This window comes from Symphalangus syndactylus, chromosome 8, assembly GCF_028878055.3.
Source record: "Symphalangus syndactylus isolate Jambi chromosome 8, NHGRI_mSymSyn1-v2.1_pri, whole genome shotgun sequence".
NCBI classification, from domain to species: domain Eukaryota; kingdom Metazoa; phylum Chordata; class Mammalia; order Primates; family Hylobatidae; genus Symphalangus; species Symphalangus syndactylus.
Window position 1 is genome coordinate 52,865,179 of NC_072430.2, and position 576,716 is coordinate 53,441,894.

The 576,716-nt window shown below is 41.4% G+C and overlaps 2 protein-coding genes across 6 annotated transcripts; one reads left to right on the top strand and one right to left on the bottom strand.

Annotated features, from left to right (window-relative positions):
- Nucleotides 1-9,887: 9,887 nt before the first annotated feature.
- ESR2 (estrogen receptor 2) lies at nucleotides 9,888-88,861 on the top strand. Of its 2 annotated transcripts, XM_055289135.2 has the most exons (11): nucleotides 9,888-9,924; nucleotides 11,873-12,085; nucleotides 19,232-19,452; nucleotides 30,375-30,826; nucleotides 33,579-33,751; nucleotides 46,455-46,571; nucleotides 54,610-54,909; nucleotides 57,971-58,109; nucleotides 65,965-66,098; nucleotides 80,428-80,608; nucleotides 82,260-83,911. In XM_055289135.2, exons 4-11 carry the CDS (start codon nucleotides 30,465-30,467, stop codon nucleotides 82,444-82,446), a joined length of 1,593 nt encoding a protein of 530 aa, XP_055145110.1. In that variant the 5' UTR covers nucleotides 9,888-9,924; nucleotides 11,873-12,085; nucleotides 19,232-19,452; nucleotides 30,375-30,464; the 3' UTR covers nucleotides 82,447-83,911. The 2 variants fall into 2 exon arrangements, with proteins under 2 accessions (XP_055145110.1, XP_063500590.1); XM_063644520.1 differs by lacking the exons at nucleotides 9,888-9,924; nucleotides 11,873-12,085; nucleotides 82,260-83,911 and adding an exon at nucleotides 88,266-88,861 and having other exon boundaries at nucleotides 18,532-19,452.
- Nucleotides 88,862-89,456: 595 nt separating this feature from the next.
- SYNE2 (spectrin repeat containing nuclear envelope protein 2) lies at nucleotides 89,457-469,197 on the bottom strand. Of its 4 annotated transcripts, none has more exons than XM_055289132.2 (116): nucleotides 469,009-469,197; nucleotides 411,068-411,197; nucleotides 378,580-378,641; nucleotides 377,468-377,563; nucleotides 377,296-377,373; nucleotides 377,115-377,207; nucleotides 369,096-369,277; nucleotides 364,228-364,424; nucleotides 357,480-357,580; nucleotides 355,109-355,210; nucleotides 351,263-351,400; nucleotides 342,573-342,737; nucleotides 341,290-341,402; nucleotides 340,294-340,456; nucleotides 338,601-338,679; nucleotides 338,157-338,344; nucleotides 336,554-336,718; nucleotides 335,459-335,608; nucleotides 332,727-332,888; nucleotides 328,466-328,624; nucleotides 327,931-328,104; nucleotides 325,065-325,199; nucleotides 323,837-323,995; nucleotides 321,868-322,079; nucleotides 321,654-321,744; nucleotides 320,401-320,510; nucleotides 319,687-319,813; nucleotides 317,687-317,844; nucleotides 316,327-316,474; nucleotides 315,094-315,704; nucleotides 311,210-311,389; nucleotides 308,315-308,465; nucleotides 300,520-300,678; nucleotides 299,413-299,574; nucleotides 297,052-297,153; nucleotides 295,637-295,837; nucleotides 295,127-295,298; nucleotides 294,278-294,390; nucleotides 292,687-292,889; nucleotides 292,114-292,233; nucleotides 291,724-292,015; nucleotides 290,421-290,572; nucleotides 289,354-289,663; nucleotides 287,097-287,261; nucleotides 285,772-286,113; nucleotides 270,308-270,463; nucleotides 268,602-268,867; nucleotides 264,847-266,947; nucleotides 262,369-262,691; nucleotides 255,763-255,907; nucleotides 253,031-253,249; nucleotides 247,794-248,059; nucleotides 244,507-244,675; nucleotides 242,572-242,727; nucleotides 240,097-240,237; nucleotides 238,057-238,239; nucleotides 237,113-237,250; nucleotides 230,849-231,034; nucleotides 229,009-229,131; nucleotides 227,655-227,837; nucleotides 225,215-225,346; nucleotides 220,612-220,809; nucleotides 219,936-220,010; nucleotides 217,344-217,454; nucleotides 211,803-211,919; nucleotides 205,558-205,788; nucleotides 199,520-199,702; nucleotides 198,070-198,204; nucleotides 196,716-196,837; nucleotides 196,425-196,566; nucleotides 193,621-193,752; nucleotides 192,359-192,511; nucleotides 192,031-192,240; nucleotides 190,307-190,408; nucleotides 188,955-189,074; nucleotides 188,608-188,808; nucleotides 186,412-186,585; nucleotides 184,659-184,790; nucleotides 178,619-178,815; nucleotides 176,496-176,628; nucleotides 175,049-175,231; nucleotides 174,487-174,633; nucleotides 172,624-172,800; nucleotides 170,074-170,229; nucleotides 163,259-163,411; nucleotides 157,164-157,334; nucleotides 156,507-156,637; nucleotides 153,675-153,879; nucleotides 152,372-152,551; nucleotides 150,579-150,704; nucleotides 148,593-148,747; nucleotides 148,337-148,481; nucleotides 146,696-146,790; nucleotides 145,203-145,437; nucleotides 140,580-140,774; nucleotides 137,954-138,079; nucleotides 130,503-130,658; nucleotides 128,380-128,538; nucleotides 126,838-127,004; nucleotides 113,496-113,658; nucleotides 107,177-107,364; nucleotides 106,542-106,692; nucleotides 105,996-106,178; nucleotides 104,035-104,172; nucleotides 103,132-103,326; nucleotides 101,664-101,940; nucleotides 100,783-100,851; nucleotides 99,747-99,886; nucleotides 97,633-97,747; nucleotides 96,751-96,953; nucleotides 95,519-95,719; nucleotides 94,154-94,282; nucleotides 92,493-92,684; nucleotides 91,341-91,427; nucleotides 90,844-90,890; nucleotides 89,457-90,568 (listed from the first exon to the last, which is right to left on the bottom strand). In XM_055289132.2, the coding sequence occupies exons 2-116, from the start codon at nucleotides 411,144-411,146 to the stop codon at nucleotides 90,361-90,363; spliced, it is 20,724 nt and encodes a 6,907-aa protein (XP_055145107.1). In that variant the 5' UTR covers nucleotides 411,147-411,197; nucleotides 469,009-469,197; the 3' UTR covers nucleotides 89,457-90,360. The 4 variants fall into 4 exon arrangements, with proteins under 4 accessions (XP_055145107.1, XP_055145106.1, XP_055145109.1 ...); XM_055289131.2 differs by having other exon boundaries at nucleotides 90,844-90,893; XM_055289134.2 differs by lacking the exon at nucleotides 100,783-100,851.
- Between the last annotated feature and the right edge of the window lie 107,519 nt (nucleotides 469,198-576,716).

Below are 576,716 nucleotides of genomic sequence, written 5' to 3' on the forward strand. Positions count from 1 at the left end.
GCAACCACCAATCTGCTTTCTGTGTGTATACATTTTCCTTTTTTGGACATTTCATAGAAATAAATAACTTTAATATGTAGTCTTTTGCATCCAGTTTTTAAAATTAGCATTGTTTTTGAGGTCCATCTATGTTGTAGCATTCATCAATATTGTGTTCTTTTTATTATTTAATGGTATTCTATTGTGTGGATATGCCACATTAAAAAAAATACTTTATTTTTGGAAGCAATTTTAGGGTTACAGAAAAATTGAGTATAAAGTACAGAGATCCCATAAACTTCCTTCCCCATCTTCACAGTAACAAACTTGCATTAGTGTGGTAAATTTGTTACAATTGAGTTAATATTAATACATTATTATTATTGAGGCGGAGTTTCGCTCTTGTTGCCTAGGCTGGAGTGCAATGGCATGATCTCAGCTCACCAAAACCTCTGCCTCCCGGGTTCAAAAGATTCTCCTGCCTCAGCCTCCCGAGTAGCTGGGATTACAGACATGCACCACCATACCCGACTAATTTTGTACTTTTTTTTAGTAGAGACAGGGTTTCACCCTGTTGGTCAGGCTGGTCTCGAACTCCTGACCTCAGGTGATCCGCCTGCCTCAGCCTCCCAAAGTTTTGGGATTACAGGCATGAGTCACTGCGCCCAGCTTGATACATTATTATTAACTAAAGTCCAGGGTTTACATTAGGATTCATTCTGTAATGTACATTCTATGGGTTTTGACATGTGTATAATGACAAGTATCCATCATTACATCATCATACAGAATGGTTTCACTGCCCTAAAAATGTCCTGTGTTCCGTCTGTTCAGTCCTTCCTCCTCCTGCAAACCTCTGGCAACCACAATTTTTTTTTTTGAGATGGGTGTCTCGCTATGTCGCCCAGGCTTATCTCAAACTCCTGGGCTAAAGCAATTCTCCTGCCTTAGCCTCCTGAGTAGCTGGGACTACAGGTGTATGCCATTGTGCCCGGCTTGATCTTTTTACTACTTCTGTAGTTTTGTCTTTTCCAGAATGTCGTGTATTTGGAATCATACAGATATAGCCTTTTCAGATTGGCTTCTTTCACTTAGTAATATGCATTAAAGTTTTCTCCATGTCTTTTTGTGGCTTAATAGCTCATTGCTTTTTATTGCAAATAATATTCTGTTGTGCAGACTTACTACATTTTAGCTTTACTACATTTTACCTTTCCATTTACCTAATGGAAATCTTCATTGCTTCCAATTTTTGACAATTATAAATAAAGCTGCTATAAGCATTCAAGTGCAGGTTTTTATGTGGACATAAATTTTCACTTCACTTGGGTAAAAATCAAGGAGTACTATTTCTGGATCTTATTGTAAGAATATGTTTAGTTTTGTTAGAAACTGCCAAACTGTTTTACAAAGTGGCTGTTCCATTTTGCATTTCTGTCAGCAATGAATGAGAGCTATTGTTGTCACTCTCACATCCTCACCAGCATTTGGTGTTGTCAGTGTTCTGGATTTTAGCCATTTGAATAGGTGTGTAGTGGTATCTCATCATTGTTTTAATTGCAATTCCCTAATGACATATGATGTTGACCATCTTTTCATATGCTTATTTGCCATCTGTATATCTTCTTTGATGAGAACTTTTGTTCAGAACTTTTGCCATTTTTAAATTGAGTTCTTTATTTTCTTATTGTTGAATTTTAAATTTTATTTGTATATTTTGGGATAACAATCCTTTATCAGATATATCTTTTGCAACAATTATCTCCCAGTCTGTGGCTTGCCTTTTTTATTTTCTTAATAGTCTCTATCACAGAGCATAACTTTTTAGTTTTAATGAAGTCCAACTTATCAGTTTTTTTTTCATGAATCTTGCTTTTCTGTTGTATCCAAAAAATCATCTCTAAACCTAGGTCACTTAGATTTTCTCCTACATTATCTTCTAGGAGTTTTATAGTTTTGTGCTTTACATTTAGGTCTGTGATGTATTTTGAGTTAGTTTTTGTGAAGGTGGTATGAAGTCTGTGTCTAGATTCATTTTTTGTTAATGTGGATATGTAGTTCTAGTACCATTTGTTGAAAAGAGTATCCTTTCTTGATTGAATTGCCTTGTTCCTTTGTTAAAGATCAGACTTTGCGTGAGTCTATTTCTTTAATTTCTTTCATCCAAGTTTTAAAATAGTCCTCATTTAGACTTTTTTTTTTTTTTGAGACTGGGTCTCTCTCTTTCACCCGGGCTGGAGGGCTGGAGTGCAGTGATGCAATCACAGCTCACTGCAGCCTTGACCTCCTGGGCTCAAGTGATCCTCCCATCTCAGCCTCCCTAGTAGCTGGGATTACAGGCACATGCCAACCACGCCTGGCTAATTGTATTTTTTGTAGAGATAGGATTGCACCATGTTGCCAAGGCTGGCCTTGAACTCTTGGGCTTAAGCAATCTGCCTGCCTTGGCCTACCAAAGTGCTGGGATTAACAGGCATAAACCACCACACTTGGTTAGCTAATTTAAAATTTTTTCTTTTGTAGAGATGGAGTCTTGCTATGTTGACCTGGCTAGTTTCTAATTCCTGGCCTCAAATGATCCTCCCACCATGGCCTCCCAGGGTTCTGGGATTACAGGTGTGAGCCGCCACACCCAGCATATTTTGTTAGATTTATACCTAAGTATTTAACTTGGTTGATAAATTTTTTTTTTTTTTGAGATGGAGTTTCGTTCTCGTCACCCAGGCTAGAGTGCAATGGCATGATCTTGGCTCACCGCAACTTTTGCGTCCCAGATTCAAAGGATGCTCCTGCCTCAGCCTCCCAAGTAGCTGGGATTACAGGCATGTGCCACCATGCCCGGCTAATTTTTGTATTTTTAGTAGAGACAGGGTTTTACCACGTTGGTCGGGCTGGTCTCGAACTCCTAACCTCAAGTGATCCACCTGCCTTGGCCTCCCAAAGTGCTAAGATTACAGGCATGAGCCACCACACCCGGCCGATACTTTAAATGTTATTGTGCTTTTAATTTCAATTTCTAATTGTTTATGTTTGGTATATTAGGAAAGCAATTGACTTTGTATATTAACTTTGTATTTTGCAACCTTGCTGTAATTGTTTATTAGTTCCAGAAATTTTAAAAATTAATTCTTTGGGATTCTCTACATAGAGAATCATGTAATCTGTGAACAAAAACAGTTTTATTTCTTCCTTTTCAATCTGTATTGATTTTCTTTTCTTTTCTTGCCTCATTGCACTGGCTAGATCTTCCAGCATTGTACTGAATAAGAACAATAAGCATGGATATCCTGTTTTCAATCTTAGAGGGAAAGCATTCAGTCTTTCACCATTAAATGTAATAAAATATACTTTCTGACCACAATACAATTAAATTAGAAATCAACAAAAAGGATATCTAGAAAATCTCCAAATGTTTGGAAAATAAAACTTCTATATCACACATTAGTTTCAAAAAAAAAAAGAGAAATTGGAAAGTGTTTTGAACTGCCTGAAAATTAAAACACAAGATAATAAAACTTGTGAGATACAATAAAGCAGATGCTAGAGGGAGTCTTATAGCACTACATGCCTATATTAGAAAATAGGAGGCCCGGTGTGGTGGCTCATGCTTATAATCCTAGCACTTTGGGAGGCCGAGGCAGGTGATGGCTTGAGCTCAGGAGTTCAAGACCAACCTGGGCAACACGGTGAAACCGCCTCTCTACAAAAAATACAAAAATTAGCTGGGCAGGGTGGCATGCACCTGTGGTCCCAGCTCCTCAGGAGGCTGAGGTGGGAGGGTGGCTTGAGCCTGGGAGGTTGAGGCTCCACTGAGCCATGTTCATGCCACTGCACCCCAGTCTGTGCGACAAAGCAAGACCCCGTCTCAACAACAACAACAACGACAAACAAAAAAACAAAAAACGAAATTAGAAAAAGAGTAAGTTAAACACAGAATAAAATGAAGACAGGAAATAATTAAGATTGGAGCAGAAACTTATGAAATAGAAAACAAAATAGCAGAAAATCAATAAAGCCTAAAGCTGGTTCTTTGAGAAGATCAATACAATTAATAAATCCCTAGGCCAGGCATGGTGGCTCACGCCTGTAATCCCAGCACTTTTGGAGGCCGAGGCGGGTGGATCACGAGGTCAGGAGGTGCGACCATCCTGGCTAACACAGTGAAACCCTGTCTATACCAAAAATACAAAAAAAATTAGCCGGGCGTGGTGGCGGGTACCTGTAGTCCCACCTACTCAGGAGGCTGAGGCAGGAGAATGGCGTGAACCCAGGAGGCGGAGATTGCAGTGAGCTGAGATCGTGCCACTGCACTCCAGCCTGGGCGACAGAACGAGACTCCGTCTCAAAAACAAACAAAACAAAACAAAAAACAGGTTAAAAGGCCGGTGCGGTGGCTCATGCCTGTAATTCCAGCACTTTGGAAAGCTGAGGCGGGCGGATCACGAGGTCAGGAGTTCGAGACCAGCCTAGCCAGCATAGTGAAACCCTGTCTCTACTAAAAATACAAAAAAAAATTAGCCGGGCATGGTGGCACGTGCCTGTAATCCCAGGTACTCAGGAGGCTGAGGCAGGAGGATCACTTGAACCCAGGAGGCAGAGGTTGCAGTGAGCCAAGATCATGCCACTGCACTCCAGCCTGGGTGACAGAGCGAGACTCTGTCTTAAAATAAATAAATAAATAAATAAATAAATAAATAAATAAATAAAATTAATAAACCTCTAGCCAGATTGAACAGAAAAAAAGTGAAAGGAAACACAAATTACAAATATCAGGAATGAAAGAGATATCCTACAGATTCTACAGCTACTAAAATAATAATTAGAGAATATTATGAACAACTTTTTAACAAAAAATTCAACATATCTAAAATGGACAAACCCCTTGAAAAAAAACAAATTACCAAAAATTGTACAAGAAGAGCTGACCTGAGTAGTCCTATATCTATTTTTAAAAATTGAATTTGTAGTTTAAAACCTTCCTACAAGGAAAACTCCAAGCCCAGATGGCTTCAGTGGTGAATTATACCAAATGTTTAAGGAGAAATAAGAGCAGTTCTCTACTACCTCTTTCAGAAAATGGAAGCCAGTGGAATACTTCCCAACTCATCCTAGGATAACAGCATTACCCTGATACCAAAACGTGACAAAGACATTCTTAGAAAACTACAGATCAGTAGTCTTCAGGAACACAGGTGCAAAAATTCTCAAGGAAATTTTAGCAAATCTAACCTAACAATATGTAAAAAGGACAATGCATTAAGACCAACTGGAGTTTATTTCAGGCATATAAGTCTTCATTTCAAAGCCCACTCAATATAATTCACTACATTAACATAGAATTAAACCATATGATTACCCCAACAGATCCACCAAAAGTGTTTGACAAAATCTAACATCCGTTCCTAATAAAAACTCAGCAAACTAGGTATAGGGGCACTTTGTTTGTCTTTTTTTGGTTTCCAAGTCCTTGAAACAAAATCCAACTATGTCCAAATGCCGTGAAGGTTTCTGTTGCTGCTGATGTCAGAGATAAACATTACTTTTAAGGACAGGACGGAGTGGAGTAGCAGAAGCATTTGGATGAGAGAAAAGACAAATTAACTTGTTTAATTCTTCTTAAGAGCCAAAATGCAGGTGTTTCTTGCACAATGTAGTATTGTTTTTCTTTTTTCTTTCTTTTTTTTTTTTTTTTTTTTGAGATGGAGTTTTGCTCTTGTCGCCGAGGCTGGAGTGCAATGGTGGATCTCAGCTCACTGCAAGCTCCACCTCCCGGGTTCAAGTGATTCTCCTACCTCAGCCTCCCGAGTAGCTGGTATTACAGGCATGCGCCACCATGCCCAGCTAATTTTTGTATTTTTAGTAGGGACAGGGTTTCACCATGTTGGTCAGGATGATCTCAATCTCTTGACCTTGTGATCCACCCGACTCGGCCTCCCAAAGTGCTGGGATTACAGGCGTGAACTACTGCGCCCAGCCTATTTTTCTGTAGTCCCATTTTCTTGCTTCAGAGTTATTCAGGAGTTAGCACAGTACTGCAATTGCTATGCATAGAAGCTGAGGAACGTTTGGTAGTGTTAAATACCTCACATTGACTTAAATCTGTATATAGGTAGTTCTAGACATACTATGCTTCTTTACTGCATCAACCAGATGGACATTAAATGGTAGAATTATGGCTAATTTGTATAAAGTATAATATATATATATATATATATATATAAAATTTATTTATTTATTTATTTTTTGAGAGGGAGTCTCGCTCTGTCACCCAGGCTGGAGTGCAGTGGTGCGATCTTGGCTCACTGCAAGCTCCACTGCCCGGGTTCACGCCATTCTCCTGCCTCAGCCTCCCAAGTAGCTGAGACTACAGGCGCCAGCCACGACGCCTGGCTAATTTTTTTGTATTTTTAGTAGTGATGGGGTTTCACTGTGTTAGCCAGGATGGTCTTGATCTCCTGACCTCGTAATCTGCCTGCCTCGGCCTCCGAAAGTGCTGGGATTACAGGCGTGAGCCACTGCGCCTGGCCTAGTATAATAATTTTTAAAATTAGCTTTAAATATTTTTGAGTTAAAATCTTGATATTTTTAAATGTTGCCTATTAATTAATTAATTTTTTTTTTTTTGAGACGGAGTCTCGCTCTGTCGCCCAGGCTGGAGTGTAGTAGCACGATCTCGGCTCAGTGCAAGCTCTGCCTCCTGGGTTCACGCCATTCTCCTGCCTCAGCCTCCGGAGTAGCTGGGACTACAGGCGCCCGCCACCATGCCCGGCTAATTTTTTGTATTTTTAGTAGAGACAGGGTTTCACCGTGTTAGCCAGGATGGTCTCGATCTCCTGACCTCGTGATCCACCCGCCTCAGCCTCCCAAAGAGCTGGGATTACAGGCGTGAGCCACCATGCCTGGCCGCCTATTAATTTTTATAAGCAGTTGGCTTTTAATATTTTGGAAGAAAATAGCTCTGAATACATTTAAAACCAGTTTTAACGTTTTAAATTTTAATACTTTATTGATTGATTGTTTGTTTGTTTGTTTGACAGAATGTCTCGCTCTGTTGCCCAGGCTAGAGTGCAGTGGAACAATCATAGCTCACTGCAGCCTCAAACTCCTGGGCTCAAGCCATCCTCCCACCTCAGCCTCCCAAGTAGCTAGGACTAGAGGCATGAGCCACCACACCCAGCTAATTTTTAAAAGATTTCTTTTTTTGCAGAGACATGGTCTCACTATGTTGCCCAGGCTGATCTCAGACTCCTGACTTCAAGTGATCCTCCTGCTTCACCCTCCCAAAGCATTGGAGGTTACAGGCATCAGCTACTATGCCCAGCTTTTAATTTACTTTTGAATAAATATGTGAAATTAAATAATTCAAACTTAAAGCTGTTGGAACTTTATTCTGAGCCTTGAGAGGTGTGTGGCTGTGCAGCCTGAGTCACATGGCATGCAGCTGCAACTTTTGCCTTGTTTTTCCTGTAGATAATTAAGAACAAACAGCACCAAAGACCCCCACAGATCATTACCCCTCCTTATAGAGTAATAAAGTATTATTTCTTGGAATTTAGCAATCTGTAACCAATCAAATTGCTGTGGCATATGCACTAGTCTTGTATGAAAAGAGTCTCGCTCTGTCGCCCAGGCTGCAGGGCAGTGGCAGTCATAGCACACTGCAGCCTCGAACCTGCCAGGCTCAGGTGATCCTCCCACCTCAGCCTTCTGAGTAGCTAGGACTACAGGCATGCACCACTGTGCCCAGCTAAATGTATTTTTTGTAGAGATGGAGTTTTGCCATGTTGCTCAGCCTGTTTTTGAACTGGGCCCAAGCAATCCGCAGGCCTCAGCCTTCCAAAGTGCTGGGATTACAGGCGTGAGCCACGCCACTGCACCTGACCAAAGGGAATATTTTAGAAGCTTGGTTTTGGCAGAGAGGGGTAGTGGCTTTCTGTCGAACAGTTTAGAGGAGACTCTTGCCGATACTTTAAAATATGGGTTTTGCAATCAGACGGACTTAAATCTGACAGTTTTTTTTTTGCTATTAATCTTGGGCAAGTTGATTAATCTGCTTAGTCTCAATGTTCTCATCTGTACTTTTTAGGAGAATAATCATGCCCCCATTTTCTATGATTATTGTGAGGATTAATGAGGTGTCATTTGTAAAGGACTTTCTAGTGTTCCTACCACACTGGCAAGTGGATTACACATAATTTATTCTCCCCAGACTAAGAACAAGTCATCTGAATAAAGACCACATAAATCATCTATAACCTAGACTCACTATTCCTGTTCTTAACCTGAATCCTCTGACCCTAGTGAACACATCTTTGAAGAAGAGAAATTACAGAAAAGGGCTCATGACTCTACCTTCGCTCTAGTGGAGACCTCCTCAAATCCTCCCTACACTGCTGCCAGATGATCCTCTAAAATGAGAAATCTACATGTTAGTCTCCTGCTCAAGTCTCTGAATGGCTTGCTGTTGGTACAGAATCAAGTGAAAGCTCGTTAGCCTGTCATGCAAGGTCCTCCTTAGCCTGGTCTCTCTTGATCCTTCCTGCTTCCACTCCATCCCCACAACCAGTTTTGGTAGGGGCCTCTGCCTGCTGCTTTGTAGTGCACTGTGCCTGCTTCTAACACAGCCTGATCACACTGCAGTGTATATATGTGTATGAATTTCTTCTGAGAAACTGAAGGCAGGACTGGCCTCCTCAGTTTCTTAAGTTTTAATATCTATCTACTTTATGATTAGGAAATACCTTCATCTGGTTCACAATAAAAAAAATATAAAAGGGAGCCGGGGCAGAGTGGCTCATGCCTGTAATCCCAGCACTTTGGGAGGCTGAGGCAGATGGATCGCTTGAATCCAGGAGTTCAAGACCAGCCTGGGTAACATGGCGAAACCCCGTCTCTACAAAAAATACAAAAAATTAGCCAGGCGTGGTGGTGCACACCTGTAGTCCTGGCTACCCAGGAGGCTGAGGTGGGAGGATCACCTGAGCCCAGGAGGTTGAGGCTGCATTGTGTTGAGATTGTGCCACTGCAACTCCAGCACAGGGTCAGAGTGAGAGCCTATCTTGAAAGAAAAAATTTTACACACACACACACACACACACACACACGTAAAAGGAATGCAGTGAAAACTCTCTCCTACCCCTATTTACTAGATATTCTATTCCCCTTCCAGGAGGAAACCAACATAAATATATATATATATATTTTTTTGTTTGTTTTGAGATGGAGTCTTGCTCTGTTGCCCAGGCTGGAGTGCAGTGGCACGATCTTGGCTCACTGCAAGCTCCGCCTCCTGCATTCACGCCATTCTCCTGACTCAGTCTCCCAAGTAGCTGGGACTACAGGCGCCCGCCACCACACCTGGCTAATTTTTTTTGTATTTTTAGTAGAGACGGGGTTTCATCATGTTAGCCAGGGTGGTCTCGCTCTCCTGACCTCATGATCCACCTGCCTTGGCCTCCCAAAGTGCTGGGATTACAGGTGTGAGCCACCACGCCCGGCCAAAACCAACTAATATTAACAGTATTTTGTGTGTCTCTCTAAATATATCTTATGTGAATGTATGTATATATTCTTTCTTTTGCCTTTATAAACAAATGATAGTATATTTTTCATAAGGTTCTGCACTCTAATTTTCTTCTCAATGTATCTTGGCAGTCTTTCTCAGTATATAGTGACTTTTCTCTTTTTTTATCTTTATACTTCAATATCTGGCACATAGTAAGCAAATTATAAATGCTGAGTGAATGAAATATTAAATGAATAAAAGGAAATTTTTGTGCTGCTATTGGAAATTAGCTCTCTCTATATTTCAACATGTTACACATATACAATGATCTAAAAACTTGTCTTGCTCTTTCCTATCCACTAGAGGGAGACATCAACCTGTTGTGGAAAAGAGTGATCACAAAGTCTTTAACTAGAAATTCTGAACCAACTCTCTAGCAGGTGATCCTTGTTAGAATTTGAGCCCTTAATGCTACCCAGGACTGGAGGTTGGAGGGACGATAGAGGGAGCAGGAGGAAAATGCACATGGATTAAGGAGCGAGAACACAGGTGAACTTCAACTTTTTTGCTAACAGTCAGACAAACTACTTACCCTGACTCAGTGATGTGCTAGTAAACCAGCTCTTTAAAAAAAAAAAAAAAAAAAGCCCTGGGTTGCTGATTTGTATGTAATGTTTATGAATTTCAGTAGAGAAAAAGACAATATTCGAATTGAGCCATGCACCGAAAACAGGAGAATAGCCAAGAAGTGTTCACTTCTATCAGTGCCCTGGGTTGTTTGAAAAAAGAAGCCGACCTGAGCACCCGTGAGCTCCCTTCTGGCCAGGAGAAATCTGGAGTGCAGTTATTCCACCATGGCCAAATTCAAGCCACTCAGGGTTTAATCACCGAATTGCAAATTCCTTGAATATTTAACAGTAGGCTATCTTGGCTGGGCGCGGTGGCTCATGCTTGTAATCCCAGCAATTTGGGAGGCCATGGTGGGAGGATTACCTGAGGTCAGGAGTTGGAGACCAGCCTGGCCAACATAATGAAACCCCATTTCTACTAAAAATACAAAAAATTAGCTGGGTGTGGTGGCAGGTGCCTGTGGTCCCAGCTACTCAGGAGGCTGAGGCAGGAGAATCGCTTGAACCCAGGAGGCGGAGGTTGCAGTGAGCCGAGATTGTGCCACTGCACTCCAGCCTGGGTGACAACAATGAAACTCTATCTCAAAAAAACAAAACAACAACAGTAGGCTCTCTTGAGCCAGCCTGAGCAGGCTCTTGCACGCTACTGAAGCTTGTTGGGTCTTAGTTACTTTTCCTGTAAAGTGGGGATGATAAATCTGCTCATTAGTAGATTCCATTACATAGAGGACATATAAGTTCTTTGAATGCTTAAAGCAATGTTTCCTAAACTTCTTTGGTCATGAAATCACCCAGTGGCTTGTGTAAAATGAACATTCCCAGGACCTGCCCTAGAGCACCTGGGTTAGAACATTTTGGGGGAGGGGGCTGGGAAACTGTATTTTAAATAAACAACCCAGGTGAGGCCGAGCGCGGTGCCTCATGCCTGTAATCCCAGCACTTTGGGAGGCCGAGGCGGGTGGATCACGAGGTCAAGAGATTGAGACCATCCTGGCTAACACGGTGAAACCCCGTCTCTACTAAAAATACAAAAAATTAGCCGGGCATGGTGGCAGGCGCCTGTAGTCCCAGCTATTTGGGAGGCTGAGGCAGGAGAATGGTGTGAAGCCAGGAGACGGAGCTTGCAGTGAGCCGAGATCGCACCACTGCACTCCAGCCTGGGCGACAGAGTGAGACTCTGTCTCAAAAAAAAAAAGCGACCCAGATGACTCTTATGACCCAGTGAACTGCGAGAAACACTGCTGTAAATTACTCTTACAATTGGATCAGGTGTCAGGGGTCTTTCTCTAACTTCACAATTGGACCTGCTTGAAGAGATGTATGCAGAGTTCTACAACACACTCCAGGCAGGCATTTAACCCCTACACTATCTCCTCTACCCTCAGAGCCCAAACTTCCCAAAGAGGAAAACCTGCTCATTGCCATCTCTTAGGCCAAGGCTTCTGTACACCTGGGAAGTCCTTCAATCCAAGGATCTCTGGGTTGTTTACAAGCTACTACTTATTGAGAATTTACAAAGTGTCAGGCACGTTACAGCAATTTGTCATTTCTATGAAATAGTTTCTTGTGCTATTCCCATTTTACAGAGAAAAATCGAAGAAGTTGGGAAAATGTCCAAGGGCACACAACTAGGAAGTGTTTGTGCTGAAAACCCACCCTAGGCCGAAGCCTTGGAACTCCAAGCCTGGGTTCCATCCCTGCACTGGGCAATTCTGATCTGTGTGCGCTAGTTTCCTTGTGTTCTCTGTTCTCTCCGTAGAAATCCTGGGCTCTCTTCTCCCAACCACAAGGTTAGGTTGAAAAACAGAGCAGATGGAGGTAGTTTGTAGCCTACAGGTGCCCTGAATGAAGCTTCCACAGTGCTAAAGTCGAAGAATGAGGGACTCCAAGGGAAGGATTCAAGGCTGGGCCCATGCACCTGTGGAATTCAGATGAGACCCCAGAGGAGATCAGCGCCCTCCAATTAGCCCTGGTAAGGAGCTCTGGGGGTTACTGTAACTCTCTCAGAAGAACCCAAACATGCAGGAACGTGACTTCTTACCTTCTGAAAGTCCACAAAATTCTTGATTGCCACCATTAATTTGTCACTTATCATTTGCAACAGGCATTGTAGGTCGTCTTATGCATTTGTCTTCTCCCTTCAGCTAGTGTATAAAGTCTTAGGGAGACCAGCAGTTCAGAGAGAATGCACTTCGGCGTGAAACAGTTCTGGTTTGAACCCTCTGCTACTTACTAGCTGTTGGTCAAGTTCCTTAAACTCTCTGAGTCTTATTCTTCTCATCTGTAAAATGGAAACATAAGTAGTACCCACCTCACTGGATTGTTTTAAGGATAAAATTAAATAGTGCAGGCAAAGGATTTACAAGCAACTGCTGTATGAATGGTAGTTATAGCCTCCTCCTCGTCATCATCTGTGAGCAAACACCCTCATATTTCCTTGTGTCTCAGGTAGACACTTAAGGTATTGCAAGCATTAAGGGGGCATTGTCACAAAGAGATAAATGCATAAGGGCAAGAGGCAGTCTCAGAGGAGAGTGTTTTATGAAGAATAAATGTAATGCTGAGTGTCAGAAACAAATTTTTCTTTTAAAGATGAGGTATTTGTCACCCAGGCTGAAGTGCAGTGGTGTGATCTTAGCTCACTGAAGCCTCAACCTCCCAGGCTCAAGTAATCCACCAGCCTCAGCCTCCTGAGTAGCTGGGACTAAGGTACCACCACACCTGGTTAATTTTTGTATTTTTTTGTAGAGATGGGTTTTCACCATGTTGTCCAGGCTGGTCTTGAACTCCTGGGCTCAAGTGATCCTCTCATCGTGGCCTCCCACAGTGCTGGGATTGCAGGCATGAGCCACCACACCCAGCCTGTCAGAAAAAAATTTAAGGTAAAAATAAAAAGAAGTTTTTAAGAATTTTCTCCCTTGAGTGTATTTTAGACTGAGATGAGGGGGAGGGTAGAGGTAGGATGGGAAGGAAGGGATGGGGTCCGGTTGAAAGGCCTGTGAGATACTAGCAGTGCAATGTGGCAGACGTTGACAGCCTCAGTGCCAGGAACACAGAAACTGAATCTCTTGCAAGGAGGCAGGTGTGCATCTATGTGGAAGTCAGATGACCTGTGTTCCTATGAGTACAAATCTGGAAAACACCCTCAAGTTTCCTTGTCAGCAAATTGGTAATAAAATCAACATTGTAAGTTGGTGTGAACATGCAGCATGATGTGGCCATGCAAGTTCTTTGTTAACTAGAAGCCAATGTCATGCCAGGACAGCAGTTCTCCTAGTTAGCTGTGGCTGGTGGCTTGGTAGAATATGTGGAGGAGGCTGAGGAAGCACTTGACTTGAATATGAGCAGAACCATTAAGAAGCTAGTTAGCTAAACTGCCTGCACAGTAGAAAAATAATATGTGAGGATGTAAAGGAAGAGAAACAATGTGAGGGGAGAGGAGAATGCAAAGATCTTGGCCCATGGAACAGCATCGGTGATCCTTAAGGAGCTGCATCTTGGAGAAGTTCGTTTTCTGGTTATAATTCCCAGCAAAGGAGAGGACTGAATAAGAGAGAAGAAAATGATTCCTTTCTCTGATTAGGTTCATCAGATCAAACAGTGACATATGTGAAAGAAGCACTTTCTGTGCACAAAAAATCAAGTCTGTATTTTTATAAAAGCCATTTCTGGGCTGGGCGCGGTGGCTGACGCCTGTAATCCCAGCACTTTGGGAGGCGGAGGTGGGTGGATCATGAGGTCAGGAGATTGAGACCATCCTGGCTAACACAGTGAAACCCCGTCTCTACTAAAAAAAATACAAAAAAATTAGCCGGGTGTGGTGGCGGGCGCCTGTAGTCTCAGCTACTCAGGGGGCTGAGGTGGGATAATGGCTTGAACCCGGGAGGCGGAGCTTGCAGTGAGCCAAGATCGCACCACTGCACTCCAGCCTGGGCGACAGAGCAAGACTCCGTCTCAAAAAAAAAAAAAAAAAAAAGCTATTTCTGCAATGTGCATCACTGGAGAGTTAGCTGCTATGGGTCTAAAGGACAATATGAGGCAGTTATAGTAACTTTCCATGATATGAACAAAGAAATTGAAAATGTTAGATACATTTACAAGAAGATGTAGAAAAAACTTTGGTCAAAATTTTTGAAATATTTTTTGAAATATTAAACTATGAAATCAGACAGTCTTATCTATGGTCTCAAGCCATGTCTGTCTATACCTTATTTTTTTTATCTCATTTCAGGGAATATTACACTGGCTGACCTGTTATTAATATCTTCTGAGCCAGAAAATGTAAGGAAGCTGCATTTTCAAAATTGCATTTGAGTCATTTGTGAAATTACATATTACAATTTGCCGCCATTTCTAACAGTCCTATAACTTTTTTTTTTTTTCTTAACTGGGTGTTCACATTCATGCCAATGACCTCTAGGGGCTAGTTTCTCTTCTAGCTCGAGAGAATTGCTTCAGAGTTGGAAGTAAGGACAAAAATGTGTATTCTTCATGTTTGATTGCAAATGCATAGAAAATTAGAAACTTAAGGTATGCAAGAGATTTGTGTGGAATTTAAGTACCTTCAAGGGGCAGTGGACAGGATGAAATGTTATCTTTTACCTGTTTGTTTACAAATAGCAAAGATCAAGACTGAAACACATGAGGGTGATTTAGAAAGAGTTGGCTGCAGGTGCTGGTTGCTTAGGTGGTTCATTTAAACTGCAGGTCAGAGTAACCTTGTCTCATGGTCCTGGTGCCCAGGTGTCAAATTTGGTCTATCTTGCTGCTTATGTCCTTGTTACCCTCTGAGGGCCCCAGTCCAATACAGATCAATAAAGAATAAGTTACATAAATATGCTCATAGGTGGTCATTCCTAGACAAGAAATTGACAACATTTCATTCAACAGTATCTGGGCTCTACAGGACAGATATGCCTCCATTTATGCAACAAATAAGAAAAGCATCTCATGACAGTGGAGAAAACATGGGATGTGCAGGTAGTTAGGTAAAGTTGGGTGGAAACTTTCACCCTACCAAATGCACATGACTTTATAAAAGAAATGTTAGCTCTCTGAGCCTCAGTTTTCCCATCTGTAAAATAGACAGTCCCAGGGAATTTTCGAGGATTAAATGAAATAAAAGTGAATCAACCTATGCAAGCCTGCCTACTGTGGTGTCCAGGCTAGAAAAATGCTCAATAAATTAGGTTTGTTTTTATTTCTACAAAAGATGTGATCCTAAAGAGCTCTATCCAAATTCAAGTTTCAAATGTCAAATCACATTTTGTGAACTTTATGTTCAGTTGAGATGATCTCTGACATATTAATTAGTAATCCTATCTTTTTCATTCTCACCACCAAAAAAGGTGTTATTGCACGTTCAACTAATCTTTCCCCTTTCCTTTATTAATTCCATAAGTGTAGGGTTTTATCTCTCAGATTCTCTTAAAACAGACCAATTTATATCCACATAATATAAATAAGCTTGTTCCTATAACACTCTGGAGCAGACAAGAGTATCCCAGAACCCAAATCCTCCTACTTGGCCTCAAGCTCAGAGAATAAAGCAACAATCCAAAGGCACCCTTTGGCATGACACCCTTCTAGACATCTGTAGCATTCCTCCTTTCCCTCCACTTTTCCTATTAGCTTTTGCTTTCTTGCCTTTGACAGGGTTTTGTTTTGCCTCTTGGTAGTTTCTTTCCTACGGAAAATTCTCCCTCTGATCTTTCCAAGTCAAAGCCTTCGGCAAATATTTGTTGAATGCCTGGATTGTGCTAGGTGGGTGTTATGGACCAGGGAGAATGCTAGAGATATAAGACATGCACTGTCCAATCGCAACGCAGGTTGTGTTGACAGGTAAGATGAGGGCTGTGGGGGAGCCAATGTGCACTTTCCACTGTGCTAATGTGCTCTTCACCTTATTCAGGCTCTTGGCTTTGGGATGTGTAAGACTTTGCTAGACAGAGAAGGGGTGGGGTGAGAAGATGAGGCAGGTGCACCTTTTATGGAGAGGCTTTCCTTCCTCTTCACGGCAAACCATACCTGTATTACACTGACTTCCTTTGCTTTCCCAGGTGACATCTAGCTCATCCTGCAAGCTCATCTTGTTAATTATAAATGCTAGTAAGTTAATATTACCCATCATATATAACATGAATTAATTTTAACAATTCAATGCTTTATCCCCAAAAGATGACTTAATGGTGACGATTTCAATCCCCATTGTAGGATATTTTGGAGACAGGCAGTCCTTTCAATGTCATATGTGGGTGCTTCCTTAGGCAGGTCAGGGGTGAGGTGGAAATGAGGCTGGGACCCTGCTCACTTATATAGCAGGCATCGTCCTCAATACCAGGCTTCAGGGTGCTTTTTGGTCTAGCCATTGGTATGAACTGCCTCAAGAATAGTCCCTTCATCATTGTGGTCACAATTCAGGTAGAATTGGAATAATCACCCTCTCCACTCTGCATTAAACCAGGCAAAGTTTCCATCCCTGGGTACCATTGTCTTTCTTGATGGACAAGGTGAGTCAGAAGGAAACGTACTCACTCCCATTCATTTTCTGCTTATTATTTCCTGCAGTGAGGTTTCCTTGTATAATAAACAGCTTCTGTGGGTGTTTGAGCTGCTCTAAAAAGAGAACATGCTGTTTCTGTGTGTAGAATGCCTTCTGAAGGAAGCATCACAGTGAACACAGAGCAGAAGCTTGGCTCACAGGTGGCAGAAGTTTGTCTGCAGTGTTCTGCATAGAGCAGAGAGTCAAGCCATCTTCATTTCTGATTGATTGCAGGCATGGTATGGAGGTAAATGGGTCCTTGGCCTCTCTCCCGGATTCAAGTCCTTCTTAGACAGTGATAGGTCATATGACCACAGGGAGGTCGTTTAACCTTCCTGAACATTCGTATTCTCAAGTATAAAATGGGGATAATAGAATTTGCCTTATAGGCTTGCATATAAAATAAGAATTATTGAGAGAAAGCGGGGCATAAATGTCCAATAAGTGGTAGCTGTCTATGAAGCCACTGTTGTTACTGGGTTCCTTTCTCACTAGGTGGCTTCAGGTAGCTGATAGAAGCTCTGTGAGCCTCAATTTCCTCACCTGAAAAGTGGAGTCAATATCTCACTGAGCTGGTGTGAGGATTAAATGAGATGCTGTGCAGGTGCTTAGCACAGCATCAGGTATGATGTTAATATTGATAATGCGTTTTCTTCACCCTCACCTATCTTTTTCTGTCTGTTGGCTTATGGTTGAAATTCATTCATGTCGGTTTCCATTTCCAGAGATATCTTGTTAACAAGTATATACCACCAAATGAAACTGATTTTTTTTTTTTTTTTTTTTTTGAGACAGAGTCTTGCTCTGTCGCCCAGGCTGGAATGCAGTGGCGCGATCTTGGCTCACTGCAACCTCTGCCTCCCAGGTTCAAGCGATTCTCCTGCCTCAGCCTCCTGAGTAGCTGGGATTACAGGCACATGCCACAACGTCCAGACAATTTTTGTATTTTTAATAGAGACGAGGTTTCACCATGTTGGTCAGACTGGTCTCAAACTCCTGACCTCATGATCCACCTGCCTCAGCCTCCCAAAAAGTGCTGAGATTACAGGTGTGAGCCACCATGCCTGGCCATGAAGCTGATTTTTTTAAGCCATCATTTAACATTTTCTCCATAAGGTGGCAAGGAGGAGGAGTATATGGGGACTGGGTACCTTGAGAGACCCGAGGACAGGAGACAGGGAGGCTGAGATTGGCATGTTGTCCGCTGCGGTTATTTGCCAGCGACACACTCTTCCTGTCCAAACTAATTTCTCTGCCTCAAGGACGGGGAGACTCTGCCTTTCAACCTGAGAGAAACCAGGACTCTCAGCTTTAATGACAATTGGACTTGGGGTGGGGCAGTGGAGACTTTTCACAGCTATTGTTTAGCTGATGAAGCAGGTGCTTCTCCATCTTTGGAGCCTGTCTCCATTACCTGTGGACCTCATCTTTATCAACCCAGAGCACACTTGCATCTCTCTATTTTGGCTAAACACCAAACAGCTGAGGCTGGTACTGTAAAACGTTCCCTCCAAATACCCCCCGGTCTTCCTCTATTAGAGATCCGGATCACAACCCTCAAAAACCATGTCCCTTATGCCACCTGAGTAGATGGTTTGATGATTAATTAGGCACAGATGTGACACTAGGGGTCTCACAATGGCCTGTGGGTCACATGCTACTTTCCTTTTCATTTTCATCAGCAACAGCTGACTTAAAGCCAGTTAAGACTGTGGTCCTAGTCTCGAACCCTAGGGCTCCTGCTGGGGTGGGTGAGGGGAACACCCCATTAAGCTGGGGGAACTGGGGCTGCCACCAGGGGGCGCGAGGGGCCTTCGCCCGCGGAGATGGGTGGGCAGGTGCCTCCAGCGGAGAAGGGCGCCACGGCCGGAGGCACAGGTCTCCCCGGTGCCACTTCCACCAAGTGAGTTCGAGGAAGTACCTGGGATCTTTGATCTAACGCGAAAGGCCTTCCCAGCGACCTCTTGAGAGCTGAGAACCCACGCCCTCCACCTCTAGTCCACGGCTTTGCCACTCCAGGGCCCGAGGTTACGTTTGCTGCTGGGGATTTGACAAACCCGAAGCCTCTCTGGTTTCACCACTGGCTCCTTAGAGTCAGACATCTGTACTGAATGACACTTATGTGAGTCAGGGGCTGGGGACGTGATCCTCGAATTGTGGTCCCCAGATTGGCTGTATCAGTGGCGGCATCCCCCAGGACCTGGTTGGAAATGCATGTTCTCAGGCCCTACTCCAGACCTTTTAAATCTGAGACTGGGGCTGCGGGGAGCGCCATCTGTGCGCCACTATCCTTGTGGGTGGACCAGGAGGCGGCTCGAGGGTGCTGCCACTTCGGGGTCACGCGCGGCGCCTGGCGCTCCTGAGACCGTCGGGCTCCCTGGCTCAGTCACGTGGGCTCAGGCACTACTCCCCTCTACCCTCCTCTCGGTCTTTAAAAGGAAGAAGGGGCTTATCGTTAAGTCGTTTGTGATCTTTTTAGTTTCTCCTGCTGGTGGCTTTTTGGACACCCACTCCCCCGCCAGGAGGCAGTTGCAAGCGCGGAGGCTGCGAAAAATAACTGCCTCTTGAAACTTGCAGGGCGGAGAGCAGGCGGCGAGGGCTGGGCCGGAGAGGGACCACTCGAGCTGCGACGGGCCCCGGGGCTGCGGGGCAGGGCTGGCGCCCGGAGCCTGAGCTGCAGGAGGTGCGCTGGCTTTCCTCAACAGGTGGCGGCGGGGCGCGCGCCGGGAGCCCCCTAATGCGGGAAAAGCACGTGTCCGCATTTTAGAGAAGGCAAGGCCGGTGTGTTTATCTGCAAGGTAAGCGCCCCTTCGCTCGAGGTGTGGTTTAATTGTCTCATTTTGTTTGAAATCCTGCGGTGAGAAACCGGTCACGTTGAGAATAACAAAAGACCAAAAAACGATCACCAAAACCAGCTGTCTTGAAAGCTACTGGAAAGATGGAAAATGCATGCTTTGATTAAATGTCTTCATTCAAGACACCGGCAAGTTAACTTATTTAGTTTGTGCTGTGAGCTCTGGGTTGATTGTGCTAATATGAATAACTGAAAAACATTTTTTTTCCTATGGTTTTCCTCGATGGACTTCCCCACTATGGGTGAAATGACAATGGAGTTGAACACACTTTCTGATTGAAGTTTGAGGGCCTGGGAAGATGTACACGTCTCAGGCAGATAATAGGGGTTTTAAAATGTATTAATTGGCATTCCTTAGCCATGTCAGCAAGCTGCGTTCCTCCTTTCCTGGGCAGACCAAGCTAAGCTCCAACTGGTCTCCTTTATTTGCTGAAGAGGAGTCCAACAACTGCCCTCTAACACCCTGCGTGTTATTCTTATTGGAAGGACAATATTAAGTCAAGTGAATGCCATTTTTGTGAAAAACAAAACTTCGAGTGGACTTCTATTTAGGAAGATAAGGTTGATTTAATTTTACTCGCTGTTTTAAAAGCAGGATTGTGTTTTGGTGTGGTAGGCAACATTTTGGAGGAAAGACTTTGCCTTATTTTGTTGTATTTCTAGTATTTACATGGGCATTCCATTAGAAAGTTTTACTTTTGCTCTAAGTTTCATAACTCAGTGTCTAGTGAGGTGAAACATGTTTGTAATTTAAAAAGTGAACATGTGAAAGGCTTTTCTGAGAGTGTTGTAAAACAAATGTAACGTGACTATGAAAAGAACATGATTAGCATCTTTGACTCCTATTTTTTCTGAAGAAAATGTATTTTGATATGAGTTCTAGAAGAAGGAAACTAAGGATCTGCTCATCAACAGGCATTAGAGTATACACCTTAGGATTGCATTTTACATTCAAGCATTTTTTTAGATGAATTTCTGAAACATTCTCATTTTAAAAGCCATCAGATGCTTGTTAACACAAGTCTTGCTCAAGACATAGAAGTTTCTGAAATCAATTAACATGTTTAAGACACATTTCCTGGTGTTCTGAGGGATGTGAATAAATCTAATCACAGTTCACATTTCTCAATGTATAATTCAGAAAAGGTAGAATTTAGTAGTAAATTCAACTCATAACCATATAATTAACATTACATAGATATTGATATGTTCACTTTTAAGAATAAGACAAGGAAATTTTCTATAAGTGTATATTGAACACATAATGATTGAAAATTCATGTGATAATTTTAGGTGATGCTTCGAGTCATTTTATAGAATATAAATATGGATAAAATATAAAATACTGAAGGCTGAACTCAGTGTTTAATGGTAAGTTTTTGATAATACATCTAGAACCCTTGAGAATTGTATGCTTGAACATTAGATTTCATAATTCAGTGTCTAGCACATTGTTTTATATGTAATAGCACTTTAAAAAAAATAGGCTACAGCAGTATAATTTACATACAGTAAAATTTAGCCTCTGTAAGTGTACCTCTAAGAATTCTGACAGATGCACAGTCATATAACCAGCACCGCACACAAGACACAAAACAGTTCCATCACCCCAAAAGTCCCCTTTGTACCTCCACCTACCCCACTGCCCCTGAAAAGCACTGATCAAAACTACGTAATGATTATGTAGTTTTGCTCTTTAGTATGTTTTTACTTAGACATATTTTCCTTCACTTCTTTTGAAAGAAAAACCTGTTTTTCCCTTTTTATAGGATGAGTCAGTTTGTGGTATTTTTAATTCTAGTACCTTGGGATAAATCAAGGCAAAGACAATGCTATTTGCAAATGGGAAACTAGAGACTTGGACTAAGTGTTAAATTCATATAGGGCTAATAGATTTAGTTCTTAGCAGATTTAGATTCTATTGTGGTTTAAGCCTTTGGTTATGGCATATATCATTAGTTATTCTGAAATGAAATACAAGGCCATTAAAAGTTATTTATATCATATTAATAGAATGCATCATTCTTTTATAATCTTTGAATTTTAAAACTTCTTTATTAAAAAAAACTACTTTCATTACACCTGAGATTAAGAAAGCTACCTGAAATTGCATATTATCAAATAGTGAGAAGCAAAACAGGGATTGAAAATGACAAATTGAAGACATTTAAAATGCAGAGTGATTACAATTGCTGAAGGTAAAATATTTATCTTCATAGGGGCTTAGGTCTGTGTCCAACTTATTTGTAGATGTCAGGATTTTTAAATTTCTGTGCTCATGTCTTGAAGTCTAGATTTTCCTGCAGGGTGGAGATGCAAAACCTTTTGTAAACTAATATTTTTCACTGTTTAATACAGTATTCAATTCAGTATACAGTTAGGAGCCTGTTATTAATAGGTATTGCTTATATACGTATAAATATATATATATATAAATATATATATAATTGATGTCTTTTTCCTTTTTCCTTTGTTCTGTGAAAAACAGCCTGTATTTTAAATATGTAACTTACCTTGCATACCCAGTTACAGTGGTAGTAACTAGGATATGCAGGGTGGCAAGTTTATGAGGAGCTAGCAAACTGGATAGTTGTTGGCCTTCCTAGCTGGAATTATGACAGGTCTTGAAAATGAAGGGCTTGTAGTGGAGAATCTTTGTGTGGGTGTACTTGAGAGAGGGCAGGAGAGTTAGGGTGACCTAGAGAGGTAGATTGCTGGACTTGTATGTTTCCTCAAAGCCAGACTGCAGCATTTTGTTAGTAAATTATTGTGTGTTCTACTGTCAAACCCAGGCCTGGAAGGGGAGTTGAGTGTATTCAGCCTAACTTCTGGATTGGCTGTGTCATCTTGAATCTCTTCACTCAGAATTCTCTCTGACCCTGTCCCAAATGAATATTTGAATTTGGTCCAGTTCCTACAGAGCATGGCCTGTGGCTGCTGTTGCTATTAGGGAAGAGCAGAAACTTGCTGTTGAGAGAGAAGACACTTGAGAAGACTGATGAACTCTCACACCCCAGCCTTCAAGGCTTCGTCCTCTTACCCTATTCAAGCCCTTGAAATTCTATTTCCTATCCAACTAAATAAGCGCTAATTGGTTACTAGGAGAATTAGCTTTTCCTCATTTTAGAAGGAAACAGGGTTTCCTGATGTACATGTTCTTAAGAATTACATGCAAATCAGTTATTAATGATGATTTCTATGGTGATTTTGGAGTGTTTTATCTTCCTAATATTAAATTAATTGAGGGCCTTAATATTTTGTTTTGAAAGAATATATTTAAAAAGGCTGGGTGTGGTGGCTCACACCTGTAATCTCAGCACTTTGGGAGGCCTAGGTGGCTGGATCACTTGAGGGCAGGAGTTCGAGACCAGCCTGACCAAATAATGAAACCCTGTCTCTATTAAGAATACAAAAAATTAGCCAGCTGTGGTGACTCAAGCCTGTAATCCCAGCTACTCAGGAGGCTGAGGCATGAGAATTGCTTGAACCCGGGAGGCGGAGGTTACAGTGAGCCAAGATCATGCCACTGCATTCTAGCCTGGGCAACAAAGCAAGACTCCATTTCTAAATAAATAAATAAGAATACATTTAAAGATAATAATTGGCCAGGTGTGGTGGCTCATGCCTGTGATCTCAGCACTTTGGGAGGCTGAGGTGGGAGGATTGTTTGAGGCAAGGAGTTCAAGACCAATCTGGGCAACACAGTGAGACCGTATCTCTACAAAAATTTAAAAATTAGCTGGGCATGATGGTGCATGCCTTTAGTCCCAGCTACTTGGGGGGCTGAGTTTGGAGGATCCCTTGAGCCCAGGAGATCAAGGCTGCAATAGGCCGTGATCTTGCCACTACACTCTAGCCTGGGTTACAGAGCAAGACTGTGTCTCAAAAAAAAAAAAGCTAATAATTGTCAAACAGCTACTTATGCACATCAAGGATGCTTGTTGCTTAAGAAATCTTTTTAAATCTTTTCCATGAAATTCCTTCTAGTTGCTGCTTTGTGAGTGTGAATTTTTTACTTCTGCAGGGCATACAAATGTGGAGCATTTGAACTGAATGCTTGGGAAAGTGTGATGGGCAGGTGGAAGAAGAATAGGGATGAGGACTTATCCTGTAAGTCTTATCCTAGACTTACCCTCCTAGTCTGCAAGCTTGAGAATATGGCATCAGGAATATGTGGCATTTTGTCCACACACACAGTGTTGGACAGCAGCCCAGCTATCTGGACTAGGGGTGATGGATTTCTGTAGAACAGAAGTCAAAAAGTAAAATTAGGAGGCAAAAATCTTCAGGGTGGCCATAAAGACATTGTAACTTGTCTGGAAATTCCAACCAACACTATATGTGTATCCAATGACATACCAATAGACTGGCTTCATCTTCCTGGATGTGTAATAATACCTTACAGAATCGTTTCTTTCTTTCTTTCTTTTTTTTTTTTTTTTTGAGACGGAGTTTTCTCTTGTTGCCCAGGCTGGATTGTAATGGCACGATCTTGGCTCACTGCAACCTCCGCCTCCCAGGTTCAAGCGATTGTCCTGCCTCAGCCTCCTGAGTAGCTGGGATTACAGGCATGTGCCACCATGCCCGGCTAATTTTGTATTTTTAGTAGAGATGGGGTTTCTCCATGTTGGTCAGGCTGGTCTCAAACTCTCAACCTCAGGTGATGTGCCCGCCTCAGCCTCCCAAAATGCTGGGATTACAGGCGTGAGCCACCGTGCCTGGCCTCAGAATCCTTTCACAGACATCTCATTTCATCCTCAGAGCACTGTGAAAAGGTACAGCACCAAATAGATACCTGTTCTATGAAGAAGATGTGGCGGCTTAGGGAGTTTGTGGATTTGTCTAAGATTGCCTGGCTTTCAGGCAGAGCTGGGGCTAGAATGAATATTCTGCTCTGTCCATTGATAGAATATACATAAGAACAGGCTTGATGGTGGCTGACTTTTTTTTTTTTTTTTTTTGAGACAGAGTTTTGCTCTTGTCACCTAGGTTGGAGTGCAGTGGCACGATCTCAGCTCACCGCAACCTCCACCTCCTGGTTCAAGCGATTCTCCTGCCTCAGCCTTCTGAGTAGCTGGGTTTACAGGCATGCGCTGCCACACCCAGCTAATTTTGTATTTTTAGTAGAGACCGGGTTTCTGCATGTTGGCCAGGCTGGTCCTGAACTCCTGATTTCAAGTGATCTGCCCACCTCGGCTTCTCAAAGTGCTGGGATTACAGGCATGAGCCACCTGCGCCCGGGTGACTGATTTCTAATTAACTGGATTTATAGGTGCTTTGATAAAAATCCGTCTAGTCCTGGCTGGGTGCTATGGCTCACGCCTGTAATCCCAGTACTTTGGGAGGCCAAGGCTGGTGGATCATGAGGTCAAGAGATCGAGACCATCCTGGCTAACATGGTGAAACCCCATCTCTACTAAAAAATAGAAAAAATTAGCTGGGCATGGTGGCGGGCACCTGTAGCCCCAGCTACTTGGGAGGCTGAGGTAGGAGAATGGCTGAACCCGGGAGGCGGAGCTTGCAGTGAGCGAAGATTGCACCACTGCACTCCAGCCTGGGCAACAGAGCAAGACTCCATCTCAAAAAAAAAAAGAAATCAGTCTAGTCTTTTTGGAGTGTTTTACTGCCATTTCTAGGACCAACCTTTTTCTTCTCCATGAATCATTGTCAAAATTGGGAATTTTAAATACTACTTTTTTTTTTAATTCAAAAGCCATAGTATGTTCCCCAGCCAGTATATTAGAACACCATGCATGATCCCATGTGTACAAAAAGCTTTCTGGCTGAATTCAGATGTGACCTGAGAGGGCCAAACACGGGTGTGTGCTGGGAGAGTGAGAGAGAAATCTCTGGACAGAAAACAAGGGCTGTTCACCACCCAAGATATGGACCAACTATTTTAGGTTATGGTGACTAAAGAAAATTGACATGCAAATAAATGAATAATTCTTAGAATCAGGATGTCTGGGTACTGGTTCTTTGGTTGGCCAGGTGAAATTCCATGCCAGGCTCAACAATTAAACTCTTTAGAGACAATTTTTTCATGTTGTACCAGAACATTGTACTGAGGCCATGTTTGAACATTCAATCGATGTGTTGGGAAAACTCTGCCCTACGATGTTAAAGAAATTAAATCTTTTGGGGAGTCTTTCCTTTGACCAGTTTATATCCCTGTTTTAGAGGAGAGCTTCTCAACCAGAATGGGTTTGTTGACTTATTTTTACAGACCTCTGGTAGAAAGGACCCTTTTTTTTTGCTACCTGTTCTCTTGTCTCAGAGAACTATTACAATGGTGTAAGTTCACCATTTCTTCCCCTTATTATGGCTCTGCTTAGGAAGAAAAACTCTTTGCATTGGCTACCAAGTACCTAACTATTCAAGATGTCACTGACAAAGAGCAAATCTGTGAATCATGTGAATCTGATATATCTGAAATATATCCAAACAAAAAGCACCTAGCCTTTTAATGACTCTCCAGAAGTCAGTTCTCTAACTTTAATTATCATCCTTCTGGGGATATGTGGAAATTCTACAGAAGTTGATTGGTGATATGTTGAGATGTGAGATCTATATTTTCTAAGCAAAGTTGCCGTGCACCTGATTGATTGGCTAGGTGCATCCTGGCATTTGTCATTTGTTGGTGGGGTCTGATAGTTGGTTTCACCACTGCTGGGTACCCAAAGTCATCATATCCATAGAGACAGAATGTAGGCTAGTGGTTGCCAGGGGCTGGGGGAAGGGAGGAGTGGGGAATTTGTTTAACGGAGAGTTTTAGTTTTGCAAGATGAAATGAGTTCTAGAGATTGGTTGCACAACAATGTGAATATCCTTAACACTACTGAACTTTATACTTAGAAATGGCTAAGATGGTAAGTTTTATGTTACATGTATTTTAACACAATTAAAAAAAAAAAAAAAAAAAACTTGGGGCCAGGCACGGTGACTCACACCGGTAATCCCAGCACTTTGGGAGGCTGAGGCGGGCGAATCACTTGAGGTCAGGAGTTCAAGACCAGCCTGGCCAACATGGTGAAACCCTGTCTCTATTAAAAATACAAAAATTAGCCTGGCCTAATTGTGCATGCTTATAATCCCAGCTACTTGTGAGGTTGAGGCAGGGGAATCGCCTCAAACCCTGGAGGCAGATGTTGCAATGAGCCGAGATCACACCACTGCACTCCAGCCTGGGTGACAGAGTGAGATTTCATTTCAAAACAAAAAACCACTTTAGAAACTGCTAGTTTTGGCAATAGTTATCATTATATGTTTTATCCTGCATATTTTCTGTTAAGAATAAGGAATTGTTTATGTTGATCAGGAATCTAATTAAAATACAAAATTCTGGCTGGTGGCTCTCTCTTGTAATCCCAGCACTTTGGGAGGCCAAGGCGGGTGGATCATTTGAGATCAGAAATTCAAGACCAGGCTGGCCAACATGGTGAAACCCCATCTCTACTAAAAATACAAAAAATTAGCTGGGCGTGGTGGTAGGCACCTGTAATCCCAGCTACTAGGGAGGCTGAGGCAGGAGAATCACTTGAAGTCAAGAGGCAGAGGTTGCAGTGAGCCAAGATTGTACCACTGCACTCCAGCCTGGGTGACACAGCGAAACTCCATCTAGAAAAAAAAAGAAATATAAAATTCCATACTCATGATTATTAATTACATATAGTATTAAAAAAAAACCCAAACACCAAACCTTCCTTGATCCTATATCCTTCTCCAGCTACCATTCTCTCTCCTCTCCTTGGTCCAATCTTTTGATTTACAATGTTGGTTGGAAGTGGTACCACTTTGGTGTTAGTTCCTTATCATTTTACCTGGTCTGTCTTGCCTCCCTGCCTGGTACATTAGCTCCCTGAAGGCAGGGTGTGTGTCCCAGAACTCCTTGAAGTCCCTTTTCTCAGCACAGTACCATGCCTACTGCAGCACCCCCCATCTTTAATGTCCTTGACTTGGTGAAATACTACATTTTGAACACATTTTCTCATATTATTTCCTTATAACAGATATTTATTGAGTTTCAGTGGAAGGTGAATAAGAAATAGCACTTGCCTTCAAGGAGCTAAAAATCTGATTTTCCTTTTTTTTTTTTTTTTTTTGAGACAGAGTCTCACTCTGTCGCCTGGGCTGTAGTGCAGTGGCACGATCTCAGCTTACTGCGACCTCCGCCTCCCGGGTTCAGTGATTCTCATGTCTTAGCCTCTCGAGTAGCTGGGACTACAGGCATGCATCACCATGCCTGGCTAACTTTTGTATTTTTAGTGGAGATGTTTCACCATTTTGGCTAGGCTGGTCTCAAACTCCTGATCTCAAGTGATCCGCCCACCTCGGCCTCCCAAAGTGCTGAGATTACAGGCATTGATTTTACTTCTTACTCTCCTATGCAACTCTATCATTTTGAAGAAGGATTCAAGGTAGTTATAAGAAGGATTAGGTTTGTATGTAAGTGATTAAAGGGGTGCTATGAGCAAAAAAAGTGTGAAGGTATAACAAGCCAACCACCTCATAATGCACTTTGTATGTTTCTTAATGGACATAGCAGGTTTTCTGTAAAAAAAAATAGCAGGAGATTCGCGTGGAATGATGGGTTGAGGCAACATAGTGGCATCCCTTGAATGCTTGAAGAATGTGACTTAGAGTTTGGTGGGAAGCAGAGAGCTGGGTTTTAGGAATGTGTATCTGACAACTCTATGGATCTAGAGGAGGAGCTAACTGGGGATGAGGAGCAGTAAGAAGCCTGTTACAGATGCATTGATAAGAAGTAATGAGAGCTGGCCAGGCACGGTGGCTCACGCCTGTAATCCCAGCACTTTGGGAGGCTGAGGCGGGCAAATCACAAGGTCAGGATTTCGAGACCAGCCTGGCTAACATGGTGAAACACTGTCTCTACTAAAAATACAAAAAATTAGCTGGGCGTGGTGGCGGGTGCCTGTAATCCCAGCTACTCGGGAGGCTGAGGCAGAAGAAACGCTTGAACCTGGAAGGCAGAGGTTGCAGTGAGCCGAGATCGTGCCACTGCACTCCAGCCTGGGTGACAGTGCGAGACTCCATCTCAAAAAAAAAAAAAAAAAAAGTAATGAGATAATGAGAGCTTACTTCAAGATGGCAGCAAAAGACAGTGGAAAAAAGGCACTGGGGAAAAAAAACCAACGTGCCTTGGTGATTAAAGTTAACTGAGTCAAGGGGAGAAGTCAAAGGTAACTATGATGGGCTTTTTCTATTAACACAAATAGGAAATGAGTGGTTTTGGGAAAGAAGGTGATGAATTACACCTCAAATATTGTATTGTCAATTACTGTGGCCAGGCATGGTAGCTCACGACTGTAATCCCAGCACTTGGGGAGGCCGAAATAGGCAGATCACTTGAGGCCAGGAGTTCGAGACCAGCCTGGCCAACATGGTGAAACCCTGTCTCTATTAAAAATATAAAAATTGGTGTGGTGGTGTGTGCCTGTAATCCCATCTACTCAGGAGGCTGAGACATGATAATTGCTTGAACCTGGGAGGCAGAGGTTGCAGTGAGCTGATATGGCGCCATTGCACTACAGTCTAGGCAACAAGAGTGAAACTCCATCTCAAAAAAAAAAAAAAAAAAAAAAAGATTTGCCTGTAATGAGCCAGCACCCCCAGCCCTGTGCTCACTTTACATACAAAAATTCTGTTGTTTACTGTAGAGCATAAATTGAAGGGCACATTCAAAACTGATAGGCCATGCACGACGACTTATGCCTGTAATCCCTGCACTTTGGGAGACCGAGGCAGGTGGACCACTTGAGATCAGGAGTTCAAGACCAGCCTTGCCAACATGGTGAAACCCCATCCCTACTGAAAAATACAACATATTAGCCAGTCACGGTGGTGCACACCGGTAGTCTCAGCTACTCATGAGGCTGAGGCAGGAGAATTGCTAGAACCTGGGAGGCAGAAGGTTTCAGTGAGCCGAGATCGTGCCACTGTACTCCAGCCTGGGTGACAGAGTGAGACCCTGTCTCAAAAACAAAGACAAAACCAAAACAAAACTGAGAAGGAACAGATTGATGTGACACAGTTACACTGGTCAGTCTCTTCAGCTGATACCCATTGTTTTTTATTATTGGAAATTCATAATGTGTTGTCTTTCTTTTAAAAACTAATTTTTTTCAGAGATGGTCATTTCTCTCTCTTTTTTTTTTTTTTTTTTTTTTTTTTTGGAGACAGGGTCTCACTCTATCATCCAGGCTGGAGTGCGGTGGCACGATCTCTGCTCTCTACAACCTCTGCCTCCTGGGCTTGAGAAATCCCACCTCAGCCTCTTGAGTAGCTGGGACAACAGGCACATGCCACCATGCCTGGCTAATTTTTTGTAGAGATGAGGTTTCACCATGTTGCCCAGGCTGGTCTCGAACTCCTGACTTCAAGTACTCCGCCCACCTCAGCCTCCCAAAGTATTGGGATTACAGGTGTGAGCCACTACGCTTGGCCTCATAGTGTATTTTAATATTGGTTGAGACTAGCCTTGCTCATTGATCTTCTCTTTTAGGGTTTACTTGGTTATTCTTGTTGTTTTTCCGTAAGAACTTTCATTTTTATTTAATCCTGTGTTTTTTAGTTTTAAAGACTATTTTATAATAAATTTTCATGATTAAACTCTTGTGCTTAAACTCTTGATTAAACAAACAATGAAGAGATGAATGAAGCAGAAAATGTGAGTTTCATGCCTCACATTCCCACTCCTCTGAGGTTAATATTTTCATATATATTTTTCAGGATGTATTTGTAATCTCATGCAAATGTATATTTTTTAATGAAAATATTAAAATCTTCATAGTTATATACACCTGTAGCTCTAACTAACTTGGCAATATCTTCTGTGTTTCTTTACAGCCATTCTACTTGCTCACGAATCTTTGAGAACATTATAATGACCTTTGTGCCTCTTCTTGCAAGGTGTTTTCTCAGCTGTTATCTGAAGACATGGATATAAAAAACTCACCATCTAGCCTTAATTCTCCTTCCTCCTACAACTGCAGTCAATCCATCTTACCCCTGGAGCATGGCTCCATATACATACCTTCCTCCTATGTAGAGAGCCACCATGAATATCCAGCCATTACATTCTATAGCCCTGCTGTGATGAATTACAGCATTCCCAGCAATGTCACTAACTTGGAAGGTGGGCCTGGTCGGCAGACCACAAGCCCAAATGTGTTGTGGCCAGCACCTGGGCACCTTTCTCCTTTAGCGGTCCATCGCCAGTTATCACATCTGTATGCAGAACCTCAAAAGAGTCCCTGGTGTGAAGCAAGATCACTAGAACACACCTTACCTGTAAACAGGTAAGTCCACTCTTCATTCTGAATTACAGTTGCTGGCCATTTCTCAAATCACTTGATGGTTTAGTGAGAAGGAAATAATATGTTAGACAAGGTCTTTATTTTATTAATTACATAGTTTACTTAGAGCACCCAAAACACAGGATGCCCTGTTCTATTCTGATATTTTAGTTCTCATTAAAAAGTGGTCTGTGTACATCAGTGTTGTGGGGAGAATTTGCTATCATGACTATTGTCTTTATACAGTAAAGACTGAACTTAAGTCACTCTTTTTCTTTTTTTTTTTTTTTTGAGACGGAGTCTCGCTCTGTCGCCCAGGCTGGAGTGCAGCGGCGCAATCTCGGCTCACTGCAAGCTCCGCCTCCCGGGTTCACACCATTCTCCTGCCTCAGCCTCTCCGAGTAGCTGGGACTACAGGTGCCCGCCACCATGCCTGGCTAATTTTTTGTATTTTTAGTAGAGATGGGGTTTCACCATGGTCTCGATCTCCTGACCTCGTGATCTGCGCGCCTCGGCCTCCCAAAGTGCTGGGATTACAAGCGTGAGCCACCGCGCCCGGCCCTTTTTCTTTTTTTGAGACAGGGTCTCGCTCTGTCACTCAGACTGGAGTACAGTGGCTTGATCTCAGCTCACTGCAACCTTCACCTCCTGGGTTCAAGCGATTCTTGTGCCTTAGTCTCCCGAGTAGCTGGGATTACAGGCGTGTGCCACAACACCCAGCTCATTTTTTTTTGTATTTTTAATAGAGACAGGGTTTCACCATGTTGGCCAGGCTGGTCTTGAACTCCTGACCTCAAATGATTCGTCTGCCTTGGCCTCCCAAAGTGCTGGGATTACAGACGTGATGAACCACTGTGCCTGGTCTGAACTTAAGTCACTCTTAATGGAGTTATTTGGATTTGAAAAATGAATTTTTACTTTACTTTCAGTTTTAAAGTCTTCTTATAGTGGAATCACAATTTAATGTTCATGACAAATTGTTTCCAGGATAAAAGTAACTGTGGTAGTATTACAACTTAAATGAAATTCTAGACATGCGAAGCCTGAAAAGACAGATGATTGGTATAACCTTTTTAACCATGAACTAAAATAATAACATTATATAAAGATTGGTGGAAACTATTGAAGTATAGGCTTCAGTTGACATTCCCTGAAGTAAAAAAGGATATGTGTACTCTTTAAATGCAAGGTAACATTATGGATTATTTCCATCTAATTATTAATATTTCTAATGATAATCATAGGTATGAAGGGAAGGGATGGTATAATGAGAAAGGAGAGGGAGAGATAAACATCTAAAACAAAGTACTAAGGGCATATTGGATGTTGAAATTTGTTACTTTCAAATATCATAGAACTTTGAGACGGTAACATTGCACCATTATTTTTCTTCTTTTAAAGACATTTTACTCATTGGTAAAATAAGAGAATATAAACATTGTGGATAACTTTTTTAAAGTAATGGTTTGTTTTTTTTTTCTTCTTTAAAGGAAGACATATTTTGTTTCTGAACGTGAATTATAATCAAAGTTCTGCTAAGTTTTGGGCAAATTAATCCATGACATAATTACCTTCATTTATAAATCAATAATACCTTTACCATACCCTTTCCAAAAGAACCATGCCCTGGCAACATCAGGAACTAGCCAGATGTGTTTTGGGGGCTGCCTGGGGCTCCCTTGTTAGACTCTCCATTTCTTTATGAACCTCCAGCATTGAGCCTCTGCTTCCTTCCAAGCCTTTCTAGGCCAGGCACTTGCTTGTTCTCTCCCTTCTCTTCTCTCTTCTTTTTTCTCTCTCCCTTTCTCTTCTCTTCCCCCCTTTTCTTGTCTCCCATTCATCTCAGGGTAGCTTAAAGTCCATTTGTTATTCCTCTTAAGGTTATTTTTATTTTTTTTTGAGACAGAGTCTCACTCTGTTGCCCAGGCTGGAGTGCAGTGGCTCAATCTTGGCTCACTGCAACCTCTGCCTCCCGGATTCAAGCAATCTTCTGCTTCAGCCTCCAAAGTAGCTGGGATTACAAGTGTGCACCACCATGCCTGGCTAATTTTTGTATTTTTAATAGAGATAGTGTTTCACCTTGTTGACCAAGCTGGTCTCGAACTCCTGGCCTCAGGTGATAACGCCCACCTTGGCCCCCCAGTGTGCTAGGATTACAGGCATGAACCATTGCCCCCGACCTGAAAGTATTTTAAATCTAGACCTTTATCTGAAATTGCAGAGTGTGAGATGTTTGTTCTCCATTTAAATGGGAATCTCAAATGTCTGAAGGGCTGTTTAGCAATGCTGTGGGGAATGACTGATGTTTGGAAGTGGCCGAATGCCTTTGGACCCATCCATGCAGCATGTGTGAACTCTAGTAACTACAGAAGACCAATGCATATTCTGCCTATGATTCAGACCTGTGGGTAAAATTTGATCTGGCCATTCTTTTCATTACACTTAGAGATGTACCCCCAACCCCATGGCTATGACTGGTCTTTTGCAGTGACAAATGCTCATCAACATCACATGGATGGGCATAAACTCACCTACCCACTTTCAAACATTAATCATTCCCCACAGCGTGGCTCTTTGTAGATATGATATCAGTATCAAAAGCTTTGCTGTATCAGATTTCCGGGAATATATTTACCATGAATCCTGGAGGAAAAAGAGATTAAATTAGGCAATGTTCTTGCTATTTTTTTTTTCCTAGAAAGCTCTTCCTTTCCCTTTTATGCTCTGTTCAATGGATATTTTCTTTGCTCCCTAGAGAGACACTGAAAAGGAAGGTTAGTGGGAACCGTTGTACCAGCCCTGTTACTGGTCCAAGTTCAAAGAGGGATGCTCACCTCTGCGCTGTCTGCAGCGATTACGCATCGGGATATCACTATGGAGTCTGGTCGTGTGAAGGATGTAAGGCCTTTTTTAAAAGAAGCATTCAAGGTACAAGATAATTGTTAACTGCTTCTTTAGTTTCCTGCTTTTGCTTTCAAACAATTTTGCAGAGATGACTTGGCAGAAATGTCACCACTGGCCTGTTTGGCACACAAAGTATGTGATGAGCAGTTCAGAGGATCATGTGTGTTTGGAAGTGGGTTGGGTGGTGGGGTGGAATTGCAGATTTCTACCCCAGAACCTGAAGATTATACAGCCAACTCGAACGGGTCTTACCCCTCCTTCACCCACATGGGTGTTGGATAGAAGACATCGAGTTACAACCTTGTAAAGATGTCTCTTGGCAAAAATGTGCTCACAAGGAGTTGCAAAGATTGTTTCTTTCTTTTACTTAAATTTAATATATAGCATGCTTAACAGTCTTGATGGTGGGCTGGCTCCTGAGGAAGAGAGAATAAACACATTTTATGGAAATGGTCAGAAATCAGGAATTCAGCTACAGTGGACTTTGAGAATTGATCTAGACAGATTTCTTCCCCTAGGCTAGGAGGGTCTCAGTTCACAATCCCCTTGTTTTCTGGGCTGGGTTTAGATTATTTCCCTAACTTTCTCTCAATTCCTTCTGGATTTTTTTAAAATCAACTTGTTGATGAAAAGAGTCAAAACTCTGTAAAATATTTGAAGAGATTTATTCTGAGCGAAATATGAGTGACAAATGGCCTGTGACACAGCCCTCAGGAGATCTGAGAACATGTGCCCAAGGTGGTCAGGCCACAACTTGGTCTTATACATTTTAGGGAGACATAAGGCATTAATCAATGCATGTAAGATGTACATTGATTCGGCCTGAAAAGGCAGGACAACTGAAAGCAGGGGCTTCCAAGTCACAGGCAGTTCAAAGATTTTCTGATTGGCAATTGGTTGAAAGAATTATTATCAATAGGAAGCAATGACTGGGTTACAATAAAGGATTGTGGAGACCAAGGTTTTATCATGCAGATGAAGCCTCTAGGTAGCAGGCTTCAGAAAGAATAAATTGTAAATGTTTCTTAGGGGACTTAAAGGGTCTGTTCTATCAGTGATTCCAAAAGGGGAGGGAGGGTATAATGAACCATGTCTGGCTCCCTCGTCCCATCATGGCCTAAACTTATTTTTCAGGTTAACTTTGTAATGCCCTTGGCCAAGAGGATGGACCCATTCAGGTGGTTGAGGGGCCTTAGAATTTTATTTTTTGGTTTATAAACTTCAAGTTGTGCACCCCTGATTTCAAGGCCTGTCAGCCCATCTCCCCGCATGTGTCTTTGTTACACTCCCTCTCCCGTGCCAGCCCTGATTTGCTGAAGTCACTTTTTTGCTTACTTTTGTTTTCTCTATTTGCCCCATAACCTGTCCCTCAATCACTCCCTCTCAGGCAACACCTTATGTTTCCATCTGAAAGCTCCCTTCCTTTTTCTATCAAAGCCTCAATGCTTTGTTCTTTGACAGTTAAGAAAAGCAACTTTGAGGGAATTCATAGTGTGTAAATGGCAAATAGCAATTTACTAAATTAACTCACCCATTGATAACTGTAAGAGGATGTTTTACCTCAAGCAGAGAAATACTGATAGAATCCAGGATATGGCAAGGAGTGAAATGTTGGTAAAGAGTCACCTTCCTACTTGTCCCCTGAAATTCACCCTGTACGAATGGCAGCCTCTTTGTCCTGGATTTTATAATTATTAGCTCTGTGACTTCACCTCCCAGCCTATTTCCTCCTCTGTGAAATGGAGATACTCATAGGGATTTTCTAGAGATGAAATAAGATTGATTATATGAAAACATTTTCAGCGCTCAAGTATTTTATTTGTGACAACCTTAACAGTAGATTATAAGGCCAAGTCCAGTTCCTGGCTATATGATAAGAACAATATAGATTTTCTGAAATTCTGAACTGAATTCTTGATATGATGACTATTTTCTATCTTGCTGAGTTTCTAGGATTTTTACCCCTTAAGAACGTTTGGACCTATTACTACTAACCATATCTTTTAAAAAGAGATCCTTCTATTTTTTTGCTGTTGGGGAAACATCTGTCTGCTCGAAACATCTTTGACCCCTGAGACTACAGCTAATAACAATTGAAAGTAAATTTCCTTTGCTTCTCTGTGTTATTTCTTCCTTCCTGCTGCATCAGACAGGAATGTCAAATTCTAAATGTGCAAAGAGGAAAGAGTTAAAGCTTTTACAGTTGTAGTTGTAGTGCCTAAATGATCCTTTCTTTGCATGCTTCCTGTCTTTGATATAAGTGCATTGCAGTAACTGAAAGTGGCCACTCATTTTTAAAATTGTCTCAAATAGGCCAGGATGGTACAGTATTGAGAAATTACTTGCATGTAACTTTTATTTATTTATTTATTTATTTTTTGGAGACGGAGTCTCACTCTGTCACCCAGGCTGGAGTGCAGTGGCACAATCTCGGCTCACTGCAAGCTCCGCCTCCTGGATTCACACCATTCTCCTGCCTCAGCCTCCCAAGTAGCTGGGATTACAGGAACTGGCCACCACGCCCTGCTAATTTTTTGTATTTTTAGTAGAGATGGGGTTTTGGCATGTTAGCCAGGATGGTCTTGATCTCCTGACCTCGTGATCCGCCCACCTCGGCCTCCCAAAGTGCTGGGATTACAGGTGTGAGCCACTGCACCCAGCCCATTCTTATGTTTTTTATAATTTTAAACTTGTCTTGCTAACTTGATTTATAAGCTAATTGACCATATCTTAGTCATGTACCTGTCCCCTTCACTGTACAAATGCACTGGAAGCTGTGTTGTGCTTGCTGTTCCATTGATACTTTGTTGGCTTCTTCACACAATGAGTTGCTGTCAGAGTGATAAGTGCTGTTGTTTCTCTACTGGGTTATGGAGCACAGAGGAAGGAGGACACAGGGAGAAGGACCTCATCACTTCATCTGGTCCAGATGAAGGCATGGCTTATTTTTCGAGCTTATCCTTTACATTTTGTTCTCTTTCCTATTGGTATTCATTTAACAAATATTTATTGAGCACTGTACCAGGCTCTGGATACAGTGGTGAACAAGACAATAGATTATAGATTCCATGAGGGCAAGGATTTTTGTCCATTTTGTTCACTAGTGGCACTTAACAATTCCTTGAATATGATTTTTCAAAATTAATTGGGCTTATACACAGAGTTCTGTGTCATTTTTCACTTAATATTGTCTTATAAGCATTTCTGTTGTTAAATTTCCAGAGACCCTTTTCACAACTGCACAACTGTGTAATCTATCTTATGATCAGATTTAATTTATTTAACTCTTTATTGTTGAAGACCGTATCAATTATTTTCATTGTTTTAATGCTATGGTTACTTTATTCGTTCATGAAGTTTTGAAAAAAATAATAGTTTCTCTGGATATATTTTTAGAACAAATCTGTGGGGTCAGAGTGGTTTAATGTTTAAAGTTCTTGACAGATGTTTTCAAGTGTTCAAGTCTTAAGAAGGTTGTACAGACTTGCTCTTCTACCAGCAGTGTGAGTGTTGCTTTTACCAACCTCTTGGTAGCATTGCCTCTTAGCAAAGAGAAAAAAACCTTGCTACATTGATAGGTGATATATGGTATCTTTTGGTTTTATTTGTTTCTCTTTATTAGTGAGGTAAATGTTTTCTCATAAATCTATCTGCCATTTGTATTTTCTCTTTTATCTTCTTTATTCAGAGCTTTTGCCCATTTTTATATTGGGTTCTGACATTTGCCTGATAAATTTATTGTGTGCTTTATATATTAACCTATTATTACATGTATGACGAATATTTTTTCCACTTGACTCTGATTTTGATATGCAGAAATATTTAATCTTTAAATAGTCAAATATTACCAACTTTGATAGTTTTGTGTATAGTTTTTAAGCCTAAAAAAAGTCCTTTCATACCCAGGCATTATATAAACTTTTGTGCATATTTTGTTATTAAATAGTTTGTTTTTACATTTTGTTATTTAATTCAAAAGGAATTTATTTTGGCATACTGAATGAAATAACCAAATGTATTTATCTCTAAATAGTTAATTTTTTCCACATCATTTTACTGAATAAATCCATTCATTTTTCATTGATTTAAAATATGGGAGTCAACTTTTAAAAGTTGAGTTTGAGATATAATTTGCATACAATAAAATTTACCTATTTTCATTATATGGGTTTATGAGTTTTGAAAATATGTGTAATTATGCAACCACCACCATAATTAAGATATGAATGTTATTATCACCCCCCAGAATTCACTCATGTCCATTGCAACCTATTTCTCCTGAATTTCCCAGACCCTGGGAATCACTGGTCTGTTTTCTGTCCCTCTAGTTTTGCCTTTTTGAGACTGTCATACTATATTTCAGTTTAGCTTTTTACTTATGATGCTTTTGAGATTTATCTGGGTTGTTGCATGTATCAGTAGTTCATTCCTTTTTGTTGCTGAGTAATATTGCAATGTATAGATATATCACTGTTCATTCATTGGCATTGTTTAAAGTTTTGTGCTATTTTGAGTAAAACTGCTATGAGCATTCATGCATACCTCTCTGTGCAGACATAGGATTTTGTTTCTCTTGGGGTACCTACATGTAAAACTGCTAGTTGTGTGATAAGTGTATGTTTTAACTTTATGAGAAACTGACAAATTGTTTTCAAAAGTGGCTAGGCCACTTTGCATTCTTGACAACAATGTATGAGAGATTTCTCGTTGCTTTACATCTTTGCCAAAACTGGATATTGTCAGTCTTTTCAATTTTTGCCCTTGTAATGGGTATGCAGTAGCATCTCATTGTAGTTTTAATTTGCATTTCCCTGATGATGATTTTGTGCATCTCTTCGTGTTTCCATTGGATTTTGTTTCTCTACATATGTATAAATATGATATACAAAGTTCTCATATATACTAGCATTTTATTCTGACTGTTCCACTGATCTCTCTCTTCATTCTTGCATAAGAACTACTTTACATGATTCTACATTATTTGAACTATTATAGTATTATAATGTATTTCACACCTGCTGGTACAAGTTAAAAAAATGTCCTAGCCATTTTCTCTTGTTTGCTCATAGGAGTGTTAGAATGATTTTATTACATGATCTTTCATATTTAAACTCAAGGATAAAAAAAAAAGTTCTAAAAGCAGCAAGATAAAAGAAACAAGTAACATACAACAGAACTCTGACATCTGGCAGCAGACTTTACAGTGGAAAGCTTACGGGCCAGGAGAGAGGGGCATGACATATTTAAAGTGACAAAAAATTTTTACCCTATAATTGTGTATCCAGTGAAAAGATCTTTCAAGCGTGAAGGAGAAAGAGACTTTCCCAGACAAACAAAAGCTAAGGGATTTCATCAACACTAGACCTGTCCTACAAGAAATGCTAAAGGGAGTTTGTCAGTCTGAAAGAAATGGATGTTAATGAGCAATAGGAAATCATCTCAAGGTACAAAACTCACTGGTAATAGTAAGTACATAGAAAACCATAGAATAGTATAACACTGTTAATTGTGGTTTGTAAACTCATATTTTGAGTAGAAAGTCTAAAGGAAGAGCTAATGAAAAACAATAACTACAACTTTTTTTTTTTTTTTTTTTTTTTTTTTTTTGAGACAGAGTCTCACTCTGTTATCCAGGCTGGAGTGTAATGGTGCAATCTTGGCTCACTGAAACCTCCGACTCCCAGGTTCAAGGGATTCTCCTGCCTCAGCCTCCTAAGTAGCTGGGATTACAGACACCCACCACCACACTTGGCTAATTTTTGTATTTTTAGTAGAGATGGGGTTTCACCATATTGGCCAGGCTGGTCTCAAACTCCTGACCTCAGGAGATCAGCCCGCCTCAGACACATGTAGATTGAAAATAAAGGGATGGAAAAATATTTCATGCAAATGGAAACCAAAAAAGAGCAGGAGTTAGCTATACTTAGACCAGACCAAATGGAGTTCAAGACAAAAACTATAAAAAGAGACAAAAAAGATCACTAATAATAAAGATGTCAATTCAGCAAGAGAATATAACAATTGTAAATATGTCTGGAGCACACAGATATATAAAGCAAATATTATTAGAGCTAAAGAGAGAGAGAGACTGATACGGTAATAGCTGGACACTTCAACACCCCACTTTCAGCATTGAACAGATCATCCAGACAGAAAATCAACAAAGAAATGTCAGGCTTAATCTGCACTAAGACCAAATGGACCTAATAGATATTTACAGAATATTTCATCCAGTGGCTGCAACATACACATTCTTTTCCTCAGCACATGGATCATTCTGAAGGATATACCATATATTAGACCACAAGACAAGTGTTAAAACATTTAAAAAAATTGGAATCAAATCAAGTACCTTCTTTGACCACAATGGAATAAAACTAGAAATCAATAAAGAATTTTGGAAACTATACAAACATGGAAATTAAACCATATACTCTTGAACAACCAGTGTGTCAATGAAGAAATTAAGAAGGAAATTAAAAATTTCTTGAAACAAATGGTAATGGAAACAACATACCAAAACCTATAGGATACAGTGAAAGCAGTACTAAGAGGAAAGTTTATAGCTTAAGTACCTACATCTAAAAAGTAGAAAATCTTGAAGTAAACAACCTAATGATGTATCTTAAAGAACTAGAAAAGCAAGAGCAAGCCAAACCCAAAATTAATAGAAGAAAAGAAATAGTCATAAAAAGATCAAAGCAGAAATAAATGAAATTGAAACCAAGAAAACAACACAAAAGATTGATAAAATGTGAAGTTTTTTTGAGAAAATAAACCTGAGAAATCTTTAGCCAGACTAATTTTTTGAAAAAAAAAGAAGAGTCGAATAAAATCAGATGAAAAAGGAGATGTTACAACTGATACCACAGAAATCTAAAGGATCATTATAGGCTATTATAAGCAACTATATGACAATTTGGAAAAAGGTAGAAGAAATGGATAAATTCCTAGACACGTACAACCTGTTAAGATTGAACTATGAAGAAATCTGAAACCTGAACATACCAGTAACAAGTAACAAGATTGAAGCTGTTATAAAAAGTCTCCCAGCAAGCTGGGCACAATGGCTCATACATATAATCCCAGTACTTTGGGAAGCCAAGGCAGGAGGATCACCTTAACCCAGGAGTTCAAGATTAGCCTGGGCAACACACAGAGATCCCTATCTACAAAAAAAAAAAAAAAAAAAAATTACAAATTAGCCAGGCGTGGTGGTATGTGTCTGTAGTCCCAGCTCTTCAGGAGGCTGAGGTGGGAGGATTGCTTGGGACCAGGAAGTCAAGGCTGTGGTGAGCCAAGATTGCACCACTGCATTCTAGCCTGGGTGATGGAGTGTGATCAGGTCTCAAAAAAAAAAAAAAAAAGTCTCTCAGCAAAGAAAAGCCAGGACTGATGGCTTCATCCAGAATTTTACCAAACATTTAAAGAAGAACTAATGCCAATCCTATTCAAACAATTCTGAAAAATAGAGAAGGAGGAGGGAATAGTTTCAAAATCATTCCATGAGACCAGTATTATCCTGATACCAGAACCAAAGAAACATCAAAAGAATATGACAGACCAATATCCCCAGTGAATATTGATGTAAAAATCCTCAATAAAATACAAACCAAACGCAACAACACATTAAAAAGATTCTTCTTCATAACCAGGTGGAATTTATCCCAGGGATGCAAGGATGGTTCAACATATGCAAATTAATTTGATGCACCATATCAACAGAATGAAGGTTGAAAACCATATAATTTCAATTGATGCTGAAAAAGCATTTGATAAAATTCAACATCCCTTCATGATAAAAACCCTAAAAAAACTGGGTATAGACAGAATATACCTCAACATAATAACAGACATATATAACAGACCCACAGCTAGTATCATACTTAATGGGGAAAAACTGAAAGCCTTTCTTCCCTGTGGAACGTGATGAGGATGCCCACTTTCACCACTGTTATTCAACATAGTACTGGAAGTCCTAGCTAGAGCAATCAGAAAAGAGAAATAAAGGGCATCCAAATTGGAAAGGAAGAAGTCTAATTATCCTAGTTTGCAGATGATCTTATATTTGGAAAAATTGAAAGACTCCACCAAAAACCTATTAGATCTAATAAATTCAGTAAAGTTGCAGGATCAGTAGCATTTCTATATGCCAACAGCAAACAATCTGAAAAAAAATCTAAAGTTATCTCATTTACAGTAGCTACAAATTAAATAAAATACCTGGAAATTAACCAAAGAAGTGAAAGATCTCTACAATGAAAACTATAAAACACTGGTAAAAGAAATTGAAGAGGACACAAAAAAATGGAAAGATATTCCATGTTCATGGAATGGAAGAATTAATATTAATATGTCCATACTACCCAAAGCAATCTACAGATTCAATGCAATTTTATCAAAATGCCAGTGACATTTTCACAGAAATAGAAAAAAACAACCCTAAAATTTGTATGGAACCACAAAAGATCCAGAATAACCAAAACCATTCTGAGCAAAAATATCAAAACTGTGGAAGAATCACATTACCTGACTATAAATTATACCACAGAGCTATAGCAACCAAAACAACATGGTACTAGCTTAAAACAGACATAGGGATCAATGGAACAGAGTAGAGAACCCAGAAACAAATCCATACATCTACAGTTAACTCATTTTTGACAATCGTCTCTTCAATAAATGGTGCTGAGAAAACTGGATATCCATGTACAGAAGAATAAAACTAGATCCCTATCTCTCACCATATATAAAAATCAAGTCCAAATGGATCAGTGACTTAAATCTAAGGCCTGAAACTATGAAACTACTAAAAGAAAACATGGGGAAACTCTCCAGGACATTGGTTGGGGCAAAGATTTCTTGAGTAATAATACCCCACAAGCACAGGCAACCAAAGCAAAAATAGACAAATGGGATCACATCAAGTTAAAAAACTGCTTGCATGGCAAAGGAAACAATCAATGAAGTGAAGAGACAACCCACAGAATGGGAGAAAATATCTGCAAACTACCCATCTGACAAGGGATTAACAATCAGAACATAAAAGGAGCTCAAACAACTCTAGAAAAAAACTAATAATCGGCTGGGCGCGGTGGCTCAAGCCTGTAATCCCAGCACTTTGGGAGGCCGAGGCGGGCGGATCACAAGGTCAGGAGATCGAGACCATCCTGGCTAACACGGTGAAACCCCGTCTCTACTAAAAAAATACAAAAAATTAGCCGGGCGCGGTGGCAGGTGCCTGTAGTCCCAGCTACTCGGGAGGCTGAGGCAGGAGAATGGCGTGAACCCGGGAGGTGGAGCTTGCAGTGAGCCGAGATCGCGCCACTGCACTCCAGCCTGGGGGAGAGAGCAAGACTCCGTCTCAAAAAAAAAGAAAAAAACTAATAATCCAATTAAAAAATGGGCAAAAAATCTGAGTAAGCATTTCTCAAAACAAGACATACGAATGGCAAATGGGTATATGAAAAGGAGTTAAACATCATTAATCATCAGAGAAATGCAAATCAAAACTACATTGAGATACCATCTTACCCTAAAGTGGCTTATGTCCAAAAGATGGGCAATAACAAATGCTAGTGAGGATGTGGAGAAAAAGGAACCCTGGTATACTGTTGGTCAGATTGTAAATTAGTACAACTACTATGGAGAACAGTTTGAAGTTTCCTCAAAAAACTAAAAATAGAGCTACCAAATGATCCAGCAATCCCACTGCTGGGTATGTACCCAAAAGAAAGGAAATCAGTATATCGAAGAGATGTTGGCACTCCCATGTTTGTTGCAGCACTGTTTACAACAGCCAAGATTTGGAAGCAACCTAAGTGTCCATCCACAGGTGAATATAGATAAAGAAAATGTGGAACACATACACCGCTATTCAGCCATAAAATGAATGAGATACTGTCACTTGCAACAACATAGATGCAACTGGAGGTCACGTTAAGTGAAATAACCAGGCACACAAAGACAGACCTCCCATGTTCTCACTTATTCGTGGGAGCTAAAAATGAAAACAATTGCGGTGCCTCATGTCTGTAATCCTAGCACTTTGGGAGGTCGAGGCAGGCGGATTGCCTGAGCTCAGGAGTTCGAGACCAGCTTGGGCAACACGGTGAAACCCTCTCTCTACTAAAATACAAAAAATTAGCTGGGTGTGGTGGCATGCACCTGTAGTCCCAGCTACTCGGGAGGCTGAGGCAGAATTGCTTGAACCAGGGAGGTGGAGGTTGCAGTGAGTCAAGATCGTGACACTGAACTCCAGCCTCGGTGACAGATTGAGACTCCATCTCCAAAAAAGAAAAAAAAAAAACAATTGAACTCATGGAGATAAAGTAGAAGGATGGTTGCCAGAGGCTAGGAAGGGTAGTGGGAGTGGGGAAAGTGGGAGTCCCAGCTACATGGGAGGCTGAAATGGGAGGGTTGCTTAAGCTCAGGAGGTGGAGGTTGCAGTGAGTTGAGATCACACCATTGCAACTCCAGCCTGGGCAACAGAGGGAGACCCTGTCTCCGAAAAAAAAAAAGAAATAGATGATAAAGTATTTTAGTAAAATTGGGCCATACTAGAGATGTTATTGTTTGAAATAAAATATATGAAGTATAGTTAATAATTTACGTGTAATAGAAGAAAAGGAGCCTAAGAAAGCTTGAAAAACATCGTCGTACTTCATATACATCTTCTTTGCTTACATTATAGTGAACAATGCTGCAACAAACATGGAAGTGCAGATATCTCTTTGCAGCATGAGAGATTCATGTAGATCTAAGAGACTGTGAAGACTGTTTCAAGATTGGAGTTACAATTAGGTTTTTAATTACCTCTTCTGGCCAGCTGTGGTGGCTCACACCTGTAATCCCAGTGCTTTGGGAGGCCAAGGCGGGCGGATCACCTGAGGTCAGGAGTTCGACACCAGACTGGCCAACACAGCCAAACCCTGTCTCTACTAAAAGTACAAAAATTAGCTGGGCATGGTGGTAGGTGCCTGAATCCCAGCTATTTGGGAGGCTGAGGCAGGAGTATCGCTTGAACCCAGGAGGCAGAGGTTGCAGTGAGCCGAGATCGTGCCACTGCACTCTAACCTAGGCAACAGAGGAAGATTCTGTCTCAAAAATAAAAATAAATAAAAAATTACCTTTTCATTGTATGCTAATGTGTAGAATTCTGCATGTAACATGTCCAGTTTAAAGAATGATTATAGATCAAATCTCTGTGTAACCAGCACTCAAACAATGAAATATAATATAATGGGAGCCCAGAATCCCTCTGGGTGGTCCCTCCTGCCCCACCCGCTTCCCTCCCTGCAGAGATGGGACAGTCCTCCTTTCTGCCTTCTTGCTGTGTGTGGTCTTACCACCTACACATGCATCCCTAAACAACGCAGGTTCATTTTCTCTGTTTTTGAACTTCATGTGTTCACATCTTCTCCTATATATTCTTTTGCGACTTTTTTCTTTTATGACTTGCTCATTTCATTTATCATTGAGATTCATTTATTCTTCGCACTGAAATTCTGGTTCATTATAGCCTTAATGTAAGATGTTCAGGCCATGTTGTTTATTAGAAAGGCACTAAAATGCCCTATTCACTTTCACTTTTGCTTTTCATCTATTTTATTATAATTTCTATTTCTTAACCCTTTCTCAAACCCATGTAGCTGTCCTCATCCTCCCTACCAACACCCCATCCAGACATCTCTCATTTGCACAACTATAGCAGGCTGTCATCTGGCCTCCTGGCCTCATCAGTTTTGCTGCCTCTGATTGGTTCTTCATACTGCATCTGAAATAATTTTTGAAATATAAATATTCTTAGCTCTTCCTTGCATAAAAGAATTAAAAGTACCATTGTCTTAGAGATTGCTATATGACAAGTTCAAACTCTTAGGATTTTACTACAATGGGCCTATTTTCTGTACTTCTATGTCTTTGAGTTGTTTAGAGTAGCTCTACTTCATAAACTTGGTTCTGGGCTTTTGCGGGAGGTCAGGTCTGTTCCACACATCCCCACGTTCTTCTCGGACCAGTGGCTACCTCACAGGAGCTCAAGAGGCCAAGCCAAACTGTTGGAGCAGCACATCTATTGATATATCATTGGCTATAGAAAGTCCTGTGGTCAAGCCCAACATCAATCGGTAGGGAAATGTTTACTCTCTGCACACTCTAGTACACTGCAGGGTTGCAAGGCCGAGGGAGAGAATGAAGAATTGAGAACAGTAATCCACCACAACTCTTGTCAATAGCAGTATTTTCTGTCATTATTTAGATTGCTAATTTCTTTGTTTGTTCCTTTTGTCATTTTATTTGACTATGAATTCCCATTAAAATATTGTATTAAACCCAAAAGAGGGATATATATAAAAGAATATAAGAAGTTGAATTTGATGATTTGATTTACAACTCTTGACTTCTGTGACTTGGAGCAAATCAATTTAATGTTAGTCTTATTTTCCCCATCCAAAGGATATATTTTTATATCTCTCCTTTGTGAATTCTAAGAATATGCGGAGAATAACATATTAGCCAAAAACCAGGATATTGAAATGTTCCCAGGTCTCCTTTACTCATTAACAAGGTGACAATGTAGCTTGACTTTGGCTTTGTACCTATACTGGTCATTAAGATGATGTCTCCTATTTCTCAGCTGGAAAGTGTTATCAGTGTTGTTGACCAGGAAGAGATTTAACCAAGAGATTGTAGCAATAATCTTTTTTTCCCTCCCACTCTGCTATAGGACATAATGATTATATTTGTCCAGCTACAAATCAGTGTACGATCGATAAAAACCGGCGCAAGAGCTGCCAGGCCTGCCGACTTCGGAAGTGTTATGAAGTGGGAATGGTAAAGTGTGGTGAGTGCTTGCTTCCCTTCTTACTGTATATGGGCCTTGCTAAAAGCCCTGTCCTTTGAGGAACTGGGGACAGGTAGTCGGGAAGAGAGAAGATTTGGGACATAGTAATTAAGTATTTGTGTGTTGTCACATTGGAGGGGGCGTTGACTCATCCACAGTAACTGCAGAGGACAGAGCTGGGGTGAAAGGGAACAGATTATGGGAGGCAGATTTTGGCCCCAGGTAGAGAAGAACTTTCTACGGTTCAAGTGGTCTGACCACAGAATAGGCCACCAGATGGGTTAGGGGACTTCTAGCCACCGGAATCCTCAAACAGGGCTGGGTGGCCATCTGTCTGTGATCTTGAAAAGTCCAGTTCTAAGGATGAAGTTGTGGTAAATGTCTACGGTTAAAACTTGTGACAAAAAAGTAGAATATCTTGTGGGTTACTGGGATAGCCATGGGGAGGCTCACACCTATCCCCTCGTCTAGCTTTCTAAAAGTGGAAAAATATGTAGGAGTCAGAAATATAATGGAACTATGAAAAGTACATACAGCATAGATTTCGTTCTATGACAGTAATAGGTGTATACATATGTATATTTAACATTCACATACATATATTCACATGTATTTTATACACTCACATACATTCACATATATTTTATACACCAAGAAAAGTGAGCACTTTGGTATATAACTGACAAAGATGCCAACACCCAGCTCTCTCCACCTGGCTATATTTTGGTTCACTTGTCTGTATGCACTTGCTTGTTTATATGTACTCAGAGCAGCTCTGCCTGCACTTATTCTTCCGCTAGCCAGTATTTTACCTGTGGTTAGTTGTAATTTCTCTGTGTAATTATTTGAAAATTTAAAACAAAAATCTATCACTTTATTCTTGACAATTTCTTTTTTTTTTTTTTTTGAGACGGAGTCTTGCTCTGTCGCCCAGGCTGGAGTGCAGTGGCCCTTTCTCGGCTCACTACAAGCTCTGCCTTCCGGGTTCACGCCATTCTCCTGCCTCAGCCTCCCAAGTAGCTGGGATTACAGGCACCCGCCATCACGCCTGGCTAATTTGTTTTTTGGTTTTTTTTTTTTTGTATTTTTAGTAGAGATGGGGTTTCACTGTGTTAGTCAGGATGGTCTCGATCTCCTGACCTCGTGATCCGCCCACCTTGGCCTCCCAGAGTGGTGGGATTACAGGTGTGAGCCACCGCACCCGGCTCTGCCTGACAAGGTTCTTAGTAGCTTTGCCTCGTGAGCATTCTCTGCCCTTTTCTTTTTCTCTTTGTATGTAACAGATTAGAACCCTCAGCTATTATAGTTCAGTTACAGCAGAAGTTCTCTTCATCTGATCACACTTCTCTGGCTTCCTAGAGTCACTGATGATCTTCATTTCCTCTGTAGAACATCCTGCCAGTGACCATAGCTTCACAGCATGTATTGGTTATTCTCTCAAACACCTAAACATTTCCATTCCCACCGCTTCAGATTATCCTTGTCAGAAACCGGTGGGCTTCTTTTCAAACCTGTTTCTACTCACTGTAATTGTTACATTATAAAATTTAATTAAAATTTACTCAAACATATTATGAATAGGAAAAGACAAGTTTGGTTTTCTTCTGTGAAAGTTTAGTTGAGGCCGGGCGCGGTGGCTCACGCCGGTAATCCCAGCACTTTTGGAGGTCGAGGCGTGCAAATCATGAGGTCAAGAGATCAAGACCATCCTGGCCAACAGGGCGAAACCCTGTCTCTACTAAAAATACCAAAATTAGCTGGGCTTGGTGGCATGTACCTGTAGTCCCAGCTACTCCGGAGGCTGAGGCAGGAGAATAGCTTGAACCGGGGAGGCAGAGCTTGCAGTGAGCCGAGATTGTGCCACTGCACTGCAGCCTGGCAACAGAGCCAGACTCTGTCTGGGGGCAGGGGGAGGAGGAAGTTTAGTTGAAAGTTTTGAATAAAATCTTAAAGGACTAATAGCTATTGAGATAGGTATGGGTGAGACTGGGGGAAAAAACCCATAACCCTTGGGAGATCTTGAATTTAGAATTCCTTAGAAGTATCTAGATTCTTTCTCTGTTTTTGTTTTAAAGAGGCTGAAACTGAAAATCCAGAGATAATATCTCATGTGTATGTTTATGCAGAAAAGTGACTTTGTCTAATTGGCCCAGATGCTTAAAGAGAAAGCCTTGGTGCTCTGACGAAAGATTGCAAGCAAATATTTTAAGTTTTAAGTTAAACAATATTTTAAAGTGAGTATGTGTGTGTGTGTGTTTAAAAAATGATTTCCAACTTAGTCTTAAGAATGCTTTTATTATACTAGGATCCGTTGCACAGCTGTAGCCCTCATGGCTCAAGGCAGTGTATGCAGGGAACAGCAAGGAGGTTGGAGGTTGGATCCCATAGAGTCTATGTTTCATTTTCATTTCATCACTTCTTGCTGACTGTAACTGTGCTCAAACTACTGAATCATCTCTTTGGCCCTCGGTTTTCATATCTCTGCGCAGAGATATCTGCTTCACTTGGTTTTGTGAAGAATAAGTCTGAAAACATATATGAAGACTTAGCACAATATCTGACACTCAATTTTAGTTTTCCTTCCATTCTCTCTCCTTCCCTGAAAAGCTCATATGAGTTTTGATACAACACCATTTCATGAGATAGAGTACAGAGGGATAGTTAAAGAAGCGTTCGTAGAAAAGGGAATGAGAGAAAGGTTGTATTTAGCCAGAAAGTCTAAGAAAAGACTGTATTCTCTTTGGAGATTACGGAAGAAATGAGATGGGTTGTTGCACATACACAATGGGATATTTTGCTCTTCACTGACCATACAGAAAGACCATTAGAGATGAACTTTCTTAACTCTGTCTCTCTCCTTTCCCATCACTCTTCTTATCTGCCTTCCCCAAAACCCTCTGTGCATGCTTTTTCTTCTATCAGGTTTTGGAGGATTAGAGATTCTACCTGCTTGTTGGATCCTCCTGCACCATCCTGCTTCTTTTATTTTGAAACCATGTAGTCTGTTATCACCTTTTTCTTCTGAATTTCTGATCTTGTCTTTTCTACTGAAGTATGGATGTGGTCATATAATGGTAGGACAACACCCACCTAGACTGACTATATGGATGAAACTTCATTATAAGGATACACCGAAATGTAAGGACCCAGGAAATCCATCTGAATAGCCATGTATTTGGCCTATATCCCTGTATTGGAACAATAGCTCAACATATTTTGGGTGCCATATATTTATACACCTGCTGTATACTCTTCTATGAAAGGGATTTGATAGGTAGGTAGTATAAAATAGTGGTTAAAAGCACCAGCTCTGGATTTAGGCTACTGCTTGGGTTTAGATCCTGCTTCTGCTATTTTCTAGCTGTGCCATCTTAGACAAGTTATTTGAGCTTATGTTTGGTTCCTCCTCTGTACATTGGAGACAGTAATAGTTCCTGTACTGTAGGGTAGCTGTCAGGATATGTGCAGTATGCAATGCCTGGTGCATAGAAGCTTCCGGTAGACATTAGCTGCCATTAGTGTCATTTATCACTACTATCATCATCGTCTTTGGCTGGGGCTATTTACCACTGCCTAATAAGGAGCACTGGATTTGGTGGAGCTGCTCATTAAGCTCACTCAGAGGCAGCTGCCTAGGTTACAGTGTCAAAGCCACAACGCTAGAAACATCCTTGATAGAAAAATGAGCTCCTTGTCAAGGGCTTTATTTATTGAGTCTAGAACCCCCAGAATTCACTACAGGACCTAGAATGTTAGACTTTGTCAGTGAAAATTTGTCAAGTAAATTTGAACGTATGAATTCAAAATCTCTCACTTTGGCTATGTAAAGGGTATATATATCTGTTTTGTAAATTCCTTATCCTTATATACTCTACAAAAGAAAAACGTGTGATCAGGAAGGTGCTTTTTTTTTTTTTTTTTTTTGAGGCAGGATGTCACTCTGCTGCAGCCCAGGCTGGAGTGCAGTGGCACAATCTTGGCTTACTGCAACTTTGACCTCCTCGGGCTCAATTGATTCTCCCACCTCAGCCTCCCGAGTAGCTGGGACTACAGGTGTGTGCACCACCACGCCTGGCTAATTTTTGTATTTTTTGTAGAGACAGGATTTCACTTGTTGCCCAGGCTAGTCTTAAATTCCTGGGCTCAAGTGATCCTCTTGCCTCAGCCTCTCAAAGTGCTGGGGGATTACAGGCATGAGCCACGTAGCCTAGCAGAAAGATGCTTTTTAAAACTATACATTTTGCAGCAAACCACCGTGGCACGTGCATACCTATGTAACAAACCTGCATGTTCTGCACATGTATCCCAGAACCTAAAGTATATTAAAAAAATTAAGAAAAACATACATTTTGTTCCATTTTATCCTGAGTATATAATTGACCTTAGCATTCTACTTGATTACTAATAAAATGAATTGTATTTTAGGCCTTTAATTCTTTTAGCAGTAAATTTGGTTCAAATTTTCTGAATAAATAGAGCCCTTTCTTCTACTATAACTAGTCAATGTTAAGAGGAAATTCTGACAAATTTTCCTGGGAGCCAGTAATTTAAATTTGCTCACATTTTCTAGCTAATATTTATTTTTAAAAATGTAAACAATTGAATTTAGTGAATAAACATAATGATGGGAGTATAAAACAAAGCATTTTGCAGATTTCAACTTTTGGGGTTTCTTTTTTTTAAGGAAAATTCATATAAAAGTTGTAACCATGCTAATGACATCCTTACTTACAACATGTCTTCTTAATTTCCATTTTACATTTTTGTCTTTAACCAATGAAAACTTACAAAGATTTTGGTGCTCAAATGGATAGGGATTTGGAAGTTATATTTTTGTTGTTGATTTCCATTTTTCTTATCGTCAGAGAATATGGTCTGAATAATACCTATTTTAAGATTTTCTTCATTGCCTAGTATGTGAAAATTTTTGCAAAATATCTATGGCCTTTGTAGATCAAGCTTGTTAATTATGTGGTTCAAATATTCTGCATTCTGACTTTTTGCTCTTTCAGCTGTTGAGAGAGAGGTTTAAATAGCCCATTATAATAGTGCATCTGTCAGTTTCTTTCTTTCAGTTACTTTTTGTGTTGTGTTTGGAGGCTGTGTTTTGTTGTTTGTCTATTTATTTATTTATTTATTTATTTATTTATTTTTTCAACCCGAGTCTTGCTCTGTCACCCAGCCTGGAGTGCATGGCACGATCTCGGTTCACTGTGCTTCCTGGGTTTGTGCGATTCTCCTGCCTCAGCCTCTTGAGTAGCTGGGACTACAGGAATGCACCACCATGCCTGGGTAATTTTTGTATTTGTAGTAGAGATGGAGTTTCTCCATTTTGGCCAGGCTGGTCTCAAACTCCTGACCTCAAGTGATCCACCCACCTTGGCCTCCCAAATTGCTGGGATTACAGGCGTGAGCCACCACACCTGGACTTCGTTGTTTTGAAGTATACGAGTTTAGAATTATTTCTTTTTAAAATATTCTAGCGATGAGTCTCCTTATCTATAATAATAATTTTTGCCTTAAAGTTTATTTGTCTGGTATCAATAGAGTAATGTCAATTTATTTGGTTAATTTTGCCTGTTATATATTTTTCTATCTGTCTACTTTGTTTTTCTATATGTTAGGTATATCTCTTACAACTAATCTATGTCTAGATTTAAAAATATGTATAATTTCAGAGTCACTCTTAAAGATCAATTTGGTATTTTTTGTTTATTGTGATAACTGATATTTGGGTTCATTTCTATCATCTTATTTTGTGATTTAAAAAATGTTATTATGTATTTTCTACTTATTCCCTTTTAGGAGTTGATCACATTTTTATGTTTTCGTTTTCTTCTTTTACTAGTTTAAAAGTCATACATTCTGTTTCAATTCCTTTTTTTCTTTTGAGACAGTCTCACTGTGTCACCCGGGCTGGAGTGCAGTAGCGTGATCTTGGCTCACTGCAGCCTCCGCCTCCCAGGTTCAAGTGATTCTCCCGCCTCAGCTTCCTAAATAGCTGGGATTACAGGCATCTGCCACCATGCCCAGCTAATTTTTGTATTATTAGTAGAGATGAGGTTTCACCATGTTGCCCAGGCTGATCTTGAACTCCTGGCCTCAAGTGATCCGCACCCCCCCCCCACACACACACACCTGCTGAAACCACCTTTGGCCTCCTAAAGTGCTGGGATTACAAGTGTGAGCCACCATGTTTGGTCACGTTTCAATCCCTTTAATGACATTATGTTTTGTAACGTGTTCTTGATTAATTTGAGAATTTAAGCTTCTATCTTCCCAAAAAAAGAATCTTAGAAATTCTAACCAAAATCATTCCTCTCTCATTTTGCAAGTTATTGTTTGGTATTTTGGTTCCACCTTGTTTCCATATCACTAAAACTTAATTATTGGGCCGGGTGTGGTGGCTTATGCCTGTAATCCCAGCACTTTCAGAGGCCAAGGCAGGAGGATCACTTGAGCCCAGGAATTCGAGACCAGCCTGGGCAACATGGTGAGACCCTGTCTCTACAAAAAATACAAAAATTAGTCAGATGTGGTAGTTCACACTTGTAGTCCCAGCTACCCAGGAGGCTGAGGTGGGAGGATCTCTTGAGCCTGGGAGGTTGAGGCTGCAGTGAGCTGTGATCATGACCGTACCACCATGCTTCAGCCTGGGTGACAGAGACCCAGGCTCTTAAAAAAAAAAAAAAAAAAAAAAGTAAATCCAAAGAACAAGCATATAAATCAACTTTGCTAGTAATTAAAACATACAAAGTAAAGCGAGATGGTTTAGATTAGCAAACATTAAAAATGATTTTTAATGTCCAGTGGGTTCTGAGAAAACAGTCAAACTATTGAGGACCGGGTAACATAGTAAGGCCCTAGTTCTACAAAAAAATTTAGAAATTAGCTGGGCGCGGTGGCATATTCCTGTAGTCCCAGCTACTCGGGAGGCTGAGGCAGGAGGATTGCTTGAGTCCAGGACATGAAGGCTGCAGTGAGCTATGATTGCATCACTACACTCCAGCTTGGGCAACAGAGCCGGACTCTGTCTCAAAACTACAATTAAAATAATGTATATACTACAATCTAATTTTGTGTATAAAGGCCAGGTGCAGTGGCTCACGCCTGTAATCCTAGCACTTTGGGAGGCCAAGATGGGCAGGTCATCTGAGAATCAGGAATTTGAGACCAGCCTGGCCAACATGGTAAAATCACATCTCTACTAAAAATATAAAAATTAGGCAGGCATGGTGGTGGGCGCCTGTAATCCCAGCTACTCGGGAGGCTGAGGTAGGAGAATCACTTGAACCTGGGAGGCTGAGGTTGCAGTGAGCCAAGATTGCACCACTGAACTGCAGCCTGGGTGACAGAGTGAGACTCCGTCTCAAAAATAAATAATTTTGTGTATAAAACATAGAAAAATATGGTGGCGGGCGCCTGTAGTCCCAGCTACTCGGGAGGCTGAGGCAGGAGAATGGCGTGAACCCGGGAGGTGGAGCTTGCAGTGAGCCGAGATCACACCACTGCACTCCAGCCTGGGCGACAGAGCAAGACTCCGTCTCAAAAAAAAAAAAACTTGGAAAAATATAAAAGCATTAAGAAGACTGAAAGAATTTATGCCAAAATTTATTCTCTTCTGTATTTTCCAGATTTTTTCACTTAATTTGTTATTTGAAATACACTTGTTTTGTGTAAGTATAAGGAAATATATACATATGCACACATGCATATAAACATTTTAATAATGTGTTATAATAAAAGTATATTATTTGGTACCTTTGGAAATATCCCCATTTTTCTACCTGAAGAAAATTCCTAATTTCATGGTTTGGAAACAGGTTTATGAGCACTCTTTATAGAGAAATGGTGTTAGTATCTATAGATAACCTGGAAATGGAGACCTAAAAAGTTTCTGAAAAGTTATGTCGTTGGTTTTGCTAGTATAGTAATCTTTGGTACGTGCCCTACAGGCTCCAGAAAATAAAAGTCAAGCTTCTTTTGCTTGACTGCAGTTTTACCCTGGCAATTCGAATGACTCTGCTTTCCTCTTCAGGCTCCCGGAGAGAGAGATGTGGGTACCGCCTTGTGCGGAGACAGAGAAGTGCCGATGAGCAGCTGCACTGTGCCGGCAAGACCAAGAGAAGTGGCGGCCACGCGCCCCGAGTGCGGGAGCTGCTGCTGGACGCCCTGAGCCCCGAGCAGCTGGTGCTCACCCTCCTGGAGGCTGAGCCGCCCCATGTGCTGATCAGCCGCCCTAGCGCGCCCTTCACCGAGGCCTCCATGATGATGTCCCTGACCAAGTTGGCCGACAAGGAGTTGGTACACATGATCAGCTGGGCCAAGAAGATTCCCGGTAGGGCTTTCTGGCTATTAGTTTTCCATGTACTTGTAGAAAGGTCTGCCGCTAATATTTAAGGGGCAAGAGTACAAAGTAGAGGTCCATGAGCTGTGCCTAGATATTTAACAGGTCCTCAACTGGATTTGTAACTTTTGAGTGCAGTATGTTCCTTCCTTCCGTCTTGGCATACCTACCTTCAACAAGGCCCTGTTCTGATTTAGAATTCTGAGACTCCTCTGAGTTCTGTACCCAACATGGTAGTGCAGAAAGAGTTGTGTGTGGCCCAGCCATTTCTGTTCTTGACTCCCTTCTTTTCCCATGGCTAGATGCATCCCATACCACCTTGCACAAACCCTATCCTGCGTGTCCACATCTGCTACAGACACTCACCTGCTGGCCACCTCTCATGCCTAGAGGTGGTCTGGGAGGATGGACCCAGGGAAGCTACCCAGGCTCTGGAATCGGGCTTGGGGTCATTTGGGCAAGAATCCTAGAGTCCTGGAACCTGGAACGTGGTTAAAATTATAGACTCCACATTGACCCATTTCTTGGCTGTGGATTCCTCACCTTGAGAGGAGGGGCATGGTTGGGTAGGGTGGGGTAGAGTACAGCATGACTAGTTTGAAAGTGAAAGGTTTGTCAGGTGCTAAATAGAATTTTGTAAATTATTGTTCCAATAGAGAATCAGTACTATGTACATAAATGAATATGTATGGACAAACGGAGTAAATCAGTGGTTGAAGTTACACGAATCATCAATGGGCCCATAAACCTGGAATGCCATCAAGTTAAAAATGAGCTTAGTTACTCATGAGTTGTCACTTGGAACCTGCATTTTCCATCCTCTAAAGCGATCACTTCTCTCAAGCCCATTTGTAATATATATCTGAAGTGCTCTATGATGCTGAAGTTACCAGCTAATTATCATTTGACTTGGTGTTTCTGTGGAGGAGTGAATCTAGGATTCTAACCTAGAGTGGCAACACCCCACGATCCCCCTGTGAAAGCTTCTCCATGCCCTTCTTTACAGTCCTTGAAGAAATGAAGTCTCTTACAAGTTCTGAGCCACTGGGGGCAGTCCCATGGCCTGGGGGGGCAGCGACTGCACTGGGCAAGCTGTAAAGATGAGGAGGGATGAGAAGCTGGGGGAAGAGAAGTTTCGGGTAAAAGGCCCAGGGAACTGAGGTCTATGGTGACGGTATCATCTGGGGACTTTTGTTGGCCTGGGCCCATTTCTTCTGAGCTTCCTGAGGATTTTTGGTTTCTAGTTGTATTTTGTTTTGTCTAGCATCTTCACCTTTGCCAGAATTATTTTATTTTCTCTGCTTTTTCCCAGAGGAGGCAATACTGATGTACTTTCCTCTAGTTTTTGCTTTAAATGTATTCCAAACATGATTTTGCAGGACCACACATGGAGAGCAGTGGTGAAATTAATTATTGCCGAAAGCTGTGCCCCTTCTTTGTGCCATAAGAAATCTGAACTCTTAAACTGCATTATTCCTTATTCAAGCCTGGTGTTTTGAAAAGTTTTCAGGAAACATAGGCATAGGTCTGAAGGCGTGATTTTTTTTCCCTCCTCTTAGCTGGCATAGTCATTGTCCAAACCAAAGAAAATATTAAAATATCATCTAGCCTTGATCTTGTTGAATATCTGCCAGATTAAGAACCGTGATCTCTCTTGGGTAGGCTTATTGTCTATCACTATGGGTGAGACTGGGAAGGTGTATACACATTAGGAACCTAAACTGAGCAAAGCATGTGGATTTAGAAAGTATTTATCCATCTTTACATTCATAACACCGTTACATTCTCCTTGAGGCAGATTTGCATTATAATTGTTCAAAGACTTGAACCACATGTGTTCTCTCTGCCATAGTTTCCTCATCTGTAAAACAGAATGATAGATCCTGCCTATAGGACATTCTCAGAGATAGGCATTGTTACCCCCATTTTCCTATAAGAAAAACAAAGACTTAATGGGAGATTAAGTGACCAGCTAGAAAGAGGCTGAGCTGGGGTTCAAACCAGAGTCACTTCACTCCAAGGCTGTGTCTTTTATTACCATATTTATATTACATGGCCCTCTCCTTTTATCATGGCTTGTGAAGGAAGCCCCGGTGTTCTCTGCTTTGCTTTTGAAGTGCTTCCCTCCCCAGAAATTACCTGTTTGCAAACAGTACTGTGATCAACATGGGTTATTAGGTTGTCAGGACCTGCTTCATTATTATATTTGCTCTTTATTTATTTATTTATTTATTTATTTATTTATTTTTTGAGACAGGGTCTCGCTCTGTTGCCCAGGCTGGAGTGCAGTGGCGTGATCTTGGCTCACTGCAGCCTCTATGTCCTGGGCTCAAGCGATCCTCCCACTTCAGCCTCCTGAGTATCTGGGACTACAGGCACTTGCCACCATGACCAGATAATTTTTTGTAGAGATGGGGTTTCTCCATGTTGGCCAGGCTGGTCTCAAACTCCTGGGTGCAGGCAATCCACCCGCCTTGGCCTCCCAAAGTGCTGGGATTACAGGTGTGCTTGGCTATATTTGCTGTTTAGGATAGAATCGCCCAGAAACAGTGCTTCTACCCGGAAGAAGGATCTTAACACTGGATGGGAAATTTTAAGCAATCAGAGAAATCCTTGCAGGTGAGGCCTTGGTTTTCTGTGAGGGCTGGCACTGCTCTCTGCAAGCCTCCAACCCCAACCTCCACCTCTACCCCATTCCCCCACCCCTTCTGATCCCAGTCAAGGATTGGGTCAGACAGGCAGCTCCTCTGACTGGCAGCCAAGCATCAGGACACAGCTAACAAAGATCAGTTCTGAGCCCAGGTCATAGTGCTTGACAAACTCTAAATGAAGTATATTTGTCTCTAGAAGGGGTCCAAGACTGGAAACTAAGTTGCGCAGCTTAACTTTAAAGTTTTCTTCCTTTAATGAGCAGTTAATCACATCTATAAAATATCGATTCCCTAATGGTTTGTGTTTTCTTAGTGTTTTAACACTTCCCATTCTGTCTCTACAGACACAGGGAACTGAGGAGGAGGGATTGGGGTGTCTCACCGCCTCTTGCTTTCCCCAGGCTTTGTGGAGCTCAGCCTGTTCGACCAAGTGCGGCTCTTGGAGAGCTGTTGGCTGGAGGTGTTAATGGTGGGGCTGATGTGGCGCTCAATTGACCACCCCGGCAAGCTCATCTTTGCTCCAGATCTTGTTCTGGACAGGTGAGAAAAAATGCATTGTGTTTCTACTCTGACTTCTTTGAGTAAGGTGCTTAGTGAGTGGGAACAAAGTCCTGGGTGCTGCAATTAAAATCTCACACTTGCAGGGCAATTAGAGGATGATAGTATCATCAGCTCCTTCACTGGGTCAAGAACCAGAGAAGGAGAGAGTTGGGTCCAAGGATTCAGGGTCCTGTGACTCATTTTTAATCTATGGTGAAGCAGTATTTACAGGCCAGTGCTTTAATAGCGGACTGTGTCCTGTAGGTATGTGGCCACTATGTGTATAAGTCGACATAGATTTTTCTGCATTAAAAATTCCATTTTCAGGTTATAATCTTAAATTGTCCTGCTGTTTTTTGTACCTATAGTGACCAATTACATCTGGAGCTTTCTGGACAGGTGATAAAATTTTTACGAATCTGCCAAGTTTATTTTCACATGCTTTAACTCATTCTTTTTTTTTTTTTTTCTGAGATGGAGTCTCACTCTGTCACTCAGGCTGGAGTGCAGAGGCGTAATCTTGGCTCACTGCAACCTCCGCCTCCCGGATTCAAGTGATTCTCCTGCCTCAGCCTCTCAAGTAGTTGGGATCACAGGTGCCCACCACCACACCGGGCTAATTTTTCTATTTTTAGTAGAGAAGTGGTTTCACCATGTTGGCCAGGCTGGTCTTGAACTCCTGGCCTCAGGCACTCTGCCCACCTTGGCCTCCCAAAGCACACTGGGATTACAGGCATGAGCCACCGTACCCAGTCTGCTTTAACTCATTCTAATGCATGTACTATATAGCATTTTTGGCAATAGTGGTGGAAGGAAGGGTTACTAAAACTGCATGAAACTCAACAGAAAATGGGATGTGATGCTATATCTTGGTTGCGTTTGATTTTCTTTTAAAGATGACACAGAAGAGGAACTAATTTTTAATTGACTTAGGTGAACTGTTTATGGGGGGAAAGCTGGACTGTATAAAAACACTCAAGCTTTTTAGCAGGAAAATAGAATACTCTCTTGGTGTAAATTCGAGCAGTTCGAAATCTTCATGGAAATTGATTTCCACACCACTTTTATGGAAAAAGCGCTAGTGTTGAATGTTCAGCTACATCTGACTCTGCACAGTGTGGGAGGATGCCTAGTGTCTACCCCAACTCTTGCATTATAATCCTGTTACCACTTTAAAATCATCAGAAGACCCTGTGTTACACAGATGAAGAGTGATGCCCCAAGCTATCAGTCCCCATTCTGCCTTTTGTCATGGTTGACAATGTCATTAAAAGAGCAGTGTTCTGCATAATGAAGGTGTTTTGATAGAGAACAGATCCTTTGGGAAGAGCTGGAGGACTGATGTGACTTGAACAAGAGCAAGCCCAGGTGGTAAACTGCGGAGGGAGGCTCTGGAAGACCAGAGAGGTGCAGGGCACAAGACCCTTCAGTAACGAACAAAATAGCTAACCTATTGGCTTGTATGTGCTTGGCAGCACCTTATGCACTTAACTTATGTCAACACATTTAATCTTCACAATCTTCCTGCACCCTTTGAGGGAGTAGGATCCATTATTATCTCTATCATTCAGATATTGCAAATGGGAGATTGAGAAACCTGCTTACAGGTAGGATAGTAGGTGGTGGAGCTGGACTTGGAGGGTTGCCAAATGGCAAGCTAACTCTCTACTTTACCTGTTGTCATGGGTGACAATGTTGACAAAGAGCACATTCTGCAGAACAGAGATGTTTTGGTAGAGAACAGCCCTGTTCTACTGGTAACACACTGCAGAAACCCACTCTCCCCACTGTCATCTCAGGGTACCATGTCACAAGGCAGGCTGAAGAGTCAAGCACCTAGCCAAGCCATTGCTCTCATTCATTCATTGTATTCTGCTTGGTGTTTTAACTGGGGCCAAATATACATATGTATAAATATACACATATAATTTTCCTTGAAGTTAGTCCTAGGAACACATTCCATCCCTTGACAAATAATTTGCAGACTTTGGGATTAAATTATTTTATCTTTTGTCTTGATTTCTAAATTGATGCCAAATTTAGTGTTTATTTTTGGTGACTATTTCATTCCTGGGTTTTAGTACAATTAACTCTCCACTCTCCCATTTCTCTGTATGCGTTCTTTAATTCCTGTAATTGTGTGTATACATTACTATAAGTGGACACAAATCCTAGAAAAATATTAGGCCTACCTTTTAGTTAATAGAAAAAAAGTTATTTTTCTTAAAAATTATTTCTAATAGACTCACACTGCCTTTATAACTTAAGTGAAAGTATTATGTTTTACAACATAAATCTAGTATATTTGATTGAGTATAGAAGAGGAATTCTTGGGAATTGTAAATGCATTCACATTGAGCAGGCATTTTTTTTTTTTTTTTTTGGAATAACTACTGGTGTTTATTTGTTGTTGTAATTTCTAGTAGTTTTTATTTGTTTGTTTGTTTTTTGTTTTTGAGATGGAGTCTTGCTCTGTCACCCAGGCTGGAATACGATGGCATGATCTCAGCTCACTGCAATCTCCGCCTCCCAAGCTCAAGTGATTCTTGGGCCTCAGCCTCCTGAGTAGCTGGGATTACAGGCATGTGCCACTACACCTGGACAATTTTTGTATTTTTTTTTTTTTTTTTTTTTTAGTAGAGACGGGGTTTTACCATGTTGGCCAAGTTGGTCTCGAGGTCCTGGCTTCAAGTGATCCCCCAACCTCAGCCTTCCAAAGTGTTGGGATTACAGACGTGAGCCACCACGCCCAGCCTACAGTCTCTAGTATTTTTAACACATTAACTTTTTGAAGTCTGGAACTTGAAGTCGTTTTTTTCTGTTTTTTTTTTTTTTTGAGACGGAGTCTCGCTCTGTCCCCCAGGCTGGAGTGCAGTGGCGCGATCTCGGCTCACTGCAAGCTCCGCCTCCCGGGTTCACGCCATTCTCCTGCCTCAGCCTCTCCGAGTAGCTGGGACTACAGGCGCCCGCCACTACGCCCGGCTAATTTTTTTGTATTTTTAGTAGAGACAGCGTTTCACCGTGGTCTCGATCTCCTGACCTCGTGATCCGCCCGCCTCGGAACTTGAAGTCTAAGATAGGTCAGTTACTTAGTCCTCTCTTATACAGATGAATATACTTTTATGTAATAGGTATATTTATAGTGGAGTTGCTCATTCAAAAAGTCAGGAGTCATGCTCCATAGAGTTCTATTACGACTCTTTTTTGCAAAGTGAAGTGATCATCTTCAGCAGAAGACAGTTATTTTCAAATGGTGTGGATTGTCCTAGCAGAGTTTCTTCAAGCGGTAATATGGCTGAATAAACAGTGAATACAACTAACAGTTGCCCATTTGTGGATACTGAAACTATAATTTCTGTTTCCCTTTATTCTTGTTGAGGTGTCTGCAACAAGAAAACTTGTGTCTACTGAGGATGAGAGGGAAATCTAGTTACTTCAGCTTATTTCTAAGCATTTAGTTTTTCTTTTACTAACCACTAAATTAATCATAAATTCATGTGAAGATCTACAGAACCTGATTGTCTACTTGCTCAAAAAAAAAATCACATATGCAAAGACATTTTTCTGTCCTTAGTATCAATAGGCAACTGACTAATGTTAAATTATTAGTCAGAGGAAGTTTGTATCTGGGCTTGGATCCCATTGTGGACATTTGCAGAGAGGTCCATAAAATTGTATATGTATAAATGTCTTGAGTTTACATTCACATTCGTTATTTGTATGCTAAATTCCTTCAAGATAGCCACCAAATTTTCAATTCCCAATTTTAATTTACCCTTTGTACATAAGTAATTTCACTTCAGTTATTAAGTCCTTTTTATGTTCTAAGCCTTAAACACTCCCTGCCATTGCCATACACACAGAGGTAAACCATGGTCTGTACCCAGGTGTGTGCTGCGAACAGATATATATGTATATGTATGTATGTATGTATGTATCTATCTATCTATAGATATAGATATATATATCTATCTACACACACACACACAAAATAGTGTACCCCAAAGGGAGGCCCACTCATTCAACATTTTGTGTTGTATTAAACAATATTCTTCTTTAGGCCAGGCACGGTGGCTCACGCCTGTAATCCCAGCACTTTGAGAGACTGAGATGGGTGGATCACCTGAGGTCAGGAGTTCGAGACAAGCCTGAGCAACATGATGAAACTCCTCTTTACTAAAATTACAAAAATTAGCTGGGTGTGATGGCAGGTGCCTGTAATCCCAGCTACTTGGGAAGCTGAGGCAGGAGAATTGCTTGAACCCAGGAAGTGGAGGGTGCAGTGAGTCGAGATCACGTCATTGCACTCTAGCTGAGGAGACAGAGCCAGATTCCATCTTAAAAAAAAAAAGCAATATTCTTATTTTATAAAGAGTGATTATTGGCTGGGCTCGGTTGCTCACGCCTGTAGTCCCAGCACTTTGGGAGGCTGAGGCGAGTGGATCACTTGAGGTCAGGAGTTCAAGACCAGCCTGGCCAACATGATGAAACCCCTTCTCCACTAAAAATGCAAAAATTAGCCAGGCATAGCGGTGCGTGCCTGTAATCCCAGCTACATGGGAGGCTGAGGCAGGAGAATCACTTGAACCCAGAAGGTGGAGGTTGCAGAGAGCAGAGATCATGCCACTGTACTCCAGTCTGGGCATCGGACTGAGACCCTGTCTCAAAAAAAAAAAAAAGTGATTATCAAGTAATAAAATTGATATGGTTTGGCTCTGTGTCCCCAGCAAATCTCATCTGAAATTGTAATCTCCACGTGTCAAAGGAGGGACCTGGTGGGAGTGATTGGATCGTGGGGATGGTTTCCCCCATGCTGTTCTCATAAGAGTGAGTTCTCATGGGAGCTGATGCTTTAAAAGTGTTGGGCAGCTCCTGGCTGTCTCGCTCCATCGCTCTCTCTCCTGCCTCCATGTAAGATGTGCCTTGGTTTCCCTTTGCTCTCTGACATGATTGTAAGTTTCCTGAGGCCTCCCCAGCCATGCAGAACTGTGAGTCAGTTAAACCTTTTTTCTTCATAGATTACCCAGTCTCAGGTAGTGCTTTATAGCAATGTGAAAATGGACTAATACAAAGATATTCCATGTTATTACTGATTTTATTTAGTAGTTTATGGACAGATAGTGTGCAAAAATAAATTTCCTGAGTAGGTCAGTTGGGTTGATACACTGTTTCAATATTTTAACATTCAAATCATATACCCTGTTTTTGTTTTTGTTTTTGTTTTAGAGACAGGGTCTCACTCTGTGGCCCAGGCTGGAGTGCAGTGGTGCCATCACAGCTTACTGCAGCCTCGGGCTCCTGGCCTCAAGTGATCTTTTCCCTCAGCCCCCTGAGGAGCTGGGACTATAGGTGTATGCTACCATGCCTGGTTTATTATTATTTTGTAGAGAAAAGGTCTCTCTATGTCGCCCAGGCTGGTCTGGAACTCTTGGCCTCAAGTGATCCTCCCACTTTGGCCTCCCCAAAGCATGGGGATTACAGACATGAGCCACTGTACCCAGCCAGTCCTGTCTTTAAATCAACTCTTTTAACCCTGTCCTAATTTCTTACTCATAATTCAGTTTCAATCTAAAATTATAAAATAAATAAAATAGATGTCATTAATTTACTTTAGAGTCTTTCCTAACTTTGTTCTGTATAACTCATCTGAAAGACCTTTACTGGGCTGTTATTTACGATGTCTTATACTTTATTGCCCCTTCATTTCTCATTTATTTTGTAGAAATGTATTTGGTTTCTGCAGACTGTGGAGTGAATAAAAATATTCTAACTTTGCCACCCCTTGAATGAAATGGTTGACTGTCACGCCTGCTTAAAAAGAAAGTAATCAGACCTAGTTCTTCAGACTTTAGAAATTAACTTAGAAATTAACTTTTCCATGAGGTATGTATGGTCTGATTACTGTGAGTGACAGCCTTTATCAGGGTTTAAAATACCTCAGTATGCAAACCCTCCCCCGGTTTTTGAAACATAAATTTGCAGTGAAAATGTCATATATTTTAATGAGGAAACGATACCAATTTCCATATTTAGGAACTAAGGCACAGGTACTTCTGGAAAATAGGATTGATTTCAGGGGGGTCCCCTTACCATACCACTTGGGGAGGGGTATGTGTGAGTGTGTGTGTGTGTATGTGTTGTGCATGTGTGTATAATCCCACATCAGCACAGAAGAATAAAGAGATAAACTATCAATGCAGGAGTTGGTGGAATTTTTTTTTTTTTTTTTTTTTTGCCCCATAGAGATATTTTCAAACTAGCTTTCCATAGTATCAAATGTCCCCAAGTCCAACAGTAACAATTTCCAATAATTAATTGTCCGCAGGCAGGGTGATTCAGGTGTTTTTTGTGTTATCTCTGTGCAGGGCTTGTGTTGTCCTTACTGGATGCCTGCATCAGGTTGCCTGGGAAAGCCTGGAGCTGGGGAGGTGGAAAGATGAGGCTTCCTGTAGATTTGGCACTCTTTGCCCAGTGCTCTGGATTCTCTAAGATGGCCTTTTCCTATGAGTGACTTCCGGGGGGCACTGGTGTTTTGTCACTTAACCTGTGTACTTACGGAAAATTGCAGGTGTTTACAGAATTTACGATTTAGTAAATTTAGTAACTTAGTAATGCTCATATGCCAAAGTGAGCAATTTGCATGCTTGTAGCTCTGTGTGAGCAAGTCTGGGTGGGCGAGTGTGAATGCTTCGGAATGCAGGATCCCGGTGAGTGCCATGTACAGCAGCTAATGGGAAAGACTTCTGCACGACTGGTGTATCCGGTGGTGTCAGAGGCTCTTCCCTGAAATACTGCCATCACTGGAAATGCCCTGAGTTTGGGGAAGGAGGAGGGGAGCAGCCAGCTCTTTGAAGACCTCAAGGCCCCTTCAGGGGCTGCTAGAGACTAAAAATGGAACTCGCATAAACCCATTGCCCTTTCTGTGTGCTGCAGGCTTTTGGGAGCAAACGGTGATTTTGTGACAAAATCATCTAACTGCTTGTCAAGGACTTCCAATAACCCTGTGACTGGTAATAATAGAGTGTTTTGGGGGAGCAGTGAGGGGCAATAACGTGTGTCTGGCTGGAGTGAATAGAAGCTGGTATTTTCCAGATCAAGTAATTTTCTTCCAAAGTATATTTAAACATTTATTCCTACAAGTAGTGCGCCAAAGAATTTTGATTAGATGGCTCAAAGTTTAAAGATAATCCTTGCTTGAAGATAATCCCTGGCAAGTCAAAAATTTTCCCCACCTCCATGTATACCTTCTTTTCCTGATTCTAATCCATCTTCTCTAATTGTGATGTCTTTGTCATATTCAGCTTTTTCAAATTACAGGTAAATGTCTTAGTTGCTACACCAGTTTCTAAGTGACCACCAGGAAGTGAGAGTTAAGCCCTAGATACAGAGTTTTATTCTTGGGATATTTGCTTCTGTGACACACAGTCTTCCTCATTAATACTTCCCGATGGGAACGTGAAATGTCTCATTTTGAAATACGTGTCATATCTGGGGCTGGTTGACTGACATGGGTTTGATTGAAAGCAATCAATAGGAGTGGTATTGCTGTAAGAAAACATTTGGTGAAAACGTAGAAGGAAAATATTCCAATGCACATTTTTGCCTAAATAATATTTATTCGTATATTTACTTTAGGGATTTATAGGAAATGGCCTATCTTCTTTATATGAAGACAATTCTAGTAATTTCATATTGTTGGGTGTGGTCTCATTAACACCCTGTTGTAGTTAAAATGATATTATCAGATGAACATGTTACAAGATGAAACTTGAGATTAAAAATAACACATTCCTTATTGTTTTTTTGATGGTTTCCTGAAGCTATGTTCCTTAAATTTCCAAACGAACTTTTGTAGGGATGAGGGGAAATGCGTAGAAGGAATTCTGGAAATCTTTGACATGCTCCTGGCAACTACTTCAAGGTTTCGAGAGTTAAAACTCCAACACAAAGAGTATCTCTGTGTCAAGGCCATGATCCTGCTCAATTCCAGTAAGTAATCACACAGCTGGGCCATGTTTTATCGGGGAGAGATGATGTTTCTACAACTAGCATGATATTAAGAAGAATGTTGAACTTTTATTTTATTTGAAAAGGGTAAAATGGTTTCCTTTTGGACTTTGTTTTTATTTTGATAGCGATTTAAACTGTAGGTAACTTTTGGACATAAATTACTCATTAAATGAATGACTGGCAATCAATTTAAAAGTAGCTCAAGCCACTTGCTGGAAAAGAAAAAAAAAGAACTTTAAATTGTTTATCTTTTAAACTTTTTTCAGTGCTCACACAGACACTTTACATGGTTGGCATGCATTTATACTTACGTTTGGGGTCCTACTTTTTTACAGATTCATTCATTCAGTAAAGATACAATCCTACCCTCAAATAGCTCACAGTTTAGGCAGGGAGGGAGAGAAAACAAATCCTTAAAAATAATGATTTCTGTGCTATGATAAAGTCTACACAAAGTACTACGGGAAAGTAGGAGGAGAGTTGTTGGAGTTATTGCAGAAGGGAATGATTGAACAAATCTTCAAGAAAGAGCAGAGGGAAGTAGGTATGACTTTAAAATGCGGTGCTGAAGATTAGAAACTGCTGCCTGGGCTTTGGGCAGCTTAGAAGAGGTTCAGGCAGGGGAGTGTCATGCACAGATATGCGATATAGAAAGGTCACTCTGGCTTCCATGTGGAGGACTAGAAAGGGCAGAGACTGAAGCCGGGGGCCCATTAGAGGCAATGAGAGCCTGAACTGACATTGCGGCGTGAGGTCAGGGAGCAAGAGACTTGACTTGAAGGAAAAGTGGGAGGTAGAGGAGGGAAATAAGGTGTCTAGGATATGCAGATGGTTTCGTTTTGTTGGTTTTTTCTTATATAAATAATATCTGATTATTGTAAATAGACATTCAAATGAGAAAAACATACAAGGAAGAAAATAAAATCATCAGGAATACCTGCCCTCAAAATAACCACCATAACTTTGGTGACCATTCCTTTCTTTTCTTTTCTTTTTTTTTTTTTTTTTTTTTGAGACAGGATCTTGCTCTGCTGCCCAGGCTGGAGGGCAGTGGCATGATCATAGCTCACTGTAACCTAGAACTGAGCTCAAGTGATCCTCCCACCTTGGCCTCACAAATATCTTGGAATACAGGTGCATACCACCAGACCTGGTTAATTAAAACAATTTTTTTTTTTGTAGAGACAGAATCTTGCTGTGTTGCCAGAGGCGGCCTTGAACTCCTGGCCTCCAGCAGTCCTCCCACCTCAGCCTCCCAAAGTTCTGGAATTTACAAGCATGAGCCACTGCGCGCAGTCTGTGTCTTGTTTTTCACTTTTCTTTTTGAGACAGGGTGTCACTCTGTTGCCCAGGCTGGAATGCAGTGGCACGATCATGGCTTACTGCAGTTCCGACCTCCTGGGCTCAAGTGATTCTCCCACCTCAGCCACCTGAGTAGCTGGGACCATAAGCATCTGCCACCACACCTGACTAATTTTTGTATTTTTTGTAGAAGTGAGGTCTCCCTATGTTGGCCAAGCTGGTCTCAAACTCCTGTATTTTTTTTTTTTTTTTTTTCAAAATGCTGTGAAACCATTCTGGGTCAACTAGGAGAGATCTAACACAATCTTTGAAATGAGGGCATTATACTAAATTGTTCAGCCATTTCTCTGTTATTGAATATCCAGTTCCTCTTCCTTTTTAACCATTATAAACATTACTGCAATAGATAGAGATGTGTTATTTTGTATGAATTTCTAAGTTTCTGGATGGTTGTCACACTGGTCAGTTCACGATCTACCTGGTATCTAAGCCAGCTGCTCTAGCAGATATTGATGGCTTTGCTTAGCCATTTACTCTTGTCGGGCCTTTAGGTTATTGATTTTTTTCTTCCTCGAACACTGTGTGTATCCAGGTTTTAATGTTCACCTGAAGACTTACAGATATCTCTATTTGGACAACATATTGGGCTTTATTTATCCAATCTTAAGAGTTTGATGCTTGAAACAACAGGGATATATCAGATCATATTATACTACGGTCTTTTAAATCAGCCAAAGTAGCGGTTCCTGAAGCCAAGATTCAATGCAGAATTCACTGTGGTCACGTTTCCAGCTGCCTCTTGATCTGGGGCCAGCTGACCTTCATACATGTCTTCTCTTACAGACTCTTGGATGTTGGCACTAGTTTTTTTTTGTTGTTGTTGTTGTTGTTTTTTTTTTTTTTTGAGACAGCGTCTCACTCTGTTGCCCAGGCTGGAGTGTTAAGGATAGTTACTTTTGTAAAATATAACAAAAATGAATTATGAGAAAAATAAAAGTGCAAAATACAAGTCCTAGTTTATAATATTATTAGTTATCACATTCAACTGATTTAAAATTACTCTGTTGATTGCTAAAAAAGTTTCTAAATGCTTACACTCAATTTCTACCCATCTCTTTGTAAATGGGCAACAGACCATACATTAGCTCTGGAGAGAGCACAGGGTACTGTCCAGGAGTTGTTTGGATCTAGGGTGGAGGGTGAGGTTAGCCCCTGAAGAACTGGGTGAGGGAGAATGAAGAAGGAATCTGAAGGTACAGAGACCTGGAAGACAACCTTTGAGCATTTCCTAGTTGAGTCTCAATCTGGCCTTACCTGCCTAACAGGTCATTTCCCCTGCACCCAACGCACCCTTCCCTGTTTATTGTTCCCATTCACCTTTTACAGAATAACATGAGGGCCCAGCTTATACTGATGATTATGTTGATGTGCATATAAGGAAAGTCCAGCCAGGTTTTTTTTTTTTTTTTTTTTTGACAGAGTCTTCCTGTTGGCCAGGCTAGAGTGGAGTGCAGTGGTGCAGTCTTGGCTCACTGAAACCTCCACCTCCCAGGTTCAAGCGATTCTCAAGCGATGCCTCAGCATCCCAAGTAGCTGGGATTACAGGTGCATGCCACCATGCCTGGCTAATTTTTGTTTTTTTAGTAGAGATGATATATTAGTCTGTTCTCACACTACTATGAAGAAATACCTGAGACTGGGTAATTTATAAAGGAAAGAGATTTAATTGACTCACAGTTCAGTATGGCTGGGGAGGCCTCAGGAGACTTACAATAATGGCGGAAAGTGAAGAGGAAGCAAGATACCTTCTTCACAAGGTGCCAGGAAGGAGAAGTCCCAAGCAAAGGCAGAAGAGCCCCTTATATAACCATCATATCTTGTGAGATCTCACTCACTGTCATGAGAACAGCATGGGGGAAACTGCCCCCATGATTCCATTACCTCCACCTTGTCTCTCTCTTGACACATGGGGATTATGGAGATTACAATTCAAGATGAGATTTGGGTGGGGACACAAAGCCTAACCATGTCAGACAGGGTTTCACCATGTTGTCCAGGCTGGTCTTGAACTCCTGGCCTCGAGTGATCCGCCCACTTTGGCCTCCCAAAGTGCTGTGATTACAGGTGTGAGCCACCACATCCAGCCCACCAGCCAGGATATTGGAAATTGATCAAGGAATAACATCAACTCTTTCTGATCTTTTCCAAACCACCTACCAACATTACCTCACATAGGTGCTGCCATTTCTGTCAAAGGGAGGATCTGCTTGAAGAGTACCTTCCCATCTTGGCAATAGAAGATCATCAAATGCTAGATGACGGGGCTTCTCTCTCTTTCAGAAATAATTTAGAACTCTCTTCTGTGCAGGAAAGTGCTTCTCAGAAAGCAGTGTTTGCTTGTTGTTACAACACTTTACAGTATAAAGCCTTCTGTTTGGCAAAGCTCCTTATAGGCATTTTAGCCTCCCAGACATCATATTGTGTTGTTGTCAAAGCTAGACGCAGCATCTGTGCAAATGGGAAAGATGAAGGCTACAGCATTCCCCTGCAGCATGACAGAACTGCCACATTGAGAGAATTACAGAAGGCGAGGAAGACATGTGATGTAATTACCACTTGTGGCGGTAAATGAATAAAATTTGTTTACAGTAAATCCAAGTTTAAGAAATCTTTTTTTGTGTGTGTGAGACAGAGTCTTGCCCTGTTGCCCAGGCTGGAGTGCAATGGTGTGATCCTGGCTCACTGCAACCTCCGCCTCCTGGGTTCAAATGATTCTCCTGCCCCAGCCTCCTGATTAGGTGGGATTACAGGCACCCACCACCATGCCTGGCTAATTTTTGTATTTTTAGTAGACATGGGATTTTACCATGTTGGCCAGGCTGGTCTGGAACTCCTGACCTCATGATCCGCTTGCCTCGGCCTCCCAAAGTCCTGGGCTCGCGCCCGGCCAGAATTCTTCTTTTAAGGAAGTTCCTTTCTTTCTTGGTAGTTATAACAATTGTCAAAATAAATTGATCCTGTTCAGCATTGCTATGGAGAAAATGGGACAATTTTCACTGCTAGGATAAGTGAGTCTTTTCTATGCTAGGTTTTAAGGGTTTGTAAGTACAGGCTTTTTTCTTATGGATTATTTGTGGTATTTAAATTTAAAAGAAAAATAGGGATGGAATCTGCCTCCCTGTCTTAAAATTTAAAACCCTGACAGAATATATAAAACAGATATTGGACAATGGACAACAGTGATCCCCAGGAGGAGGGACACAAATGAGGAGAGCCCTTTGATTGTCCAGTTTACTGCCTGGAGCCAGTTTCCAGGTTGCAAAGCAGGGATGGGTGTATTAGGTTTCTCCAGAGAAACAGAACCAATAGGATGGATAGGTAGGTAGGCAGATAAATGAGAGAGGATTTATTATGAAAACTGACTTGAACAATTATGAAGGTTGAGAAGTCCCATGATATGCATCTGCATGCTAGTGAACCAGGGAAGCCAGTAACACAGCTCAGTGTAAATGGAAAGACCTGAGGACTAGGGAGCTGGTGATGTAACCCTCAGTTTGAAATTGAAGGCTTGAGAAACTGGGAGGCCACTGGTGTGAGTCCCAGAGTCTGCAGGCTGGAGAACCTGGAGTTCTGATGTCCAAGGGCAGGAGAAAATGGGTGTTCCAGCTCCGAGAGGGAGAATTCTCTTCCTCTGCCATTTCGTTCTATCTGGGTGCTCAGCCAATTGGATGGTGCCTGCCAACATTGGTTAAGGGTAGATCTTCCTTACTTAGTCCACTGTTCTTTTTTTTTTTTTCTTTTGAGATGAAGTCTTGCTTTGTTACTCAGGCTGGAGTGCAGTGGTGCCATCTTGGCTCACTGCAACCTCCGCCTTCTGGGTTCAAGCGATTCTCCTGCCTCAGCCTCCAGAGTATCTGAGATTACAGGCATCTGCCACCACATCTGGCTAATTTTTTGTATTTTTAGTAGAGATGGGGTTTCACCATGTTAGACAGGCTGGTCTCGAACTCCTGACCTCAAGTGGTCCACCCACTTTGGCCTCCCAAAGTGCAGGGATTACAGGTGTGAGCCACTGTGCCTGGCCTTAGTCCGCCGACTCTAATGCCAGTCTCTTCCTGGAACACTTTCACAGACATACCCAGAAATAATGCTTTATCTGCTATCTGGGTATCCCTTTATCCAGTCAAGTTGACACCTAAGATTAACCATCACAAAGGATAACCCAAATAGACACCAGTGATCCCCCTTGGTAGCAAGGCAGCTAGGACTTGGAGGGGACAGTACTGAATGGGAAAGAGCTGCACACAGAATTTTGGAGATCTATGGAGAGTCCTCTTCAAGTCTTCAGCTGAGTGCTGATCTGCCCATGCTTATGAGGATACCAAGGACAGGGAAAGAACCATCAGAAAGGAGTGGGCGAAACAATCCCTAGAGTTCACACAGGGCCAGGAACAGTTCACATTCTCACCAGCCAGTGGGAAAAACCTTGCAGTTCACTGGGCACTGGGCACTTCTCAGCCTTCCTATAGTATTCAGAAGGTTATTGCCTCAGTAGTGGGCCTAGACTAAAAGCCATTATGATCCTACCAAACAAAACTTAAAAGCAAGCCTGGAGGATCAAACAATTGCTAAGTGATTTAACTGCATCCCAGCACAAAGCTCAAGAATAGAGACACATCCCATTTCATTGCACGTTGCTTTATTGTGCATCACAGATACTGCATGTTTTTACATATCGAAGGTTTGTGGCAACCCTGCATTGAACAAGTCTGTCGGTACCATTTTTTCCAACAGCATGTGCTCACTTTATGTCTGTGTCAGATTTTGATAACACTTTGCAATATTTCTAACTTTTTCATTATATCTATTATGGTGATCTGTAATCAGTGATTTTTGATATTGTAATTGTTTTGGGGTGCCACAAACTATGCCCATATAAGATGGCAAACTTAACCTATAAATTTGTTCTGACTGCTCCACCAACTGATGGCCCCACCACCATCTGGAATTCTGGGAGAATTCTACCATGCATTTGAGGAATGAATAATACCAAGTGATATGGTTTGGCTCTGTGTCCCCACCCAAATCTCATCTCATAGTGCCCATAATTCCCACATGTTGTGGGAGGGACCTGGTGGGAGATGATTGAATCATGGGGTTGGGTCTTTACTGTGCTGTTCTCATGATAGTGAATAAGTCTCACAAGATTTGATGGTTATATAAAAATGGGAGTTTCCCTGCACAAGCCCTCTTCTCTTGCCTGCCGCCGCGTGAGATTTGCCGTTCACCTTCTGCCATGATTGTGAGGCTTCCCCAGCCATGTGGAACTGTAAGTCCAATAAATCTCTTTCTTTTATATATTGTCCAGTCTTGGGTATGTCTATCAGCAGTGTGAAAATGGACTAATACACCAAGTTTACACATACTCTTACAGAAAATTGAACAGCATGGAATGTTTTCCAACTCATTCTGTGAGGCCAGCATTACTCTGATAGAACACCCAGACTAACATACTGGAAGAAAAGAAGACAACAGACCAATTTCCCTCATGCATGTATATGCAAAAGTTCTCTAAATTTTTTTTTTTTGGTAATTAGAATCCAATACCGTATTAAAAGAATAGCACATCATGAACAAGCAGAATTTTCGGGAATACAAGCTTTCTTTAACATTTGAAAATCAATCAATCAAAATTCACCATATTAACAGAATAATAATGAAAAACCATATGATTTTTTTTTCTTTTTTCTTTTTTTTTTTTTTTTTTGAGACAGTCTCACTCTCCGCCCAGGCTGGAGTGCATTGGTGCTATCTCAGGGCTCACTGCAACCTCTGCCTCCTGGGTTCAATCAGTTCTCCTGCCTCAGCCTCCCGAGTAGCTGGGATTATAGGCGCCCGCCACCGTGCCCAGCTAATTTTTGTATTTTTGGTAGAGATGAGGTTTTACCACGTTGGCCAGTCTGGTCTCAAACTGCTGACCTCAGGTGATCCACCCGCCTTGGCCTCCCAAAGTGCTAGGATTACAGGTGTGAGCCACTGCGCCTAGCCATGATTATCTTAATAGACGCAGACAGCATTTGACAAAATCCAACATCCACTCCTGCTAAAAACACTGTACAAACAAGGAATAGAAGGAAACTTCCTCAATGCATTAAAGGGCACCTATGAAAATCCTACAGTTAATATTATACTTAATCACAATCAGGAACAAAGCAAGTATGTCCACTGTCCTTAATTCTATTCAACATTTTACTGTTCTACGCAGTGCAATAAGGCAAGAAAAGAGGTAAAAGGCATCAATATTGGAAAGGTAGAAGTGAAACTCTTTATTTAAAAACATGATAATCTATGTAGAAAGTCCTAAGGAGTCTAAAAAATGAGAATTTAGCAAGTTTGTAAGGTGTAAGGGCAATATATATAAATCAATTGTATTTCTGTGTGGCAGCAGTGAACAATTGGAAATTGAAATGAAAAACCAATACCATTTACAATAGCATCAGACATTGCGAAACCTTGGGAATTAACTTGCAAAAGATGTGAAACCTGCACACTAAACACTGCAAAATATAGCTGAAGGAAATTAAAGAAATCCTGAATAAATGGAGAGAGATGTTAATGGATCATAAGATTCAGTATTGTTTTCAATCCTCCCACAAAATGATCTATAGATTCAAACTGATAAAAATCCCAGGAGGCTTTTTGGTAGAAATTGATAAGCTGATTCTTAAAATCATGTGAAAATGCAATGGACCTAGAATAGTCCAAATAACTTTGAAAAAGAACAAACTTGGAGGACTTACACTACCTGATTTCAAAGATAATGTGGTATTGATGTCAAGAGAAACAAATAGATCAATGGAACAGAGAGTCCAGAAATAATCTATACAACTACAGATGGTCCTCAATTTGGGATGGGGTTATTTCCCAAGAAACCCATCTTAAGTTGAAAATGTTGCTAGTCAAAAATATACTTAACACACCTAAACTACTGAACATCATAGCTTAGCCTAGCCTATCTTAAATGTGTTCAAAATACTTATATTACCCTGCAGTTGGGCAAAAATCATCTAATATAAAGCCTATTTTATAATAAAGTAATGAATATTTCATGTAATTTATGGGATACTGAAAGTTACTGTACTGAAAAATGAAAAAACACAATGGTTGTGTGTGTACTGGAAGTACAGTTTCTACTGAATGCAAAAAATTGCAGATGAGTGTGTTCATTATCTTGGTTGTGGTGATGGTTCCACTGTGTATATGTATGGCAAAGTACATCAAATCGTACATGCAAAATATGTGCAGGTTATTGCATGTCAGGTATACCTGAATGAATCTGTAAACAATGTAATGAAAACAAAACAAAAAGATTAAGAGAGCAAAGTTTGTAGGCTAAATGGAAAAGAGATACCACCAAGCAGGGAACCAAATAAAGCACAGGGTGGAGGCCCTGGAGGATAAGGGTCAGGAGAGGAGAAATGGGGCAGGTCTCTTAAGTCAAAAGCCTGCGAACTTCTCTATCCCATGTTAGGATAGCAGAGTTCCCAAGCGCTGCATTTTGGTTGCTGCTAGATGGCCTTGCCAGGCTAGATAAGCATTGGCCTGCCTGACGATGGTCTCCTGCATAGTTTGGCCTCCTGTTTTCCTGTGTATGTGACATGCTCAAGTTAGGATTATGTCACTCAATCACATCTGCAGTGGTACAGCACACTAGCTGGCCAGGTCGGGGTTTGTCAGTAGTCATGTTTTAAAAGCTGCCCATTTCTGGGTTATGCATATCTACTAATAATGGCTGTAATATGGAATGGAAATTAACTGTGTCATCCAGCTAAATTTCAGCTCAGTTTCTGGTATGTATATCAATGACTTCTAAATACTAAGGATGTCAAAATGATTTAGATACAACGCTTTTGGTCTAGAATGGGATATACACTCAAATAGTTAATCAAAGGTCTGATCCTTGACGGGCTTAAGTGGAGAGGCACATATTTCTCTCCTGGGGAGGCAAGGGAAAGGACCACGACATTCTGTCTCAGCCAATCCTCTTCCACTATGCATATATAGGACGTGTGGTACTTGGAATTCCTGTATCATACTTAGCCTTTGATATGGCTCTTGAGAGTAAGAGACAACAGAAAAATGTTGCATTTAACAACCTGTTACAATGCTTGTTAGAGTGTTTTTATAAACTCTAAGGTGTTATGCAAGTGTCATAGTTAATAAAATAGCCTATCTAACACCCAACAGAGAGACTGGCCATCTTGCCACCCAAATCCACCCTTGGATAGAATTAGAGGGGGTATGGAATTTAGGAATTAGAGTGTAATTAATTACATCGATTATCCATAGTCTTTAAAATAGTTTAAATTAGAAACAAGTCTATTTAAACAGTTTTAAGATTTACAAAGGATGAAACTTTTCATTAAATGAAAGAAATAGAGGGGTTAAGCCAGGAAATACTGTTTTACATTAAGAAAATTATTAAGAGACATTGGCTTAAACCCTGGTTCCCTCTGAGTTTATAGGGAGAGTTCCCATGGAGTGGGTGGGTGGAGAAGACAAAGACACAGAGGGATGCTGATGAGGAAAGATGCGGAGGTCCTTTTCTGTTGACCGAGAACGCTGGGGCAAAGCACAGTTGAACAGCAGCCTGCGGCCTGACACCATGGCACCTTTTGAGTCCCATCTGCCCTCAAGTGCTGGGGGCAGGAGGTGGTGACAGAAGGTGTGGGTCATGGCCGGAAGTTCCTTTCCTCAAAGCAAACAAGCAAACACCACATACGGCTCCCCAAAGCCAGGACTTCTTTCCTTTGGTCAGTATTCTGGGACTTCTATTAACACATTAGATTTTTCTCATTTATTTGCCTTCAATCAAGGAAAGCTTATGTTTTCATCCTTTGAACAAATCAGACGTGGCAAATCTTGAAGGAGGGGTGGCTGTCCCCCACCACTGTGCTGCTCAGAATGTCATCAGGTGGGCTGGTGAGAGGAGCACACAACTGTTCCCAGCTGATAAAGGGGAGAGAAGATTGTGTCCTTGATTTTATTTCACTTTCTTTGGTATGTGTGGGGCATGGTGCCAAGATCTTGTTTTTTAAACTACTTCAGTTTCATGAAAAGTGATTTAATTTTGTTCTACAGTGAATCCTAACTGATGTTTTTACTTTTAGGGGGTGGAGAGGGTGCTACATTTTTGTTGTTTTCTGTGCCTGACTGGGCAGGGCTTTGGATCTTGTCCCTTGCCCCACCCTGCCCAGGGCCTGCCACTTAGCAAGTACTCTGTAGATATGTGTTTGATGAGCAAGGGCCCGAGCATGGATGCCTGAGGTGCAGGCACGGCACTGCTGGCTGGAGAGCCAGGCAGCAGCAGCATGGGTATTCTTCAGCACAGTTCCTTTCCGGGAGGGTATTTCTTTTCTATGTGATCAATGAGAACAGGAGTCCCCAGGATAATTTTAATGTAGGTCTTTTCGTATATAAACTGCCCCCCTACCCCGCCATATGTAAAATGGATTTAGCATATGCCTTTCCAAAAATGCAGTGCCTCACCTCCCCAAACCGCTGTGGCTGATGGACTCTGGGCCCCAGGTGGAGCTGTGCTGCCCCCACAGCCTGCAGAAGGCCCGGGGTCTGGCCTTGGCAATGACTGTGGTTCGTGAAGTGGGTAACACAATGACATATACATGTTCTCCGAGGGGAACCTTCGTTGCACACAGCCCAGGGAATTTATGTTATTGTAATTTTGGTTCTGAGGCATTCTTTTATTATTATTACTATTATTTTTAGTAACAGCTTTATTGTGATATAATTCATCTACCATATAATTTATCCATATTAAGTATACAGTTCAATGTTTTTATTCACGGTATGTGGTGCAACCATCACCACCATCAATTTTAGTATATTTTCTTTTTTTTTTTTTTTTTTTTTTTTTTTTGAGAGGGAGTCTCGCTCTTTCACCCAGGCTGGAGTGCAGTGGCGCGATCTCGGCTCACTGCAGTCTCCGTCCCCCGGGGTTCACGCCATTCTCCTGCCTCAGCCTCCCGCGTAGCTGGGACTACAGGCGCCCGCCACCTCGCCCGGCTAATTTTTTTGTATTTTTCAGTAGAGATGGGGTTTCACCGTGTTAGCCAGGATGGTCTCGATCTCCTGACCTCGTGATCCGCCCGCCTCGGCCTCCCAAAGTGCTGGGATTACAGGCGTGAGCCACCGCGCCCGGCCAATTTTAGTATATTTTCATCACCTGAAAAGAAACATCATGCTTCTTAGCCATCATTTCCCACTCCCTATCCCCCCCACAGCCCTAGGCAACCACTAATCTGCTTTTCTGACTCTATGGATTTGCCTATTCTAGACATTTTATTATAAATGGAATCATACATGTGGTCCTTTGTGTCTGGCTTATTTTGCTTAGCCTGATGTTTTCGAGGTTCATCTCGATCAGTACCTCATTCCTTTTTGTAGCTGAATGCTATTCCACTGTATGGATAGACCACATTTTGTTGAGCCATTCATCAGTGAGTGGACATTCCACTTTTAGGCTGAGTTATGCTGCTATGAACATTTGTGTATAATCTGAGGATTTGTTTTTATATTTTCAATCTTTGTCACTTTGAACTGAGACATGTACAGGCACACAATTTTGGCTCCTTTTGGAATTCCCAGACATAGTATTGCTTGATGGCAGCGGAAGTCCATGGAGCACGTCATGCAGCTGAACAGACTACAGGGTAGTTAAAAGGAAGTACTTGTTTATGCAGATGGGGTTAATTTTAGGGAAAGTAAGCTTGAAATAATTTTCTCTGTACTTTTGATAATTTTCTGTGTGTATCTAAAACATACATTAGCATGCATATTTACCATTTCAAATATGATGGTGTGTTTGGCTAAAAAAATAAGGGTCTGGCTGGGCACAGTGGCTCACGCTTGTAATCCCAGCACTTTGGGAGGCTGAGGCAGGCGGATCACAAGGTCAGGAGTTCGAGACCAGCCTGGCCAGCATGGTGAAACACCGTCTCTACTAAAAATACAAAAAATTTGCCGGGCATGGTGGCGCACGCCTGTAATCCCAGCTACTAGGGAGGCTGAGGCAGGAGAATTGCTTGAAACTGGGAGGCGGAGGTTGTAGTGAGCTGAGATCGTACCACTGCACTCCAGGCTGGGTGACAGAGTGAGACTCTGTCTCAAAAAAAAAGAAAAAAAAAAAAAAGATCTGTGCCCTCAAAGCACTCATGTCCAGTCTTGCTGAGGGCAGAAGGGTGGCTGTGGGGTATGTGTGGGGACAAGGCAGATATTCCAGCATGTGGGGCAACGTGGTGCCTCTGCTGGGGATGAACAGGGCACTGTCAGAGCATCAGGGGACACCTCAGACCAGACTTAGGGTGGGATGGCAGGGAGGTTGGGGGAAGCTTCCAGAAGGAATTTCATGACCAGGTTGGAATCTACAGGAGGAATGGGTATAAATGAGCAAGAGAATCAGGGTAGAGAAAGAGGAAGGAGAGAGTTTCCAAGCAGCAAGTTGAGCATGTTCGGAGCATCACATGTTCAGGGAGTTGAGAGGGGGACTCAAGGCGGAACTGCAGATGAGAGGAGCAGGGAGGGTCCTGGTACCTCTGATAGCTGCACCAGGTAGTTTGGACTCTATCCTATGAGCTGAGAAGTCATTAAAGGGAGCCCCATGAGCAGATCTGCATTTTGGCCTCTCAGAAGGGGACACATGGGGTCAATGGTGGGGTCTTGTTTCCCCTGCAGTGGGAGGGCAAGTCATCTCTGGGGTGACAGTGGGAGGTTTGAGGCTGTGGGGGGATTCTGGAAGAACCAGTGTGGAGAACAAAGTGAGCACAGGGATTGGAGAAGCAGCTTCAGGGCTATTGAAAAGATGAATATTTTAAATCCGTATCATCACACATTATGGAGGTCCCTAGGGATGTGGCAAAGCACTACACTTACATAATTGAGCTTCAGAATGTCCCTTGCCTTAACTGAGTTAAACTTAGTTGAATTGAGCTGCCTTAATTGAACTTAAAGTGCCAATAAAAATAGAGAACAAAAACTGCCAAAACAAATTCTGTGGATGCTGGAGCACCAGCCATCATCAGTCTCATGACAGCCAAGACTCAGCAGCTCCCTGGTTGATTTCACATATTTATTCTTGCTTTGAAATGGAAAGCCTGGAAGAGAAGCTAATTATTAAAGGGAATCAAGGAGTCAAGCAGGGGTCGGGGGGAGGATATTTATCTGAGCTGTTAATTTGCTGCCATTGGGATGCCACAGTATCTCAGTCCTAGAGTTGGAGGGGAGTTAAACACAGGGCAGGGCAGGATGGGGGAGGCAGCCTACCCAGGACGTGGCTGTGGGGACCTAAGCAGATGTGTTCCTGCATGCGTTGCTCAGTAAGGAACTGAGGCTCAGAGAGCTCCAGATGGTGGCTAGAAAGTAGGTCTGTCTGACTCCAAATCAGTGGTCTTTCTGCCCCAGCCAGGTGCCACTCAAGTGAGATGCAGAGGCGGCAGCAGGGGCCCTGCCATGGCTGTCCGGGGCACGTGGTACACACAAGGAGGTGGCAGAGGAGGCTTCATCACATTGGCCATTCCTTTGTTTATTAAACTCCCTTTAGATGGGGAGCCCTCCGTGGGGCTAAAAGTAAAATTAATCTCACCTTCTGACCATCTCTGTATCTGTTGCTGCAGATGAGAAACACCATGTAATGGTTTCAGGAGACTAGATATACTCGCCATGGCAAGGCCACAATTATGGGCCTGATGGGCACTTCAGGTGGCAATTTAGTCTGTCTGTATTAGGCCAGGCTTCTCTTCTAGCTCTGTGATGGGGCTGGCTCTCAGGGAAGAGCCCCTGGGAGGGGCAAGACCATGCTTATAAGGTCCTGCCACACATGCAGCTGTCAAAGCAACCTAGATCACCTTGGCGCAGGCGCACGGAACAGCTGAGCACACGACTTCCGCTCTTTGCTCAGAGCAATGACTTGTGGTTTTTATTCTTTGTCCAGATATGTACCCTCTGGTCGCAGCGACCCAGGATGCTGACAGCAGCCGGAAGCTGGCCCACTTGCTGAACGCCGTGACCGATGCTTTGGTCTGGGTGATCGCCAAGAGCGGCATCTCCTCCCAGCAGCAATCCACGCGCCTGGCTAACCTCCTGATGCTCCTGTCCCACGTCAGGCACGCGAGGTACGCGCCCTCGGGAGCTGCTCCCCTCGGGCGTGGGATGGGATTATGTGCTCAACGGAGGGTGAAGTGATTTGGGAAAAGTGTCTGCAAGTTAAGGAAAATGAATGCCTGAAAGGGAATGGGGGGATTTGTCAGTTCACACACCTGTAAACAAAGATGGGCACAGAGTGGGCATGGAAGGAATGTCACGTGGTATCTTACAGGATCTGCATGGCAGCCAGTGGTGGCTCATCGGTTTCTCAGTTGCTGGGGTTTATAGCCTGTTTATGGAGTCCTAAAAGGGGCAGTTCCTCCCCTAACATGAACTGCCACCCCTCTTTACACCACCCAGGGCTGAGGCCCTGAGGTCCCTTTTTGTGGAGAGGCTAAGACCCGCTCTCCTAGATGGCCCCTCGAGCTGGTGATGTGAAGAAGTGCACAAATGCTTCCCTAAGAGTTGTTCTTTCGGTGGCATCAGGAAATTAAGGATAAGACTTAAGAGAAGTGGTGGACCCAGCAGATTTAGGAAGGCAGGGCTGTAGGTAGGGCATGTTTCTGATCAGGAAATGTAATTGTGTGTGCTGATGAAGAGGGTGTGCAGTGATGGCTACTGTTGGTACAATGATGCTCAGTGCTTGGTGTCACCCAGGATGAGGGTAGCCTTGCCCTGGAGCTGGAGGAGGGGAGGGGAGGATGGAAGGTAATTAACTGGTCACTGAGGAGGCAGGTCTAAAGGCTGTGGGGAAGGACAATACACACCTCGAGAATCTCGAGAGATGAAGACCTCTGCCTTTCCCCTTTAATGATTACTCAGCATACAGCCATTTGCAGAACAGATCCTGTGTTTGTAGATTCCTTCATTGTAAATTTATCTGCTTGCTAAAATTTATTTGTAACCCCAAAATCAATATTCGTGGTGTTTTTGAGGTCATGAACAGAGTGGCAGAAATTTTGAGTTGCCCTTTATGCACAGTCCCAGCTGAGATGGAACAAGCAGCTGCTCTCCTACTGTCAACAAGTGTCCTTTACTTGGTCTACTTAGTGCCATGGTTTTACATTTTTGTGCCTTTGTTGAGTGACTTCACTATTTAAAATGGCCCCCTGGTGTGGTGCTGAAGAGCTGTCTAGTGTTCCTTGGCGTGAAAAAGCTGTGATGTGCCTTATGGAGAAAGTATGTGTTAGTTAAGCTTTGCTCAGGTGTGAGTTATAGTGCTGTTGGCCATGAGTTCAATGTTAATGAGTCAATGGTATTTATCACATAAGGCATCTTTAGAAAGAAACACACATAAAACAAGGTTTTGTGTTGATCAGCTGATGAAGATGTGGCCAGAGGCTTGCAGGAACCTAAACCTGTATTTCCCCTGGGAGTGAGGATTCAGTGTTCACAGTGACTTTACGGAACATAATTACCGCAAATAATGAGAACTGATTGTCCTATGTGCCAGGCCATTGTAGGTGTGTGGTGGGACACAGAGGCTGACAAGACATCGTCCTTGCCCTTGAGCCTAAATTATCAGGAGGAGCGGGATGCACGAGCCATGGATAAATGGGCTGGGGGAAGAGTGGGGTTAGGGGTGGGGTAGACTGGCTCTGAGCAGAGAGCTGGGGAAGGCTTCGGTGTTCCTGTGGCTGCCTCGGAGGAGGGAATCTCAGCACCTTTTTGTCCCCATAGTAACAAGGGCATGGAACATCTGCTCAGCATGAAGTGCAAAAACGTGGTCCCAGTGTATGAACTGCTGCTGGAGATGCTGAATGCCCACGTGCTTCGCGGGTGCAAGTCCTCCATCACGGGGTCCGAGTGCAGCCTGGCAGAGGACAGTAAAAGCAAAGAGGGCTCCCCAAACCCACAGTCTCAGTGACGCCTGGCCCTGAGGTGAACGGGCCCACAGAGGTCACAGGCTGAAGCGTGAACTCCAGTGTGTCGGGGGCCTGGGCTTCATCTTTCTGCTGTGTGGTCCCTCATTTGGTGATGGCAGGGTTGGTCATGTACCATCCTTCCCTCGACCTCCCCAACTCCCAGGAGTCAGGGTGAGGAAGCCACAGTTTTCCTTGTTAGCAGAGGGCACATTTGAATGCAGCGTTTCCACACTCAATGGCCTCATAGGATCTCAATGTGATCTTTCTTACTTTCCATCTTCCTTCCTCCCCTTTGTGAAACATCTTAAAGGTTTTGGAACGAATGGTGGAAATCTGACTTGGAAGGGCTGCGAATCAAAGGGGAGAGGAAGTGACACGCTTACAGAAGTGGGCTAACCCTTCTTGTGCAGCACACACACTACCCTTCCCTTTGAGAGTTGACCTTTGCTCTTTTCTGGACCGCTTGATTGTAAGATTGAAAACCCCTGTGACAACTGCGTCCTTACCTCCCAGGCCTGTGGGGACTGATCATATCATGACGCTTATTCTGTCAAAGGCCAGAGGGACTGTGGTCAAGCTGGGATGCGAGTCACGTTCTCTCCCTGACCTTGCTACCAGCTGCACACAGATTCATCCCTCTTGATTTGTATTCGCAGAGCCTGCCAATAATTTGGGGTATGTGTGTATGAGCATGCGATCATTTTCATGGAGGACTGTGGGAGATACAAATCTCCCTGCTGCTGGAGCTGCCCTTCCTTAAACCTGTTGTCCCATGGGGCCAGCGTGGGTACTGGAGAAAGGCTGTGTTTGCAGGAATGGGGTTCTCTCCTGTGAGTGTGGGTGACAGCCACAGTGTTTCCCCAGGGCACTGTGGATGCAGTTTCCATCTTGTACAACCTCATAAGTAGCAGCCACAACTGCCACATCAGCCACCCCAAGTAGTCAGGGACACTTTGGGCTGTGGATGTGCGCGGCGTGCTGTTTTGTGGATGGATGAGTAGCTATGCACCCCAGCGTGTCAGCTCTGGGGCCACACTGGATAGTCTTGATGAGTATGCCCCTTGAACAAGACCCAGTTTGTGAACTGTCCTTAAACAGAAATATTTAGGGATAGTTATTTATAGCAAGAAAGAATTCTTTTACACTTGAGAGCTCTTTTAAAAATATTTTCTTATTGGAAAATTTATATGGTGGGCTGGGTGAAAAACAGTAAAAATATTAGTTCTTATTCCAAGTGGAACATAAATAGGACATGAAGAAGGGCACCTCTGAAATGATAATTTTAACTCACTTTTTAAAAGATTTTGAAATTTTCAGTTTTGGAAACACAGTGAATGTGCAAAATGAGTAACAGCATACTTTGGAAGCCAGCAATTAAATAATCATGTTTCATTATTGCAGTAATGTTTTAAACAATTACCTTGTGATATGATATTAAATATATTTTCTTTTTGAAAATATGTTCACTTTGGGTAGCACATCTTGTATTTACTAAGTCATTAGGAAGATTACATTCAGTGTTACCAAGACTGGTTTTTGCTAGTAAGACCTTGAATAATCCGTAATTTTGATACTGGTGCAATTTTACTAAAAGTTGAGCTTAGCTGTTTCAGAAACGCTTGGACAAGTACCTAGAGAACACACTGATGTCTGTGTTCTGAGGCAGTTTGAAGTTATTCTTAGTGACTCAGTGTTACAGCCTTAGTAAGATTTAGTACAGGCAAGATAAGCTTGGTTTCATAGGAACCAGGGAACCAGTGTTCGTGTCAGCTTCCTTCCTCCTGGTCAGCCTAGAATCCCCCACTCCCAATAGAGGGGTTTGGAAGCTGGAGAGTAGGAAGTAAGAGGCAAAGAAGGCAGCCTTCTACAACTCATTATCTGCTAGTGAAATTCTATTAAATGTATTTTTAAAAGAGATGACCAGGTAACAAAAACATAAAAAACCAAAACAAGGCCAGATGTGGTGGCTCACGCCTGTAATCCCAGCACTTTGGGAGGCCGAGGCGGGCAAACCACTTGAGCCCAGGAGTTTGACCCCAGACTGGGCAACATGGAGAAACCCTGTCCTACAAAAGATGCAAAAATTAGCCAGGCATGATAGTGCAGGCCTGTAGTTCCAGCTACCTGGGAGGCTGAGGTGGGAGGATCACCTGAGCCTGGGGAGAACAAGGCTGCAGTAAGCCAAGATCGTGCCATTGCACTCCAGCCTGGGTGACAGAGGGAGACCCTGTCTCAAAAAAAAAAAAAAAAAAAAAAAAATTGCCACGGAATATAGATATAATTTTTTTTTTTGGAGAGTAGATCTTAAAACAGAGTTCACTTCTTCTCCTGGGAGTGAACTGGCAATGGCAATCCCTTTAGAGCCTCGAGTGGGCAGTCTCAGGAGCACCACACAGTGAGTTTCCAGCTGAGCTATTCTCACCGAATCTCGCTCTGTTCTCACGGAACCCCTCTGTCAGGCCTGTCTCATAGTCACTGCCCACCAGGACTGACTACAAACGATTTGACCGTAAAATAGTCTTGAAGGGATTTTTCTCAAAAAATTAAGGTGGGAACACAAGACAAAGCTGTCAGCCTAGTAACAAATCCCAGGACTCTTAACTGCATTAAAAATAAAACAGTGCAAAATCGGCGGGAACTGTGCAGTGCGAGTCGTGATCTGGAATACTTCCCCTGCTAACTCAGCTGGAAGGGCAACTATCTTAGATTTCGGTGAGGAAGAAAAATCAGTTACCAATACTTGGCAGAGCCATATTATATATCCATATATATTTATGTATATAAGTGGAGTTGAAGCAATTCTAGAATTTTGTAGCATGTGAAAACAGGGTTTGGTTCTTATTTACATCTGCTAAGGGACTTTTCAAATTCAAAGTGAACCTTCTGTTTATAGGCCTATTTGAAACAAAGTATCTTAATAAGATTTGACACCTTTTTTTTTTCTTTTTGAGACAGGGTCTGACTCCCGTTGCTCAGGCTGCAGCCTCAACCTCCTGGGCTCAAGCGATCCTCCCACCTCAGCACCCCATCCCACCCCATTCCCGCCCTCGCCGAGTAGCTGGGACTACAGGTGCACACCACCTACTCCTGGCTAATTCTTTTAGTATCTGTAGAGATGGGGTTTTACTATGCTCCCCAGGCTGGTCTTGAACTCCTGGGCTCCAGCGATCTGCCTGCCAAGGCCTCCCAAAGTGCTGAGATTACAGGCGTGAGCCACTGTGCCCAGCCCCGTCACATTTTTTTAAGTTGCTGAAAATCTTTTAAAAAGATAAAAACACATTATTTAGTACCTAAAGATAATATCTGTGCCAGACACAGTTGTCAGTGCTTCAGACATTCACATTTAATCCTTATTATAATAACTGCTATTTCCTGATTTTCTGGTTGTGGAACTAGACATGGTCTAAGCAAACTTGCTCAAGGTCATGTGGGGAATAAGTGATTGAGCTGAACACAGGCAGTTCAAGTCCAGTGCTGACAGTGACCATGCACTTCAACCAGTTTAAAAATTTAAAGAAAAATATTTTAAAACGGCAGAATCTGTGTCTCAGGTGCAACCTGACATGCATGGCTGCTGTGATTTAAATGGGGCCCCCTTGTGATACCCCCTCACCTCCCACCACAATGTCCAGAACACCCCTACAGACACAGCAAGTTTGTAAACCTCTCACATAAAAGTTCAACTCCAGCTTTCATATCTGTGTAAATTAAAGCCCACGGGGGCAAATTCACCGATTCAAGGTCATAAAACTACTCATGGCAAAGCTTGGACTGGCACGCAAGTCTTCTGCTTGCCTAGCGGGCCAGTATTGCTCCTGCCCCAGGACTTGCTTCTGTGAGAATCTGCTTTGTGAGCTGAGTCACAGCAGAATGGAGGGGCAGTGAAGTTAGGGTTGTCTTCTGCTGTACCTTTAGATCCCATCTCCTCAGCTTAGATGAGTCTGCATGAGCCTTTACAGAACAGCAGCAACAACAGATGGGAAAATAAGATGCATATTCTGTTATTCCCATTGTCCCATCCCAGGTTCATAAGCTCTAGTGGGTACTGCGATCACCTCCTATCTGTCTATCTGTGACTGCTTTCCCCAAACACGTGGAATATGTTCCTTGGAAGTGTACTTGTGTAAAATTCACATCTTTTAGGCACTGCTGCTTCCCTGTGGAGTGTGATATACTATAGTGTGAAAACACGACACTTATTCTTTTTTTTTTGAGACGGAGTCTTGCTCTGTTGCCCAGGCTGGAGTGCAGTGGCGCAATCTCGGCTCATTGCAGGCTCCGCCCCCCAGGGTTCACGCCATTCTCCTGCCTCAGCCTCCCGAGTAGCTGGGACTACAGGCGCCTGCCACTACACCCGGCTAATTTTTTTGTATTTTTAGTAGAGACGGGGTTTCACCGTGTTAGCCAGGATGGTCTCGATCTCCTGACCTCGTGATCCGCCCATCTCAGCCTCCCAAAGTGCTGGGATTACAGGTGTGAGCCACCGCACTCGGCCTACTTATTCTTTATAGCTCTCAAACTTGCTGGAATTTTGGCCCCCAGTGGCAGCTCTTGAGATGTGCATTGTCTGTGATGTATGATTGTAGTGCCATTTTTGTTGCTTTGGAGTCAGGGATTTTTTTTTTTTTTAATTCCAAGGATCCTACTCACTTGTAGGGCCAGCCACTGGTAACTGGTGGTGGGTTTCCTCTATGGGAAGCACATAAGGAGTGGCGATACCAGCCGCGAACAGTTCCTGTTAACTGTACAATGGATGTTTTCCCATTTGTTTCCTCTGTTGGGTGTCTAAATGCCTTAACTGTTGGTCCTATACCGTTTATCATTCAATGTGTACTTCAGAGCGTGTTGGTTGGCTATAATTTGCCATTTTCTCAGATGAATGCTTTGTACCATTACACTAATTTGTTGACTTCATTTGCAGGCTTTACATTTGGGCCTTGTAGAAATGAATGTTTGCTGCTGTGTGAAAGCAGATTTTGAGACCTGCTTTCCCTTCCTCCAGGGAGTGTTTTCCTTACTGTGTCCCTTTAATATCTATGGCACTGTTGCAGAGAGTTTAACTAACATGATATAAATAAAGTGTTTCATTATTTTGGCTTTAAAAATGTATTTGTTGGGGGTTGAGTTTAAGAACTTACAGTAATTAGGCTAAGTAGTGTCTACATTCTATTCTGAATTCTATTATTTTGGGGTTAGAGAGTCCTTTGAGAATTTGATGAAAACCAGGGCTAGTCTTCCCGGGAAAGGGCACCTGAACACATATGCTGGAGTATAATTTCAGAAGAGTTAAGAAGCTCTGCTTTAATGTATCTTCTTAAAAAGAACAATTTCATCTTTAGTCAGCTAATCTCACACTTGTGATTGATTTATGACCACAGGTCCTGTGTATACAAGTAAAATGCAGCTCACAAAAGTCCTGGTATCTAGTGCATCAACTATTTGGATAGATTTTCTGTAATCATTCTATCTGAGTTTGATTAGAATTATATCCTTTACAGATGGGGAGAAAAACAATTCATTCATTTGAAGTTATCTTAGTGCCAAGAGTCATGTGAAAATGTCCCTTCCATGTGGGCATGTGGGCAATGAAAGATTTGCAGACGATATAAAACCCAGACTACCTCATAAAAGAGTTCTGGGAATACACTGAGCTTTGAGTGAAAGAAGCTGCAGTGGGCTCCCTGGAGATGGGGAGCAAACCAGCTTAAAGGCCCTTATCCTGAGGAAGAGACAAAAATTGACATGCACAATATTAAGCTTTGAACTGCAGACCACACTTCCTTTCACTGCAACTTTGACTTGTCCCGCATCTCTACTTAAGGGCAGAAAAGGCCTCTCACTCACTCACCTCATTTGGAATGAAGATGGAGATAGATAGACTCTTTTGCCTGAAGCAACGACGGAGCAGTGACCCTCTATCAACTCGGTGGCCTAAAGAAAAATCTTGGGTAACATTTTTACTTCAATTTCCCTCTGGGATCATTTGTAATCCATGAAAAAAATTATTTTAAAGAGTTAAAATACTTTGAAGTTATGTGGTTAAAAACCACCTTCCTTTCTATTATCAATCCAACAATTTGATAACTTTAAACGCTGAAGGTAAAGTGAAGACGGCTTCTCTTCCGGTGGTCTCCTTAACTAACTGCCCAGGCCTTGCTGACGTCTCACCCACGAGGGGCACCAATGTGGAAAGCTGAGGCTTCACCTACTGATGAGCTTCACTGGTTTCCCCTGAGGTTTGTGCTTGGCAGAGAAGGGGAGGAGGGGACTGGGATTGTGTGGTCAGCTGTGCCGGCCAACAGATGCAGGTTAGGAACTGTGTTCAGTATCATCTTCCAATCAAGAAAGGGGAAATGCCGATGCCTATCCTCTTTGTTTAGGTAGAAAGTTAAAATGCTACTGGACTTAAATGGGCAACAAGGGGCTTTGCCTCTTCATTTGCCATGGAGAGGGCTGGGAATCCAGGCACGGTGGCTCACACCTGTAATCCCAACACTTTGGGAGGCCGAGGTGGGCAGATCACTTGAGGTCAGGAGTTTGAAACCAGCCTGGCCAACATGGCAAAACCCCGTCTCTATTAAAAATATAATAATTAGCCAGGCATGGTGGTACGTGCTTGTAATCCCAGCTACTCAGGAGGCTGAGGCATGAGAATGGCTTGAACCTGGGAGGCGAAGGTTGCAGTGAGCTAAGATCGGGCCACCACACTCCAGCCTGGGTGACAGAGTGAGACTCTGTCAAAAAAAGAAAAGAACAAACTGGGTGTAAGATCCTTCCCTTTGTGTCCACCTCTCGTGCCATGCTGCCTTCGCTATTCCCTACAATATCTGAGGGTCACAGATTGAGTAATTTACACATACACAAGGGTCCAGAGCTAAGTTAATTAATTAATTCTGTAAGACTTTTAGAATAAAAGGCCCTCTCCAAATATTTTAAAAATAATAATTTTTGTTCTTTGGAAGATTAAGCATACCACTGAACTGCTTTGTTACAGAATTCAGTACAACAGAAGTCTGGCTAATTTTGTTTTTTAATGAGAAACATCTGAGTTGTACATATCACAAACAGCTTCAAGTTTCTGTACCAACCCCCCGCCCCCACCCCCGTCGTGGCCAAACAAAGTTAAAACCCAAAGCATCACTTTGGATGTGAAAAAGTCTTTCTTAGAAAATTAACTTACAAAAGCATCCCTATCAAGTCGGTAGTTTGGCATTTACTGTACAGTAGTCAAAAGCTCCAGCTAAAATCTAATTCTTTTTTTAAAAAATCGAAGTTTACATTATTCATACAGATTGGGCATTGTTAAAAAATATGCACAAATAACCACATCCATGCAATATAATTTCTTTAAAAATTTAAAGCAATATAAAAGAGCAGAGCTAGGTACTGAACAGAACATTTTGGTGTATAACCGGTAGCTCAAAATTACCAGCTGATCGGAGTAAAACTGATTCTAAGCATATTAAATATGATTGTTTCCATCAGCTAAGGGTGCCTATAAGTTTCTGAACCATTTCTAGGGTGGAATGTGCTCGCTTGCTTCTATAATATATGTGATGGACACCACTGCACATTGACCATACCTACATTATAATAATGCTGTTTTACAAATAAATCAGAATTCACAAAGTGCTTGGCTCTTCAGGAAACTGACATTTCCAGAGATCCCTAAACGAATCAACTAGTTCTGCCAAAATACCCGGGGCACCTGCCATGCAGGTTCCCTGCTCCTAGGGAGGAACACAATTTGAAAGCTGCCCTGGACTCCAGGGAGCCCGTGCTGGGTAAGCCCAGAGGAAGTCTGCACAGGTCCCGGGACCTTGCCAACACTAAGTCACTCAGATTGGTCTGGGGCCACGTGCTGGGCACCCTTGGGAATCAGGCAGGTGGTGTGGCACTGTGGCCAGCTATGCCCTCTATGTGGGGGGTGGCCCATTGGTGTACCTCAGCATGGGGTAAAAGGACCGGGCAAAGTTGTTGGCCTGAGTGCAGCTGTAGTCTTCTTCGGAGGAGGGCAGCAGGCAGGCCAGGAGCAGCAGCAGCAGGAGGAGCAGCTGCAGGGGCAGGGCTGCCCGGATCACCCTTGAGAGGAAGGAGCGCTGTGGCCGTGTGCTGCCGGGGACCCTGCCAACAGAGGAGGATGAGAGCTGACTGGGAGGCTCCACAGGCACAGCCCACTCTATGACCTAACCCCCTGCTTATGTAAGTAAGAAATCCAAGACCTGAGATTTAAATGGGGCCAACAGTTGGGGTTCAGTTTCAGAGGAGAAAACCAGCCCTTTCCAGACAAAAGAAAACCAGGTTTTTGCAAGGACCTTGATAGTGGCATTGGCAAGATTGAGGCAGTGGGAGTGTGTGGAGCAGGGGAACGCACTGCTGTCACGGTAAAGCCCCGTTACCTGCTCTCTGTCTCCTCCTCGCCTTCTGTAGTTCTCACTGCTCTGAACTGCTGGGTAAAGAAACTCCAGTTAGTAAGTTGAAGACAGTTTAGTCCTATCAATGATAAAAAAAAAAATCCTCTCTTAAATTATATACCACCTTTATGTTGTGTTACAGCCAAACTTTGGATCCTAGAGTAATACAATTGAGATTAAATGTCACCTGAAGTAGGAAACAATTAGGTTAATCTACTCAGAGTTTCAGGTCAAGTTTGTTGATGTTTTTAATGGCAAAATCAGGAAACCCCTTTAGCAACACTATAAGAGCTCTCATTCACAACCTACTGTGATCCCAAAGAAGAGTGACTAGAAGGCAGACTGTAAGCCTCTCTATGGGTCAGCAGAGACCTGTGCTGTCCTGAAATGGCTAATGGGCTCTTGGAATCCCAAGTTTCCCTCATCTCAGTGACTTAAAAAAATAACCAGTGAGGTTCTCACAGAAGGAAGGGGCTTCTTACCTTTGCTCGGGGAGCTGGCACGGATGTTGCAGGAGGCTGGTCCCCCGAATCTACCTCGTCGAAGCTGGGCAGGGGTGAGGCTGGGTTCTGAAATTCAGACCCCAAAGGTTGAGCACAGAAATGTGTTTCATGCATATTCCTCATGATATAGCTTACCCTTCCCCACCTTAAATCAATCTTTTATTTTTGATTTGTTTTAGACAGTCTCACTGTGTCACCCAGGCTGGAGTACAATGGCACAATCACAGGTCACTGCAGCCTCAACCGCCCAAACTCAATCCTTCCACCTCAGCCTCTTGAGTAGCTGGAACTATAGGCAAGCACCACCACACCTGTTTTTTTTTTGTTTTTTTTTTGGCAGATGGGGTTTCACCATGTTGCCCAGGCTGGTCTCAAACTCCTGGACTTAAGCGATCCACCTGCCTTGGCCTCCCCAAGTGCTGGGATTATAGGCATTAGCCACTGTGCCCAGCCTTAAATCTTTCCTGAAGGGGCTCTTCTATTGCTCTCACTCCCAGCAACAACAGACTTTTTCAGACAAAAAGGAATGTAAAGAAGGAAAAGCCAACCCATATTAAAAACCAACCCATAGCACAGAGCCGGGGAGACTGAGTTCAGCAGCAGCAGTTTGAGTTGACGGTGAGCTCATCACAGGTCGGTGATGAGATCATGTGGCCATCAAGAGTCTAGTTTTGGCTGCTTAGGAGAAAACAGACCTGCCCTAAGTCTGGTGAGGCCACAGTCTGGGTATTCCCTTTGTTTTGAGTTGGATCCCATTTTAAAGTAGGCCAGCTATGGTGGCTCATGCCTGTAATGCCAGAACTTTGGATTGCTTGAGGTCAGGAGTTCAAGACCAGCCTGGGCAGCATGGCAAGAACCCTTCTCTACAAAAAATGCAAAAATTAGCCACTTCCTTTAAAAAAAAGTTTAAAAATTGTCACCCACCCCCACTCCCTTTTAAAAATGACAAAACAGATTCAAAGAGCTCATGCAGCTCTTTAAGTCCACACAGCTAGAAAAGGGCACGACATGAGGCCCCTCTCGGACCACCTGGCCCTTGCTTCTGGTCTCTTAGAGCATGGCTGTAACACTGCTGTCCTGTCTGCATGTAATATGGTAATCTTTACATTTAAAAGCTACACATAGACTCACCTGGGTTCCCTGCAAAGACATTAAATCTTGGGACACTTGCTCCCGTAACTGTTTGAGTTTCTTCTCAATAACATGCACCTTTTCTTCAGCTTCAATATAGTCTTCTCCATGTCCCTTAATGAGAAGGCTGTTTGAAATCTCCTGTAACATGTCCACTTGAGGTTGACGTTCTACCAGCTCCTTTTCCAGTTGCTGAAAACAGAAAAAGTGTGTGAAACAGTGACTTGTCCAAAGGGAAGTGAGTGTGGACACAGGAGGTTTTTCTCAGTACCAGAAAAGTTCCAGAATGAATGATGGGTTGTACTCAACTCCAGAACCTTCTATTTCTCATATCTGCCTGAGTCCTCTAGCCCAGCACTATTTAGATAGCAGGTGGATTATACCCTGCCCCTATTTTTAATTTTTTTTCACTCTGAAGACAATTGTGATGCTGGAGAAATGAGAGGAAAGAAGTGAGGCAAGTGGTGTGGGAAGACCAGGTCCCTCATCCACCATGGAAGGAAGTAAAGGGAAACTCTAAAGTCAATCAACCGAGAAACAGCAGTGTAACCATAGAGTTCATACCAGGCAAATGGGCCTTAATTGTTAAGGGTGGTTATCTTGCTTGCAATATGGCCACTAGACACACGTGGCTATTCATTTATTTTGAGATGGAGTCTCACTCTGTTGCCCAGGGTGGAGTGCAGTGGCACGATCTGGGCTCACTGCAACCTCCGCCTCAGGATTCAAGCGATTCTCGTGCCTCAGCCTCCCAGGTAGCTGGGATTACAGGCGCCTGCCACCATGCCCAGCTAATTTCTTTTTTTGTATTTTTATTTTATTTTTAGTAGAGACAGGGTTTCACCATGTTGGCCAGACTGGTCTTGAACTCCTGACCTCAGGCGATCCGCCTGTCTCAGGCTCCCAAAGTGCTGGCAGCCACTGTGCCCGGCCTACATGTGGCTATTTAAATTAACTAAAATTAAAAATTCAGTTTCAGTCACAGTAGCCACATTTCAGGTGCTTTAAGCCACGTGAGGCAGACAGTGCAGACGCGGGTCATCTCTATCACTTCAGAAAGTTCCTAACATGTTTGCAAAGCCCCAGTCTCTAGAGCAGCGGCGCCCAGTAGAAAACTATAAACAATGGCTAGCACTCTGATTAAAATTTAAAACATTTAAACCACATACAGATTTATGGATGAAAATGTCTCCTTGAGCACCAGTGAGAATACAGAAATCTCATCTTGGTGTGTCAGTGACAAATACACGAGGACACGACTCTACTCCAAGAAGAAAGATTTTTCCATAGTGGATACAGAAAACCCATTCAGCTCATCACAGGTGTGGAGCAAATGAGCACCGTATTTCTCCCCAGTGAGCAGGATTCACAAGAGAAAAATACTTCCACTCAAATGGCCTTAAGTTTCTCAGGATATCGAGAGCACCTATGTCCTCAGTTCTGTGGATTGTGGCTCTCCATTCCTGCAAGTCATTTGGCTTCAGAACTACAAAGGGTTGCTCGGTAAACACCAGTTGGAGGAATACTAGGGCTGAACTCGTGCATTAAAGGCAAACACCACTGGCACAGTTCCTGAAATACCAGGCGAGGCTACCTGAGTGTGCTGCCTCTCTGGGGCTGACAGGCTGGTGGCAGTACAGAGCCCTTGGGAGGAAACTTACCATTAGTTCCCTCCGACACTCCAGGAGAGCCTGAGGGTCTGCCTTCGGATCGGTGACATAAGCCTTCTGCCTCCGGTTCTCAGCACTCGCTAACCAGAGCAGCAGATTTTGACTCAACTGGTGGAAGTCCTTAAAAAACAACACACATCAGAGCGTGACCATGTCTTAGAACCCTGGAAGACGGCATGCTAGGAACATGGCTTGCTGCTTCCAATCCATCACAGTCATTTGCTTTTCTGGCCTTACCCAGTGAATACAAGGGCCAGCTTTAAACTAAATGCCAGGGCCCCAAAATGAGGAAGAGGAAAGGAAGGCACTCGGCACAGTGCCAGGAGGCAGCGAATAAAAGTGCCACCGTGAAGGTGGGGCTTCAGGATGCCCGGCTGATTTTATATATGAAGGCTACACGCATTCCTCAGCCAATCTGCTGGGTTCCAGTGGCGGAGGGCAACAACCCAACAGGACAGGCTGGGGTGGGCTCACGTTCCCTGAGACACAGCCAGAGCTAAGCAGTGGTGCAGAGCTCACACCTGCTGTGCATTTACTGTGTCAGGTGCTGGGCTAGGATTATACACACTGCTTCATTTACTCCTAAAAAGAACCCTTTTAAGGTTCTTTTTTTTTTTTTTTTTTTTTTTTGAGATGGAGTCTTGCTCTGTCGCCCAGGCTGGAGTGCAATGGCGTGATCTCGGCTCACTGCAACCTCCACCTCCCAGGTTCAAGCGATTCTCCTGCCTCAGCTTCCCGAGTAGCTGGGACTACAGGCGCCCGCCACCACGCCTGGCTAATTTTTGTATTTTTAGTAGAGACGGGGTTTCACCATGTTAGCCAGGATGGTCTCGATCTCTTGACCTTGTGATCCGCCCGCCTCAGCCTCCCAAAGTGCTGGGATTACAGGCGTGAGCCACCATGTCTGGCCTTAAGGTTCTTTCTAAAAAGAAAATGGGAATGATTCCCATTTTGAGATGAGAACGCTCAGGTCTAGGAGGTTCAATGCTTTGCTCAAAGTCACATGGCTATTAAGCAGTAACTGCTCCTCTGCTTCAAGGCCAGGTCTCTTAATCACTCTGGCAAAAGGACAAAAAGAGGAGTTGTGGGGTGGCGTCTCTAGCCTACAGGTCGCTTGCAGGAACCCTGACTCCAGGAGTGGCTCTGGGCCTGGGCAACAGAAAAGAGACCTGGGACAGGGAGTGGGTCTCTCAGATGGCCGATGAGCCTCTGTGCAAACAAATGGTAAAGCACGTTTCCTGACACAAGCCACATTTGGCTGCAGCAAAGCAGCCTAACGATGATAAAAATATCTGCTGCTCCCACCATGTGGGCCTGGGCACCGGCTCTGGGAGGCGGGGTGCTGAGTCAGCGTACCTGGCACTGCATGAGCGACTGTCGTAAGCCCCCTCTCCAGCTGTCCACTGTACCCTGTGCTGCTTCCCAGAGCAGGCTCAGCTGGCAGAGTCTACTTTGGAGCTCTGTGGATTCGGGGCTCTCGGTTTGCAGAAATTCCTTGCTGCTCACGTTGACAGAGACCACTAATGCCTTGTAAGTGTCAAAGGCTTTCAGTATCTCCTACCAGAGAGAGAAAAGTTGAGGTTAGGAGCTCTGAAAGTAGGGAGGAGGGGCTCATTTTGAACCTCGTAGAGTACAAGTTTTCCACACACTTTTCCAAGCTGCGGCCACAGAAATGAGAGTGACCTCGCCTGTGACCGGCTGGAAAGCATCAGGTGAGGGAACTGCCTTAAGGTCCGTGAACTTGGCCAACAGGGCCCCAAAGTAGAGGCCTGCTGGAGGGAGGAGACCCTGCTGACCTCTACAGGCCCTGCTCTGCAACTGGCTTAATGTTTCTGGACCAGACTAAAGGTCTTCCAGATAAAGTATATGTGGTTATCCTGCATTTGCTCCTAGATATCCCAGAAATGTTATTCCTTAGGAGGAATGGTAACCCCTAATATATTAACACAGATAGTAAAATAAAAGTACAAATATGAAGGGTACCTGGATCCCCCAAAACCCCTGCCCTGGGTCTCAGGAGCTCAGGCTAATGCTCATGGCACCCTTAAAGCGCAGGGCTCAAACTCTCCCTTTGCAGCTCCCTGGGCTAGTTCCAGTGGGGTCAGGATGTATGTAGGTGACACATCCTAACTGCATAAAAGGGTAATGAGGTCAGGCCATGGGATTCATCAGTAGGTGAGCTGGTCCTTTCCCAAGCCCTTTCAAGGAAGGTTCCACCACTAGTCTTTCCTAGAACTGTGCAGCACAGTTTGGAAGAGTGGTTTTACACTGCCTGACAGTGTCCACCAGCACCTCCAGAAAAGTCTAGAAGTGCCTCGGATGTCAGATTTTTCCATCTCTGGAGATCTGAGCCACACCGCCCCAGTACTCTGGGATCAGGATCATTTGTAGATACTCTTCCATATAAAAAAAAAATCTGCATCTATGTCCTTGCCAACTATGGAGCTGAAATGGAAGAGAGTGACCTCTACATACACCATCTGCAAGCTGCGCCTATGCCACTAATACACGTGATCTGCTCGTCCAGCATAGCAATGCATTCACATGCACATTCTGAATCCCTCTTCCCCGCCACACCTCTAACTCACCTGCAGTCTCTTCACTCTCAGTTCTATTTCCTGGATATCAGAGGGAGGCTTTGCCATCTTTAACATTTCCAGCTCTGCTTCAGTTTTTTTCAGCCAAGTAGTGATGGCGCTGATATCAGAGTTCAGCTGTTGCAAATTTTGTTTTATTTTGAGCTTATTGTGAAGCTCTTGTGCTTGAATCAGCTCCCATCTGTCAAAGGCACCTGGAATTTAAAAATCGCCAATTAAAAAAAGCAATAATGCAACAGATTTCTCTGCCTCCAGCTAATTAGGGGTCAGGGTGATTTAAAAAAACCAAAAACTGTAGGGGATTCCCCTGACAGAAGGGTCTGGTTTTGGGAGTTCTCTCTTCTCCTGGAATGTGAAATAGCACATGATCTGAGGCCTACACTCCCACAGAGGCTGGAATGAAGTGGAAGGTCTATGTGCTACAGTTTCAAGCTCAACAGTTCAGTTCCTGCTGAATTTTTTCAGTTGTCTCCTTTGGTCCACAAATGACCAGGTCGATGCTGTCAGCTTTAGATTTAGGTGAGTAATTACTTTTATAATTACTGGGCTGGTCGAATGAAGAGACACTTGAGACAACACTGATCATCATCCTCATGTCTGATCTTTACACACAAATGTAGAAAGTGAAAACCTGCACTTCCTCAGGAGGCTTATTTTACCAACATTTAAAGAATAGTTTTCAAATTACACTGAACAGCCTAGGAATTTGTTCATGAATGCCAATCGCTGATTTAAAAATAACATTGGTTGTTGTAGGGTAAGTCCCCCAGTTTTGGCAAATCATATAGTTGGTTAATATCTAATGAATCTGTTGATCAAGGACTTAAATACCATACTCCGCCTCTCTGGACAACTGCCAGTTATAGGCAGTACCTGACTGCTGCTCTGTGATACCAGCCAGTCTCCTGTCTTCCTGCTGTGGGCTGCCATTCAGGACTCGCGGGCCTTCTTTGCCACCATCCGTGCCTGGAGGTAATAGTAGCTTTCCCTAGAATGAGCCAGTTTTTAAGTTACCATCTGTAGATATATTAAGGATATCTGAAGAACAACTGGATTCATTTCATATTAACAGTGAAGAAATGAGAGGGGCCCCTTTCCTTTGAAGGGTACCTTGCTAGGAATACAGTGGTGCTTTAGTGTCTAGGTAGCATTTATAAGCTGGCAAAGCTGATGGCAGAAATAAAGCCTCAGCTAAGGCCCAGGGAGAGGGAAGCAGATGAGATGTCAGTGATGGGAAGAAAATGGTCTGTTTTAATTGGCATGCTTCCAAACACCCCTCAAATGAACCACGCAAAACAAATGAGAACAATTTGTTGAGCTTACCAGTTACTGTTAGCACTTTTAATTTTCATAGTGTTTTACAGAATTTTAGTTAATCCCTGTCACTCTGTAGAGGTGGTTGGCATCATTATCACAGAATCAGAAATACACAGAGGATGAATCTGCCTCCCAGGGGCATTCGTTACCAAGTGTTTATCTTTCACCGCACATACTGACACTTCTGTTATCACACAGCCGATTGGGCTGTTATCTTGGGCCTCTCCAAAAATAAATGTGTTCTTTTTAGAAAAGCCCTGCTTTCTTTGTCTTTCTTGTGTCTGTATGGCCTATTTGTGCAGAATGAAAATAATTTTAAAAACCCTTCAGATTTGTGGTGATGCATCTGGCTTCAGACACAACAAAAGGGTTGAGCTTTTGAAACCGGCCAGGTGAGGAACACAGGCGTATTCACAGGAAGGGACAGCCAAGCCACACGAGCCAAGGATGTAAAGCAGAGGTCAGGGACGGCGGTATTTCCCCCGTCCTGTTATTCTTTTTAAAAATGACACCTGCTTGTTAAGCAAGAGGAAGTGTTTCTGAATTGGACACAAACAGACCATTATCAACTGACTTGGATTTGACCATGCAAAGGCAGGATCTTCTCCAATGATGTAACAATATTCTCTCCTTAATTTCTCTCGCTGCTGCCCTAGGCTGCCCTCCCAGGAGCTGCCTAGCCAGAGCATGCCAAGAACTCAAGGCAGCTGAGGAAAATGTAACTAAGAAGAAACAGCCATTGCTATAAACAACAAACCAACAGAGGAATAATAATCACGACCATTACTTCTGAGGGCCTTCTTTTACCTTTGTACACAATAATCTTAACAACAACTAGGTGAAATAGCTTTAGCCTCAGCTGAGAAAGGCTTACAGAAGCAAGGCGAAGTGCCTTAGGTACCATGGCAATGGACTGGCAGGGCTAGGAATCAAATCCGTGTCCACTGCAGCACACCATCAAATCTGAAGTTATGATTTTTTGGAATAGGATGTATGGTCAAAAGGTTAACATAACAAAGGCTTGAAGGCCGGATGCAGTGGCCCATGCCTGTAATCCCAGCGCTTTGGGGGGCTGAGGCAGGTGGATCACTTGAGGTCAGGAGTTCAAGACCAGCCTGGCCAACATGGTGACACCCCCGTCTCTACTAAAAATACAAAACTTAGCCAGGCATGGTGGTGCACACCTGTAATCGCAGCTACTTTGGAGGCTGAGGCAGGAAAATCACTTGAACCCAGGAGGCAGAGATTGCAGTGAGCCAAGATCGTGCCAGTGCACTCCAGCCTGGGTGACAGAATGAGACTCCATCTCAACAACAACAACAACAACAAGACAAAGGCTTGAGAACTCAGGAGCAGTCAGGAAAGCCAGCACCTTGCTTGCTCACTATTTGCACAAACACCTGACTCGACAGTAATAATGACTGTTATACAACACCAACATACACAAAGATGGTTTTTGGCCAGAAACCTATCTCTAAGTCTAATCGGTTTTGCCGGGGTTTTAATGAAGTATGGACAGTTCAACAGAGACACTGTCACCATAAGAAAACCAACTCAAAATATGCCTGGGGAATGAACACACGCAGTTTACACCAAAATCTCTCTCTCTCTTGCAAATGTAAGTATGACTCACAGACGTAGGCCGTACTCCCAGTGGAGTTAAGACTTACATAGGGTGGTTTATAAGGGGTGCTGGACGCAGGGGGAACAGGTGGAACATTCCTGTCACCTTCCATTTGCTTGTAGTGATGCTCGGGACAGGAAGGGCTGTCGGGAACATGCCATGAGTGGCCATCCGAAATGGATTTACCTGAAACGAAAGACAGAAAGCGACAGTCTATTCTCTCCTACCGAACAGGTCACGGGTGACATGGCATCAGGTTACAGTATGAGAATGAGTTCTGCAGCTTTCCTTGCAAAGCATGCATGTTTGCAAAATGTCAGTATGTCCCAGAAGAGAATGAGATGAGAGTCATGCAACTCAGCAACATTGTGCCTTCACTAGATGGGTACACAATGGAGCACGACCAACATGATTTGCTGTGGGATGAGTGGCGTTTTGGAGCCAGGGTCTCGAATGGTAGGGAGACATTGAGTGGCAAGGCCGGGTCTGGGGACCAAGATGGCAGAAGGCCTCTCAGGAGTGAGGGGAAGAGTGAACATCAAGATGGACTTGGGAACCAAAGGGCTCCTCAGGGCTCTCCCCGACCCACCATGGCAGATAGGGATGGGGCTAAGGATGAGGATTAGAGCTGCAAATCAACGAAAGGAAGATTTTTTTCCTCCTGTGGCAAATTATCAGCACCTTTACCCCCCCACCCCCACCCCTTTCCACCAGGGGATCCCAGTAAAGCAAGGAAACAGTTCCAAACCAAGCCACCATGAAGAAAGCTTGGCCCATGCCAAAGGACTTCAGTTAGATGGAGGAAAAAATCATCAAAAAAGGCATCACGAAAAAAATTCCCTCTGCACAGGCCTGAAGGGAGGACAGGGGGTTGGCATCGAGACGGCTCTGGCTTGGATGGGGTTTTGTAAGGAGCACGCAGTTATGGGTGAGTACGGCAGTGTAAATACACCATGACACAAGGACCAAGGCGCATGGTGTCCACAGAAGGCAGAGGTAGACACGACATGGGAGCGAGGTTGAGGATGCAGTGTGCGCCACAGGATGCTGCCATGTTGAGACATGCATGGGCGGGGGCCTACCAGAAGACGCTTTCAAAGTTTTTGTGGTCATTTTAAGATATGCCTCAGGATTTTCAGGGATTTCTACATCTGAAAAAGAACAATGTCATTTGCCTCACTGGAGGTGCCTGAAGATTAATGCCCAAGTATTAACACACAGTAGAAACACTGTCAACTGGGAGGAGAAAACTACCCTTAATTTTTTAATTAAAAGGATTTTGAAAACCAGAAAGATTTTTTTTTTCCAGCCAACTCCTGACTGTCCAAAGCAGGACACTGGGTATCGAAGGGAGAAGCTCAGTCTGCTGACACTCTGAGAAACTCAACTCAAAGGGAGGGTGGGCACAGTGGCTCATGCCTGCAATGTCAGTACTTTGGGAGGCTGAGGCAGGACTTCTTGAGCCCAGGAGTTCAAGACCAGCTCTGGCAACATAGCAAGACCTTGTCGCTACAAAAAACTTAAAAACTAGCTGGGTGTGGTGGCGTGTACCTATAGTCCCAGCTACTCAGGAGGCTGAGGTGGGAGGATTGCTTGAGCCCTGGAGGTTGAGGCTGCAATGAGCCGTGGTCACACCACTGCACCTCAGCCTGGGTGACAGTGTGAGACCCTGTATCAAAAAAAAATCACTGATGAGTATCCCAGCCAGAGCCATCACTGAGTAAGTAACCTTAGTGTCTGAATGTGAATTTCATTTTTTTTTCCCCTTTCATTCCACCTGTGATGAGAGTGAGCCAATTCTCAGGTAAATTAAGAGATGGGCAGGATAGAACACAGGAAACCACAGAAGTCAGGGTCGGCCACAAGCTGGACTCTTGGTCATCAAGAGCTGGCCGTGTTGCTAAGGGGCTAAAAACATAGCCAAACAGGTAACTTTCCAGGGTGCTGGGAACCCAGCTGTTACCTGACAGTGCGCTGTAGTATGGGCCTTCCTCGTCCTCTTCGTGAGAGGAGGAGCCCCCCACGTCGCCTGTGTGGTCCCACTCCAGGGGGATGGAGTCCACGCTGACAGGGGTCTCGCAGCCAGACCGCTCATGCCCCGGGGCCACTAGATGACACAGGGACTGAGGAGATGTCGGTTCCTCGCTTTCTCCCCGTTTACGCCAAGAATCAGTCTGGATCTCTCTGGGGTCTTCCATGTCCGTTTCATTCTCAGAGGCCTCCTTTTCATCTTCCAAGCCCTAAACCACAGTATCCAGTTGTTAGAATTAATCAACTCATAGGCTTCTGCAATTAGAAAAGCATGAGAAGTCTGCCTATCCAGCAGTTTCCAAAAATAACTGCCAATAGTATTTCTAAGGCAGCTTTAAAAAGATCAGGTTCCCAGGTCCTGTTTCTGGTTATTCCAGTTTAGACAATCTGGAGTGGGGCCTAAAATCCGTTATTTTCCCCAACCTCCAGCTATTTTTTTCTTAGGAAAAAAAAGCTGAAGTTTGTTAATCTAAGTTAAACAACTTTATCTAGGAGATAAGGAAATGGTGGCCAAAGTTTCATTGCTGGTTAATGGCAGGTTCCTCCAAGAATCGGACAATTTTTGAAAAGGACATTTGAATGTTCTGGGTAAGACTCAAACTTCAAGAACCAGATGCACCAGGTTCGTTCTTTCTTATCCTCCAACTTAACTGCTCAGTGTCTGTATTCTGCTTGTGTCATACTGTCTCTTTCAGTCTAAGAAAAATGACTCTAAGTGGCTGTACTTAAAAATGAGAAACTGTAGGGTAATTTTTGAGGCTGTGTCTGATGAAATAACTACATTTGAATGTGGCCAGTTAGAGACACAAAAAAAGAAAGAGTGGCCAGTCGTACTGGTCAATGGTTGTCATTCAAGCTTCAGGCACACAAAGGCAGTACACTTTGAACAGTGGCCTAACTCCACCTGAACTTCCCAAAAGGGCCTTTCGTCTGGGGAAACATCAAAGTTGCTTTTGAAACTCTCGTGTTTTCTCTTCCAAGGTGAGAACAAAGCATCAGAAAGGCACAAATACTAAAAGCTTCCAGCCACTAAGAAAGAGGGAAGGGCAAATACATTCCCAAGTTACTAATATAAGAAAAGCCAGAAGAGTTCTTCAAGAATTCTAGGGGTAGTGGCGCATGCCAGACAAGCCCGGCCCTGAGGAATACTTAAAACCGACTCGCGGAGCATGCGCCTCAGAAGTGCCGTGCTTTCCACCGGGGAATGGGAACTTGTAAGTTATTGTGGCTCTATATTAATAAAAGTAGAAATTAAAATGTTTTGATATAGCCTTTTCTTTTCAACCAAAAAATAAACCATAATTAACCATTATAAGACAGGTCTCCTAATTCTTTAAAAATTTGGTCTCACGTAAACTCTGAGCAGCTCAGGTGCCGTTTCTAGGCAGCAGTGCCCGTACCGGAGTGCAGGAGGTGAGCCGCCGGTGGAACCGGGAGACCCTTCCGAACACCTCCTGGCAGTAGCGGTGGAGTTCCTCCAGCTCATCCTCAATCAGCACGGCATCCAGGGGCTCGCTCTTCTGAATCAGCTGCTCCCCAAACACAATGAGCTGATCAATCTTGTTGGTATTTAATGTAATTTCCTGTTGGAAGCCCTGTTGAGAGAGGAGAAAGAAAAGATTTCAAAGAAAGTTACCCTGAGCTTCCACTGCCTGTTTCTTCTAACGGGGCCATAGAAAAGCATCCAAATGTCATTATTGTTGTTTTCCTTCACCTACTACTCTAGCTTTAGTTTTTAACTAAGTGACAATGACATTTTAAGAATTTTAAATGATTGTCTATATTCCCCCTCATGGGCACTGGCTTTTCCAATTAAAATAATTCTAAAAGTTTGACACGGGTGGACATTACTGTTATTGGGTGCGAGAGAAAGAACTTGCCATGGCAAAACTTGGTGGGAACAGAACATTTCCCATAATAAGCCACGAATGGGCATTTGCTTTTGCTGACACAATGATATTCACTGGTGCTATTATACTAGGGAAGGCAAATTTCCATTTCTCAACCTCTTCCAAAATCTAGCCAAGGAGAGAATTACAGTGAGATTAGCCTGTCGTACAGATATCAGAAACAATGGGAGAGTGGACCTCTGTTCTTGGCCCCACTGGTGACACCAACATTCCTGGATCGTAAAGAACAGTGTCCTTGCATGTGATAATCTGGCAGTACACAGGTGGGATGTAGCCTGGCTGCTTTAAGGATTCTGAAATTTGCTCTCAGAGTATCGTGTGAAATTTGCACTTGGCCAGCTCTCCCCCGCAAAGGTGTGTTCTTTTGAGAAGAGCTAGGGAAGCGGCCCTCACATTCAGTTGGCGCATCTTGTCATCAGCGTCACTCTCTGAGAAGTGCTCCACGTTGGTCAGCTGCAGGTCCATCTCTGTGAGCCACACCAGAATGCTCTCCCTGGTGCCCTCGAATTCTTCCCTCTGGTTGGTGAAATGCTGCAAAAGTGGGGAGGAAATCACATTTCTACTGACCACAGAACAAGAGTTCAGACGGACAGCGAGGCCACCTTCAGCCACAAGAAAAGGGTACCCAGAATACTCAGGGAGAAATCTGCCTCTGGGGTAGGCAGAAAGCCCCAGAAGCACTGAGTTCAGAGGCTGGGGTCTAGTCCTGGCTTTGCGAGATCAAACAAGCCCCTTCAACTTCTCTGAGCCCCAGCTTCTACGCTGGCAAGTCGGGGAGACAGTGGGAATGTTGATTATGGTCTCTGAGGTCCTTAAGCATTTGAAATTCTAAAATTCTCTAGTCCAAATCAGTGATTTTCCTCTGTCCTTTGAAGAGCCCCCTGAGGGGCCAGGCCAGGCCTTCTGCCTGTTTTATACATCGGCCTTTTGCAGCTTTTGCTTGACAGAAGGATTTAGTAGCTTCAAGATGGAAAAGCCCTGATTCTCAGGATTGAGGCCAGCCTGGTGCCCCTTTCTGCCTTCACTGATAGAATTCTGAATGTGTCTTCCCAGAGAAAGACCCAGAGCAGTTTTATCATCTCCAATTAAGGATGCCTCTCAGGTTACCGCTTCACAGATAGGCAGCTGATGTTCAGATCAGTATAGCTTCAGTGCCAAACGAAGGCAGATTAGCCACAGCCAGATTGGCAGGAGATAATTAATGCAAGAGGCTGGGCATGGTGGCTCACACCTGCGATCCCAGCACTTTGGGAGGCCAAGGTGGAAGATTACTTGAGGCCAGGAGTTTGAGACCAGCCTGGGCAACATAGTGAGACCCCATTTCCACAAAAACTAAAATCAGCCAGGCACGGTGATGCACGCTGGTAATCCTAGTTACTCAGGAGGCTGAGGCAGGAGGATCCCTTGAGCCTAGGAGTTTGAGGCTGCAGTGAGCTATGACCTCACCACTGCACTCCAGCCTGGGCAACAGAGTGAGACCTTGTCAAGAAAGAAGAAAGAGAGAAGAGAGAGGAAGAAAGAGGGGGAGACAGGAAGGGAGAGAGAGACAGAAAGAAATGTAAGGGAGTTGTCTAGGTTACTAGAAAAGCCAATGTCTTCCTGAGGAGGGAGGGAGGGAGGGAGGGAGGGAGAAAAGAAAGGAAGGAAAGAAAGGAAAGAAGGAAAAGAAAGAAAGCCTAGATTCACATCTTTCTAGAATGGGTTCAACAATGCCCTGCCCTGAGAACAGATGCAGAAATTAAAACTGTGTCCTGTAGTCCCTGCCTGTGACAGTCCTTTCAGTTTATACCTGGACTCACACAGGTTTACACTGCACATCTTCTGAATGATAGAAATCTAAGGTGAATATTTACCTTCAAAAACCAAACCTTTGTGTGCTCTGAAATTCAGAGAATAATCACAGTCCCCAACCCCTCAGTGCAGACAGGGCCTCTTGCATTCATGTGCCTTGTCCATCCTCCTCAGTGTGAGAGCTGGTGGGTCCCATAAAAACAGACAGATGGGGCTCCTTCCAGGGGCCCACGTGTTACCTTTTCCAGACCCAGCGAAGCGGCGCCCTGGACTGTGAGCTAACATGCACACCACCACGGGTTATAAAAGTTGTAAAAAGAGCTGTGTGTTGGTAACACAAATCTCATCAACAGGCCCTGCCTAAGAAGCCCCACATGCAAATCCCCCTTTTGAAAAATGAACGTTGGCAGCTTTGGGCTTCTTTGTGTTGGAGGAATGTTAGAACAGCTCAGGCCTGAGGTGAAACCTTCTACCTGCTGCTTTGTGCGACAAGCCTGCCATTGCGTATCATGCGTTCTGTCTCCCTGAAAAGCTACACCCGAGCCAGCTGCAGAGGAGCTCACCCTGAGTCTCCGCAGGATGGCTGTGACCCGCCTCTGAAGGTTGTCCCAGCGCTGGTTGCCCTCGTGGACCATCTGCTTCAGCCTGCTGGCCGTGTCTGTGCGGTTCTCCCGGGCCAGCCGCCGGTACTGCTTGTTGATGAGCTCCAGCTGAGTGAGCCGCTCGTGAATCTGCCGCTGAAAGGCCTGCATCACACGGGAGGGGTCAGAGCCAAAGTGTGCAGGGGGCCAGGACACCCTCCTTCCCTTCTACATCCCAAGCGACCTGCTGCCAGAGGTTCATCCCCAAACTGCAATGGCAGCAGAGGGCCTAATTCACCAGTCCTGATGCCAGCTACAGAACAGGCTTTCAAGTTCATTACATGGCAGCTGGCATACATGAGCAATGTCTTGCAAAGCTGTCTCAGCAGCTGGGGGCAGGCTGTGGTTTGGGCAGCCCTCGCCAGAGGTGAGGGGAAGCTGGCTACTTAGAGGAAGTCATTTCAGCAGCCCCCAGGCTTGCTGCAGGCTTGGTTATGATCAGGAGACTGGGATGGAGAAGGTGTTTACCTCAAACCTCTTCAGTTCCTCTTTGGCACTCGTGTACAACACCTCTGAGGAATTTGGGCAGGCTGCTGTCCTCTCAGCTGACTTGAGCCAGTCCTCAAAGCGAGAATAGTCGTCTAAAAACTTCTGCCACAGGCGCCACGTCTCCTCGATTCTGATGGGAACAAAGCAACTTAACACAAGCCATCCCCTCCAAGCCTGTGCTTTTGCACTTCTTTTATCCCGATACCCGCACGGTTTAGTAGGGGAGACCCTGTTACCCCTTCTGGGAAATAAGCCCCAGGGACGCCACTTCTTGTCTGTGTTCCTCCTGCCTGGGAGCGCCAAGCAGCTCAGAGCTCCTGCTTCACAGAGGTTAAAAAACTAGGAGACATGGCTGCCTCCACTACTGCCTGGCTAGGTCAACAGAAGCACAGTGGCCAGTCCACAGCCACACCCCACACAGGACAGCTGGGGAGAGACATTACTCCTGTTACATTTTTCTTGAATAAATCCTTTGATAAGCATTGGGCCTTCTCTGCCAATACCTGGCGCATTTCTAAGTGAAATGAACAGAATAGTTACTGTGAATGAGGTCAGAAGGGTGTACCGAGTTCGGTTGACCATGCTGAAGGCATTTGGGGGAGCTTAGTTCTTACTTCATGCGCCGCTCCATGGACATGGCACAAATGTTCCTCCAGCGTCTGTCCAGGCTCCTGGTGGTCTGCTGAATCGAGTCACACTCGGTCTCATTTGCACAGGCATCGGAGTCGTGCAGTAGGACGTCACAGATGTTAAACACGGACTCCACCCCTGCACTGTGTTGTTCAATATCTCGCTGTAGATCCTGTGATTACAAGAGAGTAAGAAACCTCTTGAGATATTGGTGGCAGCAGGAGGGTCAGCATTAAAGGACCTCCGTTCCTCCCTCCCTTCTCCCAACTCAGGGGATTCTTCTCTGGGTGGATTTCCACCATGGGCTTGGCAGTACACATGGAATCCCTCTCATCTTTGTGCTACCCTTGTGCTGTCAGCACCTGACACAAAGTTTAAACACTGGAAACATCTAGGACTTATGCGCTGAACCACGTGAGGGGTGGCACGGTGGTGGGTGTCCTCTACGCACTGACAGGTGGCGCCATTACCGTTGAGAGCCCATCGCCCCACAGACTTCGGGTATGCATGGGACCTACTCCATACCACCCAACCCCAGAGGGCTCCAGTTTAAACCTGGTTTCAGGGAGGTCTTTAGAAACTGAGTCTCTTCAGCAGGAACTCTCAATCTTTTATCGGCTACCAAACTCTTCAAACACACACCAAATTGTGCATGCAGCAGTGTGGGTGCCCACAGCTTCCCCGTGAGCCCCTTCAAGGGCTTCATGAGCCCAAGGGAGAAATTCTGGCAGACAGACCTTGCCTCCCCAACTGACAAAGTCCAGCCAAAGCTGTGGTGGCTTGGAGAGAGGTGGGGTCTCTGGAGTCTTTTCCTTTGATGATGATAGTGATGCAGTTCCCCAATTTGGGAAAAATAACATTTATGAAGAGAAAATGCATGGTCATAGGAAAAAACTGGAAAACCTCTTTACGAATAAACGTGGCATTTTTAGTCATTATCAGATAATATTTCTGCTGCACCCCATGGGTGGGCTGCGGGGAGGGAGAGAGATGAGCAACCTGTTTTGCCATTCTGGAAGAGTTAGGCATCCCTGATGTCCAAATTCTGTGACAAGTGACATGAGACCACACCATTAATTTTAATATCCAAATTACATTGTGAGAAAGCAAAGACTACGTTAAATTCTACTTTATTTGATAATATACCAATTTCCAAAATCCACACTACTTTAAGCCACTATTAACTAGACTAAATCCAGTTCCCAGGACTCAACAAATATCAGTTAATAAGAGGACTATATTATAAATGGTAGCTGTCACCATCTACAGAAAGGCAATATAAGCTTCATTCCAGGTTACTTTGATATTTAAATAATTTGAGATTACTACTATATTACTAGATGGGACCACTATTTTCTTATTCTTTTTTTTTTTTTTTTTTTTTTTGAGACAAGGGTTTCACTCTGTTACAGTGGTGTGATCTTGGCTCACGGAAACCTCCACCTCCAGGCTCAAGCGCTCCTCCCACATCAGCCTCCCAAGTAGCTGGCCATCATACTCAGCTAATTTTTTGTATTTTTGGTAGAGATGGGGTTTTACCATGTTGTCCAGGCTGGCCTCGAACTTCTGAGCTCAAGCGATCCACCCTCCTCCGGCTCCCAAAGTGCTGGGATTACAGGGGTGAGCCACCACGCCCAGCCCCTATTCTCTTACTTTTCTTCATATAAATGCACAATTCTGATCACTGAGTGTTTAGATTGATATGAGAAAATAAAATGCTAACCCGCCAACTGAATTTTAAATCAGGCAGTTCCTAACACTGATCCCGAGTACAAATGAACGCCACCAGGTTATATTCAGAAGAGATGTGTTTTCCACTTGGCCACCCTGTGTGCACTGTGAAGAAGGTGCAGGGTGATTTCTTTAAAGCTCTGCAGTGTGGGTAGAATGCCTGTTATGCTCGAATAGTGGGAGTCTCCCTGGAGTCAATTTGAGGACTATAAAGTTATTACATCTAAATAAAATTCCAGTTTTAAGAACTCTTACCAGTTCACAGAACTGTCATGGGCCCTTCTAAAATTAGAAGATACGTATCCCATTTAAATACTAAAATAATAAATTAGGAACCCTAATACTGGTGTTAAATAAATAGTACTAATCATTTATAACTGAAAAATGCCCATGACCTCATCTGGCTCCAGGTGGGTAAGGTCTAGTTGAAAAGCAGAGAGAATTTCTAGTTTATGAACAATATGAATGCTCTGTATTTTAATAAACTCTGCAATTATCCTACATTATTTATTCAGCTTACATTGAATCAAATGGCTAAAGAAAACTGATTAATATTTAGGGTAAATGGCTGTAAGAAATGAACTCTACAGGATGGGCGCGGTGGCTCACGCTTGTAATCCCAGCACTTTGGGAGGCCGAGGCAGGCAGATCACGAGGTCAGGAGATCGAGACCACGGTGAAACCCCGTCTCTACTAAAAATACAAAAAATTAGCCAGGCGTGGTGGCGGACGCCTGTAGTCCCAGCTACTCGGAGAGGCTGAGGCAGGAGAATGGTGTGAACCCGGGAGGCGGAGCTTGCACTGAGCCCAGATCGCGCCACTGCACTGCACTCCAGCCTGGGTGACAGAGCGAGACTCCGTCTCAAAAAAAAAAAAAAAAAAAAAAAAGAAATGAACTCTACAATAATTTATAAAAGACCATCAACATCTTGGTTAAAAAAAAAAAGCCCAAACATTTTCAAAACTTTTCAAAAAACATTTTCAAAAAATTTTTAAAAACCATGTAAAACACCACACAATGGCCTACTAGTTACCTTGTACAAAAAAAAAAAAAGTGATAGACTACATTTTAAAATACAGACCATTTAAGTGCTAGACAAGAACATTTTGCAAGCTGAAATAAACCTACCACTAGTAACCACGGAGACATAAGTCTGCACAAGAATCAGGTTTTAGAAACTGTCCAAACCTAGAGAAAAAGTGAATTTAAGAAACAACATAAAACAATGAGAAAGACTTTTGCCAACAGTTCTAACAAGCTCCTGTTCATTTCATTTTTCTGCTCCTGGGCAGGTGACACAGAACCCTGAGGTTGGGGAGGAGCTTGGGGGCCGGGGGGTACAGAGCAAGAGGAGATGGGGAGACATGAAACTGGAGAAGAGAATGCAGCCAGAAGAATGAGAATAAAAAGGAACCAAAAACAGAAGGTAAGGGTGGCTGAGGAGAAGAAAAACAGGCTGAAAAGACAGAAAATCATATAGGGTGAAATCCCCAGTGCCAGCTCCTGAATGTCTCTGTGGGAAGGGCTTGGGTAGCAAGTGGGACAGGATGGTACTGGGATGGTTCAGGGGGTTTGAGGTGAAGCTCAACTGGCCCACGGTGGGGGCTATTAATTAGCCAGTGGAAGGGTAACTAACAACAACTGCAAGCCACCATCTGGCACCCCACAGAGAAACAAGAAACCAACCAATGAACAAACTAGGACAGGGATCTTAAAGATTCAACGAAAGTGGTTCGTGATTTAAGTGTCACAAAATTGCCACTACTTCCTGTGCATTTTAAAGATGATATATTCCATAGGAATAACCCCCATTACCTTATACTTAAGGGTGTTCTACATAAGAAAGGTGAAACAGAAAGGACTCCTATAGGGTCTGACCCCTCCCCAACCAGGTACATTACAGTGAGGATCCAGGGACATCATGGGTCTTAGCTACTTTTGGGGGCTGAGGGCTTTTGCAGAAGGCAATACTAGGTGATGCCATGTTTTTAGGTCTTATTTTTGGAAGCAATTATTATATTTAGTTTGAAAAGTAAACATAGGTAAGGTGGTTGTTTTTTTAACCCAGACCAAAAATGGTCACTAGGCAAGGTTTTAAAAAGTGGCCCATACATAATTCTTTTGTGTGACACATTTGTTTCCAGTGTTTTGGATGGGGTACTTAAGGTCTGAGTTTGGTATAATATAAACACAGTGTAACTTATTCTTTTTAACAAAAATACTAAAAGTATCCTGAGATCATCTGTGGTAGGCAGAATAATGACAATGACACCCCTGTCAACCCCGCAACAAAGACGTCCAGATCCTAATCCTGGAACCTGTGAATATGTTAGATTACACAGCAAAGGAGAATTACGGTTGCTAATCAGCTGACCTTGAAATAGGGAGATTATCCTGGATTATCAGGGTGGGCCCACCGTAATCCTAAGCGTCCTTAACAGCAGAAGAGGAGTCAGCTAGAGGGAGATGTGACTGGGAAGACAGACACAGAGAGATGCAATGTTGACGGTGTTGAAGGCAGAAGAAGGCGCATGTGAGCCAAGCAATGTGGGTGGCCTCTAAAAGCCAGAAAAAGCAAAAAATTGGATTCTCCCCAGAGCTTCCAGAAAGGAGCGTAGTCCTGATGACACCCTGATCTTAGCCCAGTGAGATCCACTTCAGATCTCTAACCTCCAGAAATATAATAAATTTTCGTTTTTAAGCTGCTAAATCTGTAATTTGTTACAGCAGTAGTAGAAAACTAACACAGCATTTAACTTCTTTACAATAATGGTAGTCCTGAACACCAATTCCATTAATTTTTTTTTTTTTAAGTAACCAAGGGATAGAAAGCAAGACTCTGTCTCAAAAAAAAAAAAAAAAAAAAAAAAAAAAGAAATGTCACTAAGGTGATGCTGAATTCTATAAAGACAGAATTTTCAAATCAACTAGATTGAAACTATGTGCCATTGTAGGATGGGAAAAAATGAGGCTAAGAGAATAGCAGTGGCTCCAAATTGTATGCTTTTGGGAACAAATTCTGCAATTTAATGTTCTGTCACACTTCGGATTTATAAAAAATTAACACACAATCAACAGCCCTTGCAAAATTTAGTCAGCCATTCTTTAAGAGGAAAGATATTGACAGCTTCCACATAATCTACCTGAAAAAACTCACCACTCAGGGTAAATTGTTATTTGCAAGGCCTTGCCTTTTCAGTCTGTTCAAAGACATTCATCCTAGTGGATCACACTTGTAAGTAAAACTGATGTGTTCAGTAGCTGTGACTCCAATGAGAGAGGCATTAAAATCTCTGTAATGTCCATTAAAATTCCGTAATACTTATATCAATATTCTTTTCTGCACAAAGCAAAGACAGAGTCTAGATGACCTCAATGAAAAAGACATGCTTAAAGTTCCAAGGCTAAGTGGAAAAACCTGTATTTTTAATTTGTAGCATTACTAAATCATACCACTTTGAAAGCTAGATAACAGGTATCTTTTAAACAGTAATTGTAATAGCACTTAGAAAAGTCAAGAGCAGGGAGGGCCAGGCATGGCGGCGCCTGCCTGCAGTGCCATCTACTCAGGAGGCTGGGGTGGGAGGATCACTTGAGCCCAGAAGTTAAAGACCAGCCTGGGCAATATAGTGAGATTCCATCTCTTAAAAAAATGTCAACAGTAGCATCAAATATTGAATCTGGTGAAAAAGGTTCACCCCCAATCTGGTCTCCAAGCACCTGTGGTATGTGGTGGAGGCTTAACGTGAAGAAAACAGATTCAAGTCTGAGAATCATACTGCTTCTATGGTCGAAACAGAATCTGCCCACAGGTCTAAGAAAAACAGGTGAACAAAAGCTAAAGAAAGAATAAGATAAACTTAGCTATTTTAAAAAAAAGTAAAGACAAATCCAGGCATTACTAGTGAGAATGAGCATGTGGCCATGAGACCAGGGAAGGCAGGAAAGTGGATTCGATAAACCAGTGACATCAAAGAGCACCTGCCAGCTGGGTACAATGAGAAACACTGGCAGAACTCGGCAGCTTTCAAACTGCTCAATTTCCAGGGTTGGCTCAGAGCATGCATATCCGATAACAAAAATGCACAGAGCACTGCAGCTCTTAAGAGGCTTCCTAAACTATTGGTCCAAGCATGTTCCTTATCACACCTTTTCTTGTTTTAATTTTTTAAAAAAGCTGTACCAGACACACAGAATATATAATCCCATAAAAACCTTCCTTGGTTAGAAAAGTTGCTTTTCTTTCAATTCATTGCCTTTCAAAACTATATTAAAACACAACAAAGATCAGTTAAAAAAAGACATAATTAAAAAAATCTTATTAACCACCAAGATTAAGGTTTGCATCTCAAACATTCACACAGTTTCACAAAAAGCTACATGAATGTGGGAGGAAGCACTCAAGAGACGGATATAAGAACATGGAAAGGTGGTCAGTTTTCTCTGGAAAAAGCAAACCAATGTTATGAAATGTGAGCACGTGAAAACACACAGATATACGGGGAAGGCCTGAGTCAGTGCACATCGCGGACATCCGTACTCTTTCAAGAGCTCATTTCTGATTATCCCACCTGCTGCTCAGCGAGCCTCTTCTGGATCTCTTGATCATCGCAGACATCATAAACAACAGGTTTGGAAAGCTCAGACTCAATTCGAGCCAACCAGGTGCGAAGGTTGCTCATGTTTTTGTCCAACTGCTGAATAAAAGCAAAGGTCTCCTTCAGCTTCTTCACCCTACACATATTTGCAGAAAAAACAAAACAAACAAAAAAAACCAGTGATGGAAAACAAAAGCCCAATACTTAGTGGTGGAAAAATGTGCCAATAAGAGCATTGCAGGGTAAAAAACAATCTATTTTGCTTTGATTTTATATCAGAACAACTCTCATGTCACCAGATACGAGTTCTCAGAGAATACGTGAAGCTTTGCAAGGCTGTTGCCTCTGTTGATTTTCGAAAGGACTGAGAGTTAATCCACCCATGCAAATGGAAGTCCTATCATTCCCAGAGTGAGAGCCCCGGAGACCCGGTTCATCTTCCTGGGGCTCCAGAGGTGAGAAGATATGCCGCTTTTTCCTAAGTGAAAATAACCACTCCTGACTTCTGCCCAGTTTCTGACGTGGGTATGCCTGAGATTGCAGCAGCCGGCGATCTACCCTGGGAGATTAAAGATGTTACACGCCTGGTTCACTTGGTGGTATTTGGTCCACAAGGCCTCTCATGGGACCCTCCTGAGTAAGCAGAGAACATATGCCAAGCCCTACCGCTTCAGTATGAGGGGTTCACCCAGCCGTATACATTGAACCAGCCCATGTGGGTAGATTATGGGGCATCTCTGTCCGTCTAAAAGGGAAGGCGCAAAGGAAATCTGCATTTAGCGCAGTTCTAAATGTGATCTCCCTCGCCAGTCTGCCTCAGCTCCCATCCGGCCCAACTCGGCGTGGAGCAGATTTGAAAGCACACGCATGGCATGAGTACAACTTGGCGTGCACGTCCACATGCTGTCAAGGGACGTGATGTAGCTGTTGAGGGAAAACAATCTTTTTCTGACATATATACTAAAATAAAATGCTCCAATAAACCGCTTTCCTTAAAGTCCTAAAGCAGAGCAAGGAGAGCCAGGATCTGTCCTGGCGTTCTGTGGGATTTGTAGTTAATTTCAGACATTTAAAAGTAATGGCTCCAATGGAAAGTTCCCACTTATTAATACTTACGTTGGGAGATGCTGTCAGAACTGCGCCCCATAGCTGGGAGCACTAGAAAGATAAATGGGGGCACTGACCCTAACGCTCAGGAAACATTGCGCTCCACGCCACCATCACCTCTTACTTGACCAAACAACCTCCTCTCAGCCCCCTAGACTTCCTGCCCACTTTTGGTTCTGTAGCCAAAGTGCAAGTAAGTTCTAGAAGGCAAGTCTGATCCATGCTCAAAGCCTTCAATAGTCCCTGCCCTACCCTGAGAAACTGGTTCAGCCCCTTGATCTCTGTACCTCAAGCATTCAGGGGCCACTCTGCCTCTAACCTTGCACTCTCTCAGACACTGTGCACCCACCAGGACAGGGAGCTCCATGGCCAGGCTGCAGCCGGCCAGTTTCCGCCGCACACACAGCACCTCCCACAAGGCCTGGTGGGCAGGAAGCGCTCCACAAATGCTTGGTGAATGGACAAATACAGCCAGGCACTTCCACTAGAAGTTATGATTAAAGTGGACCATGGAGTAGTCATGTAAGTGTGGATTCTAAAAAAAATTTTGTATCTTACAACTGACCAAGTCAATCCAAGGGACTGACTTCTAGTTCCATTACCAGCTACTTTTAAGATTTAGTGAAAGTCCTTTCACCTCAGCCCCCTTATTTCAAGTACACCCGCAAAGCCACTTAAGCTTCAGGGAGGTGGTAGCATTGGGTGAGGTGAAGGCCGGAACTCCAGAGGCAAGCAGACCTGGGCCCAAGTTCCATTCTCCCATCTAAGAGCTCTGCACCCTGCAATGTACCTAACCGCTGACCCTCAGTTTCCTCATGATCTGTAAAAGTATCCACCTTGCAGGTGGTGGTGAGATTGAAATAAGAGGCTGCATGTAAAGTCATCTGCACAGAGTGAATGCTGGACCACATGATGCTACAATCACGCTTTATTTACAAGGCACTGGACCTCACAAAGTTCTTTCATCAGTGTTTTATTCTCAAGGGCAAGCTTGGAAGAAGGACGTGTGGTCTGTGGAAGAACACGGACCCTGTGGTCAGGGCCTGGGTTTGTGTCCTGGCCATGTTTAATGCCAACTATAAAATGGTGTTAACAGTAGTACCTTCCTTCACTGGGTAGCTGGGGGGACTGAATGAGATATAACATGTGAAAGGCAGAATGCCTCGGAGATAAACGCGCAGCAACTTAACAGTTGTGATAAGTTTCAAGGAGCCATGTTTTCCAAATTATATTCTTACTGCAAACACCACAAGGATACGTTTCCTTCAAAGCCACAGATGATTTATTAAAAAGGAAGTAACAGAATCCAGGACCAGGCCTGGATACAGCTGTAACCTAGATCCCGCCTTCATACCTATGGCTTCAGAGGTACACCCTCCTCACCCCAGTATCTCGCCACCTTGATTGCCCTGGTTCCAGAAAGAACACTCCAGACAACTACCAGGGTAGCTGAGAACCCCTGGCACCGTGGGACAAGGAGTCCTCCAGGCAGTTCCTGAGGGACTGCTCTCCTGGAGAAGAAGCCCAGCCACGAAAGCTTCCCGGGGATGGGGGAAGGGCTCAGGCTCGTGACCTCTGCACAGCTCTCCTGCCCTCCCCACTTCTCCCTCTTCCCAGAATGAAATCTCCCACGGCCTTCTAGCCCCTGATCCTATTCCACCCTAAGAATCCCAGCCTCTTTCTTATTTTGAAAAGAAGAGGGCTAGAATCCAAGTATTTATTTATATATTTTTTTCTTTTTCCTTGTTTCCTCTCTTCTAACTTAAAGCAATTAACACACCGGAAGAATCCAAGTGTTTAAATGAAGGGAGTTAACTAGCAACACAACAGCCTGGGTACAGACCCACAGGACTGTGGTGATCTTGAACTGTTAACCCTGGGGGTTAGGTGTGCAACACGCAGAGGGGGTATGGAGAAGGTGGGGGAGTAATTTGCTTGGTTTCCCCAGGACTGTGGTATCCAAAATGGGGTGCTCAGGACAAACCAATGGGGTGTAGGAATAAAATATGAGACTGTCTACTGTCATCCCATTCTTTTAAAATTTCTACAATGTGTATGCTTTAAAATTATAAACTTTATTATTAAAATGAAACATCTATATCCCATGCTGATGGCCACATGTGCTAGGCCTGTTGTGCTTCATGTTAGCAACTCATTAACTTTTTTTTTTTTTTTTTTTGAGACAGAGTCTCTATCACCTACGCTGGAGTGCAGTGGTGCGATGTGGGCTCACTGCAACCTCCGCCTCCCAGGTTCAAGTGATTCTCCTGCCTCAGACTCCTGAGTAGCTGGGATTACAGGCACCTGCCACCATGCTCAGTTAATTTTTGTATTTTTACTAGAGACAGGGTTTCCCCATGTTGGCCAGGCTGGTCTCGAACTCCTGACCTCAAGTGATCCACCTGCCTCAGCCTCCCAAAGCACTAGGATTATAGGCATCATTTCCTCTTCATAACAATGCTAGGAGATAGGTAGTATTATTATCCCTACTTGACAGATGAGGAAACCGAGGCACAGAGAGTAAAGAGCTCGCCCAAGTCACATGGTCAATAGCAGAAGCAGGATTCTAACCTGGGTAGTCTGGTCTGGAGCTGCTGTTCTTAAGCACTACCCATCCTCTCACATAATTCCACACACACTAACATGCACATACTGGAGATACAGGATCATTTTGCTGCAGTCAGAGAACATGACCAGAAGTCTGGACTCACAGCTCAGGATACACTGAGGGGTAGGAGCTGGTATAGTAGATGCTACAACCTGGGGCTCTTAGCAGGTGCCTGGGGAGGAGGCTGGAAGGCTCAATACATGCTGCCCACGTTTCCCCTCCCTGATTTTCTTTCAGTAAACACTTAACCATTTGCCTTGTCTTGGATCCTGCACAGACCCTGAGGATTCAGAGATAGCTGGAAGATAGGACTTCTTCCCAGAGAGGTCATCACCTAATTTAGATGTAATGTTGACACTGTAATACAACATAGGAGTTGCTCAATAAATAGCTGCTGAAGGAGTAAATAATGTTCACTCATACCTTCCAATTTGTCTGATTTGTCTTCTTCATAAAAGAGGTGGCCAAGTTAGATTTTTAAAGAAAAGAGGTAAAAACCAGAGCATATCAGAGCCCTTTTGCCACAAAGCAATGTGCTGCCAGCCTAGGAGCCACTTGTGCTCCTCAGCCCTGGTTTCACACACGGCCAATGAAGCGGTGACACTCACATCACAGGCATACTTAGTGCAAGTTAAAGAGGAGGGGAAGGTGGGAGGGAAGGAAAAGAAGGTCACCAAGTGGCAAAGCACTCATCCAGCCAGGATTTAGCTGGTATATCCCAAACTCCATCCAGAGGCCGAATACCCCCAAATGCCTGGGAATCTAAATGTTGTTCCTCTGATCATCAGGTAACAACTTACCCTGGGACTCATCAGGTGCACTGCTGAGCATGTATTGTTCTGTTCTGTACAGACACTGTACTCTAATTATCACCTGTCCCAGGTCAGGAAGTATTTGTCTTTTGCCAACCAGGCAACTGACCTCCACATGTTGGGCCTTGTTAATACTGCTTTTGAAAAATTTTAAATCTCAAGTTAATATCTGGAAATAAGAAAACCTATTCAGAAACCAGACTGCTGGCACACAGAAGCAACCACAACACTGCCTGACATCAACCACCTGAGCGGTTTGCTGCCGTGGCCACCATCTCTGCACTTGCGCAGGTTTTGACCCGGGTGCTCTTAACATTTCTCACATAGACATTTCAACAAATAACCTTTCTCCAGGAAAAAGCAGCATGATTTCCTGAATTAAATCCCAGTTATGAGAATCAGAAAAACAAAATTTTTAGGTACAAAAGCGAAGTTTTCCACCTGCATAGGCTCTTTATTGGGAGACTTGAACAAAAGCAAAATGTTTTCTATGAAACCAAACAAAAGAATTATGCCTAAGAGCTGCTTTAAATTAGAAGAGTTCTTTTGCAGTGATTATGGGTAAAAATGCAGAAAACAATCAAGGCAAATAAAGTTTTCCTTTTAACTAGCAATGGATGAGAACATAACATTGATGAACACTGCTCTCCTTCCAAACAAACAAAATCAAGCCAGGTTAGCATCATTCTATATACCAAGCCTAAGCCTTAACAATGTATGATGAAGGCTTTACGTGTCAAATTTATACATATGGAATAATTTACCATTTAGTCCTATCCTCTATGTGCTCAGGAGTCTACAGTTAAATTATAAAAGCCCTAAATCAGCCTAAGTGAACAAAAAAAATCCTATGCCTAATTTAAAAAATACTAAGGAAAACTGAGATGGTTCAAGTATCTGAATTTGTACTGAAATAAACAAATAGTCAAACCTGTGGGCAGCTGTCAGTTGCAAAAAACACTGTACAAATCCTGTACAATTGTACCTTTTCACGTGACTAAACATCCTTATGGCAAAATAATGCATTATTCAAGATCCTGAAGCCCTGATTTAGGGGCAGAGGCATTACAATACACGTCTGAGCTCATTGCCTCTTTAAAGCATTTTTGTCACCGGAGGACTTCCATTTTCCACACGGCATAATCACTCCTCTGCCCTGCTTGTCAGAGGCAGACTGCAGACACCACACGCATGCTGACGCTGGGAAAGAACCCATCCCCCGATGGCTGAGCACAAACACTCCGCAGCCACCATCTCATCGGTGATTTCTATTGTAACCAAAGCGACACAGCCAGAGAGCAAGACACAAGGGACAGCAGCTGGCGCCTCGGCCCAATGCAGAGCTGATGACGAAAATGGCACTTACTGTTGATGAGAAAAAATCATTCCTTATGTTTAAGCGAAAGCTCCAAGTTCCCGGCTGCACCTCCACCTCCCAGGGCCGAGGCAGCCCCTCCCCCTGACCGGCGTGCCCTCTTCACTGGTTCAGCATCTTGCACAGAGGCGGACGCAGCCCTCTCCAAGGCTCCTTGTGAGCACGGCTGGCTGGCTCGCAGGCACAGGGCAATGCCAGCGGGAAGGAAGACACCTTCTCCCCTGCTAACTGCAATTTTTAATCTCAGTTTTCTCCCTTCCAATAAACAAATATCTCCAGCTTTTCCCTCACACACACAGTCTTTGTTCTGACGCTACAGGATTGCAACGCTGGGAGAAGAAAGTCACACTGTTATCTTGGCTATGGGTTATTTATGAAGTGCTATAAACAGAGAGAAGAAACATTTAGATTTGGGGCATGCAAAAGAGGATTTCTGTCCTCCTCAAATTAAATTTCTCTGTTTCAGGTTTAAAAGAAACAGCAAAATCTGAAGCCCCTGAGTCCAATAGGAATGCCTTCCTCTTGTTCTCTTAAAGAAGAAATTTCCCTGTGGGGGTTTTCTGCTCTACCCTTTTGGTCCTGAACATCCTGGTTTAGGAGGGTCAGAGAGTTCATTTAGTTTATCTGCTTTGTACAAAAAAATTCTATTTTGCAGTATAAAGGGAATTTATTGCAGAGGAAGAAATTCTGTAATTTTTCTTGCTAGCCCCTCCCAGGGTTTACCATAATGTGTCAGAAAATTCCTCCTTATTCATAGCCTCAGTTTCTCCGGACAATCCTGAGTGGCAGTGCTTGGTTTGTGTCTAGTCTACCTTAGACTCATTCCCAGCCTTATTCTGAGACTCGATATCATTTTTCAGGAGTCCCTAAAGACCAACATTTGTCATTATTATATCCCCACCTTGAAACATAGCAAACACGTGCTACACCAGTGGAATCAGAAGTGCAGATCTGGCAACGGTCCTCCCAAAATGCTGCATCTAACTCAGGCCCACGTGGTTGGCTGTTCCTGCAACCTGCTGAACATGAACCTCTGAGGCTCAGTACACTGGACCTGCCTGATGCTGGCCATCAGGCCACTTGCTCATTATCCTAGTGATGGCTACTCTTTTTCCTTTGGGAAGCTCCCCAACCCTCAGGAAGGCATTTCTGCAGGGTCTGGGAACAGCGGCCACCCATTCTAGAGGCAGAAGGATCAGGCTGATGGGAAGGAAAATAGAAGTGAGGAGCCTCACATCTGGCTCTCCCTGTGCTAAAATAATCCCTAAATCTTTCCAGTCCCACTGGATCAGGCAACCTTCTAAGACCAACGCAAGTCAACTTCGTGACTAGTAGCATTGTTTGGTCTTCCAGAAAACCTTGAGAAAATACAGATAAAAGGAGAGCAATGAAAAGCTTTATCAGTTTAAAAAGGCACACGTATTCCTGCCCATTCTGCAAGGCATGGAAAACAATCTTAACACACAATTGCCATGGTCATAACTTCTGAGTTTAATGATAACATTTTAATTGCCACTATTATAAAGTAGGTGAGCTTTTCAGGTTGGTAGGCAAAATTTAGAAGTTATGCGTGATTTAAAAAGTTCCTTCCGGCCAGGCGTGGTGGCTCACGCTTGTAATCCCAGCACTTTGGGAGGCCGAGGCGGGAGGATCACTAGGTCAGGAGATCGAGACCACGGTGAAACCCCGTCTCTACTAAAAAATACAAAAAATTTGCCGGGCGTGGTGGCGGGCGCCTGTAGTCCCAGCTACTGCGAGAGGCTGAGGCAGGAGAATGGCGTGAACCCGGGAGGCAGAGCTTGCGGTGAGCCGAGATTGCGCCACTGCACTCCAGCCTGGGCGACAGAGCGAGACTCCGTCTCAAAAAAAAAAAAAAAAGAAAAGAAAAGTTCCTTCTGATGGATCTGATATTTCTGATAGTGAGAGCAATTCAGTGTAAACAGGAAGGAGCTGATCTTCAAGGTCATATGGTACTAGGAAAGTCCCTCCCTGTCAGTGGCTTAATAAGGATGACAGGCCTTGCTAGTGGTGCTACCATCAGAGAGAAATTCAGGAGAGAGAACATAAAATTGATGACATTTGTTCATGACATGTTATAACATGACATCTTCCATAATGAACATTTAGAAAGTACAGATAAGCAAAAAGAAAATTAAAATCATTTTCATTGAAATGATTCCAACCAAGAGAAAAACCAATGTCAACTTTCTGGGAGGGTATGCCTTTCCACTTCACTGTCCAACCTGTATCAGGCACTGAACGCTTTCATCAGATTATTCACACATGCTGCTAGAAAGAGTCTTTAAAAAGAGTTCCTCACCCTGATCTCAAGTCTCTAAAAGAATTCACCAAGATGTGCAACCTGCCGAAGGGACTCACTGAAGACACAGCCCCACCTGTGTCTATAGAGCTCCGGCTCATAGGACAAGCAGGGTTCTCATTAAGGAAATGGGGAGGGAGTTCTGCGAAACAAAAGTAGATGAATTTTTAAGGAGTTCAACTATTGGGTTTTTAAAAATAAGGGGAGGCATAGGTGAGATCAGGTGGCAGGTCAACTCCTTCTCTGGCATCAGTCCCATTGAGGGGATGAGATCCAAGGGCCGTCTTTTCAGAGCTTCGGCCTGTGCTGGCTGTGAAGGTTAACCCTGCATCTTTTTGTCTATCACCCAACAATTTGTATCCCAACTGTTCTTAGGTAATCCAGATTCCTCCAAAACAGAGGAACACACATATTGGCAGTTCTGAAGCACACCTTCTGTAATTTAGTTGTCTGTCTTGCATTCAGAAGTTTTGCTGAGTCACTTTTCAAAGATGTTATCAAAGGCTGGGTGCAGGTGGCTCATGCCTGTAATTCCAGCACTTTGGGAGGCAGAGGTGGGAGGACAACTTGAGCCCGGGAGCTCAAGACCAGCTTGGGCAATATGGTGAAACCCCATCTCTACAAGAAACAAACAACAAAAACAAAAAACTATCCAGGCATGGTGGTGTGTGCTTGTAGTCCCAGCTACCTGGGAGGTTGAGGTAGGAGAATTGTTTGAGCCTGAGAGGTAGAGGCTGCAGTGAGCTGTGACTGTGCCACTGTATTCCAGCCTGGGCCATACAGCCAGACCTTGTCTCAAAAAAAAAAAAAAAAAAAAAAAAAAAAAAAAAAAAAAGAGGAGAGAGAGGGGCTAACACAGATAAAAAAAAGTTTAACTCTTCCTTTAATTTGACAAATGAACGTAGTAGCATATAATATTTCTTGTCATCAAATCAACTTGGGTTCTACGTAATTACAATCACCAAACATATATATAGTGCTTTAAATGACCTCTGTTGATGAAATTACCTGCATGTTTCATAAGAGGTAGATGTCACCATTGTAAGAAGCTGCCTAAGGGCCCATGAGGACTTTTAAAAGCTCCCAGAACAACTCTGAGGGACAGCCAATCACGGGCCTCTTTATACCCACACCAGGGCCCAAGCAATCTTATGTGCACATTCCTGTCCCGGGCAGAATTCCCATTGTCCTTGGCTAAATTATTTACCTTCTCTGAGCTGCAGTTTCCCTCTCCGTAAAATGAAGAATCACACTGACTTTGCAGTGTTGTTTTAAGAATTAAAATGAAATAATCTATGTGAGGAGCCTGACACTTAAAAAATAAGCAATGTTGGTTTCCCCTCCTATCTATCCAACAATGGAGGCTACCACCTGAAATGATCAGAAATCTAAAGTGGTTTTTAAGGAAGCCTATCCTAAATCCCATTTTTTCCCCCAGTGAATTAAAACTGATTTATTGAGGCCTTGGACTTCTGAAAACCATTCTAAACCTTGAAGTTAGTTTTGTAGTTAAGATCTTGCAGTAACAAGGTCGGGTACCTATGTAGGATCACCTTCCAATCTTTTTTTTTTCTTTGAGATGGAGTTCGCTCTGTCACCCAGGCTGGAGAGCAGTGGTGTGATCAAGGCTCATTGCAACCTCCACCTCCCAGGTTCAAGTCATTCTCCTGCCTCAGCCTCCTGAGTAGCTGAGACTACAGGTGCGCACCACCATGCCCAGCTAATTTTTGTATTTTTGGTAGAGACGGGGTTTCACCATGTTCGCCAGGCTGGTCTCAAATTCCTGACTGCAGGTGATCCACTGGCTTTGGCCTCCCAAAGTGCTGGGATTACAGGCGTGAGCCACTATGCCTGGCCGATCTTATTTTTAACAAGAGATGCTGTTCCCTGCTACAGGGCCAAAGCAGAAAACCGTGGGCAGGAGGGAAGAGGCTACATGGTGTCCTGGATCCTGTGGGCAAATGAAGCCATCAGGGCATCCTGCAGAGCAGGTTCTTGTCGCCACTGTTCAAATGTAAAGTTTGCAGCCTGTGCTTCCAACCCTTCCCTTCCTTTGTACAAGGCCCAGGGTGAAGTCAGCTTCAGGGATCTATGTAAGGCTGATTCTATGTAAGGCTGATTATGACAGGTCCAAGTTTGCTGCCTCAACCCACAGATTCACCTGAACAATAAACTCAGCTGAGAGCTTCTTAGATTCTAGCTGTCTGTCTCAGCCTGGCCCTTGCTTTAAAATAAGAAAAATGATTCCCTCCCAAATTCCTCAGTGCTGAAGGGATTAGCACTCAGCATGTACTGCTCATTTCAGTGTTTCAAATGAGAGGGTCTGGGCTGTCAGGGAGGTGACACTGCCTGAGTTGAAATCCTGGTTGCATCACATGCTGGCTATGTAACTATGGGTAAGTCGCTTAGCTTCAGCCCTCAGTTTCCTTCTTGGTGTGTAAAATGGGACAATGGTATCTACTTTTCAGAATCACAGTGAAGTTTAAGTGAAATCATACACAAAAGGCATAGTTAAGAATACAGGCAGCTGACAATATATTTGCTATTATTTCAACTCCTTTTCCCCCAGCTGTTCTTTCCAAAAAGATCAATAAAATTTTACCCACTGTTTTATCTCTTTCCCACCAAAAGGTTGGCTGAAGACAGGCAAAGAGTGAGCGAGGAAAGCAAACAGCCTGTTAAACTCCAAAGTGATACAAGCAGAGCATGAATGATTAAAAATGGACTATCACTCTAACCTTCAGGAAACATTAGCTAGATCTGGATGCTGTATGATCCATGAATGGGTGTGATGTCATCATACCCTTCACTAGTGCCAAGGGCCTGAAAAGACTTAGGCTATAAAGGCGACCACAAAGACACAATTTATCCCACAGAAATTATCTTACTCTTAACGAATGCACTGAAACATTTATTCATTTCAACAAACACCTGACGTGCTATTCTAAGCTCTGAGAATTAGGTAGTCCCGTGACCTCTCATCACTAGACGTAACCAACAGAATCATCTTCCACTCAATAAACACGCGACTTAAGAGTCTTCTCGGCCAGGCGCGGTGGCTCACGCTTGTAATCCCAGCACTTTGGGAGGCCGAGGCGGGCGGATCACGAGGTCAGGAGATCGAGACCACAGTGAAACCCCATCTCTAGTAAAAAATACAAAAAATTAGCCGGGCGTGGTGGCAGGCGCCTGTAGTCCCAGCTACTCGGAGAGGCTGAGGCAGGAGAATGGCGTGAACCCGGGAGGCGGAGCTTGCAGTGAGCCGAGATTGCGCCACTGCACTCCAGCCTGGGCGACAGAGCAAGACTCCGTCTCAAAAAAAAAAAAAAAAAAAAGAGTCTTCTCATGGAAAAGTAACGAAAACAACCACTCCATAAATGCTGGCTCATATGTGCTGTGCTGGCCCTATACCAAAGGCATGACACATATCCTCACAGCAGACAGCACCAGCGGCCTCTGATACAAGCCAATTAGTCCCATTTTACAGATTTAGAAACTGAGGCCTAGAAAGGTTAAATCACATACTCAAGTTTCCACAGTGAGTAAGTGGGAATGTCAGGAATGGTTCAAAACTTGTGCTCTTAATCCTTACTTAGGTCTCCACCATGCATTTCTGTAGGTTTGCTTTTTTTCCCCCAATTGGCTGTGGAGAGAAGTTGAATTTGGGCCAGTCTATGTTGCCAGGCAAATCCCCCTAATATTTGTCTTCAGCAAACCCTCCACTGCTAAGGAACCAGGCATGATTCAGATATTTTTTCAGAAGGCCAAGTATTTAGCTGAGATTTAAAGTCTTCTAAGATCTCGCCCCAGCCCATCTTTCTAGCTCATCTCCTATGCTTGGGGCCAATGGGGCTTTTCATCACTTCCTGAACGGCTTCGATGCTGCTCTATTCTGTACCTGTTTGCTCTCAATGTATGTGTTTCTGTCTCTGCCACCAGTAACTGCAATCCCTCATTCAGGACCATCTGGGAACACAGCCCCTCTGTAAGGCTCTTCCTAATCCCAGGAAGATGGGATCTGAGCTCTCAAACCACTTGGTTTTACAGCTGTTCAGATACCTACTCCCATTAACGTAACTGACTCAACTTACTTCCTGCCTGTAATTCTCATAGCATTTAGCCCGGTGCCTCTGTTGATTGACTCAGGTTCACTTGTGGTTTCCAGTAAACAATGAGGTAAAGAAGATGCCAAATTATTAAGAGTATCTTACTTTCAACACCCCTCAATTCTTTTTTCACCTTATAGGTTCTCCTGTATATTCCAAATTCTATGTGTTGTTCAAAACATCTGAGCACACTGCTATGGAAAGGACCCATGTGGCCAGTGGAAGCACAGCTGCACAAGTGGTCCTAAGGCCAAGTGACTGTTCTCTGTATGCCAGGTGGCCACTGAATAAACATCCACTTGGGGTTTGTCTTTAGAGAGGGAATTTGAAGACATTAAAAAACTTTGGGCATCATCATCATTTTGGGAGGAGAGGTAAAATTATCAGCGCTATTTCTGATAAGATTGCACTGGCCAATATAGCTTTGATTTGTGGTCCTTTGATTTAGGACTTGGCTGCGCCCAAATCCACATCCTAGGACAAGACACCCATGGGAGACCTGGCACTCTGAGCCTACACACTTAAGAGTAGACTCCTGCCCCTGCCTTGAGTGCGGGTAGTGAGGCAGTCATGGACCTCCACGAAACCAGGCCTGTGCCCTCGCCTGATCTGCCATACTGAGGCAGGAGCAACAGGCATGGCTGTACTGTGGGGACACACAAATGCTAACACAGAGTTAGAATTTCTAAACAATACCCCCTCCCAAGGATCCCTTTCCAAATAAGTTTCCAGCTGTCATTTAAAACTACTCTAATTCATGTGAAGTTGTAAGCTAAAGAAAAAACATTAAGGTGGGATATACTAGCATATAATTTTTTATAACATTGAAAGAATTTCCACTCATTTTTATCAAACTTTGCCTTAATCTGTAAACTTATAAAAGTCGTCCTCTAGATCATCTTAGAGGACGACTGGGCTCAGGTTACTAGATCTGTAAAGTAACTACTGTTCCTGGAGAGTAAGAATCATTTTTAGCCCATTTCTTACCTTGATCCGATGACATCAAAAAGATGCTGCCAACGATCGTTAATTTTGTTGAGCTTGTCATCAATCTCAGCTGCTCTCGATTTGTTGCTGGCCTTGATCAGCTGGTCACCCATTTGCTTTAACTGTAACTTGTTTTCACTAAACAAGTTTATTTCTTTCATGCAGTCCTGGCAAAGGCACCAAAACATAAAGCCTGGATAATTACCCCAAGCTCATTTCTTCTCCAGCCACAAACATACAGAGAGTTGCCTCTTGAAATTAAAAAAAAAAAAAAATTGGCCAGGCATAGTGGCTCATACCAATAATCCCAGCAGTTTGGGAGGCCGAGGCAAGAGGATCACTCGAGTCCAGGAGTTCAAGACTAGCCTGTGCAACATAGCAACACCCCACTTCTAAAAAAAACTAGCCAGGTATGCTGGCACATTCTGTAGTCCCAGCTACTTGGGTGGCTGAGGTGGGAGGACCCCTTGAGCCCAGAAGGTTGAGGCTGCAGTGAGCTATGATCTCGCCACTGCACTCCAGCACAGTGAGACACTGTCTCAAAACCTCATACCTTCTAATGAAGGTAACTTTTCAGTGAGCAGCTAAAAAGTCAGGCAACGCGCATCAGGCAAATGCAAAATATGTAAGGCAATAATTACTTTTTTTTGTTTTTAATAGTTACTTAATTCAAAAGCCCTCTGTCTCCCCTCACAGATTTCTTTTAACCTACTTGAGAGCTGAGGACAACTGGACATAACTAATTAGCCTGCTATCGGTTACAGTTTTCCAGAGGGTTGACTGAGTGGTATTTTGGGTGACTGCAGCAAGAATGTTATTACCTTTCCCTGTGGAGATCAGTGACCATTTCAAAATTATGAGCCTCACTGCTGTTGGCCTCTCCCCTTTGGTAAGAGGAGCTTCTTCTTTTTTTTTTTTTTGAGATGGAATTTTTGCTCTGTTGCCCAGGCTGGTGTGCAGTGGCACCATCTTGGCTCACTGCAACCTCCATCTCCCAGGTTCAAGCAATCCTCCTGCCTCAGCCTCCCAAGTAGCTGGGATTACAGGCGCCTGCCACCACACCAGGCTAATTTTTGTATTTTTAGTAGAGACTAGGTTTCACCATGTCAGCCAGGCTGGTCTTGAACTCTTGACCTCAGGTGATCCACCCGCCTCGGCCTCCCAAAGTGCTAGGATTACAGGAATGAGCCACAGCTCCAGGCCAAGGGGAGCTTCTTAATAACAACTAGAGAAACTCTAACTCACTTGGGGTATCAGCTGATGTGTAAGGATATGTAAGCCCCTTTCCTGGCCAAACTTCCTAATGGAGAAAAAGCAACTCTCCTCAGTACCATGCCCACTGACAATGGTCTCACACTCTCATCTCCCTGGAACCTTCTCTTCCAACTGTTCTCTCAAAAGGATCAAAAATAGTGAAGTCCCTTCAAATTTCTAAAATGCTACTGGAAACACCGGTAACATTGCCTGTTTGGGCTTAGGAGTGAGGAGGGCCGACAATTCCATGGTAGTCATAACTACATCCACCTGGGTGTCCTCCCTTACCTTCTGTAACTTTTCAATCATTTCTTCAATACTAATGTCTGCTGTCTGTAGAACTTTGTTTTCCATCTGCACCAGCCAGGCACACAACTCTTTATTTTTTTCATTGAATACAACCCATGTATTGAGTCTGTCTTCAATCTCCTGTTTACGTACAGCCACCTGCAAATGAAAATACATTTGGCAGCTGAGTATAGCCAGGAAGGAAAGCACTCCCTTCTCTCCCTCAAAAAAACTGAGTTTCATTCATTCAAATCAGTAGCTCTCTACACTCAACCTTGTCTGGTTTCGCCTCTTCTAAACCTAGGGTATAGCATCAACAGAAGTTCCTTACACCTGTGATAAATGCCATAAAAAAATAACAAAATAAATACTGTACCTGAAATGTAGCTGATTGGAAAGATTGTTTTACCCAATACTCGTGTGTTACTATCCGGTTATATTAAAAATTAGAAACAGGAAATGCTAGATGAAGATATAATCCAAATCCTTGCCCTTTTAACAACGAATCAAATCCTTATACCAACATAAGGACAATGTCCTATTTAACTTAGAAACTATTAATCCATATAGAATGTAAATCGAACATTTATAATGCAAATGGACCAGGAAAACTACAGCCGTTTAAACGTCCTTAGTGTTACACTTCAAAACAAAGCAAAACCAAAAACAACGTATATCACTCATTTAGCCCATTATGCACTGGATTTTGGATGGAAACCATGAAAGTATCACCAACAGCTGGTCTGCAGCAAGCAGGCTGACCCCAAAATACCCAATACCCCATTATGCACAAGTAACCCCTAAACTGACATCAGCTAACGGTCCTCCTCCTTAAAGGTTTAAATTTCACTAAATATAAATTTAAATAATGCAAATCAGCCTAACTAGCTGCACAAAAGTATTCCCAGGTTTTAAGAATCTTCAGAATCTTAGAGTTAAAAGGGGTGGCTAAGAGTTCTTTTGGTAAAGTTTTGACACCCCACTATATGGACCAGGAAACCAAGGTTGAATTCTCTGAGATTTTCCTGCTGTGTATAAAGAAACCTCTGCTCTTTTCGGAGGAGAAAATACTGAATGCTTATATATCCTAGCCAGCCGAACGTGTTAAAAAGGCTTGAAAAACTATCCTAGAAAAACAAGTGTTGTGTTTCCATGCCTCGGGGCATCTGTTTATCTTTTAAAAATCCTGGCATTTTGCACATTGTCATTCTGATTGATTTCATAATAGCAACAATTAGGAACATCTGGGCCCCAGTCTTCCTGTCTACCTTAACTTTCAGAACACTTTTCATATATTCTAAACATTTTCTTTTGTATAAAAATTGAAAAGTTCTAAAAGAACATTTAAAATTAGGGTACATTGTGAATATTAAATACTAAAATCAAGGAGAACGTGTCTGATTTTCAACTTTTTAAATACATCTCTTAATTCACAAAAATGAGATTAAGGAATTTATTTTCGTTGGAATTCTATGTTCTTAAAACAAAGATCTTTAAGACTATTTGAACCCCTTAATTCAATCCTGATCCTGTCACAAGCCTATACCGTGTAATACTCTATTAATACAATCCCATTCTTAATAAGTTGAAGTGATCCATTGAGACAACATAGCAGTTGATCATTCCTCTTAAGAGGATTTTAGAAACCAGCTACTTGAAATAAACATCAGGTTCTTGCGAATACAGAGTACTCATATGAAATGCTCTCATGCCTGGTGGGCATGAAGTAAGACTCCTGCTGTTAGGCCCAGAAGAGACTCCCTAGTAAAGGACCTCTTCACTGGGTCCTGCTTCTGATACACTGGTTAGGACTTGCCACCTACACAAGGCAGAGAGCAGTCTACACATCTGATCAGAATTGCAATTTCTGTCTCCACTTAAAGTGACTTTTTAAAAAAGCTCATTAAAAGCGTGCAAAGTTCTAGCATTTAGCGCTGGAGAAACAAAAGGGTCAAATCTGTTAAACCATGTTGCTGCCTTCTAAAGGAGCAGCGGCCGGGCCAGGGGTCCCACTGAAAAGGGCCTCCGGTTCAATGAAATTAAGCTCCTTTCTATTTTGTCTGGCCTTCAGAGACATTTCAATCCACTCCCAAACAGCCTTGCCTTGCAGTGAGCTGACTTACCCTTAAGCAGAGGTCCTCCCATTGTCTGTGCAAATGCTCTATTTGCTCCTTCAAAACCATCACGTCTTCCACGAGAACGTGCCGGGTTAAGTCCGCCTTCATAGTTTGAAGTTCTTTCAAGTTCTGAGTCCAGCTAGCCAAAGACTGTTCTAGTTCCTGCATTTAATCACAAGAAGGGGGTAAAAAGCCTTCAACTCAAGCGGCTGTTGTTTCCAAACTTGTAGGCTAATCCTTTGATTAGACTCTGGGGGAGGGGAGGCCAGGAGAGGGGGAGGGACCTTCTGAATGGGAAACAGCCCAAGGCGAGCGCCTGCAGTTGTGGTTGGCCAGTTCTCCACTACCTTCTTCTCAAAGGAAAACTCTTTTCTACCCTTATTTTCATTTCCTCAGGTAGCTCTGATTTTGATAGAATTTATTCTATTTTAAAGTCACATAGGTCTTTATTTAGAGGAAAGTGTATTTGGAGTCTAATAATCTTTACACACACACACACACGCACACATACAATTTTTAATCCTGACACTACATTTCAGATAAAGTGTGATTTTCCATTAAAAAAAAATCCTAAGAAATGCATCGCTGCTATTGTGGCAATCACGTAACAGCAACGACTTCTGTTCACAGGGAATTATTTTTGGTTAACTTTTGAAAATAATAAGTAAGTATAACGGAAGAAAAAAATAAACTTTTCTAATAATTGGCAAAGATTAGTTAGCAGATAATTTTCTGGCCATGGAAACATCTATCTTTTAAAATGCAGCATTGGCTGGGCTCAGTGGCTCATGCCTGTAATCTCAGCACTTTGGAAGCCCGAGGTGGATGGATCACCTGAGGTCAGAAGTTCAAGACCAGCCTGGCCAACACGATGAAACCCCGTCTCTACTAAAAATACAAAAATTAGCTGGGTGCGGTGGCACGCGCCTGTAATCCTAGCTATTTGGGAGGCTGAGGCAGGAGAATTGCTTGAACCCAGGAGGCAGAGGTTGCAGTGAGCTGAGATCGCGCCACTGCATTCTAGCCTGGCTGACAGAGTGAGACTCCATCTCAAAAAAAATAAATAAATAAAAAAAAGAGAAGCATCTGTCAAACTGAAACCTTTTGAAATCTAGGATTTACTCAAGAGATTTACTTTCACAGCAGGGAAGGTAAAAGGAAACAACCAAAACACTCAAGAGTCCACCAGGTTTTTATTGTGCTTACAATTCTTCATGACTTGGCACATTTTAAGGGTCTTCAGTCCTATCTGTCAACTGAAATCTGAAGTAAGATACTATGACTTTTTAATTTTTATTATTTTTTTAAGAGACAGGGTCTTACCCTGTTGCCCAGGCTAGAGTACAGTGGCACGATCATGGCTTACTGCAGCCTCGACTGACCTCTTGGGCTCAAATGATCTTCATGCTTCAGCCTCCAGAGTAGCTGAGACTACAGACACGCACCACCACACCTGGCTAATTTTTACATTTTTTTTTGTAGAGATGAAGGTCTCACCATTTTGTCCAGGCTGGTCTCAAACTCCCCAGCTCAAGTGATCCTCTTGCCTCAGCCCCCTGAAGTGCAGGGATGACAAGGGCGAGCCACCATGCCCTGCTGATACTATGCCTAAAATCAGGGATAAGTTTGAAGGGCCCTAACGATATGTTAATTCTGATTGATTTTCAGAGTTCTAAAAGCTACACTGGCATGATTTCATAACTTACCAACAAGAATTTATGTTTAATAAAATGGCCCAGAGAATTCTTTTTAAAGGTTGCATGAAGATTGAGGAATTAATACCTTTCTCAGAAGATAAATCATTAGATATTTAACATTTTTATTACCTACTTTTGGTCTCACAATTGGTTCCAGTAAAGTAGATGACAGCAGATTCCACAGTGGGACACTTTGGAAAGCTACATAACATAAAGGGGGCCACCTGCCAGCCGAGGTGCACCACTTACTGACTTGAAATTGGAGATCTGGAAACCGCTGAGCTTCAGACAGAGTTTCCCAGTCAGGTGGCAGGAAGCTCAGCCTGTCCAGGGCCCTGCTCAGAGGTGCTGGCTCGGCTGCCAAGTTATGCCCAGCCAGGTTTTAATCAGTTTGGTTTGAATACTTACAATATTGACAATCGGAAAGTGTACAGTCACTGGATAAGGTTGAGACTCCTGTTTTACTCTCATTGCTCTGCTCTTTTCCCCTCTAACACTCACCATGTTCGTACACACACACACACACTCCTATGCATAGTGTGGCTATCTGGTGAACAGGTCTCTCTGGCAGACTGGACCATTAGCTCCACACATGGCAGGGACCATGACAACACTGCTCACTGATTCAGTGCCCAGAACCTGCCATGCTGCTGCTGCACAGCAAGTTTTCAGATACCAGAATGTATGGCTGAAAGGAAAGCAATTTGGCAGTATGTCTTGAGAGCTTTAAAATGTTCATAAAGACTAAGTGAAAAAAGCAGGGAGTCAAACAATATATAGAATGAGGTCTCTTGTGGAAGTTTACTATAGCTGACGATCAGTTTGTATGAAAATGTCAACAATCATGCCTGTCTTTAAATTAAATTGCCCCAGACTTGCAACCAAACTGTCAAAGAGAATCAGGTAAGTTTCCACCATCTTCATTCAACCAGATAAATTAACTATACCACAAGAATACCTGAAAATTTCCAATTTTTTATGTAACATGGGATGTAAAATTTCAAGTTGTTTGGCTGCAAAAAGCGGTGTGTTGCACAGGATTTGACTGGACTCTGCAGTATCAGGACAGCATTTAAGCCTTGCCTGTGGACTCAATTACCAGTGGAACTGTCAAGTCCCATTTCTCTGTACTACCATTTGGGTAAAGGAGGACCAAAAAAGAATGGGTATATAAATAAATTTTGGCCTGCATATGCATACTCTATCTTTGGAAGAATATACAACAAACTTGTAACATTGCTTGCTTCTGTGGAGAGGAACTGATAAGAGAAAAATTTATCACATATACCTTTTGCACCTTCTGAATTTTGAGCCATGTGACTATATTACTTATACAAAAATTATTTAAAAACCAAATTATTCCAAGGACTCAATCTTTGGACAAGTGTTATGAAACACAGATGTCCATTGTAGCAATTTTCATAATAGTGAAGTTAGAATATATATAAAACATATATGTAAGGAAATTATTCCATTCCTCAACTTGGCTGTAGTGGGAATATAATTTTTCTTTTTTATCTTTTATCTTTTTCTTTTTGCAGCTGTGCTTAGAAGGGAGTATAATTTTATGAGGAGGAAAGTCAAGCTCAAATTGGTCAAGTGGCTAGGGTATTTCCCCCAGGTGAATCAGGGATGAAACACACTGACCTGGACAAGCTTTGGGTTACTTGGGATCTTTTCAGAATATGGTCACGGGTTGAATGAACTCAATGCTTTTTGCCTTTCCCTGATTCTTTCCACTGATAAATAGGATGCTGAGACTGTGAAAGCTGAAAAGATCCCACTGGAAACTGAGAAGTGTGATACTTGAGAAAAATTATGGCTGCTTATTACATTTCATGTTCTGCACAGGTTTCTAGACCTTATGGAAGGAAACTGTGTTTCAGCTGAGAGCATGACTCCAAATTATTTCCGTTGTTACCAAAGTCTTGCTCTAAACCTAATGAGGTAGGGATGATAAAAACTTTGAAAATTAGGCATAGAAATCTTGTTAACCTAATAAAGCCACTGACTGACACGTCACCAGCAAATATCACATTTAACAGTGAAATGTTAGAATCATTTTCTTCTAAAATCAAGAATGGAAGACTCAGCTATTAATACTTCTGCTTAACAATGTTCTGAAGGTATTGACCCGTGAGGGAAAAATAGGAAAAAAAAAAAGTATATTAAAAAGAAGAAACAAACAAAAATAACCTTGTCATTATTGACAGATGATGATGGTCTCATAGACACCCAAAAAAATACATAAACGAATTATTGGAATTAACATAAGAGTTTAACAAGATGGTTAAACATAAATATGCAAAGACCAATTGCATTTCTAGGCATCAGCAATAATCCGTTAGGAAATATAATTAGAAAAAGGCAGTATTTTCAATAGCTTCAAAAATAATTGCACCAAGAAATAAATCTAACAAAAGATATATCTTTTGTGATTAAGAAAATTATAACAAGAATAAGCCGGGTGTGGTGGCTCAGGCCTGTAATCCCAGCACTTTGGGAGGCCGAATCAGGTGGATCACCTGAGGTTGGGAGTTAGAGACCAGCCTGGCCAACATGGTGAAATCCCGTCTCTACTAAAAATACAAAAATTAGCTGGGCGTGGTGGCGGGTGCCTATAATCCCAGCTACTTGGGAGGCTGAGGCAGGGGAATCCCTTGAACAGGGAGGCAGAGGTTTCAGTGAGCCAAGATCGTGCCACTGCACGCCAGCCTGAGTGACAAGAACGAAGCTCCATCTCAAAAAAAAAAAAAAAAAATTATAAACCATTAGTGAAAACAACTAAATAAGACGACCAAAGGGAAATATATACCACAGTCATGAGCATGAGGAGGAATACTAAAAAAAATTATCCAAGTTAATCTATAAATTCAATGCAATTCAATTAAAACTCTTATCAGAACTTTTCATGGTTTAACAAGCTGCTCCTCAAAGTTACGCAAGATCAAAGACCCAGGGACATCCAAAGTAACGTGAGAGAACATCACACCTGAAATAAAGATGTGTTACAATAAAGTGCAGTAATTAAGACAGTTTGATATTAAAGCTGAGATACACAGACCAATGGAACAGAGAACTGAGAAACAAATCCTGAGTTTATGGAAATTTGATATTTGACATTAGACAATAAATAGGCACCAAGACAACTGGCTAGCCACACGAATAAAATTAGAAAATGGATCTCTGTCTTAAAACGTATGCAAAAATCAATTCCTCAATGAATAAAGATGTGAATGTGAAAACCAAAAACCAAAAACTTTTTGAAGAGAATGTAAGCACGTATTTTATGACTTTAGTACGAAGATTTCACAAAGAAGTGGAAAATACAAATCATATAGGAAAATACTGACAAATACATCCACGTTAACAAATATCTTTTGTTCAGCCAGCAATACCAAGGAAAACGTAGAAAAACAGGCTCTCGGATGGGAAAAGACATTTGCAATGTATATACTCAGTAGAAGAGGAATATTTAGAATAAATAAGCAGCTCCTTCAACTCAATAAGAAAAAGATAAATAGCCCAAAGGAAAAAAATCAGTAAAAGGCACAAATCGGCAATTCACAAAAGGGCAAATACGAAAAAAATGTGCAACTGACTAATAAACTACGAAGAGATACTATCTCACAGCTGCTGGATTAGCAAAAGTTTAAAAAAATCTGACAATACCAAGTGACTACAGAAGGGATATATAAATTGTTGTATATTCTTATAATGCATACTACACAGCAGTGAGAATGAATGTGCATTAGGTACCAACATCTATGATTCCAAATCATAATGAGGGAAAAAAGTTACACTGTAGGCCAGGTGCTGTGACTCACTTTGGGAGGCCGAGGCAGGCGGATCACTTGAGGCCCCAGGAATTCAAGACCAGCCTGGCCAACATGGCGAAACTCCATCTCTACTAAAAATAAAAAAAATTAGCCAGGCCTGATGGCACACGCCTGTAATCCCAGCTACTTGGGAGGCTGAGGCACGAGAATTGCTGGAACCTGAATGGTGGAGGTTACAGTGAGCCGAGATTGCTCCACTGTATTCCAGCCTGGGTGACAGAAGGAGACTCTGTCTTAAAAAAAGAAAAAAAAAATTACATTATATATAGTACTGCTTATATAAAGTTTTAAAATTTATGTATTTTGTTTACTTTTTAGAGACAGTCTTACTCTGTCATCTAGGGTGGAACATAGTGGTGCATTCATGAGTCACTGTATCCTCGACCTACTAGGCTCAAAGGATCCTCCCACCTCAGCCTCCCCAGCGGCTGGGATCACAGGCAAGTGCCACCACACCCAGCTAATTAAAAAAAATTTTTTTTTTGTACATATGGGGGTCTCACTTGCTTGCTCAGGCTACTTTCAAACTGCTGGACTCAAGGGATCCTCCCGCTGCAGCCTCCCAAAGTGCTGGGATTATAGTTGTGAGCCACCATGCCTAGGCATATAACGTTTAAAAATAGAAAGCAATTCTACATCTCATTGACAGCAGGCTGGGCGCCTGTAATTCTAGCACTTTGGGAGGCCAAGGCAGGAGGATTGCTTGAGCCCAGGAGTTTGAGACCAGTCTGGGCAACATGGCAAAACCCTGTCTCTACAAAAAATACAAAAATTAGCCGGGCATGGTGGCACATGCCTGTAGTCCGGGCTACTCGGGAGGCTGAGGTGGGAGGATTGCTTGAGCTTGGGAAGTTGGAGGTTGTAGTGAGCTGTGATTGTGCCACTGCACTCTAGCCTGGAAGACAGAGCCAGACCCTGTCTCTCAAAAACAAACAAACAAACAACACTGACACCTACAAACACGTGTATTAAAATTATTAGGACATGTGTAAGAATGATGAACACCAAATCCAGGGTTACTGACACCTCTAAGGAGGAGAAGTTAGATCATACAGGACACTTGAACTGTGCGTATACTTTTTAATTTTTTAGCTGAGTGATGGTGTCATGGCAGTTTGTCATATTATTTGTTATGCCTTTTAGCACATTAAGACATTTTTACAACAAAGAAAAAAGATGTAGGGAGAAAGACACTAATTTCTGGCCCAACTTGAAGTATGAGACTATTCATTTCTTCCCAATTTTTTCAATTTGATCCCTGAAAGTCATTGAAGGAAGAAAAAAATTAAAAGACCATTCCAACAGTCTCTCAATGTGTTTTAAACATCAAAGCTGCAGACAGAAAAGAGATGCAGGGAGTTGCTGACCTGGGAATTTTCCTGGCCCCTATTCCTATCCATAAGTTTGCCTTGTCTCCAGCAAAGGCCTAAAATATCCAGGAAGTTTTGCTAGTGTGGTATTCATTAGGAAGAATATATAGTTTGGACAGTTTTATAAAAATGTTATACTGGAGCAAACCCCAACCTACTGGCTTTCACAAATGAATTCTTTAGTCATATTTTACTCTTGTTTCAAAGAAAAGGACATTTGATAAGGGAACAGCTTTTACAGGAATCTCAGAGGCCACATCTTATATTACAGAGAAGGAGCAGACAGAAAGAGGACCTGAAGGAGAAAACCCCTAAGATCCTAAGAAGTGAGTTTTTGCAAAAGTCTTTCTCGTCTTCAAAGAACAGTAATTGTAAAAAGCATCAATTCTAATTCCTGAAGAGACCAGCATGTTATGTTAGACAGATCGGGAAAATATTTTCTGATTGAAAATGAAAACTCAGTTTCAACACAGAAAGAGGCAAAGAAGCACTTCAAAGCGCTCAGAAAACAGCTAAGTGATTATCTTGGCCACTTGTTTGGATTTCAATACCTTAATCAGCTCTTTTTCGTTATGGAGGTCCTCGTGAAGCTCTGGAAGAGGATCTTCACTTTGTGCCTTTAAAACTTGCAGCCTGCTTTTCAACTCCTTGATTTTCTTTTCACACTGGTCCCAGGTCTATTTGAAAACAAGATTAAAACTGGTAAGTATTTTGCTCTTAGAATGAATTGTAGAAATAGAATAGCTCATTCAATCCACATAATCTTTCTATTAAGTTTGTTTTTATAAATCACACAGACACCCAGTTCCTTGTCTTGAGCAGACTATGGTCTCCAAAAGCAGAAGGAACACCAATATGACTCGAGGCTCCTTGCAGCTTTACCTGTGGCTCATTTCAACCACCAGGCTAGCCTTTGCTTGAAAATAGTTCTTCCGGGCTGGGCATGGTGGCTCAAGCCTGTAATCCCAGCACTTTGGGAGGCTGAGGCGGTTGGATCACCTGAGGTCAGGAGTTTGAGACCAGCCTGGCCAACATGGCGAAATTCCGTCTCTACTAAAAACACAAAAATTAGCTGGGTGTGGTGGCATGTACCTGTAATCCCAGCTACTTGGGAGGCTGAGACAGGAGAATTGCTTGAACCTGGGAGGCGGAGGCTGCAGTGACCCGAGATTGCACCACTGCACTCCAGCCTGGGTGACAGAGCGAGACTCCATCTTAAAATAAATAAATAAATAAAAATAAAAAAGTTCCTCCCCAATCCCTCTCATCTAACCAATGTGATTTCTACTTTAATTTTGGAAAAGTTCACACCTAAAAGGCTACTGTACGGATTAACTGTTAGCATTGACAGTCTTTGGTATATGCTATGATAGCACCGCAGAACACAGGCACTCAGCCACCTTCCTTGTCTTCTTTTCCACCGTCACCTCTCTCCTCTGCTGGCTGTCTTCTCCTTTCTCCAGCCTGGCTTTAGTGACCTTTTCACATTCAACCTTCACTTTCCATTTCTCACCACTGTGCTGACTACCACCTTCTGCTTAAAGCACTTTCCTGTTTACAAGGAATTTTCAACTTTATTAACTCATAGTAATTATAATAACCTTAGGAGATAGACAGGGAAAGTATTATCATATTTAAAACAAGTATTATCATATTTAAAATGTGAAAACTAAGGCTCAGAGAAAAATGACTAGCCTGTGGATCTGGGGTTAAAAGCCAAGTCAAGGGTCAACCATCTCTTTTCTTCAAATTTTAATTGTTGAACAAAATAGGTGCTTGCATTTTCAACTATAGGGTTTTTATATTCGATTCATTAGGATAAACTTCTTTTCCTGAAGTTACTAAAACTATACAAACCTACAATGAAATACTATTCTTTTTTTTTTTTTTTTTTTTTGAGATGGAGTCTTGCTCTGTCGCCCAGGCTGGAGTGCAGTGGCGCAATCTCGGCTCACTGCAAGCTCCGCCTCCCAAGTTCACGCCATTCTCCTGGCTCAGCCTCCCGAGTAGCTGGGACTACAGGCGCCCGCCACCACGCCTGGCTAATTTTTTTTGTATTTTTAGTAGAGACGGGGTTTCACCACGTTGGCCAGGATGGTCTTGATCTCCTGACCTTGTGATCCGCCCGCCTCGGCCTCCCAAAGTGCTGGGATTACAGGCATGAGCCACCGCGCCCAGCCAAAACACTATTCTTCAGTACAGCTGATACCTAAACATACTTGGGTTGGCCTCAGTCTATGGTAACCCCTCACTGAAGGGAGGCCACTTGTCTAGCAATATTAACTATCTGGAACTCAACTCAAAAGAAAGCAAAGGAGAAGCAAAACCATGAGTTCTTCAAACTGTTATTTGCAATTATCATTATGCTTTACAAACATGGCAGATGCTTAACAAATGTTTGCTAGTTAATGAATTCCATATAGTCTATATACCAAATAAAATTCAGATACTTTATTCACAGGAGAAATTCTCAAGCCCTAACTCAGCATATATTTACTCTTAATTCAGAAAAATATGTCTGATAAGTTTGGTTATCTAGTTTTGGCACACCCGACAGACTAGAGAGAGTGGGCTATAAGAAGTAAGTGAGCTTGGAGAAAGAAAAATAGATAGCTTGACATTAAGAGGAGAGAAAGAAAAATGATAAAAACCATATCAGAACTCAAAGAACACAGTAGTTCAGGGAGGGCCATAGGTTCAAAGCAATTCAGAGGCCTTGAGAACAACTTGGTATCTTAGCATAACAAAACAATAACGATTTTCCTAACAGTGACTCAAAATATAACACTGTAGTTCTTAAAGCTATAATCATACATTATTTGGAAAATTCACTTATATGGAAAAGTGCATTCTCTGATGACAGCAGAAAAATGAAGTGTTTCTGTCTGTTCCATACATGGAACATTAGTTTTATGTATTGAACTTTCATTGAATATGTTTCCTGTTTCATAAAAATAAGTATCTTAATAGAATCTCAAGTGTTTAAATACTAAACATTGAGCTCTTGCAATGCTATATCATCATTTCACATTAAGTAACTGGCATGACTTATGGATTACAGCTTGAGTTGGAAACTCATGATACTATAGCTTCCTAAAACCATTTCCATTTTCACACCACAAATGAAAATCTATGTACTGAATTTGAATATCATGAATGGAAAAGTGGTGAGTTTACCTCTACAGTGCTCTGGAACTGCTTAATCATCTCTGCCAGCTGGGGCTCCGTGTCTTTCCAGCTGTCCTGAAGTTGACTGATTCTCCTACCCACAGACTCTTTAGTTTTCAGGTCAGTTGTGAGCAGTAACTTTTCTCCAGCTTCTAAGGTTAGGGCATAGGTAGTTCGCCACCTTTGAAAATGAATTTCTTTATTCTAAGAAAAAAAGGAAAAGTAATTTGCTTAGGTTTCTGATGTGTTCAAAATGTGATTGTGTGTGTCTGTGTATATTTCCTTCAGAGCTTTTCTTAAGAGTTAAACTAGATATAAATTAGACAAATTGGGTCAGAATGTACATACACACACACATCAAAAGCTAATGTTTTACACTGAGTAGATAAGCATACTACTAAGTGAGATGTTCTTAAAATAATTTCCAAAGATTGGTGAGATAAGATTCTCAGTGTAATGATTAGCAGCACAGAGAAATAAAAAAATATACATCATAGAATAATAACCTGCAAGGTAAATGGATCCAAGAGTATTAAGAAAGTGGAGTAACAGACCTGAAATCAAGTAACAGACCTTACATTACGCTAAACAAATATAAAAGAATGCAAGAAAGGGTAAAATACAAAAAATATACATTTCTTAAGCTTTTTATGGGCACATAAACATGTACATCGATGTGTGCCCCAAAGGGGCAGCTTTAAAAAATTTCATCCGAATATCATGTAGGCTTTCTGAAAATTAAAAACAATTTTTTTTAGGCCTGGAGTGATGGCTCATGCCTGTAATCCCAGCACTTTGGGAGGCCAAGACAGGCAGATCAGTTGAGCTCAGGAGTTCGAGACCAGCCTGGCCAACATGGAGAAACCCTGACTCTACTAAAAATACAAAAATTAGCCAGGCATGGTGGTGGATGCCTGTAATTCCAGCTACTTGGGAGGCTGAGTCACAAGAATCACTTTAACCTGGGAGGCAGAGGTTGCAGTGAGCCAAGATCACACCACTGCACTCCAGCCTGGGTGACAGTGAGGCTTTGTCTCAAAAAAATAAAAATTAAAAAAAAATCAAAAACAAAATTTTTAAGAGACAAGGTCTTATTTATTTTTATTTTTTTCTATTTTTTAGTGGCGGTGTTACAGCTCCGTGACTGCTCCTGCAGCGCAGGACCACTCCGTAGGCAGTGTGTGGAGAGCAGTGAAGGTCCTGTTTTTTAAGAGATGCGCCACCACACCTGGCTACCTGGGCTTTCTTTAAAGAGATTGAAACTAGGTATTTATAACACAAAAATAAAGTAAAAACTTTAAAATTGATCCGTACTCCCAAAGGCATTTGGTTTTAGAGGAAAAATTAAATAGTTTTTGTCTGTTCTAAATATGTTTTCCTGGCTGGGCATACTGGTGAATGCCTGTGGTCCCAGCTACTCGAGAGGCCGAGGTAGCCTCACCAGAAGTTTGAGGTTACAGTGAGCTTTGATCACGCCACTGCACTCCAGCCTGGGAGACAGAGTGAGTACCTATCTCTAAAAAAATAAGTAAATAAATAAATAATACATAAATCTTATTTCCTTCACCTTGAAATTTCTTGAAGGAGACAGAGTGTGGGCATTTTCCAAAATGAGAGCTGATAAACATCAACAGAGCATCACTAATTTACAAAGGCATTTGTGAGAAGCCTGAAGATCACCCATACCCAAAGGAGGAAAGCCAAATGCACCCTCAGGAGCAGCACACAAGTAAGAGAAACAGCAACTGGACCACAGGCACTCAACGTGCGTCTCTCCAACCTATTGTGCTGCGCAAATGAGCCACTCAAAGAAGACCTGCTCCTCCCTTAGTCTTCCCTAACTTGGTCAACAGCACACTATTCACCAAGATGCTTGAGCTTCAACCCAGAGTCATCCTTCATCTAGCTTTTCCTTTACCAGACTCACAAACCGACACTCCAAAATCGGTGTTTTGACACGCTGAACTGAAGAAGTCTCAGGGTCTCTCTGCCCTCCCACACTGTGTCTCCTACAGAAGCTGAAGTCCTTTATCTGCCTAAGACCCGGACTCACCAAGGAGAATGATTGTTTTTTCTTTCCCTCCCTGTTACCTCATTATCTTATTGCAGAAAAGAAGACCCAGATGTAACCATACCCAAATAGGCTCTTTCAAGATGACTGCCTCCAACAATCACTGAAATTCCAAAGGTAACCTTTTTTTTTTTTTTTTTTTGAGACAGGTCTTGCTCTGTTACCCAGGCTAGAGTGCACTGGTGCGACCATGGCTTGTTGCAGCCTCAACCTCCTGGGCTCAAGTGTGATCCTCCCGCCTCAGCCTCCTGAGCAGCTGGGAGTACAGGTGTGCACCACCACACCTGGCTAAATTTTGAATGTTTTTGTAGAGACAGGGGTCTCACTATGTTGTCCAGGCTGGTCTCAAACTGGGCTCAAGGGATCCTCCCACCTCGGCCTCCCAAAGTGTTGGGATTACAGCCAATTCTCATCAAACTGTGGCACCTCTGTCCCCTCCTCTCAAACTCATGTGGACACACATGATAGCCTTCATTATTAGAGTGTGGCAGAAGCGATATATGTGACTTCTGAGGCTGGGTTTATAAGGCAATACAGCTTGTTCTCGGGATAAGAATCTTTGAAGCCACTGGGGTACCATACAAGAAGTCTGGCCACTAGAAGCCCTCGCGTGGCAAGACCACAGAGAATGATGCCCAAGGAGAGGAGCTCCACTGTCCCAGCTCCTTGCTGCTCCAGTTGTTCCAGCCTAAGCATCAGTCATGCTCACTCACAAGCAGGAACCACCAACTCCTGACAACCCCAAGAATGATGAGACAGAATGATGAGAGTCATTATGCAGCGACAGGTAAGTGAGATGTTAGGATTCCTACTTTTCCTTTAGCTCCCCTACAATCAGGAACAGCCAGAGTGATCTTTAAAAAATATGGGGCTGGGCACAGTGGCTCATACCTGTAATCCCAGCACTTTGGGAGGCTGAGGTGGGTGGATCACCTGAGGTCAGGAGTTCGAGACCAGCCTGGCCAACAGGGTGAAACCTTGCCTCTACTAAAAATACAAAAATTAGCTGGGCATGCTGGCGGGCGCCTGTAATCCCAGCTACTCGGGAGGCTGAGACACGAGAATCGCTTCAACATGGGAGGCAGAGGTTGCAGTGAGTCAAGATCGCACCACTGCACTCCAGCCTGGGTGACAGAGGGAGACTCCGTCTCAAAAAAAAAAAAGAAAAAGAAACAAATAGTGTCATATTGCCCTCTCCCTCAGCTGAAATGCTTCAAAGGCTCCCTGGTTCCAGCCAGACCAGGTAATTCAGCTACCACACCCAGCCTGCAAAACACTCCTCCCTACCCGCCTTTCTAGTTCACCTCCTGCCACTGCTGCCTTGCCAGCTCTGCACCAGTCACACTGTGCTTTTTGCCGTTCCTCTGCTGTGCTGAGCTTGTTCTCATCTTGGGAACTTGGAGTAAGCCTCTCCTTCGGTTTGAAAGGCTCTTTCCTCAGATCTTGCATGGCTGGCTCCTTCTCATCATTCACTCCCAGGTTAAATGTCACATGGCCAGAGACAACCCAATCTAAAGGAGCCACACATCCCCATCTCTGCTGGCCCTGTTTTAATGATCTACGTAAGTCTTATTACAATCTGATACTTTACTACTTATTAATTTATCTGATTAATTATTCTGGTTTACTTACTACTTCATCTGCCCTTATGAGACGAAGGTCTTCTCCCAACCACAGAATACACCCAGCACTTAGGACAGTGATTGGCACAGAGAAGGTACTCAATTAATATGCGATGATTGCATAATGAGTGAGGGCTGTACAGGATTTCAGGAGGGTGGTGTTTGTTGAGAGGCTTCTTTAAGGTGGAGAGTAGCTCTACAGCTCCATGGGACACGCCAACCACCTATGCTAATCCTGTGCTCATCAAGCAAGTCTCTTTTGGAAAGCTTTGTTGCCTGAATGAATTTGCCCCTTTATTTTTATTTTTTAAAATTAGTTTTTAAAATTTCTGTGAGTGCATGAGGTTTTTAACTATAGGCATGCAATGTCAAATAAGTACATCATGGAGAATGGGGTTTCCATCCCCTCAAGCATTTATCTTTTGAGTTACAAATAATTCAATTACATTCCTTATTTAAAAATATACGATTAAATTATTATTGACTATAGTCACCCTACTGTGCTATCAAATAGTAGGTCTTATTCATTCTATTTTATTTTTACCCATTGAATTTGCCCTTCAAGAGTAAACAATACCATCACTGTACATTACTATACTAATGGTCAATTTATACATTAGTCATTGGCTTAAGAATCTGGGTGGTTTGAGTCTGTTGCCCTAAACTTCCCCCACTTTATTCACCCATCTCCACTCCATGCCTCCTCTCATGGCCCAAGAGAACCCTAGTATTTCTGAATGAATGGGTAATACTGGGTTTCCAACCCCACGATGCTAGGGATCAGGCTGTGGGGTGTGGTGACTGCACCTTGCTGGCCTCACACTGCAGAGAGCCCACTTGGATCACATCATCATCAAAAACATTAAACCAAAGGTGAATGAACATCTTGCAAATAATGATCACCCTGTGGTTCTCACACTGCTATGATGCATACACTACCTTCAGCTCATGGATCAGACTTCTGGTTTGGTAGAGACTGAAGCACTCCTGGCCCTTCACTGCAGATAGCGGGTGGCTGGTGTCAGTGAGGAAGCGAAACAAGTTCTCCACAGCAGTAGTGAAATCCTGCCACTGCCTCACCAGCCCATCAATGTCACCCTTCCTCTGCCGAACACCCTGGACAGCATTCTGCCACCGATCTGTCAGCTTTGAGAATTCTGAAATAAATTCTGGTCTGGGGAAAAACAAATGGTTATAGAATCCAGACATCAACATGTAGAAAAAGTAACTATCAGTGGGTAATAGCAGCTCAGATTCAGTTTTTATAAGTACAATTTACATGAAAAAAATCCCAACTTCTAAAAACCTGAGTGCTATTCAATTTAAACATGATTAAAACTTTGGGAAGGGCAGCATGCAGACTGAGTTTAGCAGAAGGTATCTGCACGTAACCTGGTATTTTGCCAGCATGCATAACCATTCCCTTAAACAAACTGAAGCTGTTTTAATATACATTATGCCAAATGTGGAAAGGAAAACTAGAAACTGGATCAATGGGCAACAGATGAATAGGCAGGTACTTTGTAACACTATGGATTACTTGAGTGTACTTTACATAATTTTAGCAATAAAGAGCATGCTTTATTGCAGCTACTCAACAGTTCTTTTCTGGATAAATAATATCCTTCACATGAGAAATAAGGCCTCTTGTTTATTATGGGAAAGTCATGTTTTTCTGTACAGATCAAACAGAAATTAGCTTATCATCCTGGAACTGGCTTGCATTTACTGCTTCAGAACTAGGCAGAAAAGGGCTTTACATTTCTTAGTTATGCTGAAAGAAGATTCAGAGGTGTATGGGTGGTGATGTGGAAGAAAAATCATACCCATTAGGACATTTAGAGAAGTATTTAAATGGCCAGGCCATGTCCAGGCTGTCTGCCATGTGTACAGCTGCATGAGCAGACTCACTCAGCATTAGCAGACTGGCCAAAGGGGCTCTGTTCAGCCTGACTGGCACTGCCCAGTGACCCTAAGCCCACATATGTAGCATGGAGAGAAAGCCCTTCTTTCAGACTTACAGGATTTAGCTGCCTACTGGGAACACTAGGAATAATAATTTTTTAGAAATTATTTTTTAAGTAACAAAACATCATGAGGATGATGGTAGAGAAGGAAACAAAGTACAGAAGAATCATTTGGGGGCACAAACTTGGTTAACTATACTTGAGAAGTGGGCAATTTCCAAAGCTTCTGGGCTGCTAACCCCATCCACCTACCATATGGAAAAGGTGTCTGTCACAGATGTTTTTATGGTCACCCAGCAAGATCTAGTCCCACTACATAGTTAGAAGCCTGGTCCTATGGTGATCTGTCAACCAACAGGGCACACGGCACCAACATGGTCAAGGTTCACATGGCGGAAAGCCTGCCCCGACTGAATGCATTACCTTCCATCCGCCCACAACCTTCATGAGCCCCAGACAGCTCACCTGTTCTCTATTTCTGTTGTGTCCAGGAGTTGTAAGGACTGGGTGACATAGGAATCGGCAATTGTCTGGTTTATAGAAACTTCAGCTTCTAACATCTGCACATGAGTCCAAGCAGAAAATATCAGCTAGTAAAATTCATTTTATGAATCTCGGAACCTACATTTCCTATTAAAATCTAAGCTTATAAAGGATATGAGGGATAATTAATTTTCATAGTATTCAAACCTACTGCAAAAAATGTTCAACTATCATATCAACATCACCTACGAATATATTCTTAAAAGCAAACAGGTCTAATAATAATTACATCTAATACCCATTTGTTGGGCATTTATGATTTGGTAGGCACTGTGTAAAACATGCATTGTCTCATTTATTTCTCAGCCTTAGGATTTAAGCACTATTATTACATCCATTTGAAGAGGAAGAAACTAAGGTATAAAGAGGTTCAGTAACTTATTCAAGGCCACTCAGCTTTTTGGTAGGGGTGATTTCATTTTAATTGGATGATCTTAATGTAGCAATGTAGACTTCAATCAGTTACATTAAAAAGTTGCAGTGAACTAATTCTGAACACTTTTGAAATGTGTCCTTTGTAATTCCAGCACTTTGGGAGGCTGAGACAGGCGGATCACTTGAGGTCAGAAATTCGAGACCAGCCTGGCCAACATGGTGAACCCCATCTCTATTAAAAATACAAAAATTAGCCAGGTGCAGTGGCATGTGCCTGTAGTCCAAGCTACTTGGAAGTCTGAGGCACGAGAACTGCTTGAGCCTGGGGGGTGGAAGTTTCAGTGAGCCGAGATTGCGCCACTGCACTCCAGCCTGGGTGACAGAGGAAGACTCTATCTCCCAAAAAAAAAAAAAAAAAAAAGCAGGATCTGCCTATAACCACCAGGAGTATTTTCAAATATATGTCAGCATAAGCACTGAGGAAACTCTCCTGTGAAATTATTAATACTACAGTTATAATTATACCAGGTGCTTTAATACTACGGAGAATTATTGAGTGAAAATACAAACATGAGTCGAAGTATTTTATTATGCTCTTGATAGAATGGTATAATCTTTGCATTTTGTGGAAGCAAAGTTGTACTGGAAGCTTCCATGTACTGCAGAAAATCTAGGAGTCCTCTCCCTAATAAAATAGAGCAGTAAATGTTGAAATTTATGAAACGGGCCGGGCGCGGTGGCTCACGCTTGTAATCCCAGCACGTTGGGAGGCCGAGGCGGGCGGATCACGAGGTCAGGAGATCGAGACCATGGTGAAACCCCGTCTCTACTAAAAATACAAAAAATTAGCCGGGCGTGGTGGCAGGTGCCTGTAGTCCCAGCTACTCAGAGAGGCTGAGGCAGGAGAATGGCGTGAACCCGGGAGGCGGAGCTTGCAGTGAGCCGAGATTGAGCCACTGCACTCCAGCCTGGGTGAAAAAGCGAGACTCTGTCTCAAAAAAAAAAAAAGAAATTTATGAAACGTACGAGAATTTTACAAATGACCAATTGACAACTGAATTTGCTTAAAGGTATACGTTCTGTATTTAGGGACTGATAGGTACACTCCCTGTGTTTTATTTAAAGCTATCTTTTCCTGACTCCTGCCCCAGATAAGCGGTTCAAGGGCCGCAGAGAACACAGGTTTACCTCATAGGTTTTCTGCTGCTCCAGGAGCTCAGGAAGGCTGTTAGCCACATCCACCTTGAGTGCTTCTTCTATCTTCTCCAAAAGTTGGATCCACTTTTCACAGCAATAAAGAAACTTTTCATTCAATCCAGTTCCCTGAAGCTCACTACAAAGGTTTAAAACAAACAAAACACACCCATGTTAACACTGCCATTCCCGAGCTGAAGTCGTTAATTTTACCTTAATTGAAACAACGACAGAGAAGGGATGTTCTAACCTGCAGTGCTCCAGTGCCGTGGCCGTGGCCCGAATCCATTGCCGGTTCATATTTTGTAACGTCTTCAGAGCTACGTCACTAAGTGGGAGCTTGAGGCTTACTTCATTCAAATGTTCAATATCAGGTGATTGGGCAGTCAGTGCCAGCACATGATTCTATTTTTAAAAAATTGAGGTACAGGTTTTTGGATGCCAATAAGATATCTAGATGACAAAAAACCCTCCTTATCTCAAAGATAAAGGAAAACTGGGGCCTGAACAGGCAAATGACTTGCCCACAGTCAAACAGCTCGCTAATGTTAGAGTGGGACCTGAATTCAGCTCTCTCAATGCTGTGCCTTTTAGAATACCAACCTGCACACATGGCCAGCACCCAAACAGCCCAGGAAAGTGATCTCAGATTTTGTCATTGAAGAATACAGAAAATAGGCTTTTTTATTTTTTGGAATGGAGTCTCATTCTGTTGCCCAGGCTGGAGTGCAGTAGCATGATCTCGGCTCACTGCAACCCCCGCCTCCTGGGTTCAAGCGATTCTCCTGCTTCAGCCTCCCAAGTAGGTGGATTTACAGGTGCCTGCCACCACACCTGGCTAATTTTTGTATTTTTAGTAGAGATGGGGTTTCACCATGTTGGCCAGCTGGTCTAAAACTCTGACCTTAGATGATCCACCTGCCTCGGCCTCTCAAAGTGCTGGGATTACAGGTGTGAGCCACTGCACCCGGCCTAACAGGCTTTTTAAAAAAGGATCAATTCTGGACTTTTAAGTCCCATTTAGTCCGCCAATAACTTGACCTTCAACAAACAGGTCAAGCACAGAGTGATGAAAATTTGATTCTTAAAATAACTCTAGTAGAGCTAGGGACTTAAACACCCATATTTTGATAGAACATGACATCACAAGAAAGAAAACTTATCAAAATTTCATTTTTAAAAAGATATTCCAGTGACAGCTTCTAGGCGGACAAGCAAACATCCTTAACGATATTGAAGTTATCACTACAGAACTCTGCAGTAACATTCTAGGTCAGGATAAGCAAACTTTTTCTGTAAATGGCCAGATCATAAATACTTTAGGCATTTGTGGGCCATATGGTCTCTGTAGCAACTAGTCAACTCTGCCCTTGTAGCAAGAAAACTATAATAGACAATATGTAAATGAAAGGGCATGGCTGTGTTCCAACAAAATTTTATTTAAAAAAAATCAGTGATGGACAGTGCACCATAGTTTGTTGACTGCTGATCTAAGTTATGAATATTGATTCCTAGGAGAGTTACAAGACCAGATCTAATTCTTTCAGTCATTTATGTTTACTAAACTTACGAAGGTAAAGAAAAGAAAAATGCATAATTTAATACAATATTTTTTATATTAAACTAACCAGAAAAATTCAATTAACCACAACAGCCAATTTCTAGATTATTTCAGTTCACTGACAGTAATTATGAAAAAACATCTACTACAAATTACTCTGACATATTACTAAAAGAGATTCCTATATGTCGTCCTACTTTTTCTAGGCCTGAGGGAAAATAGGACAGTAATGAATGGCATAAAAACGACTGTGCTCAAGGATGAGTTAGGCCAGGCGCAGAGGCTCAGGCCTGTAATCCCAGCACTTTGGGAGGCCGAGGCAGGCGGATCACCTGACGTCAAGAGTTCAAGACAAGCCTGGCCAACATGGTGAAACTTCCTCTCTACTAAAAAATACAAAAATTAGCTGGACATGGTGGCACATGCCTGTAGTCCCAGCTACTCGGGAGGCTAAGGCAGGAGAATCGCTTGAACCCAGGAGGTGGAGGTTGCAGTGAGCCGAGATCGCGCCACTGCACTCCAGCCTGGGTGACAGAGTGAGACTCTGTACCCCCCCCCCCAAAAAAAAAAGTGAGTTAGGATGCAAACATTCTATAAGTTCACAGTAATAGGCTTATTTTTTTTTTAACCCTATGGTGAGTCTAAGCCCTTAGAAAAGATAAATATTGGCAATACCAGGAATGAGTCAGGATTTTCTTTTTCTTGTTGGTGAAGTCTATCCAAATTCTCTTCTTCATGCATAATAAGACCTTTTAAAGATTCCAGCCGGTCTCCAAAATCCTTAAATTGTGAGAGAACAAACTAGAACAAGAGAAATTTTCATTAGAAACTATTTTCATGTACATATAAAACACAATTAAACACAGGCTTGGGAGCTGCTAAAAATTCAAGATGTTTTTGGTTAGGCACGGTGGCTCATGGCTGTAATCCCAGCACTTCAGGAGGCCGAAGTGGGAAGATTGCTTGAGCCCAGGAGTTCAAGACCAGCCTGAGGAACATAGGCAGACCCCATCTCTGCAAAAAATAAAAAATCAGCTGGGTATAGTGGTGCACGCCTTTGGTCCCAGCTTTTTGAGAGGCTGAGGCAGGAGGATCACCTGAACCTGGGAGGTCGAGGCTGCAGTAAGCTGTAATTAGGCCACTGCACTCCAGCCTTGGTGACAGAATAAGACCCTGTCTCCCTGTCTCAAAAATAAAATAAAATAAAGTAAAGTAAAAATAAAATAAATTCAAGTTGTTTTCGACACCCAGAAGTTCACTATTATCTCAAGAATCATAGATAAATATTCAGAAGCATCCTGATTTTTCACTCTGTGCCTTTGAGCCTTCCCAAATGGACAGATCACCTGCCTGAGGGGACCACATAGAGGAGAGTCAGTGAGCACTCTGTTCTCTCAGTCCCACCAGTTAAATGTGGTTTTTTGTTTGTTTGTTTTCCTGCTGGTATTGAGATGTGATACTGGAGCTCCATGGCCTTCTGTGTAGCTTGTTGACAGCTCATGCATTAAAGTGAATGACGGCTGAGTGCAGTGGCTCATGCCTGTAATCCCAGCACTTTGGGAGGCCAAGATGGGTAGATCACTTGAGGCCAGGAGTTCAAGACCAGCCTGGGCAATGTGGTGAAACCTCATCTCTACTAAAAATACAAAAATTAGCGGGCCAGGCACGGTGGCTCACACCTGTAATCCCAGCACTTTGGGAGGCCAAGGCAGGCAGATCACGAGGTCAGGAGATCGAGACCAACCTGGCTAACACGGTGAAACCCTACCTCTACTAAAAATACAAAAAAATTAGCCAGGCATGGTGGCAGGTGCCTGTAGTCCCAGCTACTCAAGAGGCTGAGGCAGGAGAATGGCATGAACCCAGGAGGCGGAGCCTGCAGTGAGCTGAGATCACGCCACTGCACTCCAGCCTGGGCGACAGAGCGAGACTCCATCTCAAAAAAAATAAATAAGTAAATTAGCCAGCCGTGGTGGTGGGCGCCTGTAGTCCCAGCTACCCAGGAGGCTGAGGCAGGAGAATCGCTTGAACCTGGGAGGCAGAGGTTGCAGTGAGCCAAGATTATGCCACTGCACTCTAGCCTGGGTGCCGGGTCAAGAGTCTGTCTCAAAAAAAAAAAAAAAACGTGAATGAAGATATGAAGATACGACAAATCATCATGCTTTAAGCAGCTACTTCTATGGCTCAATTACTTGACTCAGAAATCCAAATAACTGTGAGATCTGAACGATGTATGCAATATAATACATATATGACTTCTAGAACTAACATCTGCAATAATGAAGAAATGATTGCTTAAGATCTGCCCATGTGATTGAAGCTAGAATTGTATACGTTTGGGGGCAGCTTCAGTCCGTAGTTTTGCTAAGGAGCAGCCCGTAAAGCACTATTGCTTCAAAGGATACAACGGATTGAAGATGGAATGCAAATGTCCAAGACTAAAACTTGAATGGAAAGAAAAGATGAACCTCAAATTCATTTGCTTTCACAAGCAGCATCTTTTCCAAATAAGCAGCCCTCTGGAGGGAGTGCAGGGGACCCGGGAGGAGCATGTGGGTGCTGGACTCTGCAGGTTGTGGGAGTCGATCCAGGACAGTGGAATTTTGGAGAAAGGCTTCTTTTGTCTTCTGCACATCATGCTGCAGCTCCTGCAGAAGAAAAAGGGATGGCAAACACCTCTTCCTCCTTTCAAACCACAATTCCCTACCTGCTGCTGCTCCATCAAAATCTAGGAGAATATTTGCCCTGAAAATGTAGGCATGACCTTTTGTTATTATTTATTTTTAACAGCTGAAAAGGCTGAGCTTTCTTGAAATGATGTACATCACTGGCGCTTTTCCAAAATTTGTCTGTTCAAAACTAAAAGTGACCACTGACTAATAGAGTTGAGGCTTCTAGTATATAGAAACTGGAGACAACCTGAGTACTCATGTACTTTATATTTCAGTTGTCAAACAGTTTAGGTATCTGCTTTCATGCTGTTTCAAGAATCAATGCAACTCTTACTCCTGCCTTAGACTTTCTGATATAAATGGATTCACGTGCAAAAACTATAGAATTTTATCAATCAGGCTGATTTTAAGGCTATTCTGGAAATACTTGTATATAAAATTTCTGTTTTATTTTTAAATATCAGCTCAGGTAGAAGTTAATCAGATGTACAGAGCATATCTGTTGGATTCTCACCTAATTAAATTGGTTGCCACTTTTTGATTTGACCTATAGTAGCAGAATATACAAAATGCATCTGTTCACTCAGTTCAGAACTAGAGTATTCACTTTCTGAGCATTAACAGTAATAGAAAAAACACCATAAAGGAAATTATGCAAGTCTTTAATATAGTCTGAAATTTACTATACCCACAGAAAAGGCCTAGCAACATGGCACTAAGTCCATGATTACTGCTAAAACAAGAGATACAACATGTATTATTCTTACAGGGTCACACTCAGTTGAGACACTTGCTTTCACTTCAGATTTCATATGAAGCTTTTGCCTTAGAGACCTAACACTAGAGAGAAAGTGCAGACTTGGAGCGAGGTGATATCGAGTCCCCCTGATCCAGCTATTTGCTGCCTGGATGTCACCTCTGAGCCACCACCTGGTCCTCCCAGCCTTGTCTATGTCCTACATGGCTGGCTCACAGCACCTGTCCTGACTGACTACTCTGTCCCTGTGGTCTGTCTGGTCCCCAGGTCATGGTTGTCCCTTACCGGCCCCGTCTGTCGGGCTCACTTGGCCTTGGTTTTCCAAATGGGCTTTGTACCCACCTTTATGTCCTGCAGGGCTGGGGGCAGGATCTCTGCCAGGTTGTTTCCAGACATGCTGATGTTTGCGAGCTGTTGAAACTTTGCTTCCTGCTGCTTCAGCCTTGCGGCAGCTTCGCCATGAACATTGCTATAGGCCTTCCAGAGCTGGAGCAGACTCTGGGCCTTCTGCAACTGGTCTGCAACAGCTTGGTTCACCTGAGTCCACCTGTCAGTGCAATGCAAATAACATAACCCTCATTCTCTCCTTTCCCTTGTAGCAAAAGTACAATGCACACACTCTACTGGTAAGTTACTAGCAGATGGATCATTAAGAAGACATTGTTAAATGATTTTTAAAATTAGTGGCATCACCATTATAGAAACCATTATATAAAAAGAAATCCAAATTAGGCTATTTACTTGACTTTATAATATTGCACAAAAACTACAAAATTTATGATTGACAACAAATACCTATGAAGTTATGAATGTTTCATTTTCTTTTTTTAAGGGAGGGGAGTGATGAAGGGAGCTCAAACTTTTTTTTTTTTTTTTTTTTGTAGAGACAGGGCCTTGATATGTTGCCCAGGATGGTCTCAAACTCTGTAGCTCAAGTAATCCTCCCACCTCAAGCAATCCTCCTGCCTCAGCCTCCCAAAGTGCTGGGATTATAAGCATGAGCCATGGTGCCCCACCTATGAATGTCTCTTTGGCAAAGACGGAGGAAACACTGAACTGTTTGCCTGATAAAATGTCTCCACATGAAGAGGCTCCCAGTTTATAGAGATATGCTATCTTTAAACAGGTTTTAACATTGTATTTATATCAAATAAAATTTATTATCTGTTTACACAAATGTTCCTTACATAGAAGTGGAAATAAAGGAAATTGTTTTATTATTCCATATACAGACTGTAGTATCTTGCCTTTCTTTCCTACCTTTTTTTTTTTTTTTTTCTGAAACAGGGTCGTGCTCTGTTGCCCAGGCTGGAGTGCAGTAGTACAATCTCAGCTCACCGTAGCCTTGACCTCCTGGGCTTAAGCGATCCTCCCATCTCAGACCCCACAAGTAGCTAGGACTACAGGTGCATGCCACCATGCCTGGCTAATTTTAGTATTTTTTTGTAGAGAGGGGGTTTCGCCATGTTACCTAGGCTGGTCTTGAACTCCTGAACTCAAGTGATCTGCCCACCTCGGCCTCCCAAAATGCCAGGATTACAGGCATGAGCCACCATGCCTGGCCCATGTAACTTTTAAAAAATATTTTCCCCATGTTATTAATAAAAGAAAATAAGTAAACCTCATTTTAAATGGCTGTACAAATGGTCTGCGGGTTTTTTTTTTGTTTCCTTAGTTTAATTGCTAAATTCCTTAGTTTAATTCCTGTTTAGTATGGATAGTTAAGATATTTGTAATTTTTGCTATTATGATAATACTCAGATACAGTTTTATTCAAAAGGCTTTTTTTCTGTATTTCAAGATATTAGTCTTAGACTAGATTTCTGGGAGAATAACAGAGTCAAAGAATATAAAGATGTAAATATTTGTAAGGCTTTGGGAATAAATGGTCAGTCTGCTTTCTGAAAGCATTATATTTACATTCTAACATGAAATACATGAGAATGTTTGCTCAACAATATCCTCGACCCTGCTAACTGATTAAAGAATAAAAAGTGGAAAACAGCACGCTGCTTTACTTTTATGCATTTCAAAAATCTTATCAGATCTGTCTTTTAAAATAAGATTTTCCCTAATTATAAATACAACATATATTCACTGTCAAAAAGCAAACAAAATCCCTCCAGATATTTCTTTCTTTTTATCTATCTATCCTACCTACTTACCAATCCATGAGGAAGTTAAAAAATGCTTGACATCTCATTTATCTAGAGGTAACTACTATTAGCATTTTAGTGTTCTTTTCTTCAGTCTTTTTGTTATGCATGTTTTTCAACATGCCTTCCAACATATTCTTGCACCAACAAGTGAATGTGTATGTGCGGCGTAACAACTGAGTTCGTTTAGCAACAGACTGCCCTGCCATACGTTTTGATGGTAGCCCTGATATTGTATGTGGAGTCAGATGCATTTGCAGGTTCCTCTTAGTCTGTCTCCTCCCCCTCTTCCAATACAGACTGGATCAAGAGCTAAGGGCACCACTGCAGGGTATATAATTTGGTGTTCCTTGTTCATTACTTGTTCAAAGTTGATTTACAAGAGAGGCTGAAACTGTACAGAGGAATAATCAGGAAGGACACTTGAGAGAGCATAACTCTTCATCCCTATCTCTAATCAATTGGTTGGAGGCCAACTTTTATATCCCACTCATCAAAATAAAAGCCCTGCCATTAACTAGGGCCACATTCCTTAAAGGGAGCTTCCATATCCCACCATAAGTAGTTCATCAAAGAATTCCTTCCAAACCCACAAACGCCCTCCCCACCAGATATTCTAACACCTGCTTTCTTCTACCTTATAATGTTTCCAGTGATGTCTGAACACCCCCTGCAGGCTGCCCATCTGGCCCACCCCTTTGTCTGTTTCTGCCTCTGACTTTGGTGTTTCCGAGATCGAACTTGACATTTGGTCTATACCCTCTGTAAGTGAGTACACTGGGGTTGTAATTAGGCCATTTCTAGAATAATTATACCAAACACTTGTACGAGGGATGTGACAGCCCTCATGACGTAGAATCTTACATAGACTAGACCCATCAAAGCAGAAGAGACCAGAATAGTAGGGAACCACTCATCTCAGAGGAGGAAGAAGACTGTACAATGCCTATGCCCCCTCATTCTTCACAAGTCATTAAGATAAAGATATCTATCATTCAAATTATATCTGAAAGCATACCTTTTATGAGTATTTTGGCATTTCTCTTCGATTATTTCAGCAACAGAGGGGCAAAGACCTTTGAGTTTGCCAATAACCTCCTGGAGTTTCTCCCAACTCCCTTCACTGCTCTCAGCTTCATCTTGCAGAGACTAAGAGACACATACAAGAAATTTAAGTTTCAGAATGGCCTGGCTACTTCCAAAGAAGGCAGCAGCTTCTCAACACTTGCTACTATGTAGCAATAACACTCAAATCTTACAGCTCTGATAAACTATTAGGAATGGGAAGAAAACAATGGAGAAGGCATTCTTTATTTGAGGCTGAACTTTTAAGTACTAAGTAATATTAAGTACTTAGCACTTAGGCGTACCTAAAAAAAAAAAAAAAAAAAAGACCACTCAAAAACCAAAACCTTAAATTGTGAAATAATATGGACACGGAAAATAAAGGAAGATTCAACATTTTCAACTCAAAATTCAAACATTTTACAATGTTTTACTGATTTGGCTCATGTGACTTATTTTGGAATTTCCAGTTATTCTTTTGAATCTGCTATTTAACATGTTTTGTGCTTCTCTGTGGGAGGGCACAAACACAGTTATGCCCGTTATTGTGCTTCCTCCCATTTGTAATTTCCTGCCAATAATGCACCATGCCAAGCTTTGGTTAATTTACCTGAAGGTTCTCCACCTGGCATCTCAAGGCCTCCAATGATAACACCACAGGCTTGCTGTGTTCCATGCAGTACCAGAATCGGATTGTCATCATATTCACTTCATCATAGAGTTGATCATAAATCTTCCACTCCTGTAAAACCGACTGCATGGAGGTTTTGAGCTGATTGACCTAGACAAAAAGTGGAAATGTACTGATTTAGAAAATCACTGAGAAGACATGCTCTCCAACAAATCTACCATTGTATCTAATTTAGGCATTTCAATTTGAGAGTACTGAAGGATCACCAGTGATTAACTGAAGGTGGAAAGGGTAGGTCAATGCATAAGAACATATCAGAGAAGGCTATTTTATAATGAGTGAATGAAAAAGAGCCCAAAGATCAGAAGGATCAGCACTGAAGGAGTTCAGACTAGGAAGAGACAGCCCAGGGAAAGAACATTGGGTGAGTATTAGAATTTGTGAGTGCAAGGTTCAGTTATATTCTATCAGCTTTCTGACCTTGGGCAACTTACTGAACCCTAGAGTCAGTTTCCTCATCCACAAAACAGAGATAATAACTGAAAACACAAATAAAATAGTGTTTGTGAAAATGCTCTGACAACAGCACAACATTATAAATGTACGATGTTACCTGGCACTTAAGTCTGATTATTACTATAGAGCAAGCACCAATTGGAGAGGTATACGCTCTACCAAAATGACAGGCAAGTGCAAAGCAGGAGGCAATGCAATGGTGAGTGTATTTTGTCCACTGGTGTGTTCTGATAATGATGAAAAAAGTCCAAGCATTCTGTTGCATATTGAAAATGATCTCAGACACAATCAAGAACATGTAAAGAAAACTTACGACTCAACAATAAAGACAGATAAACTAACTAAAAACTGGGCAAAGGATGTGACTAAACATTTCTCCAAAGAACATATACAATGGTCAATAAACACATGAAAAGACGCTCAACATCCACAGTCATTAGGGAAACCTAAATCAAAACCACAATGAGATATTATTTCACATCCACTTTGATGGCCATAATCAAAAAGTCAGATAATAATGTGTTGGTGACGATGTGGAAAAACTGGAATCCTCATACATTGCTGGTGGGAATGTAAAATGGTACAGTCACTGTGGAAAACAGCTAGACAGTTCCTCAAAAAATTAAACAGAGTTGCCATATGACCTAACAATTGTACTCTTATACACACAAGAGAATTAAAAGCATATGTTCACATAAAAAGCTGACACAAATGTTCATAGCAGCATGATTCATGAGAACCTAAAAATGGAAACAACCCACATGTTCATCAACTGATGGAGAGATAAACTAAATATGGTATATCCATACAACGGAATATTTGTCCGCCATAAAAATAAATGAAGTACTGTAAATACCACAACACCGATGATCTTGAAAACATTATGCTTAGTGAAGGAAGCCAAATCCAAAAGGCTATATAGCATATGAATCTATTTATATAAAATGTCCAGAATACGTAAATCCGTAAGAAGGTAGACTAGCGGCTGCCAGGGGCTGCAGAAGGGGAAAAGTGGGGAGTGACTGCCAATGGAGGTTTCTTTTTGAGGTAATGAAAATGTTCTGTAATGAGATAGTGGTGATGGCTGCGTATCTCTGTGAATACACTAAACATCACTGAACTATACCTTAGAAGGTGAATTTTATGGCATGTGAATTATATCTCAATTTTTAAAAAGGATCTGGGTTGAAATGGAATGTGATCACTATAGTGGCTCCACAGGCCATCTTTATGGGTAGTATGATGTGAGTTTTGGGTACAATCACACGGCTCTGCACTCAGACCCTGTTTTCTGTTTAATAACTACAGGGAATACTGGCACATCCACAGTGACAGAGAGGCTCCTCAATCTCTGCCCAAACAGGGCTGGATAAAAAATCAAAGTGGGACGCTAAAATGTGAGTCTCATGTTGGCAACTATGTGGGTCAAATGTCTTTATAAGGGCAGGATGGCTCCGAAAAAGAAACCAAGTTATTTAGTTAAGAAAATAAAGAAGGAGGCCAGGTTTGGTGGCTCACGCCTGTAATCCCAGCACTTTGGGAGGCGGAGGTGGGTGGATCACCTGAGGTCAGGTGGAGGTCAGGTGGATCACCTGAGGTCAGCCTAGCCAACATGGTGAAACCCTGTCTCTGCTAATAATACAAAAATTAGCCGGGCGTGGTGGCGCACGCCTATAATCCCAGCTACTTGGGAGGCTGAGGTAGGAGAATCTTTTGAACCTGGAAGGTGGAAGTTGCTGTGAGCCGAGATCATGACCCTGCCCTCCAGCCTGGGCAACAAGAGCAAAACTCTGTCTCCAAAAAAAAGAAAGAAAAAAGAAAATAAAGAAGAAAGGCAAGGAAGGAATTTCTCCTCAATGTACATTTTTGCCAGAAACGATCTCAGATCTATCCGGGTGGCAGGGATAATTCTGGCACAAAGTAACACATCATCCCAGAGCCCACAGGTACGTGTCAACACAAGAACTGCCACGGCTCATGTTGCACAAGGCCTTTGCAGCTTCCACAGATAAAGGTGGGGGAACTTCTGGCACCTTAAAGGCCTTCTGGCCTTATAATAAAGCTTCATGGAAAAGACACAGTACATGTGGTTTGAGGGAAAGGATAAGAAAATCATCAAGTAAAATTCACTACACTAAAAACAAGCGGGAGGAGTATTTTCAAATTGTTCAAACTGGGGTCATCAGTAGGGCAGCATTTATTGAGTACTGTATAGGCATCAGTATTAAGACAGAAATAAATGAGTAGGTGTTATCATCTCCATTTTACAGACCAGAAAATCGAGGCTTAGAGAGGTTAAGTAACCTGACCGAAGATACAGATCAAAAATGGTGCCACCAGGATCCTTATTTAGACAGAAACTGCAAAGCCCTTGCTCTTAAACACTAGGCTGTATTGACTCTTGTTTACCCCTGGGCTCAAGTAATCCTCCCATCTCGGCCTCCCGAATAGCTGGGATTACAGGTGCATGCCACCACACCCGGCTAACTTTATTTACTTTTTGTAGAGATGGGATCTCACTCTGTTGCACAGCCTGTTCTTGAACTCCTGGCCTCAAGCCATCCTCCTATGTCAGCCTTCCAAAGTGCTGAGATTACAGGTGTGAGCCACTGGGCCAGGCCCACATTGACTCTTGACAGCTTATAGATGGATGACCTGTGCCTCACGCCTTCTGCTTTTTTTTTTTTTTTTTTTACTTTATTGAGATATAATTAATGTACCATATGATTTGTCTATTTAAAATGTGTAATCTCCACAATCAATTTTAGAACATTTTCATGACTCTGAAAAGAAATTGCATACCTGTTAGCAGTCACTCCTCTTTCTCTGCCAGCCACTAATCTGCCTTCTGTCTTTATAGAATTGTCCATTCTGGTTATTCCATGTAAACAGAATCAAACAATATGTGACCCTTTGTGACTGGCTTCTTTCACTTACCATGTTTCCAAGATCATCAGTGTTGTAGTATATATATATATATATATATATCAGTACCACTTCATTCCTTTTGTATGGATAGACCACATTTTCTTTATACATTCATTAGTAGATGGACATTTGGGTTGTTTACACTTTCTGGCTATCATGAATCATGCTATGAATATTCACGTATAAGTTTTTGGTGTGGACATGTTTTCATTTCTCTTGGGCTATCTATGGAGGAGTGGAACTGCTAAGTTGTATGGTAACTTTATGTTTAACCATTTGAGGAACTGCCAGACTCTCTTCCAACTCCATGGAACCCGGCTAGCAGTTTGTGAGGGTTACAACGTCTCCACATCCACATTAACACTTGTTACTGTCTGTCTTTTTGTTACAGCTATCCTAGTGGGTGGGAAGTGGTATTTCTTTGTGGTGTTGATTTTCATTTCCTTGATGGTTAATGACATGGAACATCTTTTTGATGTGCTTTTTGGCCATTTTTATTATCTTCTTTACAGAAATGTCTATTCAGATCATTTGTCTTTTTTTTTTTTTGAGACAGGGTCTCACTGTGTTGCCCAGGCTGGAGTGCAGTGGCGTGGTCTTGCCTCACTGCTCCTTCCACCTTTGAGGCTCAAGTGATCCTCCTGCTTTAGCCTCCTAAGTAGCTGGGACTACAGGCACGCACCACCACACCCAGCTAATTTTCTCTATTTTTTGTAGAGATAGGGTTTTGCCATGTTGGTCAGGCTGGTCTTAAATTGAATTCAAGCAATCCGCCCACCTCAGCCTCCTAAAGTGCTGGGATTACAGGCGTGAGCCACTGAGCCTGGCTTGTATCCATTTTTTTCATTTGGTCATTTTTCCTTTTATTATCAAGTTGTGATAAATCTTCATATATTCTAAGTGTAAGTCCCTTATCAAATATATGATTTATAAATACTTTTTTCCCAATCTGTGGTTTGCCTTTACTTTTTTGATGCTGTGCTTTAAAACATCAAAGTGTTTAGTTTTGATGAAGTCCAATGTATCTATTTTTTTCTTTGATGGCTTACGATTTTGGTGTCATTCTAGGAAACCCCTGCCTAATCCATGAAGTCATGAAGATTTACACCTGTGTTTTCTTCTAACAGTTTTATATTTTCAGCTCTAATACTTGTGTCTTTTTTTTTTTTTAATACAAATGGGGGTCTTGCTATGTTGCCCAGGCTGGTCTTGAACTCCTTGCCTCAAATGATCTCCCACCTCGGTCTCCCAAAGTGTTGGGATTACAGGCATGAGCCACCATGTCTGGCCTGCATTTATGTCTTTGATCTATTTTGAGTTAATTTTTGTATATTATATGAATGTAGAGGTCTAACTTCATTATTTTACATGTGGATATATGGTTGTCCCAGCACCATTTTTCAAGAAAATGTTTTCCCTCATTAAATTGTCTTAGAATCCTTGTTGAAAATCAATTGACTATAAATGTGAGGGCTTATTTCGGGACTCTCAATTCCATTTCCAAGTATATATATGTCTATCCTTATGACAGTACTATCTGCATGTTTTCACATGCATTATCTCATTTAATTTTCTCTTTATATTTTTATTATATTGTAATTATCTGTTCACGTGTGTTTCTTCCACTAGCCTATGAGCTCTTTGAGGGTAGGATTCATTTATTTTCTTGTTTATCTTTGTAACCCTGGCAGTGGGCACAGTACCTCACACAATGTATGCTTATCAAATGACTGAATAAGCTCATCCCTATTTTTCTGCTAGATTCCTGGGGGAATGAGGACTGAGGAATGAGGCTGAGTGTTGCCTATGGATTTCATGCAGGTTATTCCCTATTCCCTCTTGGTACAAATGGTTGAAAGCAGATTTTAGTAGGTGACAACCCACAATGAAGGTTCTCTAGGAAACATGGACACATCTATAATTGATGGTATAGATTATACCATTGATAGATTATACCAATTGACTGGTATAATTGGTTAGTATTTTTAGTTCTCTTCCTCTGTTGTGGGAAAATGTCAAGGTTGCAATGTCTAGAGACGCCTGAGCTTGCTCTCTTTTGGTGCTCTCCTCCTGGAAGGGGTAAAATGCTGACATTGACATGCCTTTTGTAAGATTATTAGATGTCTTGCACCCTTTCTTCTTTATACTCTCTCTTCAACACCATGTAGTGTTTCTTCCAACCTTTAGAGTCCTCCTGGAGCTGACTATGCTCCTAGCTCATAGAGGCTACATGATACAAGATCACTTCCTCCCTGAGGCATCTCCCTGTACATGGACACACTGCTTCATCACTGTTTCTGTATATCTTGCCAGGAAACAATGCCAGATACTCTGTTGGGTTTGGGGTATGGAGATATTTATGTCTGAGTGAGTACATTAGACAAAACAAAGATAACCAAGTAGATTTGCAGCCTGTCAATGATGTTGGAATTGGTGGCTTTGCCTTTAATTATTCAGTGCATAAAATGGGACTTGAAATGCTTCTAATTTACTTCAGTTTTTCTCAGCAACTTTTCAGTGTTGGGTATAGAGAGTCTCCATGAGTAAAGGATGAAAACAACAACAACAACAAATAAGATAAAAGAAGAATATGTGAAGAGAAATAGCACATTTCAAATGAATTCTAGTACCTGAGTGAGAACACTGCTTCTCTTTTGAAATAACTCATCAATTCGGGATGCTGTATCTTCTAACAATGGTATTGCCCCACTCTCCAAAGTCAGATAACTTTGTTTCAACTCATCCAGTGCTTTGGACTTAATTGCAAGTTGATTTTCTATATCCTGGAAGAGTAAGAGGAAAAGGTTTTCAATGCACAATATTACAAAACAATTAATAAGGTGTCAGAGACAGGAGTTCACTCTTTTCAAGTAAAAATGCCATTAGATTATATAATTAAATAGCATTACATCAAAGACATTTAAATCATAATACTCTTAGTTAAATTACATATGACACAACTCTGTATTTTAGGAGAATCTAGGCAACACGTCTGAACCATCATGGCAGAGCAGAAAGGATGCTGGTCTGAAATCTGGTCCCCATTCCACGTCTGCCCTGCACTGGCTGTTTGACCAGGTGTAAGTCATCAAACCTTTGACTCTCCATTTTCTCATTTGGAAAAAGTGATGATACCCCACAGCATGTGTGCCAAGCTAAGAACTCAAATAAAATCACAAGCAAGAAGGTGCCTTTAAACCATATAGCATCATATAAGTGACAGACAATATAACTGTTGGTAGTTCAGTAATAACTTTCATCATTTTCTACCTGTTAGTTTATTAATTCACTCATAAGAGGCACCCTGACCTGGTCTACTCTTTATAGACACATTTTAAAAAACCTACAGGATCCCAGGCCGGGCGCGGTGGCTCAAGCCTGTAATCCCAGCACTTTGGGAGGCCGAGGCAGGCAGATCACGAGGTCAGGAGATCGAGACCATCCTGGCTAACACGGTGAAACCCCGTCTCTACTAAAAATACAAAAAATTAGCCAGGCGTGGTGGCGGGCGCCTGTAATCCCAGCTACTCGGGAGGCTGAGGCAGGAGAATGGCGTGAACCCGGGAGGCGGAGCTTGCAGTGAGCCGAGATCACGCCACTGCACTCCAGCCTAGGGGACAGAGAAAGACTCCGTCTCAAAAAAAAAAAAAGAAAAAAAACCTACAGGATCCCTCTACTACAAAGGACACCATGGAGCCAGCAGTCTGAAAACAGAGATGAATGAGGCCAGCAGCAACAGTGCCACTCTACTTAGAGGAAAGACGGTAGGAGCTGCTTATTTGTCCTTCTCAGGATTGCAGTTGAAATCCAACTTGGAAAAAGTTTAAACTTTTAAAAAATTATTAAAGCATTACATGCTCATTACAAGAAAACTGGAAAACACAAGAGATCTTTGGCATTCAGAGGGATTCATTTTGAATTCCCCTCAAGTCTCCCAATTCACAAATTTGGGATGCGCTTCTGCATACTTTCTTTAGCATTACATTTCCATCCAGATGCATGTGTTCCAAATGCATGGCCTCAAGTTAACGACCCTTTGCTCATGTTCTATTTCTCTCTTGAAAATTGCTTTGCATAAGGATCTTTTTTTTTTTTTTTTTCGAAAATTGCTTTGCCTAAGGATCCCAGTTTTTTTTTTTTTTTTTTTTTAATTCTTTGTAAGAATCACTGCACGGTCCATAAGGAAAGAGAAACATGAGTGCCTCATGGGCATGGGGTAGCTGAGCAGGTAACTTGTACTCTGGTGAGGGACGAGCTCCCTCGTGCTAGCCTTACAGCAGAGCACTGAAATCCAGTCCAGCAAAACTGCCAGATTACCACATGTGAGGAGCCCTCAGGTCACTCTTGGAATGTGGAAATCACAAACTCTAAATCAATGAATGTCAGGGGTCTTCCGGACTGGAAAGTAGAAAAAGGGAAAAAAGTCTGTTCCATAAGAAACTGATAGCTAGGGTTGGGGGTAAGAATGGATGACAAGAGAATGGAGCTGGAGGAATCTTCCACTGCAGGACCCACTATGCTTTTAGAATTTAGAGCCACATGAATATATAGCATATTAACAGAAAATCTCTCATTGTCATAACAATCCACCCATACTAACATGTGGGTGAATTTATGAAATATTATTCTTCTGGACTGGTTACAAAGGCACCCAGGAAACAAAACGGCTTCTCTGAAATAGCCTTTGCCAATGAGATTTAGTCAGCTGCTACCTCTGTCCATCTCTGCCACCCTAACTCGTTCCCTCACACCCTGACAGCCTTATTTATTAGCATGTTTCTTTTATCATAGGTTTAAATCTAACTTTTTTCATCTGCAAAGTTATAACTGAAAACACTTTAAGAATATTAAATCACTTTCCTTCTTTGAATTTATAAAACAGTCTCTCCTAAAGGCTTGACTAACTAGAGATTTCTAAAAACACTTACTTACTAATATGCTGTCATAATTCCCCTACAAAGAAAACTGATGAGAAATGACTACATCGCAGACAAAAGGAAATAACCACACACACACACACACACACACACACACCCTTCAAAACTGGCAGCATAAACAACAGCCATGCCGGGCATGGAGGTTCACGCCTGTAATCCCAGCCCTTTGGGAGGCCAAGGCAGGTGGATCACTTGAGCCCAGGAGTTTCAGCCCAGCCTGGGAAACATGACAAAACTCTGTCTTTACAAAAAAAAAAAAAAATACAAAAATTAGCTGGGTGTGGTGGCAAGCGCCTGTAGTCCCAGCTACTTGAGAGGCTGAGGTGGGAAGATCTTTTTTTTTTTTTTTTTGAGACTGAGTCTTGCTCTGTCACCCAGGCTGGAGTGGGCACGATCACGGCTCACTGAAAACTCCGCCTCTGGGATTCAAGCCATTTTCCTGCCTCAGTCTCCCAAGTAGCTGAGACTACAGGCATGTGCCACCATGCCCAGCTAATTTTGGTATTTTTAGTAGAGACGGGGTTTCATCATGTTGGCCAGGCTGGTCTCGAACTCCTGACCTCAAGTGATCCACCTGCCTTGGTCTCCCAAAGTGCTGGGATTACAGGTGTGAGCCACTGTGCCCAGCATGGGAAGATCTCTTAAGCCTAGGAGCTCAAGGCTGCAGTGAGTTATGATTGCAACACTGCACCCCAGCCTGGATGACAGAGTGAGATCCTGCATCAAAAAAAAGAAAAAAAAGAAAAAAAAAAGAAAAAAAGCCATGGCAATAGCAGCACACAAACACCCACACATGGTGGGGTTGCTCGTTTCTTTTGCTCTGCAGAATAATATGGCCCAGTAGTCCTGTCATCTGACCTTGCTTCACTGAGGCCTAACAGTACCCTTCAAGTTTCCCAACTCCCACTTCACTGGCAAATTAATTTGTCTTACTTTAAATTCCAATTTGCTACACATAAATCAGGGTGGAATTAAAAATAATCTTTTGCTAATTATGGAGATTCACTAGAATTTGCAAGTCCTGTTTTTCTATTCTGTGAGAACCAGCGTTAAATAGTTTTAAAATATCTAAATTCCTCTGACTTTATAATGAACATACTTCTTTAAGAAGCTGTGCTTGCTTATAGTATAGAGACATCAAACTTGAGGGATTAACAACCTCATCTCAAACCTCCCCATTCTAGTCAACTACACAATTTTCCTTGATAATTATAATATGTCAAACGTGGCCTTTTTCCAGTCATCAATGGCTTTTAGAAGCCCTTCAGAATATTTCAATCCTAATGTCTTCATGCTTCATCAACTCCAGTCCTTAAGTTTTCTAGAGTAAAGCCACTTTAGCAAGCTTACCTGAACTGAAGCATTCTGCCCTGGGATAGGTCATTAAAGTATACATCAATTATTTTCATCATTTTCTTTTCTTTTTTTCTGTTCTTTCTGTTTTGTTTTTTTAGAGATGGGATCTTACCCAGGCTGGATTGCGGTGGCATGACCATGGCTTACTGCTTGAATTCCTGGGCTCAAGTGATCCTCCTGCCCCAGCTCCCAAGTAGCTAGGATTACAGGTGTGCAACACTATGCCCAGATAACTTTTTTTTTTGGTAGAGACTGGGTCTTGTTATGTTGCCCTGGCTGGTTTTGAACTCCTAGCCTCAAGTGATCCTTCTGCCTTAGCCTCCCAAATTGCTGGGATTACAGGTGTGAGCAACTGCACCTGGCCTCATTTTAGTTCTTGTATGCAAAGAATAGTGGAAAAAAAAAAAAGAGAAATTAACATTTATAGAAAAGCAGCCTTTTAGGTCTACTAATAGATATACTCAGGCAACTATTAAGCACCTATGAATTTCACAGGCAGTGACAGGTATAAAAGGCATGCTGATGTGCCAGCCTGCCTTGAGAAACCCACGATCTGATAGAGGACAGACCCGTGGACAGATGAGCCCAGTACAGTCTCTGACACATGATGCTACATGGGGTGCTAGGGAAGCCTGTTTTATTTATTTGCTTCCATCTCAGCCTTGTTTATGGCCTTTTGCAAAGAGGCATCCAAGCAGCAGCATAAAAAATTAAAATAGGAAGAAATGAGCTAATGGAAATGTGGGAGTAGGTAGGAAGGCACAATCAGGGGGCATGTGGTGAGGGAGAGGGTCAGGGTGCTTTGACTGAGTTCTGACAAACAGAGGAGAATCTGTGTGTGGATGGTGGGGGCGAGGGGAGGGAGGTAGAAATAATTCTGCAATTAGCTGCAAATGTAATGGCACAGAGGCAAATGGGGACTGATGAGGGATGATGCTGGCCAGGCACGTCTGTAAATTTCTTTTAAAGCCCCTTGTCTCAGTCAACACTAGTCATTTTTCTAATGAGCAGAGCAAATGTGAGAAATGGTTTTCTTCTGGTAAAATTAATGGATTATTATTGTTATTAGAGATGGGGTCTTGCTTTGTCACCCAGGCTGAACTGCAGTGGCATGATCATAGTTTAGTGTCACCTTGAATTTCTGGGCTCAAAGGATATTCTTCCCTTAGCCTCGAGTAGCTGGGACTACAGGCATGCACCACCATGTCCGGCTAATTTTTAAATAATTTTTTGTAGAGATGGGGTCTCACCATCTTGCCCAGGCTGGTCTCAAACTCCTGGACTCAAGCAATTCTCCCACCCTGGCCTCCCAAAGTGCTGGGATTATAGACATGAGCCACTGCGCCTGGCCTTAATGGCTTATTAAATAACATAATGAGTATTAGAAATGGGTTCTCACTAGTAAATTTCATGTACTCAAGATCCATGGATTGGCTAAACTACTGTAGATATAATTTCCACCCCTACTTGAACAGCTATAAGAACTGGGAATAGCCTGTTGCCTTCACCTGGTGCAATAATCCCTAAGGTAAGTCCTCATGTGGTTTTTGTATCCAGGTTAAACTCCAAGGATTCTGGTTGCCTAATGCTGGCCATAGAAATAATGGACTCTTGCTTCTGGAATATTACTATGTCTGCCTTTCATGCAAAGCGGTGGTTGGTGCGCTAAAGAGGACAGAGAGGCTTTGCTGAACTTAGTTATATAAACTATTTTTAGTGCTTGCTTGCTAATCTATGTTTCCATAGATGGTGGCATTATGTCTGGAATTTGTTTATTACAGCTTGGTAGTGAGGTTGTGGGAAGAATAGCTAAACTTAATCCATTTCGACCTTGTTCCGTGGCTACCATTATCTATCAAAAAGAGAGACAATTGTGTAAGACTTGCTTGACTTAGGTCTATTTGCAACTCTTTGCAGATGAGGAACCAGAATGTCATTCTAAAACATGTGAAATTCATTCTGTGGTCAATCTGGAGCCACTGGAGGATTTTCCAATGGAGATCGTTGCCACCCTTTGCATTTCAGAAATATCCCTCTGCAGCAATGTGGAGAATGAATCAGAAGGAAATGAGGGGGGAGGCTGGCAAGCGGGCTGGAAGCAGCTGCATGAGACAGGCCTGCACCGAGGGTGGGCTGAAGGAAGCCGGCCTGAGTGAGACAGACTGGCCAGACAGTAAGGAGTAAGTCGAGAGCACCTAATGAGAAACTGGAGGTAGCGACACGCATGAAAACACCTTCTGGGCTCTGGAAAGAACCACCTGCTAGGGGACAGTCCAGCACCAGGCTGCAGAAAGCAGGCTTCCAGTAAGGAAGCACATGACTCCAAGGTGGCTGTCAGAAGGCTAAAGTGGAGATGGCTCATGGGGAGGTGGGAACAGGATATGAGCATACGAAAAGGGCCGCTTACGGCGGTGCTGCTGCTCACACTTATGTCCAGTGCTATCCCGTAACCTCCTCAGTAGAAATGGGGACCGGCCAGACTTTCCAGTCCTGACAGTGACTATTGCAAGGCCGTCACACAGGAAGTACAGAAACAGCACAGCGTGTGCCGCCTGCCATGATGGCGATGGCAGAGGTGCTTTGAACGGGCAGCAGCCACAAGGGCAGTGCTAAAGCAGCATCAATGTGCATAGACTGAGTGATGCGGCAAAGCACAGCTGAACCACAGACAACATCCTCAAGCCCAAATGTGATTCAGCAGAGGTTCCAAGGGACAAGTGAACTTTTTAAAACATCATACACAATAGGTAGAAGAAAATCATTTTCCTCTGAAAAAACACAGAATGAAATGCTAAAAATAATGAAACCTTTAGAGTAATTTTGTGAACATTAGGCAAAATGATTAAACAAATGGAAAATTGGAAAGCATTTAAATCAAAATTCCCTTTGAACATTTTTCCCCAAGAGTACTACTCAAACCTCTTAAGAGCAGCAATACTGTAACGGTGAAAGTACATTCTTCTGTTTATTATAAAAAACGGCACTTTGCAATTTTGTAAAACCCATGGGTCATTATCTAATTGACATAATAAGTAAATAGAGGGGAGCTGAAAGAGAGTCTCCATAAACTACAGCAACTTATCCTTGGGGCAAAAGAGGTGACTGAATCGCTCCAGCTCGTGGGTTGGGCAGGATGCTGTTCCCCTCCTCACCTGACAGTCCAGGAGCAGCTTCTGCACTGAAATCACACTTTCAGGTTTTTGTAAAGTTTTCAGTCTCTCTTCTTGTGCTTCCATCCAGTTGTTCAAAATCTGTATTTTATTTTCACTCTCAGTGATACTTTCCAGAAGTTGTTCTAAATGTTGTATCTAAGTGAATTCAAAGATTACAAAAAATGTTAAAATGTATGTTTTAAAAGGTAAATGCCATGATGTTATTTTTTAAAAAACAATTTTGCTTCTTCTCAAATTTCTAATATTTCATGTAATAAGATGCTCTGATGACTTTTGAAATAAAGATTCATAAATCAGAAAACAGAATTAAAGCTCCTCTTTGGCTGGGCGCGGTGGCTCACGCTTGTAATCCCAGCACTTTGGGAGGCTGAGGTGGGCGGATCACGAGGTCAGGAGATCAAGACCACAGTGAAACCCCATCTCTACTAAAAATATAAAAAATTAGCCAGGCGTGGTGGCAGGCGCCTGTAATCCCAGCTACTCAGAGAGGCTGAGGCAGGGGAATGGCGTGAACCCAGGAGGCGGAGCTTGCAGTGAGCTGAGATCGTGCTACTGCACTCCAGCCTGGGTGACAGAGCAAGACTCCATCTCAAAAAAAAAAAAAAAAAAAAAAAAATAGCTCGTCTTTGAAAAGAAGTATATTTAAGGTGAAAGCTAATCTGCTGAGAAAGGTAGCTGTTGTGGAGTTTCAGATATATACAAAATAAAATGTTCCCAACATTCGATATTTTTTTCATTGAGTCATCTATTAATATATGTAAAGTATAAGAAAAATTTCTTTCCTCGGACTTTCTGCATTAGAGTTGCTTAAAAATTTCATAATAAATTTTTATTAGGTCATAATCATAATATACACAAATTTTTATATTCTTTTTTACAATACATTATAAGTACTGTGTCATGACATAATTTTTTTTTTTTTTTTTTGAGACGGAGTCTCACTCTGTCACCCAGGCTGGAGTGCAATGGCACAATCTCGGCTCACTGCAACCTCCGCCTCCTGGGTTCAAGTGATTCTCCTGCCTCAGCCTCCCTAGTAGCTGGGATTACAGGCATGTGCCGCCATGCCCAGCTAATTTTTGTATTTTTAGTAGAGAGGGGGTTTCACCATGTTGGTCAGGCTGGTCTCGAACACCTGACCTCGTGATCTGCCCGCCTCAGCCTCCCAAAGTGCTGGGATTACAGGCATAAGCCACCGTGCCCAGACTGTCATGACATAATTTTAAAAGGCTGCCTGGCCAGACATGGTGGCTCATGCCTGTAATCCCAGCACTTTGGGAGGCAGAGGTGGGTGTATCACTGGAGGTCAGGAGTTCAAGACCATCCTGACCAACATGGTGAAACCCCAATTCTACTAAAAATACAAAAATTAGCTGGGCGTGGTGGCAGGCACCTGTAATATCAGCTATTTGGGAGGCTGAGGCAGGAGAATTGCATGAATCTGGGAGGTGGAGGTTGCAGTGAGCCGAGATCGTGCCACTGCACTCCAGCCTGGGCAACAGGGCGAGATTCCATCTCAAAAAAAAAAAAAAAAAAAAAAAAAAAAGGCTGCTCCAATGTTTCATCAAATTAATACAGTATAATTTGATTAATTATTCCCCTAGAGTGGGAATTAAGGCATGGTACATTTTCACAGCTGTAAAAGATGCTGAACTGAACACTCTGTGCACATCTTTTACTTTTTTGAAGGACTATCTACTTAAATGTGTAAGAGGTGACTTGCTTGGTTAAGTGGTAAGATTATTATTACAGTTCTTTAAATTTTCCAAATGCTTTCCAAGAGAGTATTTAAGCCATTATCAGCAATGTATGAACGTGACGGCTTTGGTTTTTTGTCTTATCTGATTAATTTTTTTTCTAATTTAATGAAGTGCATTATGTTACACAGTGTTTATTTTGAGTATCTGCTAATGATATCTTTCCATGTTTATTTGCTAGCTATAATTTCCTCTTTTGTGAATTGTCTGTTCATGTCCTTTGTCTATTCATGTACTTGTATCTTAATTGTGTAAATCCATCTGTATGCATTCTCTACACAGTAAACACACCAATTATCATCATGATTATATGTAAAGTATTTTTTCAGGAATAAGTTTTCCGAATCCTTTCAAGAGTCATGGAGTGAAAAATCTACCAAAAAGCCACATGCATTCTTCTTTCTTTTTATAATCTTTTCAAAGCTGAAATAGCTTTGCCCCTTTCGAACATCTGCTTTCATAGAAAATGTTAAATCTCTGATCATTTAGGAGCCTGACATAATACTTGACATGTTCCTAAATAAAATTCCTCGTCTTCACTTGCCTAGCTCAATTTCCCACTAAGAAATCTCGAACATAAGAACTATTTTCATATTCTCTTATAGGTACCAATGGAGAATGCTAAAACGTAGGATTTATAAAAGGGCTATCGTTGAGATGATTATTAGGCTTAGTAATCAGTTAGTCAACTAATTGAATGTCTTTTTTGATTTTTCAGAGAGTGTATTTCACAAAGTCAAACCACACATCCAGCTGTGACGCAGGAACACACCTTTCTATTCAGCATTCCATGTACACGGTGCCACTGGCGGTTCATCTCCCCCAGGTGCTCTGCAAACTCCGTTCTTTCATAGCGCTTGCTTTCTACATCACAGGTGCTTAGCTGAAGTAATGACTGGTTAACAAAGTCAACTATCCACTGTTTATAGTCCATTTCCATTCTAAACTCCTAAAATAAGCAAAGTTAAACACCAAAGCAGTCATGAATGTTGGTCAGATCAACTGGATTTCCCTTTATGTACTCGAGGGGGCGCCAAGCTCCCGTCCATTAATCAAGGGGCACCTGTCAGGAGTTCTGTTCCACCCTCCCCAACCTACACCAGGAGTTGGCTTTATTGGAGTAGGGATTCTTTGGGGGAATTACACAGAGATGCATTGCTTTCAAATAGGCTGAAAAGTTAAAGGGGCACTGTGCATGGCAGTTGCTATGATCTGAACCCAAACCAGAACCCAGGATATGACAAAGCTTCCTGGGGAAGGCTGCCTGTGAGCTGTGCTGGAATTCTGGGCCATCCTGAGGGCTCACGGAAACAACCAGATGGGAAATAGGAAGTAAAGTCTCTCTCAGAAAACCCAGGACACCTTTAAGGAACTCTGTCATTTAGGCAGCTTCCCTGTTCCTTCGGGGATAGTTAAGGCCTCTCAGGTGGCTTTAGAAAGTTTGGGTGGCTTTAAGTTGTACAGCAATCCTAAACCCACCTAGGGCCAACATTTCTGCCAAACCTGTCACTTACTGATTTTATCCCTACAAGTTCTAGCACCTCTTTTGGAGACACCTGGGAGTGACAGTCATGTGGTATGTGCTAGGTTGCTAGAACCTGTGAGAATATACACGTGTAGACTTATCAAAGATTCTACTACACACTGAAGTTAGGAAGTGATGGTACATAAAAACAAAATTCTCTGCTAATATCATGCTTGGTGATTAAGCCATTCATCTTCTGCCTACCAGAAGCTAGTTCCATCAGCCTGCATGGTCTTAAAGCAATGACCACACTTGTCACTCATCTTTGTATTCCCAGTGGCCAGCATACTGCTGAGCACACAATACATGTTTGCGTGTGGCTCATGAAATGTTAATTAAATCTACTTGAAATTAAATATCACAGAGAAGGCCACATTTATATCTATTTGTAGAAGGATCTCAATTTTTTCTTACTCATTCTCTTACTCAAAGAACATTTCATTAACACCTGTTAGAGGAAGGCAGGTATTGGGATAGGCGCGCTATATTTTAGTGAGGTGAAGGACAGCCCCTGGTCTCAAGAAGCTCAGTCAAGGTGGGGAGACAGGCAAATAAACCAATAATTATAATAACGCATGATAGGAGCTACTAATAGCATCATGGAGACATCTAATCCAGGAAAGTCATCTAGTCTGGCTGGGAGAGTCAGGGGTGGATTTCCAAACGAGGACAACTCAAGCTGACTATGGAAGGATGACTAAGAGGACGTATACAGTTAAACGTGGGCCCTGGCATTCCAGGTGGAGGGTGTACCATGTACACAGGATGATGAGGGAGAGCACCAAGAACAGTTAAGGAATCAAAATCACTCTGTCGGGCAGAGTCTGTGGTCATTGGGGGTGGTGGGGTGGGGATAAAAAGGTGAGACCAGAGTCTGTTAAAAGCTTGCTTGGGTTGTCCTGTGGTGATGGGGGCTGGCAAAAGGAATTTAAGTGGAATAAAAGCAAGTCTACTAACATCTCTCTAGAATCATCCACCACCCCAGTTTCCTACCCCTAGAATTAGTTTTTCAAAATTATATCCTATGTGTCCCTTTGTCCAGCATTACCCCTCTAACTGATTAGCCTTCTTGTTTCAATGAAAAGACTTCTGCTCCTTTTGCATAATTACCTTGTGCTTCTGAAGATGTTGTTTAACTTGAGATGCAGAACTTGGTGAATGTACGGAGTCTTCATCTGAAGTTTGATGCTCCACATTGTTCATCCAGCTAATCATTTCTGTGATTGCTTTACGAGATGGCAATTTCTCCATTTGAAGCTGTAAGAACAAAATGATTTCCATTTAATTGCCTGCAGTTAACAAAATGAAGCAGGGCATCACTAAAGATGATATCTGGTTTGATAAAAGGTCTTGCTGTATAATTATGCAGGTTACTCAAAAAAACAAACCCAGCATTCAAACTTAGAATAAGCGACCCCAAAACAATGACAATGACCTTCACATAAACTAACACAGTGGCAAAGATAAACTGAGAAATAAAGTAATTAAGCCTGATTTCTCTCTTAAGAAAAATCCCATTGGAGGAGGGTCCAGTAATTAAGACTTATATTCAGTGGTGCCAGAGAAAAATAGGTAGTGTCAATGAAAATTATTGAGTCAGAGAAATAATTTTAAAAGAGTTGTGAGCTAACAAGTGAATGCTAATTCAAATGCTGAATCTCTAAAGACTTACCTGGTGAAGTTTTTCTTGAATATCTGGAAGTTGAGTTATGAGCATTGTCCATTTTTGTTCAAACTGTGCTAAAGAAGCTCTCAGTGTAGCTGTATCAGTTTCTTTCAGGTGAAGAAGCTGGTTCCCGATACTGATAACGGCAGACTTCAAGGAGGATTTTTCATCAACTTCTTTTGAAAACTCCTAAAGGAGAGTTTTAAAATTTAGAAACTTATAATTTAAATATAGCAGAAAGTAAGAGTCACAGTAACTGGCTAGAGACAACAATTAAACATAGTAAATACATGAATGTGTACACACACACACACACAGACACACACACACACCCCTTTTTCCTACTGTTGGGCATTACATACACAATGGGGAACAAAAGAGATGGAATGCATACTCCTCAAGAAGCTTATCACCCAGTGAGTTAATATTTTTTTAAAATAAGTCATTATTTAAATGGTAAGTTTTACAATAAACTATGGAACCCAATACAAAGTGCATATTAAATGAATTACTTGCAACAAGTTTGTAATTAAAATGTTTAAATCTTTCCTATGTAGAGATTCTTTCAAGTATGTTGAAAAAATTTACATTTTTAATACCAAAGTGAGTAATCATAGCTACAAAGTATGAAAAATGGAAACAAAACAGGAAAAGTCTAACAGAAAAGACTATGTTTCATAAATGCATTGACCAATAATCATTTTGTAATTATATTACAAAAGTAATACCTTTTTATTTCCCCCAAAATTTGGGGGTATTTTTGAATTTTTTTCCATCTCAAAACAATGGAACAAAAGCTTTTTAGTAGAAATATCAATTTTGTTTACAATAATTTAAAACTATGCATTTATTAATGTTAACATTTACAAGTTAATAACCTTATAAAGTTGTTTTTGGGTCTTGTATTTTTTGTATTTGTAAAACATGACCTATGTCAGTGCAAGTTTTTTGAGACTGAGTTTCACTCTTGTTGCCCAGGCTGGAGTGCAATGGCGCCATCTTGGCTCATTGCAACCTCCACCCCACGGGTTCAAGTGATTCTCCTGCCTCAGCCTCCCGAGGAGCTGGGATTACAGGCATGTGCCACCATGCCCGGCTAATTTTGTATTTAGTAGAGACAGGATTTCTCCATGTTTGTCAGGCTGGTAACGAACTCCTGATCTCAGCTGATCCACCACCTCGGCCTCCCAAAGTGCTGGGATTACAGGCATGAGCCACTGCACCTGGTGCAAGTTTTAAATTTAGATATATTTTATGAGGTCAATTAAAAATATATTTTATTATAAATGAACAGTATAAACAGTTCTAGGTTTGAAGAACACAGCTGCCATTCACCCAAGTCTTACCCCTTATCCACATATAAATACGAAGACTATCACATCAACCCTTATGCTTTTTCCTTGATATTTATTTCTGACCAGTAATTAACTGAACATATGCTATTACAACTTACAAAAAAATTGTCGATGTTGCTTCTGATTGTATCCAAGTCCTGAGACACATTGAGGGACTGTTCTTTCCAGTAATTCAGAGTATGCTGGGAAGATTCCAACCACTTGGTTAACTGATCCGAATCTCTGTTATAACTAACAGGAGCAAAGTGAGAGAGAAGGCAGATTAGAAACATATTCTGATAATGATATGCATCACCAGCAAATTTTCTTATTTTATTGTATGTTTTCCTATGTTGATCAGTCCTAACATTCAGAATATCATGACGTTAATAAGGATTATATCATGTTTTATACCATGCCCTAGATCTGATGCCCCTGGCATTTTCTAGGGCTCTCTTCATTATAGCTCAGCAAGAACAATGAGGATTTTAGGCCAGATGCGGTGGCTCACGCCTGTAATCCCAGCACTTTGGGAGGCCGAGAAAGGTGGATTGCCTGAGGTCAGGAGTTCGAGACCAGACTGACAAACATGGTGAAACCCTGTCTCTACTAAAAAATACAGAAAATAGCCAGGCATGGTGGCAGGCGCCTGTAGTCCCAGCTACTCAGGAGGCTGAGCAGGAGAATCGCTTGAACCCGGGAGGCAGAGGTTGCAGTGAGCCAAGATTGCGCCACTGTACTCCAGCCTGGGCGACAGAGCAAGACTCTGTCTCAAAAAACACAAAAACACAAACAAACAAACAAACAAAAAAAAGAATAATGAGGAAGACTAAAGCATTGTTTTTTATTTCTTATTACAGCTACACAAAAGTATATCCAACGAAGGGGCAGAGATTTTTGTCCATTAAATGTCTTCTATAAATTTGTTTATATTAAAAATATAGGCCAGGCACAGTGGCTCACTCCTGTAATCCCAGCACTTTGGGGTACCAAAGTGGGAGGATGGCTTGAGCCCAGGAATTTGAGACCAGCCTGGGCAACATGGAAAAACCCCATTTCTACAAAAAATACAAAAATTAGCCGGGCGTGGTGGCATGTGCTGTGGTTCCAGGTACTTGGGAGCCTGAGGTGGGAAGATTACTTGAGCCCAGGAGGTCAAGGCTGCAGTGAGCCACGATCACGCCACTGCACTCCAGCCTGGGTGACAGAGTGAGACCCTGTCTCAAAAAATAAATAAAATTACATATATATATATATATATATATATATATAAAATACACATATATACACACATACTATACACACACACACACACACACACACAACCAGCATTTGTATAAGCTGTATAACAACAAACTGCTGTTGGCTGAACACCCAACGTATTTGCCCGAGGTAGTGAAAATATTCAAACAATATTCTGCCCTTCTTGTAACTTTTAGACCGCCTTAGGTTAAGACGCAGGGATGAGAATGAGGTTTAAATGTTCTATGTTCTCCTCCTTCCTCACATGGTTCAAGATTATACCAACTAAGCACAACAAATTCTCCGAAGAACTCAAAAACCTATTTCAAACTATTCTGTTAGCTAAAATCATTTTTTTAATCTTAAAACTTTGGAAGAGGGTAGGAAACAGCAATATCATGGTATAAAGGTAACCTATATATTATTTTATAACATAATTCCTAGCTTCTATAGAAATGTGTAAACTAGCTGGGTGCAGTGGCTTACACCTGTAATCCCAGCACTTTGGGAAGCTGAGGCAGGAGGACTGCTTGAGGCCAGGAGCTTGAGACCACCCTGGGCAACAATGTGAGACCCCATCTCTACAAAAATTTTATAAAATTAGCCAGGCATGGTGGCCTATGCCTGTAGTCACACCAACTTGGGAGGCTGAGGCAGGAGGATCGCTTGAGTCCAGGAGTTCAAGGTTGCAGTGAGCTATGATTGTGCTACTGCACTCCATGCACTCCAGCCTGGGTGACAGGGCAAGACCTTGCCTCCTTAAAAACAAAAAAGAAAAGAAAAAACGATCACAGCAAACTGATTACATGTTATGCTGTGTCTAGCAAACCATCAGAGATTCTACATCGCATTTAGCCCAGAAGAGGGACCCAACTGCTTTAGACTGTCCAAGAAAAAACAGCATAAGGTGGGTTGCAGGTAAAATTTAGTTGACTACAGAATCCCCGAGGTCTTTCTTCACAGCACAATGTGAAGCCAATCCACCCCCAAAAAGGCAGACCTGAGCAGATGCTTCAGAAGTGCTTGCAGCCTGTGGAGCTCATGGTCAATTTTCTTGTTCAGGGACAACCACTGCTCTTCCAGTTTTGCGATCTGGCCCTCTAATTCAGGACAGCTCACAGACGCCACCAACTGTTTGCCTTCGTTCAGAGTTTGGTAAAGCCGGGCGTGTTTTCCACCAATGTTTCTTTTTATTTGCTAATAAAAAGTAAAGTCATAGAATTAATTATTTAGAAAATAAAGTCTGCCAAGCTAGTCACAAATACTGCATTTAAAACTGACATTTGTTTCTACTGATAAAACAGTAACACTTTCCCAACGTTCAAGACTATAGTCTGACTGGATGCATGATTAATGGTTTATTGGTTACCTTTCATGATAGGTGGCCAATCTTGCATTTCTAGAGCACAGATTCAACTCTGTAGACTTACTGGCTGGGCACAGTGGCACATGCCTGTAATCCCAGCACTTTGGGAGGCTGAGGCGGGCGGATCACCTGAGGTCAGCAGTTCGAGACCAGCCTGACCAACATGGTGAAACCTCCTCTCTACTAAAAAGACAAACAATTAGCTAGGTGTGGTGGCGCATGCCTGTAATCCCAGCTACTTGGGAGGCTGAGGCAGGACTTGGTGGCGCACACCTGTAATCCCAGCTAGTCAGGAGGCTGAGGCAGGAGAATTGCTGGAACCCAGGAGGTGGAGGCTGCAGTGAGCTGAGATTGCACCACTGCACTCCAGCCTGAGCGACAGCGCGAGATTGTGTCAAAATAAACAAACAAAAAACCAACCAACCAACCAACCCAAATCAACTTTACAGACTTACTGCATACAAACAAAAAACAAGCTGGCAGTCTTTAGGCCACGCTGAGCTCACAGATAGGTTTTGTGTGACCTTAAGATCAGTTTGAAAAATCAGGAAATCTTACATAATAATCAGGATTGCCAGTGTCTGGGGAAAACTGGAAGACCTAGCAATTGTTGGCCTGCATCTCATGTGGCAAAGGGTGGCCGTAACTGAGCAGCAGCTGCTGGCTCTAGGAGAGCCTACTCCCTCCCCCTTCCCTTGGCTCAGTCCCCACCACCCCTCTGAGTGCAGAGCCAGCAGGTTTTCCTTATTTCTATTCTGCCCCCAAAAGCACTTCAGATGGTGACTTAGATATGAAGAGGATAAATAAAATAGTATTTCCCTATTATCCATGAGATGCGAATACTAGGCAGAAAAATTCATTTCCAGGATCCTCTACTGAATATAAAGATTCAGTAGAGAGAAAGGAAGAAAACTTCAGAAAAATAAATTAAAACAGCATATCATTAATCCAACTTCATGGAAAGAAAAATGAAATTCTCCTTCCTCCCTTCCTCCCTCCCTCCCTCCCTCCCTCTGTCTCTCTGTCTCTCTTTCTCTCTTTCTCTCTTTCTTTCTTTCCCTCTCTGGCGCAGGCTACAATCTACTCGGCTTGCTGCTGCCCGCGCCGCCGACTGCCTGGGACTGCCGGGGCACGCCACCGCTGCCTGCCTTTTCTCCTTTGGACGCAGGCACGCGTTCGCCATCTTGGCCACGCTAGTCGCCAGCTCCTGACGCCGAGTGCTCTGCCCGCCTCAGCCTCCCGAGGTACTGCGACTACAGACGGAGTCTCGCTCACCCAGTGCTCGGTGTTGCCCGGGATGGAGTGCAGTGGCGTGGTCTGGCCTCGCGGCAGCCTCTACCCCCCGGCCGCCTGCCTTGGCCTGCCAGGGTGCTGGGATTGCAGCCCCTGCCCGGCCGCCGCCCCATCTGGAAGGTGGGGAGCGCCTCTGCCCGGCCGCCCCGTCTGGGAGGTGAGGAGCACCTCTGCCTGGCCGCCCCGTCTGGGAAGTGAGGAGCGCCTCTGCCTGGCCACCCACCGTCTGGGAAGTGAGGAGCGCCTCTGCCCGGCCACCCACCGTCTGGGAAGTGAGGAGCGCCTCTGCCCGGCCACCCACCGTCGGGGAAGTGAGGAGCGCCTCTGCCCGGCCACCCACCGTCTGGGAAGTGAGGAGCGCCTCTGCCCGGCCGCCCCGTCTGGGAAGTGAGGAGCGCCTCTGCCCGGCCACCCATCGTCTGGGAAGTGAGGAGTGCCTCTGCCCGGCCACCCATCGTCTGGGAAGTGAGGAGCACCTCTACCCGGCCACCCCGTCTGGGAAGTGAGGAGCGCCTCTGCCCGGCCGCCCCGTCCGGGAGGAAGTGAGGAGCGCCTCTGCCCGGCCGCCCCGTCCGGAAGTGAGGAGCGCCTCTGCCCGGCCGCCCCGTCCGGGAGGAAGTGAGGAGCGCCTCTGCCCGGCCGCCCCGTCCGGGAGGAAGTGAGGAACGCCTCTGCCCGGCCGCCCCGTCTGAGAAGTGAGTAGCGCCTCTGCCCGGCCGCCCCGTCAGGGAAGAAATGAGGAGCGCCTCTGCCCGGGCGTCCCATCCGGGAAGAAGTGAGGAGCGCCTCTGCCCGGCCACCCATCGTCTGGGAAGTGAGGAGCGCCTCTGCCCGGCCACCCACCGTCTGGGAAGTGAGGAGCGCCTCTGCCCGGCCGCCCCGTCCGGGAAGAAGTGAGGAGCGCCTCTGCCCGGCCGCCCCGTCCGGGAAGAAGTGAGGAGCGCCTCTGCCTGGCCGCCCCGTCTGGGAGGTGAGGAGCACCTCTGCCCGGCCACCCATCGTCTGGGAGGTGAGGAGCACCTCTGCCCGGCCACCCATCGTCTGGGAGGTGAGGAGCGCCTCTGCCCCGCCACCCACCGTCTGGGAGGTGAGGAGCGCCTCTGCCCGGCCACCCACCGTCTGGGAAGTGAGGAGCGCCTCTGCCCGGCCACCCACCGTCTGGGAAGTGAGGAGCGCCTCTGCCCGGCCACCCACCGTCTGGGAAGTGAGGAGCGCCTCTGCCCGGCCACCCATCGTCTGAGAAGTGGGGAGCACCTCTGCCCGACCACCCATCGTCTGGGAAGTGAGGAGCGCCTCTGCCCGGCCACCTATCGTCTGGGAAGAAGTGAGGAGCGTCTCTGCCTGGCCGCCCCATCTGGGAAGTGAGGAGCCCCTCTGCCCGGCCGCCCCGTGTCTGGGTAGAAGTGAGGAGCTCCTCTGCCTGGCCGCTCCGTCAGGGAGGTCTACCACGGAGGCCAGAAGCAATGTGGGGGCTGGACGTGGTGGCTCACGCCTGTGGTCCCGGCACTCTGGGGGGCGAGGCGGGTTGATCACTTCGGGCTAGGAGTTCGAGACCAGTCTGGCCAACTTGGCGAAACATGAAGTATACAACAGAAAAACCAACCGACCAACTCAATGACAACAAAACAGGTCTACCCTGGAGTCATACTCTAATTTTTTCTATTTTCCTCCCTTTCTGATCTTTTATCCCACTTTCTTTTTCTTCCTCTTCCTTCTCCCTCTTCTTTGTCAAATAGAGGATTGAGTTATTATCACTGATCCATATAAAGTCCCTCTCTCATTTATTTTAACTCCCACCCCCATTTCTATTCCCCGACTTCCCATGTGCAACCTTCCTAATATGTTTGATACGCATCTTTTTTTGTATGTATTTTTAGAAAATCTTTATTGTTTTTGTATGCAAAAAAAATTAATAAAAAAAAAAAAAAAGAAAAATGAAATTCTTTGAAGAGAAGTCTGTCTAAAGGTAATTATCTAACACAGCTGGATTCAGCTAATGCCATTTATCCTGACACCTGTTTAATCTTAAAAAATAAATTATCAAAACAGAAGGTTTGCTATTTTCAAATTAAGTTAAGCCTTTTAAAATATTACCAAAAAATTCCACTTCCATGGCCCTTTCCACCACTCCCATTTGTAATTCCCTCCCCGTGTCTGAGCCTGTGTGGGCTAGAATGAAATATCAAACATCTATATTAAAAGAAAAAAAAAAATCAGTCTAATTTTCTAAGTGAAGTGCTAGATTCTTCACTTTTAAAACATCTCTGAAAAGTCTTAATTCACCCTCTACTTTTTTTTTTTTTTTTTGAGATGAAGTCTTGCTGTCACCCAGGCTGGAGTGCAGTGGCACTATCTCAGCTCACTGCAGCCTCCGCCTCCCGGGTTCCAGCGATTCTCCTGCCTCAGCCTCCCAAGTAGCTGGGATTATAGGCACGTGCCACCATGCCCAGCTAATTTTTGTATTTTTAGTAGAGACGGGGTTTTACCATATTGGCCAGGCTGGTCTCAAACTCCTGACCTCAGGTTATCCACTCACCTCGGCCTCCTAACGTGCTAGGATTACAGGCGTGAGCCACCACGCCCAGCCTAATTCACCGATTGTATGCATGGGATACAGTCTGTGCACGAGTAACTAGGCTGAGCCAGCATTTGAACATGGGTTTGTTGACTTCAAAGGCCACACAACTGACTCCTAGGTTCCATGCCCCGCAGACGACGGCTGATCAAGATGACGGCATCTGTCAGACTCACACAAACCTTTCCTTGACTCTGAACTGAGAATGGCCTATGAAGTCCATATGTGAGATGGGCTTTACAAGATATGTCTTCTTTAGTATGGCAAATTTATTTAAAAGTCTTAGAACAATTTTTTTCTTTTTAATATTTCAAATGTAATAGAATCACACATTTTAACAGATATGGTCACTTTTGGAGGAAACAGTCGCACTCATATTAGGTTGGCTAATACTAGACTGTTGCTTAAAATAATAAGCCTTAAAATACTGTTCTCAACTGCATTCTTTCAGCTGTTTAGATGATACCTTCTGTATCCCCAGACTAACAAAGAGCTAAACAGTACTCCCATCACCCCCACTCCCACCCACCCCAGAGGACCCAGATTTATCTTAGAGTTAGGCTCAGTATAATTAATAAGGTGGCAATGAGACCAACTGTAGCTTTCCAGGCATCTAGGGAGTATTGTCCCAGCCTCTGGAAAATGTTCCTTATAGAGGCTAAAATACCTCCACGGAAGAGAGAGCCCTGGAATTATTTCCTGCTTTCATTTTCCAACTAGTTCATTCAGGCAATAAATGTGCTTTTGAGGTTTTAAAGTTGATATTTCATAACTGCCTCTAGCCACACAACTCAGATTCTGACGGCATATATCCTAAAGTTAAAACTAGGAATTTTAAGTTCCTGGTGAGAAGCCTTAAAACTTGTTTTTATCTTGTTGGTCATGTTCTCAATGCCACTTGAAAACTATTTTGAGGTTTTATCTTTTCTTTGGCACCAAAATTAGAGACACAGAGACAGATGATAATAATGCAAAAAGTTACACACACAAAGTTTAAAAGTTTGAGGGTTTTTTTGTTTTGAGACAGAGTCTCGCTCTGTCGCCCAGGCTGGAGCGCAATGGCATGATCTTGGTTCACTGCAACCTCCACCTCCCGGGTTTAAGCAATTTTCCTCCCTCAGCCTCCCAAGTAACTGGGATTACAGGCACAAGCCGCCATGCCCAGCTAATTTTTTTTTTTTTTTTTCGTGTATTTTAGTAGAGACAGGGTTTCACCATTTTGCCCAGGCTGGTCTCAAACTCCTGAGCCCAGGCAATCCACCTGCCTCGGCCTCCCAAAGTGCTAGGATTACAGGTGTGAGCCAGTGCGCCCGGCCTGAGATGTTTTTATAATGCTGGTGGCAGGTAAGATTATTGTCTGTCTCATGGGCTACGTCTAGTCAGGACTTCACTGTAGGAATAAAACTATATGTTTAGAGGCCGAAGGCTGACAAAGTTCTTTCCATTCTTCAGCTCATTTCCATACTAGTAGCTCACTGGCATTCACTTCCAGAGACAGGTAGAATTGGCTCGATTATCTACGTTCCACAGATAGAGAAACTGAGGCTTAGGGACAGCAAGGTCACAGAAGTGATAAGTGATGGAGCCATGACTCAAGCAAGGTCCTCTCCCCCAAGCCAGACATGTGGTTATGCTAAGGAGTTCACATTCAAATCTGCAGTCTCCCTGAATACATTCAACAGTGAGTTGTATGATGAACGTTTTGTTTCAATTCAAACCTTCAAAATCAAGCCACTTAGTCAAAACAAATGTAAAACACAAAGTGCTATGGACATGCCTTTGATAACTTCAATGAAAGAAAAATACCTGGTAAAATGAAATCCTTTCCACTAATCTTTCCTCCGTTTCTTCCACCAAACTCACAGAGGGCAATGTAGATATAAGAATTTCCAGGTCCTTTTCAAGAGATGCATAGTTTTCATCAAATTCTTCCCATTTCTAGAGAATCAAGGACATAAAATCAGTGGGAGCCCTTTACTAGATTGGTTCCAGATAACAACACAATTAATCACAAAACAAAAATGAACACCAAGACCATACAAAATTAAAGTACAGATCCAGGTGTGTCCGAGAGACGTAACCCACCCTGGTAAGTGCTCAGCATCTAATGGAAAAGAATTCCATTGCCTTTGAGGAGAAGGTTTAAAAAGTATCTCAGTTGGCATTTAGTGTTTTATGCTTGTCTTGTCACACTGGGTAACATGACTAAAGGAGTAACACAATGAAGTTAAAGTGATACTCTTAGCAACTCTGTAGAGACCTCAGAGCCACAAGAGAGCCTTTCTCTTATTAGGAAAGAGAAAGAGCTAACTTTTAGACCCTTATTCAACAGAAGCTCTTATTAGGCTGCTCTTGCTCTCCCAGCCCACACCCAAGCCCACCAAACCCCGATGCCACTTGAAGCATAGGTCTGCTCAAGGTGTCTTTGAGGAGTATAGGCTTACACTTCATCAGGGGAGGACAACTGCCTTAGCCCTAGTCTTGTCATCTTTTAGCTTGCCCCATTTCCATGGATGCCCACCCCTAGGATCCCAACACACCACAGAGCTGGGTTATTGACTCCAAACATTATCTGTTAAGAAAAGAACCACCTCACTCATTTCCATATCTATTCACATAGTGGCTCACTTGGCTTTTATAGAACACTCACTGGGCCCATGGAGTCTTTTTTAAAAAACACCATGACATATTATAAATATCAACTTGACACACTAACTAGAAAATAAATTTTGCTAGCAAAAAATAACACCCTATTACATTATCAAGTTAAACATTTCCTTCGTTTTTTTGAGACAGAGTCTCGCTCTGTTGCCCAGGCTGGAGTACAGTGGCGCAATCTAGGCTCACTGCAAGCTCCACCTCCCGGGTTCAAGCCATTCTCCTGCCTCAGCCTCCTGAGTAGCTGGGACTACAGGCGCCCGCCACCACGCCCGACTAATTTTTTTTTGTATTTTTAGTAGAGACGGGGTTTCACCGTGTTAGCCAGGATGGTCTCGATCTCCTGACCTCGTGATCCGCCCCCCTCCGCCTCCCAAAGTGCTAGGATTACAGGCGTGAGCCACTGCGCCCGGCCTCCTTCCTTTTTTATTTCCTTTAAGTACTAACATTGGCTATGAAAGGTGTGAGGGGAATGCCTCAAAACTGAGAAGGAGCTTTATGCATACTTATTTTTTTTCTTTGAATTTAGACAAGATTGTCATTATCCATTTTAGGACATCTGGGCCTGTTCTCTTGAAGAAGTACAGTTTTTAAACCAATAACTGTTTCACCCAAATGATCTCATTCAAGGTCTCAAAGTGCTTATCATTTTGCTTATTCATACATGAACCTAAAGGGCAGAGAAACACAGTACCATCCCAAATCTATGTATGAGAAATCCCAGCCAACCTTTCCTTCAGGGAGTGGCCTCAGAACCTTAGCGGGGGTCCACATTCCTCACTGTCAGGCTTCCATTTAACTATAGCTTAATGATAACTAGATACTTCTTCTCAACACCTGGGGTGGTGATGGAAAATCAGGAATTCCCAGCTTCAGTACAACGTTTACATAACCCAAATACCTGCAACAAACTCTGCAGCTTCATACCACGTTGGCGTGACTTTTCTTCTAGTATTTTAACTTCTGTTACTTGATCTGCCCAAAATGTCTCTCTCTTTTGCAATAAAGAAGGAAATATTTTGGCAGAGTATGCTTGGATCAACAACATGTCAGCAACAAGCTTCTGGAAAAAAACCTATGAGATGGAGAAAGTTTTAATATTTATTTTGAAATTGTGAAAAATCTTAAAAACCAAGTTACTTCAACTTTATATCCAGTTATTTTTGTTTTAAATCCAAAATCCCAGGACATCTGTGTAGAGTCAAATTGACCAGCCTGGCCAACATGGCAAAACCCCATCTCTACCAGTAATGCAAAAATTAGCTGGACATGGTGGTGAATGCCTGTAATCCCAATCATTTGAGAGATTGAGGCAGGAGAATCACTTGAACCCAGGAGGCGGAGGCTGCAGTGAGCCGAGATCGTGCCACTGGACTCCAGCCTGGGTGACAGAGCGAGACTCTCTCCCAAAAAGGAAAAAAAAAAAACTCTTAGTCTTTGAACACTAGTGGAACTTCAACAAATTATAAAGTATTACCCTTAGGTGTTATTTTCCACTAAATAATCCATTTTAAATGGCAAACATTTTTGTCAGTCAATTTCAATTTCCAGATAGATCTTTCTAAATCAGTTGTTTTGAGTCTAAATGCTACAAAAAGATAGATGCCAGCTAGGTGTGGTGGCACACATCTATAGTCCCAGCTACTCAGGAGGCTGAGGTGAGAGGATTGTTTGAGACCAGGATCTTGAGGCTACAATGAGCTATGATTACACCACTGCACTCCAGCCTGGAATACAGAGTGAGACCCTGTCTCTTAAAAAAACAAAAACAAACAAACAAAAAACAGATGCCACTGTGGCTGAATTTCAAGACAAGTTGGATGGACAGATGTGCAAACTCAAGCAGCCCACATATTCGAAAGACAGGGCTCCTTAACCCTGGCTTTAACTTCTACTCAAGAAAATGACTAAATAAAGGGAATTTGCTGATTTATAGGAATCCTGGACATAAAGCTTCCTGTATCTGTATTTGAACTTCAAGAACCTTTCAAGAGGAAGGCTTTATTTCACATGGTTCTTCTCCATTTACTGCCTCCTCCAGTTGTCTGGAGGGATCCCTCCATATTATGTGAATCCCTTCTCCTAAGCCTTGAAAAGGACATATACATAGAGATGTTTATAAAAGCATCTAGCAAGGGGCCTAGCACACTGTAGATAATCAATATTATTTTCTCCTCTTCCCCTCCATCCTTCATATGATATTTACCTTTCAATTTTTCTTGGACAAAGCTCTACCTTCCAAATGCTAGACCATAAGCTTGCCTCAGGTAGGAACCATCTTACACATTTTTGATTATCAGCACCTAGATTACTCTTTATCTTTAGTTGGTGATCAAGAGGTTTTTGTTTAATGAAATGAATTTTAAAAATTGAAGGATTTACTATAGTTTTATACTACATAATAATACACTTTCCTTTTGATTCTAGTTCTCAGGAAAGCTTTTTTTTTTTTTTTTTTTTTTGAGATAGAGTCTTGCTCTGTCGCCCAGGCTGGAGTGCAGAGGTGTGATCTCAGCTTGCTGCAACCTCCGCCTCCTGAGTTCAAGCAATTCTCCTGCCTCAGCCTCCCAAGTAGCTGGGATTACAGGCGCCTGCCACCACACCCAGCTAATTTTTGTATTTTTGGTAGAGACGGGGTTTCACCATGTTGGCCAGGCTGGTCTCGAACTCCTGACCTCAGGTGATCCACCCGCCTCGGCCTCCCAAAGTGCTGGGATTACAGGCGTAAGTCACCGCGCAAGGCCAGGAAAGCCTTTTCTAACTTTCCTAAGTCACCTTCTGCTATTAAATGCTCTCATAGAATGTATCCTCATTTTAATTTTAAATTTGTTTGAAGACTCGTTGATAAATATCCATCATCTCAATCAGGTGAAAGCTCCATGAATATAAGGAACTGTGTCTGTTTTTACTCATAACCCAAATTCCTAGTGTGTACCAGATTCCTGGTACACATTAAGCATTCTAATAGATGTTTATTAGAAGAATGAATAACTTAAATTTCAACAAAGAAGAAAAATGGATCCTTTCTGTTCACATTCAGAAATACCTTAAGATTTTAGTCTATGAAGGGGTCATCTGACCCATATGTCTGTCTCACCTTGTGATTTTCTATTTGAGCCTGTAACGCCACTTTACTTTTGGTTTGTTTTAAGTGGTCATGAGCAAGCTTTTCCTTCCCAATCTTCACCAGTTCCACCATGCCTTGCAACAAAGCATCTTGCTGGCTCTCAGTGACGAAAGGGCTGCTGAGTTCTGTGTACCTGGCTCTTAGCATTCCCCACATACTGTCAAGTACATCCTGAAAAGAGAAGAGCAGGTGCACACATGCATTTTCATCCAACCGGGGCAATAACTGAAAGACAAATCTAAACTCTGTTGGTGGAAGAAAAGAATCTGGCTCCTCACAGTCACAGTGCTGAGTCAATGTTTTCTACTCAGGCATACCTCTAATTTGTAAACCTCCTGGAGTAAAGCATAAGGTAAATGAAGCCTCTCCCCTTCATCTCTTAGTTTGGCCACTCGGCTCTCAGCATTCTCCAGCTCCACTGTATACGCATCTGCTTTCTAAGTGAGAGACAATACAAGAAAAGAAAACCCTTCAATAAGTCAGAGAAGTACACATAGTTATCTAAAAAGAATTAAACAGAACAGAAAGGGATGAAGGGAAAAATGAAAATCCCAGCTCCCGCTCCCTCACCTCCTGCTCTCCTTAACAATCTTCCCAGAGGTCCCAAGTTCCTAACATGCTCCATACCAGTAGGGGTATACATGCATATCCTTAAACTCAATGAACTGCACCACAGCATTCTGTCCTGAGGTTAGCATTCCTCACTCACCAGCTCTTCAGCATCTCTTCACATCGGTATACACACACCTAGCTCCTTTGAAACAGACACACAGCATGCTATTGGGGTACACATAGGGTGTACCCTGCTTTTGTATCGGTCAGCTCTCCATGGACTTTTGGGCTATTTACAGTTTTTAATTCAAGCAGAGCTGCTGGGTCCATCCTTAAATATTTATGACTTATTTACTTATTTAGAGACAAAGGTCTGGTTCTGTCACCCAAGCTGGAGTGCAGTGGCACAATCTCAGTTCACTGCAACCTCCGCCCCCCAGGCTCAAGCAATTATCACACCTCAGCCTCCTAAATAGGTGGGACTACAGCCGTATGCCACTGCACCTGGCTAATTTTTGTATTTTTAATAGAGATGGGGTTTGCCATGCTGGCCAGGCTGGTCTTAAATTCCTGGCTTCAAGTGATCCACCTGCCTCAGCCTCCCAAGGTGCTGGGATTATAGGCGTGAGCCACCAACCTGGCCAAAATATTTATCTTTATGCTCTTGTCTTATATCCTTAGGAGGAGTACAAGTTCAGCACCTCAAACAGTGCCTAAACATAGTGGATCCTCAATTAATATTTGCTAAATACATGAAGTCAAATTATTGCTGGACGAGAGAGTATTTATGTTTAAAATTCTGATATACAGACAAAGGATCCCCAGGGCTCCCCTGGCAAGAGGATGAGGGTCTCATTTTCCAATACCCTTACCAACACTGGACATACACATTTTGTCATGGTTGATAAGTGAAAATGGTCTCCTGTTGTTTTAATACATTGTGCTTCAGAAAATTAAGAGATGTTTTTAAAAGGTCAAACATAAATCGTTTTCATTTTTTATTTATTTACTTAAGCCTTGCTGCCACTCACAAAGGAAAGTAGTTCAGAAGCACGGCTTATATGCAAAGCTCTGTGGTTCAAAGTTAAGTCAGTCTGGATTATTTTGACTTGATTACCTGAAGCTGTTCAGCAACACTCTGGCCACTGATTTCATTCAAAGACTGTTGTAAAGACGTCTTACTCTTAATGAGCTGATCATATAATCTCTTTATTTCATTCTGTAAGATAAATGTAGGAAACTGAGCAATCTCATTTAGGCCTTCATTATCTTTTTTTATATTTAGTTGGTTTTTATAATTTTTGTGACATTAGAAATTTCAAACAAATATAAAAATAGAGAAATCCCCATTTTATCATTAAACTTCAACAATTATTGATTCATAGCTGATCTTCTTCCCTCTGCATCCTCCCTCCAGCTCTCAACTGTACCTAATCTCCTTTCCTTCAGGCTATTTTGAAGCAAATCCCAGGTCTCAAGTCATTTCATCAGTATATGTTTCAGTATATATTTCTAAAAGATAAAGATCCTTCTCTTTAAAAATACTCCAATATACTCCTCCCCTGCCATCAATAATAATTGCTTAGTATGATTTAACTATCCAGACAGGATTTACATATCCCTAATTGCCTATAATTTTTCTTTTTTGTTTCAGTGATGATCCAAATGAGGTCCACATGTCATGATGGATAAATACATCTTAAATCTCTCTTAACCTGCAGAATCCCCAACCACTTTTCTTTTTCGTTTCTTGAATGTGTGTGTGTGAAAAAAATGGGTCATTTGTTCAGTACAGTTTCCCACAGGCTGGATTTGGCCAACTGCACTCCCAGTGTGCTGTTCCACCTGTTCTTTTCTTGTGTCTGTTTTACTTGGATTCTAGCAGCTTGGTCAGATTCAGGCTTGATTTTTATGGGCAAGCCTCATTCATAAACAGTATTGGGTTTCATTTGTTTTCCATTAGATAATTTTAGTAGCTTCCTAACTCTTCTACCTGCCTCGAGTCTCTCCCTCTCCAATTCACTTTAGACAACTGCTGGAGGAATCTACCCGAAACGTACACGGATTGTCATTCCTTAGCTCAAAAACCTTAATGGCTCCCTCTAGCCTAGAAAAACAAATACAGATGACCCCCCCAATTTGTTAAATGGCTAAATGTAATACAAGAAATGAAACATTATGTTAGCTCATCCTAACAAATTCTTACTCAAGACTCTTTTTTTTTTTACTTTTTTCTTTTTTTGAGATGGGATCTATGTTGCCCAGGCTGGTCTTGAACTCCTGGGCTCAAGCAATCCACCTACCTAGGCCTCCCAAAGTGCTGGGATTACAGGCATGAGCCACTACGCTAGGCCAAGACTTTAAAAGGGCTTCACTTTCTTTTTTTTTTGAGATGGAGTCTCGCTCTGCCGCCCAGGCTGGAGTGCAGTGGCGTGATCTCAGCTCACTGCAACTTCTGCCTCCCAGGTTCAAGCAATTCTCCTGCCTCAGCCTCCCAAGTAGCTGGGATTACAGGCACACACCACCACGCCCGGCTAATTTTTATATTTCTAGTAGAGATGGGGTTTCACCATGTTGGACAGGATGGTCTCAATCTTATGACCTCAGGTGATCCGCCTGCCTCGGCCTCTCCCAAAGTGCTAGGATTACAGGCGTGAGCCACTGCACCTGGCCAGGGCTTCACTTTCAAATGATCTCCAACCATGAGCAACAAACAGAAGAGTCTCATCATTTCCCTTAGCAATTCTTATTAACAAATGTCACCAGGAATAGGAATAGGCATTAGGGGTCCCGTTGTAACTTAAAACAGTGCCAAAATAGGCTGTGTGCTCGGAATCATACCTGGTAACTGCGGTTGTAATCGAGGCCAGCTTTCAGGGACTTGCTTCTACAGACAGCTGCAGCCCGAGTGTGCTCCAGGCAGACTTGAAGGTTGTCAAAACATTCAAGGAGCAAGTTGGTGTTCTTGCCAGGCCAAGTCATGGCTTTCAAAAGATCACCCTTCTTGTCACTTAGCGCTAAATAAAATTTCTTCAACTCAAGAGCCAGTGTCTGGAGTGGAGAGGAAGGAAGACAATGAATGAGCTCTGACCTCAAGAGGCTTCCACGCGGGCTTAACTCACGGCGCTGCTGTAATGGCCAACACATGGGCTCGTGAGAAATGCCCTACCTCGTAGTGCACCTGCTGGCCAGAACCATCCTCCCTGTAAAGCCTGGGCATCTCCAGCATCTCCTCCACACTGCTGAGGCACTGACTGAGGGTCAGGAATAGTTCAAATAATTTTTTATCCAAATTGATATATGCTTCTTCTGTCATATTTTCCTGAATCAAGAGGAAAAAAGAAAAAGAAAATTAAGATACCTTTGCCTTCCTAGACCTATATTTTGCCTAGTTTCCATTATAGTTTACGATTTATGTTATGCTTCTTTTGTAATAAGCTCCTTCAAACACTTTGTGAACTAGGTAGCAGAACAAATAAATAAACTTACGATGTTAAACTCAGAGAAAAATGAGTCTAAGAAGCTCAACGTTAGGTAATTGAGTACTGAATGGAACTAAAAGGTAAATCATGAGATGAAGGATCCCTTGGCAGGGCGATCCAGGTGAAAGTGTGGTCCCAGATAAGTTACACTGTCTCCTTTACCACTGTTTCCCACCCTCCACATTCTAATGTAGGAGAAAGCAGTTAATGAAATCAAGTATAGCTGGGAGAAGGAAAAGAAGTCACAAAAGAGAAGCTTGAAAGGGTTGATTACAAAGAGGAGGTACAGTGTCTTAAAAACAGAAGCAGGCTGCAGAGGAGGGGGAAAGTGTCATTTATGAGCCGATTGTGAGAATCAACGCTTAGGTATATGACTCCAAGCACGTCCCCAGTGTCGTGCATTGCGCCTGGTGAGTCTGGGAGTCACAGATCTGTTTTAGCATAAGCTGCTGGGGTCACCTCTTTTTCTTTACCCACAGCTACCCTGAATTCTTGAACAGTTATAAGTAGTTTAGGAGCATGCCATGGCTAGTCATCCCCCCAACTTGGGCCCTGTCTCCTACTGTCTTCTCTGATGGACATCTCACATAACCTAGCATTACCTCAGTGTTAAGCCTGCTCAGGGTTGAAAACCATGCCTATACTGCCTCCCTACTCCCCTCCCTCACCCTTCCAATCCCAGATCACCACTGCAGACAGCACTCATCAATCATGATCCTCTTTCCTGCTGATCCTGGACTCAGAATCCTTTGCACACAGTCCCTAGGGAACCACTACAAAATGTATTAGAGTTGGCAAGCAACATCAGTTCAATTTGCAATCCTAGGACCCATTCCATTATGTGTTCTATGACTTGTTCAGTGACGACAATTATGACCAAGTCACAATGATGATATCTCCTTTGTTTATGTTATTACAATGAGGAAAATACATTGTGTACAGCTTCTACCTGTGTCTGAAGGTTAATTGCTTCTTGGCGCAGGTCTTCAAGTTGGGTGGTGTAGGTTTTCAGTTCTTCAGTTGTTGGGTATCTAAAGTTATACATACTCACACTGGGTAGAATACCCATATTTGTGGAAACCTATTTGACAAAGGAAAACCCTATTAGTGACAGTTTTAGACCCTGCTGATGTTAATTATTTTTTTATTTTCGAGATGGAGTCTTGCTCTGTTGCCCAGGCTGGAGTGCAGTGGCATGATCTCCACTCACTGCAACCTCTGTCTCCCATGTTCAAGAGATTCTCCTACCTCAGCCTCCTGAGTAGATGGGATAACAGGCGCCTGCCACCATGCCTGGCTAATTTTTGTATTTTTAGTAGCGACGGGGCTTTGCCATGTTAGCCAGGCTATTCTCGAACTCGTGACCTCAGGTGATCCACCTGCCTCAGCCTCCCAAAGTGCTAGGATTACAGGCGTGAGCCAACATGTCCAGCCTGCTGATGTTAATTTAAATAGAAAAAGATGCCTTAGCATGCTGTCTTCTGAGTCACTTTCTTGGTGAGCATTTTTGTCCATCTTGCCATTTATAAGAAAAAATAATTAAGTTTTAATATTTTGGACAGCTTTGAAAAGTCATGACTAGTTATATTTAGATACTTGAGGGTTCCTTTAGATATCAAAATGAGAGGAAAGGCCAGGCTTAGTGGCTTATGCCTATAATCCCAGTACTTTGGGAAGTAGAGGTGGGAGGATTCCTTGAGGCCAGGAGTTCAAGGCAGTTCAAGACCAGACTGTACAACATAACAAGACACTTTCTCTACAAAAAAAAAAAAAAATTATAAAAAATTTTTTAAAGTAGCTGGTCATGGTGCTGCACACCTGTAGTCCTAGCTACTCAGAAGGCTGAAGCAGGGGCATTGTTTGAGCCCCGGAGTTCAAAGTTACAATGAGTTTTGGTCATGCCACTGCACTCTACCCTGGGTAACAGCGAGAACCTGTCTCTTTTTTTTTTTGAGACAGAGTCTCGCTGTTGTCACCAGGGCTGGAGGGCAATGGCGCAATCTCGGCTCACTGCAACCTCTGCCACCTGGGTTCCAGCAATTTTCCTGCCTCAGCCTCCCAAGTAGCTGAGATTACAAGTGCCTACCACCATGGCCAGCTAATTTTTGTATTTTTAGTAGAGACGGGGTTTCACCATGTTGACTAGGCTGGTCTCGAACTCCTGACCTCAGGTGATCCACATGCCTCAGCCTCCCAAAGTGCTGGGATTATAGGCATGAGCCACTGCACCCGGCTGAGACCCTGTCTCTTTAAAAAAAAAAAAAAAAAAAAAAAGAAGGTGGGGTGTGTTTATGTGAAATAATTAATCTTTCAGTTTAGTAATAACATTCATGCTACAGGGCTAGCTGCTTATTTACCAGTTTACTTTTGACACAGCTAACTATTAGAATAGAATTCAAGTCTCTTCTAAGGGATAGGTTTGCATCTTGATTTGTTATTGAAAAGCTAAATAAGTACTGAAAGCTGTGATTTCAGAAGAGTGAATGATTCAGAATTAGCTCCTTTCTCAAATTGGAAAGCTAACAAATAAAATGAAACAGGGTGAGGTGGTAGATGACTCTGCTTGGGGAAAGAACTAATAATGAGTGGAGCTCTCTTCTTTGCAAGAGACCTATGTACACGTTACAGGGTAATATGGAGAAACCAAGGTTAAGGGCCAACTGATGAGTTTGATTGAACTTTAATTGGTCAAGTAAGGTCCTTAGCAGGAAAGAGGACAGCTGAGAAGTTCCTATCAGACTGGGGAATTGGGAAATCACGGGTAACCTTTGCCCAGGCAATGTGAGTGTGTGGTGGAAGGCAGAAGCCTGCCTTGTGTGCAGTGGGGCTGTTTTGCTCACCTGCTCCCTGTCTGGAGAGAGGCAGCAGTGACTGACACAGCAAGCCAGGCTGATAGAGCCTGTGACAGCAGTGATAAGGAGGGCCAATCACAGGGAACACTGATTGGCCAGTGCCATCGGCACAGGGGTTGGTACATGGTAGATTCCAAAGAATTTTCTGATGAATGAAAACTATACAGTTCTTACAGCACTGTATAGTTTTTAAAGTGTTTCTTTCGTTTTTCTTTTTTTTTTTTTTTTTGAGACGGACTTTCACTCTCGTTGCCCTGGCTGGAGTGCAATGGCACGATCTCGGCTCACCGCAACCTCTGCCTCCCAGGTTCAAGCAATTCTCCTGCCTCAGCTTCCCGAGTAGCTGGGATTATAGGCGTGCACCACTGTGCCCGGCTAATTTTGTATTTTTAGTAGAGACAGGGTTTCCCCATGGTGAGGCTGGTCTTGAACTCCTGACCTCAGGTGATCCACCCACCTCGGCCTCCCAAAGTGCTGGGATTACAGGCGTGAGCCACCGTGCCTGGCCAAGTGTTTCTTAAAATACATATTCATTCCTTTATTCATTCAACAAACAGTAACTGAGAGTCTATGATGTCCTAGGTACCGTGCTTGGCACTCAAATGCAAACCAGGCAGACAAGATCTGTTTTTCTTCCCCATCTAATGGGGAATACAGACTATAAATAAACAGGTGGATAGTTGTTATAAATAACAGCTCTGATGAGGGAAGCCCTGGGTGCTACAGAAGCACAAAGGAGGGGTTCCTAATGCAGGTTTCCAAGATGAAGAAAATGTATCAGCAAAGTGAAAAACTCACTTGGCAACTTTGCTTTCTGCAGAATATACATGTTTATTTAATGAATGCTTGTTGGATTTTCAAAGATAAACAGGCTATTTGCACCATGTAGATGCAGACTGACCTGAGGCTCCACAAGCTGAGGGAGTGGGAGCTTTATTTTTGATGAGAGTTCATGATGCAGATATTGCCACTTATCTCCATTTTGGCCCTGGGGTGACAAGATCGAGTCTGGAACGTCATTTTCGGGGCTGGATGCCTGGTTGCTTTTGAAGAACAAAAGGTGAAGAGAATAATCAACACTAAACATTTTGTATTACATTCACAGTTCTATGAGCAATTTTTAAAAGAAACACTCTTAATTCTCCCAGTCATAAAACCACTGAATGACCAACTCTATTTTTAAATGTTTTACCTTGCACATGATTCCTGAGTTGTATCTTTATCATGTTGGCAATACTGGGGCCACATTTTCTTAGCATTAAATTCTATGAATTTGATGAAATCTTTCTGTTCCATTGGTTTTAACTCCAGAACCTGTAATTGAATGAGATTCAAATGATCCAATCCATCAAGTTTTTTGATTAGTACCCACTAGTTTCCTCTGCTGAGATAAATCTAATTTTGAGCCAGTTCCTAAATCATTAATTACTATTTCTCTTTTTTGCATTCCTGTTCCTGTAAACTCTCACTTCCCAAAAACCTATTTAAAATATTCACACAATAACTGTTATTTCAACCGCATACATGGAAAATCATCAAAGACATACAAACACATTTTGAAAAGACAGGCAAAGCAGAGTTGCAACTACAGAAATTCACCCTGAAGACAGTTGATATAAGATGTAAGTTAATAAAGGAGCAAAGTTACGGTGTCCCCAGTGTTAGCAGCTGAAAGCAAAGCAGGTGCTATGGTAAATGCTGAAAACTCTCAGAGTTTCTGCACACACACAAATACCTACATGCCACACTTCGCAGAAATTCCATATAGAAAGCTTTTTTGTTTTTGTTTTTGGAGACAGGGTCTCATGCTATCACCCCAGGCTGGAGTACAGTGGTGTGATCTTAGCTCACTGCAACCTCTGCCTCCTGAATTCAAGTGATTCTTGTGCCTCAGCCTCCCGAGTAGCTGGGATTACGGGCGTGCACCACCATGCCTGGCTTGTTTTTTTGTATTTTTTTTTTTTTTTTTGAGACGGAGTCTCGCTCTGTCACCCAGGCTGGAGTGCAGTGGCGCGATCTCGGCTCACTGCAAGCTCCGCCTCCCGGGTTCACGCCATTCTCCTGCCTCAGCCTCTCCGAGTAGCTGGGACTACAGGCGCCCGCCACTACAACCGGCTAATTTTTTTGTATTTTTAGTAGACACGGGGTTTCACCGTGGTCTCGATCTCCTGACCTCGTGATCCGCCCGCCTCGGCCTCCCAAAGTGCTGGGATTACAAGCGTGAGCCACCGTGCCTGGCCTGTATTTTTAGTAGAGCTAGGGTTTCACCAGGTTGTCCAGGCTGGTTTCGAACTCCTGACCTCAAATGATCCGCCTGCCTCAGCCTCCCAAACTGCTGGGATTACAGGCATGAGCTACTGTGCCTGGCCTTTTTTTTGTTTTTTGAAACAGGGTCTCACTATGTTGCCCAGGCTGGCCTTGAACACCTGGCCACAGGTGATTCTCCCACCTCAGCCTCCCAAGTAGCTAGCACTGTAGGTTTGCACCACCTTGCCTGGTTAAAAAGTTATATTCTAGTCCCTACAACTGTTGGGGGCTAGAATTACCTGTTGCTGCTGGAAATCTTTTTGTCTGCTGAATTGTGGCCTTTCAGTTACAATGGATTCCAATTCAGAAAGGTTGACTGGTTGGAGAGCTTCTTGATGCTCTGGCTCTGAGGATTTCTTTAGAATGGTAGGATGCTGCAAAACATTTCATAATGGCAGGGTATTTTTAAAAATAAACTCCACTTTATCTCAATTCTAATAATGGGACTACATAGAAAAATTTTACATGAAATGATGATATTTTGTTATTTGCTATAATTATATACTATAATTTTTTGTTTTTGTTTTTTTTGTTTTTTGAGATGGAGTTTCGCACTTGTTGCCCAGGCTGGAGTGCAAGGGCATGATCTTGGCTCACTGCAACCTCCGCTCTCGGGTTCAAGGGATTCTCCTGCCTCAGCCTCCCAAGTAGCTGTGATTGCAGTTGTGCCACCACACCCAGCTAATTTTTGTATTTTTAGTAGAGATGGGGTTTCACCATGTTGACCAGACTGGTCTCAAACTCCTGACCTCAGGTGATCCGCCTGCCTCAGCCTCCCAAAGTGCTGGGATTACAGGCGTCAGCCACCACACCCAGCCTACTATGATTTAATGTACTTATTTCATAACAACTTCAAAAACTACTACATTTGGTGAAGTGATCATCTTACTTCTTCAAGCTAATTCATCGAATGAATTACTAAAAGCAAGAAAATGTATTGCCTTTTTTCTTAAGAACAAATACCAAATAAAAAAGCACCAAAAAGAGAAACAGTATTATAAATTCAAATTTCCCCTATGGCTAAAATACATTTTTTTAAAAAGAGAGAACATATTAGGATGAAAGGGGAACCATATGGCCTATGTATCTGCAGCCAGTCTTATTTCTGTGAGCATAAATCTCTAAGTAGGAACCACTCATAAGCACATGCAAATCTTTTATAGTAAGATCTACTCATAAGATGCACATTTGCATTTATAAACACAGAGTGCTTTTAAAAATCATGAGAACACTTTACATGATACTTTGATTGTATATATAAATATTTGCAAATGAATAGCAAAGTATCCTGGAAACAGGTTTACGTTTCTGATGTCAAATTTTAGTCACATCTATGAAAGCTTTGTTTTCCAGTCAATTAGAGTCACAAAATTCCTTTATAATACATCCTTCTTTTACGAAGAAGCCTTACACTAGACCTCACGGCCAGCAAGAACACTCAGCTACATTAAACCAACACAAACCAAACCACCACCATCACCAACAACAACCTAGACAGGAAAACTGCAAAGTAGAATGAAATAAAAATAACAAGCCAGTGTACTCATCTACAGTGTTAATGTGTGGAATTCTTTCACACTTAGTACAGTTTCTCTGTAGCCGGTTCATCACTTCCAACCAGAGTTCTCTTCTGGCAGGTCTGCCATATATGTGTATCAAGATGAATGTCCATAGATAGTCATTTTTTACCTGATCTTCACTGTGCTTCTCCTGAAGCATCATCTGGACTTTTTCTAAATTGCACTTCACTGTTTTCAGTTTCAGGGAAAGCGCTTCAGCCTCATGTTGAGTGGCTCCGTTATCTCCCAGGCCCTGATCTTTGCAAGTCTCTAACAGAAAGGCAACCTTGTGCTCAATCTCTGTTAGCATAGCCTAGGAAATAAAAGCATTTAATTATTCATAGTGTTGTTCTTGAAGAAGTATTGTTCCTGCAAACAAGTTAAGACTTACTCTTTTTACTTAAGTGTATACAAGAAGTCCCAGAAACACAGGATGGAAGAAACCCTGGAAAAACAAAAACTTCCACAGAATTCTTGTGCTTTTCAGTAGGGATGCAACCAAACCAATCCCAATTACACATGTCACTGTAAAATAAGTAAATGACTCTATAGTCACCTTACAAAACACAGCAGAATGTATCCAGCAGAGGATAGTGGTTAAGAACACAGATCTTCGAACTAGACTATCTGGTTTCAGATCCCAGTCCTGCCACTTAATAGATGTGTAAACAGAGGCACCTTACTTTAGAGGAGTGTGCCTCTAGTAGTCTGTAATATGAAGATAATAACCGAACTTACCTCCTAGGATCATTACGAGGAGTGAATGAATTAAATCCACGTACTTTGGCGAGTGCTTGATACATCTGTGCTTAAAAAGTGCAGATATTCTTATTTTCCCCCTACCTTTCTAATCTTTTTTTTTTTTTTTTTCTGAGATGGAGTCTCACTCTGTTGCCCAGGATAGAGTGCAGTGGTGTGATCTTGGCTCACTGCAACCTCTGCCTCCCAGGTTCAAGTAATCTCCTGACTCAGCCTCCCGAGTAGCCCGGGATTACAAGAGTGTGCCACCACACCCAGCTAATTTTTGTATTTTTAGTAGAGATGGGGTTTCGCCATTTTGGCCAGGCTGGTCTCAAAATGGCTGGTCTAAAACTCCTGACCTCATGATCCGCCCACCTAGGCCTCCCAAAGTGCTGGCATTACAGGCATGAACCACCACGCCTCGCCTACCTTCCTAATCTTTTATGTTGCAATCCAAGTGTGGAGTAGGAATTTAAAAAAGAACTCCATGTAACTGTTTGAAAATTATTTCCCTTGCTCTTTTCCTTCTCTTTCTCAAGCCAAATAAGCCTCCAAACTCTCAGAACACCACAGAAGAAATAATTTGGAACCTGAAATATTTAGTTATCGATACAACCGGCCAATTCACACAAATCTAAAAATACATCAGCTGGATGAAGTAAGTTTCCCAGTAAGTCTCGGTCATTGTATTCCTGCTCAACAGATCAAGTTTGCCCTCTCCTGGGGCTCAGCAGCCTGCTCGGTCATGCCAACTGGCTGGGCACTCAAGTCAGCAGCAACAGACAAATTCACATTCCAGCACCATGATCACTTGTACTAAAACTCGGTGCATGACTAAGAACAAGTTCCATTCATTGAGCGAATTTAAGGAATTAAAAATTTTCCTTAAGGAAGAACTGTATTCTTAAAACAAAATTGCAAATAATTTATCCTATAACTCCTTCATCCAAGCAAGCTATAACAGGCCCCTTTATCCATGCTTTTACTTTTTGTGGTTTCAGTTACCTGCAGTCAATCATGGCTCAAAAATATTAAATGGAAAATTCCAGAAATAAATAATTCATACATTTTAAATTTTGCACCACCTAAGTAGCGTGATAAAATTGCACACCATCCTGCTCCATCCCGCCCAGGATGTGAATCATCCCTTTGTCCAGCATATCCACACTCTAGCACTCGGTGCATTAGTTACTTAGTAGAGGTTGAGTATCCCTAATCTGAAAATCCAAAATGCCAAAATGCTCCAAAATCTGAAACTTTTTATGCACCATGCCAGAAGTGGAAAATTCCACACCCAACCTCACGTGATGGTCACAATTGAACTTTGTTTCATGTATAAAATTATTAAAGTTATTATATAAAATAACCTTAGGATATGTGTATGAGGTACAGATAAAACATAAATTGAGGCCTAGCATGGTGGTTCATACCTGTAATCCCAGCACTTCGGGAGGCTGAGGCAGGAGGATCACTTGAGGCCAGGAGTTTGAGACCAGCCTGGGAAACACAGTGAGACCCCGAGTCTACAAAAAATAAAATTAGCCAGGCATGGTGGTGTATGCCTGTAGTCCCAGCTATTCTGGAGATTGGGGCAGGAGGATTGCCTGAGCCCAGCAGGTCAAGGCTGCAGTGAGCCATGATCATACTACTGCACTCCAGCCTGGGTAACAGAGAAAGACCCTGTTAACTCTAATATAAATAAAGAAATTAATTAATTAATTTAGTGTTTAGACTTGGGTCCTATCTCTAAGATATCTCATTATGTATATGCAAATATTCCAAAATCCCCCCCAAAAAACCAAATGCAAAATACTTCTAGTTCCAAGCATTTGGGGATAAGGGATACTCACTCTGTAGCCATCTCAGTTGTCAGATCGAAAAAACATAATACACACAGAGTTTGGTACTATCCGCGGTTTCAGGCATCCACTGGGGGTCTTGTAACACAACCCCCACAGACAAAGGTGGGACTACTCACATCCTCTACAGATTCTTCTAAGTTTAAACAATATGTACCCATAGATTGTACAGTGGCTATAAACAAAATGTAGCATAATTTTATGCTCTGTTTTTCCCACTTAACTATTACATACTTTTTCATCTGTCTCCACACGTTTCATGATTTTCATTTTAACAGCTACAAGTTGATATCCCATGATTCACTTACCAATTTCCCTCGCTACCCCTTTGTTTCTAGTTCTTCACTTTTGTAATCAATGCTTCTATAATTATTTTTCTCACTTGGGATTATTTTCAGAAGGTAAATTAAAAGTAATGGTACTGGCTGGGCACGGTGGCTCACGCCTATAATCTCGGCACTTTGGGAGGCCAAGGCAGGTGGATCACCTGAGGTCAGGAGTTCGAGATCACCCTGGCCAACATGGGGAAACCGTTTCTACTAAAAATACAAAAATTAGCCAGATGCTGTGGCACATGCCTGTAATCCCAGCTACTTGGGAGGCTGAGGCAGGAGAATCACTTGAACCCGGGAGGCAGAAGTTGCAGTGTGCTGAGACTGTGCCACTGCACTCCAGCCTGGGCGAGAGCAAGACTTCGTCTCAAAAAAAAAGTAATGGTACTTTTAACTCAAAGAAGATGAACAGCTTATATGTTGACAACTGATCTCCCAAAACATTAAGCCAATTAGATAGAACTACCAGACATTAGAGTATCTATTTTTCCAGAATATTTTTTCTAATGTAATGTGACAGCTGTTTTAATTTATGTCTTTAATAATCAAGATTAAACAATTCTCAAATATTAAATTACTAAGCATAATCCTCCCTCCCTCCCTTCCTTCCTTCTTTCCTTTCTCTCTTTCTTTTTTTGACAGTGTCTTACTCTCTCGCCCAGGCTGGAATGCAGTGGTGCAATTATAGCTCACTGCAGCCTTGAATTCTTGGGCTTAAGAGATACTAGTGCCTCAGCCTCCCAGGTAGCTGGGACTACAGATACACACCACCATGCCCAGGTAGTTTTTTTATTTTTTTTTTATTATTTTGTAGAGACAAGGTGTAACTATGTTGCCCAGGCTGGTCTCAAACTCCTGGCCTCAAGCAATCCACCCGCCTTGGCCTCCCAAAGTGCTGGGATTACAGGCGTGAGCCACCACTCCTGGTCCATAATCTTGACTGAACTGTTTGCTCCTGTCCTTTGGCCATTTTTCCACTGGAATTTTGTGTTTTTACAGATCACTTTAAGGTTTTTATATGTTTCAATAATAACTTTATTGTGTCATGTTATATAAATGAGCCAAAGATGCCCTTGTATGTTGGCCCCATGTGGTTTTTCTTCAAAGCAGGTCAGAAGCAGTAAGTTCAAAAAGTGCCAGCACCAGACTCAAATGTTTACACATTAGATTGCTTTAAACGCAGCCCAAATAAGCATATTTTAATCCATTTAGAGCCTGTCTGCTTTGCATACCCCTGAAAACTGCACCCAACATCTGCCAGCCATGGATAAGACTAACCCTGGGCTATAAAAAAAATCCCAAGCCTCTGCTGCCCTTTGGCGCTCTCTGACCCAGAGACCCTCCACTGTGCTGAGACATTGCCAGACACATAAGTTCCCTCTGTTTCTCCTCTCCCCTGGGAGTTCCCTTGCCCTCCTCCCCCTCTGGGTGGTGGCCTGACCCCCAGTCTATGCCTTAGCCTCTGGAAGGTCTCCTGCAGTAAAGAGCTTCCCTGTCCCTCACGATCATAATGCTGCCAAAATACTGCCCAAATAAAGCCTGTTGGGTGCTACTGACACCTGGTAGTCATATCTTTTCCTTGAGCAGCCTGGAAATCCTTGAACTTACTACAAGTGGCAATGAAGATGGGATTCTGGTGATAATCAAGGAGTTGGCATAGGGTCTACCCAGTCAGTAGATAATCAGTTGGCAAATCAATCCTGAATGGCCTTAAGTGGGTGGGACTCAAAATCTGGACTGCCTCGAGTTGAGTTTAGCATAACATTGCTCTGTGCTGTATGACGCTCTATGGCATTCACAGGCTCCCCTGGGCCTCATCAGCCAGGCCAAGCGGCAGTGCCAGTATCTGAGTGAACCTATCCCTTTAGAACTGACTTTTGGGCTGGGCGTGATAGCTCACGCCTGTAATCCAGCACTTTGGGAGGCTGACATGGTTGGATTGCTTGAGCCCAGGAGTTCGAGACCAGCCTAGGCAATATAGTGAGACCTCTCATCTCTACAAAAAAATACAAAAAGTAGCCGGGTGTGGTGGTGCAGGGCTGTAGTCCCAGCTACCCAGGAAGCTGAGGTGCGAGGATCACCTGAGCCCAGGAAGTCGAGGCTGCAATGAGCTATGATTGCTCCACTGCACTCCAGCTTGGGCGACAGGGTGAGACCCTGAAGAAAAAAAAAAAAAGAACTGACTTTTGAGATCAGAGGTGCCGAGCTGCACAGAAAAGGAGGCTGGCCTGTCTGTCTGGTTCCTGGATGTTGTAAGACTATGGGCTTACATAGAAGGGGAGCATGCACACCTGTGGATCAAAGGCAGGCTTCCCACAACAACATAACAGGCTACAGCAGGAAACGCTCCCTGTGGCAGGGCTAGTGATATGCGTACTCTGAGACAAGAGGATGTCTTCATCCTGGCAGACAAGACCATATGATAGAGACAAGGCTGGTCTCTTAAGTGCAGCTGGGAGAGAGGCCTTTGCAAGTAGTTTGCATGCCCCTGCTCTTATGACACTCAATTATGCTGTTGCAATGTCATCATTCTAGCCTCTCCCTGGAGGGATTAGAAACCCTAACCTTTGGGCTGAGCCGGCAAGCTTTACTCAGAGTGACTAGCGGCAAGGAAGTTTATATCCGTGCCCCTCCCAAGCAAAACCCAGGGCATTCCCAATAAAATGGTTGCAAAGCCCTTTTATGCTGTATCTTCAATTTTGCAAATTAAGACTTTTGGTTTCATTTATGATGAATGAATATTCTAATTACTTACTAAAAATGAATAAAATAATAGCATTTACTGAGCACTTGTTATATACTTTATATACCTTATTTAATCCTGACAAAAATCCTATGAGATAACTTTATATCCTATGACACTGCTTTAAATACCTTATTTAAATCCTATGACACTACTTTAAATACCTTATTTAATCCTGACAAAAATCCTATGAGATAACCTACTATATAAGGAAAATGAGGCTGAGAAGTTCACTTCCCGAAGTTCACAGCTAATGTAACAGAGATGGATTTAGAATCTAGATTCTGAACACTACTGTCCCCTGTCCCCTCAAATAAGATAGTTCCATAAAGCATTTCAAAGAATTACCCTGAGAACTAAAAGTTGAGGCCAAGATAAATGTAAGGGTTAGAGTAACAGAAAGAAAAACAGTGTTGCTTTAAGAGAAATTCACCCAATCTTGGCAGATGATTGGTGGAGAGGCAAACCATGAACTCTGACTTCTCAGTCTTACCTGGCACCCTACCAGCTGCTGTTCCACCACCTGCTGCATGTCTGCGTTTAATGTTTCCGGCTCAACTGCCACGTTGGCTTGTTGCAGCCACAGCTCCAGCTCGGCCACCTGGGTCTTGCAGGCACGCAGGACTTCTGTGGGCTCCGGCCTAGTTTTCTCCACCCTGGGCTCCAAACCTCCTTGCGCGTCAGAAGAGTCCAGAGTGGCAGCCTCGATAGCAGGTGTGGTGCCCTAAGAGAAATCCAAAGATAAGCCAGGGAGTCCAAAGTTTTCAGACATGGGCCTGCAAAGACCTGGGAACCTGCAACATTTCCCCAGTTAAAAGAAACAAAATCAGGACAGAAGAAGGAAGAAAGAAAAGAGAAATGCACCTCCACACTCATAGCAACAATCACGTGACCTGGTGCCACAGGTTTCCAAGCAGCCGATCTGCGAGTACGCAGGTACGGTATTCCTGGGCACAGAGGACGCGAACAGGCTCACAGTTTACTACCCGGTGAGCCCCAGGAGACAGGTGAGAATGTGAGTGACAGGGTGTGTGTGTGTCCGAAACATTTAAGGGAATTGGCCAGTGTTTAGCGTTACGTGACACATGATTAAGCAATGCTTACATTGCTGCACACTCTATTCAAACAGAAAAACAAAACAAAACAGAACACGATCTTTACATCCCAGCAGGGAAACAATAAAATATACCACATAATTTTAACTTAACATCTTCTCAAATAATTATAAAAATTTTAGCTTTTTAAAAACATACATGATATTACTCATCTAAACTTTTCTCTAATAAAAACAGCTTGAGTCAAGTAATGAACTTCAGTGGGGTAACCTGGAAACTTTTTTCCTATTCCTCAGAGGGAATCCCTAAAATACTTTCCCCTTCTGCATACTCAAGTATGATTGAGTTAAGGACTAGATGCTCATAGTATAAAGAAAGTGTGGTGTGTTCTTTTTACACTGAAATAACTGGGTTGTTTATCAACTAAATGGAAAATTTTCTCCCAGATACCAAATGAAAGTATTGCAGTAATTATATATTAGATATGTTCAACCTGGAGGCAAAAGATAATTTGATAGATGTATTTACCTCCCACTGTATTATCTATCCTTCCCCAGAATATGGAAAAAGTAATATCGATACTTCTAGAGAAATTCCTTTAGGAATAAGGATTTGTGTTTTGCTGTATAAACCTTTTGGTCTCAAAAAATATTTTATTGATTATGATAAAATACAATGTTTTCTATAAGACTTTCTTAATGTGTTAGCATCTAATAAAATGTAATTCTATCCAAGTGACAAACTTTGAATGGGAGTCGATTGCAAATGTATACCCTAACTCAAATGCACATTCCTCAATGTTTATGGGATTTTGTTTAGACATAGAACTTTCAGTGTAAAAGAGTGAACAAAACTGGTAGGTGGTAACAAACACGTGCCGGGCATGAGAATGCTGTTCATTTTCATGCATACTGATGAGTATTATGAAAGCTGGTCTGGCACAAGTGTCTTGGGTTGTACTTTTTACCTTTCACCATCTATTATCTTCACATACATGTGCTGTTTTCTGCCAAAATGCCATTTCTTCCCTGCCTTCATTAATCTATTATTATAATTTTCTTCAAGAATCACCTTTTCAAGGAAACTTTTCCTTGTGTTGTGCTTTCTCTAAACTTCATATATAGTCAAGTCTCTGCTTGGATTCAACTGTTTTTTCTTTTTTAATCATGACATTTTTTTTTTCTTCTTGAGAAGAGTCTCCGTCTGTCACCCAGGCTGGAGTACAGTGGCATGATCTCGGCTCACTGCAACCTCCGCCTCCCAGGTTCAAGTGATTCTACTGTCTTGGCCTCCCAAGGAACTGGGATTATGAGCACACGCCACCATACCTGGCTAATTTTGTATTTTTAGTAGAGGCAGGGTTTTGTCATGTTGGCCAGGCTGGTCTTGAACTCCTGGCCTCAAGTGATCCACCCACCTAGACCTCCCAAAGTGCTGGGATTACAGGCATAAGCCACAGCGCCTGGCCCTGATTTTTTTTTTTAAAAAGCAACAGTTGTGTGATTTCGCTTCCAGACTTGCAGATATCAATTTCTAGTCATCTGATTAATTCCCTTCTAGTTTTCAGATATTGCTATAGACAAAGATTTTGGAATCCCCTCTCCTTTTTTTTGCCACTTGAGAGAACAATCTATTAATATTAATTAATCTAAGATAATCTATTAATATTAATTAATCTATAATCACAGATTTACCACCTGCCTTCATTATTTATTCAAAAATTTTATTTGAGCACCTGTTATATGCCACACACATTTTTTTTTTTTTTTTGAGATGGGGTCTTGCCATGTTGCCCAAGAGGGTCTCTAACTTCTGGGCTCAGGTGATCCTCCTGCCTCAGCCTCTCAAAGTGCTGGGATTACAGGCATGAGCCACCACACCTGGCCCTCCACACACTTTTTTTAATGATAGTATTGAGCTTCTCTGCTTTCTCATGAACTCACCAAATTAATGAGGAAATAAGTAAGCTGCATGACTAATCTGGGTTTTATTTGCTAGTTATTTGAACCTGAAAAGAATCCAAAGGGGAAGAGAAGAAAAAAAGAATATTTCCAACCATAGAGCTTCAAGAGCTGAGGGTGGCCTAAGGAACCCACTAGAGATCAGTTCACCCACCTCTTTTTAAAGTCTAAGAAACCCAAGTGCACAGAATGTTCAATCAGCCCACATGCTTCCCTTTTTACCATGTTGCTTCTGAGAAGCACCCAAGTTACTTACCCAAGGTCACACAGCTCTGTGATCTTTTAATTCAGAGTTCCCTGGTTTTTTACACAGTAGCAACCCTGTAAAATACCTTCTCTATATGATAGCCCCAAATTCTAAAAGCAAAACATTTAAATGGATGTTTTATAATTGTACGCTTTGGGGGGAGGGGCTAAAAAGTATTACTACGAGTATTTAATATTAAATATGTCATCTCTAAAGCATAACTGTAAATTAATAACAGCTAGCCTTTATTGGGCTCTTATCATGAGCACGCACTGTATGGTCACACAACAGTAAACAGAATCAAAAACAATTCCTGCTTTCACTACACTTTGGAATCTACAAGTCCACATTCTTGACATAATTTCACCAACCTTTTAGTATCCAAGTTAACTTTTCAGTTGGTGAATCACATTGCTTCGCTTCGGCATTAACACATCACTGATCTAAGTAATCAGTGAAGTAATCAGTAAAAAAAACCAAAAAACAAAAAACAAAAAACTGCAGTTAAAATGCAAGTTGATTTTCTGGCTATTGCTACATTTCATGCCAAAATAGCAAACCTGTACATTTTCTCCTTAATATTTCAGTCAATTCTACAAATACCTGCGTATCTCCCCCACTGCTTATGAAATATAAAACTGCATACCTAAAGTACAGTACCTAACTGCACATGAATAAATGAAAAGCATGCCCCTAGAATGGCATGGTGGCGGTTTACTCTGAGGTCATGCCTAGCTTGATTTCACATTTTCACATTTTTCCATACTAAATCTTTATCCTTGGTTGTAATACGGGTCAAGAATGACTCGGATTCTACTAAAAATTATGCAATTATCATTTGGTCAATACACTTAACCTCTTAAACAAAAGGTTTGTTGAGGCTGATAGAAGCCTGATGACATTGGCTGCCTGGTCTCTGCAGAGTCCCCACTTTCCTTCTCATTAGTGATGTGCTGTGCCGATGAGATAGAAATGACTAAAAGGCAGGAAGACAGTCACCAAGAGGTATGGAACTTGGAGCCAGTAAAGGAGTCCCTGAATAATCAGAAGTGGACAAATTCCTCCTGTAGTAAAGGGTAACATCTATTTTTCCTGCTCCAAGAATTCCTCCCCAGCAAAAGCTCTGAGTTAAGAAGAAAATACAAATACACACATACATAAATTAGTTCAAAAGAGAGTCACTGGAGCCTAACAGTTCAAAGCTCAGGTTCTAAACTCAGAGTCAGAAAGATCTGGGTTTGAATCCTAGCTTTGCCACTTACTAGCTAAATGACCTTGGGCACCTTACTTCTCTGAGCCTCAGTTTCTCCATCTGTAAAGTGGGGTAACAGTAATATTTATCTCATAGAGCTGAGATAGTATATGTAAAATCCCAGTACCTGGCCCATATTAAATGTCCAGTAAGTACTTTGTTATCTTCCTTTTTCTTCCTCCTTCTCTTTATTGTCATCATTATCTAGTATCCACATGGTCAGGGAAAAGACCCTAGAGGTCATCCACACCAGCAGAAACAATATTAAGCAGAATGGCTACTGTAGCTAAAACACCATTGAAGCTACATCTGATTTTTAATTAGGTGTCAAAAATAACATTACAGTGGGCAGATGGTGTGAGACCAGGAGTTCGAGACCAGCCTGGGCAACATGGCAGAACTGTGTGCCTGAAAAAAATACAAAAATTAGCCACGTGTGATGGTGTGTGCCTGTGGCCCTAGCCACCTGGGAGGCTAAGGTGGGAGGATCACCTGAGCCCAGGAGGTTGAGGCTCCAGTGAGCCATGATTGTGGCCACTGCACTCCAGCCTGGGTGAAGAGTGAGACCATGTCCCCAGAACAAAACCCAGATTAATCCTGAACAGCAAGAAAACCTACTGACCAGGTCAGCAACTTTCTTCGACCTAAGCATTGCCACTGGGTGTAAACCTCTCACATTTGTCCACCTTCCCAGACATATATTGTTAAGAGAAGAGAATGAAAGGGAGGAGGGAAAGAAAGAAGAAAAAGGAGTAACAATTTGAGAACTAAGAGATATTTTTGTAAGACTAGACAAAAGATTGGGAGAAAGAACATAAATAGAACTCAGTATAAAAGAAGAAAAGAGATGCAAAAATTAAACAATAAAACAGCAAAAACATGCCAATATATTTTACAGGAGCTATTTGGTGAGACCCTTGGAGCTTTAGGTCCAGCTAAACACCAAAATTAACTTGGGAAATAGTACCCATCACCCGCACCCCACTGTAAGGCCTTATTGAGAACCACTGAGGTACAAGATTCCAAATTAGGAAGCCAGATTAGAATATTCTGGGTTTGATTCCTTATTCCCCCATTCACTAGCCATATATATATTTATATATATAAATATATATACTTATACATAAATATATATAATATATAATATAATATATAATATCATATATAAAATATATATGATATCATATATAATATATTTTATATATATCATATATATGATATATAATATGATATAATATGATATCGCATATAACATATGTGATATAATATATAATATGATATATATTATATAATATATAATATGATATATATTATATAATATATAATATGATATATATTATATATATGATATGATATATACCATACATATAATATATATTATATATCATACGTATGATATAATATATATTATATATCATACATATGATATATATATATATAATATGATATATTATTTATATATATCATATTTAAAGACAGAGTCTTGCTCAATCGCCCAGACAGGCTGGAGTGCACTGGGGGCAATCTTGGCTCACTGCAATCTCCTCCTCCCAGGTTCAAGCGATTCTCCTGCCTCAGCCTCTTGAGTAGTTGGGATTACAGGCATGTGCCACCATGCCTGGCTAATTTTTGTATTTTTAGTAGAGACAGGGTTTCACCAGCCTATTGGTCAGGCTGGTCTCAAACTCCTGACCTCAGGCGATCCACCTGCCTTGGCCTCCCAAAGTGCTGGGATTACAGGCTTGAGCCACCATGCCCGGCCCACTAGCTATATTTTTACTCCCTGAATTTTGATTTCTTAATTTGTAAACATATGGTAGATATGAACCCACCTTATACAGTCTGAGGGTTAAACAGATAACTATAAATGCCTTTTATGTAACAGGCTATTAATCAATATTAACCCTTCTCTACTTTCTTTGCCCCCCGTAAGTTCTATCTACAGATTAAAGAAGTAGTCATCAACGGAAAGACTATTTCATGTTGACAAATGGTAAATGAGTGAAAAGCGTCTAACTCTCTACGCCATGCCTATTTTCTTTGTAAATATCTGATGACAAGTCTTCCAGTTCTACAGCTTGACAGCACATATCTTCATATGTTAAAGTTCACAAGGAACACTTAGCTTGATGTACAAGGTATTGCAGGACACAGAACACTGGTCATCTCTAGGGTGCTAGTCCAGCTATCTGAGCAGTTTACTTATTACCAACCGGGACTTACCTCTTCTGTTTGGTTGGGCCTTAGGGAACATTCTGGGCCTTGCTCAGTGTTTACTGAGTCTGGTGTGAGGATTTGTGCCATGGAATTATCACAGGTGCTTATTTTCCCATATGGTTCCTGTAAAGAAAAGAATCAGAGCTCCAGAAAAGGTCCTGCCCTGGTGCCACATGAATTCTTCTTTCTGCGCCTGCTCATTTTACAAACTACCTGCTTGCAAAAAAGTCAGGTACAGAGAAGTCAGGTACAATTTGAAAAAAGTTTGTTCATCAGGGAAAAAATCAGCTTCCCCAAGACTGTCTTTATTTGAAAGACTTACATTCTCCAAACTTCTCTTCTTAATGAGCACATAAAGAATCTAGAGAATTAGGTACTTAAGTAGATTTTTCCAGAAGCATGCTTTGTCTTGTTGAAGTATTCTTTAAAAGTATGTCCTTATGAAAATGTAAATTACATGGCCAGGTGTGATGTCTCACACCTATAATCCCAGCACTTTGGAAGACCAAGGCAGAAGAATTGCTTGTGCTCAAGAGTTTGAGACCAGCCTGAACAACATGGTAAGACCCTGTCTCTACTGAAATAATTAATTAATTAATTATATGATAAAGGCCACATTTCAAAGAGTGGGGAAAAGGTGAATTTATTCCATTTAGGAACAACTACCAAGGCATTTTATGAAAAATATAAGTAGAATTCTTGTATTACTCCTAACAATAAATTCTAGTTATGAAAAATATAACTAGAATCCTTGTATTATCCCAACAATAAATTCTCATTGTATTCTCAAAGTTATACCATAAAAATTCTAGGTGTGGGGAAGCATGACAAGAAAGGAAAATAGTATTGACTACATAAAAAAATAAAATAATATGCACCACAAAAGATACCATAATCTAAGTTAAAGAGAAATGACAAACTGGGATAACTATTACACATAGTGTTAATATTCTTTTTTTTTTTTGAGATGGAGTCTCGCTCTGTCACCCAGGCTGGAGGGCAGTGGCACAATCTCGGCTCACTGCAAGCTCTGCCTCCAGGGTTCACACCATTCTCCTGCCTCAGCCTCCCGAGTAGCTGGTACTACAGGCACCCGCCACCACGCCCAGCTAATTTTTTGTATTTTTAGTAGAGATGGGGTTTCGCCGTTTTAGCCAGGATGGTCTTGATCTCCTGACCTCATGATCCACCCGCCTCAGCCTCCCAAAGTGCTGGGATTACAGGCGTGAGCCACTGTGCCTGGCCAATATTCTTAATATATTAATTACTCTATAAATAATAAGGAAAACATCAACCCCTACATAGAAAAACAGTCAAATGGTAGGAACAAGCAAGTCGCAAAAGAAGAGTTACAAAAGCCAATAGGCATCTAAAGAGATATTCAACATTCTTAGAACATAAATTAATTTAAACCACTGGCTAAGTTTGGCTAAGACTGACAATATCAAAAATCAACTTGTGGTGGGGGGAGGGTCTGGAAATGCAATTCCATGTATACCTAGGAGAAATATTATTGGTATAGCCTTTCTTTTTCTTTCTTTTTGTTTTTTTTTTTTTTTTTTTGAGACAGGGCCTCACTCTGTCACCCAGGCTGTGGTGCGGTGGCGCAATCTTAGCTCACTGCAACCTTCATCTCCCAGGCTCAAGTGACCTTCCCACCTCAGTCTCTGGGACTACAGGCATGCACCACCACGCCTGGCTAATTTTGTATTTTTTACAGAGACAGGGTTTTACTATGTTGCCCAGGCTGGTCTTGAACTCCTGAGCTCAAGCTGTCTGCCCACCTCAGCCTCCCAAAGTGCTAGGATTACAGGCATGAGACACTGCACCTAGCTTGGTATAACCTTCCTAGAAGGCAGTTTGAAAATGTGTGTCACATCTTAAATGGATATATACTTTGATTCAGCAATCCTTCTTTTAAGGTTAACCAAAGTTAACGGGAAAATGACATGTACACGAAGAATTAACACAATGTGGCAGAAAGCATGTGGATATTATAATCAACCAACCTTGATTGCTCTGCTTGCAAGTTGTGTGATCTTGGACAAATTAACCTGAACTCTCTGAACCTCAGTTACATCACCTTTAAAATGGGAATAAAAACTATCTCACCTATGCTTGCAATTAAGTGACATATACAAGCATTTAGCATTTCCTAACAAAATGTTAGTATCTTTTCAGCTTCTTCTACTGAAAACAGTGACTGTTATCAGAAAGGTATAAACCAAGAATTAAAGGTAGAGATTAGATAAAATTAGAAAGGTAGGCAGGGATTAGGAAAATCTGGAATGCCAGGCTAAGTTTGCATTTTCCTCAGTAGATAATCAAACTCCATGAAGAATTTTAGGCTGAGGTTTAGCATGATTGGTTTTAGGAAAAGTCATCAGTATTTCATAAGATGTATTAGGAAAAACAATTGGAGATTGTAAACCAATTAGAGGACTACTCCAAAAGTCCAGGGAAGTAATAAGAATTGCTTGAAATAAGGCGATGGCAAAAATAACGGGAGGAGAGGTTGTACGTAGTGAATGGACATCATTGGCCACTGACACGATGTGAAAGGTGAGAGAAATGAGGCACCTAATAGAACTCCAAAGTTTATCTCTGAGAAAACAGTGGCACCATCAGCAGACACTGAGAAATTAGTAAGAGGAGCAAGCTTTGAAGGAAAGGTGGTAAAATGGGTTTCAGTTGGAGAAACTCCATCCCAAAAAAGTCTATCAGGAGGATAGAAATGTGGAATAGATTTATAGATTTAAGGGAAAAGCCAAGACTAGAGATTTAGTTTGGTAATCACTGGCATAGAGGTGACCACAAGCTCTCAGAGGAAACAAAATTGCCCTGAAAGAAAAGAGAGAGGCCGGGCACAGTGGCTTACACCTGTAATCCCAGCACTTTGGGAGGCCAAGGCGGGTGGATCATCTGAGGTCAGGAGTTCAAGACCAGCCTGGCCAACATGGCAAAACTCTGTCTCTACTAAAAATAAAAAAAATAGCCAGGCATGGTGATGGGCACCTGTAATCCCAGCTGCTCGGGAGGCTGAAGCAGGAGAATCGCTTGAACCAGGAGGCTGAGGTTGCAGTGAGCTGAGATCGCACCACTGCACTCCAGCCTGGGCGACAGATGGAGACTCTGTCTCAAAAAAAGAGAAAACAGGGAGAAGGAAGAGGACAGAACATTGGGGGGAATGCCTACCATCACAGACCAAAGAGAAAGAGGGGCAAGAAAAGGAGACGGAGGAGGGACTAGAGGTAGAAGGGACAGGGAAGAACAGAATTAAGAAAGTTAAAGGAACACCGTAGTTAAAGAAGGAAGAGGTGGTCAGTCCCAGAGAGGTCAATAAGGATTAAGACTAATAAAAGGATATTGAATTTGTACTCCAGAAGTCAATGGCAGTTTAAGCATAGCCAGAGGCTGAAACAGGGTTACAAAAGGGACCTAGGGAGTCGAGCATCAAGGAAAGACCTTCAGTAGCAAATGAAAGAAGAAGTGTAGTAATTGACATGGGAAGCAGGATCCAGAAATTCAGTTCATTAAAGTACCATACTGAGCTGAGTATAGGATATAAACGATAAGCTTCTTTCTACTCATGAAATCGTATCCGGTGTATTCATAAAAATGTGCTAAGTCATAAGTGAGGTTCAGAATCCTACTGGAGAACAGGGAAAGAGACAGCAATTTCCCTTGCAGGATGACAGGAGGTTTCTTGGAACAGGGGAAGTTGAGATGGGTCTTTGTGGATGGGAAGGAAGTCTACAGACAGGCATGGAGAAAGGGCATCCCAGGGACCAAAGCCTTCTGTGGAGCCACTGAAGATGCAGGCTGGTTCTGGAACGATCTCTCTGTTTGAAGTAGTGGGGCCACAAGGAAGAGAACATGTTAGGGAGGGGAAGCCTGAGTACTGAGGTAGAGAAGGAAGGAATCTAGCCAGAGGCAGAGACTGACAAGGCAGGTACAGGCAGAGAATGGTGCCAATGATTAAGGAAAGAGTTGGCCTGAGAGTAGGCGGAGGGGTCAGCCCTGGACAGGAGGCAGTAGCGAGAGGTGTATGGATCACGAGGATGCAGAGATCTGGGAGCAAAGGAAGAACGTAGTTTTCACATATAGGCTTATGATGATTTTCTAAAGTGAGGGCATTTGAGAGATTGGAAGATATTTAGAATGTCATAAGGAGCAAAAAAGACTTAACGCATCTAATTTATCTTACATACTACTTTGTTCCACAAAAAAAAAAGATTATGGAGAGACCCTCCACTCAATACTCCCAAAACAGTGGCATGTTAGTTTAAATGCTTTGGTAAAACAGTGCAGTGAAGCTTTTAGCTGCTCCTTTGAGGAATCTGTTTGGTCTGTTTGGATTTTCACATACGTGGAGTTTTCCTCAAAAAAAGTACTCTCCTGTTATTGAGTACACAATAGAAATAGAACCAAGCAGGTGCCCATTAAGGCTGTCTTTGCATTTGTGCAAAGGTAATGTGAGAAGCTTTCAAAGATTCACGGTAGCCAAGATAGAGAAGCAACCTAAGTGTCCATCAACTGATGAATGGAGAAAGAACATGTGGCATATATACACAACGGAGTACTAGACAGCCTTCAAAAAGAAGGAGATTCTGTCATTTGTGACAATATGGACGAACGGGAAGACATTATGTTAAATGAAATAAGCCAGGCACAGAATGATAAATACTGTATGATCTCACTTACATGTGTAATCTAAAAAATATGGACTGCACAGAAGCAGAGAATAGGATGGTGGTTACCAGGGCTGTTGGGGGCTGAGAGAGGGCCTGGGGAGATGTTGGTCAAAGGACACAAAACTTCAGTTGAACAGCAGGAATAAGTTCAAGAGAATCTATGTATAACATAGCAATTATAGTTAATAATAATGTATTGTATACTTAAAAGTTGCTAAGTGACTAGATTTTAGGTGTTCTAATTACTGAAAAGATGACAAATATGTGAGGTAATGCATATGTTAATTAGCTTGATACAGCCATTTCCAATGTATACACATTTCAAAACATGTTGTATACCATAAATATATACAATGGTTGTCAGCTAAAAAAAAAAAAAAAAAAAAAATTCAGCCCATGCAGTTTCCCTCCCTAAGCATTCCTTTAAACAAGATAGTTCTTCACTATCCTTATTTTTATTCCTTGTCTGAGCTACAAATGGGCATTTTAAAGGTTTAGGCAGTGCTGACTGAAAACCAAACAAAGGAAAGAGGGAAGAGAAGAAGCAAAGTTAACATAGAAAGTCGGGCAACATGGCGAAACCCCGTTTCCACTAAAAATACAAAAATTAGCTGGGCGTGGTGACGTGTGCCTGTAATCCCAGCTACTTGGGAGGCTGAAGCAGGAGAATTGCTTGAACCTAGGAGGCGGAGGTTGTTGCAGTGAGCTGAGATCATGCCACTGCACTCCAGCCTGGGTGACAGAGCAAGAGTCCGTCTCGAGGGTGTGGGGAAAGAAAGGCACGCAGAAAGAGATCCCTGCTCCCCACCGGGCCCTCGTAACCCCTAAGCGTGGTTGATATGCACCGCATTACCTGAATAATTGTTCCAGAGGATGAGGAAGCTCTGTCTTCCTCCATGTCCTTGTCATGCTTCCAAAGTGAAGACCAAGACTGAGGATATGGCTCTGCCTTCTCATCTCCATTCTATCACAGTAAACGATTGGTTAGCAAAGGGAAGAGCTTCCCTTACTGTCATAACTGGCGCCCTACTCACTCACCTCTTTTATACCAGACTCAACTTATCAGGCAGTGTAACCACGGCCCTTTATTGCAGCCCTCCCCCATTTTTTCATCTGTATTTTTTGCTAACTATATCATGTTTACAAATGTGGCTGCTCTTCCTAAAGCCTAGAAAATACTTTTAAAAGTAGGGGCTCGGCTCACATCACACAACGGAAATCTTTAAAACGGTGCTTTTAGGAATTTAATCTGCTTTGGTAAATGTAACCTTAAATGGTATCTTTGAGGCCAGGCACTGTGACTCACACCCGTAATCCCAGCACTTTGAGGGGCTGAAGTGGGAGGATCACTTGAGGCCAGGAGTTGGAGGTTGCAGTGGGAACCACTGCACTCTAGCCTGGGCAACAAAGTGAGATCCTGTCTCTAAATAAATATTTAAAAATACATAAAAGTTAGAAAAATTAAAATGCTATCTTTAAAATTACAGCCACATGAGTATAAGAAAAAATGTTCAACATCACTAATCACCAGGGAAATGCAAATTAAAACCACAGTGAGATACTACTTTACACCTGTTAGAATGGCTTCTATCAAAAAGATAAAAAATAACAAGTGGTCATGAGGATGTGGAGAAAATAGAACCCCTGAATACCGTCGGTGGGAATGTAAATTGGTACAGTATCGAGGTTCCTCAAAAAATTAAAAATAGAACCAGCAATCCCACTACTGAGTACATATCCAAAGGAAAAAAACTCAGTATGTCAAAGAGATGTCTGCACTCCTATGTTCAATGCATGACTGTTCACAACAACCAAGATACGGAATTAACCTAAGTGTCCACCAACAAATGAATGGATAAGGAAAATGTGGTTATATATACATCGTGAAATACTATTTGGCCTTAAAAAATGAGGAAATTCTGTCATTTGCAACAGCATGGGTAAATTTAGAGGATCTTCTGTTAAGTGAAATAATCCAGGCACAGAAGGACACATACCACATCATCTCCCTTCTATGTGGAATGTAAAAAAAAAAAAACTAATAGAAGCAGAGAGTAAAACAATGGTTACCAGCGACCAGGGATTACAAAAATGTTTGTCAAAGGGAATTTAAAAAAAGGGCACAGGAGGAGTAAGTTCAAGGGATCTTTTGTATATCATGGTGACTATAGTTAATATATGTTTGAAATCACAAAGAGAGTAGATTTTAAGTGCTCTCATTACAAAAAAAAATGGTATGTGAGGTAATGTGTATGTTAATTAGCTCAATTTAGCCATTCCACAACGCATATATACATACACTATATCAAAACAATCATAAATATATATAATTTTTTTTTTTGAGATGGAGTTTTGCTCTTGTCACCCAGGCTGGAGTGCAACGGCGTGATCTCGGCTCACTGCAACCTCTGCCTCCTGGGTTTAAGCGATTCTCCTGCCTCAGCCTCCCGAGTAGCTGGGATTACAGGCACCTGCCACCACACCCGGCAAATTTTTTGAATGCAAACAAGTTTTACTTGTCAATTTTTTTTAAAAAATCACAGCTTGATGAACATATACTTCTTTGTTGCTGTCAAAGACAAACAACACTATAAACATCAGCTCAGAAGCAAATACATGTCTCAAATTAACATTGTACTGAAGTCACTCTTTTTGGCCCCTGGTCCCTCCATTATTCTCATAGTTCTCTCTGCCGTGAAGGGGTATAATCAGATTGCAAAGTTGTCTGATGGTCACAGAGCACAGTAAAGTTGTACTCTTCCTTGTCACAGTTCCACCATGTCCCAGCGACACACTCCAGGACAAGAGGTCTGTTTTGTGTGAGAGTGGAGCTATTTAACCATCTATAAAATGAGCCCAAAAAGTGTCTGGTGGTTACATGTAAATCACAAAAACTGTAAGTTGCTTCAATTTTCTTCCTTTTGTCATAAGACCCACTGCAACTTATTTTTTCAAGTATGAAATGGAAACTGATGTCAGAAAAGACAACTGAAAATGTCTCAACCAGTTATAATCAAGTAGTACAAATTCTCAGTATTAGTTGCTAACACAACTCTTCATGTCATTGGAAATACTGTTTTAGACCAAAAGAGTAATTGAAATGTGGAAAAATACAGTTCTAAAAATGAGAGCAGGAGTGCCAAACAGCATGCTCTCAAAACTTCAGAGAAAGTCCTCAGAAATTAGGATACTACAGAGAACTTCTTTGCCTTCTCCGTATGCCAACGAGAGCATCTGAATTACATTCATCTCACTCTTACACGGTGAAGTAGGTTTCCATACACTTAAACATTAATAACGTAAGAGAACTACTTCAATCACGCTTTTAAAATATCAACATTAATTTTAAAAATTCTTAGGTTTCCATTCACTTTAAGATCTTTTCATTGACTTCTTTTAGAGGTCTGGTTCTAACAAACTTTAACAAGAAAATCGTTTCCCTTACTTCGCTCTTCATGGAACTTTCTTCCACCTCTTCCTCGACTGCTGCCAGGTAAGACATGGAGCCTCTTCTGTTCAACTGAAAGGCACAGCACAAGAATACCTGCAGTCTGCTTGCCAGTCAGCATCACCAAGATCCCAGTCCAGCTACATTTTTATGTAGCTAATTTTTTACTCACTTTATCCAAGATGCCCACCCCCACAAGAAGCCTGTCTCCTGGTCCGTTCAGCTCCTCCAGCCAGATATCCCGAGTCAGTCAAACCTAAGGTCTTGTCATTTTCATGGCCCCCTGTGGCCCTTCATCAAACAATTAAAGAATGTGATTCATTGATATGAATGCAGGGAAGACTTAGGCACTGGGCCCTTCTTGAGTCTGCAAAGGGCTGACTTTTCTGTACGAAGATACTTCAAAGGGAGGCTTGATCCACCTGCCTGTGAAATTTTATAAGCATGTCCTAAAGTAACTCAGGCGTTAAGAATTCTGGGTGGAGTCCAGAACAGGCACACCCTGAGGATTTATATTCACTAGTAAACAACCTCAGGTTGAGTATTTCCACTTTTAAAAATTCCTTTACTACAGGCCATAGACATAGATGCCACAGGTCGTTCAGGTGGAAAACACTACCCATTAATACTCTTGTGGAGTGCGGGGCCAGCATTAACCTGAAGTCATACCCACCTTCCACTCAGAAGCATCCCTCTCTGCCACTCCACCTTCCTCTGATGTTACAGCTGGCAGCCTATCTCTTTCTACTTCTTCTTGTTCTTGCTTCAAATGCTGGTGAAGGTTTAGTACGGTGGCCTTCAAGTCCACCAACAGGTCTTCTTTTCTCTGGTTCAAACTCAGAATCTGTTTTTCCATACGTTCGATTTCTCCCTGTGTAGAAAGAGTGTTTGCATAGGTTTGAGAAGTCTGAGGCCTCTGCAGGCCCAGAGCAGCCTGCTTCCTTTGGTACAAGGGCTGAAGATTTTTCTCTGCTGTTTGGTTTACAAAGCCAGAGGCTAGTCTCTGGTACAGTATAGCTCCTTTCCATCCTGGATGTATTTCCAAAGGTCCTGTGTAGGGTTTATAAGCTATAGGATGCCTCAGCCTTACCAGAGACCTTGTGAATCACAATCTCTGGGGGTTGAGCCAAAGCATGGAAACTTGTAACATGCTCCACAGATGACTGTGGTGTGCAGCCAGGGTTGGGAGCTACTGCTCTAGTGGCTAGCTACAGGACTGAGAGAACCAGGATCCACGGGGCAGAGCCCAGGAGTCTGCACACTAACCAACACCACACAAGGGCCTTATGCAGACTTCCCATTGTGTCCCAAAGCATATTAAAAATGCATGTCCCCAGGAGACATGTTCCCATGTCTCTCCAGGAAATTCTTAAGCAGACTAACATTTGGGAACCACTGAGAGAAAATGAAGACAGAAATCTCATTCTTTTATTATCATCTTTGAACTTCTTTGGTATTACTAAATTCATTTACTTTTTTTTTTTTTAGCAGAGTCTATCCTGCTCAATCATTTACTTTTTCTACAGTAAAATCTTCCTACTAAATAGGAATAAACAAATAAAGGTACCATGTAGTATATCTTATTATGGGAATGATGGACAGATGATCCCAAGTTTCGTGATGTTACTTTTAACATTTATATTATTGATATGTGCAAATCAAATTTCTTATCCATGGCAGATATGCAGATGCCCACTGTATGTCTGAGATGATTACAGGATTATAGATTCTTAGCTTTGGAAGAAATAGCAGGTGACAAATACACTAATATCCTCCTCTCTAGCACCTCTCAGAGATGTCATTCAACTTGCCTGAGCTCCTGAAGTGAGTGCTGCATCAGAAGCAGCCTGCTCCTTTTTAGAAAACCTTCATGTGTTTGAAATTTGTTCCTAATATATTCCTTAGACCCCTATTCTTTCCTCCTTATTTCTTCCTTTCTTGCTGTCGGTTCATCCATCCACCCATCCTACAGATAGTCATAGAAGCATTAATTTTCTTATAGAACAGAGAAACGTAATCTGTCTCCACCTGCAAGAGAGAGTTCTAAAGGCCAGAGAAAGAAGGTGATTTGTCCAAAGCTGCAACTAGCACACAGCAGAGCACAGGCCTGGGCTTTCTCCTGGCTCCACTGCACACATTCCTGTGCCAATACCCCTATTCTATCTGAAGTCAAAATTTCTGTGATTTGCTTTTGGGAAAAAACAATTGTTTGACTTAAATCTGAGTTGGCTGCATTTTGTGTTCCACTTTCAATAAACACTAAACTTCAGAGGTACACTGCCTCCCGACAAGAGGGACACTACAGCCACTACAATAACAGAAACAGAGTACAGGCACAGTCCTACATGGAGCAGCTGCTCTCAAAGCAGCATCTGCAGACCCCTGGCCACAGTCCATGAGGTTCAGACCATTTTCATAATACTAAAATCTTATTTGCCTTTTACACCATGCTGACATTTGCACTGATGGCATGAAAGCCATGGTGGGTAAAACTACTGGCACCTTATATGAATCAAGGCAGGAACACCAAGTCTATTCGTTGTTACTGGGTTCTTCACTTTGATGTATTTATAGTAAAAAAAAATCCATTTTCCTTAAGAATGTCCTTGATAAAAACACGTGTCTTAGTTTATTTGTGCTGCCATAACAGAATATCTGTGACTGGGTAATTTATAAAGAACAGAAATTTATTTCTCAGTTCTGGATACTAAGAAGTCCAGGATCAAAGTATTGGTAGGTTTGGTGTCTGGTGAGGGCTGTTCTCTGTTTCCAAGATGGCGCATTGAACACTATATCTTCCTGAAGGGAGACTTGTCGTGTTCTGACATGGCACAAAGCAGAAGAGCAAAAATGGGTGAACTCCCTCCCTCAAGCCCTTTTCTGAGGGCACCTAATCCCATTCATGAGGGAGGAGCCCTCATGACTCAATCACCTCCCAAAGGCCACACCTCCCAATACTGCTGTGTTGGTGATTAAGTTTCAACATGAATAAAAATGTTGGGGGGAGGGGAGGCAACATTTTTTGGGAGGATAAAAACATTCAAACCACAGCAGTATGTATTTTTAGTATTCTTTGTGAAAAAAATGGAAAGTATACATATGGCACTTCTGCTGCATACCAAGGGCCAATGGTTGAGAAAAAGCACTTATGCTACTGTTTGAGTTGTAAGCTGAACTATCCTTTTTATTCACAGAACACTATTTTTACTTGAAAAAAAGCCAGCTGATAAACTATATTGCTTTCCTTAAATACTAAAATATTTTTTCTGAAGAGATAGGTGTTAATATTAACAACTATGATTTAAAGAAATATTGACTCTTGAAATGTGTCAACATTTGGAAGATCTGCCTAACTCAGTTAATCAGGATTTTCCAAGGGATCGAGCGTGATGTTATAAAATCATGCATTGTTAGAAGATCCATGCGAAGTACATTTTAATGTAAATTTTAATGTAAGAATATATAAAGTTCATTGACATGGGTTTAGATTCCATTTTACAATTAATACATAATTTGCACTTGTCGGGTTTTAGTATAGTTTCAAAGAAAAATATCCACAATTATTCAAAAGGACTATTAAAATATTCCTCTATCTTCCAAGTGCATGTCTTTGAGAGGCTGGATTGTCTTCACATACTTAAAACAAAACTACATGCCTCAGGAGATCAAATGCAGAAACGCAACAATCTGTCCATTAGGTGGGTGCAAAAGTAATCGCGGTTTTTGCCATTACTTTTAATGGCAAAAACTGGAATTACTTTTGCACTGACCTAATATTAAGCCAGATATTAAAGAGATTACAAATATATAAAACAATGTCACTCTTCTCACTACTATTTATTTTAGAAAATATAACTACTTTAAAAAAGTGTTATTTCTACTACAGCCTGGGTAACACAGTGAGACCTCATCTTTAAAAAAAAGATAATAATAATAAAAATAGTTATTCCTATTAATATGTGGTAGGTTTATTATTGTTCATTTCTGAGTTTTAATTTAGTTATCAATGGATATAATTCATATAAACAGAAGCTCTTTGGGGTCCTTGATTTTTTAGCATAAGGGGAAATCTAATATTTTTACAATATTGAGTCTTCATTACTGAGTGGGAATTATTGATCCACCATTTAACAGCTGTGTCATCTTGCACTCTCCTGTACTTCACTGTAGATGTCAAATCACTTGCCCCAGGTCTCACAGCTGGTGAGTAGTGTAATCTTCCTTTGAGTACCATATTAATTGCTTGCCTGCATCAATTTGATGGCAAGAAGAAAAGCAGCTCTCTATTACCCCTAGCATACAATCAGGTTTTTTTGTTGTTGTTGTTTTTTATTACAGAAATGCTACTTTAAAAACAAAGACCGAAAAAACCTAGCAATAGATGGTTAACATGCAAACCATTGTAACTGAATCCACAGGACACTGTTTTTTTTTTTTTTTTTTTTTTTTTTTTTTGAGACAGAGTCTCACTCAGTTGCCCAGGCTGGAGCGATCTCGGCTCACTGCAAGCTCCGTCTCCCAGGTTCACGCCATTCTCCTGCCTCAGCCTCCCGAGTAGCTGGTACTACAGGCTAATTTTTTGTATTTTTAGCAGAGACAGGGTTTCACCGTGTTAGCCAGGATGGTCTCGATCTCCTGACCTTGTGATCTGCCCACCTCGGCCTCCCAAAGTGCTGGGATTACAGGCGTGAGCCACCGCGCCCGGCCCACAGGACACTGTTAATTCTGACATATGGCAATATGTCAGTATGGCAATACTGCTTAGAATATGGAATTCTTCATTACAATAGTATTCAGGGTCTTCACTGCTGAAGCCCAGCCTGCCTACACTGCCTGACTGTATCCCAGAAAGTCAGGCTGTCCAAATACCCTGTGTGTTATATCAGGTTCTTTGGTACCAGAGCAAATTCAGATCAAAATGCTTCAAGCTGAGGTCATGGGCACTTAAGCCCTCCATTAAAGAAGGAGATGTGGCAGCCCTGGCTCAGTTTCTGGGGTTAGGACTGCCCAGGCTACAAACAGATAAGGCTTCTCTTGATCAAACATCAGAGGCTACAATTTTATCACTTTTTAGTAATGATAATTATATAATCATCTATTTTATGAAATAGGGATGGAAAGTAAACACACACGGAAATACCTTCAATTGTTACAGAGAAACAGGAACTTACACTGCACCACTAGTAAGGCTCCTGGACACCAAAGGCTTAGTAAGTATTAAATAAATGGACTGATGGACAAATGAAACATACCTTTATGAATGAAAAAAAACATACCTGTAGTTGCGGCAGCTTGGCAGCTTGTTCTGGTGACATATGTTCAAGGGAGAACTGAGCTGAATAATTATTTAAGATCTGTTTCAAATTTTCTATTTCTTCATCACATTCATTGGTCTGTTTTATGACTACCTATAAAAAACCCCCACAAAAAAGAATCTTTGTCATAATCTAAGCAGATTAATGGACTGTTTTCATTGTCTAGCCCCATAGAAGTTTTAATCAGTCAGAGCAAATACGCACCCATTGAGACTTCAACAGGACGTGGTAGCCTAAACAGAGAGAAGAATGTTTGCAAAGCTGACACCTGATCTCGCTCTACTAGATGCCAGGGCACCTTGGGCAGTGCTTAAAGTACAAGTCTCATCGGACACACCTGTGCTCTTAAGTATTTCCGGTCCAGTGGGTTTATTCTGGAAAGCATTTTATGGCATGTTAACATAAAGTTGCTAACTTTTGAGAAGTTACTGACAAGTCACATACACCATTTTAATACATATTCCATGGTTGGGGGGAGGGGGGCTTTCCGCATAGAAAGGTGACATAACGATTCAGACTGAACAGAGCATGTGAGGTCTGTGATGATGGGTTTTCCCGGTCCAGGCTCATCTTCACCTGGTATCCCTTGGGATCAGTGATGTGTGTTTTACGAGTAAGAGGCTGAGGGTTCAAGAACAGTCTGAATTTGCAGAATAAGGTAAAACTAACCAGAACAATACCTGGCATCTCGTGTTAGGGGAGCAGCAAAGCTCAGACCTATCTGTGGACTAAATAATATGATTAAGTATGATTAAAAACAAAGAAACAGACTTCAAAAGAAAAATTAGATACTCTTTGGTATGCTACATAATGAAGCAAAACGCCTTTTAAAACTACCAAGTTTCTAGCCAACACGGAATTCTTCCTTGTATTTTCTTTAATATTTAACCATAATTTTAGCTGTAGGCTGGAAATGAATAACTATGTTCACTATGCACATCTGTTCCCCAGCCCTCAATAATGAACTACATCCCGTTACTCCCCACAAAAGTAATTTGTCTTATTTTCTACAACGAGGGTACTTACAATATCTAAAGTAGAAATCAAAGGAAATGTACCATATTCTAATGATTGTCATCACCACTGTCTTCCTTAGCTTTGAAATATATGAGGGAACATCTGATTGCCACTAGCACAATGAGATGGAAAATTTGAGCAGCACAGTTCGATACCTAACTTGGTGCAAAATAGAACTTCCTCTTCTATTTCACCCCTTTCATCTGTGAAGAAGCCACTTGAAAGCATAGTTAGGACTGTGGCTTTCTTTTTCTGACCAGGAGACTAATAAAGCACAAAAGGATGAAAATAATTGATCAAATTTTATATTTTTTTCTCTTTATATTATTACAAGATAGTACATTGAGTGCTAGATCTTTTTTCTCTCTGTGGGTGTTACAGAATGACATCAGTTGACCAGTGGCCAGACCAGAGAAACTGAGTTAAGACTCAAACCAGAGAGTACAGTCTCCTCAAACCTTAGGAGAACAGAGTGGCCACCAAAATGTGCATGAAATTTAAGAGGGAATAACATATAGTCATTTTTCTTCTTACAACCAGAAGGCAGTCATGAAAAATGAAAAATAACCCTTACAGTGACCCATTTAATCAGGAAAGGCAGCACGCAGGAGGTTGACGGAGAGGTTGGAAGTCTGTGCAGACTTTCTGCAACTTTCTGTTCTTGTGGGAGTGATTGTTGATCCAGGAATACAAACTAAAGATTATTCCTAACTAATGATGATTCCTGATGGAGAGTAGTGATTTAACAAAACCCAACCACCACCACTACCACCACCACGACACAAAACCCCTCTGGGGAGAAGATGAAAAATATCAGCTCTCAATACACAGAAATGACACCAGGAGTTTAGAAACTCAAATTCTTGTTCCATGTGTACATAAATTAACCTCTACACAAGTTAACTCTGTGGTCTTTCAGCAGGTCACTTAACCCTGATGCCAATTTCCTTATCTGTAAAAATAAAAATGATAAAGTGCCTACGCTACCTACATCACATGTTTGGTAATGAGAAAATCAATAGGAGAGTGACTGAGATGAACACAGAGATTACTATGGTGATGATTACTTTACAGATCTGTTGGCCTCAGAGGCTGCAAATGCCTTGTTCAGGTTTGACTCTCTTCCCACAGCATTTTGCCCATGTAGGTCTTTAACAACTGTGGAATGAAATTAAATAGACCATAACTATGCTTTAATGTCTTAAAGGATAAGAACTGAGAAAAATAACCTTAGCTCCGTTTGAGCATGAAGATATGCTTTTATATCAAATGCCGCCTCCTACAATAATAGGATAATAATGAATTTCAATTAGAAGTGAAAACCAAACCAGCTTTTGGTGAACATTTTCATTCAGTAAGTTGGCTGTCATCAGAAACCGCTTACCTTTAATAACTCATTTTGTTCTTGAGTCACATTTTCCAATAGTTTTATATCTTGTAAAAGCTGATTTGTCCGCTGAAACACAGGCAGAGGTTTCATTCCTGTTTGGGGCAACCTCAGTTCCACTTGGTAAGACACTATCTCAGCAATGGTTTTCTTCATGGGACGTATATTTTCAAGTATGACCTTAATTATATAAGAGGAGCATGTTACAGAAATGAAAAGACAATGGCTACTGTTAAATTTAATTATTCAAAATTAAAATACGGTATAGTTTTTATAGTTTGCATTTTTAAAACAATTTCTTAGCTCAGATTGAAAAGAACTATTGTATCACTCATGATTCGGGAGTTGAAAGTCTCAGGAAAGAATAACTAGGGCAAGAGTAACCTACCAATACTAAATTACGCATTTGGAAAACTTTTTCTTCCTTTTCTCCCTCCGCTTTCTGTGTAGAACTGGCGTTCTGCTGTGTATACTGTCACTAGGCAGTGAGCAATGTAAGGGCAGGTACTGCCTCTGACTTTCATAGCAACTACACCTAGCATGGGGCTTCCTGTATAGTAGGCCCTCAAAAGTGCTTATTGACTTGAACAGAACTGTCCTGCATGAGTCCCAGGAGTATAATTATATTTTGCTTTAATAACAACTGATCCAAAGAAATCTGGATTTACGTAACCAATACATTAGAAGAGATTACTCACGGTAATAAGTCATATTTCATATAATATCATTTCATTTAATCCTCACAACCCCTTGAGAGGTAAGTACCCTAACGTCCATTTCACAGGTGAGGAAATTGGGTTCATAGAAGTTAGAAGATCTAGGTAAGCTTAGTGTGTAAGAGGCAGAGCTGGGAACAGAATCCAGGCCTCCCTGGTCCTAAACCACATGCTCTCAATCACTAGGCTGAGCAGGAGATCAACATTTGCCTGCTGTTTAGTCATGTCCCAGCTCCTCTGGCAGGGGCTCTATTTACATTACAATTGGCCAATGGAATCACCTCAGTACCAGTGCACAGATATGAAAGAGAATCCAAAAACCATTAATTACTCAAAGTCATGCAGCCAGTGAGCAATCTAGCTGCGGCTGGAACCCAGTTCAGCCTGAATTACGTGCTGAAGCCCTTAAGTTTGATTTAAATGAAAAAATAACCTATAGGAAAATTATCTTTACATAGGTGGTACTACAACTATGATTTAAATATACAGTTATAGTTATTCCCATCAATTTCCCAATCTTATTTTGCTATTACTCTGGTAAGACTAAATGCTTTGTGTAATCATATTATATTCTATTTTGAAAAGGACATAATAAGTATCATAAGAAAATACTTTAAATAATAATCTATGCTTACCTCCCCATGTTTAAGATGTTCTTCAGGTGAAAAATCAAATATTTCTTTTGATAATAGGATAGTTTTGATTTTTGAAACTCTTTTTTCCATTGATTTTACTTCAGATTCAATAGCAACCACATCCTAGAATTTCAGAAGAACACACTGATGCAATATATATTGTACATTAATCATCTATTAAACAGTTTATTGGCATTAATTCTATTCTCTTACTTAGCCAAATAATATCTGCCATCTATACCTCTGAAAAACTAATGAAGCACTATAGATAAATAAATAATGTTCACCATTTTTTTTTTTTTTTTCTTTTCTGAGACGGAGTTTCGCTCTTGTTGCCCAGGCTGGAGTGCAATGTCGCGATCTCTGCCCACTGCAACCTCCGCCTCCCAGGTTCAAGCAATTCTCCTGCCTCAGCCTCTTGAATAGCTGGGATTACAGGCACGTGCCACCATGCCCAGTTAATTTTTATATTTTTAGTAGATACGGGGTTTCGCCATGTTGGCCAGGCTGGTCTCCAACTCCTGAACGCAGGTGATCCACCCACCTCGGCCTCCCAAAGTCCTGGGATTACAGGTGTGAGCCATCGTGCCTGGCCAGGGACCAACAAAACTTTATAAGAAAATGAAGAAGTATGTACAATAGCTGTTTATAGTGATATCTTCAAATTATGAGGAAAAGTTAAATTACATGGACATTATTCTGTGCACCTACTATTTAAGAAGGTATATAGAATTATACAATGTATTTTAGGGTAATTTTCATCAAACATTATAGAAGCATTTAAAAATTTTGAAATGAGCTTCAGTAACCAAAAATAATTACTTTAACACTTTATTCCCTGAAGATACATGAGTGTGGTGTAGAGAATGTAACTGAGTAACAAAGGTAAATAATGAAGAACTGTAATTGCCTCTACTATGTGACTCTATCTTTAAATAAATGCTTCCGATGTTTCAAGCCAAAATAAAAATCCAGAGGCTGGCAAATAACAACCCCTAAATAAATATTTGCTATTGGTAAATAAAGACTTGGGACTACCTGTTTTACACTTGTTTTTAACTCCTTTTTGTGGAGAAGGGGGTCTTACCACAGTGCCCAGGCAGGTCTCAAACTCCCGTGCTCACACTATCCTCCTGCCTCTGCCTCCGTAAATGCCAGGATTACAGGTGTGAGCCACCGTGCTGGGCACCGTGCCGGCCAAAACTCTCTCTTTTAATTCTCTCTTTCCTATCCAGCATTTAAAAATTAGTAGTATTTCTCTTTGACAAAGAGAAAACGCTGAGCTTATTTTATCAGGATTCTTTACTCTTTAAAACAGACCACTTCTGGATTGAAAATGGGGAGATGGTTTTTGCTATAGTTTGTTATAGTTACACTACAGGTTGCAAAGTAAAGCAAAATATAATTCCACAAATGAGAACATACATGACATTTTACCAGATCAATGTGTCTTCACATTGATTAGTTGTATAGTGCTTGGTTAGTAGTATAACTCTAATTTATTTTTTATTTATTTGACAGAATCCTGCTCTGTCACCCAGGCTGGAGTGCAGTGGCACAATCTTGGCTCACTGCAACCTCTGCCTCCCAGGTTCAAGTGATTCTCCTGCCTCAGCCTTCCAAGTTGCTGGGATTACAGGTGTGCACCATGATGCCCAGCTAAATTTTGTATTTTTAGTAGAGACGGGGTTTCACCATGTTGGCCAGGCTCGTCTTGAACTCCTGACATCAAGTGATCCACCCACCTTGGCCTCCCAAAGTGCTGGAATTATAGGCATGAGCCACCATTGCCCAGCCTCTAATTTAATCCTGAATGATTAAATGAATAGTGCAAACTTACATCAGCCATTCGCTGAATCTGTGGAAGGCTTTCCATTATTTTTTGTTGTAAAGCTGTTACTTGATTACTTAACTCTTGTATGGATTGTGTTAATTCATCTGTTTCAAAAATTACTGACAGGTCTTCTAGATCCATAAAGATTGAATGTAAAAGATTGTGCTTCTGTTCTGAATCTTCCAAAGCCATCTAGATAAACACAGAATGGGAAAAACAGAGACATCAAGATCCTGATATAAGTTGATTAAAATTTAAATCAGAGAAAATTGAAAGTTGTCTCGACATTTTAGTCATTTCTAGTTCGATAATGAAAACAGAACACCCTCAATTGTCAATGACAGTGAAAGACTTCAGAGTATCTACCCGTATAACTGTAACATAATAAGAAACATATATATTTGGTCTTCGTCCACTTCTAAAACCCTTGGAATCCCTTAATAATAGGGGAGAGAGAAGTGTCTTTTACTACACATAATAAGCCCTTTCATACATGTAATAACTTTCAAATTTAAGATGTCAAAATAGCTCAGCCACCTAATGAAAATATTCAGCTTGATAATTGTACTCTTCAGGTAATTCCATAAAAAATAACTGATAGGAGAAAGAACATTCACTTACACAACTAGAATTTTAGTCATGAGTCACTAAAACTAAGTGGGTTATTCAGAATTTTATATTAATCTTATTCAAAATCCTTATAGGAGAAAACTTTTAGGAAAACAAAACTTAAAACCAATGCTTTTTTTTTTTTTTTTTTTTTTTTTTTACCAATTATCATTGACAACAGCATCAAAAACCATAAAATACTAAGGAATAAATTTAACAATATACATGTAAGAAATGTATACTGGGCCGGGTGCGGTGGCTCACGCCTATAATTCCAGCACTTTGGGAGTCCGAGGTGGGTGGATCACCTGAGGTCAGGAGTTCAAGACCAGCCTGGCCAACATGGCGAAACCCTGTCTCTACTAAAAATACAAAAATTAGCAAGGTGTGGTGGCTCATGCCTGTAATCCCAGCTACTCAGGAGGCTGAGGCAGGAGAATCGCTTGAACCCGGGAGGCGGAGCTTGCAGTGAGCCATTATCGCACCACTGCACTCCAGCCTGGGTGACAGAGCGAGACACCAGACACCATCTCAAAAAAAAAAAAAAAAAAAAAAAAAAAGACCTGCATACTGAAAATCACAAAACATTGTTGAGAGAAATTAAATCCCTAGAGAAATAAAGAGATATATCATGTTCCTGGATTGAATAGTCATTATGGTTGAGATGTTGTCTTCCAAACTGATCTACAAATTTAATGCAATCCCACTCAAAATTCCCACAGACCTTTATTTAGAAATTAACAAGCAGATTCTAAGATTTATATGGAAATACAAAGGCCTTGATTTAGCCAAAACAAATCTGAAAAAGAAGGACAAAGTTGTAGAATTGATGCTACCTGATTTCAAGACTTACTGTAAAGCTATAGCAATGAAGACTGTCATATTGGTGAAAGTATAGACATATAAATTAATTGAACAGAAGGGAGAGCCCAGAAATAGATGCACATGTATAAGGTCAATTGATTTCCAACAAAGTGCCAAAGTAATTTAATGGTGATTCTTATCAATAAATGACGCAGAAACAATTGGATATCACCATGGAAAAACAGAACTTTGATCCTTCAATCACACCTTATACAACAATTAACATGAAATGAATCATAGACCTAAGAGTGTAAGAGTTAAAACTATCAAGTTACTGGAAGAAAACACAGGAAGAAATCTTTGTAACCCTGGGTTAGGTAAGGATTTCTTAGAATGCAGCACAAAAGAATAATCCATAAAATAAAATACTGATACATTGGACCTCATCAAATTAATAACATTTGCTCTCTGAAAGACAGTGTTAAAAGAATGAACAGACAAGCCACAGACTTGAAGAAAATATTTGTAAATGACATATATGTCAAAAGAATGGTTTTCAGAATATTTTACAAAAAACTTACAACTCCACAAGAAGACAATGCAATTTTTTAAATGGGCAAAAAAAATTGAACAGATACTTCACAAAGGAAGTGTACAAATGACTGATAAAGACATAAATAAATGCTCAAAATTATTAGTCAGTAGAGAAAACCAGTTTAAACCACAATGAAGTGCCACTGCAAGTCACTAAAATGGCTAAAATTTAAAAGGCAGACAATATTAAGTGCTGTCGAAAATATGAAGCTATTAGAACTCATGTTGCTGGTGGGAATGAAAAATGATATGGCCATTTTGGAAAACAATTTCTCAGTTTACTATTTATTTAAACACATCGTAAAAGTCAGAGATCCTACTTTTAGGTATTTATTCATTAAAATAAAATGAAAACATTTGTCTACACAAAGATTTATATATAAATATTCACAGCAGCTTTGCTCATAATAGCCTATGGTAGCAGCCTCTAAGGTAGCCCTGAATGACCCCTACCTCCTGGTATTCATACCCTTATATCAGCTTCCTTAAATGCAGGCCAGACTTACTAATTTAATTCTAATAAAATGTGGCAGAAATGATGAGATGTCACTTCCAAGGTTAGATTACAAAGACTGTGGCCCAGCCTGGGCAACAAAGTGAGACATTTTTACAAAAATTTAAAAATTAGCCAGGCATGGTTGTGTGCGCCTGTAGTCCCAGCTACCTGGGAGGCTAAGGTGGGAGGAACATTTGAACTCAGAAGGTGGAGGCTGCAGTGAGCCGACACTGTGCCACTGCACTCCAGCCTGGGTGACAGAGCAAGACCCTGTCTCTAAAAGGAAAAAAAAATGTGGCTTCTGTCTTGAGAGCTCTCTCTCACTCTCTTGGAGATTGTTTATGCTGAGGGAAGCCAGCTGCCATGGTGTGAGGCAGACTCCTGGAGGAGCCCACGTGTCTGTGAGTAGAAGCAGATCTTTTGAGGCCTGTCAACAGCCATGGGAATGAGGTTGGAAGCAGATCCCACCTCCTCCCTCACGCAAGTCAAGCCTTCAGATGAGCCTGCAGCCTTTGTCGACACCTTGACCGCATTCTCATGAGAGACCTTGAGCCAGAGATGCTCAGCTAAGCCATGCCCGTGGACTCCTGACCCACAGAAACTGTGATAATAAGTTTGTTGTTTCAAGTTGCTAACTTATGGAGTAATTTGTTACACAACAATAGCTAATATATAGCTCAAAACTGGAAGCAACCCAAATATCTATTAACTGGTAGATAAACAAACTACTCATTTCCAAACTTATTTCCAAAACTGGAACACTACTTGGCAATCAAATAATTAACTATGCATTAAGTGTAACAACCTGGATGAATCTCAAAGGCATTATGTTAAGTGAAACAAGTGAGCCACGAAAGACTACATACTGTTTGATTCCCTCTATATGATAGTCTAGAAAAGGCAAAACTATAGTAATAGGAAACAGTGAGTGATCACCTAGGGTTGAAGACGGGTGAAAGGGGATTGACTGCAAAGAGGCAGGAGGAAACGTCTTGGGAGATGGAGATGTTCCTCATATTGATGGCGGTGGTGGTTATACAACTGCACTTTTATCAAAACTCACCTAACTGCATACTTAAAATAGGTGTATTAATATTTTTACTGTATGTAAGTTATACCTCAATAAAGTTGATTTAAAAAACAGGCCGGGTGTGGTGGCTCACGCCTGTACTCCCAGCACTTTGGGAGTTCAAGGCGGGCAGATTAGCTGAGGTCAGGAGTTCCACAGCAGCCTGGCCAACATGGTGAAATCCTGTCCCTACTAAAAATACAAAACAAGGTCGGCATGGTGGCACGCGCCTGTAATCTCAGCTACTGGGGAAGCTGAGGCAGGAGAATCACTTGAACCTGGGAGGCTGAGGTTGCGGTGAGCCGAGATCACGCCATTGCACTCTAGCCTGGGCAAAAAGAGTGAAACTCCGTCTCAAAAAAAAAAAAAAAAGTTTTCTATTTTTATAATGTCATTTTATGAATTTATGTTTCAGTTATTCTTACAACAGCAGTATTTGTGGAATTATCTTTAGGTTACAAAGACCTGTTTTAACAAATGCAATCCAGGTAGAAGGGTATAGTGCAATTAAAACAAACATTTAAAGCTTAGTTGAGAGTTCTGAAACTTCTTTAAAAGTCAATTTCAAAACTAATACCTGAATATGCTAGAAAATGGAAAAGGGCATCCTAAAAGTAGAATTATTGGACAAATGAGGATTTCACATAGGACTAGTTATTTGGGACTTACTTCCCAGGAGGAGATTAGGACACATTGGGACACATAGAAATAAACCCGCATCTTCCCTGTCCCTACTTCCTTTACTCAGTTCTAGCTCAGAAAGAAAGTCTAGCAATTTAGAATGCCCTGAAGTTTGAGAGATGCTTTTACATTTTTACATTTGTATCAGTAGAAGGTAGCAAAATCCCAGCTGCTTTTGCCTGAGCTCACTTTTGTACAGTTTTTTTTTAACTCATAATAAGCATTTGAAGGAAAAAAAAAACATAATTCCTCTCTTTTGTCTTGGTAAAGTCCTCAAAAATAGTGAATCAAGGTGATAAAAAGTTTAAAAATGACAAACTTTGGGGATGTGGAAAGTTAATCCAAGTGGGAGAAGGCAAAAAAAATCACAAGCAAGGGGAAGAAAAAAAAATGGGTAGAAATGCAGCATCTTTACAACTGTTATCATAAGAAAAAAATATGCCAACAATTCTCAAACGTCAGGGAGGTCTGAGGTCAGCAGCTCACTTAGGAACACACTGTGCCATTCTAAAGACAGAAAAAGGAGCTGAATCATCTTTGAAGTCTGATTCTGTACACACTGTTACCAAATAATCTTTTCTCTAAGGGATTCCTTCTCATGGCAGAATAAGAGAAGGGAAACACACCTGCGCAATGCAACTTCCCTAGTACTCAGCATCCGGAAGATGTTTTGCAGCCGAGGCCTCAAGTGGGAAAACACTTTCATTTGTTTTGACTTTGTAAGCCAGCATAGACACATGGGGCATGTGTGGAGTACCAGGAAGGACAGGAAATGTGGAATCATGGTGTGTTAGAAGTGGAAGGAACCATGGGTTCGTTTTCTATTGCTGTATAACCAATTACCACAAACTTAATGGCTTAAAACAAAACAAAGATATCTCATGGTGTCCAAGGGTAAGGAGTCCAGGCATAGCTGAGGTGAGTCCTCTGTACAGGGAGCCACAAGGATGCAGTCCGGTGCCATCTGGAGCTTGGGGTTCTCTTTCAAGATCATTCAGATTGTTGGCAAAATTCAGCTGTAGGACTGGGTTCCCTGTTTCCTTGCTGGCTCTCATTGACTCTCAGCTTCTAGAAAAAGCCTTTGGGCCCTAGCTCCACGGCCCTCTGACAATATAGCCACTTTCCCAAGAAGAATCTCTCTACACTCTGCTACAGGCTGAGTAGCCCTTATCTGAAATGCTTGAGACCAGAAGCGTTTCAGATTTTGGAGTTTTTCAAATTTTAGAATGTAAGTATTATACTTACCGGTGGAGCATTCCAAATCCAAAATCCCATATTAGAGAGTCTTATAATCATGTTAATCAAGTATTTATGGGAGTGACTACCCCATTACCTTAATCATATAACATAACCTAGTCAATGAAGGGACTATCCCATCATATTCATATGCCTGCACACATTCAAGTATTATTCTTTCAGGTCATATACACCAGAGGATGGGAATATTGGAGGGCATCTTAGAATTCTAACAACCAAAACCATTAGCACTATCCTATGCACATTCTTTTTTTTTTTTTTTTTGAGATGGAGTCTCGCTTTGTCGCCCAGCTGGAGTGCAGTGGCGTGACCTCGGCTCACTGCAAGCTCCACCTCCTGGGTTCATGCCATTCTCCTGCCCCAGCCTCCCGAGTAGCTGGGACTACAGGCACCTGCTACTGCGCCTGGCTAATTTTTTGTATTTTTAGTAGAGACAGGGTTTCACCTTGTTAGCCAGGATGGTCTCGATCTCCTGACCTCGTGATCCACCCACATTCTTATTTCATGGGGAGAAATTGAGGTCCATAGAAGATATACTAAATTATCAAAAAAGTCATAAAGTAGTTATCAGGACAGTAAGAGCTGAATCTTGCTCTCCAAAATCCGTGTCTAGTGCTTGCCACTCTCTCAAGCTTCCTTCTGCCACTGACATGGTTAGCGGTAAGGTTGTATTTCAGGAAAGGAGGAAAAAGACGATCAGCTAAGCTGCGAATCTTTATGTAGATGCTATGAGTGGCAGAAAACCTGGAAGAACACTTACCTGCAGAGTGCTAGCATGGTGACTCAGTGTCCTTGAAGAGTCATAGTCAGCAGGATTGGCCAGCAAATGACTGGTATTTTCTATCCAAGCCTCAGTGCTCTTCAGAAGGTCACTATATTCCTCCATCTTAACTGTGGCCTGGGAAAGAGATGCAGGACCAAACCTAGTCAGATGCCTTTTACTGGAGCTGAATGACTCCTAGATGAAGTCAATTGCTGTTGGTCAAGGGTGTGTCGGGCCTTGCAGATGCTTGCTCCCCATGGCTGGGGCTACTTATTCACCTGCTCTAGGCTATGATACTTCTGACTTTTAAGACTAACTCTGACCATAGGTGGAAAGGATTTAAGCAGTTCTACTCCAACGTTATGGGCCTCAGCAAAGTTCTAGGTTAGCCTCGCAACTATTCTGGTTCTCATTTTATGCTTCATTTTAAAAACTGGGCTGTACTTTGTCCTCCTGTTCAGGACCTTGCCCTACAGTTCTTCTAAGACTAGGATGCTGCCTCACTCTTGCTAAATCACAAACACAAGTCAGCCAACCACAGCTCCTATTTGGAAGGAGGGTAGAGAGGGTATCTTGTCCCGAAATGACAGTCTTTCTCATTGTTGTCTCCCTCACTAGACTCCTGAGATCATCTGCCCTAAATTCCCATTACTGGCCTTTATCCACCTGTTGGGGAGCCTGGACTTCCCAGCAGTCTGCCTGGCTCTTGCTGTGGTCAACTTCTGGATTCTTGGTTCTGTCTGCCCAATCAGACTTCCTGCCTGCACTAGCATTGAAATCTGTCTCCTCAGCACCCACGCGAGCCTACCATGGCCCCAGCTTCAAGTCCAGAACTGATAATTCAAGAGAAACTGACTGTTTCTGATATATTATTTTGTTTTGCTTTAACACCATCTCAATACCACCACATGATATGAAGCTATTATGAGTCACAGCCATACCTTATTCAACTGTGAGGTTCTAGACTCTGCTCTCTGTGATACTTGCTGATACTGCTGGAAAGGAATCATCAAGTTATCCATCCATTCTTGAGTCTGTCCTGGGTCCTGTTCAACAATGTCCTGAACTTCAGAATCCAGCTCATTTAGTTTGGAATGCCATAGATCTAACTCGTCCCACATTTTCTGGAGAAGGAAATTGTAAGTCAACTTGAATGAACAGGCCATAGTTTATGGAGGCAATGCCTGGTTTTCACACAGTATATACATTTATAAATGCTACTAAAACATCACAGAAACAACATCACATGAATAGTTGTTAATTTACACCCAGCAATTTGTGATGTAAACTGAAAAACACTTTTCCTGAGCTCTCCTAACTATAACTGTATTCATTTCACTACAAATTAGCTGTAGGGGAACAGAAAGACCTGGACATTTCTAGAGATGACTGACACAAACAAGGTCAACATAGCCCTCATCTCTCAAGAGTGACGAGGAAAACATTCTGTTTAAAAAGGGCTTGGGGAAATACTTGAACCTATTTACGCTAGTTCATACACACACACACGCACCCGCACGCGCACATACACACACACACACACACACACACTCTCTTAATCTACAAAATAATTTCAAGTGAAAAAATAAAACAAAGAAAAATATCTGGGCTGGGTGCAGTGGCTCACACAATTTTGGAGGCCAGGGTGTGTGGGCTGTTTGGGCCCAGGAGTTCAAGACCAGCCTGGACAACACAGGGAGACCCTATCTCTACAAAAATTAGCCAGGTGTGGTGGCGCACACCTGCAGTCTCAGCTACTTGGGAGACTGAAGTGGGAGGATCGATTGAGTCAGGGAGGTCAAGGCTGAAGTGAGTTTTGATCACACCACTGCACTCCAGCTTGGGTGACAGGGTGAGACCCTATCTCAAAAATTTAAAAAAAGAAAATTATCTGCCAGCTTGGGATGAATGCAGAGGCAGAAAGCTCTAGAAACATGTATTAGGAGCAACTGCTTTTGACTCAAGAAACCAATAGGTTGGATTCAAATCTGAACTTCGCTGGGCAGAGGAAAATTTCAAAGGTAAAATATTCAATTCTTAATGTTTGCTTAAGAACATTTTTTTCCCTATCTTGAGGACTAGGAAAATCTAACTTGTTAAATTAGGTTCCTCTGTTTAAGATTTGTCCAATAGTGAGCCGTATTCTGACCTATTTTAAAAGCCCCAAATTATTAAAACATTTCCTTAAGACATAGATTAGAACAAGAATCCTTTCCCTATGCTGGAGTTTACTTGCGAATTGAGAAGTAGAATAGTGTTTATGTACAGTTTTGCCTAAGATTTTATAAGACATTTTACAAGGGAAATAAATTTGGAATTTTTATTTTTATTTAACCTTTGCAGTCTAAAAAAGAGCTTTAATATTTTTCATATTCTATTGAATGATTTTTAATATCAGTATCCCCAAGATAAGATCTTTACTTTCCTTTACTTGTGAAAATGCTAGTTCACAATCACAGGCTCTCAGAAGTTTGGGTATATGTCCACCATGGAAAAACAGAATTTTTTTTTATTTTGAGACAGAGTCTCACTCTGTTAACCATGCTGGAGTGCAGTGATGTGATCTTGGCTCACTGCAACCTCCGTCTCCTGGGTTCAAGTGATTTTCATGCCTCAGCCTCCCGAGTAGCTAGAATTGCAGTCTTGTGCCACCATGCCCAGCTAATTTTTGTATTTTTAGTAGAGACGGGGTTTTGCCATGTTGGCCAGGCTGGTCTCAAACTCCTAGGCTCAAGTGATCGTCCCGCTTTGGCCTCCGAAAGTGCTGGGATTACAGGCGTGGGTCACCACACCTGGCCAAGAGAATAATTTTTAAATGCAACTTTCCCTATCAAGCCTCTCTAGGTGATGCCCCTGTGGATTTGGTTTACAATTTCTGTGCTTCAGATTAATTCAAAGAACTCATCTTGTGGTAACTGATGAACAAGGCAGGAGTGGGTCAGAAATACCAAATGCTGAAGGGAGTTAAAGGAGGATTCTACCTTTTGAATTTCTTGCGCTTTCTTAATATTTTTGCTTTTCTGCTGCAACATCTTTTCAACATTATGAAGCCCATTGTTAATTTCTTCTATTTTTCTCCTCATTGCATATGACGGTGAGCTTTTTAAGACTTCATTGCTAATCTGTGAAAGAGAGAAAGATGCATTTGGCTTAGAGAGGTTGTCTGCATTTTATTCATAGGTTCAAACAACAAAAGTGGTAGTCACTCTGTTTTAACTTGTAAAAATCTTTTAAGGGCTGGGGGAAAAAATTCTGACAAATGCATTAATGAGAAGGTGGATAGGAAGACTAATAAACAGCAGGTGTGTTTACCTTTTAAATCTCATCTTAAATAAAATAAAAATTGGTTTAATGTAATCTAACATGTATTACAGATATATGCTGTGTTGGGCAAAACTACTGAGTGGATTGTGTGAAACATCCCCACATGGATCAAATGATATAAAAGAATTCCTGGGGGATAAATGATTTTTATACAATCTTTCCATTTTATGAGAGAATCCTCTGCATAGATCTGTTTTCAATAAAACCAAACTTACTCTCAAGCTGACTTTTTTAAAAAAAATGTAATTCCATAGTATTCATTTGGGTGAAACAATCTTCTAAACGGAGCTATTTCTTGAGGATGCACAGAGCTTAATTATTCTCTGTGTAACCATTTATAGATGTTTTCCCAGCCATCAGAAACTTAGCTCTGAACAGTGTAATTTTTTTTTTTTATCTAAACGATTCTCTTAAAAAGAAACAAAAAAAACCTTGAGCTAGGAAAGATAATAAATGAATGTTGAATGTATCACTTTCCAAATACCTGACTAGTGTGCGTTCTTGTTTTGCTATTTGATAAGGCTTTCTCCAAGCAGCTACTAAATAACCAAATAATACTTTATGCTTTTGTATAATCCTTTGTTTTGTAAATTAAAAAAAAACAACACTCTATCTGTGTAACCATTGAGACTAAAATCATCCTATGCAGACAGTATACAGATGCTGAAACTGTAACACAGACTAAATGACTTGCTACAGTCATATGCCAAGGAAGTAGCTGAACTTGTCCCAAGAAGCCCCCAAGTCCCTAGATTAAGTCCCAGGCTCTATTCACAATATCAGCCTTTGATACTTTTATATCATGTCTTTATTCCCCAGACCATACTGCAGTCAATATTATTAGAAAAAAAAATCCCACTTTGGTTCCATATTAGTTTTTCATGGCTGGCTGTGTCACAAATTACCCAAAGAAAAGTTTTCTGATATTTTGAGCACTTACTCTCCTGGCAGAAATGTATACCATTTAGATACATTAGGACGGATCATGATTTAGGAAACGTATGTAGCCATTTGAATCATACACCGTGTTACTATGTCTGTCCCCGGGATCCTTGAACTTCCTTTAGCTGCATCACACAATAAAAATTAGTTGCTATTTGTTACAAATATACAGGGTCAGAGTGGAAATTTTCTACCTTGAATTTGAACGACTGATTTTGATTATTAATTTACTCTGCTAGGAGTTTCATAAGTATTCATGAGGATAACATTTAGCTTCTCTCAAAACATTTAGTATTTTCCTAAAATAAAATCAATAGTAACGAGAGCCTTGAGAAAGTACGAAATAGGTTTTCTTGTGTGTTAACTAAAAAAGATTTGTTATAAATATACATTAAGAGTTTACATGTTTTTTACATGTGAGATTTTCCTCAGAAATCTGTTATAGAATTAATGACATATTCTAGCAACTAAGTTTGAAATCTGAATTTTTTTGTGTTTAAGATCTATTTTATTTATCAAGTTGTAAGTATTCTAGGCAAAAAAAAAAAAAATCCTTCTGTGGATACCAGACCAAACAGAATTTTCTTCTGTTTGATATGGGCTGTCTTTTTACAATCTAATAAAAATATCTTGCTAAGACCCTATGTTTGTAGTATTATAAAATATTTTCCACCTTTTCTTCAAATCTGGACTTTCAGGTATAAAGATTTGCTCAGGTACTTTTCATGAGAATTCTGTTAACATCATTATTAGACAGACACTACATACTAAGTGCTATTCCTAGTGAGTTGTGAAATTTGTATTCTTAATTGCCTTAGTTGTAATGTCAAAATGTTTCAAAGAATGTATTTTAAAGTAAAGTATTAACATCCAAAATGTTCAAGTGGTTATACAGTGGTTGTACAAAAGTAAACAAAACCAGTAAAAAATATTATATAACTGTATTATAAAATGCAAGTGAAGAATAAGCATTTTGACAATTAAATATATATAAATCATCGAATTCTGTTATCTTATGTTGCATATTTAGAGCATCTTTATCTTGGCATTCAATAGACAAGATGGTCACTTAACTCTTAAAAGCAGTCATAGCTGAAATCCTGGCAAATGGAATTTGACATTAAATGATATTTTCCTCGATAGTCATTCAGCTCCATAAATAATAACAGTAGTACAGACATTATTATTACCTTCTCATCTATGTCTTCTAAAGCTTTTCTGCATTCTTCCACCTGGGATTCAATCTCTGCAGGGACTATGGTGTACATTTCAGAATACTTGATTCGCAGTTTTTCCATAATATTCTCAAAAGTTTGTTTCCCTTTCTTAAGGATGCTCTGAAGCTCCTAAAAACATTAAGAGAGTTGCAATACTCACAAGACTGGGGGAAAAGTTGAACTCTAAAAAGTGAAAGCAGCCCTCCAACATATCCCTATGATTTAAAGGAGTGCAGTTTGCATGACAAAACCCCACTAGTGATACAAGCTGATTAAGCCCGAGAGACACTCAGTTTAGTCAGATGATGCTTTCTAATTTGTAAGAATTAAACTTGATATCTCTTCATAGTGTCACACCATTATCTAGAAAAGACATTACAACACCCCCTGCTTCTAAAGTACCTTTAGGATTTAATTGTATCTCCATTGCAGTCCTGATCTAAAAAGCTGCAAGCAGAAAAAAAAAAAAAAGTTTCAAAGAAGTTTTTTGTTGTTGTTTTAACGTGTTGCTATTTCTACTTCTTCCTCCATTATCATCACAATGATTCAAGGCCACTAAAAGCCCCACGCTTGGAGCAGAAGTGTCTACTTTCATGTAATTAGACAGCCCTGCAGAGCTCAACTTCTTTCAAAAGGGAGGGTTCCAGTTCCATACAAATGTAGGTTTTTAGGAGATAAAAGAAACCTGAACAAATAGTCTATTGGTTGTGGCCTAGAAACCAAATCTGATCTACCTTCTCCTGCAGTAATTATAACGGAGAAACTCATTTGTTTGGGAAAGTTTCCCAAAGATCAAGTGGAAAAATACTTCTTGACTTGACTGTGGCTTTTTGTTGTTTGTTTTGTTTTTACAGTAGCTGTTCAGTAGCATTATTTGTGTTCATGGATTGAGTCACTGTACTGAAGAATGATTACAATTTTAAATGACTCTGTAATGTGTCATTGTTTTCCTTTTCTTAATCCTCAGCAGAGGACAAATCTAGAGAAAGTTAGAAAACAATGGCATTCAAAGATGGGGTTTAAAAAGTGTCATCCCATTTTATCTACACCTAGTACAGGCTTTCATTCAGAGGTACACTTAGAAGGCTTCCCCATGAAGACTGCTTCTTTACTTTCCAATATAACAACCAAAAGTTCTGTTTAGACGGCACGTGACTTTCTTTTTTTTGAGATGGAGCCAGGCTGGATTGCAGTGGCATGGTCTCGGCTTACTACAACCACCGCCTACTGGGTCCAAGTGATTCTCCTGCCTCAGCATCCCAGTAGCTGGGATTATAGGCACACGCTACCGCGCCTGGCTAATTTTTGTATTTTTAGTAGAGATGGGGTTTCCCCATGTTGGTCAGGCTGGTCTTGACCTCCTGACCCCAAGTGATCTGCCTGCCTGGGCCTCCCAAAGTGCTGGGATTATAGGTGTGAGCCCCTGTGTCCGGCCAACAAGTGACTTTTGAATAAACTTCCAAATATCCTTTTGAGCTGTCACTATTGGACTGGAATGAAAGAGGAGATTATTCTGAAGAAATGAGATTCCAGATGACCAGCACGGTGTACATAGCCCCTATCAGAGACAAGGCACCATGTCCTACTAAAGGAGTAACCTAACATGCTACTTAAGAGTGGTCTGAGGCCTTTGTTCACCAAACACACTGGAAACATAGTTGAAAGAAGGCTGCTTGGTCCAGACTGGCCTACCTTCCAGCCTTGTTTCAACTCTGTTCTCTGCTCTCCAGCCACAATGATCTTCTCCCTTGGTTCTGCCCACGCCATGCCACAGGGCCTTTGCCTACGCCTCTCTCTCCCCAGACCGCTCCCCCAAACCCAGCCACTGAGTTATCTCTACCCCAAGGACTTTGGATACAAGACTGTGGGCCTATACCTTCCACATTCACTAATTAATTCCTCACTTACCTCAAATTGTTCTGACTTTTCTGGGTGATCCTGGAATGCCATATTTTGGAATGAAGTTGTGGTCTGTTGAGACAAATTCTTCAACGCAATTATCTCTTTTGTGAAGGAATGTCTATCTTGGATTTCAGTCTGCACTAATTCTTTATTTTTTTGAACTTTCTGAAGAAGCCTAAAAGAGAACATCAAAATATAATTGTTTCTTTATCCTGCTCTTCTGTGAAACAGTTTTATTGCAACAATTAATGAAATGCTGGAATAGCTCCTAAAGGATGGTTATCTCCTCTAAGAAAAAAAGTAACAATTTTCAATAATGGATGTAACACATATACAAACAGGTACAAAATCTATCACTTAATCAAAAACCTCTCCAAATCTTTGGCCTCAAATACTCTCTTTTCACACATTACATTGTAACTGACATCTCTGTCCTCTCTTTTTCTCCATGTAATCCTTGAGCTCAAATGAAAATGACTTAGAGATGTGAATGGAATCACGGTGGGCTCTTGGGGACAGACAACCCCACTGGCCTTCTTCTCTTAAGCTGACCCATTTTGCTATGGATGCAGCAAATATCAGAAGAGGCACCGAAGTGGGTAAAATCTTTCCTGAGGGTTATTTGGTAAGTATCTATGATATTGTGATATAATAAATATATACTTGATCTCTGCTCTAGTTCCTGAGACAGAGCTCTTAATACCCTTGTAGATACAAGTGCTAGCTAGGAGAGTCTTTTGTTCTAATACTTGATTTTTGACCAGTTCCTGACACAGAGCTCCTAAGCCCTTTGTAATTTCCTGAGTGATAGGAGCATCTTTAGTTCTAAGGAGGCAACTCTAGATGGGATCCAGAGTAGCCTCAGTATGAGGGCTGGTTGCCAGGGGAACCAACTATGTGATTAAAAGGTTGAACTTTCAGTACCACCCCTACCTCCAACACACACCCCCAACCTCTGGGGGAGGGGACAGAAGCTGAAGGTTGAGTTGATCGCCAATGGCCAGTTATATAATCAATCATGACTACATAATGAAGTCTCCATAAAAAAACCCAAAAGACAGGGCTCGGAGAGCTTCTGGATTGCTGAAAGCCTGGGGGTTCCACCACCCAGAGAGAGCAGGGAAGCCCCAGGCCCCTTCCTATATCGTGCCTTAGGTACCTCTTCCATCTGGCTGTTCATCTGTATCCTTCATTATATCCTTTATTAATAAAGTGGTAAACATGAGTAAAATGTTTTCTTGAGTTCTGTGAGCCACTCTAGCAAATTAATTGAACCCAAGAAAGGTATCAAAGGATCCCTTGATTTATAGCCTACCAGCCAGAAGTGTACCAGCGGGGCGCAGTGGCTCACGCTTGTAATCCCAGCACTGTGGGAGGCCGAGGCAGGCGGATGACCTGAGGTCAGGCGTTCGAGACCACCCTGGGCAACATGGTGAAACCCCACCTCTACTAAAAATACAAAGAATTAGCCAGGTGTGGTGGCACATGCCTGTAATCCCAGCTACTCAGGAGACTGAGGCAGGAGAATCGCTTGAACCCAGGAAGCAGAGGTTGCAGTGAGCCGAGATCATGCCATTGTACTCCAGCCTAGGCGACAGGGCAAGACTCTGTCTCAAAAAAAAAAAAAAAAAAAAGGAGAAGTATAGGTAGCAACCTACCACTTATGATTGGCATCTGAAGTAGAGGTCCTCTGGTGGGATGGATTGAGCCCCCAGCCTGTGTGATCTGATGCTGTCTCCGGGTGGATAGTGTGAGAAATGAATTGGTGTCCACTGGAGAACTGCCTGATGTGTGGGGAACCCCCACAACCAACATGGTGTCAGAAGTGCTTTGTTGCATGGTGTGTAAGGGTAGAGAGAAAAAAGTTTGCTTTTTCTTCAGAGCACCTCTAGCCATAAAACTAGTACATTCTTTGACCCAGTGATTCTACTTCTCACTATCTTTCTCAATGAATTAGTCACAGATGAAAACATAGATTCTGGCATAAGAATATTCACTGCAGTGTCGTTATGAAAATTAAAAAAATAATTTAAAGGTTCCTTATTAGGGGCTTGGTTTAATACATTATGGCATACCTACATGGTAGAATATTATACAGCTAGTTACATTTTTTATTTTTATTTTTTGAGATGGAGTTTTTCAGGCTGGAGTGCAATAGCATGATCTCAGTTCACTGCAACCTCTGCCTCTTGGGTTCAAGTGATTCTCCTCCCTCAGCCTCCTGAGTAGCTGGGATTATAGGCGTGCACCACGATGCCTGGCTAATTTTTTGTATTTTTAGTAGAGACGGGCTTTTACCATGTTGACTAGGCCAGTCTCAAACTCCTGACCTCAGGTGATCCATTCACCTTGGCCTCCCAAAGTGCTGGGATTACAGGCGTGAGCCACCATGCTCGGCCACAGCTAGTTACGTTTTAAAAGAACATTTAATGGCATAGGAAGGCAAACATGATTTGCTGGTAAATTACTCAGCAGAATCCAAAACAGTACAAGTATTTTGATCTCAATTTATTTAAAAATAAAATCATAGTAAAAAAGGAGAAAAAAATGATTGGCAGTGGTAATTGCTGAGTGGTGACATTAAGGTAGATTTTTATATTAATTTTTGTAATTTTCACATTTTCTGAATTTCCTTTTTTTTTTTGGGGGGACAGAGTCTCACTCTGTCACCCAGGCTGGAGTGCAGTGGCGCGATCTCGGCTCACTGCAAGCTCTGCCTTCTGGGTTCATGCCATTCTCCTGCCTCAGCCTCCCGAGTAGCTGGGACTACAGGTGCCTGCAACCACGCCCGGCTAATTTTTTGTATTTTTAGTGGAGACAGGGTTTCACCGTGTTAGCCAGGATGGTCTTGATCTCCTGACCTCGTGATCTGCCCGCCTCAGCCTCCCAAAGTGCTGGGATTATAGGAGTGAGCCACCGTGACCGGCCTGAATTTCCTATAATGAATATGCATTACTAAACTAGAAAAAGGGCAAAAACAAACAAACAACAACAACAAAAAACCCCAAAAATGATAAAAAAGGACTTATGGAATCCTTTTTTATCCTTATAATCCTTCCATAAATCCTTATAAAAAAGGATTAATGGAAGGACATTCACCCTTATTAATACCAGGATGGAAAATGTGTGCTTAATTACAGTTACTAATCTGTTCCGTCTCTTTTTACACCTATCAGTGTTGTCTCACCTCAATTCTATTGTATCATTTGCCATTATTCTATACTTTCAGATTTTCTAAATTTTGAGTCATAATTGTCAAGCACATGTCCTTAACAGTTTTTCATAAATCTTACTTGTTGCATCGTTCTTGCATAGAAGTAATTTCTTGAAATGCTGGAACAGCTTCCACAGCCCCTGAGCTTTCAGGAACATTCTGGATACTTCTGATGCGCTGAAGAAGTAGAGTCAGTAACAACTGCTGCTTCTCCACGTTCTCTCCATATTGGCATAAACAGTCTAGCAGCTCAGAGAGTTCCTCTGTGGTGGCTGCCTCTTTTGTTTTGGAAATTTCAGGGAGTTCTTCCTGAAGATTATCTAAAATAATTGCTTCTCGTTCAATCTAATTAAAAAAACAAAAAGAACTAAAATAAGTAAAATATACAATTACATTTCAGGACCTGAAGTAGCCATAATTTTTGTATGCTCTCTCTTCAAAGGGTTCCTAGTGCCATATCCTAGCCTGTTTTCCTATAGCTTGGAATATTAATCCTCTACTATCAGAATCCCATAATGCCCAGCTATTGCTCATGTAGATGTGTGACTGAAATGGAGTATTGCTGTTGTGGGCCGAAGGAAATGCTGTTGAATATCTTCATAAATAATGTATTTCTCCTTCAGATTTCAGTTGGATAAAGCAACATTTCTCCTGAGATAAGCACATGAGCTCCACCAAACTGCTTTCACTAAGTATAAGAGGTTGGGCAACTATTGGATATGGAAATTTTTTCTGCTGGTCTCTTTTCTTCCACTCCAATCCCTAGATGCTAAAAAAGTAAGTCGAGCAGATTCTCATTACCCTGACACACAACAAAGGTAAAGCAGCCAGAATTACCAAACCAGTGAAGTATTTATCAATAATAGTGTACACAGAACTCAGAAATACATAACCTATTACATCACATATCTAGAAACTGGGAGTTCCACCAGCCCTGAACTCAACTAAGACGTAGAAAAAAGTCTCAAAGGCCCCTGAATCAGGTCATTCTTATGCCTCCCCTCGAATCCCCTGGCCCACTCCTCGGCTGCAGTACTCATTTATCAAATCCTGCCTCAGTGATGGTTAACTCTCCTGCTCCATGTTCAAACACAGCCATGGATCTTGCAATCATGACATTACAGGATATCACTCCAGTCATCTATGTTTATGATATCATGCTAACTGAAATGGTGAGGACCTGAATGTCCAGTCAGACATGCCAGAGGGTGAGAAACAAAGCCTGTGAAAATTCAACAGCCCCAGTATCAGGGGTCCAGTGGCCTGGGGCATGCCAGGACTTCTCCTCTAAGATAAAGGTCAAGTTGTTCAATCTTATAACTCTACCACTAAGAAAGAGACACAGCACTGAACAGATCTTTTGGGGTCTGGGAGGCAGTATATGCTATCCTTGGGATTACCGCTCAGATGCATTTAACAGAATGCTGCCACTGTTGAGAGGGGCCTGGGGAAAAAGCACTGCAGCAGGGTCGGGCTGTGGTATAAGCTGCCCTGTTGTTTGGGCTGTATGATCCAGTTGGGTACCCAATAACTAGAATACATGGATGCAGATGTAGTCTGGCCACTGTCCAAGAGACCCAGGTGTGCAATGGGTGCTCCTCATCACCTCAAACCTAAATTCAGTTGAATCAGAAGTCCTACTTCTTTGCCAGAGAGCTACACTTACACCAGGAAACGAGATAAGGGTTCCATTGCATCATTTTGTGTCTCCCTGCTGGAAACTAGCATGCAAATAAAGAAATTGCTACATCGACGGGGGAATTGTACATCTAGGGTTTCCAATGTGCATCAGGGTTGAAAAAACTGTGTCTGTAATCCAGGATTTAATGGGGCACTTCTTGGTGCTTACACACCAGAAATGGGCAGATTTAACTTGATAATAACCAGAAATGGGCAGCTGTAGCAACCACGATCCAGTAAGAGTAAAAAGACTAAAGGCTCAGACCTTTCCTGTTTCAGCTCCCCTCATCTCCCACTCTTGCTCCCTGGGATCACTTTCGAAAATAAACTACCATTTGCAAGCCTCAGTCCCAAGCTCTGGTGTCCACTGTGAAGTTGGTAAGTGATTGAGAAGGGGGAATACAAGAGGGAGAACAATTTTTTTTTTTTTTTTGGAGACAGAGTTTCTCTCTGTCACCCAGGCTGGAGTGCAGTGGCATGATTTCGGCTCACTGTAACCTCCACCTCCTAGGTTCAAGCAATTCTCTGCCTCAGCCTGCCGAGTAGCTGGGATTACAGGCACCCACCACCATGCCTGGCTAATTTTTTTGTATTTTTAGTAGAGACAGGGTTTCACCATCTTGGCCAGGCTGGTCTTGAACTCCTGACCTCGTTATCCACTCGCCTTGGCCACCCAAAGTTCTGGGATTACAGGCATGAGCCACTGCTCCTGGCCACAATTTTTATTAGGACAATAATTTTACCCGAAAGCCAGGCAATTCTTCAACTTGGGAATGAATAAACAAACTGTATTACACCCACCCAAAGCAATACTACTCAGGAATAAAGAGAAACGAACTACTAATACAAGCAGCAGCAAGAATTTCAAGTGCATTATGCTTAGTGAAAAAAAGCAAACTCAAAAGGCCACAAACTGTAAGTAGTCCATCGATGTGACATTCTGGAAATGGAAATACTACGGGAACAGAAACAGATTAATGGTTCCAGGGGCTGGAGGTTACGGAAGGCATTGACCACAAAGATGAACAAGGGAAACTTCTAGGGTGACAGGATTGTCTTAAACCTTGATTTTGTTGGTGATCATGTGACCGTGTGCACTTGTCAGAACAACATACTTTACACTAAAAAGTGTGAAGACAGCCCTAGAATCAGTAAAATAGTTGCCAAAAAGCCTGTGCATTCACTTTTCCACCTAGAAGAGGCTTTGCAAGACCTTGATGATTTTCCTTAGACATGGGATCCTAATAAAATTGGTTATAAAACTTTAAGGTTCACGGTCAATTGTAAAGTCCGGTCTAGAAAGGGAGAAGGACCCATAGTTGCATCATAAGCAAATCCAGTGAAGGAGACCAAAAAACCCAGAACCAGCAGAAAAGAGTGCCAACAAAGAAATGACTGTTGGTGCAAGTGGAAGAAGCCGGCCTCACATCTCCAATTATCTTTGACAATGTGACGTTCTTCTAGCACATTATGATCATTGAAGCATAAAATGATGATTCTGAATAACACAAGTGAATAGTTATAGTAAAGAGATTCTGTTTAAGAAAACAGGGAGGTAAAATTTTAGGGGGACACAAGTTCTATCAAAATTTAAATTTAGTTTTTAATTAGTAAACTTACAAACAGACATTTAATTTTTAAAAAAGCCTACTGATATAAACTGTTTATTTCATAAAGACTGGATTATTATGTTACTACAGATGATATGTTTAAAGCAGAAATTCACTTTGTCATATATAAAAGCACCAATCATGCTAACAGAAGCTTACATGTATGGGCTGTTAGATGATGTACTTTTTATTGAATGGATAAAAGCTACACTAAAATCTTATATCAATTTGATGTATGTAAATATCATGTAAGTTGACAGATTAATGGCTAAGCACCAGAGTCTAAGTTTGAATCTTCTTCTACTCCTTGTGAATTTGAGCAAGTTACTCAGTCTCACTGTGTCTCACTTTCCTCATCTACAAAGTAAGGACAATAAAAATATCCTCACAGAATTCTTGAACAGTGCTCTGAACTATTCTGTCACACAATAATTGCTCAATTTAGTAGGTGTTTTTATTATTGTTATTACAGGGAAGCATATTTTTTGCTTGTGCTACTCCGAAAAATATTTTGTTAGCAGATTTTGTCAAATGCTTATGTGAATAATTAGAAAGTTCTATATGAATGGAGTCTGAATTAATAACACATAATTGCAAATGGGTATATAGCAATAATGTGATAAAATAAAAAGAGCGAAATCTTAGAAGTAGCCCAGACCTGAATTTGAATAAGAGATGTCCCTCGACAAATATTTACTAAGTGCCCACTAAGAGCAGGGCCCTAGCCAGGTTCCAAGGTTACAGCAGTGAGCAGGACAGCCCCAGCCCCAGCCCACAGGGGTTTACAGCTTAATTAATCTCTATCTGGGGGCCTTGTGCCATTACTCAATCTGTCAGTGCTTCAGTTTCCCCATCGATAAAACAGTGATAAAATTTACTTCCCAGGGACAATGCAAAGATCCAGTAAGAACAGGTGTGAACTGCCTTCTCAGTACAGCATAGTAACTCAATAAATGGTACCACTAGGGACAGTCAAGCACTGGTGCCAGCAGCCCCAACAAAAAGTGTAATTTAAAAAGTTTATTTTAACATTCAAGAGACTATTCACTAGTCAGGCCTCACCAGGACCACTGACATAATATTCATTTTTAAGGATAATAGTTATAAGCAAGATAATACAATAGTGCTAAACATTTCATCCTAAGATAATTTTACGTTGTTTTTTTGTTTGTTTTTGAGACAGTGTCTCACTCTGTTGCCCAGGCTGGAATGCTAGAATACAGTGGCATGATCATGGCTCACTGCAGTCTTGACCTCTCATCAAGAAATCCTCCCACCTCAGCCTCCCAAGAAGCTGGGACTACAGGCATGTGCCACCATGCCCAGATTTTTTAAAATTTTTTGTAGAGATGGGGTTCACGCCATTGCCCAGGCTGTTCTAGAACTCCTGGGCTCAAGCAATTCTCCTGTCTCAGCCTCCCAAAGTGCTGGGATTACATAGGTGAACCACTGCGCCCGGCTATGTTTAACTTTCTAAATTAATTTTTTTTCTAAATATAGGTGATACCTAAATCCTGAACCAAGGTTAAATTAGCATTTGTGATTGATATATATCATGCAGGTTTTGAGACTATTGTCAAAAAGAACATCATAACCTCATATATTTTTAGGTCCACATTTAACAATTAGTTAATTTCCATAGTTAAAAATTACAGATAATTTCAAAATTATTTGGTGATTACACATATTACTTAGTTCTAAACCTTTAGTATAACGTAGAAACAGTTATTTCCGAGAGTGGTTATTTTCACAATAAAGATTGTAAAACTCAAACCAGCAAGTAGTCATTTATTAATAAGAATTATCTGCTATCAATAAAGGCACTACTATCAAAGAATCTGAATAAGTTCTTGGAGGTTATCTTAATAAGGCCTGACATCTGTAAACATTTACGTATCATGTATAAGTGATGTGCACAAATGGTATAGGCTAAGGACTCATTTTATAGAAAAACAAGGTGAAAGTCGTAAAACAATTTAAATAACATGTTAGAAACTACATGGTTTGCTGAAAATGAAGCACTCACTTCTTCACTGACAAATTTCCATTCCTGCTTCAGTTCTTCGCACCACATCTCCCACTCTTTAGCAGCTTCCAGCAAACTTAGCCATTTCTCCCACAGAGCCGACACAATCTTGAGCAAACATATGCCATCATTTTCTGTGCACCTGAGTCTCAAGAGTCTAAGGATCTGTCGTAGTTTCATTAACTCTTCTTTGGTTGATATAAGATTTGACACCAAGGCCTTAAGAAAGAAAAGGAAAAAAATAAGAGGGACATACTATTATGTTTTTCCTGAAACTTACAAACTCTTTTAAATGCTGAACAATTAATTATTTCAATTTTCCGTAAGTATTGCATGATCCACTTCTTATCCTTTTAGAAGTCAATTTAGACCAGATGAGAATTATCTATGTATTATTGTACTCTGCATGAATTTGGGACTACAGGGACAAATAATGACCTATAAACCATTTTTTCCAAGAAAGAACATACTTTCAAAAGCAAATATTTGCCAGATGCAGTGGCTCATGCCTGTGATCCCAGCACTTTGGGAGGCCAAGGTGGGTGGATCATGAGATCAGGAGATCGAGACCATCCTGGCCAACATGTTGAAACCCCATCTCTATTAAAAACACAAAAATTAGCTGGGTGTGGTGGCATACGCCTGTAGTCCCAGCTACTCAGGAGACTGAAGCAGGAGAATTGACTGAACCTGGGAGGCACAGGTTGCAGGGTTGCAGTGAGCTGAAATCGTGCCACTGCACTCCAGCCTGGGCAACAGAGTGAGACTCCGTCTAAAAAAAAAAAAAAAAAAATCTGTAAGTGCCTGGATACAGTGGCTCATGCAGCACTTTGGGAGACTGAGGCAGGAGGATTGCTTGAGGCTAGGAATTCAAGACACAGTAAGGCAACATAGCAAGACCCTGTCTCTACAAAAAATTAAAAAATTAACCAGGCATGGTGGTGTATGCCTGTAGGCATATATATACTCAGTGGGCTGGGATGGGAGGATCCCTTGAGGCCAGTAGCTCAAGGCTATGATAAGCCATGATTGCACCGTTGTACTCCAGCCTGGGTGACAGAACAAGACCCCGTCTTATTTAAAAAAAAAAAAAAAAAAAAAAAAAGAAAGAAAATCTAAAAGTACAATAGCCCTCATTATCTGGGTTTCTCCTTTCAAGGTTTCAGTTACTTGTGATTAACAACGGTCCAAAAATACTACAAAGTTCCAGAAGGAAAAAATGTGTAAGATTTATTTGTATAAAATGTATGTTTTATTTGTATATAAATATGTAAGTGCTATTCTGACTAGTGTGATGAAATCTCAAGCCATCTCTCTCCATCCCACCTGGGATACGAATCTTCCCTTTGTCCAGCACATCCATGCTGTATATGTTCCCCACCTACGAGTCATTTGGTAGCCTTCTTGGTGATCAGATCAACTGTTGTGGTATCAAATGCTTGTGTTCCAGATGAATAGTAGCCCAACGCTACCTCACCATGGCCATATCATTTCATTTCATCACTTCATTTCATTACCTTACTTCATCACCCAGGCATTGTATGGTCTAATGTTATCACAAGAAGAAGGGTGAAAACAGTACAATGAAATATTTTGAGAGAAAGGGACCACATTCACCTTTTATTATGGCATATTGTTATAATTTCTGTTATTGTTTTTGACCTCTGACTGTACCTAATTTATAAATTAAACTTTATCATCGGCATGTATAGGAAAAAAATTATATACAGAGATTTCAGTGTTATTCACAGTCTCATACATCCACTGGGTGTCTTCGAACATATCCCCTGTGGATAAGGCGGGACTACTGTACATTTTGTTATTTTAAGTCTCACATTTTACTAAGTAGTTCCTTTGCACAATATTTCCTATATCAACCACCAACACAATATTAAAAGGTTTTTCTTGGTTTGCTTTTGTTTTTGGTGAATGTTAACTACAGATGATTTAGAAAGTCCTCATCCAAATCCTAATAACATAATACCATAGATTCTAACAGATGAAAATAAGCAAAAGCTCAAATTGCTTTGTAACAGTCCTTAGACTGTAACCAGAATTTAGAGCTTATGACAGTTGCAGTAAGCGATCAGTGGACAACAATGCTCTTTCACTGATCCAGCAGTATCCCTCAAAGTTACATGAGAGGTGACGCTTTAGAAAAGCCATCAGTGAGGACAGGATGCTATTGGGGGATGACTGTGAATCTGATTGATTAAATCTCTCAGTACCACTGCTTCATTTCCTTCCTTCTGGCTTTTTAAGCTTCAATACATTACAGAAGGCCAGGCGCAGTGGCTCGCGCCTGTAATCCCAGCACTTTGAAAGGCGGAGGCTGGAGGATGGCTTGAAGTCAGGAGTTCAAGAGCAGCCTGGTCAACATAGTGAAACCCTGTCTCTACTAAAAATACAAAAATTAGCTGGGCATGGTGGTGGGCACTGTAATCCCAGCTAGTCAGGAGGCTGAGGCAGGAGAATCAAATCACTTGAACCAGGGAGGTGGAAGCTGCAGTGAGCCAAGACTGCATGACTGCACTCAAGCCTGGGCAAGACTCTGTCTCAAATATATATATAACATTACTCTCTGGCTTTCGATTCGAGGAATATTCAGGGGTATTTAACTCAGTGTGAAGATTTCTATGGGTCTTAACAGGGCCACATTCTCTGCTGCCTCTGCCAGTTTGTTTTGCAATTTTTTGCACACAGACTTACTGGCTAATTGCCAATACTATTACCTTGCTCTGTTCCAAGCGCTCTAAAGCTTCTCTGTAAGACAGTGGCAACGAGGACATGGACTGTCCAAGAACTCTCTCCAGTTTGCTGAGGTTAGTGTAAATATCCTCTTCAATTTTTCTATAGCATTTGTAATACTCAAGATACCTAGTGAGTCACAGTTAGAAAAAAAAGTGGTATTAAATTTTATTTAACACAATAAATTCGAAATTTCCCAGAATAAATATTCCACGCTTAATTTTTAAGAAAAGATATGACAACTTTCTTGTTTGCTAGCCAATGCATTTTAAAATGTTTTCTAAGAAGTTTTTATTCCCAAAGGGACCTGCATAGGGGTTTAAATGCAAACTTGAAAAGGAAGGAAGGGCTGTCCTCTAAAATGAAGATTTTTTTTTTTAAAGCTCACTTCAGTAAAATGAAAACTGCATTCTCAAACACACTGATGAGCTGTAAATTGGTACAATTCTTGTGGAAAACCACTTAGTCTTAAAACTATTCCTATCTTTGACCCATTAATTCAGCTTCTGCAATTTACCTTAAGAACCGTATCCTAAACATATAGAACTTATCCTAAACCTTTTGCACAGTAAAACATCTTTACTCACTAGACAGCACATATTGGAATACCCTTATCTAACAAAGGTATGATTAAGAAATTAAAACAATTCATCGTATACAATATTATAGAGTAATTACAATTACTTTTACAACGTATTTGTTACAATCAAGAAAAGAACTGTTATAAAATTTTAAAATAAAGCTGGATATTTGATATTTTATATATAGCATATATATTTTAAAACACTATAAAATTATGCATACAAAAACAGACATAGCCTAAATCCCCCATTGAATGTAACTAAAAACTATATCAAATTATCCTTAAAAAATAACTCTTAAAACGCATGAATAAATTGACAAGGAATTAGGGAGTCAAACTGTAAAATGGAAATATACAGAAATAGGCAAAGTTGTAGGACCAGTTTTTTGCCTTGAGGGCACTTGAGTTTCAATTTTCTTTGATTCCTACCGAAAGGTGGGGGAGAGACCATAAAGCTGGGAGCCAATCCCAGGATGAGTGTCTAACAGAAAACTCCCTCTGCAAGAATGTTTGTAACACATATAACTATAAAGGACCACTCTCCAAAATACAGAATTCCTAGAAATCAGTAAGAAAAAAACCACCAATAAAATTGGGTTAAGGCTTAAATAAGCATTTTACAGAAGAGAGAATGACCAATAAGCATTCAAAAAAAGAGATAAAACTAATTAGCAGTAACAGAAGTGCAAATTAAAACCACGATGAAATACCTCTTCTTACTCATCAGATTGGCAAAAATTAAGTCTCACAATATCAAATGTTGGCAAGGATATGGGGCAGTTGGAATACTTACATGCTGCTGGTTTGAGTGGAAACTCGCAAAATCATTTGGCATTAAAAATTTAAGATGTCCATAACCTTTTGTTCTGAATGATCACACTCCTAGATATTTACCCAAGGGAAGTTATTACACTTAAAATTTTTCCTAAGTAGCACTGTTTCTGAATGCAAAAACTGGGAGCAATCCAAATGTCCATCAATAGCTAAGTAAATAAATTTTACTAAGAACATGAATAAACCTCAGAGTCATAATGATGGGTTTGAAAAAATGAAGTGAGGTATGCAGGAGGAGCAAGATGGCTGAATAGAAGCCTCTACTGATCATCCTCCCCACAGGAACACCAAATTTGACACCTATCTCCACACAAAAGCAACTTCATAAAAACCAAAAATTACACGAGCAATCACAGTACCTAGTTTTAACTTCGTATCTCAGAAAGAGGCATGGAAGAGGATAAAAAAGGGAGTCTTGAATTGCTGATGCCACTCCTCACCCATCCCCCAGCAGCAGCAGCATGGCAGGGAGAAAGAATCTGTGCACTTGGGGGAGGGAAAGCGCAGCAACTGGGGAGGTTTGCATTGGAATGCAGTGCTGCCAACATAGGACAGAACTCAGCCAGCACCCATGAAGCATTTACACTAGCCCTGGCCAGAGGGCAACTGCCCATCCCAGTGGTTGAAACTAGAATTGCAGCAAGCCTCACCACCTCGGGCTAAAGTACTCTGGGGTCCTAAATAAACTTGAAAGGTTGTTGAGACCACAAAGACTACAACTCCTAGGTAAGTCCTAGTGCTGTGCTGCAATCAGAGCCAGTGGACTTGTTGGGGCATGCGACCAAGTGAGACACCAGCCAAGGCGGCTAAGGGAGTCCTTGGCATTACCCCTCCTCCAACCTCATGAACCACAGCTCACAGTTCCAAAAGAGACCCCTTCTTTCTACTTGAGGAGAGGGGAGGGAAGAGTAAAGAGGACTTTGTCTTGCAACTTGGATACCAGCTAAGTAGGACTGGGTACTGGGCAGTCATGAGGCCCCCATTCCAGGCCCTAGCTCCTAGATGACATTTCCAGACACACCCTGGGCCAGAAGGGAACCCACTTCCTCGAAAGGAAGGACCCAGTCCTGGCAGGATTCATTGCCTGCTGACTAAAGAGCCCTAGGGCCCTGAATAATCAACAGTGGCAACCAGGTAGTACACACTGTGGGCCTTGGGTGAGACTGAGACATGCTGGCTTCAGGTGGGACTCAGCACATTCACAGCTGTGGTGGCTACCAGGAGAGGCCATTTCTGCTTCAGAAAGCAGAGGAAAGAGTAAAGGAGACTGTCTTGAGCTTAGGTACCAGCTAAGCCACAATGGGGAAGAGTACTAAGTGAGCTCTTGGGGTCTAGGTATTAGCTCTTGGACAATATCTCTGGACCCACCTTGGGCCAGAGGAGAGAGCCCACTGTCCTGAATAGTGAGTCCCAGGCCTGGCAGCATTCACCACAAGCCGACTGAAGACCCCTTGAGCCTTTAGTGAACATGAGCAGTACCCTGGCAGTACTTTCTGTGGGCCTGTAGTGGTGGTGGACACGGGGAAAGGGGAGACAAGACGTGAAGGACTTTGTCTTGTGGTATGGGTGCCAGCTCAGCCACAGTAGCACACAGCACCAGGTAGATTCCTAAGGTTTCCAACTCCAGGCAATGGCTCCCAGACAGCATATCTGAACTCACCTAGGTGCGGGGCAACTCACCACCCTTAAGGGAAGGACACAAGCCTGGCTGGCTTCATCACCTGTTGATTGTGGAGCCCAAGGGCCTTGAGCAAACATAGGCAATAGCCAGGTACTGTTTACAGAGGGCCTTGGGCAAGGCCCAGTGCTGATGCTGTACTGACTTCAGGTCTGATCCAGAGCACTATCTGTAGTGGTTGCCACAACGGTTCTTGTCTCACCCCTACCCCAGCTCTAGGCAGCTCAGCACAGAGATTCTGTTTGTTTGAGAGAAAGTGAGGGAAAACAACAAGAGTCTCTGCCTCCTAATCCAGAGAATTATTCCAGATCTTATATAAGACCACCAAGATGGTAGCTCTACGACTCTGCAAAAACCACAGCATTATTAGGCTTGGGGTATCCTGTAAGCAGATACGACTACCGTGACCAAAAACTTAGATCGCAACACTCAAGTCTCTTAGAATACCTGGAAAGCCTGCCCAAGAAGGACAGGTACAAGCAATCCCAGATTGTGACTTAAATACCTGACTCTTCAATGCCCAGACACTGACAAACATCCACAAGCATCAAGACCATCCATGAAAACATGACTTCACCAAACAAACTAAATAAGTCACCAGGAACCAATTTCTGAGAGAGAAATATGTGACCTTTCAGACAGAGAATTCAAAATAGCTGTTTTGAGGAAAATCAAAGTAATTCAAGATAACAGAGAAGGAATTCAAAATCCTATCAGATAAATGTAACAAAGTGATTCAAATAATCAGAAAGAATCAAGCAGAAATTCTGGGGTTGAAAACTGCAGTGGACATACTGAGGAATGCATCAGAGTCTCTTACAAGCAGAACTGATCAAGCAGAAGAAAGAATTACTAAGCTTGAAGACAAGCAATTTGAAAATACACAGTCAGAGGAGATAAAAGAAAAAAGAATAGAAAAAAATAAAGCATGCCTACAAAATCTAGAAAATAGCCTCAAAAAGGTAAATCTAAGAGTTATTAGGCTGGACGCAGTGGCTCACACCTGTAATCCCAGCACTTTGGGTGGCAGAGGAGGGCGGATTACTTGAGGTCAGGAATTCGAGACGAGCCTGGCCGACATGGGGAAACCCTGTCTCTACTAAAAATACAAAATATTAGCCAGTGTGGTGGCTTGTGCCTGTAATCTCAGCTACCTGGGAGGCTGAGGCAAGAGAACTGCTTGAACCTGCGAGGTTGCAGTGAGCCAAGAGTGTGCCACTGCACTCCAGCTTGGGTGACAGAGATTCTGTCTCGAAAAAGAAAAAAAGAGTTATTGGCCTTAAAGAGGAGGTAGAGGGAGAGATAATGGGTCGAAAGTTTACTCAAAGAGTTTACTCAAAGAGATCATAACAGAGAACTTCCCAAACCTATAGAAAGATATCGATAAACGGTTCTGGGAAAGCTGGATTATCTATCTATATCTTCATCCAGAAAAATGAAACTAGACCCCCTATCTCTCATCATAGACAAAACTCAAATCAAAATGGATTAAAGACTTAAATCTAAGACCTATGAAACTACGAAAAGAAAACACTGGGGAAAACTCTCTAGGACACCGGGCTGGGCAAAGATTTCTTGGGTAATAATACCCCACAGGCACAGACAACCAAAGGAAAAATGTACAAATGGGATAGCATCAAGTTAAAAAGCTTTTGCACAGCAAAGGAAATAATCATAAAAGAGACAACTCACAGAATGAGAGAAAATATTTGCAAACTACCCATCTGACAAGGGATTAATAACCAGAATATATAAGGAGCTCAAATAACTCTATAGGAAAAAAATTAATAATCCAATTAAAAAATGGGCAAAAGATCTGAATAGACATTTCTCAAAAGAAGACATACAAATGGCAAACAGATATGAAGAGGTGTTCAGCATCACTGACCATCAGAGAAATGCAAATCAAAACTACAATGAGACATCCTCTCACCCAGTTAAAATGGCTTTTAGCCAAAAGACAGGCAATAATAAATGCTGGCAAGGATGTGGAGAAAAGAGAATCTTCATATGCTGTTGGTGGTAATGCAAATTAGTACAACCACTATGGAGAACTGTTTGGAGGATCCTCAAAAAAACTAAAAATAGAGCTACCATATGATCCTGGAATCCCACTGTTGTGTATATACCCAAAAGAAATCATTATATTGAAGACACAGCTGCACTCCCATGTTTATTGCAGCATTATTCACAATAGTCAAGATTTGGAAGCAAGCCAAGTGTCCATCAACAGATGAGTGAAGAAAATGTGGTATATATACACAAAGGAGTACTATTTAGCCATAAAAAAATGAGATCCTGTCATCTGCGACAACATAAATGGAACTGGAGGTCATTATGTTAAGTGAAGTAAGCCAGGCACAGAAAGACAAACATCGCATGTTCCCACTTATTTGTGGGGTCTAATCATCAAAACAATTGAATTCATGAACAGAGAGTAGCAGGATGGTTACCAGACGCTGGGAAGAGTAGTGGGGGAGGTGGAAGGGAGATGGTAAATGGGTACAAAATAATAGAAAGAATGAATAAGATCTAGTATTGATAGCACCACACAGTGACTGCATTCAATAATAATTTAACTGTACATTTAAAAATAACTAAGAGTACAGTTGGATTGTTTGTAACACAAAAGAGAAACACTGGAAATGAATATCTCATCTACCCTGATGCAATTGTTACACACTGATTACCCATATCAAAATATTCCATATACGCCATAAATATATATACCTATATACTTACAAAAATTAAAAATTAAAAAAATAACAGAAGAATGCATGCACTAGGTATTAGTTTGAAATTGTGAAAACAGGACACACGAACACACAGTAAAAGTACAACAGGGAGTTCAAGACCAGCCTGACCAACATGGAGAAATCCTGTCTCTACTAAAAATACAAAAAATTAGCCAGGCGTGGTGGCATATGCCTGTAATCCCAGCTACTTGGAAGGCTGAGGCAGGAGAATTGCTAGAACTCGGGAGGTGGAGGTTGCAGTGAGCCAAGATCATGCCATTGCACTCCAGCCTGGGCAACAAAAGCGAAACCTTGTCTCAAAAAAAAAAAAAAAAAAAAAAGTACAACAAAAGTCAGGGAAATGGCAAATAAAATTTGGGAGAATGGTTATTTCTGAGAAGAGAGAGAAGGAGCACACAACAGAACTCAAATTAATGATGTACTTTTGGGTACAAAGATGTTAGTTTTATCTATTACTTATACCATGCATATACTTTTATAAACACTCCGTTGTGTGTACCCAATATTAAACAGGAAAAAAAAAACAAACAAAAGAAATACAATATTTACCGGAGTTTTCTTTACATTGTAATTTTTTTCTACTTTACCATATTTTCCAAATTATCTCTAATGCATAGGTGTTAATGATAGAGGAAAAAAAACCTATATTTTATGTTCTTAAAACTATTAAAATATAGTTTAATTATATCTTAAAATGACATTTTATGTTCTTAAAGATTACCTTTGGAAGAGGACCTACCTTTCTGCCTCAGTTTCCTGTGCTTTGAAAGCTTCCTTCATTGCTGAGTTCTTAGAAGCTAGTTCCTGTAAAGTACACTGAAGTTGTAGTTTGGCTTCGGGGCTGGATATCATTCCCAGTTTCTCAGTGAGGTCCTGGATGTGTGCTATTGTGGATTCCAATTCCTCTTGTTTTTGAAGAGGCATCTCTAAAGATTCTTCTGGATTACCAATGTCTACTCTGTAGGGTATAATGATGGCTTCGAGGGAAGTGATGCTCTCCACTGCCCTGGTGACTGCTTCTTTATAGCGTGTTAGATTTTCATAAGCATCATTCAAGACATTCTAGTGAATAGGAGATTAAATGCTGTGACAAAATTGTCAAACTTTTGGAATTTCTGTCATTCTTAAATTTTTGTGGTGCATTCATAATATGTCTCTGAGTCTTATAAGAGTTAGAATTCTCATTTTACAGTTTGACAATATTACACTATTATTTTTAAGCGAATAACATTGCACTAAAAAAGTTGTTCCCAGGCTGGGCGTGGTGGCTCACACCTGTAATCCCAGCACTTTGGGAGGCCAAGGTGGGTGGATCACAAGGTCCAGAGTTCAAGACCAGCCTGGCCAATATGGTGAAACCCCATCTCTACTAAAAATACAAAAATTAGCTGGGCGTGGTGGCGCATGCCTGTAGTCCCAGCTACTTGGGAGGCTGAGGCAGGAGAATCACGTGAACCCAGGAGGCGGAGGTTGCAGTGAGCTGAGATCGTGCCATTGCACTCCAGCCTGGGTGACAGAGCGAGACTCCTTCTTAAAAAAAACAAAAAGTTGTTTTCAGATTTAATAAGAAAAATAATCTAAATTCAAAATAACATCTCAAGAATAATGTCTATTAATGTATCTTCCTGCTTTGGAACTCTTGTACTAGAATACGAATTAAATAAAACGATGGATCACGTTTAATGTATATAACCTTAATCAGTATTTGTGAACAAATGAAAACAAAATCTCCAGACCTTTTATGTATTTAAACTAATTTCTCTGCACTAGCTTTAGTTTAGGTACATCATTGAATGAATGTCTCCAGACTTCAGTCATCTCATTGAAATAACAAATAGTTGAAATAAATAAAGGTCCCTTCCAGTTCAGTTCTAATCCTATTATTTTTGGGATTTATGCACAGTTTCCTGAAACTATATTAAAATTCAAGTGGAGAAATACTCAAATTACTCATTTATTACAAAACTATTTAAGGAATATAGGTTCATAATACTTTACATTTCCATAGCATTTATACCTATCAAAATATTCCAGATATAGTATCTCATAATAATTCTTCGAATTAGAAAAGGGAGTTAACTTCCCCTTCTATAAATTTAATGTGATCAATCTGAAAACACTATGTATGGCATTATATTCAGCACAGTGTGAATTTCAATGATGCCTAAGATATCCACTATATCAAAAGGAAGGGAAAGGAGTGTGTTGGAGTCACTTTCCAACAGAGGTGAGCAAATAATCACAACTTACTCAACTCTGCTGCTATAACATGGAAACAGATACAGTCAATACAAAAACAAATGTACGGTATGGCTATATTCCAATAAAACTTTATTTATAAAAACCAGGCACTGTGGGAAGGATTTGGCCCATGGACCTTAATGTGATGTTCCCTGCTCTGGTTGTGTTACTGTTCTCAGGACTCTGAGAAAAATCTTCATGTTTCTAAACTTCAATTTCCTTATTTTTAAACGGGGCTAATAATAGCACTCATCTCACAGAGTTGCTATGAAAATTCAACATGAAATTTTTAGCACAGTGCCTCCAAAACTGTAAGTTCTACATAAATGTTAGTTATTCTTCCATTATATCTTACTACCTCTAAAAACAAAACAGAAAACAAATTTTAAAAAATGTTCTGAGCTCAACAGAGACTACGAGGAAAACAGAAATAAAAGAGTCAGATTTGTCCTTTTCTAAACTAGAAGGCACTGCATTTAGATGCAGTATGAGTCAGCATTACAAACCAGTTCACTGTAATTTTTGAAAATGGCTATCTTTCTGTAGAGAATTTCCATGTAGAACCTATAGCTTCTTTAGAATTACAGACATTAGCAAAACAGAAAATCACAAAATAAAAATAGATGCACTAACTGCCCGATTTTGTCTTACTATTTTTTTGAGACAGAGTCTCGCTTGGTCACCCAGGCTGGAGCGCAGTGCTGGGATCTCGACTCACTACAAGCTCCCCCGCCCTGGTTCAAGTTGGTTCTTGTACCTCAGCCTCCCAAGGAGCTGGGATTACAACCATGTGCCACCATACCCAGCTAATTTTTTTTTTTTCTGTATTTTTAGTAGAGATGCAGTTTTGCCATGTTAGCCAGGCTGGTCTCTACCTGGCCTCAAGTGATCTGCCAGCCTTGGCCTCCCAAAATGCTGGGATTACAGGCATGAGCCCCTGCACCCGGCCACTAACTGCCCAATTTTTAAAACTTACTGTGCGCAAATCAATGCTTGTGTTAAGCTGCATTTGAAGATCTTCAAACTCACGTAGTTTTGTCTTCACATCACTCGCTTCAGAAGAGTTTTCTTCTCTTTGCTTCTCAATAGCAGTCACAGCTTTAATACTACACATTTCTGCCCAAACTTGCTCCTGAAATGCTTCACAATTGTCCTTTTCATTTTGAATATGTTTAATTTCCAAATTTATAAGTAAAGGCTGCTGTAATTGAGATTTTATCTGATTTAAAACATGTAAGGAAGTTTCTAGTTTGTCCTGAAAATTCTTTTCATCCAATTCTTTTGGTGAGAGTTCTAATACCATGTTTTGGAGAACTTTGTATAACTTATCATTTTCTTCTGCATTCAGCTTTATTTGTAGTATTTCTTTCTCTTTGAATGAGTCATCAAAGGCCTTATTTTCATTTAATTTCTTTATTGTCTCATCACATAAACACTTGGCTTTCTCAATTCTCTGATTTAAAATTTGGGCATTGAGCAGTCTGCTTTCCGGAGAGCTATCAGGAGCTTTTAGTACTACTTCAGTCATTTTCTTAATCTGCAAATCAATAGCTCTCATTTTACTTAGTAATGCCTGATATTTGCCATGTTCTTCCTCAAATGTGTCCAACTGCTTAATTTTTTCTTCAAGTTCCTTTTCTTTTTCAAATACTTGGGTTTGTAATTGGTCAAGTTGTGAAAAATCCCAGTTTAGTCCAATATAGTCAAACACTTTTTTAAGTTTCAATACCTGTAAGATGCAACATTTAATAGCAATGAGTCTGTCTTTAAAATTATAGATCTCCTCTTTAACACCTTTATTTAATTCTTGATTAAGTAATAGTTCATTGCGCTGTATACTGTCAACCTCCTCCTGAAGCGCTGATGTTTTTTCATGGAATTGTCTGCAAAACTTTATCTTGTGTTCCACTTCATTACATTTATTCTGAATGAATCTTTGTATTCTGTTGGTCCTAATCTTAAGATTTTTCAACTGAGCATCCAGAAATAATCTTTCAAACACATTCAGGTCCTCATAGATGTTTGTTAGTTCCTGAAGATGTGTTGAGATTCCACTGTCAATTTCTTGCAATTCCTTTTGACATGCCTCCAAAGTAACATGGTGATGTTTTAGTTCAGCTTCCGTGGCAGCTGTCTCTACCCTGGGAATTATCAGTGTTTCACTTTCTTGAACCATAAGTTGAAACTTCCTTATTATCGCAAAAAAATTGCTTCTTTCTTCCAACTTAAATTCTAATTGCTGTGATCTTTGAGTTGATTTTAAAACCAGCATTTGGTATTGATTCCGTAAGTCCTCTAGGGTATTATTTAAATCACTGCCCTCATAGGTTGTAAGGCTAGGAACCTTATCTTTGACCTCTTCAGCCAACGATTCCACAGACTGCTGCCTAGCTAGAATGCCATCATGTGTCACTTTGCACTTTCTGATCTGTGAAAGAATGTCATCTGGGAGAAAGGGAATGGAGGGAGTAAGTTCACTCAACAAATTCTTGGCCCATAAGATAGTTTCTTTCATCTTGTTCCTTATGTTACACTTCTTAATCTGATTTTCTGCTTCTAAGTATAATGGCTCCAATGTTTCCCATTGTTTCTTCAAGTTATTTATTCCGTCCTCCAAATTCTTCTTTTCTTTTTCTCCCCAAATCCTCTTCATCTGAAGCTCAGCTTGCCCCCTTAAAACAGAAAATCCATGCTTGGTAGCCTGGAGGTCAGTGGTCAAGGCGATCATGCTTTGGTTCCCTGCCTGTTCTTCTGGAGACTTCAGCCTTAACTGTAGATGTTGCTGCTGTTGTTGCAGAGAAATCTCAGTGTCCTGTACTTTATTCATGAGGGTTGTAAATTCATCATATTCCACTACCTGCTGAGAATACTTCTTTTGAATCTGTTGTTCCACTTGTTCCCAACCATGTTCAAGATGCTTAATCTGGCTTTCCAACAATTTCTTATCCATGTCGGTCACACGGTTTGATAAATTCTCCCATTTGATTTTCAAGTTGCCTAAAGAATCTTTCTCTTTTTCTATGGATGCTATGAATTTTTTAATTTTGTCCAGATATGTTACACTGTCCAGTGGTCCTCTAGAAAAAGAATAAAAATAGAGCTTGTTAATATTTAATGCTTATTCTACATTAAAATGTGTATAAATATCATTAGAAATTAATTCTGCTCTAAATTCACAGAAAAAATTAGGCTGTAAAAATAATCTATCCTTAAAATAAAAATCAGAATCTTGTTTACTGTGGCTTTCAATTGTTATAGGAAACTCTCCTATAAAATGAGTATCTTGGCTTTTACTTTGAGTGAAAAAAAAAAAAGAAAATGAGTATCCTAAAAATGAATAACCACAGGGAAAAAATGAAGAGTGAAGGGAAGAACGTACATAAAAATATTTTGCAAAGTACTTGTATAAAGGTTAGTCTAGGAATGAGAGATATTGCCATAATATCCAACCCCCTTGTCATCTTTCCAACAAAGGGAAAGATACTGACTAAAAAGCTGCAATCATCAAGCTAATCTAAAATTGTTTCCTCAAGGGCTATTACTGAAAGTAAACCCCATTTAGATATAAGTATAAAACAAACCTTTTTTTTTTTGAGGCAGAGTCTCGCTCTGTCACCCAGGCTGGAATGCAGTGGTGTGATCTCAGCTCACTGCAACCTCCACCTCCCAGGTTCAAGCGATTCTCCTGCCTCAGCCTCTCAAGTTGCTAGAATTATGGACGTATACCATGATGCCTGGCTAATTTTTTTTGTATTTTTAGAGAAACAGAGTTTCACCATGTTGGCCAAGCTGGTCTCGAATTCCTGACTTTAAGTGATCCACCTGCCTCAGCCTCCCAAAGTGCTGGGATTACAGGTGTGAGCAACCATGTCTGGCCTAAAATAAACTTTTTTAATAATGAGAAAATACTTACATATGAAGACTAAATTTAATACCATTTGCCATCATTTTCAAAGCCAAAAGAAGTGCATATATTTTAAGCCATTCCGATACATATATATTCAATATATACCAAACTATTTAACTAATTATGCTGATACTAAACAATTACATATGTTTCTCTCCCCTGCCCACATAGTTTAGAATTCTTGACAAAAATAATACTGCATTCCATAGAACATAAACCTATTTTGTAGATATTTATAGTGCGAATTATTTCATAAATTACTTTGTAAAACATATTCAATTATATAAATTATTTTTTGCATGAAACCAACAGTTTCCTTAAATGCTATGGTCTGAATGTGTGTCCCTTAAAATTCATATTTGGAAACCTAATAACCATTGTAATAGCACTAAGAGTTAGGAACTTTGAGGAGTGATTAGATCACGAGGGTGGAGCCCCTTGAATAGGAGTAGAGCCCTTATAAAAGAGACTCCAGAGAGCTGCACTTCTGCTACCATGTGAGGAACCAGCTAAGATGTGCCATCTGTGAACTGGAGAGCAGGCCCTCATCAGACGCTGAATCTTCTGCTGCCTGGATCTTGGACTTCCCACCCTCCAAGGCAGTAAGAAATAATTTTCTGTTTTTTATTAGCCTCTTAGTCTGCAGTATTTTGTTACAGCAGCCCAAACAAAGACAGCATCCATATGAAATAACTTTCCATACTGTGGTTTTAAAATCATAATTTCCTTTCACAATATAAACTCTTAAAACCCTGGGCCTGTCCAAGGTGGCAGATGGTTGTGCTTGAATAAAAAGAATGCAAGTCCTAAATTATTACACTTACACTTTTAGACTTTCCTTGTCTGTCAACAAGGCTTTCATTGAGGATTCAACTGCAGCAAGGTATTCCTGAAAATCTCTGAGGAGACAATATTGGCTTTCTTTGTTTTTCTTCAAAGTAATAAGGGCCTGAAGCAAATTGTCCAAATGCTGTGCCGAATATCCTATATTGTGGAGAACCAAGGCCCCAGTTTCTGTTTTGTTAAGACATTCCATTTGTTCCAGTGGCTTAATGGCTGCTTTCTTTGCTTCCAAGTGGGTATATAATTTCTAAAAATAGTCACACATATCAGTCAATAAACACTCACTTATTTATGCATTAATTCATTCATCTTCTTTCCTCTTTGAGATAACACACTCTATCTCAGGAAGAGGGTAACTCATTTGCACACAGGGTAACCAAAGTTGTAACCTTTAAAAATTATTATTATTATTATTTTGTCACCCAGCGTGGAGTGCAGGGTGCAGTCATAACTCACTAAAATAACCTAAAATTCCTGCGCTCAGGTCTCCCATCTCAGCCTCCCAAGTAGCTAGGACTACAGGTGCATGTTACCACACCCAGATAATTTTTTTATTTTTATTTTTGTAGAGCGGAGAGTCTTGCGATATTGCCCAGGCTGGTCTTGAACTCCTGGCCTCAAACAATCTTCCTACCTTGGTCTCCCAAAGGACTGGGATAACAGGCATGAGCCACCATACCCCTAATATTTAAAAGGGTTTTCTTCCCAAGAATCATGTTAAAATCCAGTCTAAAATTCACCCTTGGTCCAGCATTTGATGTCAATTAGATCACTCTATTATCTTAAAGGGTTCTGCAATACCTGAAGGAAAATTCATCTTAATTTTATTATTTACATACATCACCCATCTTTCCTATTTTAGATGCGTGTTTACTGTTGTGGAAACTTAGCTAAAATTGCATGGATCGTTTATAGTTTGCTTTTGTTTTTTTTTTTTAGAGACAGGATCTCGCTCCATCATCTAGGCTGGAATGCAGTGCCACAATCTTGCCTCACTGCAACCTTGAACTCCTGGGTTCAAGCGATCCTCCTGTCTCAGCCTCCTGAGTAGCTGAAACTACAGGCACACACCATCTTGCCTAAATAATTTTTGTATTTTTTTGGTAGAGATAGGGTCTCACAATGTTGCCCAGGCTGGTCTCCAACTCCTGGACTCAGGCAATCCTCCTGCCTCAGCCTCCCAAAGCGCTGGGATAACAGACATGAGCCACCATGTCTGGCTGCAGTTTCACTTTTTAAAATACGGCCATGTATTGGATTTTTAGATTACTTTACATAGCTGGAAGCACATAAATACATAAACATAACTATGTAAACACAGATGTAAAAACAAAGGAGGAGGAACCTCATAGCACTGATTGTTAGGAAAAATACATTTGTCAGAATCAGAAGAATATATACTTGTAAGAAAAGGAATGATGGCAAGTCAAAATCTCCAAATGTCACTAAGTTTTTAGGAACTTTGTGAAATAGAAAGAAGACTAATGTTCATTAGACTCTACTTTCTAAATGGAAAGATTTATGCAAGTTACTTAGTACATAATTATACAGTTACCAAATTGATCATCAGGCAAAGGTTAAATAAGACTTTTCACTCTGTACAAGCAAGTTTTTGGCAATTAAAATATATTGTATTGCACTGGATAAATGATGCAATCATGTTGTCAGCGTTTTTATGTTTCCATACCTCTATCTCTTCTAATTGTTCATTTCTTAACATAGTATCTAATTCTAAAGGTTGATTTTGCAGCTCATTGACTTTCTGCTCATCTTCAGTGTTTTTCATGCTTTCTTGAGCATTAAGAGAAAGTTGTTTTGACATAACCATTTCCACAGCTGAATCCTGAAATATATAAAAAGATTAATTGCTGAATAGTCTACTTTCCAAATAAATACTTTTTATTTTTCTCGATGAAAACATTCCAGTTTCTTCTGTTTACTTGGATTACAGACTTAAAAAGTATATTTGGGCACTGAGGAAGATGATTTTTCCATATAATAATGCCTATGTTGGTATTACCCCAAGATGAAACCTTTTTTGACAAAGTAGTATAGGATATAGCATTGCTCAATTGTACATTGAAGCAAAATCTATAGTCTTAAAGACAGAAAAAAGGTATTTTTAAAAAACCCAAAAGTATATGCTTTAGTGTTCACCAGGATACAGTGGGCAGGGCAAATAATAGGCATTTATTGTTACCTACTGGTAGTTTAAAATAAGTGGCTAGATGGAGGTAACACCAAGGATTTGTGATATTAATTATAGTGACAGGAGGCAGCCAAATGCCTAGACAGATGGGGCAAGTCCCCGGTGAAACCCCACCTCCATGCCAAAGACAGTTTAAAGCCTGAAAGCCAAGCTACAAGTTAATTCCTAGGACCGGACTGAGAACTTGTCCTCCTGTTTGGCACACTTTCCTCTGATTGATCCTCACCCTTCCCCTATTTTACATATACCTACCCTTTCCTAATTGGTTTTCTACACTGTTACGCTCTCCTTTGAGTAGTGTCTTTGCTTTAATCTTTTTTGCATAATTACAAACCAATCAGCACACACTCCCTATCCTGTGCCTATAAAGACACCAGACTCAGTCGGTAGAGGTGGAGACGGCCTGACTTCAGGGGAGAGACAGCCTGACTTCAGGGAAGACAACCTGCCCTTCCCATCCCCCCTCCAGCTTCCCTCTCCACTGAGAGCCATTTTCATCACTCAATAAAATTCTTTGCCTTCACCATCTTTCAATCATCCACGTGACCTCATTCTTCTTGGATGCTGGACGACAGCTCGGGACCCACCAAGCATGGGTACCCAGAAAGGCTGTTACACCGGCCTTTTGCCTTTGCTGGTAGAGGGCAGCTGCCCCACACGACGAGGCAAGGGGCCAACTGAGCTACTAACATACCACCATCTGCAGACAGCAGAACTAAAGGAGCACTGTAATACCCCTTTCTAGGGCTTCAGGATCACGGGCACCCTCACCCAGGTGCCACTGCGTTCCCCTCAAGGTGACATGCCTAATCTGGCCGCAGGCCCCACACATAGCTTGCTCCTGTCTCGGCACCCAGAGCAGCTGGCCAGATCCTATGCTCACTTGCTCACGTGCTCCCTCCCGCAAGGGGTTGAGCACAGTGGACCAAGTAGACAGGGCACCCCTTTTATGAGTCTGGTGAAGGGGCTGAGAAAAATCCTGTATCATTAAGGATAAATTGGCCAGGCGCAGTGGCTCATGCCTGTAATTCCAGCACTTTGGGAGGCCAAGGTAGGCGGATTGTTTGATCCCAGGAGTTCAACGAGTTCACCATGGGTAACACAGTGAAACCCCATCTGTACAAAAAACACAAAAATTAGCTCAGTGTGGTGGCATGCATCTGTAGTCCCAGCTACTCAGGAGGCTGAGGTGGGAGGATCACTGAGGCTACAGTGAGCCACGATTGCACCACTGCACTCCAGGCTGGGTGACAGACCCTGCTCAAAATCATTTTGATTTCAAATAAAAAGAAAGGATAAATTATGTCTTAAGCCAATCAGTTGTAAGAATTCAAACCTAGGTAAGGCAGAACAAGTTATATACGAGGTGATTTGACCTTTTCTGAAAGCTTTAAGAACTTGAGGTTCTCTATAGGACACACAGAGATAATGCATCTGCATTCACTTGCTCTTTCAATAAATATTTGTGGAGCCTTGAAATGTATGAAGCACCATGGCAGTAATTTTAAAAGATGTCCATTATTTTGCTAAGGCACTCGTTTTTATTTTCAGGTTACTTTATATATGAAAAATCATTTAATTGTGCTATATACTTTCACGTCCATAGAATCTTTGAGGTATCAAATTTGTGAATAAAACATGTCCACATCCCCAAACAAGGTAGAAATTGATGTCTTAAAAATACTGTCTAGATAGTAATGTAAGACATTAACAATAGGGGAAACAGGGTGCAGGGGTGTAAAGGAACTTTTTGTATTATCTCTGCAACTTCTCTGTAACTGTAAAACTATTCTAAAATTAAAAGTTCATTTAAATAAAACAAATACTGTCTAGAGCTTCACTAGTTTTAACTGGAAAGAGAATTCAATTGTCCAGGGTTACTGGTTTTGAAGTACTTAATGGGCATTTAGCACGTCACTTCTTCTAAAAGGCTGCAAATTACTGAAATAATTTTGTAAATTTTCTCAGGTTCCAACAACGTATTCAGGCACACTGTGGTGAAAATCTACACCTAGGGCAGCAGCATCTCACAGGGCAAAGATCCAGAAAGGGTGTGAGAAGAGAGGCGCCACACCTCAGGTTTCACTGGCCAGCAGGTGCTTTCTGCCTATGAGCCAGTCCTATGAGCTAGACAGCTGTCTCCTTTCTATCTGATGGTTACTATTTCCTAGAGGACCCCCACCCCCCGAAATACACCCCAGGCCCAAGAGAACCTGCACTGAAGGCCTAGATACTGGACCTGATGAACACTTTATCTGTTATTCATCATCTACTAAGATTGCGGAACCCTTAGTCTCTCTTATCTGATGTACCTAACAACTATGGTTACACAACAGAAAAGCGGTATTTCTAACAACTGCCTTTAATAGTCAGAAAAAGGATTCTTGAAAACCTGAAATTACCCCCAAAAGTTTGTTTACCAACCCCCAAAGCCATGTTTCTAACTTGGCCGAAAAGCCAACAGAATCCCTTGAACTAACATTTCAAATGTAAAAGGTCCTTTGCTTGCGGCAGGGAGGTTAGAACACAGACTCCAGGTCCTGACAGGCTCCTGGAATGGAAGATTCTTTCATCACCAGGTGTCCTTTGCTCGCCACCCTTTCCTCCATTTTATTTTTATTCTGCACATTCATTTTAAACGTTTTATTTTAAAATATAAAATATTTCATATGAACTTGAATAAAATATAACTGTATCAGTCCATTTGCACGCTGTTGGTAAAGACATACCTGAGACTGGGCAATTTAAAAAAGAAAGAGGTTTCATTGGACTTACAGTTCCATGTGGGTGGGGAAGCCTCACAATCATGGTGGAAGGCAAGAAGTAAGTCATATCTTACATGAATGGCGGCAGGCAAATAGAGAGAGGTTGTGTGGGCAAACTCTCGTTTTTTAAAACAATCAGATCTCATGAGACTCATTCACTATCACGAGAACAGTGCAGGAAAGATCCACCCCCATAATTCAATCACTTCCCACCAGGTTCCTCCCACAATACATGGGAATTCAAGATGAGATTTGGGTGGGGACACAGCCAAACCACATCATTTTGCCCCTGGCCCCTGCAAATCTCATGTCCTCACATTTCAAAACCAATCATGCCTTCCCAACAGTCCCCCAAAATCTTAACCCATTTCAATATTAACCCAAAAGTCCACAGTCGAAAGTGTCATCTGAGACAAAGCAAGTCCCTTTGCCTATGAGCCTGTAAAATCAAAAGCAAGCTAGTTACTTCTTAGATACAATGGGGGTACAGGTATTGGATAAATACAGCTGTTCCAAATGGGATAAATTGGCCAAAACAAAGGAGTTACAGGGCTCATCCAAGTCTGAAATTAAGTGGGGCAGTCAAATTTTAAAGCTCCAAAATGATCTCCTTTGACTCTAGGTCTCATATCTAGGTCATGCTGATGCAAGGGGTGGGTTCCCATGGTCTTGGGCAGCTCTGCACCTGTGGCTTTGCAGGGTACAGCCTCCCTCCCAGCTGTTTTCACAGGCTGGCATTGAATGTCTGCAGATTTTCCAGGCAAATAGTGCAAGCTGTCGGTGGATCTACCATTCTGGGGTCTGGAAGACAGTGGCATTTGCTCGGTGTGGTGGCATGTGTCTGTAGTCCCAGCTACTCAGGAGGCTGAGGTGGGAGGATCACTTGAACCCAGGAGGCTGAGGCTACAGTGAGTCATGATTGTGCCACTGCACTCCAGGCTAGGTGACAGTGAGACCACTCCACTAGGTGGTGCCCCAGTAGGCACTCTGTGTGGGGGCTCCGATCCCAAATTTCCCTTCCACACTGCCCTAGCAGAGGTTCTCTGTGAGGGCCCCACCCCTGTAGCAAACTTCTGTCTTGGCATCCAGGTGTTTCCACACATATTCAGAAATCTAGGCAGAGGTTCGCAAACCTCAATTCTTGACTTCTGTGTACCCACAGGCTCAACACCACGTGCAAGCCTTGTGCACTCTGAAGCCACAGCCCAAGCTGTTCCTTGGCTCCTTCTGGTCAAGGCTGGAGCAGCTGAGACACAGGGCACCTGGTCGCTAGACTGTACACAGCAAATGGACTCTGGGCCCAGACCACAAAATCATTTTTTTTTACATAGGCCTCTGGACCCGTGATGAGAGGGGCTGCCATGAAGACCTCTGACATGCCCTGGAGACATTTCCCCCACTGTCTTGGGGATTAACATTCAGCTCATTACTTACGCATGTTTCTTCAGCCTGTTTGAATTTCTCCTCAGAAAATGAGTTTTTCTTTTCTATCATATTGTCAGACTGCAACATTTCCTAACTTTTATGCTCTGCTTCCTTTATAAAATCGAATGCCTTTAACAGCACCCAAATCACCTCTTGAATGCTTTGTTGCTTAGAAATTTCTTCCACCAGATACCCTAAATCATCTCTCTCAAGTTCAAAGTTCCACAAATCTCTAGGGCAGGGGCAAAATGCCACCAATCCCTTTGCTGAAACATAACAAGAGTCACCTTTGCTCCAGTTCCCAACAAGTTCCTCATCTCCATCTGAGACTACCTCAGCCCGGACCTTATTATACATTTCACTATTAGGCTTTTGGTCAAAGCCATTCAACAAGTCTTTAGGAAGTTCCAAACTTTCCCACATTTTCCTGTCTTCTTCTGAGCCCTCCAAACTGTTCCAATCTCTACCTGTTACCTAGTTCCTAAGTCACTTCCCCATTTTCAGGTATCTTTTCAGCAATGCCCCACTTTACTGGTACCAATTTATGGTATTAGTTTGTTTCACAGTGCTGATAAAGACATACCCAAGACTGGGCAATTTAAAAAAGAAAGAGGTTTAATGGATTTACAGTTCCACATGGCTGGGGAGGCCTCACCATCATGGTGGAAGGCAAGGAGGAATAAGTCACATCTTAGGTGGATGGCAGCAGGCAAAAAGAGAGAGGTTGTGCAGGCAAACTCCCATTTTTTAAAACCATCATGAGATTCATTCACTATCATGAGAACAGGGCAGGAAAGACCCGCCCCCATAATTCAATCACCTCCCACCGGGTTCCTCCCATGACATGTGGGAATTGTGGGAGTTACAATTCAGAATGAGATTTGGGTGGGGACACAGCCAAACTATATCAATAACAGACACACATTACTGACCACACAGACTTAAAGTGATGTAATTTTCTGTATTAAAAAAATAATTTAAAGCCCAATCTCTATCCCTTTTCATCTCTTCCTCTCAAGAACCAACCACTGTTCTAAAGTCTATACACACACTTTTATACTTTCACTACATATGTTAGTATTCATCTAACATTGCTTTATGGGTTTTTAATTCTTACTGAAATAGAATCATAGATGCATCATGTCATAACTTGTTTTTTCCACTCAGAAGTATGTTTGGAGGTTTATCCATGTTAACAGATTATAAATCTAGTTCATTATACTGAATGAATGAAAATGAATTTTTCATCTGTTAAGACTACTGTGGATAATATTGTTTCCAACTTTTCATATAATAGATAGTGCTGTGATATATACCCTTGTATGATTCTTCTTGTGCATGTGTGAAGTTCCTTAAGATATCTATGTAGAGTTAAAATTACTGGTAGTAGTGTGCTCCCTTTGATTCTTAATAGATAGTTATTGATTTATTCTCCACACTGAATTACTGTTTATATTCCTACCAGCATAGTGATAGAGTTCATATTTTCTTTCTTTTTTTTTTTTAAGACAGGGTCTTGCTCTGTCACCCACGCTGGAGTGCAGTGGTATGAACATGGCTCACTGCAGCCTCAATCTCGTGGGTTCAAGTGATCCTCCTGTTTCGGCCTCCCAAGTTGTTGGGACCACAGGCCACTACACCCAGCTAATTTAAAAAATTTTTTTCTAGAGATCGGTCTTCCATGCTGCTCAGGCTGGTCTTGAACTCTTGGGCTCAAGCAATCCTCCTGCCTCAGCCTCCCAAAGTGCTGGGATTACAGGCATGAGCCAGAGCGCCTGGCCTGAGCTACTCTTCATATGTTCATTGGACATACGAGTTCTGCCTTCTGCGAATTGCTTTTGCATATCCATTGTCCATTTTTTATTGTGTTGTTAGTGATTTTGGGCTATTTTTTGTATTCCAGATATTAATCTTCTAATAGTTATATGCATTGTCATTATCTTTCAGTAGATTGTCTTTAAACTTTGTGTATGATGTCTTTTGTTGAACAAAAGCATACTGTTTTAATTTAGTCAAAATCTGTCTCTTTTCCTGTTTAGGCTTGTGGTTTTAGGGCCTGTTTAACAAAGTCTTCTATGCCCCAAGATCACAAAAATGTTCCTTTATATTCTCTTATAAAGATTTAAATTTTTTCTCTTCACATTTAAGCTTTTCTTGAATATATTTTTGTTTGAAGTTGGAGATACATAAACTTTCAGTCTTTGTCTCAAAATGTATTTTGCCTCATTCTAGAATGATAATTCAGCTAGGTTGACAGCTATTTTCTCTTAGGTTGACAGTTCCTTGAAGATCTTATTTGCACTGCCTTTTGACTTTCCATGCTGAGAAATTTATTATTGACATACTTGTTTTATTAGAGGTGATCTTTTTTCTCTAGTTGCCTTTAAGATTCTTCTTTTTTGGCTCTGGTGTTTTACTATTTTAACTACAATGCATTTAGATAAGAATTTATTTTTATTTAGTCTGTTCAAGGCTCTCTGTTCTTGAAACAAGATTCATATTTTTCCTCAATTTTGGAAAATTCTAAGTTTTGCCTTTCTCCAATCTCTCTATTCTCTCCTCCTAAAGCTCTTATCAGAAATGTGTTCAATCACTGCAGTATAGCCTCTGGCTCTCTTAAAACTCCTATTTTCTGCCATATATATATATCTTAAACCTCACTTCTACAGTAGGGGATACATCTCTTTATAGATGTTGGATTCTGTGATAATTTTCTCAGTCATATATTCTAACTAAGTCTCTTCAGACTATGTCAAATTTGCTGCTTAATTTGGCCAAAGCAATCTGCATTTAATGACTTTTTTTGTTGTTTGTTGAAGTCCCTTATGATTCTTTTTCAAATCTGTCCTTTTGTTCTCAAAGTACTGTATTCTTTCCTTATGATTTCAATTTCTTCTTTTTTTAATCACTCATCATTTTAAACATGTTATGGTAAAATATCTTTCAGATTGCTGCATTATCTCACTTTCTTAGGGTATTCTCTCATTTGATGTGATGAGTACTCCTCCTCGTGGTAGAGTGTTCCTTTGTGCTATTTATTCATTCATTCTTACTAATTATTTGTTATCAGACTTTTCTTTTTTTAACTTACTTGTGGGAATCTCTTTGGCCTGACTGGCAGGTAAGTAGGTAGATAGACAGACAGACAGATTAGAGACTGATTGTCATGTTAATTTCTTGGCTAGACCTGCTCCACAGTGCAATTAGTATAAATTTAGACTCAAAACCTGCTTAAGACATAGGGTTGATTTAGGTTTTTCATGCAAGACCTCTTATTTACATGTGTAACTGGAAAAAGAAGCTTCGTAGTCCTTCTCTGGCTTGAGATTTTCCTGGTCTACTTTTCCCCAAAGGTACAAGCTTTTCAAGAGCCCGTGTCTATTCTGGAGTATCTATCAATGAACAGCCTCTCATTGAGCCCTTATAAATTCTAAGCCCCTGGATATCTCATTCTTTCCCTTCTCCCATGCTCCTAAAATTTCTCTACTTAAAACAGAAATTGTAGTTAGCATAAACTCAAGACAAGGTATAATTTTAAAGAGTGTACTAAAGCGTACATATTGAGCTTCTGAGCATAAATAAAATGTTCAAAGTTAATAATAAATTTAAAGTGGAAAATGACCATTCTATCAACGCATGGTTGGGTTACATAGCCAACAATGTTTACTCTTTTTTTTAAATGTTGCTTTTTTTCAAACACGTATCTTTCCTTTCATTTGGGTCTGTTTGGAAAAGGATAGGAGGTCAGAATATCATCAACTCCCCCTAAGGGCAGGACCATGACATTTTCATCTTTACATCCCCTGACTCACAAAGTAAACATTTCACTTCAGCATTGAAAATACTGAGCTCTAAATGACTGAGCATGGTCTCCAGCTTGGCCAACATGTTAGCACAGTCACAAGAGGCAAGTCAGTAACCTTCATTATCCCTTTTCCCATTCAGGGGCTATGGCCCATGGCTATGGTAACTTTGTAACAGGCAGAAACCTAAATCCAATACTTGTAACCTGGCAACAATGGGGCAGAGTGTCATACCAGCTCTAAAGGATGTATTTCTTTTTTCTCTAAAGCTTTACAATATAAAGCAGTGAAAAACAACTCTTTGCATAAGCGTACATCATCACCATTAGAGACAAAACCAAAAGCCAGATCAACACAGTCTCAGAGGCTGCCAGTTTCTCTTAGTATAACATCTAAAATGTTAATGTGACCCGTAAGGCACAGCCAGCCACACCTACCTCTCAGGCCTCATCTCTGTCACTCTCCTCTGCCATCTGCCTCCTATGTTGCAGCCACTGTGCCCCTAGTCAGCTTCTGAAATTCCTCACGCTCTCTCCCACCAAAAGAGGAGACAGTATTTCTGTCAAAAATGCTCCCCACACCCAGCCCTGAGCTCTGTTAACTCCAACTGACACTTCCAGTCTCTGTTCCAATGCTGCTTCCTGGGAGCTCTCTCTGACACTACAGTGTAGGTCAGATTCCTTGGTTAAAGATTATCATGGAACTAGGTTCCTTCCTTTGGTTCCTGTAATTAGATTCTCATTGGTATAATTAGTTGATTAATGTGTATCCCCCCATCTAGACTAGAAGCTCTATGAGAACAGAGACCATGTCTATGTGGGGATCCTCACTGCCTATTCAATGAATTTAAACTGAGTAGATGTACAGATGAATTCAAACCAGAGAACGTAAACCAGAATAAGAATTTTTTTTAGTCTTCCATTTCCAATATTAATAGTATATTTGTCTTTGGCCTGTAGGTGATTGGGAAAAAAATTAAAAAAAATTTTTTTAAATGTGTGGGTTATAGAGTAAAATGGAAAGAAACTGAGGGCCTGTCAATGTAGCAGTTGTTGACCAAACATCTGTCAAGAATGATAGAAACAGGGTGGACAGGGGTGGTGGCTCATGCCTGTAATCCCAGCACTTTAGGAGGCCAAGGTGGGAGGAAGGATTGCCTTAGCCCAGGAGTTTGAGACCTGCCTGGGCAACATGGCGAAACCCCGTCTCTACCAAAAATACAAAAATTAGCTGGTGTAGTGGTGCACATCTGTGATCCCAGCGACTCAGGAGGCAGAGGTGGGAGCATCGCTTGAGTCCAGGAGGCAGAGGTTGCAGTGAGCCATGATCACGCCACTGCACTCCAGCCTGGGTGACAGAGTGAGACCCTTTCTCCAAACAAACAAACAAAAAGAACGATAGAACAGGTTTGGCTCAGCTGAAAGAGTGGAGAAAGTTCAAAACATTCTTAGGGCCGGGCGCGGTGGCTCACGCTTGTAATCCCAGCACTTTGAGAGGCCGAGGCGGGCGGATCATGAGGTCAGGAGATAGAGACCACAGTGAAACCCCGTCTCTACTAAAAATACAAAAAAAAAAAATTAGCCGGGCATGGTGGCGGGCGCCTGTAGTCCCAGCTACTCGGAGAGGCTGAGGCAGGAGAATGGCATGAACCCGGGAGGCAGAGCTTGCAGTGAGCCGAGATTGCGCCACTGCACTCCAGCCTGGGCGACAGAGCGAGACTCCGTCTCAAAAAAAAAAAAAAAAACAACAACAAAAAAAAACATTCTTAGAATAGTGGAATAGTGGAGTTGATTTTTTTTAAAAGTAAAAAAGAAAAAGAGGAAAAAGTTTGAAACAAATGCTAGGATTATATGATAAGGTATCCATGAGAACTCAATAAAGAGTCCCTTCAGGTCAGTCAGCACATTCGCCTCTTAAAGGCTTTAAAAGGTCACACAGTAAAGAAAACCTATTTGAATGTGTTTAACCCTACATTCCTCACACTTTTTTGGATCTGAATTTTGCACCCATATACCACATTTTGTAAAATGAAGAAGTTCTGAGCATCAGACTGAGTACAGATAGGATGCCTTCAAGACTACCCTGGGCAACATGGTGAGGCTGGGTCTCTACAAAAAAAAAAAAAAAAAAAAAAAAATTAGCTGGGCATTGTGGTACATGCCGGGAGTCCTAGCTACTCACGAGGCTAAGGCAGGAGGATGGCTTAGGGCTAGGAACTCAAGGCTGCAGTGAGCTATGACTGCACTATCACTACACTCCAGCCTGAGTGACAGAGCCAGACCCTGTCTCTAAAATTCATAAAAAATAAATAAAAGATGCCTAGGTTCTAGTCCCAGCTCTGCTGGACTTCAATTCCCTCACCTGAAATACAAGGGTTAGGTTAGACAATTTCTTTTTTTTTTTTTTTTTTTGGAGACGGAGTCTTGCTCTGTCGCCCAGACTGGAGTGCAGTGGCGCAATCTCGGCTCACTGCAAGCTCCGCCTCCCGGGTTCACGTCATTCTCCTGCCTCAGCCTCTCCGAGTAGCTGGGACTACAGGCGCCCGCCACCACGCCCGGCTAATTTTTTGTATTTTTAGTAGAGACGGGGTTTCACCGTGGTCTCGATCTCCTGACCTCGTGATCCGCCCGCCTCAGCCTCCCAAAGTGCTGGGATTACAAGCGTGAGCCACGGCGCCCGGCCGGTTAGACAATTTCTAAGGTCTTTTGCAGCCTGAGATTTTACAACTTTGGAGCATGTTCTCAAATGCATTGTTTATAGATGGCCAAAAAAAAAAAAAAATGTACTATGTAAGTTGGTTATCCCATTAAGGAATAAATTTTGGATTGTGAAAATACCTCTACAGTAAGACGCAAGATTTGCATACTGGCCAGAAAGGGCAAGTAGGACACTGTAGTTGACACATGGCCCAACTATGTGCTCTGTTATAACTTTTTTTTTTCTACTGAGTTAACAGGATAAACAACACCAGAAATAGACATAATTCACCCCAGGATTGAAAACTCTCCAGTAAGTAGTTTTCTTCCCATTCAAGTTCTGACTCCAGGCTTTGTTCCGGGTCACTCACCCACAGCTAGAGCTTTGCACATTTTGCCTGTACCTTCCAAGATTTATCTACAAATGCCTTCTTAAACATCAAATTAGAAATGCTCAGAAACTTCTGAAAAGAACAAAACCAATTCAGAAATGCTAACAATTATGTCAATGATAAGGAAATCAAAGAAGTAATTACAGACCAAAGGTTTTCAGTTTTTAAAAAGCAATTATGTCATGCAGGCTGCTATTTCAGAAGGATGGGGCAAGAAAGATCATTCGATACCAGATAAGCTGTAATGTTGCATTATGATTTTTTAGAAAAAAATAATAAATTAGAAATGCACGAGTTTCCGTTTTTCCTCTTTATCATTTCTCTTTATGGGCACATAAAATCCTAAGAGATTAGACAGTCTTCACTTTTTACCATATCCTAATCTGTTGCTTCACTTAACCTATATAGAAAGGAGGAGATGGAAGGTACTTCTGCCTACTCATAATGTAAAAATTCAGAAATACGCATCTATAAAAATATGCAGTATGGTACTGAATCATAAGCACAAATACCCGTCATACTGAATTTTGTAACTTCTTTTGTTTCTAGGTCTGCCTGAACATTTCCAATATTAAAGAAAAGGTCAACCAAAGGTCCATATCTACAAAATCACCTGCATTTCATCTGAAATGAAATTCTTGGCAATGGATTCAAATATATACATGCTATGATGGCAATTTTTGGAAATTGCCATCACATTTTCAACAAAATTCTGAGATTAATGACATTTATTAAAGAAAAAGTAAAAGAAATAAAAACTTGCTAAAAATTCTTCTGGGGTCTATTTAAAATAATCTGATAAAAGCCTCTCTGGATTCCAAAAAGGCATGTGAAGTGAGTATTAATTAGCTATTTAATTAGTGTTAGATTTTAAGCTGTGACAACTATATCCTCACATTCTAGCAGAATGACTAGCACAAAATAAGTCTCAAGTAGTGTTTTTAATGACGAAAGTGCTTATTTTCACTATCACAATGATTTTATATTAATCAAATTTATAATTCAGTAAACTGTGCCTTTATGTGTCCTATGTATTCATTATATTGAGAATCCAGCTTAAGTCATTAACACAGTTATGTCATTTGTCACATTATACATGTACTTTATTCGTCTAAGCATAAATCTGATTTCTTTTGCTAGTTGCTGTTCAACCTTAAAACTGCTCTTGACCTTAATAGACTAACGTTATATAATATTACATACTCTAATATTACATACAAGTAAATACAGCCATTGCTCAAAGAAAATAAGCCACACAGATACAGCCATGTTACAAAAGAATAAAGAAACAAAATGCTGCTAGAGAATAAAAACTAGTTATCTGTATCCAGACTTATGAAAATTATTTGAGGACTTCGATTGCTCCATTTGCCCTGAAAAAAACATTTAAATGAAGTATCATAAACTATCAATAACCCTTAAATTTGTATCATAAACTATCAATAACTCTTATCATTCAAGATTAAGTAAAAGCTTAATAAATTTTTTAAACCTTTTTTTTTTCTTTTTTCTTGAGACAGGGTCTTGCTCTGTCACCCAGGCCTGAGTGCAGTGCCACAGTCTCAGCTCACTGCAGTCTCGACCTCCTGGGCTCAAGCAATTCTCCCACCTCAATCTCCCAAGTAGCTGGGACTATAGTTATGTGCCACCACCTCTGGCTAATTTTTGTATTTTTATTTTTTTTTTTTTGTAGAGACTGGGTTTCACCATGTTGCCCAGGCTGGTCTCGAACTCCTGGGCTCAAGCAATCATCTATCCACCTCAGCCTCCCCAAGTGCTGAGATTACGGCTGTAAGCCACTGCACCCGGCCAAAAACAATTCTTATTTTTAGATTATGATCTTTATATAGTTCTCAACATACTCTATTGAGTTTTGGGGGCTCATAGTCAAACTGGATCTGGGAAGTTAGTTTAAAAGTTGTTAGGCAAGTAACTCCCTTTAGCAAGCTCATGTGTTAGGACTGTGCCCTCTTGTACAATCTATCTCATAGAAAGCACTGAGGTATTTTTCCTTTTTAACTTTATCACTTATTTATTTAGAGACCAGGGTGTTGCTCTATTGCCCAGGCTGAAGTACAGTGACACAATCATTGCTCACTGCAACCTCAACCTTTGGGGCTCATGTGATCCTCCCACCTCAGCCTCCCAAATAGTTGGGAACACAGGCGCAAGCCACCATGCCCAGCTAATTTTTAAATTTTTTGTAGAGATGAAATCTCCCTATGTTGCCCAGCCTGATCTCAAACTCCTGGGCTCAAGTGATATTCCCACTTCAGCCCCACAAAGTGCTGAGATTACTGGTGTGAGCCACTAAGTCTTGATTATCTATTGCTATTTAAATACTGTTTTAAAAGTTTCTTTTACACATACAACATCAAGAGCCTCACTCACTGATCCCTTAATCGTCTAAGACATATTACCTTTTTTAAAAAATTAGAGAAACCCCATCTTCTACTAAAAATACAAAATTAGCCAGGTGTGGTGGCACATGCCTGTAATCCCAGCTACTTGGGAGGCTGAGGCAGGAGAATCGCTTGAACCTGGGAGGCAGAGGTTGCGGTGAGCCAAGATTGTGCCATTGCACTCCAGCCAGGGCAACAAGAGTGAAACTCCGTCTCAACAACAACAACAACAACAACAACAACAACAACAAAATTAGAAATAGGGTCTCACTCTGTCGCCGAGGGTGGAGTACAGTAGTGCAATCACAGCTCACTGTAACCTCAAATTCCTAGGCTCAAATGATTCCCCCAACTCAGCCTCCCAAGGAGCTGGATAACATACGTGCACTGTCATGCCCAGTTATTAATATTATTATTTTTTGGTAGAGACAGGGTTCTTGCTATGTTGCCCACCCTGGTCTCAAGGGATCCTCCAAGGCCTCTCAAAGTGCTAGGATTACAGATGTGAGCCACCATGCCCAGCCTGACACATTTCCTTAGCAATATCCAACACTGTGGGATTTGTTTAAAAAACTTTCCTCACAGAGAGGTGCTCCATAGGCATTTCACATTGTTTTACATATTTTTAGAAAATCCTGCCTGGTTCCTTTAATCTTCCATGCATTTCTGTTCTAGGGAGACAACAAAAGTGCGTGTTCTCATTATTCCTGTTGATTACTTACTCCCTAAAAACCTGATGGGAACTCATACCTGAATGTTCTAACCTCCACTATTGTTCCACTGGACCCTGACTGTGAGAAGCTGCGTGCCAGGGAGATCCTCTCAAATATAGTTTACTGGATCTCTCTTTGTGCGATTTCCATTTCAATCTGCAACCTACGAAAAAGCACTTTAAGAGCCACAAGAAATGTACTCATGTGATTGTTTACAGTGAAAACAAGAAAATATTCTTCTTTCTTCTCCCCAGGGAAAACTAGGAGCCTAAATGTTACTATCCTCACACTAAATGATCTAACAACAGAAGGTTAACACAAGAAGAAAAAGATAAGAAACTATCCTTTCCAACAGTCTCTGATTTTATTATGAAATCAACCCCCCAAAAATTGGGATCTTGGATTTTTTTCCTGAGAAAATAGGTAAAGAACATTTTCTTTTCTTCCGCCTTTTCTAATTTGCCTTTGTGCTCTTGACCCAAGAAACGGTATCTGATTACCTATCAGAGAGAATAATAAATCTAAATTGATGACTGACATTTTAACAGACTGAACAGCAATATTTCACCACTGAAATCCTGGACAATTTTCTAAGAGCTCTTTTTACAAGTAGGCTTCATAAATAGCCAGGACATTGAGGATTTAATTATGAAATCAGAATGCTTGATTCACGACCCTCTTTTCAGAGCCAAATACCTCTTCATTCTCAGACTCACTGTCTTGAAAGTGCAATCACAAGCACTTACCTTGTTTATTTCCCAGTCTTCCTCCAACTTTTCCACTGCAGCTGATTCCTGAGTAGACTCCTGCACATCAGAAGTGGCCTGCTTCTCTCTGCCTGGCAGAGTAAACTTTTCTTTCTTTTCTGTTGAGCGTTTTGATTTGAGAATGCTGTTGAGACAACATTCCATCTCCTGCTTAGCAGATTCAAGTCTGTTTTCCAAATCTTTTTGTTTACACTTAAGTGATTTTATATCATCTTTAATAATCTTCTGCCCCACTGAAGATGTATTTTGCTTGACGGATTTTGCTAAAGCTAAAATCTTCTTTAATGTGCCATCTTGTAAACTGAGTCTATTCTCTAGTTCCTATGAGTGGAGAAAAGATTGTTATATCTCCATGCAATTGCCACAAAAGTTAATTGACTTTTGTAAATCACAGAGTACTCTTGCTTCACCAGTGGAAATATTTAAAAACTTAACAACTCATATCACATAGAAGAAACTTTAGCAAAATTTAAACCAATGTTGCATCTTGGATCAAATTCTCAAATATGTATTTTAAGATACTAAAATGTTTGCAACAAGTAATTTAGAAAATTTTCACAGCACAGTTCTTACAACACAGGAGGCAATCAATAGATATTCGTTGAATATATATGTTTTGTTCAAGATACGTCTTTGTCATACAATCAAAACACTGAATAATAGGTGCCTATTATGTGCGAAGTATTAAAAAGAATAGAAGAATCATTTAGAGTGTACCCACATGAATCTAATGCTAATATTTAAAATTCAGAGCAAAACTTTGTGTTGATGAGAAATTCATCTAGTGTACTACCTTCAATATATCAGAAAATCAATATTTAGTAAATGCATAAACAAATATGACTAATTTTAAAACTCCAGACTCAAAAGGAATTTGATGTACTGCAGCAGCTACTTTGAACTAGAATAAATCTAGGTGAATGATGTACGGTTTATCAGTCATTATCCTAATGGGCTACACTGGAAGCATTCACTCAATCATTCATTCATCCAACTAACAGCCAAGTACTAGGATAGATTTTAAAGTTACATAAAGGAGTAACATACAGGCCTTTCAAGGTCCTACAGTCTAGTGGGTAAAACTGTCCCCGAGGGCCCACCAAGTGAGGGTCAATTCAAATTATAAATGGATTTGTTCACTAAAGAAGGACAATCTCATTTATTATGACTGGTCAGAGCTTTAATTACCTAAGAGTCATCTGAATACCAGTGGAATTTCTGACAGAGGACACTGATTAATCACACTGTAATTAACATTGATTTTTTTTTTTAAATGTCTATCATGTCTGGACACTGTTTAGTACCTGCAGTTTCTGCAATTTTTCCTCAACCGCTATTTGATCCACAGGCTTATCAGAAAAACTGACAAATTCCTTGGAGAAATTGTCCAATGTGGTATTCAGGTCTGTGACGCAAACCTGGTATGAATCATGTTCTCGAACGTGACCTTCCAAGTTTTGCACAGAATCCTAAAAATAAAGCCACAGACAATTTACAAATTATTTCTCTCTGATTGTTTTCACTCACAAAATAATTAAATGACTAATAAATACTTGTTTACCAGTTTCACCTTGAAACAGGAATATGGCTATAAATTAGAGTTCTTAAGATTTTAGAGTTTGAGATATTTCACTGCAAAGTCTCCATCTCCCCCCCAAAAAATGACTCTTATTGAAAACAATGTTTTTTCCATGCTTCTTTGCCTTCATTTCCTTTATGAAGATAATTTATTTGTCAAGATGTTTATAAAATGAAATAGCTACAAATTATATCATTAAATCCCAAACATTCATGATAAAGCAGCTTCCTTAATTATCCTTTGCAATAAAACCAACTACCAATTTCCACACTTGGAAATGAGACCATATGAGATCAAACTAACCTCAGTTTCATGTCTTAAGAATCAAACTCCAAATCCGTGTGTTAGGAAAACGTAATCCTAACTCAAAAGTAAAACCACCTTTAGTTTCTCTCCCTGGGATAGGAAAATACAATGACCGCAGCTGATCAAAAAGCAGCAACTACTAAATTAAACAATTTACAGAAGAACAATTTAACCCCTGCCCAACTTCTGCTATCTGTACAAGCAGGATTTCTTACCCAGGCAATCTTTACATGGAATCTGGCTTTCAGTGTACAAAGAATTATAACAGTTCTATTAAAAGAATATACTCTCTCATGACAAGCTGACATTTTACCTTGTAATTATTATTTTTTTTGAGATGGAGTCTCGCTCTGTTGCCAGGCTGGAGTGCAGTGGTGCAATTTCGGCTCACTGCAACCTCTGCCTCCTGGGTTCAAGTGACTCTCCTGCCTCAGCCTCCCCAGTAGGTGGGACTACAGGCGCGTGCCACCATGCCTGGCTAATTTTTGTATTTTTAGTAGAGACGTGGTTTCACCATGTTGACCAGGATGATCTCAATCTTCTGACTTTGTGATCCACCCACCTTGGCCTCCCAAAGTGCTGGGATTACAGGTGTGAGCCACCGTGCCCAGCCTGCCTTGTAATTATTTTACTGAAGATCAGGCAGGAAGATCTGAGGGAGAGGCACTGATAAGAAGGTGGATATAAGATAACTGACATAAACTACTAACAATAGATGATGGATGGATGGATAATATTGACACTGTTACCTTCATAGAGATGCCTGAAAAATCTTAACCCATTCTACCCCTAAAGAGGGGAATTCTGATGAGAGAATATAACATCATCATCAAATAATACAATAGCAAAATGAGCTGGATTTATTCCTCCATCCTTGAGAGTTAGGATTTTCATCGAAAAATGATAAATTAGGAGCTGGGCGCAGTGGCTCGCACAGGTAATCTGAGCTATTCCAGAGGCTGAGGCAGGAGGATTATATAAGGCCAGGAGGTCTAGACCAGGTTGGGCAACAAAGCGAGACCCCATTTCTACAAAAATAAAAAAATTAGCTGGGTATAGTGGCGCATGCCTGTAGTCCTAGCTACTAGGTAGGCTGAGGTGGGAGGATCACTTGAGCCTAGGAGTTCGAGGCTGCAGTGAACTATGATTGCAGCAGTGAACTATGATTGCAACACTGCACTCTAGCTTGGGTGACAGAGCAAGACATTGTCTCTAAAAATAAAATAAATAAATAAATAAACAAACAAGATCAATCAAATTAGAAAGCTCTTAGTTTACCAAAAGAACAACAACAGGCCAGGTGTGGCTCAAGTCTGCAGTCCCAGCACTTTGGGAGGCCAAGGCGGGAGGATCACTTGAGCCCAGGAGTTCAAGACCAGCCTGGGCAACATGGCAAAACCCCATCTCTAAAAAAATACAAAAATGAGCCAGGTGTAGTGGCACGTGCCTGTAGTACCAACTACTCGGGAGGCTGAAGCAGGAGAATCACCTGAGCCCGCAAAGGTTGACGCTGCAGTGAGCTGAGATCATGCCACTGTACTCCAGCCTGGGCAAAGAGAGAGACCCTGTCTCAAAAAAATAAAACAAAATGAACAACGACAGAAAGTTCCACATATGTCTTGCATACTTATGTATAATTAGAACAATCACTTAAAGCATTATTTTGACCACCTCACCTGCAGTTGTTGAAGAAGACTTTCGTGTAGATGCTTTATTTCCAGCCAAGGCTCTTCACTGAAGCTGGGATTTTTAGTGCACTCCAAGAGGTAGTTTCCTTGAGATTTTAACTCCTTTAGCAAGGATGTCAAATCTTGGGCTTTCTTGAGGAATTTCTTATAAATCTTTAACTGAGCTTTCTTCTCCTGCAGACCATGTTGTAGAGCAAAGCCTGCTTCCTGTTTCTTCTTTAGTTCTATGAGCATTAATCTCAGATCCTCCTTACTTTGTAAATATTTCTCTCCTTCTAATAGAAGCTTTTCTTGATGGCTAAATTTCAAAAAATATTTTATAAATGAAATGATATTTAGCAAAATGGACTAGCATTTTGCATATTACATAACATACATCCTAATAAACATTAAAATAACACTAATATACATTGTTCCCAGAGACTCTTTTGATATTAGAACATTCTAAATAACACTGTTTAGCTCAGAAACCAAGACAGAAATTATCTGAGCATTACTAAAATATAATTGTTTTCTGTTACATAATTTGACCAGAGAATATTAAATAATTTAGATTTCAAACAAGTCCCAACAGTTTCTATTAATTATATTTTCCCGTACTTTACTTCTTCATAAAGTAAAATAAACATTTCGTATATTAACCAACTAACTAGTTTACGCTTTCTATAGCTTAAAATTAAGATCTGATGGGCTCTTCAGACAAACATAAAATTCACATTTCTAAATATTAAATGTACCATTGTAGACATGATATGAATTAAAAATTTTCACTAGAATCACATCCATTGGATTCAGCCAACATTTATCAATGTTCATATATTGAAGAATTTCTTAAAATAAATATTTAAGAGCATTAATTATTCTACAGTGACACCATGCAGATAATGAGGTTGTCTGGTTTTGGTTTCTGTCTCTGACACTGTGGATGTCCCTGACATTACTGACTTTCTCTCCAGCAGATATTATATCCAAACCCAGAAGGCAGACAAAACATACTTGTTATGGCTTCACTGGGCAGTGGGATATGATGCAAGTGGTGCAGGCATGCCCTTTACCTTAGGTAGGTGCTAGCTAAATGGAGTGTGTTGTCCCACTGGTTGCTGATGTCAGTGAGGGTCTTCTGAACCAGCGGGGCCTCGCTGCTCTCAGCCTGCTTCATGATGGTCTCTATTTTGGCATCCCCTTCGGGCTTCAGCAAAATGATTTCCTGAATTAAATAAAAGAGATTTTATAATGTCATTTGCATTACTTAGAGATACTACATGGTATCTCTTTATTTGTAAGCTTTATATATTCTATCTGTAGTGTATATTTCAACATAATCTTTTCATTTTTATATGTACCCGAAAGACAAAGATATCTCTCTTCACATTATATAGAGTTAGTTCTCCATAAATATTTGTCAGTTTGAGCTGACTGCATTCCTGCTCTTCTCTAGATTTTCAATACTTTCTTTATGCCCCCAAAACCCTGGCAAAACCTCTTTCTATCCACTCTATTATTTATGGATGGAGAGTTACGATAACAATCTGACAAGACATTTTTATAACCTAAGCATAGACTTATGACTTCCCATAGGAAAATACAGTGTCCCTCATGCCAACTCTTGTTTCTCTATCATGACGTAATTAATTCTCGTTCTCACTTTCTCTGGGAAAACATCTGGATATAATCCCAAATGATTCTGATTATTTACTAAGTCTCACCAACCTTAAGAGCTCACGATTTTTGGCCATTTCTTCCTCTAAGAATGCTTCCGTGAATGTGATTTCAGTTCTCCTAGAGTTCCTTTTAAGCACAAGTGCCTCTGTCCCCTGTATTTTTATCTAGTGATTGAATTTTTAAATTTACTATAATTAAACTTTAATTTTTAAAAATATTTACTGAATCTCCCCTTAGATAAAAATGGAGCCCAAGGGAGCTTGAGACTTCTTTGCTTTCCCCTCCCACTATCTAATAACCTTTTATGAACCATACACATCCACTCTGAAGAACTCCCCTGCCTCGACATTGCTGATGCTTCTGCTATACTGACATATGTTCTTTTGACATCCTAGCAAACTCCCTCCCACTAGCAGCTCTGATCCATTGTCTTTATTTCAATTCTTCTGCACTCAGTGAAGATGGACAATAGGCACTGCTCTAAGACAGGACATGCTTTCTCTCTTTCATGTGCATCAAAATAATTTTAGATCCATCACAACCCTTCTTTTTTGTAAGCTCAGTGATTTGAATTTCTTCAACCATTCCACAGTGATCTGATTTTCCATTAAGAAGCATATCTTTACAGTTTTCCTCTAAATCTTTTCAAAACTACAGTTCACTTGGACTTCTGAAATTTAGTTTCCATAGTTATACCTTGATTTTTTTGATTCTCTCCTCAAGTGGCATTTTGCCTTCGGATGAATTCAAAACCATAAGGGACTCTTTAATCTCTTTTATCCAATGAATTACATGATGTGCAAGATCATTAAAGCTCTGGTCCTCTGTGGGTGGTAACCTCTCCTCCTCCTCGATTTCACTTAGTTGTTTCAGTAATGTCTGGTATCTATCCATCAAACATGTTGATTCCATTATTATTTCTTCGTCTTCAGTAAACCCATATTCCTTCAAAGAGTTGTTCAGTTGGGCCACAGATTCAAACTGTTCCCTGTAAATTCCAAATACCATTTAATGTTTATAGGAGTAACCACACCATGGAAGAAACCATAATCTCAGGTAACATATTTCATACAAGATCAGCTATACCTCTTTCTAGCTAAAGCTTGGCAGAACAGCTCAGTTTTCTCCCCTGATTCTTCCATTCCTTTCCATTTCTCTTCTTGATTAGTCAACCACTTACTCAGGTTTCTGTGGTCATCCTGGAGTCTAAAAGAGCATTAAAAATGTTTAAATACAAAATAAGCAAAAAGTGTTTATACCAAAGAAAAGGATGGCACAGACCTTATGACTCAACCTGGTTTTTATATGTTTGTTATAATTTACAGAGAATTTAATTTGTAATATAAAAAATCTAAATAACAGCCTATATGATAGCGGGGTTCTATAATATTAAAGAAAACCACACAAATGTCTCATAGAGAACAGGAAACAAACAGAAAACTTTTTTCAGACTATCCCATGAACCTTTGCTACATTAGACAATGTGAAGATTTTTCCCCAATTTTTATATTTCTAGTACCAAACCTGGATTGAAAAGTATGTCTTTTGTGTGTGAAATTTGTGTGTACTGCATATCCCAGTGCTCTCTGCGCTGACGTAGAGTACGAATAAAGATATGGTTAGAAAACATGTTATTTAGATATCACCTTTATTTCCTACCTCAGTAGCTGCTGCAAGGAGTCTTCAAGCTCCTTTGCTCGAGCCTGGCATACGGACTCCATTTTTTCTAATTCGAATTCCTGACCCACGAGCCAACCGGTAAGCTCCTTCACATGTGCTTTGGGCAGATGCTTCTTCACATGCTTCAGTACACTGTCCACCTGCTTTATTTTACTGTTTCTTCCTTCAAGAGTCAAGAAATCCTTCGGAAAAACAAAAAGTCCGTTACAATCTCCTGGCAAGTCTGAATGTGGTCTCTGCCACCCTCACGACACTTTTCCAAACCAGTACACAGACATACCACCTTCTTAAGATCCTATAGAAAGAAGGGTGATGGAGACGTGGCTGTCTCCAATGGCAGATGATTTATAACGGTTCTGACTTCCTGGGAATTACATCAAGCAAAGTAACACAGAGCCACCAGGAAGATCAGCAGGAGCAAGACCAGGAAAGCTACACTTTCCTAGCCTGGCTGCGTCCAACTTCTCCACAGACTATTCTCTATTTAACGTTGCCCAAATAAGAATTTTATCTCAATGTTTATGTTTCAAGGTTTGGGCATCAATTGTTAAGGCCCACGCAATGGGCAAAATTAAAGGCAAACAAGCAAACAAAAAAAGATGAGACTTCAAATTGTTAGAAGAGGGGTGATTCTATCAGTAAAGAATGGTACCATCAAAGCAAGGAATTAAACAGTGAACATTCAGTGCCATTGATAAGCTTAAGAACATAACTTATCATCAAAAGATTAAAGTAATAGATAGTCTACCCTAAAGTGATCAAGATTTTAGGGTACCACAGGCCTTTCATACGCCCCCGTGAACTCTGTCTTTCATTTCAGGATATCCTCCATTACGTTCCAACCAGAAACGTACTGAAGTTCAGCGGCAATTTTTAAAAGAAATATAACTGGAAAAAGATGTATAAACAAGTCAAAATACCTCTTTCAAGAAAGGGGATTTTAAAGTCCAAATTAGGTCTTTATTTTTTATCAAATAGGATTTCAACACAACTGAATTCACCAGTGGACACTAAATTAAACGGTATCTTAGAATCTACGTAAAAGTAGAGATTCTGTAAGCCATTTGTACACATACCCAATAAATAGTCTTAAATATTTGGAAAAAGGCCAAGTTATTTGGGAATATTATCTCATGTGAAAATATTAGTAAATCAAAGTACTTATTACTCTGTATCCTTTTTATTTGAGACAGGGTCTCACTCTGTCACCCAGGCTGGAGTGCTGGAGTGCAGTGGCATGATCTCAGCTCACTACACCCTCCTCCTCCCAGGCTCAAGCGATCCTCTCACCTGGGACCACATGTACTTGCTGCCACATCCAGCTAATTTTTGTATTTTTTGTAGAGACAAGGTTGTACCACGAGCTTGGTGAACCTTTCACCAAGGTTCAAGACCCAGGCTGGTCTCAAACTCTTGAGCTCAAGTGATCCACCAGCCTCGGCCTCCCAAAATGCTAGGATTACAGGTGTGAGCTACTGTGCCCAGCCTCCCTATTTATTTTGATACAGTTCTATGCCTCCAGTATTTTAGTATTGAAAATTTTCATTAAAAATGTACATATGTCTCTTACAGAAAGTTTTTGTAGCTTTTGTTCCACACTCTTTTTTGTTTCTGATGATTCAAAACACTCCTTAAGGTTCATTTTAATGTTGCTGAACCAGTCATTAAAGTTCTTGCATTGATCTGCAGGGGGGAAAAAAAGCCCTATTCATTTAAGGAAGATTCATTCAAGGAAGACTTCATGCATCTTGTTAAAGTGAGAGATTTTGAAACTTGTTTCCCATGCCATAGATATACATCATTGTGAAAGTGGTAATAACCTCTGAAACCCAATTTTGAGGGCTAATAAAGCCTAGACAAGGTTTCACCATAAACTTGGTGAACCTTTCACCAAGGTTTGAGACCCAGGCTGGTCTCAAACTCTTGAGCTCAAGCAATCCACCCGCCTCGGCCTCCCAAAGTGCTAGAATTACAGGCGTGAGCTACCGCGCCCGGCCTCCCTATTTATTTAGATACAGTTCTATGCCTCCAGTATTTTTACTACAATTAATCAAATAATTGTAGTGTATTTTCTATACCAAACGTCCAAGCATACAGGACACTCAAGGATACTGCCCGGACAGCTTGTGCATCAGTATTTCCCCAGACTCACCAACCACAATGAGCAGGTCAAACACTAGGACCTTAGTGACTTACCTTCAAGAAAGAAAGAAAGATTTGGAGCTTGCAAGAACTAGATGTTATTTATGTCAAGCATAAATCAGTCTTTGCTCCCAAAAGATTTATCTGATCATTATTTCCTTAAATGTAGTCTGTGCAAACCATCTCTAAGTCAGGCTTAGATTAGCCTTTGTGTTCACAGTACTACATTCGTACTTCAAGAGTCCCAGAAACAAAATAAGAGAAATGTTGCACTCACCATTCAATAACTTAGAAAAGTGATCTTGCAAAACACTTTTTTTGGTATTAAATAAATCACTGACACTTTCATATTGCTTTTTCAATTCAGAGAGTTCAGGAGTCAGACAACCTATTTGATTCTCAAGTAATATCATACTGTGTTTTTGCTGTAGAATTTGCTGTTGTATCTCCTAAATGTATAAACAAACAACAACCATTAAATCTTAAAACAGGCTCAAATTACACAAAGCATATTAGATCTCAATTGTTTTGTAAAAATCTCAATGACTCTGTTGAGTGGATTCACTTTCTCTTTGCTAGTAAATGTATGATACAATGTAAGTTAATATCAAATAATTATCACGCACAAGGCAATTCAAAGATGAAAATGCTAAATATACAAAAGCGGTTTTTCTGAGTTTTCTTCTTCGACCTTTTTTTCTATTTTTATTAACTCTAAGAGCTCAAGACAACTGCAAATAGTGTGAAAATAAATCTGAACCACAGAAGACAAGCAGCTGGGTAGCACCTCTAGTTTAGTGAAGATCTCCAAGCTGTCAGAAGGAGACAGGGCTTTTAAGAGGGATTCAGTCATCCCGATCTGGGTCTTGGCTTGGTCGAGATCCTCCCTTAGCTCAGCAGTGCTGCCACTGAGTGCATGGCAGTTGGATTCTCCTGTTAAACACTTCTGTACATGTTCCATCTTGTTCAAAATAGACGACTCCATGACCTGAAATCATGAAACATATGAAGTTGTATAATGGTCATTATTTAACTAGATTTAAGACAACTGCATTGCTAGAGAATGGGTTGAGATTACTTCATATCAATGTGAAATGCATTCTTCTCATTGTTCTACATTTTCCTATGTCACTGATACAATTTGAATTTTGCCTTTAAAGGATAAAGCATAACAAAAAAAACCGAAATAGATATTCTGACTTTTTTCTAAGAGACAAACTTGATCCTTCCCCGCAACACAAGTTTAATCTAGCATACCAACTAAGGTGCTGTCTCATGGTGCTCATGACATAAAATATAAAGAAAAATATATAGAAAAAAGTTAAATAGCCTGCTTTTTATTGAGTATTTATGATGTACACAGCATTGTGTTAAGCACTTTGTGCACAAAATACAGGCTTAAGAATGTTAAGTAACTTGTCCAAGATTATAAAGGTAGTAGGTAGTACAGCCGGAACCTCACCCAGAAGGTCTTAACTCCAGCACTCATATTCAACCACTATGTACCTAGAGCTAAGAAAAACAAAAACAAATCTCTTCACACAACAGAAAACCATACTTGGGGCAATCTCTCTCTTTCTCCATCTAGCAAATAATAAACCTAGGATGACTTGAGTGAAATTCTCCTTCCTATACCCAAGAAACACATAGAAAATCATTATTACTTTAAACAGACGCACAGGCAACATTTGCCCTCCATACCTGAGGCCTGTGAAATAGGTGAGGGGAAAATAAAGGAATACAAAAATATAATATCATTCATGCTAAATATGGAATAAATACATTTAACTATACCAACTATTAGAAATTTGGTGGGACTTAACATAGGAATTGAATAAATGATCCTAATTTTATTTTAGGCATTATGTTTAGAATGCATGGTTTTTAAGCGTTATTTTAGAGGCTATAGGGCAAGCTTGTCCAATCCATGGCCCAACACAAATTCCTAAATTTTCTTAAAACATTACGAAATTTTTTTGCTATTGTTAGTGTATTTCATGTGTGGCCCAAGACAATTCTTCTTCCACTATGGCCCAGGGAAGCCAAAAGACTGGACACCCCTGTTACAGAGAATCTTTAATTGGGCCTTTTCTTTCTTCTTTAGAGACAGGGTCTTGCTCTGTCGCCCAGGCTGGAGTGCAGTGATATGACTATGGCTTACTGAAGCCTCAATAACTGAAACTTTTAAATAAAAATTCTTACCTGCAATTCAAGAGGTATTTCACTGCTTTGGAGCAAAAACTGTATTTCAGCCACTCTTCTAGAAAATTCTGAAGTTTTTTGTTCATGGACTTGTAATTCTTCCTAAAACATGTAATTTTAAAGGATAGTGTCTTTTTATTTCATACCTTATTTTCTGATACTCATAATTACTACTGTTTATACATAGAAACCTAGAGAGCCCTTGAATTTCCCATTGTGTTTTGTCAGAGTCCTAGAGTTACAAATCCAAGTGCCTTCAGGGGTCAGGCAAATGCTACAACCAAGCGTCTTTCTAGGTATAAGACAAGAGAAAGGCTAGGCCTGTGCCACGAGAGAATGCACGGTCTGCCTTAAAGCATTCAATTTCATAAATATATTTATAAATTGCATACACCATGTGTGCACATCTGCACGTGCGCACACACACACACACACACACACACACAGGGACACATAATTTTAGCAGATTTTGGCCCACAGCTGTCAGTTTACAATTCTTAACTTCAGATTTTTAAACAACCTGTAATCCAAGACAAATTTAAAGGACTCTTAGAAATGATTCATTTATACTTAGAAAATCATAGATTTACTTAATACCTATTATAATTTATCCAGGAAACTTGAAATCTCCAAACAGTTAAAAAACTTTTTCCAAATATGTAAAAATAAATACATGAATTAAAAAGTGAATAAAATAGTGAGAATTAGAGACAAAACAAGATCTGAGGCATTAGCATACATTTTTATGTTACATTGAACCACATATAACTGGCAACAGTTGGCTGTTTTCTGACCTAGCAAGAGAGCAAATTTTTTTTTTTTTTTTTTTTTTTTTTGAGACAGTCTCCCTTTGTCATCCAGGATGGAGTACAGTGGTGCAATCTCTGCTCACTGTAACCTCTGCCTCCCCAGTTCAAGCTATTCTCCTACCTCAGCCTCCCACATAGCTGGGATTAAAGGCACACACCACCACACCCAGCTAATATTTTTGTATTTTTAGTACAGACAGGGTTTCACCATGTTGGCCAGGCTGGTCTCAAACTCCTGACCTCAAGTGATCTGCCTGCTTCAGCCTCCCAAAGTGCTGGGATTACAGGTGTGAGCCACCACATTCAGCTGACAACAAATTTATATGATCCAAACAAATAATATGTAAACAAACAAGTAATTAGGAAGAATTCTTCCTAGAGTTGAAAGAGAAATAACTTTGATTCTTTCCAGATGCCACAACCTGAGATTGTTGTTTTAAAAAGTAGCTTTTCTTGAAGCTCTATAAAGATGGTGATACTCGGCCATGTATTTTTTCTAATCTTTATAAGGCATCGTTTAATTCAAATATGAAGAAGGCCGTCTAAAATCATGGTCTAGATCAGAGGTTAACAAACTATAGCCGGAGAGCTGATAGCCTGTTTTTATAAATAAAGTTTTTACTGGAAACCAGCTGCTTTCAAGCATTTATTTTGTCTCTCGCTGTTTTCCTTCTTCAACAGCAGGGTTGAACAGCTGTGGCAGAGACAAATGATCCACAAGCCTAAAATATTTACTATATGGCCCTTTAAGAAAAAGTCTGCTGGCTGGGCGCAATGGCTCACGCCTGTAATCCCAGCACTTTGGGAGGCTGAGGCAGGCGGATCACGAGGTCAGGAGCTCAAGACAGTCTGGCCAACACAGTGAAACCGCGTCTCTACTAAAAACACACAAAAAATTAGCCGGGTGTGGTGGTGTGCGCCTGTAATCCCAGTGTACTCAGGAGGCTGAGGCAGGAGAATCATGTGAACCCAGGAGGTGGAGGTTGCAGTGAGCCGATCGTGCCACTGCACTCCAGCCTGGGTGACAGAATGAGACTCTGCCTCAAAAAAAAGAAAAGAAAAAGTCTGCCAACCTTGGGGTCTGTATCGCTACCCGGGAGCAATTATGCACTTTGTTGGCACTTTTGCTAGGAATTCGTCATCTTTTTCATACTACCAATCCCTTTGGCAGTGTGGTGAAGCCTATAGACCCCTTGCGTAATAGCAATTTTAAAATAAAGCACAAACTAAATAAGGTAGAATTACAAAGGAAAACAATTACATGATAGTTATCAAAATATTAAAAACAATTTGTGATACATAATACTAGCATGTTTCCCCATTATATAACAAGATCTAGCAATAGACTTACTAAATCCCACACTTTCAAAGTATTGGTAAGGGTAGTAGATTCAACAGCTGAATAATGATCCAAAAATGTCTGTGATTTTCTTGATAACAAAGTCACATATGAGCATCCTAATATATTTGTTGACTATATTCATAAAAAATAAAAAAATAAAAAATGTCACTTGTGTACCAAGAAAAGCACGTATTTTATCTGTTAAATTACCTTCAGCCTTTCTCTGTCCTCTTCAGTCAATTGATATAATTCCATTTTTTGAAGGGCTTTTTCTATCCACTCATCAATGACATTTTTTAAGTTAAAAAGTTTGTCCCACAAAGCTAGAGCTCGACCAAGATTTTCATAGTAATCTTCTGTCTTCTCATTTATCTACCGTAATTTAAAAAGAGAAACAACATATGTAGCAGTGAAAAGTCTGAAAACCACTGTTTCAGACAAACACTGTTTTAAAATAAAATTTTAGTTTACTATTACTGGATAATTTGTTTTATTCATCAACAAAAATTTGCTTCAACATATCATGTAGTTCTTTCTCTTAAAAAATAAAAATAAAACTTACCTGATTTGCTGTAGCTTATATGCAATTGAAGTCAATAGTCTTCCTAATTTCTTTTTTTTTTCTTTTGAGACGGAGTCTCACTTTGTCACCCAGGCTGGAGTGCAGTGGCGCCATCTTGGCTCACTGCAACTTCTGCCTCCTGGGTTCAAATGATTCTCCTGCCTCAGCCTCCTGTGTAGCTGAGATTGCAGGCATGCACCACCATGCCCAGCTAATATTTGTATTTTTAGTAGAGACGGGATTCACCATGTTGGCCAGGCTGGTCTCGAACCCCTGACCTCAGGTGATCCACCCGTCTCAGACTCCCAAAGTGCTGGGATTACAAGTGTGAGCCACCATGCTGGGTCTAGTCTTCATTTCTAAACCACATTTTTTTTTGTTAAATGGTGCTTTTAAAAACCCAGATGAAAATATGCAGATGAGTTCTTAGTTTGTAATTAACAAAAACTAGTAACATCATTACTACTCAACCAAAATCATATTAAATATGTAGTTAAACATCAGTATACTGCATGAACAGGCAATATATTAATGAACTTATTTTTTAAAAGCCAAGTATGTATTTCTATATGTACAAGATGATGAACCCATCTGTTAGTAGTCCCAACTCTGGGGTTAAAATTATTTCCTAAGTTTTATATAATTTGAACATTTTTACAATGAGTATTTTTGAATCTTGAATTAAATAAAAATACTAAAGATACACCAAAATATTGGAAACAATTAAATTTGCAGTCAATGAAATTATCACTTACATCAAGCCATCTATCCACAATAATATTAGCCTCTTTTTCAAAAGGGGGCTCTTCAAAAGTTTTCATTTTATTTAGATAAAATTGTAGATTTTTGCAGATCTGGTTTATCTTGTCTACAACTTCTAAATGCTCATTAAATTCTTCTTTGACAATTTCAATCTGTAAAAAAGATATGAAAGTTATTTTTGATATATTGATATAGACAAACAGCTAAGAATCATAATTCTATTGTTGGATACTGAACTTAAAAACAATATCCAACAAAGCATAATACCTTCTTACATTGTTCTTTTTTACAGTAGGTTTTTTTTTTTTTTTTTTTTTTAATTATACTTTAGGGTTTTAGGGTACATGTGCACAATGTGCAGGTTTGTTACATATGTATCCATGTGCCATGCTGATTTCCTGCACCCATTAACTCGTCATTTAGCATTAGGTGTATCTCCTAATGCTGTCCCTCCCCCCTCCCCCCACCCCACAACAGTCCCCGGAGTGTGATGTTCCCCTTCCTGTGTCCATGAGTTCTCATTGTTCAATTCCCACCTATGAGTGAGAACATGCGGTGTTTGGTTTTTTTGTCCTTGCGATAGTTTACTGAGAATGATGTTTTCCAGTTTCATCCATGTCCCTACAAAGGACACGAACTCATCATTTTTTATGGCTGCATAGTATTCCATGGTGTATATGTGCCACATTTTCTTAATCCAGTCTATCGTTGTTGGACATTTGGGTTGGTTCCAACTCTTTGCTATTGTGAATAGTGCCGCAATAAACATACGTGTGCATGTGTCTTTATAACAGCATGATTTATAGTCCTTTGGGTATATACCCAGTAATGGGATGGCTGGGTCAAATGGTATTTCTAGTTCGAGATCCCTGAGGAATCGCCACACTGACTTCCACAATGGTTGAACTAGTTTACAGTCCCACCAACAGTGTAAAAGTGTTCCTATTTCTCCACATCCTCTCCAGCACCTGTTGTTTCCAGATTTTTTAATGATGGCCATTCTAACTGGTGTGAGATGGTATCTCACTGTGGTTTTGATTTGCATTTCTCTGATGGCCAGTGATGAGGAGCATTTCTTCATGTGTTTTTTGGCTGCATAAATGTCTTCTTTTGAGAAGTGTCTGTTCATGTCCTCTGCCCACTTTTTGATGGGGTTGTTTTTTATTGTCCCACTTTCTCAATGAAAAGTTTTTAGCATCCTAACCACTGGTTCAATGTTAATCCTATACTCAAATTTCCTCCCACTCTGCATGAGGAAATTTTTATAGTGTTCTAAAACCATATTTCTTGTCCATGTGAAATAAGATTCTACCTGCCCAAAAAAGCATCTGCATTCAATGGCATTAAAAAAAAAAAAAGACAGTCCCTACATCTGCCTAATAAGAATCAACTTTTTCATATCAAAGAACCTAAGCACTTATCTGAATAAAATAAACAGAACTCTAAGACATCTTGGATTCTAACTTTATCATTTCTAACATAAAAGGCAAAATGCTACTTTATCAAAACGAAAATCTCCAATCACTGGGAAACTAAGCAACATACTTCTAAATATGAGTCAAAGAGGAAGTCTCAAGAGAAATTTTTAAATACATCAAACGGAATGAAAATAAAACATGAAAACTTGTATAGCACAGTTAAAGTATTGCTGAGAGGGAAATTTATAGCACTAAATGCATACATTAAAAATGAGGAAAAGTCTGAAATCAATAATCTAAATGACCACTTCAAGAATCTAAGAAAAGAACAAAATAAACCCAAAGCAAGCAAAAGGAAGGAAATAATGAAAATTAAAACAAATCAATTAAGTTGAAAATACAAGAACATTAGGGGGAAAAAAAATCAATAAAATAAGAGCTAGTTCTCTCAAAAGATCAGTAAAATTGATAAACTTCTAGAAAGACTACCAAAAGCAAAGAGAGAAGAAAGCAATACAGTACTAGGAATGAAATAGGGATACCACTACAGACACTACAGATATCAAGCAGATAATAAGATATTGCTACAAATAACTTCACACACACAAACTTGAAAACTTAGAGGAAATGGACAGATACTTTGAAAAACACTACAGCAACTCATCCAATATTAAATACATAATGTGAATTGCCCTATTAATATTAAAGAAATTGAATGAATAATGTAGAAACTCCCCAAAAAGAAATCTACAGGTCCAGATGGTTTCACTAGAGAATTTGACCAAACATCTAAAAGAGATTTAACAGCAATTATGTACAATCTCTCCTGGAAAACTGAAGAGAAAGAAACACTCCCAATTAATTTTCTGAAAGCCAGTTTTACAGTACCAATAAAGAAACTACAATATCTCTCAAGGATATTTACACAGAAATCCTTAACAAAATATTAGCAAATATAATTCAGCTATATATATATTATATATTATATATATAATATATAAATACATATTTATATATAATATATATTATATATAAAATATATTTATATATAATATATATTATATATATAAATATATAACACATATTTATATATTATATATATTTTATATATATGTATTTATATATTATATATTATATATACATTTTATATATATTATATATTTTTATATATATTATATAATATATTATATATATTTTTTATATATTATATAATATATATTATATATTTTTTATATATATTATATATATATATAAAAGGAATTATACACCATGACCAAATAAGGCTTATTCCAGGAATGCAAGGCTAGTTTAACATCCAAAAATCAATCCATGTAACCCACCATTTTAACAAGCTAATGGAAATAAATTATATAATCATGTCAGTTAATGCAGAAAAAGCACATAAAATGGTAAAACTGCTCTGAGAAACATTTTGACAGTTTCCTTAAAAAATAAACATGCCTGGCATGGTGGCTCACACCTATAATCCCAGGACTTTGGGAGGCCAAGGCAGATCACAAGGTCAGGAGTTCAAGACCAGCCTGACCAATATGGTGAAATCCCGTCTCTACTAAAAATACAAACAAATTAGCTGGGTGTAGTGGCGTGCACCTGTAGTCCCAGCTACTCAGGAGGCTGAGACAGAAGAATTGCTTGAATCCAGGAGGCGGAGGCTGCAGTGAGCCGAGATTGTGCCATGGTCCAACCTGGGCAACAGAGCGAGACTCCATCAAAAACAAACAAACAAACAAACAAAAAAACCCATGCAATTAACATATGACCCAGCACGCACACTCCTGGACACATCCCTGAGAAATAAAAACTTATATTCACCAAAGACTCCTTCACAAATGTTTACAGCAGCTTTATTCATAATAGTCCAAAATTGGAAAGAACCCAGATGTCCTTCAGTGGGTGAATAGTTAAACTGTGACACATTTATACCATGGAATACTGCTCAGCAACAAAGAGGAACAAACTATCAATACATGGAAGAACCTGAATGAATCTCCACAGAATAATGCTATGTGAAAATAGCCAATCCCCAAAAGTTACACACTATATAATTTCATTTATATAACATTTTTAAAATAATTAAATTATAGAAATAGAGACTCTATTAGTGGCTGTCAGGGATTAGAAGGGGTGGGAGGAGGAGGGAAGTGGATGGGGCTAGAAAATGACAATGACAAGAATCCTTGTGGTGACAAAAATGTTCTTTATCTTGACTGTTTTGATGTCAACATCCCGATTGTAATATTCTATCATTTTACAAGATTTTACCATTGGGGAAACTCAATACAGGACACCTGGGATCTGTTTGTATTATTTTTGTATGTGAGTCTACCATTATCTCAAAATAAAGGCTAATTTAAACATTAATATTAAATAAAATCTTTAAAATGAAAAATCAATAACTGGGGAGGTTTGTCTTCTAACTAGATGCTGACTGATACATTGGCAGAGCTGAGCTCAAAACCCAGGTCTTCGTTCTCCTGGTTCAGAACTCTGCAGTGGAACACAATAAATGTTTGTCCACACAGACGGAACTAGAGGCCATTATCCTACGAGAAATAACTCAGAAAGTCAAATGCCACATGTTCTCACTTATAAGTGGGAGCTAAACAATGGGGGCACACGGACATATGGAGTGGAATAATAGGCCTTGGGGAATATAAAAGGTGAGACAGTGGGAGTGGGGTGAGGGCTGAAAATTTACCTATTGGGTACAATGTCCACTATTTGGGTGACAGGTTCCACTAAAAGCCCAGACTCCACCATTACACAATATATGCATGTAAGAAATTTGCACTTGTACTCCCTAAATACACACACATACAAAAATTTAATGAGGAAAAAAATTTTTAAGCAAAAATGTTTGTTCAATTAAAAAATTTTCATTTAATTGATATATTTCATTTAATTGAACAAACTAAGTTTTTTTGCCTGCAAAGAACTTTCTTGTTAAACTAGCAAAAGCTTCCACAGGGTGATGAGAAAAGAAAGGGCAAGAGAGTGTACTTTTAGCATTGGCAGAACTATGGGTTTTGTTTTACAGCGAATGGAAGGAGTAAAATAAAGGGAACTAGACCCACTTTGACATTTCCAAACTTTAATAGTCTCCTGACATTCCAGCCTTCTAGTCTAACTTTTTGCACTTCTGTCTTTCATTAAAGAGAGTAGAACTTTGTCACCATATCCTAGATAAACATCCAGGTTACTACAGTTTTGAAGGACAAAAGTTCTCAGTGGTATCATATTCCAGGCACTGCTGCAAAGCAGGATAAAGATCCATGCTATAGAAATGGACTGTTTGTGAAGATAGTACCTATGTCATCAAAAAATTAACTGAAAGTTATGTTAATAATTAGTACTAAAATCTGCTTCTTTAGACAGTTTTTTTAAAACCTGACAAAAGAATTAAACACTAGTGTATTAAAACTTCTATATCTTTCATACAAAATAATAGATTATTTCAGAAAACATATAAAGTACCCATATACTAGAGGTACAATTCTCATTTTAATAAAATAAGGAAAGCCAGGACTGCTGTTTCTTAAAGGTAGTTATAATTATCTTATTAATTTTAAAAATACCTTTTGCAGTTGAGGAAGGAGTACAGACAAAGCAGAGTTAATTAATTTTTATTTCTGCTATATATATATATATATATATATATATATATACTTCAAATATGTCTTCAGGGCAGGCAATTCTATGCAGTGATTGGAACAGTGAAATAGCAAGTTTAACATGGTGGATTAAATATATATGTTTGTCTCTGTTTTCCCCCCCACATGCTACTTTAATAACAGAAAATAATTTAAAATGGTACAAACCAATAAGCACACAGAGAACAGAGGATGAGAATACTCTCAGGTGGAAGGTGAGAAGTTGGGAAGCTGGAAAGCTGAAGAATGAGTGGTAACTGACTCACGAAAACTAAAGCTGAAACCTTTGTCTAGGGGGCGATGGGGTAGTGGGGAGGCTGCAGAGAAGCCAATAAGAAGCAAGGCTTTTTGTGCCATAGAATCTCAAAAGGCTAGAAATGACTTCAAGGTAATCATTAAGGCAGAAATACAGTTAGCCACAAACAGAAAGACTGAATGACATTTTTTAAGAGAAACATATTTAGACTCTTAGGCCCTCCTTCACCTGGTTGAGTGGACTCCCTCCATACCCACAGAGGTTGACTTTCTGGGAGAGGCTCTGGACTTGGGGCTGCCAAATACAGCTGAGGACAGAGGTGAGGTCCAGTTATGATAGCCACAGAGGAGCTAACGATGGCAGAAAGACCAAGACCTGGGCCTACATTCCGATTAGGGAGACTCACCCAGGAGAGGAGTCAGCCCCCTGGAGGTGACGAGAAGTTTATTAGTCAGATAAATAACTTATCTAGAAAGTATAGTTTATAATTATAAGGTTATACAGTTATGGGGTAGTGGGAAGAGCAGCAGACAGGCCACACGCAGCATGGGGCATCATAACTGACACTCATCAAAACAGGGCTAAGGAAGGGCGCCAGAAGTGAGGAGGATTTGCATGAACAAGAAAAGCTGCAAGCAAGAGGGACTAGGTATCTGGTCAGCATACAAGGGAGGGTCTCAAGGTCTGTTGACAAAGGCAGAGACTTTGACCCTAAAACAAGAGTACAAGGTAGGAGACTGCTATCGGGGACATGGCAGAAGGGCTATGCAAACTGGGACACAAGCCCAAGAGGATCTGGTAAGGCTGAACATGCTGGATTCTCTAAGAACCTAGGAAACCAGAGCTCTTTAAATCTACTGAATGAGGACAGGACCCTTCTAGATCCCAAGACGAGCCAAATCCTAAAGCTGCCTCCACCAGAGGGAACCAGACAGGTTATATCTCAGCAACTGTGACTATCTGCTCATGGTCTTGACAGCTTTGATTAAGTCTGACAAGAAATCAGCTACACAGTCACATATTGTACAGCTGGTATCTAAACAGGGCTGCTTCCGACTGGCCAGCTCTAAGAAACTAAGTCTGAGAAAGTGGGTCCCAGACAAGAGCCATTCCTGACACTCTGGGTGTCATTTGAGCTTCAGGGTTAATAGTTCTAGATAAGGACTAAATTGTCCTGTTTAAGCTTTCACTCATGCTGCTCTTAACACCCGGAAAGTTTAATAAAATTGCTTTCCAACCTCCAAGTATATCAAGCAAACTACATTTCACATACTTTTGACACCTTGACAGCACTTTAGCTTAGTACTCATAAAATCAATAGAAAAAGGCCAGGTGTGGTGACTCATGCCTGTAATCCCAGCAATTTGGGAAGCAGAGGCGGGCAGATCACCTCAGGTCAGGAGTTTGAGACCAGCCTGGCCAACACGGCGAAACCCTGTCTTCACTAAAAATACAAAAATTAGCTGGGCGTGGTGTTGCGCACCTGTAATCCCAGCTACTTGAAAGGCTGAGGCAGGAGAATCACGGAGAGGGGAGGGGAGGGAAGAAAGAAACTTTCTAGTGCAGAGTCATGTAGTGCAGTATAGTATATTCTTTTCTAACTATTCCATTCTTCTGCCACTCTGGTTGATAACCACATAAAACCATAGAAAATAATGACACCTAGTGTCCAAAAATATTACTCTTCTTAAAATATAAACATAGATGGAGCAAGGTGGTAATAAGCTTGCACATCTTCATGGAAAATCAGTAAATAAAAGCTAATTTTTCCTCACTCTATTAACAACAGAGAGGATTTTCCCACCGTCTTCCTTCTGTCAAGCCTGCAATGAGGGGTCAGGTTCCTTGTAAACAGAAAGTCAGTGTAAAGGCTGTTACAACCTCACAGAGGTGGCAGCAGGGATGAACAGAAACACAGCCCCAGCATCAAAACCCAAACAGAAGTGACCCACCATCAACTTGGTGACTGTCTCTTTTTTCCAGCCCTGGTGATGAATACAACAAATTTTTAGATACCTGGTAAAACAGGGTCACTAGTAACTTTTTTTTTTTTTTTTTTGAGACGGAGTCTCGCTCTGTCCCCCAGGCTGGAGTGCAGTGGCGCAATCTCAGCTCACTGCAAGCTCCGCCTCCCAGGTTCATGCCATTCTCCTGCCTCAGCCTCCCCGAGTAGCTGGGACTACAGGCGGCCGCCACCATGCCCGGCTAATTTTTTGTATTTTTAGTAGAGACGGGGTTTCACCGTGGTCTTGATCTCCTGACCTCGTGATCCGCCTGCCTCGGCCTCCCAAAGTGCTGGGATTACAAGCGTGAGCCACCACGCCTAGCCTAGTAACTTCTTTTAAACAAAGTTTCAAAAAAGACTTAATCTATAATATCTCTTTAATACCAGGCCTGTCAGTGAGGTCGCTGGGCAGTTTTTTCTAATGGAACCTGGACTCACCTCTCCAATCCTTTTCTTCAGGTTCTCCTTTCCCATGTATGAAGCCTGCAGGGAGATGACACTCTCTTCTTTTTGAATCAAAGTTGTCAAGATGCTTTTAAAATTCTGATATTGTTTTAAGAGCTCCAAAACTCTTCCACATTGTTCAAGACTATGAATAGAAAAATATACAATAGCTAAATGTCCAAAAATAGCAAAACCATTCTTTCTCTTTGCAAGTATCCCACATAAATCATGAATAAGGTGTAAAGGACTTTTCCTCTTGATGTGGTTCTTAATATTTTTTATCAATTTAACCTAAGAATGATGGCACATCAATATATCTGGCAAATAGATGGCGTAATCTCTGGATTAGTACTGTCACTAGGTGAACATTAAAACGTTACCAGATGTAAAGTCTAGAAAGAAACACAAGATTCATCACCCTAAGGAATCAACATCTCAATTTCATCATTAACCAAAAGACATCTCAGAAAACAGAGCCCCCTTAACATAACTCTGGCAGATTATTTCAGTATTAATTCAGCAAGTCACAGGGTGTTTATATATCTATTCTCTTTTTTTTTTTTTTTTTTTGAGACAGAGTCTAGCTCTGTCACCCAAGCTAGAGTGCAGTGGTGTGATCCTGGCTCACTGCAACCTCTGCCTCCTGGATTCAAGCAATTCTCCTGCCTCAGCCTCCTGAGTAGACAGGATTACAGGCAACTGACACCACGCCTGGCTAATTTTGCATTTTTAGTAGAGATGGGGTTTCATCATGTTGGCCAGGCTGGTCTTGAACTCCTGACCTCAGGTGATCCACTTGCCTTGGCCTCCCAAAGTCCTGGGATTATATATAGGTGTGAGCCACCGAGCCTGGCCTTTTATATATCTATTATATTCATTCTGGATTTAGTCTTTTTTAAAATGTAAGGTAGTGAGACAATGTGGCAGTTTAGGACACCTGGTTTCTACTACAGCTGGAAACTGCTTAGTCTGAGACTCTGGATAAGTTACTTTAGCCTCTTTGAATCTCAATTCTTTCCTCAGTAAAATCAGAGGGTAGAGTAGATCAAATACCACACACAGGGTTCATCTTGACTCTTGTACACTCAGGTTCCGGTAGGAAACAGGAGGTGTACCCAAATGGAATTCTGAAGAGAGAATCAGAATTCTGAGAGCAGAATCAGGGGAAAGTGCCAGGGAGGCCGAGGCACACAGGGATTAACCCCCGCAAATAGGTCATGCCACTCAGCCTCTAGGAGAAAGCTGGGGAGATGCCCCGAGCCACACAGGACGGTGCCATCAGGTGGTGCCAGAACCACATGCAGAAACAAAGCGGGATGGTGAGACCACCCTGGCCTCTCTTCTTCCCCTCTAATACCACCCCCCCACTGCTTAACCCTGCTGGAACCCTCGGTCTGGGCAGTTCAGCCTGTAGGGATCACCCCTTCCACCACTCCCCACCCTTATGTAGATAGTAAGAGGGATGGACAGAGGATATTCCATGGAATGGACAACTGGACACACAAGCAATCATATATAAAAAACTGAATCCCTCCAAAGCAGTCTGGCAAATTAATAAATAATATCAAATATTTTTAAAAAATAAGAATTGCCAACTGGGACTGATAAGTAATAGTCTTCACAGTTTCAAAAATTTTTGCAACTAGCCCTGACTCTGCAGGAAACACAGCCGTTATTGACAGGCAACATCTCCCATTCAGGCAGGGGCGTGTGGTAAAGTAATGCTCCCAATTCCCAAAGATGTCCTGGGCCTAATCCTTGGATCTTGTGAATGTTACCTTACAGGTTACCTCACAAAGCAAAAGGGACTTTGCAGAGGTGATTAAGCTAAGGATCTTAAACTACAGAGATTATCCAGGATTGCCCGTGTGGGCCTGGTGTAATCATAAGGGTCCTTCTGAGAGGGAGGCAGGGAGAGGTGTCAAAGGAGACATGATGACAGAACAGAGGGCAGAGAGAGATCTGAAGATCCTGCACTGCTGCTTTAAAGATGGAGGAGGGGGACACAGGCCAAGGAATGTAGCAGGAGGCCTCAGAATATGGAAAAGGCAAGGAAATGAATCTTGCCTAGAGCCTCCAGAAGGAACACAGCTTGATTTTTTTTTTTTTTTTCGAGACAGGGTCTCACTCTGAAGTACAGTGGTGCAATCTCGGTTCACTGAAACCTCAACCTCCCAGGCTCAAGTGATGTTCCCACCTCAGCCTCCTGAGTAGCTGGGACTATAGGCACACACCAGCATGCAGGTTACTTTTTTTATGTTTTTAGAGATGGGGTTTTGCCATGTTGGCCAGGCTGGTCTCGAGCTCCTGACCTTAGGTGATCCGGCCACCCCAGCCTCCCAAAGTACTGGGATTACAGGCATGAGCCACTGTGTCCGGCCAATTTTTTTGTGTTTTGTAGAGATGGGGTTTCACCATGTTGGCCAGGCTGGTCTCAAACACATAGGCTCAAGCAATCCTCTCACTTCAGCCTCACAAAGTGCTGGGATTACAGGTGTGAGCCACCTCACGCAGCCTTATTTTACCACTTCTGACCTCCAGAAGCATAAGGTAATAAATCCGTGTTCTTTTTAAGCCACTAAGTTCATGGTGATTTGCTTGGTGATTTACAGCAATAGGAAACCAACCCAGTCGGGATGGTGATGAGCATAAACGGACTGTACTGTGTATGTGTTACGCTTCGTGGAGAACCTCTTTGCTGCATTCTGGCTATAATCTACAATTCTAGGTCTTGTCCCAGACACTGGCCCTGCGAACTCCAGTGGGAAATCCTTATGTTTGCTCCTCCTTTGGGTCCACAGAGATACGTTTTCAACCCAGAAGTTGGAAAAAGTTAGTTGTGCTACAGACAATTTTTCAGATTCAAGAAGGATTCTTTATTTTCCTTACCATTCGGTGACCAGGGCTTTGGTATTCTCCCACAAGACTACTGTATTTTGGCACTGTTGATTCACGGTTTTTTCTCTGTCATCTTTGAAGTGTGGAAGAGAATTAGCCATTTCTTGTAAATGTCTCTTCTCTTCTTCATATTCATCTAGAACCTTATCCAGTCTGATTAATGATTTTTTCCTTGATTATGAATGAGAAAAAAGTTTGATAGCCAACTGTTAACTGTTGATTCAACACAAATCTGGGTAACTTGGATAACTTGGAGAGGCACACTAACTTTAATTTGTCCTCAGGAGGTTAACGCCAAAATTACACATTCCTCTTACAGAGTTCAGGAGGCTCTTTACATTTCCAGAATTTTTCTGATTTTTTTTTTGGTTTTGTCTTATTTTGTTTTCCTGGAGACAGGGTCTCGCTCTGTCACCTACACTGAGTGCAGTGGTGCAATCTCAGCTCACTGCAGCCTCAACCTCCCAGGCTCAAGTGATCCTCCCACCTCAGTCTCTCGAATAGCTAGTACCACACGTGCACACCAACATGCCTGGCTAAATTTTTATTTTTTGTAGAGATGGGGTCTCACTATGTTGCCCAGGCTTGTCTCAAACTCCTGGACTCAAGCAATCCCCCTGGCTCAGCTTCCCAAAGTGCTGGGATTACAGGTGTGAGCTACCGTGCCTGGCTGCATTTCCAGCATATTGATTTGGTGCTTTAAATAAATATAATAAATATACAAAACCATTAGCAGTAACATGTGTCTGTGATGAACACACTTGTAAAAGGTGTATACACACATGAGAGAAAAGAGAGAGACAAAGCGCGTATGTGTGCTTATGTAGGGGGAAGACAGCATGATATGGGAGAAGAGGAGAAGGTGAATGACCAAGAACTGCAGGATCCTAAGAAGAATGGGGCGGCCAAGGAGGAAGGAAAAGACAAGGGAAATCTTGTACTTCTCCTTTATGTACAAAAAGCTCTCCCTATCAAAAAGGAGTTATTTAAGGATAAAATAATACTGGAGGGATTAACACCATTCACCTAAATCTAAATTGCTAAACTTCTCACAGCCTCTACTTCCTAGCCTCCAGTTTTCTCTTCAGTTCACTCCAATAAGGTTTTCATTCTCGACTGCCTACTGAAACAGCGGGCCTCCACATTGCAAAATCCCTGTTACACTCTCAATCTTCACCTTGCTTCACTAGTCAGCACATTTAATACTTGGTCACATCCTCCTTGTTGAGATGCCTTCTTCAGGTAACCCCAGAAGTCTCTTGATTTTCGTCCTACTGTACTGGCCTCTCCCTTCTCAGTTTCTTGGGCTGGTTCCCCCTCATCTTCCTGATCTCTCAATACGGAGTGCCCCTGAGTATGGATCCAACTTGGACCTCTTCTCTTGTTTATCTAAACTCACTCTCCTTGGAAATTTCATCCAGTCTCATAGCTTTAAACAGCCTTGTAAAATGATGAAAACTCTCAAACATATACCTCCAGCCCAGACCTCTCTCCTGATTCCTAATGCCATCTATTTTTAAGTGTCTCATTGATACTGCTGCTTGAATGTCTAATAAGTATCTTGAATATATCATTTTTAAAACTGAGCACACCCAATCTTTCATTCAATACTGACAAATTTCATCCAACACTGATAAACTTTAGTCTTTTTCATCTCAGTTAATGGTAACTCGGTTCTTACTCACTGCTCAAGTTACCACTGACACAATGGACAATGAGAGGCAAGAGCACTTGAACCCAGAGGAAGGTTCCAATGCTTGGAAGCATTCTTGACCCCAATATCTCTTTTACATCCCATGTTATTGTGTCAATAAATCATCTGGTCTCTATCTTCAAACTATATACAGAATTTCAACACTTTCTACCACATTAGCACTGGTCCATGCCAGCTTCATCCCTACCAGGGATTACTACAGTAGGTCAAACCAGACTTCCCAGGTCTTCTCTCAACTCCTACAGTCTATTTTCAACACATCAGCCAGAGACAACAGGTTATGATGAAAACCAAGACATTTCTCTCTGCTTAGAACCCTGCAATGACTTCCCATGTCACTTGAAGAACAAGCCAAAGTTATCAAACAACCTAAAAGTGCCTGCATGAGCTAAGCTACATCTCCCCCTCACTGCTGCACCTTCTCACCTCCTTGCCTTTCCTCAAACACACCTGACCTTTGTACCTACTGCTCCCTCTGCCTAGAAGGCTATTTCTCCAGGTTCAAGTGGCTTGCTCTTGCCTCTCATCTGATGCCAAGGCCACCTTCTCAGTGAGATCTTCCCTGATTACCCTGTTCAGTAGCAATCCCCTCCTCCTTCCTTACATAGAATTTCTTTTTCTTTCTCTCTTTCTTTTCTTTGAGAGAGGGTCTTGCTGTGCTGCCCAGGATGGAGGGCAGTGGTGCAATCGCATGCAGTGGTGGGATACCCTAAGAATGAAAGCATCATTAAGCCTGAGGGTGTGAGCATTTCAGAGGGAAAGGCACACTTGGCTACAATGAGGGCTTGGTCATCTAAAGACCCTCAAGAGACCACCCAGCCTGAGGCACTAAAGGTGCGCAGAGGAGGAGACAGAAAGTGAGACAGATTTAGAAATGGGGGAAGAGGCTGGGCGTGGTGGCTCACGCCTGTAATCCCAACACTTTGGGAGGTCAAAGCGGGTGGATTACCTGAGGTCAGGAGTTCAAGACCAGCCTGGTCAACATGGTGAAACCCCGTCTCTACTAGAAATACAAAAATTAGCCTGGCATGGTGGCACATGCCTGTAATCCCAGCTACTAGGGGGGCTGAGGTAGGAGAATCACCTAAACCTGGGAGGCAGAGGTTGCAGTGAGCCAAGATCTTGCCACTGCACTCCAGCCTGGGCAACAAAGCAAGACTCTGTATCAAAAACAAACAAACAAAAAACAACGGTGGCTCACGTGTGTAATCTTTAGGAGGCCAAGGCAGGTGGATCATGAGGTCGAGAGATCAAGACCATCCTGGCCAATATGGTGAAACCCCATCCCTACTAAAATACAAAAAAAAAAAAAATTAGCCAGGCGTAGTGGCATGCGCCTGTAGTCCCAGCTACTCGGGAGGCTGAGGCAGGGGAATTACTTGAACCCAGGAGGCGGAGGTTGCAGTGAGCCAAGATCATGCCACTGAACTCCAGCCTGGTGATATCGCAAGACTCTGTCGAAAGAAAGGAAAAGAGGAGAGCAAAGGGGAGGGGAGGGGAGGGGGAAAGGATTCCACAAAAGCGACTCTTGCTAACATTTTAGCTTTTGGAATTTGAAGACCCTGTTCCAAATGCTGGAATTAAAATGGCAGCAAGTATACAGAAGGCTGCCAACCTCAGTCTACTGAAACTCTGCTCCATCTCCAGAATCAACACTAACTTTAGATTGCCTCTTAAATTCAGTCTCCTGCCCTTCCACTCAGTTCCCGCCCTAATCCTGCTGGGAGGAGGAGGAGACCAAACAACTACGGAAGAAGCAGGGACAAGATGTGGCGCATGCATCTTCCACTACTGGTTTAATATCACACCGTCGAGTCTGCCAGTCATCTGTCCTGAGGAGAACTCCACAGTAAACACACAGAAGTACAAGGGAATTATAAGTAACTCATGTACGTACTTTATGCATATCTGACTTCACCACTCCTTTGTCCATAAGATACACTTTAAAGAGGAAAAAAAAATTATGCAACGTTTTGTACAGATACAATACCAACAAAAAGGAAGTTTGCTTGAAAAGTCTACAGAAAAGAATGCTGAACACTGAATAGAGAGGGATGGAATAGAAGCAGAAAGACATAGGAAGAATTTCTTTCACCTAATAGAAGTGAAAATACAGAAAGGTGCCAGTCACCTTGGATGGAAATGGATGGACAATACTTACCGATGTTTCACAGCTGGAACAGTAGGATCCTTAAGACCAATTTTACTGATTTGACTTTGCACATCTTGAATATTTTTGAGGAGTTCATTATTTTTGAAAATACAAGCCTCTAGTAATTTTTTTTCCTCAGTGAATTCCTCCTGTACCCCATAGCCATGTGTCTCAGATAACTTTATTGAAAAAGCATCAAGCAGGTTTTCACAGGAGGTGTCTTCATCCCATTCAACATCTTTAAAGCTCATATCAAGCATCTTCAAACATTTATCCAAATGTTTGGCCTTATCTTTCATCAGATGAATTTCTCCCTCTTTATTTCTTACTGTCAAAGTATTTTCTTGTGCCACCTGTGTATCTGAGGCTGAAAGGTCTGTAATAGGCTCAGCAGAGAGTTCAGGTGTTCTGAGAGATGCCAAAAAGTCTTCCAGAGCTTTGAGAGTATCTTCGCTCCTCTGCACCTTGTGGTTCATTTCTTCAAATTGTGTTTTGTATTTCAGTATAATATTCTGCATTGCATGTAGATCAAATGGGTGTAACTCCTTTAATACAAAGTTGCCTGGCTCTTCTAAGCGGTTACATATTTCAATCTGTTTTGCTATAGAATCTTGGATATTCTAAAATAAAGATAAGAAAAGCTAAAAAACTGAGGTGGAAAAAAGAAAGGCTACACGTGAGAAACCAGCCCCAAACTGTATGACTAGATTTGATCTAGAAAAATGCTTTTGAGTTTAACAAAAGGTGACAGTTTCTACCTAAGGAAACATTTTAATTACAAATGATCAATGTGCCAGCTGATGTTTCAATCCCAAAAAGAAAACAAGCACATAAATCTATTGCTTCAAAGTAAATAATTAGATATTAAACTGTTCAGAGAACAATTTTATAATCTGAAAAATGAACAAGATGGGATTTAGAATAAGAAAATGGTAGAATATAGCATTTAAGCATGAGTCTCATATATTTAGGAATTCAGTCACTGAAGAAGGCATTCATAAACAAGGCTTCATTTTAAATTCAAAGAAAATACCTCATTATGTATTCCACGGGCCCACCTCCTAATTTGCAAGGAATTAAAGAGTTAAGAAATAAAAAACAAGTCTAAATTACTGAAAAAAAATTATCGTGGCTTATACTCTTAATCTATGCTATCATGAATAATTAAAAATCCATAAAGATTTATAAATCTCAGAAGACTCGATTATTCTGTAAATACACTGTGAGAACTTATATACTTACCCTTAGGTGTTGATAAATGCGATCAGCATCAATGAGATGAAATCCTTGGATGGCCATTTTATGAAGAGGCAGGTCCGAGCCACAGAGAAGAAGTGATGCCTTCTCTACAGGTAACACAAGCTGCAGTGCTGTCTCTAAAGACTCCATTCTGGGTGCAAGGTAAACCAGACATGAGGGGAAAACACAGCAGAAAGATATCCTATAAAACTGATTAACACAATTACTGAACTAAGAACAGAAAATAATTGTCCAATAAATAGACATACAATGATATATACACATTATCACATTAATACTTAAACCCATCGATTCAAAATGCCAAAGAATGAATTGGTTGCTATATCCAAGTATTCTTTTATTTGTTCATCCATCTATCCATTTATTCATTCATTCATTCAACATACATTTATTTAGTGAGAGGCAGCAGAGCTAGGTTAACCATGACCCACTGGGCCAGGCAACTCCAGCTGTTTCAGTGTCATTAATGATTTCTCCTTTCACTCCAAAAAGCATCCCAACATCCAAGCATTCTTTTTTTTTTCTTTTTGTATTTTTAGTAGAGACAGTGTTTCACCATGTTGGCCAGGCTGGTCTCAAACTCCTAACCTCAGGTGATCCGCCTGCCTTGGCCTCCCAAAGTGCTGGGATTATGGGCAGGAGCCACCATGCCTGGCCCCAAAGTATTCTTAGCAGTGTAATATATACCACACTGAACGGAAAATTGTTGTAAAACATACTAAGCCTTTCTCTCTCTTTTGAAATAAAAACAGAATTGTAACTTAACTTCACCTTGACAACTAAGAAACCTCATAATTATTTTAATTATGGAATAATTTCTTATATTTCCATGTTACAAATACAATGGGGTCCAAAGAATAGGCTCTACTGAAAATAAATTGAAATGTGTGACCATAGGTAAGTAATATATAGACTCTGAGCCTCAGTTTTTTCCTATCAATATAGGAATATATGCTGGGGATACATATCCTATGTATACAATGAGAGTAATAGCACTCTCATTTCAGAAATGAAGAGATCAATGCCCACAGAGTTTATGTGACTTGGCCAAATTCATGCCCAAAAGAGACAGTGGAAAGTCTGTGGCCTTTGAACTTTGGCAGACCTTAAGTTCTACTAAGTTTCTAGCTAGGAGTGGGCCTGCTTATATTATTAATATTTAACCTCTCTAAGTATCAGTTTCCTTATCAGTAAAATGCAATCATAATGGTAGCCTCTCTTACTGTTGTTGTGACATCCAAATAAAACAACATACTTAGTATAGCAATAGTCTTGCTTAAAATGGCATTACAGGATTTAGTGAGTTTATTAGATTCATAGTTAATAGATCTCAGAATTTTACCTGGTATTAAGAGTCATCTGAAGCTCTCTTTCTCTTTCCTTTAGTGTGTCTCTTTCCTTAATTATAAAAGGCTTTTTTATGTCATTCACATGATTTTCTAACTTCAATGAAATAATTTCAAACTCTTTCCAGCAAGCATCAGTTTCATTTTTTATGACCTAGATGGAACACATAAATTAATTTATCAACTAATGGGGTTAATAGGCACAATTATTCTGTTCTTAAAACATGAGACATTCACCAACTGTGGAAGCAAACACAATGTTTCACATGGAAATGTGTTTAAAAATACTTTCCAACCATCTACAAGTGAACTATCCTTTAGGGAACAATGACATTAACTGTGCTCTCAGAGGACCCATTCAATGAAGTCAATGGAGTCCACAAGGCAGCTTTCAAAGGTACCCAAACTCCCTTCCCCTCGGGTAATTATACAGAATACAATTCAGAAAAATACAGATACATGTAAGAACAGATATTCTGTTTTCTCTGGATAGGAAATCTTTGTTACCTTCTAAACTAAAAGAAAACTGAAGTGAACCAAAACTGTTTCTACATAAATAGAAAATTAAATTAATTTACTGTTTCTACATAAATAAGAAGTAAATTAATTTATGGTTTATAATTAACATTTATAATTCTATACTACTCCAGCTCCTTATCTTGATTCTTTTTTTGGTAAGGCACTGCTATACAATACTACTGACAGATCAGCAATCTGTATAATTTGTTCTTCACTTTATCCAGAGATTAGTATAGTTTTTCTAACCAACTCATTATTCAGTTACTGGAGAAACATCAAGACAGTTTCTTTTTTTTTTTTTTTTTTTTTTGAGACAGAGTCTCGCTCTGTCACCCAGGCTGGAGTGCAGTGGCGCAATCTCGGCTCACTGCAAGCTCCGCCTCCTGGGTTGACGCCATTCTCCTGCCTCAGCCTCTCCGAGTAGCTGGGACTACAGGCGCCCGCCACCACGCCCGGCTAATTTTTTGTATTTTTAGTAGAGACGGGGTTTCACCGCAGTCTCGATTTCCTGACCTTGTGATCCACCCGCCTCGGCCTCCCAAAGTGCTGGGATTACAAGCGTGAGCCACCACGCCCGGCCTCAAGACAGTTTCTTAATTGTGATGAAAACATGCTAAATCCATCACTTGAGCAACAGGGATTTTAACATATAAATTTTGCTTATTCAGATGAAAAATGGAGAGCAGCCAGATGGTAGAGTGACTGAGACCCGGTATAATAAAAGAAACTAGAAAACATGGAAGGATGTTGTAGGAACTACCTATGGCCCTCCATCTGTGAGGGTTCCCTCTAATGCACTCAGGGCATGCATCAAAAATGATGCACTACAATGCACAGATCATCTTCCAAATAGGAAAGATATTATTTGTAGAAGTGTGATTTGTATGCCAACAATAGACTGCTTCTTTCTGTTGTCTCTGAGTCAACTGCAATAACTTCCACTGAAGGCTTTTTAGGAGGAGAATCCATCATTTAGAGTGAAAACTCCCTCCACTGCCCTAAATGCCCAACATCAGACAGTCAACAATCACTGTACAGCAATTTTAGACACTGTGATAATTTGGTAAAGATGATGAAGGACTGAAACAAACATTCAGAGTCACTGGCTGGTTAACTTTGGAGCAACCCAGGAACACGATGAAATTCCCTTCAAACACATTGTTTTTGATCAATTCCCTTGAAGCCTGAAGCACAAAAAGAAATAAATAAACAAAAACTCTTCAAGCCACAATATCTGGAGTACCAGATTAGAGTATAAGCAGTAAATTAAGAGCCTAAACCAAAGCTTTTCCTGGGGTTGGTACTTGAAAGAAAATCACTTTATGGACTAGGGTGACATTAGAAATGCAATCCAGCAAAGAGAGTTCTTTGGAAACATTTAGTGTATGTGACCTCAACAGAAAAGGGGATGTCCAGACTCACAGTGGTACTATTTTCTAATAAACAAGATAATCACAGAAATATTTTTGGTAATTACCTGTAGATCTGTCAGTTTAGCCTGCAGACAAGAACTACTCCCGTCCTCTTCACTAGAGAAATCAGAAGTAATCCTGAATTTGTTGTTTTGCAGGTGGTGTTCAAGAATATCTTTGTATGTATCATACCTGGGCAAAATGAAATGCAACATCACAATAGTTAATTTTTAAAATAACACAGGCCAAGCGCAGTGGCTCACACCTGTAATCCTAGCACTTTGGCAGGCCAAGGCGAGTGGATTGCCTGAGGTCGGGAGTTCGAGACCAGCCTGGCCAACATGGCGAAACCTCATCTCTACTAAAACTACAAAAAATTAGCTGGACATGGTGGCAGGTGCCTATAATCTCAGCTACTCAGGAGGCTGAGGCAGGAGAATCACTTGATCCCAGGAGGTGGAGGCTGCAGCAAGCCGAGACGGCGCCACTGCACTGCAGCCTGGGCGACAGAACAATACTCTGTCCCAAAATATTAAAAATAAAATAACACAAAGATAAACAAAAAACAAACAAAAAAATAAGAAAAATAAAATAACACAAAGAAATATTTTAAAATTACTGTCAACTGCGTGTGAGGAAATACCATAGAATTTCTGTTTAAGTTACTGGATCACATGCAAAACGATGACTAAATGAAAATAAAACTTTTAAAAAGTATAACATGTTTGCATCGATGAAAGACTTTTGGTGGATTTTCCAGTTGTTTAAAAAGAGTTTACCTCTCTAGTAAACGATTTATAGATGCACTGTAATCCTTTTCCATAATGCTTTCTTCTTGCAGAGGCTTTAACTCTGATGCCAGGCCAAACTTCATAGTGGGTTCCATTGCCTAAGGGAATATGCAAAATAGTAAAGGAAATATCTTAAACATACTGAATTATCTGGAAAAGATAAATGCTTTATGTTCAGAAATGTATCATTGATTCTTTATACCTCAAACCAGGAGATAATACAATTTCCTTGAGATGTCTCAGCTCAGAGAAAAGTCTTTCCGTAGGACAGAGGAGAGTCTCACCTTCTAATCGGTATGGCAACATGGTAAAGGAAGACTTCCAGCCCCAAAATGCTATTTCTGCCTGAGACTGCATACCCATAGTCAAAAGTAGACAGAAGCCTACCATGCAGGAGCAGACCTCTAGAAACAAATCCACCTCACCTCATTCCTTCCTCCACATGTTCTGATTGACAGTCTGGACTGTAATATACAGTAAATACCAAATTATCTAGACTTCAGGAATTTAGAAAATTCAATTCCCACAGATAATGAAATACATTATAATGCAGCAGAAGAAAAGGCAAATGATAAATGAACTTGTTCATCTCAATGAAATGGAAACATCTGTACAGATCAAGCTCAACCTCTTCTACCCTCAATAACAATGTACACAGATAATCGGTATTCATAACGGTTCTAAAGGGTCTCTGCTTGAAAGAACTGTTTGTATACTCAGAGGAAGATTAGGTTATGCTCGCTATAGCTTTGGTTAGTTGCATTCTCCTTTGAAAATCAGTCTTTTCGGCCGGGCGCGGTGGCTCGCGCCTGTAATCCCAGCACTTTGGGAGGCCGAGGCGGGCGGATCACGAGGTCAGGAGATCGAGACCATCCTGGCTAACACAGTGAAACCCCGTCTCTACTAAAAATACAAAAAATTAGCCGGGTGAGGTGGCGGGCGCCTGTAGTCCCAGCTACGCAGGAGGCTGAGGCAGGAGAACGGCGTGAACCCCGGTGGGCGGAGCCTGCAGTGAGCCGAGATTGCGCCACTGCACTCCAGCCTGGGCGACAGAGCGAGACTCCGTCTCAAAAAAAAAAAAAAAAAAAATCAGTCTTTTGCATTGTGTAAGTGGAAATTCTCCACTGATTAAAAACAATCGGATAATTAAAACCAACATCTAATTAATGAGAAGTGAATTATTGTACACTTGGTCTTTTACTTTGGGTTTACTTCTAAAATACGTTATCCACATTTAACACCTTTTCAGTTGATGGCTGATTATCTGATTTTGCAAATGGTGCCTCACTGTGGGGATCCCCTCTTCTATTCTCAGATGTGGTGATGGTCCCCCTAGAAAGGAATCAAAATTGCATGTTTAAAAGAGAGTAAGAAAAATGAAACCTAAACAAGCATGACTAAGTGCAAAAGGCTTCGTTTTATCCTATAGGATAGCTATTCTTATGCAGTACTAACTTGTTTTTCGACGTGCCTCCCGCTGTGGGCTGCAGTGTCATATGAATCTCGGAAGCACATTTCAGAAGTCTTTCTATCTTTTGTTCATAATCTTTGAGTAGTCTCTTCACTTCTTGTTGACTCTTCTGTGAAGGCAGCTCTTCACACAGCTCCCTCAGGACTTCCATGTGGTGATTAAGCTGGTACAGGCAGCCTTCCTCAGAAAAGCAGGCCTAATTGAAGAAATAAAGTAGGAAATGTGCTTCCGATGAGTTTACATGATTATTCCATAAGGACTAGAAACTAACAGATGTGTGTGGTTTTAACAATGTGTTCTTGTATAGGCCATCTACATGCTATGACAATAGGCGCTGGAGAAAAAAAGATGAGAGAGTCAGCCCTAAAGGAATTTTCGGTTCAGTAACCTAGACAGACAAAGAACCAGCACAGAGTGTGCTAAGTGTTATGATAGAGCCTACCTGCCTGAAGGAGTCAGAGAAAGCCTGCCTCACAAGAGGGAAGCATCTGAGCTATACGTGGAAGAAATAAGGACAAGTTCTCCAAGTATAAGGGAGAGAGGTTATTTCTAGCAGAAGGACCACCAAGAGGACGAAAAGCACGAAGATAATGAAAAGCGCCAGATGTCTCAAAGGACCAGTACTCCAGTGGGGCTGGAGTGCACGGCACAGCAGGAGGGATGCTAAAGGGGTTTCCTGGGCCAGGCTATGAAGGAACTAAGTGGCCTTCTAAGATGCCTGGAATTGTCCTGGGGGTATGGGGAACTGGTGACATAGGATTTGTGGCTCAAAAGGACAACTCTGGTGCTGGTATGGAAGACGAGATGAAGCAACCATCATCATTCTGAGAAAAGAACCCTGGTTTAGGTAAGTGGAAACACCACTGGAAAGGAAGAAGCTGTTCTGAAGAATCCCAGATGGGGCTTGGCAACAGATTTAATTAAGGCTGAGTGGAAAGGAAGGCAGGAAGGAGAGGAAGGGCGTCATGAGACAGCAATGCCATTCATTACCAGTAGACAGAATATAAAATGAACCTTTGAGAGGAGATATTATTGGTTCAGTTTTGAGCTTGCTGAATTTGAGTTCTCTGAAAAACACTGGTGATATCTACTAGTCAGTGAAAAATAGAACACAGAATTCAGGTGAAAGGACTCAGCTGGAGAGAAAAATTGACGCACTATCATTGCAGAGAAGGCAGGTCAAACCCCAGAGTGCATAAAATCACCTAAGGGAAGCATGAAATTAGCCAAAAGTGGAGGTGGAGACTCTTTCTTCAAAAGCAAAACATTAATAGAATAAAAAGGAATATTTGTGAAGACACTAAAAAGTACTCACTGTAAATTATATATCGCTATATATTTACATATCTACATCTGTATCTGTTTAGATAGGTAGGTAGGTAGGTAGATAGATAGATCGATCGATCGATCGATCGATAGATAGATAGATAGATATAGAATTATATAAAGCAAGAAAGACTGACAGTGGGAGAGCCACAACAGTAGAAACTTAAAAAGAAATGAAAAAAGGGTCAGAAATGTCAAATACATAAAAGCAATCAAATAGGATGGAGACCAAAAAAAGATCATGAGATTTGCCCCAGCTGCTTTATACCCTGATTTGCTCGTTTTCTCAAAAGCTGTGCTTCTGAGGACACTGTGTCCTGACAAAAGCCAACTGTGAGTAGTTTAGTAACAGTTGACACATTTGTGACCAGAGTCTGAGGACAGGGGCCACTGAGACACATCAAGGGAAATCATAAAATATTAACTCAGTGCCGAATTTTCTCACTTCTAAAAAGTAAGAAGCACAGGCTCTGCTGCGAGTGTGAAGCAAAGAAGTGATCATCCCTGGGGAGAGGAGGGCTAGGGTAATTTTCAGAACAGGTTTCATCCTAGGCTAAAGATACGCACAAGCATTTAAGATAAACCCCAAAATGATGACAAAATTTAAGTGGAAACACGTTATTGTACCTCATGTTCTCTGATGAGACCCTTGGTCCTTCCTCTACGGATAAGTTTCTTTTCTTTATTTATTTGCTTTTCAAGTTTTAAAATATTGTCACTAAGCTTTCCTTTTTCAATATCTATTTTTAGTTGTTGAACATATAAAGACAGTTCATGATGAAGAGACTACAAAAAAAAAAGGAATATATTAACCATGGGAACAAAATATACAAAAAAGTATTTACAGTAACAATAAATATATGCGTAGTGACAAAAGGACAGAAACAAAGCTTAAGTGCCATTCTGATTCATCCATATATTTTGGGGGGAGATATTTTAAAACATCCCAGGCCCATAAACATGGTTTTTTTTTCTAACAAATAAAAATGTATTTTAGCTGTGAAAGGCACTATTAAGAAAATGAAAAGACAAGCTACAGACTGAGGGAAACTGTATGCAAAACAGACAATTGAGCCCAAGGAGACATAAGTAAATGTAATGTGTATCCTCGATAAGATTCTAGAACAGACAGAAAGAACATCTGGGGAAAACTGTGAAAAGGTAAATAAAGTGCAAAGTTTAGTTAATACTAATGTATCAATCTGTCAGGGTAAACTGCTAGAAAAAATAATGTATTAACATTGACCCAGTAATTGTATCATACTATACTAAGGTAAGATGCTGATGACAGAGGAATCTGGGCATGGGCTACACTGGAACTCTCTGCACCATCTTTACAGTAATTCTGTAAATCTAAAACTATTCTAAAGTAAGAAAGTTTATTTTAAAATGAGTTTTAGGAGGATCCTTAACAGCACATATTCAATCCACTTACATAGACACAGATACATAGACACACACATTTTAATTATCATATTACACATTTCAATATTAATTATCATTTAATATTAATTGCCATTAATTACCAGAACACAATCTCAGTGGTAGATGCTTTCTATAAATCCTTGCATCAATTCTGCCCAGTAGGTGGTGTTACCCCATTTTTATCAGGGAGGCTCCTAAAAGTTAAGTACCTTGCCCAGGGTCATAGCTGCTGAATCCAGGTTTGTCTGCCACCAAAGCCTAGACCTATTCTGCTATGAAACTCTGTATGAACCCTGGGACTTCAGCCTGCAGGGACCAGCCCACTGGTGATACAGCGTAGTCAGGAAAACCCCAGGAATGGCTCTGACAACCAACAGCCCAGGATCAGACATATAAAAACGTAAGTACAGAAACATATGCATGTTCTTACCTCCCATTTGGCACAGACATCTCTACTCTTTTCTTCTAAAGACATCTTTATGTCCTCAGTTACATTATTTTTTAGTTCTTCAACAGCTTTCAAATACTTGGCCAGACTCTTTGTATTAGAAATTATTAGTGCTTCCTAAAAAAAAAAAAAAAAAAAAAATTGCAAACAAAATCATAAAAGCCTCATTCTACTGCCAAATCCTCAAAATCCTCAAAGCTAATTTTGGTATGTCTTTAACTAGTAAAGTAGGAAGGGGCTCTCTGAAGAATATCTGAAGATTTATAGGAAACTTCTCTTTGTAAATCAAGGTTGCTAGCCCTTTGGCATCTCTTAAATTCTTTTCAAAAGAGTGCCAAAATATTTATTATTCAAATGTAGTTACACATGAGGCCCAGATTAAGATATCTTTATGATATTCAAAATGATTTTTGTTACCCCATTGATAAGTAATTATAAAGTTCACTGTACAGGGTTAATGAGCCCCTGACTAAGTTTCCTCTAAAGTTCTTAAGTATTGAGCAGACAACCATACTTCAGAAGCAATATAATATGAAGAGTATATCAGTTTTGTTTTGTTTTGTTTTTTGTTTTGAGATAGGATCGCGATCTGTCACCTAGGCTGAAGTGCAGTGGCACAATCACAGCTCACTGAAACCTCAAACTCCTGGGCTCAAGCAAGCCTCCCACCTCAACCTCCCAAAATGCTGGGATTATAGGTGTGAGCCACCATGCCTGGCCAAGACAAAATTTATAGAAAGGTTAACTATCATGCATAAGCAGTTATGCTGAAAGGAGGCCAATTTGTTTCACCACCAACTTCAAAGTTTTGCCCAGGGCCACTCATGTTGGCAGTCCCTCCCTAGCAGTACACAAGAATGGGAACAGCCCTGACAGGGATGTGTCTGCTTCTAATCTGACATACTCTACAGGAACAGAAACCTGGCCTAGGTAACTAGCGAATGACAGAACGAAAAAACAGGTCGGGGCCTGTGTGTGAAAAAGGCAGAAAACCTACAGGAGAGAGAAGATGAAAGTAATTCTCTGGGAGAAGCCAAGCAGGGTGGGAATTCGCTCATTCACTCATTACACATTTTTATGGACCGGCTGCAGATAAAGCACAATGCTGAGCTCCAGGGCCCTCCTCCAAGGCCTCCTTTAGGACTGCTAGATTTATGACCTGGGGAGACACTTTTACCCTGTATGCTGTTCATAGCTGGGAGCTCCTACTGCCCATGTGTGCATGCCTGCCAGGGCAGGGATCTTGCTTCTGCTGTGAAAGTGTATCCACTTGACTAAATGCCATTGGCAAAATGGGGGAAAACCAAAAGGAAGAAGGTCAGGGAGAGGAAAATCGTGTGAGAACTGACACCTCCAGCCCTTCTCTGGTAAAGGAGCCAAGAAGCTGGCCACAGTGGCTCACACCCAGCACTTTGGGAGACCGACGTGGGAGGATCACTTGAGGCCAGGAGTTTGAGACCAGCCTTGGCCAATAAAGTGAGACCCTTTCTCTATAAAAAATTTTTTTAAAAATTAGCTGCGCGTAGTGGTGTTTTCCTGTAGTACCAGCTACTTGGAGGCTGAGGCAGGAGGATAGCTTGAGCCCAGCAGTTGGAGGCTGCGGTGAGCCAAGATAGCACCACTGAACTCCAGCCTGGGTGACAGAGTGAGACCCTGTCTCCAAGAAAAATAAAAATAAAAATAAAAAAAGAGGGAGACTAGGAGCCTCTATTTTTTTTTTCCTTCTCTTTTTCCTGACCAGACCATATCTACCCACCTAGAATCCAGCCTCACCATCATTTAAAACAAGCATTCATTCTCAAGGTCAATTTAGTACTTTCAGGAACCTGGGAGTAAAAGCAGGAATAAAAGACAGAGGGAAGTGGTTGAAGGTGGCAGCTAGCAAAGTGCAAATGGCGTGAGATCAAGCAGACAAGGGCTACTAAGGTCATAGGAAAAGCAATGCTGAAATGACTGACAACAGGGCCCCAGCATGGTTAGCAAATCCAGTAGGCCAAAACAGGGTTGAGGCCTAGAAGACAGACGAAGGCCGTGATGAGAATGAAGAGAGGCTCCTATAGGGCACCCTTTCATAAAGAGTAGGCGCAGGAACGGGGCAATGCCTTCCTGCATCTTTATTTCCCCTAAATGCCCAGCTCATTGTAAGTGTTCAATAAAGTGTGCTAAACGCTGAACACGAATGAAAAAAAGTATTACTCTACCTCTCCAATTTGCTCCAAGGTAGAGGCATTTAGCTTTGCTTCTAATTCCCCCAGCACCTCCCACCATGTTAAGTAATAGTGAGTCTCTGGTTTGGTGACATCTTAAGCTGCAACCTCAGCCTACCAAACCATAAAAATCAACCTGAAACTGTCTCCATACAAAACATTATTGGGTCTTTAACTATAGAAAAGTATGCTTCCATGAATAACTTTTATCAAAGTATTTTAATAATAATGGTTTTTTTTTACATTCAGAGAATGTATGCAAAGTAACTTCACGTGCCTTATTTTCACTTAAAGCCTCACAACAAATCTGACAGCTGGATAGTGCTGGAACTATTATGCCAATTTTACAAATTAAAAATCCAGAGAAATTAAATTCTTGTTCAATGTCATAGAGTCAGCTGCACTCTTTACACCATATCACTGAGTACATTCAGCAGATCCACAATAAAATTTGAATTAAAAAATTCTATACTCGAATACTTATGTTTAATAACATCAGAGGAACAATATATAATACTGAGAAATTCTTTTTAAGTTATAGTAACTCAGTATATAATTACAGTGAAGGAAACATCTTGATTTCAAAAAAGATAGACAGTTAACAATAATGTCCTACATTTGATGGTTGAAAAGATTCCCACCTTGTATTTTGAAATGAGTCCACCGGGGCTCTCTCTTTGCCCCAGTAACTGCTGAGCCCTCATCATATATGATTCAAGTTCCTTCTGGGATTCTTCCATCTTCAGCCTGATGTCCAATTCTGGTGAAACGTCAGTTAAGTTCTTCAACGCTGCAATGAGTTTTACCACATTGATCTTGAAGACAAAAAAATTCTCAAATTAACACGGGGACCAATTCTTAATAAATTCTTAAGTTAACAAATACTTTATTTGTTATTTTCCCACTAGACAAAGATATTTAGATATCTATCTACATTATGATAAATCTATCTAAATTTAGATATCTATCAAAATTATGATACTTATATACTATGATACTTATGATACTTATATTTTCTGATATGCTCTAAATTATAAAGAAATAAAACATAATGCAAAAGTAATATTTTACAAAATGTTTCCAAGCTACAGGGCTATCACCCCCCTTCACTGCCCAGCCAGTGACCCCTCAGTTTTAGAGAACAGAATTACTAAATAAGGAATATTAAAGAGAGACCTGGACTTTCTCTTTAGCTTCTTGAATCTTTGCCTGAAGCCCAGTTGTGAGAACATGTTGAAAGGACTCCTGGCTTGAAATATTTTGTATATCCATTTGTAACATATCTTCACTTCTTGCCATAAGCTCATCATACATAGAGCCTTTGGCAATAAGATGCTATTAAAACAAATTGAAGTGAGATCACAATGAACATTCTGATTATATGTTAAACATTAATCAAAACAATCGCAGCAAACCAAAAAAGTTCATTATTAATCCAAAATCAGGCAAATTTGCATTCTGAAAAATGATATTTTAAGGAGTCATTTTGAAATTCCGTATTGATACAGATTCCGAACATGTTTTATAGATTATTCTTTATACAGTAAGCACTTCAATAAAATAAAGAATAAAAGTAATACAATGACAATAGAAAGAAACTTGAAACAATGGCAATAAATATTAAAATGATCTTGTTCTATGTCAAAGTAGTGGAGAGGAGAATTCAATAAATGTTACTGGAGAAAATAGCTATTGGAAAATAATCTTTATATATCATAACAAAAATAAATTCCAAATGGGTCAGAAATATGAAACCACAAAAAGAAGACATTATCCATAAAAACCAAGCTGCGGCCAGGCGCAGTGGCTCACGCCTGTAATCCTAGCACTTTGGGAGGCTGAAGTGGGCTGATCACCTGAGGTCAGGAGTTCGAGACCGCCCTGGCCAACATGGTGAAACCCCATCTCTACTAAAAATACAAAATTAGCTGGTCATGGTGGCACACGCCTGTAGTCCCAGTTACTCGGGAGACTGAGGCAGGAGAATTGTTTGAACTCAGGAGGCAGAGGTTTTAGTGAGCCAAGACTGTGCTCCTGAACTCCAGCCCGGGCGACAAGAGTGAAACTCCATCTCAAAAAATGCAATAAAATAAATGAAATAAAATAAAACTGGCGGTGGCTCATGCCTGTAATCCCAGCACTGTGGGAGGCTGAGGTGGGTGGATCAGTTGAGGTCAGGAGTTTGAGATCAGCCTGGCCAACATGGTGAAACCCGGCCTCTACTAAAAATACAAAAATTAGCCAGGTGTGGTGACGGGTGCCTATAGTCCCAGCTACTTGGCAGGCTGAGGTAGAAGAATCTCTTGAACCAGGGAGGTAGAGATTGCAGTGAGCCAAGATTGCACCACTGCACTCCAGCCTAGGCAACAGAGCAAGACTCCGTCTCTCAAAAAAATAATAAAATAAAATAAAATCTGATCTGCTATCTCGCTGCAGAGGGTCTTTCCAGGCCTAAGAGTAGGGACAGACATGACTACATAAATATAAAAAACCTAGGCCGGGCGTGGTGGCTCACGCCTGTAATCCCAGCACTTTGGGAGGCCGAGATGGGCGGATCACGAGGTCAGGAGATCGAGACCCTCCTGGCTAACACAGTGAAACCTCGTCTCTACTAAAAAAAATACAAAAAAAATTAGCCGGGCGCGGTGGCAGGCGCCTGTAGTCCCAGCTACTTGGGAGGCTGAGGCAGGAGAATGGCGTGAACCCGGGAGGCGGAGCTTGCAGTGAGCTGAGGTCGGGCCACTGCACTCCAGCCTGGGCGACAGAGCAAGACGCCGTCTCAAAAAAAAAAAAAAAACCTGCAATGCAAAATAAAATAAACAAAGTCAACAACTCAGCAAAAATATTTGACACAGAAATGAAAATGGATCACAATTCAAAGAGCTTGTATAATTCAATTTTAAAAATGCCAAGATCCCAAAGAAAATTTTGAAAATATAAGAACAGATAATTCACAGAAACAGATGTCTAATAAATATATGATAGTTCAATATTACATGTAGTCAAATAAGTATCCATTAAAACAATAAGGAGATACCACTTTTCAGTTCTCAAGTTAGCAAAAAATAATTTTTTAATTACAACTCACAGTAGCATGGTGATATGGTTTGGCTGTGTCCCCACCCAAATCTCATCTTGAATTCCCACGAGTTGTGGGAGAGACCCGGTGAGAGGTAATTGAATCATGAGGGCAGATCTTTCCTGTGCTGTTCTCATAATAGTGAGTAAGTTTCATGAGATCTGATGATTATATAAGGGGGAGTTTCCCTGAACAAGCCCTCTTCTCTTGTCTGCCGCCACATAGACATGCCTTTCACCCTCCGCCATGATTGTGAGGCCTTCCCAGCCATGTGGAACTGTAAGTCTATTAAACCTCTTTCTTTTGTCAATTGCCCAGTCTCGGGTATATCTTTAATAGCAGGGTGAAAACAAACTAATATACATGGGTATGATAAAATAGAAGTTACAGTATGTGATATCAACTATGTAAATGTTGATCTTATTTGTCTTGGGGCAGTGGAATCACAGTAATTTCAATTTTTTGAAATTAGCATGTTCATTTATAATTTCAATTTTTCTTTCTTTTAAATTATAAAACCAACAAAAAAGCTCATGTAATTAAAACAAACTGAAAAACAATAGAAAGGTACAGCATGTAAAGAAAATACTTATAGCTGGGCACGGTGGCTCACGCCTACAATCCCAGCACTTTGAGGGGCTGAGGTGGGCAAATCACTTGAGCCCAGGAGTTCAAGGCCTGCCTGGGCAATACAGCAAAAACCTGTCTCTACTAAAAATGTAAGAATTAGCTGGGCATGATGGCGCATGCCTGTAATCCCAGCTATTTGGGAGGCTGAAGTGGCAGGATCACTTGAACCTGGGGAGGTCGAGTGAGCCATGGTTGTGCCACTGTACTCCAGCCTGGGTGACACAGCAGAACCCTGTCTCAAAAAAAAGGAAAGAAAATATTTATTTTATGTCTACCATGTACTAGCAGCTGGGAATAACACGGAATTAAGATAGACTCAGTTACGGGTATATCTTTACAGGTATTTTTCTATGAATATAAATGTATCATATATAAAAATACAACTCTGTTTAAAAACCACAAATGAGATTACATTATCTCATTATCCATACAGTTTAGGAACTTGTATTTCTTACTTTAGAATATATCTTGATCCAATATTTTGATCCAATGAATATCTACTTAATTCTTTCTTAATAGAAATATATTTCAGTGTGCTTATATGTTCACTATAATTTTTAAATATTTAAAAATTTTTTAAATATTTAATTTCTACCTCATTTTTTTCAAGAAAATAAATTCCAGATAGAGTAGATAAATATTAAAAATAAAATCAGAAAAGCACTGGCAGATGAGATGGCATGATAAATTTATATAGTATTTTCAAAGCAATAAAAACTATCACACAATGAAAACACAAAATGCTGAAATATACACCTTTCAGAAATGTAGGCTCAGAAAAATTATGTAAATGTTCCTTTTTATTCCAGGAACTTCCCATCTTGTTGTAACTTATGCTCTGTAGGTTTTATAGCTGAGCTGGAACTCAGTAAAAACCTCAATGATAACTCCTTTCCCAGGAGAACTAAGTGATATTAAGACACACTCTTGCCTCACTGCCTTTCAATGAGTCGACTGCCTGAGAATAAAGACAGAATGGAGATCTAACAACATGAGTCACTCTCCCTGCATTGAGTAAGGAAAGCAGAGTGGCTTCATCAGTGGGTGAACTTTCAAAGCATAGATTGTATGATTTCTTTTATTTTTTTTCAGAAGGAGTCTCGCCCTGTCGCCAGGCTGGAGTGTGGTGGTGCAATCTCGGCTCACTGCAACCTCCGCCTCCTGGGTTCAAGCAATTTCTCCTGCCTCTGCCTCCCAAGTAGCTGGGACTAGAGGCATGCACGCCACCACGTCCAGCTAATTTTTTGTATTTTCAGTAGAGACGGGGTTTCACCATATTGGCCAGGATGGTCTCGATCTCTTGACCTTGTGATCCACCCGCTTCAACCGCCCAAAGTGCTGGGATTGCAGGAGTGAGCCACCGCGCCCAGCCTGATTATATATAATCTCTTCTGTGTACTCTGCACTGAGCTATAATGAGACTGAACTCACTCATCTCCTCATTGTCCTCTGGCGCAAGAAAATATTTTAACCCCCATGTTATAGCCAAGAAAATAAGTCCAAGAGCTTAACATTCATAGGTATTATCAGTGGTCTCCTAATCTATCCTCTGCTTTCAAGCAAAATAACAGCAAATGATCCAGGGATAAAATCCATTCATTTTTAAAACTCCCAACAAAGAAAATTAAAACTGTAGGCTTATTACTACTTACTTTAAAACTTCTTATTTATCTTAAAACATAAATGTACAACCATGAAAGTACCCTCTTAATACTTTTACACTCCTACCTTCAAAGATTCTTCTATTGAGGTGTCCACATCATCTTGATCCAAAACTGATTTGGCTTCTGCCTCCCAGATTTCCACTTGCCCAAGGAGTTTTTCAACATCTTTAGCCACTTTTAGTTGCCCTGTGAATTCTTCATTTTCTTTTTCATGCTTCTCTCCAGCCTACAACATTCAAAATTACCACTGAGCAAATGTCAGCATGTACATAACAAAATAATTTTCCTTTTCAAAAAGTTACACCTGTAATCCCAGCTCTTTAGGAGGCCAGGGCAGAAGGATCGCTTGAGGCTAGGAGTTTGTGACCAGTCTGGGCAACAAAGCGAGACCTCATCTCTACAAAAAATTTTAAAGTTAGCTGGGCATAATGGTGCATGCCTGTAGTTCTAGCTACTCAGGAGGCTGAGGCAAGCGAATTGCCTAAACCCAGGAGTTTGGGGCTACAGTGAGCTATGATCATGCCACTGCATTCCAGCCTGGGCAACAAAGCAAGACCTTGTCTTCAAAAATAAAAGATAAAAAAGTTACACCACTTTCTTTCCTGAAGAGTGCTAATCAAACATATTTTAATGACATAAGATGTAGTTCTTTGACAACAATAACTTTTTTTTCTATATGAGGTCTCGCTTTATTGCCCAGGCTGGAGTACAGTGGCACAATCACAGCTCACTGCAGCCTCAACCTCCCAGGCTCAAGTGATCCTCTCACCTCGGCCTCCCGAGTGGCTGGAATTACAGGTGTATGCCACTACGTCTAGCTGTTTTTATATTTTGTAGAGATGGGGTCTTACTATGTTGCCCAGGCTGATCTCGAACTCCTGGGCTTAAGTCCCATCTCAGCCTCCCAAAGAGCTGGGATTACAGGTATGAGCCACCATGCCTGGCCAATGATAACACTTCAAAATAGTATATATCACTTTGCAAATTAAAAAGGTTGTTCAGGGTTTCTTACTTAATTATAATATCATTCCTATCAGATAATATTTTCTACATTTTACGTGTAAGAAGATTAAAGTTTAGTAAATTAGGGTAAGTGACTATAAACACATTTCTAAAACTCATATATGATTTAAATAAATACAGCTATTAGTAATGGTAGTTGTAAAATATCAAGAAGAAACTCAGAATCAAATTTCAACCAAATTAAATCTTTTTCCCCTTAATAATCTATAGGTTGACATACTATAGCTTTACATGATAGATACATTATTTCTTAAACTATATATGGACAAATTATAATGGCTTATATTTATGGAGTACAGATACATTCTTTTTTTTTTTTTTTTTTGAGACGGAGTCTCGGTCTGTCACCCAGGCTGGAGTGAAGTGGTGCAATCTTGGCTCACGGCAACCTCCGCCTTCTGGGTTCAAGCAATTCTCCTGCCTCAGCCTCCCAAGTAGCTGGGATTACAGGCACCTGCCACCACTCCCAGCTAATTTTTGTAGTTTTAGTAAATACGGGGTTTCACCATGTTGGCCAGGCTGGTCTCAAACTCCTGACCTCAAATGATCTGCCTGCCTTGGCCTTCCAAAGTGCTGGCATGAGCCACCGCTCCCAGCCGAAAGATACATTCTTAAAGTTGTTTTTAATCAGGTCACTGTTTTATTTATTTTATTTATTTTAAATAGAGATAGGGTTTCACTATGTTGCCCAGGTTGGTCTCGAACTTCTGAGCTCAAGCAATCCTCTCGCCTCGGCCTCCCAAAGTGCTAGAATTGAAGGCATAAGCCACCTTGCCTGGTCAGATCACATTTTAAATGTATCAGAAGACTCTAGTATTTTAAACACACTGCAAAAATTCAGATCTTTCCAGATTTTCTAAGTAGGCATTCTTACAGTAGGAAAATGCTGGCACTCCATCATGCCAGTAGGTCTGAGCCACTTTAAAAGTAGTTTAAGTAAAGCTGTGTAAGTTACCACGAAGGTGGAGCATTTCCAAAGCCATAGGTGTTATATCTTACAAGTATATGATTTTTAATTTATTTTTTGTTCTTTTCCCATACTTGGGAGGATAACTCTAAAGTCATCCTCCAAATTACCCAACAAAACAAGGAAGAAATAGAATATTTTCCCCCATTTTACAGAAAGGAAGCAAGACACATGGAGGCCAGGGGCTAGCCTAAAGGTAGCCAATTTCTGTGCACCAGTCAGAAGTAGTATCAAGAAAATAACAACTCAATTTACACTGCTCAGAGTCAAGACTGCTCTGTGTGTCTGTGAGAGCACAGTAAGTGTAATAAGTAAGACTTTCATGCTAAAGACTTCACAAGGGAAAACATCTAAGCATTTTCCTAGGAAATGACCATACTTTAAACGTTACCTAGCAATCCACACATTTACCACCAACTCAACAATATCTTTTCTTTCTTTTTTTGAGACGGGAGTCTTACTCTGTCACCCAGGCTGGAGTGCAGTGGCACGATCTCGCCTCACCTTCAGCTTCCACCTCCCAGGCTCAAGCAATCCTCCCACCTCAGCCTCCTGGGTAGCTAGAACCACAGGCGCACAAACACATGTCCAGCTAATCTTTCGTATTTTTGGTATAAACAGGGTTTTGCCACATTACCCAGGCTGATTTCGAACTCCTGAGCTCAAGCGATCCACCTGCTTTGTCCTCCCAAAGTGCTGGGATTACAGGCATGAGCCACCATGCCCGGCAATATCTTTTTTTTTTTAATAGCAAAGTTAAATTATTTCTATTTGCAAGTGAAATATACAAAGTATGATTATTTTACCTTTATATTTTGATTATAATTTCCAGGAAGTTCTATTGACATATCTGTTGAAAACTCAACAGTTGCTTTTTCTTCTTTAGAAAGAATATTTCCAGAATTGTCAAAAGTGAGCTGATCCTGTTTTTTTATCATCAGTGGCAGGTTCATTTCCTATACAAAATAATTTCATGAAATGTAATACTCATATTTTTATTTTATGCTAATATACATTACAAACAGTAAGTGGATGTAATATATTCAAATATATGTTTAGGATTAAACTACAACAGTGTTATAAAATATGAGCATTTCACATAAAACACCTACATCTCAAATTGTTAAGAATCAGTTGAAAAAATATTTTATAAAAAGTCTGCTTTTATGAGGCACTATGCTACATATAAAAGATAGATAAGGCTCAGTGTATGTTCTCAATGAGCTGAAAATCTAGTAGGCAAAACAATGCTTGTTTTTCCTTCCTGGTAAGTGAATTTCAACTAGAAAGCTCTACAGTAAAAAGGGTTCAAGAATTAAAAGATCTCTCAGGCATATATTCAAGAAAGATTCAAGAACTGAAAGCTCTCTTGAGCATACACTCAAAGAAAACATGTGTCCACATGAATGTCCATAGCTGCATTGTTCATAAAAACCCAAAAAGTGAAAAGAACTCAAATGTGTATAAACTAGAGAATGGATAAACAAAATGTGGTATATCCATACAATGAATTATTATTTGCCAATAAAAAGGAATGAAGTACGATTACATTCTATAATACAGATGAACCTTAAAAATATTATGCCAAGTAACATAAGCCAGTCACAAGAGATCACATATTATATGATTGCATTATGTGAAATGTCCAGAATAGGCTTATCTATAGAAAGACAGTGGATTCGTGGTTGCGCAGGGCTCGGGGGGTGGCGGTTGGAAGAAAATAGGGAGTGACTTCTAGGGTTTCCTCATGAAGTAATAAAAATGTTCTAAATTTGTTATGGTAATGGCTACATAACTCTGTGCATATACCAGAAATCAATCAGTTACGAACTTATAATGAGTAAATTGTATGGTACATGAATCCTATCTAAATAAAGCTGCAACCAATCAAAAGAACTTACAAGTTGAGTTTTTGAAACCAACTTTCTCCATCTTTTATTCAGTCTTCTCAGTTCTTTAGAAATAGATGATCCAACCACATCATTGCTGACTTCGACTAAGAAATTTCCTGCTTCATTTAAAGTAGCATGTTCTAGATTCCACTGGGCTAGCGTCTCAAAGGGTACCTACATAACACATAAGCAACATACTGTCTTAATGACACAATATTGTCTATTACATATAATAAATGTTCACCAAGACTTTTTTTTTTTTTTTTTTTTTTTGAGATGGAGTCTTGCTCTGTTGCCCAGGCTGGAGTGCAGTGGCGCAATCAAGGTCATTGCAACCTCAGCACCAAGACTAATTCTAAGCAACATTCTTTGCAGAGACTTTGACTTTCACCTTAGAGGAGTCTGCCATCCCTGTTGGTCTAGCTCTTCACTCCTAAGTGCTAACTGGCGAATGCCAGCTGTCTGTCATCACTCCTGGTCCTGGACTTTTATGATGCATCTGATCTCTCTTTCTATGTGGCTGATGAACTTACAGCAGAGGTTTCCAAACTTATTTAGTTCATGGAGTCTTAACTGTCTCATTAATTTTTTCAGAGAGTCTCTAGACCAGAAATGTTATCTAACAGTTCACATTTTTAGTAGTCAAGTTCAACAACTTAGTAGCAGCATAGTGTCCAACAGATGGATGTTGTTGTGTCTCCTTCAAATTTTAGAGTGTTCTGTAAGTTCTTAGTTCTCTCTGGTAGCTCAGAGTTTCTTAGCAGTTTGGGTATTACAACCTTAGAGTGTTTTTCTCTGAGTTATGTACATTTTTATAGAAGATCTTTAAAGACAGGAGGACTGTTGGAAGACGAAGATTTGAATTTCTAGTACTAACATAGGTGACAGAAGTGATGACTCAACCTCTAAAATGCTCTTTTTTGCATTCTTACCATTATAACAAATTTTACTTTAACACAAATAATATATTTTCTATTAATTTAAGTTTCTATTTTGGAAATGTTTAATATGAAAGGCTATCTGGCCATCTGCAACAGAGAAAAACAAATGAAAGAAGGAAAAACCACCTCAGATAATCATAGAACAGATTATTACATGAATAACACATGAAAACAATAATGAATTACATTGACAGTTCTTCCACACCTCTACACATAAGTTAAGGTATCTTGATTTTCTTCCTCTAGAAACTCAGGAAGATTTTATAGCTGAAAGGTTTCAACCAAATGGAAAAATAAAACTTTCTGAACAGTAGTTTATTTTAACTGTGTCTATAAGCTAGCCAGTACATTAAGTCTTATTTCCTCTCCAAAGAGCTTAGCAAAACATCTCCCAAAAGCTATTACTCTGTATGTAAATTATACCTTAAGAAAGCTCTGTGTGTGGGAAGTGGGGGCGTGTATGTGTGACCATGTATATATAAACCAGTGGAGAAAACTACCTCTTGGCAATTATATCGGGAAGAAACTAAATTCTTTCCAAGACCTTGAAGAATTTTCCAAAAACACTGGCGTACTCTTCTGTGTTTTCTCATCTTTGGATTGAAAATGAGGGTCACAAAATAAAACAATTAAAAAATAAAATTGAGCAGATGTTATTAGACTGCAAATACCTCTTTAATTTCTTCCTTCTTTGTCTCCTCAAAGCAAGCCCTTAGTAAGCGAAGGTTTTCCACATAAGTAGCCCAACATGCCAGCACTTTTTGTAGAGTGGACTTCACATTATATATATTTTTTCTATACATACAAACATCAGATTCCACCATCACATACTGTTTACTAATATTCTGACATTCTCCAGCTACAATATTAACAAAACAAAAAAGTAATCTTAGAAAACAATTTTTTATTAATAATACTATTTTAAAATATTTGCATATTAATTGACAGCAGCAAAATAATATGTACTCTGACAATATTAAAAGTGAAAGCAAGAATTTTCCCAGGAAAACATGCACATAAAACTAATTTCTAAAACATTATATAGAAAGCACAACAGATAAAACATCATTGTTGAGTGACAGTCATTCCATCAAAAAGTAACTGAACTACTTTACCCAAATTCTTATAAATTTCTCCACATTTTTGAAAAGAAGTATCAAGTCGAGCTAGGAATTCTTTTTCTTCAATAAATTTCTGGGAAGAAAACAAAAAACATATTGACAGTTTTTACTTTTAAAATTGTGCCAAGAAATCCAGATAGTGAGATACAGCCATTCAATGAAGGACATAGTTACCAAAATTTCTTTAGGGCTTTAATACTACATATTTGGTAGGGAAAGAGGAAGAAGGATGGTGAAAATCTAGGAGACATAAGCTGAGTATGAACATTAAATAGGTCTGACATCTGATAAAATTGATCTTAATGTGGTGACATGGTGCTATAATGGTTTTCCTCTTGTGGAAAAAAGGCAAGTTAAGTATTTAATTTCAGGATCTCCTACTTTGCACATTTCCTTAATATTACATAATTGTGTCAGTTGCTCTTATTTCACATGCTTTATTAATATTGAGTAATTTTTTTAAGATATATTAGCATATGTTACAAAAAGATATCCATCACACAAAAACATTTCAGAAACTACCATTAACCAAATTGTTATGGAAAAAATACTAAGCTAATTCAAAATTCATATTTACTGTATACTTATGCGTGCCAATAGTATGAATATTTAAATAGAAAAATGAAAATTCAAGCAAGGAAAAAGAAATACTCAAAATCTAGCCTAGTTTAGAATGATGCTTCCTGTTTGGAAACTTAGAGTGTTTAAGTCATAAACTGGAAGTAAATTTCTCTTTATCTTTTTTTTAAATTTTTACAATAAAACTTACAATCTTAGACTTTTCTTTCCCCCCTTCATTTCTTTTTTTCTTTTTTTTTTTTTATACAAAGTCTTGCTCTGTCGCCCAGGCTGGAGTGCAGTGCAGTGCCACAATCTCGGCTCACTGCAACCTCCACCTCCCAGGGTTCAAGTGATTCTCCTGCCTCAGCCTCCCAAGTAGCTGGTATTACAGGTGGCTACAACCACGCCCAGCTAATTTTTGTATTTTTAGTAGAGACAGGGTTTCGCCATGTCTCAAACTCCTGACCTCAGGTGATCCACCTGCCTTGGCCTCCCAATGTGTTGGGATTACAGGTGTGTGCCACCGTGCCCAGTCCCACCCCACTTCATCTCTAAAAGGAGGGAAACAAAAAGAAGGACAAAGCCTAAATGTCGAATTGACATTTCTGCGATGCTGTAGTTTTAACTTGGATGTGAACACACTTATATGCAAGTCACTTCAAACATTTTTTCCTGTAAATTAGAAGAGCTAAACCCAAAAGGAAAGCCTCAAGACAAAAAGAGAAAATGTATTGTTTATCCTAGCTAGTAAAATTTAGTAAGCTAAGATCAAAATGTTTTAAGAAAAATGTAATTACTGCATGAAACTATGAATCAGTAAGTGAAAGAGGAATTTTTAATGAAAAAAAGCATGGAAACCTTTTATATTACATTAATAGACCTGGTTAACTCTTAATCTCCCCTTGGGTAGTAAGTAGTGATATTTTCTATATTTTCACTCTTTCCTATGCTGCTGTTTGACTCCCTGTAATTCTTTTCTCCATGCAATATTTAAACTAATGAAATCTACCAAGAAAACCCATCTCAAAACCCGAAGAGTTAATGGGAAATCATGCCAAGGAAAAATGCAAACACAGCACCCAGAGATGGAGAAGAGTTGCCTAAGACACAAAATTAAAAAGCTTACATGCCAGTCTTCCAGCAATAATTCCACAGATTCTCTGCTCCCATATTTAATGTTCCAAATATCCAATTTTGATTTCACTTCATCTACCAAACCAAGAACTAAGCACTTGTAGTAATGAAATTCTAGAAGTAGAATAAATTTTTTCTCCAAAATGTTGTTGATTCTGGAAAACAGTAAAGGTTTTAGAATTTAACTTGATATTATTGACCAAATGTGAGAAATCTGTTCAGCATTTTAAAAAATATTGAGGCTTTAACTTTTTCTTTTAAGCACATGGAACTCAGATGTATCATTGTCTTTTCTTTTTTAAACACTGTAAAACAAATACTGTGACTAGATATATAACAACCATTTCTAAGGTAAAAACATCAAAAACAGAACATTTTCTGAATAAACTATTCTCCGACTGACAAATCCTGTAATAAAATGCTGATCTATGAAATAGTTTACTAAATCTGAAAACTTCCATGTAACTTAATGAAACTATAATCTAAATTTATATATTAAAAGTTTTCATTATTAAGGCTAACACCCTCTTATTATTCTAATAAGTTATTTTTGAGTAATAAGAAAAGATAATGAATTAAATAATCCCAATATTTATAGTATTTTACAGTTTATAAAGTGCTTTCATATCCCTCCTCCCATTTGATCCAGTTTCCTGGTGAGACCTGGACAGGGCAATTATCATTAACCTAAATTTACAAAGGTGGAAACATGCTCAAAAAGAGAGTAACTTATCCAAAACCAAGATACAGAGCTCAGTTTCTGAATGTTCTCCATCACCATATTCTACCATTCAATAAAAAAGGAGGTACGTTGGCATAATACCTGTAATGTTACTACTACATAAAATGTGAAGATACTGTTATCAAGATTTAAAGGAGAATACTTGGTAAAAATTATCTAAAAATCTGTATTTTGCAGTCCCTGCAGTATCAGTTGTTACTCAAACGTGAATAGTACTAGCAGCTGCGAAATGGTAGTGTTACACACCGTCTTTTCATTTCCTCCAATTTGTTAGGTGGTACCAATGGCAAGTGATTTTCATCCTTATTTTCAAAGGTAAGGAGAATGTTCAAATGATGCTCAAATCTATCCATCAGGCTCTGAAAAGAAATTCAGCATGACATAAACGATATTTATTGCCAAACACTGTAATTAAGGGTTTGTCAATCTCACTTTTTTTTTTTCAAAAAAAAAAATCATAAAGCCCTCCCCCCAACCCACTTTTTTTTTATTGTTTTAAGACACGGGGTCTCGCTCTTGTCACCCAGGCTGGAGTGCATAGCGTGATCATAGCTCACTGCAGCCTGGAATTCCTGGATTCAAAGGATCCTCTCACCTCATCTTCCTGAGTAGCTGGGTCTACAGGCACACAGCACAATACCCAGCTAATTTTGTTTTTTAAAAAAATTTCTGTAGAGGTGGGGTCTTGCTATATTGCCTAGGATGCAACTACCCCCTTTAACTAAGATTTTGTGAATAAATATTTTCGGCCGGGCATGGTGGCTCAAGCCTGTAATCCCAGCACTTTGGGAGGCCGAAGCGGGCAGATCACAAGGTCAGGAGCTTGAGACCATCCTGGCTGACACGGTGAAACCCCGTCTCTAATAAAAATACAAGAAATTAGCCAGGCATGGTGGTGGGCACCTGTAGTCCCAGCTACTTGGGAGGCTGAGGCAGGAGAATGGCGTGAACCCGGGAAGCGGTGCTTGCAGTGAGCCAAGACTGCGCCACTGCACTCCAGCCTGGGCGACACAGCAAGACTCCGTCTCAAAAAAAATATTTTTCATCATAAATGTTTTAAATCTGAACATTTTACAGAGGCAGACCATAGTTTCTTTAGTAAAACCATTACTACAATCTTTTATTTATTAGTGTATTTTCCACTCCTTCGTAGGTTCAAATACCATAAATCTCACATAATTTTTTTCATGTCATTTTAGTGAGAACCCAGTCTCTCAAATTTTGAATCAGGCTCCCCCTTCTCCACCCTCCCACCCCTTGATCTTTTCTTTTGGTCAGACTTTATTTATAGTTGCTTTAGAACTCTATCCTTATTTAGATTCTATCCTAATTGTTTCAACCTTAAACTAGCACAATGGTCATGAATGTAAAGTTACGTTCTAGGTCCCAAAAATCCCCAGAGGAATCATTCTAAACCATCCTCAAATATCCACTATTATCCTTCTCTTCTTTTTAGGACAAAGTCTTCCTCAAGAACAATCCCTAACAAAATATGTATTTTTCTACATCTCTTTTTTTTCTTTTCCAACCTTGAATAAAGTCATTTTCTCTTGTATCAGAGTCATGGCTTGAGAGTGATCCTGGGAGGCGGACAAATCTTCATCCATAAGCTCTTCTACCTCCCGGAGCCAAGCTTCAGTTTGATGGAGGGGTGGGGGCAAGGCATAATTCAGCTTTATTTTCCATGCGTTAATCTGAAAAAAAAAGAAGATATTCTTCAGTAGAATTTTTCTAGTTTATTTCTTCACATACAGTATGTTTGATTCTTTAAAGTTTCTCTGGAAGCCAAGTCCGATAAATGGGATCCATTATCATGGAAATCTTCATCAATGGGTAAATTTCTTAGTTTTAAATATCACTTAGCTACTTGCTCACCAGGAATATAATTTGTTCAAAAGCTGTAGGAAAAGAAGGCATAAGAAAAAACAAACGTTTTGATAAATCCACAATAAGATATGGGGAAAATTCAAAAAATTAAAGGCACACCTCTAAGCAAGGATACACTATCCTACTGAATGACCATCACTTGAAATGCCGTATGTCCTTGTGTGCTCTGACACTACAACTACATCCTCCATACAGATTTATAACTTCTTCCCTCTCTAGCCCTAACTGTATATCCACATGACATATCTCTACCATATCTCCCGAATATCTGTCCTTCACGAAAGCACCACCCATCCCCAAATCCAAGTATATCTCCTCCTTCCTCAGCCTCCCACCACTCCCTGCATGCACAAGCATGTGAGAAACACACACTCTGACTGCTTGCTTCTCCAAATACTTGCTGTACTCTGTCTTCGTTCTCACTGCCCCTGCTACCTGGATGTTCCCCCGGCAAGCATTGTCAAAACTCACTCATACGTTCATTCATTTACTCATTGGCCAAACATTTATGAACAACCTATTGTGCTAAGAGCTGGAGATAAAGATACAGAAAACTTCTGGCGTGGAGAAGAACCATGTGATGGTTATCCATCATTTAATGCTATGCAGCAGAGTTAGGGAAAAATTAGATGCTCAAATGCCAACATGGAAGCACCTTAAAATACACTGTGTTCAAAAATAAAAAGAAACAACATATAACCTCAAGGGTACACAACTTGAAAATACAGGTAGAGGTTGGGTGCAATAGCTCACACCTATAAACCCAGCACCTCAAGAGGCCAAGGCAGGCGGATCAGTTGAGCACAGAAGTTCAAGACCCGCTTGGGCAACATGGGAAAAACCCCATCTCTACTAAAAATACAAAAATTAGCCAGGAGTGGTGGTGCGCACCTACAGTCTCAGCTACTCAGGAGACTGAGGTGGGAGGATCACTTGAGCCCAGGAGGACAAGGCTACAGTGAGCCATGATCATGCCACTGCACTCCAGCCTGGATGACAGAGTAAGACCCTGTCTCAAAAATAAAACAAAACAATACACATAAATTCAATCTATATTATGCAAAAACATAAAACGAAAAGAAACACATTAAAGATACCAAAATTGTGGCTGAAGGAGAAAGGAGAATGGAAAGAAGGTATGAGTATAAAAGGAAATCAACACACAATTCAGCAAATGAATAAAAACAAGAGCAAGGCCCTGCCCAGCTCCATGCGTCGTGTATGAATGGAAGAGCAATTTAATAAAACCCCCTATGTCAGAGTGTAAACCAGATAAATAAAAGCCACAGCTCTTGCCTGAACCACCTATCCAGAGAAGCAGCCAAGAACATGGTTACAGGAAAGTGTGTTAAGTGATGTCACAGAGCCAGGCAGGCGGAAGTTGCAGTGAGCCAAGATCGCACCACTGCACTCCAGCCTGGGTGAGAGTGAGACCCTGTCTCAAGATACACACATACATATATATATATGCTGGCATGGTGGATCATGTCTGTAGTCCCAGCTACCTGGAGGCTGAAATAGAAGAATCGCTTGAACCCAGGAGGTGGAGGCTGCAGTGAGCCGAGATCACACCAGTGCACTCCAGCCTGGGCAACAGAGTGAGACTCCATCTCAAAAAAAAAAAAGAATGTGACTTTTTACACAAACTTACTGCTATACAGTTTGAATGTTTATCTCCTCTGAATCCCATGTTTAAGTTTGATACCCAATATTGGGGCTGGGCCTAACAGGAGCTGAGTTTCCACAAGTGCTGGTTGCTGAAAAGAGTCTGGCACCTCCTCTCTCTGTCTCTCTCGCTCTCACTTCATCTTTTGCCATGTGATTTCTATACAAAAGCTCCCCTTTGCCTTCCACTATGAATGGAAGTAGCCTAAGGCCCTCACCAGAAGCAGATGCTGGTGCCACGCTTCTTGTACAGAAGCAGAAACGTGAGCCAAATAAGCCTCTTTTTATTTATTTGATACTCCTATGAAGATCAATCACAAATTAAAATTTGTTTCACTCAACTTTCTCTAATGAAAAGTACTGGTCTTAAGTCTGTATTTTATCTTTCTGTTACCTAGCCGAATTCTACTAAATGCACTGTTTTTATTGTTTGAGGTCTTTTTTATTATTATTTTATTGTAGAGACAAGGTCTCACTATGTTGCCCAGGCTGGTCTTGAACTCCTGGCCTCAAGCAATCCTCCTGCCTTGGCCTCCCAAACTGCTGGGATTGCAGGCATAAGCCCAGTTGAGTTCTATTGTTTTTTAAACAGGCAAAAATTTGTATATTAGAGAGATCACTTCAACATTAATTCATTCAAAAACATTTATGGGGTATCCATCATATGCAAAAGCAAATACCTACAAGATATTTAACCAAGTACCCAGGTATACAAAATGAGGACAAAGCTAGGTTCCTTTAAGGCAATCAAATGGAACTGTACATAAAATGAAAGCATTAGATATTACAGTTTTTCCATTTTGTTTTGCTTTTTTTTGTCTTGCAAGTTTAATTTTCTCAAAAGGCATATGGCAAAGATAATTCTACAACCTTTTTTTTTTTTTTTTTTTGAGATGGAATCTCGGTCTGTTACCCAGGCTGGAGTGTAGTGGTAGAATCTTGGCTCACTGCAACCTCCACCTCCCAAGTTCAAGCAATTCTCCTGCCTCAGCCTCTCAAGTAGCTGGGATTACAGGCACACACCACCACACCTGGCTAATTTTTGTGTTTTTAGTAGAGACGAGGTTTCACCATGTTGACCAGGCTGGTCTCGAACTCCTGACCTCAGACGATCCGCCCGCCTCGGCTTCCCAAACTGCTGGGATTACAGGTGTAAGCCACTGCACCTGGACAATTCTACAATCTTAAATCATTAACTATTTGCCATTATGTCTCCAGATGAAAGAAAAATGAAAAAAGGTTATTTCATTATTGTAAATTTTTTTTCTTTTTGTTTTGAGATGGAGTCTCACTCTGTCTCCCAGGCTAGATACACATCTCGGCTCACTGAAACCTCCACCTCCCAGGTGCAAGCGATTCTCCTGCCTCAGCCTCCTGAGTAGCTGGGATTACAGGTATGTGCCACCATGCTTGGCTAATTTTTGTATTTTTAGTAGAGACAGGGATTTGCCATGTTGGCCAGGGCTGGTCTTGAACTCCTGACGTCAAGTGATCTGCCCGCCTCAGCCTCCCAAAGTGCTGGGATTACAGTCATGAGCCACCGCACCCAGCCATTTTTGTGAATTTTCAAATAAACAAGTTAGCATGTACTTTTAGTGTGTATAATCACTTGTACATTTGCCAAAAAATAAAACAGAAATTTGATAAATAATTGAGTTAAAGAGAGGCTAAGAGCAATACCTCTAGTTCAACTATTATTCTTTGCACAACCAAAAGACAGCTGCATATATTTTGAATTAAACCAAACCTGTTTTTTCCGACTGAGGGCTACACTCAATATTTATACAGCAGGCAGAAGAGGAAGAACAGAAGGCAATGTTTACCTTTCCTTCCTCTCCTTTCTCACTTAACACTTCCTTTCTGCAGTAATTACTTTTCAATTTGGCTGAAAAATTTATGTAAGATCTTAACAGGTCAAAATAACATAATGTTGCTATTTTCTATAGTAGGCTCAGTATGAAACCATTTACTATGATACTCTGAGGAATCTCTGCTCTCAAACTACTGAACCAGAAACTGCATACATGGTTTCAACTTTTATGACCTCAATGACTTTAAAATTAGCAATGTCTCATTTTGCCACACCAAGAAACTGAGCTGCAGTTTACCTGACTGAGGAATGGATTTTCAAGCTATTACCAATTTACAGCACCTAATCTTGCAAAATAGTTCTTTTTATGGTTTTTCTCATTACTTAGGCAATTTTTCCATATTTAACAAAATCAGGCCAGGTCTCTGTGGCCTGGAACAGACTGAACTATACAGACAATATCTTCTTCATTGCCTTCCACTTTGCTGAGGACCTGTCACGGACAGGTCTTATCCTTTTCACAAGAGTCCGTTTCAAAGCGGTGATCAGAATAGAAACTGACAATGCAATAAGCACCACACTGATGGGAAGATTCTAGGAGCTGCAAGTTCTTCAAAATTAGGTTGTCTAAAAGAGTGGCTCTTTTAAGCCACTGGACTGCTATTTAATACACTTAGTAAATGGTGTGGAAAATGTATTCTGAAAACAGGCTGCCACTCCTGACAGCCAAGCAAAGGGTCAGCAAACTTTTCCTGTGAAGAGCCAGAGTAAGTATCTTTGACTTTCTGGACCACACAGTTCCTGTCATAACTCTATAAATGTATTAAAAATCATTTCATTATCCATTTAAAAATGAGATGTTACATAAATTATACCTCAATAAAGTCTTTTTTTAAAATGAAGGCAAAAGAAAGACATATTTAGAGATCAACGAAAACTAGGGGAATTTGTCACTCACATCCCTGTATCGTAAAGTAAGTGAAAGGAAGTTTTCAGGCTGAAGGGAACTGAGCTCAATGGAAACTCAAATCTCTAGAAAGAAATTAAGAACATGGGAAATACCTAGATAAATATAAAAGATTAATTTTTTCATTTAATTTCCTTAAAATATATGGTTGATTAGAGCAAAAAAAAAAAATTATAACATGGCCCTGAGGATTTTAAGACATATGCTACATGTGTCATGTATATTTATATATAAAACAACTATAGCATAAATAATGGAAGATGAATCAATTTGATTGCAGGATTTCTACATGTTACAAAAAGTTGTACAATAACTTAGATATTGTACAACTCTAAGGCTGGGTGTGGTGGCTCACACCTGTAATCCCAGCACTTCAGTAGGCCTAAGCGAGTGGATCCCTTGAGCCCAGGAGTTCAAGACCAGCCTAGGCAACATAGTGAAACCCCTTCTCTGCAAAAAAATACAAAAGAAATTGAGCGTGCATGGTGATACATGCCTGTAGTCCCAGCTACTCAGAAAGCTGAGGTGGGAGAATTGACTGAGCCCGGGAAACAGAGGTTGCAATTAGCTGTGATTAAGCCACTACACTCCAGCCTGGGCGACAAAGCAAGACCCTGTCTCAAAAAAAAAAAAAAAGAGAACTCTAAGTGGACTGTAAAAATTTTATAATGTATATTATAATCCCTAGAGCAACCACTAAAAACATGATAGGAAGAAGTAGAGCCAAGTCAATAGACAAATTAAAATGGAATTCTTAAAAAACGCATGATCCAAAACCAGGCAAGAAAGGAAGAAACAAGGGCCAGGCACAGTGGCTCACGTCTGTAATACCAGCACTTCGGGAGGCCAAGGCAGGCAGATCACTTGAGGTCAGGAGTTCGAGACCAGCCTGGCCAACATGGTGAAACTCCATCTCTACTAAAAATACAAAAATTAGCCAGGCATGGTGGTGGGTGCCTATAATCCCAGCTACTTGGGAGGCTGAGGCGGGAGAATCGCTTGAACCCAGAGGCAGAGGTTGCAGTGAGCCACGATTATGCCCCTGCACTCCAGCCCAGGAGACAGGGAGACTCTATCTCAAAAAAAAAAAAAAAGAAAGAAAGGAAGGAAGGAAGGAAGAAACAGAGATAGAAAAAGCAGAGAGAATAAACAAAACAAAGAGTTAAATGATACACCTAAATTGAACTATTTCAACAATTATATTAAGTGGACTAAGCACTACAATTAAAAGAGAGGGGATAGCCTAGGCATGGTGGTTCATGCCTGTAATTCCAACACTTTGGGAGGCCAAAAGTTCTAATTCAAGAGCATTGCTTGAGGCCAGGAGTTCATGACCAGTATGGGCAACATGGCAAAACTCCATCTCCACAAAAAAATTTAAAACTTTGCGAGGAGTGATGGCACACACCAGTAGTCCCAGCTACCTGGGAGGCTGAGGCAGGAGGATGGCTTGAGCCTAGGAGGCTGAGGCTGCAGTAAGCCATGATTGTGCTGGTTCACTCTAGCCCGGACAACACAGTGAGACTCGATCTCAAAAAAAGACACAGGGATTGGCAGAGTAGGTAAGAAAGCAAGATACAACTACGTGTCATTTATAAGAGATACACTTTGAATATAAAGACTCCAAATAGATTAAAAGTAAATGAAGGAAAAAGATGTACTATACAGTCAGCATAGAAGACTGGAATGACCATACTGGTATAAGATTAAGTATAATATTACTAGATGTCAAGAGAAACAGCATTATTAAAGATAAGCAGGAATACTTCATAATGGTAGAAGTCCTTAGGAAGACAAAGTAATCATAAGCATGTACACACAACGACAATGTTTTAAAATACATTGAATACAGCATTGAAGACAGATTCCCACAGATTTTAATACTCCTCTCTCAGCAATATATAATAGAATTAGACAAAACATCAGTCAAGACACAGATAATCTGAACAAAATGATCAACCACCTTGTATTAATTAATATTTGTAATTTGGAAGCAACATAAATGCCCATCAACAGATGAATGGATAAAGAAAACATGGTACATATACACAATGGAGTACTATTCAGCCATAAAAAAAAAATAAGGGCCGGGCACAGTGGCTCACACCTGTAATCCCAGCACTTTGGGAGGCTGAGGCGGGTGGATCACGAGGTCAGGAGATTGAGATCATCATGGCTAAAACAGTGAAACCCCGTCTCTACTAAAAATACAAAAATTTAGCTGGGCGTGGTGGGATGCACCTGTAGTCTCAGCTACTCGGGAGGCTGAGGCAGAGAATCACTTGAATCCAGGAGATGGAGGGGTTGCAGTGAGCTGAGATCGCTCCCCTGCACTCCAGCATGGTGACAGAGCAAGACCCCATCTCAAAAAAAAAAAAAAAATATTAGCCGGGCATGGTGGTGTGCACCTGTAATCCCAGCTACTCAGGGGCTGAGGCAGGAGAATCTCTTGAACTTGGGAGGCAGAGTTTCCAATGAGCCGAGATCACACCACTGCACTCTAGCCTGGGCAATGGAGCAAGACTCCACCTCAAAAAAAAAAAAAAAAAAAAAAAAAAGAATGAGATTCTGTCATTTGCAACAACGTGGATGGAAGTGGAAGTCATCGTGTTAAGTGAAATAAGCTACGCACAGAAAGACAAATATCACATGTTCTTACTTATTTGTGGAATCTAAAAATCAAACCAGTTTAACTCATGGAGATATAGAGTAGAAGGATGATTACCAGAGGCTGGGAAGAGCAGTAAGGGGAAATGGAGATGGCTAAAGGGTACAAAAAAATAGAAAGAACAAATAAGACCTACTATTTAATAGCACAACAGGGTGACTACGGTCAATAATAACTTAATTGTACATTTTAAAATAACTTGAAGAGTGTAACTGGATTGTTTGTACCTCAAAGGATAAATGCTTGAGGGAATGGATATCCCATTCTCCAAGATGTGCTTATTTCACATTGTATGCCTGTACCAAAATATCTCATGTACCCCATAAATATATACACCTACTATGTACCCATAAAAATTAAAAATTAAATTGAATTTTTAAAAAAGTCAACATTTATAGAATATTACACCCAATGACTGCAGAATATGTGTTCTTTTCAAGTGCACAAAGTTATGTACCATATGCTGGGCCATAAACCATGTCTCAATAAATTGAAAAGGATTGAAATTATACAGATATATTCAGACACACATGCACAAATTCATCCTTACACACTCTCTGTGGGTTTGTTCCTACTTCTTTCAAGCATCTACTGATATTGATACATGATAGTAGAGAAGAAGCCACAGGTCAATCAAAATATAGATAATCTACTGTAGCAAACCAAGAATTGATAGCAAATATATCAAGCTTGGATAAGCTTGTGTTTTCTCTAAGCAGAATGCAAAAAATCCCTACTTAAAGGATGACCACTACCCAAATGATGCCATGGAGAAAATATAAAAACACTATCCCATTTTCTCATGAAGCATCTATGCTGTCTTTTACAGGATTTCTCATGGAAGTTTAAAACAAAATACTCATCCGAAAAAACAAAGCTGCCCTTTGAAAATGTTCTCTTTTATTTGAGATGGAGTCTCATTCTGTCGCCCAGGCTGGAGTGCAGTGGTGCGATCCTGGCTCACTGCAACCTCTGCCTCTGGGGTTCAAGTGATTCTCCTGCCTCAGCCTCTCGAGTAGCTGGGATTACAGGTGTCCACCAACACGCACTGCTGATTTCTGTATTTTTAGTAGAGACATGGTTTCGCCATGTTGGCCAGGCTGCTATCAAACTCCTGACCTCAAGTGATCCACCCCGCTTGGTCTCCCAAAGTGCTGGGATTACAGGTGTGAGCCACTGTTTTTGGCCAGAAAATATTCTTCTAATCAACATAAACAGTCACCTGGTGATTGAGGCCATCCCAGGCTTCTCTCAACTGTAAATGATCCTTGTCCAGCTCATCCGGATCCCATTTTATTGACAGGACATCCAAAAAGGACTTTTTTTCTTCACTGAATGACTCCATAAAGGACAGCAGGCTCTACAATTAGAAGAGTATTTTAAAGACTGAAAATGTTTAATTCCATTTATATCATATAATCTGTTATTTTGAGGTCTACAGGTATAGGATATATTTAAGTTTTTACTTAAAGGTAAAATCCCCTGAATCCAGTATCCTCTCTCTGCTCTGGTTTCCTTCTTCAGTGCACTGTGATAACTGGGCACCAGCATAATGTCATAGGTCTCACTCTGCGCTTTGTGTATTGTTGGATTTATACTGGAATGGAGCAGCAAGGTCACTGGGCTACAGGACAGATCATGATGCCACATGGAAAACATGAGTTTGTTTGTTCTCCACAAGTATGCACTCACGACAAAATAAGAATGAATGAATGTGAAAATTATATGACAGCAGTAGTCATATATAAGCGATTTTCAAAGTGTTCATGAATAACTGAGCTTCAGCTTATTCTTCCCAATTCATTTTATATAAATTCTGAGAAACACTTTGCCTTCAAATATTTAATAAGTAAAGCTTTTTCTTGGTTCACATTTGTGTGAAATATGGGTGTTTAAGAGTTATCAGGCTGGGCGCGGTGGCTCATGCCTGTAATCCCAGCACTTTGGAAGGCCGAGGTGGGTGGATCACCAGGTCAAGAAATTGAGACCATCCTGGCCAACATGGTGAAACCCCATCTCTACTAAAAATATGAAAATTAGCTGGGCGTGGTGGCGCCCGCCTGTGGTCCCAGCTACTTGGGGCGCTGAGGCAGGAGAATCGCTTGAACCAGGGAGGCGGAGGTTGCAGTGAGCCGAGATCACGCCACTGCACTCCAGCCTGGTGACAGAGACTCCGTCTCAAAAAAAAAAAAAAAAAAAAAAAAAGAGTTATCAATTGGCCAGGCAGTGCAGCTCACGACTGTAACCCTAGCAATTTGGGAGGCTGAGGCAGGTGCATCACTTGAGCCCAGGAGTTCAAAACTGGCCAGAGCAACATGGCAAAACCCCATATCGACCAAAAATACAAAAAATTGGCTAGGCATGGTGACACACACCTGTAGTCTCAGCTACTCAAGAGGCTGAAGTGGGAGAATGGCTTGAGCCCAGGAGGCAGAGGTTGCAGTGATCTGTGATCGGACCACTGCACTACAGCCTGGGAGACAGAGAGAGATCCTGTCTCAGGGAAAAAAAAAAAAAAGAGTTACTGATTACACAGATTTTTTTTTCTATTTTTGGAGACAGGATCTGGCTCTATCACCCAGGCTGAAGTTCAATGGCATGATCTTGGCTCACTGCAACCTCTGCCTCCTGTGCTCAAGTGACCCTCCCACCTCAGTCTCCCGAGCAGCTGGCACTACAGGAGTGCACCACCACGTCCAGCTAATTTTTTTTTTGTTTGTATTTTTTGTAGATACAAGGTTTCACCATGTTGTCCAGGCTGGTTTTGAACTCCTGGGCTCAAATGATCCACCTGCCTCACCTCCCAAAGTGCTGAGATTACAGACGTGAGCCACCACAACTGGCCACAGATAACTACTCAGCTCTGGGGTTGTAGTGTGAAAGTAGCTACTGACAGGTATGGCTCTGTTCCAATAACATTTTATTCACAAAATGAGCCAACCTCTGCTTTAGAACCATGCTGCTCAAAGTACTCCAAGGATCAGCATTAATGTTTTAAATGTCATTTAAAACATTATCCAGAATTATTGACAGCATTTTAAATGAAATGTTATGAGAACGTCAAAGGATAATTAATTTACTTTAATTCTGATAATTAATGACTTCATAAAGCCTTCTATTTAGGAAACCCGAATCTGTGATACATTATTAAATCAAAGACATATGTGAGAACAATGCACTTTCAGTAAATGATGAGCACTTTGTCGAGAAAAAAGTCTTAGACCAGAGCTAAGGGAAGAAGGTCAAGAAGCCTATGCAGTTCAGACCAAAGGAAGAAAAAGATGTTTGATCCCTTCCTTCTCTGATGCTTCCAAAGCAAAAAGGAAAGTATGGCCAGCAAGTTGCACAACCCACTGAATGTTACAGTTGAAACAGCTGGACTTATCCAACTCTTTGACTTAACAGACAGGGAGATGGAAGCCTAGAGGTGCTAAGTGCTGTGTAGGTACCTGACAGTATCTGCAGCTTGTTTAGGACAAAGCACTGGGGAGACGCACAGTGCTGCATAGACAATGGGCTCTAAGAAATGGGACTGAGGAACCTTTGCTTTGTTTCCTATTAAGTCTCTTTCAAGACAGTACAGGGAGTAACTACTTACCCCAGAGAAGCATCACAATGTAAAAACAGCTAGGGCTTTAAAGACACACTTCCATTCAAATCCCATCTCTACACTTTCAGTAGCCATGTAACCTTAAATAAGCCACTTATTATCTTCATCTGTAAAACTGGGATAATACCAAGCTCAGCAAGATATTTTAACATGTGAAATGCAAATCAGCAAGGTATCTGCTACATAGAAAATGTTCAACATGGTCAGGTGTGGTGGCTCACACCTGAAATCCCAGCACTTTAGGAGGCTGAGGTGGGCGGATCACTTGAAGTCGTCAGGAGTTCAAGACCAGCCTGGCCAACATAGTGAAAACCCATCTCTACTAAAAATACAAAAATTAGCCGGGTCTGGTGGCAGATGCCTGTAATCCCAGCTACTCAGGAGACTGAGGCATGAGAATTGCTTGAACCCAGGAGGCAGAGGCTGTAGTGAGCCAAGGTCACACCACTGTACTCTAGCCTGGACCACAGAGCAAGATTCCGCCTCAAAAAAAAAAAAAAATGTTCAATATGTGGTAATAATCACAGTTGTCATTATTTCCCAAAGGACTCTCAGTTGAGCCCTGTATTGTAATTCTAGGATCCCTATTCCTGATTTTTCTTCCATTCAATATTCATTCTAAAAAGCATGTTCTGGGGCCGGGCACTGTGGCTCACGCCTGTAATCCCAGCACTTTGGGAGGCCGAGGCAGGTGGATCACCTGAGGTCAGGAGTTCGAGACCAGCCTGACCAACATGGAGAAACCCCGTCTCTACCAAAAATGCAAAATTAGCTGGGCATGGTGGTACACGCCTGTAATCTCAGCTACTCGGAAAGCTGAGGCAGGAGAATTGCTTGAACCTGGGAGGTGGCAGTTGCGGTGAGCCAAGATCGCGCCATTGCACTCCAGCCTAGGCAACGAGAGCAAAATTCCATCTCAAAAAATAAAAATAAAAATAAAATAAAAAGCATGTTCTGCTTTAAACCAGGGATTGGAAAACCTTTACTGTAAGGGGCAAGACAGTAAATATCTCAGGCTTTATAGAGCCATATGGTCTCTATCACAACTACTCAACTCTGGGGTTACAGTGTGAAAGTAGTGACTGGCAATACTTAAATGGGTGTGGCTCTGTTCCAACAACATTTTATTTACAAAATGGGCCAACCCCTGCTCTAGAACCACACTGCTCAAAGTACTCCAAAAACCGGCAGAATCAACATCACCTGAGACCTCGTTAGAAATGCAAAAACTCGGGCCCTGCCCCAGAACTACTGAACCAGAATGTGCATTTTAACAGGACTACCCAGTGAATCACAGGCACCTTAAAGTTTCGGAAGTACAGTCCTACAATTCAGCCTTAAAACCTTCAGTGAATTTAATATTTAAAATACTTAACCCTGAAAGAGTTTTCTAAAAACATACTTATTGCTCATCGCTTAAAAAGTAAATTACAAACAGCTGTTTAAAATCATACTTACATTATACTTTTTAAAGTAGGTATCATTTTCTGAATCCTTTAGCAACTTCTGTAGTTTTTCCTTTTGCAGAGTTAACCAGACCATAGCATCTTTCACCTTTCCCTGTATTTTACATACACAAAATTAAACTATATTTTAAACAGATTTGGTTTTTTTAACAAAAAAATTAATAACTTGAAACATCAGTGAAATAATGCCATCATTACACACCAATGATTCATTATGCCAAAGAGTAATTTCACTTGTTCACATAACACCTTAAATTTTAAACCAGATTGAAACTAGCATCTGAACATGACAATGTGCTAAAGAAATGGGCAAGCAACGCATCCCCTCCCCCATTTTGGCTTGGAGAACATTATTCTAAATCACTTCTTTATAGCAGGCATTTCAGAAGACTGCCTTCCAATAATTCGAAATATGGGGTAACTCAAGAGATGTTCACACCCTGCAAAAACACTGACATCAAAAATAACTCAAACACTTTCGAGAGCCTAAAAATAACACTACCAAAGGTTTTAGCTATGCTATCATTAAGATGTGAACAACAATTACTTTTTCCGTAGATTCTTGCTTAGGTGGTAAACTTGCTTACATTTGGTAGCCAATTTCACTGCTAGAGGACAAAGAAGTTATACCTTATTTCCACTCTTCTTTAACCTTCATTTACTTTGTTTTTTCCCATTAAGTAAAAGTTTTCTAACATTTTTGTACTCAATTTCATGGACAGTTGAATCTTTCATTTTATTTTTTTAATATGAAAATTAATTAGAAAAGAATAGCTCCTCAGCAGGCCAGAAATAAGTGAACTGAATTATAAGCCTGCATCTCAGCTTGAGACTCTCTTCCAGAGTCAGCAACAATCTGGCTTATTGCCTCAAACTTAACAGCTGGAAAAACACAGGTCCAATTTGTCAAATAAAATGCAAGTAAATATGTCTGAAAATGCATGCAAACATGTGGTTTAAAAGACATTTTTAAGTAATATTATCAAACATTTTACTAAATTCACAGCACTCATTTATCATCTTAGAAGCAGAATAAGAGTTTCTTTTCAGCTCAGCAATTTTTATGAAGTTTCCACCCACAATATTTTGTGTAACTCACTGAAAGTAAAGGAGAAAAACTGAATTATCGAATGGCAATCTAATAGTAATTCAAGGCTGGGCGCAGTGGCTCACGCCTATAATCCAGCACTTTGGGAGGCCAAGGCAGGCAGATCACTTGAGGCCAGGAGTTCAAGACCAGCCTGACCAACATGGTGAAATCCTGCCTCTACTAAAAATACAAAAATCAGCCAGGCAGGATGGTCCATGCCTGTAATCCCAGCTATCGGGAGGCTGAGGCACGAGAATCATTTGAGCCTTAGAGGCAGAGAAAATAGTAATTCAAGAGTATATCAACAAATATGGATTAACAATATAACACAACACTTTCATTTATATGAATCACACAATTTCATTTATATGAAGCTAAAGAATAGGCAAACTGGAAAGGTGCTAAAATTAGATGATGGTGAGGGTTGCCCGATCATGTAAATACACTAACAACCATTGAAATGAACATATTAAATAGATGAATTTTATGGTATATAAATTATATCTCAATAAAGGAAATAAATATTATAATACACAAAAATTTGATAGGATGGGTGCAGTGGCTCACTCCTGTAATCCCAGCACTTTGGGAGGCTGAGGTGGGTGGATCACTTGAAGTCAGGAGTTTGAGACCAGCCTGGCCAACATGGTGAAACCTGGTCTCTACCAAATATACAAAAATCAGCTGGGTATGGTGGCACGTGCCTGTAATTCCAGCTACTTGGGAGGCTGAGGCATGAGAATCACTTAAACGGGGAGAAAGAGGTTGCTGTAAGTCAAGATCGTGCCACTGCACCCCAGCCTGGGCGACAGAGCAAGACTCCATCTAAAAATAAATAAATAAATAAAAAATAAAAATAAAAAATAGAATATTATAATAAAAATTTGATATCTTTAGATTTTTAAAAGCTTAACTTCATTTGTCTTATACAGTGCCCATCTAAAAGTTGTTTCAGATAATTCAGTAAAGTTTAATGAATTATCCCTTCGAACCTAAAAAAAAAAAAAAAAAAGAATATTCAACACTAATCTACAGTAAAAGAAATTAGAATGCTGGTTGCCTGGGGTGGAGAGCAGAGATAGAAAAGGTGCCCAGTGGAATACTCTGGGTACTAGAAATGTTTTACATCATGATTGAAGTATGATTTACAGGGGTGTATGCTCATTAAACCGTACATTTAAGTTCTATATGCAAATTACATCTTGATTTTAAAAATTAAACCATTAGCAGGATACAACTAAAATGAGCTTGATTTATGCATAAGAAAACATACCCGAGCCTCCTCTCCAGTCCCAGGGGCATCTTTGGAATACTGCAGAAACTGTGCCACATAGGTCATGATGGACTTTTCATCAGGATCAACAACATCCACATCTGCAAGATACACCACACTATCAATTAGCTGTTACACATTTGCTATAATGAATACTCAAGAATGGGCTATGCCATAGCCTCTGCCATTTGGTTCACAGGCTCTGGAAATGGACCAAAGTAGGCACCCAGCCATCCAATCTCTGTTTACTCAGCCTTGCTGCAAGACTGTGCAGTGGCTAAGAGTTTAGATCTATACTCAGAGAGATCTGGGTTAAATCCTGGCACTAGTATGTGCACAGTCTCCGTTTTCTAATAATAAAGTGTCACTATGGGGTATGTCTGAGGGCATAAGTAGTCAGAGAGGATGAAGAGGAGAAAATAAAGCATTCCTCTTTCTAGACACATGGTGCAGAAATTCCTCCAGGAATGCAGGAACATACAGCAATTAGAATGCATTCCTGACACGTTGGTCTTGGCATGTGTACAGTAAAGCATCTCCAAAAGCATATATTGTATAGAAGGCTTATCTAAGACATCCACAGAGTTTGTTCATTCATTCATGGAACAAGTAAATCTACTGAGAGCCTTCTACAGGCCAGGCTTTGTGTTGCATTAAGAGTCCATGGTGAAATAAGTTTGTAAAATGCTGAATTAAACAAAATTTTAAAGACCACAAATCCTTATTTATCTTATTTTTTATTTTTTTTTTAGACAGGGTCTCTCTGTGTTGTCCAGTCTGGTCTCAAACTCCTGGCCTCAAGCAGTCCTCCGACCTCAGCCTCACAAGTAGCTGGCACAAGACACTGTGCCAGGCATATAAATTCTGTAAAGTGCAGAACTTCTCCAGGCATCTAATAAGTGAAGGAGATCATAAAATCACAAAAGGGGGATGCAATATGTCACAGACAAAATGAACACCTAATTTGGAGGTGTTTCTTGACCTAAACAAGCAACGAAGATTATTGGAAAAAAAAAAAACTTCACTGTTTATTTATTAAGTTAAACTTAAAGCAACAAATATTTACAGAGAGCCAATAAATGTGGGTCACAGGCAGGGGCTACAAGGATACATAAGGTATGGTCCATGCCTTTGGAGATCTTCCATTTCAACCCTCTATTCATTCATTCAACTAGTAGATGCTAGATGCCTTAAAACATTATCTTTCCCTCAAGGAGTTTAAGGTTAGGAGAAAAACAAATAACAAACAAATACAACACACCACGCGTGCTTTAGTGAACATATTTACTAGGTTCAATGAGTGCTCTAGGTCACCTGAAGTAGAAAATAAATCTAATCCATTTGCAAACAATATAATTCAAGGCAGTAAGCATATAAAAGCTAGCAATAAAAAGCTGAGGGTAGGGTTTCAATATAGGAAGAATTTCTAAGAATTAAGTTATTCTATCTTTAACTGAAAAAGATATAAACACCAAGAGATACATAAAATAATGATACTGGCTTATTTAGATATCGCTTTATAAAAACTTCTCATTATATACGAAGCCACGTGTGAAAATTAAATGTGTTAACAATATTATGTCAAAATAGTTCCCTTATTCAAATATGACTATGGTATTTGGTTTGCATAAATAATCATGATGCATTTCACATTTTTGAGCTATTATTGAAGCCATTTATAATGAATTATGGGCAATTAATTATGCAGAGGAAATTTGTTTTTACTATAGTGTCCATTTCATTAGTTGACTGGTTATTTGTACATACAAAAACGGAGAAAATATTTTATACTAGTAATAAAGATTTGGAGAATCACAATATAAGAAAAGTATTTAAAACAGTCATCAGAAACAGGAAATGAGAACAAAAGTATGAGGAAAAATAAAGGAAAAACAAAAGACAACGAAAAGCCAAAAGAAAAGACAAAAGACAAAGAAAGGGAGAAAAGAAGGTAAAAAAGGAAGGGAGTAAAAAGAGATAGGGGTAAAAAGTTAACAAGAATTAGTAACAACCAACATGAAGTCAGACCAATGTCCAAACTGTAGAAATACGGCTGTAGGCAGGCCGGGTGCGGTGGCTTAAGCCTGTAATCCTAGCGCTTTGTGAGGTTGAGGCGGCGAATCACCTGAGGTCAGGAGTTCTAGACCATCCTGGCCAACATGGCGAAACCCCCTCTCTACTAAAAATACAAAAATTAGCCATGCGTGGTGGCACATGCCTGTAATCCTAGCTATTCAGGAAGCTGAGGCAGGACAATTGCTTGAACCCAGGAGGCGAAGGTTGCAGTGAGCTGAGACTGAGCCACTGCTCTCCAGCCTGGGAGACAGAGCAAGAGATTCCATCTCAAAAAAAAAAAAAAAAAAAGAAAAGAAAAGAAAAGAAAAATAAAAGAATATGGCTGTAAGCTCACATATTAAGTTCTAAGTTCACATTAGGCTGTGAGCTTATAAATATTACCTAATTCAACTCTTACCCAAACCTGAAGTCCAAAGAGGCTAAACACCAGTAGCAAAGAGCACAGCTACCACCCAGATCTTGGTTTCTAATACCATTCTCCAATAAAAAGAGCCAGGGCTCCTTGGAGAAATGACTCATCCTAAGACGGGGGCAGGAAATATACAAGATGAGCCTGCAGTGTCTTGTCAGGCCAGAAAGTAAGAAAATGCTCAAAAACAAACAAGCAAACCCCATACTGATGGGGATAAATCAAAGGAGCACAGGAGCCAACTGAAAGAGCTCCTAGTGGCCAAAACTTTGAGCATAAAGAGGATTTTTTAAAAAATTGACCATTAAAATAAACAAAGTAGTATTGCATTACAACTAAGTAGAAAATATCAATAAGCCCATACTGATATAAATAAACGACTGAATAAATAAGTAAATGGGGGAGAATAGACAAATCTCTGTGCAGAAGAACTTCAAATACTTTACATAGACAATCTGCCATCAAGGAGAGTGAGCGTTAACTCTCCCAAGTGTGGGCTATGCAGTGATCTCCCTCCAAAGAGCACAGTATGGAAAGAAGCGGGAGGAAAGAGTAACTTCACCATGAGAACCCTGTTCAGCACTAGCGCAGCCAGGTGATCAAGGTAAGCACTGACAGTAATAAATCATGTTGACAGTGTATACTCTTGAAAGGATGTGATGAGAATGACATTCTACTGCTGAGTTCTTCCTCGCAAGAACACAAAAACCCAGTATAATCATGAGAAAAAATCATAAGGCAAATTCCAATAAAGGGGCATCCTACAAAATACCTAATGAGTAATCTCCAAAACTGTCAAGGTCATTTATTTAAAAGTCTGGGAAACTGTCACAGTCAAGAGGAGTCACAAGAGATATGACAGCTAAATGTAATGTGGTATCCTGGCTGGGATCTTGAAAGAGAAAAAAGTCATTAGGTAAACACTAAGAAAATATGAATAAAGTATGGCCTTAATTTAAAATAACATATCCATATTGGTTCATTAATTATAACAAATGTACTATACTAATGTAAGACGTTAATGGGGAAACTGGGTGCAGGGTTTATGGGAATTTACTGTACTATCTTCTCAATTTTTCCATAAATCTAAAATTGTTCTAAAACTGAAAGGTTTTTTTTGTTTTTTTCTTTTTTTCAAGATGGAGTCTGGCTCTGTCGCCCAGGCTACAGTGCAGTGGCACGATCTCAGCTCACTGCAACCTCCGCCTCCCAGGTTCAAGCGATTCTTCCTCAGCCTGTGCAGAACTTCAAATACTTTACACAGATAATCTGCCATCAAGGAGAGTAAGCATAACTCTCCCAAGTGTGAGCTAGGCAGTGATCTCCCTCCAAAGAGCACAGTATGGAAAGAAGGGGGAAAAAAGTAACTTCACCATGAGAACCTTGATCAGCACTAGCTTGGCTGGGTGAGGCAGTAACTGGGATTACAGACATGCACCACCATGCCCGGCTAATTTTGTATTTTTAGTAGAGACGGGGTTTCACCATGTTGGCCAGGCTAGGTCTTGAACTCCTTACCTCGTCATCCGCCCACCTGGGACTCCCAAAGTGCTAGGATAACAGGCATGAGCTACAGTGCCCCGCTGAAGTTTATTTAAAAATACAAAAAGGGGCCAGGAGTTGTGGCTCACGTCTGTAATCCCAGCACTTTGGGAGGCTGAGGTGGGCCAACGCTTGAGGCCAGGAGTTCAAGACCAGCCTGGACAACATAGTGAAACCCCATCTCTACTAAAAATACAAAAATTAGCCAGGCACAGTGGCACACACCAGTAGACCCAGCTACTCAGAAGGCTGAGGCAGGAGAATCACTTGAACCAAGGAGATGGAGGCTGCAGTGAGCCAAGATCACGCCACTGCACTCCAGCTTGGGAGACTGAGCGAGACCCTGCCTCAAAAAAAATACAAAAAAAAATTAGCCGGGCATGGTGGCGGAAACCTGTAGTCCCAGCTACTCGGGATGCTGAGGCACAAGAATCACTTTAACCCAGGAGGCAGAGGTTGCAGTGAGCCAAGATTGCTGGGCAACAGAGCGAGACTCTGACTCCAAAAAAAAAAAGGAATGAAGTATTGATACATGCCACAACGTGGATGACCTTGCAGACATTTTGCTAAGTTAAAGAAGCCAGTCACAAAGACCATATATTGTATAATTCCATTTATGTGAAATGTAATTAGAAATGTAATTAGAAAGTACTCGGGCATGGGGGGGTTAGGGGCAAATGGAGAGTAACTGCTAATGGTCACAGGAGTTCCTTTGCAGATGACAAAAATGTTCTAAAATGAACTGTGGTGATGACTGAACAATATTGTGAATACAGTTCTCCTTGGTATCCATGCGAATTGGTTCCAGGACTCATCTTGAGATTGCTTTTAATATCCAATACAATGTAAATGCTATGTAAATAGTTGTTATACAATTGCGTACGTGTATTGTTTAGGGAATAATGACAAGAAAAAAGTCTGTACATGCTCAGGACAAATGCTTTTTTTGTTCCAAATATTTTCAATCCAATGTTGGCTGATTCCATGGATATGGAACCCACAGACAAGAAGGGCAGGCTGTATACTAGAAACCACTAATTTGTATACTTAAATGATACATTATATGATATGTGAATTATCTCTTAATAAAGCTGCTTAAAACCAAAAAGATTAAGTGACAAATCCACAGTCACCTGGTCAGTGAGTGTGCTGGAACTAGCTGACTCACATCGGCTTAAAAGAATTAACTGCTAAATGTTCTTTTGTAAGCTGGTTGTGAAAAAATCATCAATAAAAATCAAATCATATAAATGCACAAATTATATTAAGAGCATAGCTAATAAATACTCAAAACTTATCACTTCCCAATTATTGTATTACATTTTACTATTAACTACATACTCCTGAGGCTGTCTATTGTATCCGTATGATGGAAACAACATATAATGGTGTGGGTACTGCACATCTTTTTCTAACTCTGTGTTCAGTGACTGCACACTGGTAACTTGAAATCAGTCATTGCAGTAGCATTTATCACACAGAAGTCTGCAAATGAGGGCTTGACTGTTGTTCTGTTAACTGCTAAAAACGAGATGAAGAAATTGTTAATAATGCAGGTAAATCTTAAAAAAATGTTCTGTCTAAAGCTGTTAGTTGCATTGCGAATAGCATAAAAAGTCGAGAAAATATTCCTCTAGTATTCAGTTCAGCAAAGAAGTCATTCATGTCATTGAAGAACAAATGAAGTGTTCTCATATACCTCTTATTCCACTTACTTATTAACATAAAGGAAATTCTAAACTAACATTCATGTCAGAACTATACTTCTTCAGCAAATACAACCCTAAGTTAGTTACAGATGGATATAGAGTTCGGCAAAAATGAACAGAAGCATTTTGGAGCTATATGAAATCTATAAGAAAGCATATCATAAACGTTATAATTATTTATAAAATAATACATATTCCTTAATATCAGTAAAACCTATAATAGTGTAAATGTGTGTACATTTCCCATTGTTTGGGAGAGCCAGTCACTAAACATTTGTATACACACCCTAGTAATAGAGCTGAGACTAGAATTCATACGTGCTTGACCTATTCATTCATCATAATTTTCACTAATCCTATATACCTCTATTATGACCTTAATGTTTTTTAATAGTTTGGTTACATTATGAAACATTACAATTCAAAGTAAAGTGCTTTTGAGAAAGAAGTAAAATTTTTAAATCTTAATTTTATAAAGTTAAATTATAATTTGATGATGATCTCTAAAACTAACCAGTACTTAGGATGTTGTTGTTAACAATCCAATACGACTGAGCAGAATCAATGACCAACCATATAGGGACAGACAGGAAGGCAGCAGTTTCTATTCTCACAGAGGTTCAGCTTTAACTCAGAGGGAGGGAGGGAAGAGAGACATATAGACAACTTTAATTGAAGACTCAGAGAAACATCTTACAAAAGAGATTTAGAATAGAATAATAGAATCAAGAAGAAAAAAACACAGAACATAATGGAAGAAAATCAAGACAGAGGCTCAAATTATTCCCAATAACAGCATTGTTTGCTTTCAGCTGTGGCTTCCCCTATAATTACTGAAGTTAACAAATTGGTAGGAATTGTTTGACTGCATCAAATTCGATAAAGAGTTTAAGTTAAACCCTCCAGGACTAAAATAGAATGCCATTATGTTTATTCATGTATAGATACTATTTTGAAATCAACTTCATGCTAAGCCTTAAAGATTGTTTTAAAAACAAAGAAACTTCTTTACCTTCTGGTTCCAGCAATCTGGGGATTTTTAATTCTCGTTCTGCAATTCTGAAGGCCTCTCTCAGATTGTCTTTGTTGGATCTATGCTTCACACTCTTCATGTCAATTAAGTCTGGTCGCAAGGCATGAATGATGGCCAAAAAAGCCATCCCATTTCTCCAACTTGACTTAAAATCTGTCACATTGACAGAGTCATAGCTATCATAAAAGGACAAAAACATGATAAATACCATTAAAAAGAATGTAACACACCCTTCCACTATATTCAATAGTAATTAAAATTTGGTAAATCAAGTAAATTAGATTCATCATGCTAGATAAAATTTTTAATCTTGTGACCAAGTTAAAGGAAAATGCCAAGTTTGATGAAACTCAAAATACCACAGAACACTGATTCTCAAAATTTGGTTCCTGAGCCAGCAGCATCAGTATCACATGGGGTGCAGGTGTCAGAAATGCAAATTCTCAGGCCGAATCCCATACCTACTGAATCAAACTCTGGAGGTGGGCCTGAAATCTGTGCCTTTAAAAGCCCTCCAGGAGATAATGATATTCTCTCAAGATTGATGCCCTTCATTACCAAATCTGTTGGCTTAAGCCTGCCTTTAAACTTCTACATACAGGGAAGGTCCCTAACTAGAGGAAATCATTTTCTTTTTCAGTGGGACAAATTAAATGATACATTGTGTGCAATTAATGGCCAGTAGCTCACTAGATAGATAGACCTTGTCACTCCTCTGCTTAAAACCCATCATGACAGATGGATGGATAAACAAAATGTGGTATACACATACAATGAATATTATTCATCCTTAAAAAGAAGGGAAAATCTGGCTGGGGACGTTGGCTCATGCCTGCAATCCCAGCACTTTGGGAGGCTGAAGTGGGAGGATCACTTGACACTGGGATATTGAAGGTGCAGTGAGCTACAATCACACCACTGCACTCCAGCCTGGGTGACAGAATGAGACTGTCTCAAAAAAAAAAAGGAGGGAAATTCTGACACATGCTGCAACATGAAGGGACCTTAAAAACCATGCTAAGTGAAATAAGCCAGTCACAAAAGGACGAATACCATATGATTCCACTCATACGAGGTATGTAGAGTAGTCAAATTCATAGAGAAGTAGAATGGTAGTTGCCAGAGGCCAGGGACGATGGGGAGTTCTAGTTTAACAGGTACAGTTCCACAAAAGGAAAAAAGTTCTGGTGACAGAGAGTGGTGATGGTTAGACAACAATATGAATGCAGTTAGTGCCACTGAACCGTACACTTAAAAATGGTCAAACTGGCGGATTTTAGGTTATGTATATTTTGTCACGATAAAATCAATCAATCAATCAATCTATCTATCAATCAATCAACATCATTAGCTAGCCATTGTATTTAGAATAACATCTCTCACCCTGGTCCACCCTCTCACCAGGGTCCACAGACCCTGCCTGCTTCTCTCATCTTTGTATCTCCCCTCACTTACAGAGTTGCAGTCACACTAGCCTTGTTCCTGTTTCTCAAAGCCACCCTCCTAGTCACTGTCCTTGGATGCTCCTTCTCATAGATCTTCATAGAGCCTCCCACTTGAGTCAGCTCAAAGTCTCTCCGCAGCAAAGCCCTGCCTTACCACCTGCACTAAAGGAGACACTCTCCCTGCCCTCAACCTTCTTGACCATATCAAAAGTCCTTCCTAATCTGCTTGCCAACTGTAATTATCATATTTCTTCATGATAATTCCTGCTTCCCCTATCAGGATGCAAGCCTTTGAGAGCAAGGGCTTTGCCTTTCTTGTTCACCACTGTAAACTCATTCCCCACACAATGCCTGGCATATAATCAGGGCTTAAGACACATATTTTTTAAAAAATCACTCCATCACTATTCCATGCTTCATAAGGGATCAGTGAAAGTCTTGCAAAAGGGTATAGTTGCGTGCAACATTTGGGATATATTCTAGAACAATTATAGTGTCCTTTCATATCCCATAAAAAGCATGAAGAAATTCAATAGACTATTTTAAGGTCTGAATCAAATGATAAAAGCTACTCAGGAAATAGTCTGCTCCAGATGACCTGGGTTTTCCTGTTTACTTAGGGGAAAAAAGCCTAAAACTATGATTGTAATAAACTACATAGCAGTCAGTGATTTTTGTGTTGTCTAACAAATAGGTTTGTGGTATCTACTTCATCCAGAAACTGTTCTAAATGCTTTTAAAAAATTAACTCTTATGCATATAACAACCTATGACATATTACTGTCGTTCACATTTTATGATTGAAGAAACTGGAACACAAAGAGATTAGGTGTTCAAAGTCACCAGTTAGAAAGTACAGGGCACCAGCACTTCAAATCCAGGTACTCTGACTTTAGAGTGTGCAAGACTAGCTAAGTATTAGGTGGGTGCAAAAGTAATTGTGGTTTTTACCATTAAAAGTAATGGCAAATTGTAATGCAATGGCAAAAGTAATGTAATTACTTTTAAGTAATTAAAAGTAATGGCAAAAACCGCAATCACTTTTGCACCAACCTAGTGATAACTAAAGGATGGCGGCTACAGCTGAGGGCAGGGCCAGACCTCAGCACCTTGAGTGTTGAACCAGCACTGCACTGACTGGCTGGCACTGTACTCAATACTGTGGTCAGCTCTGCACTGATGAGCCAAAGCCAATATCACAAAGACGCTGCTGCCAGATGTTAGAGAGGGTGGAATTAGGCTCCTGGTTGGCAGAACCTATACTCATTTAGATGTGGAGAATGGGGCCTGATGATACAACATATTACTTACAAAACAGTCTTATTGAAATAAAATACAAATATTGAAATAATAAAACACAGGATATTGAAGTAAAATTTATCTAATAATACCACCAATGATAGCCAAAACTAGGATAAACCCATGATGAATTACTTAAGAAGAGGTGCTACATTTTAATAAGCTTAGCATAAGCTCTATAGTTGAAAACTAAGAAAGATGGGGAGACGTGAAGAACAGATAAACTGTGGTAAAATATATGGGGCTTTGAAAGGACTTTAAGGTTATTGATGCATAAATGAAATAAATCTGAGTATGACACAATAATGCTTTTCACAAATACTGTTTGGAATTTTTAAAATTTAGAAAACTGGAGTGCAATTATCTCTAGGAGATTCAAGAAACAGTTCATTTAATGTACTTTAAACCTCTATATAAGGTTATGTATGTTTATGGCTCTCATAAAATATAAAGAATGAATGACAACTAAAGAAAAGCAAGGCTGGGCCGGGAGCAGTGGCTCACCCCTGTAATCACAGCACTTTGGAAGGCCGAGGTGGGCAGATCACCTGAGGTCAGGAGTTTGAGACCAGCCTGGGCCAACCTGATGAAATCTCGTCTCCACTAAAAATACAAATTAGCTGGGCATGGTGGTGCACACCTATAATGCCAGCTATATGGGAGGCTGAGGCAGGAGAATTGCTTGAATCCAGGAGGTAGAGGTTGCAGTGAGCTGAGATCGTGCCACTGCACTCCAGCCTGGGCGACAAGAGCGAAACTCCCTCTCAAAAAAAAAAAAAAAAGAAAAGTAAGGCTGAAGGCAGAAATTCAGCTCTATCTTGGCCTTTCAGCAGGAAGGACTTACTCTGAAGTCCTGCATTTGAAAGGGCTTAGCAACATATTTATGACCCTATTTACCTAACAATGCTATGATGTGACAAGAAATGCCTTTTGAACTCTACAGCTCTTCTAGTAGAGAGATCTCCTGAATCTACAGTCCTTATTTTTCCTAAGCTCCATCTCAGAAATTGGTTAAAATGGAAAAGTGAATTGTCTCCCAAGAGCAGAAAACATTTTTCTTTGTTTAAAAAAAAAAAAGATATGAGCGCTAACTTTCCTTCATTATCCCCAATTTTTAGAAATGCATACTCCATCTTGGTGTGGTAGCTCACACCTGTAATCACAGCACTTTCGGAGACAGAGGCAGGTGAATTGCTTGAGCTCAGGAGCTTGAGACCAGCCTGGGCAACATGGCAAAACCCCATCTTTACAAAAAATACAAAAATTAGCCAGACATGGTGGTGTGTACCTGTAGTCCCTGCTACTCAGGAGGCTAAGGTGGAAGGATCAATTGAGCCTGGGAGGTCAAGGCTGTAGTGAGCCATAATCGCAGCACTGCATTCCAGCCTGGGTGACAAAATGAGACCCTGTCTCAAAATGCATACTGTCTGGTCTCTGTGCTTCCTAATGGAGCTGTTTCTAAACTCTGAGGTCTCTTAATATACTCATATACATCTTCAAGAGATAAGTTTTGGGGTGTGTGTGTGTGTGTGTGTGTGTGTTTGTGTGTGTGTGTGACAGAGTTTCGCTCTTGTTGCCCAGGCCGGAGTGAAATGGCATGATCTCGGCTCACCGCAACCTCCGCCTCCCAGGTTCAAGCGATTCTCCTGCCTCAGCCTCCCAAGGAGCTGGGATTACAGGCATGTGCCACCACACCAGGCTAATTTTTTGTATTTTTCGTAGAGACGGGGTTTCACCATGTTAGCCAGGCTGGTCTCGAACTCCTGACCTCAACTGATCTGCCCGCCTCAGCCTCCCAAAGTGCTGGGATTACAGGGGTGAGCCATCGTGCCTGGCATTTAAATACCACTTTATTTCCATGTAATAATATGCCACCTAAACACAGCAGGTGGGGATGAGTTAGTTTACCCAGGTGATACCACCTTCCAGCCTTTGAAACCAAATGTGGCTGAGCTCTCAGGCTTCCACGTGTGGAAGAAGCACTGAGAGGAAGGGGGATAGCGAGAATTTTCATTTTAAGTGAGGGAGGTGTTTGGGTGGTGAGGTGGTGTTGGTTGATACAGCTGCCCTGTGTGTCTCTTAGGGTCACAGCAAACTACTTACGTGGCGCATTGTTCCTGAGCCCACAAAAGAAGGGCCTTTTTTGCAGACATCTGCCATCTTGCTTGCACTTTAGAGCATTTCTTAGCTGGAGGACTTGAGGCAGGAGATGAATCAACCACACTCACATCATCCAGGGAAGGCTGATTGTAATTGCAAGAAAGAGTCTGGGCAAGCTTCTCAATCTAAGGAAGGCAAAATAGAATTAATGTTTATAAAAGCCTAAGTTACCAGCACTGGGCTGAAATTTCCAGTCAAAATAAGACCTAAAAAGCATCCTATGACAGTCACAGTTTACTCCTGGTGAAATGAATACTGGGCAAATCCTTGAGTAACAGCATCTGCCATGGGGGCCGCACTTTTGCTTCCTAAGGAATGACGTGGGTCATTCCTTACCCTCACCCAGGCATGCTGTCCCACATTGAGGGATGTCCCTCATCAATTCATCCACCTGAAGTGCTTATGGAGCACTTCACTGTAGTTTAACCCCTGTCAAACGAATCAAACTGAACCAAACTGAGCTCCTAGTCTAGAGTATCTTTATAGAGACTGGATCAAGTGAAATGCATCCATTAAGAACAAATGTACACATAGAAAAAAAGATAGTCAAACACATAGATAGACAAGTCCAGAGGAAACAAATAAAATTGCCATTAAATCTATGAAAAACAATTGTATTAATAATTTTTTTTTCTTTTTTTATTATACTTTAGGTTTTAGGGTACATGTGCACAATGTGCAGGTTTGTTACATATGTATCCATGTGCCATGTTGATTTCCTGCACCCATTAACTCGTCATTTAGCATTAGGTAAATGTATACGGCAAAAGGATAGCTTTTACTATATTATACAGGCAGAGTAAATGTAAAGGCAATATCCAGTGAAGGTGAAAGTATGAGAAACTAGATATTCTTATATTGCTAGTAAATGTAAAAATTGGCTCAATTTTTTTGGAGGGCGATATGGTATCTACCCAAAACTTTAAAAGATAAATCCAAAAACATAAAAGTATTTAATACATTTCTGTCAACAAATGACAGACTAATCAGACAATCAATAATAACAGATGTCAACAATACAATTAACAAACTTGATCTGATTAGCACTGATCTGGTAAGTACGACCAACATTCCTTTCACGAGCGTACAGAACATTTACTGACATTGACCATGCTGCACCATAAATCAAGCTGCAGCGATTGTGAAAGACTGAAATCATTCAGAGTATGCTCTCTGACCACACTGAAATTCTAGTCAGCAGCAAAGATATAACAGACAAAATCTCCAAATATTCGGAAATTAAGCTACATATATATATATATATATATATAAAATTTCTTTTTTTTGAGGTGGAGTCTCGCTCTGTCACCCAGGCTGGAGGGCAGTGGCGCAATCCCGGCTCACTGCAACCTCCACCTCCCGGTTCAAGTGATTCTCCTGCCTCAGCCTCCTTGAGTAGCTCGGATTACAGGTGTCTGCCACCACGCCCGGCTAATTTTTGTATTTTTAGTAGAGACAGGGTTTCACCATGTCGGTCAGGTTGGTCTCAAACTCCTCACCTTGTGATCTGCCTGCCTCAGCCTCCCAAAATGTTGGGATTACTGGCGTGAGCCACTGCGCCCGGCCTAAGCAATATATTCTTATATGGCCCATGGGTCAAATGAGAAATAGTAATAAAAATTAGAAAATATTTTGAACAGAATAATTAAAATGTTATACTCATAGATTGAAAGATGCAATATTTTTTAAATGTCAATTTTTTTCTAAAATGTTTCATATATGCCATGTAATCCTAGTAAAAATTCCAGCAGGAGTGTGTGTGTGTGTGTGTGTGCGTGTGTGTGTGTGTGCATGTGTGTGTGTGTGCGCACGCACACGTGTGAAAACTGACAAGTTATTCATAAAATTTATATAAAAATGGAAAAGGCAAAGAATAATGAAGACTGTCTTAAAGAACAAGTTGGACAACTTACACTATCGGATATCAAGACTTACTATATAGTTACCAAAATTACAAAGTATAGTACTGGTGCAAAGAGAAGTGATGAAACAAAATAGGTCATTTGAAAATGGAGCTTCACATATAGGGCGACTTCATGTTGACTTCACGTGTGAAGGTGACACTACAGCACAGTAGGAACATCGTGAGCTTTTTTTTTTTTTTTTTTTTAGACAGAGTTTCACTCTTGTTGCCCAGGCTGGAGTGCAATGGCATGATCTCGGCTCACCGCAGCCTCCTGGGTTCAAACGATTCTCCTGCCTCAGCCTCCCGAGTAGCTGGAATTACAGGCATGCACCACCATGCCTGGCTAATTTTTTGTATTTTTAGTGGAGACAGGTTTTCTCCATGTTGGTCAGGCTGGTCTCGAACTCCCAATCTCAGGTGGTCCACCTGCCTCGGCCTCCCAAAGTGCTGGGATTACAGCAGGCATGAGCCACTGCGCTGGGCCATGGTGAGCTTTTCAATATACTATTGGGTCAACTGGATAGCCATATGAAAAAAGTAAATTTCGATTGCTTCAACATAACATACAAAATCAATTCATTCTTGAAAGATTGTAAATCTAAATATAAAATTTAAAACAACTACATTTTCAGAACTGGACTGTCCAGTATGACAGCCACTAGGCACATGTGAGATTTAAATTCAAATTAATTGAATAATTTATTTCCTCTGCCATACTAGCCACATCTCAAGTGTTCAATAGTCACAAGCAGCTAGTGGTCACTGTTTTGTACAATGTAGCTATGGAACAGTTCCATCACTGCAGAAAATCCTATTGGACAAAATTGTTCTAGAAAATAGTGTAAGAGAATACCTTCATAGTAAAAAGAGGTCTTTAAAGAATATAACAGGCCAGGCATGGTGGCTCACACCTGCAATCCCAGCACTTTGGGAGGCCTAGGCAGGTGAATCACCTGAGGTCAGGAGTTCAAGACCAGCCTGACCAACATGGCGAAACCCCATCTCTACTAAAAATACAAAAATTAGCTAGACATGGTGTTGTACACCTGTAGTCCCAGATACTCAGGAGGCTGAGGCAGGAGAATCACTTGAACCCAGGAGGCAGACATTGCAGTGAGTCACGATTGTGCCACTGCACTCCAGCCTGGGCAACAGAGCAGGATTCTGTCTCAAAAAAAAAAAAAAAAAAAAAAGGAATATAAAAGTATAAGCCACAAAAGAAGCTGATAAATTCAAACTATATTAAAATTATGAATGCTTCTTCATTAAAAGATTGAAAAAGCAAGCCACAGAGTCAGAATTATTTGCAATTTATATATATATTCTACAAAGGACTTTTGTCCAGTATATGTTATACTGTAATATGTTATAGTATATATAATACACTACATATTATAATATATATGTATTATATATATTATATATAGTATATAATATATTATAATTTATATATTATATATTATAATATATTATATATAGTACATATATTATATATTATAACATATACTATATGTATTATATATTATAATATATATTACAGTATATAATATATACTGGACAAAAGTTATATATTACAGTATATATATAATATATATACTGGACAAAAGTTCTTTGTAGTATATAAATATATATAATGTATATACTGGAGAACATATATACATATATAATATGTATATATATGATCTCCATATTTATATATGATCTCCAGTATATATGTCTGTTTATCTGTATCTGTATCTCCAGTATATATATGCATGTGTATGTTTTTTGGAGACAGGGTCTTGCTCTGTTGCCCAGGCGAGAGTGCAGTAGCACAATCATGGCTCACTGCAGTCTCAACCTCCCAGACTCAAGTGCTTCTCCCACCTCAGTCTCCACAGAAGCTGGGACCACAGGCAGGTACCACCATTCCCAGCTAATTATTTTTATTTTTATTTTTGTAGAGATGGGGTCTCCTTATGCTGCCCAGGCTGGTATTATATTACTGGGCTCAAGCAATCCTCTTGCCTCAGCCTATCAAAGTGCTGGGATTATAGCCATGAGCCACTGCACCCAGTCTAGAATATATTTTAAAACATCTATAAATCATTACACATAACATCAAGGCTTAAATAATAAATTTTAAATGCCAAGTGTTAGCAACAGGGATTGAAGCAAGAAACTCTGGTAAGTATAAATTGGAACAACCACTTTGATTAACTGTTTGGCAGTATATACTAAAACTAAAGATCATATGTTCTGACACCATCAGTTCCATTCCTAGGTACATGCAGGATGGAAATGAGGATTTACACAAGGTATATACAAGAACGTTCTGAGCAGCTTTATTCATAGTAGCTAAAAATTGGCAACAGATTGACCAGCCTGGCCAACACTGTGAAACCCCATCTCTAGTAAAAATACAGAATTAGCTGGGCGTAGTGACACATACCTGTAATTCCACCTACTTAGGAGGCTGAGGTCAGAGAATCACTTGAACCCAGGAGGCAGAGGTTGCAGTGAGCCAAGATCGTGCCCCACTGCACTCCAGCCTGGGCAACAGAGCGAGACTGTCTCAAAAAACAAAACAGAACAAAACAAAAAACAAATAGAAAAACTGGCAGCAAAAGAAATGTGCACCAACAATACAATGGTAAATATGTTACGGTATATTCATACAATTGTATATTCATGCAGAGCAATGAACAAGAAAGACTTACTGATACTTGCTACAATAAGGTAAATCTCACACACATGATATAAAATGAAATAAGTCAAACGCAAAAGAGTACATCGTGTACATAAGAGAAGACATTTATAATTCCATTTGTATGGTGTTAAAGACTACACTTATCCACAGAGCTCAAAGCGGTGCTCACCTTTAGGAAAGGAGGGCAGTGGCTGGGAGAAGGACCTGGGGCACTTAGGGATGCTGGCAAAGCTCTATATTTTTATCTGGCAGGGTGATTATATGGGTGTGTTTCATTTATAAATATTCATCAAACTCTATACTTAAGACCTGTTCATTTTTATGTGGGTGTGTGTTACATATACATCAACAAGTTTACTTAAAATTTTTTAATTAAAAGAAAAAAAAAGGCCAGGTGTGGTGGTTCACGCCTATAAACCCAGTATTTTGGGAGGCCGAGGAGGGTGGATCATTTAAGGTCAGGAGTTCAAGACCAGCCTGGCCAACATGGTAAAACTCCATCTCTACTAAAACTACAAAAATTAGCCAGGCATGGTGGTGGGCACCTGTAATCCCAGCTACTCAGGGGGCTGAGGTATGAGAATCACTTGAATCCAGGAGGGGGAGATTGCAGTGAGCCAAAATCGCGCCACTGCACTCCAGCCTCCGCAATACAGAAGTCTCAAAAAAAAAAAAAAAAAAAAAAAAGGCTTTAAGCCCAGCACGGTGGCTCATGCCTGTAATCCCAGCACTTTGGGAGGCCAAGGCGGGCGGATCATGAGGTCAGGAGTTCAAGACCAGCCTGGCCAATATGGTGAAACCCCGTCTCTTCTAAAAATACAAAAATTAGGCAGGTGTGGTGGTGCACACCTGTAGTCCCAGCTACTTGGGAGGCTGAGGCAGAATCGATGGCACCCAGGAGGTGGAGGTTGCAGTGAGCCAAGATCCCTCCACTGCACTCCAGCCTGGGCAACAGAGCAAGACTCTGTCTCAAAAAAAAAAAAAAAGCTTTAAGTTTGCAAACCCTATGGCACAATGCCACTTCTAAGAATTTGGCCTGTGGAAATAATTAAGATTGTATTGCAAAGGTTTTATCTTAAGGGCATTCTTATCTGAAATTACCTATAATTACAAATGATCATGAGCTTTCTGACTATCCATTAGTGAAATATAGTACTTTACAACAAACATCATGCCTCCATTTATTTATATATATATATATATATATATATAAATTCAGAAAGCTGTTCATCAGAGCATGCTGAAAACAGTATGGATAACATGACCCCATTTTGTTAAAATATATACATATGAACATACGTTAATTATTGATGTAAATATCATAAAGACTATACACTAAATTATTTATAGCAGTTATAGTGAGTGGTAAATTATAGATAATTTATCTATATTAAAATTTTTAATTATATTTCAAACACCAGAAAACTATAGGAAAAAATAATAAATGACCATGAACTATCAAATTTTAACATTTTACCATATTTGGTTTAGATTTTCTTAAAGAAATAAAACACAGGCCGGGCGTGCTGGCTCACGCCTGTAATCCCAACACTTTGGGAGGCTGAGGCAGGTGGATCACAAGGTTAGGAGTTCAAGATCAGCCTGAGCAACATGGAGAAACCCTGTCTCTACTAAAAATACAAAAATTAGCCAGTCGTGGTGGTGCGCACCTGTAATCCCAGCTACTCAGGAGGCTGAGGCAGGAGAACCTCTTGAACCCAGGAGGCGGAGGTTGCAGTGAGCCGAGATCGTGCCACTGCACTCTAGCCTGGGCGACAGAGCAAGACTCTGTCTCAAAAAAAAAATAATAATAATAATAAATAATAATAAAAAAATAAAAATAAATAAAACACAGATACAATTTAAGCCTCTTTCTCTCTCCAATCCCATTTTATCCTTTCCCAGAAAAAAAAACACACAACTTAAATTTAGTTTTCATAATCCTCATGCATATTATTCCATTGTAATTACAAATGCATGTATCCAGAAATAATATATAGTTTGTCTCTGCATGTTTTAAATTTTATATGTTAGTTATGCTATTTTTCTAGTTTTTCTAAAATAAGTATTTTTCCTAAGTTATTTTTAAAATAATTATGGAGATACAGAAAATGCAACTTTTTAGGTAGTGCAGAAACCCTGCACTATGTCAGAATTCCAGGCCTGAAAAAACATATCAATCATATGTTTTATAAAGTCAGAACTATAACCATCACTAAATCTTGACGTCCTCGCATAAGAGCTAGCATATAGTAAGTGTTCAAAAGTATCTATGAAACGAAATCAATCTACAACTCAGTCTGGGGATAGCACTGGATGTTGTGGGATTATTCATCCTCAGATAGGACAGGAGTCCCCCAGAATGGGGAGGCTTTACAAACTTTAGTGGTTAGATTTCAAGCATTTACTCCAGAAGCTTCCTACTCTCTCCTCTGCCATAGTGAACAAACAATAAGAAGCAAACATTTACCCTGGCAGGTTCTGTTCAGACTGGTGCTGATATTATGGATAATGCAGGATATCATGATAATTCAGCATTCAACTTTCAATTGAAAAATAGCAACAGGACAGGCACGGTGGCTCATGCCTGTAATCCCAGCACTTTGGGGGGCCGAGGCAGGCAGATCACCTGAGGTCAGGAATTTGAGACCAGCCTGGCCAACATGGTGAAACCCCATATCTACAAAATATACAAAAATTAGGCCGGGCATGGTGGCTCACACCTGTAATCTCAGCACTTTGGGAGGCAGAGGTAGACAGATCACCTGAGGTCAGGAGTTCAAGACCAGCCTGACCAACATGGAGAAACCTCATCTCTACTAAAAATACAAAATTAGCTGGGCGTGGTGGTGCATGTCTGTAATCCCAGCTACTCGGGAGGCTGAGGCAGAAGAATCACTTGAACCCGGGAGGTGGAGGTTGCAGTGAGCCAAGATTGCACCATTGCACTCCAGCCTGGGCAACAAGAACAAAACTCCATCTCAAAAAAAAGAAAAAAAAAAATACGAAAATTAGCTGGGCACGGTGGCACACACCTGTAGTACCAGCTACTCAGGAGGCTGAGACAGGAGAATCACTTGAACTCAGGAAGCGGAGGTTACTGTGAGCTAAGACTGCACCATTGCACTCCAGCCTGGCCGACAGAGCGAGACTCTGTCTCAAAAAAAAAAAAAAAAAAAAAAAAAAAAAAAACAATAACAGAAATGGCAAAAGGGTCTGCTATTATTTTCTACCTCTTCAAGATTTCCAGAGGTCCTATTTATAGGAGAAGCTCAGGGCTGAATCTAGTCAACTCACACTTATTGCATTACATTTATTTTATACTGTGGTAGGGTAGAAATAATTTTTATATCATCAAACTACTTACATGAAAGTGCAGGATAATTGTCCAAATTAGGCCAAGGATAATGGATGGGTTTCCATCAATGATATCAGTAACATGAATATTTATTAGCTTAATCTGGAAAACAAGAAATGCAGGTTAAAAGGAGGAAATATTCCAGAGCATTAATCTCTCCTGTGAATTTTTAAGTAAAATTTATACTTACTGATCGGTTTCTTAGGAATGTCAAGGCATGTTCTATATTGATTCTACACTGGAATGTATTAGATCCTTTATCCCGAGGCTGTGAAATTCAAGCAAATATATTACTCAGAAAAAATGAAATATATATTTTTTAAGGCAACAGAAAGTTTCTCAGTGTCATTTAAAAATCTTACCAACTGTTGCCCAGAAAGTACTTCTAGCAGATCCAGGAGGACATGCCCCTTTTTAATGTCTGTGAATAGGTCGGATATAACTGAGGGAGAAGTGTGCTGCAGAAGGTCACAAGAAAAATAATCATTCAAACTTTGGTCCAAAAAGAATACCTTTAAGAATCTCATAAATGTGCTTTGTGAAAAACTAAAATTCAGTAATGACTTTCTTCTTAAGAGAATAAGAGAGAACATGCAAAGATTCATATCAAAACATAAGAAAACTAGCAAATTTAATTTATCTTATGGCTAATTTCTAGTAACACAACACCCTTTCTGCGTGGAGCTTTCACTGAGAGCTTAAAACCTGTGCATACAAGTGGCATTAAAGACGTTTAGAATCAGCCGCTAGTGACCCATCTGGAGAGCAGATTACATTTCTGGAGTAACCTGCTTATGTATTTACCCTTTCTTAGAATTACAAGCATCGTGTCGAAATGGACAGAGAAAAAACAGTGTGCGTGGTCTGTGAGAAGAGGCTCATTCATTGTGTATCTAGGTTACTCTGGACACTCAGCATCAGTGTGGTAGGATGGCACAGTGATTATGATCAAGGCCACTGAGTCCAGACTGTCTGGGTTCATATCCCAGCACTATCACTTCTAAGCTGTGTGACCACATGCAAGTCACAAAACTTCTCTGTACTGAAGTTTCCTTGACCTTTAAAAGGGTATATTACTATCTATTTCATAGGGATGTCGTGAAATTATTTGTCAGGAGTTGTCATAATCATTACATTTAAAGAGTTTAGGACAGTTTCTAATATATAACATTTATTATATGCAAATCAGTATTACTATTACTTCACTTGATGAAAGAGATGTAATTAAATATTTTTATAGCACTGTCCCATATCCTTAACAAAAGTACCTTTTTTTCTGTGTGAGAAAGAGTAACAAATACATCAAAACAAGATCAAGATAACTTTTAGCACATTCTTTCAAGAAAAGACATTCCACAACCTTTTCCCTGTCATCACCAGTACCATTTTTTAATGGCCTCCTTGGGGTCAAAACGGAAGGAGTAGGGGGAGTAATAAATAGATTTATAACCTAATTTGGTCTTTGTTTGCTTACCCTGGCCAACTGTGAGTTTATCCAGCACGTGAAGGCTTTCTTCTGGGTGTCTTCCTGTTCAGCTATCAAAGAAAGAACAACTGCAGTTATAAAACCAGAAGCCTCAGAAACCTCCTGCACATATCAGAGCTTCAAAGGTCTGTCACGCTAGGTGTGTGCCTGTGTTTCACAAGCTTACAAACTTTCCAGAATTTAGTCTAAACTGTAGATGTTTGTCCAAGTAGTGTTTTAGAAAAAGCATGTTGACACGATATTTTTTTTTAAAACCACGGGTTTGTTGACGAGACAATGGTTTTTAATATTTTTTACTGACTAAAGAATTAGGACCATGGTGCTGTGGTTCACACCTGTAATCCCAGCACTTGGGAGGCCGAGGTAAGCAGATCATGTGAGCTCAGGAGTTTGAGACCAGCCTGGACAACATAGAGAAATCCCATGTTTACAAAAAATACAAAAATTAGCTAGGCGTGGTGGCATGAACCTGTGAGGGGGGAAGATGGCTTGAGCCCAGGAAGTCAAGGCTGCAGTGAATCGTGATCATGCCCCTGCACTGCAGCCTGGTCAACAGAGCAAGACTCTGTTTCATTTAAAAAAAAAAAAAAAAATGAACTGAGACCCTATACCACCTTGACAGTACTGTACAAAGAACTGTGAACAGCAACAGGAGTTCCTAACCTAGACTTTAAGTTTAAGCCAAAACCGTGCAGTAAAGATGACCCCAGAACATAAGAAGATGTTTTAAATGGCACATGAAATCATTAAGGTTTAGTCTTAACATTTATCACAGAGAATATATCGCCACAGAATTAACTGTAAATGGGCTGTAATTAGTGAGAGAGAACTGTGTTCAAATCCTGTTTCTGTTACAGAGTAGCTGTGTGACCTTGAGCAGTGTCCTTGTTTAATAAAAAAGTAATAGGCATTTGTCTCTAGAGATTATTATAAGAATCTAATGATTCACTTACAGTGATTAGCACAGACTCTGGCACATAAGAAGTGCTGGCTATTACTCTTATTAAACAGGCAGGGGTCGGATGTGGTGGTTCACACCTGTAATCTCAGCACTTTGGGAGGCCGAGGCCGGTGGATCACCTGAGGTCAAGAGTTCAAGACCAGCCTGGACAACATGGGGAAACCCCATTTCTACTAAAAATGTGAAAATTAGCCGGGCATGTTGGCAGACGCCTGTAGTCCCAGCTACTTGGGAGGCTGAGGCCGGAGAATCATTTGAACCGAGGAGGCGGAGGTTGCAGTGAGCCGAGATTGTGACACTGCACTCCAGCCTGGGTGACAATGTGAGATTTCGTCTCAAAATAAAAAAAGAAAAAAGAAAAGAAAAAAAAAAATCTAGGCAGGAGTCAAGGGGAAGACCTGAACCCTCAGAGTACAGCCCTTCTTGCCCCTCTGAGCAGGAGTGGGCCCCACACTGACACCATGCCTCCTTTAGACCTCTACCCCCTGATTTTCAGCAGACATTCTCAACACCGAGGTTAAGGGTTAGCCCTGCACTCAAGAACTGAGCTTCCATCTCCCCAGGCCTCCTCACCTGGATGGGCAGAGATAAGCATAGGCCCAGACACCCATGGCACCCTGTGCCCAATGCTTACGGCCTTGCCACCATCAACCTCAAGTTCACCGGGCCTCATCTCACTATACCCTTTATCCTTGCTTATATCAGCCAGTGCATGCACACATGCACACACTCACATGCACACATGCAAGCACACATATATATATACATGCACACATGCACACACACGCACATGCACTCTAGACTCTCAGGTCCCTCTCATTTCTTTCTAATTCCCATAAGACTCTGCATATCCCCCCAACTTTTCTCATCTCCCACCTCTCCTTAAGTCCTAAAATGCTTCCACAGATGATGAAATCCGTGGTGTGCCATCAGCAAAATCCTCTCCACGTCCAATACCCTCTCTGGTGTTGAGGCTTTGCCTTCCTGCTCTCGTGGAAACCCGGCTCTCCTGAGAATACCGCTTCCCCTGCAGCCCTCTCAAGTGGTGGCTTTGCTTTCTCTTGCAGCCCTCGTACCACTGTTTCCTCACTCCTCATGGCCACCTCCAGTTCATCCTCTACCCTCTTTGTCCCTGAAATCCCGAAGCTTTGAATCTCATATCATCAGACTATCCTTGCTATCACAATTGTTGCCTACCTCTATCAATTCCCACCCTTTCTGCTCCTTCTCCACTGTCACTCTGTCCAATAGAACTCCTGTCTAATTCTTAGTACTTTCTGATTTACTTACTTATAGACAGGGTCTCACTCTGTTGCTCAAGCTGGAATACAGGGGTGTGATCATGGCTCACGGCAGCCTTGACCTCCCAGGCTCCCAAGCAGCTGGGACTACAGGTGTGTACCGCCATGTCCAGCTAATTTTTAAAATTTTTTGTAGAAATGGGTGTCACCATGTTACCCAGGCTGGTCTCAAACTCCTAGGCTCAAGCAGTCCTCCCAACTCACCTCCCAAAGTGTTGGGATTATAGGCCTGAGCCATCACACCTGGCCTTATTCTTGGCAATTTCAATATACACAGTAATGAACTTTCCAATGTCCTGGCCCCTCAGTTTCTCGAATTCCTCCTCTCCAATGCACTTGTCTTCTGCCCTGCATCGATCACCTTGCTGTCGTGGTCACACTCCAGACTTTGTCATTACTAATAACAACTCCTCCATGATCTCAAGTTCATGCATCTCCATTCAGTGCCCCAACTCCAACAATCCTTTCAGTTCATCAATAACTCCAAGCCATTGACTTTGCCAGTTTTTCGGTGTCCCTCACCCCCAGGATATCCTACCTTTCATTCTTATCCATTTTAAGTTCCATGATCAATTATTACCAACACTCCTTGCATTTCATCTGTTTTGTTCTATTTGCTTTGACACTTCATGACTACTCTGTGCACTTCATCCTACAAACAGGTTGCTGAATGTGGCTGGAGAAACCCACCGAACAGTGCACACTGGTCTCACCAGCACCCCCAGTGGGCCCTAAATGCTGCCCAGTAATCACACTATATGGCCCTCTCCCCCTCCCCAGATGGCAACTTAACCCCTTTTCTTCTTCCACAAATGTCCAATACCTCCTCCCCCATCATTAAGCTCAGCTGAGACCTTGCTTCCCACCCCTTCATCTAACAACCTGCAAAAGTGCTCTGCCTCCAACCTATCAGCACAGATGAACTAGCCTTGCTCAGATCTAAAGCCAATCCTTTCACTTGTACACTATATCCCATCCCTGTGCTCCAATGCAAGAACATTCTGTTCCTACCTCTTCCCTATTATCGTCTTCCCCCACTCTCTTAGACAATTCCCATGAGTAAACAGCCATACTGTTAATTCTCCCATCCAAAAACAAACCTCTTGACACCAGTTCCTGACCAGCCATCGCTTCATTTGTCTGCTCCTTTGCGGCAAAATTCCTCAAATAGTTTGTGTTTACTGTCTCCAGCTCTTCTCCTCCCTCACTCTTAACTGAACCCATACCAATCAGGTCCCTGCCATTCGACTGAAACAGCTTTCTCATCATGGTCACTTGAATCAAGGTCCTCAGTGACACACTCTCGTGAAAACCAATGGTCTATTCTCAACCTTCATCCTGCTGGACCCATCAGCAGCATCTGATACAGATGATCACTCTCCTCTCCTGCTTCCAGGACCCAGACTCCCGATTTTCCTCCTTCATCAAGGTTGCCTCCTCCCTTTCTCTCACATTTCATATCTAATGCCTCCGGATATCCTGTTAGGTCCACCCTCACAATATATTCAGGATATGACCACTTTTCACCACCTCCATCACCACCACCCTGGCCCAAGTCACCATCACCTCCACCTGGATTACTGCGACAGATTCCTAACAGATATTCCTTCCAGCTTTGCCCCAAAATACTATGCTCAGCACAGCAGGCAGTGATGTTGCTAAAATGTTCACTCAGATCAGGAAACTCCTTTGCTCAAAACCCTGTGAGGGCTCCTCCCTTCACTCCTCATGATGGCTGTAAGCCCCACCACCATCTGCCCTTCCCTGCTTCCCACTTGCTGCTTCTGCTCCAACCACTCTGGCCTCCTGTTTTCCTCAAACTCCCCAGGCCCATTCCCACCTTAGGCTTTGGCACCAGCTGTTCTTTCTTGTAGGATTGTTCTTTCTACTGTTATCCACAGGCGAATTCCCTCACCTCCTTCAAATCCTGGCTCAGACAATACCTCATCTAAGAGGTCTACCCTGAGTGTCCAATCTAAAACTGTAACACCCCCAACTCCCGATCCCTCTTGTCCTGCTCTATTCTGTTTCCCTAGAGTACTTATCTCTTTTAACATTTCAAGTAAATTACTTATGCAGTAAGTTTATTGTTAATGTCTCACTCTCCTCTCAATAGAATTTAAGCACCACAACACAGGCAAAGAGGCTTCGTCTGTGCTATGTCCCAAGAGCCTAGAAAAGCTTGGCCCAGTGTAGGCCCTAAATAAATATTTTCTGAAATAATAATAATGTTTTGGGCCGGGCACAGTGGCTCACGCCTGTAATCCCAGCACTTTGGGAGGCTGAGGCGGGCGGATCACGAGGTCAGGAGTTTGAGACCAGTGTGGCCAACATGGTGAAACCCCATCTCTATTAAAAATACAAAAATTAGCCAGGCGTGGTGGCGGGTACCTGTAATCCCAGCTACTCAGGAGGCTGAGGCAGGAGAATCGCTTGAACCTGGGAGGGAGAGGTTGCAGTGAGCCAAGATTGTGCCACTGCACTCATTCCAGCCTGGGTGACAGAGCGAGACTCTGTCTCAATAATAATAATAATAATGTTTTGTTTTCTTTTTTTAATTTAGTAGAGATGAGGTCTATGTTGCCCAGGCTGTCTTGAACTCCTGGACTCAAGTGATCTTCCCACGTTGGCCTCCTGAAGTGCTGGAATTACAAGTGTGAGCCATCACACCCAACCTAATAATAATGTTTTTAATTATTATTGTGGGTGTTATATTTTACTATATTGAAGCAAATCTACCTTTATGAGTTCACAGTCCTTTCTCTTAAAGTTGTCTGTTCTACCTTCTACTACATTGTTTTCCTTGGACTTTTCTCTCCCATATTAATCTCTATCTAATAGTCATAGTGAACTGAAATTGCTGGTATTTGGCCTTCAATATGTGTAAAAGTATGACATCTAATTTAAGTTCTAGAAAAATTTTGAAGTAGACAGGACCTCTGGTTAAGAATTAGAAGGCCTAGCAGCAAAAATGGAATTTTGTGGTGTTTACAACTGCCTAGTAAATATTGTGACTGATTAGAGATTAAAGATGCACTAAGCCTCACTGGAATTTTTTTCCTTTTTAATCCTTTCCATTTTTTATGCATTACCAGTTTAAATTAGTTATAGCCTACTGATCTACACTTTATAGGGTGCTCAATAATTGCTAACTGAACTAAAATGAGTTCTGATAAAGCCATTCAGGCTTTTGAGAGTTATTCCTGTTTTATATAAATTTATCTCAATGAAGTAATTCCAGAGTACCACAATTTTGTCCTATAATTCAAAACTATACTAAATCTCCTAGAATCTCTGAGAAACGTTTTCATTGCTTTGTCCCCTAGTATCAGAAGATAAGAGAATAACTTTTAAACATGTATTGCCACTTCCCCCCGCCCCAAAAAGCATCAAAAGCTAATTTTGTATCTTAATAGAAAAAAACTAGAGAACAGGTTTTTGCGATTCCAGGATCAAGTTATATTCACACGCTGTACACTAATCAGGGTCACATGTGAAAGCAGAGAGGGCCCTATCCATTCCTAGCAATAGAGTAGACATTCAAAATGAAAACAAACAACAACAAAAACAAAGATTACTCTCTTATTTTTAAGGGACCAAGAGAGATTTTTTTCCATCTAGATGATAAGGTGTAAAAAAAGAAACTAATCAGCAATATTATCAGGTCCCAGAGATAGAGCATGCACCAACTTGAGGGGGGTTATGGCGGGAGGGAGGAGCACAACTCAACAACCTCAGAGGAGGTGAAATGCAGCATGAAACTGGGTGCAAAAAGACCACTGTGTGCCCATGGAGTCTTCCCAATCCATGCCCACCTGGAAACCTCAGCCATTTTGAGCTATTTCCAAATAAGATGAGGGGTCATTTCATTTGCACGTGATACTAGACAAAAGGGGTCTTATACTAAGCAACCTGGGACTATGAGATTTCCTAGCTGAGAAAAGTGGCAGCAAAATCAGGGCTCTAACTGGATTGTTCAAATGGAGCACCTAATCGGAGAGTAAACTGAGGAACATCCCCTGACAGAGATGTAAACTTGAATTTACAATAATCAAAACTTTTCTAAGGAAAAGTAGAAGTTACCTCTGTCCTAATCTGATTAAACTCTAATAAAACAAGGGAAAAAACACTAAGAGGAGCAGCCAGAACAAAACCCCACAGGTATTATCCAGTTAGCAAAGGAGACAGTGCACAAATGAAATCTTCAGAAAAAAAGATTTGGAAAGGAATCTGCATGGCTTTTAACTCATTGTCCGAACTTAGAGAATGCCTCTTCGTCCTGGAAATCAGAACCCTCTAAATGCAATAAAGAACATTTGCTTAATGGCAAACAAAGACATCCCAGGTGCAATTAAACACCTTTGTAGCAGCTCAATTAAATGATTTCGTATGTGCCATTCCATTTATCCCCTGACACACTTTTCTCACGTTTTCATACTGCTTTATCCCTGAATGGCAGTATTCAATGGGAACCAGCGCCAAATAGCTCACCCTATGGCAGGATAAGGAACCTTTTGTTCTTTTCAAAGGCTGACCCATTGGGGAAAAAGTAATTGAGAGCCACGTGCTTACAGTAACTTAATAAAACTCTTCTTAGAATGGCATGTAGAGAATAGGACCTTTTAATCAGCAGATGTTAGGGATAGAAAAAGCAAAGAAATAAAGAGAATAATACAATCTACTACAATGATGAATTTCTGTAAAAAAAAAAAAAGCTAAGGGAATAGAGAATGAGAAATTATCTTGATTTTTCAGGCAAATATATATACATAATGTAGGAAAATGTGGTCACTGAATTTTATTCAGGCCCATATGAGTATCCTTTGATTATCATCCTTGAAAAATATTTGCCTGAATTTGAGAAATGAGGCACAGAAGGCAAAGGTTTTTCTCTAGGTGTTATTACCATAAAAATACATTTAATCCCTGAGTTTGTTCTGATTCAGTCTGCTTTTGTGAGCAGGGCAATTCATATCCTTAGCCAGAAGGGAACTAAACTGAAAGCAAATTGAGTTAAGCTAATTAAAGGGTGTGGATTTTCATTTTAAAGCTCATTATGAAACTACCACGTCTACTAAGTCTCAGCAAGGTCATTTCCCAAAAGTTGGTCTAAAATGTTGACTCCAGGAGTCCTCCCTGGTAGTAAGAGTTCAAAAGCAGTTACCTGAGGCTAAGAATCACTAGCTTTCATTTTCACTTAAACGCAGAGCGATGCAGGATTAAAATGTGGCATCTCCAAGAGTGTTCTCTACTCTGTGAGGAAGCCTTGCGACCTCTTCTCATCAAAGAATTTCTCTTCTTCTCCTCATATGATTGGATTATTAATAACAAGTTTACTGCATGTGGCCCTAGATTCATTACTTTGATCTTTCACTCTCCTTATTAAAATTGTTTTTGATCATTCCCTAATTCCTTACTGAAAAAACGATCAATTCTTAGCCTAACATTCCAGGTCATTTGTAACTTGGCTCCACGACTTCGCTACCCATATCCTATTTCTCTGGCCAAACTAGGATAGCTACAATTCCCCAACGACGTTTCATCCTTTTCTGCATCGCCACTCTACATATTCTATGGAATGGCCACTCTTCCCCAACTCTCTGCGTTCATAGAAACGCCAGCACCCAGCACATGTGGGCATTCGATCAACATTTATTATAATTGGACATATCCAGTTTAAAAGTTCCACACCCCTTTTTTGCTTTGGAGATAGGGTCTCAACTCTGTCACCAAGGCTGGAGTGTGCAGTGTCGCAATCGCAGCTCACTGCAGCCTGGAACTCCACGGCTCAAGTGATCCTCCCATCTCAGCCTCCCCAATAGCTGGGACTACAGGTGTGTGCCACCACGCCTAATTTTTGTATTTTTTATGGAGACGGGGTTTTGCCATGTCGCCCAGGCTGGTCTTGAACTCCTGGGCTCAGGCAATCCACCCACCTGAGGCTCCCAAAGTGTTGGGATTACAGGCATGAGCCACTGCACACAGCCAAAAGTCCCCTTTCTTTTTGTTTTGTTTTTTTCCTTTGAGACGGAGTTTTGCTCTTGTCGCCCAGGCTGGAGTATAATGGCACGATCTCGGCTCACTGCAACCTCCACCTTCCGGGTTTAAGTGATTCTCCTGCCTCAGCCTCCCAGGTAGCTGGGATTACAGGCACTCGTCACCACGCCTGGCTAATTTTTGTATTTTTAGTACAGACAGGGTTTCACCATGTTGGCCAGGCTGATCTTGAACTCGGACCTCAGATGAGGTGCTCCACCTGCCTTGGCCTCCCAGGTGCTGGGATTACAGGTGTGTGCCACTGCACCTGTCCCCAAAATCCCCTTTCTTAAAATTAATAGAAATAATCTATTCTGGCTCTGGCCTCTGACAGTACTTTGTTGAATCTTTTCTGCTTATTACTATTACAAAGTAATCTGTAGTGCTTATAAAATTTTTCGAACAGTACATAAGGATATAAGATAGAAATTAAAAGCTAATCTTAGAACCAGGCATGGTGGTAAATGCCTATAGTCCCAGCTACTCTGGAAACTGAAGTGGGAGGATCAGTGGAGTCCAGGAGGAGTTCAAGACTATAACTTGAACTTCTGGTACATAACTTATATGTTTCCCTCCTACTCAACATGAGAACTTGGAGTTAAACCTTTGTGCTTTTGTGTTTTTGCTTCCCCTCAGCAGTGTAATGTAGAAAAAAACATCCTCAATAAATATTTGCTGATTGAAAGACTTATGAAATACTAAAAGTATTGAGGATAAAACTGACTTACTAGATGGAGGAAAAGAATTTATTGGCAACAGTTATACTAGGCCTATGTCTCTCTTTTTTTTTTTTTTTGAGACAGAGTCTGGCTCTGTAGCTCAGGCTGGAGTGTAATGACATGATTTTGGCTCACTGCAACCTCCGCCTCCCAGGTTCAAGTGATTCTCCTGCCTCAGCCTCCTGAGTAGCTGGGACTACAGGCACCTGCCACCACGCTCTTCTAATTTCTGTATTTTTCGTACAGATGGGGTTTCACCATGTTGGCCAGGCTGGTCTCAAACTCCTGATATCATGATCCACCTGCCTCGGTCTCCCAAAGTGCTGGGATTACAGGCGTGAGCCACTGCGCCTGGCCAATCCTTATTTTAATAACCCCTAGGCAATTTGTTTCTTGTACTAATAAAACGTCTTGAACAAAAGGCATTATGGAAGAAAAGCACTCTTTTTCTGTATTACAACTCTTAATACTTCACTTATGATACCAAATGTGTGAGTTTTTCCCTAACACTAAGCAATTCTCCAGCTCTCCAGATACCAAGTGGGTGTCCTCTATTCTATGATGACAATGACTGCCTGGAATTAGTGCAGACCCCACATGTTAAGGGCTCAGTCCCACAAGACTCTCCCCTACTTCAGATGCCAATCACAGGTAGTTGATTTCCAGGTTACCCACACTTCTGACTTGGCTATAAATCAGGGGTTCCCGTGATCCCCTCCTCAGGTTCAATAATTTGCTATAATGGCTCTCACAGAACTCAAGGAAACACTTATGTTTGCTCATTTATTATATGGTGTGGTGGCTCACACCTGTAATCCCAACACTTTGGGAGGCCAAGGTGGGCGGATCACCAGAGGTCAGGAATTCGAGACCAGCCTGGTCAACATGGTGAAACCCTGTCTCTACTAAAAATACAAAAAGCCAGGTGTGGTGGCGGGCACCTGTAATCCCAGCTACTTGGGAGGCTAAGGAAGGAGAATTGCTTGAACTTGGGAGGCGAAGGTTTGCAGTGAGCTATGATTGCACCACTACACTCTAGCCTGGGCAAGAGAGCAGGACTCCGTCTTTAAAAAAAAAAAAAAAGGATAATGATAAAGGATAGTGATGAGCAGCCAGATGAAGGTGTACAGAGGGCAAGGTCTGGAAGGGTCCCAGCACATGAATGTGTTCACAAACCCAGAAGGTCTCCAGACTATACTTTAGAGATTTTTTTTTAAAATTAACAACTGTTTTATTGAAATATAACTCATATACCATAAAATTCACTTTTTAAAGTGTATAATTCACAAAGCTGTACAACCATCTCATTGCCTTTTTTTCTTTTTTTGGGGGACAGGGTCTCACTGTATGGCCCAGGCTGCAATGCGGTGGTGCGACCAGGGCTCACTGCAGCCTCAACCTCCTAGGCTCAAGTGATCCTCCCACCTCAGCCTCCCAAGTAGCTGGACCATAGGCAAATGCCACCACGCCCGGCTAACTTGTTTCATTTTTTGTAGAGACAGGGGTCTACCTATGTCATCCAGGCTGGTCTCGAACTCCTGACCTCAAGCAATCCTCCTGACTTAGCCTCTCAAAGCACTAGGATTACAGGTATGAGCCCCCATGTCTGGCCCCATCTCATTGTATTTTAAAATCCAAACTATAATCATGGCCCACAGCTTTATGTAATCTGGCTCCTGCCTACCTCTAAAACTTCATTTCATGACATGTTTGCCTTTGTAATTGCTGTTTCCCTAACCTGGAATTCTGGAATACATTTTCTACTTGCATTTCATATGGCTGGCTCATCCTGATGCCTTCAGTCGAATATCTCTACAGAGAAAAAAAAAAATTTTTTTTTTTTTTTTTTTTTTTTGAGACAGTTTTACTCTTGTCACCCAGGCCGGAGTGCAACGGCGCAATCTTGGCTCACTGCAACCTCCGCCTCCCGTGTTCATGCAATTCTCCTGCTTCAGCCTCCCAGAGTAGCTGGGATTACAGGCACCCACCCCTACACCCAGCTAATTTTTGGATTTTTAGTAGAGACGGGGTTTCACCATGTTGACCAGGATGGTCTTGAACTCCTGACCTCAGGTGATCCAACCACCCTGGCCTCCCAAAGTGCTGGGATTACAGGCATGAGCCACTGTGCCTGGCCTCAGAGAAAATTTTTCAAACACATTATCCAAAATACCCTCCATCCAATTACTCTTTATCATATTATCCTATTTACTTTCTTCTTTAGATTTACAATGTGTAAATGATACTATATTACTTATTTGTTATTGATATACTGTATGGCTTTCCCACTAGAATTTCCATAGGATATAGATTTTTTTAGCTCTGCACTTTAGAGATTTTTATGGAGGCTTCATCACATAAACATAATGAATTATTAATTCAATCTCCAGCTCTTCTCACCCCTCTAGAAGATGGAGGTGGGAGGAGTTCCAAATTTCTAATCATGGCTTGGTCTTTCTGGTAACCAGACTCCATCCTGAAGCTATCTAGGAGCCCATCAAGAGTGGCCTCATTAGAACAAAAGACGGTCCTATCACCCAGGAAATTCCAAGGGCTTTCGGAGCTCTGTGTCAGGAACCAGAGCCAAAGATCAAATATTAGAACAACAATATTAGAACAACTAACATCCCTGCGGTTCAGGAAATTACAAGGGTTTTAGGAGCTCTCTGCCAGGAACCGGGGGCAGAGACCAAATATATATTTCTTATTACGTCACAGGCATGTGCTAATGAGACCCTGTTGCCATTCCCTACAACAATACTGCCAACTCACTGTTAGCTAGGACAGACACGGTAAGGATGATAATTAAATTCAGACAATAATGCAACATACTTTAGCCATGTGTTCCAACAGCCCACCCAAAAAATCTTAAGCTGTCATCTGACAGAAAAAGAACTAAAAATATAAAGCCACCTCTTCTATTGTTTCTCTTGGAGATATCAAACAGAAATAAATAAAGAAACAAATTAAGGAATAAAAACACACAGGCACGCACAATCAAAACAAAAAACAAGCCTAAAATATTTCAGCAGGAAAAAGCCTGTTACTTTATTACAAAAGGGGAAGGCTATTAACTAATAGAGAAAGCATGAGATAATTTACAGTACAATTTTCTTGCAACCAACCATAAACAGACAAACAGTAAGAAACAAAAACAAATAGTACCAACACTAAGCTCTCACTTACTGAATCAGTAGAATGAGTTTAGGAGGTAACTCCTGGCTAACATAAGTGATAAACACAGTGAGCAACCATTTCTCAACCTCACAATTACTTTATGTCACACATGTCCTCCTCTGGAGAATTTACATTATCACTATGGGAAAAAAGTACTGTCAACTTCAGCATTCCAGGACTAAAATCATACTCTACCACCCAATCTCTCCCCAGTCCATTTCTTGCCCATGTTCCCATCACATGGGTTGGACACCCCATCCTTTATCATTCTCAAGTACAACCTACCACCAAATTCTGCCAAATGAGATACCCCTCATAGCTCTGGTATCTACTTCCTTCTCTATACATCTTGGCCCACCAGCCCTACTGTTGAATCTTTTTTTTTTTCCTATTTTTTGTAGAGATGGTATATTAGTCCATTCTCATGCTGCTGATAAAGACATGCCTAAGACTAGGTAATTTATAAAGAAAAAGAGGTTTAATGGACTCACAGTTCCACATGGCTGGGGAGGCCTCACAAATCATAGCAATCATGGCAGAAGGCAAAAGGCATGACTTCTTTTTTTTTTTTTAGATGGAGTCTCGCTCTGTCGCCCAGGCTGGAGTGCAGTGGCGCAATCTCGGCTCACTGCAACCTCTGCCTCCCAGGTTCAAGCGATTCTCCTGCCTCAGGCTCCCGAGTAGCTGGGACTACAGGCGCACAAACCCACACCTGGCTAATTTTTGTATTTTTAGTAGAGGCGGGGTTTCACCACGTTGGCCAGGCTGGTCTCAATCTCCTGACCTCGTGATCCGTCCGCCTCGGCCTCCCAAAGTGCTATGATTACAGGCACGAGCCACAGCGCTGGCCGAAAGGCATGTCTTATATGGTGGCAGACGAGAGAATGAGAGCCAAGCAAAAGCGAAACTCTTTATAAAAACATGAGATCTCATGAGACTTATTATCACGAGAATAGTATGGGGGAAGCCACACCTCCGATTCAATTATCTCCCACTGGGTCCCTCCCACAACGTGGGAATTACGGGAGCCGGAATTCAAGATGAGATTTGGGTGGGGACACAGCCAAACCATATCAGATGGGGTCTCACTTGGTTGCCCAGGCTAGTCTCGGACTCCTGGGCTCAAGTCATCCTCCTGCCTCAGCCATCCACAGTGCTGGGATTACATGCATGAGCCATCACATTTGGCCTCTCCTCTTCAATCTACCATCAACTCTACCCTGGAATGCTTCCATGGCCAACCAAGTCCGCCTGCACCGTTCCAACCTGTCCTAAATTTACCCAAATTACTCGATTCTTAGATGGTTTCTCTCTGCTCTTAGAAACATGAGCAAAATCCTTAACAGAGCCTAGGAGGCGCTGTGTGGGCCCCAGCACACCTCTTCAGCCTCAGGCATCCTACTCTCTCCAGCACCCCTGGCTCCAGCCACTCCTGCCTTCTTTCAGGACCTTTACAAGCTATGCTCCCACCTGCCACGGGCATTTGTACCACCCCACCCCTATTCACTTCACCAGTTAACTTCCAGTCATGCTTAGGTCTGAGCTCAAGTGTTGTATCCAGAAGAAAACCTAAGTCAATCTAAGTCTTTCATTTGCTTTCACAGAGTCATGGGGGGATTTCCCCACTATTTAACACTTAGCTCAATCTGTAATCAATGACAACTGGCATGGAGAGAGACTGCTTGTGTGGGACCCCCTTATCTCCCACTTACTAGCTGTGTGCCTCAGTCTTATCTGAAAATGGGGACAATAGTATCTACTTCATCGGGTTACTAGGAGGATTAAATACCCCTATTGACTTAGACCAGAGGTCAGCAAACTATTGCCCACAAGCCAAATTTGACCTGCTGCTTGTTTTTGTAAATACAGTTTTATTGGAACAGACACATGCTTGATTGTGCATTGCCTGTGGCTGCTTTCATGCTACAATGGCAGAGCTAGTAGTTATAACAGAGACCATATGGCATTCAGACAAATATTTACTACCTGGCCCTTTACAGAAAAAGTTTGTCAATCCCTAGAATAGACTACATTTAGTCTACACAAATAAATATGGTTGAATCTTGAAAACATTATGCTAAGTGAAAGAAACCAGTCACAAAACACCATATATTATGAGTCCATTTATGTGACATGCCCAAAATAGGGAAATTCGTAGAGACAGAAAGTAGATTAATGATTGCCTAGGGCTGGGGGTGAGGTTGGAGGTGGAGATGGGGGTGGGACTCGGGAGGGGTGACAGTTAAAAGGTATGGGGTTTCTTTTTGGGGTGACAAAAATGTTCTAAAATCCTAGCCAGGTGCGGTGGCTCACACCTGTAATCCTAACACTTTGGGAGGCTGAGGTGGGCAGATCGCTTGAGCTCAGGAGTTCAAGACCAGCCTGGGCAACATGGTGAAACCATGTCTCTACAAAAAAATATGAAAAATTAGCCAGGTGTAGTGGCGTGCACCTGTTTGGGGGGCTGAGGTGGGAGGATCGCTTGAGCCCAGGAGGTGGAGGATGCAGTGAGCCGAGATCATATCACTGCACTCCAGCCTGGGTGACAAAGTGAGACCCTATCTCAAAAAAGAAGGAAAGAAAAAAAAGGATGAGAGTCTGTCATTTGTAACAACATGGATGGAACTGAAGGTCATTACGTTAAGTGAAATAACCTAGGCACAGAAAGAAGAACATCACATGATTTCACTTATCTGTGGAAGCTAAAAATTAAAACAACTGAACTCATAGAGATAGAGAGTAGAAGAATGGTTACCAGAAGCTGGGAAGGGTAGTTGGGGGTGCAGGTAGAGGGGAAGAGTAGATAGTTAACGGGTACAAAAATAGTTACAAAGAATAAAGAAGACCTAGTATTTGCTAGCACAACAGGGTGACTATGGTAAAAAAAAAATGCAATTGTTCAGTTTAAAATAACTAAAAGAGTATAACCGGATTGTGTGAAACACAAAGGATAAATGCTTGGGGTAATGGATACACCACTTACCCAGATATGATTACTATGCATTGCATGCCTATCTCAAAATATCTCATGTAACCCATAAATATATACAACTACTATGTATTCACAAAAATAAAAAATAAAAAGGGAATGATGAAAACTTTTTAGTTTAGTTTAGTTTTGTTTTGTTTGAGACAGCATCTCACTGTGTCACCCAGGCTGGAGTGCAGTGGCGTGATCTCAGCTCAGTGCAACCTCTGCCTCCTGGGCTCAAGGAATCCTCCCACCTCAGCTTCCCAAGTAGCTGGGACTACAGGCATGCACCACCACACCTGGCTGGCTGGCTATCTATCTATCTATTTATTTATTTTTAGAGACAGCTTTTTACCATGTTGCCCAAGCTGGTCTTCAACTCCTGGGCTCAAGCAATCCACCTGCCTCAGCCTCCCAAAGTGCTGGGATTATGGGCATGCGCCACTGCACCTGGCCAAAAACTTTCTTAACGTGATGAAGAACACTGATGAAGAAAACAATACTAATAACATACTTAATAACAAGAAACTAAATGCTTTCTCTCTAAGATCAGGGACAAAGCAAGGATGTATACTTCCATCACTTCCATTCAACATTGCACTGGAGTAAGGCAAAAAAAAAAAAAAAAAAAAAAACCAAGGCTGGAAGGAAAAAAGTTAAATTGTCTTTAATGGCAATGACATGAACTTCTATGTAGAATATCCTACTGTATCTACAAAAAATATACCAAAACTAATGTGTTTAGCAAGGTTGCAAGATACAAGCTAAATATACAAAAATTAATTGTATTTCTATACACTGCCAATGAAAAAATCAAGAAATTGCCATTTGAAAATATTATTCACAATGGCATCAAAAACAATAAACTACTTACCAATACATTTAACAAAAGAAATGCAAGACTTATTCAATGAAAACTACAAAACATTATTGAAAGAAATTTAAAGATCTAGGTAAATAAAAAGATAGCCTATATTCACAGACTAGAATACTTAATATTGTTAAGATGGCAATACTTTCCAACTTGATCTACAGACTCAGTGGGATTCCTATCAAATCTTAGCTGCCATTTTTTTTTTTCAGAATTGGACAAGCTAATCCTAAAATTCATATGGAAATGCAAGTGACCCAGAACAGCTAAAGCAATGTTGAAAAGAATTAAGTTGGAAGACACACAATTCGAATTTCAAAATTTACTAAAAGCTATAGTAATCAAGATAGTGCAGTACTGGCACACGGGTAGAAGAATGGAACAGCATTGAAAATCTAGAAGTAAATTCTTTCACTTATGGGCAATTGATTTCTGACAAGCATGCCAAGAAAAGTCAGTAGGAAAAGAATACTCTTTCTGACCAGGCGCAGTGGCTGATGCCTGTAATCCCAACATTTGGGAGGCTGAGGTGGGTGGATTGCTTGAGCCCAGGAGTTCAAGACCAGCCTGGACAACATGGTGAAACCCTGTCTCTACAAAAATAAAAATAAAAACAAAAAATTAACCAGGTGTGGTGGCATACACCTGTAGTCCCAGCTACTCAGGAAGCTGAAGTGAGAGGATTGCTTGAGCCCAGGAGGCAGAGATTGCAGTGAGCTGAAATCGCACCACTGCACTCCAGCCTGCGTGAGAAAGTGAGACACTGTCTCAAAAAAAAAAAAAGTTCTAAAATCCAATGTGATGACTGCCCAACTCTGTGAGTATACTAAAAACTACTAAATCATACACTTTAAATAGGTGAATTGCATTGTATGTGAATTTGATGTCAAATTATATCTTAATAAAGCTTAAGAAAATATTAGCTAATATCCATAAGATTATTTGATCAACTTCTGCCTCCTCATTAGCTTATGGGCTCCAAGAGTACATGACCCACGTCTGATTTTGCTCCTCATTTTGCCTGCAGCACCTACCCCAGAGCTTTCATGCTATAGGAATTTAGAAAATATTTATTGAATTAATGATTAAACGGCTAGGGAAGGAGGGAGCAGGACTTTGTTATTTTTCCTCAATCAACGTAGAGATTTAAGTACTTAGTTTGTTGGGAAAATATGTGACATAAGATCAGTGATTTCTACTTTGAGCCTCAGCATGTGGAGTCCAGCAACCTCGTGTTGCCACATGAGCAAACCACACCCTTGTGTAAACACCTGAGATTCTTATACTGAGGCTTTTGTTTCCAACCTCACTGGAACATAGCTCCCGGCTCTCTGAGTAAGCAAATCTTGTATTTTTAGCACATGAAAATGAGCCCACAATACTGATAAAAGTCTAGAAGCTGGGTGCTATTTGTCTCTCCTCCTTCTCACACTCTTCTGATTCATCTAAGTTGCTCAATAAATATCTATGGAATGAAGAAATAAAGAAATGGCTACATTTATTTTAACACATATTTGTTACTCCTTGCTACCTTTTAACTACCACATAAAACTGAATGCTTTTCTTTTGAAAAATCAAGGTATGTGAGCCTGAACACTTTCTACTGGGGCAGCAGTCCAAGCACCTCTGACTTCTGAGTACAAAAGAACCAGACTGCACTAAACAGAGCTGTGCTGTGATTATAAATCCAGGGTTCTTACATTTTGGAATGCCAGCAAATTACTCAGAGATATTGTTTAAGTGCAGGTTTCTGGATCCCAACTCACAGAGATTCTGATTCAGGGCTTCACATATCTCACTTTGTGAAATACTTGTCTAAATAGATTGGACGATTTACATGTATGACTTACTCTTGAAACAACAGGGAATGAGAAGGGCCTGGCAAAAAATAGCGATGAAATGATAAACTCTGAGATATTAATATATCTCAAAATAAATATTATAACACGAGTATTTTTTATAGAGATGGGGTCTTGCCATGTTGCCCAGGCTAGTCTCAAACTCCTGAGCTCAAGCTATCCTCCCACAGTGCTAGGATTATACACGTGAGCCACTGCACCTAGCCCTAACACATGGCTATCTTAAGAAACACTTGGAGGGGCTCAGGCGGCTTGCTGAAGCAAGTCAGGCCCGGGAATAAGTGGAACGTCACAGGGAAGGAACTATGACACTATTTCATTAAGGGCTACCAATAAAGTAGTCAAGTAAGCATTTTATAAACGAGAAAACTTCCTCCCAGAAGATGGAGGATATTTTATTTGCTCATTCAATAAAACATCTAAGCTGGGTCTGGTGGCTTGTGCCTGTAATCTCAGCACTTTGGGAGGCTGAGGTGGGAGGTTCACTTGAGCCCAGGAGTTCGAGACCAGCCTGGGCAACCAGGTGAGACCCTGTCTCTAAAAAGACTACAAAAATTTAGCCAGGCATGGTGGCGCACAGCTATAGTCCCAACTATTCAAGAGGCTGAGGTAGGAGAAGCACCTGAACCTGGGAGGTCAAGGCCACAGTGAGCCGTGATCGTGCCACTGTACTCCAGCCTGGATGACAAAGTGAGACCCTATCTCAAAAAATAAAATAAAACAAAGCATCTATTGAAAGCCTACTATGTCTTGGATAATATGCTCTGGATCTCACATCTGGTGGAGGAGAAATTCAAATCCAGATGTGTCTGATTCAAAATCCATGTTCTTTTCATTATAGTTCAAAATCAGCTGAAATGCCAAATCCATGGCTACTACCCTATCTCTCGCCTCCCCTTCAAATCCAAACTTCTTGAAAGAGTTGTCTACACTGGCTATTTTCACTTCCTTACCTACCACTCATGTCTCAACCCACTATAAACTGGGCTGCCCCAAACACTACCTAATTCTCACCTAGGCCACTTACATATTTCCATTGTTGAACCTAATGGATACTTCTCGGTACTTATAGGATATCTTAAAACTTCTGACACTGTTTCCTACCCTCTCCTTTTTGAAATACTCTCCTTCTCTGGGGTCCATGATACCACACTCAGTTGGGTTTCTTCCTGCTTCTCTGGACATCCCTTCTCAAGCTCTGCTACGGGCTTGTGTTGCTTTTTCTATCTGTGTGATGTTCTGCCTAGACCCTTCTCTTTTTCTAGATATTTTCATCTACTCCAATGGAACAAATTGCCATTTACACACTAAGGACACCCAAGTATTTACCTTCAGCCCAGGTGTCATCTCTCCTATATATCCCATTGTTGTCTGGATATTTCCACGTGGTTATTCCACAGACATCTCAAACTCAACATTTCCAGAACTGAGTCATCATCTCTAACCAACTCCCTTCCCAACCAAAATTGTTCTCCTGCACTTTTTTTTTCAGTGAATGGTTCTATCATCTACTGATTTGCCCAAGAATAAATATATCATTTTTTCTACTTATTTATTTTTGAGACAGAGTCTCACTCTGTCCCCCAGGCTGGCGTGCAATGGCACGATCTCGGCTCACTGCAGCTTCCACCTCCCAGGTTCAAGCTATTCTCCTGTCTTGGCCTCCAGAGTAGCTGAGATTACAGGTGTGTGCCAACACGCCCAGCTAATTTTTGTATTTTTTAGTAGAGACAGGGTTTCGCCATGTTGGCCAGGCTGGTCTCGAACTCCTGGCCTCAAGTGATCCACCCGCCCCTGCCTCCCAAAGTGCTGGAATTACAGGCATGAGCCACCATGCGCCCAGCCAAAACCTATCATCTTTGATACATCCTTCCCTGTCCTTCTCCCATACCCAGTCAATCAAAAAGCCCTGATACCTATTAGATGATATCTCTTGAACACCTATTTCTCTCCATCTCCACGGCCACCTCTTCATCAGGACACCATTCTCTCTCGGGTGGACCACCCTAACAGACTTAAGCTGGTCTTTCTGCCTCCACCCTCACTCCCTTAAAGACTAGACGCCACATTGCAGCCTGGGGGAAATTTCTAAAACGAGTTTTGTGACTGCTCACAATCCCTCCATTGCTTCTGCCTGGTCTTAGGAAAAATTCCAAACCGCTATATGTTTATACGACCCCTCATCTCTTCACATTCTCCTTCAAATTTTAATTCTCTTTAAATCCTCAGTCTCACTGAACATCCATTTCGTTGAATGTACCACATTCAGCTCATCTTCTGGCCTCTCCTGCCCGCAGCATCTTCTCATCTTCACACTGCTCATGTGCTAACATCTTTTAGGTAACAGCTTAGGAATCATTTTCTCTGGGGAGCCTTCCTCGGGTCTGGGTTAGGTTTTCCTACTCCATACTTCCATAGTACCAAGTCTTGCCTCACTTCGAGCACATACCCCATGATACTGTGATAGTCTACGTGCTTGTGTGTATCTCTGTAATCAGAGGACACATTTTAGAAGAGGATGTGCCATGTACTACCCCGTGTGCTCAGCACAGTCCTTATACACAGTAAGTGTTCAAAAATATTTGTTGAATAATGAATGAACAAATAAATGAATGGGGCTTTCAGAGTAAACTGACCTATACCTAGGAAAAGCATAACAAGAAATGAAATAGTATCTCTTACCTTAAATAAAATAAAATAAAATAAAATAAAATAAAATAAAATAAAAACTTACCTTTTATCATGTGCCTGATATCCCTGTTTTACAGCAAAGTTTCTTGAAAGTATAAATTAAGTGACTCTCTCCACTTCCTTGTTCTCCTATTCTCTCCTCAATGCACAGTCAGGCTTCCATTTCCCCCTCTTGACAGTGGCTAACCTTGTCAGAGCCATCACAACAAATCCTATGAGCACAATCTAGTGGGCTCCTCTCTGTACTGACCTTATTTGACTGCTGTGTGGCATTCAGTATGCTTTACCATACCACCTTCTTGAAACACGTTCATCTAGGGGTTTCCATGCCATCACGTTCACCTGCTTTTCCTTCCTTGTCACTGGCTACTCCTCCTCAGTGTCCTTTCCTTGTTCCTCCTCTTCCACTTGACCTCTAAATATGGAAAGACCCAAAGGTCTGCTCTTGCTATACGCTCCACAGGTGATCTCATTCAGTCCACTACCAGATCAGGCCACCCCTTGTCCACCACAATCCAGCCACACTAGGCTTCTTTGGCTCTGTGAATTCACCAACCTTGCTTCTATCCTAGAGCTTTTCTTTGTCCTGCTGCCTCAGATTGGACCCACTTTCATGCTGCGCTTTGCAGGCAGTTCCTTGTTATTCAATCGCTCCTCAACTGTCCCTTCTCAAAGAGGCCTTCTCTGATCTAAAGAAGTCACCCAAGCTCTATGATATAAACTCACTTAAATCTTTTGCACAGCCTTTACCATGCGCTGATGTACTTCTTGATTATAATCTAGTCTAGCTTAAATATAAGCACCATGGGCACATGAAGCTTATTGAAGTTATTCACCTCAGTATTCTCTTACCCAAAATAGTGCCTGATACAACGTAGGGTCACAGGAAACATTTGCTGCATGAATGAATCAGAGAGCAGTTTTACCTGTGCTCATAAAAATTATAATTATGTGATGAACTAGGAAATGTGAATTCACCTCGACTTTTGAAATATTTTATTTTGAAGACATCAAAACCCCCTGGAAGTTTGCCAACAAAGCATTCAGATGGAGGCAGACAGAGATATACAGCAAACCTAGTTCCCACTATTAAAAATCCTACTTAACTGAAGAAAAGGCAAACGATTCCAATGTTTTGGAAAGATATTAAGTGTTTCTCAAATTTGAGAAGGGCTCTTTGTGTTCCACCTTTGAGCCAGGTGCCCTTTACCTTATAACACGACACCACTGATGAAATTGTGCAGTAAAGATGGAAAACAGAATATCACTGATGAAATCCCCTGTGCAGTAAAGCTGGAAAAATCCACTGTCTGACCAGTGAATGCTGCTCCACTCGACAAGACAACAGCAAAAGCGCGTGGCTACTCTTTCTGCCTTTACCCTCCTATGCTCGCCCAACATGTATCACCGCACAGAACCTCAATGACAGTAAATTATTCATCCGGCATCTGACGTCTCTCTTCCAAAGAGACACATATTCAGAACTTCAGACATTCCATCTCTGATAAATCATTCATATCCTTTTATCCACCACTTTTAAATGACTATAAAAATACCTGGTGGTAGTAAACTGTGGCTCTCACACATATTGAGAAACAGAAATGCAGTTACCTTTTACCAAAATTTCCTGAATTATTTAGAAAAATGGGAGTTACTCCAGGGAACTGTAATCACCAATGTTGAAATTAGATGAGGGAAGTAATGTTTTGAAGAGGCACATTTAGAACGACCTCCAATTCAGAGTGTTAAACCATACACTAAATCCAGCAAATGGTTACAATTTAACATACTATATTAACTTTTTAGTTTTTCTATCTTAAAGGTGATGTTATTTTAAGTTTTGTTTTTCTAATGTACTACTTCAAGCTCTGAATAATTACACCCCCATCCGACATACATGGATACAGAAAAGCTCAGAAAATCTTGTATCTCATGAGGCTAATTAAAAAGGATTTTTACTTCTATAAGGAATGAATGAGATCTTTGTTAACCCACTTTAACAAGACTCTAAATGACCCTGGATTTATCTTGCCCTAGTTTTCAAAATGTAACTGACCCAGAATAAAGTAAGCTTATCCCCAAATTCCAGGCAAAAACAGAACCAAAGTTCCCAGAAGTCAAAACTGTATATACAAGCTAAAAAAAAAAGAAAAAAAAAAAAAACCTGAAAAACACTTTGCAGTGCAAATACCACAAAAGCTCTTATTTTATTTTTCATTTAATTAGAATATTTTTAAGATTATAAAGTTTGGGGCCAGGTGTGGTGACTCATGCCTGTAATCCCAGCACTTTCGGAGGCCAAGGTACGCAGATCACCTGAGGTTGGGAGTTTGAGACCAGCCTGACCAACATGGAGAAACCCCGTCTCTATTAAAAATACAAAATTAGCTGGGTATGGTGGCTCATGCCTGTAATCTCAACTACTCGGTAGGCTGAGGCAGGAGAATCGCTTGAACCTGGGAAGCAGAGGTTGCAGTGAGCCAAGATTGTGCCATTGCACTCCAGCCTGGGCAATAAGAGTGAAATTCCGTCTCAAAAAAATAAATAAAAAGATTATAAAGCTCAATAATATCAAGGCAAACAAACTTCCAAGAAAACACAGCAAAAGACAATATCAGCTACTATCACAGGAACTTTCTAGAAGCTTTTGTATTGTTATAGTAAAACAATGATAGTCAGTGAGGGACTATAGCTTGATTGCTTTCTCTGGTGTAATAAGCATCTAACCAGCCAAAGATAATTTGCTTTTATTTATCAGAACTGAGTAATCTGAATTGGTTAGAGAAGCAAAAATAGTACCTGCTAATACATGTCTTTTCTTACTCTTCATTAATCATTAACCTCAAAATCCCACACTGGGGACTTTACTGCAAATGGGTAGAAATTCCACCCAGAAGCCTTTTTTTAAAAATTAATTAATTATTTATTTTAAAGACAGGGTCTTGCTCTGTCATCCAGCCTACAGCACAGTGGTACGATCATAGCTTACTGCAGGCTCAACTCTTAGACTCAAGAGATCCTCCCACCTCAGCCTCCCAAGTAGCTGGACGTACAGGGGAATGTCGCCATGCCCAGCTAATTTTTTTTTTTTTTTTTTTTGTGGAGCCGGAGGGGTGCCGGAGGGGTCTCACTACGTTGCCCAGACTGGTCTCAAACTCCTGGGCTCAAGCGGTACTCCCATTTCAGCCTCCCAAAGTGCTGGGATTACAGGTGTGAGCCACTGCGCCAGCCCAGAAGCTTTTATTAATCCTGTTCCTCTTCCTAAGACTTCACATGGCTTCATTCACTCACAGTTATAAGGTAGAACAGAGTCTTCTCTCATAAACAGAATACTAAAGCACTATTGAGCCCCTAAACATCATAGACACACTTCACTGCCTGAAGCCTAAAGAAATCATGTTTCCAACCTATCTGACAACTTTCTTGAACACTCAAAAGTTCTTCTAATTTGGGGTACTTTATAGAACTTTTTTTAATATAGAAAATGGCCACTCAGTCACTCATAGAAAATTGTTTATTGAAAACCTAAAATATTCAGAAACTTGATTGGCAATAACAATTCAGGAATATCATATGTACCTAAAACATACTTCGAGGAACTCTGAAAGATTATTGCAGGAAGTGATATCCAAAGATGAGAGGAAATTCAAGAGTAAGAACAGTAAGAAGACAACAGTCTCCAGGGAAGTTCTGACCAAACTGTTTCATTTTTACAGTGAGAGGAATTTATAACTCATATTGCAAATAATGCTATATACAGTACGTTTTTTATTCTTCACCTCCCTAAAAGTGAAACATAAAAAGATATTCCAGACAACATTTTTGGTCATATTTTGGTTGAATTTGTACAATGGATACCACAATTAGAGACATAACCCTTTAAAGTTAAAGACTTCAACTCATCTCCTAAGAATGATTATATTTGCAGCCCAGGCTATTTTTCCACTTCCACATGACATCAACAAGCAAAAGCACATCTAGACTACATGCTTCTTGAAGATGCCCAATTTATTTCTTTGTACTCCTAACACCTATACCACTGTGCATGATTGGGGTTCAGCATTTACTGAGTAAATGAATAAAATTAAACATTGCATCTCCATTACAATGTTTGTAACCTAACCCACTAAGCTTGGATAATTTTTAATGCTTCTAAAAATAGTACAAAAACTGAAAGCCTCCCTTCAGATGGATACTCAGTAAATAATAAATAAATTTAAATGGAGTAATACCCTAACTACAGAGACTCACGTTTCACTACTGAACCCTACCAAGTAAGGATACCTAGCGAGAAGACACAGAGGGTTTTTTAATCTTTTAAAATATGTCATCTAGACAATAACAGAATTAAATAAAACATATGAGCCTTGCTTGAAATGACACAGTAACTGGGCTGAATGTTTTTATAGAGGTTCATGCAGATGGTTAAGCATTCACCAGCATCTTGGCAGGACTGCTTGCAAGTTAACTCCTGTGTGGTGGCAAAGGTAATAGAATCCACACTCATTCCTAGTTCAGTGTCTAATTAATGATAATACTCTGTATGTGGATGCTGTTTTTCGTTTTTTTTTTTTTTTTTTTTTTTTTTTTTTGAGACGGAGTCTGGCTTTGTCGCCCAGGCTGGAGTGCAGTGGCACGATCTTGGCTCACTGCAAGCTCCGCCTCCCGGGTTCAGGCCATTCTCCTGGCTCAGCCTCCCAAGTAGCTGGGACTACAGGCACCCGCCTCTGCGCCCGGCTATGGATGCTGTTTTTCTAAAGCATTGGCATATGTTGTTTTGGAAAGCCAAGTAACTTGCTCCTGTTACAGAAATTCATATGTCCTTTATGACCAACAAGTTATATTTACTTGTTAAAAAAGAAATAACTTAAATCTAAAATATATAAAGTGTCTAAAACAATTCAAAATTGCCTACAGTTGCCATTTAAAATTTCTCAAGATGAGTCCACCTACACAGCCAATTTCACTTGTTACTATGACTTTCAAATAGATCCTCCACCTGCATCATGCAGGTGAGAAGTTCTCGAGTTTATTTGTAAAGTACCTTTTATCTACAAAAATTTATTTTAAGCACATTGATATAAATAATATTCAATGGCCTTCATATTTGATGCTATCATGCCTCATAAAAACACACTAAATAGGCCGGGCACAGTGGCTCATGCCAGTAATCCCAGCACTTTGGAAGGCCAAGGTGGGAGGATCTATGGAGCCCAGGAGTTTGAGACAAGCCTGGGCAACATGGCAAAACCCCATCTCTACTAAAAATGCAAAAAAAATAGCTTGGCATGGTGGCACATGCCTGTAATCCCAGCTACTCAGGTGGCTAAGACACAAGAACTGCTTAAACCCAGGAGGCGGAGGCTGCAGTGGGCCAAGATCGCGCCACTGCACTCCAGCCTGGGCAACTGAGCAAGACTTCTGTTTCAAAACAAAACACACTGAATAAAGTTAGTAATGTGGTCATTAAATATGCTACTACTATTATCCCAAGCAGCTCAACTTCAAAACCTTGGAGCCTTTCTACCTTATCCATATTTACAGTTGCAAATTCCTACTGAGTCTCCCCCCTTAAAGATTTTCTTATCTGTCCATACTTTCACACTCACTGCTATAACCCAGGCCCAGGCAAAGAGTACCCAACACCCAGATATTTGCTAATACTTCCTAATAGGTTTCTCCAACTACTTTCCACCCTTTTCCAGCCTTCCTGTACCTCAAAGCCAGATTAATCCCCTAAGGCACAACCCTGACATGTGACCATGTAACTGTCACTCTTAAGACCCAATAGGTAGGCACTGCCTAAAAGCAAAAACCCCAAACCCTTGGGTTTCAATTCAACTCCACAAAGGATCTTAATCTCAGAAATACTTCGGAAGGGATTCCTACTATGGTCTCAAATTACACCGAATTGCAAAGAAAATCCCATCTAACTTTAAAGCCCTGTGATACTTACCCAACATTACCCCTACTGCTTTCATAATCATATCTATCCAATACTTCAAAAGAGTGTTCCCTGGGCACACCTTTCCCACCCGAAGGGCTCAGCACAGATGTTGTTTCTGACAAAGTATGCAGTTATTATTTTCTTAGGATCAAATAAAAGGAAGCACCTATTACTTTGGCAAGGAAAAAATCCAAATGGAAAGATTTAAAGGAATTCTATAATGGGCATCTTGGTAAAGCAAATAATTTTTAAAGACAGCCATTTATGGCCAGGCACAGTGGCTCATGTCTGTAATCCCAGCACTCTGGGAAGCCAAGGTGGGAGGATAGCTCGAGGCCAGGAGTTCAAGACCAGCCTGGGCAAAATAGCAAGACTTCCCCCATATATATTTTTTTAATTTTAAAAATTTAAAATTAAATTAAATTTAAAAAATTTTAAACAGCCGTTTATTCTGCCATTTATTATCATTTTAATAGCCTGAATTTCCATATCTCAAAATCATTTAAGATATGGACTGCTGGCCAGGTGCTGTGGCTCATGCCTGTAATCCCAGCACTTTGGGAGGCCAAGGCAGGCAAATCACTTGAGGTCAGGAGTTTGAGACCAACCCGGCCAACATGGTGAAATCCCCTCTCTACTAAAAATACAAAAATTAGCCAGATGTGGTGGCAGGCACCTGTAATCCCAGCCACTCAGGAGGCTGAAGCAGGAGAATCACTTGAACCCAGGAGGCAGAGGTTGCAGTGAACCGAGGTCACACCACTGCACTCCAGCCCAGGTGACAGAGCAAGATTCTGTCTCAGAAAAAAAAAAAAAAAGAAAGAAAGAAAAAGAAAAAGAAAAAAATACATATATATATATGAATAAATAAAATGTGTACTGCCCAGAGTAATACAGAATGCACTGAACTAAAATGAATTCCATTTTTATACAAACCCACTCAAATTCATAAATACCATTCCTTTCTCTTCCTAACCATTCAAACAGTCCAACGCCATCCTCTTCACTAGATGCAGAAAACATAAATATCTACCTATAAAGGGTACCCTCAGGGCCAGGTATGGTGGCTTACGCCTGTAATCCCAGCACTTTGGGAGGCTGAGGTAGGAGGATCACTTGAGTCCAGGAGTTCAAAACCAGCCTGGGTATCATAGCAAGACTCCCATCTCTACAAAAAATAAAAAAGTTAGCCAGGCGCGGTGATGTGCACCTGTAGTACCAACTACTTGGGAGGCCGAGGTGGGAAGATCACTTGAGCCCAGGAGTTTGAGGCTGCAGTGAGTTGTGTTCATGCCACTGCACTCCAGCCTCGGTGACAGAGCAAGACCCTCTCTCAAAAAAAAGAGGGAGGGTACCCTCAAATTGACTTTACAAAGATATTTTCTCAAAGAGCACACAAAAAAATCAACGAAAAGAAAGATAAAGTCACTTGCTTATCGTCCTGCTCTATGAATTTCGGCAAAGCACTGCCTGATTTTCAGGGCTGATTCCTTTTAGGCCCTGTACATACGGGCTGTATGCTTTCATAACATATTAATGATGAATCACTACATTTCAATTCAGACATTTTAATCTTTTCTTGCATGTGTTATTCTGAGTCAGGGTGTTGCCACAATTGTCTCACCTTAGATTAAGTTTTTGCTAAAATAAAGCAGGCTTTATAAGTTAATTAGGCCATTCTACTGTCTCTATCTGCCTCTAAAAAAAGGTTCTGAAACAAAGAAAAATAAAAACTTTCTTATGAGCAGGGATCTGAGCCTCTTATATTACATGAAATCTCTTTCTCGTATTACTCCAGGGATCATTAAGCACATGTGAATTTTGTGAAATACGAGTCTGCTCGCTGTGTGTACAATGCCAAGTGCCTTTAAGACTACCACCAACAGCCTTTGGTTCAGTAGTACTTCACGCAGATAATATTGTCCATCATTTTTTTTTCTCAAACAGCTAATAATCCTGCTATGAAAGCAAAGGTGCCTTCAGAAATATATACAAGTGTCTGCCTTCTTTTCTTCCTTCCTCCCTCCTTCCCTTCTTTCCTTCAACAACTTAGGCTGAAAGAATCATTACAAATTCACTGATAACAATATGGAACTTAACTTTGGGAAATCTATTCATTTCGCCATAAAGCCTTCATCTTATAGGCATGGGAACTTCTTGGTTGGTATCTCTTGCGGGTACCTGGCTAATGTGAACAGACTGCGCAGCGCCACCTTGACATTATAGTATTGGCTTTCCACCAGTCCCCCCTAGACAGCAATGTGTCCAGCACCACGATTCCTCTAAATACATCATTAAAGGAAATCGTTCAGACTGACCAGTGCACATATATCACATTTACATTGCAAAACAGTCCATACTACTCTCCAATTGTAAAGCAGATCGTATAACCTACTATAATTCAAAACATGCTATAAGAAACCACTCATTTCTCAGTAATTTGCTAATTATTTTGAGCTACTTATGAGCCTGAGATCACTCATATTACTTAAAGATGCCCTCCATATTCTGGATGTGAAAACTTGCTATGGATTGAATAGGTTAAGGCTAAGATTTAATGAATTTTCCAGTGAAAGTTGTTAAGGAAACTCCCTCTTTCAAACTGTTCTTTGAAGTGTATCAAAGAGGGTATGGTACAATACAAAGAAAACTGTCCTAGTCAAAACACAGCTCCACTGTTCACCAGCTATGGGACTCTGGGCAAGTAATTCATTCTTTCTGAGCCACAGCCTCTTTCTCAATTGTCAAAGATTTTTTTAAATCTACTTCATAATGTGGTTGTGAGGATCAAATAAGATAATGTATGCAAAAGGGCTACGTAAGTTACAGCATGCTACATAAAAGTCAAAATGTCCCCTCTGTTGTGGGGAAGAAAATATTACTTGATATGTATAATAATAATAATAATAATAATACAAGTGCTCAAAGAGATACTACAGGAGAACAGAGGAGGGAGCACGTTATCTCAGCCTAAGAGAGAGCAGGGCTCACAGAGGAAACTGATTCTAATTGTCCTGGGGATGGATAAAGGATGTATGAAGGATGGATGGGAGAATGACTTCTGCTGCTGGAGGAGGGGCCGGGGGAGCTACAAGGGAAACAATCTGAATGAAAGCACACAAGCTGGCGGACCAGGGAGAATATGGCCCCTTAAGGAACCATGGGGTTGGAGCACAGAGTGCTTATGGGGCATGGTGGGAGATAAGAGCAGACAGAAAGGCAAGCACTGGACCAGCAAAAGCCTGAACCACGCCAAGAAGTCTAGACTTCATCCCACATGTGATAGGGAGCCATTGAACAGAAATGTTAAAACAAAACAAACAAAAGAAAAAGCAGAAAAAAACCAGACATCTGGTTTACAATTTTTTCCTATATATCATGAAGCTTCTACTCCAGCCATGTGCTCTTGGACAAGAAATACTTTGAGAATAAGATTTTGGCCATAAATATAAAAAAAGAAAGTATGATGTACATATGGAGTCCCTAGTCTGTGTTAGGCACTGTGCTAAGCCCCTTTGTCTCCCTTACTGTTCATCTTCAAAATGCAGCTGCGTCCATGAGTTCTCATTGTTCAATTCCCACCTATGAGTAAGAACATGCGGTGTTTGGTTTTTTGTCCTTGCGATAGTTTACTGAGAATGATGTTTTCCAGTTTCATCCATGTCCCTACAAAGGACATGAACTCATCATTTTTTATGGCTGCACAGTATTCCATGGTGTATATGTGCCACATTTTCTTAATCCAGTCTATCGTTGTTGGACATCTGGGTTGGTTCCAAGTCTTTGCTATTGTGAATAGTGCCACAATAAACATACGTGTGCATGTGTCTTTATAGCAGCATGATTTATAGTCCTTTGGGTATATACCCAGTAATGGGATGGCTGGGTCAAATGGTATTTCTAGCTCTAGATCCCTGAGGAATCGCCACACTGACTTCCACAATGGTTGAACTAGTTTACAGTCCCACCAACAGTGTAAAAGTGTTCCTATTTCTCCACATCCTCTCCAGCACCTGTTGTTTCCTGACTTTTTAATGATGGCCATTCTAACTGGTGTGAGATGGTATCTCATTGTGGTTTTGATTTGCATTTCTCTGATGGCCAGTGATGATGAGCATTTTTTCACGTGTTTTTTGGCTGCATAAATGTCTTCTTTTGAGAAGTATCTGTTCATGTCCTTTGCCCACTTTTTGAGGACACAGGAAGGGGAACATCACACTCCGGGGACTGTTGTGGGGTGGGGGGAGGGGGGAGGGGGGAGGGGGGAGGGACAGCATTAGGAAATATACCTAATGCTAAATGAGGAGTTAATGGGTGCAGCAAAACAACATGGCACATGGATACATATGTAACAAACCTGCACATTGTGCACATGTACCCTAAAACCTAAAGTATAATAATAATTTAAAAAAAAAAATGCAGCTGCAGTGTGGGAACTCTCATTCACATTTTACAAATGAGGAAACTGAGACTCAAAAGATGAAATCTCTCCTCCAAGTTCAAATAACCAGTGATTGGCAGAGCCAGCATTAGAAATCTGATTTACCTATTTATTGCAGCCAAAACGTTACATGCAACCAAAACATCACAGAAAAACAATAATTTTTTTCCAGTTAAATGAAAGCTTGATTCCAACTACATCTGCATATTCAGACATTATTTTTAAGTCCTTACTGAAAAGTTTAAAAATTCTTACCTCAAGTATAACCTCTCAACAATTTAAATGTGTCTTACTCTACACAAAGTATACAATAATTACTTTGAAAAGGCTGGTATATACAGATACTGTCTATTCTAACAGCTATTGATTTCCATCTCAGCTCAAAATATAGAAGTAAATCATTCAAAACAGATTTTTTTTGCCAAATTACTCAATATGGCATCAAAACAGATCTTTAATTTAAAGGAAAATATCAGAAAAAAAGTCATTTTGGCATCTTTACCATAAATGACTCAGAATCTACGACTTTGAGTAACATTCTAAAAATGCTGCATAATACTGCCCATAATCTTAAAATTACTTTAAAACACATAGTTCCATAAATATTTTCAAAGGCCTGCTATAGCCTTATTTCTTTTATACTAGCTAACTTTACTCAACTCCAAAATTTGCTTTATCAACAAAGGTAGAAGGTCTAGTGGCTAGTGAATTTTCAAAATACAACACAAATATTGCCAAACTCCACAAGAAGCACTTTTAAAAAAATGACAGCACTTATATACATGCACACATGATTCACATGATTGAAAGGTCATTCATTTATAGTATTACCTCTCTTCCTATCAGGACAAAATAAGGATGTGCATTCATTCATTCATTTATTTGAGATGGAGTTTTGCTCTTGTTCCCCAAGCTGGAATGCAATGGCACCATCTCAGCTCACTGCAACCTCCACCTCCCGGGTTCAAACAATTCTCCTGCTTCAGCCTCCCAAGTAGCTGGGATTACAGAAATGCGCCACAACAACTTGCTAATTTTGTATTTTTAGTAGAGACGGGGTTTCCCCATGTTGGTCAGGCTGGTCTCCAACTCCCAACGTTGGGTGATCCGCCCGCCTCGGCCTCCCAAAGTGCTGGGATTACAGGCATGAGCCACCGTGCCCAGCAAGGATGTGCATTTAAAAGAAGCTACACAAAAAGATAAGAAGTAAGTACAAACAATGCCAAGCGAACTACAGTTTACTATTTAATTTTCACTGCAAATAAAATGCATACACTCAGTAAGAAAATGGAGATAGCAAATTCCTTGCAGGTATTCCTTACTTTCCCAGAGAGCTAAGACAGAAATAAAGACATTTAAATATACTAAAAGGTTTCTACAGTTGGAAAAATACAGATATCTTTATCTCTATAAGAGAGATGGAAATAAGCATGACTTGCAACTAGATAAAAATTAGGTTTCCACAGTTTCTGTAGGTGTTACCCCCACCCAATCTTAATTACCTTGCAATGAAATATGGAGATTGTCGACGCCCCAGGAACCCTGTTCATCTTCGGTAGGAAGCTCAGGACTAGATGCCATTCTTTGACTCAATGGAGATTATATCATGTCCATCTCAGTTGAAGAAGTGAACTGAAAGTGAAATGGATAAATGTTCATTAATAACTTTTCAGTTCTGTTTCTAGTAAACATGCATTGCCAGAAAACAGCAGCAACCAAAACCTGTCCTCCAAAACAAGTATGGCTTTCTAGTGCGTGCTTCCACAGTTCATGAAGAACAAAGTAACTACGCCTTTGTTTTGAATCATAATCAAGATTTTGCCCTATGACCTATTCATGCCCTTTGGAGCTGCTTTCAGAACTCCAGAAGAACTAGCATTGTGGATTCTATACCAGTGGTGAAAAGGAAAGCCAGGCAATTCGATGTAATAACTTGTCTAGAGGAAGGAAAGTTGACACAAACTGATATCTTAGGCGTTAGTGTTAAGTGATTGTTAGCCTTCAACCTTCAAGGATTTTCTTTAAAACTTTTTTTGAACTTAGTTCCTTTTCTGCCCCAGTTATGTTGCCATTTACTGGAAACAATAAGAGCTGAGCCTGCATAGCTTGCAAAGTGAAACTAAAAATCTAATATATCAAAAAGAATATTTTAATGAGTTATCTAATATATTGAATTATTTTCCCAAAGGCTTATTTTTTCACCTACACATTTCTTCCCCTCGCCCCCACCTTGATTCTTAAAGAATCCTTCCAGTGAGAGCAGTTTTTACTTCACACCTCTTTAAAAGCATTGCTTCATGTATTTATTTACCACTATTAATTTCTGGAGGATGAGTATAAAACACCGACTTCTCCCATATGGATGATCAAATAATAAACCTAACCAAGCATATAAAAATATAAAGTAGATTGGGGGTGTACATAGGGATGGATAACTGTACAGCTTTGTGATCAAGCAAGCATTGCAAAATATTAATGTTAGAATCTATGTGTTGACCATATAGGTATTCACTTTTAAATTCCTTTAACTTTGCTGTATACTAGAAATTTTGCATAATAAAATGCTGGGGGGGGGTGGAACTAAAAGATAAATATGAGGCCAACAGCTAGATACAGTCAATCATATTAAATATTAAACAGAACACTTCAAAAAATACAAAGAATACGAATGATTAAACAGTCCCTGCTAGTTCAAAAATCTTTCAATCCTGCCTACCCCCTTATCATCCACATCCCTTTTATTATCTCTTGCATGGATCACTGTTGTTAAAGATTTCAGCTACCAAATTAACTTGACTAATTAATGATTAATTTGTTTATCCTCCGAATTAAGATGAATCACAACCAGCCTGAGGTAAAAGAGTTGCTATATGGAATTGAGAGATTCTAACCAAAAAGAAAGGCTGTTTATTAGTTCGCCATGAGCCTTGGCAGCCTGATGAGTGATAAAGATACAAACATCTTCAGCTTTGTGATATACTGAGGACCTCCACCATCCCTTCCCATACTCTGGGGCTCCTGAACACAAAGTGGAGACAAAGCACTTCTTCATTTTGGCACCCTAAGATTTGAATTCCAGAATGAATTTTTTAAGGGCACACACTATTCCACGTCATCGCTATTTAAAAAAAAAGGAGAATGGCAATATTATACAGTACTTACTGTATACAGGCACTGTTATAAGCACTTTTTATATACAACCTCATTTAATCTTTATGATAATGATAAGAGTTAGGAACTATAGTTATCTCCACATTTGAAAAGACAAAGCTTAGATGCACCAGTATGATTCACAATTGTCTAAGGACACACAGGTAATAAATGATGGAGCCAGCCAGGTGCGGTGGCTCACGCCTGTAATCCCAGCACTTTGGGAGGCCGAGGCGGGCGGATCACGAGGTCAGGAAATCGAGACCATCCTGGCTAACACAGTGAAACCCCGTCTCTACTAAAAATACAAAAAATTAGCCGGGCGAGGTGGCGGGCGCCTGTAGTCCCAGCTACTCGGGAAGCTGAGGCAGGAGAATGGCGTGAACCCCGGGGGGCGGGGCCTGCAGTGAGCCGAAATCGCGCCACTGCACTCCAGCCTGGGCGACAGCGAGACTCCGTCTCAAAAAAAAAAAAAAAATGATGGAGCCAAGATTTGAATCCAGGTGGTTTGGGCTTCAGAGTTCATGCTCTAAACCAACACATGATGGTGCCTCCTAAGGTGAGCGAGAGTTTGCCATATGTCATTTATTTTTGTTTTCATTCATTTGCACAACAAATAATTATATAGGCTGGATGCTGCTCTCAAGAGATTCAATCCTCTGAGAATGATAAATGAACACAATATTAAGCAAAATCCTCTAATAAACAAATACAGAAGGTACTCTTGAGAGCAAAGGAGACCGCATGCCCCATCACTTGAAGCTGGAGATGGATGCAACTGTCAGGAGTTGCAGTGGACTGAGTTCTTACGTCCCCCAAAGTCCATATGTTGAAATCTAATCCCCAATGCCACGGTATTAGGAGGTGGGGCCTTTGGGAGGTGATCCTCATTAATGAGATTAGTGCCCTTACAAAAGAGGCCCAAGAGAGACTCCTTACCCCTTCTACCATGTGAGGATAGACTGAGAGGATGGCCATCTATGAGGAAACAGGCCCTCATCAGACATTGAATCTTCTGGACTTGATCTTGGATTAGATTTCTGTCATTTACAAACTACCCATTTTATGGTATTTTGTTATAGCAACTCAACAAGACAAGAGCGTACTTTTCACAAAATAGCATTTCACGTGAAATAGTCCTATTAGAATTAGCATTATTTGGACAGTACCTTGAATTTGGTAAGAATGTCTCTGAGAAGATCCAAATCAGTATAATCAGAAATGACAAAGATATTACAGCTGATCCCTCAGAAATACAAAAGATCCACTACAACAACTCTATGCACACAACTTAGAAAATCTAGAGGAAATGGATAAATTCCTGGAAACACAATTTCCCAAGATTGAATTGGGAAGAGATTGAAATCTTGAGTAGACCAATATAAAACTCTGAAGTTGAACCAATAATAATTTTTTTAAAAACCTACCAACCAAAAAAAGCTCTGGACCAGATGGATTCACAGCTGAATTCTACCAGAAGTGTAAAGAGGAACTGGTACAAATCCTACTGAAACTATTCCAAAAAATCAAGGAGGAGGGACTCCTCCCTAACTCATACTATGAAGCCAGCATCAGCCTAATACCAAAATTTGGCAAAGACACAACTAAAAAAGAAAACTTCAGGCCAATATCCCTGATGAACATAGATGCAAAAATTCTCAACAAAATACTAGCAAACTGAATCCAGCAGCACATAAAAAAGTTAATTCATCACAATCAAGTAGGCTTTATTCCTGGGATGCAAGGTTGGTTTTAACATATGCAAATCAATAAATGTGATTCACCACATAAACAATTAAAAGCAAAAACCATATGTCATCTCAATAGACACAGAAAAACTTTTTATATAATCCAACATTTCCCTTTATGATTTAAAAAAAACCCTCAACAGACTAGGCATTGAAGGAACATACCTCAAAATAATAAGAGCCATCTATGAAAAAACCCACAGCCAACATCATATTCAATGGGCAAAAGCTGGAACAATTCCCCATGAGACTCAGAAAAAGACAAGGATGTCCACTCTCACCACTCCTATTCAACATAGCACTGGAAGCCCTCACCAGAGCAATCAGGCAACAGAAAGAAATAAAAGGTATCCAAATAGGAAAAGAAAAGGTCAAACTATCTCTCTTTGCTGATATGATTCTGTACCTAGAAAACCCTAAAGACTCTGCCAAAAGGCTACTAAAACCAATATGTGATTTTAGCAGGGTTTCAGGATGTAAAATCAATGTACAAAAATTAGTAACCTTTCCATACACCAGTAACATCCAGGCTGAGAGTCAAGAACATAATCCCATTTACAATAGCCACAAAGATAATGAAATATCTAGGAACACAGCTAACCAAAGAGGTTAAAGATCTCAAGGAGAATTATAAAACACTGCTGAAAGAAATCAGAGATGAGACAAATAAAGGGAAAAACTTTCCATGCCCATGGATTAGGAGCATCAATGTCATTGAAACGACCATACTATCAAAGCAATTTACAAATTCAATGCCATTGCTATCGAACTATGAACATTCTTCACAGAATTAGAAAAAACAACTCTAAAATTCATATAAAACCAAAAAAGAGCCCAAATAGTCAAAGCAATCCTAAGAAAAAAGAACAAAGCCAGAGCCCTCACACTATCCAATTCCAAAATATATTCTATGGCTACCGTAACCAAGAGTATGGTACTGATACAAAAACAGACACAAAGACAATAGAACAAAATAGAAAACCCAGAAATGAAGCTGCACATTTCCAACCATCTGATATTAACAAGACTGACAAAAGTAGGCAATGGGGAAATGACTCCCTATTCAATGATGCTGGGATAACTGTCTAGCCATATGCTGAAGAATGAAACTGAACCCTTCCTTATCTTTCACCATAAACAAAAATTAACTCAACATAGATAAAAGATTTAAATGTAAGACCTCAAACTATAAAAATCCTGGAATAAAACTTAGGAAATACCCTTCTCAACATAAGCCTTGACAAAGAACTTTTGGCTAAGTCTCCAAAAGCAAAAGCAACAAAAAACAAAAATTGACAAATGGGATCTAATTAAAGAGTTTCTGCGCAGCAAAAGAAACTATCAACAAAGTAAACAACCTACAGAATGGAAGAAAACATTTGCAAACTATGCACTGACAAAGGCCTAATATTCAGAATCTATAAGGATCTTAAAGAAATCAACAAGCAAAAGACAACCCCATTAAAAAATGGGCAAAGGACATGAACAGACACTTCTCAAAAGGAGACTTACAAGTGGCCAACTAACATGAAAAAATGCTTATCATGACTAATTATCACAGAAATACAAATCAAAACCACCAAGATACACCATCTCACACAAGTCAGAATGTCTACTACTAAAAGTCAAAAAACAACAGATGCTGGTGAGGCTGCAGAGAAAAAAGAGTGCTTATAAACTGTCAGTGGGAAAGTAAACTAGTGCAGCCACTGTGGAAAGCAGTTTGCAGATGTCTCAAAGAACTTAAAACAGAGCTAATATTCAACCCAGCAATCCTATTACTGCATATGTACCCAAAGGAAAACAGATCATGCTACCAAAAAGACACATGCACTCGTAAGTTTATTGCCACGTTACTTACAATAACAAAGACATGGATTCAGCCTGGGTTCCCATCAACAGTGGATTCGATAAAGAAAATGTAGTGCATACACACCATGGAATACTACAAGCCATAAAAAAGAATAAAATCATAGCTTTTGCAGCAACATGGATGGAGCTGGAGGCCATAATCCTAAGCGAATTAACACAGGAACAGAAAACCAATAATATATGTTTTCACTTAAAAGTGGGAGCTAAACATTGAGAACACATAGACATAAACACGGGAACAAAAGACACTGCAGACTTCTAGAGGGGTGAAGGGAGGGAAGGGAGCATGGGTTGAAAAACAACCTATTGGGTACTATGCTCACCACCCGGTTACAATATACCCATGTTACAAACCTGCACATGTGCCCTCTGTATCTAAAACAAAAGCTGAAATTTAAAAAAATATATAGAATGTCTCTGAAATTAAAAAAAAAAAATGGCCATTTAATTGAATATTAATCAAATACAAGGTATCAAATGTAGGGGAAAGAACCATTTGTTGTATTTACATTAAAAATAAAAACAAAACAATAAAGACAAGTTGTTAACTGGAGAACCAAGAAGTATTCCTGTCCTCAACTGGCATGTGGAATTCACTGTATTGTATATTAAAGATGTAGGAAAAGACCAGGCACACGCCTATGGTCCTAGCTACCCAGGAGTCTGAGGTGGGAGGACTGTTCAAACCCAGAAGTTTGAGGCAAGCCTGGGCAACATAGATAGACTACCTCTAAAAAGTAAATAAATAAAAATAAATAAATAATAAAGGTGTCAGAAAAAAATTAGATAACATAGCACCCCCCAAAAAAAATCGAGACCTTAAAATAGCTGGATGTCTAAGAATTTTCTGTTTTTAACCATGAAAACTTATTAGCAAACAAGGCAAAAGATATATTCATAATTTTTTACTTCCTGGACCATTTCTTAGAGCTTCTAGAAATGTCTATCAAAACTAAAACCAAACTTTGAAGACTGAATCAATTCGAAGTGTTAGATTATTAACCCAAATACTGTCATAGCACAATTATTTGTCAAAACATGCTACAGAGGCCATGAGGATATAATTGAAGAGACTTATTGATGACATTTCCAACACAATTGTTTTTGGTGAGAAACTGCTGACATTTCTAGGGAGGAATTTACTTACAAATAGGACCCACAAAAAACTGGAACAGAGTAGAAAAGAAAAGCTCCAAGGGACTTCTCAGGATTTGAATTCAGAAGCTAGAAAGGCTTTGAAAAAGGAAGGCAGAAGAAAGAGTGAAAGGCCAGGTGCAGTGCTGTAATCCCAGCACTTAGGAAGCCAGAGGCAGGAGGACTGCTTGAGACCAGGACTTCGAAACCAGCCTTCATCTCAACAAAAAAATAAAAAAAATTAGCTGGGCATAGTGGCATACACCTGTAGTCCTAGCTACTCCAGAGGCTGAGGTTCCCACCTCACTTGAGGCCAGGAGGTCAAGGCTGCAGTGAGTCGTGTTCATGCCGCTGCACTCCAGCCTGGGTGACAAAGCAAGACCTTGTCTCCAAAAAAAAGAAAAAAACAAAAAGGAAAGAAAGAGGAGTGAGGGTTTAGCTAAGGGCTAGATTGAGTCTCCCGGGTCTCTAGCAACTGAAATCTATCAGTGTGTTTTGACTCCTCTGAGGAGAACACAGCGGCTGTGCCCAGGTAAATTCCAGCCCAGAAGAGCTTTCCTGGGTACTCCTTCTGGCCTTACTTTTTCTTTTCAAATAAAAGTTACCACAATTATGTAACAAATCCAGGGTTTAGTATTAAAATAAATAAAACTATTCTTTTTTCTTTTTCTTTTTTGAGATGGAGTCTTGTTCTGTCACCCAGGCTGGAGTGCAGTGGTGCAATCTCGGCTCACTGCAACCTCTGCTTCCCAGGTTCCAGTGATTCTCGTGCCTCAGCCTCCCTAGTAGCTGGGATTACAGGCATGTACCATCACACACAGCTAATTTTTGTACTTTTAGTAGAGATGGAGTTTTGCCATGTTGGCCAGGCTGGTCTTGAACTCCTGACCTCAGATAATCAGCCCGCCTCAACCACCCAAAGTGCTGGGATTACAGGCATGAGCCACCACGCCTGACCTTAAATGAAACTACTCTTAAAAGTGAATAAAATCTTCAGAAACATAACCAAAGGTTGGGTGAAGAATGTAGTGGCATTAAAGCCTCTAAAATGAAATGGAATAATGTGGGATTGCTTTTAAAATACATGTAAATTAATATACATGCTTTTACCAATGGCATAAGCTATTCGGGGGTTTTGGTTTTGTTTTGTTTGTTGTTGTTGAAGACAAGTTTTCATTCTGTCACCCAGGCTGGAGTACAATGGTGCTACCATGGCTCACTGAAACCTCAACTTCCCCGAGCTCAAGCCATCCTCCCACCTCATCCTCCCAAATAGCTAGAACTACAGGCACACGCCACCACGCTTGGCTAATTTTTAAATTTTCTGTAGAGGCAGAGTCTCACTATATTCCCCACGCTGGTCTCAAACTCCTGACCTGAAGCCATCCTCCTGCCTCACCTCCCAAAGTCCTGGGATTACAGGTGTGGGCAATTGCAGCCAGCTGACATAAACTATTTTGAAATGACTGTGGTTTGCTTATGCAATAATCCTGTGGTGTCAATTAAAACCTCAAAACACTAGTGAGTTTCCCTTTTTTAAAGAAATCTTGGCATTTACTCTGGTTTTTTTTCAACTAAAAGATGAAATTTTAATAGAGAGTATCCGAAATGAAAGGGATTATGGGTGATTTTTATTTTCTTTTTATCTGCGTTTTTAAAATTTTAAATGACGGACGCATATTTCTACTGAAATGAGAATAACAATTTGGCTTTTATTTTAATGAAACGACAGCAAAATGAGAATAAGGTATTATTAGTTCAGGTTCAGTTCTTCATTCCATATTCAATAGAACCTGTACATCTACGTCTTCATAATAAGGAGAAAAATACTCTCTTGACAAAAATGAAATATTTTTAAAATTCTCTGAGTATGTCAGAAATTTCTAAAAAATATTCCCAAAGTCTTTTTGGTAGCTCAATAGCTTTCCGTTTTCTCATTAGTAGAGTTTGTTAACAAGCCCTGCCAGTCTAACTGAAATTCTAACTGAAAAACCACTCTGTCAATGATGAGGAAGAAGCATCTGTCCTATCTTTAAAGGTTGACCAGAAGGTATATCATAACAGATGTAGCATTCACGTTATTTCTTTAACAGAGTGATTTTAAAGCCAGCATTTTCCCTGGGGTGTCTCTCCTGTTCTTTTTCCATTCTTCAGCTGTACTATGTTACTTATAGTCCACCTAGGAATTTGGAAGGATCTTCTCCTTTATCGGTTAAATTGTAGAGCTATTCCTAGCAATTGACAATCCGCTTACAAGCTCACAGCAGAAAGTCGGTGAAACACTGCAATAAATTTGTTCATCTTTTCCCCATTAACTTTTCCCCTTATTATTTATCCTATGGTCATCACTTGACTAGAAGCAACTGGTGCATATTCCCAGGTCAGGTGATTTGTAAGGTCCACTCTATTCCCTCCTCCCGGGCACTTTATTCTTCTAATGATACCACACAAATGCCAGAACAACCAATCCTATGATATGGTCTGGCTGTGTCCCCACCCAAATCTCATCCTGAATTGTAACTCCCACAATTCCCATGTGTCATGGGAGGAACCTGGTGGGAGGTGATTGAATTATGGGGGTGGGTCTTTCCTGCACTGTTCTCATGATTGTGAATGAGTCTCATGAGATCTGATGGTTACTATTAGGGGGAGTTTTCCTGCACAAGCTCTCTTTTTGCCTGCTGCCATCCATGTAAGTCGTGACTTGCTCCTCCTTGCCTTCCATCGTGATTGTGAGGCCTCCCCAGCCATATGGAAGTTTAAGTTCATTAAACCTCTTTTTCTTCCCAGTCTCAAGTATGTCTTTATCAGCAGCGTGAAAACTAACTAATACACCTATCTATGCATTACACTTTTGGAAAACAAAAATGTAGCAATTCTCAAATCATGATGCCACTGGGCTTGCAATCAGTGTCACCAACCAATACCAACTGTGGCAAGAAAGCACCCACTTAACCCATGATCAGAACATCCTGAGGAAATGTAGCCACTTCCCTAAAAGAGCCTTCCGCTGGCCCTGACCCAGTCCCAGATGCTCTGAACTTCAGTATCCACTGCTGTAGAATGGGAATAATACTTCTTGTTTAAGGTGGTTGTTGGAATTCAAGGAAAACACTCATGAAACTAAAAATGACAAGAATTAACATTTATTAAATACTATAAGAAATGTACTACACAGTATATAAATGGTATTTATTATAATCTGTGAAATACATTTATAGGGATTATCCTATTTCTTAATCAGCAGTAAAAATTAAAATCTAGTCACAATACTAGAACAAAAGTGAAAAAACTTAGGCACAGTGGCTCACGCCAGTAATCTCAGCACTTTGGGAGGCCAAGGCAAGAGGATCACTTGAGACCACGTGTTCTAGACCAGCCTAGGCAACATGGTAAAACCTCATCTTTACAAAAAATACAAAAATTAGCTAGGCATGGTGGTGTGTGCCTGTAGTCCCAACTACTCCTGCTGAGGCAGGAGGATCACCTGAGCCCAGGAGGTCAAGGCTGCAATAAGCCGTGATTGTGCCACTGCACTCCAGCCTGGGTGACAGAGCAAGATCCTGTCTCAAAAAAACTTAACAGGGCCAGGCACAGTGATTCATGCCTGTAATTCCAGCACTTTGGGAGGCCAAGGCAGGTGGATCACCTGAGGTCAGGAGTTCAAGACCAGCCTGACCAACAAGGTGAAACCCCCATCTCTACTAAAAATACAAAAATTAGCCAGGTGTGGTGGCAGGCACCTATAGTCCCAGCTACTCGGGAGGCTGAGACAGAAGAATTGCTTGAACCCAGGAGGCGGAGGTTGCAGTGAGCTGAGATCGTGACACTGCACTCCACTTACACACACGGAGCAAGACACCATCTCAAAAAAAAAAAAAAAAAAAAAAAACTTAAGGATGAAAACTCCCAAAGCTAAAAAACCTGACATTCACAAATGTGAAATCAACACATATTCAGAAAATTTTCCAAAAATGCTGTCTGATTCCACTTACGTAAGGTTACCTACAGTCATCAAAATTTATAGAGACAGAGAGTAGAATGGTGCTGCCAGGGAATGGAGAGTTACTATTTTAATTAACTTTTAATTGTTTAATGAATATATAGTTTCAGTTTCACAAAATGAAGAGTTCTGGAAATGGATGGTGGTGATGGTTACACAACAATGTGAATCCACCAGCAGGAATTAATACCACTTAAAAATGGTTAGGATGATAAACTTTATGTTATATGTATATTGAACAAAGTTTTAAAAGAAAACTTTTCAACCTATAATTTATATCCAGCTAAAGTATGAATCAAGTGTTAGGGTAGAAAAAAGTAATTTCCTGACACACAAAGCTCCAAAAAAATGTATGTCCTAAGCACTTGTTCTTAGAAAGCTACTGGTGAGGGCCAGGTGCAGTGATTCATGCCTGTAATCTCAGCACTCTGGGAGGCCAAGGTGGGCGAATCGCTTGAGGCCAGGAGTTCGAGACCAGCCTGGGCAACCAGCAAAACCCTGTCTCTATAAAAAATACAAAAATTAACCAGGCGTGGTGGCATGCGCCTGTAGTCCCAGCTACTCGGGTGGGTGTGGCGGGTGGATCGCTTGAGCCAGGGAGGTAGAGACTGCAGTGGGCCGAGATGGCAACACAGCACTCCAGCCTGGGCAATGGCGAAACTCTGTCTCAAAAAAAAATAAAGCTATACCAACAAAATAAGGTAAAACAAGATGAACGAAAGTATGCCAACAAAATAGAACACTAAACTAAAAGTGAGAAAAACAGGGACTGGGCATTGAATACAGAAGAAATAAAGGGACGTTCCCAGGATGACTGTGATGCAGCAGATTGAGGCAGGAAAAGGGAGGGCTCTGAGAGGGAGGTTTGGGGTGTGAGCTGTGGGGAAGATTACATGGGAAGGAGGGATGTGACTACAGGCATGAGTGAACCCATGAAATGAGAGAGTGTACAGACTACTGTCTCAGTGAGGCTGAAGAACAATTACGGTTTGCATACCTTAGGAAATACACTAGGAGAGTTGGCGGCTGTGGTCAGAGAGATTTGAATGAGTGGCTTTGAAGATAAAGCAGCTCATGATAAGACAAAGTTCCAATTTGGGATCTCAGAAACTTTTTTAAAAAATGTTTTCCTCCATGCATTCCATGAAGAATTTGTGGTTTGCAAAACATGCTCGCTGTTCCTCTGGGTAGGAATGCTGAGAAATTTTGAAGCAGAGAAGAATGAAGGGAGCTCTCATCATTTGACTTCATTTTTCTCAGGAAAATAAGAGCTGAGGTCATCTCTTGGGAGCAGGAGCAGAGGGAGCATGAGTGGTGTGGGGTCCTTGAGAATAAACGATGCTTGGAACAGGCCACAGTTAAGAACACAAACCAACCAAAGAAGCATACAAGGATTGTGAGGGCAGCTTAAGGCCCACTGAGGCCAGAACAGCACTGGCTTGTGAATGAACCCAAATGGCATGCTGGGTCCAAGGTTGGCCCAGGAGGGCTCGGCAAAGATGTTCTCACATCTGCTGGATGCTCATTTCTGCCAACTAAAAAATCCTGTAAAAGTGCACGTATACACAAGGAGACACATTCAGGAATAATCAGGGTAGAACTGTTTGTAAGGAAAAAAGTGGAAATAATCTAATACTGTCAGCAGAGAAACAGATAAACTGTTGCTGATTCATGTAGAAGTGAAGACTATTCACAGCTAAAATGAATGAACAGCCAATATCAGCATGGATAGATATCAGAACTACAAAGGTGGGGAAACGAGCTAGCACAAAGGACAGATATACTATGAAGTCATATGTCCTTTATGTAAATTTATTTATTTATTTATTTAGAGATAGGGTCTCACTCTGTCGCCCAGGTTGGAGTGCAGTGGCACAAGCTCAGCTCACTGCAATCTCCACCTCCCGGGTTCAAGCAATTCTCCTGCCTCAGCCTCCCAAGTAGCTGAAATTACAGGTGTGCATCACCATGTCTGGCTAAGTTTTGTATTTTTTGGTAGAGACGAGGTTTCACCATGTTGGCCAGGCTGGTCTCAAACTCCTGACGACAGGTGATCTGCCTGCCTCGGTCTCCCAAAGTGCTGGAATTACAGGTGTGAGCCACTGTGCCAGGCCATTTATGTACATTTTAAACACACACATGAACACATATACAGTAAAAGAACAAAAACATGCTAAGGCAGGATACCCACCACTTCACAGAGTGGAGGGCAAAGGACTGGAGGACATACTTCAGCTATATAGTTTACTTAGTTAAACATCTAAGTAGGGGCCAGGCGCAGTGGCTCACGCTTGTAAACCCAGCACTTTGGGAGGCCGAGGCGGGCGGATCACGAAGTCAGGAGATCGAGACCACGGTGAAACCCCGTCTCTACTAAAAGTACAAAAAAAAATTAGCCGGGCGTGGTGGCGGGCGCCTGTAATCCCAGCTACTCGGAGAGGCTGAGGCAGGAGAATGGCGTGAACCCGGGAGGCGGAGCTTGCAGTGAGCCGAGATTGCGCCACTGCACTCCAGCCTGGGCGACAGAGCGAGACTCCGCCTCAAAAAAAAAAAAAAAATCTAAGTAGGGAGTCCATTATCAATGTTTACAATAGTCATTATTAACTCTTTAAATTTTAACAGAATTCTACGTAAGTTAGAGAAGTGAGAGGAAATGGCTGAAAGAGCACTAGACTTAGAGTCAGGAGAACTCGGCTGTAGTTCCGGCTTCTCCACTGACCACTTGGCCTTGGGCAATCATCAGCTTCTCCAAGGTCCTATTTCTTCATCTGTTAAATGAGGGTAATGATTTTGTCCAGGCCAACATTCAGACTTTCAGATTCCTGCCAAAGAATCCAACCCAAAGTTCTCCGCCACACATTTACAAACACTGGATTACAAGAAACAATATTCATGGAGGAATGCCTGAAACAGAGTCCACCCATTCCTGGATGTTGTCTTTGGATCCTGTCCAGCTGCCAGGGAGCCGTGAACCTGAACTGCATTGTTCTACCCCTTCAGAGAACTGCTTTTCTTAAAATGTATTTCAGTGTGATCCCAAAAGCCTTACTATGCAGGATATGATAGGAAACAGTCAAGAGAAACCTACCATTGTACTCTTTCTACAGGAGTTCAGGAGTACATAGCCCATAAACCAGTGTTCCTTTTATGAGAACATGCTATGGAAAATTCTCTCAGGTCTCAGTACCAAGAAAAACTATGATCCTAGGCATCTATTCTTTTAATTTAATGAACATGTTATTTTTATAAACAAGGTTTCCCTCCCTTTTTTGGCTGCTACAGCCCATCTCTAGCAACTACAAATGACTTCATAGAAAATAAGTTGCTTTACCACTGTCTACATCCAACTATCCCCATTTTTCCTTCATTCCGATGTCCTCATCTATTTTTTATTCTGTTGAATTTTATGTTTCTCTATAAAGTGCTTCAAACTTTTTCCTGGAATAAGAGAGGATATAAATAAATTAAGTCACAGACTTTCTGTAAGGACAAGATGATTATCTCATTTAGTATGTAGCATGTTGAAATTACAAAATTGCAATGAAATTTTGTAATGAAATCACAAAAATGTAAATTTTTTCTAGGTGTTTTTTTTTTTTTTTTTTTGGAGACAGGGTCTCACTCTGTCACCCAGGCTGGAGTATAGTGGCACAATCTCAACTCACTGCCACCTTTGCCTCCCGGACTCAAGCCATCCTCCCACCTCAGCCTCTTGAGTAGCTGGGACAATAGGCACACACCACCTGCCCAGATAGTTACTGAATTTTTTTTTTTTTTTTTTTAGAGAGACAGGATCTTGCCATATTGCCCAGGCTGGTCTCAAACTCCCAGGCTCAAGTGACCCATGCACTTTGGCCTCCAAAATACTAGGATTACAGGTGTGAGCCACCTTTCCTGGGCCACATATGTAAATTGTTATACATTGGTGAGAAGGAAAAAATTGGTAGTAGGAAATGGAAATTTGGCCAGGTGCAGTGGCTCACACCTGTAATCTCAACACTTTGGGAGGCCAAGGGGGGCGGATCACAAGGTCAGGAGTTCAAGACCAGCCTGGCCAATACGGTGAAACCCTGTCTCTACTAAAAATACAAGAAAAAATTAGCCAGGGGTGGTGGTGGGCGCCTGTAGTCCCAGTTACTCTGGAGGCTGAGGCAGGAGAATCACTTGAACCCAGGAGGCGGAGGTTGCAGTGAGCCAAGATCATGCCACTGCACACCACCTAGGCAACAGAGCGAGACTTCATCTCAAAAAGGAAAAAAAAAAAGAAAAAAAAAAGAAAATGTAAATTTATGTGCTTTCAATAAATGAGATTATCTTAATATTTCTCAATGCCATATCACTTGAAGACAGCTAGATTCCAGCTGTAAGCTCTAGGAAGAGGCCTAATTTGTAGACAACATGCTAAAGCATCCCTACGGAAAACACAGGAATGACTTTGTGACCTACTATCATTTCTGCCAGATTTATGTCCCATCACTCTTGAACTAAATGCATATCACCAACAGCCAGAGTCCCATAGAGAGCCTGAATCAACAGAGTCTTGCCTACAAGCAACAGATAACAATGTTTCCAAGGTAGTATGGAACAGAGTAGGGGAGAGTGAGAAAGTAGTGAGGGCCGTAATGAATTATTATTCATAATAAAAATATTTCTAAGGACACTTTACATCGAAGAATATATTTGTAATGATTATACTCCTGGTGAATATACTTATTCTGCCTTCCCTCCATTCCCTCATCCTGCCCCTCAGTCTCCTCTCTGGGAGAACAGCAGTCCAGGCTCTGCAATGTGTTTTTATCTATCTCTGCCCCCGCACACTCCCGTTCCAGCAATGCAAACACATGTTATTTTATAATGACCGGATGCAGTGGCTCACACCTGCAATCCCAGCACTTTGGAGGCCAAGGCAGGAGGATCGCCTGAGGCCAGGAGCTCAACACCAGCCTGGGCAACATAGCAAAACGCCATTTGTAGAAAAAAAAATTGTCTTTAATTAGCAGGGCATGGTGGCGCATGCCTATAGTCCTAGCTGCTCAAGACGCTGAGGCAGGAGGACAGTTTGAGCCCAGGAGCTTAATTAAGGCTGCAGTGAGCTATGATCCTATGATCACATCCACTGCATTCCAGCCTGGGCACAGGAACAATGCCCTGTCTCAAAAAAAAAAAAAAAAAAAAAAAAATCCATAAAATGCCAGCACATTAAAATGAAAAAGGCCATCTTAAACATCACATACATCTTCAAAAAGCTGTTAAAACCATCTTATCTTATACAAACTGTGTAAACTTTAAAATAGAACTGAAAAGAAACAAATAACTAGGTCAGTCTGTCATTGGGTAACTTGGCTCTAGGTGAACTGGCCTTTTTCCCCAAAGAAGTAACTGAGTAACTAACAGATCACTCATCTCTGCTCCCCACTCCAGGAATAATCTCAGCCCTGCATCCCAGCCAAGCTGGCTGGAGCCTTGACTCCCATTGCCTAGCTCTTGTTAGACCCTTCCTGGCATTTTAAGCTGGAGTATACTACGGACATCCTTGCATCACTTGGAGGCTGTAGGTCCTGAATGTTTAGCTTGGCCAGCTAACATGGAGAAACCCATTCCTTAGACTCTCCACACAGAGCCTACCCTGGCCCTGTGAAACAGATTCTTCAGATTCCAGATTCTAGTTTTGTGAGAAGGGCTGTCTTGCTTGCTGTTTTATCTTTATTATGTAGCATAGTGTATGCCATACAGTTGCTACATAATAGATGTTTGAGAAAAGATTTTAAAAAACAATAAATTAATAACTTGAGCAATGTTGTTGAAGAAAGTTTCTTTTCTTTTGAGACAGGGACTTGCTCTATTGCCCAGGCTGGAGTACAGTGGCGCGATCTTAGCTTACTGCAGCCTCAACCTCCCAGGCTCAAGTGATCCACCTCAGCCTGCAGACAGGACTACAGGTGCGTGCCACCATGCCCAGCTAATTTCTTAATTTTTTTTGTAGTGACAAAAAAATAGGTCTCACAAAGTTGCCCAGGCTGGTCTCGAGCTCCTGGACTCAAGTGATCCGACTGCTTCGGCCTCCCAAAGGGCTACGATTAAAAGTGTGAGCCACCGCACCTGGCCAAGGACACCGTTTCTACAACCTTCAGCTTCTCCGTGTAGGAAGCCCTTCCATTAAATTTTTTTTCTTTTTCTTTTTTTTAAAGAATTTAGTGCTAGAAAACACTTCATTTCCTTTGAGAAATGAAGAATGGGTGTTTGTTGTTGTTTTCTTTTCTAAAAATAAGAACCATATAATTAATGTTCCTTTTTCACTTTGGCTGCCCCAAAACACAGGGCTAACTTTGAGGTCCAACTCTAGTAACTCTGTAGACCCTCACTGTATTTTTCTCTGGCCTTTGTATTATGTTTTGTTTTTACTTTTGACTGACATATAATATCTGATCTCATATGTATTTGTTGTGATCATCTTAAATCCTTTGTGAATAAAAGAGAATTAATAAATTTTAAAACTAAATAAATAAAACAGCCAGGCGTGGTGGCCCTCACCTATAGGCCAGCTACTTGGGAGGCTGAGGCAGGAGGACTGCTTAAGCCCCAGAGTTCAAGGCCAGCCTGTGCAACATAGTGAGACCTCTGTCTCTACGAAAAAAAAAGTACACCAAGGATTTATTTTTTACACACACACAAATAAAAACAGAAATGATACTAAAAATCATTTTTAACCTCAGGTCTTCATGAGTCACAGAACACAAAAAAGAAGTTGCAATTCCTTCCTTGGATATCTTCACTTGAATTGCTTCTCCTTCCATTTTTGACATTTTCTTTTTCTCCCCAAATGACCAGAATTCTTAGCCATGGAACACTGAATTGACTTCAAATATCTTCCCGGATGTATTTTAAGGTAAAAATACCAATTTCTGCTTGTAACGTTTTTTTTTTTCCTTGGGTTTTCAAGAAGAACATGAAACTACTCTGGGAAAAACTGCTCTGGGGGAAAAAAAAGGTTGGGGGGAATGGAGGAACTGTGAAAGTTACAAAGTTGAACTAGTCCTTCTGAGCTGTGGTCAAAATGGTTTCAAGTACAGCTGGCAAAATTCTGAGAAGATAAGACATGCTTGGGGAAAATTATGCAGGATCTCACTGTAATTATAACAGTATGTTTGTCAAGCATTTGAATAATATAACTGCACGAGCATTTTTACACGTTTCTATTGTGTAGCATTTTCCCACTGATGAAGGATTGTTATTTTAAAATTCCAAACGCTAGTCTCCCTAAGATATTTAAAAGAAATATCTCTAAATTTGAAATGTTTGGCAGCAAACACGACAGCCAAAAATATGTTAGCTGTTAAAATCAGAAGTTTGTTTCTGAAACAAACTATTTCTTGAGAAAAATATTTGCCAATTTTCATGGCAGCTGCAGGGATGCTTTCACATGCAGAAATTAATTTATTATTACAAATGGGCAAAGGCAGAGTGATTTCTTTTTCCTTTTGGCCCACACTACTATAACCGACCCAAATTACACGTGCTTTTATCAACAGAGGCACCAGCTGCTGCTTGGCCAGGACCCATTCTTTCTCTTTAACTATGTTCCCTTACAGAGGAAATTAGCAAAAGCAATCTTTTTCAGATAAGGGTCTGTTTTGTCTTGTAATGTCCAAGTCTCACTACAGCCCCGAATCATATATATACATATATGATTGTAAAGGGGGCCAGAATGTCACCCCAAAATATTCCTTTTTGGCATAAAGATTATTTTGAGCTGAAGGCAACTGAGAACAGCAAGCAAGCTCTAAAAACAGAGCTTTTTTCTCTTTGTAAAGGAAATTTACATGTATAAAGGAAATTTCCATTTGTAAAGGTGTCCCGCTCTGCTGCACCAGGAAAAGGGGGATGTCTCTTAACAATTCCCATCAATGAAGAAGGCACTTTAATCTCCAAGACAAACCTTACTAACAACCCCTGTATATCACACATTTCCTAGTTACCTTCCCATAAGTGACTCCCCTTTTCCTACGGCTGGCCTCTTCTCTACCCTTCGTCATACTTTGGTATATAAGCCCTCAAGTTCTGACCATCTCCCTGTGTCACATTTCTTTGTGAACTTTCATGCCTACGTAAGTAATTAAAACTGTTTTTTCTCTTGTTAATCTCTTTTGACAGTTTAATTGGCAGGGCCTCCAGCCACTGAACCTAGGAGGGTACAGGAAAGAAGTTTCTCCTCCCCTACAATTGCTGAGCCTCTTGCTTAATTTAGAGGCTTTCCATCCCAATTTTATTCTAACATGAGGGCATAAGACAAATATTATAAAAATATAAACCAAATTCATGAAGAGCTGAGAGTTTCAGGGGTGACAGTAATCAGTCATTCTCATTTAACAAATACCAGTTGAGTGCTCACGACTTGCCAGGCACTATATCAGGCACTGGGGTGCAAAGATGAATAAGCGGGAAATGCTTTCTAGAAACAGGAACAGAGAGGAGCATGAACAGCAATAACTAACTGCCTGGAGAAGTCCAAAAAAAGCAAAGCTTGTCATAACAGGCATAAAAGGAATAGGAGCAATTTCAATCTTCGTAATCTCAAGATTTCCCCATTAAGGCAGACAGGACCTAGCAAATGTAGTTTGGGGATGGGAAGGCTGCCAGGATAAGTGAGCCTAGTCAAATTAGAAATCATTAACAAGCACAAAAATAAGTCCATTCCTCTACTCTACTGTTGGGGCTCAGAAAACTATACTCCCAAGTGAAGGCCTCAGAAGCAAAGTTTCTCTCTGACCGCCTGCCCTCCTATCTCCCCTCATTCTCTCCAGAGGCAAGCCATGGAAACTGGAATCCCTCTTCATCAAGGTGGGTCATAGAAATCAGAACCCCATTTCCCTAAAGCCAGAAATAAAACCTAAAAACATTACAACAAACTTCCCCTTGCTTTTCTGTGTAAGAACTGGCCATAAAGACATTCTCTGGCCTACTCTGTTTGATTGTGAGTCCTAAGACCCCTTAATAGCCGAGCGCAGTAGCTCACGCCTGTAATCCCAGCACTTTGGGAGGCTGAGGCAGGTGATCACTTGAGCTTAGGAGTTCGAGATCAGCCTGGCCAACATGGTGAAACCCTGTCTCTACTAAAAATATAAAAATTAGCCGGGCATGGTGGCCCACACCTGTAGTCCCAGCTACTTGGGAGCCTGAGGTGAGAGGATCCCCCCAGAGCACAGGAGGTCGAAGCTGCAGTGAGCCAAGATCACACCACTGGACTCCATACAGCCGAGTTGACGGAGTGAGACCCTATCTCAAAAAAAAAAAAAAAACACAAGACCCAACCACTTCAGAAAGGCTCCCTGCCCCATACCTGGATGGAAGGAATGCTACACAGAGAGGCCAAGAAGAATTTGAATGAATTTCCCCCTCAGTCTATCTCTACTAGATCCTATCCTTTTTGTCTGATCATATTAATACACAGTTGTCCATGCATCGAACCATAGCATAAAAATGGATATTTCACCCTGAGTCTTTGGGCCTTCATTCTGAAGACTCTCATGTCATATAAAACTGTGACTAAGTACTTCAGTATGGGCCGGGCATGGTGGCTCACATCCGTAATCCCAGCACTTTAGGAGGCCAAGGTGGGAGGATCACTTGAGCCCAGGGGTTTCACACCAGCCCAGGCAACATAGGGAGACCCTCTCTCTACAAAAAATAGAAATAATTAGCCTGGTGTTGTGGCCTGCATCTGTGGTTCCAGCTGCTCAAGAGGCTGAAAAAAAAGAATCCCTTGAGTTCAGGAGTTTGAGACTAAAGTGAGCTACGATTGTGCCACTGCACTCCAGCCTGGGCAACAGAACAAGACCCTAACTCCAAAATATAAATATTTTAAAATAAAAATAATACTTTAATAGGAGAATTATTAATTATACTTTAATAATAATGCTTAGTATGCTTTTCTCTAGTTAACCCCTTTCCTCCCCTATACCACCACCACAACAGAGCCAGTGGTTAAGAAATGTATCCAGCTATTTTTAGAGGATTTTTTAAAATACTATAAGTTACATATACTGTAAGGATAGAAAGTCGAACTGTCATTCAATTTATTTTCTACAAAATGGAATATACATTGTATTTATTTTAAGAGAATTTTTGTACTATAGAAGAGGAGCTTATAAAAGTAATTTTTAATGTTCCAGAAAACTACAAAAAAAAAAAAAACTATATCCATAGCTTCACCATCCAAATGCCACCAGTGAATTTTTAGATAATTTTTGTCTTTATCATAGGTCTTTACTTTTTTTTTTTTTTTTTTTTGTATTTTAGTAGAGACAAGGTTTCACCATGTTGCCCAAGGTGGTGTCGAACTCCTGAGTTCAGGCAATCCACCCGCCTCGGCCTCCCAAAGTGCTGAGTGTGCTGGCGTGTGCCACCGCGCCTGGCCTACTTTGATTTTACAGAGTTGTAATTATACCACAATTTTTTAGATTCTGCTAAATATTAAGCATCAGTATTTTCATGTTCCAATCTCTACAGAAATAATCTTAATGCCTGTATTACATCTTGATGGTTCATAAAAATTTAAATCGGAAAAGAACAAGGATTAGTCTCCTAAAACATCTCAAGAAGACAAAGGGTAGAAAATGTTGTTACTGTTTAGCTTTCATTGATTTTTACTTGTCAATAATTTACCCAAAAAGTATGAATGCGCAGTTTGTATGTTCCCAGCACTACACTGGGTAGTCAGCAAGATGGGATATAGGCTACCTCGCCTTACTTGATTCCCAGCCATTGTCACCACTGTGCTTTAGCTCGGTGCTGTGCAAATTAAATAAAATAATTAGGCGAGTGATACTATGAGGCTAATTTCCAGTAGGGCAGGAATGGTGAATGGGCAGCAGTAACAAGGACCCAGGCTCATCCAGGCTAGAATATAACAAAGCCTGGCCTCAAGATCCCAGCTCATGGCGAGAGAAGCAGGGACCAGCACACACAGGTGCTGGCTGGCTGGCTGGCCAGTGAAGGACAGTGCCCCCCACCCAGGCCTGGGATACCCGAAGCCACACCAAGTGCGGTCTGGGAAGCTGAACGGTCTTACGAGGGGGCAATACCATGTCGTAGAATCACTCCTGGACTGGTGGCTTAGCAGGCCTGAGTTTTGGCCCTCATTCTGTCCCAAGCTTGTACAGAATGTACTGAACATACTTGGTCCCTAGTTTTCTCATCCATAACATAAGGGTGGAGCTAGACACTACGAGCCTTTCCAGCTAAATAAGTGTAATTTTATGACACTATAAAAACCAAGACAGGTACGGTGGCTCATGCCTGTAATCCCAGTACTTTGGGAGGCCAAGGCGGGCAGATCACTTGAGGTCAGGAATTCAAGACAAGCCTGGCCAACATGGTAAAACTCCATCTCTGCAAAAAATATAAAAATTAGCCGGGCATGGTGGCACACTCCTGTAATCCCAGCTACTCAGGAGGCTGAGGCAGGAGAATCACTTGAACCCAGGAGGCGGAGGCTGTAGTGAGCCAAGATGGCACCAACGCACTCCAGCCTAGACGACAGAGCAAGACTCCATCTCAAAAAAAAAAAAAAAAAAAGCAGGACTCACAGTAGTCCACAAAAGCACCAAGTCCAACCATCTCACCAATATTAAAGCATATTTCAAAAACCAGGAATGGGGAAAAAAAAAAAAAAAAACAGTTCCTTGCTGCTGTAGAAGTTACATATCTTCCAGTTCAGTTACTAAGCTCTTCTGGGTTGTGAAAAATCTTCAGTCTGGCTGGCAATGTCAGTGAGGCCAGGGTGAGGGTTGCATCTCTGGATCCTCCTGAAGGACAATCAGCTGGGCTCTCTCTTCCACAGCCACAGGCTGAACACCTTCCCCAGGGACCCACAGAGGGTGTAGGATCAGTTCAAACCTGGCTTCCTACTGGAAAAGTTAAGTGATGTTCTCTGACGGTATGGAAACTAGAGGGAAAATTATCTTTAGTATTGAAAAATGTCATTTCTTTCTCCAAATGATTATTATTTCCATACATTTAGGGTTTCTTTACAAATTCTTTCTTTTTTTGGAGATGGAGTCTCACTCTGTTGCTCAGCTGGAATGCAGTGGTGAGATCTCGGTTCACTGCAACCTCCGCCTCCCCGGTTCAAGCAACTCTCCCACCTCAGCCTCCCCAGTAGCTAGGACTACAGGCACAGGCCACCATGCCCAGCTAATTTTTGTATTTTTAGTAGAGATGGGGTTTCACCATGTTGACCAGGATGGTCTTGATCTCTTGACCTCGTGATCTAGCCACCTTGGCCTCCAAAAGTGCTGGGATTACAGGCGTGAGCCACCATGCCTGGTCGCAAATTCTTTTTTTCTTTATAAATTCATTACTAATTAAAGAATGATGGCCAGTGGCTCACACCTATAATCCCAACACTTTGGGAGGCCAAGGCAGGCAAATCACTTGGTGCCAGGAGTTTGAGACCAGCCTGGGCAACATGGTGAAACTCTGTCACTATTAAAAATACAAAAATTAGCCAGGCGTAGTGGAGCACACCTGTAGTCCCAGCTACTTGGGAGGCTGAGGCAGGAGAATCACTTGAACCCAGAAGGAAGAGGTTGCAGAGAGCCGAGATTGCAACACTGCACTCTAGCCTGGGCGACAGCACAAGACTCCATCTCAAAAGAGAATGAATAGTCCATATCATTTAAAACACAAAATTAATAAGGCTACTATTCCAATAACTACAAGATAAATTCTGTCAGTTGAGACATCTAATTACAAAATACAAAATTGATATACATCCAGTAGATAAACTTTGCACCTAATAATTGACTTTGCACCTAATAATCCCACAATGTACCTAAAATTACATTGTTTTATCTACCTCTTAAAATCAAAGTCTATGTTTTTTTTGAGACGGAGTCTCACTCTGTCACCCAGGCTGGAGTGCAGTGGCGCGATCTCGGCTCACTGCAAGCTCTCTGCCTCCCGGGTTCACGCCATTCTCCTGCCTCAGCCTCTCCAAGTAGCTGGGACTACAGGCGCCCACCACCACGCCCGGCTAATTTTTTTGTATTTTTTAGTAGAGACGAGGTTTCACCGTGGTCTCGATCTCCTGACCTCGTGATCCGCCCGCCTCGGCCTCCCAAAGTGCTGGGATTACAAGCGTGAGCCACCGCGCCCGGCCAAAGTCTATGATTTAAAAAAAGGAAGAAAATTCCACATAATAAACAAGTGGACAACAAAGCATGCATTTCACCCTGTCATATATAAATTATAATCAATTATTCTAATAAAAAGTCATTACCTAGCTGAAGATCATAAAGCCAAAAGAGGACCATTAGCTCTCAATTACCTAAGCACACATCTTCCTGTTGGTACATTAGGGTCCTCACTCCTGGGCCAAGAATAGTAAACAGAGGTGATAAGTTTGTGTGTTTCCCTATATGTATGTTTTTGTAGGTAGTGAGTCCACCCAACAGTGCATTTTGAATCCTGTTTGAAAAACAAGCAGTAAGGATGTTAAAACTACTTTCATTCTGTGAAATGGCATCATTATCTGTGTTAGCACAACACAGGTGGGGTAGGGCTCAATCACTCTACTATAAAACAAGATCCCATACTGGCAAAAGAGGGAGGGAGGAAGGCCGGGTCCAATTAAGAAAATCAGCATCTATTTAGCTCACATATTCTCGAGCTGTCTCCCTCAGCTTCAATTAAGAATTCATTAGACAATTATCTCCCCACGGGAAAGGACTACTACCCTTCATCTCGATGACCCTGGTACCTAACCGAAAACCTGGCACACAGCAAGTAGTCAATAAATGCAAGCTGAATATTGTTGAATGCGTATATAGCTAGCAGCATAACTACCTCAACATCTCCCACTTGAACATATTCAAAATAAAACAGGTTTACTCAGGATGCAGAGGCAGGGTTGCTTGAGCCCAGGAGTTTGAGGCTGCAGTGAGCTATGATCACACCACTGCAGTCCAGCCTGGGTGACAGAGCAAGACCCTGTCTCAAAAAAAAATATCGAAATTAAAAATAGAACAAGTAACTTCAGCTCTGGCCATTTGGGAGTTAAAGGGTCCAGAATTAACGTTTTTCTGTAAACAATTAGAAAATTGGAAAAAATATAGGAAACAATTATGTTGAGGCTGCAACAGGCAATGCAAGAGCGTCATCCTTCAGAGAAGGGAAATGGACAAGGTGAGCCCCATGATTGTCTGTGCTCCCCACCTGGAAACAATTTCCAGACCTAAGCACATCAAGGGACACCAAATAGAGCCTTGTCAACTTCACGGAGAGAGATAGTGAGAAAGGCCCAGAGATTGCCAGAGTAGAGAAGGAAGCAGGAGTGGGCAGAGGAGAAAGTGGAGTTGCAAAGCAGGCTCAATAATGGCCTCTACCAACCCCATGGTGAGCTCTGGAGGTAACATGGCTCTCAGAATTTTCCTAAGTTGGGCCTAGATGGCTCAATCTTCCTACTCCCACCTCATTAGTTCCTGGATGTGGGACCCTCCATCTCCATCCTTTGAGTAAGGTGGTTCACTGCAGCTGAGGCAATGGCTAAAGGGGTCACTCCCAAGAGGCTGGGCACCAAGTCTTTCTTTGAAGCGAATCTGGACAGTAAACACAGCATCCACCACATTAAGCTCTGAAAACCATTGCTCTGGCTACTTCTCTGCTTAAAGTATTTCAAAGGCAGCCGGGCACGGTGGCTCACGCCTGTAATCCCAGCACTTTGGGAGGCCGAGGCAGGTGGATCACGAGGTCGGGAGATCAAGACCATCCTGGCTAACCCGGTGAAACCCCGTCTCTACTAAAAAAAAAAAATTATATATATATATATATATTTCAAAGGCTTCCTATCAACTGCATTTAAAATTCAACATCTGGGGCCTTCCTACTTCATCCCTGTCTTTTGACACTCTCACATAGGCCCTAAGCCTATAAACATGGCCAAAGAATCGAAGCACTCTTTAAGGCCCCAGGTTCTCTCTCACCTTCCCGTCTTTGCACACACTGTCTCTCCTATCCCATCCACGTGGACAACTCCAACTGACCCAGGCAGAGTGAGGTGATCAGCCTTGGTGCCCACTACACACTCTGTGCCACAATCTCAGCGTATCTACCACACTTGTCTCAGATACATCTCCGTGTCTGAGACCTCACTGCAAACTATGCTCCTTACAGTACCACTTTCTTCTTTGTATCCAATTCCAAACATCAAGTCTGATGCAAAGTAGGTACCAAGCAGACATGCAAGGAGTTACTGGAGAGATGGACGGACAGAATCATTAAGCACTCTCAACGAGTAACTCCTACCTTTACTCTTTTCTTAGCTTTTCTGTCTTCAGAAGAAAAGCCTTTCCTACAGGACTCAGGTCATGCCACTGAAACTGCTCCGAGTGCCCCCGGATGGCTTCTGTAGCAGCGCTGACCCGCTAAGTCTAGAAATTCCACCTTCTCCACTGTGGTCTACGACAGGGCCTGCTTTCTCCATTTTACTTACCCTCCATACTCCAGGAGGGGAAAGAAGCTTAGGGTGCCCCTCTGGCCCTGACATGTGGCTCCTCTCTAAGCTTCGTCCTGAGCGGCTTTCCTTCATCTCCTGAGCCACACCAATGGCCCGCCTCTCAGCTCTCCCTGGGTCACCCATCACCACCCAATGACCCTGCACAAAAGAAATCTCTTCCTGAGGGCACGATATATTTTTTCCTTTCAAGAGTTCACACTTCTCCAACTCCCCTCACACCCATGCAAAAAAAAAAAAAAAAGTTCACCAGCTTCTGTATTATAAGCAATATAACCAAGGTTACATTTATATTTTAGTTCAGAAAACTTCAAGCTTGTGTCTGGAACAATTTTTCCCAAATTCAAACTCAAAATACCCTTGTAGAGGAGGGACTTTATCATCTAATATAATTTTTTTTGTATTTTTAGCCTTGATTTACAGGCATTTCCTCACATCAAGAGTACAATAAAGGCAGGGCACAGTGGCACACATCTGTAATCTCAGCACTTTGGGAGGCCAAGGTGGGAGGACTGCTTGAGCCCAGGAGTTCAAGACCAGCCTGGACAACATAACAAAACCACATCTCTACAAAAAAAATACCAAAAACAGCCAGACGTGGAGGTGCACATAGTCCCAGATCCCTGGGGAGGCTGAGGTAGGAGGATCATCTGAACCTGGTGATCGAGGCTGCAGTGAGCCATGATTGCACCACTGCACTCCAGCCTGGGTAACAGAGCGAGACCCTGACTTTAATAAATGAATAAATAGGCCGGGCGTGGTGGGTCACGCCTGTAATCCTAGCACTTTGGGAGGCCAAGGCAGGTCGATCACTTGACATCAGGAGTTCAAGACCAGCCTGGTCAACATGGCAAAACCACGTCTCTATTAAAAACACAAAAATTAGCCAGGTGTGGTGGCGTGTGCCTGTAGTTCCAGCTACCCAGGAGGCTGAGGTAGGAGAATCACTTGAACCCGGGAGGCAGAGGTTGCAGAGAGCTGAGATCACGCACTCCAGCCTGCATGACAGAGTGAGGTTCCATCTCAAAAAAAATAAATAAAATAAATAAATAAAATGTAAAAGAAAGAATTGAAGCATATTTGCCAATAAATACCACCTAATTCATTAAAAAAAAAACAGAGTACTTACTATGCACTAAGCATTTATATACATTATGTCATTTAATCCTCATAAAACTTCTCTGACATGGATACTAACCATATCAACAATTTATAGATGAAACCAAGGCTCATGGAAGTGAAGTGCTTTATCCTAAGTGGCTCAGCCACTGTGTCTCTGAGCTCCATCCTGAGTCCACAGTCTCAACCTCTATTTCATATAATACCAAAATGGGATTATCAGATAAGTAACCTTTCCACAAATAACTGTTTTTTGTTTGTTTGTTTGAGATAGGGGCCCACTCTGTCACACATGCTGGAGTGCAGTGGCACCATCATAGCTCACTGCAGCCTCAATATCCCAGACTCAACCAATCCTTCCACCTCAGCCTCCCAAGTAGCTGGGGGAGTGTGACACCACACCCAGCTAATTTTTTTTTTTTTACTTTGTGTAGAGGTCTGTATGTTATCCAGGCTGGTCTTGAACTCCTGGACTGAAGTGATCCTTTCACCTTGGCCTCTCAAAGTGCTGGGATTACTGGTGTGAGCCACCGCTCACCCAGTTACTCCACATGTTATTCATTCAGTAACGTTACTATTCGTTTTTAATCAAGAGTGATAGAAATTCCTTGACCTGCTAAATACAGTATGTGGAATATGTTTTCTTTCGTGACTTAACACCATTATTAATATCAATTACTATACTCATCTCTAATTAAAACCATAAATGGAATTTTAGCTGCTCACTAATTCATCCTAATGATGACATTGTTCAAGTTGACATTTGTCAAGATGCAAAGAGCTGACTGCTTCTCATCCCCTCTTCCGTGTACCCATACCATGACCACAAGCAGGCGGCTGAGCCTCCACTTCCTCTGCTATTACACAAGGATCTACAGCTCCACCTGCATCACAGAGCTTGCTAGAAGGCTCAAATAATTCACACAAAGCATGACCAATAAAGTGGAAACTGCAGCAGGGTTCTAGGCCTTATTATCTCTCCTCAGTGAAATGCTTGGATTTTAAACTCTTCCTTTCAAACACTATTCTAAAGAGGAATAAAATTCCCAAGAGGCTAACAGTCTGCATAATTCAATAGTCTATCTGGCTGGTCAATCAGAAATATGTTACAGGTTCCAATAACAAACATCAGCAATACTCCCATTGTTCTAATGGTTTCTGCAATGCCATAGTACTAAGACTATGTAAAGCTTGTGTTTCTTCGAGTGGTGTTGAATAAGCAACATCTTATCCACTGGACCTCTGCATGAAATGAAGCAACAGATTCCTGATGTAGCAGGTTAATTAACTAAGGGAGAAATTATTTTGGTTTTTTTTTCTAATTCTTTAGAAATATATACATAATTATAATTATATTTTTATGTGAACATAAAATTATCCATAAATATATATTTATATAAGTATATATAAAAATATATGACACATAAATTAATCTGTATTATAACTCTAACTCAAAAGATCATATTGTTTTGTTTATTTATTGTAGAGACAGGGTCTCACTATGTTGCCTGGGCTGGTCTCAAACTCCTGTCTTCAAATGATCCTCCCAAAGTGCTGGGATTATAGCCGTGAGCCACTGTGCCTGGCCCAAATTTTTATTCTATAGCAATATCCCACGAAGTAACTGAAGACAAACAATCATCCTGGTAATAGCTTCATAGGTAATTCAAAAACATAAAAGTTTGCTTTGGCTGGGTGTGGTGGCTCACATTTACAATCCCAACATTTTGGGAAGCCAAGGCGGGCAGGCTGCTTGAGCCCAGGAGTTCAGGACCAGCCTAGCCAACATAGGGAAAACCTATCTCTACAAAAAAAAAAAAAAAAGAAATTGCCAGGCACAGTGGCTCACACCTATAATCCCAGCACTTTGGGAGGCTGAGGTGGGCAGATCACAAGGTCAAGAGTTCGAGACCAGCCTGGCCAATATGGTGAAACCCTATCTCTACTAAAACACAAAAAAATTAGCCAGGTATGGTGGTGCATTCCAGTAATCCCAGCTACTCAGGAGGCTGAGGCAGAAAAATTGCTTAAACTTGGGAGAGAGAGGTTGCAGTGAGCCGAGATCACGCCACTGCACTCCAGCCTGGGCAACAGAGCGAGACTCCGTCTCAAAAAAATATATATATATTTTTTTAATTAGCCAGTCACAGTGGCACATGCCTGTAGTCCCAACTACTTGGGAAGCTTAGCCTAGAGGACTGCTTGAGACTAGGAAGCCAAGGCTGCAGTGAACCATGATTACACCACTATACTCCAGCCTGGGCACCAGAGTGAGACCTTGTCTTTAAAAAAAAAAAAAAAAAAAAGAAATTAAAGACTATAGAAAATATTAAATAAGAAAATACTAAGATCAACAGAATCCGATGTTGATATTCAATAGGAATGTAACCACATAAATATATGTGCATATAAACAAGCATTAAAAGATAAAGTACAAAAATAAAAATAAAAATAGTTGTGGTAGTTGATGTAACACAGAACTCCTTTTTTTTTAACACAGAATTCTTATCCAAAGTCTTACAGCATTATTGCTACCTCATCTTCTAAATGAAAAATATGTAACCCACACACATTTTTTAAAACCACTTCAGCCAGGCATGGTGGCTCACGCCTGTAATCCCAGCACCTTGGGAGGCCGAGGTGAGTGGATCATTTGAGGTCAAGAGTTCAAGACCACCCTGGCCAACATGGCGAAACCCTGTCTCTACTAAAAATACAAACATTAGCCAGGCGGTAGCAGCACATACCTGTAATCACAGCTACTCGGGAGGCTGAGGCAGGAGAATCACCTGAGCCTGGGAGGCGGAGGTTGCGGTGAGCCGAGATCGTGCTACCGCACTCCAGTCTGGGCAACAGAGTGAGATCCTGTCTCAAAAAAGTTAAATAAATGAATAAAATAAAATAAAATAAAACCACTTAACGTCAACCTTTGTTACATCCCTTCCATCAAGTGAAATAAGAAAATAAATAAAATGTAGAAAGTTCTCATTCATAAAATAAAACATAACCAGAGAAGAAAATGTTTTCTTAAGAATGTGACTTGTGGTTAATAAAAAGACTAAACCTAACTTTAGAGATTTAATTTCTATGCCACTGCAATATCCTTTGCTGGTTGGTGCTATAAACCCAAGTATCCCCACTACAACTTTGGCTCATTTGTTGAATGCTCTTGTGTGCTTTTTCAGACTAATTGAAGAATTTAATCTTGTGGTATTTGTAAAATATGCTATCTGTGGATACCAAAGGGAAAACATAAAAATACTTTTGTCCTCTGTTGCTTATTTATCTGAATAGATTTACTTTTCCTCCTTTGTCTCAGGCTGGGGCAAGTGAACTTTTGGAAGCCCCTTTGTTCCTTACTAAAGTTACATATAACCACTCTCCCTTTCCTATCTGTGCACAATTAACGGTCAGCCAGATCGGCTTTCCCACCCTCCCAGCTTCCTTTATAGGATACATCGGCCGCCTGGGCCTTTCCTGGAAGAAATTAACAGCTACACACTATTTATGGTAACGGTCAGAATTCAAGGGATGGAGACCCTTTGTGGGCTCCGACTGCTTCTCCCAAGGATTCATGGCCTCCTGGATCTCTGCCTGAGTCCTTAGTCTACCCACAGTTCAAGTTCACTGGGGCTGATTCTAGCGAAGAATACACAGAGGTTAATTTTCAGAGGGTCGAGTCTTCTTTTCCTGCCTTGCTAGGGGAGTCATTCTCTATAAAAACAAAAAAAGATTTTTAAATCAATCTTCTGATAAAACTTGCACAAAAGGAGACTTTTCAATGTCTTTTGTTATTGAGATAAATTAGCCCAACTCAAGGTTGGGGTAGATCATGGTATGGCTCTTCCGTTTCTCCCATTACAGTCTTCTTGGCTCATGAGGCAGTTTGCGCTCCTTTAAACTCCTTAGCACGTACCACCACACCCAGCTGAGCTTTTTTTGGTAAAGACAGGGTCTTGCTATGTTGCCCAGTCTGGTCTTGGCCTCAGGCAAGCCTCCCACCTCAGCCTCGCAAAGCACTGGGATCAAAAGGCATGAGCCACCACACCTGTCCAAACTGTATCATTTAATGGCTTCAGACAGATGTTTAAGAGTTATGCCTAGATTTTTTTCTTTTTTGATCACTGCTTTTAAAAGGGGCTCCAAGTCCAGCGCAGTGGTTCATGCCTGTAATTCCAACACTTTGGGAGGCCGAGGCGGGTGGATCACCTGAGATCAGGAGAGTTCAAGACCAGGCTAGCCAACATGATGAAACCTCCTCTCTACTAAAAATACAAAATTTAGCCAGGCCTGATGGCAGATGCCCGTAATCCCAGCTACTCAGGAGGCTGAGGCAGGAGAATAGCTTCAACCTGGGAGATGAAAGCTGCAGTAAGTTGAGATCGCACCACTGCACTCCAGCCTGGGTAACAGAGTGAGACTCTGTCTCAGAAAAAAATAAAAATAAAGAAAAAAATAAAAGGGGACTTCAGCAACAGAAACAAAATGACCAGAATCCAGGGAGAATGCCTGTCAGCAAATCATTGTCTTGATTCTTGTGTGGCCCCAAATATGAGATATTAACCGACTTCTCTAGACAATCAACCAATCCTCCCCAGCTCCCCGTAAAGGTGTTCACTGCCGCCACAGGAAAGCCTCTTACCAGGGCTACAGGCTTTATTGGGTTGTGTGGGTGTACCTAGTACAGGCCAGGGAGATCTAGACATGCCAGTCCCACAGGCTGGAGATCACGATCATGTTGCCACAGGTGCCATTTCTTATTCACCCACCCACACACCATCCAAAGAACACCATGTTAGGCTGGGTGTGATGGCTCAAGCCTGTAATCCTAGCACTTTGGGAGGCCGAGGCAGGTGGATCACTTGAGGCCAGGAGTTCAAGACCAGCCTGGGTAACACAGTAAGACCTCATCTCTACCAAAAAAAAAATTAACCAGGTGTGGTGACACACACCTATAGTCCCAGCTACTCAATGGAGGCTAAGGTGGGAGGATCACTTGAGCACAGGAGGTCGAGGCTGCAATGAGCCATGATGATGCCACTGCACTCCAGCCTGGGCAACAGAATGAGACCCTGTCTCAAAAAAAAAAAGTTTTAATTAAAAAAAAAATGTAACTAATGCAAATGTCCTTGGCTATAAAATACAGAACGCCACACAGTCATAAAGTAGAACTGTCAGGGAAACACAGGAAAAAAGACACAGACACAGAGAATAAGAAAGTAAAGAACACGCACATAGGGAACACATACACTCATGAAAGATAACACGCCTCTTTGATCCCCAACTCCACTGTTAAATATCAAGCTCCACTTGCTGACTTTCAGCATTCCTATGAGAAGCCCAGAAAATCAGAATGGTGTCACTTTACAACAGTGTAGATCTTCAGAAGCATTCCATAATTCTATTTCAATCACAATATTAAAATGTGGAGATGGTTCTCATTTCCACTCCAGTGGTTTTCTTAATCTCTACTATGGCAAAATATGAGAATGTAAGTAACCAAATTAACCACCTCTCAGCAGGAAAAATGGAACTGCTCAGAAATCTCCTGTTTGTACAAATTGTTCCCAAAAATCCTCCTGCCAAACTTTTGACCTATTCCTCCTAAACTTGGAAGTGAGTGGTAACAAACTTAGAAAGTAAAGTTTCAGCTATGAATCATACATAGTTCCTATTTTGACCAAAGTTCTAGGTTATAGGCCTCTCATTTTCTTCTCCAAGTTCAATGGGCCTGCTATTTTTTTTATATGAAAGCAGTCATGGTGCACCTTTTTTTCTCTCCCTGAAGGCTTCCCATAATCTATTTATAGGGCTGGAAGTTTTCCAAGCCCAAACATAATTTATTAACGAAAGTGGCTGTGCCATTTTTGATGACTGACAATTTCGGTCTTGTTTTTCTCTTATCCCAAGGGAAAATCAATTGCCCAGCAAATTAATGTATCCCTCATCCTTTCATCTTTAGAGACCAACAATCAAAACTGATTTAGTCTCAATTGGTCTATTTCTGGCTCTGAGTGGATGCTAATCCTCAATAACAGGTCTGTTGGACTAAGTAACAGGCTGGGTATCCAGGGACAGTGGTTTCTGATCCGTCTTATTTGTTCCCTGACTCACTGGGAGGCTTTGAACAACTCACTGTATTTTCTCAGTTTATTTAATAAGATTAGCAATGCAGTTAAAAGGAACATATTTGGGGGCCGGGCGCGGTGGCTCATGCCTGTAATCCCAGCACTTGGGAGGCCAAGGTGGGAGGATCATGAGGTCAGGAGATAGAGACCATCCTGGCTAACATGGTGAAACCCCGTCTCTACTAAAAATACAAAAAGTTAGCTGGGCATGGTGGTGGGCACCTGTAGTCCCAGCTACTCGGGAGGCTGAGGCAGGAGAATGGCGTGAACCCGGGAGGCGGAGCTTGCAGTGAGTGGAGATCGCACCACTGCACTCCAGCCTCCAGCCTGGGCAACAGACTCTCAAAAAAAAAAAAAAAAAAAAAAGGAACATATTTGCTTGTTGCTTGTTTTTTTAATTTAAAAAAAAAAATGGTATCCACTACTGCAATTAAATAAGATTTTGTTTGTTTTTTTTTGAGATAGGGTCTTGCTCTGTCACGCAGGCTGGAGTTTAGTAGTATGATCATAGCTTACTACAGCCTTGAACTGGCTCCAGCAATCCTCCCACCAGCCTCCCAAGTAGCTGGAATTACAGGTGTGTGCCACCACACTCCACTAACTTTTTTTTAATTTTTTGTAGAGATAGAGTCTTGCTGTGTTGCCCAGGCTGGTCTCAAACTCCTTGGCTCAAGCAATCCTCCCATCTCAGCCTTCCAAAGTGTGAGTTTTTTACAAGTGTGAGCCACCACACCCAGCTGATTAAATAAGTTTTAAACAACTAGCTCAATCCATAGTCACCAAATTCATACCTGTACCTTCATAAAACAGGTCCATCATAGTTTAAACTGGAATCGCTGGGGTGATCCTGGTCCACAGACCTCCATAGAGTACAGCAAAGTCAGTCAGAGGGGCCTTTAAGATGCATCCCTTGCAACATGCACTTTGGCCAGTCTCCCTTCTGCCCTGGGGTTTCTGGCATCAAGTCACTGGTCTGGGAGCCTTGGAACCCTGCAGAGGGCAAGAGCGGGCTCTTCCACCTGAGCAGTGAAGCCTCCCTTTGGCCCATACACTGTTGTCCCTCAAATATACCTCTTAAGATTTATGCCAAAAGACAGGAAAAGCAATTTACTATAAATATCGGCATTTCAAATGTTTTGTTATTGTTTAATACGTGAGGGTATTTCCCCCCATGACTGGCTGAGGTTGACAAGTGTTACTTAATTCTTTTTTTTTTTCTATTCTGTTAGTCTCCATCAACATATTTCTATATCACCAATCCCATCGCTCAGTGTCCCATAAAGGTCTGTGTTTCCATAAACGCAGGCAACAGCATGGGTGTGCTAGTCCAGGAATACCACTGCACCTCCTCCACCCCAAGCTTAACTTCCCAAGAGAAGGAGGAAGTGATGGTGTTGGAAAAGAGCCCTAAAATGTTGTCATTGTTATTGTGAATCTTTAAATAGAACTTAGTATCTGTAAAGGGTTTTGGGAATCATCTTTACTCACAACTGTTCATAAAGATGCTATGAGAAGGAAGGGCCCTTCTGTTAGCTCTGGTCTTTGATTTTTATCTATATCACATGCTGCCTTATTACATGAAACTGGGCCTCATAAAGTAAAAATTATCCTGCTAAAATAAAATCAAGATTCCTTAAAAATCAAAGACTTGAAAGTTTGGCACAGTGGTGCACACCTGTAGTCCCAGCTACCTGGGAGGCTGAGGCAGGAGGATCACTTGAGCCCAAGGATTTAAAGCTTAGTGCACCATGATCACACCTGTGAACAGCCACTGCACTCCAGCCTGGACAACATAGCAACACCCCATTAAAAAGAAAAAAAAAAATCAGAGGTTTGAATTTTTTTTTATCCATGTGATCATGAAGAAGATAAAATTAATTCAGATGACACCATCGCTAAGAACTCTGCTTGTCTCCTAGTGATAACACCACACCCTTTGTACCAACAACAAAATACTTTTCTCCCTTTGACATTTTTTATTTTCTATGTCATTAAATCAGGTTATTTGGCAAGAAATGCAAGGAAAAAGAGAATTTCAGAATAATTATAGTAATATTAATTTGACTAAGCAAACATAAAAGTTACTTAATGAAGCTTGTTTACCAAACTTTTATATATTGCTAAATCTTCTTGCAAGATTTTTGTTTTCCCTTTGAGGTTACCCACTTGTAAAGTCCATTAGTTTTTGTTTCTTAAAAAAAAGCAGTTATGGCAAATAGGCTCAAAATATTTTCAGCCTCTAAAAATAAACACCTTTCTTTTGAACAACATTCTTAACTCTAAAGTTCTGGCTACTCCCAAGAGAGACAAGGCTAGTTAGGTGGCAATTTTAAAGATAAGAGAGCTCAGGCAGGTTACGCAGATATCCTTCCTGGAACCCCTTGGCCTGTCATCTTCCTGCAACATCTAGCAAATTATGGTACTTTGTTAGCTCCCAACAACAAAAGAGGCCTGCAGAGCCAAGAGGTGAGAAGCAGAGACAGTGGAGTGGAGGGCAGGCAGGGAGAGCCACCGTGTTCAGTAGGATTTAGTCTACTAATAACAAGGAAATCAGATGCAATGCTCCAGGAAAAGGCAACCTCCAGTACCAAATGTATGTTTAAATGTTTATGTCTTTTGTGCAACTATAAGAAGGTTTTAAAGAACTACAATGAACAAAATGTTAAATACTCTGACAGACGGACATCTCATAGATACGTAATGCAAGCAATCTGTAAGGAAGAGAGATACAGGAAGGGAGAGAAGGAAGCACACAGCCAGGACAGCAGGATAAAGAGGAAGATGACATTTTCCAAGCTAACAAATGGTTTTTAACTGTCCTAATCCTGGTGCTTAAGATCCTTGAAAACAATAACCTTCCAGAAAGCAAATACAAGCAGCCAACAAACAAGAGAACAAGTAGCATCTCACGTAGCTCTGTCAAGTCACCATTCACTGGAGGAAAAAGGGAGGGAGAACCAAGCCATGAACAACCCAAATAGTGTAAATAAATCAAATTATGGAAGGAACTTCTGAGCAACAGCTGCCGTCCTCCCATTCACTTTCTACTTCCTTTGCATGCTGAGACCCATCCACAGTTCAGTGAGGAAGGAATGGTGCCAACCATTATCCTGCTTTATGTAGTTAGTGGAGAAAAAAATGAGAATCCTATGATTTCTTACAAAGGTAAGTACTTGGCCAGGCGCAGTGGCTCACACCTATAATCCCAGTACTTTGGGAGGCCGAGGCAGGTGGATCACAAGGTCAGGAGATCAAGACCATCCTGGCTAACACAGTGAAACCCTGTCTCTATAAAAATACAAAAATTGGCTGGGCGTGGTGGCGTATGCCTGTAGTCCCAGCTACTCAGGAGGCTGAGGCAGGAGAATCGTTTGAACTCAGGAGGCGGAGGTTACAGTGAGCCGAGATCGTGCCACTATACTCCAGCCTGGGCAACAGAGCTAGACTCCATCTCAAAAAAAAAAAAGGTAAGTACTCACACTTTAGAGTACTGTAGGGTCCACACCTTCACCTGCATGACTATGGAAATATGGGGAAATTAATCTTTACCAAAAAAAAAGTAAGTCATATCCATTCTAAATAAAGAAATATGTTTATATCTACAGTCACTGGCATATTAACACTCAGACAATTCTACTTATGTACCTCACATCAGTCTGATTAGAGTATACCCATTTTCAAATGTATATAGCTATATGTAGCTTCAATAATATCAGAAAGGCAAAGCTGTCATTATGTGGTTTATGTGCATGTTAATGAGTAACCGTTTCCAGAAAACTACAAAAACAATATGCCTACAAATCAAAAAGAAAAAGACAAACAACCCAACAGGAAAATAAGCAAAAGACGTGAACAGGTGGGTCCTAGAAGGAGACGTAAAAAACTAAATATCAACAAATAAGTGAATCGATGAACTGTGACATACTGGTACAATGGAATATTAAACAATGAAAATCAATGAATCAGAGTTACATATATACCAAGACGGATGAATCTCACAGTTGAGAGGAAAGAAAGCAACTTGCAGAAGAATGTGCAACATACAGTAAAACTGTAATATTAATTACATACAATTTTTTTTTTTTTTTTGAGGCAGAGTCTCACTCTGTTGCCCAGGCTGGAGTACAGTGGTGTGATCTTAGGCCACTGCAGCCTTTGCCTCCCAGTTTCAAGCGATTCTCCTGCCTCAGATTCCCAAGTAACGGGGATTACAGGCACCCGCCACCACATCCAGCTAATTCTTGTATTTTTAGTAGAGATGGGATTTCACCATATTGGCCAGGCTGGTCTCAAACTCCTGACCTCAGGTGATCCACTCGCCTCAGCCTCCCAAAGTGCTGGGATTATAGATGTGAGCCACCATGCCCAGCCAATTAGACACAATCTTGTTTGTTTTTGTTTTTGTTTTTTGAGACGGAGTCTTGCTTTGTCACCAGGCTGGAGTGCAGTGACACTATCTCGGCTCACTGCAACCTCCACCTCCCAGGTTCAAGTGATTCTCCTGCCTCAGCCTCCCAAGTGGCTGGGATTACAGGCGTGCACCACCATGGCTAATTTTTTTATTTTTAGTAGAGACAGGGTTTCACCATGTTAGCCAAGATGGTCTCGAACTCCTGACCTCATGATCCATCCGCCTCAGCCTCCCAAAGTGCTTGGATTACAGGCATGAGCCACCGCGCCCAGCTGGATAGAATCTTAAAGTATCTCTTAGGGATCCATGATAGGACTAATATTAGGCTGGTACAACTTGACACGGCCGGGCCCACACACTACCAGCCGTCAAATACTTTGAAAATCAACCTTAACATTCATATGCAACAAAATTGTTAAGCAACACATAAGCATGATAAACACCAAATTCAGTACAGCAGCTTCCTCTGGGGAGGAGGAAGACGTCACAACCAAATTAGCAATATTTTATTTCTGAACTAGGATGCTAAAGCAGGTATACACTTACTGTATAATCATTTATACCTTTTCATAGATCCTAAATATTAAGTAATTTTTAAACTATATATATAGATATAATTTAAGTTGGCCGGGTGCAGTGGCTCACACCTGTAATCCCAACACTTTGGGAGGCTGAGGCAGGCAGGCAGCTTAAGCTCAGGAGTTTGAGACCAGCCTGGGCAACATGGCAAAACCCCATCGCTACAAAAAATATAAAAGTTATCTGGGTTTCTCTCAGTGAGACCCTGTCTCTGAAAGATTAAAAAAAAAAAAAATGACATCTCTTTTAAAACCACTTTAGATAATGGTTTTCATACTAGAATGTTAAGGAAATACTTGCTCTAGTGGAATTTTTTTAAAAAATTCAAATCTCGCCGGGCGCGGTGGCTCACGCCTGTAATCCCAGCACTTTGGGAGGCTGAGGCAGGCGGATCATCTGAGGTCAGGAGTTCGAGACCAGCCTGATGAACATGGAGAAACCCCATCTCTACTAAAAATACAAAAAAATTAGCCGGGCATGGCGGCCCATGCTTGTAATCCCAGCTACTCGGGAGGCTGAGGCAGGAGTATCACTTGAACCCCGGAGGCAGAGTTTGCAGTGAGCCGAGATCCAGCCATTGCACTCCAGCCTGGGCAACAAAAGTGAAACTGTCTCAAAAAAAAAAAAAAAAAAAAAAAAATTTGAATCTCCCCAAAATTAGTTCCTTTCTGTCCTTCTTGAGTTTGTGTTAACCTTTAACTCTGCCTCCAAAGAACCATCCATTTCTGTGCAACCGCATTGATAAATAGAGAGTTCGTACTAAATATTTGATACTTGGTCTTATTTAACCATCAAATCTTAGCATTCTGACTGGTTAAAGACAAAAAAGTAAAATTAAAAATTTAAATTTAAATTTAAAAAAGTAAAATGACAGTAGATGAGAAAAAACAGCAGGAAAATTAACTGTAGTGTGATGTAAAAGCTGTGTGTTCTAGCATGCCAACCAGCAATGCAGCTCTTTAACAGGTATTCTTACGTTGAAAAGTATTTGAATCAAGCAACTATGAAAATAGAGGGTGTCTCTGGGCCGGGCACGGTGGCTCACACCTGTGATCCCAGCACTTTGAGAGGCCAAGGTGCATGGATCACTTGAGATCAGGAGTTCGATACCAGCCTGGCCAACATTGTGAAACCCCATCTCTACAAAAAAAAATAAAAATAAAAATAAATTTTTAAAATCCAAAATTAGCCACGCAAGGTGGCAGGCGCCTGTAGTCCCAGCTACTCGGGAGGCTGAGGCAGGAGTACAGCTTGAACCCAGGAGGCAGAGGTTGCAGTGAGCCAAGATCATGCCACTGGCAGCCTGGGCGACAGAGTGAAACTCCACCTCAAAAAGAAAAAGAAAAAGAAGAAAAACAAAAGAAAAGAAGAGGGTGTCTCTGAAAAACAGATTTGATTTTTGAAACAGCAGAATCTCAAACCATGAAATCTGTTAAATCCTCTCTTTGCCCCTGCTTTACTTGTGACTGCTAGAGAGCTTGCAAACTGGTTTCCATTCCATTTCTAAACATGGCAGAACTTTCTCACCTGAAAAGAAACAACCAGAATTACTTGCTCTGAGTTTTCCCTAAAGATACATATTTGCCAATACTGTGGCCACAACTTTAAGATCTGATATGAGGTCATAGCATCTCAGGGAAAGAACAGAATGTACTTCTGTGTATACTAAATTCTTTTTGTTGTTGCCTGTAACATGCACAATGACTCCATCAGAAATTTATCTGTGGGCCAGGCGTGGTGGCTCACGCCTGTAATCCCAGCACTTTGGGAGGCCGAGGCGGGCAGATCACGAGGTCAGGAGATCGAGACCATCCTGGCTAACACGGTGAAACCCCGTCTCTACTAAAAATACAAAAAATTAGCCGGGCGAGGTGGCAGGCGCCTGTAGTCCCAGCTACTTGGGAGGCTGAGGCAGGAGAATGGCGTGAACCCCAGGGGGCGGAGCCTGCAGTGAGCCGAGAACGCGCCACTGCACTCCAGCCTGGGTGAAAGAGCGAGACTCCGTCTCAAAAAAAAAAAAAAAAAAAAAAAAAGAAATTTATCTGTGGCCGGACGCGGTGGCTCACACCTATAATCCCAGCACTTTGGGAGGCCGAGGCAGGCAGATCACGAGGTCAGGAGATCAAGACCATCCTGGCCAACATGGTGAAACCCAGTCTCTACTAAAAATACAAAAATTAGCTGGGCGTGGTGGCACGTGCCTGTAATCCTAGCTACTCTGGAGGCTGAGGCAGGAGAATTGCTTGAACTAGGGAGTCGGAGGTTGCGGTGAGCTGAGATCACGCCACTGTACCCCAGCCTGGCGAGAGCAAGACTGTCTCAAAAAAAAAAAAAACAAAAAAAAAAAGAAAGAAATTTTTCTGGCTTAAGGCTGGGCCTGGTGGCTCACACCTGTAATCCCAGCACTTTGGGAGGCCAAGGTGGGTGGATCACCTGAGGTCAGGAGTTCAAGAGCAGCCTGGCCAACATGGTGAAACCCCATCTCTACTAAAAAATACAAAAATTAGCTGGGCATGGTGGCGAGCACCCGTAATTCCAGCTACTTGGGAGGCTAAGGCAGGAGAATGACTTGAACCCAGGAGGCGGAAGTTGAAGTGAGCTGAGATCACGCCACTGCACTCCAGCCTGGGCAACAAGAGCAAAACTCTGTCCCCCCCCAAAAAAAAGAAAAGAAAAAAGAAATTTATCTGGCCTTTAAAAAAAAAGGACACCAGGCTGGGCAACCAAGCAAGAGCCTGTCTTTACAAATCAAAAACAAAAAACCTGTTTCCGTCTACTTCTGGGATTCCTTTTTCTTTAGCATATCTTCTAGCTCATTAAAACAGTTAGGATTTATGGATCGTCTTGTGAAGATAACACTTCCTACAACAAAAATATTCCTTCTGACCCTTTATCTCCAATGACTTGGATTACAAAATTCTTCAATTTTCTTTTCACAGAATTTCAGACTACAGTTTTGAGATTTCTAAGAAATATTTTTTTCCTTATCTCAAATCCTTCCCTGTAGAAATATCCCTCATCTGTCCTCAACCCCCAAAATACATATAATATGTTCTCAACCAACAAGAAACACCACTTAAGTTGTTTCCTCCCCACTAGTGAACAATTAGAACACTCCTTTAAAAAATGTCTTATGCATTCCACAACATTTTCCTGAGTAGAAACAAAACTTGAAACACCAAAGGAACTTGAGATGTCGGACTACTGAAACAAAAGAAAATCTCTGTGGTATTCTTTGGGTGAACTCTTTCAACTTACTTAAAAAGCTGGCCAACTAAGAGAGGTACTAAGATTTGCATCTGTTTTAAAATGCTTATTTTGGCCAGGCATAGCTGCTCACACCTGTAATCCCACCACTCTGGAAGGCAAAGGTGGGAAAATCACTTGAGCCCAGGAGTTCAAGACCAGCCTCAGCAACACAGCTAGACCACATCTCTATTCTTTTTTTAAAAAAGCTTATCTCAGTATTTCTATATTCCTTTGGACAACCTACAGTGCAAAAAAAAAAAGTGAAGTATCAGTGACACCTACTTTGTTATAGCTTAAAAGTGAGAACAGGTAAATTCTCTAACATACATAATCAAAATTGTAAGTTCTCTATTTGAAAATAATGAGAAAACAGCAATAAGAATCACTGGCTGGGCGTGGTAGCTCATGTTGAAATCCCAGCACTTGGAGGCCAAGGCAGGAGAATCACTCGAGCCCCGGAATTCAAGACCAACCTAGGCAACATAGTGAGATCCCATCTCTACAAAATATTTAAAAATTAGCCAGGTGTGGTGGCACACAACTGTAGTTCCAGCTCCTCAGGAGACTGAGATGGGAGGATTGCTTGATCCCAGAAGATGGAGATTGTGCCACTACACTCCAGCCTTGGCAACAGAGCGAGACCCTCTCTCCAAAAAAAAAAGAAAAAATTGTTAATATTTATTTAGTACTCAATTGATGCCAGACACTTTACATGCACCATCTCTTTGATCCTCACTATGTTATAAGCCTATAACATAGAAACCATCTACCTCATTTAAGGAAACAGAGAAGTTAAATAACTTGTCCAAACCATACAGCAAGTTACCGGCAAAACTGGCTTGAACACAAGTCTGCTGGGCTCCAAAACCCATGTCCTTAAACAGTACCATGAGAGATCTCTTAATGGACAAGATATATCCAGTCTACTCATTTACCCCATAATTCTGTACAGAAACTTAGCACAGCACATTTATATGAGCATTCAACATATGAAGTAGTTAACAGACTAATATAGTTACCAAACTAAAATTGACCTATGTTAATTCCTATTCTCAGTTTTTCTGTGCCCTTCCTCCTCTTAAAAAAAAAAAAAAAAGAGAAAGGGCCAGGTGTGGTGGCTCATGCCTGTAATCCCAGCACTTTGGGAGGCCGAGGCAGCTGGATCACCTGAGGTCAGGAGTTTGATACCAGCCTGGCCAACAAGGCAAAACCTTGTCTCTACAAAAATACAAAAATTAGCCGGGTGTGGTGGCATGTACCTGTAGTCCCAGCTACTCAGGAGGCTGAGGCAGGAGAATCACTTGAACCCAGGAGGTGAAGGCTGCAGCAAGCCAAGATCACGCCACTGCACTCCAGCCTGGATGATAGAGTGAGACTCCATCTCAAAAAAATAATAAAAAGAATAGAAAGAACGAAAGAGAGAGAGAAAGAAAGAAAGAAAGCCAGCCAGCCAGCCAAGGTGGTTCATGCCTATAATCCCAGCCCTTTGGGAGGTTGAGGCAGGAGGATCACTTGAGTCTGGGAGTTCAAAACCCACCTGGGCAATATAGCAAGACCCCATCTCTTGAAAAAAAAATTGCTTTAATTAGCTGTACGTGGTGGCATGAGCCTGTGTTGGGAGACTAAGGTGGGAAGATTGCTCGAGCCCAGGAGTTGGAGGCAGCAGTGAGCTATAATCATGCCACTGCACTCTAGCATGGACTACAGAGTAAGACTGTCTAAAAAAAGAAAAAAAGAAAGAAAAAGCAGCTTTTTGCCCACTGTTGCAGTTAACTGGCAAACTTGGGTAATAAATTAACTAACAGAACTGGTTTAGCAACAAATGAGATGCACAAGGTCTTTAAATTATAACCCTAGGTATATTGGTGATTTGAAAGGTGATCTAACAGCATTTAAAGTAAGTTAAATTTTATATTTATGGGGCTTTCAAAACCACAGTCAAAAATAAGAACCCAAGCCTGAGTAACATGGCAAAACCCCATCTGTACACAAAACGCAAAAATTAGCCAGGCGTGGTGGTGCACACCTGTAGTCCCAGCTGCTAAGGAAGCTGATGTGAGAGGATTGTTTCAGCTCAGGAGGCAGAAGGTACAGTGAGCCGAGATCATGCCACTGCACTCAAGCCTGGACCGCAGAGTGAGACCCTGCCTTAAAAAAAAAAAAAAAAAAAAGAAGAACCCATATTCATTAAATCTTAGTAATAAACCCTGATATCAAATACCTAGGTGAAAAGGAAAAAGGTCAAATTCTAGCTACTTTGCCTAATTATTCCCAAGGCTCCATGTGTCAGAAACATTTAAATAAGATAAACATACAATTGTCCATAGCAATTATCTCTAGGAAGAGAGACTGCAAGAATGGAAAATGAAAGTAATATGGGGAAGGGCTTTTGCCCATATGTGCATGTGTGCGTGTGTCCATGTGTGTGTGTGCTGGGGTTTTTGTAATAACAAAAATTCCTTAAAAGGCATTCAAAGTCTCATCAGATTTAATTTTCATCTGCATCCATGAGCTTGGCATAAGGATTACACATTTCATTATCTAATAAAGGGGACACCATTAAGGAAAAGAGCAACATTCTCTCTGCCCCTTTGGCCTCTCCAATTGAACTAAAACAAGCCTTACTACGTTTTTACCCACTCCAAAACAAATGTTTCCATTTCATCAGAAGCAAGAGAGAAAAATCTTAAAGGACATTAACCTTCAAGCAGCTCCGAAGGGAAAGGAATATTAGAACTTGAGAAACAAAATGGAGAATGAAACTCCCTTGACACTCTTCAGGTAACAAGGAGAACCACACAGTTAAAGAGCTATTCTCTCCTCATAGTGAAAGCCTAAGGTGGAAACTGATGAAAAGTGTCCCAGAGAGCAGCCTGCTCGCTGCCTCCGGTACTCACTCATTTATCCATTCTTCTGAGCTTAAAGAGAAAAGATAAAAATGACAAGTGCTTTAAAATTAAAGTTGATGTTTAAATATCACGTCTCTTCTGAGCCCCTACTTTTTCATCTTAAAAATACTATTTCTGGCCAGGCATGGTGGCTTATGCCTGTAATCCCAGCACTTTGGGAGGCCGAGGTGGATCTCCTGAAGTCAGGAGTTTGACACCAGCCTGGTCAACATAGTGAAACCCCATCTCTACTAAAAATATAAAAATTAACCGGGTGTGGTGGCGGGCACCTGTAATCCCAGCTACTCCGGAGGCTGAGGCAGGAGAATCGCTTGAAACGGAGGTGGGGGGGAAGGGGCCGGAGGTTGCAGTGAGCTGAGATCGCGCCACTGCACTTGAGCCTGCGCAACAACAGCGAAACTTGGTCTCAAAAAAAAAAAAAAAAAAAAAAAACTGCTCCCAATAAATAATTTGCTAAGGTGCTTAGCATAAAACCTGAGACACAGTGGGTGCACAATAAATGTTAGCTTCCTTCTTTCAGAACTGAATTTCCAACTGCCGGATAGATTTCCCACTAATCGTTGAGCTCACAAGACCCATTAGCCCACTCCATTGCTGGACTATCCAATTTGTCCCATACCTTCTCCTCCTGTATTTTCTCTCTCTCTCAAGTAATGGCATGAACATTGTCTTTGGCACCTAGTTTCGAATTGTCTGTCTTCTATCTCCTTTTAATCCCCTCTGACTCTGTTCTCCAAATGTCTTCATCACTCACCTGAATTTCTGAAACATCCCTGTAATTGGACTCCCTGCCTCTCTAATACATCTTTCAAAACATTATTGTGAAACACAGCTCACACCAAACACCTGCTTTGGTTCCCCACTGACCATAAGAATATAGTCTGAACACTTGTGTGTGAAAAACCCTCCAAAATCTAACCACAAATCATCTATCCAGCCTTCTCTCCCACCACACCCTGCCATTAACCCTGCGCTTTTCTTGAGCCCACAATCTACTCCCCTCCACTCTCCAGCCATAAAAGCCCTACTCATCATTCTAGGCCTGGCAATACACCCTCAGCTCAAATGGCAAATGTTTTACAAAATTAGCCCTAACTTCCCCAAAGTTGGCATCACTTGCTTTATGCACCACAGCTTGTACTTCAGTTGGCACTTCTTCCATTCTAGATAATACTACAGTGACTTGTTTACAAGGTCATCTCCCCCAGTTCCTGAAGAATTAGGGCTCATATATTATTCATTTCTGACTGTCCCCTAAACACCTGATACCTAGCCCCTTGTGTACTGCACCCTTGAACTGAATGCAATAACTAGCATTTGTTACCATGTGTTCTGTAGGTACTATGCTGTCTGTTACCCGTATTATCTCAGTAATATAAGTACGTGGGATTTTAGTTTCACTTTTACAGATGAGGAAACTCTACTCAGAGAGGTTAAGTAATTTGCCCAAAATAACACCTCTAGTACATGGCAAAGCTAGAATTTGAACCAGGGGTCAGGCTGATTTCAGAAGCCATGCTTTTTAACCACTATACTATACCACAAACATTTCTAAAATTCACTTGTTCCTTTAGAATGTATGCACATGGGGTATTACTCAAGATCAACACCCCAGGAAATAATATTTAATCCTATCAGCACATGGAGGTCCTTTTGGTTCTGCTCTAGTCCAGGGGCATAAACAGGCAGACTCATGATATCCCAGATTCATTTATTTTTCTCCTTTTTTACCACCACTCCCAGTCCTCACTACCCCGAAAAACAAATTAGAAGAGAAATGATTTGGAAGGTAGAGATAGAAAAAGAATTCAATCTTTCACTCCTTGTGATACACATAATAGTAATAGTAAGTGTATAAGATTTAGCAGCCATATATAACCTAAAAGAATCTGTTGGATCATTTCAAAACATGCTCACCCTGCTCAAACCTGAAATCAACAGCAGTTGCTAAGAAAACACATGACCGACTGCAAGACAACATGATGACTCACCCAAGGAACAAGCTTACCTTCCAGTTCTCAGAAACCATCACCAACAGAGAGTCTTTGTAACCAAATCATCAATCTGTGGTTACAGATATTCAGAAGTTTCTTTTCATCCAGCTCAGAAGGGAATATAATCAGTACTGGATTAAACACTTTTATAAAATTAATTATTACCCAGCAGAGGGGAAACTTTCTGCAAAGAAAAATGTACAAAGACTACAAAGGTAACTTATTTTCTTTTAAACAAAGATGTATTAACAGAGGAAAGATTCTTACTCAACGTCATCAAATGAGTGACTACAAGGGATATTCTAACAAGAGCAAGCTTAGAAACCTATTTTCTTTGCCAATACACAAGTGCAAATAATAAAACGCATCTTGGCCGGGCGCCGTGGCTCACACCTGTAATCCCAGCACTTTGGGAGGCCGAGGCAGGTGGATCACCTGTGGTCAGGAGTTCGAGACCAGCCTGGCTAACCCCGTTTCTATGAAAAATACAAAAAATTAGTCGAGTGTGGTGGCGTGCACCTGTAATCCCAGCTATTCAGGAGGCTGAGGCAGGAGAATTGCTTGAACCTGGGAGGTGGAGGTTGCAGTTAGCTGAGATCACACCACTGCACTCCAGCTTGGGCAACAAGGGTGAAACTCCATCTCAAAAAAATAATGATAATAAAAATTAAAAAAAACATATCTTTAACTCTAATAAACAGAATTCTAATAAACAGAATTCATGATAATCATTCCTTTTTTTCTTTCTGAATCACTATCTCAAATTTTCAAACTAAAAGCTCTAATATGCATTATTCTACCAACAATCCCATCATACACCGGCTATAACCCACCATTATACTGTAGTAACAGCTTATATGCATTTGAGTTGTGGCGGGTTTTTATTTGTTTTGGAGGCATGGGAGACAGTCTTGAACAGCTTATTTATGTTGTTGAAATGTACAATTAAGATAAAAATATCTTCTGAGTAATATTTTAAAATGAAAATTAGCTAACTCCTATGGTATGACCCATTAATTCATGTATCACACAGAAGCGGGTAAAGATGAAAATCTCAGTCATAAGTGATACAATCAGCTTTTCCTCAGGATACCACAACTTGTCCTCCAAAGCCAAAGTAGGAGAAAACAGGTGGTATGTCTGTAAATCAATTCTGTCCCCTCTCCAAACATGAACTATCCCATAACCTGATCTCCTACTGAATGTGTTATCTCTAACCTTGAAAAAAAGACAGCATGGAGCACATTGACTAAGATGAATGGATTTTTAAAATGTATTATGCATCCCCACATGCTGAATACCTTTTCTTTCCAAATGAGGCAATATAACTGCTGAAATGAGTAGTGAGAATTCTTAATTTACATATATTAAAAATCTGCCCCAAGGCCAGGCATGGTGGCTCAGGCCCATAATCCCAGCATTTTGGGAGGCCGAGGCAGGCAGGTCACTTGAGGCCAAGAGTTTGAGACCAGCCTGGCCAACATGGTGAAATTCCATCTCTACTAAAAATACAAAAATTAGCCAGGTGTGGTGGTGCATGCCTATAGTTCCAGCTACTCAGGAGGCTGAGGCAGGAGAATCACTTGAACCCAGGAGGCAGAGGCTGCAGTGAGCCAAGATCACACCACTGCACTCCAGCCTGGCAACAGAGTGAGACTCTGTCTCCAAAAAAAAAAAAAAAAAACTGCCCCAAAACCTTCTATCTACCTTCCTAAAAACCTGCCTTTCAAATTAAAATTTCCCCTTCATGTGCAATAATTTAATTTTGGCAGGGCATGCGTGTATAGTCTTTCTTACTATTCTAGAATATTATCTATAAGTAGAATGCACGTATTGCTAACATAATGACAGTAAATAAAATGTTTTAATAAAATGTATTCACGGTAGTGACAAGTATACTTATTTTTGCCAGGCACGGTGGTTCACGCCTCTAATCCCAGCCCCTTAGGAGGCTAAAGCAGGAGGATTTCTTGAGCCCAGAAGTTTGAGACCAGCCTGGGCAACACAGTGAGATCTCGGTCTCTACAAAATATCAAAACACGAGGCTGGAGGATCACTTGAGCCAAGGAGATCGAGGCTGCAATGAGCCATAATCACACCACACTGCACTCCCACCTGGGTGACAGAGCAAGCCTTCACCTCAACAACAAAAAAAGTATACTTACTTTTGATAGATGTTATGCAAATAGGAATATATGTACATGTGTCCAACTGTTGTTTTGTTTTATCCACCTTTTGTGTAAATTAGCTCCAGATAAGTTTTATCTATAATGTAAGGGAAACCAGGAAATGGCTACATATGATTCGGTTTCAAATTCATTTCTAGCACTTTAATATCTCAAATAATTTAAAATCCAATTATTTAAGGATAAAATGATATGATGTATGAAATTTCCTTCAAAATAATCCAGCACGGGTGGGATATGTGAGGACATGGGTAAAACCAGATTGACAGGATTTAATAATATTCATTCTGGGTAATCGTTATGCAATAGTACATTTTACTATTATCTCTGCTTTTGAATATATTTGAAATTTTTCATAATAAAGTTTTTTAAATCCAATTTACTATTGCTCCACTGTCACACATAACTGTATCATTTTGAATTTGTTTTACGTGCTCACTTCAGCAACACGTATAGTAAAACTGAATTTGTTTTACCTACATTCCTTTTTTTCTTTTTAGATGGGGTCTCACTGGGTCTCTCACGGTTCACTGCAGCCTCAATCCCCCAGGCTCAGGCGATCCTCCCACCTCAGCCTCCCTAGTACCTGGGACTACAAACATGCACCACCATAGCCCAGCTAATTTTTTTTTTTTTTGAGATTGGGGTCTCACTATGTTGCCCAGGCTGGTCTCAAACTCCTGGGCTCATGTGATCCTCCCGCCTCAGCCTCCCAAAATGCTGGGATTACAGGCATATGCTACAGTGCCCAGCCTACATTGCAATTAATGTTTTATATGATATTAGTGCCAAATAATGCTCTTAAAATACAACGGGATGGGGCCAGGTGCGGTGGCTCATGCCTGTAATCCCAGCACTTTGGGAGGGCGAGGCGGGCGGATCACAAGGTCAGGAGTTCGAGACCAGCATGACCAACGTGGTGAAACCCCATCTCTACTAAAAATACAAAAATTAGCTGGGCGTGGTGGCACGCACCTGTAATCCCAGCTACTCAGGAGTCTGAGGTAGGATAATCGCTTGAACCCAGGAGGCGAAGGTTGCAGTGAGCCGAGATTGTGCCACTGCACTCCAGCCTGGGCAACAGAGCAAGACTCCGTCTCAAAAAAAAAAAAAATACAATGGGGTAAATATCACATTTCTTAACCATATGCATAGACTTGAAGAGCTAGAAAAAAATCCCAAAGATTGTCTAATCCTCTATGCCCATGGTTCACAGTCTGGAGCATGCATCAGAATCACTTAGAAGGCTTATTAAACACAGATTGCTGGGCCCCACTGTCAAGGTTATACTCAATAGGTTGGCTGCTCCTGGTCCCTGGACCCTACTTTGAGAACCACTGCTCTAGCTGACCATACTTTGCCCTGCTCATGTTTCCACTGCAGTGACTGCCAGTTACCCCACTGAGATTGCATGTTCCTCTGCTTATGGGCCTTTCTGCTTCTAGACAGCTTTACTAGTGGCAAGAGACATTGACTTTTATCTGTGTGTCAGAGCCCAGATTCAGTAAGTATTTAAAAAATAATTTGTTGAATGAATTAAATAGGGGTACATTTACACAGCCCGATAGAGAAGAGCTACTCACTGATAACAAACTGCACCCAGTGGTAGTACCCAAAGGGAGAATAAAAGTCAGCTGGAACCAGAGCAACAAGTAATTGGCAAATTCTAGAAAAATCTAAGCACCAAATCTCAGATTGAAGTTTCCAATCAAATATGGACACTGACGAGCAAAAGCTTGAGGCTCCTTTTTGTCAAATGTGTTACTTTGACCTGAGGGGCTATTAGCAAGTGCTTTTCATCTCACACACCATCAAAAGAAAGATGCTTTCACACTTATCTTTCAACTCAACGTTTCTCAGGGTCTGGAAAATGTCAACACAGGAAGATTGATTCCTTCTCCCCATTCACCTCCCTCCTCCTAATGCAGCCCAGAGGAAAGAAAAGGAGGCAGTGCACCCTGCAGAGCCTGTCTGGAGGGGAGGGTTCTCCAAGTGCAGGTGCTCTGAATATTGTAATACCCTGCAGTATTCTAAAATATGTTTCTGTAACAGTAGTGGTCTGCTCTATGATAATTTAGTGGATTTAGTTTAAGAAAATTAGTTTCTAGGCCAGGCACAGAGGCTCACACCTATAATCCTAGTACTTTTGGAGGCCAAAGCAGGTAGATCACTTGGGCCAGAGAGGCAGAGGTTGCAGTGAGCCAAGATCGTGCCACTGCACTCCAGCCGGCTGGGCGACAAAACTAGACAGACGGAAGGAAGGAAGGAAGGAAGGAAGGAAGGAAGGAAGGAAGGAAGGAAGGAAGGAAGGAAGGAAGGAAGGAAGGAAAGGGAAGGGAAAGGAAGGGAAGGAAGGGGAGAAGGGAGAAAGAGAGAAAGAAAAGAGAAAGGAGGGAAGAAAGGAGTGCAGTCCACTCCTTTAGTGCAGGCTGCACATAGTGACTTGCTTCTTTGTTTTCTCTTTTTCCCAAGGCAGAGTCTTGCTCTGTTGCCCAAGCTGGACTGCAGCAGCATGATCTCAGCTCACTGTAACCTCCACCTCCCGAGTTCAAGCAATTCTCCTGCCTCAGCCTCCCAAGTAGCTGGGATTACAGGCATGTGCCACCACGCCCAGCTAATTTTGTATTTTTAGTAGAGATGGGGTTTCACTATGTTGGCCAGGCTGGTCTCGAGCTCTTGACCTCGTGATCCGCCTGCCTTGGCCTCCCAAAGTGCTGGGATTACAGGTGTGAGCCACCACGCCCGGCCAATTTTAAAAGTATTTTTAACTAAATACAAATAAAATCACACCATATCAAAATTTGTGAGATGTCACTAAAGTAGTACTGAGGAATAAATTTAAAAGACTAAACACCTATATCAGAAAAGAAGAAAAGTCACAAATCAATGACCTAAGGAAACTGGAATAAGAACAAATTAAACCCAAAAGTAGAAGAGAATAATAAATAAAGATTTGAGTGAAAATCAATTAAAGAGAAAATAGAAAAATATTAAACGATATCAATGAAACCAATAGCTGGTTCATGGAGGTCAATAAAATTAATAAACCTCAAGCCTGGAGTGTCTCAACCCTGGCACTACTAACACTTTGGCTAAATAATTCTCTATTGAGAGGATCTCACCTATCCACTGTAGGGTGTCTAGCAGCATCCTAGACCTCTGCCCACTAGATGCTGGGAACAAATACCCCTCGTCCCTACACCAGACATGGTTTCCAGACACTCTCTCCAAAAATTACCAAGTGTTCCTGGCATAGGTGGGGTAAACTTCCACCCATATTCACACCATAAACAAAAATTAAAGTACATGAACCTAAATGTTAAACCAAAACCTATAAAAATTATAGAAAAAAATCATAGGAGAAAGCCTTTTTGACTTTGAATTAGGCAGATTTCTTAGATATAATACCAAAAGTACAACCCATAAAGAATAAATTGACAAATTGTACTTCATCAAAATCAAGAACAGTATCTTCAAAAGATATTGTTAAGAGAATATAATAAATTTGCTATGGTTTAAATGTCCCCTCCAAAACTCTGGTGAAATTTAATTGCCACTGTAACACTATTAAGAGGCAATACTGTTACAATATTACAGTATTAAGAGATGGAACTTTCATCAGGTGATAGGTTACGAGGGCTCTGCTGTCATTAATGGATTAATGCCATCATCGCAGGAGTGGGTTCCTTGTAAAGGAATAAATCAGGCTGAGAGTGGTGGCACGCACCTGGAGTCCCAGCTACTCAGGAGGCTAAGGCAGGAGAATCGCTTGAACCTGGGAGGCAGAGGTTGCAGTGAGCTGAGATCAAGCCACTGCACTCCAGCCTGGGCAACGCAGCGAGACACTGTCTCAAAAAAAAAAAAAAAAAAAAAGGCTGGGTGCAGTGGCTCATGCCTATAATCCCAGCACTTTGGGAGGCCAAGGCGGGCAGATCACTTGAGGCCAGGAGTTCAAGACCAGCCTGGCCAACACAGTGAAACCCTGTCTCTACTAAAAATACAAAAAAAAAAAAAGGCCGGTGTGGAGATGCACACCTGTAATCCCAGCTACTCAGGAGGCTAAGGTACAAGAATCACTAGGGCCCAGTAGGGCAGAGGTTGCAGTGAGCTGAGACTGTGTCACTGCACTCCAGCCTGGGTGACAGAGTGGGACTGTGTCTTAAATAAATAAATAATAAAATAAAAATAATAAAACAGCTCCAGTTTGCTTCTTTCGCACCCTCTCTTTGCCCTTCTGTCATGTAATGATACCGCAAAAATGCTCTCACCAGATGTCGCCCCATCAATCTTAGACTTCCCAGATTCTAGAACCATGAGCCAATAAATTTCTATTCATTATAAATTACCCAATCTGTGGTATTCTGTAATGGCAGCACAAAATGGACTAAGATAAGACTGAATGGAAATATTTGCAAATCTTATACGTGCCAAATGACTTGCATCCAGAATACACAAAGAACTCTCAAAACTCAATAAGAAGGAAAACAATGCAAGAAAACGGGCCAAAAATTTGAGCAGACACTTCAACAAAGAAGATATGTGGATGGTAAATAAGCACATGAAATGATGCTCAACGTCATTAGTCATCAGGGAAATGGAAATTAAAACCACAATGAGGTGTCACTACACACCCAACAGAATGGCTATAAAAGCCTGACCACCCCAACTGTTGGCAAGGATTTGGAGCAACTGGAACCCTCATAGACTATTTTGGTTATATTATATAACCACTTTGGAAAAGTATAGTAGTTCTTTGAAAAGTTAAACATATGCCTACCATAGGATCTAGTCGTTCTACTCCTAGACATCTACCCAGGGGAAATGAAAGATATGCATGCAAAGACTGTGTATAATGTTCATGGCAGCTTTATTTTTAATAGCCCAAAACCAGAAACAACCTAAATGTCTATCAATGGGTGAAAAGATAAATGAACTGGGGTCTATCAGTACAAAGGAGTACTACTTAACAATAAAAGCGAGTCAACTATTGATACCATGTGGATGCGTCTCGAAATAATTATGCTAAGCAAAAGCCAGGCAAAGAAGAGAACTTACTACATGATTCCATTTACATAAAATTCTAAAAACACAAACTAATCCACAGAGACAGAAAGCTATCATTGGTTGTATGAGGAAGAGGGATTCAGGGTATAGCAAGGAGCTACAGGGAGACAGTTTCACAGGTCTATACATAAGTCAAAAACTTCTCAAATGTAAAAACGAGGCCAAGGGCAGACTCATGCCTGTAATCCAGCACTTTGGGAGGCTGAGGTAGAAGGATCACTTGAGGCCAGGAGTTGGAGACCAGCCTAGGCAACATCGTGAGACCTCTTCTCTACAAAAAATTTTACGGCCAGGCGCGGTGGCTCAAGCCTGTAATCCCAGCACTTGGGAGGCCGAGGCGGGCGGATCACAAGGTCAGGAGATCAAGACCATCCTGGCTAACACGGTGAAACCCCGTCTCTACTAAAAAAATACAAAAAATTAGCCGGGTGCGGTGGCGGGTGCCTGTAGTCCCAGCTACTCGGGAGGCTGAGGCAGGAGAATGGCGTGAACCCGGGAGGCGGAGCTTGCAGTGAGCCGAGATCGCGCCACTGCATTCCAGCCTGGGGAAGAGAGCAAGACTCCGTCTCAAAAAAAAAAAAAAAATTTTACAATTAGCCAGGCATGGTAGTGCGCACCTGTAGTCAGTTACTTGGGAGGCTGGGGTGGGAGAATCGCTTGGGCCCAGGAGGTAGAGACTACAGTGAGCTATGGTCGCACCACTGCACTCCAGCCTGGGTGATAGAACGAGACCTTGTCTCAAAAAAATAAAATAAGTGAATCTACACTACTCCAGACATAATCTTTTATTTGATGAAAGTAGGAAAGGGGGCATATGACACAGATCCTTTGTACATGTGAAAGCAAGTATTTTGTCTTTAAAAAGAAAAAAAGGAGGGGAACATACAGTGAAGACTCAGAGAATAGGCTATTGTATTTAATATTATTAATTAAGATGTTGCCAATCTGAAAGATCTCACAATAATAAAAAAGGAAAAATGATTGTATTGTTTCCAATTTGGCCTGTCCCACTCCCAGGCAGAACTAGAGGCTTCCCTCCTCCCACAGCCCCCAGGAGTACATGTGTATACTGCAATAGCCTGTCTTCCCACTAGACTAACAGCTTCATCAGGATAGGGACTATGTGTTTTGATCTTGACACAGTGGTCAAATACAGGTTTGTTAGAGTCTGAGAGCCTGGCTTTGTATTCTAGGCACTGCCACTCACCTACTGCATAATCTCAGAAAGTTATTCAATCTCCCTGATGCCCAGTTTTTTAAACCATAAAAAGGGCTAATAGGCTACATATGAGGATTCCATGTTAATTTCTCCAGAAAGACCCTGCATGATCTGACACCTGATTTCCACTCTGTCATTTAGTCCCACCCTCCCTTGACTTGACACTGGTCAGCCACAATGACCTCTTAGTTCCAGTAAATCCACACACCACCTAACTCTTTCCTGCCTGGAGGCCTTTGAGCATCCTATCTCTCTGCTGGATCTTCTTCCATGCCTGTCTCCTCTCTACAACCTCTTATGCCACAACAACATGGCTAGCTCCTTCTCATCTTCAAGTCTCAGTTAAATGTCACTTCCACCTAGAGGCCTTCTCACCAATATTCTAGGAGGCCTTGGTTAGTCTATGTCCCAGCACTCTGTTGTACCCTTCTTTCCACTCAACGCTCATTCAAGTTATTGAGGACCTACTATATGCCAGTTACTGTTCCAGATTCTGAAGATGTAACAGTGAATAAAACAGCTCTGATACAGTTCTGAAGGATATAAAATCTCCTGAAAAAGACAGACAATAAACTAGCAACATATGATACGGTAGGCAGCCATACGTGCTATGGAGGAAAAATAATAACTTATGAAAGGAGGAATGCGAGTCGCGAGGGTGGTTGTGATTTTAAATTTGGAGGTTAGTGAAGGCTCACTGACAAAATAACATCAAGTAAAGAAGTGAAGGGGGTGAGATCAACAAGAGCCATTAGAGATGTGGGAGCCAGGGACAGGGGGTCATTCCAGGCAGCGCACAGCAAGTCCAAAGGCCCTCATGCAGCAAGAAAGCTGGTTTGGCTGTAGACACTCGAGTAGGGAGGAGAGCAACAGATAAGATAGGAAAGTAACAGCATGGAGAGGCAGGGAAGCCAATAGAGGTTGTTCTGGGAGCCACTGTCAGGTCTTTGCCATTCACTCAGAGAGAGACAGGAAGCCAATGGAGGGTTTTGAACAGAAGAATGATGTGATCTGATTTACCTTTCAAAACCTGCTATTAGTTCAGCAATATATTTTATTTCCTGCCTAGATTCCCCACCTAGATAAGGGCAGGAATCACGACTGTCTTGTGCACCACTATCACCCCAACACCCAGCACAATACATTGTAGGTACTCAATAAATACTTACAGACGAAAAAGGTAAAAAGGTAATCTATGTAAAGTATCTACTGGTACAAAATAAGCATTCTATAAGGAGTAACTATTATTATTCAGATCCCCAGAAGCCAGCACAGTGGCTGGTATATGCAGGAGTTTGAGTAAATGAATAAATAACTTTGTGAAATTATTGAAAATATATATTTAAAACATATAAGTAATGAAAAATATGATAATGAAAAATGAACCAATTGCTTTTCACTCGTTCCCTTATTAAAATGTGATTCATTCAGTTTTTAAATTTTACATTAACTCTCACCTTATGCTAGTGAGAGCACTACTCAGAATAACCTCATTGTGACTCAGTTCTCTAAACAGTCTGCAATATCCTACAACATAATTAACAGGAATCCACTGAAATGCTAAAAAATGTATAATTTGGTAAATTTATTCACATGATTTTTCAAACAATTTTAAGGCTAGCTGACCAAAAGTGGTTTGAGTTTGATTTTTTTTTTAATTCAGATAAGCTTTGTTAATTCAAACATGTGGACAAAGACCTAAACATTTCCACTTTTTGCTTATTTTGACATCTCCATTCTTCACCACGAAAAAACTTAATGAGGATTACACCTGTTCCCACCGCCCCAGGGGGCTGGCCCGGGTAAAGCCGTTCAGTAATTGTCTCAGGAAAAGCCCTTGAGAGTCTCCACAGCTTTCCAGAAAGACAACTTGGAGAAGGAGCCAAGCATTAAAGCATGAAAACACACCAAATATTCATCCCATAAAAGCTGAACACTCTCCTCTGAACATGTTTACGATGTCTCAGCGGCAGGTACTGGAGTGGTGAGAAGGCCAGGTGTAGCCCGGCACGGTTTAATTGTATTCCCCACCTCTAAAACTGATCGAACCCATGCTAGCATAGCCACATAGTATCTGCAACGAAGCCTTCGGAACTTCTAGAAAAGCAGACAAAAGTTGCTTCAAATAAAACAAACTCAAAAAAAAAAAAAAAAGCGATGCCAAGTGTGGAGCGGCTCGAAAGAACCCTCACGGGTTGGCTCCGACATGCCGGTGCTTGTACACAATCGTGCTTGCGGCGTCCAGCTCAGACGCTCCCTTTCACGGAGGGAGGGGGAAATAACTTTCCGAAACAGCGGGCTTCCACAAACGCGAATGCAACACAGGACTTCTCAGCCTCCATCAAATAAGGCGCTAATGTTCCCAGCAGCACTAATTCCATACACAGCCCCCGCCCCGCCCTTTTCAACAGAAGAAAAATAACCTAAGGAGGAGAAGGTGCCACCGTCAGACCCTAAAGGCAATTTCAGACAACAAAGACCCCAAGCAATCAAAATGGAATTATAATCCCGGCCGTCCGAGCGCCCCCGCCCCCGCGGAGGCGCTAGGCTGCCGCACCCGCCGCCGCCCCTCCAGTGCCCTGGCCGCCTCCCCGCGCCCTCTCCAGCCCCGGTGCGCCCCGACCCGCGGGTCCCCGGGGCGAGCACCGCACCGCCCACGATCCTGCAATCTCTGCGCCGCGGCTGTCCGCCTTCCAGCTCACGCGGCGTTCAAAATCTTTCCCGCCCAGGCGTGACGCGAGGAATGAAAACAATCAGCGGCCCTCGAGCGCCGGGGCCTGGGCCCGGGAGGGGGCGGCCGGGGCACCCGGGCACAGCCTCCCGCGCAGCGCCTGCCCGAGCCGGGCGGACCGGCGGGCTGGGGCCCGGAGGTGACACAAAGAACCCGGAGAGACAAACGCCACCCGCTGGCGCTCGCTCCAATACCGGAGCGCCCCGCCCGCTGACAAGTTTGCGGCGCCCTCCGCACACCCCGCTCTCCCCACCCGAGCAAAGTTTCCCGTGGCCCGGCTCGGACCCCGGCATCGGGTCGCTTCCCGTCTCCCGCCGCCCCCGCCCCCGCCCCCGGCTCAGAGACCTTTCCCTCTCTCGCCCCCGCCCCTTCCCCTCCCTCCCACTCTCTCCGGGGCGCACCGGGGTGCTGGGGCCCCGCGGCCGCGCTCACCCACCGTCCGCCCGGCCGAGGGGCAAGGGCGCGGGCCAGGGCCGCCCGAGGTCGGCGCCCCGCTTGCCTGGCTTTCTGGATCGCGCCTTTTGCTCGCTCTCCCTCTCGCTTTTTCAGGTCCGGCCGAAGGCTCTGGGCGCAGCTGAGCGCGCTCCGCTCCTTGGCGCTCGGAAAGCGGCAAACCACGCCCCGCGCCTTCCCCGCCCGCCGCCCGCCTCCGGGGCCCGCGCTCGCCCCTCGGCGGCCAGTGTGGAGCGCGCCCGCCAGCGCCGGGGCGGAGCAGCAGGCCCCGCCGCAGTCCGGGGCGGGCAACTTTCTCCCCGTGTTTTGGGACATCAGAGGTGGTGTGAGGGAGAGACCACCTCGCAATGCAGGTTCACGACCCTTTTCTTACCCGGGGCTGGGTAAACAGGAGTCACAAGCTCCCTCACAAAGCTCTTCTGGACGATTTCAGCAGGGGTCTTCTCCAACACCCGTAGATTCCTGGATCTTGGAAGTAGGAGTTAGAGAGCAGATCTGCGATTAGCTACCAGACCATGAGCAAGTCATTTCACCCTGTGGGCTCTTTGTAAAACGAGGACTTTGGATTCGAAGGCCTTTAAAATCTGGATCCGTATTTCGTAGTGTGGTCCGGATCTTGGGGTAACTGGAGAGAAGGGGAGGCGTTTGTTAATGCAGATAACTGGGTTCCTCCTTCCCCTTGGATGAGGAGAAGTGGAGAGCTGTCTCAGTCGTCCGACGCGACATACATCATCCAGGTCTGAAAACTCACTGCGAACTGCATCCTTGGAACTGCGTCTTGCAGGTGCCAGTTTGATTTTCCAGCCCATACTCAGTCCCTTGGGACCCAGGATGATGTCACTTGACACCCACTTACCTCTAGCGCTGTGATTACAGTATTACTAAGGCACTTGAAGTTCCAAATAAAAGGCGCACCTCACTATTATTACATAAAGAAGCAGAGGCTTTTCAATATTTCTCTATTGAGTTTCTATCACAATCAAATTTAACTTTTTCATTTTTTGGACAGGGTCTCACTCTGTCGCCCAGGCTGGAGTACAGTGGCGCGATCTAAACTCACTGCAGCCTCTACCTCCTGGTCTCAAGATGTCCTCCAGCCTCAACGCCCCCATTTCATCCATTTCATTCCCCCCCCCCCCCCGCCCCGTTTAGTAGCTGGGACCACAGGCGCACGACACCACACCGGTAATTTTTTCATTTTTTTAGAGTCGGGGTTTGGCTATGTTGCCCAAGCTAGTCTCAAACTCCTGGCCTCAAGTGATCCTCCCACCTCGGCCTCCCAAAGTGCTAGGATTACAGGCATGAGCCACTGCATCCAGCCTTAACTTTTCTTAAAACTCCAAGTTCATATATATGTCTGTGGCTACAGAATCTTGCCTGAATTACTTAAGTGACTCAAACTAGATGACAAAGAACAGAGATTAGACGTTTGATAATGCATTCAGCAAACATATATTAATGGGAAAAATTAGTTGTAAGTTGTACCCACAATTTGGAACAATTGTTTCAAAAACGTTTACCTCTGTGAGTACCAGGATGATTCAGGCAAATTATTTGAAATGCACATTTTATTAATGGTCAGTAGCTCAACTCTTCACAAATGCAGAGTTCCTTGTATTCCTAGATTATCCTTCCAATGATATCACTTCTCAGACTACCTATTTTTGCACGATTTATTGAGTCACAACAAAGCTCTATAAACCAAGAAGAACTTTCTGGGTTTTTTGGGTTTTTTTTTTTGTTTTTTGAGACGGAGTCTTTCTCTGTTGCCCAGGCTGGAGTGCAGTGGTGCAATCTTGGCTCACTGCAACCTCTGCCTCCTGGGTTCAAGTGATTCTCCTGCCTCACCCTCCCAAGTAGCTGGGATTACAGGCACCCGCCACCATGCCTGGCTAATTTTTGTATTTTTAGTAGAGATGGGGTTTCATCATGTTGGCCAAGCTGGTCTTGAACTCCTGACCTCATGATCCACCAGCCTCGGCCTCCCAAAGTGCTGGGATTACAGGCATGAGCCACCGCATCCGGCCATATGCTGTCTTTTCCTAAAACCACTTTGCCTGATGGGTTGGATAGTTGCAAGCTAGAGAGCCAATTTTAGGGAGAAGTTGAGCTCCAGGATTTGTGGAGCTGTCTACAAAGCATTGTCTGCTGTTTTTCTCTTCTCTGTTCTATTCATTTCCATTCTATGTCTATTGCTTTCTTTACAGTAAATCCTGCAAAATCATAATGGTAACAGTCTCTGGAGAAAATGTTACAATTTCCTAGTCATTGTTTCTTTCCAGGCATCTATGTTACAAGCCCTTGTTGAAGTAAAAGAACTGTTGCTCCACGTTGTCTAGTACACCTTAAAGAGTCCAGAATACAATGTCTCAAAATATTTTTAGGTGTCTCTAATTAGACCCTTCTAATTACCTGTGGTGTCTCTTAGCCATCCTAGTTTGGATATTAAATTAATACGTACTTTTAAATCAGCAGATTAAACTAATGACAAGTGCAATGAAACAGATCCTCTGTACTTTGAAGTGATAATCAAACGTTAATGTTAAGCCAAACTGAGACACACCTACTTCTTTTAAAACACAACCCTGGGCCTATAAATGGATGGCTCATATGGTTACATCTCTGACTAGGAGACAGTAAGGGTTGCCATGAACACTCTCCCATGTGCCGAAATACAAACATAGTGTGATAACACAGTATGTTGTCGGCCTGGTGCAGTGACTCCCACCTGTAATCCCAGCACTTTGGGAGGCCGAGGCAGGTGGATCACCTGAGGTCAGGAGTTCGAGACCAGCCTGGCCAACATGGTGAAACCCCATCTCTACTTAAAAAAAAAAAAAAAAGCCAGGTGTGGTGGCTCATGCCTGTAATCCTAGCTACTTGGGAGGCCGAGGCAGGAGAATTGCTTGAACCCAGGAGGCAGAGATTGCAGTAAGCCGAGATCATGCCGTTGCATTCCAGCCTGGGCAACAGGAGTGAAACTCCATCTCAAAAAAAAAAAAAGTATATTGTCATACTATGCCCCATGCCCCATCAAGCCTCTGTATTTTATAACAAATGATGCGCTGGGCTCAATAGCCTGCCTGAGAGACTTTGCTAACTCCAATTGCAATAAGCATAAGTTTTGCAAGTTGATCAAAATGAAAGCACATCTGTGACTCGGTACATCTGTGATACATGGGTGAGAACCACAGAAGTAGACATTCCACATATACTTGCACAGTGTACTGAGCAGGTGAACCAAGAGCCACTAACAAAAATCATGGTCTAAGGAACTCAGGAGAGTTGGCCATCCTCATGCCATTAAAGAAATGCTAAATTCACCACTCTAAGTTAGGCAGCATCTCCTTCCTGTCGCCCGATCTCATGGCATAAGAGTTGCTATTTATATTTCTGCATCCCACCCTCATGTATTTATCCTTGCATCCTGAGTGCCTAAACAAGAATGGCAACAGATTTTATCTTAGGAGCTAATTCCAGTCTTATACTTGGGTGCCATGTTTTAAAAAATTGTGGGGTTTCATCTAGATTTGGCAAGAAAGTATACAAGTTGATTAATGACTGATTCTCTGTCATGGGCACAGAAGGTGGTAGTGTGACAATGCTATCATGTATTTATCAACCCTGATGGTAATAGGAGATAATAATGTTAAGTGATTCACCAATTGGGTAAGTGAATTTAAAAACAACACAAAGTCTCTTTATCTGAAGAAGCAGGTATAATATTCATTAATCTGAGGCAAGGTGAGACCATCTCATTACTTATTCCTATTGCATTACTATGTTACTGCAAAAGACAAAAGGAGATTAACTTAGTGCTAAACACTCCTTGTTATGCTATCTCTGTCTAACTCAAGGAACAATCTTTGGCTACAATATTTTTTACCACTTTGGGAGTACTTGTATAAACCTGGATGAAAATAGCTAGCCAAGAAAACAGCTCTGTTTTTCCAAGAGTCCAGTCACACCCTGTAAAGGCCAGAGCTCCTTATCTCATTCTGGTCTTGTTTCCTGTCAAACTTGGAAACTAACAGAAATAAATGTTGGCTAATTGCTCCCTTGACTAATGGTTCTTTCTGACCATTGTCCTAATAAAAGTAGAAAGTTGCATCCAACAAGATGCAAGTTGGTATTGCCAGTTGAACCATAGTCCAACATCCTAGAGATTGAGGAAAAATTAAAAGGAATATGCCATGATTCAGTGGAGCTGTGTACGTGAAGTGCCAAGCGTGGAGCCCGGCGGGCAGTGAGCACTAAACAAATGATAGCTGTCATTATTGCAATTATTTCAGTAAGTAACTGCGGGGCTTGGAAGAGTATCATTTCAAAAGCACTTTATTGAATAGGTCAATTAAAGTATTAGATTTTAAAAATTCCATAACTGACCTCAGTTTACACAGGAGAAGACTAAAGGCTTAAAGTATTTGCCTAATAAAACTGGTAGTGTCTGTCTCTGAATTAGAACCTGGACATGTTTTTAACTGAAATAAATGCATCATTTAAAGAAATCCTGTTGTATGTCTTGTTTGTTTTACCCTCAAATGCAAAGTGATGCATTAATCATATTGCTCAGCTCACAATAAAAACAATAAAAATAAAAGACATTAACATTTCTCTCTCAGGCTAAGATAGGTCTAACCAGCCAAATTAAGCAAGGATATAGAAAACTTAAACAATATATTAATAATAGATAGACCTTGGCTGGTCTGAGTGCAGTGGTGTTTACAACTAATTGATCACAACCAGCTACAGATTTCTTTGTTCCTTTTTCACTCCCACTGCTTCACTTGATAAGCCTTTAAAAATAAATAAATAATAACATAGACCTCCTGGATATGATATATAGTAAACTTTACACCTCAAAAATACAGAAAGGGCCAGACGAGATGGCTGATGCCTGTAATCCCAGCAATTTGGGAGGCTTAGACAGGTGGATTATCTGAAGTCTGGAGTTCGAGACCATCCTGGCCAGCATGGTGAAACCCATTCTCCACTAAAAATATAAAAATTAGCCAGGCATGGTGGTGAGCACCTGTAATCCCAGCTACTTAGGAGGCTGAGGCAGGAGAATCTCTTGAACTCCAGAGGCAGAGGTTGCAGTGAGTTGAGATTGCACCACTGCACTCCAGCCTGGGCGACAAGAGTAAAACTCCATCTCAAGAAAAACAAAAAAATAGGCAGAGCATGGTGGCTCACACCTGTAATCCCAGCACTTTGGGAGGCCAAGGTGGGTGGATCACCTGAGGTCACGAGTTCAAGAGCAGCCTGGCCAACATGGTGAAACCCCATCTCTACTAAAAATACAAAAATTAGCCAGGTATGGTGGCCCACACCTGTAATCCCAGCTACTTGGGAGGCTGAGGCAAGAGAATCACTTGAACCCAGGAGGCAGAGGTTGCTGTGAGCCGAGATCGTGCCATTGGACTCCACCCTAGGCGACAGAGTGAGACTCTGTCTCAAAAAAAAAAAAAAATAGAGAACATACTTTCTTCCCAAGCACATATGGACTCAGCAATGAAAATTGGCTATAATATATCATAAGGAAATTTTCAATAGTAGAATAAAGCAAATAAAGCAAATTTTATTTTATTTTATTTTATTTGAGACAAGGTCCCATGTTGTCACTCATGCTGGAGTGCAATGGTATGATCATGGTTTATTGCAGCCTCGACCTCCTGGGCTCAAGTGATCCTCCCACCTCAGCCTCCTGAGTAGCTAGGACTACAGGCACATGCCACCACACTCAATTAATTTATTATTTTTTTTTTTTTGTAAAAGCAGGGTCTCTATATGTTACCCAGGTTGGTCTTGAAGTCCTAGGCTCAAGCAATCCTCCTACCTTGGCCTCTCAAAGTACTGGTACTACAGGCATGAGCCACATCATCAGGCTCATTTTAGTTAAACAATAATTAGTGAGTAAATAATATAATAAGCTGGGTGCTGTGGCTCACGCCTGTAATCCCAGCACTTTGAGAGGCCAAGACAGGAGGATTGTTTCAGCCAGGGAATTCAAGACCAACCTGGGCAACACAGCAAGACTTTGTCTCTATTTTTTTTAATTTTAAATAAATAAACAATATAATAAAACTAGAAATCAGTAACAAAAACAGAAAACAAGTAGTTCTTTCCACCTGGAAATTTTAAAGTGCCCTATTAGGCCAGGTGCATGGTTCACACCTGTAATCCCAACACTTTGAGAGGCAGAGGCAGGCAGATCACTTGAGGTCAGGAGTTGGAGACCAGCCTGGCCAACATGGTGAAACCTCGTCTCTACTAAAAATACAAAAATTAGCCAGGCATGGTGGCACATGCCTGTAGTCCCAGCTACTCAGGAGGCTGAGGCAGGAGAATCACTTGGAATCCAGGATGCAGAGGTTGCAGTGAGCCGAGATTGTGCCACTACACTCCAGCCTGGGCAACAGAGGAAGACTCTGTCTCAAAAAAAAAAAAAAAAAAAAAAAACTGAATAAATAAAGTGCCCTACTAAATAACTGTTGGATGAAATGGAAAATAGAATTAAAATTGAGCTTGAATAATTTCTAAAAAAAATAATGAAAACAATACATATCAAAGTCTGTAAAAAAAAAATCAGTGACTAAAGAAAAATTTACAGTTTTAAATATTTCTATTGCTAAAAATGAAAGAACGGCCAAAAATGAATTTGATTTCTCACTGATACACCTAAACCAGCTACACACACGATGGCTCTCGCCTATAATCCTAGCACTTTGGGGGGCTGAGGCAGGCAGATGGCTTGAGCCCAGGAGTTCGAGACCAACCTGGGCAACATGGTGAGCCCCTGTCTCTCCAAAAAGTACAAAAATTAGCCAGCATAATGGTGCGTGCCTGAGGTCCCAGCTCCTCAAGAGGCTGAGGTGAGAGGATTGCTTGGGCCTAGGAGTTGAGGCTCTGGTGAGCCATAATAGCACCACTGCACTCCAGCCTGGGCAATAGAGCCAGACCTTGTCTCAGGAAAAAAAAAAAAAGGGCAGGTACGGTAGCTCACGCCTGTAATCCTAGCACTTTGGGAGGCCAAGGTGGGTGGATCACGTAAGATCAAGAGTTCGAGACCAGCCTGGCCAACATGGCGAAACCTCCTCTCTACTAATAATACAAAAAAAGCTAGCTGGGCATGGTGGTGCATGCCTGTAATTCCAGCTTCTCAGGAGGCTGAGGCAGGAGAATCACTTGAACCTGGGAGGTGAAGGTTGCCGTGAGTTGAGTTCAAACCACTGCACTCCAGCCTGGGCGACATAGTGAAACTATGTCTCAAAAAAAAAAAAAGAAAAGAAAAGAAAAAAGAAACCTAAACCAAAGTAAATCAAAGAAAAGCAGATTACCCCTTAATAGTTTAAGGTATTAAAAACAAAGAAAGAAAAAGAAAAGTGAAAGTAAAATAAAGATAAAACAGAAATCAATTATGTCAAATACAGAGAACAAATTACCATGCCAATTATTTGAGGAAAAAATTTAATGACAGACCGCTAATTAATCAAAACAAGAGGAAGAAAGTATAACACTAAATTTTAAAAAATAAGAGGAGTACAGCCATTGAAACAGAAAATTACATAGTATTGTGAAAATACATTTGATTTTTTTTTTTTTTTTGAGACAGAGTTTTGCTATTGTCACCCAGGCTGGAGTGCAATGGCATGATCTCAGCTCACTGCAACCTCTGCCTCCTGAGTTCAAGCGATTCTCCTGCCTCAGCCTCCCAAGTAGCTGGGATTACAGGTGCCCACCACCATGCCTGGCTAATTTTTGTAATTTTAGTAGAGACAGGGTCTCACCATGTTGGCAAGGCTGGTTTTGAACTCCTGACCTCAGGTGATCCACCTGCCTCGGCCTCCCAAAGTGCTGGGATTACAGACATGAGCCACTGTGCTAGAAAATACATTCGAAAGCCTAGATTTAATAGAACTTGCAATATGCCAAAATTAATCTCAGTAGGGATAGAAAGCCTAGACAAACCTATTTTACTAGAAAAAGTAAAGATATAAAATAACTATCCACACAAAAAAGTATGAGGCCCAGATGGTTTCATGAGGAATTCTTCTAAATTTCCAAATATCTGATACTTAGATGCTGCTACATAAATTGTTTTGCACCTTTTTCCTTTTATTTCTCTTTTTTCTTTTTATTTAAAATAGAGACAGGGTCTTGCTATGTTGCCCAGGGTGGTCTTGAACTCCTAGCCTCAAGAGATTCTCTCGCCTTGGCCTCATAAAGTGCTAAGATTACAAGCGTGAGCCACCACACCCGGCTTGGACCATTCTAAAATAAGAAAAACTTCCCAATTGTTTTATGAAGCCAGTAACATTTTATGAAGCCAATCAACATAATATTGATTCCAAAATCTCACAAAGACTGTACAAAAAAAGTCTATAAACTGCTCTCACTTATGAATATGAATGTAAAAAAAATTCCAAGTCAAGTATTAACAGCAGAATCCAAAAGCACATTTTAAAAATACTTTATGTAATCTTGCTCCTTGGTATTTACCCAAATGAGTTAAATACTTATATTCACAGAAAAACCTGTAAGTGAATGTTTATAGCAGCTTTATTCATATTGCCAAAACTTGGTAGCAACCAAGATGTCCTTCAGTAAGTAAATGGATAAATAAATTGTGTTAAACCCAGACAATTGAATATTATTCAGTGCTAAAAAGAAATGAGCTACCAAACCATGAAAAGACAAGGAATAAACTTAAGTGCATATTACTAAATAGGAGAAATCAATCTCTACATACTGTATGACTCCAAGTATATGATTCTCCAGAAAAGACAAAACTATGGAGACAGTAAGAAGATCAGTGATTGTCAGGATTGGGGGGATGGAGGGATCAATAGATGGAGCACAGAGGATTTTTAGGGCAGTGAGACTATTCTGTATAATTCTATAATGGTGAATACATGTCATCATACATTTGTCAAAATCCAAAGAGTATATGGCAAGAAGAGTAATCCCTAATGTAAACTATAGACTTTGCATGATAATGTGTCAATGTAGCTTCATGGATTATAAACTCTGGTGCTGGATGCCGATAGTGGGGAAAGCTGTGTGCATGAGTGTGTGTGTGGAAGGAGGGCGGTATATGGGAATGCTCTGTACTTTCCACTCAATTTTGCTGTAAATCTAAAATTGCTTAAAAACATAAACTGTCAACATTTTAAAAAATACTTTATGACCCAGGTGAATTTATTCTACGACTGTAAAGATGGTTCTTATTAAGAAAACCGTTAATATAATTCACTATATCAATAGTGGAATAAATCAATAAAGAGGAAAATCAGATTATTTCCACAAGTGCTGAAAAGGCCTTTGATACAATTCAGTATCTATTTCTGTTTTTTAAAAAATCTGAATAAAATAGGAATTGTTGGATACTTCCTTAACATGATAAAATATATCTCAGCACTTTAGTCACTTAGTCATTAGAGGCATTCTCACCAAAGTCAGGAACAAAGCAAGCATGCTCACTATCTCCACTGTAATTTAATATTGGAATGGAGATTAGCCAACATAATAAGACAAAACAATTCAAATAAAGGTATAAAATCTAGCAAAGAAATTTAATTACATCTACTGATATTATGAGACTATACCTAGAAAACCCAAGATAATTCATCTTAAACATTAAGGAATTCATCGATGTAGCTAGATTAAAAATAACACACAAGCTGGGCACAGTGGATCACACCCGTAATCCCAGCACTTTGAGAGCCCTAGGCAGGTGGATCACTTGGAGTTTGAGACCAGCCTGGGCAACGTTGCAAAACGCCCTCTCTACAAAACACACACACACACACACACACACACACACACACACACAGGCATAAAAATTAGCCTGGAATGGTGGGGCACACCTATAGTCCTAGCTACTCTGAAGGCTAAGGTGGGGAGGATCACTTGAGCCTGGGAGGTGGAGGTTTCAGAGAGCTGTGATCTCGCCTGCACTCCACCTGTACTCCAGCCTGGGTGACAGAATGAGACCCTATCTCAAAAAAAATTAAATTAACATACAAAAAACAATACCCTTCATACATATCAAACAACAAGATAGAAGATTTAAAGTAAAAGCAAACCCCATTGACAAAAGCAACAAAAAAGGTAAAATATCTAAGAGTAAACGTAACAGAAAGTATGCAGACATATGAGAAAAACCTGAAAACACCCTTGAAAGACACAATGGTAACCTTGAACAAACAAAAAGGATCCTTTGTTCTTGGATAAGGCAAATACAATCATAAAGATGTCAATTTTCTCCAAAATTAATATATGTATAGGCCAGCACGGTGGCTCACGCCTATAATCTCAGCACTTTGGGAGGCCGAGGCCGGTGGGTCGTTTGAGGTCAGGAGTTCCAGACCAGCCTGGACAACACGGTGAAACCCCCATCTCTACTAAAAACACAAAAATTAGCCGGGCATGGTCGAGTGCCTGTAATCCCAGCTACTCAGAAGGCTGAGGCAGGAGAATCACTTGAACCTGGGAGGCAGATGTTGCAGTGAGCTGAGATCGCGTCTTTGCGCTCCCGCCTGGGCAACAAGAGCAAGACTCTGTCCCAAAAAAAAAAAAAAAAAAAAAAAAAAGAGAAAAAGAAAAGGTCAAAAGAGCCGAGTGCTGTAATCCCAGCACTTTGGGAGGCTGAGGTGGGCAAATCACTTGAGGCCAGGAGTTTGAGATCAGCCTGGACAACACGGCGAAACCCTGTCTCTACTAAAAATACAAAATTAGCCTGTGATCCCAGCTACTCGTGAGTCTGGGGCACAAGAATTGCTTGAGCCTGGCAGGCGGAGGTTGCAGCCAGCTGATATGGTGCCACTGCACTCTGCCTAGGTGACAGAGTGAGACTCTGTCTCAAAACGACAACAACAACAAACAAACAAACAAAAAGAAGAAGAAAAATGGGCAAAAAAAGGGCCAGGCACGGTGGCTTACGCCTGTAATCCCAGCACTTTGGGAGGCTGAGGCGAGCGGATCATGAGGTCAGGAGATTGAGACCATCCTGGCTAACATGGTGAGACCCTGTCTCTACCAAAAATACAAAAAAAAATTAGCCAGGCATGGTGGTGGGTGCCTGTAGTCCCAGCTACTGGGGAGGCTGAGGCAGGAGAATTGTGTGAACCTAGGAGGTGGAGCTTGCAGTGAGCTGAGATCGCACCACTGCACTCCAGCGTGGGCAACAGAGCGAGACAATGTCTCAAAAAAGAAAGAAAGAAAGAAAAAGAAAAATGGGCAAAAAACATGAACAGATAATTCACAGAAAAATATATGTAAATAGTCTCAAACCCTTGTGAGACATTCAACTTCATAAGAGAAATCTGAATAAAAACCAAACAGAAATATCATTTACTATCTATTAGTTTGGGAAAGATTCAAAAGCTTGACAATGTACTCTGTTCATGTGGCTCTGTGGAAAAACATTTTCATGTTGTTGCTGAGAGTGCAAAATGCTTCAGCTCCAAATGGAGAACATTTTGGTAATATCTAGCAAAACTACATATAACCTCACAAGAACTTACCCTGAGGAGACACCTAAAGAAAAACAAAAACAACATATGCACAAGGTTGTCCATTGCAGCACCATTTGTTTCATTGACAGATGATTTATCTTAGGGTTTGCCAACGGAGGCAGAGAATGGAAGGTGGATGAAGGGAAGAAGAGATGTGCTTCCTGTTTCCAGTTCCAGTCAGGGCCCCCCAGCAGCATGAGGACAGCTACACATCCAGCCTTTTGCTTCTTTGGGGGCTCACAGCTTCAACTACTTGGCCCCTTCTTTCCAGAAGTTCCAACACCAATCTCAGAATGCACCCAACTGAGCAACATCTATGGTGCACCAGAGAACCAGTCCCATGGCGCCCCCTAGAGGTGTCAACTGTGGAGTATCTGCTCTCAAGGACTGAGCACAGCCACTTGGGGCCCCTCCTCTAAGCCCCTACATTCTATTAATGCTACTTCTCATTTTGTTTCCCCTGCCCTAGGGGTGATCTGTCTCCTTTCTACAGTGTTTTGTTTTGTTTTGTTTTGTTTTGTTTTGTTTTGTTTTGTTTTGTTTTTGAGACAGAGTTTTGCTCTTGTTGCCCAGGCTGGAGTGCAATGGCACAATCTCAGTTCACTGAAACCTCTGCCTCCCGGGTTCTCCTGCCTCAGCCTCCTGAGTAGCTGGGATTACAGGCATGTGCCACCACACCTGGCCTAATTTTTGTCTTTTTAGTAGAGATGGGGTTTCTCCATGTTGGTCAGGCTGGTCTCAAACTCCCGACCTCAGGGGATACGCCTGCCTTGGCCTCCCAAAGTGCTGGGATTACAGGCATGAGCCACTGCGCCCAGCCTCTACAGTTATTAATTAAAGGAGACCTAAAGAAGTGAAGGGATATATCTTGTTCATGTAATGGCGATGAACAGAATACCTCTGGCAGAGATATTTAAAATTGGAGTTCCTGCCTGTAAACCCTGCTACTGGGGAGGCTGAGGTGGGAGGATCCCTTAAATCCAGGGATTCAAGTCCAGCCTGGCAATATAGTGAGACCCCTTTCAAAAAAAAAAAAAGGAAGGAAGGAAGGAAGGAAGGAAGAAAGGAAGCAAGGAAGGAAGGAAGGGAGGGAGGGAGGGAGGGAGGAGGGAAAAGGAAAGAAGGAAGGAGGGAGGGAGGAAGGAAGGAAGGAAAGAAGGAAGGAAGGAAGGAAGGAAGGAAGGAAGGAAGGAAGGAAAAGAAAGAAAGGAAAGAAAGGAAGAAATACAAAAAACTGGGTTCCCTGAATGACCCTATAGAGCAAAACCAGTTCCCACGCTAAAATGCTTATTTTGGAGCAGTTACTTGAAAAAGACAAAAGCCTATTTTTTTTTTTTTTGAGACAGGGTCTTGCTCTGTCCCCCAGGCTGGAGTGCAATGACGCTGTCTCAGCTCACTGCAACCTCCAGCCTCCCGGGTTCAAGTGATTCTCTTGCGGTAGCCTCCCAAGTAGCTGGGATTACATTCATGTGACATCACACCCAGCTAATTTTTTCTATTTCTGGTAGAGAGGGGGTTTCACCATGTTGGCCAGGCTGGTCTTGAACTCCTGAACTCAGGTGATCCACCCACCTAGGCCTCCCAAAGTGCTGAGATTATAGGGGTGAGCCACCGTGCCCGGCCCCAAAAGTCTATATTCTTTAAGTCCCTCTATTTGGGGTTATCTTTTCTTCAGCAAGCTTAAGCTAAACCCATACTAAGACATTGGATTAAAAATTTAAACGTGAAAACCAAAATGTTAACACTTTCGGAAGATAAAATTATCTTTTTAGCTTCAGGGTGTGGAATAATGTCTTAAGACATAAGACAAATCACAGAAAGAAGATCTTTTCCGCACATAATAAAGACCTAGAATCCAGAAAATACCTATTTTTAAAAAATCTTTATTTATCTATCTATCTTTATTTATTTTTCTTGAGACAAGGTCTTGCTCTGTTGCCCAGACCAGAGTGCAATCTTGTGATCTTGGCTCACTGCAGCCTCGACCTCCCAGTCTCAAAGGGTCCTCCCACCTCAGTCTCTCAAGTAGCTGGGATTACAGGCATAAGCCACTGCACAAGGCCTCAGAATATATCTAGAACTTTTATAAATCAATACGAAAAAATAAACAAATTACTAGAAGAGCTGGACTGCAACTTTAGAGAAGAAAAAAATTCCAAATGGTCAATAAATGGGCCGGGGGAGGGGGGTGGTGGTGGTAATGCTCAATCTTATTAGTAATCAGAAAAATTTAAATGAGGGCCATGGTGAGGTAACGTTTTTACCCATTAGATTGGCAAAATTAAGAAATCTTAGGCCGGCGCGGTGACTCATACCTGTAATCCCAGCACTTTGGGAGGCCAAGGCGGGCAGATCATGAGGTCAGGAGATGGAGAACAACCTGGCTAACACAGTGAAACCCCATCTCTACCAAAAACACAAAAAATTAGCCAGGCATGGTGACGCGTGACTGTAGTCCCAGCTACTCAGGAGGCTGAGGCAGGAGAATCACTTGAATCTGGGAGTTGGAGATTGCAGTGAGCCGAGATCACGCCCCTGATTCCAGCCTGGGCAACAGAATGAGACTCTGTCTAAAAAAAAAAAGAAATTTGAAAATACTAAGCATTGGTGAGGATATGAATCACTAGGAACTTTTCACATGCCACTACTGGAACTATAAGTGGAAGTTGGTAAAATAATTTTAAACATCAATTTCACATTATCTTATAAAATTTGAAAATTTGCAAACCTTAAGACAGAGAATTTCTACTCCTAGGCATATACTATGTATAGCTAGAGCATGTGCAAGATGTACACATAGGCTAGGTACACGGTGGCTCACACCTATAATCCCAGCACTTTGGGAGGCTGAGGAGAGAGGATCACTTGAGCCCAGGAGTCCAAGGCAAGCTGGGGCAATATAGTGAGATCCCATCTCTACAAAAAATTTAAAAATTAGCCAAGCTCAGTTATGCATGCCTATAGTCTGGTTACTACAGAGGCTGGGAGGATTGCTAGAGCCCAGGAATTAGAGGCTGCAGTGAACTATGATTGTGCCACTGCATTCCAGCCTGGGTGACACAGCAAGACCCTGTTAAAAAAAAAAAAAAGTAAATACATAAATAATGTACATGGATAAAAATGACTCAAATATATATTTCCAGCTGCATTATTTTTCTAAATAAAATATTAATGAATAATTTACTTATAATAAAATGCACAAATTTTAAATATACAGTTCAATGAGTGCTACCAATTTCACAATCAAAGTTTTTTTGTTTTGTTTTGTTTTTTGAAATGAAGTCTTGCTCTGACACCCAGGCTAGAGTGCAATGGCATAATCTTGCTCACTACAACCTCCGCCTCCCGGAGTAGCTGGGACTACGGGCGTGCCACCATGCCCAGCTAATTTTTGTATTTTTAGTAGAGACAGGTTTCCCCATGTTGGCCAGGCTGGTCTCAAACTCCTGACCCCAGATAATCTACCCACCTTGGCCTCCCAAAGTGCTGGGATTACAGGCATGAGCCACTGTGCCCGGCCCTTATTGTCTTTTTAATTTTCGCCATTTCATTGTCATCTTGATTTGCATTTCCCTAATGACTACTGATGTTGAGCATCTTTTATGTGCTTATTGGACATTTGCATTTTTTTGGAAAAATGTTAGTCTATTCAGATACTTTGCTCTTTTTTTTTTTTTTGAAACAGAGTCTCACTTTGTCATCCAGGCTGGCGTGCAGTGGCACAATCTCAGCTCACTGAAACCTCTGCCTCCTGGGCTCAAGCAATCCTTCTACCTCAGCCTCACAAGTAGCTGGGACTACAGGCCCATGGCATTATACTGAGCTAATTTTTATATTTTTTTGTAGAGACGGGGGGGTCTCACTATATTGCCCAGGCTGGTCTCGAACTCCTGGGCTCAAGCAATCCACCTGCCTTGGCCTCCTAAAGTGCAGGGATTACAGGCATGAGCCACTGCATCTGGCACTTTCCTCATTTTTTAAATTGAATTGTTTGTTTTTACTGTAGAGTTGCAAAAATTCTTTAATTATTCTGGATAAAAGTCCCATACCTGACATATGACTAGCAAACATTTTCTCCAGTTCTGTGTGTTGTCTTCATTGTATTGATGATGTCCTTTGAAGTACAAAAGTTTTTCATTTTGATAAAGTCTAATTTATCTATTTTTTTCTTTTGTTGCTATAATTTTGGTACCCTATTAAGAAACCATTACCTGACCCAAAGTCACAAAGATATACACATAGGCTCTCTTCTAAGAGTTTTATAGTTTTAGCTCTTACTTTTTAGGTCCATGATCCACTTTGAGTTAATTTTTGTGTATTGTGTGATGTAGGGGTCCAGCTTCAGTCTTTTGCATCTGAATATTCAATTGTCCCAAAACCATTCATTGAAAAGACTATTTTTTCCCATTGAATTTTCTTGGCACTCTTGTTAAAAATCAATTGACCATAATATAAGTTATTCATTCCTTCCTGTACTTCTGAATTTACATCTTATATAATTTCCTGCATCCTTAAGAGTTTCCCTTAGCATTTCTTGTTGTGGCAGCATTACTTACAATAGTAACACAAATTAAAAGCTCCCCAGTGTCCATAGATGAAAGAATGGATTGATAAAATTATTTTCTTACAATGGAATATTATCTAACAATGAAAATGAATCTACTATAACTACATACAAAAGCACAGACACCACTTAGAAACAGAATATTAACAATCCTGGCTTTTGTTCTCTGTGAGATGAGAATTCACTGTAATGTTTCGTAGCAGAGGAAGAATATTATCTAACTTACATTCTTACAGGATTAATTTGGCTGCTGTGTTGAGCATAGACTGTTGGGGGAGAAAGGAGAGGCAAAGACAGATGTTGGCAGATCCACTGTGAGGCCATTGCAATAATTCAGGCAAGAGATGATGGTGTCCTGGACCAAGGTGGTGGTAGTGGGAATGGTAAATGACAGAACTCTGGCTATATTTTGAAGGCACAACCAACAAAACTTTAGGGTGTCAGTGAAGGAAAGGAATCAAGTAGGTATTACAGGTATTAGAATGAAAAGAAAATAAGTAAATTTTATTTTTCAAAATAATAGCTTAGTTGGCATAATGATATTACAAAAACTGAAGAATGGTAAGTGAAAGGTGTCAGTGTCAATGTTTATAGTCTGAACAAATGAAGAAACAGTCTTAATTGTTGTCTGCACTTTTCTATATTTTTGAAGTATTTTATAATACATAAATGGTGAGAATACATAACTTTTAAAAACAAGCCTGGGTGTGGTGGCTCATGCCTGTAATCCCAGCACTTTGGGAAGTCAAGATGGGCAGATTGCATGAGCCCAGGAGTTCGAGACCAGAATGGGCAACATGGTGAAACCCCACCTCTACAAAAAATACCAAAAAATTAGCGAGGCATAGTGGTGCACACCTGTAGTTCCAGCTACTTGAGAGTTTGAGGTGAGAGGATCACCTGAGCCGAGGAAGTCGAGGCTGCATTGCACTGCACTCCAGCCTGGGTGACACAGTGCGACCCTGCGACCCTGTCAAAAGGAACTAGAAATGCAAATTAAAATATTAATTGAAATATTTGGATATTTTCACCTTTTTTTTTTTTTTTGAGATGGAGTTTTGCTCTTGTTGCCCAGGCTGGAGTGCAATGGCGTGATCTTGGCTCACTGCAACCTCTGCCTCCCGGGTTTAAGCGATTCTCCTGCCTCAGCCTCCTGAGTAGCTGGGATTACCAGCATGGGCCACCATGCCCAGCTAATTTTGTATTTTTAGTAGAGACAGGGTTTCTCCATGTTGGTCAGCCTGATCTTGAACTCCCAACCTCAGGTGATCCACCCACCTCAGCCTCTCAAAGTGCTGGGATTACAGGCGTGAGCCACCGCGCCCGGCCTTGGATATTTTTAAAATAAGAATAATATTTAAGAAATGAGGTACTAGAAAACACTGATGCTAATGGGAATATCTCAAAGATTAACATGTACTTTCAGGGCTGGAAATTCACACACACACTCAAATATCTACATTAAGATATGTACATACGTAAGGCCAGGCATGGTGGTTCATGCCTGTAATCCCAGCACTTTGGGAAGCCAAAGAGGGCGGATCACTTGGGGTCAGGAGTTTGAGACCAGCCTGGCCAACGTAGTGAAACTCCGTCTCTACTAAAAATACAAAAATTAGGCAGGTGTGGAGGCGGGCACCTGTAATCCCAGCTACTCAGGAGGCTGACGCTGGAGAATTTCTTGAACCCCAGAGGCAGAGGTTGCAGTAAGTTGAGATTGGACCACTGTACTCCAGCCTGGGCAACAGGGAGAAACTCTGCCTCAAAAAATAAAAACAGAAATAAAAAATAAAAGTATCAATATGTACTTTCAAACTTTTCATAAAATTCTGTATTACAATAATTACATATCCATGATAACTGGTTTTATCTACTTAAAAAAACTCTTTATGGATGCATCTTTAGCACCTAGGAAAACAGCAGGCACATAATATGCCGTCAATAGACAGTTGTTGAATTAATGAATGAATAAAAGAAGCTTTATTTATTTTATTTACTTGTTATCTGAACTCCACAAATGCTGTGTTTGACTTAACACTATTCTGCACAATAAGAATTAAGAAATTGGACAAATGTGGCCGGGCGTGGTGACTCACACCTGTAATCCCAGCACTTTGGAAGGTCAAGAGATCGAGACCATCCTGGCCAACATGGTGAAACCCTGTCTCTACTAAAAATACAAAAATTAGCTGGGTGTGGTGACATGCGCCTGTAGTCTCAGCTACTTGGGAAGCTGAGGCAGGAGAATCACTTGAAACCGGGAGGCGGAGGTTGCAGTGAACTGAGATTGCGCCACTGCACTCCAGCCTGGTGACAGGGTGAGACTCTATCTCAAAAGAAAAAAAAAAAGAAATTGGACAAATGCAGTTGCTCAAACCTGTAATCCCAGCACTTTGGGAGGCCAAGGCAGGAGGATCACTTAAGGCCAGGAGTTCGAGACCAGCCTGGGCAACATAGCAAGACCTAATTTCTACAGCAAAAAAGAAAAAAGAAGTAAGAGACAGACATAGTTGTGTTGTTATTATCAGAGTAAATTTCAGTCATTACTAAATCAGTCTGAAGAACTTTAAACAAACAAACAAAATAACCCAAGGATTAATTTTCTTTTCTTTTCTTTTTTTTTTTTGAGATGGAGTCTCACTGTGTCACCCAGGCTGGAGTGCAGGGGTACAATCTCAGCTCACTGCAACCTCTGCCTCCCGGGATTAAGCAATTTTTATGCCTCAAACTCTCAAGTAGCTCGGATTACAGGTATGTGCCCCTACACCTGGCTAATATTTGTATTGAATTTTCTAAAAGAGATATTTTAATCTGTGAAATATATGAACATATTAAATTAAGAAACTCAGAAGAGTTCTTTAAATATTCTTTGTTATGTGTATCTTGGAATGTGCCTACTCAAAAGAGATTACCAAAAAAATGAGACTGCCCTTTGAGATGGAAGATAGAGGAGCTGTTCCATAGGACAGGATTCTATGTTGGTACATTTATCATTCTTACTAGGTGATAACAAAGCAGACTCAATACAGTAGTTACTCAAGTGTGGTTATCATACCACTGGGGGGACACATGATTATTTTAGTTGATGAAATACAGACACATTTAAAAAAAAATCTGCATTTCCATGGATATTAATGATTAGGACTAGGTTAAAGAAAGCATTACAATGAAAGGAGTATGAGTCAACTTAAAATTATTTTTAAAATAATCGCACAGTTAGCATGATATTGCAAAAATTATGAAGTTTTAGAAATATTAGGTTAAAAGTATAAGGAAGGGTACAAAGCACATTGTATGCCATTAATAGGGAGTTATTAATTGAATTAGATTTGGAAACAGAATTGGGAATCTAGACACACGCTACTTCCAAATGATCCATAGACAATGATTCAAGGAACGGATAAACAGTATATTAGAGAAGAGGTGCTAGAGCTTAGCTGGGAGTTTATCATATACAAAGATAGGTAGTTCTTTTGTTAATCAGCGGTCTGCTTGTTAAGTGCCAGTTGGTCTGTTATATGTCTGGCTTCACTTATATGTATATTTTTTCTTTTTTTGATCCACTGCTAAGAATCTGTCTTCACATATATTATCTATTTGAGAAAGAAAAGTACAAGAAGATAAGCACTATAGATTTGTTTTTTTTTGTTTTGTTTTGTTTTTGTTTTTTTCTTGAGACGGAGTCTCGCTCTGTCACCCAGGCTGGAGTGCAGTGGCGCAATCTCGGCTCACTGCAAGCTCCGCCTCCCGGGTTCACGCCATTCTCCTGCCTCAGCCTCTCCGAGTAGCTGGGACTACAGGCACCCGCCACCACGCCTGGCTAATTTTTTGTATTTTTAGTAGAGACGGGGTTTCACTGTGGTCTCGATCTCCTGACCTCGTGATCCGCCCGCCTCGGCCTCCCAAAGTGCTGGGATTACAAGCGTGAGCCACCGCGCCTGGCCTAGCACTATAGATTTGTATTCTACCTCCTCTCATATTTGGTATGGCAGAACGTGTATATGGATATTTAATAAATATTTTAATACTAATGAAAGAGCAGTATGTAACATAGAATTTGATTCAGAAAAAGAACATTTCTTTTCTTTCTTTTTTTTTTTTTTTTTGACAGGGCCTTGCTTTGTCACCCAGGTTGGAGCACAGTGGCGTGATCATAGTGCACTTCAGCCTTGAAATCCTGGGATCCAGGGATCTTTCTGTTTCTGCCTCCCAAAGTGCTGGGATTACAGGTGTGAGCTACTGCACCTGGCCAATATATGCATTATTATTTTTTATTTTTACTTTTTTGATACAGTGTCTATATCAAAAGCCTCTGTCACCCAGGCTGGATTGCAGTGGAGTGATCTCAGCTCACTGCAGCCTTGACCTCCCAGGGCCTCCCAAGAGCTGAGACTAACAGGCACGTGCCACCATACTAGACTAATTTTGTTTTGTTTTGGTAGAGACAGGTTCTCGCCATGTTGCCCAGGCTGGTCTTGAACTCCTGGGTTCAAGCTACCCTCCCACCTCTGCCTCCCAAAGTGTTGAGATTACAGGTGTGAGCCATGGCACCTGGTCTGCATTATTATTTACCAGTAAAATTATCCTGCTTTGGTATATTTTAAGTAAATTGTTAAACTCCGGCTTATTAAAAATTATGGCTTTCTTCTGATGATTTCCTCTTCTACGACAATAGTTAAACATTGTAAAACAGAGACGTAGACAATCCATCAAATCACGCACTTCTCCTGTCATAACTGTGTTCTACACTCCTCAGCTGAACCTAAAATAATAATTTTTCTCTGGTGAATTATTATGATTTTCAAATTCAGAAGAGAATTTCTCAGACCTCACAGATTAGAGGAATTACAAAATTAGAAACACTAGCTAAGGCCGGGAATGGTGGCTCATGCCTGTAATCCCAGCACTTTGGGAGGCTGAGGTGGGAGGATCACTTGAGCCCAGGAGTTCCAGACCATCCTGGGCAACATGGTGAAACCCCATCTCCACTATGTTGCCCATGGCTGGTGTCGAACTCCTGGACTCAAGAGATCCTCCCATCCCAGCCTCCCAAAATGCTGGGATTACAAGTGTGAGCCACCATACTCAGCTGGCCTCCTTTTATTTCTGCTTCTCATTGCCTTAGTTGACAACCAAGCAAATTTACCTTGAGAGCTCAGACAAAAGTGAGCATGATTAATTTAAAAATCATAATTTAGTAGCATTATTTTTTAATCTAGTATGTTTATTTTGAACATTTATCAATAAACCTCTTTGCCACTAACAGACTATTACAAATCAAAATAATCATTTTTGTGGGATACAAGAATAAAATACTGAAAAATCTAAACACATTGTCTATAAAAATGTGGTCTCTTGAATATTGAAATTTAAAAAAATATGTTTTCTAGTTAGTTTTTAAAATAATGTGATATTTTAGTGACTTCAATAATCATTAAGATTCTTAGAAAAATGAACATTATATCCATGCTGGGCACAGTGGCTCACGCCTGTAATCCCAGCACTTTGGGAGACTGAGGTGGGGGGATCACCTGAGGTCAGGAGTTCAAAACCAGCCTGGCCAACATGGCGAAAGTAAAATACAAAAATTAGCCAGGTGTGGTGGTGCATGCCTGTAGTTCCAGCTACTCAAGAGGCTGAGACAAGAGAATCACTTGAACTCAGGAGGTGGAGGTTTCAGTGAGCCGAGATTGTGCCACTGCATTCCTGCCTAGGGGACAGAGTGAGACCCCATTTCAAAAAAAAAAAAAAAAATGAACATTGTATTCTAATAATATCTATTTCCAGAAGTCAATGAGAAATGAATGTGTCAAGAAAAAAATAGAAGAATCGGACAAACACACAAGCTAAAACAAAAATCAAGAGCAAATGTCAAGAACAACAAAAAGAATCAAATCATGTTCAGACTTTTTCTTCTACAACATTAGATCCTGGAAAGTAAAAAAACAAAATCCTTGTATTTTTATAGAAAGAGGTAGAGTCCCAGGACTTCTATATTTAGTCAAGGTGTCACTTCATATGTGAAGACAACACAAACAAAATTCAGATATGCAAGGGGTCTGAAGATACATACCACCCATAACTCTTCCTAAAAAAACACTCAAAGATTCTAGCTAATCAAGAGCATGGCCAAAACAGAGATCCAAAAATAAAGAGATCGGCCGGGCACCATGGCTTACGCCTGTAACCCCAGCATTTTGGGAAGCTGAAGTGGGTGGATCACCTGAGGTCAGGAGTTCCAGACCAGCCTGGACAACCTGGTGAAACCCCGTCTCTACTAAAAATACAAAAATTAGCCAGGCAGGGTGGCAGGTGTCTGTAATCCCAGCTACTCGGGAGGCTGAAGAAGGAGAGTCACTTGAACCTGGAAGGTGGTGGTTGCAGTGAGCTGAGATCACACCACTGCACTCCAGCCTGGGCAACAGAATGAGACTCTGCCTCACAAAAAAAAAAAAAAAAAAAAAAAGAATAAGGAGATCACTGTATTGAAAGATTGGTGGTGAGAAATAAACACCCATTTAATAATAGAATAGTATTATAATAATTATGAACAATCACAAAACAAATCAAACTGTTATTAATAAGTATTCAAAAAATTCAAATGTCCTAATAACTTTTAATTTTAATTAATTAAATAATTTTTTTTTGAGATGAAATCTTGCTCTGTTGCTGAGGCTGGAGTGCAGTGGCATGATCATGGTTCACTGCAGCCTTGAACACCTGTGCTCACGCAATCCTCCCTCCTCAGCCTCACAAGTAGCTGGGACCATAGGTGCACGCCACCACTCCCAGTTAATTTTAAAAAATTATTTGTAGAGACAAGGTCTTGCTATGTTGCCCAGGCTAGCCTCAAACTCCTGGACAAAAGGGCTTCTCCAAACTGCCTCTCAAAATGCTGGGATTACAGACATGAGCCACCATGTATGGCCAATTTTTAATTTTTTTGAAGTGTACAATTCAATGGCTACTAATATATTCACAATTATGTAACCATTAATACAATCCATTTTTTAAAAAAGCTCACACTCTTTAGCCATCACCCCATCACCACCACCCCACTCCCTGCCCTAGGCCACTACTAATCTACTTTCCATCTCTAAAGATTTCCCTAATCTGGACATTTCATATAAATGAAATCATGTAATGCATGGTCCTTTGTGACTGGCTTATTTCTCTTGGCATAATGTTTTCAAGTTCCACCCATCTTGTTCTATGTATCAGCACTTCATTCCTTTTTATGGCCAAATAATATCCCACATAGAATATATGCCACTTATTATATTTCAAATAACATTCCAGATTAATTGGTTGATAGGCATTTGGTTTTTTTCCACCTTTGGGTTATTAAAATAATGTTGTTGTCTGGGCACAGTGCCTCATGCCTGTAATCCCAGCACTTTGGGAGGCTGAGGTGGGAGGATTCCTTGAGCCCAGGAGTTCAAGATCAGCCTGGGGAACAAAGTGAGACCACCGTCTACCCCAAAAATCAAAAAAATTAGCTGGGGCAGTGCATGTCTGTAGTCCTAGCTATTTGGGAGGCAGGCTGAGGAGGGAGGATAGCTTCATCCCAGGAGGGTTGAGGCTGCAGTGAGCTGTATTCCTGCCACTACACCCCAGCCTGGGCAACAGAGCAAGAGCTGTCTTTAAAATAATAAATAAAAATAATGTTGCTATGAGAATTTGGGCATAAGTTTTTGTGTAGATATATGTTTTAATGATTTATCTTGAGTATGTGTATCCAGGAGTGGAATTGCTGGAGCATATGGTAACTCTGTGATTAACTATTTGAAGAAGAAATGCTAGACTTTTTTTTTGTTTTTGTTTTTTACACAGGATCTTCCTCTGTTGCCCAGGCTGGAGTGCAGTGGCATGACCATGGCTCACTGCAACCTTGACCACTTGGGTTCAAGCAACCCTCTTGCCTCGGCCTCCCGAGTAGCTGGTACCACAGGTATGTGCCACAACCACCAGCTCGTTTTTTAAAATTTTTTCATACAGATGGGGTCTCATTATGTTGGTCTTGAACTCCTGGCCTCAAATGATCCTCCCACCTCAACCTCCTAAACTGTTGAAATTACAAGTGTGAGCTACCATGCCTGGCCCCAGACTTTTTTTTGAAGTGGCAGCACCATTTTACATGTCCATCAGCAATATATGAGGGTTCTAATTTCTACACATGCTATCCAATCTTTATTATTGGTCTTTTTTTTATTATAGCCATTTTAATATCTCATTGTGGTACTATCGTAAGTGGCATCTCATTGTAGTTTCAGTTGACTTTTTCTAATGCCCACTGATGTTGAACATCTTTTTTTGTATTTATTGGCTATTTACATAGTCTTCCCTTGGTTTCAAAAGATTGGTTTCAGAAACACACAATGATACCAAAATCCAAGGATGCGCATCTCACTTATATAGAATGGCATAGTATTTGCATATAACCTATGAACATCCTCCCATACACTTTATTTTTATTTATTTATTTTTTTGAGATGGAGTCTCACTCTGTTGCCCAGGCTGGAGTGCGGTGTCATGATCTTGGCTCACTGCAACCTCTGCCTCCCAAGTTCAAGCAATTCTCCTGCCCCAGCCTCAGTTTTGATTTCTGGGGTAGACGGGGGTCTCACTTTGTTCCCCAGGCTGATCTTGTACTCCTGGGTTCAACTAATCCTCCCACCTCAGCCTCCCAAAGTGCTGGGATTACAGGCACCTGCCACCATGCCTGGCTAATTTTTATATTTTTAGTAGAGACAAGGTTTTACTATGTTGGCCAGGCTGGTCTTGAACTCCTGACTTTAGGTGATCCACCTGCCTCGGCCTCCCAAAGTGCTGGGATTACAGGTGTGAGCCACCTCGCTGGGCCCCTCCCATATACTTTACATTACCTCTAGATTACTTACAATATCTAACATAATGTAAATATGGTCTAACTAGGTGTTGTACTGTATTTTTTTATTTGCATTATTTTTTATTGTCGTATGTTATCTTTATTTTCTTTTTTCCCAAATATGTATTTTTCTCCCTTGAGACAGGGTCTCACTCTGTCACCCAGGCTGAAGTGCAGTGGCACGATCATGGCTCATGGCAGCCTCAACCTCCTGGGCTCAAGGAATCCTCCCACCACAGCCTCTGGAGTAGCTGGGATTACAGGCATGCACCACCACACCTGGCTGATTTTTTTTTTTTTGAAAGACAAAGCCTCGCCATGTTGCCCAGGTTGGTCTCAAACACATGAGCTCAAGTGATCCGCCTGCCTCAATCTCCCAAAGTGCTGAGATTACAGGCATGAGCCACTGCGCCCAGCCCCAAATATTTTCAGTCTGCTGTTAATTGAAACTGCAAATGTAGAACCCATGGATAGGAAGGGCTTACTGTGTATGTTGTTTGGAGTCATGACTATTTAAATCCTTTGCCCATTTCTTGGCTGATCTCATCTTGCTGAGATCAGTCCGCTCTCCCCCGTGAGAGTGTAATACTGTGCTTAATAAACTGTTGCTGCTTTCTTTGCTTTAAAAAAAATCCTTTGCCCACTTCCTTTCTTTTTTCTTTTTCTTTCTTTTTTTTTTTTTTTTGAGACGGAGTTTCAATCTTGTTGCCCAGGCTGGAGTGCAATGACGCGATCTCGGCTCACCACAACCTCCGCCTCGCAAGTTCAAGCAATTCTCTTGCATCAGCCTCCCGAGTAGCTGGGATTACAGGCATGTGCCACCACACCCGGCTAATTTTTGTATTTTTAGTAGAGACAGGGTTTCTCCGTATTGGTTAGGTTGGTCTCGAACTCCCGACCTTAGGTGATCTACCCGCCTCGGTCTCCCAAAGTGCTGGGATTACAGGCGTGAGCCACCGTGCCCGGCCTGCACATTTCTTAATTGGGCCATCTTTTTGTTGTAGTTGAGTTGCAAAAATTTTTTTTTTTGAGACGGAGTCTTGCTCTGTCACCCAGGCTGGCGTGCAGTGGCACAATCTCAGCTCACTGTAACCTCTGCTTCCTGGGTTCAAGCGATTCTCGTGTGTCACCCTCCCAAGTAGCTGGGATTCCAGGCATGTGACACCATGGCCAGCTAATTTTTGTATTTTTAGTAGAGACAGGGTTTCACCATGTTGACCAGGCTGGTCTCAAACTCCTCACCTCAGGTGATCCACCTGCCTCGGCCTCCCAAAGAGCTGGGATTACAGCCGTGAGCTACTGTGTCCGGCTGCAAGAATTCTTTATATATTCAGGATACTAAACATTTATCAGGTAAATAATTTGCAAATATTTTCTCCCACTCAAGTGGGTTGTCCTTTCACTTTCTTGGGGGAGTTTTTAAAGCTCAAAAGTTTCTACTTTTGATGAAGTTTAATTACCTCTTTCATATTTTATAGCTTGCGCTTATGGTGTCCTCTCTAAGAAACCATTGCCTAACACAAGGTCACAAAGATATTCCCCTAGATTTTTTTCTAAGAGTTTTATGTTTTAACTCTTATAAATTGATGATCTGTTTTTGGTTAATTTTTGTAAGTGGTGTGAGATTCAATTTCATATTTGTAGGTGTCATTCTTGTGCATGTGGATATTATGTTGTCCCAGCAACATTCATTGAAAAGACTATTGATGCCGGGCACGGTGGCTCACGCTTGTAATCCCAGCACTTTGGGAGGCCGAGGCGGGCAGATCACGAGGTCAGGAGATCGAGACCACGGTGAAACCCCGTCTCTACTAAAAATACAAAAAATTAGCCAGGCGTGGTGGCGGGTGCCTGTAGTCCCAGCTACTCGGAGAGGCTGAGGCAGGAGAATGGCGTGAACCCAGGAGGCGGAGCTTGCAGTGAGCCGAGATCGCGCCACTGCACTCCAGCCTGGGTGACAGAGCGAGACTCCATCTCAAAAAAAGAAAAGACTATTGTTAGCCAGGCGCGGTGGCTCACATCTGTAATCCCAGCACTTTGGGAGGCCAAGGCAGGTGGATCATGAGGTCGAGACCATCCTGGCCAACATGGTGATACCCCGTCTCTACTAAACATACAAAAAAATTAGCTGGGTATGGTGGCACGTGCCTGTAGTCCCAGCTACTTGGGAGGCTGAGGCAGGAGGATCGCTTGAACCCAGGAGGCAGAGGTTGCAGAGAGTTGAGATCATGCCACTGAACTCCAGACTGGCAACAGAGCGAGACTCAGTCTCAAAAAAAAAAAAAAAAAGAAAGAAAAGACTATTGTTTTTCTACTGATGTTTTTTGGCATGCTTGTCAAAAATCAATTGATCATAATTGGAAGAATTTACTTGTAGATTCTCAGTGCTATTCCATTGATCTATATATCTGCCTTTATGCCAATACCACACTATCTTGATTACTGTAGCTTTTAGCAAATTTTGAAATTGGGAAGTGTGTAAGTAACTCCAACTTAGTTATTTTTTTTCAAGATTGCTTTCACTATTCTGGGTTCCTTGCATTTCCATATGAATTTTAGGATTAGCTTGTCCAAGTCTTTAAAAATGGCAGCTGAGGTTTTACAGCTATTGGATTCAATCTGTAGATCAAGTTAGAAAGTACTGCTATCTTAACAATATTAAGTATTCCAGTCCATGAGTATGGGCTATCTTTTCATTTACTTAGGTCTTTACATTTCTTTCTCTGTTTTTTGAGACAGAGCCTCACTCTGTTGCCCAGGCTGGAGTGCAGTGGCATGATCTTGGCTTACTGCAACCTTCGCCTCCTGGGTTCAAGCAATTCTTCCTGCCTCAGGCTCCCGAGTAGCTGGGATTACAGGTGCCCACCACCACTCCCAGCTAATTTTTGTATTTTTTAGTAGAGACGGGGTTTCGCCATGTTGACCAGGCTGGTTTTGAACTCCTGACCTCAGGTGATCCACCTGCCTTGGCCTCCCAAAGTGTTGGGATTACAGACGTGAGCCACCGCACCTGGCTACACTTCTTTCAACAATGTTTTGTAGTTTCCATTGAATAAGTCTTGCACTTCTTTCAGTAAATCTATTGGTAAGTAGTTTATTCTGTTTGATACTGTTGTGAATGATATTTTCCAATTGTAATTTCTTGATTTTTTTCATTGACGGTATATAGAAATACAATTGATTTTTGTGTATTGCTCTTATATCTCGCAACGTTGGTAAACATATTAGTTTTGGTTTTTTTGTAGATACAATAGGTTTTTTTACACAAAATTTATGTTATTGCCATTAAAGACAACTTCTTTTTTCCTTCCAAACTTGGTAATTTTTTTTATCTTACTTCAGCGCTACGTTGAGTAGAAGTGATGAAAATATACATCCTTGCTTTGTTCCTGATACTTGAAAAAAAGCATTTAGTTTTTCACCATACAGTATGTTAGTGTAATTTTCTTCATCAATGTTCTTTATCAGTTAATAAAGTTTTTGTCTATCCCTAACATTTTTTTTTTTAAGACAGAGTCTACCTCTGTCACCCGGGCTGGAGTGCAGTGGCATGATCTCAGCTCACTGCAACCTCCACCTCCCAGGCTCGAGCAATTCTCCTGCCTCAGCCTCCTGCCCAGCTAATTTTTGTATTAGAGATGGGGTTTCACTGTGTTGGCCAGGCTGGTCTCAAACTCCTGACCTCACAATCCACCCACCTTGGCCTCCCAAAGTGCTGGGTTTACAAGCGTGAGCCACTGCGCCCAGGCATCTGTCCCTAACTCTTAAAAAAATTAATTTTTAATTTTTGTGGGTGCATAGTAGGTGTGTATATTTACGGCTTACATGAGATATGTTGATACAGGCATGCAATGTGTAATAATCATATCAGGGTAAATGGGGTATGCATCACCTCCAGCACTTATCCTTTGTGTTTCAAACAATCCAATTACACTCTTTTAATTACGGTTTGTTTGTTTGTTTTTTTTTTTGAGACAGATTCTCGCTCTGTCACCCAGGTTGGAGTGCAGTGGCGCCATCTCAGCTCACTGCAACCTCTGCCTCCCAGGTTCAAGCAATTCTCCTGCCTCAGCCTCCCAACTAGCTGGGATTACAGGCACCTGCCACCACACCCAGCTGATTTTTGTGTTTTTAATAGAGACAAGGTTTTGCCATTTTGGCCAGGCTGGTCTTGAACTCTTGACCTTAGGTGATCCACCCATCTCGGCCTCCCAAAGTGCTGGTATTACAGGTGTGAGCCACTGCGCCCAGCCTAGTTATGCATTTTTTAAACTCTCACTCTGTTGCCCAGGCTGGAGTGCAATGGCACAGTCACAGCTCACTGTAGACTTGACCTCTGGAGCTCAAGTAGAGCTTGAGCCTCCTGCCTCAGCCTCCCAAGTAGCTGGGACTACAGATGCACACTACCATGCCCGGTTAACTTTGGTATTTTTTGTAGAGATAGGGTTTGATCATGTTGCCCAGGCTGGTCTGTAACTTCTGAGCTCAAGTGATCTGCCTGCCTTGGCCTCACAAGGTGTTGGGATTACAGGCATGAGTCACTGCACTCTTCTCTCTTTTAGTTATTTTTAAATGGACAATTAAATTAATTTTTTACCATAATCACCCTGTTGTGGTAGCAAATAGTAGGTCTTATTTACTCTTTCTATTTTTTTGTATCCACTAACCATTAACCTGGGCCAGGTGTGGTGGCTCATGCCTGTAATCTCAGCACTTTGGGAAGCCAAGGAGGGAGTATTGCTTGAGCCCAGGAATTTGAGACCAGCCTGGACAACACAGGGAGACTCTGTTTCTACGAAGAATAAAAAATATTAGCTGGCTATGGTGACAAGCATCTGTAGTACCAGCTACTGGGTAGGCTGAGGTGGGAGGATTGCTTGAGTCTGGTATGTTGAGGCTGCATTGAGTTGAGATAGGGCCATTGCACTCTAGCCTGGGTGACAGGGTGAGAACCTGTCTCAGAAAAAAAAAAAAATGTTCTTTCCCTGCGGTGTTTTTATCTGGTCTTGATAACAGTATAATACTGGCAAAGAATGTTTTAGAGAGTGTTCCCTCCTCTTCTATTTTTTGAGAGTTTGTGAAGTATAGGTGTTAATTCTTCTTCAAAGATTTGGTAGACTTGGGCTGGGTGTGGTGGCTCACAATCCCAGCACATTGGGAGGCTGAGGTGGGTGAATCACCTGAGGTCAGGAGTTCGAGACCAGCCTGGCCAACATGATGAAAACCTGTCTCTACTAAAAATACAAATGCGCTGGGCATGATGGTGCATGTGTGTAGTCCCAGCTACTTGGGAGGCTGAGACAGGAGAATCACTTGAACCTGGGAGGTGGAGGTGGCAGTGAGCCAAGATTGCACCACTGCACTCCAGCCTGGACCACAAAAATGAAACTCCATCTCAAAAAAAAAAAAAGATTTGGTAGACTTCAGCTGAGAAGTCAAGTGGGCCTGGATTTTCAATTATGAGAAGATTTCTTTTTTTTTTTTTTGCAGAGACAGGATCTTGCTCTGCCTCCCTGGCTGGAGTGCACTAGCATAGTCATAGCTCACTGCAACCTCAAACTGCTAGGCCCAAGGGATCTTCCTGCCTCAGCCTCCTAAGTAGCTAGGACTATGGGTGCATGCCACCATGTCCAGCTAATTTTTAAAAATTTTATAGAGATGGGGTCTCACTATGTTGCCCAGGCTGGTCTCAAACTTCTGGCATCAAGTGATCCTTCTGCTTTGGCCTCTCAATGTTCTAGGATTACAGGTGTGAGCCACTGTACCCAGCCCTTTCTTCTTTTTAAATATAGGTGTCTACTGTTATAAATTTCAAATTAAGCACTGCTCTGTGCGTGTGTTGGAATGTTTTCAAAGCTCCAGCCCTGTGCCTTAGCCTTCACTTCCTGCTTATGCAGAACCCTCAAGGTTCATTTTAGACATGAGCAGAGCATTGCACTTGCACATGGCCTTTTAGGTTTCCAGTAAAATGTTTAACCTTTGCAAAGTTTCACATGAACATCTCATTCCACAGTTTTCCTTTTTAATTGTTTTTTGGTGGGTAACAAGGTGGGTCACCTTGTTAGCTCTAACTGGTATCACTGCCTCAGGCATCTGCAGTGTTAAATGATTGCCACTGATTGTTTTCAACAAATGCCCTAGGGATAAAGCTAGTCACACATAGTGAGCCTACTCAGGTCAAATAAAGACAGGCCTTGAGAATGGAGATTTTCAGGGAGCTGCAACAGGTTAAATAGTGACAATTCTCTGGGGATAAAAGTTAAGCCTACCCTGAAACTAAAGAGCGTAGAATGGAAACAGTGTAAGTTAAAAGCTACAAAACTCACTGTTCTTTCTGATATTCAGCAGGGGATTTTTGTTTGTTTGTTTTTTGCTTTTTTTTGTTTTTGCTTTGTTTTGTTTTGGGACAGAGTCTCCCTCTGTCACCCAGGCTGGAGTGAAGTGGTGTGATCTTGGCTCACAGCAACCTCTGCCTCCCAGGTTCAAGCAACGCTCCTGCCTCAGCCTCCCAAGTAGCTGGGAATACAGGCACATGCCACAATGCCCAGCTAATTTTTGGATTTTTAGTAGAGACAGGGTTTCACCATGTTGGCCAGCCTGGTCTTGAGCTCCTGACCTCAAGTGATGCACCTGCCTCAGCCTCCCAAAGTGCTGGGATTACAGGCATGAGCCACTGTGCCCAGTCCAGCAGTTTTTCTTGAATAAATGCTTCTAAGATAGTGCAAGCTTTTGGTTAATTTCTAATGTTTTGAACAATTTGATTTGGACAATTTTTAGACAAGTTCCTTTTATGAATGAACAGATTTTCACAGGTCCTTACTCCATTATTATTATTATTATTTTTTTCAAGATGGAGTCTTGCTCTGTCGCCTAGGCTGGAATGCAGTGGCACGATCTCGGCTCACTGCAACCTCTGCCTCCCAGGTTCAAGTGAGTCTCCTGCCTCAGCCTCCCGAGTAGCTGGGACTACAGGCATGCACCGCCATGCCCAGCTAATTTTTTTTTTTTTTAATAGAGATGGGATTTCACCATGTTGGCCAGGCTGGTCTCGAACTCCAAACCTCAAGTGATCCATCCACCTCAACCTCCCAAAGCGCTGGGATTACAGGCATGAGCCACTGTGCCCAGCCTCAATTAATCCATTATTCTAGAAGTGCTTCTACACAAGTACATTTTGAAGTTTCCTTATTTATATAGGATGTTTGGGGTGCTATATTTTATTATTGATTTCTCACTTAACTGCAGTTTGCTTATGTACCAAATTTTAAATCGTAGAAGCTAGATTAGTAAGTTGAAAAGAAGCAGGTGAAGTTAACTTTAATAGATCCAAAATGTTATTTCAGGCTGTAATCGGTATAAAAATTATTGGGAAGATTTTTTATAATATTGTCTTTGAAATGTAGTAAGCTTTTATATTTTTATGTTTTACTGAGTTTACCTGGTATACAATAAACCGTATATAATATAAAGTATACAATTTAATAAGTTTTATATATCCATGAAACCACATCAGTACAATCAAGTAATGAAAATATCCTATATTTACCTCAAAAGTTCTCCTGGCCGGGTGCAGTGGCTCACGCCTGTAATCCCAGCATTTTGGGAGGCTGAGGTGGGTGGATCACCCGAGGTTAGAAGTTCGAAACCACCCTGGCCAACATGGTGAAACCCCGTCTCTACTAAAAATACAAAAAATTAGCTGGGTGTGGTGGTGCTCGCCTGTAATGCCAGCTGCTCAGAAGGCTGAGGCATGAGAATCACTTGAACCCAGGAGGCAGAGGTTGCAGTAAGAGGAGATTGTGCTGCTGCACTATAGCCTGGGCGACAGAGTGAGACTCCATCTCAAAAAAAAAGAAAAACATTTCTCCTGTGCTCCTTTGCAATTCCCCGCCTAGCTCATCCATCCAAAAACAAGCACTGATTTCTTTTCTGAAATAATTTCCTTTCTGGATATAAGTGCTTTATCAGATATGTGATTAGCAAGTACATTTCCCAGTGTCTGGCTAGTCTTTTCATTCCTTAGCAGTGTTTTTTGAAGAGAAAGAGTTCTAAATTTTTTGAAAAAATCAAATTTTTAAAATTCTCTTTATGAATTGTTTATATCATATGTAAGAACTATGCCTAGTCCAAGACTACAATATTTTTCCTATGTTTTCTTCTAAATGTTTATAGTTTTAGGTTTAAATTTATGTCTCTGATCCATTCTTAATTAATGTTTGTACATGGCACCAAGTATGCATTGCAAGTGTTTTTTTGCACATGGATATTCAATTTTTCTAGTTCCATTTGTTAAAAAGACACTGACTTGTACTTGACCTTTTGTTCACAATCAAGTGACCATATGTGTATGGGTTTATTTCTACTTGCCCTATTTGCCTATATTGATGCTATCTATAATCACATTATCTTGACTTCCATGAATTTGCAATAAATCTTAAGTCAGATAGTATCAGTTCTCCAACTTTGCTCTTTTTCAGAGTCATTTTCGCTAATCTAGGTTATCTGCATTTCCATATAAATGTTATGGTCTTCAGTTATTTAGATCTTATTTTCGCTCATGATTTTACAATGAAAAAATAAATTTAAAAAAGACTTTTAATTCCTTTTATCAATGTTTTGTAGTATTTTACTAGATATGTCTTGCAAATCTTTTACCAGAATATTCCCTAAGCATTTTATATGTTTTGATGTATTTTTAAAATATATTACTGTAACTGGATTTCTAATTGAAGTTTTTGATTGTTGATTACTAGCATAAAGAAATAAAACTGGGGCTGGGAGTGGTGGCTCACGCCTGTAATCCCAGCACTTTGGGAGGCCAAGGTGGGTGGATCACGAGGTCAGGAGATTGAGACCATTCTGGCTAACATGGTGAAACCCCGTCTCTACTAAAAATACAAAAAATTAGCTCGGCATGGTGGCAGGCACCTGTAGCCCCAGCTACTCAGGAGGCTGAGGCAGGAGAATGGTGTGAACCCGGGAGGCGGAGCTTGCAGTGAGCTGAGATCACGCCACTGCACTCCAGCCTGGGCTACAGAGCGAGACTCTGTCTCAAAAAAAATAAAAAATAAAATAAAATAAAATAAAATTGGCCAGGCATGGCGGCTCACATCTGTAATCCCAGCACTTTGGAGGCCAAGGCAGGTAGATCACCTGAGGTCAGGAGTTCGAGACCAGCCTGGCCAACATGGTGAAACCCCATCTCTACTAAAAATACAAAAATTAGCCAGGCATAGTGATGGACACATGTAATCCCAGCTACTCAGGAGGCTGAGGCAGAAGAATTGCTTGAACCCGAGAGGCAGAGACTGCAGTGAGCCAAGATTATACCATTGCACTGTGGCCTGGCCAACAAGAGCAAAACTCTGTCTCAAAAAAAAGAAAAGAAAAGAGAAGAAATAAATTGATTTTTGTATGTTAATCTTGTATCCTGGTGACTTTCCAAATTTATTTTCCAGTTCTAGTAACTTTCTTTTTTTTTAATTTCAAAGGATTTTCTTTCTTTTTTTTTTTTTTTGAGACGGAGTCTCGCTCTGTCACCCAGGCTGGATTTTCTGTTTGAGCAATCACATATAAGCAGTTTTACCACTTCCTTTACAATTTGAATCTTTCTAGTTTTTTTTTCTTGCCTTATTACACTGGCTAGAACTCCTAGCACAATATTGAAAAAAAAAAAAAAATTGGGGCCGGGCGCGGTGGCTCATGCCTGTAATCCCAGCACTTTGGGAGGCCGAGGCCGGCGGATCACAAAGTCAGGAGATTGAGACCATCCTGGCTAACATAGTGAAACCCCATCTATACTAAAAATATGAAAAATTAGCCAGGCATGGTGTCGGGCGCCTGTAGTCCCAGCTGCTTGGGAGGCTGAGGCAGGAGAATGGCGTGAACCCGGGAGGCAGAGCTTGCAGTGAGCTGAGATCAAGCCGCTGCACTCCAGCCTGGGCGACAGAGCAAGACTCCGTCTCAAAAAAAAAAAAAAGAAAGAAAGAAAAAAATTTATGAGAATAGATATCTTTGCCTTGTTCCTATACTTAGGGAAAAACCTTTAATCTTTTACTATTCATGATATTATCTGTATGTTTTATGTAGATGCTTTATATCACATTGAGAAAATCCATTTTATTTCTAATTCACTGACATACATTTACTTATTTATATATTTCGAGACAGGGTCTTGTTCTGTTGCCCAGCTGGAGTGCAGGGGAGCAATCGTAGCTCACCGCAGCCTTTAACTCCTGGCCTCAGAGGATCCTCCCACCTCAGCCTCTCGAGTAGCTGGGACTACAGACTTGTGTCACCATGCCCAACTAATTTTTTTTTTTTTTTTTTGAGGCGGAGTCTTGATGGAGTCTCACTCTGTCACCAGGCTGGAGTGTAGTGGTGCAATCTCAGCTCACTGCAACCTCCACATCCCAGGTTCAAACAATTCTCCTGCCTCAGACTCCCGAGTAGCTGGGACTACAGGCACGTGCCACCATGCCCAGCTAATTTTTGTATTTTTAGTAGAGACAGGGTTTCACCATGTTGGCCAAGATCTCCTGACCTTGTGATGTGCCCATTTCGGCCTCCCAAAGTGCTGGGATTATAGGCGTGAGCTACTTTGCCTGGCCTAATATTTATTTATTTGTTTTTATTTTTTTTTTTTTTGAGAAAGGGTCTCACTTGGTAGCCCAGGCTGCAGTGCAGTGGTGCTATCATGGCTCACTATAGCCTCGGCCTTTTGGCTCTAGTGATCCTCCCACCTTAGCCTCCCAACTAGCTGGGACCACAGGTATGCACCACCATGCTCGACTAATGTTTTAATTTGTTTCTAGAGACAGGGTCTCCCTGTGTTGCCCAAGCTGGTCCTGAACTCCTGGGCTCAAGCAATCCTCCTGCCTTGGCCTCCCAAAGTGCTGGGATCATAGACATGAGCCACCACGCCTGGCCTGACATTTGTTTTAGGTCTGAAATGGATATTGGACTTTGTTATATGCTTTTTCTGCATGTATTGAGAGATTACCATACAGTTTTTCTTTTTTAGTCTTGTTAATATGTTACATTGGTTTATAATTTAAAGGATATCTCAACTTGAACTAGCTTCATTTTAAGTGCTCGGTATCTCATGCAAGATGAGGCTGGAAAAAGAAGTGGGTGGAGAATGATGACCTACATCTTTTTTTGTTTGTTTGTTTGTTTGTTTTTGTTTTTTATGTTTTTTGAGACAGGGTCTGGTTCTGTCACCCAGGCTGGAGTACAGTGGAGTGATCACGGGTTACTGCAACCTCTGCCTCCCAGGCTCAAGCTATCCTCCCATCACAGCCTCCTGAGTAGCCAGGACTACAGGCACATGCCACCACGCCCAGCTAATTTTTTGTGTGTGTTTTTGTGTAGAGACAGGATTTTTCCACGTTGCCCAGGTTGGTCTCCAAACTCCTGAGCTCAAGCAATCCACCTGCCTCGGACTCCTAAAGTGCTGGGATTACAAGCATGAGTCACCTCACCCAGCTGACCTGTGTTGTATGGACATAGGAACAATCAGGAACCAGAGTCTAAGGCTTTGCAAGAGAACTGGGATGGTCTGGAATTGTCGAATCCAAGGGCAGAAAGAAAAGGCAGGATCTGAAATAAAGAATCATCAAGTCAGGCATGGTGGTGTGCACTTGTAGTCCCAGCTATTCAGGAGGCTGAGGCAGCAGGGTTGCTTGAGGTCAGGAGTTCAAGGCTGAAGTACACTATGATCATGCCTGTGATTAGCCTAGCCAATATAGCAAGACCCTGTTTCTTAAAATAATAATAAAGAATAGCCAGGCATGGTAATGAGTCACTTGTGGTCTCATCTACCCAGGACGCTGAGACACGAGTATCTCTTGAGCTCAGGAGTTCAAGGCTGCAGTGAGCTATGATCATGCCACTGTACTCTAGCCTGAGTGATATAGCAAGATCTCATCTCTAAAAATAAAAATAAAAAAGACCTGTTTGTTCAGATTTTTCTCTGTCACACTTCATCTTCAGAGAGAAGAATATTCCTTCGCTAAAGCTACAGAAAAGACACCTCTTATATTAGGGTCTTATGACCAGCTTCAGGGGGAGGTCAGAAAATTCTTCCTAGATTTTATGACCTGCTTCAGGGAAGAAGGGTGGGAGGAGGGTGAGAGTGGCCTTTCTGCTCCTGCTGTTATTCAGTATACCAAGGTAGCATATTTTGGGTAGCGTGTCTTGAACCCCAGCATTCCCTCTTATGACACTTCTCCAAGAAATTTCATAGTCCAAAAGCTGAGTTGATAGATTGTTCCATAATCCATTGAACTAGTCTCTCAGTTTGGGGAATAGTTCAGTCCACTTAAATGACTCTGTCCATTTGAATGTGGCAGGTGGACTCCCACCAAAATTAGGCCTCTACATGGTAATAATAATAATTTAGGCCAGGCATAGTGGCTCACGCCTGTAATCCCAGCACTTTGGGAGGCCGAGGCGGGCGTATCATGAGGTCAGGAGACCAAGACTATCCTGGCCAACATGGTGAAACCCCATATCTACTAAAAATACAAAAATTAGCTGGGTGTGGTGGCACCTGCCTGTAATCCCAGCTACTCGGGAGTCTGAGGCAGAATTGCTTGAACCCAGGAGACAGAGGTTGCAGTGAGCCGAAATTGCACCACAGCACTTCAGCCTGTGACAGAGCAAGACTCCATTTCAAAAAAAAAAAAAAAAAAATTTAATAAGAACATTTCTATGGAAACAAAAGAAAAACAAAGGTTAATGGTTGGACAAATTATAAAATCAGTTTCTGAGTCTGGAGAGCAGCCAGTGGAGATTTATAGATTTGAGGCTCGAAGCATATCTTATAATTTGAGTGTTGTAGTGGTATGGTAGTGAATTTTCTGAGCGGCCCATACAGCACTAGGCATGAAGGTTGTCCGTACCTGAGTTGTTATGGTGATGTCTCTAAAGTTTATATCAAGTTTTCCACCTTTAACTTGCAGAGCTTTGGGAAAAGGGCGGTGTGATGGTTAACAGTGAGTGTCAACTTGATTGGATTGAAGGATGCAAAGTATTGATCCTGGGTGTGTCTGTGAGAGTGTTGCCAAAGGAGATTAACATTGGAGTCAGTGGGCTGTGAAAGGCAGACTCACTCTTAATCTGGGTGGGTACCATCTAATCAGCTGGCAGCACAACTAGCATATAAAGCAGGCAGAAAAACATGAAAACACTAAACTGGCCTAGACTCCCAGCCTATATCTTTCTTTTATGCTGGATGCTTCCTGCCCTCAAACATTGTACTTCAACGTCTTCAGCTTTGGAACTCGGACTGGCTTCCTTGCTCCTCAGCTTGCAGACGGCCTATTATGGGACCTTGTGATCCTGTGAGTTTAATACACCTTAATAAACTCCCATATATATATATATATATATATATATATATATATATATGGAGATATATATATATATATATGGAGATATATAGATATATATAAGGATATATATATTATATATGGATATATATAAGTATATTATATATATGGATATGTATATGGATATATATATAAAAAATATATATCCTATTAGTTCTTTCTCTCTAGAGAACCCTAATACAGGCAGTTTTTTGTTTTGTTTTGTTTTGTTCTTTTCTGTTTTTTGGTTTGTTTGTTTTTGGTTTTTTGTTTTTTTTTTGAGACGGAGTCTTGCTCTGTCACCCAGACTGGAGTGTAGTGGCATAATCTCAGCTCACTGCAACCTCTGCGGCCTGGGTTCAAGTGATTCTCCTGCCTCAGCCTCCCGAGTAGCTGGGATTACAGGTGCCTGCCACCGTGCCTGGCTAATTTTTTTAGTTTGTTGTTGTTGTTGTTGTTTTTGAGACAGAGTCTCGCTCTGTTGCCCAGGCTGGAGTGCAGTGGTGTGATCTCGGCTTACTGCAACCTCAGCCTCCTGGGTTCAAGCAATTCTTCTGCCTCAGCCTCCTGAGTAGTGGGGACTACTACAGGTGCATGCCACCACACCTGGCTAATATTTTTTGTATTTTTAGTAGAGGTGGGGTTTCACCATATTGGCCAGGCTGGTCTCAAACTCCTGACCTCATGATCCACCTGCCTTGGCCTCCCAAAGTACTGAGATTACAGGCATGAGCCACCACACCCGGTCTAATATTTTTTTAGTAGAGACAGGGTTTCACCATCTTGTCCAGGCTGGTCTTGAGCTCCTGACCTTGTGATCCACACCCCTGGGCCTCCCAAAGTGTTGGGATTACAGGCGTGAGCCACCGTGCCCGGCCAATACAGGCAGTTATTGTTCTTAGTGATTTCAAGTCACAAGGGTGGAAAATTGGACATGTTTGTTTGGAGAATCATAGCTAGACATTGGAGGAAAGTAGATTAATTCAGGTTTACACATCCAATTTACAAGTAGATAATAAAACCTCAAAGACAATGAACAGGGCTAGTATTTGATATCCACATGCACTATAGTTTTCTACTGAAACACAGTTTTTCTCTCTACATTCACTCTCATTTCTGCCAAAGACAATCACAATAAGACTAATTTCTTTCCAAAATAATTCTAGTCTCATTAAACTTGCTTGATTGTTTACATAAGTGCAGCAAGAATAGTGATTGATTATATAGGCTTTCCTTAGGTCTGCTTTGTTGAGACTCTAAAAATTTTACACTTTTAAAAAACTCTGAAGGCTAGGAAGCCAAGCAAATGGCTGGCCATCAGAATTTGACTGCAGTACTTATATATTTGGGTGAATTCCTCTCTTCTTGAGGTCCCCAAAGTATCTCTAGTTTCCTGGGCCTACCAGGAAGTGACCATTTTTACTCACCTGTAAGGCCGGAAACCATTTAAAGCCATGTATCAGGCTGGTTTTTCTTTTTTAAATTTTTTTAAAATTTACATTAAGTTCCAGGATACATGTGCAGAATGTGCAGGTTTGTTACATAGGTATACATGTGCCATGATGGTTTGCTGCACCTAGAGGCTAGTTTTTCTAAGGGGCTTTATAAGCATTAGTTCCTTAAAGTCAACTGTTGCGGGAAGTCAGGGACCTCAAATGGAGGGACCGGCTGGAGCCATGGCAGAGGAACATAAATTGTGAAAATTTCATGGACATTTATCAGTTCCCAAAATTAATACTTTTATAATTTCTTACACCTGTCTTTACTGCAATCCCTGAACATAAATTGTGAAGATTTCATTTTAATATGGACATTTATCAGTTCCCAAAATTAATACTTTTATAATTTATCATGCCTGTCTTTAATCTCTTAATCCTGTTATCTTCATAAGCTGAGAATGTACGTCACCTCAGGACCACTACTGTGTTAAACTGTACAAATTGATTGTAAAACGTGTGTTTGAACAATATGAAATCAGTGCACCTTGAAAAAGAACAGAATAACTGATTTTCAGGGAAAAAGGGAAGACAACCATAAGGTCTGACTGCCTGCAGGGTCGGGCAGAATACAGCCATATTTTTCTTCTTGAAGAGAGCCTATAAATGGATGTGCAAGTAGAGAAGATATCACTGAATTCTTTTCCTAGCAAAGAGTATTAATAATTAAGACCCTGGGAAAGGAATGCATTCCTGGGGGGAGGTCTATAAACAGCCGCTCTGGGAGTGTCTGTCTTATGAGGTTGAGATAAGGACTGAAATACACCCTGGTCTCCTGTAGTACCCTCAGGCTTATTAGGGAAGAAACCCCACCCTGGTAAATTTGAGGTCAGACTGGTTCTCTGCTCTCGAACCCTGTTTTCTGTTGTTTAAGATGTTTATCAAGACAATACGTGCACAGCTGAACATAGACCCTTATCAGGAGTTTTTGATTTCGCCCTTTGCCTTGTGATCTTGCTTTGCCCTTTGACTTGTGATCTTTATTGGCCTTAGAAGCATATGATCTTTGTTCTCCTTTTTGCCCTTTGACGCATGTGATCTTTGTGACCTACTCCCTGTTAGTACACCCCCTCCCCTTTTAAAATCCTTAATAAAACCTGCTGGTTTTTGCGGCTCAGGGGGACATCATGGTCCCACTGATATGTGATGTCAGCCCCGGAAGCCCAGCTGTAAAATTCCTCTCTTTGTACTCTTTCTATTTCTCAGCCGGCCAATGCTCAGGGAAAATAGAAAGAACCTACACTGAAATATTGGGGGTGGGTTCTCCCAACAGTCAACTTTAGTTCTTTAAAACTGGTCATATCTGAAAATATAATATTCCAGTCAAGTCCAGGTGCAGTGGCTTATTCCTGTAATTCCAGCACTTTGGGAGGCCAAGGCTGGAGGATTACTTGAGCCTAGGAATTTGAGAACAGCCTGGGCAATGTGGCAAAACACCATCTCTACAAAAGAAGAATACAAAAAAAATTTAGCCGGGCATGGTGATGCACACCTGTATGCTAGCTACTCAGGAGGCTTAGGCAGAGGGATCACTTGAGCCCAGGTTGTCAAGGCTGCAGTGAGCAAAGATCACACCATTGCACTCCAGCCTGGGTGACAGAGCAAGACCCTGAATCAAAAAAAATAATAATAATACAGTCAAAGCCTTGGTAAGATAACTAATGTTTCCAATTTTGTCTTGTTACAAGGAGAACAGATTCTTATTAAACTCATGCAAGTAAGTATATTGCCATGAAAATAAGAATATTCACTATGGGCCAGGCATGGTGGTTCACGTCTGTAATCCCAGCACTTTGGGAGGCCGAGGTGGGCGGATCACAAGGTCAGGAGATCAAGACCATTCTGTCTAACACGGTGAAATCCCATCTCTACTAAAAATACCAAAAAATTAGCTGGGGGTGGTGGCAGACACCTGTAGTCCCAGCTACTCAGGAGGCCGAGGCAGGAGAATCACTTGAACCCGGGAGGCAGAGGTTGCAGTGAGCCGAGATTGTGCCACTGCACTCCAGCATGGGTGACAGAGCAAGACTCTGTCTTAAATAAAAAAAGGATACTCATTAATACTTTCTGAATTCTGGAGGGATCAGTCAGAGAGAAAAGCAAGTATTTCAATTCTGTTTACAAAAGTACTAAATTGCTATAAGCTAAGACAGTTTAAGAGAAAAAGGCTTCCTTAAATCTGGAAAACAAAATATTAAAGAACTGGCAATGTTTCAAATAGAAAATCAAAAAAATTATAATCATCCTTATCAGTTTTTTCAGTCCCATGTAATTAACTCTTGTTTTGCTTGATCTTGGGTTAACAGTTTCATGAACCCATCGGTTTCTTCATTAGTGCTACAGAAATTCTCACCCAGGCCAGTGGTATGATCCCAAGTTTTCAAAAGTTTGCTTATATTTCAGAATACTTCCTAGAGTCTTTTTCATAAATTATCTTTGAAGATGATGTAATCTTATTATATCTTAGCTCCTTACAAAAGCTTCCAGGAAAGCATCAGAGTAAAGCAATAACCAAACTTTATACATTTTTGACACACTTATTATATATATGGGTTTATCATCACTTATTCAACATGCTTCCATGCAATTTAACATATCAAATACTGCTAATCAGTTAAACATCTTTCTTTTTTCTTTCTCTCTCTTTTTTTTTTTTTTTTTTTTGAGAAAGAGTCTTATTCTGTTGCACAGGCTGGAGTGCATCATGCAATCTTAGCTCACTGCAGCCTCAAACTCCAGGGCTCAAGGGATCCTCTTGATTCAGCCTCCTAGTAGCTAGAACTAAAGGCATGTACCATCACACCTGGCTAGTTTTAAAATAATTTTTTGTAGAGACAGCATCTGGCTAAGTTGCCCAGGCTGGTTTTGAACCCTGGCCTTAAGAGATCCTCCTGCCTTGGCCTCCCAAAGTGCTGAGATTATAGGCATGAGCCACCACACCTGGTCTTCTTGCCTTGATAAGGAGAGAGAATGGATTCTTTTGAGATTTTTTTTTTTTTTTTTTGAGATGGAGTCTCGCTGCGGTCGCCCAGGCTGGAGTACAGTGGCGCGATCTTGGCTCACTGCAAGCTCTGCCTCCCGGGTTCACGCCATTCTCCTGCCTCAGCCTCCTGAGTAGCTGGTACTACAGGCGCCCACCACCGCACCCAGCTAATTTTTTGTATTTTTAGTAGAGACGGGGTTTCACCGTGGTCTTGATCTCCTGACCTCGTGATCCACCCGCCTCGGCCTCCCAAAGTGCTGGGATTACAGGCGTGAGCCACTGCGCCTGCCTCTTTTGAGAGCCCTCTGGGAATCCTCAAAGTTAGTTTGAGGTCAAAAGACCTCCATTTGATTTCAGGAAATTATCAGTAAGATTTAAAATACTTAATTAGACAGGCGCGGTGGCTCATGTCTGTAATCCCAGCACTTTGAGAGCCTGAGGGAAGAGGATCACTTGAGGCCTGGAGTTCAAGACCAGCCTGGACATCATAGAGAGACTCTGTCTCTCCAAAAAATAAAAAAAATTAGCCGATCATGGTCGCATGTGCCTATAGTCCCAGCTACTTGGGAGGATGAGACAGGAGCATCACTGGAGCCTGGAGTGCTGGGCCTGGAGCCCAGGAGTGGAGGGTGCAGAGAGCTATGATCATGCCCCGCACTCTAGCAGCCTTGGTAACAGGGAGAGGCCCTGTCTCTTTAAACAAACAAACAAAAACCCCACTTGATTATAGGATCATAGACCACAATGAGGCAATACCTGGTTATCTATTTAACCAAAACAACAATAAAAGATTTTCAAGGCAAATACAGAAGCTTACATATTTGTGAACAAAACGGAACTCTTTTAATATTGAGAAAATTCAGTTTTCTTAAGTAATCAAAGACCTTAGAAAAACAACATGAGGCATATGGCATTATTTTGATAAAATACAGGCTGTTTCCTAGGCAAATTTACTTTTTTTTTTTTAAACATGGAACACAAATGCTTTATTTAAAGGTGCATCTTAACTCCTCTTTGGTAAGCAAAAAAAATAAAATAAAGGAGCAGATCGTAGCACATCATTCCTGTGGGTCCACCCAAACATCCAAGACCCAGCAAGCAGCCAAGCTCAGTGCAACCTTCAGGCCTCTCCACTTTGTCTTGTTTGTTTGTTTGTTTGTTTATTTTTGAGACAGAGTCTCACTGTTGTTGCCCATGCTGGAGTGCAATGGCGCGATCTCGGCTCACTGCAACCTCTGCCTCCTGGGTTCAAGCGATTCTCCTGCTTCAGCCTCCCGAGAAGCTGGGATTATAGGCATGTGCCACCATGCCTGGCTAATTTTTGTATTTTTAGTAGAGATGGGGTTTCACCATGTTGGCCAGGTGTGTCTCAAATTCCTGACCTCAGGTGATCCACCCACCTTGGCCTCCCCAAATGCTGGCATTACAGGAGTGAGCCACTGTGCCCAGCCACCTCTTCACTTAGACTCCAACAGGGTGAGCACGTCATCCTTGCATAAGGGGCCTTTGACATTGCAGATAATGGAGTGGCTCCTGTTGTCCATAAATTCCATGTCCATCCCCATACACTGTCCCTGAGAGCCGGTCATGCCCGGTACCATGGTGCCCCAGGCTCACTTGATATGCTGCACACGGCTGGTGTCCGTGATGGCAGCGCAGCAGGGGTTGGGTGGAGGCAGATTTCTTTTTGTTTGTTTGTTTTTGAGACGGAGTCTCGCTCTGTCACTGAGGCTGCAGTGCAGTGGCATGATCTCAGCTCACTGCAACCTCTATCTCCTGGGTTCAAGTGATTCTCCTGCCTCAGCCTCTGGAGTAGCTGGGACTACAGGCACCTGCCAACATACCCAGCAAATTTTTGTATTTTTAATAGAGACAGGGTTTCACCATGTTGGTCAGGCTGATCTCGAACTCCCGACCTCAGGTGATCCACCCGAGGCAGATTTCTTAAAGATAAGGAAAAACTGGCTGGGTGCAGTGGCTCACATCTGTAACCTCAACACTTTAGGAGGCCAAGGCGGGGGAATCACTTGAGTCCAGGACTTGGAGACCAGTCTGGGCAACATAGCAAAACCTCATCTCTATAAAAATTTTAAAAATTAGTCTGTGGAAGCTAAGCTATGAGGACGCAAAGGCACAAGAATGATGTAATGGACTTTGGGGACTAGGAGGAAGGGTGGGAGGGTGGGATGGGGGTGAGGGATAATAAAGCTACACACTGGGCATGGTACACTGTTCAGGTGATGGGTGCACCAAAATCTCAGAAATCACCACAGAAGAACTTATCCGTGTAACCAAACACCACTTGTTCCCAAAAACTATTGAAATAAAAAAAAAATAGCCTGGAGTGGTGGTTCATGCCTGTAGTCCTAGCTACTCAGAAGGCTGAGGCTTGTGGATTCATTGAGCCCAGGAGGTGGAGGCCATGATCCTGCCACTGCACTCCAGCCTGGAAAACAGAGTGAGACCTTGTTCCAAAAAAAAAAAAAAACAAGGTAAGGAAAAACCTTTCACGATCACTTACCAAGAGCAGACTAACTCTCTAAGAAAACTTTGTCATTGCACAGAGAGAGAAAACCAATTTCTAGTTTTGTACAAGTGTACTATTAATAACAAAGCTGATTTTAATAAATCCTTATAAGTAAATCCATCTAATCTCAGACAGCTTTGACCACACAAGATATCCTTTTCCAAGACTCCTTTTCTGCAAACCTTACATAATTTTTATAATGTATTCAGTTTTTGTCCTTTACTCTCCTTTTTCATTCTGAAACAACCTGTCATTCTACTTTAGTACAGAACTACTTTTTTTTTTTTTTTTGAGACAGGGTCTTGTTCTGTCATCCAGGCTGAAATGTAGTGGCACAATCACAGCTCACTGCAACCTTGACTTCCTGTGCTCAATCTATCTACCTGCTTCAGCCTTCTGAGTAGCTAGCTGGGACTACAGGCACATGCCACCATGACCAGCTAATCTTTACTTTTTTATTTTTTGGTATTTTTTGTAAAGACTGCATTTCACCATGTTGCCCAGGCTGGTCTTGGATCCTGGGCTCAAGCAATTGCCCACCTTGGACTCCCAAAGTGCTGGGATTACAGGCATGAGCCACTGTGCCTGGCCCAGAGTTACATTAAAAAGAAAAATGTGGTTGGGCATCAGTGGCTCACACCTGTAATCCTAGCAGTTTGAGAGGCCAAGGCAAGAGGATCACTTGAGGCCAGGAGTTTGGAACCAGCCTGGGCAACATAGCGATATGTCTCTCTATTCTTTTTTGAAAAATAAAAAAAAAATTTTAAATTTAAAAAGAAAAAATAGGATTGATAGATCACTAGTTAGACTAATAAAAAAAAAGAGAGAAGATCCAAATAAACACAGAAATGACAATGGAGACATTAACATTTACCCTACAAAAAACAAAAAACTTTTGGGAACAGCCAGATTTGTTAAATTTTAAAAAAAGAAATACAAAAAGCCCTCAAAAACTATTATGAACAACTTTGCACACAAACTAGAAAACCTAGAAGAAATGGATACATTCCTTGAAACATACAATTTCCCAAGATTGAACTAGGAAGAAACTGAAACCCTTAACAAACCAACAAAGAAGAGCTGGTACCTATCCTACTGAAACTATCCCAAAAAAGAGAGGAGGGGGGACTCCTCTCTAACTCATTTTTTAAGACCAGCATCATTCTGATACCAAAACTTGGCAGAGACACAGCAAAAAAAGAAAACTTTAGGCCAAAATCACTGATGAACCTAGATGCAAAAATCCTCAACAAAATACTAGCAAACTGAATCCAGCAGCACATCAAAAAGTTAATCCACCATAATCAAGTAGGCTTTATTCCTGGAATGCAAAGTTGTTTCAACATACAGAAATCAACAGATGTAATTTGTGATGTAAACAGAACTAAATACGAAAACCACACGGTCATCTCAACAGACACAGAAAAGGCTTTCAATAAAATTCAATGTCTTTTCATGTTAAAAACCCTCAACGAACTTGGCATTAGAGGAACATACATCAAAATAATAAGAGCCATCTACGACAAACCCACAGCCAACATCATACTGAACTGGCAAAAGCTGGAAGCATTCCCCTTGAGAACTGGAACAAGCAAAAGATGCCCACTCTCATCATCCTATTCAGCATAGTACTGGAAGTCCTAGAGAGAGCAATTAGACAAGAGAAAGAAATAAAAGGTATCCAAATAGGAAGAGAGGAAGTCAAACTATCTCTCTTCACAGATGATATGATTTTATACTTAGAAAACCCCATGGCCTCTGCCCAAAAGTTTCTAGATCTGATCGACAACTTCAACAAAGTTTCAGGATACAAAATCGATGTACAAAAATCAGTAGCATTTCTATATACAAACAACGTCCAAGCTGAGAGCCAAATCAATAATGCAATCCCATTCACAACAGCCACACAGACATGTACAAAATACCTAGGAATACAGCTAACTGGGCAGTGAAAGATCTCTACAATGAGAATTACAAAACATTGCTGAAAGAAATCAGAGGCGACACAAACAAGTGAAAAAAATATTCCATGCTCATGGATAGGAAGAATCAATATTGTTAAAGTGGTCATACTGCCCAAAGTAATTTACAGATTCAATGCTATTGCTATCAAACTACCAGATTTTTCACAGAACTAGAAAACCTATTCTAAAATTCAAAAAAGAACACAAATAGCCAAAGCAATTCTAAGCAAAAAGAAGAAACCAGAGGCATCACACTACCCAACTTCAAAGTATTCTACAAGGCTAGTATGGTATCGGTACATAAAGAGACACACAGACCAATGAAACAGGTTTGAGAACCCAGAAATAAAGCTGCACACCTACAATCATCTGATCTTTGACAAAGTTGACAAGAACAGGCAACAGGAAAAGGACTCCTTATTCAATAAATGGTGCAGGGATAACTGGCTAGCCTTATACAGAAGATTGAACCTGGATCCCTTCCTTTTATCATACACAAAAATCAACTCAAGATAGATTAAAGGCTTAAATGTAAAACCATCCAAAGTAATGGCAAAACCACAATTCCTTTTGCACCAACCTAATGAAACTATAAAAACCCTAGAAGAAAACCTAGGAAGGCTGGGCACAGTGGCTCACCCTTGTAATCCCAGGACTTTGGGAGGCCAAGGCCGGCGGATCACCTGAGGTCAAGAGTTTGAGATCAGCCTGACCAACATGGAGAAATGCCCATATCTACTAAAAATACAAAGTTAGCTGGGCATGGTGGCACATGCCTGTAATCACAGCTATTCAGGAGGCTGAGGCAGGAGAATTGCTTGCACCCGGGAGGCAAAGTTTGTGGTGAGCCAAGATCGCTCCATTGCACTCCAGCCTGGGCAACAAGAGCGAAATTTCGTCTCAAAAAAAAAAGAGAAAAGAAAACCTAGGAAATACCATTCTGGATATAGGTCATGGCAGATTTCAAGACAAAGACTCCAAAAGCAATTGCAATAGAAACAGAAATGGACAAATGGGACTTAATTAAACTAAAGAGCTTCTGCACAGCAAAAGAAACTATCAACAGAGTAAACGGACAACCTACAGAATGGGAAAAAAATGCAAACCATGCATCTGACAAAGTTCTAATATCCAGAACCTATAGGGAACTTAATTCAAAAAACAAAAACCAAATAAAACTGATTAAAAAATCGGTGTATTAGTTCATTCTCACACTGCTGTAAAGAACTACCTGAAACTGGGTAATTTATGAAGAAAAGAGGTTTAATTGACCCACAGTTCCACAGGCTGTACAGGAAGCATGGCTGGGATGCCTCAGGAAACTTATAATCATGGCAGAAGGTGAATGGGAAGCAAGAACAAGTTACCATGGCGGAGCAGGAGACAGAGTGAAGGGGGAAGTGCTACACATTTTCAAACAACTTGATCTTGTGAGAACTTACTCACCATCATGAAAACAGCAAGGAGGAAATCTGCCCTGATGATCGAATTACCTCCTACCAGATCTCTCCCTCAACACAAAGGATTACGATTCAACATGAGATTTTGGTAGGGACATAGAACCAAACCATATCATTCCACTCATGGCCTCTTCCAAATATCATGTTCTTCTCACATTTTAAAACATAATCATGCCTTCCCAACAGTCAGCCAAAGCCTTAGCTAATTTTATCATTAACTCAAAAGTACAAGTCCAATGTCTCATCTGAGATAAGACAAGTTCTTTCTGCCTATGAGCCTATAAAATCAAAAACAAGTTTGTGGCCGGACGCAGTGGCTCATGCCTGTAATCCCAGAACTTGGGGAGGCTGAGGCGAGCAGATCACTTGAGATCAGGAGTTCAAGACAAGCCTGGCCAACATAGTGAAACCCTATCTCTACTAAAAATACAAAAATTAGCTGGATGTGGTGGTACATGCCTGTAATCCCAGCTACTCAGGAGGCTGAGGCAGGAGAATCGCTTGAACCCGAGATGCAGAGGTTGCAGTGAGCCAAGATCGTGCCACGTCACTCCAGCCTGGGCGACAGAACAAAACCCCATCTCAAAAAAACCAAAACAAAACAAAACAAGTTTGTTACTTCTTAGATACAGTGGAGGTACAGGCATTGGGTAAATGCGTCTGTTCTGAAAGAGAGAGATTGACCAAAACAAAGGCATGACAGGCCCCATGCAAGTCTGAAGTTCAGCAGAGCTGTCATTAAATTTTAAAGCTCCAAAATAATCTCCTATGACTCCAAACAGGGAAAGACTCACTTCCAGGGCATGCTGATGCAGAGTGGGCTCACAAAGCCTTGGGCAGCTCCTCCCCTCTGGCTCTGCAGGGTAAAGCCCCTGCAGCTGCTTTCATAGGTTAACACTGAGTGCTTGTGGCTTTTCTAGGTGCACAGTGGAAGCTGTCAGTGAATCTACCATTCTGAGGTCTAGAGGATGGTGGCTCTCTTCACATAACTCCACTAGGCAATGCCCCAGTGGGGACACTGTGGGAGCTACAACCCCACCTTTCCCATCCACACTGCCCTAGCAGAGGTTCTCCATGAGGGTTCTGCCCCTCCAGCAGACTCCTGTCTGGACATCCAGGCATTTCCATACATTCTCTGAAATCTAGGCGAAGGCTTCCAAATCTCAGCTCTTGCCTTCTGTGCACCCACAGGCCCAACACTACATGGAAGCATGGCTGGGAGGCCTCAGAAAATTTATTAATCATGGTGCAAGGCAACGGGGAAGCAAGCACATCTTACCATGGTGGAGCAGGAGAGAAAGAGTGAAGGGGGAAGTGCTACATACTCTCAGACAACCAGATCTCGTGAGAACTCACTCATCGTCATGAGAACAGCAAGGGGGAAATCTGCCTGTGCGATCCAATCACCTCCCATCAGGTACTTCCTCCAACACAGGGGATTACAATTCAACATGAGATTTTGGTGGGAACACAGATCCAAACCATATTAATGGGCAAAGAACACGACCAGACACTTCTCAAAAGAAGACATACACATGGCCAACAAGCATAAGAAAAAATGCTCATCATCACTGATCATTAGATAAATGCAAATTGGCTGGGCATGGTGGCTCACACCTGTAATCCAGCACTTCGGGAGGCTGAGGTGGGAGGATCACTTGAACCCAGGAGTTCAAGACCAGCCTGGGCAACATAGTGAGACCCTATCTCTAAAAAACAAAAACAAAAATAAGAAATGCAAGTCAAAACCACAAAGAGATACCACCAGTTAGAATGGCTATTATTAAAAAGTCAAAAAATAACAGATGCTGATGAGATTGCAGAGAAAAGGGAACACTGATTCACTGCTAGTGGGAATGTAAGTTAGCTTAACCACTGTGGAAAGTAGTTTGGAGATTTCTCAAAGAACTTAAAGCAGAACTACCAGCTGGATGCAGTGGCTCACACTTGTAATCCCATCACTTTGGGAGGCTGAAGTGGGAGAATCATTTGAGGCCAGGAGTTGGAGAGAAGCCTGGGTAACATACTAAGACTCCATCTCTACAGACATAAAAAATTAGCCAGGCATGTGGCATGCGTCTGTGGTCCCAGCTGTTGGGGAAGCTCAGGTAGAGGATCCCTTGAGCCTGGGAGGTTGAGCCTGCAGTGAGCTATGATCATGCCACTGTACTCTAGCCTGGGCAACAGAGCAAGACCCTGTCTCAGAAAAAAACAAAGAACAAAACAATAAAAAAAATGAGGCTGGGCACAGTGGCTCATGCCTGTAATCCCAGCACTTTGGCAGGCTGAGGCGGGCGGATCATGAGGTCAGGAGATCGAGACCATCCTGGCTAACACGGTGAAACCCCGTCTCTACTAAAAATACAAAAAATTAGCTGGGCGTGGTGGCGGGTGCCAGTAGTTCCAGCTACTTGGGAGGCTGAGGCAGGAGAATGGCGTGAACCTGGGAGGCGGAGCTTGCAGTAAGCCAAGATTGCGCCACTGCACTCCAGCCTGGGCAATAGAGAGAGACTCCATCTCAAAAAAAATAATAATAATAATAAAGAAAGAAAAAACCTCAGAACTATCATTTGACCCAGCAATCCTATTACTGCGTAAATACCCAAAGGAATATAAATTATTCTATCATAAAGACACATGCACGCGTATGTTCATCACAGCACTATCAAAATAGCAAAGACATGAAATCAACCTAATGCCTACTGATGGTCACTGGATAAAGAAAACATGGCAGATATACACCATGGAATACTACACAGCCATAAAAAAGAATGAAATAATGTTCTTTGCAGCCACATGGACAGAGCTGGAGGCCATTATTCTAAACAAATTAATACAGGAACAGAAAACCAAATACTGCAAGTTCTCACTTATAAGTGGGAGCTAAACACTGAGTACACATGGACACAAAGAATGGAACAATAGACAAGGGGGCCTACTTGAAGGTGAAAGGTGGGAGGAAGGTGAGGATGGAGAAGCTATCTATCAGGAACTATGCTTATTACCTGGGTAATGAAATAATTTATAAACCAAACCCCTATGACACGCAATTTACCCATGTAACAAACCTGCACATGTATCCCTTGAACCTAAAATAAAATTTGGAAGCAAAAAAAATGTTCAATGGAAACAAAGAAAGAGGGTGTGGGGAAGCCTGATTATGAGGAGGTGATCAGGAAAAGCATGGTAAATCAGGGTCATGTTTGTTATGCAGATTTACATTGGTGCCTTCTCCGTTGATAAGAGTCTGTAGTGACTTAGAGTCATCTTTCTCTTTCTGGTATAAAGTGGGAGGAGAGACATGCTTACAAATGGAGACATGCTTGTGAATGGAAATTTCCTCTATAGATGTAAATTTTTCTTAGAAAAGTGTGACTTCTGGGCCTTCATGGAGAAATACATAAAAAAGAAAGAAAAGTTTAACTTCTAGGCCTTCAAGGAGAAATAAATAAATACACAAGAAAGAAAAGTATGACTTCTGCTCTTGTTTTCTAAGCTTCTCCTGTAGTTGCAGTCTCTCAAAATAATGAGCTCAAAATAATCCTTATGCCAAAGTCTTCTGCCATTTTTCAATATGCCAAGGTGACATATTTTGGGGTAGCATGTCCTGAACCCCATCACCTTGAAACTCCCTCAACGTACAATAAAATAAGTATGCATTATTTTCACTTTATTCTAACTTCATGTTAAATTAAGTTTAGCCTAAAACTACCTTCTTACATATTTTAAGCTCAGCTTAAAGATTTCTCTGTACACAGTGAACTGTAACTGAACTGGATGTGTAAACAGACTAATCTACTCTTGTGCCAATCACAGAGTTTTGGCTAGTCACAGACAGCTAACTTTTCAAACCATGTTCAAATAAGGCAAACACCAAGCTGTAACCAATCCAGCTGTTTCTATACCTCACGTTTTTCTGTACCTCATTTTCCTTTTTCTGTCCATAAATATTATCTGGCCATGTGGCAGCCCTGAAGTTGCCCTGAACCTATTCGGTTCAGAGACCTGACCAATACTCAAATCATTCTTTGCTCAGTTAAACTCTGTTAAATTTAATTTTCTAAAGTTTTTCTTTTAACATTCATCACACAGCTAGAGCTAATTCACTCCCATTGAAAAACCTAGCCCCAGATCAGGACCGGAGACCAATCTTGTCCTTTGTTGTGAGGAATTGAAGGCAATATAATTCAGTAGCTCAGGTGACGCTTTAGCTGCTAGTCTGGCTTTGCCCTTTTCTTTCAGGACTTGGGTTACTCTGCTTTATTCTTACTATTAATGGTAACCCCACAGTTCAAAGTACCTAAATTTCAGGTCCTGTTTTCAGACCTGTCGTACATTGACTGTCTGCTTGCCTAAACAGCTCTCTCAACAATGCCTTCACTCATATTTCTTTTCTCTGTCTATGCCATACACATGGTGGAAAGGTGTCAAATGTTAAATTCTGTTTTTCTTATGTATTTAGAACTATTCAGCTTTTAAATTTCTTCTTTCATCAGTCTTAGTAATTTTTAAAATCAAGTAATTTGTCCTTCTGATCTAATTGTCACATTTTATCAGGATGCAGTTATTCATAATATTTTATTTTTTAAAGGCATGTAGGATATATAGTGTGAAAATAAAATTTAGAAGCTGCTGGAACTCCAAAAACACTTCAAGACTTGAGAGAGACATGGCCGATCCGAGTCAGGTAGCATGTAGTTGTAACTTCTGCTTCTTATAGATTAGGCCAGGTGTGGTGCTCACTCCTGTAATCCCAGCATTTTGGGAGGCCGAGGTGGGCGGACCACCTGAGGTCAGGAGTTCAAGACTAGCCTGGCCAACATGGTGAAACCCTGTCTCTAATAAAAATACAAAAATTAATGGGGCATGATCATGGGCACCTGTAATCCCAGCTACTCGGGAAGCTGAGGCAGCAGAATCGCTTGAACCTGGGAGGTAGAGGTTGCAGTGAGCCGAGATCGTGCCACTGCACTCCAGTCTGGGCAACAGCGTGAGACTCTGTCTCAATAAAATAAAACAATAAAATAAAATAATATTATATTATAGATTGAGTCTCTTTCTCATGCTTCTTGTTCTGTAAATGACTAGGAAAGACCAGAGACCAGACAACTTCCCCTTCGAATCAATGACCTTCGTCATAGGTTAACCGCCTCCTTTATTGTCCTGTACCTAATTCAGAACAGATGGCACAAAAGACCCCATGACTGTTTCATCTTCTGTGTGGAATGTTAAACATACTTTTCTTGAAAGAAAAAGACCACTTCGATCAATCAAATTATTGTAACTATGCATTAACCCTTACATAAAAGATGTTGAAATTCTATTAAGCTTCCCTAAAACTTGTCTATATAAATAACCCCAAACTTCTACACTTTGGAACAGTGTCTTCCATTACTTGGAATCTGTGCTTCCTGGATGTCTATTCTCAAACTCTACATTTAATCATATTTTCTGAATCTTGTTATTTAAAGTTGACAATATCAATGTTCACTTTTTATTTCAGTTATTGATAATTTTTGCTTTTGAGAAAGAAAAGTGGCTCAGCACAGTCTAAGGAATGTGAAATATTCAGTTTATCAGGCCCACAGAGACATGAACACCAGGCTTCAATCATATCCCCTGCAGCCATGCCTGGAAGTAATTGTTTTATTTCCCTAAAATGTTACCACAAATGCTACAATGTAACCCCAACTTATTATGTTCATGTTCCTGGGTTTCCCGATACAAGAACAATATCATAAGCCAATCAATAGCTTACTTATTTTAGGGAACCAATGTTAATTCTTGGTAAACACTTTAGGGACTGCCCTCTAACTTCTCTTTTTTCCTGTATAAACCCACTCGTAACTGCTGCTAATTGAAGCATATATTCAGGGTAACTTTAATCTCGGATTCTCTGGCTGTAGTCCTCAACGTTAGCCAAAATAAACTCTCTAGTTATATTAATTTTGGCTTCAGTTTCTTTAAAAAAAAAATACATGGAGACTCAGATAACTGCTGATTAATCTTTTTTTTTTTTCTTTCTTTGTCTTTTCTTTTTTTTTTTTTTCTTTTGAGTCAAGGTCTCACCCGATCAGCCAGGCTGGAGGGCAGTGGCATGATCTCTGCTTACTGCAGCCTTGAGCTCCTGGGTTCAAGCCACCCTCCCACCTCAGCCACCCGAGTAGCTGGGACTACAGGTGCATGCCACCGTGGCTAATTATTATTATAATTTTTTGTAAAGACAGGGCCCATATGTTGCCCAGACTAACCTTTGATTTTTAATATTATATTGAAAGCTATATTTTCCCTCTGAGGGAAATATTTGACAAATTTTGTTATGTTATATTTTTGTCACGTTTCATTCAAAATAGTTTAAAATTTCCACTGTGTTTTCTTTTTTAATCTACCTGTTTTTTGAATGTATTTTGCTCAATTTCCAAACATTTGGGGATTTTCGATTCATCTAATTTCTCCTCAAAACAGTTTGGTAATCTACATGGTGCAAGTTAGCAAAGATCAGAACTATGACTATTATCTTTCCCTTGTTTGTTGGTAAAAGCATGAATAGCTTTTTTTTTTTTTTTTGATGGAGTCTCGCTCTGTCACCCAGGCTGGAGTTCAGTGGCGTGATCTTGATTCACTGCAACCTCTGCCTCCCGGGTTCAAGCGATTCTCCTGCCTCAGCCTCCCAAGTAGCTGGGATTACAGGTGCATACCACCACACCCAGCTAATTTTTGTATTTTTAGTAGAGATGGGGTTGGCCAGGATGGTCTCGATCTCCTGACCTTGTGATCTGCACACCTCGGCCTCCCAAAGTACTGGGATTACAGGGGTGAGCCACCACACCTGGCCAAATAGCCTTTTTTTTTTAATGCTTTATATTTAGATGAATTAAATTTTTTTCAGTCTTTTATTGCTTTGTCTTTCATATATTGTTTAAAAAGACCTTCTTAAGGAGAATAAATTAAGGTTAACCTAAATTTAAAATGGAATTATCGGCTGAGTGCAGTGGCTCACACCTGTAATCCCAGCACTTTGGGAGGCAGAGGCAGGCAGATCACCTGAGGTCAGGAGTTCGAGACCATCCTGGCCAACATGGTGAAACCCCACCTCTACTAAGAATTCACAAATTAGCCAGGTGTGGTGGTGTGCGCCTGTAATCCCAGCTACTTGGGAGGCTGAGGCAGGAGAATCACTTGAACACGAGAGGCCGAGGTAGCAGTGAGCCGAGATTATGCTACTGCATTCCAGCCTGGGTGACAGAGCAAGACTACATCTCAAATAATAATAATAGTAACAACAACATAGAATTATCCTTTCCTTCTATTTCTAGGGTATTATTTCTTTATAGTTATAAAAACTTAAATGTTTTTAAGTTTTTATATGTAGATGAATTAAAATTTTTCAGTCTTTTATTGCTTTTCCCTTTAATGTATTGTTTAAAAAGATCTTCTTAAGACGAATAAACTAAGGTTAACCTAAATTTTAAATAGAATTATCCTTTTCTTCTGTTTCTAGGGTTTTATTTCTTTATACTACTTTTTTTTTTTTTTTTTTTGAGATGGAGTTTCACTGTTGTTGCCCAGGTTGGAGTGCAATGGCGCGATCTCACCACAACCTCTGCCTCCCGGGTTCAAGTGATTCTTCTGGCTCAGCCTCCTGAGTAGCTGGGATTACAGGCATGTGCCACCATGCCCAGCTAATTTTGTATTTTTAGTGGAGATGGGGTTTCTCCATGTTGGTCAGGCTGGTCTCGAACTCCCAACATCAGGTGATCCGCCTGCCTCAGCCTCCCAAAGTGCTGGGACTACAGGCGGAGCCACCGCGCCCAGCTTATCTTTTTTTTAAATTTTATTTATCCGTAAGTTATTGGGGTACAGGTGGTATTTGGTTACACGAGTAAGTTCTTTGGTGGAGATTTGTGAGAATCTGGTGCACCCATCACTCGAGCAGTATACACTGCACCATATTTGTTGTCTTTTTTATGAGTAGCCTTTTGACTCTGCATTAAGAAACACTTTCTGCTCTCTGTGTAGTATGTGTCATATCTGGCAGGCACTCTGCAAGAATCCCACTGTGCTCCCATCTGTTATACTTCCATATAACTTCAGGCATAGAGCTCAAAAACAATTTTCTAAAGAGATTTTTGTTTCTATTTTGTTAATAAATACAACAAGGAAAGAAAAAGAATATGCTTACTTATCTTCATAATTCCTTGAATAGAGAAATGTTTAACATTATCATTTATTTTATTTTTTAACTTTTTAGGTTTGGGGGTCCCTGTGAAGGTTTGTTACATAGGTAAACTCATGCCATGGGGGTTTGTTATACAGATTGTTTCATCACTCAGGTATTAAGCCCAGTACCCAATGCTTATCTTTTCTGCTCCTCTCCCTCCTCCAAGATTCCACCCTCAAGTAGACCATAGTGTCTGTTTCTTTCTTTGTGTTCATAAGTTCTCATTATTTAGCTCCCACTTACAAGAGAGAAAATGTGGTATTTGGTTTTCTGTTCCTGCATTAGTTTGCTAGGGATAATGGCCTCCAGCTCCATCCATGTTCCAGCAAAATACATGATCTTGTTCTTTTTTATGGCTACAAAACATTCTAGTTTTTGAACTGAAATATTATTATGGCTGGGTGCAGTGGCTCATGCCTATAATCCCAGCACTTTCAGAGGCCAAGGTGGGCGGATCAGTTGAGGTCTGGAGTTTGAGACTAGCCTGGCAGACATGGTGAAACCTAGTCTCTACTAAAATACAAAATTAGAGAGAAATCCCATCTGTACTAAAAATACAAAAGATCCCAGCTCTTTGGGAGTCTCACACCTGTGATCCCACCACTTTGGGTGGCAGATGCCTGTAATCCCAGCTACTCAGGAGGCTGAGGCTGAAGAATCACTTGAACGTGGGAGGCAGAGTTTGCAGTGAACTGAAATTGCACCACTGTACTCCAGCCTAGGCAACAGAAGGAGACTCTGTCTCAAAAAAAAAAAAAAAAAACCAAAAAACCTATTATTATACTTTTTGTAAGAAAATCAGAGACGAATTGCCTTTCATCCTCAGAAGAAAGCTTGTCCTAGGATGGAAACACAACACAGGTCACAAAGTTAAAGGACTCACCAAAAGAACCTCAAATGAACAGGCTAACAGGAAAATTAAGAGTTTTTTTTTTTGTTTGTTTGTTTTTTAACTAGAGTGCTTATTTTAAAATTGTCATTCTCGAGGAGACTTTGGATGCTTCTAGATCTTCTTGCCAAATCTTCAATTCTGTACAACAAATTCCTTCCTGATGTCCCATCGAAGGAAATTATCTGAGGATAAGATCAGTTTGGATCATCTGGCAGTATCTTCTATTAGAGCAAAAGAAAGAAAGATGCCATCCCAGGGGTAAAAGAATTTAACTTTCATATTATAAAAGTGAAAGTTCATTTTTCAAGTGCGACACTGACATCTACTGGAAGAAATACTTGAGTAATTTACCAAATAAACGAAACATTTTTGTTTCTGTCAATTAGAAAAACAAAAAGTCTTTTTTGTTTGTTTGTTTGTTTTTGAGGTGGAGTCTCTCTCTATCGCGCAGGCTGGAGTGCAGTGGCTCACTGCCAGCTCTGCCTCGCGGGTTCACGCCATTCTCCTGCCTCAGCCTCCAGGGTAGCTGGGACTACAGGCTGGAGTGCAGTGGCTCACTGCCAGCTCTGCCTCGCGGGTTCACGCCGTTCTCCTGCCTCAGCCTCCAGGGTAGCTGGGACTACAGGCGCCCGCCACCACGCCTGGCTAAATTTTTTTGTTTTGTTTTGTTTTGTTTTGTTTTTTTAGTAGAGACGGGGTTTCACTGTGTGAAACCAGGATGCCCAGGATGGTCTCGATCTCCTGACCTCATGATCCACTTGCCTCGGCCTCCCAAAGTGCTGGGATTACAGGTGTGAGCCACCGCACCCAGCCAAAAAAAAAAAAAAAAAGTTTTAAAACATTTGTCGGCAGGGTGCTGTGGCTCATGCCTGTAATCCCAGCACTTTGAGAGGCTTAGGCGGGCAGATCACCTGAGGTCAGGAGTTCAAGATCAGCCTGGCCAACATGGCAAAACCCCATCTCTACTAAAAATACAAAAATTAGCCAGGCATGGTGGTGCATGCCTGTAATCCCAGCTACTCGGGAGGCTGAGACAGAAGAATTGCTTGAACCTGGGAGGTGGAGGTTGCAGTGAGCGGAGATTGCGCCACTGCACTCCAGGCTGGATGAGAGAGCGAGAGTCTGTCTCATAAAAACAAAACAAAACAAAGCACATTTGTCCTTTAAGTGTTTGTTTCCTAAATACACGTCAGTGCCATTGATAGAAAAGGTTTCCAACATTTATATTTAGAAAATGTTCTTGGTGACTTGTGTGAGCAGGACCCTGGGACCCATGAAGAGTTGTTCAGCAGGATATCAGGTCATCTCTGGCATCCACAGAACTCATTTGGACAAGTGAACAAGGCCTGTTCCTACCCACCTTTTTTCCCTCCATTAGAACTCTCATGAATTATTTTGACAGCAGCCGTACAGACTATGGGTGTTGCTCTAATCATATCCCTTAAACATGCTTGGAGATAATATTGAAATAATATCTCTTAGACCCCAGGGTAGAGTCCAGAGAATAGGAGAAGATTATTAAAGTAAGGTTTTTAGGCCAGGCACGGTGGCTCATGCTTGTAATCTCGGCACTTTGGGAGGCCAAGGCAGGTGGATCACTTGAGGTCAGGAGTTTGAGATTAGCCTGGCCAACATGGTGAAACCCCGTGTCTACTAAAAATACAAAAATTAGCCAGGTATGATGGTACATGCCTGTAGTCCTAGCTACTCGAGAGGCTGAGGCAGGAGGGTTGCTTGAGCCCAGGAGGTGGAGGTTTTAGTGAGCCGAGACCACACCACTGCATTCCAGCCTGGCAGACAGGAGAGAAACACTGTCTCAAAAAAAAAAAAAAAAGTTAAGGTTTCTAGATAAGATGTATGCAAGAAAGCTAGATGCAGAGGGTCACACCTGTAATTCTTGCACTTTGGGAGGACAGGGTGGGAAGATTGTTTGAGTTCAGGAGTTTGAGACGATCCTGGGTAACATAGTGAGACCTTATCTCTAGTTGAAAAAACAAAAAAACAAAAAAAAACAGCTGAGCGTGGTGGTGTGCACCCATAGTCACAGATACTTAGGAGGCTGAGATGGGATGACTGCTTGAGCCCAGGAGATGGAGTCTGCAGTGAGCTATGATCCTACCACTGTACTTTATCCTGGGTGACAGAGCAAGACCTTGCCTCAAAAAATATATATGCAAGAAAAAGAGGTGTTTAATATGCTAACCTAGATCAAATAAAACAAATATATTGAATATATCTAGCCACTGAATAAGTTCTGAATTGTTCTTTGTTCTTTTTCAAGTTTAGTTTTGCTAAGAAGTCCTAGCAAATTGCCATGCCCCTCTGTGGAAGACATGACTGGTTCTAATGTTTAAAAGAATCCTGATGGCTAGAAAAATCTCTCACTTCTTCAGTGTCTACTATGAGCAAGGTATTGTGCTAAGATTTTGCATGCATTAATTCATACTGTGTTTCATACATACAATCCTGATGTGTAGAAATTATTACATCTGGCTGGGCATGGTGTAATAAAAATCTCTACTAAAGATTTTTTGTATCTTTAGTAGAGACGGGGTTTCACCATATTGGCCACGCTGGTCTCCAACTCCTGACCTCGTGATCTGCCTGCCTCAGCCTCCCAAAGTACCTATTTCTTTTTTTAAATGGGTCTTGCTATGTTGCCCAGGCTGGAGCATAATGCCAATTTACAGCTGTAATCATAGTGCTCTGCAGCCTTGAAATCTGAGTTATATCTTTTCTAAGGCACATTATCTTTTCTGTATATATATTGCCTCCTGCCATACAACTAGAAGAAAAAAACAAAGGCAAGCTATTCTTCCTTATTTGTGTCTAGAAGACTGATAAAGCATTTTTATTATTTTCTTAAAACTGGAAAACATATCTTCCCATGCTTTGTACTGCCAAATTTAATACATTGTATATTTTCAACTTCAGGAGAGATTCTGAATGATTCTTCTTTATCAAACCTTTTAAAATCTCATCAGAACAAAAATGTTTTTTTGAGGCAGAGTCTTGCTCTGTCGTCCAGGCTGGAGTGCAGTGGCGAGATCTCGGCTCACTGCAACTTCTGCTTCCCGGGTTCAAGCAATTCTCCTGCCTCAGCCTCCCGAGTAGCTGGGAACAGGCATGTGCTACCATGCCCAGCTAATATTTGTATTTTTAGTAGAGATGGGGTTTCACCGTGTTGACCAGGCTGGTCTCAAATTCTTGACCTTGTGATCCGCCTTCAGTGGCCTCCCAAAGTGCTCAGATTACAGGTGTGAGCAACTGTGCCTGGCCAAATATCATCAAAATTTGATTTATATTAGCAGAGAGGTAAGAGAATGGCCACTGGAACCAAATGCCTGGATTTGAATCCTGGCTTGCTATTATTAGCTGCACAACCTTGGACAAATTTTAACATTTACTAAAATGTTTAGAACATTTCCATCATTCTAACAATTTCCTCTGTACTCATTTATGGTTAATCCCCACTCCTCTCCTCACCCTAGACTGCCACAGATCTGCTTTCTGTTTCTATAAATTTGCCTTTTCTAATCATTTAATGTAATGGAATTATAAAATAAGTAGTCTTTCTGTTTGATTTCTTCCACAGAGCATGAGGTGTTTGAGGTTCATCCACATTATATTAATAGTTTGTTCTCTTTAATTGTATTCTGTAGATATGCAGTATTGTATTACCCATTCACCATCGGATGGATTTTTGGGTTGTTCCACTTCTTGGCTATTATGAATCACACTGCTGTGAACATTCACATTGCCGGGCACAGTGGCTCATGCTTGTAATCTCAGCACTTTGGGAGGCTGAAGTGAGAGGATTACTTAAGCCCAGGAGTTTGAGACACCCTGGGCAACAAAGTGAGACCCCCCATCTGTATTAGTCAGGGTTCTCTAGAGAGACAGAACGGGATGTGTATGTATGTGTATATATGTATATATATAAAGGGGAGTTTATTAAGTATTAACTCACATGACCACAAGGTCCCACAATAGGCCATCTGCAAGCTGAGGAGCAAGGAAGCCAGTCTGAGTCCCAAAACGGAAGAACCTGGAGTCTGATGTTTGAGGGCAGGAAACATCTACCACAGGAGAAAGATGTTGGCTGGGAGGCGAGGCCAGCCTAGGCTTTTCACATTTTTCTGCCTGCTTTATATTCTAGCCACACTGGCAGCTGATTAGATGGTGCCCACCCAGATTAAGGGTGGGTCTGCCTTCCCCAGCCCACTGAGTCAAATGTTAATCTCCTTTGGCAACACCCTCGCAGACGCACCCAGGATCAATACTTTGCATCCTTCAATCCAATCAAGTTGACATTCAGTATTAACCATCACACCATCTTTGCAAAAAAATAAAACAAATAAAAATTAGGCAGGTGTGGTGGCACATGGCTGTGATTCCAGCTACTCGGGAGGCTGAGGTGGGAGGATCACCTGAACCTGGGAGGCAGAGTGAGACCCTGTCACAAACAAATAAAAAACATTCACATACAAGTCTTTGTGTAGGCAGATGTTTTCAGTTCTCTTGGGTAGTATCTAGGAGTAGAATTATTGGGTCATATGATAAACTTACATTTAACTTTTTAAGTAACTGCCAAATTGTTTCCCAAAATGGCTGTTCCATTTTACATTCCACCAGCAATGTATGGGTTCCCTTTCTTTATAGTCTCACTTATACTTGGTATGTGCTGTCTCTTTGATCATAGCACATTTCAGTGAGTGTGTAGTTATATTTTTATTGTAGTTGTAATTTGCATTTCTCTAATAGTTCATGATATTAATTGAGCACATTTTCATGAGTTTATTAAACATTTATATATTTTCTTTAGTGAAATGTCTATTCTATTCATTTTATAGCTGATTGTTTATATTCTTTTTAATGAGTTGTAAGATTTTCTGTGTAGTTGTTATTTCTGTTCTTGAGAATAGGATATTTAAAGTTTCTATAACATGGCTGGGCACGGTGGCTCACGCCTTTAATCCTAGCACTTTAGGAGGCCGAGGCAGGCAGATCACTTGAGGCCAGGAGTTTAAGACCAGCCTGGCCAACATGGTGAAACCCTGTCTCTACTAAAAATATAAAAATTAGCCAGGCGTGGTGGCACGTTCCTGTAATCCCAGCTACTCAGGAGGCGGAGGTTCCAGTGAGCCAAGATCACACCATTGCACTCCAGCCTGGGGGACAAGAATGAAACTCCATCTCAAAAAAAAAAAAAAAAGTAAAAATAAAGTTTCCATAATAACAACAACAAAAATAAATAAAGTTTCCAGTTATTGTTGAATTGTATTTCTCCCTTAAATTCTGTCAAGTTTTGCTTCATATATTTGGGGCTCTGTTGTTAGAAGGATATATGTTTATAACTTTTTTTCCGAGCAAATCTGTATCCAGCTTTATTAAAGATACTTTCCACAAACAACCCTGGTACCATGGTATTTCAGGCAGGACATGTGCAGACAATTGTTAACAGTATACAACAACTTTCTTTTTTTGCTTTTCTTTTCTTTTCTTTTTTTTTTTTTTTAAAGACAGTGTCTCATTCTGTTGCCCAGGCTGGAGTGCAGTGGCATGATCATGGCTCACTGCAGCTTTGAACTCCTGGCTCAAGTGATCCTCCCAACCTCAGCCTCTCAAGTAGCTGAGACAGCAGGCATGTGCCACCATGCCTGCCTAATTTTTTAATTTTTTAGTAGAGGCGGGGGCCTCATTTTGTTGCCCAGGCTGGTCTTGAATTCCTGGGCTCAAACGATCCTCCTGCTCCGGCCTCTGGAAGCCCTGGGATTATAGGCGTGAGCCAACTGTGCCCAGCCCAACAACTTTCAAACTCCCCTCTTCAATGGACTACCCAAATCAGAAAGCCCCTAAAAAACTCAATGAAGTCTTTGTTTGATGCTCTGAATAGGGAAAGTTTAGAGAGTTGACATTTCATGTTTAGCATGTTGCTTGAAAACTTTTCAAGAGCCGACTCGACTTTCAATAAGTAAAATGAAAATGGCAGAATTTATCTGAAGATTCATAATGTAGAAATGGAACTGCTGCTCTTTTGAGGTGCACCTTCTCAGTGGCATCACTGGAAAGTTCAGATTGCCTGACACACAGGTATTAATTATTGGAGGTCAGGTCTCAAAAGGTGTCTGGGCTTAAGGGAGTTAAGTCTGTTCAGAAGGTGGAAAAGGAGAAGCGGCCATAAAGATGAATTTGTTTTTCCATACCTCAAGACATTTGTGCCAAGGCGGCTATGTGTGTCAACATCAGGAAATTCCTTCTCCTGGGAGCCAAGAGGAAGTCTCTCAAATCTAAAAGAGAAAGCTGTTTTGCCCACATCAATCCAGCTTTGGGGACATAATGTGCCTCTTCTCCCAAAAACAACAATGAAGTGTTCTGTATGCTAATAATATAGCTTTAAAAAAAGTATGACAATATTCTGCATTTTTGTGAAACTTGACAAAAAATAATATTTCAGGCTAGTGCAGTGGCTCAGCCTGTAATCCAGCACTTGGGAGGTGGAGGTGAGAGGATCTCTTGAGCCCAGGAGTTCAAGACCAGCCTGGGCAACATAGTGAGACCCCATCTCTCAAAAAATAAAAAATTATCCGGGCATGGTAGCACGCACTTGTAGTCCTAGCTACCTGGGAGGCTGAGGTGGGACAATCAGGTTATCACAATCCCTTGAGCCTGGGAGGTTGAGGCTGCGGTGAGCTGTGATGGTGCCACTCACTCCAACCTGGGCGAGAGCAAGACCCTGTCTCAAACAAACAAACAAATAAATAAATAAATAAAGTGTCCCTCTCTTTTGTAGTAACTTCTAAAAAAAACTTAAAGTCTATTTTATCCGATATAAATATAGTCATTCCAGCTTTTTTTTTTTTTTTTTTTTTTGGAGACAGAGTCTTGCTCTGTCACCGAGGCTGGAGTGCAGTGGCACAATGTCAGCTCACTGCAACCTCCACCTCCTGGGTTCAAGTGATTCTTATGCCTCAGTGTCCCGAGTAGCTGGGACTACAGGTGCACATCACCACCCAGCCTAATGTTTTGTATTTTTAGTAGAGATGGGGTTTCGCCATGTTCATCACGTTGGCCAAGCTTGTCTCAAACTCCTGACCCCAAGTGATCCTCCTGTCTCAGCATCCTAAAGTGCTGGGATTACAGGTGACTCCAGCTCTTATGGTGATTTTTTCCAAAATTTTACATTTACATTATGTCTTTGAATCTAAAGTGTATCTCTTATGGACAGCATGTAATTGAACCGTATTTATTTATCTGATAATCTCTGCTTTTAATTGGAGTGTTTAATTCATGTTCATTTAATGTAATTACTCGTATGGTTGGATTTACGCCTGTCATTTTCCTATTTGTTTCTATTGTGTTTCATGTCATTTTTGTTCCTCTATTCCAATGTTACTGCCTTCTTTTGCATTAAACAAATATTTTTCAATGTATTCTTTTAATTCCTTTGTTCATTTTTAAGATTTTTTTTGTTTTTGTTTTTGTTTTTTTGAGACGGAGTCTCACTCTGTCACCCAGGCTGGAGTGCAGTGGCGCGATCTCGGCTCACTGCAAGCTCCATCTCCCGGGTTCACACCATTCTCCTGCCTCAGCCTCCTGAGTAGCTGGGACTATAGGCACCCGCCACCACGCCCGGCTAATTTTTTTGTATTTTTTAGTAGAGACGGGGTTTCACCATGTTAGCCAGGATGGTCTCCATCTCCTGACCTCGTGATCCTCCCACCTCAGCCTCCTAAAGTGCTGGGATTACAGGCATGAGCCACTGTGCCCAGCCTTAAGTTTTTATTTGAGTAATTTTCTTACCAATTGCTATCGGGATTGCAGTATGCTTCTTTATCACAGTTACTTCAGGCTAATACTAACTAGTTCTGGTAAAAATATAGCAAATTTGCTATGATATACTTCCATTTTCTCATCTCTCCTAAAATAAAGAGACAAATTGAGATATTTATTGGCATAAAATGTAATAGGGAAGTGACAGAAGAGACAACAAGCACCGGATCATAAAGGACTTTATATACCATGCTAAGTCAATGGAGGAGGGGGTTGACAGGACAGTAAATTATTTTAAATTATAAGGAAATATTGTTACATTTGCATTTCAGTTAGACCTCTCTAACAGTAATGAGGAGGATCAATTTCAAGAAGGCGGGATTGGACCAATCAGAATCTCTCTGGCTGGACACTGTGGCTCATGCCTGTAATCCTAACATTTTGGGAGGCCGAGGCAGGCAGATCACCTGAGGTCAGGAGTTCAAGACCAGCCTGGCCAACATGGTGAAACCTGACTCTACTAAAAATACAAAAACTAGCTGGGTGTGGTGGCAGGCATTTGTAATCCCAGCTACTCGGGAGGCTGAGGCATGAGAATCACCTGAACCTGGGAGGCAGAGTTTGCAGTGAGCCCAGATCATGCCATTACACTCCAGCCTGGGCGACAGAGCAAGACACTGCCTCAAAAAAAAAAAAAAAAAATTCTTCTCATAGCTATAATCTTCAGACATAGGAATCAGGGGTAGTTATTATTTCTGTTCTGTACCGTGTTTCTAGACATGATTTTCTCTTGTCTCTAGACAGGAGAGTTTGCAAAGAACCCAGTGAGAATGAAGTTTCCATTAGGAGGAAAATAAGTGGCATAATAAAGTTATTATATCTTTGTGTTGTTCTTTGAAAAATTGTGGCAATTCTTTCTGCACAGAGCCAGACATCTCTGCAAAATGCTGAATAATATTCAATAGAACTGTGTGATCCTTCTACTGACCTTTCATTAATCCGACAGCCTCTCCTATTCACACCGCTCTGTCATCACTCATTGATAAGAAACTACTGTATACCTTGGAAATGCTCCTCTACACGGTGTTCTTTAGTTTCTCTCAAACTTTGCCACAAAATGGAGACAGCTGTATTGTTTTTTCTGATTACAAAAGTAAACGATATTCTTTATGGAAAAAAACAGTAATGGAAGTCAGAAATGTACATGGCAGAGGGGTAAACTTTGAGCACACAACAAAGTCAGATATACAAAACACATAGCACTCCTTTTTTCTTTCTTTTTCTTTCTTTCCTTCCTTCCTTCTTTCCTTCTTTCCTTCCTTTTTCTTTTTTTGAGACAGGGTCTTGCTCTGTCACCCAGGCTGCATTGCAGTGGTACAATCACAGGTCCCTGATCCCCCCACCTGAACCTCCTGAGTAGCTGGGACTACAGGTGCATGCCACCATACCCAGCTGTGTTGTATTTTTTTTGTAGGGATGGGGGTTTTGCCATGTTGCCCATGGCTGGTCTCAAACTCCTAGGCTCAATTAATCGGCCCACCTTGGGCTCCCAAATTGCTGAGCAATTTCCGGCCAATCCCTTAATTTCTACAACTGACTTAAACTTCCTCTTGAGCTCTCATTCTACAGAGGGTGGAAGTGGAATAGGAATGTAATGCTGCCAATTAAAGGTATCTCAGTTTCTTTCTGGTTCAACGTCTCATTTCAGGTGAATGTATTCAGGCAGTCCTCCAGGATCCACTCCTGAATTTCCGAACTCTCCTACAATTTTTTCATCTCTACACTCACTTTCTATATTCCCAATCTGTCTTTGGTGAGGTCTCCTTAGTTTAGGTTCTACTTATTCTTCTTCTTTTTTTTTTTTTTTTTTTTGAGACGAGTCTCACTCTGTCGCCCAGGCTGGAGTGCAGTGGCACGATCTTGGCTCATTGCAACCTCCACTTCCCTGGTTCAAGCGATTCTCCTGCCTCGGCCTCCCGAGTAGCTGGGATTACAGGCACGTGCCACCAACCTGGCTAATTTTTGTATTTTTAGTAGAGACAGGATTTCACCTTGTTGATAAGGCTAGTCTTGAACTTCTGACCTCAGGTGATCTGCCCTCCTCGGCCTCCCAAAGTGGTAGGATGGCAGGTCTGAGCCACTGCGCCCAGCCAGATTCTACTTCTGATAAATCAAATACAAGATGGGAAATGGGAATATTTTCAGGCATGCAAAGAATGAAAAAGCAAACAAAATGAAACGAAATTCCTGTGTACCTTTATTGGGAATTTACTAGAGATATGTTCCTCTGAAACAAAAATATAACCAAAAAATGAAAACGACATAGGACACAGGAAACAGGAGATCTAGGATAAGCACCAGTATGATAGTGAAGGGAGACCCCCGGTTGACAGTTATCACCAGGCACTGAGAGCAAACTCGTTCAGTTGGAGCAGATCATAGGCAACAAGAGGGATTTCTTTACATGATGAAACCAGTGAAATATTTGATGCATCAGAACCTCTTGAAAGGAGATTTAGACAAACTGGCAGAGTTTGGGGTAATGAAAACTAAGAAAATTAACATAATGTTCTCTAGTTTTATCCATGTTGCTGCAAATAACAGAAATCCATTCTTTCTTATAGCTAAATAATATTCCATTGTGTAGATATACACCACATTTTCTTTATCTGTTGATGGACACTTGGGTTGACTACACATCTTGGCTACTGTGAATAGTGCTGCAATAAACATGGGAGTGCAGATATCTCTTTGATACACTGATTTCCTTTCTTTTGGGTATATACACAGCAGTGGAATTGCTGGATCATATGCTAGTTCTATTTTTAGTTTTGGGGGAAACTCCATATTGTTTTACATAGTGGCTGTACTAATTTACATTCCTCACCAGTGTACGAGCATTATGTTGAATGAAATAAGCCAGGCAGTGGGGAGGTGAGGCTGGGGCTGCATGCTCCAGGGAGCCGGTGGGACCCCGGGACAGGCAGGAACCCCCCTCCTTCTGAGTTAAGGCGGGAGCTTCCTGGGTGCCTCTGTAGCCGTCCAAACTGTGCCTGTAGACCTGGGCCTCCTGCTCCATGGAGCAGGCAGGAGCCCCGCTCTCCTGGACAGGCTGCAGCCACCCAAGTTGTGGCTGCAGATCCGAGCCTCCCCGTGCTCTTGTGGGGGCCGGGAGCAGGCAGGATCCCTGCCCTGCCCTCCTGGGTGCAGCTGCAGCTGCCTGATCCAATGCTGCAGACCCAGGCCTCCTGCTCCAAGGAGCCGGTGATAAGCAGAAGCTCTGCCCCTTCTGAGTTGGCAGGGCGGGAACTCCCTGGTGCAGCTGCAGCTGCCCTCCCAGGTGCAGGACCCAGGCAGCTGTCTCTGCAGTCGACACTCTTGGGGACCCTGGAAGGCTTCCTCAACCCTGTCCCAGCAGGCTCGGGGGTGTCTTCTCCTTCCGCCTGGCCTCTCTCCTCTCCCACAGCACGGCTCCAATATCAGAGCAGGAGTTGGGGATGAGCAGGGATGCTGTCACAGTCCAGCCGGGTGTGCTCAAGCTCGCGGCAGTGCTGATACGCCAGCCCTCTGCCACCTCTGCTGCCTCCGGAATTTGGGCACGCACGAATGTGAGAGGGGAAGCCAAGGGGGTGATAAGAGTGGAAGCCAAGTAGGGGCTGAGGGCGACTTGGCGCTGGCCTGCAGGAGCCCCTTGATGAGAACAGCCTGGGTGCCACGGATGCTGGTGGCACAGTGGGAGGCAGACAGACTACTGGGCAAAGGGAGCAGTCCCCGTAAGACCCCACCTTCAGGGCAGGGAGGGCCTGAAGGCTGCAGGTCAGGTGCCAGTCCCTGTGGGTCCCAGTGGGCACTTGTGGTGCCTTTTCCAGCCAGCCCATGGCTGCCTATGGACCCAGACCACTTTGTCCTCTCCGAGGTCCATAAAAGCCCCCGACTCAGCCAGAGCAGGGCAGAGGATGGAGAGACCATGGGACTACAGTTGCAGAGAGGAGCCACCCACTCCAGGGCCTGCTGGGACAACCTGGCTACAGAGAGGAGCTGCCCACTGCAGGTCTCCTCTGAGCTGTTCTAACACTCGATGAAGTTCCTCTTCATCTTGCTCACCCTCCACTTGTCTGCATACCTCATTCTTCCTGGATGCAGGATAAGAACTCAGGCAAAGGCATCACCGGCCACAGAGGTTTCCAGCCAGAAGAGTGACAACACATGTTTTCACTCCTATGTGAAACTAAACTCCTATGTGGGAACTAAAAAAATTTATTTCATGGAGGTAGAGAGTTGATTGGGGTTACCAGAGACTGGGAAGAGTAGTGGGGAGGTGGGGAAGAAGATGAGTCAGTTAATGGGTACAAAAATTTTGTTACATAGAAGGAATAAGATCTAGTTTTCAATAGCCCAATGAGGTGACTATAGTTAACAATAATTAATCATATATTTCAAATTAGCTAGAAGAGAAGATTTAGAATGTTGCCAACACAAAGAAATGATAAATATTTGAGATTGTCGATATCCCAATTACCCAGCTTTGATCATCATATATTGTATGCATGTATGTATACCCGAGATCAAAAATAACAGAAAGAAAGAAAAAAAGAAGGCTGGGCACAGTAGCTCATGCCTGTAATCCTAGCACTTTGGGAGGCCAAGGCAGGTAGATTGCTTGAGCCCAGGAGTTCAAGACCAAGCTGGGCAACATGGTGAAACCCTGTCTCTACAAAAAATACAAAAGTTAGACAGGCATGATGGCACATACCTGTAGTCCCACTACTTGGAAGGCTGAGGTGGGAGGATCACTTGAGCCCAGGATGTCCAGGCTGCAGTGAGCCATGTTTGCACCACTGCACTCCAGCCTGGGTAACAGAGTGCGACCTTGTCTAAAAATTTTTTTTTTTTTTTTTTTTTTTTTTTTGAGACGGAGTCTCGCTCTGTCACCCAGGCTGGAGTGCAGTGGCACAATCTCGGCTCACTGCAAGCTCCGCCTCCTGGGTTCACGCCATTCTCCTGCCTCAGCCTCTCCGAGTAGCTGGGACTACAGGCGCCCGCCACCACGCCCGGCTAATTTTTTTGTATTTTTAGTAGAGACGGGGTTTCACCGTGGTCTCGATCTCCTGACCTCGTGATCCGCCCGCCTCGGCCTCCCAAAGTGCTGGGATTACAAGCGTGAGCCACTGTGCCCGGCCAAAAATTTTTTTAAAAAGAGAGAAAAAGCACAATTATTAAATCTAGGCAAAATAAAGATTTATCCAGGATAAGAAGATAATCATAGTATATACTACTTCTCTCAGCTATGAATAATGTTTACATAGTCATAATTATGTACTTAATATTGGTGAAGGAAGAGCAAATAGAGTTGGGTCCTCATCTGCAATAGGAAACCAACAGATAGTTTACAAAACTGAAGACCCAAGAAATAACAATTAAGCATGTTGTTTAAAGACATGGCAGTAAACATCAAAACTATCAGTTATAAATGATGAAAGTAGTTATGTCTGAAGAGAAGGGAAAGTAATGGGTGGAAGAAAGGAAGGGCAGTGCTGTTTTTCTTTTTTCTTTTTGAGACAATCTTGCTCTATCACCCAGACTGGAGTGCAGTGGCATGATCACTGCTGACTGCAGCCTAGACCTCTTGGGCTCAAGTGACCCTCCTGCCTCAGCCTCCTGAGTAGCTGGGACCACAGGCTCATGCCACCATGACTGGCTAATTTTTTTTTTTTTTGAGACAGTCTTGCTGTGTTGCCCAGGCTGGAGTGCAGTGGTGTGATCACAGTTCACTGCAAACTCCACCGCCTGGGTTCAAGACATTCTCCTGCCTCAGCCTCCCTAGTAGCTGGGATTACAGGCACACACCACCATGCCCAGCTAATTTTTTTATTTTTAGTAGACACAGGATTCGCCATGTTGGCCAGGCTGTTCTTGAACTCCTGACCTCAGGTGATCTACCCATCTTAGCCTCCCAAAGTGCTGGGATTACAGGCGTGAGCCACTGCGCCTGGCCACCCAGCTAATTTTTAAATTTTGGTTGTATAGATGGGGTCTGGCTATGATGCCCAGGCTGGTCTTGAACTCCTGGCTCGATTGGTCTTCCTGCCTTGGCCTCCCAAAATGCTGGACCTATAGGCGTGAGCCACCATGCCTGTGCTGTTTTTCTTAACAAAACTTGTTGAATCACTTGAGTCTTTAAACCAAGTGTGTGTATAATGTCAATAATGATTTAAAAAATGCTTCACTAAAGCTTCATATTTCTTTGGTTTTATGAGACATAGCCACATATCAAAAGATAGTACAGAATCTTGTACATTTTGTGGACAGATATTCACACTTGTCACACATGGTCCTTTTTTGGATCATGCCAATTCCTTCAAGTAATTCATCCCTAGAAGCAGGTAAATAGGCCATAATTACTTCAACAACAGGTTTGAAATTGTAACTGGGAGTTAATCCTAATAGATTCTGGATGTGAAGTTTGCCGGGTGTTTTTTTGTTTGTTTGTTTTGTTTTGCTTTTGAGATGGGGTCTCACTCTGTCACTCAGACTGGAGTGCAGTGGCACAATCATGGCTCACTGCAGCCTTGACTTCCCAGGTTCCAGCAATCCTCCCACCTCAGCCTCCCAAGTAGCTAGGACCACAGGTGTGCACCACCTACCTAACTACATTTTGTATTTTTGGTAGAGACGGGGTTTTGCCATGTTTCTCAGGCTGGTCTTGAACTCCTGAGCTCAGGTGATCTGCCGCCTTGACCTCCCAAAGTGCTGGGATTACAGGTGTGAGCCACTGTTCCCGGCCTGAAGTGTGCCAATTCCGATTAAGGGTGAAAGTAAGGTGGGATATATTTTCCCAACTCTTCAATATTTCCAAAACAAAAATAAAACATTTGAGGATAGTAAACAGTGAGACTTATCAATACAAGAGGGTTTGTTTTCCTTAAGAATGAGGATCACCACTTCAAACTTAACACAAAGAGCTTGTGTTTTTCCTACATTCACAAATATAACACCCCTCAGCCCCCCAAAAACTATAACAGTCCACCACTGAATTTAGTAGATGTACACACATAAACACATATGTGTGCAGGTACACTTATACATATGATATATAGGTGGTGCAAATAACTTTTAAAACTATACTTATTTATTTATATATTTTTATTTTTATAGAGACAGGGTCTCTCTATGTTTCCCAGGCTGGTCTCGAACTCCTGGGTATAAGTGATACTCCTGCCTCGGCCTCCCAAAATGCTGGGATTGCAGGCGTGAGCCACTTCACTCAGCCTAAACTATTTTTTATATAATTACAAATTTATAGCTGGGCTCCATGGCTCATGCCTGTAATCACAGCACTTTGGGAGGCCCAGGCGGGAAGATTACTTGAGCCCAGGACTTTAAGACCAGTCTGGACAACATAGAGAGACCCCATCTCTACAAACAAACGTTGTTTGTTTGTTTTTGAGATGGAGTCTCACTCTGTTGCCCAGGCTGGAGCTCAGTGGCACGATCTCGGCTCACTGCAACCTCTGCCTCCCAGGTTCAAGAGATTTTCCTGCCTCAGCCTCCCGACCAGCTGGGACTATAGGCGTGCACCACCATGCCCAACTAATTTTTGTGTTTTTATTTAGTAGAGACAGGGTTTCACCATATTGGACACGCTGGTCTCGAACTCCTGACCTCGTGATTCACCCGCCTCAGCCTCCCAAAGTGCTGGGATTACAGGCATGAGCCACCGTGCCTGGCCCAAAAAATTACAAATTTACCAAAAAAACTTGCAAGAATAGTATAAGGAATTCCTATCTACCCACTAGACCCACAAATGGTTTCTGTCTTGCACCACTTGCTTCATCATTCTCTATGATGCACATTTATTTGTATGCATGCATGCACATATATGTACATATATATTTTTTTAACCACTTAAAGTTAAGTTGTTACCAGGTATAGAGGGCAACTGTGTTCTTTACCCCTTGATACATTTGCGTGTATTTTCTAAATACAAGGACATTCTCTTATATAACCAGTACAATGACCTAAATCAGAAAGTTTAGCATTGATACCATACTATTGAATCTACAGTCCCTGTTCAAATTTCATAAATTGTTCAAATAGAGTCCTCCACAGCTATTTCTTTTCTCCTTGTCCAGGATCCAAGCCAGGGTTACATATTTACACTTAGTTGTAATTAGTCTTTGATCTCTCTTTTTCTTTTCTGGCAGTTATAAAGGCAATCTTTGGTCTCTTTTAGTCTGGAACTGCTCCTCTGGCCAGATATTTTGTGGACTGTTATTCAATTTGGACGGGTCTTATGTTCCATCATAATTAGATTTAGGTTATGCATTTTTGGCAGGAATACCACAAAAGTGATACTATATCTGTTTAGTCCGTTTTAACACTGCTATAAAGAAGTGCCCGAGACCGTGGTGGCGCACGCCTGTAGTCCTGTAGTCCTTCAGGAGGCTGAAGCAGGAGAATTCCTTGAACTCGGGAGGCAGACGTTGCAGTGAGCCGAGATCGCACCACTGCACTCCAGCCTGGGCAACAGAGAGCAAGACTCGGTCTTGGAAAAAAAAACAAAAAAAAAAAAGAAGAAGTACCCGAGACTGGGTAATTTATAAAGGGATTGACTCACAGTTTCCCATGGCTGCAGATACCTCAGAAAACTTACAATCATGGCGGAAGGCAAAGGGAAAGCAAGATATCCTCTTCACAAAGCCGCAAGAAGGAGAATTAGAGCAGGAGGAACTACCAAACACTTATAAAACCATCAGATCTCGTGAGAACTCATTTACTGTCATGAGAATAGCATGGGAGACCTGCTCCCATGATTCGATTACCTCCACCTGGTCTCTCCCTTGACACATGAGGATTATGGGGATTACAATTCAAGATGAGATTTTGAGTGGTGACACAGCCAAACCATATCGATATCCTTCTTAGAACATTGTATCAGGAGGCATATGTCAGATTGTCCCAATATTGCTAATGTTAACTATAATCACCAGGTGAAGATGGCCACCAGACTTCTCCATTTTAAAATTAATATTTTATAATATTAATTAATACTCGAGGATATTAATTAAACAAAATTTAATTATTTCAATTTAATTTAAAAAATTGATTTTATATATTTGTAATTTTAATATTAAGTAATTCGTGGGGAAGTACTTTTATACTATGTGAATATTCTGTCATGTTTTACCCACTAGTTTTGGCATCTGCTAATAATATTTCACTTTACCATTTCTTCTACATTTTGCAGTTGGCATTCTCTTACTAGTAAAAGTTTTCTCTTCTTTCTTATTTATTTATTCATTAATTCTTATCAATATGGGCTCATGGAATCTTATTTTATTCAATGGGTAATACTCCATTTCTATCATTATTTATTTTGATGATCAAATTGTCCGGAATTTGCCTGGTAAGAGACTTTCAAGTTAGATCCTTTGTCCCTTTTGATGTGTTCCAATCATTCTTTTTTTTTTTTTTTTTGAGACGGAGTTTCACTCTTGTTGGCAGGCTGGTGTACAATGGCGTGATCTCAGCTCACTGCAACCTGTGCCTCCTGGGTTCAAGTGATTCTCCAGCCTCAACCTCCTGAGTGGCTGGGATTACAGGCCCATGCAATCATGCCCAGCTAATTTTTGTATTTTTAACAGGGTTTCACCATTTTAGCCAAGCTGGTCTCGAACTCCTGACCTCAGGTGATTCGCCCACCTCGGCCTCCCAAAGTGCTGGGATTACAGGCGTAAGCCACTGCACCCAGTGTCCACAAATCTTAAGGGTATCATTTAACAACTAAATATACCCATTTAACCTCCAGATAAACATTCCCATCACCCCAGAAAGCTCTTTCATACTTCGTTCTCAGTTGATCCCTATCCCAATACCATCCACAAACTCTGTCCTGATTTTTTCACTACAGATAAGTGTTCCCTGTTCTAGAACAACATGCAAATTAAGCATACATTATGTATTCTTTTTTTTGTCTAGCTTCTTTGATTCAATGTAACAAGATTCAGGCAAGTTGATGTAGGCTTCAGTAGTTTGTTCATTTTTTTTAATACTTCTCAAACAGTTTTATATTTTAGTTATGAAGGTCAGTTACCAGAGCCAGACTTGTTCTTAACAAGCAGAATTTTTATGTCCATTCAGAGTCCCTTACAATTTTCTCAGCCTATTCACTTGCAGAGAGTAGAAACTGTATAGTTTTTTCCTATTTATTTATTTAGAGACGGGGTCTTGCTCTGTTGCCCAGGCTGGAGTACAGTGGCATGACCTTGGCTCACCACAATCTCTGCCTCCCTAGTTCAAGCAATTCTCCTGGCTCAGCTTCCCAAGCAGCTGGGATTACAGGCACCTGCCACCACGCCCAGCTAAGTTTTGTGTTTTTAGTAGAGACAGGGTTTCTCCATGTTTGCCAGGCTGGTCTTGAACTCCTGACCTCAAATGGTCTGCCCACTTCAGCCTCCCAAAGTGCTGGGATTACAGGCATGAGCCACCATGCCTGGCCCCTTTTTATTACTGAGTAGTATTCCGTTGTATAAATATAGTACAGTTTGTTTTGTAGTGTTCAGGGTGGAAGTCTTGCACAGTTTTTGTGAGATTTATTCCTAAGTATTTTTATGATATTGTAAATAGAATTGTTTTCATTTCATTTTCCAGTTGTATTTCCAATGTCATTGATTTTAAAATATTGACCATGTGTCCTATGATCTTGGGATTATTAGTTCTAGAGTTGTTTTATAGATTCCTGGATTTCCAAAATTAATGATCATGATATGTGTGAACACTGAAAGTTTTCCTTATTCGTTTCCCATCTGTATTCCGTTTATTTATTTTATTATTTTTATTTATTTATTTTTTGAGACGGAGTCTTGCTGTCTTACTGCAAACTCCGCCCATCCCCCCGACCCCTGCTCACCCCGCCCCCTGCTCACCCCACCCTAGTTCAAGCGATTCTCCTGCCTCAGCCTCCTGAGTAGCTGGGATTACAGGCACGTGGCACCACCTGTGGCTAATTTTGTATTTGCAGTAGAGATGGGGTTTTGCCATGTTGGCCAGGTTGTTCTTGAACTCCTGACCTCAAGTGATCCACTCACCTCAGCCTCCCAAAGTGCTGGGATTACACGTGTGGGTCACTGTTTCTGGTTCCTTTTATTTATTTACTTTTTTGCATTCGCTAAGATTTCCAATACAATGTTGAGTTGAAATGTTGAGAGGGGACATCTTGGCTTGTTCCTGATCTTACAAAAAATAATTCAATGTTTTACTAATTGTGTGAGGTTAGCTCTAAGATTTTTGCAGCTGATCCTCATTTTCTAGCCTTTTTTTTTTTTTTTTTAAGACCAGTCAAGCGCAGTAGTGAGAAGGGGAACAGAGTATTTTCCTAGCTTCTTAAAGTGGAAATTTAGATTACTGATTTTATTTATTTATTTATTTATTTGAGACAGAGTTTTGCTCTTGTTGCCCAGGTTGTCGTGTAATGGCATGATCTCAGCTCACTGCAACCTTCACCTCCCAGGTTCAAGCAATGCTCCTGCCTCAGCCTCCCGAGTAGCTGGGATTACAGGCATGTGCCACCACGCCAGGCTGCTTTTTTTTTTTTTTTTTTTTGTATTTTTAGTAGAAATGGGGTTTCATCATGTTTGCCAGGCTGATCTCGAGCTCCTGACCTCAGGTGATCCACCCACCTAGACCTCTCAATGTGCTAGGATTACAGGAGTGAGCCACTGCGTCCAGCCTGTTGATGAATTTCTTTCTTTCTTTCCCTCCCAGCTTTATTGAGGTGACATTGACAAATTAAAATTGTATGTGTTTATAGGCTGGACACAGTGGCTCATGCCTGTAATCCCAACACTTTAGGAGACTGAGGCAGGAGGATCACTAAGGCCAGGAGTTCAACACTAGCCTGGGCCACATAGTGAGACCCCATTCCAAAAAAATAATAATGGGCCAGGTGCGGTGGCTCAAACCTGTAATTTTGGCACTTTGGAAGGCCAATGTGGGTGGATTACTTGAGGCCAGCAGTTTGAGATCAGCCTGCGCAACATAGTGAAACCCTGTCTCTACAAAAATGACAAAAATTAGCTTGGCATGGTGGTGCATGTCTGTAGTCCCAGCTACTCAGGAGTCTGATGTGGGAGGATCACTTAAACCCAGGAAGTTGAAGCTGCAGTGAGCTATAATCATGCCACTGCACTACAGGCTGGGTGACAGAGCAAGACCCAGTCTCAGGAAAAATTTTAAGAATAATAAATAAATAAAATAATAAAATTAAAAGTTTTACATATTTATGGTGTACAACATCATGTTTTCACGTGCATATAGTGTTAAATGAATACCACAATCAAGGTAATTAGCATGTATTCATCCATTTTCACACTGCTGTAAAGACAAACCCAAGACTGGGTCATTTATTTAAAAAAAGAGGTTTAATTGACCCACAGTTCCGCAAGGCTGGGGAGGTCTCAGGAAACTTACAATGGCAGAGGAAGGGGAAGCAGGCACATCTTACAACGGGGCAGGTGAGAGAGCGTGAGCAACAGCAGGGAAAACTGCCTTATAAACCCACCAGATCTTGTGAGAACTCACTCACTATCAGGAGAACAGGATTCGGGGAAATGCCCCCATGATCCAATTACCACCCACCAGCCTCCTCCCTCAACACCTGGGGATTACAATACAAGATGAGATTTGGGTGGTGACATAAAGCCTAACCATATCATATCATATATCCATTGCCTCGCACAGTTACTGTTTTTTCATGTGTGGTTAGAACATTCAAGATCTGCTCTTGGTCAGGCATGGTGACTCATGCCTGTAATCCCAGCACTTGGGAGGCTGAGATGGGAGGATCAATTGAGGCCAGGAGTTTGAGACCAGCCTGAGCAACATAGCAAGACCCTGCCTCTACCAAAAATTTAAAAACTAGCCAGGCATGATGGCCTGCACCTGTTGTCCTAGCTACTTGGGAGGCTGAGGCTGGAGGATCCCTTAGGCCCAGGAGTTCCAGGTTACAGTGAGCTATGATTGAGCCACTGCACTCCAGCCTGGGTGACAGAGGGAGACCCTGTCTTTAAAAAATGTATTATTATTGTATGTGGGAAGGTTGATCCAATACAAACTACTCCACTATTACAGAACTGCAACATGGAAAATTTTAAATTATAATAATTATCTTCTGTGAGTCTTCAAAGTTGAAGTTCTCAGACTGGTTACATACACCAATTTGTTTTTGTTTTGTTTTGTTTGAGGCAGGGTCTTGCTCTGTCACCTAGGCTGCTCACTGCAGCCTTGAACTCCTGAGCACAAGCAATCCTCCCACCTCAGCCTCCCAAAGTTATGGGATTACAGACATGAGGCACTGCACCTGGCCCATATACCAGTTTGTATGAGAAGTGTAAGTAGAAGATATTAACCATATTTGGACATATTTCCATTCATAATAATTTATTTTCTGGGAATGGAATAGAAAATATGGTTTCCCACTGTTCTTGCTCTGAATTGCAAGACTGTCCTCTGTTTTGACAAAGTATTCTCTCATAGCAGCCAAGGGCAAATTCTTTCAGCTGTGAGTCATCTTACTCATCAAAGCCTCATAATATAGCTTACTGATTTTCCCCATTTGTTAGATAAAGAATTTCCTACCTCCTCCCAGACAGTAGTTTTATATGTTGGGCTGCTGTATGTAATTTTGTTTAAAGGTAGTGCACCACTGTTTTTTAAAAACAATTGTAAATCCTAGTTTAGAAAATCTCTGGGAGTCTCTAAAGTTAAATAACAATGTATTTTAGTTTGTTTGCCTATAGAGGAATGGTGAATGTGTACAAAAATAATCTTTGGCTTAGAAATTTCCAGTTCTGGCTGGACATGGTGGCTCACACCTGTAATCCCAGCACTTTGGGAAGCCAAGGTGGGCAGATCACTTGAGGTCAGGAGTTTGAGACCAGCCTGGTCAAGATGGTGAAACCCCATCTCTACGAAAAATACAAAAATTAGCTGGGTGGTGGTGGTGTGCACTTGTAGTCTCAGCTACCTGGGAGGCTGAGGCAGGAGAATCACTTGAACCCAGGAAGCAGAGGTTGCAGTGAGCTGAGATCATACCACTGCACTCCAGCCTGGGCAACAGAGTGAGACTCTGTCTCAAAAAAAAAAAAAAAAAAGAAAGAAAAAAAAAGAAATTCCCAGTCTTGGGTGATCTTCAAAGCCCTGTCCACTTGACAGCAGGTGGGATCATTTGTCAGTAAAATACTCCTCTGATTTCTTTCTATTTGAATTCATCCAAGGATCTATAATGCAAAACTCTCTTACTATTTTTGACATAAATATTATTATTCTGTACTATTTAACATTTTCATTATGGTAGTAAAACTAAAAGACAAAGAGATTTGTGCTGAGAAATGTGTGCTATTCACAGCAGATGTTACTTAAGTTCAAAGGCACGTGTGCAGCTGCATTGGACTAAGACCCTCTCAATAGTCCAAAGCTATAATTGTGTGAACCTCCTAGAATCAGACATATTTGCAAAAGATTGTCATTGCTTAAGGGTTCATGCAATAATTTATCTGATTTGTTGCAAGTTTCAGACTTGCCATCATCTGGACCTTCCTGTTCATCAGAGCGGTAGGAATTTTCATTTTAATTGTGACATGGAACTCACTAATCATCTGCTACCATGGTAATCAATAGGAGTAAATATTTTAATAAACATTCACTTAAAGTCTCCAGTGAATTAAGATGCTATTTAAATGAAAAACAACACACTGATATAGGTCAGTGTGTTGCCTCCTCCTTGGTGTGCTTGCTAATTTACCAGATGCACTGCGAATTCTTCTAATGGTAAAGGAAAAGTGCTAAGGGCTCTTTTTAATGTGTTAACTGAGAAGAAGCCTAGTTTTTTTTAGCCCATTAACAAAAGCTATTACTATATCTCCTCTAAAATACTGGCAGATCAGCCAAGGCAACATAGTGAGACCCCATGTCTACAAAAAAAAAAAAAAAAAAAAAATAGCCAGGGGTGGTGGCACGCACCTGTAGTCCCAGCTACTTTCTGAGGCTGAGGTGGGAGGATCACTTGAGGCAAGGAGGTTGAGGCTGCAGTGAGCCATGTTGGCATCACTACATTCCAGCCTGCATAACAGAGTGAGACCCTGTCTCAAAAAATAATAATAAATAAAATAGGTCTGGCATAGTGGCTCACGCCTGTAATCCCAACACTTTCGGAGGCTGAGGCAGGTGGATCACCTGAAGTCAGGAGTTCAAGACCAGCTTGGCCAACATGGCAAAACCCAGTCTCTACTAAAAATACAAAAATTAGCTGGGCACTGTGGCAGGCACCTGTAATCCCAGATACTTGGAATGCTGAGGCAGGATAATCACTTGAACCTGGGAGGCAGGGGTTGCAGTGAGCTGAGATCACACCACTGCATTCCACCCTGGGCAACAGAGTGAGACTCCATCTCAAAAAATAAGTAAATAGCTTTCCTTCCTTCCTTCCTTCCTTCCTTCCTTCCTTCCTTCCTTCCTTCCTTCCTTCCTTCCTTCCTTCCTTCCTTCCTTCCTTCCTTCCTTCTCTCTCTCTCTCTCTTTCTTTCTTTCTTTCTTTCTTTCTCTTTTGCCTCTCTGGCCCAGGCTGCAATCTACTCGGCTTGCTGCTGCCCACGCCGCGGACTGCCTGGGACTGCCGGCGCGCGCCACCGCTGCCTGCCTTTTCTCCTTTCGCTGCAGGCACGCGTTCGCCATCTTGGCCACGCTGGTCGCCAGCTCCTGACGCCGAGTGCTCTGCCCGCCTCAGCCTACCGAGGTACTGGGATTGCAGACGGAGTCTCGCTCACCCGGTGCTCGGTGTTGCCCGGGCTGGAGTGCGGTGGCGTGGTCTGGCCTCGCGGCAGCCTCCGCCCCCCAGCCGCCTACCTTGGCCTACCAGGGTGCTGGGATTGCAGCCCCTGCCCGGCCGCCGCCCCATCTGGGAGGTGGGGAGCGCCTCTGCCCGGCCGCCCCGTCTGGGAAGTGAGGAGCGCCTCTGCCCGGCCACCCACCGTCTGGGAAGTGAGGAGCGCCTCTGCCCGGCCACCTACCGTCTGGGAAGTGAGGAGCGCCTCTGCCCGGCCACCCACCGTCTGGGAAGTGAGGAGCGCCTCTGCCCGGCCACCCACCGTCTGGGAAGTGAGGAGCGCCTCTGCCCGGCCACCCATCGTCTGGGAGGTGAGAAGCGCCTCTGCCCGGCTGCCCCGTCCGGGAGGAAGTGAGGAGCGCCTCTGCCCGGCCGCCCCGTCTGGGAAGTGAGGAGCGCCTCTGCCCGGCCGCCCCGTCCGGGAAGAAGTGAGGAGCGCCTCTGCCCGGGCGCCCCGTCCGGGAAGAAGTGAGGAGCGCCTCTGCCCGGCCGTCCAGTCTGGGAAGTGAGGAGCGCCTCTGCCCGGCCACCCATCATCTGGGAAGTGAGGAGCGCCTCTGCCCGGCCACCCATCGTCTGGGAAGTGAGGAGCGCCTCTGCCCGGCCACCCCGTCTGGGAAGTGAGGAGCGCCTTTGCCCGGCCGCCCCGTCTGGGAAGTGAGGAGCGCCTCTGCTCGGCCACCCATCGTCTGGGAAATGAGGAGCGCCTCTGCCCGGCCACCCCGTCTGGGAAGTGAGGAGCGCCTCTGCCCGGCCGCCCATCGTCTGGGAAGTGAGGAGCGCCTCTGCCCGGCCACCCCGTCCGGGAAGAAGTGAGGAGCGCCTCTGCCCGGCCGCCCCGTCCGGGAAGAAGTGAGGAGCGCCTCTGCCCGGGCGCCCCGTCCGGGAAGAAGTGAGGAGCGCCTCTGCCCGGCCGCCCCCTCTGGGAAGAAGTGAGGAGCGCCTCTGCCCGGGCGCCCCGTCCGGGAAGAAGTGAGGAGCGCCTCTGCCCGGCCTCCCCCTCTGGGAAGAAGTGAGGAGCGCCTCTGCCCGGCCGCCTCGTCTGGGAGGTGAGGAGCGCCTCTGCCCGGCCACCCATCGTCTGGGAGGTGAGGAGCGCCTCTGCCCGGCCACCCATCGTCTGGGAGGTGAGGAGCGCCTCTGCCCGGCCACCCATCGTCTGGGAAGTGAGGAGCGCCTCTGCCCGGCCACCTATCGTCTGGGAAGAAGTGAGGAGCGTCTCTGCCTGGCTGCCCCGTCTGGGAAGTGAGGAGCTCCTCTGCCCGGCCGCCCCGTGTCTGGGTAGAAGTGAGGAGCTCCTCTGCCTGGCCGCCCCGTCTGGGAGGTCTACCACGGAGGCCAGAAGCAATGTGGGGGCTGGACGTGGTGGCTCACGCCTGTGGTCCCGGCACTCTGGGGGGTGAGGCGGGTTGATCACTTCGGGCTAGGAGTTCGAGACCAGTCTGGCCAACTTGGCGAAACATGAAGAATACAACAGACAAACCAACCAACCAACTCAGTGACAACAAAACAGGTCTACCCTGGAGTCATACTCTAATTTTTTCTATTTTCCTCCCTTTCTGATCCTTTATCCCACTTTCTTTTTCTTCCTCTTCCTTCTCCCTCTTCTTTGTCAAATAGAGGATTGAGTTATTATCACTGATCCATATAAAGTCCCTCTCTCATTTATTTTAACTCCCACCCCCCATTTCTATTCCCCGACTTCCCATGTGCAACCTTCCTAATATGTTTGATACGCATCTTTTTGTTTGTATGTATTTTTAGAAAATGTTTATTGTTTTTGTATGCAAAAAAAAATTAATAAAAAAAAAATTAAAAAAAAAATAAGTAAATAAAGGCCAAGCGTGGTGGCTCGTGTCTGTAATCCCAGCACTTTGGGAGGCTGAGGCGGTGGATCACCCAAGGTCAGGCGTTTGAGTCCAACCAGACCAACATGGCGAAACCCCATCTCTACTAAAAATACAAAATTAGCTGGGCATGGTGGCAGGCGCCTGTAATCCCAGCTACTTGGGAGGTTGAGGCAGGAGAATCACTTGAACCCAGGAGGTGGAGGTTGCAGAGAGCCAAGATCATGCCATTGCACTCCAGCTTGGGCGACAAGAGCGAAACTCCATCTCAAAATAATAAATAAATGAATAAAATAAAATAAAATACCGGCAGATTGCCCTTCCTACATTGTAAGCTTCTTGGAGACACAGATCATGTCATATTATTAATGCTGTAATTCTGTCAGTGCCTAACATGCTGCCTTGTATTTCATTAAATGGCTTAAACTGTTGTTTAAGCTATGCAATTTATGGCATTTTGTTATAGAATATGAAGACAATTATTAATACAATAATTTAAATTCTACCTACCAAATTATAGCTATTTTATTTATTAAAACCTCTCTTTAGCCAGGTGTAGTAATGCACATCTGTAGTCCCAGCTACGTGGAAGGCTGAAGCAGGAGGATTGCTTGATCCTGGGACGTCGGGGCTGCAGTGAGCCGTGATCACACCACTGCACTACATCCTGGGTGACAGAGCAAGACCCTGTCTCAAAAAAGAAGAAAACTTCTCTCTTGTCTTCAGTTTTCTTTTTTTGTTTCTTTTTTTCTTTTTCTTTTCTTTTTTTTTTTTTTTTTGAGACGGAGTCTCACTCTGTCACCCAGGCTGGAGTGCAGTGGCTCGATCTTGGCTCATTGCAGCCTCCACCTCCCGGGTTCAAGCAATTCTTTTGCCACAGCCTCCCAAGTAGCTGGGATTACAGGCACCCACCACTACATCTGGCTAATTTTTGTATCTTTAGTGGACATGGGGTTTCACCATGTTGGCCAGGCTGGTCTCAAACTCCTGACCTCAGGTGCTCCGCCCGCCTTGGCCTCCCAAAGTGCTGGGATTACAGGTGTGAGCCACTGCGCCTGGCCAATGTTTTGTATTTTTAGTAGAGATGGGATTTTACCATGTTGGCCAGGCTGGTCTCGGTCTCCTGACCTCGTGATCTGCCCGCCTTGGCCTCCCAAAGTGCCGGGATTACAGTCTTGAGCCACCGCGCCCAGCCTCTTGTCTTCCGTTTTCTAAACTGTACAATGAGGGAAATGTCTTCTAGTGACACTTGAAAATCCATGAAATGCCTTACAAATGCAGAGATTAATAATTTTATTATAGGTGTAAAAGTCCTATGAGAGGTCAGGATTGCTAAATATATAATCATATTTCAAACAAGATGTGCCTAGCTCAAACAAGAGATTATTCTGTCAGAAGGATAATCACAGATCATCAGAGGCAAATGCATTGGTATCTGCACTTTTCATGTAAAACTGAAGTCTGTTTCTTTAGACATGACAATCTTGCTCGTAATAAACATGTTAAAAATAGCTTATTTTTGCAGGGCATGTTGGTGCATGCCTGTAGTCCCAGTTACTCAGGAGGCTGAGGCAGGAAGATTGTTTAAAGCCAGGAGTTTCAGTCCATAGCATGGTATTATTGCACTTGTAAATAATCAGTATATTCTAGCACGGGCAGCATCTCTAAAAAAAGTGAAAACGAACAAACAAAAAACTTATTTTAAAAATAGGCTTTAAAAAATATAGCATCGGCCGGGCACGGTGGCTCACGCTTGTAATCCCAGCACTTTGGGAGGCCGAGGCGGGCGGATCACGAGGTCAGGAGATCGAGACCACGGTGAAACCCCGTCTCTACTAAAAATACAAAAAAAATTAGCCGGGCGTGGTGGCGGGCGCCTGTAGTCCCAGCTACTTGGAGAGGCTGAGGCAGGAGAATGGCGTGAACCCGGGAGGCGGAGCTTGCAGTGAGCCGAGATCGCGCCACTGCACTCCAGCCTGGGCGACAGAGCGAGACTCCGTCTCAAAAAAAAAAAAAAAAAAAAAAATATATATATATATAGCATATTGGCCAGGAGCAGTGGCTCACACCTGTAATCCCAGCACTTTAGGAGGGTGAGGTGGGTGGACTGCTTGAGCCCAGGAGTTTGAGACTAGCCTGGGCAACATGGCAAGACCCCTGTCTCTACAAAATATACAAAAATTCTCAGGGTATGGTCGTGTGCACCTGTGGTACCAGCTACTTAGGGGCCTGAGGTGGGAGGATTGCTTGAGCCCAGGTGGTTGAGACTGCAGTGAGCCATAACTGAGCCACTGCATTCCAGCCTGGGTGACAGAGTGAGACCTTATCTAAAAAAAATTTTTTTTAAGCAATAAAATAAATAGCATTTAAATGAATTTATAATAACAAACAAAATGGAGTTTAAACAGTAAAATTTATTATATGAATAATAAACAATAATAAAATAGAAAATAACTTCTTTTAAAATGTAATATAGGCTGGGCGTGGTGGCTCACACCTGTAATCCCAGCACTTTGGGAGGCTGAGGCGTGCAGATCATCTGAGGTCAGGAGTTCGAGACCAGCCTGGCTAAAATGGTGAAACCCCGTTTTACTAAAAATACAAAAAATTAGCCAGGTGTGGTGGTGCACACCTATAATCCCAGCTACTCAGGAGGCTGAGGCAGGAGGATCACTTGAACCTGGGAGGTGGAGGTTGCAGTGAGTAGAGATCGCTTCATTGCACTACGGCTTGGGCAACAACAGCAAAACTCCGTCTCCAAAAAAATATATATATATAGCTTAGATTTTGTTTTGTTTTGTTTTGTTTTTGAGACAGAGTCTTGCTCTGCCACCCAGGCTAGAGTACAGTGGAATGGTCTCGGCTCCCTGCAACCTCCGTCTCCCAGGTTCAAGTGATTCTCCTGCCTCAGCCTCCAGAATAGCTGGGATTACAGGTGCACACCACTGCACTCAGATAATTTTTGTATTTTTTAGTGGAGATGGGGTTTCACCGTGTTGGCCAGGCTGGTCTCAAACTCCTGCTCAAGTGATCCATCCACCTTTGCCTCCCAAAATGCTGGGATTACAGGTGTGAGTCACTGCGCCTGACCTATAGCTTAGATTTCTTAAAAGTAAAAGATGTATTGCTAATAGGTAGCTTGATGGAGATAAGAAGTACTGTTTGCTGAGGTTTTTTGTTTGTTTGTTTTTTTGTTTTTGAGATGGGGTCTCATTCTGCCACCCACGCTGGAGTACAGTGGCATGACCACAGCTCACTGCAGCCTCAACCTCCTGGCCTCAAGCAATCCTCCCACCTCAGCCTCCCAAGTAGCTGGTACCACAGGTGCACACCACCACACCCTGCTAATTTTTGTATTTTTTGTAGAGACAGAGTTTCGCCATGCTGCCCACACTTGGTCTCAGATGCCTGGGCTCAAGGGATGCGTGCGTCTTGGCCTCCCAAAGTGCTGGCATTACAGCATGAGCCACTGCAGCCAGCTTGTCTTTGACCTTTACATAATGGAATCATACTCTATATATTTTTCTGTGATAGTTTTTTCCCCATTTAGCATTTTTGAGGTTCTCATCCATATTCGTGTCTACAGCTATAGTTTACCCATTTCCACTGCTGTATAGTGTTTCAGTTTTAGTTTTTGTTTTGTTTTTGTTTTTGTTTTTTTTTTGAGACAGAGTCTCACTCTGTCACCCAGGCTGAAGTGCAGTGGCGTGATCTCGGCTCACTGCAACCTCTGCCTCTTGGGTTCAAGTGATTCTCATGCCTCAGCCTCTTGAGTAGCTGGGATTACAGGCACACACCACCACACCCAGCTAATTTTCATATTTTTTTAGTAGAGACGGGGTTTCACCCTGTTGGCCAGCTGGTCTCGAACTCCTGACCTCAGGTGATCCACCTGCCTCAGCCTCCTAAAATACTGGGATTACAGGCGTGAGCCACCGTGCCCGGCCTGTGTTTCGTGTTTTTAATCCACTACAGTTTTATCCTTCTATGACCTTTCCAGGTTTTGCTATTATGAACACTTTAGCCAAGAAATTCCCGCATACGTCTGTTGGTGTTTGTGGCAAATTTTCTCTAAGGTAAATACTTAGGGGTGAAATTGCTGGATTAGAAATGACATTTTCAATTTTTAAGACAATACCAAATTTTTATCCAAAGTCATTAGCAAAATTTCAGTCACATCAAGAGTGTATAAGGGTTTCTGTGACTCTATTTCCTCACCAACATCAAAAATTGACTGATTTTAGGTTGGTCATGAGGACTTATCCCTGTAATCCCAGCATTTTGGGAGGCCCAGGCAGGAGGAACACTTGAGGCCAGGAGTTGAAGACCAACCTGGGCAATATAGTGAGACCCTGTCTCTCTATTTTTTTTCAATTGACTTCTGTAAGCCAGTGTTGATGAATTTAAAAATTTTTTTTATTGAAAAATGTTTGGTTGGGCACAGTGGCTCACACAGTGGATATGGGGTCTTGCTCTGTCACTCAGGCTGGAGTGCAGTGGCACAATCACAGCTCACTGCAGGCTCAATCTCCTGAGCTCAAATGATCCTCCCACCTCAGCCTCCTGAATAGCTGGGACCACAGGCATGTGCCACCCCTTTTTTTTTATTTCTGTAGAAACAGTGTCTCACTATATTGCCCAGGCTGGTCCCAAACTCCCTGGCTCAAGTGGTCCTCCTGCTTTAGCCTCCCAAAGTGCTGGGATTACAGACATAAGCCACTGTGCCCAGCCATCATTTTATACTTACTTGAATATTTGTGACTGGTTAGCTAAAAAACTATTCAATGACGCTTCCATCCACAGGAATTTACAAGAAATTCTCCAAAATACTCAGTTATCACTGAGGACTAATGGGCCACCAGAGGGAGGCCAAAGAGGTCGATGAATGTGGCATAATAGCATTCAAGTCCACACAGGATAGGGGAGTTTAGCTTTACTTAACATTTTTATGGGTATTTTTCACTATTGCTTACATCAAGATCTTGGAGTTTTAATGCATTTTTGCAGTATGTCACATCTTTCCCCTGGTATTTCATTATTTTAATTTTGTTTTTCCAAATGACTATGTACAATAAGACATCATGAGATGAAATAGCTAGTTCAATATTATACATAAGCCTGGGCAACATGATAAGACCTTGTCTCTACAAAAGATAAAAATAAAAAATAATTAGCCAGGCATGATGGCACACACCTGTGGTCCCAGCTACTTGGGAGGCTGAGGCAGGAGGATTGCTTGTCCCCAGAGGTCAAGGCTGCAGTGAGCTGTGATTGTGCCACTGCACTCCAGTCAGGACAACAGAGCAAGACACCATCTCAAATATATATATGTTGCCCCTAGAATTTTTTTTTTAGACAGGATCTGGCTCTGTTGCCCAGGCTAGAGTGCAGTGACACAATCTTGGCTCACTGCAACCTCCACCTCCTGGGCTTAAGTGATCCTCCTGCCTCAGCCTCCTGAGTAGCTGGGACCACAGGTACATGCCACCACACTCAGCTGACTTTTATTTTTCTTTCTTTTTTTTTTTTTTTAGAGACAGGTTTTCACCTTGTTGCCCAGGTGAGTCTTGAACTCCTGAACTCAAGCAATCTGCCTGCCTTGGCCTCCCAAAGTGCTGGGATTACAGGCATGAGCCAACATCCCTGGCCTACCCCTATAATATTTAATGGCCTTCCTGATTCTCTATTCTTAGATTGTTCCCCAGGCACTACAGTCTTGACCTATCTCTAGATGCTGGAACCAATTCTGAAAGTGGAAGTTTACTTCATCAGCTCTGGTTACTTCCTACAAGTTAAGCTTGTTTTATTCTAATCTTTTTTAAAACATTTTTTTAGAGATGAGGTCTCACTGTACTGCCCAGGCTGGTCTCAAACTCCTGGGTTCAAGCCATCCTCATGCCCTGGCTTCCCAAAGTGCTGGGCTTAAAGGTATAAGCCACCATGCTCAACCTGCCCTCTTCTAATCTTATTGGCTAGACCTAGTAATAGGATTCTGCCACCTCCTAAATCCTCATTGCAATTAATATGTGTTGTGTTTTGTTCTTCATCGTCTAGGTGCCTGTCTGAAAACCAGTTCCTCTATGACTGTGATCTCCAAGTGATCAAAGTCCTGTCCTGGACACCAGACTAGTGATATGCACCTTGTACCTTGCTCCTCAAGGCACCAACAACTAGGAATCCAGAGCAACTTTCTTAGCTGGAGGTTTAGTTTGTTTGTTTGTTTTATCCACACTGCTTTCTGGGACAGGGGCTAATCCTACAATACGGACAGGCTACAGGCTAAGACCTTTGGCTGCTTCTTTCTTTGTCCTGGCTGCTAAGAGTCTGAAAAACAATTTTATGTTTGATTGCTATAGCTTTACTTTAGCAGCAACTGAGCAAAAAAGTTTCCTGATACATTTTCATCTATTTATTGAACTAATGAGGCTCTATGCTATGCACTTTGGAATATGGCAATATATAAGATTGACAAAGTTCTTGCCATTAAGAGTTTATAGTCTATCGGGAGTTTAAGGCATCAAACAAGTTTTAACTTGGTAAGTACTACAAAAGGGAATGACCCAAAGGAGGCTTACAACATGAAGGCTTAACCTCAGCTGATTGACATTTTTTACTGGATTTTTGCCTTTAATTGTGGGGTGGTTTGTCACTCGTTTGGTTGTTATAGTTTAATTTTACTTCAAGTCAACTCAAATTCTTTCAGTTGTAGGCAGAGATGTGTTTGTGCATGTAATCATACAATTTTTTTTTTTTTTTTTTGAGACATGGTCTCACTTCATCACCCAGGCTGGAGTGCAGTGGCATGATCACGGCTATTGCAGTCTCGACCTCCTGGGCTCAAGTGATCCCACCTCAGCCTCCCAAGTAGCTGAGACTAAGAGGTGCCACCAAAGCCCAGCTGATTTTTTGTATTTTTTGTTAAGACGGGGTTTCACCATGCTGCCTAGGCTGGTCCTGAACTCCTGTGCTCAGACAATCTGCCCACCTTGACTTCCCAAAGTGCTGGGATTACAGGCGTGAGCTACTATGCCCAGCTTACACAATGGCTTTCATATACCCCTCCTTTCACAAAAAAATTTGAAATGATGTATCATGGGGGATATTCATTGCAATTTCTGAGATGAGTTTTCATTAATTCAAGTAGTGGCTTAACAAATGGACACTAATCATTACAGAAGCTGATTCAATGCAAAAAGATAGAATATGAGGGTGAGAGTGCAAACCCTTAGGCAATTTAGAATGCAGGGAGAAGAAAGGAAAGATTACTTGCATACAGGGGCCAGGCAGTAACATACATGACTGAACCAGGTAAGGCTGGGACATGGTAGACTGGAGAGGGTTCAAGTGACTGCTATGTAGGAATCAGGGCCCAGTGTGGCCACAGCATCCCAATCTATAAGAGAAGCTAGAATTTCGATTTTTATATGAAATTCTCTATTTTTAATGTCAAATAATTTAAATGATTGTGCATAAGATGAGATACATGCACAATTTTAAAAAAACTAAGAAAAATTTAAAAAATTAAAAATTGGCTGGGTGCGGTGGCTCATACCTGCAATCCCAGCACTTTGGGAGGCCGAGGTGAGCGGATTACTTGAGGTCAGGAGTTCAAGACCAGCCTAGCCAACATGGTGAAACCCCATCCCTACTAAAAAAAAAATACAAAAATTAACTGGGCATGTTGGCTGGCAACTGAAATCCCAGCTACTTGGGAGGCTAAGGCAGGAGAATTGCTTGAACCGGGAGATGGAGATTGCAGTGAACTGAGATTGCGCCACTGCACTCCAGCCTGGGCAACAGAGCCAGACTCCATCTCAAAAAAAAGAAAAAAGATTAAAAAAAAAATAGATTGTGCAAGCTGAATAAAACACCCCTGCCATTTTGGCATATTTAATTTATTTTCTTATTTTATTTTTTTATTTTATTGACTCTGCTTGATAAGGTGTATTTAATTTAGAGTCTAAATTTTATGATGACTTTCTAATCATGGACTCACCAACTTCTGCCCACTGCATGTTGTTTCCTCTGGTGTTTTACTCATCCCTGTCTCCTCTGTACTACCTACCTTCAATCCCAACCCCATTCACTGGCTTCCAGTATCATTAAGTGATTCCGCTAACAAAGAAGGAGATCTAAGGCCTTTTGTCCGTCTCTCCCCAGAGAGGTTTTCTTTAGAGGGAAGGAGAGTGAGTGGGAGAGGTGAAATACAAGGTTTTCTTTTCCTCCCCTGAAGTGGTCTACAGATTGAAAAGTTTAAACAACATTGTCCCAGAATTTCCTTCCTGTCTGGAGAACAGTACACCTAGAAGAATAATTAATGGAGCTCTTTGCCACTGCTAAACTTGCACTTCTCGAATCTTGTCACGTTGCACAGCTCCCTGCCACTGGATAACTGTATATGGTACAATACTTAACCACACAACAACAAAGAAACTGCTCCCCAGTTGACACCAGCTGTTCCAGGAGCTTTTTTAGTATCACAGGGATGATGCTTTATTTTCAGGCAACCAAGTATTCAAAATTTAGCATTATACATTCTCCTGGAAAAAGAATTCCACTATTGGCTGGGCGCAGTGGCTCATGCCTGTAATCCCAGCACTTTGGGAGGCTGAGGCAGGCAGATCACTTGAGGTCAGGAGTTCAAGACCAGCCTGGCCAACATGGTGAAACCCTGTCTCTACTAAAAATACAAAAAATTAGCCAGGTGTGGTGGCAGGCACCTGTAATCCCACCTACTTGGGAGGCTGAGGCAGGAGAATCGCCTGAGCCCGGGAGGCGGAGGTTGCAGTGAGCTGAGATTGTGCCACTGCACTCCAGCCTGGACGACAGAGCAAGACTCTCTAAAAAAAAAAAAAAAAAAAAAAAAAAAAAAAAATCCACTCAAGAGATTTTTACCCATGCAAGAGTAGTTAGCTGGTACCAATGGCAGATATATATGTTTACTTATTTATTGAGACAGGGTCTTGCTCTGTCACCCAGGTGGCAGTGCAGTGGCACAATCATGGTTCACTGCAGCCTCCACCTCTTGGCTCAAGCAATCCTCCTGCCTTAGCCTCTCGAGTAGCTGGGACTATAGGCATGCACCAACACACCTGGCCAGGGCAGATATAATTTTTTTTAAATAGATTATTTATTGAAGATGCAAAATGAAACTTAATGTTTTGCAGCAATCCTATATAAGTCCAGATATGGTCAGAAGACATTATTTTTCAAATCCTCTCTTTTCATTAGTCTTAAATCAACTCAACCATTATTACTAGAGTTTCATATTTCTTGTTGTTTTTTAAAAGTCGATGACATATGGGCTGGGTGTGGTGGCTCACACCTGTAATCCCAGCACTCTGGGAGGCCGAGGCAGGTGGATCACGAGGTCAGGAGATCGAGACAATCCTGGTTAACACAGTGAAACCCTGTCTCTACTAAAAAATACAAAAACAAAATTAGCTGGGTGTGGTGGCGGGCACCTGTAGTCTCAGCTACTTGGGAGGCTGAGGTGGGAGAATGGTGTGAGCCCAGGAGGCAGAGCTTGCAGTGAGCCGAGATCGCGCCACTGCACTCCAGCCTGAGTGAGAGTGAGGCTCCATCTCAAAAAAAAAAAAAAAAAAAAAAGTCTATCACATATGAGTATGAATTTGAGAAATCTTAGCAAAAAGCAAAAAAGATAGAATAGTGTGTATGCCTCTTCTCTAGCTACTTGTTTTCAGATCCATCCCTTGCCCTTCTGCTACTCTGCTCTTTATCACAAGAAACTATTTTCCCCAAACTCCCTTGCCCTTGACCTACCCCTGGGCTTAGTCATGGTGAAAAGTTAGAGGATGGAAGGAAGAGGAAAGGTGGGATTTCTCCCACTCTCTCCTGTACCCTTAGAACGGCCCCTTCCCCAGGAGCTCCTGCTCCTCCTTGACCCCCTGGCTGCAGCTCCTGAGGATGATGACACGTAGGGGTGGTCGTGGCTTTGTGCTGATGTTAACTCTGAGTTGCTTCACTGTCCACTTTGTTTTGTTTTGTTTTGAGACAAGGTCTCACTCTGTTGCCCACTCTGGAATGCAGTGGCACAATCACAGCTCACTGCAACCTCGATCTCTCCAGCTCAAGCAGTCTGCCCACCTCAGCCTCCCAAGCAACTGGGGCCACAGGTGTGCACCACCACACCCAGCTAATTTTTAAATTTTTTGGACATAGAGAGGGGAACATCACACACTGGGGCCTGTTGTGGGGTGGGGGACAAAGGGAAGGAGAGCATTAGGACAAATACCTAATGCATGCAGTGCTTAAAACCTAGATGACAGGTTGATGGGTGCAGCCAACCACCATGGCATATGTATACCTATGTAACAAACCTGCACGTTCTGCACATGTATCCCAGAACTTAAAGTAAAATAAAATAAAATAAAGAGTCAAAAGAACAGATTTTTTTTTTTTTAGAGATGGGGGGGGGGGGTCCACTATGTTGCCCAGCCTGGTCTCGAACTCCTGGGCCCAAGCAGTCCTCCCACCATGGCCTCTCAAAGTGCTGGGATTATAGTCGTGAGCCATTGCACCTGGCCCTCACTGTCCACTTTGAACTTCTTAGCCTCAGCTGTTCATCCTTCGTGTAAACAATTTCCTGAACTAGTTTCTTTCTTTCAAACAGTGGCTTCTATTTTTCTGACTGGACTTTCACGGATACAAACAGTGGGGCTCTTTGCAAAACACTCTTCTAAGCTTTCAGGTATATGTCATTAATCCAGTCTGTAGACTCACATGTATGTCAGTTTTATCTGTGACCAGACATTCCCAGATTAAGTCATATTTTCTACTTATGCCTAACAGCTAGCCCCCAAATTTTAATTCTCCTGGTCTGATGCCAATGAATTCCATTTTACAAATTTGTTTTGAGTTATCTATATTGCCTTCCTTTTAAAATTTCTTGGGAAGACAAAAGTTTAGAACTCACTTGTAAATTAAAATATGATTCAGGGCCAGGTGCGGTGGTTCACACCTGTAATCCTAGCACTTTGGAAGGCAGAGACAGGAGGATCGCTTCAGGTGAACCCTTGAGGGGAGACCAGCCTGGGCAACATAGGGCAAGTCTCCATCTCTACAAAAAATACAAAATAAATTAGCTGGGCATGAAGGCATGCGCTCTTGTGGTTCCAGCTACTCAGGAGGCAGAGGTGGGAGAATTACTTGAGCCTGGGAGTTTGAGGCTGTCCTGAGCTATAATCATGCCATTGCACTCCTGACTGGGGGACAGAGCAAGACCTTGTCTTTTTTTAGGTCTTGCTATGTTGCCCAGGCTGGGCTTGAACTCCTGGTATCAATCAATCCTCCCGCTTCAGCCTCCCAAAGTGCTGAGATTACAGGCCTGAGCCATCATGATGGCTGGCCTTTTTATTATTATTTTTTATAGAAACAGGGTCTCGCCATGTTACCCGGGCTAGTCTCAAACCCCTGGCCCCAAGCAATCCTCCTGCCTTGGCTTTCTGAAGTCCTGAGATTACAAGTCTGACCCACCAAACCAGGCAGAGACTCTGTCTCTTGAAAAAAAATAAAAAATAAACAAAATAAGTAAAATATGATTCAGGAGTTAAAATGTGCTTTATTTTGCTTCTAAAAACCATGGGCATTACTTCTTTACAGGAGGCTTCCAGGAGGAAAACTCTTTTAAGGCTTTAAAAACTTTTTTGTTGGCCAGGCGTGGTGGCTCATGCCTGTAATCTCAGCACTTTGGGAGGCCGAGGCAGGTGGATCACCTGAGGTCAGGAGTTTGAGACCAGCCTGACCAATATGGTGAAACCCTGTCTCTACTAAAAATACAAAAATTAGCCAGGTGTGGTGGTGGGCACCTGTAGTCCCAGCTACTGGAGAGGCTGAGACAGGAGAACTGCTTGAACCTGGGAGGCAGAGGTTGCAGTGAGCCAAGATTGTGCCGTAGCACTCCAGGCTGGGCCACAGGTGAGACTCTGTCTCAAAACAAAACAAAACAAAACAAATCAAAACAAAAAACTTGTTTTAGGCCGGGCTGGGTGGCTCAAGCCTGTAATCCCAGCACTTTGGGAGGCCGAGGCGGGCGGATCACGAGGTCAGGAGATCGAGACCATGGTGCAACCCCGTCTCTACTAAAAATACAAAAAATTAGCCGGGCGTGGTGGCGGGCGCCTGTAGTCCCAGCTACTCGGAGAGGCTGAGGCAGGAGAATGGCGTGAACCCGGGAGGCGGAGCTTTGCAGTGAGCCGAGATCGCGCCACTGCACTCCAGCCTGGGGGACAGAGAAAGACTCTGTCTCAAAAAAAAAACAAAACAAAAACTTGTTTTAAATCATGTTCTCTTTTAATTTCAAATTAGAAAAAGTAAAGAAAATTATAGCATAATACATCCTCATATAATCTTTGCCTGGATTCACCATTTGTTAGCATTCTACAAATTTGCATTTTTTTTCTCTCTGTTTCTGAACCATTTGAAAGTAAGTTGCAAGCGTCATGACATTTCACCACTAAATAGTTCAGCATGTATGTCCTAAGAACAAGAACATTCTCCTGGCCATGCATGGTAGCTCACACCTGTAATCCCAGCACTTTGGGAGCTAAGGTGGGTGGATTGTTTGAGCCCAGGAGTTTGAGACCAGCCTGGGAAACATAGCGAGACCCTGTCTCAATTTATTAAAAAAAAAAAAAAAAAAGAAAAAATCACCCTACATAATCATAATACCATATTTATGGCCAAGGCATTTAACGATCCAGTCCATTCTAGTTTCCTGAATTGTCAAAAAAAAAAAAAAAAAGTTCTCGATAGTTTTTTCTTTTCTTTTTGTCCCAATAAACTTTTTTTTTTTTTTTTTTTTTTGAGATGTAGTTTCACTCCTGTTGCCCAGGCTGGAGTGCAATGGCATGGTCTCAGCTCACTGCAACCTCTGCCTCCCGGGTTCAAGCTATTCTCCTGCCTCAGCCTCCTAAGTAATTGGGATTACAGGCATGCATCACCATGCCCGGCTAATTTTTTGTGTTTTTAGTAGAGATGGGGTTTCTCCATGTTGGTCAAGGCTGGTCTCAAACTCCCAACCTCAGGTGATTCGCCTGCCTCGGCCTCCCAAAAGTGCTGAGATTACAGGCGTGAGCCACCGCGCCTGGCCACTTTAACTTGCTTTCTATAGGAATCTTCTATGGTAGGATCATATTTTTCAACAAAAATTCATTGAACAAATTGTACAGTCAAAGCAGACTTTCCAACGCCTCCTGAGTCAAGAATCACTAGCTTATATTCACGCATGATGCAAACTTTTCAAAACCTATTACCTCTCACGCTGTCACTGGGTCCCCGCAGCCAGTGTCGCCCTGTGCCTCTCCCCCCCACCGGGGTCGCTACTCTGGTCACCATGGCGGTCCTGCAGCTGCCGCCGCCGCCTGGGCTGGTTTACGCGCCTGACCCTGGGAGAGGTTTGGCAGTGTCCTGAACACTTTCACCGTGGCAGATACTGATGGAATTCATGACGTGCTATCCCAAAATACGACACCTTGGCATTTGAGAAGATAGCAGGAGGAGGAGGGTCATTCTCACCTTTCCCCTTTTTTCTCCAGAAGCAGGTCATAAAGCCGAAAAGGACGTTTCTGCCTTTCTCTGAAGCAAGTCATAAGTCCCTCACTAGAGAAGTACCCTCCCTATACCGGAAGAAAAGGAACATCCTTATCTATAAAGACACAGGAACTCAGAGAAGAATCTGAACAAACAGGACTTGCAAAATGCCCTCCAGCTTCTTGCCATTAGACCATACCTCCTTTTTCCTGCCATACTTCTCCATAACTATCCACTTCTTCATCAGATCTAGCATAAAAACATTTCTGTTTAACTGTTGCTTCGGTTCTTCATTTCCTTATGAAGGCTCCGCATCACGTAAAACTTACATTAAATAAATGTGTATGATTTTCTCTTGTTAATCTTTTTTTGTTACGGGGTCTCAGTCATGAACCTCAGATGGGAAGGAAAATAGTTCTTTCACCCTGCAGTACCGTGGATCAAAAAGAAAAAAAAAAAAACACATAGTCTCAGTCATGTTTTATTTGTTTTTGTTTGTTTGTTTGTTTTGAGATGGAGTTTTGCTCTTGTCCCCCAGGCTGCAGTGCAATGGGGCGATCTTGGCTCACTGCAACCTCCGCCTCCCAGGTTCAAGCGATTCTCCTGCCTCAGCCTCCCAAGTAGCTGGGATTACAGGCGCCCACCACCACGCCTGGCTAATTTTTGTATTTTTAGTAGAGACAGGGTTGCACCATGTTGGCCAGGCTGATCTCTAGTTCCTGACCTCAGGTAATCTACCCACCTCAGCCTCCCAAAGTGCTATGATTACAGGCGTGAGCCATGGTGCCCTGCCTCAGTCACATTTTATTTGAAAGGAACAATTATATCATAATGCTTTTCAAAAATAGAGGTACAAGGCCGGGCATGGTGGCCCACGCCTGTAATCCCAGCACTTTAGGAGGCTGAGGAGGGTGGATCACGAGGTCAGGAGATCGAGACTATCCTGGTCAACATGGTGAAATCCCGTCTCTACTAAAAATACAAAAATTAGCTGGGCGTGGTGGTGCACACCTATAGTCCCAGCTACTTGGGAGGCTGAGGCAGGAGAATCACTTGAATCCAGGAGGCGGAGGTTGCGGTGAGCTGAGATCATGCTGCTGCACTCCAGTCTGGCAGAAAAGTGAGACTCTGTCTCTAAATAAATAAATAAATAAATAAATAAAAATAGAGGTACAGGCCTGGCACAGTGGCTCATGCCTGTAATCCCAGCACTTTAGGAGGCCAAGGCAGATGGATCGCTTGAGGTGAGGAGTTCGAGACCAGCCTGGGCAACATGGCAAAACCCCATCTCTACAAAAACTACCAAAAAATTAGCCAGGCATGGTGGCACACTCCTGTGGTCCTAGCTACTCAGGAAGCTAAGGTGGAAGGATCACCTGAGGTTTCAATGAGCTGGTATCATGCCACTGCACTCCAGCCTGGGCAACAGAGAAAGACTCTGTCTCAAAAAAAAAAAAATACAATATCCTATGAGGAAGCATAGGAGGGAAATTACAGGGTAGCCTCAAAAGTTTCACATCAGAAGTAATATTTGTGCTGAGTCTTAAAAAACAAGTAGAAGTGTGTCAATCCTATCTCTAACTTTCAATCTCTAAAAGAGAAGCAAAATGCAAAAACAAATCTCTATTGCAGATGGAGATTCAGAACTTTGTAAAAAAAAAATTTCTTTCAGTTTATTACCTCCTTGATCTTTTCTACTTAGGATATTGACCTAACACTGAGTGGCTTAGTAAATATAAATTTAATACTTGATAAGCCTTACTCATTAATATTTTCTTGTGTCAGTGAACAAGGTTACTTTTCTTCAGGAACATTAGATTTTCTTCCCCCTGTGTGTGGCTCAATATTAATTTCCCGTCCCCTTATCTGTGTGCCTGCCAAAAATGGAAACTACAGAGATTGGAAATACATTCTGAGCTCCTGCGTGAATTTCCTGAATTATTTCCTTATTTCTGAGGAAGTATCTCCAAGAAGGTGAAGAGAAGCAGCCAAAAATTATTTTAATTCAAACCATCAGTGGTTGTCTTTGTACAGTGACAGCTTCCTAGATCACATGGTAACGTAAGTCTTAGACATGCTCTGTCCTCGCTCTGCCCACATCCTCTGCTTCATGGACTGTGCCTGACAGTTTCATTTTTGCTTTCAGCCATTCCTACAAAATTCTAGAAAACATGATTTCAAGCAGGGGATGCCAAATTTTGAACCTGACTAGTAGATAAATCCAATCCTCAAAAAAATGAATGCCAAGTGTAGCACAAAGGCATGCAAAAATTTGATTCTTACTTTTTCTGCTATTTACTCTCAAATCTTTTTTTTAAATAATGGAAATACAACATGTAAACAATTTTTAATTTTTTTTAGACAGAGTCTTACTCTGTCACCCAGGCTGGAGTGCAGCGGCACGATCTTGGCTCACTGCAACCTCTGCCTTCTGGATTCAAGCGATTATCCTGCCTCAGCCTCCCGAGTAGCTGGGACTACTAGTGTGTGCCACCACACTTGGCTAGCTTTTGTATTTTTAGTAAGATGGGGTTTCACCATGTTGGCCAGGCTGGTCTCGAACTCCTGACCAGCCTTGGCCTCCCAAAGTGGTGGGATTGCAGGCATGAGCCACTGTGTCCGGCCTGCATGTAAATAAATTTAAAATATTCTTTTTTTTTTTTTTTTTTTGAGACTGAGTCTCGCTTTGTTGCCCAGGCTGGAGTACAGTGGCACAGTCTTGGCTCACTGCAACCTCCGTGTCCTGAATTCAAGTGATTCTCCTGCTTCAGCCTCCCCAGTAGCTGGGATTACAGGTGCCCATCACCATGCCTGGCCAATTTTTTGTATTTGTAGTAGAGACGGGGTTTCACCATGTTGGCCAGGCTGGTCTTGAACTCCTGACCTCATGATTTGCCCACCTCGGCCTCCCAAAGTGCTGGGATTACAGGCGTGAGCCACCACGCCCAGCCTAAAATATTCTTAAAAAAAAAAAAAAATCTGTGTTCACTTGCTCGCTTCAGCAGCACATATGCTAAAATTAAAAAAGCAAAATCTAGACATACAGATTTTTTGGAGGCAAGATCTCACTCTGTCACCCAGGCTAGAGTGCAGTGATGCAATCATAGCTCGCTGCAACCTCAAACTCCTGGGCTCCAGGGATCTTCCCACCTCAGCCTCCTGAGTAGCTGGGAATAAAGGCACACATCACCATGCCAGGGTCACACCACTGCACTCCAGCCTGGGTGACAGGGGGAGACTCCGTCTCAAAAGAAAAAAAAAGCCTCTTTATATTTTTATTTCATTCTTAAAAATGTCTATATATTGCATAATGTATCTTATATATTAATACAGTAATATACATATACAATGTATAAATAAATAACATGCAAAAAAAGTTTGAATGCCACTCATTTAAAGTTGGTACCCTTTGATTTCGTATGTTTTGTTCATATTTTGAGAGGTCTGTAGGATAAATTTTCAAAGGGAATAAACTGAAATGCATAGCTAGATATAAGTTGTTTAATTATTGCATTTGGAATGTTGACCTTTGCAATACTCATTATATACTAAAAATCAAGTTAAAATAAAGTCTCGTTTATTTTTATAGATTGTAAAAATAATTAAGAGAATTTGTAAATGGCATAAATATAAAATGAAGGCAAAATATCATGGGACTGCCAGGCATGGTGGCTCACACTTGTAATGTCAGCACTTTGCAAGGACGAGGCAGGCGGATCACTTGAGCTTGGGGGTTCGAGACCAGCCTGGGCAACCCCATCTCTACAAAAAATACAAATATTAGTTGGACATGGTGGAATGTGCCTGTGGTCCCAGCTACTTAGGGGGCTGAGGTGGGAGGATCTCTTGAGCCTGGGAGGTCAAGGCTGCAGTGAGCTGTAATCAAAACACTGTACTGTAGCCTGGGTGACAGAGCCAGATTCCGTCTAAAAAAAAAAAAAAAAAAAAATGCGAGACAACTGTTATCATTTTATGTATCTTCTTCTAGTCATTTTTTTTTGTTGTTTTTTGCCAAAGCATCCTTTTTCCAGAAGGTCTGAAGGCACAATGAATAAAACCATGGAGTCACTACAACCATATCATTTCCAACAGTGCCCTCAAGCTGTTGTCTAGAATTTCTATTTATAGAAAAAAAGTTAGCCTTCCTGTGTAAGCAACAGAAAGAAGGATACGTCAAAAGCCAGGTAGGGGTGCAGAGTAAGGAAAGGCTGGAATTATAACCTAAACTAAACCAACAAAGTCAGTAAAAGAAAATAAAAGAAAACATCCAAAACAAAGAGGTGCTATCAATAGCAGTCACTGAAAAAACATGTCAAACAAAATAATCAGCTTATGCTATAAAGAATAAAAGAGACCCAAAGCATTCTTTGAAACATGAAACAACTATTTTCACTACTCTAATCCTTTAATCCATGTATTCCTTTCTTTGGTCATTTGCCCTAAATTACTGAAAACAAATACTTGACAAAAGACAGCTAACCGAAGTGAATTAATCCTTTTCAGCTTTAGGTTAAACTAAGAGGAGGCTAGTACATTTAACAGCATTTAGTGGACAAATCTTTGAATAGGTTTAGGGTTCAACTAATATCTGAGCCTAATTATTATTATTATTATTATTTTTAAGGTGGAGTCTCACTCTGTTGCCCAGGCTGGAATGCAGTGGTGCAATCTCGGCTCACTGCAACCTCCTCCTCCCGGATTCAAGCAATTCCCTTGCCTCAGCCTCCCGAGTAGCTGGGCCTACAGGCGTGTGCCACCATGCCTGACTAATTTTTGTATTTTTAGTAGAGACGGGGTTTCACCATGTTGGTCAGCCTGGTCTCAAACTCCTGACATCAGGTCATCCACTCGCCTTGGCCTCCCAAAGTGCTGGGATTACGGGCACGAGCCACCGCGCCCAACCTCCTCATTATTTTTCATATTCATGAGGATACAATCTTACTCCAATAAAAGTTAAGTTCTCTGAACAAGCATGACTAAAAAGGTGTTTCTTTTAATCCACTAGCAGTAAAACTCACTGTTCAGACACATGACTAAAATTTTTATCCTTTAGAAAATTTCCAGCATTTCCAATGTTTGTATATTCCAACAATATCCAAAATTTTCCAATTTATAATGTTCAATAAATGTGAAATACTATTAGAAAATCTTTAAAATCATGGCTTACTTTCCCTCGAATGTAACTGTATATATAACAAAAAGGATAAAAGTAAAAGGAGGTCTTCACTTGCCAAGGTTCTTTGTTAACTGCATCAGGAATGTTTTTAATAACTCTTTTAATAATAGACTCAGGATGGTAAGAATATTGCAATAGTAGTTGGTACCTTTAACTGTGTATCTATTTAAATTTACTGGCCAAAAAATGTGTAAATGTAACATAATACAGACTTTAAGCCATACTTCTCAAATTAAAAGCACTTATCTAACTCAATGCAGAATGTTATCACACAGGTACCACACCCATGCACACCAACTAAAAACAGTATTCATTCTTAAGTGTGGCAAGGAAATTTTTAAATTTTTATGTTTACTTTCATAATATCCCTTTTTTCACCTTTTTTCTTTTTCACAAAAATGTCATGAGAGATACCGTGCAACAATAATTAGGGAATCCAACCTAAAGCCCCTGTGGGTTGTAAGTTTCTAAAACTTCAAAATTATGGTCATCTATGTATTTCATTGAGTGTCTCTTTTTTTTTTTTTTCTGAGGCAGAGTCTCACTCTGTTGCCTGGGCTAGAGTGCAGTGGTGTGATCTTGGCTCACTGCAACCTCCACCTCCCAGGTTCAAGTGATTCTCTTGCCTCAGCCTCCTGAGTAGCTAGCATTACAGGTGCCCACCACCACGCCTGGCTAATTGTTTTTTGTATTTTTAGTAGAGGCGGGGTTTCACCATGTTGAACAGGCCGATCTCGAACTCCTGACCTCAAGTGAGATCCACGTGCCTCGGCCTCCCAAAGTGCTAGAATTACAGGCGTGAGTCACCGCGCCTAGCCCACAGGTTGTCTCTTTATGTATTATGTACTTCATAACTGCTAAATTAAAATTCCAACTTCAAGTAAAATTATCTAGCTGTCATCCATGCATTTTCCTTCATTCCATATCTTTAATATGTATGATATCTTGTAAATTTTAAAACTGTACCCATTGTGTTATTGATTTAGTAGAATGTGGCTATCAATCTTAATTGATTAAACCCACTTTTTTTTATTGTCACTATACTGAGTTCATGAATCACTTAAAGATTATAATGTTACCTTTATATATCTATGTTCAGGTGAACATCACACATATTGCATAATAATAATTTACCATTCCAAAATTTTCTAAATTAAGTAATTTTATTTATTTTTATTTTATTTTTGAGATGGGGATCATGCTATGTGGTCCAGGCTGGAGTGCAGTGGCTATTCACAGGCACAATTATTGTGCACTACAGCCTTGAACTCCTAGACTCAGGAGATCCTCTTACCTCAACCTCCTGAGTAGCTTGGACTACAGGTTCATGCCACCATGCCCACAAATATATACATATATATATATATATATATTTTTTTTTTTAAGACAGAGTCTCACTCTGTCACCCAGGCTGGAGTGCAATGGCATGATCTCAGCTCACTGCAACCTCTGCTTCCTGGGTTCAAGTGATTCTCCTGCCTCAGCCTCCCAAGTAGCTGGGATCACAGGCATGTGCCACCATACCTGGCCAATTTTTGTATTTTTAGTAGAGATGGGGTTTTGCCCTGTTGGCCAGGCTAAGCCACCGTGCCTGGCCCATTTTGTTTTTTAACACAAGTGATCCCATATTGATTCTAACAACTTCAACACTATGTTCGCTCAATCTCCTTTTCTGTGTCTTGAATGGTTTGCTTCCAAAATTTCCCCCTCTGGGCCAGGCACCGTAGCTCATGCCTGTAATCCCAGCACTTTGGGAGGTGGAGGAGGGTAGATTGCTTGAGGTCAGGAGTTCGAGACCAGCCTGGCCAACATGGTGAAACCCCGTTTCTACTAAAATACAAAAATTAGCTGGGCGTGGTGGTGAGTGCCTGCAATCTCAGCTAACAGGGAGGCTGAGGCAAGATAATTGCTTGAATCCAGGAGGTGAAGGTTGCAGTGAGCCAAGATCGTGCCACTGCACTCCAGCCTGGGCGACAGAGTGAGACTCTGTCTCAAAAAACAACAACAACAATCAAAACCCCAAATTTCCCCCTTTGAATTTCTATTCAACACAAATGCTATTTCTTCCCTGTTTGGGAAATAATCTCTTTGATTATTCTATTATTATTCCCCTGATACTGTGGCTGTACTTCCATTAAAGCTTTTTTCTTTCTCTCTCTTTTTTTTTCTTTTTTTGAGACAAGGTCTCACTATGTTGCTCAGGCTGGACTCAAACTCCTGGGCTCAAGCGATCCTCCCACCTCAGCCTCCCAAAGTGCTGGGATTACAGGCATGAGCCACTGCACCTGGCCCATTCCCTTAAAGTTTTAACACAATTGTTTTTCATTACAGTATGCTGTATATATTTTTAATCTGCCCTTCTGATTATGAGCTTCTTGAGGGCAAGACATATTCCTCTCTGTATCTTCTCTAGCCCTTACCCTAATACCTTGCATTTGATAAGCATTCAATATTTGTTCTTTTCATTTAAATGAATGGAAAACAATTTCCTTTTTGGCCTCACGTAACATTTTGTGTAACATACGTTTATTATATCTAAACTAAATATAATGTGAAAGTTCAAGACTCAGAAGTCAGTTGAATGTTGTTTGCTGTAAGGCAGAAGATGGAATTTCCTAAAATAATGTTTACAAGTGAATAGAAAATATTGAACAGGTACTCTTAAGAGTTCTCGGGAGTTGGCCAAGCTTGGTGACCCATGCCTGCAAACCTAGCACTTTGGGAGGCCAATGTTGATGGATCACTTGAACCCAAGAGTTTGAGACCAGCCTGGGCAGCATAGTGAGACCCTGTCTATTTTTATAAAATTGTAAGGGCCGGGCACGGTGGCTCACGCCTGTAATCCCAGCACTTTGGGTGGCCGAGGCGGGTGGACCACAAGGTCAGGAGATCGAGACCATCCTGGCTAACACGGTAAAACCCTGTCTCTACTAAAAATACAAAAAAGTAGCTGGGCATGATGGGGGGTGCCTGTAGTCCCAGCTACTCAGGAGGCTGAGGCAGGAGAATCCCTTCAACCTGGGAGGCGGAGGTAGCAGTGAGCCGAGATCGCGCCACTACACTCCAGCCTGGGTGACAGAGTGAGACTTCATCTCAAAAAAAAAAAAAGAAAGAAAAAAATATATATACTTAAAGAAAGAGTTCTTGGGAGTCAACATAGCAGAGTATATATAAGTATGGACTCTAGTTTCTGAGTTCTGGCTCTACTAGCTACTAGATGACCTTGAATATATTCTTTTTCTTTTTTTTTTTTTTTTTTTTTGAGACGGAGTCTCGCCCAGGCTGGAGTGCAGTGGCGCAATCTCGGCTCACTGCAAGCTCCGCCTCCGGGGTTCACGCCATTCTCCTGCCTCAGCCTCTCCGAGTAGCTGGGACTACAGGCGCCCGCCACCACGCCCGGCTAATTTTTTGTATTTTTAGTAGAGACGGGGTTTCACCGTGGTCTCGATCTCCTGACCTTGTGATCCGCCCGCCTCGGCCTCCCAAAGTGCTGGGATTAAAAGCGTGAGCCACCGCGCCCGGCCTAATATTCTTTAATGTTTCTATACCTCAAATTTTCATATGTGGGGTGAGGATAGAAATAATATCTACCATATAGTTGTGAGGATTAAGTTGGTTACTCTCTGCAAGGCACATCAGATAGTACATGTCACATAAATACCAATAAAGTTACCTTCGTTATTAAAATTGGCTATCCAAAAAGAGAAAGCTTCACTTTCTTGTTGTTTTCTAGTGATCATTTAAGTGAGATAATTCCAAAGAATTGATTATCAAACAGCTACTGAACATACTGGTTTGACCAGAACCTGTGACATCTCTAGGATCATCAGATCTCCTCAAAGATTCATATAAGGACCAGTGAAGAGCTGTCCTGGGAAACAGTAATGTCAAATAATCAGGTTCAAACAAGTTTTAATCATCCTTCAGGCTTCAATATCTTTGTAGGGGAGTTGTATGAGAATGGACTTCTAAAGTTTATTCACTGATATTTATTCAATAAACATTTCTGGGCCGGGCGTGGTGGCTCCTGCCTGTAATCCCAGCACTTTGGGAGGCCGAGGCAGGCAGATCATCTGAGGTCAGGAGTTCAAGATCAGCCTGACAAACATGGAGAAACCCTGTCTCTACTAAAAATACAAAATTAGCCAGGTGTGGTAGTGCATGCCTGTAATCCCAGGTACTTGGGACGGTGAGGCAGGAGAATCTCTTGAACCCGGGAGGCGGAGGTTGCGGTGAGCCGAGATGGAGCCATTGCACTCCAGCCTGGGCAACAAGAGTGAAACTCCATCTGAAAAAAAAAAAAAACAAAAAAAATTTCTGGGTTAGAAATATAGAAATCAAGGACACAGTTTCTCTCTTTGACTAATTCATGAACTAATATAGAAGACAGTCCTGAAGGACTCACCCAGGTGAGAAATGGTAGGAAGTGAGTTCAAGACAGAGAAATCACAGCCATAAAAAAGAATGAAGTAATGTCCTTTGAGGCAACATGGATGCAGCTGGAGGCCATTACCTAAGCAAATTAACACAGAAAAACACAAATACTGCATGTTCTCACTTATAAGTAGGAGCTAAACTTTGAGTACATGTGGACATAAAGATGGAAACAACAGACACTGGGGACTCCAAAAGGTGAAGAGGAAGGACTGAAAACTAGTAAGTGCTATGCTCACTACCTGGGTGATGGGATCAATTGTACCCCAAATCTCAGCATCATGCAGTATAGTATACCCATGTAACAAATCTGAACATCTACCCTCCAAATTATACATATGTATATATATATATATATACATACACACACACACATACATATACAGAGAAATAGTCTGAACACACAGAGCATGGAATATTCAGGGAACTTCATTTCAGAATAGTTGAACGTCGGGTGAGAATAACTGGATACAGCACAGTAGCAAGAAAGGCAGGCAGGAGCAGGATGATGAAGACCTCGCATGTGAGGCCTGGTTAGCACCTGGCTTCCCTCAGCTTGCATACCTCATGGCTTCGGTCAGGAAAACAAAAAGCACAAAAATCCAGGTGAAAGCCCGGCACTGTTGTGTGCACCTGTCACCCAGCTACTCAGGAGGCCTAGGCAGAAGGATTGCTTGGGTCCAGGAGTTTGAGGCTTCAGTCCCTGTGATTGGCCTATGAATAGCCACTGCACTCTGGCCTGGGCAACAAGGCAAAACCCTGTATATACATATTTAAAAGTGAGGTGGGTAGCCAAACAGCCTCTGTGAAATCAATGTTCTTTGTAAATGAGACCCCAAGTACCTGCTGTTCCTCATGTATCTTGAGAAACCTAAATTTAGTCCTTCATGAATGCCAAAAAAAAAAAAAAAAAAAAAATCAGAATTTCATCTTTAAGGTGAGGGGAAACATGGAAGTGTATTAAGCAGGGTAGAACTGTGAGCAAGTTTGCTTTTCAGAAAGCAGTTTTGAAAGCAGTGTGGGAAAGAGATTTGAGGGGTGGCAAACAGAGGCAGAGGTATGGAGAAGAGAACGCATTCTGTCTGGAGATGTTGAGCTTGAGGTAGTGGTGGACATTTGAATGGTTAAGATGTTAAGATCATAG

What these genes read in the sequence shown, in the direction of transcription:
- ESR2 (XM_055289135.2), top strand. Translation starts at nt 30,465, where the DNA reads ATGGATATAAAAAACTCACCATCTAGCCTTAATTCTCCTTCCTCCTAC. An exon ending in TTTTAAAAGAAGCATTCAAG is followed by an intron (nt 33,752 to 46,454) that starts GTACAAGATAAT and finishes ACTCTGCTATAG; the next exon opens with GACATAATGATTATATTTGT. An exon ending in CATGATCCTGCTCAATTCCA is followed by an intron (nt 66,099 to 80,427) that starts GTAAGTAATCAC and finishes TTCTTTGTCCAG; the next exon opens with ATATGTACCCTCTGGTCGCA.
- SYNE2 (XM_055289131.2), bottom strand. Translation starts at nt 411,146, where the DNA reads ATGGCATCTAGTCCTGAGCTTCCTACCGAAGATGAACAGGGTTCCTGG. An exon ending in AACAAAATGAGTTATTAAAG is followed by an intron (nt 225,347 to 227,654) that starts GTAAGCGGTTTC and finishes GGTTTTTTATAG; the next exon opens with GTAGTCATAAAACAGACCAA. An exon ending in AGCAGCTGGTAGGGTGCCAG is followed by an intron (nt 199,703 to 205,557) that starts GTAAGACTGAGA and finishes TTTATTTCCTAG; the next exon opens with GCTATGCTAACAGAGATTGA.